We start from the raw sequence: 555826 nt of genomic DNA, 5'->3' as shown, positions 1-555826 counted from the left end.
CATGTGCAGTCACAGAATTACAACTTTGCTGGAATAACTGAGATGTGGTGGGGCGGCTCGCAGGACTGAAGTGCTTGGTATCGCTGGATATATGCTATTCAGGAAAGGCAGGACAAGGCCAGGGAGGTCACCCTTTATGTAAATTAGAAGCTTGGATGTACGCAGCTTCTCTATGGGAGAAACTTCAATCTGTCTGAGAGCCTGTGGACCAGGATCAGAGAGGCCAGTAAGGGTGACAGTGTGGTGGGAGTGTGCTATTGACCAGCCACTCAGGGTGAGGAAGTGGATGAAGCTTTCTTTAAACAACTCGGAAAGTATCACAGACCCTGGTTCTTATGGGGCCCCTTAACAGGCCCTTCCCTGTTATCTGTTACGAAGGCAACACAGCAGGACACAAGTGGACAAAGAGGGTATCAGGGATACCTTCTTAATACAGGTACAGATACTGGATGGACCAACCATGGGTGATGCACAGCTGGACCTGCTCTTCACTAACAAGGAAAAACTGGTTGGGGATGTGGTAATCAACAGTAGCCTTGGCTGTAGTGACCATGAAATAGGAGTTCAACAACCTGAGGAAGGAGAGTAGCAGTTTACAGACCCTGGACTTGAGGAGAGCAGATTTAAGCTTGTTCTGGAAACTGGTAAATGGGACCCATGTAAGGCAGCTCTGAAGTGCAAAGGACATAAGAAAAGCTGGAAGATCTTCACTGACAATGCCCTCCAAGCACAGGAATGGTCCATCCCAATACACAGGAAGACAAGTAGATATGTCAGGAGACTGGCTTGGGCAAGCAGGGAACTTACGAAGGAACTCCAGTGCAAAAAGGAGTCCTGCATTTGGAAATGAACAAACTGAGCCAGCAATGTGCCTTGGCAACAAAGGAGACCAACAGTATCCTGAGCTATTTCACCAGAAGCATAGCCAGTAGATCAAAGAAATTCCTTATCCCCCTTTTCTCAGTGTTCATCAAACCACATCTACAGTATTGTGTCCAGTTTTGGCACCCCCAGGACAAGAAAGACATTGATAGACAGGAGTGACTCCAGTGGAGTCCACCAAGATGGCTGGGGGAGCTGGAGCACTTGCCCTGCGAGGAGAGGCTGAGGGAATTGGGCTTGTACAGCTTGGAGAAGAGGCATCTTTTTTAGAGAACCTAAAAGCAGCCTCCCAGTGCCTGTGGGGAGGTCACTGAGCAGATGGAGCTAAGCTATGCACAGTGGCATGTAGTGGGAGGACAAGAAACAACAGGCATAGGCTGAAAAAAGAGAGGTTCAGACTGGATATAAGGGAAACTTTTTTCCCCACAAGGACAATCTGGCATTGGAGCAGGTTGCCAGAGAGGCTATGCAAGCTTGTCCTTGGAAGTTTTCAAGAGCAGGCCAGGTAAAACCCCTGAGCAACCTGGCCTGACCTCATAGCTGATCCTGCTTTGAGCAGAAGGTTGGACTAGAGACCTCTTAAGGTCCTTTCCATTCTGAATTATCCTCTAATCCTATGATTAGGAAGAAAAAAAAGAGAGAGAAAGAAGAGACAAAAAGAGGGATAAACACTCGGAAAGAGAAAGGATAAGGTTCAGATCCAGAAGCAAAGCACTCTCATTTCATGACCCTGGCTTGTATCCTCTGCACCCTAAGAAAAAAAAAGCAGTGAAAGCAATTTCCTCAGCTAGGTAAGCTCACAAGGCAGCTTCCTAGCAAAAGGCGGAGCTGCCAACCTGAATCACTTCGGTACTCAGGAGCTCCTTGAAGTATAGGAAGTCCAGCCACAGTTCCCATGCTGGCAAAAGAGAAACGGGTGGAAGTAAAAGACAACTACTTTGGCTTTGCACCCTGGAAAGGTGGAAATAGTCATTTGGAAAGTATTTCTTCCTCAGACATTTGCATATTAGCACCTTGGTGATGCCACATCTGTCTTTCCTAGAAAGGAAATGTAAAAGGTTTCAAAATGCAATTTATTTTTAAAATCCTGTTTTATTTTGATTTTAGGCTCTCCCTGGGACTATACTGTCTAACAGTTTTCCCATGGTTGGTCTCTCTCAGTTTTGCAGAACAGCTAACATGAACCCAGAGGCATCTGGCATAATTCTATGAAATGTAGCCTACTGATAGGACAGGAGAGAGAAATGCAGAGTGTTGCTATCAAACTTTCTGGAGACAGACCTTTAGGTTTATTTAGTCCTTTAAGTAAACAGTGAGAGGGATGAATAAGTGGAATCTCAGATTTTAACAGAAGTAAATTTGTCCTAATATCAGCAGGTTTGCTGTTACTAGCACTTTATGTTGGAAGATGTTCTACATCCCTGTTGTTTGAAAAATATTTTCTATAGCCTGGGTTCAATGGCACAAAATAGAATAGATAAAAGAGCAGCAGAAAGTAATGCCTGGTCAGCCATGTGGCATTAACAGTATAGTTGCTTGTAAGTCAGCTGGGTATTTACAGCAACTTCCTCCATGAGAAGGGCTAGTGATATATGCTACTAATAAAACCTTACAATAACAGTAATAATATCTTTCATTTTTAATAGTCTATTTGATCCTAAAGGGGCAGCTGGTTTTCTGCATGCTTTCCGATTAAAAAGGGCACTCATTTTATGGCCCTCATCCTATTCATCCTGCTTACTTGTTGTTTAAGGAGACGGAAAAAACCTGAAGCTCTGGAAAATCTACAACTACTTTGCATTTGTATATCCCTCTTTATTGCAGGGTCTCTGCAGGCTCTCCACACAGAGTCTTGTAGGGTGACTCCGTTTAGCTCCAATCATTGATGTGATATGACATGGTATTATGCCTCCTCATATTTATATTTAGAACCTTTTATTAAAATCTAAAGGCAGGTAATCAGATTCCATTGTGCAGAGATTTATCAGAGAAGGCAGTCCATGATCCAGAGAGTTTATAGCCTAGGTCAGACAGGGCATTGGAAAATTTAGACATTTGATCCAGTGAGGTCCCCAAATACAGGAATAGACTTTAAACAACTTGCCCAAATTCATACAGGAAGTCTGCAGAAGAATAGGGAACAAATAATCTCTGGGCTCAGTTCTGCTTTTACACAGGATAAATTTGGAAAAGCTTGATTCTGTACTTGGGCGATGAACTAGTAGAGAGAAAGGCTCCCTGACTGTTAGGATCATCTGAGATTTATAAATGCTTAGCATTAGATCAGAATATTCTTGACTGTAACAATCCATTTACTAAAATAAGTTGAGGAATCAAAAGATTTTGCCCTGAGTTGAATCTTTCCTATAGACAGTAGTTTCTTGTCAGGCTGAAGTCCGTCTAGTAAATATAGTACTTTTATGACAATAGAACTCCAAATTAAGCACTATTCTTTACCTTTTTTAGATTATAAGGCAAGATTTTAGGCAAATGTGAATATAGAATTAAAAGAAAGACAGAGACCAAAGCAAAATCATAGCACCCTCTAGAATTAAAAGTATCTGCAATACTTGTCTTATGTGCAGCGTGGTCTTGCCTGCATCAGCCAGTCCTCTGATATCTTTAACTACTCTTATGTCCCCTCTCCTCCCCTTCTGAGGGTTAGTGTGGTGCCACCTCAACAGCCTTTCTTCTTCAACATCACTTCCACTTTGCTTCCTCTCTCCCTGCCCACGCTGTTCTCCTGCGGACACTTCAGAGCAGATCTGCTGCGTATGTAATCGAGGGTCTGAGCTTCTGAGGGAGAACAAAAAAGGGTAATCTCATACTCCAGGGCTACATTACACTGCAAGCTTATATTGCATCCTGCACACAGAGGTGGAGTTCCCTCTGGAACTGTCACTGCTTCGTCTTCCCTAGTACAGTGAGATCTGATCAGCTACAAAGCACCAGAGGGTAGACAGAGTAAAACAGTGACACCCCTTGAGACCTCACTGCATTCCCTGTCCAAGAGCAAGTTCAGGGTTTGAGTTTGGGGTTCGATTTCCTGATTTCAGTATCACGAAAAATTCAAACACTGGTGCCCATTTCTCTTTTCAAGGAGACCATAGCAAGAGTGCACTAAAACGGTGTAACTCTGCCCAGAGGTGATTCACCTAAGCAAGTAACAGCTTGAAGAAGGTCAGGAGAGGGTTCTGAAACAAAGCTGATTTTTCAAATATGACATATACTTAAAAATAAATGGCCTGATTCTCTTGGTCAGGCCTTCTAGGGCCCTTCAGGGAGCAGGGATTTCTTGGCTTTGGATGGATACAATAGGTCAGCTGTCTCAGTTGTTATGGCCCATGCAGGCTAGTTAGGTTAGGCAGCAATTAATACAGCACAAGCCACCCCAGCGAGACTCACTTGTCTGAACCATAGCACCACTGCTGCAGAAAGGCATTGCACTGAGCCAACTCTACTCTGTTCAGGTAATTCTCCTTGCAAAGAAAAGCCCTAAAGTTTGCTCTTGAAATCAACATTATGACCCTTGCACTCTGAAAGAAGGTAGAAGATATATATTGTAGGCTAGGATCAGATCCCTATATAGAATAAATGTCCAGCAGTTTGTATGCTTACCCAGACCTCATCCACTGTACCTGAGCTTCACCCAGCATTTTGGTGTTGGACTGGGAGAGGAATATGAAAAAGGAAGAAATTTAAGCTGAATTGCACAGCTATTTTAATCAGTTCTGAACTCTGCTGAGTTCTAACACTGAATTTCAACATGGCTATTAATATTAGTTCAAAACTCTTCCCAGTAGTGTTTGTAAAGGTGATACAAGTCTTACCTGTGTTCAAGAAAAGAAGTCTTTGTTTGCCAGTGCTCCTATTATTTTGGCCTTCACAACAGGAAGTTATATCTTCTCAAATATTCATGAGAAACAGATCTGTGTGTATTTATATATATCTATATGTGTATATATATATATATATATATACTGTAATGGACATTTTTTTATGTCAGACTTAATACTTACTCCATCCAAAAGAAAACAATCTTAAGTCTTAAGAAGCTTTTGAATTCTTCGAAAGTGGAATGGAGCGATTTATAAACCCACAGCTGGAACGCAGTGAATTGCAAATCTTAAAGGACAGATTATGTTTCCAAAACATGAGGACAAGTATGACCTTACTGTAAAACTATGTGTTTTAGCTTATGGGTAAAAGTGGTACATGAGGGGATTATTTGTGTTTAGGTGTGTAAATAAATAGTAAGCCTTTGGACACCCATCTCATATTTCCAGTGGAGTCTGCCAGCAATCTTTTTTATTTCTGTTATGGCTTTGGGACATTAAGACCACAGGAACACAGCTAAATTAGATGTTGCAAATGCAAAAGTATCTGTGGCACCTCTCACCTTCACATCTAAGGGTCCTGGTTCACCTGAACATGTGCTTTACTTAAATATAGTGACAGTATCATGACTTTCTGGTATGTTGCTCCCAGATTAAACTGTTGCTGTATGTCAGGGTAGCAAAACTCGGGCCTTCATGCTGTATCTATCTGATGATAAGAAAAGTTTAACCTAATATTGATCAGGATTGTTCTTTGCAAATAATTCCAGGGAAGCTGACTGCATTTATACAAATACTTTGCTTTGTTGTATTTGTCTGTAGAAGGAGTAAAACTATGATGATGGTCACAGAGTGATATACTTAGTAGATTTTGTACAGGCAAAAAACCTTCTGAAATAATTGAAGGTAAGTCATAAAGACAATCAGTCATCAGAAACTCATATCCTTTCAAAATTTAACTTATCCCAATGCCAGCTTTTTCTGAACTTTTGTTCTGTTACCTAAAAAATATTAGAACAACAACAACCAAATGCCAGACTATTATAGCCCATGAAATGACCATAAGTAATCACAGGCCATCATTGTTTTAACATCTTCTACAACGATTTTTTTTTTTTACATGTGGACAAGATTAACACTGCCTGATATACCATCTCTTTACTTAGCCTGGAAGCTCCCTGAATGATTGAAAATGCCTGTTCAGGAGAGGCAACCCTATACTATATCATGCATCGTGCTCTGTTGAAGTTTGAATTTAGGCAAATAGCCATAAAAATTCCACCTTAATCTATGAAGTTGTCAGATGTGACAACATATAAGTGGCGTGGGGGAGCTTCAGCACCCATACTTTTGCGTAATACTCCATTAATTCATCTGGGAATTAGGAGGTCTGTGTTTTCGTCAAGCTGAGAGTGCTTGAACCCGTATCTTTCATGTTAGTGAAGTGCCCAAGCCATGAGGTATTCTGGCTAAGTTGTTTCCACCCTTTCTCTTGAAGTGCATCCAGAAACACTAGCATCATGGGCCAGGAGGACAGCCAAGAAGAAACCTGACTCTGGCTTAAAGGTTCAGGCATTTGTTTAGAAAGGGTAAAAAACAGGGATGCCAGACCCTCTGCCTTAGAAAGTGTGCACATTTTACATGATTGTTAAAACAGTCCTGGGAGCAGAGAGAAGAGCCTGAGAGCCTATTATTATTGAGCACCCACCTGAGAAGAAGGCTAAGTACTATGCACTTTCTCTGCTTGGAAGAGCCTTGAGAAATATGGTTTCAGTGAACCTTCACCTGTCCTTTCTCAAGTCTGTGGGTTAGATTGTTGCAGCATTCATCGCTTTCCTCCTTTTCTTTTAATTCATGCCTGATTCCTGTTAAGGGCTTTTGAACAAGCTCTGTGTGCCTGGTTGCCAAGCAGATCATCACCTTCTAGCTGCTGTGTATTTGGAAGGCAGTTTACTTGGGCTATTTATTAAGGAAACACAGGAACATTCATGTTTTTATCTGCCAACACCAAGCATGATGTAACATCAAGGGCTATAATGAGAGACTGAGGAAACAATTAAGATGTTTGAATATAGTTATCAGGGTGCTCACAGGTCTTCACTGGGATGCAAGTGCTGCGTACCATTCAAAAGCATAATTAAATATAATCCTTGCCCTGAAAGAAAGACATCCTAAAGTAAATGAGGAAGATTAAAAATTGAATAGGAAATAGAGGTACAGAAGAGCAAGCTGACCTACCTAAGGTCAAAACAACAGCAATGGAGCTGGCAAGACATTCCTAGCAAATCACATTTCCTTACTTGGGTGTATGTTTTTGTTTGAAATAGATAAATTCCTAAAACCTCTACTTATACAAAGCCTACTCTTTAATGTGATTAAGCAATATATCTCAAGGCACCTGTTGTGCCTTGAGAGCAGTCTTCTTAATGTTTGTGGTCCCATTGACTTGCTTCTTCCAATAAGAAACACAAGTGTTATTTGAACTAAAAAGAGGTTTGAGAATTTAGCCATAAAATCAGTGAGAATCTCTGTTTATGGGAGAATTTTGAGTGGCCTGAATGTAAACAAAATAACTGCTGATTTCATTTTCAAAACAGTTCTTTAGAATGAACTTTTACACAGACTTTTAGAGCATAGACTGTGCGTATACATGCACACATATATGTAAATATACATATACATTTTTGTATGTATATATGGGCAAATTTGGCTGTTCCTAACTAAATATTCCCATGGAATAATACAGAATTTGGCTCTGTTTGAGAATACCATTTTGTGTGAAAGAAGTTAAATCCTCTTTGAAGTGCAGAATATCTTTTTGGATCTCCTTCAGCTTTACTGTATATGCGATTAATAATTCAAGATTCAGAAAATAGAAATGAAAAAGAGGAAGTTCACCAAACATGGTTTTGCCTGACCAACACAGAGAAAAATCTCCTTGTGGTATTACTAACATTGAAAGATGATGGAAATTCTTGACCTTTCAGTGGTCAGGATTATCATTAGACTGTACTGTATGTGATATGATCTCTTAGTGGGGCATCTTTTGGGGGGTCAGCTGCTCAAAGAAAAGGTTAATGTTTACTGGCATGTACAAAATGGTCCCTGCAAAACCTCAGCCAACTGGAAACCCTTGTCAGTTGGAAGTCTAATTAGATTAATTCAACTTAATTGTGTATAACATTTAATAACAGTTAAACAGAGGCTAATAATATACTTTAAACATCCTAGTCTCAAAATAATGCTTTGCCTAAAGCAGTCATATACACCTGTTTGAATATTGCTCAGTTTCCATAAAATACATTAATTTTACTGTATTATATCAAAGCAGCCTTGTCTAGCATGTAAAATATTATGTGTCCACTGTTTATTTAAATTTTTGGACAAGAGTGAATAGTTGAGATAGCAACTGTTGCAGAATATTTGTAGTACTTCTATAATTCAGAACAATAATGGCTGAGGTTTTAAGTATTTTTGTCACCTGTTTAGGTAAGAGCAGGGCAGGGTGTACTCCTGAAAATTTGAGAACTACAGCCTTCCTGTCAATACGTGATTTGAAATTGAGTTCTAGAATGAGAGAAAATTTTCTGAACTATTTTTCAAACTGAGTTGCAAAAAAGAAAAGGTGCAGAAAGAAAAAATCAAATGCACTTAAGAAATATAATCAAATCTAGACTCTTCTGTAAGCTGTTTATTACAGCTGTGTGAAAGCACGGTTCTTCTCACTTCAACAGTGGCTGTACAAGCTCTTCCCAGAACATTGGTACTTTATGGATGTATGACTCTAAAGGGCCCAATGCAAATAAAATGTATAGAAGCCTTTTGATTTGCTCTATATTGTGCCACACAAGTTCAGTGTAGTCCTTTACAGCACATTGGACTTAGGAAGAGGATTCTGGGAAAACTACTGTGTTTTGCCAACTGATTCAGAACCAGAGAGGAGAATCTTCACTAATCACTTGTGAATAATCTAACTAACTGATCTATTCTGTTTCAACCATAAAAGCGATCTAGATCATAGCTTATAACACTGGAATCTTGTCAGAAGCTTCCTCACCTTCTGTCTTCACTTTTCATGTGGATCTTAACAACTAAGTTTATTGGTACGCAGCTGGCATTTACAAATTTAAATTTACACAAGCCATGTTGTTGTAAGACAATGTTTGGCAGAGCTTCCTATCAAGCATTTCTGAGGATTTTGGCACAAGTGGAGGCTAATGAGCTGGATGAGGCACTGAACAAACACTGGTATGACAGTATGGTAAAGAGGAGTCTGCAGAAGAGCAAACAAGTCTTTGGGCAATATTATAGTGCACATTGATTGCTATAGGACAGGAGCAGTGAAAATATAAGTTGCCCTGAATGAAAAGTTAGTTTCTGAGGAGCAGGTAGACCTTACGAGTTATTGTTCATTTGGGAACTATCAAGTAAAAGGTGAAGGCTCTAGCAGGTTTGAGTGCAACACAGGTATTTAGTGCTCAGTGTTGCTCTTTGGAAAGTCCACAGGACTGTTCTGCTAATTCTGCCATAAGATAGTTTCTTCACTCTGGACTATCAATCAGTAATGCCCGTGAAATACTACTAACATTCTGTTTAGTCCTCTTCTGCTGGAAGATGTATTTGGTCATCAGGAAACTGAGGGAGACTGCAAGACAAAACATGATTTTCTGGTCATCACACAAGATAGTCAAGGGGAATCAGTTCAATACATGCAGACTGCCAAAAAGAATAGGTCTTCAACATTTTTCTCTTTCTATACAATATTTAATTGACTAAATTAGATATTTCATGTCATATCTGCATATAGGAAGAATGTTTTTCCATTTCCCTTTGTTTACATTTAAGGTTGGACCCTATTTGTGCTCTAGAAACATGCATGATAATATAGCAGAGGAGAGTGCAAGAAGAAATGAAAGTATCGAAATCTCATAAATAGATGAACCTTCTTCTTTATCCCCCTTCCAGTTCTTGTTCAGTCAGTTCATTTCTGTTCCCTGGAAAGTTCCTTACAACATGACCATGAATCTGATCAATGTATTCAGCTCACAGGAAATATTAAGTGGAAATGATTGAAAGTGATTTCTTGACCAAAGGAGCTATTTCTCTACTACCCATCCCCAGATATCTTGCCTTCAGCCCATTCGAATTCAGTTAGGAGTAGTAGTATGAAAGTTTCAAAGTACTGCAATTGCTGCTGCAAAAGGGGAGAAGGATAATAGAAAAGCACACACCCCTGACCTATAGGGGACTTATCCAAAATAACTCAGTTGCATGTTATAAAAATAACTGTATTATTACCTATAATACTGTGTAGTGGTGATAGCCATGTGGTAAATGGCATTTATAAAGCACCTTTGACCACTTCACCTGAACCCATCTCACTAATCCATCTGGCCTGGGACAATTTCCAACACTCCCAATCTGTCAACAGTTCCAAACAGCTGCCATTTCTAAAATAAAGCCAACCTTTCAGACAAATGTTGTCTTCTTTCCCTCAAGACATGGAGTTACTCTTTTATTTGCTCTTCCCCTCATAAATTCCACTGATGTGATGTAGGATCAGTGACTGGTCCCTGGAAAAGTGAGTGAAGAAGTGACAGATCCCACAAGCCATCTTAACCCAAGATAAGAGATGAATCACACTCATAGTCTGGGACTCTTGGTTCTAAAGAAATATGGGAATCACTTCTGCCCTAAATAAATAATGAAATTTTGTACTTAAAACTGCAGAATGGTACATAAAAACTACTTCTGACTATTTTTTCAGAGATTTTAAGACTTTTTTTTATATGCCTGTGGAAACTCCTATGGGATGACATTCTGTCTTTGCTACAATACTGCAGTCAGTGGTGTTTAAATTAGCTTTTATAAATGAGGGGAATTAATGACAGGGGTCTGTTTGAGGGAGGAAGGGGCAAGAAGCTCCATTGGTCCCATCTTCTCCAAGTTTCCACCCACAAATTTTCCATCATTTGCAATCCAGCCAGGATTATACCTTTGGAAGTCAGTTGGAAGAAAAACAAGAGCATCTATAGGTATGGGGTATAGGAAGGCTGTGTGAATGTGCACCTCTTGCAAGAAGCAGCAGGATTTATTCAGTTGAAGACCTCTTCCCTTAGGATGAGTTCCTCTAGTGCTTCCCCCTTGAACAGGGAGAAAGCTCTTGCAGCTCTTAAGATTGTACAAAATCCTGCCTCAGCATGCCACCACAGGTTTGACCATCTCATCACTTCACGCTTGAGAAAGAAACATTTCTGATGAAAACATCTGCAGTAGGAACCTTCCTTGGCCTTCTGCTCCTCCCATTTCCTTGACCAAACTGTGAGGGGCAGAACTAAGCACAAGTCCCTGAAGGGAAACGTTCACATCAGCAGGTCTCCACAGCACTAGTTAACTTGAGTCACCTCTCTGCTGACACTGTCAAACTGTTTCCAGGTGTGGAACTAGCTAGCTCAGTTATTTCTGTATCACAGTCATTGTATAATATAGACATGCCCTGCAACAGAAGTCCAGAACAGTGATTGACATCTTTCTTACATTTTTATACACAGCCTATAGCATGCTGTTACAGAGGATAAAATAATAAAGTCCTGTAGGACTGAATAGCAAAAGTTTAAGGTTTTGTACTAGGCTGATTGTTATCCTCCTCCAATTGGTTGGCATTTTCAGCTTGAGGTAAGCTGTTTTTCTAGTTGCAGAGAGACAAAAGAGCAATACCAGGAAAACAGCTGAAAATGTTCTAAAACATTTTATTTTCCCTGTATTTCTGAAAAACATTGTACTAGCATTGTACTAGCAGCTAAGAGAAGGTTGGATGGATGGCTTTACTATTATTTATTTGTTTATTATTTGTATCATTGACACATAAGTAATGTGATCACTCCCAAGAGTGCCAGCAACTTTTTTATATAACACCACAGAGGTACAGATAGTTATGAAGGCAAGTGCAGCAACAGCATATTAACTACCCTGAACTTAATCATACCAGATATGTTTAAAATGCATTTTCCTGCATCTGTATGTTACTCTTTAGATAATGGGGATTTTGCATCTGTGCCTCACATAGAATCACACGTGGAACTGTTGTTGGAGCCAGTCTCATGTACTTCTCTAGTTAATTCAGATGGAGTTGCAAGTACTTAGCACCACTCAGGCTGTTTAATAAGGGCCTGAGGCCACAGCCATTGGAACTGGAAAAATTCCCTTTGAAAAAGGAAATATATAGAGCTGGGCATTTATTATGTAAATCAATACACCTTTAGGGAAAGATCCTATAGCACTTAATAGAAAATACTCTATAGAGGTTTTGAACCATCCTACAGAATTTCATAGATAAGCCTATGACTGTTGTATTGCATGTAGGAGCTGTGACTAAAGAGGTTCGTAAGGACTGGCCACTGGAATTTCTTATGTGTGATATCGCCCTATCCCCTCAAAAATGGAAGGGTGTGGGATGAGTAACAGTAAGGTTTGGTGATGATACCCAAATAGGATCAAAACATCTTTACCTTTAGAAAGTCCTAGGTGATGGGAATAAAGAGCTGAAGAATGCAGTAATCCAACACAATTTTTACACCTCTCTAAAAATATAAGCATAGTCATTGTGGATTCATGATGAAAACTTTATAATACCACAAAACCAAACAACGTAAGACCGCCTACCTGGTCGCCCCTTTTAACCTCTGGATAGAATAATGTATGATTAATAGACTCTAACTATGGAACTATTTCATAAGAAGCAGAAAAGTAAGGTTTTTCCATGGTGCTTATTGTTTTCAGAAACTATCTTGGCTCCATAAATATCTCTGGTTCAAGGAAATGCAGAGGATACTCTACAGCTATTTATCGCTGTGCTGTAATCTGGGGAGGCTGCTGGCTAGCCTGACTATGCTCCCACACATGCTGCATAGGAAAAAAACCTGCAGGTGCATGGTAAGAGTCCTTATGTGAGAAAGCCCTCCGAGGAGGAAGGGAGCTCCATGAGTTTTCCCACTCACCCTTTTTACTCCTGGATTTGAGAGTGTAACTTGGGAAACAGCAGTAAAGACAGTTCAGCACCTGGTACTCTTGCTCTATGAGCAGGTTAAGAGGATGCCAGCACCTCAGAAGTGAGCAAACCCACATTTGCAGAGTCAGCAGACTCATTATCTGGGTGATTTTAGACATGGGTGGGATTATGAGGGTGCACTAATGTTTCCTACCTGCAACAGAGCAGCTCTGTTTGGCACCATGCATATTGATGAAACAGCAAAAACTCCTTGGGGTCTTTATGAAAAATAGATCCCTGTCTTAATTTTATTCTATGGCTGGTTACTGCTTTGTACTTTTTTTATTTCTTCAGAAGATGCCCACTGATTTTGCTCACTATTCTGTGCAGTTTATAAACCAGAGTTAACTTTCTGTTAGCAGAGTAATACCACAATGTCATGTGAGAACTCAGGGCTTTATATATTAATAGTGCCTACAGAAAGCCTTTAGTATTTACCATGGTATCGCACTGTCAAATCTTTTTTCCTAGCATTAGATCCAGAGAACATCTGTATGGCTGCCCTGCTAAATAAAAGTGCCTGACTTTTAGAAGAGAATTAAAACAGCTCTTGTAGATTCTGTGTTTATAGCCTGTCATATGGTAGAGCTTGGTCAGAATATTTTTGAAGTTAAATAATGTTTAGAGAAGTTCCAAAACAAAAACCAATCCAAGAAAAAAAACTGAAATAAAAGATTTCTGATTTGTAAAATGTTGTCAGCATTGCTTCCTTTGAGTAAGGCTGAATCTACACAAAATAGCTTTGTCTGTGCAACTTTCATGTAGGGGATTGATTTAATTTTGTTTTTCAGTTGAAATAATTGCACTTGAACAGTTGTGCAAGCACAGTGCTGTCTTATTTCAAATCAATCTATCCCATTTGGGAAGGATAAATGTTTGCACTGCAACGTGTGTATACACAAGGACATATACCCCACCTCCCTGTCCACTGAGGAAAATTCTCTGGGTGCTGAATTAGATACTGAAATACCTCTACATCCAAGGAAATTAGCTGAATATGTATCTGTAACCTTGTTCAGGTGTGCCACGTGTCAGCACAGGCTTTAGAAGACAAAATATCTTTAGATAGAGTACTATGATCTTTATATTCCATAAGTCCAACACTAAGCCAAATTAAAAATGAACATCCTAGCTTAGTGACTTTTAGTAATCTGTCTGGGAATGCAATGGTCCCTAAGTGCAGCTTTATAGCTTTCTCTTTCTATCCCTCTCCCATAAATTTGTTTCCTTTTTTGTTAGACAGAATGTCATATTAAGTATTTTTTAGGCTACAGACTCCAAAGCAGGCCTCTGATTAACCACTGACTAAGCATAAGACATATCAGTTGTGTCCAGCTTCCCTGGTCAGACCACAACTCGCAGACTTCTGTGCCTCTCCTCTAGTGGGGCTTTCAGGAATTTCCATTTGTCTGAGGAAGGGTTATTTATCATGCCTGTGACCCTGCTTCTGCTTTACCTGAGTCTCATGACAGTGTCTCTAGAGATAACTGAAAGATCAAAACCTCAATTTTCCTTAAAATGTCAAAGCAAATTTCTAGCTTCTGTGAAAAATTTTCAGGGAAAATTCTGAAAATGTGATGGAGCATTTCCCTGAACTACAGAATCCAAAGGTCAAATAAAATATTTTCTTTGTCTTTATTTTTAAGAATCTCACTGTTTTTAGCCTGTCCCTTTCTTTAGTATTATTTTCTCTTAACAGAGATGGGGGTAAGGGAATTAACTCATGCTTTTATTTATTTATCTTTTATTCTTTGAGGCTGATAATGGACTTTTGCCAGCCTTCTCACTATAAATGAAAGCAGGTCTAAGTTGATTTCATTATAACTGAAATAAAGGACATCTAGTCCCAAAACTACAACAGCTACCAAGCCCTTCCCAAAAAACAAGTAAGGTCAGTGCCATGATATCTAAACCAAGAAAGAGCCACAGTGACTTCTTCCTTGTAGCTGCTCATGACAGTCTGAAAGGAAAGGCTGGGATGAGCCCCTAAGAGGAGACACAGCCAGACTGACAGTGTGGGTAGAGTTTGGTGGATCTGAGGAATTTGCAGTGCATGTGTCAAACTAACTGTTTTCCTAGCAGTATTCAGAGAGGGATGCAAGCAGCTTTCCTTTTCCCTCTTACAAACAGTCCCACAGTCTGAAGGTAAAGGTTTGATGCTGGACAACCAAGGCTGTGTATTTCTTGTTTAATTGTTAGCTCCTTGCCTGTATAATTTTAGCTGTGAGTATTGTTTTTTTCCTCCTATATTTTCTTTTTTTCTTTCTTTTTTTGCATCATTGGAAACAAAATGTCAGAAGTATGGGAGTATTGGAACAAGTGGAAGGAGTGAAAACAGCCATTTTCCTGGAATATAGTATTATGCCATGGAAGTCAGAAGCAGACGCAGCTAAACAATGACAAAATAGCATGCCTTTATACATACATTTCTTCTTGTTCCTCTTTTAGTCATAAAATATTTGGGTTTTAAGTTTCTAAATTTACTGTAAAAACAATTATTTTTCTAGCCTGTGGGAAGCTGGCTTAAGATTTAAGTTACTATTGAATGATTGTTTTTTTCTGTTTTATTTGTATTTTAGTGCCATCAGTATATTTAGTGCCAGTTTAAGTAAGGCTCATGTTGCTCAAGAAAGATTGCAACAGAGTATGTTTGTGTTTTGGACACATAAGAAGCTACTGCTTGCAGCTAGCAGGAAAGATGTGAAGGACTGAGAAGAGAACATACTGATGTGTATTTAACAGTACTATTTTGAAAAATACATTTCAAAAAAGAGTTATTTACAGAGTTTACTGGGGACAAGGAATTCTAAAATTAAAAAGGTTTCAAAGAAAACAAGTCATCCTCAGAGCCCACTAGGAATCTTTCATCTGAGCTCACCCAAGAAAAATTGCTTTAAAGTTATTTACAATACCAGATTCCTGGGTTACGTTTGACATATTTCTTTAGCAAACAGTTTTTCTTTTTTTTCTTTTCCATTTTATTTTATCATTTTCCAGGTTCCATTTTGCAATCACAGATCTCTTTTCTGATGAAAAAGTTCCTTACAGGTGTAGTGAAGAAATTAGATTAGTTTATGGAGGAAAAAAGGATTAATGTGCTTGAAATACGTATTCACTAGGCAAGTTTAGTTTTGTATGAAGTGATGTAAATGCTTTAGTAATCATTCCTGATTAATTATAAAGCCTAATGAAATCAATAGGCCTGCTCATGTTTCAAATTAAGTGTATGATCAAGTGCTCTGCTGAATCTGACAGGCTGTAGTCTTCAGTAGATCCAGACAAACATTTTTAACAGATTTTTTTTTTCCTGAGAAAAGATCTAAAACCCAGTGAACTGAAACATTTCATGAATTCATTTCTGTCTTACCCTTTTGTTAATGTAAAAGACTAATATTAACAAGATAAAAATGTTCTGTCCTTTTTACTTTTTTTTTAAACAATTTTTCATTTAGAAATCTTGTTCAGTTGTAATTCTGGAGATTTAAAAAAGCAATACTTGAAGATGTAGCTCTTTGGATCACAGGAACTTTTTGTCTTACTTTGTTAGACATGAAATGAAGTTTTCCAGACTCTTTGGTTCCTACAATTGTTTAGGCAACACAAAATGGCTTTTCTACTTCAATTTTACAGAGCAGTCAGGAAATTTGTTGTTTTCCTTTTTCCAGCCTTCCTCTTTATCTTGAAAGTCTTCGGCTGTTTTTGAATATTTGGAACTTGATGATTTTTAACAGTGTTAATAATTTAAACTTCTTGGATCTTGTTCAGCTAATTCAGACCTTAAGAAAACAAGCATTAGCACTACTACAAATATACTCCAGCTGACTCACCTTCTCCAACTTTACTATCTGCCATTAAACTAAACATTGCATACAAGCCCAATTTTTTATTTACCCTACCTTCCACTATTTTGAAAGAGGCAATAATTACTGCTCTACACTCCAGAGTAGTAACCAAGCTCAGCATTAGCAACTTCAAAAAATAAGGCTGTAGGCGACGGTAAAGAATTTACATTACTTCCTACTGATAATGTTCTTCACTTCACAAGCTGTTTGGGCCTGGCAGGATGCCCCAGTCACCGGCCCGTGAAATTCACAGACACTCATTCCTGCTACCACTGAGTAATTTAACTGTTTTATTTTGGTTGAGAAGAGTGGCTTTCCAGCTGGACAACAGTCTGTAGCACTTTACATTTACAGGAAGATGCCACATAACAATGTAAGAAAAAAATGAAGCTACTGAAACTTTGGCTCAGTACCAGTAACTTACAGTAGCTTGCTTTGTTGGCTATAATAGTCCTTGGAGAGAAATAACGATGCATGAGGCAAATCACCTGATATGTTTTGAGAACTGAATAAGAAACTACCCAGGATGAACATGGCTTATGCAAAAACACTAGATCTTTTTGTTGCTGCCCAGCAGTGTCCTTGTTGCTCATTCTGTGTGTAACAACAGAGTCGCCATTTGATCACCAAAACTGATACCCAATGATATTTACCTTATTCCTTATTCAAATCCTGCCTGGCCTCTCTAGAAATCCCTGCATAGGCATCTTGTCAGGTTCAGCTTTAGATGCAAGTCTTTTATGTTGTGAAAGGCCTGGTACAACTCACTCATGCCCACTCTATTGTAGGACTATACTATTATACTACTATCTGTTTTTGCTCTCCTGTGGTTTGACACCTCTTGTTCAATTTCCAGCTCATATGCTTCCTTTGTGCCAAGTTTATTATTTATAAGGTACAGATTTTATATTCTTCAGCTAAAAGGCCCACTATTGCTTTTTCCAGTCTTTATTGTTGCTTCATATGGACTAAATATGTTAAAAAGCATCCTTGACAAAGCAGCCACTTCTCAGTCCTTCTTCGTCTTCATAATCCTGGAGCTGCTGCTGTTGCTGCTGCTCCTTTCCAGTCCCAGGAGAATGTCCCACTCCCAGAAAGTCTTCTTTTCACCTAAAAACAGTGGGGCACTGATTCTTTGGTCACTTCCCTCTCCTTTCCTGCCAGCATAGCGGAGGCCCAGGCATGCCTACCCCACCAGACTGGAAGGAAATCTCCATGTACATTGCCTTCTAATTGTCCCCTGTCCTGGTGTGTTGGGGGCCTGTTCTACCCTATGGAGAACGGCTGGTAGTAAGGGTAAGCACACTAGCAATGGTGACTCAACTATTATGACATTAGAGGCCAAATGAAAGTTACTGTTAGGGTCTGTTCTGTTCTTTTTTTCATCTTTAGTCCCCAGAAAGGGAAGTGCCTTGCCTCCTGCTTCCACTTGGGTGTCAATATTTTCATCCCTCCTTGCTTTACTGAAAATTTGCCTTTCGACTTCCTCAAAATATACTTTCGTGATGTTCACATTACACAACAAAAGAACAGTCAAGAAGGGCATGAAAGAAGGAACTTGCCCCAACCCTGCAACCCTGCCCCAACCAAAGCCAGAACCCTTAGAGAGAAATCAGAGGAATGAAATGATTAAGAGCTAACTTCAAACTCTCAATTCACCTACTTGTACCTTGTTGCTCAGATGAGCAATTTTTTATCTGTACTGTATGTAATCTAACTCTACAGTAAGTTCTTTGGTGCAGGGACCTCATGTATAAATGTGATTTTGAAAAACCAGTGGTTCTGTAAAACTACTGGATAACTGAGAGACGTCTAAAGAAAGTGTGTGTTTTTTTATTGAGGCCTGAGCATGTATCTTCTGAAAAGTAGACTCTTCTAAGAATTCATATTTTCTGGTCTTTCTTCAGTTTAGCAAGCTCCTTGTAAGGTTGTGGAATTTCTTTCGATAGAAGTTTTTAAAACCCCATTTAGACAAATACCTTCTGGGAATGTCCTGGATATAAATGATTCTACTAGCAGGTTTGAAAGCAAGGCCTCTGTCTTTTTCTGTGGCTTTCCAGCTTAAGATCATTGTAAGAACTCCCTCAGAAATCTCATCATCATTTTCTTTACTCTTTTGCAAATACTGAAGGATCTCTACAAAAAAGGAGAGTTTTGTAGACAACCAAAAGTCAAAAACTAGACAACATAACCATAGGAGAAAAGTAGTTCTGGAAAGCACCGCACTCATGAATCTGATATTAATCATATAAACATATAAAGTTCTGAGAAGAAAAGCAACCAATGGCTGAGAAAGTGATGGCTGAACAACAGCTACAAACAAAAATGGTTTAACAACAGTAAAAAACAAAAAGGAAAAAAGGAAGTAGCGTTAAAACACTCTATTCAAAACTTTATGCCACAACAAGTCTCATACACACTCTTCTTTGTTTGGTCTTTGCCTTTACCTCCCTCTCCAGTCTAGGTGAGGGATGTGAATGCAACACAACTCTGTGCTCAGCATCTCCTGTTGCCTTGCCTTGGGGGCTCTCCAGGTGGCATGTCACCCTCTGCAAAGCCTACTCTTATGTGCCCCACTCTCTCCAAACAGCCTTGGCATCTAACTGGATCCTGGTGAACAGCGGTATCTAAAAGTGCCTTGTGTGGATTCCATCTCTAACTGATTAATTTTGTTATTCCTTACCAACTTTCCTATTCAATTAAAGATAACAAAATTCTTATGCCAATTGTAACAGGCAGCGGAAAACATTTTGCTGGTAGCAAGGTAGGTATATGAATTGGAAGCTGTGAGATATGTTCTGCAGTAGTAGGTCTGGTCTAAAGTTAGGATAAAAGTTGAAGTTTAGCTGTATATAATCCTTAGCCCTGTCAGTCACACTGCAAGAGGCAAATCAAATTCAGTAGAAAATTTATTAACATTCTTTGTACATTTTCTCTTGGGGTGTCTTGATTGCCAAAATAGTCTTCACACTACTGTGTTCTGCAAGAATTGTTCTGGAGGCAGAGAACTCTGATGGACTTTTTCTGTGAATACTACAAAAAGGTTTTTTTGGTTTTGTTTTTGTTTTCCAAAGGGAAGAGCATTGTCCCCTTGATCATAAGCCTTTAAAGATTATCTTGATGCTCTTTTATCCACACATGTCTGTAGATTTATAAGATTGTGGTTCCATCCTTCATCCTTTTTTTTAAATTAGATTGCATTGCAATGGCTAGCACTGCTAATAGTATCACTATTGTTTTATAGGTAGATGTCACAATATGCAGAATCATTCAGATCTAGATATCCTAAGTATATGCTAAAAAAAATGTCGACTGCAAGAAACCTAAACAACTCTTTTTCTCTAGCAGTTGTCTTTATGGCCAAGACAGAGGGACCCATATGTTTGCAAAATGTTGAAGTTGTACCCCTCTGACTCTGAAATGTCCCTGCAGAGCTATTTTGAACTTCCTTGGAAAAAAGAGAGGATATGAGTGTGAATTAACATGTTGTTTCATTTGGCATCTCATGGAAAACAGACACCTGGGAAACAGTAGTTATCGAGGCTGAAAATAAAAGCCTGGTCTTGTTTATAGTACTATCCAGTTTATATCATTGCTTCCAGGTTATGATGTTACATACAATAATAAATTGCCTGTCATACAATAATTTTGATCATCCTTCCCTTAGCTTGGTAATCCTTGCAACTGCATTAAGGCAAACTGCTTGAGCAGTTTGACACTGTGTTACTCTCATCCTTGGATATTTGGGAAGTTTCCATTTAACCAAGACTTTCAGTTCCTCCTCAAAGAAAAACAGTACATTTCTTGGGTGAGAGAGTTAGAAAAGAGCAATAATTATATCACCATTGTGGTCCCCATGGGGCACATATCTAGCATGCCACCAAGCTGGGAAATACAGAACTTTGACTGAGAACGAAAGCAATGACTCACAACTGATTCTGCTCTGTTGTGTTATGCTGTTTACAAAACATGTTTCAAAATCTGCTAAAAAAGCAGACTAAATAATGTTTTCTAAGTGTTCATACTGTGAAAACCAAGGAGCCCAATTACTTTCTATCTTCAAAACAGGGAAACAAATAAAGATCCAAATAAGCGGATATGATGGCTCTAAGATTTAGACCCTCTTTTTTCTTCTTTACCACTTCACTAGTGATTCTTACAGCTCCAACTGTCTGGTTTGGGTTAATTTGTACTCTGCAGAAGTAAGATTTAGGCCTGTGAATCGACAGCAGTTAAGGTCCGATTTTCAGAGAAGGTGATGATCTTCCTTTCACCTGGGAAAATCTGTAATAGTTCTTAGCTGGAGTAACAGCTGGAATTTAAAAAAACTTCTGTGATACATTAATAACAGTGTGTGACTCTGATGTGAGCTAAAAATTACACTGAGGATTCATAGCAGTATATCTAAGTAGTGCTGAGGGGGACAGGAGCAAGACCCAGAGGAGGGTTACTACAGAGCTAAAGCCAAGTAGGCCTTAATATATGCCTTATTGTATGAAAATAGTATCCCTTCTAAATTGGCAAAGTTCACTACAGATACAAAACAAGAAAAACACAGCAAAAAATGTATTATCTTTGTTAGCAATGCTTTAACTCCTCCTTTCCTGTTATTAGGTTAAAGGGTCTTTAGATCTTGACTGCTGCAGCAGAAATAATACAGCAGGTTTGGAAGTGAATGTTGAATACACTGAGGTAAACCATTTCAGACCAAGGCACTGTTACAAAAACATTGCTGAAGCGTACTACAGGAGTGTTCGGCCACATTGTTTTGTTTCATACCATGTGAAAGCAAACACCAAAGCTGAACTGGAACAAACTCAATCAACTGAGGGCAAGTGGCTTCATGACAATACTCTAGCAACAAATTGTTTTTTCTTTTTTTTTTTTTTGTTTGGTATATTTCTGTCTGACAGCTGACCCATTCCTTAAGCGTATATACATGTCATTTGAATATACATGTCTTTTGAAGATTTAACACTCAAAGACACTGAGAGAATGTCCAGATCCTTCTTTGACAGTTTAAGAGACAGATCCAAGAGGCTGAAATACTACTGGGGTTTGAAATAGCATGTCCAAAAGAATCTCCATTTCTTCAGCTAGGTAAAGTGGTTTGTTTCTATAATTTTATGTGCATTAAAAATAAATGTATAGCAAGTAATATTTTAAAGTAACTTTCTGTTATAGTGCTGGCATTGTCTCCAAAACAGTCATATGTCTTAATGACATTCCATTTATTTAACTGCTTCTCTCATTAAAAACACTGCCCTGGTGGTACTGATTGCTCAACTCTTGACTCTCTAGATTGTGCAGATCTGCTTGTTCCAAAGAGACAAAAACCCATGATAGAGCAGCAACCCCAGAGAAGGGAAGTTCCTTGCTAAGAGTTTATCTGGTTGAGGAACAATGTGCATTGCCTGATGCACTTAATATCCAGGAAGTTACTCATCACTGTTAGTTATTCTTACTGAAAATATTAAAAAAATTTCCAGTACTTCATCCAAGAAACTGTGTCCTTCAGCTGACTGTGGATCCAGCATTATTAAATGGTTCTGCACATGGGGTTTCTGTAAATCAAGTTAAATGGAACAGCCGATGAGGTGTCCTTCAGGCCATTTTATTTTATTTAGTTGGAGAGTATATTGTACCTGGTCTGTGAATGGGTGTGTTACAACACAGTCCAGACCAAGGCTAGGCACTTTGAAACCCTAAGTCCTTGTGTTTCCTCTCTTTGCATAGCTGATGTAACTGAGGCTTTCTCTTGTGAGTGCAGGCACCTGAACTAAGAAAACATAGGAAAAAGTGTTAGAGTTTTCTTAAGCTCCTTGTATAAAAAAACCTGTTTGCATTTAAGCACTCCTCTTGTATCTCCCGGGAGCTATGAGTACCTGAGGCTCAAGGGGAAGAAAAGGTGCTGTCAGCTACCCCTCAGACCTGCTCTGAGCACATTGAGCATGACACCCAGAATCACTTGGTCTCTGCTGCATTTTGCAGATGTGCATCCTAAGGAAGGCATGCTCAGCAGAGCACTCCTAAATGCAGAGCACACAGTGCATGTCTGGTTTCCTGCATTCTGGCTTCAGGAGGCTCTGCTGCGTTACACAAGAACACAGAATCACAGAATCACAGAATCGCTGAGGTTGGAAGGGACCTCTGGAGATCATCTAGTCCAACCCCCCTGCTCAAGCAGGGTCACCTAGAGCACATTGCACAGGATCGCGTCCAGGCGCATTTTGAATATCTCCAGAGAAGGAGACTCCACAACCTCTCTGGGCAACCTGTGCCAGTGCTCTGTCACCCTCACAGTGAAAAAGTTTTTCCTCATGTTCAGATGGAAGTGTCTGTGTTTCAGTTTGTGCCCGTTGCCTCGCGTCCTGTCGCTCGGCACCACTGAAAAGAGTCTGGCTCCATCCTCTCGACACCCTCCCTTCAGATACTTGTACACGTTGATAAGATCTCCTCTCAGCCTTCTCTTCTCCAGGCTAAACAGGCCCAGCTCTCTCAGTCTCTCCTCATAACAGAGATGCTCCAGTCCCCTAATCATCTTTGTAGCCCTTCGCTGGACTTGCTCCAGTAGTGCCACATCCCTCTTGTACTGGGGGGCCCAGAACTGGACGCAGTACTCCAGATGTGGCCTCCCCAGGGCTGAGTAGAGGGGGAGAATCACCTCCCTCGACCTGCTGGCAACACTCTTCCTGATGCACCCCAGGATACCATTGGCCTTCTTGGCCACAAGGGCACATTGCTGCCTCATGCTTAACTTGGTGTCCACCAGCACTCCCAGGTCCTTCTCAGCAGAGCTGCTTTCCAGCAGGTCAACCCCCAACCTGTACTGGTGCAGGACCCTGCACTTGCCTTTGTTGAACTTCATGAGGTTCCTCTCTGCCCACCTCTCCAGCCTGTCCAGGTCTCTCTGAATGGCAGCACAGCCCTCTGGCGTATCCACCACTCCTCCCAGTTTTGTATCGTCAGCAAACTTGCTGAGGGTGCACTCTGTGCCTTCATCCAGGTCATTGATGAAGAAGTTGAACAAGACTGGACCCAGTACTGACCCCTGGGGGACACCTCTAGCTACAGGCCTCCAACTAGACTCTGCACCACTGATCACAACCCTCTGAGCTCTGCCATTCAGCCAGTTCTCAATCCACCTCACTGTCCACTCATCTAACCCACACTTCCTGAGCTTGTCTATGAGGATGCTATGGGAGACAGTGTCAAAAGCCTTGCTGAAGTCTAGGTAGACAACATCCACTGCTCTCCCCTCATCTACCCAGCCAGTCATTCCATCATAGAAGGCTATCAGGTTGGTTAGGCATGATTTCCCCTTGGTGAAGCCATGCTGACTACTCCTGATCACCTTCTTGTCCTCCACATGCTTGGAAATGGCCTCCAGGATGAGCTGCTCCATCACCTTTCCCGGGATGGAGGTGAGGCTGACTGGCCTGTAGTTTCCTGGGTCCTCCTTCTTGCCCTTTTTGAAGACTGGGGTGACATTGGCTTTCTTCCAGTCCTCAGGCACCTCTCCTGTCCTCCATGACCTTTCAAAGATGATGGAGAGTGGCTTAGCAATAATGTCCGCCAGCTCCCTCAGCACTCGTGGGTGCATCCCATCAGGGCCCATGGATTTGTGGGTGCCAAGTTTGCTTAAATGATCTCTAACCTGATCCTCCTCGACCAAGGGAAAGTCTTCCTTCCTCCAGACTTTCTCTCTTGCCTCCAGGATCTGGGGTTCCTGAGGGCTGGCCTGAGCAGTAAAGACTGAAGCAAAGAAGGCATTCAGTAACTCTGCCTTCTCTGCGTCCTTCGTCACCAGGGCACCCACCCCATTCAGCAAAGGGCCCACGTTTTCCCTAGTCTTCCTCTTGCTACTGATGTATTTGAAGAAGCCCTTCTTGCTGTCCTTGACATCTCTAGCCAGATTTAATTCCAAACGGGCCTTAGCCTTCCTCGTCACATCCCTGCATACTCTGACAACATTCCTATATTCCTCCCAGATGTTATGTGAAACAAAATCACAACATCGCATACTGTCTGTGAAACTGTCTGCTGATGATATAAAGAAATTCAAAGAGCTAATCAAGAAAAAGAGAATATAGATTAATGTATCATTTTCTATCTTTATGTTGTCCATGGATCACTAGTGTGCAAAGATCAAAATTAAAATCTGATCAATAGGTTGCTATTTGTTCTCAGCAATCTGTGGACCAGAAAGACATGAATTACTCACAGAAATCAGAGCAGTATAATGCAAACATTTCAGTGATGTACCAGGTGTTGCCTGAAAGCACCAACTTTCAGATGAGGCCTACAGCACTTTATCTGAGCTCTAGTGTTTTGAAGATAAATGATCCCATTGCACTTTTGAAAAGAGCACAGGGACAACCCCAGGTTTCTAACTAACATTCACTTTCTTAGCACATAATATAACATGTGGGGCTGTTACTGGCTGAAGCTTGGCTGTTAATGTTTGCCTACATAGTCACTATACTTACCAGCACCTAATTCATTTGAAAGTGGTCTTCAGGATTTTGAGAGAGACGTGAAATAAAACTAAATTACATTTTTCCGTTCTGTCTCACATATAAATCTCTATAAACATAAACCAATTCTGTGTGTGCAGTTTGCACATAAGCTTTGCTACTGACTTGTTTTAAACAACTTTTTCACATCCTTATTTAGATGCAGTATCATTTCTCCTCTCAATGTTAAAAACATACTGAAAGGGACTGGAAGTTTTGCAAAAATTAAAGCCCTGTATCTAAATAAGTAAGTAAGTTATGCAACACACAGGTGCACAATAAATCCTACTTCTCTTATAGCACTTTCCTGAATGCATGTGTCTGTGCATAAAGCAAAACTCATTCTGGCAGCAGAGCTTTTGATACCAATACATCCCCGTTTATTATCACCAGACCCAAATGTTATTTCTGCAAGCAGCAGTTAACAACCAGTGGCCTAATTCCACTGGAGCCTGTAGGCTGTTCCCCGCAGAATGCAATCTCACATTAGGACTTAAATTATTTTAAGAGTCTGGACAACAAAAAGACCTTGAAAGAAAGATAAGTATGAGCTGAGGAAACTGGGGGTTGCAGTCCAAGTCACTTCCCTCTATTGAGCATGGATTTGGTGAAAACCAGATTTAATATCTGTGTGTGAGAAGAGCTGACAGAGACAGATTCCTCTGAATGCAAAATCAAATGAAGAGGATCATATGCTGAGTTAATAGTTTGCTGGAAAAAATAATATAAATTAATGAGGCCACCAAATGCCTGTGCAAAACTGCAAACTGCAGTAATACACAGAAAGGGGTAAGAGAGACTGCTCTGAGAATAAGAGAGGTGTTTTCCATTTATCCAACCACTTATCATGGGGATGATTTCATTTTGTTATGTTGTTTTCCCTGACCAGACCATTTTTCTCCTGAAAAAAATCCAAATCATGTACATCATATAAATTTGCATAATATACAGAATGATCATTAACTGCAAATCTAAAACTTGTGCAAAATTTTATGGATCAGTTGCTTTTAACAGTCACACCCATTTTTTTCTAATAGAAATAAAAAACTAATGAAGATAAACATTCAGTACAAATGCAGAACATTGTAAAAGCTCAGACTTTTCCACGTGGGAATATATTAAGCGTGGCATTTCACTGCTCAATTATTATTTTTTTCTGAACAATTGCAGGAGATAGATAAAGATGGGCAGAAATTAATGTTAAATGTATCTGCAGTCTAAAATCTTAGATTATTTTTGGTAGTCATTTCAAGTTTGGGGGATAAAAAAACAAGAAGAGAAATTTATAGTATGTTTATTGATTTTCCTGGGAAAATAGAATATATATGTAGATTATAAAATAAAAATAATAAATTGCAATGTGATTGGTTATAAATCTCTTATCTCAGTGTAGAAATCTGTGGAAATTCCTGATAAATTATTTATAAATGTTGTGAACTTTTCAATAAGATGACTTCCTATGTGAGAAATGTTCAAAGTAACTAAATTCTTAAAGAGATGAAAAAGAACAAAGAGATTCTGTAGAAACAATGGACCAAATATATCTCAAGGATAACCCCACTGAGATCAGTGGAATTACACTAGGGATATACTTGGCCCAATGACTCCAGAAATGATGTTAATGAGGAACCTTAACACTACTGCTAGAGAAATCTCTATTTAAACCATGCTGTGGCAGTTCATGTGAAAAAGTAAATGGGACCTTCACACGAACTGCACAGCATGCGAGTGTGAATCAACAGGCTATAATAAATTGATTTGGTTTCCTTCTACCAGACTTAAGCAAATGTATTATATTGTTGCATTGGAGATGTTATAATGAAGGTTATGTCATTATTCCATTATGTTCAAAAAAGCCTGACTGTGTTAAAAAAAAAAAGGCCTAACAGTGAAAAATATTTCTTAGTTCTTCCAATAAAAAGAATCTCTGGATCAAATTTAATAAGTGATAAATCCCTGTTAAAAATCCTCTGTTTGTCTAAAACTTCATCTGGTAGATGTCAATAAACTTGGGATGAGGAAATATTTTGCACAATGAGGGCCTCATTTTTTCTGAAGGAAAACAAACCTGAATGAATTTCTAACAAACTTTTACTTTCTTATAGAAAGAAACAATGATTTAAAAAGTGTGAAGGGATGTAAGACTTGACATTTCATGACATGATACACCCTTAGACTACTTAAAAACACAGGACTTGAGCTACTAGGGAAAGAAGTGACCTTTTCAACTTAAATTCCTGATTGTAAAAAAAATAAGACAGGCTGAAGATTTTAAGCTTACTCATATATAAAGAAAAAGAGGATAAAATAATCACACACAACAGAAGCTGTAGCTGCCTGGATTCCTCTGGCCTGCCTCAAACTGAAAGTAACTCAACTTTACAGTTGTTATTCCTAGGATACAGTTGGGAACCTGAGGTGCAGAAAGCGGAGGTGGCCAGCCTCACTGAGCCAGCTGGTGGTGTGATCAGGACCGCACCGCAACCCTGACGTGCCAGGCAAAGTCCAGCAACAACGTCCCCACCAAGTCTCCTCTGTGAATTATCACTGATCTTTTCTGCTTGAGGCATCAGCCTTCACCAAAGAGAAAAATCTTGTTTCCTAATCTAGTTTCTGTTTTCAGTGAAGTATTCAAACTTTACAAAAAGAGAGCTAAGAACATGTGAAAGAGATTACAAGATGCAGTGCCTGTGCACTGGGCTGAACTCACTGCACTGGACGTGGTGACCCCAGAGGTCTCTTCCAGTCCTCTAGCCCTATAAACAAGAAAACTGTGTTTGATTTCATTCCAGAGATCACTGAAAAAGAAATGTAGCATTTCTTAGATTTCATCTTGCACATTGAAAATGACCATGTCCTGACACTTCAGCTGTTGAAAAGAGCCAGTATTTACTATGTAGCATGAAAAAGACCAGAAGACTAAAATGCATAACAAAGTAAAGCCATGATATGAAACAGATGAACTCATTTAGATAAAATGACAAGACTCAACCTTCATCTGAACTTCACATTGAAACTGGGTTAAAGCTTTCATTGAAGGAAGATAAAAAGTTAGCTAATTTATTTATTTTCCAGTTCTGCTTTTTACTTAAGAGAATGCTATTGAAGGGCTGGCTGAGATTCGGGGGAGAACAGCTCCTGACTTGTATTCCTACAGGCTTCCCAAGTGATATCAAGCGAGTCACTTAGCCTCTCTTGCCTCACTTTCCATTCATATTCTGATACTCCTCCTCCCTCCCCTTTCAGTCTGTTGCATATACTTTAAACACAAAATTTAGAACAAGAACTGCCTTTTATTATGTGATTACACAGTGCCTAAAGTCCTTGTTTCAGCCATTGTGTTCAATGTGTTTGCAGTACAAATGATGATTTTGATGAAAATATTTTTCTCTATACATCCCATAGTGTCACCTAGACAGATAAATGTTTTTGATAAAGATGTATTCTTTGTGTGGTTTCTCTTTGGTTTAACATTCTAAATATAACTTATTTGAATTTAAAAAGAACTAGGAGAAGAGATAAAATGTTGCATAGGATTTTGCCTGTACTGTATGAACCCTATGGCATTACCATGCCTTCAGTTAAAAGTTAGAAGCAAGCAAATGCATTGCCTCCATTTTAATTCAAATGTGATGGTAAGCAATTCTCATTCTGCTATGTGTCATTTTCCTCTATACTGTTACAATAATGCTCTGTATTTTTTCATGAATCCTTTGGTTATAAATATCCCACAAAACATAACGGAAAATACTTTTATAGAAGAAAATGTTATACAACCCAGCATGATCCCACTCCTCATCATTTGTTCTAGGATTATTCAGGAATGTTAATTTCTCTAGCTGGATTTCATAAATAGCTCAAACACCCCCAAATGAACATAAAAATTACTTATGCTTGATGGAAACTGGTTTTGGGTACTTTAATTTCTGTTTCCAAGTTGGTTATTTTGGTCTTGTTTTGATTTGTCACATATGTGATAGAAAGGAGTAGGAGAAACACCTCCTGTATTCCTACAAGTCTTCATATGTGATGCAGTCCTTAATCAAACCCAACAATCTTTACCATAGCTCAAGATATTAGGAAAAGTGAGTTCTTGGAGAACTGTCACTAATAGATTTTTTTTCCAGTAAAGAAATCAATAATTCAAGCCTCTCAGTCTTTTCATTGTGGCCCAAAGGATGTATTTACCTTACCCTACTTTCTATTGACAGTCTCCCATCTCTCAGACATTTAAGAAAACCCACTTATACCTTCTCTTCTTATCTCACCTCACTCAACAGATACTAGTGTGGTCAGCAGATATAAGAAATGGCCTAATAACTTCACTAAGCATTCCAGTCAATAGATTCACTATGAGATTTATTATTATTCAACAAAGTTATTTCTATTTCAGGAGTAGAGCAAATCCCAGCAAACATAATGAGTAACAAAACTTAACCCTTTTCCAGATTCCTCATACTAGAAAGAATTAATGCACAAAGTGAGCAAATTACCCAGCACTCTTAAGGGATATTATACTACTAGAATCACATCTCTTCAATACCACTCCCATTCCCTTTTCCTGAACAAGTTGTGAATCATTCTGTAATTTGCTTTTAGCCTGATCTAATAGTAACTGTGTTAATCATTTAAATGGATGCTACATTTCCATGCATTATGCAGCAGTATTTAAAAATGTTCCCATCATCCTAGCAAGGTATACTGCTGAATTTACTTCATGTCGGTCACTATATGGTTAAATACTAATTTGAAAACCTATCCAAAGATGACTGTCAGCTCTCATGCTCTGTCACGTCTTCATTTATATATAGTTATGGACAAATTAGTCTTCACCTATTACAAGTCTTCATCCTACTCAGTTCAAACAGTACATTGAAGTAGATTCAATTTCTACTGTAGCAAGATTAGATAGTTTAATTTCAGTTTCTGCTACATTCTACAGTATGTTTAGTTTGATTTTTATTTCCTGATGGGTCACTGAGTGATGTTGCTCTGAAGATTTACTCATGGAAGAAGAGGCAGTTTTTGACTTTGCGACCATGATTTATAAAAGTAGAGAGCAGCATCCACAAAACAAAAAGAGCTGAGAAAGAGAGAAAGAGAGAAAGAAAAGAGAGAAAGAGAGAGAGAGGAATAAAGAAAGAAAAAAGAGAGAAAGAAAGAGAGAAAGAAAGAAAGAAAAAGAAAGAAAGAAAGAAAAAGAGAAAGAAGAAGAGAAAGAAAAAGAAAGGAAGGAAGGAAGAAAGAAAAAAAGAAGCCCCCCCCCACTCAAGCAGTACAGGCTAAAACCAGATCTACTCTGCCAACACTGCAGGTATGGAAGCTGAACAAGGGAGAAAACAGAAAAAATATTGCCTAGTTTATCAGAGAATGGTTGAGGTTGGAAGGACCTCTGGAGATTGTTTGGTCTAACCCTCTGTTCAAAGCAGGGTCAACTACAGCAGGTTGCTCAAGGCCATGTCCAGTTGGGTTTTGAATGTCTCCAAAGGTAGAGACACCACAACTTCTCTGTGCGAGCTATTCCAGTGTTCGATCACCCTCATAGTAAAAAGGTTTTTTCTTATGCCTAAGTGGGATTTCCTGCATTTCAATTTGTGCCCATTGCTTCTTATCCTCTCACTGGGCACCACTGAAAAGTGTCTGGCCCCATCCTCTTTACACCCTCCCTTCAGATATTTATACACATAGATCAGATATCTCCCCAAGCCTTCTCTTCTCCAGGCTGGACAGTCCTAGCTCTCTCAGCCTCTCCTCATATGAGAGATGCTCTGGTCTCTTCATCTTTGTGGCTCTCTGTTGGACTCGCTCCAGTAAGTTCATGTCTCTCTTGTACTGGGGAGCCCAGAACCAGATCCAGGACTCCAGGTGTGGCCTCAGCAGGGCTGAATAGAGGGGAGAGGTCACCTTGCTCGACCTGCTGGCAATGCTCTTCCTAATGCAGCCCAGAGTGCTGTTGGCCTTCTTTGATGCAAGGGCTCACTGCTGGCTTGCGTTCAACTTGTCCACCAGGATCCCCAGGACTTTTGAGCAAAGCTGCTCTCCAGCTAGTCAGCCCCCAGCCTGTACGGGTGCATGGGGTTATTCCTCCTCAGGTGCAGAATTTTGCACTTTCCTTTGCTGAACTTCATGAGGTTCCTCTCTGCCCATTTCTTCAGCCTGTCAAGGTTCCTCTGAACAGCACAGCCATTTGGTGTATCAACCACTCCTCTCAATTTTGTGCCATCTGCAAACTTGCTGAGAGTGGTCTCTGTCCCATCATCCAGGTCATTAATGAAGATGTTAAACAGTATTGGCCCCAGTATCGACCCTGCAGGACACCACTAGTGATTGACCTCCAGCTGGTCATCGTGCTGGTGGTCATAACCCTCTGAGCCTGGAAGTTCAGCCAGTTTTTAATCCACCTCACTGTCCACTTATCTAACCCATACTTCATTAGCTTGTCTATGAGTAAATCATGGGAGACAGTGTTGAAAGCTTTGCTAAAGTAAACAATATACACTGCTGTCCCTCATCCATTATTATGACATTTGTTCCAGGGTTCACTTGATGCTGATGGTTTGTTTCCTTCAGCTGATAAAGAAAATCTTGTGGTATTTGGGAAACTTAGCTGCCCAACTGACCCCAAAAGGCATTTGGGCTCTCTTCTTCTGCTTTAAGAAGTTATTTCACAATGAATATTCAGAAAATTTAATAGGACAGGTCATTGCAGTTTCAAAGTACTGGAGGTTCTGGACTGTGTAAGGTCTTCGGTCCTACTTCATTTTACCAGACTTAACCAGTGTAATCAAAACAAGATAAAGCTTATGAAATGTGTAGATAAAACTTCACAGTTATCCTTAACTTTCAAAAGTCTAGGTTTGAAATACTGGCACTTCAGCATCCATTTTTTAGTTGTAGCATGTATATATTAAGACTAAAAACAACTTCTGTCTTTCTGTTTTCCCAGTCCCATACCTTAAAAACATTTAAATATACTCTCAGTCACAAATTTAGTTAAATATCCAAATACAAAGATGTCAGCCTGAACAATACTTGATCTTTTCCAAAGTGAAGCACTAGAACAGGTTGCCCCAAAACGTTATGGACATTACCTCCTTGGAGGTTTTCAAGACCTGACTGGACAAAACCCCGAACTTGGTCTGAAATCAGCACTGACCCAGCTTTGCACAGGCAGCTCAACTAGATGACCTTTGTTCCAGCCTGAATTAGCCTACAATTCTATGAAGATTGCTTACCCAAATACACATTGTTTATGCATACTGTATTTACAAAAAAATAAAAAGAACCTTGATCTTGAGAGAACGCTAAAGTTGCTTCAGAATTAGGGAATGCTAGAATTAGGTATGCTTGCACAATTCTAATTCAGTCCATATGGTATACCTATTATGATTTTAACTTATTTTTAACTTATTTTTTATCCATTCAATGTACAGAAAGGGCAAACCATACATGTTTGTTTCATCTTCACTGTTGAGTGTGTGGCTCAAGGCCTAAGTTTAATGTTTACTGTTCAAACCCTGCTCTGAAGAAAGACTTCATTTTTTCAGAGACTTTTCAATGTAATTTCTCACAATGGTAAATATCTGTGCCACAAATGTTCACACCTGTGTGAGGCAAGGTAGTATCTCTATTCCCATTTTACAGACAGCGTCTGGGCTGAATTTTGAGAGAACTTTGCATTTAATTGCACTCGAAATGCCCCCACTGACTTTAGTTGCAGCTGCCAGCGCTCAGCACATTTGAAAATCGAGGCCTCTAGGACTCCAGACTGGCTTGTCCAACAGAATTAGCTTAATCATAAAGCACAGTGTTTTTATCTAGTCAGATAACAGTTTGGAACAATGGAAAATCCCATTCAGTGGAATCCTTAAGGTTACAGCTCCTCCAAATAATTGTCCTTCCTTCATTTCTGAAATACTGTATGCAATATGTAGGATGTGGTTAAAAAAAAAGAAAAAAAAAGAAATGCATGTATTTGAGCAAATATCTCACTTGGAATGTGAGGTCTGTGATATGAAAATAAATATGATTTAGGGCTCTGTTGTGGAAAAGTATTTGCTACTCCAACAGTCAAGCCCCACTGTCCTTTCTCCCTCAGCTCTTTTGCACAGTGTTAGCTTGATCTTACACTTTCTCTGTGACAAGAGCACAGAATGAAGTGTGAAAAGGCAGATCACTTTCCACTGAAAAGTGCTACCCACAGGAAACAGAATGACACTTCTTCTGTTGCATGTCAGATGATACGTGAGTTGTATGCTATGCCGAAGTCAAAGCTAGTATGGACTTCTTATTAAGCAAGGCTGACTATTGGAAGCACATTTCACCTGCAGTGTAGGCCCTGCATAGGCTCCAGTTAAACTTCCAGAGAGAATCCTGTTGGCTTTAAGCTCTTACAGCCATAAGGGTGAGAGGCTGGTCTGCACCACTGCAGGCTTCACTATGGACCTCCAGCTCATACAGAGGGAATGTGGCTAAATAAAGGGAGATGACTAAAGTAGCTGAAAACGACATTTGCTTCTTCCTAATCTTGAGGCGTTTCAGGGCTTTAATGGCCTCCTAATGCAGCAGCTCTAGAGAGCAGCCTACATTATGGCAGCCTTGTCCCAGCTGCCCGCTACTCAGGCAGTCCCTGGTCTGTCGCACTGCCTCTGCCACATGCTCTGCACCTCCTGGCTCTGCTGGGCCAGACAAATTGTGGCTTTCTGGCCGCATTCAGGCACTTGGCATCCCATCAGTCCAGGCCCATCACCTGAAGTTTGGGGTCAGAAACCCACCCCAAAAGGCTCAGCACCCGTTGTCTGTGAGGCTGCTTCTCTCCTTGCAATAGGCTGTCACAGCTGAAATCAAGAGCAAAGAAGTGCTTCCAGCAAACCTTTCCAGACATGGGATGAGAGGAAGGGGAAAACAGGTTCCACAGTGCTCTCCGGATGGCCTGCCACAGCCAGAATTTCTCTAACTTTCCGGGCACTCAGCAAAGCCTGTCTCTTTCTTCATCCATGCCCTCCCTGTGCAGTCCCTTGACTGAAGTTATGCCAAGGGATCTTATATTAATTTGATAGCCCTTCTGTGTATGTTTAATTTATGAGGCTGATGACCAGAACATGATATGAATACTGACAGACATTGTAATTGTATAAACTTGAAAAAAAAATTAAATAATCATAACAAAACCAATTGTCAAGAATAATAAGTTTTCCTTTTAGTGTAATAATAGTGTCATTAATTATTAAAGAAGAAAAAATAACAATGAATCATCGAGACTAATAGCAAATGAGCCTGGAGACAGCAATTCCTTCTTATATAGGAGTGCCCTCTGCAGTCTAGTTAGTCAGGATTGATGGTGTGCCAGCTCGCACAACACTTGTATCAGAGGAAATCAAGAGTACCTTGGCTAAAACCGGTGCTGTAAGTCTGGATGGGGAGCCATTATGAATAACTTTAACACAGGTTTCAGAGTTGCAGTATGTGATTAGCTAGACTGAATGCTAACTCCTTTTCTCTCATGGACAGCTGGAAGACCTGTACACACTTCAGTGGGGTTTTTTTCAGACGTAAATGTTGTAGCTGAGAAGGAACAACTTTTATCTTTGCTGCTTAAACATGGGACACTTTGTATTTTAAAGCTTAGCAGAGACAGCAAAGTGATCTTCAGGAGTGTTCTTCAAAGGGGACATTGTGTCCTTTCAAGATTTTAAGCTCTAAAGTTGGTCACGTGCTGCCATAATATTTTAATGTCATTCCTAGCTGGCAGGTAGCAACTTGCTTTTCATCAGCGCATTATGTAAGTAACCCAAGCATTAAGATGTGACCTCATTTTTAAACACAAATATTGCTCTATCAACTCTGAATTTTACAGGTACATCATTTCTGTTTTTATGGTGCTTCACAAAAATGCTTATTTTAAAAAAGTAGTGTGTGCAAAAGAATATTTGATTTTGGGGAAAAAAACCTAAGCCTCTAAAAGTTTATACTGCTTCCAATTACTTTTCTTGCTTGACTATGTGGCAGGGAATACTTCATTATACCAGGTCACCAACTTTGACATCTCTAACCTCACAATAATAGTCCTTTTTGTAATGTACCAAAATTGAAAATCAGTTTAGTTTATGTTCTCACTAGGTTCATGGCTCCGGTGCCTAATATACTGCTGACTTGTATGCCAGCATTACTCCCTAGTGAGGAATATTAAATAGCCACAGCATATATTAGAGGGGGTGAAAAGGTCCAGCTCAAGTCTGCTGTATAGTTCACATTCGTTAGTGCTTTAAAAACTCAGTAAGTTGCATAATGTTTCCACTTATCCGTGAAATTGTGGTATGATTCATATCATAGGCATCTTTAAATGATTTATAGTCCACTATTTAAGTATGTATTCCACATAAATAAATACTTCCTAGGTTTGTATATACAACTTATACAACTTGTGCGAGTCAGTATCATAAAAGAGGCACAATAGTGCCTGACCTTTATTACTATGGCAAGAAGTTCATACATCTAATGAAAAAAAGCCCAAACAGCCAACAGGAATGGTGTAATACAAAACACCTCTGTTTGGGAAAGGCATTTTTGTAGCTTTTTCGAAGAGTGAAAGCTATTTCCCTCCTTTTAAAGTTTCTGTGCTTTCCACTCCCAATATTCTCTGTACCTTCGAAATGGTTCATGGACTTTGTCTTTAAAATTAATGTACATTGGAGATAGAGTTTGGCTGTGGCTAGCTGAGTTGCTCCTTGATGCTGCTTCTTCCTTAGCTCTATTTGTGACAGAAATTGGACTAGAGCCCCAGGCTCTCTGCGGTGACTTAGTTTACTGTTCAGCATACCTAACTTCAGTAGTGTATTGGTTTTTTTTGTATGTAGTAGTTTTGCAAAAGAGAATATATTTATAATTATAGTTTTCTGGAAGCTGAAGGATGTATTTTCCCCCACCATGATATGTCTCCAATATATGGTAAATTATTGCAAGAGAATTGAGGATGCTAAGTTGACAAGAATAAAAGAAAAGCTGCATCCAACACAACGATAGGTGGGCTGAGTCAACAGTCTTCCAAAACAAACCATCTGGCCTGTAACTTTGGATCCTTTCTGAAGTATCCTTTGGGGATCACTTATTCTTCCTGTCAAATTTATGGGAGTGCCAAATGAAGTTTCACTAAAATCCCTTCAGTCCAGAGAATTCAATAGTTATCATGTACTCTGTTTAGCATTTTAACTGGCTTTCTGGAGCAAAGTGGGTCCTTAAACACTCCTTGTCGTATGGTCATGCAGACATAGATCCTGGTGGCAAATCTATGTCTGTACCTAGCCTGCCTCTATGTCTGTACCTAAAATGTGAAATATACAAAATGAAGTACAATGAAGCATGAACCTGATCTCTTATAAAGAATGACAACACAAAGAAATGTTGAACATCAAGTTCTTGCAAGACAAGATTCAGATTCACAGTCTCAGTGTATGCACATTTTTGATGGATCCTCCAGTTATACCATGGAGATTTGCAAATTCTCCATGTAGGTCCAAATGATAAAGCACCACTGCTGTACTGGTACCTGTGGTACTGGTTGTGCTCCACTTTGCACCCTTCTGAACAATACAGAGAGCTACAGACAGCTGATCCTGTGAGGAGTTGCCCACAGGCATGCATAGAGTCCACTGGGCTTTTTTGTCTTGTGTTTTGTCAAGAGCAGGGGAGTTCAGGGCAGGGCTCGTGCCCTGGTGGCACCCTGTCTCCCGCCATCAACACTCTGGAGTGGAGTGGAGCTGCCTGGCATGTGGGGCCAGCAGAGGTCTGTAGTTCTCACAACAGGAGTGGGTGAGACAAGGTTTGTGCTGGAGCAGGAGTCACATGCTGCCAGGGAAGCCTGACCATCTGGGGACAGGAGAGGCAGCTGCGGGGGATAAGGAGAAGAGAGACAGGATCCAGCCTGTTTTTGTCTCCAAGCTCTTCCTCTCCCCCAAATCCTTATGGATACATACAGACATGGATCCAGAATGCCTAACAATACTGACAGTGGTAGTTTCACCATACTTTTGGTTTCAGTATGTTGTAAAACACACGCGGTACCTTTCATCCCTAAGGTGGATATGAGTAGTTCTTTTACAGTCATTGGGACTGTTATTGTAAGTAAAATGTGAACTATCAGATCACAACTTTTTAATTAACAGTATATTGTTATAAACTTGGTAGAGGAGTTATAGAATGCAATTGTAAAAGCTGATATATATGTCTCAGATCAGACTTAGTGATCACAACAGAGTCTTCTGGCCTAAATATCTACGAATCTGTAGGAGTCTCAACTAAATAAAAGAATAAGATCTTCTTAGCTCTAATTTCTCTGATTTAATTGATAGGAAAAGTACCAATGCTTAAATAACAGTTACTTTCTGCAAAAAAATTTTGCATACTGTAGTTTTTTTCTTTGCCCCTAGAAGTTTGTTCCTGTTATCTGTTTCCATCTCATCTCTTGTTTCCATAAGGTGGCAAGTAAAGCCACAGACATTCTATACACATTGATTTGTTTTGTCATAATGATGGTGGACATTTTCAGCTTCTCACAAGGGACAAACTTTGGACTGTTTGTTGGAGTTTATTATTTATACAACAAACAATATTCTATCACTGAGACAGACTAATTTATCATATCGATATTATGTTTTGTGTTTCAGATTCTCTATTTACAAAGAAGCTGCATTATGTTCTTGCATTTTGATTCCAGGGTAAATCTGCAGTTTCTTTTTACTGTCTAATTTTTTCCCACCATTAGCTTTTTAAATCTGTTTTCCTTTTCCTCTGTGCCAAATCATCCAAAGGAAGTACAATCTATTAACATGCATGTGGGTCTAAATTCTGCAAAACAAGTTGCCTAATATGTAGACAGACTTTTCAGCTCAAATTCCTGAACTAAATCTCCTCTGTGTCATTGTGTAGGCAAATTCCAAAGTCCTGGAGTACATTCCTTATGCAGTGTCCTGTGCAGATTGTATCGTTCACCACAGCTGGGCCCAACTGCACTTCCCTCACAGACTTGCCTCACAACTTCTCGGTTGATGGCAAGCAGCTCTGGTCTCACCTTTTTCATGGGAAAGTATGTTAGCCTTGAAAAAAAATTCCACCTGGTCTACATATCTTGACTCAATTTTGACTTCCCTACCCACATGTCAGAATAAAACCAGTATCATTTTCTTGGTTTGCAAGGTCAGGGTGCAGTCCTCTCTTTCTCCCTTTCTTCATCTCCAAAAGTTTACATACAAAAAAAACCCCATACAGTCCTACAACAGAAAACCTACATACAATCACAAACAACAAGAAGAAATAATGGACTCTACACAGGTGCAGCAGCCTGCCTATAAGCAATGCCGTAATAGATTAGGATATATGACGCAGTAGCCAGAAAAGTCCAGATAAAACTATAAACAAGCATTCACAATCATTACTGGAAGTTGAGAATCAGGTAGAGAGTATTTGGACAGAAATTACTTCATTGTGAGTAGAAACAGAAAGGAAATATTGCTGAAATGTTGGCTGGTAGCCATTTTAACTTTAAAATGGTTGCAAATACATTTAGATTTTTTTGTTAGGTGAGCCATGTGTAAAGATGGTTCTGTACATTAAGAATGTGTGTTTTTGAGATAGATAAGAGCTCAGTTCTTCATTACCCTCCATAATTTCATCATTACAGCTGCCTTACATGACTTCCCCAGCCTTAACATTGCACTAATCTACCAGTGAAGGAGCCCTCTAGTATGACAGAGCCCCCTGAGCAGTTAGGACATGTGAGGATGTTTTGGGGAGGAATTCAGAAGGGGCCCAACTGGTTCCCAGCAGCCTTGGGCTTTGGGGACCGTGCAAAACAAAGGTCATCAAAAGGCTGCCTATCTGTGCTGGGGCCAAAAGCTCTGCCTGGCTCTAGGGTTGCCTCCTGTATTGCACTATATATAATATGTCCCTTTCCCCACTGTGTTCAGACTCAGGAGTTTTGATCTGCTGAGACGACTGCATGTCACTTTGCAGAGCTCTACAAAGCTCACAGTTTTGTTTTCTTCTATCAGCATCAGGCCCAATATGGAGTTTTCTGAAGGGTGAGGCTAGATCATTCGTTGCAGTGGTCCCTTGGGGTCACCCACAAGAAACTGCAGGGATGGAGAAGGGAGATCAGGGCTGGAGGGAGGGATCAGGGCAGTGCCTGGGTCACTCACAGCATGGGGGCATCGGACCTACACTGTCCACACAGGGGCCAGTTAGAGCTGCGCTTCCAGTAGCTACAAGGAGACTTTTCTGTGATTGGCGCACTCTTTTTTCTGCTGGCTCCTACTTCAAAGGGAGAGGAAGCAAAGCTATGTCCTCTCATCCACCCCTGCCTCTCCGGGTATTAGTGTGCAGACCGGGATCCCCAAAGAGGGCCTTAGAGGGCTATAGCCACTAAGGCACAGTGCTGGTGAGCTGGCTCCCAGCCTGGTTTGGAGAACAGGGTGTGCCCCGGTGCCCTTTTTAGTGCAGGATGGCAAAACACAGCTCCTCGCTTTCAGCCGTGCCTAATATGCACAGTCCAGCTCTCTGACTAGTTCACAGAAAGAGTGAATTTTGCCTTCATATTACATTCTTGTAATATGCTCAGTACACTGCAGCTGAATGACACGAGGTCCAAGAAAGGGCAGCCTTCATGTATTTGTTAAAATTATTAATAATGCTAAACTACAAAAAAAGTCCCCTTTCTAAGGATGTGGGTATTCTTGACATTTCTTTAAAGCACACTCCAATACACACTGAACAATGTTCAGAGTCCTGCTGAGGCTCTAGTGACTAAATTATGCTTTATTCTCTTTCTGAACCACCCACATACATATTTTACCAGTTTAAACTTTTTATAGATCCTCTTAAAGACTTTTCTGCTGACTTGTTTTCTTAGCATCACACTTGTTTTGTTTTTCAGGCTTCAGCCCTTGCCCAAGTACAGAGTGCCTTCCTGTGCTTGTGTAATGCCACACAACATAGACTCCTGTACCTCAGTGTGATGTGGAAGTTAGCAGAATTCACAGCAGAGCCAAAAGGAAGAGTTTGGAAAGAGAAACAAGAGAACTTTACATTATATCACACCTTTGCTGGCTCTTCTGAAGAAAATAAATGACATCATTGATTTAGGAGCCTTGGTCCTTGCACGTTAATAAATTACTGCAAATTGACATCAAAGACACTAATGGAATGGTACTCTGTGAGACCTGAAACACTTACAAGCTAAGCCACTTGTCACGAAGCAAAAGTAGTGGACGTATAGCACTAAATGTGCAACTATGTGCAGACACACACCATTGCAATTGCAAAGAATGCACAGACTGCTTACGAATCAAGGCCACGCTCTTTGTGCTGGACTGAATGATTAGATATAGATATAGACATAGATATAGGGAACACCAATGAGCAACATTTGGTTATTTAAAAATGGAAAAATCAGGATGCAAATTCATAGGAAAAGGATGTAGATACAATACAGCACAATTAAAAGGAAACATCTAAAAAGTCACAGCAACTTACCTTTCAAATCAGGAATAAAAAGAACCGCTTTGAGGCCTATTATTTTCAGCTGTGAGACCACAGCTGATTATAATGGGCTCTGTATCACTGAAAGTCTGTACAGTGCTTTGCAAGAAAAAAAAAGTTCAGATTCACGCTAAGCTAATACATTTATTCATCTTCTAGAACTCCTTCCCCAGGTAGAATTCTTTGTTGTATTTGAGTAGTATAACAAATCCCTCAGCATCTCAAAAGTATACTCCCTAGCAAAGCATTGAATTTTAGGACTAATATTAAAACTTGAAATCTTAGGAAGGAAAAAAAACCCTGGACTTCCTCAGCTGATAATTGCCATCTTTTTATATAAGATTCTTGTGCTGAGCTGAAGTGATAATAAAATAACAGGAATGGGTTTACTAAAAAAAGGAAATTACGTTGTCTTAAAGGAAGAAGCTCTGCAGATCTAAAATACAAGAGTGGAATTCTATTTTAAATTGGAAATCATAAACTAATGAGATTTATGTAGAAAAGAGCAACGTGCAAAATGCATGAAGGTTTTCTATTAAGCAAAATTATTTCTGGCAATTGCACCACTTGAGATAACGGAAGATGGAGACATGAGCGAATATCTTGGCATCACTTGGTGTGAGCTTGGAGCTCTGCCTAGCAATGTTTCTCAAATGAATCAAAGCTCATCTGGCATCCTGCTTAATCTTTAGCTAATGCATACATTGGGGCTCAGGCTTCCACTATGTATTATGATGTTATCAGCACACTAATGGCAGTTTCACTTCAATGCAGTGTATAAAGTTGGGAATATTTGGGAAGGTATAGCCACAGGCAGGCTAATGCACATAGCTTCACTGCAAGTAATAGGGTAACACTCATTTATATTGGTCCTAATCATGCAGTAAGAGATCAGAATATATTAACCACATGGGCACAATAGATAAGGCACACTCTACAGATGTGTCCCTAAGAGTGTACACAGCACTCTACAGACTTGTTTTAGTTACAGTTTGCTATATATTAAGCTGAAGAACATGACAGTACATTTTATTGGAGATGAATGTTGAATGGAAGAGATAAATGTCCATTTCTGGTTATGTTTAACTCAGGGTTATAGCTATCTGAAGTCCATCAAGGACTGCACTGGGACAAAGGGAGGCCTGCAGAGCCTATCTTGCTTGTCAAGCATTAGCTGTATGATACTGGACTGAGTATTTCTCCTCATATAGGGGATGGGTCATTTTAGAAAATGGCATTTGTTTATTTTCGGCAAAAAGAAAGACTTGCTACAGGCAACTGAAGGAAGCCGCAATTGCCCTTTTTATTCTTTCTTCTCCCTCAGGGAATATAAGGCAATGAGTCAACTTTGATTCTGCCCTCAGTCCCACTGCCAGAGAGGCTGCCAAGTATATATTTGGTTCCCAAGGGCAAAAGGCCTTCAAGCAGATATTTGTGATACTTATCCCTGTGGCTAGTGCTGAAAATTAAAGACACATGATGTTCAAACCCAAAACAACATGCATAGCTTTCCAAAGACACCCAGCTGCTTCATTGGAAACTGCCAGAGCAAACAACTAGGAATTCAGCAATTCTATTCACACAGTCCACCTTCTCATTGGATTACTTGGTATTCTTTGCCACGAGGAGAGACAACTTTAATGTTTCAGAGAGGTGATATTGTTGGGGTGACAAGAATGATTATTCATCATCCCCTTTGTCTAATTGAGGAGGTAAGGGTGTGTTTTTATTCTAAAAGAAAAAATAACTGAAGGTACCTTACTCTGAAAAGTAGTGTATGAAATTCACATTTCCTAAATACTAAATATGAATTACATTTTAACTGAGAAATTAGCTAGAGAGGAAAATAGTTTAGGAGCTTAACCATCACTATCAAAACTGAGAGGAACTGACTTTTTTTTAAATAATTTTCTAGATGAAAGTGAGAGAGATGGACTCAAATCAAGATGCCAGATTCCGTCTCTTCCCCACTAAGCTTTGCGTAGATCCAGATACCACTTTGCTGCTGTGGTATAATTGTAATGAAAAGCCACAATCTCGTATGCATAAGTATTTTGTTACTCTAGTCAAATTAACAGATGGCCAGACTGTAGAACCAGCTATGCTCGGGAAAATTATTCTGGATTCACATGAGTAAGACTGAGAATGGAACCTGATCCATAAAGTAATCCATTTCCTTCACATACAAGCATATGAAGCAACTGAAAACTTTACATTGCTGAAGTTCCCAAAAGTATAATATTTCCATGTACCATCTTTTTATGCTTTTATCAGCTCCAGATGCACTTGTAAAACTTTGTGCATCTGCCAGTGAATATCATTTCTCACATTTTGGCTAGGTAATTGGTGATTATTGACTAAAGTCTAAATAATCGAAATAACCCCAGAGTTCAACAAATACACAGGTCTTTCTATAAATCAACATCTTGGTGGAAATTGTGGAAAATGCTGCAGAAGCAAGAACAAAACTAGCTGTTGGGCATAGCTCTAAGATTTTAAGAAGCTTGTCCTTTTTTCTGTGGTTGAAGTGTGTAAGAAATCTTGCCTGAGCAGTACCATCCAGGCTGAAAAAGATGAAGAATTTAAAAAATGCAGTTCTTAACAAGACTAGGAGCATGTGAACTATCTGTCAGCTACATATCAGCTGCTCAAATTAGTATCAGCTTGTTCACTTATGGATGCAAAAGCATCAGGATATGAACCTTGTCTAAACCTTGTATAAATCAGTGACTAGATCTTGGGAGTGCATGACTTTCTGCACAATTTCTGAACTTCCTGGGTCTATCTGGGTTGAAAACTCTCATAAAAAAAAATCCATTGTACAATTCTGTAAGTGCTTCTTTTTATTTCATTGAGTGCTATCTTATTGCTTGAAAAGTCATAATGAATATTTCATCTCAAGTTTTACAGATTAGTCTACTTCTTGGAAATTAAAATCTTATCTTATATCTTACCAGAATATTGTCATAGGAGCCTAAATACGAATAAACAAAAAGATTACCCCCCGCCAAATTTTAGCAAAAGAACTTTCTAATTTCTAGCCATTCAAATATCATTGGTTTGAAAAATCATCTGAGAAGTGAATATATGGTATTTGCATTCCTTCAACAGAGATAAAAAGAATGAATCAAATGAGCCAAGGGAGCAAAGAGAGCCAAAATACACAGTGATAATAGACTGTGAAAAAAGGAAATGATTGTATCTGTGTCCATCTATATATAATTTATAATTTTATAGATGTAGCTAGATGAAAAAAGATGAAAAGATGGCAATGAGAAAAACATATTAGTGCTCAAGATAATATATAATCAAAAAACTGATGTTTCTGAGTGGCTGGTCTTCACGGCTTTTTCTGAAGACCCAGATCCTTGTAAGCAATCTCAGGCGAAGTGCCCACAAATGAAATTGTAAATTGAATCCCTGTTTGGCATATATTTGAACCAGCCTTTTTCTGGAACTTTTGATTTCTGATCAGGATCACTTTTTTTTTTTTTTTCCTTCCGCTAATAACATTTTGTGCATGGCTGAATAGCTTTATGGAGCTTCTTAGTGAGATCTTCTTAGTGAGATCTTGGGACTTCAAGATATTATTTCTTAAGCTGACAAGAAAGATCAACAGAATTTTTTTGGTAGTCTTAAAAAATCAGCTTAGGTCTTCTTTTTTTTCCTAGAGTAGTACCTTCTGAGCATAGGAGGGAAAATGTGTAGTATGTTATAAGGGAATTTTCTTGAACACTGCAGAAAGAATTGTAGGTGCTTAATTTCTGAGCAGACAGAGAATGACAGTTTCCAGTAAACTTTTCAAAAGCATTATATTCACTCTAAGAAAACTTCTGAAACTTGGACTTTTCCTGTGAGTTTATGATACACATGACTCAAAACCCAAAAACCAAAGAACCCAACCAAAATCAAAAACACAAAACCAATAATAAAAACCCATTCAGTTGGAGTTATACTGTAACTAGCCTCTGTTTCTAGAAAATGAAAAACAGCTTTGCACTCTTTCTCTGCATGCACACGCTGCTGAAGCATGCATTTTGAACACCTCTGTCTAAGTATACTACATTCTGGCTATATGGCAAGAAGCCAATAAGATAAAACACATCATGAGATCATATTTTGTAAATCAGAACTTTCCCAAAGAGCATTAGTGACATAACAGATCTAGAAATTAGTAAAAAATATCAGTAGTTTCCATCTTCAAAAGCTCATTTTATCTTTATACCTATTTACGATCATCTAGGGTTATATGAAATTCATAAAAGTTGTGAATGCTACAGTTGAAACAGCACTGAAGAACTGGACTGGATCACTAGTTTAGGGACCTGGATGATTAGCAATGCAAATGCAAAGGGAAAAAATTCTGTTCAGCTATAGATCTGGAGCAACAGTTCTGAGGCCTCTGAAAATTCTGTGAGTTTATAGGGATTTAACAGAGCTCAAAATCTGTCCTATATCCTTGTCTTGTTATCATTCATCCCTAAACTGCGTGAGAATATAAGTATTTACTGGCACTGGAAATGCAAAATCAGAGATAGAAATTCATAGTAAAGCATATGGAATAAATTCCTTCTCAGAAAAAAACCAAAAACAAACAAACAGAAAGCTTGAATGTTCTGTAGTTACGAACTATAAATGCCAACCAATTCTTCATTTTCTTTCAGATCTCCCATACACCCAAACATGCAAGCAGGTTGTATTCTTAAATTACATCTGCACTTGACACTCACAGAAAGACACAGGTCGTAAACAATGCAGCATAATTAGAATGGTGTGAATAATGCCTACACAAGTACAAGACTAAATGATTTCACCTTTAGTTTTGGGCAGCAAGTTTCCTAGGATCGTACATACCTACATTATAATATGGATGAAAGTGCTGTGCATGTAAAATGGGAAACAGGTCAGAGCAAATCTGATTGTATCCATGGTATACACTTTTCCCTCATGATAAATGCTGTATCTGTGCAGTAAGGCAACAGTAAGCCCAGTTCTTTTTCCTGTAAATGCTACAACATTGGTTAGGTCAGTTCATGCTTTCAGGGTTACTGTACTTTAATTTGTCCTGTACTTTAGACCTACTCTGCAAACTGTAGTTTAACAGATTTTATGAGGATGCAACTCTGTTAGAACAAAAATATTGTTGTATGTTCATAGTGAAGTTTCAGAGCAACAGTGGTTTAATCCCCTGTTGAGTATATACATTGAACTTCACAGTTTCTGTACTGCTTCAGATCATTGGTGTGACACTTTAAAGTTGCCATGAATAAGTGTTCCTTTCTGGTAAATACTTAGTCAAGCTAATGACTTTTTTTTTTTTAATTAGTCACTGCTGAGTTTCAAATATGTAATGAAAAAGTAGTAAAATTACTGATTGAAATGTCTATCAATAGTGTGATGATAATTTATGCCTGTAGCTCCAGTGCAAACAGCTTGTGGACTGACATGAAAAAATGTTTTGTGTAGCTCTAACATGGCATACACTACCTACACAAGCATGAACCTAAACTCACAGAGGTCACTTTAAAAGTTACAGCAGTCTGTGAGATACTATGCCTGAATTATCGTTTGCTTTTATAGCTTGGCAATCATTTAGTACTATCATTTGCACAAGCTCCTACTGATTCTTGGGCCTACCACCAAGGCCTTCTCTTCTGGATGTGAGAGACTGTCATGTCTAACAAATCATTAAAAGGCTGTGATTTACACCAGTCCTTGCCAACATAAGTGCTAAGTGTGCTTAATTCTGTGTTAGGTGTCTCAGGTTCCCCAGGTCATGTACTAACATGAGTAATTTTTCAGTATAAGTAAGCTGTTAGGGTGACATTCACAAGTCCTGCCTTGGAGGGTTGAAAGGGATATATGTAGGAAGGACTGTAATCTGGATTTCACCATACATTTCATTTTCAGTCAGACCTCTCTCTTTTTCTCCTTATTCGTATAAACTGTACACAGCAAACTTGCTCTCTTCAAAGAAAGAATTAAGGATCTTTCTCAATTAGCCCTCTTGTCTCAAATCGAATAAAATTTTTAATAAGTTGGCAAGCAATACAAAACTATTAACAACATCCTAAAGAAGAAAAACACATTTCTTGCCATCCCTCAGTGAGCTGCAGCCCATTCTGAGAGTCTGGTAGGCTTTCAGCTTTGCAGGCTACTGAAGTATTCTTGGCTCTGAACTATAATCAGACAAAATGAACAAAAGGGAAAACAATTATCATAGCAGGTTTGTTTCCAGAATTTAAATCCTGCCAACTCCTTAAGTTTTGCAGACTGAAACCTTTTCAGACTGCTACTTTGTGATAAAAACTCCTCACTGCATTTGCAGCCACAGCTGAATGGCAAACTACCACAACGAGAGGAGCAATGGACAAGGCTTCCTCTCTGCTTCTGCAGCAAACTGCCCACCTAGCCTGTGAACCTGCTGCATAGTTTTGCCTTTGCCTTTGCAGTTTACTCTCTACTGCAGCCTGAATGATCACTAAACATGGAGAATTTCACCTCTCAGCTGACAGAGCCATTCGTATGTCTGCACTGATTGTGCAGAAAAAATTCTAGGCTTTGTACAAAAGCTCAGTAGCTCCTTTAAAAAGGCTTCCTCTCTTTGCAGTCATTTGGTTTAAATATATTGAGCAGAAGTCAGTTAGTGAATGAAGGAGAGAGAAGAAAAAAGTTTGAAAGTAATTAAGGCCTAGAGCACATGAGAAAACAAATTGTATTAGGAATTTTTTTGGACATGACTTCTGTTCTCTCCTTCTCCAGCAGCAATCTGTTCTTCCAACAGCAGCCCATCTTGCCTTTAAACAGACTATCATCTCCTCCAATGATACTCTCCGAGATGAAGCACCCAGTGTCCCCAGGCCAGCTATTCAGAAAAGGCTCAAACTCGGTAAGAATCTGAGTAATTTCTGCAGAGGTTTGTGGATCCTCACAGACACAGTGAAGCCAGAATCGCCTCTCCTGTAATTATATTCTGCATTATATATTTTGATGTTGCCCAGAGCACGGAAGGATCAAAAGTATTAATCTAGCCTGTGTCTTCCTCTTGTCCCACCTCAAACAAATGAGATGATGTCTGTCTCTCTTAAATCAAGCTGCGTCTTACAGTATTCATAGAACACAGGGCGCTTTTTGCAGATATCAGGCAGTATATATTGAAAGTGCTGCATTTTGCTGAAGCTCAGAGAACGTGAGGGTAGATACTTAAAAATACAGCATGCAAATATGAAACTGAGTAAGTCAAACCTAAAATAATACAAAGAAGGAAAAGTAGTATTACTTTCTTTGAGTCCAGGCAAAGCTCTAGGGCACTTTACTTTTATCTGAACGGGATCAGTTTTTTTCTTATTAGCATGGTAATACTCGAAATCCTGTTTTTATACACTCACAAAATCTGTTTGCACCAACTAGTATTTTGCAATGTTACAAACTACCCTTTCCCCTCCAAGATCTTTCCTAGATAGTGAATAATGCAAAAGAGGAGCAAATGGAATTTTACACCAGCTGAGGAACTAAATAAGGTTTACACAAAAGTTCACTGCTGCATTAAATGGGAGGGGGCCAGCAGAGACACTGCAGTTTATTCAAGCTGAAAGTTTCCTTCAGTCCTGTGCATCTCTTCTTCTTGTGGAATTTGTTGTACAAGGCACCTCTTTTCAGCCTTAATGGTCAAGCATTATTTATGCTTTGTATCTGTGCTTTGAATGCATCATGTGATGTAGCTTAATGTTGGACACCTGTCTTGTAGAAATAAATTCTATTTCAAGTGTCCAGAGACATACAGAACTGAAGCAAACAAAAGCTCTTGTGACTTGAAAAAATCAGAAGCGAAAAACTATCAGTGCCATTAACTAACAAAGTTAGAGCTGTTCCCATTCTTTTCTTTTTAATAAACTATCCGAAGACCAGGTCCAAGAGTTATGATGAAGGCATTTGGAAAAGTTACTTATAAACATCAGTGAAACCCAAAGGTAGGTGTGATCATGTGGGTAAGGGCTCCCTCTGTGCAAAGATATTCCCTGTCATAGGATTGCAACAGCATGCCACACTGAAAGGTGCCAGCAGTGTGGGGAAACACACAAAACAAATTAGCCCTCTCCCCTTTCCACCAGTAAATCCGTCTGGTAACAGCTGTTACCTATCCAGTTTATACAATCTCCTCTCCAAAATCTTTGATGTCCAGAAGACTGGAAAATCTAATCATGTCCTGGGAAAGAGAATAACAAAAATATTTAGAGAGTAATAAAAACACAAACAATTCTCTTACTGCAATAACTGCTGAGAGAGAAAGTTCTCCAAATCTGGTTAGTTAGCAAACTCTTATAAACCAGTCATGAATGGATGAAATTTTGCTATCCGTGATTAGAGATATTAAAAAAAAAAGGACTTGCTTCATTCAGCAGTCTTGAGAACAATGATATGTTTTCATTTGCTTTGCTAAGGACAGCTTGAAAATGAGAGCATTGAGGCTTCATTTGGAAGTTTTCAGCCTACAAAGCCAGGGCATAGTTTAGCCCAGTAGCCCAAGGGCCTGATTGTCCATTACATCAGCTCTAATGGAATTACACTTGTGTAATGAAGATAATAATGAAATAAATAAATAGGTCATAATATCTCTGGGTTCTACTATATGACCAAAATGGCTGGATATACCACATGCCAGGAGGTCTGCGGTAAGGAGTGACAGGAACTTCATCAAGCGTGGAGCAGTTCAGCTGCTGTCTGCCACGCCGCAGCCGCCCGGCTCATGAGGTGGGCCCTCAAAGAAGGGCACACAGAACTGCAAACTGATAGGGACATGACACCTATCATCTTAGGTGCTGACGAAATTGGTTGAGATGTGCTACCCATGGCGTATGCTCTACAATACTTAAATGAGGACAGAGGATCTGTTTTTTTCACTTTTGCCCCAGACAAAAAAATAGCATTATGCAAACAGGAGCCGTTTATGGCACATAAGCAGGCTGTAGTGCACTGCCACTCATGTTGGCCTGCCTCTCAGGGTCATGACGGCCATGGCAAGCTGTATGGGAAACAAGCACCAACTCCTTCTGGGAAAGAGAGGTACTATGCCAGTCTCCTCATGCCTTTTGAAATAAGATGATAAGATTTAGGTTTAGGAATCGAGCTATGCTTTTCCTGCCTATATACTCCAGGTACTCCAGTGGCACCTTGCATAGTTTGTAAGACAGTTCACACAGAGGGGACTGGTCTCACTGCTGTAAATCTGGAAGAGCACTCATATCAAACTTGATATATAAAGAGAGATAGAAAGAACATACATAAATTTTAAATCTCTTCCTATATCACCATCCCGTTCACCTATATCTCCTGTGCACACAGATATCTCCATATAGGCCCTCAGTTACCTATCAAATTGTATCCCAAAAGAGCTGTTTTTCTACTTTGAGAGTATTCAGTACAAACTCTCTGCCTAACTATCTGGATATTGCTTAATTTTTTTTTAAAATCGGTACAGAATGGCTCTCTGTTTTTGAGGGGAGAAGAATTGAAGGGCTGATGCATTTTAAACTTTAATGGAAAGAACCACTCTAACATTAGAAATATTTTAAAGACAGACTTATGTGGTTTGTGAAACTTTTGTCTGTGCCTGCTGTTTATAATTTGTACCACACTCTGCCTCCTTCACCCTCTGACACATAGCAAGAAAACTGGATTCAAAATGAGATTGCACCATGGTGAATTCATTCCTTGAATTGCATCGTATGTTACAGCAATACATAGCGTGGGAACACGTCGATTAGCTCTCGCTTTGAAGAAATTGGATTTGCAAAGGTCAGCAGTGGCTCGGCCCATTTCTCAGCAGATCTTTGGCTTGCTTTTCATCCCAGGACTAACAGGGAAGAGGTCAGAGAGGAATGACAAAAAGAGTGAGCTTTTTGAAGCAAGCCCAAAGAATTTGATCACACTCACAGTAGTGCGGAGATTTTTGCCCAGGGCTAATAAATAGGTAGATTTTTAACAAAATTTATGGGAAAAAGTTTCTGAGTTTACTTTACATATTAAACAATTCATTATTTTGGTATAAACTAAGAAATGTTTTTGAGGTGAACTTTCAGTCAGAGAAGAGCTGCATGAAATTAATCTGTAGAAACAGCCTGCTCCCCCTCCCCCATCTCTGTTTTTTGTGCAAAGGGGAGTAGCCAGGCTGCAAAAAAGGTGGAAATATGAAATCCTCAGCCCCCAATGCAAGTTCTAAACCTGTGGAGTTTGTGTTATGTATTTCAACTTTGAAACACGGTTTCCACTTGTTTAGCTTGCTTCCATGCCAGCTTACTGAGACAGAGGTAGCTTCATTACCCTTTCGAGCTGGAAAACTCACAAAATATTTTGGCCACCCTCCACACCTTATTAACATAAACTGGAGTTTCCTACCACTACTGGCAGGGAAGGGTGCTGGGAACGTATGATCACGGAGTTTCAGCAGCTGTCACTGAGGTTACCATTAGGCCTGTGGTGAAGAATTACTCCTGGATCTCTAACAGTGGTTTGCTGTGGCCACTTATGCCAGGAAGCCACAAAAGAGGGAAGGAGCTGGGAAAAAAAGAAATAGAGCAGGTTAAAAACAATGTAAGGAAACCAGCAAGCATATGTTTATTCACCTACAAACATTAAACATCTCTTGCAGAAATATAGTACGGACAGATTGGAAAAAGTTTCCTATAAAACTGGGAACAATGGACTTGTTTGCTCCATTAGTGGCTCATGGTGTATTTTTCAGCAGGTCACTTTCATATGCCTCAATTTCTCTGGCTTTAAAAGCCTGTGAGGTTTTGCGGTGGAGGGAGAGACTAGAGGAAATAGTTCCAACTGCTGTTGCAGATCTCTGTTAGCTGAAAAATTTCACTTTTTGCTGGCTCTTCCAACCATAGCATTTTGGCATGGAATGTAATTTAGAAAGTATCCAAATCACAGAGGGCCAAATCCTGAGGTTCTTTAACTTCCTGTAACAATCCAGTACTGATCCAGGTGAATTTTTCCTGAGACTAACTGAGCAAAAGCTTAATGCCAGTCTTTACCCTAATTTATTCCTCGGGAAGCAAACGAAACTCAAAGAATTCCCTTCTGATTTTGTCCTAAGGGGCCCAGTGGTTTGGCTGCTGTAGAAGATACCAGCAGTAATACTACAGATCTTGGGAAATCTACTGGAAGGAAGCATTAATAGCATGTGCAAGAGAGATGTAGGGCAGAGCATATCAGGAAAAAGAAGGTGAGAAGAGGTTGACTATCATCAAAATGACAGATGAGTGATGTTGCTGTGATGTAAAAGCAAGTAATAAACACTGGTTTTAGGCTTTCAGTGGGGAAAAAATCTTGCTCACCTACTGCTGCATAACTGCAGCAGTTTTCCCCAACATCTGATCATATCCATGAAAGAATGAATCCAGGGAGGGCTTGTCACAAACCTGCCAAGGAGATTGTGTCAGCTATCCTGCAGCTATTATATTACCAGGTATCCCAAAATTTTCTCATTACCTCATGTACTAGGAAATTTTCAGCTGAGCCTTCACTTTCTGCTTACAGATGTGGAGGGAAAGAGGCGTTTAAGTAAGATTCCCCAGCTAAGGGGATTTCTCTTCAAAAATAGCACTTTGTGACACAGCATCTAGAGTTTTGATTACAGAAACATTACTAGGAATATAATTTTTAATGGAGTTGATTTCCACAAAATTTGGCCTGTAGAATTTGGCTTGTTTTTTATGAACAGACATGTCACATGAAATTTTGCATCTGTGTGCATGCAGGTAAATATGTGTCTAACTTGCAGAGTCTAGGCATAAGGAGGATGGATTACATGTGCACAACTGTTCATGATCAACCATCAAAACCAACAACTAGCTTCTCTTTTGTGTTTAGCATCTTCTTGTTTCTCTATTTTCATTTTTACCACACTCTCTTTTATGTGTAATATTTGTATCATCACTCAATACAGCTTCCTGCAGTGAAGGAAGGTGTCCTTACTGCACCATTCACATATGAACAGGTTTAGCAACTGAAAACACAAACTTCTGTTTGCAGATTTCTTTTCTTTATTTTTTTTTAAGCAAAACAAAGAAAATCAGGAGGTTAAACAACCACAATTGAGGCTACCTTGCTGAGCTGCAATAAAAAAAAAGATTGGTCTGAGCACACATTTTTTTGTTAAAAAAGAATGCACATAAATTACAGCTGCTGATCATGTCGTCATTCTTTTTATGAGGTGTTTCCTATACCCATATATGATTTCCACATATAAATTCCCTGTTGGTCTGAACACTGCTCACATGAAACTAATGTTTTTCTTAATAAATTGTCCACAGAATCTGCATTTCATTTCAGACACAAAAAGTTCATTAGGATAAAAAAGCATCCCAGTGTCCTGGTGGAAAGCAATATCAGACACTATCCAGGCTAAAAAAGATCTGCCTGCTGACTGCATAGACTTTGTTCCTGCCTTTCTTCTCAATTATTTTTCATAATTTAATGAAATCTGATATTACATGGCATACTATACAACTGTGCCTCTAGTAACAATCACCTAGTCCAAGACAGAGAAAAGCAAATCTATTTTGTTGAAGATTTCAGTATGTTAAAAGTCAAATCTTGGATTCTTTAAAATTCTCTGGGAGAGGGAACAGGCACCTAGCTCTGAAACAGTATGTCCATGCTGCTGTTTCTGAGCACAGAAACCCTGAAATCCTCTGCTCTGAAGCAGCCTGCCTGATCGGTGTCCTCGAACCTTGCGACTTGGGAGCCTGGGAACTGCTCCAGGTCTGCCTGCTGGTGTCTTTTCACCAGGGAAAATCGCCTGAACCAGAATCAGATGTTCAATATAGGCTGCTTAGTTGTAAATCTAGGAAAGCATTAAGCATATGAAATTGTGACACCTTCCCCCCCAAAATGCATGAAAACAAGCTCCACATTCATCATTACTGCTATTAATCCATGTAAAAAACAGTCAATGCTAAACTAGCCCTGATGGTGATATTAAGGGTCACCTACTGCTCTGAATGTGGCAGTTCAGCTGTCTCCTGAAGAAACCTGTGACTTCTGCAGAGAGATGGGATGAAGAATATGTTCCTAAGAGATTCATCCTACTAGAGAAAAAAGCTTGATTTGACAAACTGCTGGATGTGCGTCAGAATGTGACAGGCAGGGGACATTTTTAGCAACACTTCATTGAACTAGCGTAGCACAATGCTGTCCTCAAAAGCACAGTTGCTTTCATTCCCATAATTTACTTTTATCTGTCTTTTTCAAAACCTCCACAGTTAAGCTTAATTACCATGTAGTCACACATTAGTGCAACATTCTGTCCACTTATGGACCACACATAAAATGTTTAATAGAATTAATCCTGAAAAGTGGTAGATTGCTTGTTTTGTTTTGTTTTCTAATGTGAGTAAGTGCCTAAAATGCATAGTTATGACTTTCGGGAACTGATACTTGACTCTGATTATCATGAAAAGATTCTTAGTTTATATCAGAAAATTAGTGAGGTCAGAAGATTGCTTGTGTTTTGGGAAAAACAAGCATGATGATTTGGAACCTAACGTCTTTGGTGCAGAAGTCGGACATGAGGATTCACAACTCTCTTTAACTCCTTCTTAAGACAGTTATGGAGCAGTTCAAAACACTTGGATACCTTCAGCTTTGTGAATTAGCAAGGTTCTCTCCATCACTCTATGTCTAAATGACAGATTCACAATAAGCAATGGTCCGATGATCTAATGAAACCCATGAAAACAATTCCTAAAGCTGGATAAAGGCCGAGTCTGTTGGAAGTCTCTAAATAGTTTGTAGGAGCTGATCCATAACAGAGCATTTGGAAACAGTAAAACAAAACAACAGCAACAACAAAAAAATCACAGGGAACTGAACTGAAATATTCCTACAAGCTGCTGTCTGTTTATCTCTAAAAGTGTAGCTTACCTGAGTATAGTAGCTGTCATACCTTTGAAATCAATAAGTTCCCTGAATTTCTAGGATGCTCAAGCAAAAGCAGCAAGCACCAGGTATCTCAGAAGAAAGCCTCTCCTAGGATGCCTCCAGGCAAATTCTTACACTCAGTCAAGCTGGGTGGGCTGAAAATTCACATGACTAGAGGAACAATGAGAAAGACGACAAACAGAAAAGTTGTGCCTGGGTCATAAAACTGGAACTTTCATAGCACTCAGGCAGACCATATTTTATAGCACTGAGATATAACATGAGGGAATTCCAGTCTCAGTGGCGTTGGTGAGAGTAAGAAGTCACACAATATGGCTAAAAATATCATTTATCATTCCCATTGGTTACTCTGCCCAATAGTTTCTGGGCACTGTGGGACAATGCGAAATTCTGGGTAAACACTGACTGTTATCTTTGCCACTACTAGAAATACTTTTGGTAGTTCAGCAATGACAAAGCGAAAGAAAAAGGGAATAACAAAATTTACATCCAATAGCTCTAAATTATTAATATGTGATTACAAGTTACATCTAGTCCTTTCCAAAGCTTTCAAGCTCTGAAGGATGTGTATGTTGGAGAGGGAAAAATGAAAGGAGAAACAGCAAGAACTCCAAAACCAGTGAGGACTCCTTGTATGTGTAATTTATTATCTTAATGGGTCCAAACTGAGCAGTTCCAGAGATGCACATTCTTTGAAAAAGTAGGGCCCTTATGTTATGCATGTGAGACAAAAGTAGAACAGAGAACAGAAAATACATACATTATTGATCGTGAGCCTGGAGACAAGTTCTGGTGACAAGTTAATATTTTAATGACAGGGAAAAAATCATTCATTACAGGCACACACTTATGAATTTCAAAACTGAGCAAAAAGAGCTTCTACTTCTATTTTATTTGATTCGGATAAAAATGCAAATGCTTGATTTTCATTTTGTTTAATAAAAGTTAGAAAATTTCAAATGACACAAAAGTTCATTAAAAGCCACACCAAAAAAATCTTATTGTTACCTATTTTGTTACTATCTCTGTCCCTTATTTACTCTCCACCCCTCGCTTACTTTCTGTGGAATAGCACAAGGCAAACAGTCACGGACAAACTGAAGTGACAAGCAAGCAAGAAAAACAGGATGAAGAAAATAAAAGAGTGTAGTTGCTCTGCCAAATATGCTGCAGGATACAGGCAATATCATAACTGCATTCAGTTAGTCTTAGACTTTTAATAGATCATTAAAAAGGAAATCTGACATGTATTATTAAACAGAAATCCACAGCTCAGAAATGCTGGAATAAATTAACGATGTGTTGTAATTCTATTGACACCAACAGGGTCATTCCCAGGGAGAACCTGGTGTCTTGATTTGTTTTGTCAAGCAGGATTTGTTGGGCTTGTTTGCTACATGTCTTCTGTGCTTTAGGTCCTCAATGCCTTGGGTACAGCCTATTCCAAAGGAAGCAAGCAGCCAGGTTAGGCAATGCATTTTGTGGCATATGGCAATCTGGAATGGCCTCATGAATATTTAGCCAGAGAAAGTGCGGTGCCACATCTTTGTGATTGTTTCTATACATCTTTTTACTTACTTTTAAAGAAAAGTTAAATATCTAATTTCTGAAAATACTGACTACTCACACAAATACTGTGTTCGTTAGGGAACTGAGATTACAACAGAACTGTGCTATATGAATGTTTGGCTATCATCTGTTTGCTCTTTCCCCCTCCAGCTTTAACTAAATTTTACAGAAGGATAGAGGTCTTGAAGACCGTCAAGTCCCTACAGGCCCTGTGCAAAATGGGAACAGAGAGAGGAGAGGGTACCAAATTTCGTGTGCTCCGTGGAGAGAAGAGCAGGCAGAGCTTGCAGCCATGACACATCCGTGCAGGCAGGGCTTCCTGGCCCACGAACACAAATGTAGCGCTGGGCTGGCCACACACACGGTCTTCCTTGCCAGGCAGGGGAGTCATGAAGGACAGGGAGGGCTGTAGTGGAGAGCTGGAAAGCGGGTGATGAGGCAAAAAAGACAGAAATTCATAGGAAACGAGGCTTCTTTAGTTTGGCTGCCTGCAGGTCAACTTGCTCACTGATTTACACCATTTTTTCCCTCAGTTCTTGAGTCCTGCTGAAAACTGTTTTTCTGCCAATGATACTTTCCACGAAAAGAGTGCAGCACTCACTTCAAAGCTTCTGACAGGATCATTTATCTGCTGAACAAGGGGGCACAGCAAACAAGCATTTTCTTATGTTTTGTTTTAACCTTACTGATGCCTTTTCAATGAGCTATGAGCCAAACTCCATTTCACTGATTTAACAACAAGTGAGTAGATATTGACATCCCCAATGCTACTTTTCCAGAAGGTCAAGAGCATGTTTCATTAGAGACCAACTGAGCTTACAGACCTCTGAGTCTGTTTTCTCCTAAACCCTAGTCTCACGGATCTTAGTGAGATAATACAAATGGGTTGGGGACTCAGTACTTCCCTATGTATAGTACATACTTATACTTAATTCTGAGCTGCAGATGTCTGGATGGTTACAGTCCTGTCCCATAGAGAACAATGTTAAGTGCAGGGCTTGTTCCTATCCACCCAGTTCCAATGGGGTTAATCACATGAGTTCCTCATGTTCTGTAGGTTTCAGTGCTCCTGAGAGTCACAGAAATCTAGTGACACAAGCAAATCAAAATTAAAAATGCAGGAAGTCCCATCAGGGAATGATTGCAGTTTTTCTACTTTGTTTTGATTAATATTTAATTCTGATAGAGACAGAAGCAAGAATACAGTTGCAGCTGGAAAAAGCATTTGTTCTAATAAATGCATTTTGCTCATTAATAGTACTATAACTCTGAATAATGAAAGAAGGGCTGTGATAAATTTCATTGATTTAAAAAATAAAAACTATTTAGGATACCAAATATATATTTAGGATTCTAAGCAACGCATATCAGTTACCTGAGGCAGCCCAGGACAGAAAAAAAAACATTACTGATTAAATGCAGTAAGGCAGTTTCTCGGTTTATCTGGATGAAAAGCTCTAAATAAGTTTGCATAGCTGATGTCCAGATCATTGCAACAAAATATATACAGACCTGGATAAACTGACCCCACCCTGCAGACAGCTGTTTTTCAAATGTTCACAGAGCTAATCCAGCAAGAGCTTGACAAAGAGAAGCAGCTTCCCACCCAGGACCAAATAATAAATATTGCCACTCCCTCAATGTGGGTTGAGTGGGGTGGCTTGAGTAGGCCCAGTGCAGTCAGCCGTCAGCAGTGTGACTTACCTGGTGCTGGCTGCCCACCCTGGCATCCTTCCTGAGAGCGGTAGTTTGCAGGAAGCATACAGCCCACCTGCAAGCTCAGTTGCTTATGGCATCTAAGAAAGGAGAAAGGACTTGCATAAACCCAGTAACTATTGATGAGTCTCACTACATCTTTAAATTATGCTTTGGCCATGACGCAAGTCATTAACTTAGGCTAATGATGCCTCAAGCTCATTACCAAACATCCTGCATGGTTTTTCCAAGAAAAAGTGCAAAAGTTAGGCGCCATAGCAGGACAAAAGGACAATTAGGCACAATAGGGACAGTTTCTGCCATTACACATAGGCAACAGGCAGAGAGTTGCACTCACATAAGGCAGATTCTGGCCAATAATATTAGATACAGTTTCTGCCACAACTGGAACCTTTTCTGCCTTTCTGTCTTCTAGAGAGGAAAAAAAAAAATGGTGTGCAGCTGTTGCTTAGGAAAATATAAACTTTTAGGACCCACTTCTGATGCCATTTCAGAATTGCTTTAATGATTTGCCTGCTGCCCTCATTGTAATGGTTTATATCACTGTCCAGGAAAAATATACTACAGAAGTGTACTTATTCATGATGAAAATTCCACATAAGTAACACTCAGGAATATTAGAAGCAGCCTATATAAATATGAATGTATGTTTGGAATCGCAATCTGTAACAATGCTTTTTTAAATTAAATGATAAAAAAATAAATTTTAACGGTAACTCTGACTTGAGACTAATGATCATGGCAATGCCACCAGTCTAGAAGTGTATAACTTTGAATATTTACATGAATTTGTATAAATACTCATCTGAATAATTTTACCTGGCTCAAGAATGTAAAAAATTGTCAGGAGTTAACAATCCATGGCTTTTAGATAGACTTCAACAGTTAAAAACCCCTAGCATCCAAAACAACCCAAACACAACAACTATACCAAAATATTTACTCTCTCTTCTTACCCAACTTTCCAGCACTAATCCTGAACTCCGCTTCTCGCTCACGCTGCTCTGTAAGTATGGCAAAGGGCAGACAAGGACACCAGACAATATAAACTGAAACGTTAGTCTGAGCGTAACTAGAGAAGCAAGTTCTGCCCCAGTCTGGAGAGCCTGACCTTGCACAGCTTTTCCTCGTGGGTCACTACAAGAGAGCTTGGCGAGGGCTGCTCCTCACCTGCACACGGCCAAGGGCACCGCGGGAACTGGGCCGGCAGGCACTTCACCGGCAGCCCGGAGCTGGGGTGCCCTCGGTGAGTCGAAGGGGAAAACGTGTTTAGTAATTAGGCCACATGACTTATTCTAATTCCTTACAGGAATAACAGCCTCCGATTTAGGGAGAGAGAGGCTCTTTTGTCCTTACAAAGCACTGTGGGATGGTGCTGTCACTTTTATTCACACTAAGCAGGCCCAGTCCCCTAAGTAGTCCCAAACATTTGCATGAACTCTGTATAATGTTCTTTAACCATACAGAGATAATACCAAATGTGAAACCTGAGGGTTTTTTTCTTGTCTCCTGCACATATGAAAGATGGCATTAAAAGAGATTAGTTTTAAACCACTTGCAATTTCCTTTATGCAATAAAAGAATTTCTCTGCTTGGGATTTTCCTATTTATGGTGTGTATTTGGACTCTGTATAACATAATACTTCCCTCAGTATCCCTGCTTTTAATGATGCTAGCAGTATTTGAGCCATTCATCAAATGTGACAATTGAAACAGCTAGGAGTTAATGGGAGCATGAGCAGTTTGACAAACACAGTCTATTTGACAAGGCTGAGGTCAGGACTGAAAGAGCTGCTCTTGGTTAAATAAACAGAAAAGCAACAAAGTAAAAGCAAAATCTTTGCAGCCATTTATCAACTTTAAAAGACTTTTTGTTATAAGAAACATAAAGTGAAGCTGCACACAGAGATGGAAATTAAATGGGGTTGGAGGAATTCAATTTTGGATTAAATTTAAAAATCCAATTAAAACTGAAGGATTACATCCATAAAACTGACGTGTAGCTACAAAATATCTAAACCTGCACATTACAGCTATCTGCTTCTAAACTGACTTATTATTTTAACAAACCCAGTCTTTTCCAAGGTAACGCTCTGGTTCAGGTGGCATTGGAAGGAGTGTGATACAACAGAGATCACCTTCCTGACTTCTGCAAGGCAGGAGAGCACTCTGTAGACTTGTTCAGGACCACAGCTGACACTCCATCGATTGCTGTTTCAATACCAAATTTAAGTAAGTGGTTATAATTTGTGTGGCAGGCCTTCCAGGCAATATTTGCAAAATATCAGAATTTTGCATTTAGACACAATATTGCCTGTAGGAAGTTCCCAGAGGTCAGATAACTCCTGGAAGCTAATAATGAGTGCACAGACAAACTTCCTCCCTTTACATGGTTCATGGGCCATTTCTTTAGACTTAGGGAGACTGGTCTGGGCCCGCATCTTTTCTCCTCTGTCCAACCCTCTGGAGAGTCTAGGAAAGGGAGAAGCCCTGGATCTGTTCTTGCGCTCCCTGAGTAAAATGGCTTTCAAAGCACACAGCACACATATAAAATTAAGTGGTAATGTCTTTACCCCTTTTCTTCTAAGTACAGAGGGGAAAGCAAAATCATATGCTGACTATTCCCAGGTTCAGCCTTGCATCCTGTACAACAAAGATGCTCTGCAGGCATTACAGCATTGACTTCAATGGGAACAAGATGGGGTTTCCTGTGCTTCAGTTTTCCTGCTGTTTAAATTTGGGAGTGATAATATTCTCACAGCTAGATAAGACAACACAGATTTAAGCAGTCTGAAATCCTTGGATGTTAGAGATGTATGGAGTACTATTTAATCATTTGCCCACCATCACCCTGTGTAATCTCTTACATCGTTGTCCAGAAACCACCAGAACCAGTAGGGATTTTTCATAAGCAAGTAATCTGGCAAAACACAGTAAACTTTTGCAATCCTGAAGTTTCAGGAAAGGTCTTTATGGCTTTTAGGATGGACATATTGCCAGAAGAAAAATCCATTTTCTTTTGAGACTTCTCCATCTTTTCTATTGCTTTCATGATTTTACAGCTATTGGCAGTTTAGTGACAATAAAGAAAAAAGGCATGCAGCTAGGCAAACAGACAGCGGAATGACCAAGAATAATTACAAATTTACAAATTAATTTTGTGCATCTTACTTGTTTGTCTAATAATTCTTCATTTTTTCTTTCAGGAGATAATTTGTACAACTAACCAGTATATTTAACAGCTCCTATTGCTGATGGAAAATCATGAAAGACTTCTTTTCCTGGAAGTGATTAATTATAGTCTGGACAAATAAAATAAATTTTCCTTCTTCTCTTCTTATTATGCTTGAGCAAAATACCCATTATAGGAGAAGTGTGCAGCCATTTGGAGCTAGCAAATGTATTCCATTTAGCCTGTCAAACACAGTTTAACTGCTGTCTTAACTCTGCCTCTTTTCCCAACCTCCTCTTCAAGAGTAGACTAATATAATCTAATTTTGACAGAGGATTTCTGGACTTTGGACAGCTCTGACTCTTGAGTTCTTTTCCATCTGGAATGGCCTTTTCATCTGCTTAATCCTAGGGCTTTCTGGTTAGTTTCGTTTAGTTGTTTTGTAATATATAACCTACAGTCTTTTTATATAATAATTTATAGTACTCACTTGCACTCTTTCTGCAACTCTTTATTTGAAAAAAAAAGCACACAAAAAAACAAACAAAGCCCAATCCTTGTTTTATTTTTCAATGAAAATGTTTTTACCCAAAATACAGGCATGGATGTCTGAAGATTGCACCTTCTTTTCCAATGTCAACAATGCAAAGGTCTTTTCTAACAGACGTAATAGTTAGCTCATGGTATAATTTTTCCTTCCATGTTGAAAAGCATATAAAAATACATAAAAAATGCTCAGTGTGTGACAAACTGCATAAATATATTTAATTATATGATTGCGTTTAACCTTTGGTTAAAGGGTTCTGGAGAGCAGGGTTCTGGAACAGAGTACAACTAGGGTAACGTTAATTTTAAGATATAACTTCATGAGTTCATGGAGAATATATACAAACTACATTACTAACATAATTTTTACTAATGCTATCATACAATAGCAAGATCTGGATTCAAAGATTCAGAAGATCCTTTATAGTCTTGTGTCTCTTGTAAATGTTTTATGGATGGAATTATTTCTCTCTGCTATGCAAAGAAAATCCCATTTCACAAAGGCAAGTTTGTTACTTGAATATTGGTGGCCGCTTTTTTTTTTTGACTTCTGTAATCAGCAATGTGGAAATCAACCCTATTCATGCTTTTACCCTCTTTTCTTAACCTAACTGAGCTCATGCTGAGAGATTTTTTCACTGCAACAATGATAAAAGCCTTCTCTTTAGGCTAGTCCCCCGGAGGCAGAGGTTAGAATCAAGATTCTACTTTCACTTTGCCATATTATTGCAATCAAATAATAGTAGCCAAGTGATCATTATTATTTAGAAAAACATTCAGGCACTGATAGCCTACCAAAGACCTTCCCAGAATTTCTTGTCATGCCTTCTCCATAGCTGGCCAAGAAAGACCCCCAAAACACCTGACTACAAAGCAGTATGGACTAGGCACACAGCGTGAGAGCACTGCCACTGGAAGAGGAGGGCAGAGCAGCTCAGGACAGTCTTTTCTTCTGCTAACTCCAGGCCAACCTTGCCGGGTGCTAGTGACGAGGCTAACTACAGAGGACACTAATGTCTCCCTCAAACAGCACTGAACAGCCTCAACTTACTAGTGAAATCTGCAGAGTCCTTAAGTATCGTGAACTCCCTGGTAGTTCGCACATGGAACCCAAGGCAGAGTGAGTGAACACCAGACAACTGTACCACAGTGAATGAAATTCATATATTTTGAAGGAGTAATTAAGGCAAGGTCCCAGGGTTTGTCTCCTTGAGAGACACTGGTGACAGTGCAAGTTCTTCTGATTTTATTGTTACTTTTTCCTTTCTTTCTGTGGTTTGGCCTTGTGACAAAACAGGTCAGTCAAGAAATAGTCAGTTTGGTGATATTCTGACTTTTTCAGTCCCCAAATCAGAAGGAAGAAAAGATACTACAGAGTATGAACCGCATCTTATTGGTTCTCAGGAAGGACTGCTTCAATTTTTGTTGCATTTTACAATAAAAGTCATTCAGTACACATCACTAATACAAAATATTGTTTTTGTGCCACATTAATTTATGCTGCGGATCATTCACTAATCACTGTTCTTCTTAAATATGTGTCTGCATGCATCTTTTTCCTTGAGTGAATCAGTAAAGTAAATTTACTGGACTATCACTGATCTCTTAACAACCCTAAAAGAACCAGTACATTAGAAACTTTTACTGTCAGTGCTATACAAGGCATAGCGCTGTGTTCAAAACAATCATCTCTTTTGTCATTATTGCCATTATTTATTATTAGTCAAGTGCCAGAAATGTTCTGGGTCTTGTAAGAGCACTAATAGTGACAGCGCAGTCCTACATTATGAAGCCTGTTGAGTTTCAGTTTTACTGAAACTCCTAAGTCACATAGAGTAGGTAATGACAGCCACTAGCTAAATACCTTTAAAACTTGGGGTGAGGAAGCTAAACAAGGATATGAAAAGACACAATTTAATGGGGAAAAAGAGAAAGGAAAATCTTTAATTCTATCCCTTTTTGTTACTATTTTCTGCAGGACAGGGTGCAGAGTAGGGACAGAATAGTATCCATCCCTTGTTATTGCCCCTCACTGTCTGTGGGCAGCAGGACTGAACTGAACCTTTAATTAGGATCTGAATAGATAGAATAATATGCCATGTATAAATGAGAGAGACAGCATACGCGTGGTATTCTCTGAAATTGTCACTGAGATGAGATTCTTATGGGTTGGTAAGGACAGATGGTAACAGATAAAGATAGAAATAAAGTTGGGCAAATTATGGATCCAAATTATGGAATGTATTCCAAAGTGCTGGGAGTCTGGTTTGGCTTGTTTTTTGATAATGATAGCAGGCAGATAATACTTTTTATCTGCATTGTTACACAGAGTGATCAAAAGTTATCTACTTTAATCTCAAAAAATTTTGTAGCTAGAATATTTTCTTTTCAGCCAAACTTTTGTAATATTATTTACTTAATTATACTTGCCTTTGTGAAATAAGAAGCATTTATTAAAATGAACTAGACATTGATCTATTCTCTCTTTATGCAAAAATTTACATGCAAAATAGTTATTTGAGATGGTAGTCCCTTACTCCTCCTATATTTATTATGTTGGGTCAATTAATGTGGTCACTGGAGTCTACTTGCCCTTTAAGCCAATTCTGAGAAAGACCAGAGCAAAATCAGGCTGCAGTAAAAGACATTCTGCAAGGATACTGGGCACTTAGGTCGTGTGTTAGAGCTCCAAAACCTTTCTTAATATGCTGCAGATGTTGCTAAGCTTTGACTTTTCTTAGCTATGTTTTCATTTACTATTTAGGTGGCCACTGCATCACAGTGTTGCCAAGAGAGCTTTTGGAATCTGCTTCTAGCTTAAGATGGGAATTAACTATGTTAATTCACACAGAAGTAACTGAAAAGACTGAAAGAGTCAGAATATTAATCGCAGTTCTTCTGTCCTGAAATCAGTAATTAAACCAACAGATAAGGCACAGTTCACCCTGTCTGTGAGCTGAGATTGTCACTACTGCTTAACCTACTATGATTTTTTGCTGGAAGACAAGAGCAGATACAACTAGGGTCTCCAGAGTCAGCCTCAAAACAGATGTTCCAGAGAGCCAGAAAAATAATAGGTTCAAATAAAGGCTCATAAATACTTCATTTCCCTTGTCCCCAAGCCTTTCCAGACCGAGAAAACTGTCTACTTACTAAGGCATTTCTGTTTACAGCCATATTTTTTTTAATTCAGCTCCCAGCCTTCATAACACTGTTGTAGCTAGGAGGAGTAGGGGTGTGAATACTTGTGTGCTTGAAAGGCAGAAAACTTGTGGGTCAAAGATTTTACCAAACACTGGTCTTGCTCTCAGTGCTAGATCTAAGTGTAACACATTTTGCCTCTAACTGCATGAACAACCAAAAAATCTTTAACTGAGTAAAATGGAACCAGTAACTCATTTGACTTATCAGGACACTGCTGATGCTCAGGCTAATGTTGCTGCTCCTCTGTACTGCCAAGTCAGACCCTAGAGGTTAGGGCCACTATTGCCTAAATGAGGCACTTTTGAGAGGAATTAATTCATATGTAGATAACTTGAGCAAACACTGAAGGGAGGATTAGAACACTAACATCCAGAAAAAGAAGCTGCTGGAAGTTTATTGCCCCTAATCCTGTTAATAAAGTAGGCTACTGGTCTCATTCCTCTGAATATTTAATATTTTCAGAAGGGACAGGAGGGGAGAGGGACTGACTCTCTCTCAGGCCCAGAGGAATGTCCCAGTGAACATGTATTCCTCTGAAGTGTTTGGCTATTAGTATTAGTGGGGATAACCTGCACAGAATAATACCAGTGTAAGATCTGGGGTCTTCTGCACCACAAGCTCTGCCTTCAACTCTATTGAATTAACAGTGCTAACTTTTTACCTACACCCCAGCTCTGTTTTGGGCTGTACAGATTGCAAAGCAGGAAGAAATCAAGCCCTGATATTGTAAATAGAATCTATCATTCAGACCAACAACAAATGAGAACTTAAACTTACACAGAGTTTACCTATTTAATAAGAAATTCAGGATAACTTCTTCTGTATTAATAAATACATTAGATAGCTACAATCCAAATTTTTATATAAATTTTTCATGCATGAGAAAGAGATTGTGCATAACATGCACATGCAGATGTGCACACTGGCTATAAACATGTTCTGCAGGCCCTCATTTTTCTGCCATAAATTAGATGAGTATTAACGCAATGGCTCAGACTGTGTTGGAAGAGAAAATATTGGATTTTCTAACAATATTTGTCTGCCTTGGCCATGTAAGTTCATCACAGTACTAGAGCTGAAAGAAGTACCCATACAAGAGTGTTTTATGTCAAATCTCAAACAGCTGATACAAAAGAGTGTAATTTATCAGATCCAAAGGAAAACATTATTTGACAGTGTCCAAAGCACTACTATTCATTACCTATCTAAAGGCTACTGATCAATAGACAGCACTATGCTCTTTCATTCAATAGGTTCAAGCTTAACTGATTTTCATGGCTTCTTGAATGCTTTTATGACTAACAAGGCATGATCCACATAGTGCTTTGTCACTGATTTGCACATAATCTAATAAAGTGACAGTAATAAATCACAAGTATCATTAATAAATCACCAACAAACAAAGCAACACACTGGAGGTAAAGTGGAAAATCCACGGATATTCCTCCAAATACTTTGGTGAGTAAACAGGTTAAACATACGGTATTAGTTAACAGCTGCAGGTTCATTTCAGTAAATATATGCATCTGAACTTTTACAGGTTTTCTATTGTAGTTGGAAAACACTGCTTCTATGTTTCTTGGGCAGTTTCATTATAAAAAAGAAAAAGAAAAAAGAAGAAAAAGAGCTGAGGAGAGTAGAGAAAATAAAACTAGTCGAACAAACAAATGCTTGGAGCACAAGAACAGATTCCAGTTTGGTGATGCTTATACTATTAAAATCACATTTTATGCCTATTTACTCTATCATTTTGTACCTCATAAATACCTACAGTAGTTAAAACTGTCAGTGGTGCCACTTCAAAGAGCAGTACCCTTAGGAACAAGATCTTTGAGGTTTAGTCTAGCCACAGTGTGGTTAAGGTTATCACAATGTCTCTTTAAATCAAGAATCTAGCTGGCAAAAATCCATGAAAAGCACACATGCCTTCAAATGTGAAATTCAGGATTCATTTACTTACCCTTCAGGTGTGTATTTAATGAAAGCTGGGCATTTAACATGGTAACAATCTTCCACAGAGTTCATAAGAAAAATCCAGCTCCAAGATATATACAGTGGAGAGAAAGCAGTCATTTTGACTCTGTCATCACTATAAAAAAATGCATATGCTTAACAAGTATTTACTTGAGGTGGAATTCTAAAAACACAAATTTGTAGCTGTCACACAAGTTAGCTGGTTGAGGGTAACTCTAGACCTCTGCAGAACTTTTTTCTATAGTGAATACAAGGCCAAGTTACTTAGTTAGGGACATTTGGATTAAAAAGCCAAAAGATTTAAGTTGTTTCTTTTGCTTTTAGTTCCTAAATTTAAAATAGAAGTGGAAAAATTATAAGAGGAAGTTAGCTTCCCCAGAATTTTTGTTTCAACCAAAAATTTTTGTAAATACTGCAAGAAAGCTTATTCTTGCAAAATTTTCAGTTCAATATCTTAAGTCTTTACTTGTTCTGATAAGATGATGATCTGAATTCTTGGACATGAATGTGAATCAAATTCCAATTAAAATCTTTGGGTATTCTCAACCACTTCTCTGGTGAATCTTGAGCACACACGTTCATGTCAGTGGCCTGAGGCAAAAAGCATAATTAGAGCCAATATTAAAACTGTCTTTCCTCTCTCCAAATCTTAGAAATAAAATTTTATTCAGTATTAATGGCAATAGGAAAAAAAAATAAGGTAGTGGCTAATACCGCAGTGAACAATAGCTTTTTTCTTCATGCCAACATTAGAGAATATTGTTTGAGACCACCCACTTTCCATCACTTATATCCTCTAGTTGCCTCAGAGCACTTGAAATAGCTGAAGACACCAGGAGTTCTCACATCCAGATGTTGAGATTTGAGAGTTTTAAAAGGATGTCTGTGGAGCTCTCTCCAGAATACCAAAATACATTAAGGGGAGAGGGGCTTACTCCTCCTGGAGCAATGGTGTGGACTGACTCCACATCTTGAGTAAAACATGGAATGTGGGGCCATGGCAGAAGTTCTCACAGCCATGAATTAGACCTTAGGAAGTCTGCATTTACTTGAGCAAAAGCAAAATACTTTTGCTAAATTTAACATGCTTTTGCATACCATAAATTTCACACTCAAATATTTTTATTGGACAAAGATGAATTTTTTCTTCCGGGAAAAATTAGTTGATGTGAAAAAGAACAAAGAAGTATCACACCAAAAAGACCTTGTGGAAGCTAATGTTAATGAAACAAACTTGAAGCTCAAAATCATAGTGTGTGACCTCCACCTTCTCCTCTTCTTGAGCATGTGACTGTTATTTTTGATCCACAGTAGACTGCTTACTTTAAACGTGACTTCACTTTTGGACAGAGATGGCCTTGGAAGCCAGATTTTCAGCTAAGCCACAGACGGGTACATATGCAAGTGGGGGTTTATACATCTTCTAAAATGTCTGAAAACTTCTGAATGTAGAGTTAGATTGCTCACAGATATTTGCCCTGCTTGTGTTTCATATACAACCATTTATTTTGAAGTGTTGTCCTTCGTTAGTCCTAATTGTTCATATAAGCCACAGAATTACTGCCTTTTTTAATACCTATTCTCATATCTGTATGATAGTAAAGCACACCCAAAACCTTAGCTCTTGTTTTCTCAGGACCAACCCATTCTCCAAAGCATTTCCTTGGAGACAGAACTGCTAATTTTCATCTCCCCTTTTTGTTTTCCTCCCATCCCTGCCCTTTTCCCTTTAAGAGAGGTTTAAAATAGAAGATGTCTTTGCCCTCATCACTCTAAAACAGACATTCCCAACAGCTTCCACACAGGCCCAAAATATAAAAAGAAACTAACTTTTTCCTCCTGTGCGGAAGACAATATAGGAGCGAGGTCTGATTTAAGTAATACCATCTCCTTTCCATGCCTCTGTTTCAATATTTTTCTTTGATTTTTCTTCTTGATATGCTTACTCGCGACATCCCCTCAATGCCAATGCCTTTGTGCAGCGAGCATGAGTTTTGCAGCTTAAGGGGGAAAGATGCGTATCCAGACCATGTGTTGCAGCAACCAGAATTCTCCTCTTTGATCTTCCACTCCTGCTCCACTATCCAGCATGAAACTCTGTTTTCTCTAGGGGTGAAATTCTCCCCCATGCAGAGGGGCCCACACAAAGTTTGCTCTGCTGCTTAACCCCACGGTTATGCTGTGCTTGGGAGGCTGGTGCACGGGCGGAGGGAGGGAACTGCAGGGGATGTCAGAGAACCGGCCGTGCAGAGGAGCCCCGACACCACGGTGCTTGGTGGCGTCTGCTCTGACTCCAATTAGGTCAGCATGGAGGGGGCCTTCAGAGGAGGTTAGAGGAGGGTCTCCTGAATCCGCACTCATGCAGCTATATTGGAAAAGGATTCCCACATAAGGGGTGCAGATGGGCCACAGCCCCTGTTTCAGGCTGCAGGCTGGAAATAAAGCTGGTAGCAGCCGGGGAGGGGAACCACCAGAGCCTCCTGTGCTTTAATGGATTCTGTTTTTCAGCGTATGGGTGTAGTCCCTCCCCTCACTAACCCATGTAAAATCTTCTGTAAAGTCCTATAAACAAAGGAGTGGATACTGTTTTGAATGAGGAACTTGTCTCTGGGGAAAACAGTGATCAGGAAAAATACAACATACCTTTTTTTTCAGCAATGGTGTTTTGGATGAGTTTTCATGGATTAAAAACAGATTTTGCTGGTTTGAGCAAGCAGCCAAACTTCTAACCTTTTTTCACATAATAAACCCCCACAATACTGCTCCCTAACCTGTCCTATAATAGCCAAGTGGCATATGGAGTTTGTAAGCCAAGCCTACCTCATTTCCAGGTGTGAACACAGCACGGCACGTACACATCCATCTTCAAGACTGGGTGCTCTGGTCTAGATCCAGGAAAGTAGTCAAATGTATGATTAACCTTTTGTTTTCAGGAACTGGTCTCAGTGGGACCAAAAGCAAACCTTTATATGAATGCTTTTCTAGATCAGCCCCTGAGGTTTGAGATTTCAGTATACATGAAAAAAAGAATTTGTGGCTGAGAGCAAGGTTCTTTTAAAACTAAGCATGATTTTTACAGCTACATACTGAGCTCAAAGTTAAAAGAATCTGTATGGTTCTTTTTAGTTTATAAGAGATATCAAATTGAAAAAACTTCCTAATTCCCAACTTGCATTCAAATGCAACCTGGGTGCCATTTTCCTTAGTAAAGGACATTTAATATGATGTAAACATGATGTCTTCTTTTCATAGGTTTGTGTGCTCAGGAATTTTTGACCTTGGAGTTAAATCAGGAACACAAAAACTGACATACCCAGTTCACGAATTATTTCTGAAAAATCATTTTTTAGACAAATTTGCTGTACTGTACCCAAGAATGCTCATAATATATGTGAGCAGTAAGATATGCTTATGCAACATGTCTCCAGATATGAACAGGTAAGGACAAAAGTCAGTAGTTTGTTACTGCACTGTCAGCCTCTCTGTCAGAAGCTACTTTTTTTCTTCTGAATGTATTTAATTATCTGCAATAACTAGCACATGGATAGATTTTACATGGTTTGTATGTGGTTGCCAATTAGATCTCAGTTCAGTTTTTTATTCAAGTGGGTAGACAAATCCACAAGCATCATCCTTCTGCTGTTCTAGATCAATGTAATAGCCTTAACTTTAACTTCTTATATTTTCTAGATGAAAATGTAGCAAAGAGGTTATTGCTAGGAATGTTGAGAATATAGTAAAGACAATTCACTTGTTGAGATTTTCTCAAAGAATAATCACAGCAAATTTGAAACATCAAATCAAGCAGCAGTTTAATATTCTCACTGATGTGCAGAACAATTGCAATGCTGCTGGAAAAATCAGATCATTGCTCACATTAATTCTTGTTTGGTTGTTTGCTCTTTTAAGAATTAAAATGAGAAGCCAAAAAATTAATTTAATTTGTATAGCTTCTCTCATTGGACTATAAAATAGATTAAGACAAAACTGATGATCTGACTTTTTGCTTAGTAGTTTGGAAAACTTAGACAGACAAAAGAATAGGAGAGGATGAAACAAAAACCGACTCCCCCTCCCAAACCAAAGAAACGTAAAATAAAATAAAAAGACAAAATATGTTAATGTAGTACAGAATCTAGGGCCAGGCAGCTGCCTCTGATCCATAAGGCTTTTACTTTTCTTTTCTCATTTAGGTTTAAAATCCATTTGGGATTTGCTATGTACATGGGCCAGTGTCTGTGAGAATGCCAGCAAAATATCAAAAGGTCCGAGGAGCAAGCTATTGGAAGCCATAAGTACTGAGCTCTTTTCTGTTTGCTTTGGCGGTTGGAGTTGTGGTAGGTGTTCCCATTTTTAGCCTTCACACCTTTATTATGTTTGGGTTGCACATTAGAAATATTCCAGATGCTGTGGATGGAGATTTCCTCTTGGCCCAAGGAGGAAAAGGTTTCAGTCTTCTGTGGATTTCCCCTCAACCCATCAGGAGACTTCACCTACTGCTATAAGGGCTAAATTGTGTTGTACTGGCATTGATGGTAATGCTGCAATAGCATGGAATTGGCACCCCACAAGCTCAAGTTTTCTAGGCCACCTTGAAGAAAAGGACAGAATCGGTTAATGCAGTCTAACTTGGTAGCTGATAAAAGATGATCTTTTAATTCAAACCTAAAAAAGACACCCTTCTCCCGGCCACTTTGAAATCAAAGGTAAGCTTACTGCTCAGCTCAGCAGGACCATGATTTGGCCCTCAGCCTGCAGGTGCGACTCCTGTGGCTCTGTGTGCATGCTTGCATGCTCCTTCTACGCCAGGAAAACATTGCCACTGGCAACCCCACTGACCATCCTCATTGCTCCAGGGCAAGAGTCTAACTGTAATTTAGTTCACTTTGACACTGAATTTGGTCACCAGTTCACATGCACCGAAGAGTTTGCTTTTTGTTTTTAAATGTTACCCATTAAAACTGCCTACAGAAAATATTTTGAAATAGTGACCACCCCAATGCTAGACCTCTTGCATGAAAATACGAGTTTCAAACCAGAGGGAAAGGAGTCTGCTTTATGGTGGCTGGATGCATCTGGTAGCCTGCTGTATGGTTTTGACTGACCCAGTTTGTCACCACAGAGATGGGACAACAAAGCCAGAATAGTATTAGGATTCTTTATAGCTTTCTGCAGCCATATAAAGCAGCATAAGGCCTGACAACCCCAGCTGGCTGTTTGTTCTGTCAAATATAGCATAATAAGGGTGAAGTCTGAAACTGTTGGAAATGAAGGTTAGAATTCCAAAATGATTTAGAGATGTCCATATCCATACTGTCCCTATTGTGGTTGACAGTGATTTTCTCACTACAGGTTGCCTCTAGAATCCACATTCCACTTTCAGAAATACATTACATATTTTAAACATTTTATTCACATTCATTATGTTCATCCTTTATAGAGGAAATGCATAAAAAGCTTTGAACAATGTCCAAAAAGAGGCCCCCTCCCCCCCCCCCAAAATTGCCCCTTTTTCCAATCCTGTAGCTGTAACCAGCATGGTGGCCCTGTGTTTACTTCCCTCTGATGTAAGGTAGCAACATATGTTAATTAAATACCACTATCTCTTGTTTCTTTCCCACATTTTCCTGTTTCCTGTCTTTAGATCTCCTTCCATCTCCTATTTTTATATGCTTTTATCCCCTTTTCTCTTTTATTTCTGCCTGTCATTATTTTTCCATCTCTTTCTCTTTGTTACTTCCTATTCTTCTCTTTATGGCTACTTCATTTTTGCCTGCCTATCAGCCCTTTCACCAGACTCTCTCCTTTCATTTTCCCTTTCACTCACTCCTTTTTTTTCCTCTGACTTTTTTAATGGTCCTATCTCTTTCCCACTTTCTTCCTTTCCCTTTCTCTTTCCACTAGCTTGGGTTCCAGAAAATAGTATTTCACTCTTGACTTCCCTTTTTTTCTGTGGCAGACTAGGCTGAAGGTCTGCTCTTCTTCTGGAAAATAACAATCCTTCTTGCACTTCTTTTCACCTTTTATTTTTGAGCCAGTCAGCACCTATTTCATACCTTGACTCAAAGAGGTTCCTGAAAACACCATATAATGCATACAAAAATAAAAATGGGTTTTTCTCTGGGGTGTTTCCTGACATTTCAACTATAATTGAAGAGTGAATTTGGAAGCACCATTAGTGGAGTCCAGTTATTTAGACTGGAAGTTTGTTTAGGACAGTGATAACTCCTAGGTACACTTTGTAGGAATTATCAACTAATTGAGCTATGATTCACAACTGCTTTCCTTCCTAAATATAACAGTAAACTGTTTTTGAGGCTGCTACAAACTCAAGAATATGAGAGAAGGCATAGAAATACTAACAGGTGTTTGATATGCTTTTATTCTCCCTCTTTGGCAATGCCAAGCCATTTTGGCTCTGTGTTATTCAATTTCTTCAATAATACTTCACAGATACTTGCATTTTGAACAGTGATGGGTAATCATTAAATGTTTTAATTTAGAGTAGCAATAACACTTTGCAAAACTGACTGGCCATGTCCCTACAATCTGCTTTCTTGAAAGACTGCTTGTTCACCTCACTGAGCAGAAAAGATAATGTAATAAGCTGTCATTCCTGCAGGACCTTGCCCCTCTGGGGCATTTCTGGGCCAGGCTCCTTGTAGTACCCATCCTTTCTCTCCTAGGCACAGGACACCTCCTTGCAGCATCTCATCTTCTGGGTTTCCCCAGGCTAAGGAGCTAAAAGCAGTCATGGAAACTCAACAGCTATAAAATGCTTCTCAACCTAGAGCAACACTACGGGCAGTTTTGTTTGGTTTAGTAGAGCTGGCATGCAAAATCACAGCCATTTTGCAAACCAACCGTGAAACCCCCAGACAGCAAGTTCTGCTCTTCATTACATTGCCCTCCTTAGTGGGTGCTGGGTTGCCTGTGCTTGGCAGGTAGGTGCCTCCTCCTGCCTCCCAGACTCGCTCCAAGCCCAAGTCCCGTGGGAATGCGTGTGCAGGGGCAGAAGGACTAACCTGCTGTGCTGGGTCCTCCTTCCTGGCCTGCAATGGTGTCTCCTGCCCTCACACTTGGAACAGGCTGATACTGCTTGGGCAACAGCACTCCCAACCCAGCCAGGGTGTTTCAGTGCTGCCGAGAGGGTCTGCCTGGAGACAATTTTTTGAACTTGTGTATTCACTCTTAGGGGAGTTACGGTTGGTCTCAGGTGCAAGCAATAACAAAACATCTTCAGTGTTTATTCAGCTCCCTCTGAACTCACAGTTTTGACATTAGCTTGACTGAGAACAGAAGTTAACGTTATGTTGTAAAATATTTAATAAATCAATTCCCTCCTTCTTCCTCTCCTCCCCACAAAATGCATCTCATTGCAGTACCTGACAGAGTGAAATTATAAATGCAGTTAATATACAAGTTTATAAACACACATACACCTGCAGGCACTCTCCTACAAAAAAAAAGAAGAAAAAAAAAAGAACACCTGACTTTGGGATATAGAAAATTTTCATTGAATGTGTTCTGAAGTATAGGATAGGGTAAAATGACTATCAGTTCTTCCATATGTTGTTTAGCCAGGTTAGGAATGTTATATCGTTGTGAAGTTTTCCATAGGTACTCAGAGCACTAGATTTGGGAGCAGACATGCTTTTCTAATTGATAGACATTTGTCTTTTAAGTTTTGCACTCTCTGATGTATATTACCAACCAATACATGAAATACAAATATTTCCAATTAATTTTCTTTTAATCTGTTCCTCTCCTAAAAACAAGTTCAGATCAAATATATGGTGTTGAGCCACAGCAACACAGTTAAGACTGCCAAAAATAACAGTCTATCTTTCAAGGTACATATTTCCTTAGTGAGTTTTCTTCAGCCAAAAATAAAATTAGAAGAATGGAAGGAAGACAGAGAGGGGGAATTAGTACATTTGACTTGAATATAAACAACCCGCAAAATATGTTATTAATCAGGCAGATTCCCATCATCCTACTTATCATCTTGGGCCAGACTGCATGTGGTTTCTCCCCAGATGTGCAGGCTGGAGAGGAAGCTGCTCTAGGACTACACACAACAGTAATTCTTTGAGGACATACAAATGGGACCTGAGAACCACCCTGGCAAAGGCTGTGACTCACAGCATGCTGCATTTCACACAGCACATAATTAAGTTGTGGTACTCATTGACATTGAATGTTGTAGCGACCAAAGTGGATTCAGAGAAGGATTAGACAATTTGGAGACGACAGATCCGTTACTGGTTATTAAATATAATGGTCAAAATTAATCTGTTTCAGGAACTGCCTCAAGTGCTGACAGAATCTGGAAGGAAACTCCAGGGAGGGAACACAGGGTATGTGCTCTGGTCTTAAATTTTTCCCTAAGTACCATCCAACATCAGCAATAGGACTCAGGGCTAGATGGGCTGTTGGTCAAACATAGCGCTGTGTCTATGTAGAAGAAACTAATTAGCTCTTTGTTTGTTTATTGTCTTCCTCCACTTGCTGCCAGTTTAGACTGCTCTCTCTTCTAGCTCTGGATGTGGGAAAGGTTTTGCTATCGGTAAGGGGTTATCAGCTCTCTATCAGGTAGCTATCAAAGGTTATCATTCATGGGCCAGAAGCCTTAACAGAGGCAATAGAACTTTACCAGCTTACTGCAGCAGAGTATCTGAGATAACAGTGATATATGCAGGGTTGGACCCAACTGTTCTTTTGAGATGGAGAGGTCAGTGGCTTTATTTCCAACATTTCTACATGTTTTTCCTCCTAAATTCAAAGAAATAAAGTTACAGTACAGCACTATTTTTTAATCCCCAACACTGAAAGGACTGAAAGGTTTTGCAGAGACTCTTAAAAGTTTATGTTGTTCGCCATTATAACTGCTAATACTACATGACTGGCTTGTTAATATAGCTAACTCACCAGCAACATTCACATTAATTTTCACTTTTTACTGTGTAATGGTAGTGCTATTTATTAGCCATCAGGACATTTTTAGCAATGTTATAGGAACAGAGTGTGCATTACACAACAGAACCAGGTTACACCTGCAGCTGACCATTTCTGTATTTATGGCTGTCTGACATCTGTAATGAATGGCAAATGGAAAATATTTGTTTTTTCTTTGGCTTAGTAATTTTTTTTTTCTTATTTTAAAAATAAAAAGTGAAGTGAAATACCTGGCATTAATTAGGGGTTTTAAATATCTGCAAGTCTCTTGCCAAGGCACCCTGGAGAAATAAAATGGATTCTTAGGGCAGTGCACAGGAAAGAAATTGTTAGCTAACCGCAGCTTTCACTGGAAAACTTGACTGGAAAAGCCCAGATTACATTATAGTTTAATTTGTAATCACATCCAGCCCTTTTGACTTCATGTCTCAAGTACCACAGCCTTTCATTGTATGGGTGTAATTTTAAGATGGGCAATTTACCGTGTGTTTTGAACAGAAGATGATCAGATGTTCTGCAAACTTTATAACAATCTGGTGAACTTCAAAGTGAAATGAAGTTAGGTAACTGTCTTCCTGCTTTAATATTTCAACTCACAGTTGTCATCTAATTATTATTAACATGCAGAACCTATTTTTTCCTCTTCTCTCCTTCCCATCAATCATGTAACAGTTTCAGTCATCATACAAAGAAATCCACTGAAGAAATTCAGGCTGAAACTGTTCCAAGTGGTCTGTAGTGAAAAATTCTTATCACTTAGAAATTTGAGAATTTCTGTTTAATTGTAGATATATTTATGTAGCTAATCACTGATAGGCCTGACTGAAAAGATATAATGATAAAGAACAGGATTTCAACAAAATCAGGTTAAATTGCTTACTACGGACTTGCAGATAAAGGAAATACAAATAGATATTTTGTAGCACATAACAATCAAAACCAAAACACAGCCATTTGTGACACAGCTGGAGAACCTGACAGTAGTCCAAGAACAACGAACCTATTCCACAGGCCATAGTCTCTTTTTGACTTGAGACTGGGTATTCTTTTTTTGTTGTGATGAATCCCTGGTCAGGTATGAACGAAATGATGTCTAGATTTTAAGGCAAGATCATGCTGACTCAATTTGCTTAATAATTTTTCTTACGCTCAGTCAAGTACTTCGTACCAAAATGTGGTCTGTAGGCTCCCTTCTGCTCCATGCAAGGGAAATCTCGCTGTGGAGAAAGCCACAGTGATCATGGCTTTCACAAGAAGTGTATGGATCTTAAAATGCGAAGGCTTCCTTAAGAGAACTATATTCTTTCTATGGCATTAGCTTTGGTCAGCCATAGACAAATATACTTTGGGGATGCCGGAAGGAAGTTTCTCCATAGTGCTGGAGAGAACCCAAAACACTTGTAGTGAGTGGAATTTCACATCAGTTCTCCAATATCAACTTTCAAAATGAATATCCCAAACCTCTGTGTTTGGTTTCGCTGTTTGAAATTACCAAAATATATTCTTCCCAGAGGCAAAACCAGGGGGATTTCCTATTCCCACATTCTTCTACTATTCAGCAAAGCGCTTTGTAAACTACTGACAAGGTATATATGATCCTCTGTATAGCTGCCGGTACTACAGAGATTGTAGGTTAATATAGCCATCACAATCTTTCAAGCACATAGTGATTTGGAAATACTTGAAATGAAACAGAAAAGAACATGATCTAACAACAAGCCCAGATTAACTGCTCCTCAAAGTTAGCAAATATTTTGTTTCTTCTTGTATTCTTTATTTTAATAAAAGAGAGATTAAGTGACAATGCCTTGGCTGATTTTAATTTGAACTGTTCGTAATCTGCATTTTTAACGACTGTTTTAGTGTGCACCTTCATCTGAAAGATTTTATTGTCATTCTAATATATGGGAAAAGTATCATTTTCCATCAGCTTCCTTTTCAAAACATCAAATAAATGCTTCTCTTTGGTGTGACTGCAGCATGGTATGGGGGTTTGATAGACGAGGTATTAGCAAGGCTAATCATAATTTAATGAATGGAAACTCTGCCTTCAGGTCATCCTGATGGGCTGGTGGTAGGGCTGGTTCTTTTGTTACTTCTTTCTGTTATTGTTGTTGAGGACATTCTTGTGGGTGCAATTAAATTGGTGCCAAATTACCTGGAATAATTTGTGGTTATTAAACAAACCAGTGTCTGATGTGGAAAGTGCATTTTTCTCTGGCATTCCATAGGCCTGCATTTTTTTCCAGAGAAATTGTAGTAACTGATTCCTGACAATAATGCTTTGTGTATGTTCTCTCTTGGGCGGTGGAAGACAAGACTAAGCTGTGTCACAAAACTGCACGTATGATCTACAGCTGGCCTGTCACATTCTAACCAAACAAAAATGATCTCATGACTTACAAAAGCTCTTTAAGGAGGCATCACTTGCAAGGTTAACTATAAAGGTTGATGAAAAGGACAAGGTGCAAACTGTCATCCTATTTTCCTGACACAGAAGAATGTAAAAGTGCTGTGTTTGCTCAGTGTGATTCTCCTTTGGGTATTTATTTATATTTACTTTATTCCTAACATTGCAATTCTAGAATTGCTTGTAATTACTTTTTTCATTTTTACTGGAACGTGAAACCTTTGGAACTTCACTATCATTGCATTCAGGTGTTTGACTGACTGTTTTTTGTAAGATAATAATGACTTTAAGAAGGGCTCATTTGTCCAAAAATGTGTTTTTTCTAAATGTGTAGTGGAGCTCATAAATTATACTACCTTGTCTCACAAAACCTGCCTTTCTTGGTCTTTCAGTGCACAATGGTTCTGTATTTATACTCATAAGTATTCTTCATTTGTTATATCTGGCAGTTGCTCATAGTTCCTATTGCTTAGTTTTTTGAGGTTATTTAGTTATCAGATTTCTTATTCCCAAGGGTCTCACCACTTCAAACGTATGCACTGGAGGAATTCTATACTCACCAATTTGTATTAGTTAGGGTAAACTGAGGCATGCCTACACTGGCCAGCCATCCTAGACATCAGGACTGCTATCTTTCTCATCTGTATTGGTGTGAGCCATGAGTAACTTGACCAATATCAACAGCATTAAATCAATATAAAACTGATGTAAATGAGAGAAGAACCAGAACCCCAAAGCCTGTGTCATCTGTATTTCTGGGATAACTCCATTAGAATCAGCTATTTGAACCAGGTTTACACTGGTGCAAAAGAGAATTAAAAATTTGCCCCACTGTAACTCATTTGACTGCTTGACAAAATTGATTGGAAAAAAAAACCCAGTTAGTCTGTCAGATTTTTTGACATTTCCCATAGGAAGCATCCATTTTAACACAGTCAATACCTTTCCTAGACACTTGTCAATCTGTTTGGTCAAACAACATTTACACAGTCAGCAAATTAAGATGTAAGAGAAGCTAATCAGGACCTCTCCAGGTACTTTCTTTCCACAAACAATGTACAATGCTTAATTTCCTACCAGGAAATTATAGCGTCTAGTGAGATTTCAAAATCTGATTAGTTTCAGAGGCTTGGGTTTTTTTAAAAACCTGTAATTCAAAATAGAGGTATAAACATTACAACCACCCTATGCCTGCAATCCGGAGAAACCCGGTTACTGCAGCCCCTTTGGGGAAAGAATGGGACCCTTCAGATTTTTACTGATAAGGTATGAATAACATTCTCATAAAGCTCAAAGATTGCCCAGATATACACATTTAAAATAATTATGGTAATTAAATAGAGTTGCAAGCAGCTATAGCTCCAGGCAACACCAGTTAAATGTAAAGAAAAAACATCTTCTGCATATGTTTGTGATTTATGTAATTACATGCTTCTACAAGCTACACACCATTCATTGGCAAACAGCCATCTCTTCTTTCATTACAATTTAGCCACAGCAAGTAGCATACTTCGTCTGTTTGAAAAGCTCCAGTTAATAATGCCACCGAGGACATATACAACAACACCATGGAGTGAATGTGAAAAAATTAAATGTCATTTGGTCGTATATGTTAAAAATAGCCTTTGTGGGCCTGTTTCTGACGTAAATCAGGAATGACTCCATTTTAGACAACTAAATTATACCTTATGTCAGTGAAAACTGAACAAAACACAAGGTGTGTTTCTTGCATGAGATGATGTGTTTGCTCTTGATAACTACTGTTTTTCTGAATGTAGTAATTTTTGAAAATTAATCTGTACTGGGCCACACTGAGGCAAGTCCTTACTGAATTCAGGGTGAGGAAATTAAATTAATACATTACCTAAAAGAAAGGATTTAAAATTCAAGAACTTTCTTTAGTGCACAGCCTTCCCTATGCCAATGGAAGTGTAGACAAAGGATTTCCCTAATATTTCAGAGATTTAGCTTCTTGACTACACTTACTCACTCACTACACACTTTTAGTCAAACTCCAATTAGCATTTTCAAGTAGTTAAAAAGGAAAATGAAAAGAAAAACTATATACTTTTTCATATTTCAACATACTTTCAGATTTCAAGAATTCTTTCAGTTTTTAGTAGACAAAGATACTGCTTACTCATTCACAGTCGCACTGGAGTCCATGGGATTACTTGCAGAGTAAGATTTTCTTCAGAATAAAAAGCATCAGGCCTCTCAGCTAAATTAGTTTCACCAGACACAACTGATTTTGCATTTCATTGTAAAACCTAGTTTGTTTGTTTGCATAAAAGGCATACACTAACTACCAGACACTGTTTAATTAGAACAAGGGGAATGCAAATGAGAGAAGATATGTTTGATTACTGGAAAGAAGCAATGTGCTTGCAAGAAAGCTGGTGTGCCTGTAAAATTGCATACGTTTTATAATAAAAATGATATTTTGCTTATGCAGTTGCTTTTCTATTTAGGAGTGCAATTGTGTGCTGAACTATTTCACATTTAAAGTTACATAAGATGCAATAGTTGCTATTATGAAAAATATTTCTAAGTATAATTATACTCACATGAAACAGTGTCTAAGTACATAGCTAAAATATACACTAGGCTCTTTAAACAAAATTTAGTGTAAAGTTTAATGCTACTAGTCTATACTCTATACTATACCGTGATGTCTGAGACTGAGCTGAAAATACATATTTCTCCTGAGCTAGAAAATATACAATGAATCAATCATGAATTGTTGTCCTTTCTACAACACTTTCATTCCAATGCCAATAAGCTATTATTTGTAATGTACTTCCTGGCTTTTCACTGCATCTGCTAAGGATTTAAAATTAAGATCTTTTGACTTTTTGATTTCATTCACTCAGCTGCTGGAAGTGAGGAAGCTTAGCACTCAGGGAGTTGATCGTGAAATGCAGGTATCTGAACCTAACTCTCTAAAAATGCCTCTTCTATTCCCACCACTAAACTCCAAAACAGGTCTGTAGAGTCAACTTTCCGCTCATGGACTAAATAGTTCTTCTTTTACAATGTATAACATCTTCAACCGAAAATACTGTGAAAGTCTCCCCACAAAATGGTAGTCTCCAGGCTAGGATATTTACCTGTAGCAGGAAAAACCAAGGCTTGATCCTTGCTCCAAATCAGAGCATCTGACCTGAGACCTGCATCTGAGTCTTCCATAAACTGGGGTCATAAGTTTGTGATCAAAATTTTTATATTACCATGAAAAAAGACAAAAAAAACAAAACCACCTTTAGTGAAGGTAACTTCTTGTAGACTTTCTCTTTTCTGTAATTCCTAGATACCTTCCCAAATCTGGACTGAGTCAGAGGGTAAAGATCTAATCAAAAGATGATACCACATTCCTCATTTTGGCCAACAACTGGACACACAGCAGCCCAGAGGGCAAAGCAGAAAGAGATGTAATCATCTGGCCTCAGAGAGGACCTGTTTTAGGAAGATGCTTTAGGAAGGCAGGAGCAGCTGCTGAGGAGTGTACCACGGCTCACTGGCCTCAGACCACGTGCCAAGGTGAGAAGCTGGAGAACTGAGCAGGCACAAATTTTTGTTTGAAGTGCTCAACATCAGCTGTAGGCATAAGAGTCACTGTTATAGCCATGTCCCTGTTCTTTGCTGATCTTGGGAAGTTGTTAGACCAGAATCAAACTGAACTACACTGCTCTGCACATTTTGAATCAAAATCGTAAGCAAGTTTTCCCCAGACTAAACCATTTGGCAGCAAGAACGATTTTTTCCTCTGTGTATTTGTGTAGCACACAGTACAATGCATCCTTAGTCTGTTGCTGAGCTCACAGGCACTGATACAATAAAAGAGTAACTGAAGGTCACAACAAATTTAATTGGAGTCAAGTCTGTAACATGTATGCTTGGAGTGTTTTTACTCCTTATCTGCTAGCCCACAGAACATGATCTGTTACTTAAAATCTGAGGTGCTGTTTAAGGGCTTAGATGTACTGTAGTACTGTGAAACTGCAGGAGACAGCTCATGCTAGAAGGACAGAGGAATCCCATCTACCCAGAATACATAGCAACACTATGCAGCAGGGTCAGGTATGTCTGCAAGTCACCACCTTAAAAACTGTGGAAAAAGAACTGAGAATGTGGTTTTCAAAAATAATAAGGGAATCAGGAATTTAATAAGATTTAGACTCATAACTCTCTTGGACCCTTATGAAAATCCTACCTAAGAATATTTTGTGACACCTTTCTCTAGATTTGCCAGAGAGGAGAAAACTGTGAAGAAACATGAAATCATAACTCGCCAGTCTCCATGAATATCCTGGGCAGTTCCTGAGAAATGGGGCCATCTCTATATCCAGTAGGAGAGGAAGTTTCTAGATTAGGAGACTGAAGTCGGGAAGGTGAAGTAAGACTAGATGCGTCTCAGTTGACTTCCAGTTTGCTAGCGTTGGCCAGCAGAGACCCCAAAGGCTGGAGTTTGCAGACCCTAAGCGACCTATTGTTTTCTTATTGGAGACCATTCGCTACTGGATTCTGACTCCAGGCGAGAATAAGGGTCTGGTAACCTTGAGGGCATATTGCCATGGTTTTGTCTCTGTTGTGGCAAGAGCAAGGCAGTACTTAGTTTATTTTTCCTTTCCTTTTTGACTTTGGTCTGTTATAACATTTTACTATATCTCTGGGGATTTGAGTAATCAGGGACTTTCTGTAAATTAAGAGAGTAGATAAATAGAGGCTTATAAAAGGCATTTCCCCGTCATTCTTTCTAAAGGAAAGCAGGTGTTTGGCTCAAAGGGACTTGTTCTCTTGATAGTGCAGTAAGAGAGTAAAACTGCATTGTCGCCTAAAGCAAAAATAAATAACTTCAGAAAACATGAGAACTGAGCCCTTGGTAAGGAGGTGAACTGGGTGTCCACCCTCTGGAGCTAATTTATAACACCAAAGATGTCAAGTAACATGCTGAATGAAGAAACAATTTGTGGCTGAGAAAAGCTTAGCAGAGATCCCAGAGGCTTGGCCAAAGGCAATTGTATCTTGATAGAAGTGATCAGCTGCCAAACTAAAGAATGCTGTTAATAATCTCATCTGGGAAAAGGGGGGGAGATGCGTTTTCCAACTGTGGACTGAGGTTATCTATGGCCTTTGCTAGATTGTGCAGCCAGAATGAAAGCATGCCAAGCATAGCCTATTTATTGGGTGTCCTTTGGAAGGACACATCAATCTTAAGAAAAGGTTTCAGTACTTTAAATACCTCACAAACAAAATAATATCAGCAATCCAACTTTAGAAAGCATGCAATAAACAGGCATCTAGCTCTTCAGGCATTTGGCACAAAGCAAAACTTAACATAAAGATTATTTAAAACTTGTACCCATGCCTTGGCTTACCTACCAGCAAAGCTTCATTACCTTGTTATTCTTCTAAGAACCTTAATTTGAGTGATCAAAGCTTGCAGTCATAGCCAGTTCATACAGCTTATATGCACCACTCCAGTATACACACTCCAGTTTAAACTGGCTGCAACTTGCAGATTATACAACTAATCCCTGAGTGAGATTGCTGCTTTTTGGGTCTGATCCTCAGAGTGTGAAAATTGGTAGCTACACTGCTTTATATTAACAATTGGCCTGGTGGATCAAGGCTATGTGACACTCTGTGTTGTCCACATGTCCTCCTGCAATTAGAACACCAAAGAGATACTGCAACACAGCACAGAAACACAACCTGTAATTCGGGTTGCAAGGTGTGAGCAAAAGATGTCAGTGGTGATATAAAATTGCCAGTTGTTGTTGATGTGGTGATTCTCTATCTATTCCAAAGAAATAAATTAACAAGTTAATATTTTAAAGTTAAGGATCTAACCATTACGGTTTTCAGGGCTATAATTCAGCCTAGAGCAACATGTTGCACACAAGAGGAATTTAGCCTTTGACCTGATTAGATGCTAGAATCCTCCAGTTTCATTTTACGTGTGAAACTTCACACAGCTCTAATTATGAAAGCCCTGAAGAAAAAGGCCAGAGGTGCTAGGAAGCTGGCAGGTGTGAAAAAAATCAGAGGTAGCTGCTCCTTATATTACTCCCCGCCTCCTGAGAAACAATAGGTCGGAAATCATATACACTTTCATGGGAAGGCTTTCTAAAGGTGAAAGACAAAGAAAAGAGAAATATTGGATGTCTGAATCCTGTCTGTGCCTATGAAAATCCCCCCCTTTGTCTGGAGTTAACAAAACACTTGAGAATCTAATGAAACAGATTTTAATTATGATATTTAGGAAATTACTCACAATGTTCTTTTTATTGCTATTGAGAGCAACTCATTTTCTAATCATGTTGAACAATAGCACAAAAAAAAGGTAATTAATATGAATGTTAGTACAGAAATGGAAGAAAAGCTCAGAGTTAAATGCATGCAAGTTGAGGGGCACAAATCAACCTTCATACAAAAATGGTGAATGTCTTTTACTACGTCTACAGAATCAGTACTACATGACAGGAGAAGAGCAAACCTAGTCCCTATATTTCAGAATGGCAAAAGAGTAATTTCAGCAATTGTAGGTCCCACCTGGGCTATTATGCAATACACAGTACAATACACAAGAACTTAGAAAGAAGAAATAAGGTTAAAATAAAGACCATTGAAGATAAAAGGAGAACAGGATAAAACACAGTTGAGGTGTGCCAAAGGTAGATGTGACAAACTACCTCTTGCAGCACTCTTTGATAAAATATTTCATTGTCTAAATGAAGAAGGAAATTATCTGGCTTTCAGGAAACCATTGGATCTGTTACCAAAGGAGGAAATTAGTTTAATATGGAAAAGACAGATATAAGGATCAGAACTTCAATATGCGTAAGAAATTGAATGACAAATGATCATGGCAAAAGGAGACCTGATGGACTGAAAGGTTATTAGATGAGCACCTAAAAGTCTATTAGTCTGGAACAGATTTTAATACTTTCATTAATGATCTTGGTAACAAGCAATAGAAGTGTGCTAATGAAACTTACTGGTCACGTCAAGCTGGGAAGCCTTGCCCGTGCTGAGGAATATAGGAGTATTGCACAGGGATAATCTTAACAGGACTCAGCTGCATAGAATTCAACACCACATACAATGAGGGAAAAAACAGAATTTCTGTTACAAGTGGAGAGACCATGGTTGAAGTGACAAAGGAGGAAAATGACCATAGTACTTTATTCGGTCACAATCAGCACTTAAACAGGCAAATGCAACCTCAGGAGACTGCAGGCTAGGTAGAAAAGGGAATTACTAAAACTATTGGTCAGTGCCCTGGTATTAATTCACCTCAGGCTGTGCATATAAATTCTCATCACCCACATCCAAGAAAGGTAAACTCAGATTAGAAAATGTAGGCCAAGAGGGGCTTGAATGTGCTGAATTATTATCTCTATGCTAAGCAGCATAAGGAGCAAAGAGCTGGCACAACCGTGGGTATGACTTAAAATCAGGAGAAAAAAATCCCAACTGAGATAGCAGCGAGCTTCTGGAGTGCCCTTCCAGTAGGGCAATGCAGGCAAGAAGCTGTCTGGGTTAAGACGAAGCACATTATGTTTATAAACAGGATTACAGTGACGCAGTTGCCTGCCATAGCAAGGGAGTGGAGTCAGTGAGCCATAACTCTCACTTTTGTTAGTGTTTTCTGATAACCAGATTCTCGAACCGCACCCAGCGCTGTGGTCTGAGGTCATCGGCTGCAGCACGAAGTATTGCTCTCACTACCCAGTGTGCCAGGCCATAAGCCACAGAAGCCCAGAAATCGAACAGATCTCTGACGTAACTCCTAACGCACATGGGATCACAGCATCTGACATTAGGGCCACAACTGTATTTGTTCATAAATCGCATATACCTAGATCTCATGGACTTGGGCTGCGTTCTAAAGATCTGTGCAAAACTGTTTTCTTCACTGATTCTGTGATTTATTTTTCCTTCCTTGCTTTTCTGCTCCATCATTTTAGCCAGATTTTTTAATCCCATATTTTAATCACAACATCAGTAGCACCTTTTCTTTTTTTGATTTAATGATGAAGGTTATAATTTTCCTCTGACATAGGAGATTAGAAATAATAAAGGACAAAAGGAAAAAGTTTAGTATCAAAAGCAATATGCAGAGCAAACATTTAAGCAATGTTGGCAACACTTAGGGTTGACACAAACTCTATGGTTGAATATCATGAAGGGATACATTATAAGATGTTCTGATACTAAGAATTATTACTCATAATGATATGCAAAAGATGTTAAAATTATATTATTTTAAAAGTACTCATCTTATTTGCCTGTCGTTTCACGACCTAATTTAAAAAAATCTGTGAATTCTAGCTCTATTTTTTTCCAGTCTATCCAAGGCTTACAAACTTACCGAAGGAAATAACAGCTACAAAAAGCAGTGCAATGACCTTCATTACAGACAGAGCAGCCTAAATATGTTTGTTCTTTTTCACTTTTTCCAGGACCCAAAAAGCCCAGCTCAAAGGAGTTGATTCATTGTGCTGCCTGTGCTTTTCACAAAACTTCCTAGCAGGAATGAACATGGGAAAAGAATGTTCAGGATTTGTTTGGTTAACAATTAGTGTCCTAAACGAAAACTAGAAGCACGAATCTTGATCCAGTTTTTCGCTTTAATCATTGGTTGCATATGATCATGCAGAATTAATATGATGCAAAGCTAAAGGGGCTTAGCTTAATTACGGTTTCAAAACTGTTGCAGCCTTTGAAACCTCGCTGTTTTATTCAGAGAGGATTAAGAAACAGTTACAATTCTTTGTACTGTTTTAAATACACTGGAAATCTGCTTCAAAGTGTCAAAAACCCTGCCTCAAGCCCCCTGCTCTGTTTTATATTCCATAGAGCTGTCCTATGGTCCTTTCTAAGTACTCAGATTTTGCATGATAAAGAATGAGCAAATGAAATAAGACACTTGTTAGCAACAATATGGTTTGCTGTTTATAAGCATGGGATTATTACTTCTACAATTTCTTTATAAACTTTATGGGAGAGGTGGGTTTCATTTCATTTCCTAAGAATGAGCAAAGATAGAGAGAAAAATCAATAAAAATGGGTAATTATTTGGAGGATGTTTTTAAATAAGCTTTCTGATAATTGTCATATGACCTCAGAAGTGCTAGGAAAAGTATCCTTGCTCAGCCAGGTCAAGTTGAGGTTTCTTACAGCACAGCTGAGTGATTTGAATTCACTGGTTAACATAAACCTCCTAAACACTGTATCTGGCTTATGATGGTTTAGTAACTTGCTGCTTATATCTTCAGGATGAAATAGAAAGACATATATGGGGTGAAACAAAATGCTAATCTAGTTACATGCAGTAAACAAGTAAAGTTGCATTTTCAAGATTTGTACTTTTAGCAAATCTGTAGAATTTTATACTATCTAGACAATGAGGCAAAATTTTACTTTTTTTCTGTGAACTACAGGGAGGAGACCTGATGGAAAGGCCAACTACCAATCTAAAAAGTCAAGTCACTTCAGGAAATGTGCAATGTTCTATTATACAATGTACTGCATATTCACTCACATATTCTGAGTGTAAAAACTCAGACATGACTGATCTTTGGTGAAAATCTCTCTTTTAATTTCCACCCATTTTTGACACATTAGAACCATTTCAGTCACTCTAAACCAGAGAAGATAAGAAAACGTAAAGTGGGGCTCACACTTCTTGGTGCACACACTTTTTGGGGTACACACATTTTGGTATTTTATATCAACTTCTCCTGAAGGTTTCTCCATTGATAATTAATTCTAGAAACAGAAACGCTAGTAAAACTATGATAAAAGTCAAACCGAAACAATCTATAGCATTATTTGTAATTTTCTTTGTATTTTGTTGATGCTTCAATTTACAGTATTTCCTTAAATGACTTCAGCAATTGGACATGTGGAAGGCTTTCATTCTAGCCTTAAACTCTGCTTAGTTTTAAGATGGATAAAAAGGAGATCTTCAGCTCAATTTATGCAGATCAGATTTTCTTTTTTTTCTCAGATGACTGGATTTATTTCTGTCTCTAACTTAAACATGGAATTTTAATGTGAAGGTCTTAAGAACCACCAGAATAACAACGTAAATAGCATCTCCATGTTCTACCAGCTTAATAGCATTCTACATCTGGAATTTGATTATTACTTTTTTCCTTCTTTTTATTTCTTTTTTTTTTAAGATATTGTGCCAAAATTGCCATAAGTAATTGGTTAAAAAAAGTTTGAGAGCTGTACAAAAATGTTTTTTGCTGGCAGAACCAAAAAGAAATAATAATTTGTAGTTTAATATTGGAACACTATATTTAATGCTTTTTTAAGAGGTGGAAAACTTGATTCACCACAAAAAGCTTCTTTGCTCTGAAAATGACAATGCATCTCAGTTCTTTCTGCATCAGTGGTAATTCTTGTAAAAAATGATCAGCTGTAGACATATATATTCACATATATTTTTATATAGATATGTCGTCCTTTGTATTTAAGGGAAAATACCCTCCTTAAGAAATCCCATTGATTTCTCTGAGCCTTACCATAATATTCTTTGGGTGTCCCATAAAAACATCAATTCTAGCGTAGTGACCAGCCATGAACTTCATAAGCTTCCACACACAATAACCAGCCTGCACTTCAAGCAAAAGCAGTAGTAGAACTAACATCCTTTTGTGTAAAAGGGAAAAATGAGAAGGCAGTCTCCAATACCTCTTGGGAACGTGGCACGTGGGCTGAATAATCTTGTCTCCATCAAAATAAAAGGCAGCCATACTCTATTCTTTATTGTCAAATAATTGGTCATCAACATTTAGAAAATGGAGGATATTTTTACTGGTGTTCTTCTGTTGGAAACAGTTAAACAGTTGGCAGCCTTTTAAAGTTTTAATTCTGTTTTAATGCTGTCTTGTATCTGACTTATGACAGAATGTCAAAGAAATGTGCTTGAGGAACCCACTCTGACAATATCAAGACATTGCATCTAACTTTACAATACATTAATGGTTTGCAGACAACTTCTCCCTCTTTGTTTATTATGCAAGGAAGTGGCTGTCTTCTCATGGGACACTAGCCCATCTGTTAGACAGCCAGACAAGATCAGCAACAGAGCTGTTTTGTTAGATTAAAAATGGCAAGATCCTGTTTTCTAATATTGTTTCTTGTGTCTTGTAACAATGATTGACAACACCTCACCAAACTGGGTCAAAATGATGCCAGAAAGTTAAAAATATGCAGGGCACAACTACCAAATATGAAAACATAATACAACTGATTTGGCAAACTAATAAATCTACTGCAAAATGGGATTTACTAAAACTGCATTGCAATATGGAACACTTAACTGAAGGAAATAATTAATTTATCAATTAAGAGATATTTATAAAGTACAGCTGGACCAGACTTTAAACAGGGGGTCATCCATAGCTAAAAATCTTGAAAGAGAAGAGTCTTTTGGCAGCAAGTGGGTTTTCAAAAGCTCAAATCTATTAACATGAGAGTGGAGCTGCAATCACTCTGTAAAGCACCATTGACTCAAAAGAAATTATCTTCTTCATTTTCAGGAGGGAGTATCTGATGAGGAAAGTAAGGATGACCTGATCTTTCAAGGGGTAACACTGAACTGCATAATCCCAGTTTTTCTTTTTTGAGAGTGGAAAAGTTATTCAATCTCTCTGTAACTCAGAACATCATTTGTAAAATGGGAATACTGGTACTATCCTCAAAACAGAGGTTTGGGAGACTGTATTAAAAATCTAGAGGCAGCAAGATATCAGTAATGGATCATACAAATACTTGAGAAGGATTTATTGCAAATGACATTAAGATGGCACCAATAACCAGCAGAGCAAGAAATAAAAAGATGATGTGAGATCATCTCTATAGAGATGTGATTTAAAAAGCATCTAAACACTTGCTTGTCAATTCCTATCCAGAATCATGCTTTAACTTACGCTTAAATGCTTTTCTTACTAGTGATCCTTTCCTGAATAAGTATCACAGTTATTAAAGGAGCCTTGAAAGTTTTAGAAAGACCCTAAGATATAACATAACCCCCTGTTACTCTCCTAATACTGCCTGTTTGGAATATGGATGTGCGTGGGGTATTGCTACTGAAAATATTCTTAACTCTTCCGAGTCTGAGTACTGTGAATAAAGGTTTGTAGGAAAGCAGGGTGAGATGAATACCTTCTATTTCTCAATAGACCCAGTCCAGGAAAAGCCCGCAAGACGGACAACCTGAAGCCCTTATAGCACTTAATCTGACTGACGGTACTTTCTCAAGAGGAAGCTAGCAGCACTGTCAGAAGTTAAACCTAATGTGCATTAGCCAAGCTGGATGCAATCTCTTATGGCACTCACATACAGTAAATGGGAATTCCCAGAGAGTGAAGCTGGACGAACCAATTTAAGAAGAAAGAGGAAAGAAAAAAATATTTTCTGCAGGGCATTGAAAGCAAGGCTGGAGAGAACACCGGCACCAGCAGGGAAGTGGGCTGGGAGTGCTCATCAGTTGTGGGGGCATAATCATCATATATGAGTTGTAATGTGATGGTCTACAAGTTGCAGCATTTCAGCTGAGAAATTAAAATCACAACCACACAACAGCTAGCACTCAGTGGGAACTGAAGGAGGATGAAAAGCATAAGTAACTTTTCCTATCCTTCTTTCTTTCACTACAGATCCTAGAATCCTTCTTTACTGCTTCTAGCTACAGTGAAACTCCTCAAGTCTTTCACTCGGGGCAGTTCCCAAAACACAGGCCATGAGAGGAAAAGAAGTGGAAAGAACAGGAAGACAAACAAACAGAAGAATGGATGTATGACAAAGGTACAGCTCCATGAGAAAGGCAGGCAAGCCAAAGCTCAACCAAGAAAGAGTATGGGGCTTCCCTGGACAAGGTCAATGAGTTGTTGCTTGTCGTAAAAGTGTGTCAAGATTTGGTTCGAATCATTATCCAAAAAAAGCATTTGACAATGAAGGGATGTTCTGCAGTTGCTATACCCAGCAGTAGGGGACATCAGAAACCTGGAACTTTAGTGATGGACATGGAAGAAGGGGAGTGATAAATGGGAACTGAAAGTACTCAGCTTGGCAGTAGATACTCATCTGAATCATTAAGATTTTCCCAGAACAAACAGCAAGGCCATGCACGCACTCTCCTGAACGCAGGGCTCAGCCTTAGCCTGACCCTTCCACTCCAGGAAGATCTCTGCAACACACTTTATCCTAGCGTTAGCAATGTGTTTTTGTGAGCACATGATAAACTTTCACTCAGTCACCTTTCAGTTAGTTGCCGTGTTTCCTTTCTCAATGCCATGCTCAGTTTTTGCATGCTAGGATGCAGTGTGTTGCAGCAAGGCCTTCCTAGTGGTGTGTCAGTGTGAGCATACATAAATGTCTCCCTCACTGCATGAAGACTTCAGGATACACTTTGCAGCTACCAGCCTTTCAGGTGCTCTGAGGGTACAGTGACAGGAGTCACAGGCTGCCTATGGCACAAATGCATTATTTGTGGAAAAAAGAAATCCATCAGATAATTGGCTTGGAGACTGCTTGCCAGCTGATCACATAGTCATATTGCACCATTTTAACATTCCTGAAAACTGAATTATACTTTTGCATTCCTTTCTTTTACTTTATGTAAGGTGATTTGTGTACTCCCAAAGTATATTTTTAACAGTCTCTGTATTTTTTAGTGCTAGCTGGGTTTGAAATCATTCTTGAAAGCATGTAACAGAACTGGCACAGACAGTGGTTGTTTGAGGATATAAGCACTTTTGGAATCAAGGGTTTGGCATCTCTTTCATCAGAAAACCTATTCTAAGGAATGCTGCTCTTATCTAGCAGATGTTACACAAAAGAATTTGCTTTGTCCTTTGCAAAATATGGCTCAGAGCCCATATCCACTCCATGGTGGAGATAAGGGTGTTGTTTTTAAGGTAATGAGTTGAAGTCTCTTTCCTCATAGAAAAGCTCTTTAGGAATCTTTGACTATGAAGAAATAAGCATTTCCCGATGAGGATTTGGAATGTCATTTGTAAACAGTTCCCATTTGTATGCAATTTTTACTACATGAATTACTGTTTCCTTAGCTGAGAGCACAAAGCTGGACATATAAAAGTATAATTAAAAAAATAGCTGGGTAAAAAGTTTGCAAGAAATAGCTTGTTTAATGGATTTAATCCCTTTCGCTGCTCAGAAATTATCTACAATCAGTCTTTTGTTATGAATTCCTTCAGTACTCCTCTTTGTTAGTCAGAAGTTTTGTGCAAACAAATTTCTCCCTGTTCATTGCACACCAAATGCTGACTGTAAGTGTTCTCTTTAGTATTTTAAAGTATTTTATGTTCACCATTTGATAGGCTCAAGCTGTGCAACTGGGTATCTTAGTCACATGGTATTGTTTATGTTCTCAGAATCCTTTTGCCCCTAATGATTTTCATATGGTCAAGACATAAATTTTGTTTTATGATTAAATGAATCTTGGCTCTGAGGAGCCAAAATTAATTTTTCAGGAGCATTTTGTACAAACAAAACTCCACTGACATAAACACATTAAAAAGGGGTTGTGAGCACAGCCAGAGTAAAAATCTATTTAGAAGATACCAAAGTGCTAGAATATTTTTCTGTCCTAAAAGACCCAACAGCCATTTTTTTCTCATCAGTCCCTACATACCATAGAGCGATTATAAACTTCCTTGACTCAGTATGAGTCTATATGCAACACTTGCGCTTTACGTAATTTAAACCTTCATGTAAAGCAATTTTACAGAAAACATGCAGAAGAATATATAATTTCACACCACTGTGCATAAATATTTCCAGGGCCAGCTGTCTTCTGCCAACTGTATACAATAAATAATTTGTTATTTCCACTCTCCTAGGAAAGTTTTCTTTAAAACAAACCTTCACAATATGTGTTGTTTGCTACCATTTCAAGCCCTGCTACACCAATGGAAAAGAATGTGCTAAATGTAGCATTATCATGCAGGTCAGGCAGGGCAGCCCGGTACACATTTTCCCACAATCTCTGCTCATTAACATCTAGTTCCCCCATTGTGCAGTTTTTTGGCTCTGTTCCATCAGAGCAGAGAAGAAAAATGTTTACAATATGCAAACTTGGAGGGACAAAAAAAGGGCTTTGAAATGTCAGTCCTTTGGGATGAAAAGTTTCAAAGGGGAAGGTAAGTCAAAGGTTACTAATGGGATGTCTGCAACACCTGCTTTTAGTGGAGGTTTCATAAACAAGCTTTACTTCTCAAGAACAGCTTGGCCTAGACAAAAATACCAGCTAAAATATCTGTGGCTAGCTTGAGCAGCCTGGTACCTACAAACAGAAAGGTCAGGTTTGTTATATCCTAGCACGGCCTCTCACCCTGCTTTTATTGATAAAATGAGATTGCCTCGGTGGCCAACAGTGCTTTCCACATCATAAGGCCAAAGGCAACATGGTGTGCTCAGACTCTGCAGGGGAGGAGGAGGAGGAGGAGGAGGAGGAGGAGGAGGGTGATGTTCAGGATCACTGTTGTAGAGAGCCCTGCTGTCTGAGAGAGGAGCTAAATTGTCATAAAAGGGAATGAGTTTTGCAAGCTTTAAAAGTTTCCTCACTGAGCTAAATGGCCCTCATAAGGCACTTTCAGTTATCGTGAGCAAGTTTCATAACTGTCATAACAACTCAGAGACCTTCATTACTGTTTTTCCCCTGAAACTAATGAACTAATGCATATTTCTAAAATGTTAGCATTTTGGAGCATGAAAGAGAAGTAAAATTCCGCTAAACATTTATAGGGCTGTTATAGAACTTTAACACTTTAGCCATTAGGAATATCTTATGCAGAGAGCGTTCATGAAATTAAAAAGCAACACCTTCATTTTGCAGACAGTGACTGAGGAACAGGGCTGTCTAAAATGCTTGCCCTAGGGCAGAAAGATCCTGAGGCAGAAACAGAATCCAAGACCCCAGAGACAACTTCAGCGCTCTCTAAAACGCTGTCGTTCTTACCCAGTGAAAAAGCGCAGCAGCTTCGAAAAAAGTGCAGATTTCCATTTTAATACAGAAGCAAGAAGAAAGCAGCATGACAGAAAATGCCGCAAATTGGTGCCTGGGTCTGATTAGAAGCAAAAAATGTAACCCATGAAATTTTCTCATTTTTATATCACGGCTAATTACATTTACATGAAGGTGGTATTGAAACAGCAAAGAGGAGAAAATTTTCCCCACAGGAAAATATTATCAAATGTTACCTGCTTTCCTTTTCTTATCATTTATAATTTCTGATCCATAGCAACCAACAGAACTATTTCAGCAGGAAGTGTGTTATTAACCATTACCAAATCAAGACCTTTCTAACACTGTGCATTTACCACCAGAATTTAAAAGAAAAAGCTTCAAGATAATGAATAAGACCATGGACATTAAAGTGGATATAAGCATGGATAGAATCCCAAGAAAATTTAGGAAAATACTTTCTGCGCTTTATGTATAAAAGTTATTTGTGAGTTTGCCAAGTGTCTTAAGCTCAAATTGTGGAGCAGGGGTGTTCATCACAGATAGAAAATCAGATCTGTTGAGATCCTTCAGCTGCATTACTGGGTCATTTTTCAAACCGGTAATCCCTGTTTCTATTCCTCCAGAAAATTCTCAGTGCTATTAACCACCTTACCTATCACAGCTGGGCACCAGGGGACATACCTGCTGGTGGAAGAAGTACATCTAGCAAAAAGTTTTTTAGAGCACCTAATGTATGTCTACAATGTTTATCTATCCATACAAAAATCATTTCCTGTTCAAAAACTTTCTGTAAGTTATAACTAACCTAAAAAGAGGTAGTGTACACTAGTCTGGATACATCTTTTTGATGATTCAGTCATAGTATTCCTGAAACTCAATTATACCTGGCCAGCTCAGAGCATAGGCAGAAGGCAGCCTAGGCTTACTTTTGTCTAGATCTGACTACACAGATATCCTTTGCATCACAGTATTTTTACTCCAAAACCATTTTTTAAGTGCAACTTACCCTTGTAAATGAAAATGCTCAATTTGATCTCAGTTCACACATGTAGATACTAAATCTTGATAAATCTCAGTTTTCCAGTTACACAGCCCCCTCTATATGTATGCATAGTTCAGCCCCCTTCCAGCATGTGGCAGGTTGAAGAAAACCTTTAAGACAAACAACCATGAATAATTTAACATATTTAAAAACAGAGACAATGGATGCTTTTAATGTGGTTTAGAGATAGCAGAAACCATTTGTTTTACACGAAAACGTGAATCTGGACAGTGGTGTAAACACAGAGAATGCACTCTGTATGCATTACAAATGCAATCCAAATTTATTTATAAATACACCAGAAGCTGGGAAATGTCTTCAATAAGCTATTTGCATTTTTCATGTTTGCAAATATGCAACTCTAGAAGTCCATCTAGAGAGCTACAGCAGGGTTTAGGTAAGTTTGTAAGGATGACCCTGCTTCTTATTTCACACAAATTTTCCCTCCCAGAAGTTCACTGAGCTTTCACTAAGTTCAGTGGAGCTGCTCCTTTTTACACTGGGATGAGATCAGAATAGGGTCTTTTGTAAATATACGGTATGTCAAGAAACATGTTTAAGTCAAATGTAAGCCTTTAAAGTAAAGGTTCTGCTTTTGGTTTACATAATGATATGTTATGTAGAATAGCTTTCCTGTTTTATATTCCTTCCTTTCTTCTCATACCACCCGTGACTCTTCTCATTATATATTATTCTGAATCTTTTCTTCTTGCCATTCCCAGTACAAACTACATTTCTTTTGCACTCTTTAAACAGCTAAACAGCATATTGATGTGTTTAAACTTCCTGCTTTTTGACTGGAAAGTCATTCAGAATTTCCAGTGGGACTTTCGGTTGGGCAGATGTCTGTAGGTAGGCTGAAAAGTTCACATTAACTTCTGTAAAGTGATGAGAGGAAGCACTGAAGAATCGGTGTTGGCTGCCATCAGTGTCTGTTTAGCAGGACCCTCAGCTGAAGAAAACGCTATGTTTTTTCATAGTCATTTCAGGGAAGTCTTGCAGAAGTGTATGGGTCCTAAATGAGAACATGGCAACATTCCCAAACAACATTACGCAGTGTGTATAATAAACAGACCAATTATAAAATAATTTTTGAACTCTAGTTTAACTGCACAAAACTGGAAGTGTAAACAACTGGAGGATCAATGTGATGCTGTGGTACCATTCAGACCTTCCTTAAAAACTTGCAGAATAAGTGGTAAACAGGCTTTATGTTGGTGTGCGCAACAGAAATGCTGACATATCTGTTGTTTTGTGAATGACTGCTCAGGACCAAAAATTACTTCTTGAAAAATCATGAGAGCATTGTTCATTTTCTTAGTGGATTCAGCATCAGGGCAATATCCATCTGTGTCAATGATTTCAATAACTGGTATCTCTTTTTAGGAATGGGTTCTTATGTCAAATCACTGTGTAAGGGTAGGGCTCTGGAAACGGGCTTAGCAGAGAAACACAAATATGTGGTACTGGAAACCCACCTCCCTTACGGCAAAAATTTCAGCTAAAGCACCTTGGCAGCATATTAATAGCTATAAAAGACTCTTTCTTTGCTGACCACAAATATGCTGTGGTCAACAAGAAGTCTACTCACTGTTTTGTTAAAAACAGTGATGATTTATCTTGCTTCAGCCATGTGTGAAACTAGTCACCACATTATGAATAATAATATCCTCTTAGTCTCAATGGAGGTCTTTTTATACAGAAAGATCCACAAAGCATTTAACTAAACACTCCGTATAGCAATCTACTCGCTGACCACTAAAATATAGCCATATCTGGGATGGAACACTGCAGCTATTTAACAATGCATAGCAGTGTAGGAGAGAAAGAGTAGAAAAACTCCATTAGAAGCCAAAGCAAGAACTGAAGTAAAATATAACTACCTTAATTAGGCATGAGCGTAGAGACTGTAGCTAAAATTGTAACTTTGAAGAGTGCCCTGGAATCTTTATGCCTCTGAGAAACCCAGAGTTTACGCAGCTTTTCTCGGGATGACAAACTCCAACAGCACAGTGCCCCCTACCGTGAAATGAAATCCGCAGAGGCTCAGAGGGGAGAAAACTGTGTATTAAATCACTCAGCTGGCTGTTTTCTGCAGCACCATCCAGAGGTTAGAAAATCTGATGAGGTCAGAACGCAGGTGGCAAAGCGTCACCCTGGCTCATGCTCCCAGACCGGACCTCTCATCTCCGCTAAGATTCGTTCGGGGTCTGCTAAGGCAGCTCCTCGTAACTGTTTCCAAAATGGCAAGCAGAATCAGTAGGACAAAACCTAGGATGCCTATAAATACGCCTTTCAGCTGTACAGTTCTAGAGGTTTTAACATTTATCTTAGTGTCACGGAGTAAACTGCAAGTGATTCCCTCATGCTTGTTGTATTTGGATTTTCAGCCTGCCCTTAACCCAAAAGAGATCTAAGAACGAGCAAATGCTTTGCAATTCTTGCAGTTTGTAAACCATCTCAGCAATAGTTTGCATTTCAGGCAAAATTACAGAATTATATTATTTGTTACACCTTTGAATGGCAAACAATCCCCAAATCAGCTAGACCCTGCTAGGTGAAAAAAAGCACCACTTTAAGACAGAAAGGTCATCATGCAGCACATGTCCCTGATGCTGCAAAACATTCAAGTTTAAATTATAGAAGGCTACTTGTGTTTCTGATATTTAAGATAGCTTCCAAACTCCGTATTGTACTTGGGCATGTTCTCGTGCTCTCCTGATGCTTGCTAAATATGTTCTGTGCAGTCAAAATGCTATAAGTTAAAAAAAGAGTAGAAACTTACAGGGTTTCCTGCATGGTACTTTTAGGGACCCAGGAAGGTTTAAACACAGGAAACATCTCAGGTGACTGAAAGAAAGAAAAGTTAGTTCAGTAGCAAAGGGCAGATCCTGTGACAAATCACACCTCTATTTGGGAGGCTCATTGGAGCCTTACAGTGGTTTCTTTTTCCCCCTCTCCTGCAGTAAACCCTGCCAGCAGCTTTTATTCCACCCCCAAACACACACATGCACACGTGTGCACACATGCACACACACACACACACACACACACACACACGCTCCCTCTCAAAAGCTGGGAGTCCCTAAGAGGTTTGCAGCTGGTGTAATGCTTTTCCATACCACCTTCTAGCAATTTGCAGGAAACAAAGCTTCTTCAGGGAGCTTGTTTCATAAACACACTGCCGTTAGCTCCAGCACAAGGCATATTTCTTTAACCCTTCTATTTTCCAACATAAATATAAAGCAAGTATGTCAACACCCACATTCATTCCAAACCAGCCACTCAACTGCACATGGGCAGGACAAAGCTGTGGCGGACAACAGCAGTGCCCCAAGTCCTGCAGAAGGTGTTTGGGCAGTGCAGTAGTGAGTGCCAAATAACCTGTACGGGAGAAGAGTTTACTTAGCAGATCACTAGGCACCGAGGAAGCACCCAGATGCACGGTGTGTCTGCAAAACCTCTGCCTATCAGATGGGGTGCAAATCACCTGTGCACAGCTCTGTCCCATCCTTTGGCAGTTTTAAATAATGACAGGCTGAACAAACCATTTGTTGGCTTTAGGTTGGCAGAATACTCCTGATCCACACATGAGGTCCTGCTAATTGAAGGGGATGCATAAGCTGTATTTCAGTGCTAAAATATAGCTGTGTGTGCTTCCTGGGGTGTACACCATGGGTTTTTAAGCAAACATCACTATTTGTCATTTGTATGTCAAGCAGAATTCAAGTTAAAGAAAATAAAAGGAAACAAAGTGAAAAAAAAAATTCTGGAAAGGAATAATTTGGCAGTATTGTTGTTTCTTAGCTGTGAAGTTTTCCTATGAAAGTCTGAAGAGGATTACAAGATTTATATGCCCTGTAAACTTTAAGGAGTGGTCTTACCGATCTAACCATATCCAGTGGTAGTGATCTTGCTGAAGAGGGGGCGTCCAACGGTGGAGGTGTTAAACAGCTCCAGTTTTGAAGTCACTTGTTGCACTCTGTCTCTGCACACACACACTCGTCTCTGTTGCATGGCTGACCTGAAATTCAGGCTTCTCAATGATGTGCAAAGTTTGTGTTCAAAATGTCTCAAACCACTCTTTTTTCTCATTTTTTTTTAACTTTTAAAAGTCTTTGTGGTCTGGCAAGGAAATATAGAGGTGGGGTAATGTAGGGAAAGGGAGATGTGCATATTTGCTGTATGTAAATAAACCCAAAAGGTCAGATTTTAGCTTGATTTACCTTAAAAGGAACAAAGTTGTGCGCTTCCTGCTTTTTGAAAAATCAGGCCTCCTTTAAAATGCATATACATATCACTTTTGAAAGTCTAGTTCATACATGAGTTATATATGTAAAGTCACTATCACAAAAATGAAATTCCTTCTTTATTATACCTGAAAAAAATCAGAGATAAACTCTTCTTATGCAACTATCTCCTGGCTTACGGATTTGATTTGATTTTGTACTAGTAAGGAAAAAGAGAAGAAGGCTGAAATGTGGAAGATTTATAGTTTAGAAAGGCTTTGAAATAAACCAAACATTTGCTGCATTCAATAATGTTCTTTCATTGCTGTTAGCATAGCCCAATAAGCACAATAGCAGTGAAGCTCTTGGATAAGTTAAAAGCCTTTTTAACACAGAAAAGAAAAAGAACTTGTTTACGCTTTAACAGCTGCTTAAAGATAACAAATGAAGCTTAAAAAGGCACATACTAACATCAACACAAGATGTTCCTCAGGCTTGAAAACCAAAAATCAGAGCTCCGTTAGGCTTAGACATTGATATTAGATGAAAAAGAAAAATAGTGCTTTCCTCCTGCATTTCTGGAAACAGACATTATTTGCTGAAGAATGTAAAATTCAATCCCCCAGGGAATGCCAGAGGCTTTTTGGCAGACTCGCTGAAACTCAAGTTGACTCTTTTCTGTAACAACTAACATTAGAAAGAAAAAAAAAAAGGGAAGAAGAAGGGGAGAAGGAGACATAATTGCTTTCAATGTTTACTTCTTGAATCTGAAAAAGTATCAGACTGCAATGACTGAACTTAATCTAATTTTATAAAATTGACAGGTGGACTGTGCTGTGACTACTTTTAATTATTCTAAGTGGGTATTATTTATCTTAATTCTTTTTAAAAGAACAATGACAAAGAATACTTAAATTTTATAAGAAAAGAAGAAAAGGTACTCTCTCATATTTGTAGTTGTTCAAGTGCTGTGCCATCTAACAATATCAGCTTTGTGCCTAGAAAGACCAGTTAACTAGCCTAACATCAGGGTGGGCATGTATTTTACTGCCAACATCCCTCCAAACACCATTTAACAAATGTTCTCCATTCAAGCTGAACAGATGGAAAAAAAATTACTCTGAGGAATTGTTCTTCTATAGGCATAAATTATATGGATGCTTAGCAATAGGAGTGTTCAGGCTCAAGAGGATAGAGGCTGCTATAAACTGACTTGCTTATATCATGGGCATGCAAACCAAGCTGTCCTCATCCTGAGGAACTACAGACCATCAGTGTTACTCTCATAGTTCATGGACATCATACATAGTCTTGTCGGTAATTTTCTAAATATCTTCTAGTGAAGGAAATTCCATATCAATGTCAAAGAAGATTAATAAATCAAAAAGATTGATAGCAAAGCTTTGAAGATGCAGTTGGCTGTCCCTATACTTCCAGTATACCTTTCTATCTCACAGATGTGTTTATTAAGACTGGGTTTGTAATGTTTTAACCAAAGTAGTGCCTCCCCTTTACAGTCAACCTTATTAAAGCTTTATCTAAACTATATGGTATTAACAGAAAGACACTAGTTGATTGTATGGGAAAATTGGAGAAATATTGAGGGAAACCTTAGCACCGGATCTAATCTGTCAAGCTGGGAATTCTAAAGCAATTTTTAATGTACCAGTAGCAAATGCATTCAAAAATCCTATCCTTGCAACTCAACTTCTTTCAGCACCATCCATGAATCTTGCCCTAGAATCTTATGCTCCATATTTATATATGCATAATTATCTGTTTGGATGCAATACTGTGACTTGTTCGGTACAATTTTACCAGAGGAACAAAATGTTCTGCAGTTCCCTCTTCCTCCATTAGCATCATCTGAACTGCCTTTTATATTCTTTTTTGATGGTTCTGAAATGATCCTTTCAATTACACAAACTGAAGGAAATTGTAAAAAAGATACTGCATTTGTGAGAGCAACTCTAACAGTAAAGATGCTGTGGTTACGGAAGTTGAGGTTATCAAGGAACTGATAAATGGATATAGATAACCAATTAAGATCCAGTCCAGTGAATGGGGATAGTTACCATCTGACCTGATATAATAGCATTAGTGAAATGACTTGTTCGCTTGAGATCATTTCCTGGTAAACGAGATGGTCTTATCATAAGTTATTTGATTTGATTACATATATCTATACAATGGCCTAAGAAAGGAGTGCTCAAAAACACCAATTCAGAGAAATCTGTATACGTGGTTTAGAATATTGATATCTGGTTTTATTTTGTTTCCTCAGACTATCATCAACCAATTCTTTTGACTGGCAGTGGTGACCAAAAGCAAAGTTTATGGGAATACACATTTCAGGCAACACAAGGTTTCCATCCAGTAATACTGTCTAGCTAGATCACTAGCTAGATTATGCAGCAAGAATGCCTAACAATAGATAATCAAAGCAAAGAATTCACCTGCTTTCTAGATGCTGAAATGGTATCTGAAGTGCTGCTCACTGAATAATGTCACATCAAAAATTTTAAAAATTAAAACACATCTATGAATAATCTTTGCACACAGAAGAAGGAGCTCCACTGGTCAAATAATTTGCAATGACTAGTTTGCTGAAGGGCAGAGGAGAGAAACACAAAATACAGCTGCATCAGAAACTAGACCTTTTTTTTAAGACAGTGTGATTACCCTTCCAGAATGACCAGTTTCTGAGACATTTTCCAAAAGAAAAAAAAAATACAGAAAAATGGTTGGTTGGTTGGTTTGCATTTCTTAGCCTCATCTGAAGCATCTGATGCCCAGAGAAGATTATACAGAGCATTATGGAGTTTCTTCCATCTTTAATATTAAACTGCAAAAAAAGAAATAAATACATCTATGAAAAGCCTTATCAATCTTTCTTTTGGATTGAAAATTTGAATTCTGTTGTAGAGTCCCTAGTTGTCAGGTTAGTAGCATTTTTAGCAACCACAATACAGCCAGGTGGAAGGCAACTCAGATAGCAAGAGCATAGTAGAAATCTGTGAGAATGAAAAAAGTTTTTGCAGATTCTGAGATTACATGCCTATCAGTTATTCTAAATACACAGTAAAGGTTACTACACCAGGGATTCATATATTTATCAGTTAATCTGTCCCAAAGCCATGCAAGGTAATTAATGAAAGAGATAGGCAGGCATGACTTCAGGCAGTAATTCAATATTACTCCAAATCTCTGCATGAGCAAACCTATGAACCAAAGAGGAAATGCATACTGTACAAGGACACTTGTGTTCTGAAATGTGATCCCCCATGGAGTTTTCAGATGAAGCACTTTTCCAGTGATTAACTCAGTACATTTGAATTTCATTATTTAATGTTGTAGGTGACTGCTTATTTGTACTGCACAGAGAGGAAAACAAGTTTTCCATGAATAAAATTAGAGTAAAAGTCAGATAATGGCTAAGCCATGTTAGGTCACTCGTAGCCCCACTTCTCCTTGGTGATCCAGTAGAAAGTTCAGTACATGTTCTTATGTTTTTTTTTTTAATAATTATGCTGAACTTTCCTTGTATTCTGGCAGAAATAGACCCATGTTAGATAGATAGAACTTATTTCTCATACTGATATGTCCCTTCCTACAGGGTTCATCAAAGTTTAGAAGAGGGAGGCATTTTGGCTTACCAGAATTTGTTAGCATGCACTGAAAATGCCCTGATTACACCAGCTTTTACAGTGGTATAGCACACCCTTTCTTCCATGGCCCATGCTTGGCTGACTGGGACTTGCAGAAAGGGAGGAGTGATAGGGCTTTTCTCCAATCCACTCCTTAAAATACTTCTCAAGCTATAAAATTCCTTGACATGAAATTGCACGTGCTTACTCACCTGAATGCTCTGGTGTATCTGAGCAGTGCAGATGCTCCCATGATGAGGGAGGAACAGGGTACAAGGCTGCTACCCATGGAACGTGTCCTAGGATAAGAGTAAGTTAAAAGGCGGTCATGCCTGGGCTGCACACAACTGCAGACTACCTCGTGCTCCAGGACCCTGCACACTCAGCACAGTCAGTTCATGGAGCTCTCAGTGATTTTATAAAAAGTGAGAGCCCTGGAAGCTGTCTTGCAGGTGGCTCAGGGGAATGTGGTTCATGCATGCTTCTCCAGCGCCTATCTACTACTAAGCAAGAAGCAGCTAAGCTAGCCCTATGGTGTACATCAAATTAAAAGGTCTCTCCAGAGAGATCCATGCTGGATAGTGACCGCTGATGTGTACGTTCTTTGCCAAGAAGTGATTCTTTCTGCCATACTTCTGGGGACAGAAAATATCAAAGACCAGATAACAAGACTAGACATTCAATAAATTCAGATAAGGTTTAGATAAATATCCAAAGTGAAATGAAATTTCAAAACTTTGAAATTGTCCCGCTACTGCAATGCGAGTCTTTCTGCTAAATTCACAGGGCCTTGGATTTTGTCTGATATACTACATCAGAATGTAGTATTTTACCCTTTATCAGAATGTGGTATTTTAAGCCTGTTTATGTTCTTTTAGTTCAGCAGTATTTTCACAGACTGCCTTTTTCTTTCAGAGATCAAAGACAAAATTCAGACTGCACTGACAAACTCAATTCTGGATTACATATGGATATGAAATGGTGTTTCTGTACCATGAAACTTTTTCAGCCTTCAAGAAAAATCTTTTCCTGTTCCCTGTTGGGATGAAAAACAAGTTCTTTTGAAGTTTATGTAAAAAACAAAAGCTCAGGAGAGAGCCATGCAGTCCCAGTTAAAAGCCTGGTGGTCAGAGCTCTTGTCTGTCTGATTCAGACTAAGGGCTTGTGACTAAATTTCCATCAACCCGGGAAGATTTCTGAATACAAGGCTACCGAAATCTCTGTCAGTCTTTGCCAGAAATAGAGATTTTTGGCAGAAATTCTGTCCTAGAGAAGGAAACTCTTCTTGGCAGAAGTCTATTCAAAATCAGCAAATTTAAGTAAAAATTTGTAATGAAAAAAGAAATTCTGTCAGACTATTGCAGTTTATATCCAGCAAATCACATATTAACCATAGATGATAAGACATTTAAAAACAAAGTAATACTGAAGAAATCCCACTCAAACCCAGAAAAATCTCAGTTACTTGCATTTCTGATACTTGTTCTGACGTTCTTCTCTACAATATCTTTAGCTTCCTAAATTAATAAATTAACAGGTATCAATTGTTGCATTCTCAAAAGTTATTTATAAAGCATTTTATATTTTGGTGAAGAACTTTTCAGAACACTGTTAGCTTAGCTAAGGGTTTCCAAACTCCTGCACTTAACATACATATGCAAAAAGGAAAAAAAATCTGGCCTTCTGACCTTTCTCTTGAGGAGGTCAGGACTGGAGGAACACCTCTGCCCTGTATCTGTGCAGCCCCTACAGAAAGCCCCTACCAGAAGCTGCAGCTGGTTTTGCCACCACTACATTAATGCACTACAACAGAGATCTCTTTGTGGGATGCTGGTACCCAAGCAAATGAAGGTAAGGCCTTACCTCCAGATAACAAGGCCCTCATAAGAGCCACATCTGTGTTTAATAAGGTGGTACACAGTGATGTTTTTATAAACTGCACTGCCAATATTATTTCAGGTGACTTGGAAACAGTCCTATACAGGGTTCCACGCAAGTGATCCTGGTACCTGTGCGAAGCCAAGAGGAAGCATATGGAGAAAGGTGCACTGTAAAGCTGTGCCAAAGCCATGGGGTCAGGAGGGCTTACTGAGTGGAGTCTGTTCCAAAATTGAGACTTCTGTGTCTTCAAGATCGGATTTCTTCCTCTGTTTTACAAGGTGAATGTAACAGTGCTGAGTAGGCAGAAAGTTGAGTTTTGGGAAACTATGACTGTGTTTTTGTTTTGTTTCTAATTTTCAAGGCGATTACTCCCTTCCTTTCCATGTCTGTTTCTGTTTCCCTTTCCTTTTCCCTTTCTCTCTTTCCTTCTTATTTTTCTCTTTTTTATTCTGTCTGCACTACATTCTCAAAGCTTTTCTTTGCAGACCACTGTAGAGAGATTATTCTAGAGTAAGTACAAATACTTTTTCTCTCATTGTGTCAACAACTGGTTTAGAAAGCTTGTTGAGAGCTGACAACAGCCGCAAAGACTATATGGTGACTTTTAATTAACAAATGATACACTTAGAGCTTTAAAAACCTTCAGGTTTTTATACAATATTTTTACTCAATAAATATTTTATTCAATATTTAAAATCCTTGCTATCTCATTTTTTGAGATATCGTACTAGGGCATTTTCTCGTGCTCTCCTGATGCTTGCAAACACTTTTTGAATTATTTGAAAATAAATATTCTCTTCCACACCATCCCAAAGTAAAAGAAAAACTTTTTAGTGACTGTTAGGAAATCTGTGCTAAAACTAGTCCTTATATCTCACATATCTTTACCTGAATATTTGATTCAGAAGTGCCCAGCTAAAGACATCTGACGGCTGCAGTGGGTTCTTGGACAGCATGAAATCACATCTTTTGTGGCTCAGCATGGCACCACTTCTACACTATTCCTCGCCTGCAACAGGAGTCCTTCGGCTTCCTGGCTTTTGAAATAAGAATAGTAGTATAGGTCATCTTTTCCCCTCAGTGCAGCCTCCTTTCTCCCAAAGACGCAGCAATGCCTGTAAACATGCACTCACATTTACCCTTGGACTCCTCAGATATTGGGTTACATGGTCCTCTTGCAGACAAAGTCTTTTTCTAGGGTTTTTATAAAGGAATTCTTCCATTGAATTGGATGGAAAGGAAATTGGTTCACACCTCTCTGAGGTACTATTTAAGGCTTTCAGCAGACTCAGGATGACACTTTGACTGTTACATTCAGTTCATATTTTTAGCCTTTTTTTTTAATGCAAGAAGACCTCTGCCTTTTTGAACAAAAGTCATCACATGCCACCCCATATCTAAGCTATCTATGAATTATTCCAGTCCTGGAGCTATTGTACAGAACCTTTTTTAATAGGCAAGGGATAATCAGTTTCACACAGTACCATTCAAACACTAAATAGACTAATTTAAACACTAAGTGTTTAAATAGAAAATTAACTAAAAATGCTGCTGTAATTTTAATAAAAGTATTGTTTCTGAATAAAAAGCTAAATGTCAAAGTGTAATTACTGTGATGACTGTACAGTTTCCACATTATAAATAAAGTACATGTGTTTTAGAATAAAAACTAGAATAAGCTCCACATACTTCTTCAGCTGTTGCTTAATATATCTGGAATACATTAAAAAGTCATATTCAGTTATAACTCAAACAATGCACACATGTTGTAAAATATACACTCTTTATACAGAGGACTAACGCATACTCTGAGTCAGTTTTTCAAAGGGGCACACTCCCAGTGTGAGTGCCACTGAACCCAGTATAGACACAGCAGGCTGTGTATTTGACTTCTATGTTAGAAGATGAAAATTCCTTCCCTAAATTCAACTTTTTTGGCTGAGTTGTCTTTTCAAACATTATCCTTGAAGAGTAAGAGTTGCTACCAGCACAGCTTGCTTTTTCTGTTTTGTTATGACAGCTTTACTCTACCTGAGGTTAATGATGTAAAACTGGAACGACAAAATTTCTGTAAATTAATGACAGTAAGAGTTTCCTTTGTTCACAGGCAGTTCATTCACACCCTTCCAAGCCAATGACAAAGATTCCATTGATTTTAGTAATAGCAGAATTTTACCTATCCGAAACCCAGATTTTTGACCCCATCTTTAAAGTGCACATATAGTCTTGCAGTTAAATATTTCTCCATAAAACTTTGGAAAATAGGCTGTATAAAAACAAAGAAAATATCTGTACTGTCTCTTTGGGGCAATTTCTTCTTTTAGATGAAAACGGACACCAAGTGTATGGCTGTAGGTATTTGGTTATTTGAATGCAAAGATGTTTGGCCTCAAATTCAAAGCACAAACCAAATCTAAAAGGCAGTGATACCCATATGATCAATCACACCTTGTTTAACTTTAGTGCAACCTGGGAACAAAGATCAATAATTTGTTCCCCTTAGGGCTTTATTCAGCTTCCTCTGAAAAACAGTGGAGAGATACACACAGACTCCAATGATGAGCTGAATTTGGACACAGGATTTCTGAGATGCAGCCAAGAAGCTAGTGCCTCTTATAAGGTTTGTTTCTTAAATCTTCTTACTAATAAAAATCTTCCTTCCACTCTATGCATCTCTATTCATGCTAAGTGCACAGTTAGTGTTCAATCCTGGAAATCTCTCTTTATACTTAACCAGTATAATTCACCTACTCACCAATAAGATGTAGCAGAGAATAATTCTCTAATGTTATCAAAAAGAAGGAATAAAACTGGTACAGCTTGTGAAAGTCTAGCATAAATATTTATTTGTTCCTTTCAACTGTTTTATTACTTCCTCGCTATTTAACTACAAGTTTCCTTAACAAAGGGAGCAAGTAATAAAGTGCTTTAGTAATAACTGCAAACTTCTAACATTAAGTTGGCAGAAACAATCCATTTTTAATAACAGTCTGTCTTAGTAACCTTGTATTTTGACCCAAGGTGAAAGGTGAAGATTAAATCTCCTCCACCTTTCTGAATGCAGCTGCTGTACACACAGACTTTAATTGATGTGAGACTTAGCTTTGTAACTCAAGACCATCTCCCGCCTGCAGCACTGAAAATGTGCGATTCAAGGCTCAGTTACTGCTGATAGCAGGTCCCTCTCAGCTGATGGTCTGGGAAGGAGAATAAACTCTTTGTCATTATCTATTCTCCATCAGCGTAACTTTTTTCTTCTTCATAACTCCAGTAGTCAGGTCAGGCCCATAATGATGGCCTTTCAGCAAGAAACATTATAAAGGGAAACAAGCTGAAAAATGTGATGAACAACCCAAGGGTGAACAAAGCTGTAGCACTGGAGCAGAGATCTACTTGATGCTCGCTAGGCAATGTGTAGGTGTGAGTTTTTCTGTGGGGAGAGGGATTTGTATAGACATAATTCCTATTTCTTTCAATTCTGTTTTGCACTTGACTGAACACAAGGTAAATCCCCAAATCCAGAGCAATTTCTTCATTTTCTCACCATCTATACTGCAAATACCTGTACCTTCAGAAATTAATTTGATGGCCTTGGCATCATAGTAGGTCTGGTTAAGTTATTTTTTAGAATATCAAACCAGACCTTTATGGTCTAAAATCATGGCCTTCATTGCTTGAACAATATAGTATTTTGGGTACTGGCCTAGAAGCTTCTCTCTGAAACCAGGGACCAAATCCAGACCCAATATATAAAGCGATGGAGTGGATAAGATTCCGTGAGTGTCCTAGAAACTTACACCCCATATATTGATTGGTAAGAGCATCTGAAAGCATTAGGAGCTAATCAAAACCATTTTACATTTCTTACATGAATTTGAATAAAAAAGTAACAAAGACTTGGTGAACTGCGTTGTGTAGTCTTCTCAGAAAATTAGATATCGCCCTACATGAGACTGTAGTCACAAAGCAGCATTTCTAACACATGGCAACCAAATGTACACGCCGAGTTTAGATGGAAGACCAGTATGTCATACACACATACACATTGGACTTATTACTTGAAAATGAAAAGAAATGGATGTTTTGATCTGTACTGGCAATGATGAAAATTGCACAAGAATATTCCCACAATACTGCACTTTTTATATACAGGACTATTAAGTTAACATGTATTATACATGCGTGGTCTAAACAATCTGTATTGTTTGCACTGGAAAAAAGACAGTAAAAAAACAGCAGAACCAAGGAGCAGCATGTGTTTCCAACATAGTCTTTTACTTCCTATCTTTCTGGCAGGTCTACTTATTTTAGAGAAACCTGGCTTCTATCACCTTGTGGTTTTAATTCCAGTGCCTGATAAAATTTAGATTTCCAATCAATGGCTGAGTTTAGAGATCCAGATTACCAAAGTGAAGATTTTTCCCTACTGCCTGCCAAGATCAAGTGATAGGAAAGGGTGTGCTCTGTGGTTTTTAGAATATCCAACAGTCAGTGTAATTAGACAGCATCGTGTTTAAATGCTCATGCAGTATAAACTATGCTCGAGCTAGGAGGACATTTCTGATGAATCTCAAACCACTCCAGTAATCCCCTTAGACTCCAGATGCTTTCACAAAGCAGCATTACTGAAGATTCACCAAGTACTATAGGCTTAATTAAGGCAGTTCAGAAACTTTTGGATGTTTTTTTTTTCTTTTCTCCACCCTGACTAGAACATTTTAATGTGGGAATTACAGACCTTTAAAAATAAATCATCCTCAGATTATCCCTTAAAATTTATTGGCATTTCCAAGGAGTAAAATTTAAAACTGATCTTCAGAAATCTGAGAGTTAAATTCATGAAACAAGAAAATGAAGATACCTAATGATGCTGAGCATTTGCTAAACACTGATGGATTTGTCAATATTTTTAAGAGTTCCGAGCAATTAGTTTGGTCATTCTCTTCATTAATACTTGTGTCTTTTTTGAACGGTGGCAGAAGCCACGTTTCCCAGGAACCTGAAGGGCACTGGAATGAGTTCTGCACAATGAGCACAGAAAGTGTTTTTAAAACTTCATTTCTGTGCAGCTGGTAGGTATGTATCAGTGTCAGCTTGCATGCATAGTTGGAACCTCGCTTCTCACTGCTGTCCACTGCTACTTAAATGCTTGTAATGACATTAAAGTTATTATTTCATGAGAAAATTTATTTTGTTTTTTCAAAGGCTGTGGTTTTCTTTCTATACTACAATTTCTTCCTACAGTGTCCTCTGAATTAACTGCTATCAATAGTGGATTGAATATGGCCTGTGGATTTTTTTTTGAAAGGAAGAGAAATACTCTTTTAAGGGACTCTTAGAGGAATATCTTATAAGAAATGTAATTTACTGCACATGTTGATTCCAAAAGATGCCTATACTAAACACCAAGTCATCTCTTCATAGAAATAATTAGAGTGTTCAAGAGACCTTGAATCATAGTACTATTCCCTATTTATCTGCTATCTGAATCTGCTATTCTTCTACATAGTATAACATGAGGCACTGTAACTTGGTCTACAGAGCCTACAGATGGAGATGGAGTGAAAAACTTAGCACCACTAACCTCATCTTGAATTATCACCTGATTCATTATTGCATTAGCTAGTATCTGAATAAAAGAAAGAGGAGGAGAAGTAAAGGTCAAAATAAAATAACAACTAGGAATAGCTCCTACATTAATACAAAAGTTAATTCAGGAAATAGGTGGAGGATGCAAAGGGTGTTAATACATTATTGGTCCAGAGTTCAGCACAACAAGCAGCCAATTATACTGCAAAACTATGTACCTATAGGACATAATATAGTCTCTCTGTCTGAGCAATGTAGCATTTAAAGCTGCAGCCCCCTATGGCACTCTATGTAGCATGAACTAGCTGTATTCAGATGAAGCTACTTTCCTATCTCTTTTCCTGGAGATGTAATATGCCACAGGGTAGGATTTAGCCCACATGAGTCTTAAGTGATTGTGGTATGTAAAATTAGAAAGAACTGACTCACTCATTTCTCTCCTACTCATACTAAACAGGTTGGCCTCTTGTTTACTCCTTAATTCAGCATAAGGTATTAATTTTTCAGGAGAAAAAAAATTAAGATATTTTTTAAAAAACATGACCAATCGGCTTTTTACCACAAAAATGTTAACTGAAATTTGTGGGGCTTGTTTTTAAAATTCTAATGTTTTAAATGCAATAAGATGAGCCTCACTTCGATATCCATTGACTTTCTCAATTCAGTTTCTCTGATCAGGATCCAGGTAGGGTTTGCCATTTATTTTATATATGCACTACATGTTACTAGAGAGCAAAATCCCATACCACTTAAACATAGCTTTCTTATCCATGCCCATAAATCTGTGTATTTGTCTGAGAATAGAGGTCTTTCAAATTGCTCTTTGTAGTGGAGATGGTCTTGGGCAATTCACTTTCAGAATTTGGAAACTGCTCTCTAATTTTGATTACTTCCATTTTTAAATGTCCATATCTAAACAGGGATGTTGAACCTTAGGCTGCAGATCCACATCACCTCTGAATACCAAGGGCTAAGACTGTGCCTAAAACATTGGTATAATGAAAGAACAGTTTTGAAAATGTTAATCTTGTCCTCTCCAGACTTCTGAGCCCCTTCTCTGAAGTAAGAATAAGTCTGCTTAACTACCTATCCAGAAGGAGGAAAAGCACCACTAGCCAGCATATTCTTAAACAGCTTACGAGCCTTATCAGGAAACTTTCTCAGAAGGGCAGATGATTCCACTGCCTAGTCATGTGTGTTGTACATAGCTTAGAAACATGGGTATTTGGCCCTTAGTGTTCATATATGCTACAGTTGCACCACCAAAACCAGCAGACACTGAAAACAGGAGATGCAGTGCCACCTACTCAATTGCTTTATTATACTGCCTGGTAGAGTGAAGTTAATAGGCCTTATAGAAGAAGAGACTACTCACTTTAGATTTGAGGGTTAAGCACGGTGATAAAGACATTTCAGACAGAGAAGTCTTCCAACAAAGTGACATGAAGGCAAGTGTGGAAAAAGTTGCCAAGTTAATTATGCAGCTTAGGGAGCTTTTATTGGGATTGATAGGCTGGAAGTAAAATTCAGGGTCCTTCCAATTCATTAAACAATGTCTTAGAAGGGGGCCTAACTGGATAAGATTTGAGCTTAGTATTGAAGGAGCGTCTACTGGACCTTACTGGCTCACAGGTTCTGTGAGGGGTCAAAAGGACTCAAGAAAACTCTTCTCAAAGGAAGACAAATGCAATTAAGAGTATTTACTAAGGGTTGGAATAGCACAAGTAGACCATGAGACTTGACTGGGATTCATAGGTATCTAAGGAATAAAAATGTAAGTTGGACTTTATTTTGCAGATTCAAACAGTTACTTGTGAGGCAGATATAAATAATCACATGCCCTCTTTCCCAGGAACAAACAAGCATTGGTGAACACAAAGGAGAATAAACGTAAAGACCAGATGTTGCCTATAAATGTAGCTCTGTATGAAATAAAAACTGTCAGTTTAACCTAATAAAAAGCACTTTTCAGAGTTTCTTAACCCTGAGATTAAACATGTGTGATACAGAATATGGAAACTCCCAGCAAATAAGGCATTAATAAAATTCTGGTATATCAAATTAATTTGGCTGCATAATTATTTACTATGCAAAGCAGTGCGAGCTAAACTCTCTTTATTCATCTCTTGGGCCCAAGTCCCCAGATTTATTTAGATGCTTGTCTCTCAGTGGGAGTTGTCTGTTTAAAGTACTTTTGAGGGTCTGGACTATGACCCTCAACTCTTCATTGACTTAAAAAATGTGGTGTGACTGCTTTATGCAGAGAGGGACTTTGACCTAAAACAGCATCTTTGTAAGAGGATTAGAAAAATTCCATTCTTTTAATGACTGGCTAGATGTTTACTCTTCTTTACTCAATACTCTTTGTCTGTTATTCTTAATTATAAGCATAAATGCTTTAAACCAATGTTGTAAGTAATCTGTCATTTTATCCAAGGTTTTGTTGAATGGTTCTTTTGAAATGATCTGATTATTGATTTCTTTAGGGGACCATTCAACTAAATTCCCATGCCTGCTAGTATAATGGCATCGCTACCATTTCTGGAAAGTTCCCCCAAGATCTGTGGTAATGAGTTTCCCATAGCACTCAATCAGAAGAAGGAAGCACTTTACTGGCAGGTGAAGATGTGCATAACGCAGCCAGAAAAGGCTGGCACAAAAACTCTCCCCTAACATCATTAATATTGCCTGGCAATTTGTGCCACTTTTTTTTGTTGTTTTTTGTTTTTTTTTTTTTTTGGGGGGGGGTGTCCAAACACTGATAATTTTGTATGGCATTGAAAAAGATGGAATTTTTTTCAAAAACCTTGTGCGCCAATCAGCTCCACCGGACCCTCAGTAATTCTGAAAGCAGGCTCCCTATTTATGTATCTCTGTATTTATGTATCTTCAGATGGACTTGGCACCTAACATATTTCCTTAAAAATCCTGGTTAAGGACTAAATTTCACCCCACTAATATAGTCCTATGTTACAGGATAGTGTGTGATAACAGGCCTTTTAAAACAGCCGAGATGCATTTTGTAATTTAGAAAATGACTCTGAGGAACCATTTGTCAGTTTAATGAAAAACTGAAACTACAGGTTTACATAATAGAATTAATTGTAATGGCTCTGCTGGAATGATTTCTTTCAGATGGGTTATTTGAAGGCTTGAAGGAGGGATTTCACAGCTGAAAGAAAGAAAGGATTTATCCTAAGACCCATGTAAGCAAAACATATTTGAATTTCATAACACACTGCCTCTGACTCTGTGGGACTATTGTTTTCACATGTCTTGAGATGTAGGAGATACTTTTATTCACAAGTCTATTCAAGAATATCTTGAAAGAATTCATTGCTCTCCTAATGCAGGTGTTCATCATCTACAGATGGCAAAGGACTGCATTCACTTATTAAAATGTGACCTTATAGAGTTACAAAGAGTTACATGGGGTTGTGTAACATGCCCACAAAGGTGGGGCTATAAACAAAAAAAGTGTTTCTAGCAAACGGAAAAGATTCAGGCCTTTAACAGGTGAGACTGATGAAAAAATTATAAAATGTCATATAGCTCACAGTGAAGACTGTCACTCAGGGAGCTGCAGAGAACGGTCAGCCTCTCTCAATCAAAACTTCATTTCCCAGCGGAAGTGGTGACCTTATGGGAGTAAATAAGTCTTAACTTTCCTGTGAGCAAACTTACTGTTGACATTCCAAAATATTATCACTATTAGTTGTGCTTTACACTCTTTGTTGCTCGATGTTAACTTCTGAGCAGTGTGTGTGTGTGTGTGTGTGTGTGCGTGTGTGTGCAGGATGTACAATACTTTGGGCTGTGGCTCCCTCTACCCACATGATCACTCCCCTTCTGTCCTTCAAACAGAGGGTAATTTTTATTCCTCGTTGTTTCTTTCCCAGTGATTGGAATGATTCTTTCAGTCACTTTGGTGGGGAACAAAAATATTTTGTTTTCTGATAAATCTATCCTAACAGGACTGTTTCACACTTGCTAGCATAAGAAGAGCAATGCTAGTATCAGGCAGCAGAAAGTGTGTTTCAGCTAAATATTGTTATGAAGCACAAAAACACACAAGTTTGATCCCATATGGCTACTGCTCTCACTGGCGACTTCTTAGCCAGTAAGCTGTGCTGGTGACTGGAGAGCTGTACTTAACAGGCAGGAACAAATTACACGGCCACAGATGCAGCAGCACATCTGATGTACCGAGAAAAGGAGCAGGTGGGATGAAGGTCCCAAAGCTCTGACCAAAATTGCAACAAATAAACAGCAACAGTAGATAGTGTGACATGTGTAAAGGGCGAGAGGCAGTACAGTTTGACATCTTTGCCATAAGGACTAGCTGGGCCAACTGACAGCTCATATCCTTTTCTCTCACAGCTGCAGTTGCCATATTGTACCTATTCTTTCCTTAAAGTATTGCTGAGTATTCAATATGCAAACACTGCAGTTTGAGATCGAGGCAAGAAGTACTTTTTAGTGCATGAACTATGCAGGGCATTTAAATACAAATTCTGATATTGTTATAAGACTAATTCCTTAACCCTTAGTTTGAAACCTCCCACGTCTTATCTAGGTATTTATTAAAAAATGCATATATATTTTCCAGTATGTGCAACTGTTGCTCTGTGTCCTGTTGTATTGCAAATGCCAATGTGTAAAGTAAGGTGTTTATCTGCCTTCTGCTTCTCAGGCTAAAATTTTCTTTGGGGGAAAAAAAAAAGAAAAAGACTAAACCACATTTCTGAACTAGAAGCCTGGAGTGTAATTAGGGTCATACCAACACTAGAACTATAAGAAACATAGCCATCTCCACTGTATGATTTAAAATAAAACATAGTTATCTGTCTTCTGGTAGCAAGGTAGATAATTACGCATTGCATTTGCACCGCTACACAATTTGCTCCAAATCTGTTATTCAACAAGCATAGGAAAGCAAAACCAGAGGCTGGTATTTAAGGGAGTGTCTTGGGAACTGCCATAAAGTAAATAGAAGTTAGTGAATCTCTAACCCCTAAGGACAAACTACAGAAGCTGGGCAGTGTTAAATACAGCATACTTGCCAACCTGTGAGCCACCTGCAACTTCATCTCACAGAAGCAAGCAGCAGTGCTCAGCAAGCCTCAGTTCCATATAAAGTATATTTCTGTCTAACCTTTTTTCCCAGAAGGGTACAAAATACTGCTTTGAAGCAGCATAACAGTAAAGCAATGATAATAATAAAGCATTAGCCTCTTTAGTATGGTTTTGCAGCTAGGGAGTGTATTTTTGGTTCAGCTGCCTTGTATAGGAAAAAATTTGCCTCTTAGATTACAATTTACCCTGTATTACTTTGTTTATAACATTTCTCCACCCTCCTTACCACCCAGAGTGAAAGAGAGTTCATGACACTTTTGATGTGTACTTTACAAAGAGTGCATTTTAAATAAGCTGGAGAGGTTAACTCAAGATCCTTTAATCCTAGCATATATCTTTGTTAAGGAGACATAGACCAAACCATTGAAACCCCCATCTAGAAAACAGGTTTGAGTAAATGCCTCACCCTGAAAAAAGCCCCCTCAGACCAAATTTAGTGATGTAAATTCAATTTCTTTTTGCAAAGGGAAAAATGGGGGGGGGGGGTTACTTGCATCCAAGTTTTTGCATAGCCCAGTCCTGCACTATACAGTCAGCAGATCTGTGGAGAGCTACCTGCCCACCAAATGTGGAGGGGCTGCCGCTGAAAGTAGCACCACACTCCCAGAAGTACGAGGAAAATTGGATTTTGTCTCCTGCACAAGGAGATGCAAGCCCAGTGTGGTCTCATCATGGGAAGGGGCAGGGGAGAAGGCAGAGGCTGGGGCAGTGCCGGGCTTGCTGCTCCATCAGCTGCGAGGCAGAGGGAACAGGCCGAGGGCGATGACGATGACCACTGCTGAAGGCTGCGTGCCTCTCCCACAGCGGTAACAGCCTGGTGCAGCAGAATAGGAAGTTGTGCCATACCTGTGCGCTGAGCCTTGTGCGCTGGCGTGGGTGACCGCTCATCCTTCTTTCGCTGACAGCATGCTCTGAATATGCCTTTTTGCAAGGAGGAGGGTGCACAATCTGTAGAGGAGCAGAAGGTCGGACAGTGACAGTGGAGTATCCTCCTCTCTGTTAGGCAGATCTACTGACAGGAAAGTTCTCGAAGATGCACTGGTATCTTTGAGCAGGACTGACTGAAAATATTTAGCCCTGTCCCTCTTCCCTATATCTTTATAATATAATGGTTTGTTACTCAAGTTAAAGGACATCAATATTTACGCATACAAGTGCTGCACTGTAGACACTGCCCCAGCTGACCTACTTTGATGTCTACCGTAAGCTTTGAGAAAACAAACCATTTTGGTTACAAATGACCTCTATTACCTTCACTGACAGCTAAATGTATGTCTTTTATTCATGAAGTGAAAACGAATGGGCTAATGGACTTTACTACTCTACCTGACATTGTTGTATCTCCGTCTGAACCAGTTTTAAAGCCACCAACATTCCAGTCCAGTTAAATCCATTCCAGTCAGACACTTAAAAATCTCAGTATTTTCTCCTTCAGCATTTGCCTCTGTTTTGGAGCCATCAGTCCCAGGAAAGAGTATGGTATAACTGTATAGCAAGTTGTAATGTTTTGAGTCTCCAGTTTAGTTACAGCATATCATTTCAAAATTTTGTTTTTATAGAGCAAAGTATTGTAAAGACTGTAACCAGAAGCAAACAATGTACATGGATAAATACCTACTTATACAAAGGACCATGTCAATTTAAGTTTAGCTCCATAAAAGAAGTATTTTCTTTCTCAAAAAAAGAAAGCAAATTGGCTTGGGGGAGGTGGAGAAGAAAAGGGACTTTTTTTTCCACTAAAATCTAAAACATTTCAACAAAAATATCAGTTTAATCATAGCATGTTTGTCATCCGTAAAAAGAGCCAAAAAAAGTTTTACTATTGTTGATTTGTAATTTTTTTCCTCACATGGGCTCTGCTCATTTTTCTCTGAATTGTAGTGAAAAGACATGCCAATTAAATTAAATGCAAGTCACAACCCAGAACAGAATCTAGTGATCCAGCACAACTAAATTAATGTCTCATGAAAAGGTTTTTCAGTCTTTATTAAAAATACCTTTTTTAAAGTGATGACATTTCCTTCATGTTCTTTTACATCAACCTGAAAATCCAGCATTGGAGAAAGTAGTAAATATCTTCAGCAGTATATAAAATATGATAAAATAGCTGGTAGAGGAATTTATCAACCTTATGAATGTTTTTGGAAAGTAAGTTTGTCTAAAGTGAACTGCAGTCTTCTCAGGCTAGAAAACTTTCATTCCTAGACATGTCATCATGCCTATAGGTGAGGGTCCTTATCCTCTGCACTTGGTTTGGTAATTTTCCAACTGCAACAGACATGCTGTCAAGATAAGATAATAAATTTTCAAGATGTCCTTTAGTGAATTACTGATATAATCTTTGATTAATTAAAACATTCTAATAATCCAGTTTATATTTTGCCAGGAATTTGGTTTGCCCTTTTTATATTTTTTTTCTCCTAAAAAGTGTCATGTTTTGCTGCATATTATTTTTGTGTCAGGACACAAATTCTAGTCAGTTCTGCTTTCCAGCAACTTTGCATTATCGTTATTTTGGGTTTTTCCAGAACTGGTGGGAAGTGTTTACAGTAAAGAGATACTACCCACTTAAAGCTGCTTCTCAGTCCAGAGGTTGTGTACCTCCTCATGTTACAACCCCTAAGATTAGCAAGGGCCAGACTCCTTGCAGAGCCAGGAAACCCCAAAGAAGTGATAATTCCTTCAGTGTTGCCCTCCTGCCAGGTGTGCACAGGGAGAAGGTCACCACAACCTTCTCAATGTTGCGGATTACTTACTGCTGTTTGCCAGAAGCATTTACCAATGGCATCTTAATTCCCCCTATAAACTGTAAACCCGCCTGGAAACAACTTACAGGAGGAGTTCAGACACACCAAGCACCAGAACTGTACAGATGGACAGGCGACTTCAACTCTAATATACATAAAATGCAACAAGCATGGACAACAGAAGCCTCAGCTAAGACACTGCCTTGCATCACCCCCTCCTCAGGCCCTGGTCAGAGCATGGCAGAACACATAAACAGGGGAAAAGCAAGTAAAACAAACAAACAAACAAAAGCCCCAGGAAGCCCTGTTTAGACAGCAGCTCTGCCCTGCTGCCAAATAACCAGTTTGAGGAACAGAGCATGGTGGTAAACCTAAGTTTGAGGATTTTTGGATCCATGTCTGATACAGTTGGAGGACCTCCTGGCTGAGCTGTATAAGGCAAAACAGCTCTGGTGAGGAAAAGCAGCAGAGGCAGGGAATAGAGTATGTCCATTATGATTTTACCACGATTTTTGGCGGCCATTTCTACCAAAGCGGACTGAATTGCCTCAGATATAGCACTGTTAGAGGGACGGCTCTCTGGGATGGCTTGAAAAAAACAAAACAAAAATTAAATTGTCTGCATGTCTTGCCACGGCACCCGGATCTCATATGTGCCATGGCCTAGGTTCCAGAAGTCCCTGGTCTATTGGCCTGTTACATCTGCGCATAGGTTGCCCAGGAACCGAACAAAACCTGCCAAGAAAAGGCCTTCCTGACATCTGACGTACGCCATTCTCACCTGACTCAGTGAACTGAATGTACATCTATAACCAGTGTCAAAGAAGTAACCCCAGATTTCAGACAGTAGTTGTGGTTCCATAAGCCTCCTTAGTCAGAAACAGAGGCTCCCAAAAGTCAAATATCCAAGACTGAAAATAAAGTTTTCAAAAGAGCACTTACCAGGAGTATCTGCTTTTCTTGGTATTAGTATGCCTATTTACAAATGGAGGTCTGTGTGTGGCCTGCATGTAAGCTATACTTTTAGAGATGCAAATGAAATTTTAAATATTTGTTAGTTAATGGTCTCCACTGTATTTTTAAAATAAAAATACACATATCCTCTGTAGAAAAATGACAAGTTCTTGTTTGCATCAGTGATTTTCCTCCACATCTCCTCTCCTTCTCCCAATCCTTTAAGGAATATTGTCTAAATACTCTCCAGGGATTTTTTCTGCTCCTGGCATGCATATGAATCTCCTATTAGTGTCAGTGAGAGTTATGTCTGCATATCACAGGGAGAATAGATACCTAAATAATTCATTAGACCCCTACAGAAGTGTGTTTTCCTTGATGAACAGCTACTATCAACATTTGCGGAAAGGTCCATTTCTAAATATTTTTAGAAACCAAGCAACTGTTCCAGTCATTAAGACTCTGCTTACAATGCAAGTGATTTAAACCAGAGAAATGTGGACAGCACTGATTCCGGAAGATTTTCTACAGCAGCATCAGCCAACACAGGAAAAATACTGGGAAAAGGCAATCAATGGGGCTACATTTTGACTTGATTTAATTCATTAATATTTGAAAACAAGTAAGACTGGTTTGCCCCAGGGATCGGTAATAGGATACAAGCCTTTCACCTCTAGGTCAGCAGTTCAAAGCCAACTCTGGTCAGTACTGACTGAAAGTCATTACTATCTATCTGAACACTCTTCAAGAGTATATGTAAAATAAGTTGGTGGTCTCTGTTTATTTCCTAACGGCTAAGGCCCTGATTCAGCAAAGCTCTTAAGCATGCACTTAATGAGAAGCAGATGTTTAAATCCTTTTGAATTTGAACATCTGATTACAGTTAAGCACATTTTTAACAGTTTCACTACCGTGGGTAGACTGAAGCATACACTTAGGAAGCTTTGCTGAATAAGAGTCTCTGTGTGGTGGCCCGTGCACGCACAAACAGAGCGATCAAGCAAGCAAGCCCATTTCCCCTTCCCCCAAATAATATTACCCACATGCTGGCAATCTCAGCACAAAGGCTAATGATGGCATGGGCATAAGAAAAAGACTATCAGCTATAGAAGAGTTCCCTTTTGATTGATACATATTAGTGAGACAGGGTGGGAAAAATGCCTAAACTGCAATTATAAAGCACAATATACATAAGGGCACAGAATTTTCTCGCCTTTCTTGTTCATCAGTCTAGCAGCTTTCATGAGCATGGAATGTGCTTTAAAAAGAAGTGGAACAGAAACATGGCACTTGCACAGCCTTCCTTGTGCTTATTCATGCATGTGCTGTGCTAAAAATGTTTGCAGATATGAATCTAGCCTGAAAAAGTGGAAGCCTCATAGCAAAACTGCAGTCAGTATTTACCTATACACAAAACTAACTTTTTATAAGGTAAAGCATTTAAAGGGGAAAAAAAATCTCTTTGGGGATTTAATTTTTGAATTCTCATTTGTACTTCAAAACCATAAGGACTGGCATATGGGCTAGAAGTCTTTAAACACTGCTACTGAAGCAGTCTTCCGTCCTGCTAGATTAAATAACTTCTAAGATTACCAGTGGATCAGATTTTGTTTTGTTTCTTTTAAACAGAATTGTATTCTGGGACTTTTCCATGGTGCCACTGCTCATTGTTTTGCATGATGAAGGTCAACTGCTGTGAAATGTAAGCTAGTATTTCAAACCACAGCAGGCTGAGAAAACCACCATTTTAACAGCATGACTGTGATGTTAGCAAGACAAGCAGAATTTCATCAGTTACAAGTGCTACTCCCCATCCCTAAAGACCTAGGCAATCATGTTAGTTGTACAACCCAATATGTCTTCTCACAAAGAAGTGAAACTGAGCATTATGGACCATGTTCTGGTCCCAGTTTTGCTGTGCTTCAGCTGAAATCAGTGGAGTGAATTATATTATGGAACTGAGTGCAGTATTTGGTAAATCTTCTGGCAGATTTTCACTTGAATAACAAAGAGATAGCCAGTGATCAAATTGGTTCATGATGAAATGATCACACCCAATTTCCTGTGGCTTAAGCAAGAGTTTTCCAAGTATCTAACCTTGGAAGATTTCTATCTATCTCACAGAATTTTGGGAAGGTCTTGGTAAACATCCTTTACTAAAATGAATGAAACCACTGACCTCTTTTAAGTTTACCCATTGCTAGTGGAAAATCAACCTAAGTCAGTGCTAATCAAATGCTTGGCCTGACTAATAACTCCTCAGCCAGCAAGAATTCTCAGAAAATGCTTCCTAGACTTGATAGTTTGCTCTCCATTTGGAATAATCAAAAAAGGCTATTTCAGAGACTCTTTCCTCACTCAGTTACAAGGAGCTTCCAGTATTGGGACCCATTAGTGCCCTCCAAGATGGGCCTTAAGCTCTTGTGTTTCAAATGTATGCACAACATTGAACTGATTTTATATAAACATTTAGCATACATATAACATCTTTGGAAGATTGCAGGTCATGATGGGTGCCACGGAATTTTTCCACTTTTTCTTCACTTAAGATACCCACAGTTTTGATCTTGGTGACTATATCTTAAAGCTATTTAAACCTCGCGTATTTCAAACTCTGAATGGTTTTGAAACGATTTATATTGGCTGTTTTTTTGACCAGCTCAAATTCATTATAAGCTTTTGTTTTTTGCAGCCCATGATTAACCACTGCTCTTCATAAAAGACTAACATAGTATTTAAATAGAATCCAAATAGGAGTCTGTCATCATGGCTGAACTGGGATCACTGTTCAGCCAAATGATACAACAATCTTACTTGCATTTCACACAGTTCTGTGCAGTTATCTAGGGGAGCTCTATAACTTTGCGAATGGAGTTCAGGTTTAACTGGGATACCATTGCTATGCTCTGGGGCCAGAGCTATGCTTCCACTCCTTTATTCTGGGAACTTTTTTATTAGTCACGGTAGCCACAGGAAATTGCAAGTACCATCAAGACACAATGATGATAAATAAAAGTTTGGTGCTGCCTTTCTTTTTCCCTCGTTTATCGGAGAGCTTTATCCATTATGACAGTAACCAGTAGGAGAACCTATTTCATTCCATTCCTCTAGTGTACACTAGACTTTTCTGAAAACAAAAAGGAGATCCTGATTCATGATTTAAAATGCTGTGACTGTAACTCAGAAGAGAAAAGAGAGCATAACAATAGCTGCTTGATAAAGGAAACACCTGCTTTTAATTTTCCTGTACTGCTTAAATGAAGCAAATTAAATGATAATCTAATTGAGGACAAAAGTTTAAATCCAGGTTAGCAACAGGAGCCACATTAAACTACCTTGGACTGACAAGTAGGGTTTGATTCAATTTAATGTTCACTGGTTCTGAATTAAGAGCTTGAATGAAAAGTGTGCTTTTACCTATTATGGTCCCATGATAGAATTTCTAGTGTCTCCTGCAACTATATCATACTGAGGTGTTTTACTATTTGTATGACAGAACTGCCCCTTAGACAAGATGGGGGACTTACTGGGTAAAGTCTTCTACTTGCCGGTCTATACGGCACAGTGTAGCATTGCAAGAGACACTCGAGCAGATTGGGAGAGGACAGCAGTGTAAGTATATGATTTTGGTACACTGTTTGGCCTAACCAGCCATGCTGAGAAACATATGCACTAGCCTGATGCACTAACACAGACAAGCAGCTTCTGGCCTGCAAGCAGGCTCCCTGGGAACAAGCTCATTATTTTTTCATAGCTCTGTATTGCACCAAGCAGAAGACCTTCAGTAAAATGCAAGTAAGATCCTTGCCTCCGAGAACTCCACCATCCTTAAACACAGGCACCTAACAATGCTGAAATACCTCTGAGATCTGTGTCTTCAAAACAGAAGTGAATAAGACAGATAAAGCCTGAGATGAAAATTCACTGAAGCTCACGCAGGAGCTAAGAGACGGAAAAAAAGAATGAGCCATGCTTCCTGACTTTCAAGCCAGTACCTGGCGTACTGGAACAACTGGGCTCAGCTGGTATTTCTCTGAACTACATTGAGCCCCTACCCCATAGTGAGTCATCGGGCTGGATTGACAAAGAAGATCGCACGCACAAACCCTCGTTTTGTGGTGCAGCTTTGTGGTTCCTCTGCACCTGGCCACAGCACTTCTGATACAGCAGCAGTGATGCCATGCCACAGTCATCAATGAATTAATGTGGCAGTTCTCTTCTTGTTCCAGCAGTTTGCCCCCACACAAAACAAGCACTGCTGCACTTCCCATGACCCAGGGCTTTGTAGTGTTGCAGGGGCAGATGGGAAGGCCACTCAAACCATGCAGAGCAGAACACTGACTCCTTTTCCTCTGCAACTGACAAAAAAGGGGGAAACTGAAGAATGATACAATGGACTTGTGCAAACTCTATGGAATTTTCTTGCAAAATGTAGCTTGCAACACAATTTGCAAGCTACATTTTTTTCAGAACTGCACAGTGAGAAAGTTATACATGTTTATGAGTTAACCCATTGACATTTGGTGATGTGGTTTCACACTTTCCACATTTTCCTTTATGCTAAATATTGGGGATGGGGGGGGGTACAAACTATTTTTACTTCAGTGAGGTGCATTTTTACATGTTTATGAGGGGACACCATAAGCTGGCCAATCTCCAGTTAAGAATTTGTGTACTTCAGCAGTTCTCCTCCCCCTTCTTCATAAAAATTGGACCATTATCAAACTTATAATGAAATGTGGAAAACATTTAATTGTGAGCAGTTTTGCCTTTCATTAGGAATATTTTGCATGACATTAGTTGGAAATAACCCAGGTCTGTCTGTTTTTCTTGGAAGACCTAAGTTCAATTAGTCCAGACCTCTGAAGACAACACCTGTGCACTCTCCCACCTCGCTCCTTTCCTTTGACTTCCTCCAAAAGTCTCCAGACCCCAAATTCTTATGTCAGATGTTTTCAGCAGGGTTTCTGGGGCCTGCTTAGAGAGAGACTTCCCTTGCGAGAAGTCCTTTTGGGATCTACAGAAGGTTGGCTGGTGTGCAGGGACTCCAGCCAAGGTGTTAAGAAAACATCAAGCCAGCGTTGCAAGAACAGAATTGTTATCAGATAAGAACTCATTTTTTGCTAGGCAGGAGTGCACTTAGGAAAAAGAGACTTTCTATGCAAGTTTTCTTTTCTATTTGAACTCTTAAGCACTTTAACCAACAATATTTTACAGACAGACATTTGTACCTTAAGCTGACAGCCAAGGCTTGGAATGAAATTCAAGGCTTCTCTTTCATCTGTTTCTTCCAGTCTTCCAAGTCATATCTGCAAATAGAGCACGGAAAAAACATATTTCTAAAAGTTTTATTTCAAAACTCTTGCCTTCCTTCTGTCTGTTGGATAGTCTTTGCTATTAAAACAGACAGGATGTAACAATGACCATCAGAACTGTGAGTCAGACAGTTACCATATTTGCCCATAAACCTGATTTTTTCTGTCATTTCAGTATAACACCAAAGAATGGTAACTCCATTAAATAAAAGGCATAAATCACTAATAAAAAAACAGTGAAAACACAGTATTAGAGTTCATTCTCTAGGTTCTCAGAAATCAACAATTTACTTAGATGCATTAACAAATTCAAAGAATCACATCAGGATCACTTCACTTCAAACATTTTCAGATATCTCTACATATCACAGACATGTGAATCAGCTCAAGGGATATAAGAAGGTATGATTACACAAGATTTCCAAATTGACTTTGAAGATTCAATAAGTACCTGATCCTAACCCTACTGAAGTACATGGAAAAGATGGTCTTATATCTTAGTTTAGACATATTGAGTTTGGATACAGTTCAGAGAAGTACTCGTACTTGGCAGCTGATGTAAACTAAACATATTAACCTATCATTAGAAAAAAATGTGCCAGGCTAGATCTATATAAGGGTAAATCCACGAAGTATTGTTTTATGATATCTGTCTAGCCGTTCCAGGATTCCAGCACCTTAACAGAGAGAAATATGCTATTGTAAAACAAACTGTTGGTTGATTTATATATACACAGAGCTTTTATAGGGGCAATTGAAATCTGAATAAAGATCTGATCCTTCCCTTTTTTTAATTATTGTCACAGCTTAAAAAGGAGTGACTTTTATAAAATTACTTAGCAAAGTTTCACATAGTGCCAGTCTCAACACTGTTTTTCCTTAACTGCTATTCCATGACACTTTTCTTCCATTTGTAAAGGAACAAAGAATTTTATCTCACAATAATGAGATAAAACTCTATGAATAATCATTCATAGCTTACTTGAAAATCTGTACTTTAATGACAAAGTATAACAGAACAATGACTCTTAAGCCATAGCACAGTATTAATTGCTAATTAGTTTACCATTACAGCTAGAATGCCTTCTAGCATTCTAAGTCAGTTTTAATCCATATAAACAGCCAAAAAATGCTCTATCTCAAAACATGCAATTATGGAGGATTATATTACACCTCCAGCATTTTGGCAAAAGCTCTCAGTGGCAAAAGATAAAAAATAATACCAGTCTTTTTCTGATTTCATATGAACAGAAAAATGGTTAATTGTTACTACAGTACATTCACTGTTTAGTGGCTCGCATTTTTTTACATTCAGAAATACAGACTTTAAACTTCAAACAAAATTATTCTGCTATCGTCTCCTTTACTCTGCTCACATCAGTCCTGAAACAGAGGATGTAGCAGAGTTAATATTTATTCTGAAAATTTCTGAAAGAATTCCTTTAGGAGCAACACAAGATATACTGCACACCACTATCATATACACTACTTGTATTTTAAATCAGGTTACAGTTAAAACCCCCCCAAACTTTCTGTTTTTGCCAAGAACTAAGTGATTGTTACGTGCATTGTCTGTTGGCTAAATGACAGCAGTTTTAAGTACTAATCATGCTTACAAGTGCCATAGTTCTTTCAGACCAAGCTCAATTTAAATTAAAGAAGCTAGCTCATGGGCGTTCACCTTCATTTTGAAGAGAAACAACTGTCTGAAGCATTTATCATAGGAGCTCTTAGTCACAGGGATATAAACAAGCAGGAAACTAACTTGATTTTCCTTTTTCAGAAAATTTACTGGTTTTGCATAGACAGATCTCCCCAAATATTCTATATTTGTGGGCCCTATTCTGCAGCCTTCACACAGGGAAACTCCCGCTGTGGTCGGTGGAAGGGGGAGGAATGTCGGGCCCAGAGCATTTTGAGAGCTTTGCCCAGCTCTGCAGCTGGCCTGACAAAGCTGTAAGGCTCCCAAGAGCCTTGCTTCCCACACACCAGTGTTATTCACAAATAACGCTCATGAGGTCAATGAAGTCACAAGAGTTTCATACTGTTGTGAGGGGGAATTGTGCCCTGTCAACCTAGGACTGCATGGAGACATTTCCTCTGCAGCAACTCTTTCTTTACCTACAGGCTTCCACTGAGCCTTTTTCAGCACGGGCAGGTGGCCACAATTAGGAGCCCTGGAGGAGAAGAAAGAGAAAGGGAAGGGAAATTTGCCACTGAAGGACAGTAGAAAGAAGAACTTCCCTTCCCTTTTGTCCTACAGCCATTCAACCACTTTCTTTGTTTTAAAATTTTAACAAGGCAATTTCCCTTCAATTCAAGCTCTGGATTTGCCTAAGCACACTGTGAATCTATGAGCTAATGATGGTGCTGAAAGACAATTCAGTCAGCTCCTTCTTTGCCCTGGTGGCTGGCTCTAACTACTAGCTGCACCCCACATCATTCAGTGCTTTGCTTTTATGGGTCTGTCCTCTCTTGCCTACTTGGAGCTAGACAACCTTTCAACCTTCTCGCACCGGCCCAGTGCTCACACTGTTTGTTTACTCTGTTTCATGCCTGTGGCTTTTTGAGAGTTCTTGCTTTTTCCAAAAGAGTAACAACCCTATTTTCAAGGAAATGTAGGCTTAGCCTACATCTGTATTAACAGGCTCCGCTATCCTTTGATTGCTGCTAGCTGCTCCTGTAGGCCCACAAAAGTGTTCTTTGCTTCCCACTTCCATTCACTGCTGTGTTTGGGCTTTCTTGAAATTAAACGTTAAACTACTTTTCACCTGCCCTTCTCCCCAGACAAAGCTCAGACTTTTCATTGACCCTACCAAAGCCTAGATTTCCAGCATCCACAACTGGATCAAGGTTTTCAAGAGGGCCCTCTTTGTTTTGAACCCTTAAGTAGGGGTGTAGTTGACAAGATAGGTCAGTATTTAGGAATAAACAGATAAAGCCACCTATTCCTAAGACCTCAACAAGGAATGAGCTGAGCTCTTCTGAATTTTAGGCCCTGTTCTCTGCTTCTCATTTTGACCAAAACCAAGAAAAAAGAAAAACTTCCAGACTAATGGTTTGAAATGCAGATTTCTCATGGACAAGTCTTTTGTACTTTGGCAAACGCATTGTCATTTTCACTTAATTTTCCTGACAACCTGCCAATAAAGCCATAAGTCTATTTAGCAAAAGTGAATTAAAATACACCTGTCTCATCTGAAAAGCTGATATCTGCTGTTCTAAAGATAACATGGTATTTCCGATGGAAATAAGATATTAAATATCCCACTCTTCTTTGCTGCCATCAGAACCTGGGAAAATAACAATAAACTGACTTATTTGGAAAAAACACTTTGGTTTTGATGCTCATACTTCAAGAAATGTAAGATCCTGCCCTCTCTGCTCTGCTTGCCACAGAAGTTTTAATTTTAAATGCAAGCTTAATTCTAGTGTTAAACATGGTGAATTTGATTCTGTGCTTACAAGAAGAAAGTACCTCAGTCCCATGAGTCATTCAGCTTCTTTGTTAGAAGTAGGTTTACTGAGTTCAGATTTTTCTTTTTGATAAACAAGCCCACCATTTTTCTGTTGAAAATCATCACCTTACAAATGGATCATGCAAGAAAGACTACAGGCCAGCTGACTCACATCCTGAGATTAAAATTACAATTGTTTAGGTGCATTTTTTAAAAACCATTCACTTAAACAAGCAAACAAAAAACCGTTACAACCTAAATCAGCTGAGATTTAGAGTAAGTTTGTGAATTTAGTTGGAAAGTATTTTTTTAAACATTTAAACAGATTAAATTTCTCAGTATAAACTAACCCTTAATATCAATTATGTCCTGGAAATAGGGTTTATTTGTCTCATGGACATCTTTCTAGCTCTCTCCCAAGCCCTGGATTTCATTTTTTGTCAAACCGGTGTCTTATGCAGTACTGAGTGGATAACAAGGCATGCACTTAATACATAAAAATCAGAGTCATGAGACACCGAAAGTTAATTATAATGCAGCAGACTTTAAGGGTCAGGATTAGTAGGCTAGGATTACTTGTCAGTAGGAGTTAAAAAAAAGAAGGAGGAGAGGTCTATCACAGTAAGGTAATAAAAGAGAGCATTAAAAGGACATCTGTGAAGACTGTGTTTCTTCTACCTTTTTTAATAAAAATAAAAAATCTGATTTTGGAACTTGGTCCCAGGTATTTAAAATCAGACAAAGTTGCATTATTTGGTTTTTGTACTTTTAGCTTCACGTTCTTTAACTTAAAAGCTTTAACTTTGTACACTTTTCTTTTTTTGGCATTTGCAAAGCACACTTTCCCTCCGATATTAGTTCCATTCCAGTCTTGTGCTATGAAAGGAAAAACTTTATGGAAAGAACACAGTGCCTTGATTGTCTCTATATACTACAAATGAAAAAAACTGGGACAAGCTGAGCAGCACTTGGGACTAGATATGAACTAAATATTTTGCAAAGAGAAACAGACTCTACCAACTGTAGACTGAAGTCACATATCATTTTCAGATATATTTCATTTCCATGCTGCTTTAGTGGTATTTATCATATGAATTGCTAAAAATTTTGCCAGCAAAGAAAAAAAAAATCAGAAGAAAGGTATTTGTCTTGGCTTATCCAGAAACCTTCAGCTGTTTGTGTTCAGGGAGTAGAACTATTTAATGTGGGCCTGGTCCTCAAGACTTTTTTTAGTTTTATATTCACTCCCTGCTTGAGAAAACTTTCCAGTTGACTTCAGTGGATATTTTTGCTGAATTTTAAGTTTAACTGAGAGCCAGTGCTGAAAACCCAGCACATGACTACCGTTAGTAACACGAACAACCTCCTTAAAGTCAATGAGACTATTTACTTGAGTTGTCTTAACTTTTCTTTGTACCCTTGAACAAAGCTATAACCTTGAGGTCAAGAGCCTTTGATAATTCATCATCGAAGAGAGGGGGAAAAAGATATTCTTCAGAAATCTTCAAAGACAACTAAAAATCCTTTTTTTTTTTTTTTTAAGAAATGTAAGTGGACATGAACTGACTACTTAAAATAGCTGCCATGGTAACTTTGAGATATACAGGACCAATCATGGCCTTAAAAAAAAAAAAAATCCCTGGTTGTCTACATGAGAAATGCAGAATTTCAGTAATTTGTTGTAATTTCGCCAAACCATTCTCTAAAGTGCACATATGCTGCTATTTCTATTCCTAGCCTTTGTGGTTAGATTGCCACTAGCCAAGTTTCCAAAATAAAATATGAAGTTCCTACAACACAGAAAAGTGTCCAGTAATATCGCACAGTATAGTTGGAGATTAAGCCAGTCAATAAATAAAATAACACATTGTTTATTAGTTATAAGGAGGGTGAAGCCAAGCCCAGGAGGTAGATAGGGTCAGAGAACTGCTGCCAGAGCCTGTCTGAATTCTAACATAGCTAAGTTAGCCTATAGTGCTAAGTAGCACAGCAGCAACTAAAATGAAAAGTTCACAAATTGGCAGAACACATATTCTTTTGTTGCACACTGTCACTGGTTGTTGAAGGGTGAAATCCAAGCCTTGTTGAAGTCACCAGGAAAAGTCTCACTGAGCCAGGATTTCACCTTAATAGAAAGTAATTAACCGCACTATTCCTGCCAAGGGTTTGGGTCTTTGGGCAGCAACCCGTTAAGACATAAAACTTGCCTATGTTACAGAGTAGCCGTTGCAAAAATGTGCACAGCATGGCAGGAAGAGAGGTTGCCTTGGAGATGTTTGGAAGCTGTGGTGTTTGGATGATTATATAGGAGAGTGTCTCCTTTTCCAAGCCAGTGTCAATGATAATCAGCAGTGATGTGAAAAGAGATGAAGAAAAACACAAGATGGCATTTCAAACATAGTTTTGGTGGCAGGCAAAATTCCCAGCTTCCAGAACTTAAACAATTCTGTCTTCAGTGTGGAAATTGGCCCAACTAGAGCCCTCAGATCTGAGCATGGGTTTGAAACCTGGTCCCAGTGTCACAGCTGATTCATTTAAAAAGTCTTTTTCCCATACCCAGACACTCATGAAGTTTGGGGAAAGTCTAATACAGGATTACTTCAGGGAAACCTCTAGTTTAGAGCTGCCTACATTTTGGCCACCAGCTTTCTTCCCTTCCCTTCATATCAATGTGCTTGCATAACTCCATTCTTCCCATCATCTTTGACGGTTAGAACAGTGGTGGCTGAAGTAGGAGAAAGAAGTAATGGCAAATTATGCCTTGCTGTTAGCAGAGAGAAAAATGGTAAAGCTAACTTACTGTGTTGAACATCATGTTTATTTCAAGATCATGTTACTCTCTGTTAGGACAGTAGCTTTTCAACCTTAATACGCATAAGCCAAAGGTCTATGGTACACACAGTATCCTCTAACAAAGATATCCTGAACACTCTTATAGACTGTTACTTAATATGAAGACATCTTTATACCAAGCTAGGCCAGAATAACTAAGATGGGTAACAGAATTTCATTCTGGGAGGAAGACCTCTTGACTCCCATTGGCCCAGGAAAGACTGAAGTCATGCTGACTGAAAATGGCAAATATTCTCAAGCATCAAGCAAGATGTTGTCTCCTCTGCCACTGAAGGACATCTTTCAAAAGAGTGATATGAAGCCTTAATTTGGATGACTGGGTAGCAATAGTATTTCAAAAGGACGATTTTTTACTTCTAACTTACCAGAAAATATTGTCACTTCCTGTCAGATGAACATCTGGTCACAGTGACTGAACGTTCGTTGATTTCTGTAATTGACTCTGTCTAGAGCTGAATATGAAGATGATGCATGCTTTAGCTGGTAGAAGATGCCTTTGCTTGCTCTCCAGCAGAGACCACCACGTCTCCACCAGGCCCGCATACCACTGGCATTTATTCAGCTTCAGCCTGTCAGTGCAACTATGCAGTGTTGCATTTCAGTGCAACTATCAGACTGCTACTTATCTTAGAGGCACACTTTGCTCAAGGGCATTATGAAACCTCAACTCCTGTGGTACACACTGGATCACGAAACCCAGGAGAATACAGAGGAAGACTAGAGAAAGCGTTTCTGAGTCAATGAAGCCAGCTTCTGATCACTCTGAGGAGCCTGCAAAACTTTTTTTCTAAAATGCTTTTCAACCCAAATCCCCGCCCAAAGTTAAAACAAAGTCACAACTGAACTGCTACAAAACACCCCAACCAAATACCTCTCTGCTCAATAGAATTTTAATCCTGAGGACATCAATGTATTTAAAGCTCAAAGAAATGTGCTGGTAATTTTGTTAGTATTTGCAATGTAAGCAAGAGGTAATATGACATAAGCAAAGAGGGCAGATTGCTGTCACAGTGGGGACTTCAGTATGGTTCTGGTTTTGGAACAACAGTTACTATTGACAAAGTATGGTTGTCTTTGGGCCTGGTATAAGGATGAAACAGGAAACTCTCTGAAGTCCGTAGAGTCTAACACAACGTTGAAAGGCATGAGGCCAGCATCACAGCCTTGTTGTCAACATTATCATGAATCTGTTTAACTCTCAAAATGTCCCTTACTTTGGAAAAATCTCCTACAAACTGTTTTCTCTGAAAAGGATTTGTGAAAATGCTTTTATCCATGTTCACAGAGTATTTTGAGTACCTAATATGTTAGGATGCAGTGACTAGAAATGATACACTGTTTTGTAACAGACTTTTCTGGTTCAGTAACTGCAGATTATACAGTACATAGTCAAATGAACATTACTGAAATTGGCCTGATATTAGATACCCGAAGCATATGTCTGCAGACTTGTTGGCTCTGATTGTAAATATGCTTGTCTTCCATTTTAACTACAGTTCACTTCCAGGGAGCAATTTCTACCATTTTAAAATCAGTCTGTACATGTTGTACCTAAAAGTACATGAAGAATATTTAGAGAAGGGAAGTAGCATGTGTACATTTCCAGAAAAAATAGCCATTTCAGCAATAAACGGTGCTTGACAGTAAATATTTAACCATAAGCAGCCTGGTGGCAGAGAGCAGAGATGTTAGGTGGCACAGTGGTGCATCTCATAAAAATTAACCTGATTCATAAAAACTAAACTAATAATCTTATTTTTATTTATGATTATGGGTAGCATCAGAGCTTGTAAATCCTTTTCATCCTGCAAATCTAGAAACTGAAATCAAGAGGAATTTTCTCTGAGTAAGCTAGCCTTAGATAGCCCACATGTTTTCACATGGCTTTGGGGTAGTGGAACAAAAATTATTTTAAATGTTCTTTTCTAAATGCCTTCTATATGACTCTGTAAGAAGGGATAGCTCAGTCCTATATTTGTTGGGTCACTCATGTCAGGGTTACAATATCCCAGTTCCACCTGTTTTATAACTTACTGACACTTCTTTTATCCGTAACAAGGGTGCAACGCCTACCTGAGACTTGATCTGTTCATTCTCTCTTTGATGTTCTTCACTCTGCGCCAGGGGTCATAGTTCTGGCAGTCATGCCGTGGGGTATGAATGATATAAAGCAACAGGTGAAAGTCTTTAAATGAGTGTATTTACTACCACCTTTCAAGGACTCTGTATCAGCTCTGCTTGATCGTATTCCATGAGTGTTCTCAGATGCACTTTCCATTGTGTCGCTGTTTAGTGGCACGGTCATATTTCATGTAAGTTAGCTCTTCGGTGAATTTCACATGCTCATCCTGTAAAGCTGGTCTTCTGTGGATGGTCAGTCTCCTGAGCTTTCATCACTCAATAAGGGACAGATACACCTCAGTGTTAGGCAAACTAATAATATTTCCTATATCCTTAGGAAAATACTTCAGCCTGTATCTTATTTAATGGCACTTTCTTTAATTTATACCTCTGCTTCCTCTCCTCTCACTGAAAGAGTCTACAACTGCTCCTACGCTTTAAACAATTTATCTTTCCAAAATAATCTAATTTTCCTTCCTTCAAATCTTTTTTCTTAAGGACCTCCTCTGCTAGAACCATTTTATTCCACAAAGTTCTGGAAGCTCAGCATCCCTGAGACATGATACGGCCTTTGGCTAGAATTCCAGCACTGGTCTCTGATCAGTTGCTTCTTGTCTGCACACTTGCAAATTAAAAGAATACCTTCAGCCACCTCCCAAGATGTTACAATTACATGACAGCTCTAATAACTGCAACCCTAATTGTGCAAAAACCTCCAAATGAATCATAAGCAAAAACTGCAAACTCCCCTAAGCAAGGAAAAAAACTAGAGGACTACCAAGTGCAAAGACTGTCATCATAGGACATCTGTAAATATTATCCTATTCATGAAAAATAACAAACTCAAATCAACAGTGAGAACGTGAAACTATTTTCTAATTTAGTCTTCCAGTACTGACAATTTATATATTCTGCTAGGAAACCAACATTCTTCCTTTTGCTTCTCAGATCTCCCTATTTATCACATAGCAAAATGAATGGATTTATCAATCACTAAAAGACTACTAATCAATCACTAAATAGACTAAACAAGGAAAACACTAACTGGCATTAATGATTCCCAAATAAGAGGAGATAGGTCAGAATCTCCTTGGTAGGCTATGTAGCATGTAGTGCACGTGGAATTGCGAGATCTGTTCCTCATGTTGGTAACAGAAGGCAATGTAGATAAATGGCTAGAGAATGGATCAGGAGTTGGGAGACCTCAATTCCAATCCAGGCTACACCACTACCTAGTTATGAGATTGTTCAAATTACTTTACAATTCAATGAGTCTCTTCCCACTACAGTTTGTTTGTACAATGTTCTATTTCAAATGCTCTAAATATTTCCTTAATGGTTCTAGTAGCCTCAATAAAGATCATGAGAGCACCCAAATGTATCCTTGAGTTCAAGGTAATAGGCCGTAGCATGTCAAAAATGTATCATATTCAGGTGTTTATACACACCTAAATAATTACACATTAAATTAAATAATAATATTAAATAATTAAAAGCCCCAGAAATTACATACACACTCCTGGCTTCAGATTGCATTTGCAAATTGATAATCATCAGTACCCATAAATCCTCATGGGCAGTAAAACACTGGAAGGGAGAGAGACTGTTTTCCACAATAGTTGATGTCTGCATCAGCAACAAAAACAGTCTCTGGGCACTAGCATCAAGGAACATTTGATGTGAACAAAGTGACATCTTGTTTCATCAAAGGTTAATGAGTACAGCAGCTCTGTCAGCAATACATTAAGACAGCAGTGTCACTGTTCATAATACTTGCTGAGTTCAAGGCAGACTCCAAACATCTCCATTTGTGGATTTGTTGGGGTTTCTTTTCTCTCTTGGTTCAGTAAGTTTAATGCGACAAGTTAGTATTTCACTATAAGCAACCCTTTACGCTGCTTTTCTTCATAGCAAAAGTGTTTTTCTAAGACTGTAACTTGTGCTGACTGGAAAACGAGAGGCCTTTCATAGTAAAATCTGTTTATTTAACTAGAGAGCAAACCAGAAAATGTAATAAAACATCATTAAAGATTTGTCTGATTTTCAGTTTTCTGATAAAGACACATATATTGCTTTTTGAGGCAAATAAACACAATATTGCTTACTTAAAGGCTTACTTTTCAAGCAATTTTTTCTGCATAAAACTTTCAGTTTAGATATTTATCCATAGCTGTCCATTAAAATCACTGTGTGCGTTTTCAATACATGAAAAAAGGATGCAGTGACGTCAACAGGAAGATAATGAAACAACAGTGAAATGCTGTGCAACCTAAGTTCAGCACACAGTACTAAGTGCACAAATTCTACTGCTAAATTCAGAGCCACTGAAGAGTGTTTAAAAAGGTATTATAACCAACTTCTGAGCTGCTAGAGTCTTCTGTCAGTATCTCAGGAAATTATTAAGTGGCTGAACAAGCATCTGACTCCAAAACAGATTAAATAAGGACTAGAAGTATGAGTAAGTGTGTGGGATCTGGACCTTAGATGTCCAGTACTATAGATGTCCAGAACTAGCCATGTTCTATTATCCAAGTTCATACTGAATAACAGCTCACTTCCCTACTAGACAATACCTTATTTTATCTAACTGTGGACAGGATGTGGATGACACTTCATCATCTCACATGGCACTGGGTTCAAGGATCCATGACAGAAGCCAAGGAAAGGAAACTTCTTTCTGCTTGAGAGCCACCTGAGTGAGGTAAAAGTCTTTGTAGCCTCTAGCACATCAGACTTGTCTGATGCTTACTGTCCTAGCATTTAGGAATTGTACTGATACTGCTTCTGAGTCCTGCTGCTATTGGCAAATTTTGGCAAATTTTCAAAGACTTAGGTTCTTCCTCCTCTGAGGGCTGAACAACTTGTTTGGGACATTTTACTTACTTTCCTTTTTAATTTTACAGAAACCAAATTTTATGCTCAGTCAGTCTCCAGCTAAACAAAACTTAACTGCTGCAGCCTATTGCAAAAAAGGGGTTATTTATATCATTACATAGCTGTGCTTCACAAGGCAACATGTGCTTTATAAAAGAATCATGTTTTTAAGAACCATTCTTTCAAGAAAAGGTGGTATGAATGGAGCTCAAGAATTCTTTTAGTCCATCAGATATTCCCATGCCCTTTCTAAAAGATATTTGTGTAATGCTGTTCTTCAAAACATGAAATGACAAAGATCCCAAGTGTTCCCTGTACAATCCATTGGACCTTTGTATTAAAAAGGCTCCGTCCCTCCTAAAAAGTCTGCCTTAATTCTTTTTTGTTGCACCCTAGGACTTGTCGTAATCACCATGAATATGGAAAACAGAATTCCTTTCCTTTTTGTGGCCCTCTCTAAGGCTTACCATATATTCTTTCAGTCTTCTTTGGATAGCTCAAGTCTACCTGAACCCAGGAGTGGTATGTATAACTTTCCCCTGCTTCCTCTGCAGCAAGCAGTTGTACTGAATCAGACTATGCAATGATGAAGACCCTACCTAGTATCTTTCTTACTCTACCTAGGCACAAAGCAGTCCCATTCCTGTTGTGAATTTTATTCCTTCACTCTTTTGACCAGCATCCTATCCAGTTTTCTAGGAGAAAGATAGCTTCAAGTTTGGAGATACTGTCTTGGTAATTCTATTCTCTGATCTTCAAAGCACATGAAATGAAGAATGGCATGACTTTCGGCCTGGTTTTCTAAAGGAACAAGTCCTACATAATTGTGCTACACAAGATTTTCTGTCCATCCATCCCACCCCCATAGCAACTTTTGAACTTGGAGGTCAATCTCAACCTGAGTTAACAGGAATGAAGAGTTCCAAGACTGAATTTCTACAAGATTTGTGAAAAAAGGCAGCCAACCAAGAACAGAGACTCTGTCTGAGTCAGAATAAGCAAATAATATACCAGACATTCAGAATCCTTTTAGGAAAGAGACTTACAAAGTGTCTACTTTGCAGGAAAAACTTCAGCTGAAGCTTGTTCCCTCTTAAAACCTGGCTAGCCTTAAAGCAGAAATTGGACTTACTGGTTCCAGAACTCCTGGATCCATTTGTATTAACCTGGAAAATAAGTTGCCATGATATGAAATTCTCAGTGAATAGGATTATTATTAGCTTCGGTGAATCTGCTTTCATCAGAAGATCTGAAAGCATGTGACAAAGAAGGCCTTGAGTGTTATCTCTGTTTTATGAATTGAAGAACAGAGAGGGGAAGCACCTTGCCTGAGGTCAATAGATCAATGGCAAATCCAGGTGTCCTTCACTTAGTTCAAGCAGTTGTCCATGCTGCTTCAGGCACACCTCAGATAGAATCAGATAACTTATTTTGCTACCCTATTTTTAACCCTATAGACTTGACACTCACTTGGAGTACTGGTCTACGGTACTTCTGTTTTTGCCGGATAGATGTGAACCAACAGAAAAGAGTGTGTTTTGGCAGAAAACAACACATCCCTAGATTTTTAAAAGTTTTTTCAGCTGAGTACCCAAATGTTGAGGTATTCCTACAAAGCAGAAGTTAGTTGCTTTTGAGAATTAAGTTCTCTGTGTTTTTGAGGTAAAAAAGGGAATTCAAGAATCATTTCTAGCCGTAGCACTTCTCATGCAGCTTGAAGGCTAGAACGCTTGCAGAAGTCTGCGTTGGGTTTACTATAATTGGGCAGAGACATTCCATTTACTCCCTCTTAAAAATCATGTATCCTCTGTGCATTCGGAATCTTCATATATAATTTGCTTACCTTAAATATATTCTAAGAGACTATGTAGTCTTAACTGCTGTATTCAGCTATGCTAAATAAATCTGTGCCATAATCAGTGTCTATCCACAAGCAGTTTCTAAAATCAATCTGCCTAAAAGACTCTCACACTGAAAAAAAAATTTCGTGGAGGATACATGGTCATTTTACCAGAACCATCTTTATTACTCCAGACAAATCCATTCAGTGTCAATGACCAAGGCTGAAACCACAAAACAGTGTTCCCTCTGCTAAATATTAGCAACAAACTATGATTCATTTGAAATAAGACTTCCAACCGTAATTCTATCCCAATAATTTAATAAATGAGGTGCTAAAAGCAGTGAATCCCAGTGATCTCACTAAGATGACAAAGGCTGAATAGAGGAGGAAAAAAACCAAGCTCTTACCACACAACTGCATTTAAAATTAAATTATCCAACAGCCTCCCTCACTACCGCAAGTGGTCCTTCTGATGTCTTCACTTCAGTAATACAGATTTGCAGGGCCTTAAAATCGTAGGATACAACTACTGAAAAGTGTTGAGAATAGTAAGTGGATTTTAAATCTAGTTTCAGATACTTCCTTCTGGTTGTACCAAACTCTTGACCTTCCTGTGCCTTCAGCAAACCAGGTATAAAAATGCTAACATTAGGATCATTATTCTGAGTCCCAGTGAAGTGTGGCCCTTCTCTCTGAGTAAAGGATTAATGTGATCTACAGGCCTAGATGTCTAAGCAGAATCTTGGCTATATATGTGATGCTGCATCATTCCGATTCTAAATATTTTTTAAACCTAAACACTTATCTACTTCTACTTGGATTTTTTGTTTGATTTTTTTTCATTGTAGTTTTGGGCACTGCTTCAATGAAACACTTCAGCAAATATTTAATTTTAATCAGATGACTAAACTAAGCCCTCTTCTACAAAGCAGTTAAGCACGGTCTTTTTCCACTGTAAGTGCAAAGAGGATTTAAGCACATGCCTATGCCTTGTGCTAGTGACAGAAGCTGAGCCACTGGTAGCGATCGCCTTCCCGAAATGGCTGCATCATTGTGACTCACACCTCATCTAGAAAAGGCATTTAATCTCAATGCCCATTCAAGTCTTGGACTCTTTGCTGAGGGTGTCACCAGTGGTTTTGAAAGGGACTCTTCTAGGAAACTAGAGCACAGGCAACCAATTACACACAGTTTTTAAAGCAGTATAATTATAGTAGACAGAAAAGAGGAGAAAATTAAGGCTCTGCTTTCTCTGATGTCAGAAGAGTCTCTAGTATAATTTGAAGCCTCCTAAAATTAAGGATTGTCGAGACATGGACAAGAACAATATTCTGAAAATGACAGCGCACAACAAATATCTGTTTTGACATGTAATAAACAGAAATGCTCTGATTTCAACAAAGAACATACAAACTTAATTAGGTCTGAGCTGAAACTAACATCCAACACTATGGGGATTAGAGCAAAGTCTGTGGGCTTGCACTTACACTGAGGGTGATTTTAGTGAGTTTTTTTTTTTTCTGTGTTAAACCAATAAAAAGAGAGAAAGAGTCAATGGAACATGAATAGAAACTAAATTATTTAATTAGCCCAAGTAATTTTTAAATGTATAATCAGTTTCAGAGCTTAACACTTATTGCTTTCAACGGCTAATTAAAATACACCTGGGAATGTTGAAGGTTATACGTGTGCTTGAATGAAAGTAAGAATTTGGATAACTTCTTTGATCATATAAGGTATGGCATTGCAACCTCTTATGAACATATCTAAATGGGATGGCTCACATCAATTAGTAAGGTTATTTATGTTCATGTGTGATGGCCAAAGTCTTCATAAACACAGCAGGGAATGTTATAGCTCAAAGCACAAGTCTACATTTGAGGCTTAAGAGTGAGACTACCAGGCTGAGAATTGTTACAAGTCAGATGATCAGTCAATCAGGCGCGGAGCTGATGTAACTAAATAGTGAGTTACACACCTTTGCAAGGTTGTGCTTTTAATATGAGTGGTAGATATGCTACACATAGAAAAGCTTAAGGATGAATATTCAGTTTTTATTTGCAGGCTTGGGTCCCACTCTGAAGACCATTTGATTTCCATAAATCAATCGCTATGGTTGTTATTTCAAAGGAGGTGCACAAGTTACAGAAGTCAGTATTTACATCAAATCTTTTGCCCCACCTGCTTTCATGGAATGAAAAAGTTATAGTCAATTCAAAGATTCAATTGATCTACAGCTAAAGTTTTACATCGCTGTAATGTGTGCATATACATAAACCACACATATAGCACCTAGAATGTCTAAACATCCACTAAAAATCATGTAAGCGCACCCACTTTCTGGTCTAGTATCTGTGCATTTTCTCATATTCATATTCAAGTCTTAGGGATTTCTTTAAAATATGAGAATTGTTCTGAAGAACATAATCTAAGATCTTATTTTGGAAAACAATTTGCATGTGGCTGTTTACATTCTTAACTTCTCTGTAAGCTCCCTTCCAGACTTTCAGATGTCAGAAAGACCATAGCACAATATATGTTTCAAACTCTCCTACTTGTCCAAGAATTAAATTCATCCATGCTATCCAGGCATCCCTGGCTTATATATACACCCCTAAAATGATGAATAACTGTGTCTTCAAATATCTTAATCTGTCTTCCCAGCAATAAGTAGGAAGCTCTTCACTGGCAATCTTCACCTTTTCAGTCCTATATCCCCAATGTGATACAGCTCCCTTGTCCCCACTAAGGTGGAAAAGCTGTAAGAGATAGGATGGCTCTTTAAACCCAGCTCATGCTTCCCTCTATTTACTTCTGTGTGGCAGAAATGGATAAATAAATCCTTGTAAAAAGCTGTTTTCACTGTCAGTTTGAAATGACAGTAAAGGCACGATAAATGTTATGTGGTTACCCTGTCAAGTTAACAATAAAATATTTGTGTTCTTATTTATCTCAGGATTCCTCCACCTTGTAGATTATGCCACACACTCACAGAACAGATCACAATCCTTTCAATACACATGACATAAAATGGAGGTTGAACAGTAACACTGGGTGTGTAGTCACCGTGCATGTACAAGCTCAACACATTCCTTTCAGATCAGTAAATCCAGAATGAGATTAGAAAAAATGCACAACTAAAATAGAAGTATGCATAAAGCTAACAGAGTAGCCTGCAGAAATGTGCAGCAGGTGTTATAAAGCCATGTGATCTTGCTTCTAGGTCTGGTTATGACTTTGAATGCTGAAGTATATACAGAGACTAAAGATGTTTTACTAATATTACATTCTCATATGAATCCTTTCCAAATATAGTGGGGCAATACTACATTTCTATTTCTCTTTGAAAGTCTGATGGGATACCCAGCTTGTAAGTTGTGTGCAATGAGGCCAGGGACAACCTGAGACACTCATTTTGTTTGTAGGGATGATTGAAGGAAAACTGCTATGAGTCACATTCAATAACTGCAGTTTAATTGGCATGAATTTGCTCAGGCTTCTTCATCTCAAGAAAAGTCAACATCACCAAGAAAACCTTTGATCTCATATACTCATGGGATGTCCTTTTAGATAACAGCATGCTGTTGAGAGGAGAATTTAGGGCCAAGTTCTGATTTGTTGCTTATCTTACAGACTGCTGTTGACTTCTGGGTTTTCCTGTGCTTTCTTGCCTGTCTATCTCTATTGCCTACCTCTTGTCATATGTTTTGACTATAAGCTGCATTGGGACAGGATTATCTTGCTTATATAGTGCTTAGCACAACTGAGTCCTGACCCATGATGAGCGATCTGAGTGCTAAATATCATAAGTCAGAGTCAAAAACTTCTGTGTATCATTCCTTTGCCATTGATTTGCTTTAAAGGATCAGGCAAGTCACTTCATTTCTCCTTCTAAAATGGGACAAATTCCCCCATCTTTTTGCAGTAATGCCAATTAATTAGAATTGCTTGATACCCCACATGTTGGACCTGTGAAGTAGCTGGATTGGAGTAGTCAGTTCTGATATTAACCCCCCCACACACTTTTCCTTCTCTGTGGGTGCCAAGGAAAATGAACACTGACAAGGACAGAGGAAAAACATATTTTTAAAATAAGACAGATGTCTCCAAATCAAGAAGGTTTCATGAAATCTTTTCTTGACTGTTTCAGGAACTAGTCAAAATAGTCTTTGAATCATTGGCAATCATCTTTGAGAACTTATGGAGGACAGGTAGAAAAAGGAGGAAGAGAAGAAGGAGGAGGAGGAGGAGGAGGAGATGGATGGAAAAGGAGAGAGCAGAGGTGAGATGGAATCGCAAAGTGATTGAGGAAACCAAAACCAATCTGGAACAAATGATTAAGCAATCAATTTTCAAGTATTGGAATATAATAGTGATAAAAAGTAGCTAGAACAAACCAAAGCAAATCAGGTGAATTTCCTTCTTTGAAGGGTAATAGGCTTAGTAGATAACAGTAAAGGGGTGGACATACTTCAGCTTGAATAAGATTTCTGACATGCTGTCTACGACTTTATCAAAAATTAATGAAAGAAATAGTTGAAGTGTAAACACCATAGAGTATGTTCATACTTGACTGAATAAGAACACTGTGAAATTGTATCTATTGGTGATTCACTGTCAAACCAACTGTTACAAAGTCCTTCAAGTACCTGTCCTGGAAATATTTGTTATTTAATAACTTAATGAATGATTTGAACAGTGGGGTAGAAAGGACAGGTAAAAAATGCGCAGATAGCAATCAAGTAAGCAGATGTTGCAAGCATAGATTCAGGTCTAATCCTGCCCTCCAGGACTCTTGACAAATATGCAAATAGTGGATTATAATTAGGTCATAAAAATAGCTGGAACAATCAATGCGCCCAAAAACAGAGGCTGAACTTCAAAAAAGATCACTGTGAAGCATTACACTTAGGAAGAAGAAATCAAGTAATGGGTACCTACAGAAGAATAGATAGTGAGGTTGTAGTATAGTAGAAGAATATCACAGACTAAACAGGAGTGTACGATGTGACAATATTTAAAACAAAAACGAAACAAAACATCTTATTCAGGCATTAAAAGGAGTGCTGTAGGACATAAGCACTGCAGGTGAGACAACAGCTTATGTATTAATTCACTGAAGTCACCTCAAATTACTTGGCATTCATTCACGTACAGAGATTAACTTCAGAGTAACTTCTTTACTTGTCCAAACCTTGTGTTTGTTTGAGAGCCATCCCAGTGCCAGGCTCTGCTTGGTTCTAGATGCTTGTGCATCAGCCACCGTGGTCTGTTATACGATGCCCCAGTGAGTAAAAAGGAAGGTCTGAATAGCTAGCTTTGACTTAGGAAACAGGAAGTGGAAGAGTGTAAGTTCCATCAGTTAAATATGGGTGAAAACTAAATTCTGGTGCCAAAATATACCTGAATGGAGTGTCTCCTCGACTAAACATCTTAGCTATGAACATCTTCAATGACACTACTAATAGCAGAAAAAAAGCCTCATCTGTTAAAGTCATTAAAAATTACTTATTCATGGCACATCTGCATGGTCAACAGCACAGCAGTGACATAGTTTGTCAAGTGGATTTTTAAAAAGCTGTAATATGTTGCCTTTCTGCACTGGGGACAGTAGAGATTTTTCACACCAGTTTTAGCAGGGAGGATGCTGGGGGCTCAGAGAGGTTTCCAAACCCAATGCAAGTGAGACTAGTAACAGAATGAGCAAGTGTTACCCCAAACACAGCTCTTGCTACCTCTGCTCAAGCTAAGCCATCAGAATTACAAGCCACTAGTTTTCATCATGAAGGCAGAAGCTATGAGAGTTGGCAGAGCAATAAATGTCACATGCTTACTTTCTCATATTAATTACTTCCTCATTTCTCCTCCCCAAAGAGCAGACTGTGCTTGTATATTAGGGTATCACTGACTCTGTAGGCAACTAGGCTTTTAACTGCAAGACAACCAGTCAGAAAGAGAAACAGTACGGCATCTTTATCCCTACTGACAGTTATAAGTAATGGTATTAATGGTATTTACAAATAAGTGGGCAAATGACATACATAATATTGAGTTTGTTGGCCTCCCATAGTTCAGAGCTATATGCACAGCATACAAGATCTCTCCAGTCCTCCTTAGCCAACAAAGTGCAATGTCAGCATATTGGCTTAGAATGCACTTTCCTAGTTCCATCCCCATTCCCACCCACCATAAAAGCATGGAATAAAGACAGATAACTGAGATAACCAGTAGGGCATGTAGAAATCAAGCTTTTCTGTAACAGTTAAATTTATTCAAGTAAAGGCCCACTTTAATCTGTAAGGAAAAAAAAAACCTAAAATTTGCTACATAATTAGGGTTTGTTTTCTCTGTTTGAACACTCAGTCTGTCCTCACAACATCTTTGAAACCTTGTTTACAAGGAAGGCAGGTTATAATGGAGCAAGTGAGATAAAAGCTGGTGACAGACAAGGTCCAGAAAGGATTTTTATAAGCTGGAATCAATTTTATCTAGAAAATCAGTGAAGAATCACACTATAAAATAATTCAAACCATATGTATATTTTTTCAAACATTTTGAATGTTTATTTAAGGGGAATAAACTTGGGCATTCATACAACTAAACTGAAATTCTAGTCAGAAGTCACAGGAGTACTCAAAAATTATTTCTCTTGTTATTTACCGAACTCTTCTCAGATATACATTGCCATGTGGCAGGAGAAGAGCCAAGACAACGCAGGCTGACTGAAGGTTTGAACACAGGCTTGTTTGTGATGCCACATCTGAGAACTGTAAGTTACACTACACTTTGCTTTTGGCATCTAACAAGCTTGTCTGAATGAACGTACCTGCCAAAAATTACATTAACAACAAGGTATCTTGTATCTGTGCCAATACATTTCCCTTCAACGTAGAAATAACTTACCCCACGTGTCTGGCCTTCCCTGAGGTCTTGAAAGCTGAGACATGGCTGTTGCAAAGTAATTTGAGTTTTTGCTTTGGATGAAGGGACTAGTCTGCTAACTTGATGGGATTTGAAGCACATAACATAAGAGGAGATGCTGAGAGAACTGGATTTGTTCAGTCTTAAGAAGAGAAGGTGAAGGGGGATCTTATGGTTTTCTTCACCTACCTAATGGATAGCTTTGAATAAGACAGAGCCAGACTTTTTATGGAGGTGCACAGTGAAAGGAAAGAGGCACAAGCAGCAGCAAAGGAAATTCTGATTAGATGTTAGGAAAAAATTTTCACCACGAGGGTGGTCACAGACTGCAACAGGCACCCAGAGAGCTTGTGGAGTCTCCATCTTTGGAGATATTGAAAACTCAACTGGACACAGCCCTGAGCAATGTGAGTTATCTCTGAAGCTGGATCTATCTTCAAAGTTAGTGCTGCTCTAAGCATGGCTCTAGGTTGATTGATCTCCAGAGGCCCCCTCCAGGTTCAGTTATTCATGACTGTGAAAAAGCTGCGGTGAGGCTGCCATCCTAGAAAAGTGTCTCTGCAAGAGACAGGGACTGATCCTAACAACAGCAATATCAATCTTTAGATCAGCATTTGGATGATTCTATCTGGGTCCCATATGTCATGGGGTATTAATAAGCATTACTGGATTGAAGATGTGTCCCAAAATTCATCATCTATGTTGTCAATGTACACAAAATTTCCTTAGTTTCACTGTCTCAAATGAGATGAGTTCTTCCACTGTGGGATACTACTGAAGAGGAGAAAAAGCTTTATAGGCAAAGAAACATGCAGCCTTTGAGTTTTCTTCACGTAACAATATAACGTAGCCCTCCTCTTTATCACTGCATTGGCATGGAATAATTATTATTATTTTTTAATCGTCCCTAAAATCTTTCTAGTGTTAGAATTAAAAACAAACCCAAACAGGATTTTAGCGTCATGTGACGTTTGCATCCAACACCCATAATCTGATCTCAACAAGTGAAGATTTGGAAGATACTTTTAAAGCAAATACAAACAATGCATTAAATAAGCACTAGACTGGACTTGGAGATCTTGCTTTAACACCCAATTCTGCACAGATATCCTGTAGGACCTTTGTCATTTCACTTGACTCAGTTATCCCACAGAATCACAGAATCACAGAATCACTGAGGTTGGAAGGGACCTCTGGAGATCATCTAGTCCAACCCCCCTGCTCAAGCAGGGTCACCTAGAGCACATTGCACAGGATTGCATCCAGGCGCATTTTGAATATCTCCAGAGAAGGAGACTCCACCACCTCTCGGGGCAACCTGTTCCAGTGCTCTGTCACCCTCACAGTGAAAAAGTTTTTCCTCATGTTAAGATGAAAGTGTCTGTGTTTCAGTTTGTGCCCATTGCCTCGCGTCCTGTCGCTCGTCACCACTGAAAAGAGTCTGGCCCCATCCTCTCGACACCCTCCCTTCAGATACTTGTACACATTGATAAGATCTCCTCTCAGCCTTCTCTTCTCCAAGCTAAACAGGCCCAGCTCTCTCAGCCTTTCCTCATAAGAGAGATGCTCCAGTCCCCTAATCATCTTTGTGGCCCTTCGCTGGACTTGCTCCAGTAGTGCCACATCCCTCTTGTACTGGGGAGCCCAGAACTGGACGCAGTACTCTAGATGTGGCCTCACCAGGGCTGAGTAGAGGGGGAGAATCACCTCCCTCGACCTGCTGGCAACACTCTTTCTGATGCAGCCCAGGATACCATTGGCCTTCTTGGCCACAAGGGCACATTGCTGCCTCATGCTTAACTTGGTGTCCACCAGCACTCCCAGGTCCTTCTCAGCAGAGCTGCTTTCCAGCAGGTCCACCCCCAACCTGTACTGGTGCATGGGGTTATTCCTCCCCAGGTGCAGGACCCTGCACTTCCCTTTGTTGAATTTCATGAGGTTCCTCTCTGCCCACCTCTCCAGCCTGTCCAAGTCTCTTTGAATGGCAGCACAGCCCTCTGGCGTATCGGCCACTCCTCCCAGTTTTGTATCATCAGCAAACTTGCTGAGGGTGCACTCTGTGCCTTCATCCAGGTCATTGATGAAGAAGTTGAACAAGACTGGACCCAGGACTGACCCCTGGGGGACACCGCTAGCTACAGGCCTCCAACTAGACTCTGTGCCACTGAGCACAACTCTCTGAGCTCTGCCATGCAGCCAGTTCTCAATCCACCTCACTGTCCACTCATCTAACCCACACTTCCTGAGCTTGTCTATGAGGATGCTATGGGAGACAGTGTCAAAAGCCTTGCTGAAGTCTAGGTAGACAACATCCACTGCTCTCCCCTCATCTACCCAGCCAGTCATTCCATCATAGAAGGCTATCAGATTGGTTAGGCATGATTTCCCCTTGGTGAAGCCATGCTGACTACTCCTGATCACCTTCTTTTCCTCCACATGCGTGGAGATGGCTTCCAGGATGAGCTGCTCCATCACCTTTCCAGGGATGGAGATGAGGCTGACTGGCCTGTAGTTCCCTGGGTCCTCCTTCTTGCCCTTTTTAAAGACTGGGGTGACATTGGCTTTCTTCCAGTCCTCGGGCACCTCTCCTGTTCTCCATGACCTTTCAAAGATGATGGAGAGTGGCTTAGCAATAATGTCCGCCAGCTCCCTCAGCACTCGTGGGTGCATCCCATCAGGGCCCATGGATTTGTGGGTGTCAAGTTTGCTTAAATGATCTCTAACCCACTCCTCCTCCACCAAGGGAAAGACTTCCTCTCTCCAGACTTTCTCTCTTGCCACCAGGGTCTGGGGTTCCTGAGGGCTGGCCTGACCAGTAAAGACTGAAGCAAAGAAGGCATTCAGTAACTCTGCCTTCTCTGCATCCTTCGTCACCAGGACACCCACCCCATTCAGCAAAGGGCCCACATTTTCCCTAGTCTTCCTCTTGCTGCTGATGTATTTGAAGAAGCCCTTCTTGTTGTCCTTGACATCTCTAGCCAGATTTAATTCCAAACGGGCCTTAGCCTTCCTCGTCGCATCCCTGCATACTCTGACAACATTCCTATATTCATCCCAAGTGGCCTGTCCCCCTTTCCACTTTCTGTAGACTTCCTTCTTCTGGTTGAGTTTTGCCAGGAGCTCCTTGCTCATCCATGCAGGTCTCCTACCTCCTTTGCTTGACTTCCTACTCATAGGGATGCACCGCTCTTGAGCCTGGAGGAGGTGATGTTTGAATATTAACCAACTCTCTTGAACACTCCTTCCTTCCAGGGCCCTCACCCATGGGATTCCTCCAAGTAGGTCCCTGAAGAGGACAAAGTTTGCTCTCCTGAAGTCCAGGGTTGCGATCCTACTTGGTGCCCTGCTGCCTCCTCGCAGGATCCTGAACTCCACCATCTCATGGTCACTGCAGCCAAGGCAGCCCCCAACCTTCACATCTTCCACCAGTCCTTCTTTGTTTGTTAGTACGAGGTCCAGCAGCACACCTCTCCTTGTTGGCTCCTCCACCACCTGTGTCAAGAAGTTGTCACCAATGCTCTGCAGGAATCTCCAGGACTGTTTGTGCCTAGCTGTGTTGTCTTTCCAGCAGATATCGGGGTGGTTGAAGTCCCCCATGAGAACCAGGGCCTGGGATCGTGAGGCTACTTCCAGCTGTCTGTAGAAGGCCTCATCAACTTCCTCATCCTGATCAGGTGGCCTGTAGTAAACACCCACAACAGTGTCACCTCTATTAGCCTGCCCTTTGATCCTTACCCATAAGCTCTCGACTCGCTCTTCATCCACCCCTAGGCACAGCTCAATACATTCCAGTTGCTCTCTCACATAAAGAGCAACTCCACCACCTCGCTTTCCTGGCCTGTCTTTCCTAAAAAGCACGTAGCCATCCATGACAGCACTCCAGTCATGCGAGCTATCCCACCATGTCTCCGTAATGGCAATGAGATCATGGCCCTGCGACCGCACAGATATCTCTAGTTCTTCCTGTTTGTTCCCCAAGCTGCGTGCATTGGTGTACAGGCATTTCAGGGAGGTGATCGAGCATGCAGGTTTCCCAGGAGGGCTAAAAGAGGGTCCTCCATAGCCACATCCCATGCGCACTTCCCTGGCTGCATTCACCTGTTGGAGGCATCCTGACTTGAGCAGTCTTTTGCCAACTACCCTGTCACTATAACTCTCCCCTTCCCCCATCTTTCCTAGTTTAAAGCCCTCCTTACCAGGTTGGCCAACCTGTTGGCAAAGACCTGTGTGCCCCGCCTCGTGAGGTGGATCCCATCTCTCGCCATCAGTTGTCGATCTTCAAACAGGGTCCCATGGTCGTAGAAACCAAAACCCTGTTGCCAACACCAGCGGCGCAGCCAGTCGTTAACCTGGAAAGTCCGTCTCCTCCTCCTCTCATCCATCCCCCTCACTGGCAGGATTGAGGAGAAGATGACCTGGGCTCCCAGACCCTTGACCACCATCCCCAGAGCTCTGAAATCCTGCTTGATGGTCTCCAGTTTGCCCTTGGTGTCATTGGTGCCCACATGGAAGAGCAGCAGTGGGTAATAGTCCGAAGCGTGGACAAGCCTTGGCAGTCTTTGCATGACATCTCTCACACGAGCCCCCGGCAGGCCACAAACCTCTCTAGACAAGGGGTCAGGTCTGCAGATAGATGCCTCCGTCCCCTGTAGCAGGGAGTCCCCCACAACAATCACCCGCCGCTTTTTTCCCCTTCCATAAAAGGAAATTTACGTCACCTTTTTGCTACTCTTTGCCTGTCTAAATATGCAGGGCTGAAAATTCTACAGGAAAGAAGCTGTAAAATATTACAGTATGAACCACAATACAGTCAATTTTTCAAAAAACCTGAAAGTACTGCTAGCATATAATGAATAGAAACAAAAAGAAATAAAAAGAGCAAGTATTCTCTTGAATAGAGCAAGTATTTTCTTGATTTTGCTTAATTGAAAAGTAAGTGGCTTTTGGACAGCCATGACTTTTCTTACATACTTCTGTAGCATTGCCTTTCTGTTATTTGTGCCATGCAGACTGTGTCCTTGAGCACACAAAAAGGGTCTCCCTCCTTCAAGATAGCTTCTAGTTTCTCTTATCAAAACCAATAATTTCTCTCTCTCACTGAGATCCAGATTTAGAAACATGGTCTCATGTGATCTGTGTCAGGAACCTGATGCAATCTAAGCTAGTGACACTGAGAGCAGAAATCTGACACATTCAGACAGGGCATGGCATTGTGTAGAGTCACAGCACCTGTTTGAAAAAAAAAATGTCTCTTTACAGTTTGCATAGATCTGCAAAGCTGGTTTTGTATAATAATACCTATGGCGTGGTATGCCTTAAGATACCACATACAGATACTCTTTGCAAAGTGTAAAACTAACCATTTAAATAAAGGAGAAAGATAGAGCAGGTACTTCATGAAAGGGAAAAATTTTCTTAATATTGTTTTGATCTCCAGTGTTATACTCCAGAATATTCATATTCAGGCCTTAAGGTGAAGAGATTTCCCCCTCCCCTTTTAAATCAAGCTTTTTCCTTACTTTTGTCTGTACATTTGTAGACATTTTATAATCCAAGCTATGACATATGCTATTGAAGCAATGGCCACAGAAAGGGCCTGCTTGCCAATGTGTCCTGACTAATGTAAAAGAACAAATCCTCCATTGTTGCCCAAGCGCCATATGTCAATACAATAAAATCACTGTCTTCTGTATTCAAGGTTACATTTGTTTATGATTACAGTGTTTATTTCTTGCTGTGAGATTGTAACTGTGCGTGTTTTTTCTTCTGTTAAAATACATTTTCCACCCCCACTCTGTTAATCCTTTTCCCACCCCCCACCCACTTCTCAACAGAATACATAGCCAGAGGAGAAAAATTATCTTGTATATACATAAAATAATCTCATGTTTCTTTTCTAGAAATATTAATAATTGGGCTATAATGGCATGCATGTCAACACCTAGATACAAGAATGTATTCAAGTACCTGCTTAACTTTTAGCAAGTGGGTATTTCCACTGAAGCTAATTTGAATAATGCATACTTTGGACTTGGATGCTTCTGAAAGCAGCACAAAGATCAGGAGACTTGGATTTCATTCCAGCTTCTCCCACTTGCCCTATAACTCTGCAACAAGTTCACACGAATACATCATTAGCATAGATAAATCTGACTATGATACTGCAAAGTTTGCAGAGTGCTGGCCTTTCCCCTTGAAGGAAAGGGTCTCTGTATGGGAGAACAGTGCTGCTTTCAGGTTTCTGTCACGGAAGAGTCTTTTTACAATTTTGTGACACCCACAAGAATTCTGCTGACAGACCCATGCACAGAGGAAGATACGGAAACCTCCTCCATGGGCTGCTCTGCCCAGCCCTTGGGTCCTCTCTTGTCTCTTGGGTTTTCTACCTGACAGAGGACGTGGTTGCATTCTTACTGCTTACTAAGTACAGTTTGCCTTTAGATAGTGCATTGTGGTAAGACAAACATGAGGCAAATCAGACTCCCCAGTGCTTATAACAGACTTAATCCTATAACAAGTGCTCTCTAGTGCAATCAGCTGCTCCAGAAAAGATGCAGGATGCAGTACTGTCAACACCTGTCCCAGTGAAAATCTATCCTCCATTAGACTCCTGCCAGAACAAAAATAAAAAGTTTTCTGTAGTTTCCCATGGGAGTGATAAGTCTTGCCTCCCCGGAGTAGTTATTGATAAAAGTCTGACTGGAGTCAGGATGAATGAAGGTAGCCGCCAAGTTCCACCCACTCACACAATATATACTTTGTCTAATGTTCTGTAGAGCAATACAAGCTACAATATATTTAAGGTAAATATTTGGCTAGTTAAGTAATTATGCTGAAAGGTTCCCTATCTTTATTACGCCAGACTGAAATGCATAAATCACCTGATGTTATATCTCTGATAAAATTTCCTCTAAAATTTCCCTCTAAAGGGAAGTGCTTTCAGTTTGAGAGGTGGAGTAAAGGGGAGGAAGGTAAAGCACCGTCTTTTTTACCAGGCAACAGCATTAATTATTTGCTGATGCTACAAAGATTTCTACCAGGTCAAATTCAGCTGCATATAAAAGGACAGGTGCACTGCAGCACTGACTGATGTTTTAACAAAGATAAAATCTTTACTGTAAAGGAACAAAGTTCTTCATTTCCTGCTATAGATACCCATGCAATACCAGTGCAATTTAAATAATCATAGCTAAATATTGACTATTTGTGGAACAGCTTTCATTCTTGAACTCTGCACTTGAAGTATTCATATAATACATGTCTGTGCTGCACCAACTGTCAGATACAAGTCTTTATGCAAAAGCAGGATAAAGTTATGAGTCTTTGTCTGTCCCGACTTTCTCTATCTCTGTTACAAGGAAAAGTTGATTCACAGTTTCAAAACAAGACTATATTCTGAGGACAGATTGCATGGATATGGGTAAGAAAATAATTGGCAGCTACATTTATATTTTTCCTGCCTAGCTCCTGACATAAATTAACTTATTAACTATCTAGGTAGGGCAAGAGGGACCAAAAGACAACAAGGAAACACAAAAGACTGACCCAAACAACTCAAAGGTTTTGTGAGTAATAAAGCATCTGATATTTACTTTCACAGATGATAAATTCTTGACTGGCTGAGGGAGGAACTGTGATTTATCTAGATGTCACCATTAATTCCCGCCACCTTGTCTTCTGTCTGATCTTGTACTGATCATGGAGTTAAATTTACATGTAGAAAGATATGAAGCTAGAAAGAGAAGAAGAGATATGAATCTAGATTTAAAATAACTTGAAATACATAACCTTATTGCTCTAGGAATCACAAGCATGGCACACTTAGTATTGCTCTTTCAGTTCCCAGTCACAGACAGTAAGATCTACAGTTGGTGTTGTCTGGTTCTTACCTCTTAATTTGCCAGCCTGTTTTTCTCATTTTCAGATGTCATTGTACTTCATGCTGCCTGCTGTTTCTGCTGATTTTTTTTCTTCTACACTGACACTTTTATCACTTGACACTTACTTTTGACTTGCTTTTATTTATCACCTCGTGGTCATTCTAGAGCCATCCTATGCTTTGTGTCTTCTTGTCCTGCCTTGTACAGGATCATGGTTTCCATATTGGATCTTTCTGCTTTGTGTTTATTTTTCATGGTGAGGCAAACTCACAGTCAAAAATTTATCTAATTACGAGTAATGAACTTTATCTTCAATTTGCATTTTTGCTGTCTGCATACAATATTCTCTTAGCCTTCAGTCTATTGTCATACAAATCATTGAAATGACTGTACAGTACACATTTATTAATCAAACAACCCTGAAAAAAAACCCTTCTCTGTAGGAAATTGTATCAGAGCTACATACTGAACTATGCTCAGGGTTTGCTCTGCTGCACAGATTCAGAGATTGCAAGACTTCATCAAAAAAGGCAAGTGTGAGCCTCTGTAATACTACAGGTTAATGCTGGAGTGATGTTCACTATTAGAAAGTACTATTCTAACACCCTTTTTTGTAATACTAGGTTCTTGGGAAATATACCTTGTAAGTATTATGGCTGGATCAGAAATTGTAAAAGATGATGAGCTTGTAGGTATTAGCGAAAGGCAGTGAAAAGAACAAACTATGCAGTCTTGCTTATACCTTATTTTAGAGAGCCTTAATGAATTAACCAGTGTAAGATGACGGTAAACAAAGTCACCAGAGATGCAGAAATTATGACCAGAGATAAAGGTAATAGTCAATACCTTTACAGCCATTCAAGCATAAAGTTGTAACACATAAGCAGAGAACTGGGTCAGAGGCATTTGTGGTCCATTTATTCATTAACTATACTGTCCCTAAAAGAAGCAAATATAGGTAAAAGATGGGTATAAATAAATGGAAAAACAGGAAACATGGCTTTGTTTTGAAGTACAGAACACAAATTCTTTTCCTCAGTTAATATCAGTTCATTCATATTACCATATAAGAATTCACCATTAAACAGCTAGGACCGTGATGTGATCTATTGACTGCTGTGCTCAAAACATAGCCTTTTTGTATGTGTGTGCAGTACATCAAAGCTGTGGACAGGAAAATGGTGCCATTGAAGAGGATTTCAACATATACGTAAGGATTGTTCTCATACAAAAAAGAGAATAATTAGTTTGAAAAGCTGGAGAAATAATGTCCCTTTAATTTCCCAACATGATCTAAGAGGCACCCTGCAACCCTCATTAGACTACACTCAGGGGCATGTAACTGCAGAGCATTTACAAAATCACTGAGTCAGGAGTTTTGTTACAAAAGAAACAACATTAGAACTGAAAATAATTACAGTTTATGGACTTTATTCAACCCTCTCTAGTTTGGAAAAATATATATATGAGAATGTATTAACCATGAATAGTTGATCCCTCGTCTTGCCTTTTCTATGCAGGTAAAACACAATGTTTGGTTTACAGTTTTGGAAAGGACTGCTAGATTGTTTACTGACAGTATATTGTCAAGAGGAGCTGAGGAAGCTCTTAATCAGACAGGAATTTCTTAGCACTATGTAAGATTGCTTGTCTTTGCTTATCTCACTGAAGCCAAGAATCGAGTTGAAAATCTCAAGATACAAAGACTGATGTTCCTAATAACAACATTTAGGTTCATGAACCATAAGGAAATAATTTGATTGCTGGTGACTTTGCTGAGCAGAAAAACACATTTGAAGTCTCATATTAAAATAACCTTATACCACACTGTAGTCAGGTGCTCTGCTTATCTTCCTGTTAAATTAATAAATATAGGATTTTTTTGAGGTTTCAAAATGCTCAACAATTTTCATTATTAGCACTGCAAGTAATTAGGAAACAATTACACAAGCAAACAACAACATAAAAGAGCAGGAGTATTCCTGTCAGTTCCAAAGCCACGGTTTTAATGTTTACCCTCAGTCTGTTCCCAGAACACTCAAGTACTTGACATATCTATTGGGAATTTATCAAGCTGATGAATTATTATTTTCTGAAGTTGAAACAACTGATTATTTTCTCCACAGAATGTACTACTACTACACAGTTTTGCCACTGTCTAATAAGGCATAGTGCTTACTAAAATAAATTTACATTTTCACAGTGTTGTTAGTTAGTAAGAATGACATTTTAAATCTTAGAGAATGGCAAAGAGATTATCTATGTGCTGATTTCCATAGAAGTCTCCCGTCCATAACAGGATGAGGCAGCCAGTGGAGACTAAACAGAAGAAGAGCCAAGTTCTACTATTATTGACTTCACTGTAAATTGGTCCTCTGACTTTGGGTCAGCTACTTCAGATCTATGCTCCATGCAACTGTGTACTTGAGAATGATAAAATACAGAAACTAAGTTAATCCCACTTTAAGGATCTGTTCTTCTAAATCAAAAAATGCATGGACATACAGGTATGACTAGTTCAGATTACTTCCTCACCTAGAATACAATATACCTCTCACAATGCACTCATCATAATTTTTCAGGTACCAAAAAGAAAAGAGAGAGGACCAATCCAGCTGCTATGAATAATTTCATGATAGTTCACCCCCAAGGTCCAAAAGCCTTGGATTAAATTTCAAAGGTAGGTAATGAAACTGTTCTCAACATGTATTCATGACTGTGATCAAACAGTGAAGGTTTTGCTTTCACTTGTCAACATCTCACTGCTTCTTTAATAGAACCTTCACCCTTGGTCCATATATCTGAGATATAATGTTGGAGCTCACATATGAGTACTACAGAGAGGAAAAAATTGATTCCTCAGAAAAGAATAGTTGCTCGTGTAACTTCACTAAAATAAGCAGCAATTCACAAAGGATGAACTGAGCCTCTGTTTCAATTACCTTCAATGTAGTTGTAAAAAATCCTCCTGTTATTGTTTAAATGGTCTTTTATAGAGAATACATTATGTGCAATACTTGAGTTTGTATGAGCCAAAGCAGGTGTCCCTGGCAGAGTATAGGGGAGCTCCTGCCACTGGAAACTAAAAGTGCAGATGTAAATGATCAGAGAAAAGTTGATCAAGCTATTCTCAAGGCATCAATGCATTTCTTCAGTAGGACTTTGCTTCCTATACAATTGAATGGCTTGCCTCTACATAAGCAGGTCTAATTTCAACTTTCATGTCTCAGTAGAAATTCTAAGAATGCCTTGCCCACCCTTCTAAAATACGAGTTATCAAACACATTAGGCCTGTTTCAGTTAAATACTCATCTAGCAATTTTATTTCTCCATATTGCAACAACAGGTTTGCTTTGCAAAATTTAATCGCAGCAAAGTTGCCCACAAAACTACACCCAGCATGCTCTACTCCTTTTTCCCACGCTTTTTAATATTCATCATATTTTGTCTTTTAATGCAGTCCTAATGAGAGCATATTGGAACACCACAGAACCAGGCTTATAAGAATGCGGTCTTGAAATAAAACGTAGAACAGAAGGAGCATTGTATTACAGCCTCTGTTAATGTTTTAATGGTTGAGAGATTTCCAACATGTTGGCAGTGTTAGGACAAACCAATTTAATAAATTATTAACACTAATCAAACATTTTTATGATGGCAGTCAAAACTTCCTTGGCAGTTAAGGTTAATTCTGTTGAAGTTTGACAAAGATGTTACTGTTAGATGTAAACCATGTTTAAAACTGCAGCCTACTTCAGATCAAAACCTTGCACTGCACTGAAAAGAAATGGTTAAGCAACATGTCTCGAAGTACATAAAGAAACAGTGAATGCAGGATTATAGTGTTCATAGGCAGAGCAAGAGCTGATGAATAGTAGCAAAATATAAATTGATTACAGCATATATAGCATGCCTGCCACTTCTTGGAAAAGGATAGAGAAAGACTGTTATCGAGAAGAGATGAAGCTTAGGCTGTCAAGGGAAGAATGCTAAATCAATATACAAATAAAATCTAGGAATTTCAGACATTTGACAAGAGGGATAGAGAGGAAAATAGAGAGTCCTTCTATTTTCGATGTATTAAACTTTGGAGAAAGAAGGTATTTTAAGGCATCCTTTCATTCAAAAGGCAAGTAACAATAAACGGCAGACAACACCACATTCTCCCTCCAATTCATCTAGCCCTGCCAGTTAGTTTAAATCCAGCACAGCAGAAGCTAATGAGGGGTATGGATTAACAATACAAAGTTTCTTAGGCCTCCCCTGGGGCATCCAACGTCTATACATCATCAATCTACTGCAAATTGATCTAGTCAGCCTGTGACAAGGGTCAGGTTTCCAGGACCAGCTACCAGGCATGATCTAGTCATTTTGAGTTATCAAGACAAAACTCTGCTCTACTGAGCTCCAGTCATATAAAATTCACAGTTCCCCAGGCTTGTAGTGAGCTGAAATCAAACCATAGAGCCCTCTCTGTTCTCCTCTGCACTCACTTAGAAATCAGCTCACCTTTCTGCAAGACATTATTGTTATTATTTTGCTCTCTCTTACAGATGATGCCATCTTGAAAACTTCAGGCTCACAACCAAGAAAAACATATACTAGCCAGACAGCTCATACTAAACCACTGCTAATTATTTCAGTCAAATAAAAATAGTGACAACAAGAAACATTCATATTTATTTTCAATATATAAGAGCAGTAAGGGAGAGGAAAAAGGTGCTTAGAAATGCAGGTCTCTAAATAAGAAATAAGTTTTGTTGGGGTATCACAAACTTTTGTTGGGCTGCAAATTCTTTACTGAATAATAACATGCAGGATTGTGCTTTTATCCAACAACCTACGTGCCACAGCTTTTCCAAATACTCTATGAGTTACCTGGTTCTTTAGTTCAATACATGTGTATTTGAGCTGCTGTCTCTCAGCGTACTTGAAATCCAGTGGATTTCCACGCAAGCTTCATGGTAAGCATGCCTTTGCTCGCAGCACTTTGGCCCACTCAGCTGCACTGAAATGCCTCCATTAAGATGGGAAGGGACACAGGTCACCCAGTATGCAACACCCTGAAAAAAGCGGGATGTTGCATCAACAAGCCTGTGTAGCCAGAACTACAGTGACTTAAGTTACTGGAAAGGGCCCTCTTGATTTCAGTGGTTTTGATGGCATCCATACTTTTAGAGAAAGTGTAGCAAATAAGATTTAGATTGTTTGACTTAGAACCATTTCCTTTTACAACTAACAGTCCCTCCCGAAGGTAATTTTCATGGCAGTCAACCTTCTACCTCAGATGGTTTAAAAGACTAAGCTGCCATATAGAAAAAAAAAAGGATCATAGGATCCCAGCTACATGAAATATGGCAGATTTCTGAGGCTTCCAGTATATTCAAGTCAACTCTTAATCCTCACAGCTAATTGTGATCCAACACAGAGGTATCAATCACCAGCAGCAAACAGATTTTTTGATTCATGAACAAACTTAATAAAAAATCAATGTATTTGTTATTCATAATATTTCTATAAACATTTCCCAGAAATATATTTTGAAATGTGTATTTTTCAACCCCCCCCCCCCAAAAAAAAAAAACAAAACAAAAAACCTTGCAACCTGTACTCCGGAGTTTATTAACAAAAAAGCAAATCCCCAAAGTCACACAGTATTGTGTCAGCTCCAAAGGGATGACAAGCGTTCAAAAACAGTCAAAAGAACTGAGCAAGGCACTTGTGGTATGAACATCTGATGAACATTTGCTCATATTTATTCATGCAAGCATTCTGGAATTTCTCTGTCATGGACAGTCTTCCAAACACAACGTCATGCATATGAATGTGCACGAAAAGCAAGCAAAATGATGCACTAATATCTTTGAAGTAACTTTGAGGCTTTTATCTGATGGGTGCATGTGAATACTTTGTTTCATTATTCACTCAAGTTTTTCACACTGCCAGAAAACCTCTATAGAGGAAAAAACCTCTCAACTGCCAAGCAACCCCAGTTCTCATTTTCCACTAGCCCCTTTGGGCAATGATGTTTGAATAAGTTCCCAAAAGATAACTGCATGTATATGTTCCAAAATTAAGCTTGTGCCCAAGAGATTTCCATGATTTCTCAAGATTCAAAGAGTTCCTGTCACTGCACTGGTCAGCAATGACAAGTTCTTCTCTTTATTGTATTAGCGAACTTTTTACATTGATTTGGATGCAACCAAGATTGTGATATTTTTGCAAAAGGTTGCAAAAATATGAAAGTAATTTCAGGAATGGAAATATGAATATTTAGAAAAATTAATATGGGGGAAATGGATGATTGCAGGCAAAATAGAAAGGAGAGACCTGCTGCTTTTCCACTGTCTTTCCAACCTGCAAAAAGTACTTGAATACCTTTCATATACTAGTATCACACACCAGTTTGGACCAGTCTACTTCAACCAGTAAATACAAGAAAAAATAGGGAAAGCTCTGTGCATGTACCTGTGCATTTAAAGGCAATTTGACAGAACTGTAAGAAGATGCTGGAGGAACTGAGCCCAACTTGTGTTTTGTAGCAGGTAGCCACTTCATATAACCCCTTTTTGAAGAAATAATATTTAAGCCTTTTGAGGTTCCCCACATGCTCTTTTACCCTACACGTATTTATCTCAATTTTTAAATATGTTTATCTGTGTGGGTGTGTGCACATTCACCTATAAGTGTCTGTGTAGTGCTTTGGGCACATATCCCACTACTTAGAAGCAAAATCTCAATTTAAGCTGATATGAGTAGAAATTTGGACAAAGAATGATTGTAGCTTTTTGTTTTAGTATATTACTACTCATAAGTGTCTTTACCTAATCATTTTGTAGGTGTGTTGATACATCTGGTGCTAAAGACAGGACATGCATCCATATTACTATAGCTGATTATTATTAGTGATATTATATGGAATAGACATATATTTTTAGAATGAGTGGTATTATATATAATAGACATATTTTTGGAATGAGTATCAACCCTTTATAAAGATGCAGGACCACCTGAAGTGACATGTAAGTTTAAGCTGCCTTCTACTTGTTTTTTCAGTTGTTAAAATCTACAAGGAGCAAGTCGTCACTTCAGTAGCAATATATAAGACTTCTACAAAGATGTGCTCACCCCCCCCCCCAAACTTTATAAATTGCTTGTGGAAATCATGCTAGTTATCTATCTGAATACTTGGCTGTGTGTATATCATTAAGAAATACAGGAAGAAAGAAGTATGCAGCTGTGTTTCACTTTGTGGATACCATTTGTACCTGTTCAAATTCTGCTTGTAAATGGAAGCCCACAGAAAATGTGGCCCCCTAAATGAGCTCTGCTCTGCTGATCTCCATTTCAAATCTATGACTCAGGTTCACCACTGCTGAGAGTGTTCATTAGGTCTGATGGTTTCCTCTTCGTAGGGAAGGATCCAGGCTAAAATCCTGAATCACAGGTGGAAGAAATTTAAATCATCATCTTGCTGCAAAATTTTACCTATTGTACCTGGTAATGGAGCACATCAGCACTAACCATCTAACCCCACTCTCTCCCCCACAATCGCCCCCACCTCTCCTCACAACTATAGCTACAGGGGAATGGAAAAAGGGGCTATTCCCCAGAGGAAAACGGCTAAAATTCTAGCCTCTGACCCCAAAGCATACTGCTCCAACACAGGCCAAAGAGCAGGCCTGATCAGACTGCTCTCCAGCGCCTAAAGCTCCTTCTACAGAGCTGCTACTGCTGTCAGCTCAGCAAATAAAAGTCTCTCCTTCCTATGCTAAAGCTAAAAACAAATGTTGTTCAGTGTAAGTCAGCTTTTGAATAATAATAAATCAGACTGGTTTGTCTGCACAGTACATGAGAGAGAGCTTCTAACACTGTTTCTGTGAAAGTTCACGATTCCCCTTCCGAGAACAATGCTGTGCCTCTTCCTGCTTTAAAGGTTCCCGCCCTACTTTGCTTCTCTTCCCACCTATCTTTATTTGGTTGCTTTTCCAAGGGCAGACAAGAACTCTATGCAATTCTCTGAATCTCTTATTTTCAGAGAACAAAATACCCTTCCCCCTATCTATGAAAGCTGATGCACTCTGCTGGCTTGGAACTTTAAAAATATCTCTACCAAAGTAGCTTTGGAATAATTTATATTTCTTAGAACTGAGCTGAGTATATGTACATTTTTACCTTGGTATATATGGTACAGTTGTTTTCCCTTCCTTTCCAATGCCATCTTGGTTTTCACTTAAAATTTTGAGGTAGGAAATTCTGAAAAGCCTTAAAAGGACTTTAGGGTCTGGGAAAATGATTGGGGTTCTTGGAGAGAGAGAGAGAGAGAGAGAGAGAGAGAGAGAGAAGGGGATTGCAGTTTGTTTGTGACTTTTTTTTTTTTTTTATGAAAGGGAAAAAATCCTGAACAGCTTGTAATTAGCAGCTCTGAAAAGTTATGGTTTCTTCAATGGCACACAGCAAGCCAAGTAAACGTACAAGAGATTCCTTAACTTAACATGCCTGAAGCTGGATACAGTTTCTGTAAATCAAAGCACAGCTCACACTAACAGTTGCAGTATGTTAGTGACTGGATGGTTACTTTATGAAGAATTATAAAGTGACACAGCAGTCTGGTTGGAAAAAAAAATCATGCTTTGATGTTTTAACCACTAACTTCAAGAGGACCAACAGAGACCTTCCTGTTTTTATTGCAGCCTTTCTATCATTCCTCTCCCCTGCTCCCTCCCTCCTCTCCCCCTCTTAGATGCAGGACTGTTATCTTTCAGTCACTTTGTAAGGTTGACTTGTTTACAGACTGAATGTCTCTGTTTATAGGCCTATATCAGAGAACAAACAGGGCAAGTGTGACTTCCTAGCATCTGAAATGTGATTCTTTTTCCTCTTGGGCAAGCAGGGGGGCAAGGTGTGGGGGAGGAAAAGGGAGAAGGGAACTGCTGTAATTCTCCTCCTCCTCCTCCTCTGTCCTCCCTCCAGGTTAAGTGTACACACCTGTACCATGCCGAGCTATTTTAAATGAGCCCGTTGATTAAACATTGGCTTAGGAAAAGCTCTCACAAAATGAACAGCTATTATCTCAGTAAAAACTATGTCCACTTCAGAAGCTGGTCCGCTAACAGTAAAATCAAGGATAAACAAAGGCTTCTCTTTTGAACACCCCCCCTCCCCGAACACACACTTTTTTTAAAGTTTCTACAACATAGTTTCATTCAGATGTTCATTTGGGGAAAGTTAAAAGCTTGTATCACATTTTGCTAGAGACATTTAAAGGGTGTCAGTGGTGTCGTTATAAGAACATATACACTGTAATGATGAAATTTTAGAAACTATTAATAGCATGAGTTTAGTTATTCCTTTTTGTCTTGAATAATATTTTGCCTCAGGCATAACCCCAGTCTAATCAATAAGAACAGTCCTTAATAAGGTACTCAAATGACAAGATGGATGGCTTGCTTATATTACTAATGGCACAGCTTTTTACAAGGAAGAGGAATTAAAACAATCAGCGTTCCAATCACAAACTGTCTCCTTTTTCTGTTTTGCTTTCCATTCAGTGTGGACAATGCCAATTTCTTTTTTTAGGTTCTCCATACTGTTTGGGTTATAAACACCCCAGATGAGGTATGGATTCATCCTTACTAAAAGTGTCTTACTTTTACACTGACATTTTTTATTTTAATTGTAGGATCCATTTTTATGGGTCTCTGATTTCAAAAGGTTGATTTTGCACAACAAACACTTTGGAGCACAATGGGGTTTTAAAGGGGTACAAAAAGGCGTATTCTGTTAATTTCTATAATAACTTACAAGAAGACATCAGGCCAGCCAGTTATGAGCTGGATCTACCTAGGTTTTCTCTTGTAGGTAGCTTCCCAAAAGAGACAGAAAGACTATTGAACTCAAAAAGGGCCAAATTTTATGAGAATAAAAACTAGAAAGTTGACACTTTAAGCACAACCCCTTCCAAATACATAGATCAGACAGAACAGAAAAGGAAGAATTTACACACAGATCTTTCCTCAAGTGTTGTGTCCGTTCAGGTGGCCTTGGGGCACTGGTGCTTGCTTAGACATAGCCCAGTTACTTCCCGAGCAGTAGCAGTGCCTAGTTCCTGCTGGTTCCTTGCCAGGTCCTTTCCATCCCCTCCGAGGCCAGCCTGCTCCTCATTCCTCACTGCAGTCTCTCTTTGGGGCAGAGTTGGCCAGGCCCATGCTGTGACTCTCATGCACAGCAGTGTCTGGTCCCTGTTCCCTCCAACACTCTCAGTAGCTCCCCGGCGGAAGAGTGAGGTCCTCTCCCTTTAGGGACACCACTGTGCCTTACCACTTCATAAAGAAATATGACATGTCACTAAGAACCAAGAACTAAAACAAATACCATCTGCTACCACATATCACACACCTATACTGTGCAAGGAGATGGACAATCTCCTTGAGGTGAGTCAGCTGCAGTGACCGTTTGAACTAGGGTTCAAAAGTGAAAGTTGAAATAAAAATGAGAATTTGGTCTCTGTTAAGAGTTTGGGTACAGCTTGATTAAGCAGTTTAAATACAGCACCCAAATGGACTTCACCTAAACTCTATGACTACTGTGTCCTGATGCTCCTCGGCACTGTTTCCTTTGCTCGCTGGTCGCAGTGGTGGTGTTCATCCATAGCCAGCCTAGCTTGAAGGCAGCCAGAATTTACTGACCTTTTTGTTTTTTCTCAGAGCAGCAAAATTGTCCCTGCTGTGTCTTCCCACCACTGCAGCCTTCCCCAGGAATTTGCCATTTTCTCCTACCACTTTCAGGGCCTGCCTTGTAGGAGGCATTGGCTTCTGCTCTTACCTGGAATTTCACACCTATGGGGCTTCCTCAGTGCAGACTGCACAGTTCACTATGTGAGATGTGGGCTTTTCCCTCTGCGGTCTCATTACTCTGGAAGCTGTGGATAACACTGAGTTCAGTGCACTCCACTCCTGCCAAAAGGCAATCAGCCAGCAAAGAGACAAACTAACCCTTCACAGAGCACCAAAGCCTTCCAACACAGTTTAGTGCAAAGGGCATACAGAGATTCGTGGCCAATCTCTTCTATTGTATTTCAAACTAGACTGGTCCATCTATACCCCTTTCAGTTTTTGGTCTCATCTGATGGAAGAAGGAGGAAATTAAACCATATGAGTAGAAGCTGATTTCTGTCATGACCACTTTTTCCCCTAGAGACAAAAAGCATATGCTGAAATCAATGGACTCTTTCTGTTAATCACAAAGAGTCCAAGATAGATGCATAAGGGCTTAGATTTTCCTCATCTTGCATGCTCAACTGTCTCCAGCTCTGTTCAGCAAAGTTTTACCTAGGGATGGATGAAGACATTCATTCTAACAAAAGAATTGGCTTGAATCCTGGACCAGAATTCACATATACGTTAATTTATGGTTTTGGTATTCAGATATGTTTGATGAACTCTTCTTCTGTTCATTTTTTGACATGCTTCTCCTTCATGAATGGCTGAAAAAACACTTTAATGTTCGGTTCTAAGTTCAGAAGAGGGACAAAATTTGAAACACATGCTTCTCTTCAGTGTGTCCTACCGGAAGCTGTAAATGACTCCTTCACGCATACCTTAATACTCTTAGATCCTGTTCTGATGCATCTAAGTCTGTCTCTGCATTATAGACATCAAATCCTAGTTATGGATTCTATTATGTAGCAAAAAAACTAGACATAAGTGAAAGAATGCTTAGCTCCTTTTGCAGATCTGGTCAGTACCCTGGAAATCTGTGGTAAATCAAACAATGCTTCTCGCATGTCTGAAAGTAAAACCTTCAAAACCCTGCAGAACTGGAGGAGAGATGATCACATGCTATTCCTCATTGCTGTGCAGATAATCAAGACTGATCTTCTCACAAAAGGTGTCTAATTTCATGAATACACCTATCTAATTTTCAGAATAAAGAGAATGAATGTTCAAGTCAACAGTCTCTAAACAGAGTATTCAATCAGTATTTTTTCTTGTAGTAGCTAATAAGAGCTCAAGACAATGCACAGATAAGCTAATGAAATTCACACACAAGCCTTCATCTTTCCCACTCATTCTGTCAAATTCTGCCTGAATTTCCTCTCCATGGGAACCCTCACAGGCTACTCCTTGTGGGAATTATTTTCTCTCTGAAAATGCTAATACCCAAGTATCAGTATCCACTGAAGAATCAGAGAAGTCCCAGAGCTTGTACACCTTACCCAGGGTAAAGGCATGTATGAGTTAGGACTGAACATAGCCTTCCTTAGCTCTGCTTCTGTTAACAGATACCATAAAACACCATGTTTTTCCTCTTCAAAGCTACTCCTGTATGCTCGAGAAGTATGCACCACAAAGTAGGGCTCGTGCGCAAACATGTTTCTAGAGCATATAATCATGTAACAAAAAGTATAATTTTCTTTATTGTATGATTTCCTGAGTTACTTTGCCCTGTGAAATTCAGTATGGAGAGAACCAATGACTTCAGAGTTTCTCTGAGAGCTCGGATGCCAGCTGTTTTTTGTGTTTCTATGTGCAGTTTTACAGTGATATTCAAGATTACTAGGAGGATCAAAACTTTGACTCCACTAGTGAGAAACAGCTGACAGGGCACTGGGCATCAGGGCTCCAAGCTCCTTTCCAAATTCCGCCGCTTGCCCGTCCTAGGACCTTTAAGGACATGCTGTGCCCTGCAAGACTGATTTGTTTCCATGCCGCATGTGCCGAAGCAGTCTGAGCTCTCGGGCAGGGACCCTTCCTAACTAGAGCTCTGTGCAGTGACTGGGTCTCCGTGGCTCTATTACAATACGAGCACTAATTAAGAGCCCAAGCAGGCTTTGTGCGATGGTTGCCAAGCCAGGTTCTTTGCCTTGTGCTGAATCTTTTGCCTTGCTTAGTTTTTTTAAGTTAATCATTTTCTGCAATGTACTAAGCCACAGTGTAGAAATTTTAGAGGGGCGACTTGCTTCTACAAGTTACTTTTGAACAATAATAAGTCATCATATACTTGTTCATGCTCTGATGAGCTTTGAACTTTAATAAATGATCAGTCCTATTTAAAAGTAACTTAACACTCTTAGCTGCATCTTTCCACGAAGTGTCACTTTGACATCCTCTGTTGTGTCCATTCACTGCAACTTTCACACGCTGTAAATTAAGAACATTTATACATGCAATTAGTGTTAAATAAATGCCTGAAGAACTCCTTGGGGATTAAGCAATTAGATGGCATCATGGAGTAACCTTTGTACTTAACACTTATGAAGAAAATCATCTACCCGTTTTGCACAAATTGCATACTGGGGTAACCATTGCACTGGCAGGAAGTGCTTGGCTGAATTGCAAAATGCAGCTTTGAGTTCATAAAATGTTGTCTTTCCCCCAGTTCTCCCACCCCTCCCCCACTTATTTAAAAGAGAAATTAATGTGGATTAGGTAGTAGGGACTAACTGGTGAATAGGACAGCGCTTTAAATTATTATTAAATGACTGCCTTTGTAAAATAAATCTAGGATTTAAAATGAACTTGAATTTTTAATACTCTAGTTAAATTACAAAAAAGTCTGCTTCAAAAAAACCCACAGATATGTACACATAGGCCATTTGCATGACCTCTGAAAGTAGGACTTTAACTCTTTCATCTCCTATACTTCATTTATGGTGCATGAAAACCATAGTCAGTATTTGTGGCAGAGTATGCAAACAATAATCTTAGAAGGAGAAATGCTTGACACACTAGAGCTCCTTGCAAGTGAAAGCATGCAATTTATTAATTTGAAATGCACCATGCACACCTAAGGCATACTGAAAATAAAAAGAACAATCATTTGCCCTGCAAAGTATATGGACGATACTCACCAAAACTATTGCTTACAAACAACTAAGAGGGTGGAGGAGTAATGGACTCTGAATTTTTATGCTTTAAAGTTCAAGATTAAAGTGCATCCAACTCATTAACACCTGTCATTTATAGGCAGCCTAGAAAAGAAGGGGCACCTTACCTTGATAGACCTGTTCCTAACGCATCAATTTAGAACTAAAGCAGCAAGAGGTGGGCACAAAAAAAGGGTCTGGGAACAAAGCGATGTTCAGAGTTACACACTGAGCTCATTAATCAGCAAAACTAAGAAGCCAAGTGCTGATACCAGCACAGGGGTCCCCTGGCCACAGCCCTGTGCTCTGCTCTCTGCCAGAAGGAACCACTGCACCGGGGGCACCACCAAAGCCACGCACACCTCTCATGAAGCAGCTCATTGTAACCAGAAGATTCCCCAGGCTGGTTCGTGGTGGGACACAATGAAGGCGGTGTGAGAAGTGAACTAGCTGAGGCAGCATTTCACGGGAGAAGAGAGGACCGTTTTTGCAAGGGACAGGGATTCCTAAGTGTCAAGCGTTAGGGAAAAAAAGAAAGAAAAAAAATTGGAAAAAACCAAAAACAACATCACAACATAAAACAGCTGCAGGGAAGTTGTTTTTCACTTGATGCAGCCTGTAGAGGTTGTTTAAAAGGTACCCCTGTGGATCTGAAGTCACCAAACCGCAAGAAATCCCAATCTCAGAGTGCCAGCGCCACCTTCTTGTCAAGGAATTAATCGCAGGCTCTGGAGACGGTGACATGTAACAACGATTTGTAGTGTTTGCCTGTGTGCAAACCAGCATGATTTTTTGGCTAATACCACAGAAGACACCCAGTTTGCACGGCCGGGTCCCACACAGCGCCTAGCAGCCCTCCCCGCTTCGTGCGGGGCAAGGCAGAGGTGCAGGGAGGAGTGTGTCAGCCTCCATCTCTGCAGCGTGCCCCATGTCCAACGCCTGTTCTCTTCAGCAAACAACAGGCAAAAAAATGCTTTGACAAAGAAAACACTTCATAACTCATGAAGAATCATTTAAAATTCGATTTCACCAAACTCCCTTTTAAAAAGAGTATTATTTTTCTTAATGTTTTAAGACAGCCTTTCTTTTTCTACTAGGAAAAAAAAAGTTTACTTCTGTTGTTTTCTTTGATGTGAGGAAATTAATTTTCCCAGTAATCTTGTTCAATCAGAGGAAAAATGTTTCTCACATACAAGTAATTTTTACATAGGCAAATATTTCTACAGCAAGACTTTAAAAAACAAAACTTTAGTAGGTACTAAAAAGATTTTGGTCATATTTAGATGTGGTAGAATGTCACATTTGGGGGATTTAAAATTTTATAATCTTCCTCCCTCAGAATCATCAATTCAATGCTCTGTTAAATCATCGAGGGGAAGACTAAAACAGCCATCAACTCACTGGAAGAGAGGCTAAGCTCCTCACTAATGAACTCTTCAATCCACTAAGGAACACAATTGACAAGAGTCCAATGGGAAACCCATCTCTTCTTCCTGCGTTGAAAGACTCATGGCTGTGATTGGTGATTTTGTCTGTGTGAAATGAACCAGCAACACATAAAAATTGCATCCTTCTAACAATTTTGTAGTTATAAAGTGTGCCAAACTGATGTCCTTGGAGCTAAAATGTTCTAGTTAGTTGCAGACACAGTGCAGAGCAGTAATCAACAGAGAAAAAGATTCTGTTTTATGGTCTCAATGTGCCTTAAATATGACATGAAAAGACATATACTACTTGGGGTGTGAGAATGAATTCTGAGCCTCTCCAGTTTACTTGTCTGAAGCAACTGTCACCAAGGGGATCTTATGACACCACCTGCAATAACAAATCTAGTCCAATGAACCAGCTTAGGCCCTTAGACGAGTCATTTATTCCACATGCCACCAACATCATTTCACATCAGGCACCAGGTAGCATAAGTAATAGCCTACACATTTTCATACATCTCTTTTTTCCAGTTTTTACCAGGGATGGATGTGGAAACAACAAAGTCCCAAGGCAAATCATGAAATATTTTTATTCTGAGTGCAATTCTAACAAAGAAACATATCCTGAAGACACTTTCTTTTCCAGTACAGTTTAGCAGACAGCAAAGCATCAGATGATCAAGATGATAAATATTGCTGGATATTCATCAAAAAAATAACCCCCTGAACATTTTGAGACTTGTTCTCCCCTCCAGTCCTGAGGTTAGAAATGGAACAGCAACAACTTAAAAAGGATGTGACCTTTTAATTGTATCCAGAAATCTGGAACTTGCCTGTCCTCACTGCATGGATTAAAGACATGGGACTAGTGACGAAGAGAAGAAGCAGAATTAGAAAGAATGTGCATGCTTAGCTGACCCATCCTTGTACATACACATACCCCTGCCCAGGGTAAACAAAGGAATTTGTATTTCAGAGTAGAGATGGTTGCATGTGATGTTAAAATCCGTATCTCACCTATTCAACTCACACAGTGCCCCTATGAATTTAAATGACTTCACCAACACTATTAGAGTAAGTGACCTGTAACCAGTTGTGGACTATGGGGAGAGAAAAAAAACATATATGGAAAATTAATAAGGGGAAGACAAAGGACAGACAAAAACAAAAATAACAACAGCATGAGAATTTGTTAAGTAAAAAAATGAACATTTTCAACACTGGAAAACTCTGGAAAACATCAATTATTTGTGCACAAGTCAGAAATATGACCGTATTTCACATCCACTGCCTCCATCCCCAGAACACTCAGCCCTAACACACTTAACTGCTTAAGCAGAAATAAAAATTTAAGCTCCTAAGTGAGCGTGTACACATGCCTTCACTGGGACTTCTCTGCAACTGACTGCAGTATGAGTTTTGCTTGTGTAATACGGACTAGGAGTAGTCACAACATGATGGCCAAAGTAAATTCATACAGTGCAAACTGGAATGTCATAACGAGGCGCAGGGTTACTTAGAAAGCACGTTGCAGCACTGGCGTTCCTGAATGACTGGAATGGCTGGTAGAGCGCTAGGGAAAGGCTCCGACCTTCCTCTCTCTGCGCCCTCCTGGCCTCTCCCTGCTCATTCAGAATTGCCATTTCCATGTTTCCGGGTGACTTCCCTGCAGTACAGTATTGGGGAACTCAGTCTCCCTGCTTGGTGATGGCTCTAATGGCTAAGGCTGAAGCCTGCCTCACCCTGCCCATTTCCTGTTAAGTGTGTGTGAGTGCGCATGCATGTGTGTGAATGCATATATATATATATATATATATGTATGTATGTATGTATGTATGATGTATATATATGTATAATACATACATATTTAATATCAATTACAGGGAAAACAGGGCAGTCTTTCAAATTTCAAATACGTCAACATATTGTACAAACAGGAAGCGGCACTGCAGCAACAGGTCATTAAAAAGTCTGCAGACCAACCAAGAATTAGGAGAGTCACCTGAAAAATGAAAAAAAAAAAAAAATCAGGCCTTTTCCACCATGGCTGGCATATCCTAAATCTCTCATAGTTTTATGCTCTTACAAAAGGGCGATGTGTGTTTCATGGAACTACCCAAGTGAGCAGCATTATAAATAACCACATATTTTCACACTGCCTTTTCCTGTAACACACTCCCTATCACTTAATCGCCTGCTCTTTTGCTCTCTCGTCAACGCAGAAAATGCTTAGGAAGGGTGGGGAGAGGACAGGGTCTGAAGAGACTCCATTCAGAAAGTAGTTTCAAGTATTCTCTTATTTGTCAGGAATCTTTCCATTGCAGAAGCATCCTGAAATTACCAATCTGTTTTCCTCTGCTCGAAGGCTTTAAGTCTGTCCCTCTCCCTGCCTTGCACCTTGAAATGACATTATGAGGAAAGTCACGACTGATTCATTTCTCAAGAAGCTGATGTGGAATCATAAGGCTAGGCTGCCAGCTAGAGGTAATCCAAGGGAAAAAAAATAGCTCTGACCTACCAAAGTTCTTGTTCATGACAGAAGTACGTGGTAGAGAGAGAAAATACCTGCATTTGCAGCATCACTGTGAGTGCTCTCATCTAAAAAGGACCCTCAGTAATACTTCTCTATCACATAAACCAGTTGAAGGTGACAGATTTTAATTTACCAGAAACATCTGAATGGCAACTCTATTTCATTTTTACTTTTTTTTTTTTAAAGTAAAATTAAAAACACCCTCCCTCCCCTGAGTATTCACCATTTTATAATCCAAGCTGTCCCAATGCAGCGTAAGTATGCACACAACTGGCTATGTTTTTTAACATCTGCTTTTCATTTTCTTAACAGGAAACCAACACAATTTCCATGACAAAAGAGGATTCTGGTGTTATACTCTCATTTATCTGTCATGTGTACACTTGGCAGTATTTGATCTTTATTCTCCAGACACTTAAGAAATAATCTAGGAATTATTGCTTCTTGACAATACAAACAAGGCTATCTATAAATAAATCGCAGAAAGGACAGAGTGGAGGTTCGCTTAGCACCCGCAGAGGGACTGCCTAGGGGCTAGTTCTCGTTTATTTTTTGGCCATAGCTCCAGATCAGAAGGTCACTTTCCTTTCTGAGTGATGTGAGTGCCCTTTTGTGCGAGTCTGAGCGAGGGGAACACAGGCCCTCACACAAAGCACCTCTGAAGAAATCTGCTGACTTTTTTTTTCCTTCCCCCTTCTGAGAGCATATTGTCTGACACCACAAAGAAGAATGGCCACTGATTTAAGAAGTATGGTGGCAGGGCCAGACCACATGAACTGCACTCTTGTCAATCTTGCTGAATGTGCATTGAGGGGGAAAGCAGCATTTCGGCGACATCGTACAATAAGAAGTTCTGAAAGCGGGAAATAATAGCCCAGCATGCGTTACAGCGACGGCAGCTCTGAATAACTTCTGTTTGACAGTCAGGGTTCACTTTCAAACCAGTTTGCAGCTGAGGGAAGAAAAGGTTTTCTGTAAGCTAGTTGTACTAATCTTGACTCACTATGAATTTGAAAATCCAGGAAACTTAGTATTTTTAAATAAATGGCAGGCACAAAAATGTTGCTTAAATTTTATGCTGTGATCATTCTCACTAGTACCCATAAATAACTGTTTGACTTTTTTTTTTTTTTTTTTTTGAAGAATTTCACCATTTGTAGCATTTCCCCATGGCTATTCTTGCTCACTTTGGGCCCAGCCCAAACAGCCATTGAAGGACAGAGTGAGAACTCCTATTGACATCTGTAAAAATTGCATCAGGGCCATGGGAAGTAATACGTACTAGCCACCAATCCTCTTCTGAAGGCCCTGAAATTAATATCAGCCCCTTGATTTACACGTCACTAAAATGGTAAGTAAATATGTTTTAAAAGGGACAGTCTTTTTTCTCCTGACTTTCTCTCTTTCCTTCTCTGGGAAAATGTTGCTGATTATAGAAAGAAATGTTTGTAAGGAATCCTCAGATTCTATTAGAAGATTTTATCAGCAAATCTTATCAAGGTAAAAAATTAAAGATACCTGTGCCAGTCTGAGTACCTTCACTGCCACATTATGAGGTTAACCTGGCAAATTCTTCATTGTGGCTGGGATTTTCTTGGAAGTGAAGAGCACAAATCAGTTCAGTCTGTGTTCCAAAGTCATTTATGGCCAGATCCAAATAAAATAAAATGGCATGTTGCCTACCTCCCTGTGGCATCCAGATTCTTTAGATGTCTCAGTTTTCTATTCAGTTAACAAGAGTTAGGAGCCTGCGTATGGGAGCTAAAGCAGCTTTTGAACAAGGAGACACAACTCATACAAGTCTGTTCAGCATGTAGCTACTTGAACCCTCCCAAAAGGAAACGTTGAGCACAAGGCAGTACCCCGCAGTACCCCCAATCCATCCTGGGGTTTGAGCCCTTGAGCCCTTCACTCTTGGTTGCAGTGAAGTTGTCTTTCTCTGTTTGAGATCGACAATCTCTTCACAAAAAAAACCTGTGCCCCATTTTTCAAAGAATCAAGCAGAGGTTATGCATTCAAATGACCTAGGTACTTGGTCTTTTTCACCCTGGGGTAGTGCAAACATGTGAGCCGTCAAAAACTGGCCAGAGAGATTAAGTGTCCAAATGACAATACTATCCAGACGCAGACCAACAATAGCTCTATTTTTATATAAGAACTTATTTATATTCATCCTACTTCAGCTCATTTCCTTGCTAAAAATAAAAGCTATTTGTGTCCAAACAGACCTGCTTGAGTTTTGCCAAACTATAACAATTGAACTTCTTTTAAAAGCAAAGATTTGATGCCAGAGATGGTCTTTAGAAAAGTAAAATTGAAATTACAAGAAACCCCTCATTTTGTAACCACTCTAAAAATAGAGAAACAAAAGGTTTAATCGACTTGAACCATTTTTAAAGAGAGAAATGTGTGCCTTGGCTCAAGGAGTCAACTTCACCCTTCAAGGGTGAAAGCAAGCATCATCATTCAGGATTTGTACTTAGGTTTCAGTTAATAAAGAAGGAACAAAGAACAGGAAAGAGCAGTTTCAGAAGCTATACTTTTTCTCTATTGATGGCTGTTACTTACAGGGGTGACCTCACTAAATCTTAAGAATTTTTCTTTTAGCAAGTGCCCAATACTGTGAATAAATGATACACAGTTTGGCCTACAAACTGCATAACAGAGAAATCTGGAGAAAAAGTATTCTTGTAAGTGTATATATTAGTACTTGCGTCCTCATCAGCGTGTCTATCATGCCTTCAAAGTGTAATCAAGCAACCAGTCACTGCCATGTGAGTAGGGCAGTAAAGAAGACCTAAAAAGGACTAGAAAGGTATGATAAATGAAAAAAAATCCTTTAATCTCTTCCAGCACTATTTTAATATATTTTCTATTAGTTAAAATATTCAGCAATTTAAATATGCCATGCAAAAAGAACTGGATAGAATAGATGGAAAATGGCATTACCCTAGAGTTAGATAGAGCCGCTCAGTTTTCCATTTAAGCCATTATTATTTACAAGGAATATTATGTTTTTGACTGTCCACTGGGAAAATTTTAACAGCTTATTTGGTTTTAAGCGAAAACAAGTCAAAATATTTCAGCTGTCAAGAAGCAACAATTTATTTCGGGTCAGTTCAGAAATAATTTGTGCCTGACTGAGATGCCACAATGATTCATGGAAAACTATAGGTTGGATGTCTCTTTCTGTTCTCATCTATGGGCTGGCTCCATACTACATTTCACCTCTAGTGACCTCCAAAGTCTTCCCTTTAGCTAAATTGAAAGTAGTGGATCATGGAAATCCTACAGACATAGTATATTATGGGAAATGCAGTTCACCTGTGAAGACTGAACCACAGAAAACAACTTCTAGTATTCTCCAGTCTTCAAGCTTATTTTCCCTTCTCTCAAGCCTCACATATCTCAATGTTATTTTTCACCAGATTAAATGAAGCGATTTTTCACTTACGAGTAAAATGATTTACTTACCTTACTGATTTAAAAGTAAGTCTCTTCTAACCCAAGCTATACCTTTCTCCCATGGCCACTTTTAGTTGGTCTGTGCAAACAGAGTACAGCTGGGGATCTTGGTCTGGGGAACACAAAAATGGCATCTTATACCATTATTTCTCTCTTACTCTAGCCTTATAATCTCTGTGTTCATTGGTTTGATACAAGTGCTGCAATTAGCAGCAATTTGGCAGTGGATTTGTCCCTTAGGACTTTTGAGGTCTAACGGGAACACTGCTGACAATCGGGGCTACTAATTGAAGGGGAAGCAACAGGAATGGAGGATCCATTCAATATGAATATTCAATATTCAATTGACACTGTTGTGGGTGTTTACTACAGGCCACCTGATCAGGAAGAGGAAGTCGATGAGGCCTTCTACAGACCACTGGAAGTAGCCTCACGATCCCAGGTCCTGGTTCTCATGGGGGACTTCAACCACCCTGATATCTGCTGGAAAGACAACACAGCTAGGCACAAACAGTCCTGGAGGTTCCTGCAGAGCATTGGTGACAACTTCTTGACACAGGTGGTGGAGGAGCCAACAAGGAGAGGTGTGCTGCTGGACCTCGTACTAACAAACAAAGAAGGAGTGGTGGAAGATGTGAAGGTCGGGGGCTGCCTTGGCTGCAGTGACTGTGAGATGGTGGAGTTCAGGATCCTGTGACGAGGAAGCAGGGCACTAAGCAGGATCGCAACCCTGGACTTCAGGAGAGCAAACTTTGGCCTCTTCAGGGACCTACTTGGAGGAAGCCCATGGGTTAGGGCCCTAGAAGGAAGGGGGGGTCCGAGAGAGCTGGTTAATATTCAAACATCACTTCCTCCAGGCTCAAGAGCGGTGCATCCCTATGAGTAGGAAGTCAAGCAAAGGAGGTAGGAGACCTGCATGGATGAGCAAGGAGCCCCTGGCAAAACTCAACCAGAAGAAGGAAGTCTACAGAAAGTGGAAAGGGGGACAGGCCACTTGGGAGGAATATAGGAGCATTGTCAGAGTATGCAGGGATGTGACGAGGAAGGCTAAGGCCCGTTTGGAATTAAATCTGGCGAGAGATGTCAAGGACAGCGAGAAGGGCTTCTTCAAATACATCAGTAGCAAGAGGAAGACTAGGGAAAACGTGGGCCCTTTGCTGAATGGGGTGGGTGCCCTGGTGACGAAGGACGCAGAGAAGGCAGAGTTACTGAATGCCTTCTTTGCTTCAGTCTTTACTGCTCAGGCCAGCCCTCAGGAACCCCAGACCCTGGAGGCAAGAGAGAAAGTCTGGAGGAAGGAAGACTTTCCCTTGGTCGAGGAGGATCGGGTTAGAGATCATTTAAGCAAACTTGACACCCACAAATCCAGGGGCCCCGATGAGATGCACCCACGAGTGCTGAGGGAGCTGGCGGACGTTATTGCTAAGCCACTCCCCATCATCTTTGAAAGGTCGTAGAGAACAGGAGAGGTGCCTGAAGACTGGAAGAAAGCCAATGTCACCCCAGTCTTCAAAAAGGGCAAGAAGGAGGACCCAGGGAACTACAGGCCAGTCAGCCTCACCTGCATCCCGGGAAAGGTGATGGAGCAGCTCATCCTGGAAGCCATCTCCACGCATGTGGAGGAAAAGAAGGTGATCAGGAGTAGTCAGCATGGCTTCACCAAGGGGAAATCATGCTTAACCAATCTGATAGCCTTCTATGATGGAATGACTGGCTGGGTAGATGAGGGGAGAGCAGTGGATGTTGTCTACCTTGACTTCAGCAAGGCTTTTGACACTGTCTCCCATAACATCCTCATAGACAAGCTCAGGAAGTGTGGGCTAGATGAGTGGACAGTGAGGTGGATTGAGAACTGGCTGAATGGCAGAGCTCAGAGGGTTGTGATCAGTGGCGCAGAGTCTAGTTGGAGGCCTGTAGCTAGCGGTGTCCCCCAGGGGTCAGAACTGGGGCCAGTCTTATTCAACTTCTTCATCAATGACCTGGATGAAGCGACAGAGTGCACCCTCAGCAAGTTTGCCGACGATACCAAACTGGGAGGAGTGGCCGATACACCGGAGGGCTGTGTTGCCATTCAGAGAGACCTGGACAGGCTGGAGAGCCGGGCGGAGAGGAACCTCATGAAGTTCAACAAAGGCAAGTGCAGGGTCCTGCACCTGGGGAGGAATAACCCCATGCACCAGTACAGGTTGGGGGTTGACCTGCTGGAAAGCAGCTCTGCTGAGAAGGACCTGGGAGTGCTGGTGGACACCAAGTTAAGCATGAGGCAGCAATGTGCCCTTGTGGCCAAGAAGGCCAATGGTATCCTGGGCTGCATCAGGAAGAGTGTTGCCAGCAGGTCGAGGGAGGTGATTCTCCCCCTCTACTCAGCCCTGGTGAGGCCCCATCTGGAGTACTGCGTCCAGTTCTGGGCTCCCCAGTACAAGAGGGATGTGGCACTACTGGAGCAAGTCCAGCGAAGGGCTACAAAGATGATTAGGGGACTGGAGCATCTCTCTTATGAGGAAAGGCTGAGAGAGCTGGGCCTGTTTAGCTTGGAGAAGAGAAGGCTGAGAGGAGATCTTATCAACGTGTACAAGTATCTGAAGGGAGGGTGTCGAGAGGATGGGACCAGACTCTTTTCAGTGGTGCCCAGCAACAGGACACGAGGCAACAGGCACAAACTGAAACACAGCAAGTTCCATCTGAACATGAGGAAAAACTTTTTCACTGTGAGGGTGATAGAGCACTGGAACAGGTTGCCCAGAGAGGTTGTGGAGTTTCCTTCTCTGGAGATATTCAAAACACGCCTGGACGCGATCCTGTGCAACGTGCTCTAGGTGACCCTGCTTGAGCAGGGGGGTTGGACTAGATGATCTCCAGAGGTCCCTTCCAACCTCAACCATTCTGTGATTCTGTGTATGTTCCTCCAGGTCCGAATACATGCACTTTTATTACATGGATAAATTGCACTAGGTCTGCTCTAACAGGCTAAAACCTGGAATAAAACTGGAACTAGAATATCATTCCATTATCCTGTCTCTGTCCACTGCCAAAGCAAGTATTACATCAATTATTATAGCTGTATGTGTGTACACACACTATCCACAACATTTACAAATGCACCTTTATATAGAGAATGTACGAACATATGTATGCCTGTATAGAAAACCAACTCATCGAGCATGTGGCTCACAGACAGCCTTTCCTGCCATCTAACTATGCCTATAAATGAATCATAACTTCAGCAAAAATTTCTGCTTTCAGACTCATGGAAAATGTTATGCTATTTTTGGCTTATGTCAAAGAAAAGCAGGGTGATAAAAGAGTGGGTACGGTAAGGTCCAAGTTCATCTGCATTTTCATCTGTACATGCCTTTTGAAAGCTCTCACTAGAAAGTTCTGTTTACTTTCATAGATTCAAAACGTATATTTTATGTTTACATTTATTCTATTTTATTACATTGCACATGTAAAGAACCCATTTAGGAGTGTGCTTCATATATTCTATGTATACAGAGCATTTATAATGATCTATGATTTGGTTCTATACGATGATCTGCAGAAATGTTAAATATATTTTAACATATACATTATATATATTTCATATATATACATTATGATATATATAAATAATATATCTGCATAAATTTCAGACGCTTAGACTATAAAAGCAGTAAGTTTTAGCAAGTTACACAGAAACCCTAATATTTTACTCTATTTTTGCACCATTCTTCATCCATACACAAAGGACAGGATTTAATCCTTAAAGAAAATTTACGTGAAAGGAGAATTACCCATAGCTTTTCACTTTGCTGGCACGAGAATGAATTCCAACAATTAACAGAAACAGCTTTCTAATCTATCCTGTCACCCATATGCCTACCCAAAGACACACCTAAGTAGTGCTGCCACCCAGAGGAGAAAAAGATATGTAAAGAAGAGACAACAAAATGAGAATTCTTGCCCTCAAGATCTTTGTGCACAATGATGCTTCCTCTAAAATAAGTTCAAAAGAAACTCCAGTACAATGTTTTTGTTACTGAATTATATGCCACTCCTTCCCCCAGCAACATAGCCAGACTGCACATTCAGAGTTGGCTATCTCTGCTATCCTTTCGCAGATCCAAAACACTAAAGACAAAAATTTGGCAAGAATGAAAAATTAGATCCGAACACTCCAGAACCTGGGTGAAATAAAAATATGAGGTTTTTACTTCATGCCATGGGCTATTGCACTCTTCTGTAATCAACTTGCTTATCTGAGAATAACCTGCTTTCATAAATGTGCTTCCTCCTCCTCCCATCAGAAAGTCCTAGGACAAGGCCTGCAGCTATGCCAGGCTTTCTTTATTGCTGCTACATGCTAGCAGCACACTGAAGGTGCAATGAAGTGACTAAGTCTCAGCTGTTGTCACATCCTGCCCCAATCCTGAACCTCCCAACTGCATGTGCTTGATCCCATCCCATGTCATATTACTTCCCCTCTCCCCAGAAAATGCTATTGATATTTAAAGATGGATTGTGTCATTCTGTGAGCACCTGGGAGGTGTGCAAATGCAGACTCAAACCAGCTGGATCCCTTCCTGAAGTCCCTGAACATATCTATTTAGATCCACACTCATGCAGGAGGAAAATGCAGGTATTTCAGAGGAGAGGGGCACAGCTGAGGAAAGCAAAACCTATTACTTTTGTTGCAGTTAACACTTCTCTGCAGCTTCAACCAATGGTGCTCCAGATGCTTTATGGTGTCTAAACACTGTCAACAGGGGCAGTAGATTTTTCTTGTATAGGAAAACCTTCCAGTCGTGAAAGGCTACTCTAATGCCACTTCACTACACCTCTTTCCATAGGGGCTAGGCAACAGAGGGCATTACTAAAGGGTCAGATAGCAAGAGAGCTAAGAAATATTTTCTTTTGCTACAAAGTTACTGCTTAAAACAAAGTATGTGCTAACTTACATCGGAGCATCTTTAGACACGCTGTCAGCTCAAGACTGATAGAAGCTTCTCTTCTCTGATAGAAGCTTCTCTTCTCTGTGACCCAGCTCCTTCCTAATATCCTCTTCAATGCTGCTGAACTACAAATACAATAATTCTACTGTAACGAATGTTACAGCTAAGCAGTTCATGTGAGGGTGCAAAATTTCCTCAAAGTTTCAGACATCTCTCTGGTCTGTGAGAGTTGTTTCAGCGAAAGTAGTGTGTGTGACTATAGTAAGTGTTTCTGAGACTTTAGGAGCAGAGAAGGATCAATATGCCATGCTAGCACCTTATCCCACATCCACAGATCTCTGTGTATAATACATCCTCGATATTCTTTGTGGTCAAGTCACCTATATGCATTTCCATACTTTCTAGTCCCTAGGCATACTACAGCAAGTTCACCAAATTTTCAGCATTGAACTCCCTTATGAGTGCCCACATTTATAAGCCACTGATGCAAAATCAACAGGCTGGTTGCTTGTACTGTGGAGTACGTGTAGAGAATCAGATGGCCCAATAACCTGATCAGCACTGACCTTCCTGCTAAGTCCTTTATGTCAAAGATACTGAGGAAGATTTGTTGTGGCCCTTGGCAAAGAACAATGCTTTGATTAATCAGCTTCAGCAAAGGAGACGCTGACTTTCAGTCTTAAGTAAGATATCCCTGCTTGTGGGCTAAGGTTTGGGCAACACATGTATTTCTTTCTGTCTGTCTGTCTGTCTCTCTCTCTCTCTCCCCCCTATGGTTAGAGTTAAAAAAAAACTTCTACAAGTGGGCACCATTCCTACAGTTTTCAGTAGAATTTCAGTCTTCTTACCCCAGAGCTGAATTTGTTCCACAAAATGCAAAAATAAATTTGCTCTGCTGTTTTCAGTGGTGTACAAGCCACCAACAAAAGCAGATCCTATTAATGATTAAATGGGAAACTTTACAGTTCCTCTCCCACACAGGTCTTTGCAGACCTTTTTGGCATGTCATTGAAAAAAAAAGGCATAACTGCAGCTGCTTTTCCTTTAGACTGAGAACTGAATTTCCAGCTAGTTATGTTTTCATGTTTGGATTGGAAAAAAGTTCAAACAGAGTTTCACTCCAGCAATTGAGTCAACATACAACATGCTCCTGCTTGTACGGGAGAAATAAGCATGCAGAAAGGTACAATGAGAGCTTTTAGGGGTAATAAATGTTTCCTTGTAGAATCTGTCAGGGGGTGAATAGTGGCGTAACAGAGCTCACCTGCAAGCTACCTTGTAGGTCAGTTGTATTATTTTAATCTTTGGATCATACTCTGACTAAGGCTGTATCCTGAGCTGCAGAACTCTATTGGTACAGGAACCTGGCACTCTAACATAGCTCATAGTATAGACAGCTTATAAAGCTGTTCATTGTTCTGATAAAACTAAACAAGCTATACTGTTAAAGAACAATTTGACAGTACAACTGTATCTCTATTTGATACTTCTGGGATTGCTGTTCTGGTCAGGAATGACATCTATTTGTATGCAAACCAATGTAGCTATGCTGGCCGACATCTGTAGCACAGAGCTGGCCTCAAAGGAGATGAGGACAACTGAGAGGAAAATTTGATTCATGCTGAACAGTTTTCAAGTACAAAGTGATTTTAAAAAGCAAAATCCAAACTGTTTTTTCTAACTTTATTCTACTGAAGGATCCTCAAGGCTACTGAAGGTCTTGGAGGCAAACGGCAAGGCACAGTTCACTTTCCTTATAGCTACACTTTCCCCCACCCCAAAATGTGTGTCCCTGTCTCACTGTCTGTTGCGTGCAGACCCTGGCAGGAGACTGCCAGTTGGCATGGTTCAAAGTCATGCCAGGAAGCATGCTAACAGTTAAAACAGTATGGGGCACCTGCAAAAGACTGCTCAAGGCTACAAGCAGGACCTGTTGAGTGTCCTGGTGTAGACTTAGCCCTTTTATGCACTACTGTAATAAATAAATAAGCACTACGCAGTACATATTTTATCTTGGAGCCCTATAGAAAGTGTAGCCCATTCATAGATATCTCTGCATCTGAAATAGCTCAAATGCCTGTGATCGCTTTTCTGGAATTCTAATTTCACATCATGTTGACCTGTTTTGAGGTTTTTCTGTTGTTGTACAGACACTGAGAGATAAAGTACATGAAAACAGTAGTGACTAGCATGTTATCTGAGAGATCGCGATAATAATTTTTCTTGGACATAATGTTTTAAACCATATACTGATTCAGCTGCTACAAAAAATGCAGCATATCAGCTTTAGCTTCTCCTCAACAAATATTTTTTCAAACAGATCCAGTACAAGTGATTTTTCCTTCCATTTAGCTTATGAAGCTTATTAGCTTATTTCATGAAGTAAAATGATTTGGGATAAAGAATTTTCAGAGTTAGAAGATTTCTTTTTTAGATGAATACAGTCCTAGGGAACACTGAAAGTTACAAGTGGGGTGAGAATTTTTACAGAATTAGGCTGGATGGGGAAGTGGCCAGTCTGCCACTCACATGCAAGAAATAGTCCAACTTCAGAATTACATATAGCTCACTGCATTCAGTCCTTGGCCTCTTGTGTGACAACACCACCAAAACACACCAGCTACATCTAGTAGCACAAAAATGTCAGCACATGGTTACCTGCTAACATCATCTACCTACTCATTTAACACGTACCACTAAAGAATCATTATCACCCAGATGTTAAAGCTTTTGAACTATCCTCCTTTGAGCCAAAAGATGACCCTGTGACTTAAAAGGTAGTGCACATCTTAGAAATCATAGAATCAGAGCAGTTAGGTTGGGAGGGTCCTCTGGTCATCTGGTTCAAAATCTCAGTCAAAGTAGGGTCAGCTTCAAGTTACATCAACTTGCTAAGGAACCAGTCAAGTTTTAAGGACTTCCAAGAACCCAGATTTCATAGTACTTCTGGGCAACTGCTTGAATGTTTACCATCCTCTTAAGTCCCAATTATCCTACTTGCTTGTTCTCTACCAAGCTTCAGAATTTCTGATTAACCAGCAATGTTCAAAGAAGATCTTTTTTAACAAGAGTTTTTCAGATGACTTCTGTAGTTAGGTTTTTATCATGATCAACAGAGTATAGAATTATTGTCTCCTTGTATTTCCACAAATAGGATTTGAATTATATTAAAATGCTTTGATCCTAGCAAATTGAGAGCAAGGAGATAATTAGTAACAGGAAACAGTTTACATTAGTAGCATAAGTCTGGGAATGTGATAAACATGAAATGTATAAAAACACAGGTGTACTGTAAGATAGAAGCAGAGGATAAAGTCAGAATACTATACTGGCCACAGAGCCCACCAACCACAGCAGCATACTGTTATTGTCTATTTACACGCTAAAATAACCAAGATCTTTTGGCCCAGTTGGGTTCCAAAGAGATGCTGCAAAAATGGGATTGTGCACTTGTGTGTTGATATTAGATTTGTTAACAAAAAAAACCCCAAGAAAACAACAACAAAAAAACCAAATAGCAACATTACTTACTTTGTTTATCAGTTGCCAAGACCTGAAAGCCACAAACTGTCAGTTTTCAGTTCTGCAGCCACCTCTGCTTTTCCAATGTCAGAGGTAACAAAGAGGGGAAAATAAGCAATGTGCTTTAGCAGAGAGTAGTACTGCGCTCCTTTTCCCCCAGCCCCACAACACCTAGCAAGAGGCTTTAGACACTAAGCTTGGAAACAAGAGTAACATATAGATGCACTGTGAAGTCTTGATTCTTAATCCCCTTCTCTATACTGTAGCTCTTTTCAGCAATTCCCAGTTATTGTAAGTAAATATAAAACATCATACAATCCTACAGGGTAGCCTACCTTTCCTTCATTTTTCCCATGCCCTCTGGCATGGTCAATACCTTCCATAAGCACTGAAGCAAGAAAGGACCTCTTGAACTGGAAGAAGAAACAGGTACTACAGTCTATAAGAGGTCTTTTTAAAAAAGTGTAATGGATTTTCCCCAAATAACCAAGATAAGACGCCTGATTTTTTTCTACAGTATTGCAGCTTGTACAGGCATTTACACCTTTGTAAACATTACCAGTTGATGAGGTAGCATTTTGCACCCACTTTGCACTCACTTTGAACAAGTGCAAATGATTACGCAAGGTAAAATATATTGGAGGAGGAGACTCAAGGTGTTTCAAAAGCTTAATTGCTATGCTGCTAAAATTCAGGTGTTCCTAATGGATCACAACTATTAAAAAACAGTTTTGATATTTAAACCCAGACTAGACATGATCTGCAAAACACAGATTTTGAAGTACCAATCAGCAGAGAAATATTTATTAAAAAGTATATTAAGGCACATTCAAAGTCTAAAACTCTTATCTTTATTAGCACAGTGCCTAAAAGTCCTAATGACTGTATAAAAGCACTGGAATCTGAAAAAGAAGACCAACAAAAGATCATCCCTGACTGAAAGAAGATGGTCCCTGCTCTAAGCAGTGTGCAAGTTGATGTCATGTTTGGATGAGATGGGCTGATCTCTAACTGTTCAATGCTATAAAATGGCAAATCCTGTCCACTCTTCTCCTGTTACAGTTCTGTCATTTCCCTTGCATTGGCTCTGCTATACATCCAGTAGTTAGAAACGGCCCAGGACACTAAATTAGCACAAAAGTAGCACCTTCTCTCCCTCTCCCCGCCACCTCCAAAAAAAAAAAAAAAAAAGTATAGTTTTCTTCTGTGTCAGCAAACTGCATCAGCTCATCAAGGATCAGAGGAAAAACGGAGCAGGCCAACAGGAGTGCGAGGCTGAGCAGCGGGCACAAGGGTAGCCAAAAGGGAAAAGAGCAGAAGTGAGTCACCAGATCTGCTGTCTCAAAATGTGCCTGAAGTACAGGGGAAGAGCCAATAGGTGGGGAGCCAGAAAGCAGAGTAAAAAGGAGCACAGAGGTGCTGAAGGTATCACAGTAGGCAATTCTCTTGGTATAACAATGGTTTTATCCCAAATTTCCAACCTGAGACTCATTTATTTATTCATAACCCAAGTTCAGAGGTGCAGGTGTCTCACTGCTAGAGTACAGCACTAATTCTGTGCACTTGAGTATCTTAGGTGATGCATAGAAGAAAAACATATTAAGGGAACTGGAGGTCTGAAGTAGGCATGCATAGAGCTATATGCATGCTTTGTTAATTAACATGTAGGACTCTTATTTAAAATAAAAGTATAAGCAATAGTATTTCTGAATATGAAAGCATGAGAAATGTACTTACTGAACATAGTCTAAACGGCAATTTGTTCAAGTTGAGTTTTAAGATTTTAATTTGTCCAAGCTGCACTTCTGTTGTCAATCAGTGCTTTGGCAGTTTCACCTTCTAAGGCTGGTGTTTCACCTACAATTAATTTATCCTAGCATTTCCTCTGAAAAAGGTGGTCCCAGCCCACCCCTGTCCCTGGCTGTTTTGCCCTGCCACTGTGTCCTTTGTGTCACCTTGGCTGTTTGAGCAGCTTTTGTGGTAAACTTTGGCAGAAAGCAGAGGACAGGGTGCAGGCTGAGTAAAGGACAGATTGCTTCTTTGGAAAGCCATGCTATCTCATGCCAGTTTAAAGTATATTTGAAACTGTAGCTTAAATCTCATGGAGTGGTAATCCTCCAAAGATACTCACGACCTACTCTGTGAACCTGGTTATCCCTTGCTTTTCAACTTGGGGACTCAATTACATCAGCACTTGGATGAAACACAAGCTTAAACAGAATTTGAATGTCATCAATTTGCACCTAGTTAGCATAACTGCAAATAACCCCAGTATGATGAAGATAATGGAAAACCTGATTCACTGAGTTTCATGTTTTGTTCTTTAATTTTTTATGGCTCTGTGCTTGCAAAGCTTTTAAAGCAATGATGGTTTTCCTCTGAAGTCAGCAGGATCAGGCCCCACTTCTGACCAGGATCTCTGACTCTTGTTTCAGAGTTGCTACTACTACAAAGGACATGCAGAGGGAATTTTCTTCAGGGAAGTATAAAATTTATCCATGGCACTGTATGAAATATAAAGTCCACAGAGCTTCTTTGGACTACAGTTACACTGCTGAAGCTCTTATCAGTCAGACTGGAGACATTTAGTTTGAACCACTGTTTTTAGTGTTTTTTCTCTTGTCCATAAAAATTCACTTAGACTGAAACCTGGCACTTAAAGATATGACACAGGAATGTTAAGGGTTTCATCAAAATCCTATAAATAAATAAATAAATAAAAATCTATTGTGTTTAATTTTAAGTTAAACATACACAAAGAAAAACAAATAGGCTTCCCTGTTTAAACTGTTTTTTCTCTCTTGTGCTTGTGTAACTTAAACAAGTTTTTATTTAAATCATGTTATTTTCCAGACCCTTAAGACCTTTGCTTGAACTAGGCATTTCTGGAATTTCTGATTTAAAATTGGAATGGCCAAGTGACAAATACACCAGAATCAGAAAGCAAACCCTGGGCTTTGACAATAACTTATTGTTTATAGCATGTTTTATTACATGTATCAATATTAAAATCTCCCTATAAAGTTTAACTGAGGATTGAAATAATACTACAGGTAAGATTACATTCCCATTAAAGTATTCTGTTGTTTTCAGGTTATGGCACATCGCAAGCCTAATGTTCCATTTTATCATTAAACAACCAGAGTATTTCTTTGGGCCACGATTTATTTAAGTGTGTGGCTAACTTCAGGTATGCAAGTAATTCCACTGGTTTCAACAGGACTTTTCACTTGCTTTATATTAGACAAGTGCTCAAACACTTCACTGAACTTGAGCCAAGCTCAGCTCTAAACAGAACCCTTTCTTCAACAGACTGTCTGATCTATGATATCAGGAGAATACTGGGAATCCTAGTGAATTCCAAAGGACATAGGCAGATCTTATTAAAATACATTAGAAAAAGAGAAAAGGTAAAGACTGAGAGACTGCCTTTTCAAAAAGCAAAAATGTATATACCACTGATCATTTTTACTAAAATATCTTGGATTAATAATGGATCACTGGCCTTAAATTTGAGTTTCCTGGCTTTTGTGGGAGTGTGGTACAAATTTAGCTTTACTTAAACATAGAGACTGTTTTTCTTTCTTTCTTTCTTTTTCTTTCTTTCTTTCAATTCACTTAATATGTATTCCCTTTAGTTTCATTATGGAGCAAATTTTGAACCAGTATAAATCCTGGGAGTTTTACTACCTAATTAAAAACATGTTCCTGTTCCACTCATTGATAGGAAAGTCATGTCTCAAAGGGTTAATTAACAGTCTTTACACATTCTGTATTTAGCTCAGGGTACAAAGCCAAAAACATAAATAACGTCTTAGACGGAAACAGGAGGTGCAGATGGTTTTTAACTTTGGTTCTTAGTGCATTTTACACTAGCCAGAAATATGTACTGTATAAAACCGAAACAATGACTCAGTAACCATACTTAATGCACAGTTATATTTAAAGCCTTCTCCCCCTTTGCAACGTTTTATCTTTTAGGTTTATAAAGTAATACTGTAAACTTGCTGCAGTCAGATGTCTGTAAGGAAGAAGCCTTGAGACAGGAGCACAACTCACATCTTGTAACTGAGAGAGACAAATGACAAGTATAAAACTTAGTGTTGTGTGCATAACAGATAATCATCTGATAAAATAAAAATTAAATAGTGGTGTGACAACAGAAATCAGCACACTGATTTACCAGCCTTCCATTTACAAAGCAAACACCCTATAAAATAGCACTAATTTGGCATTAACTTTAAATGACACAGAATTATTAACTGAGAATACCAACTTAAAAAAAGTGAGAGAGATTTCAGTCTTTCTGAGAAGCAAATGTTTAAAAATTCTATTTTAAAGGCATAAAATAGAATATCAACACAAGTGAGTCTTGCTATTCCCTCACTAACATCACCAGTTCTCACTTACATAAATATTCTATTGAATCCAAATGGCAAAGGAACCTGGTAAAAGCTGACATTGAGACAGCTGAATGAGACCATTGACTTAGGGGCTGCTAATTGGGTAAAAGTGTTTGCAGGTTTGAACTCACATACAATCTTCTATGGGACAGTGGAAATGAAAGAAGCATGAGATGAATACAGAAGACAGCCAGACCATCTCATTCCCTGTTGTTACTAGTTATTCTGTTCCAACAAATAAATGGCCTTGGACATGTCATGACATTTGTGTCTCATTCTAATGTTTCTTAATGAGACTTAAACTTTAACTAACCTGTTAGGGTGCCATGAAAATGAGTTAATGTTTAACAGACATTTCATAAGAGATCCATTTTGTGTAAATTTACAGATTAGTGAAATGCCAATCACACATGTTCTTGAAGAAAAAATTGGAGTTTAGGATTGCACTGGCCTTGAACATAAATTACAACTATTCCTACAAACCACCAATGGCTAAACAATATATTCAACTCTGGAACCAGAACTCAAGCTAAAATGCCTGGCTTCCCATGTCAGAGCATCTGCATTTAAAAGAAGACTCCAGGCTGTGGTTTCATAGCAGAGATAAACAATTCTCTGTAGCCTTGAATTAAGATTGAAGAGCTCAGTGTTTTTTATTGGCTGACTATAAGCTGTTGTGCTGCTGCTAAGGGATTCCTTGCTCAGTAGGCTGACTTGTTTTGGAAGCATCTAACTACCTATCTGAAGCCTTAAACTCCTTTTGTAAAGAAGGAACCTTGATATCTTGGTGTTCAGTATCTAAAAGTTAGGATCTGTAGGCCACCCAGGTACTTATTTAGGTATCTCTTTCTACTTTTGCAAAAAGGTTCCTGTTTCTAATTCACTTAGGTATCACCATTTTGTCTACCTAGAAAACACGGCTCATCTGGCACTTGATGCTTTAGAGGAGGAGATTATATGGCTATTTCCTCAGATGATAGTGGTGACTACAGTCACTTTCTTTGGCATTTCCAATTTTGCTGCAAGATATTATAAAATAACATCATTTTCTAACTCTTTAGATCACCGACATAAAACACCTTAGCAACACCTTGCAAATAGCTGACTTCAGGAAGTCCAGACCCACTAAATGCCATGTAGCTTGTGCCAAGTACTGTATGTTCCAGCATTAAAGACACATCTGTCAACAAGAGACATGTTTCTCTCCTACTCAAAACACTAGTCTCTTCTTCTCTCTGCTTTATCCAGAAAAGGATAAAAATGTGGGGTAGTGCCCTAGCTGGAGGCAGTAGTGCTCACTGAACAAAAAGAGTATGCTCCTACTTCTTCCAAGAGTAGGATGGCGCTCCAGCCGGGCACAGAGGGTAGCTTCAGAGCCCTGCACATCAGATGGAGGGGCAAGGCCTCCAGGGCTGTGATGTGGAGACTGGCACTGTCTCTGCAGGGTTTGTATGCTGGAGGACTACCTGCTGTCATCTGTCTCTTTCCTCCACCCACTTCTAGGTTAGGGTGAGAGCTGTCCTCAGTGGAAGCTCAGCTCCCTGCCAGCCCTGAGATGGCAAAGTTGCCCCACTTGCACAAAATAATGATGCAGCACTGTAGCAGCAATGTAGCAAATCTCCAAGAAAGACCATATAGGAGAAGAGGATTTTCTTTGTAAACAAAACTGATTTCATTCACACTCTCATACCCATACACTCGCAAGCACCAAGATAGTCTGTGTGCCTGGGTGGTCTGCCCAGCACGCAGGCACCCGGACACTTGCATCTGGGTGACCTGTCTGGGACTCCCTGCAGTAACACAGAGGAGCAGGGGCACTGGCTATTGACTCCTCCTTATGTCTCCTGTTCTTCTGGAGTTGGTGGCCATGTGCTGGTTTTGGATATGCCCTTTAGTAAGCTTTAGGAGATGACAAAGATTAATCACTCCATCATATTCCACCTCTGCGAGTCATCAGGATTTATTCAAAGGTACTTTGTCTCCTAATCTGAGTTATTTGAAGAGCTGCACAGAGATGTGTGCTAGGATCCTGATGAACTGCTAAGCTAGCTGCCATCAACATATGCTATTCTTGTAGCCCTCCTCCAGCTACCTACTCTTACTGGGGTTTCCACAGCCAGACACTTCCATTTATTCTCCTAAGATACTAATTTTAACATTTCTACTGCAATTTTCCACATCATCACCAGCTTTGGTGGGCCATTTGCAGGTAGCATGTGGAACTTATTCTGTTGCAGCCTCTGGGTAATCAGCCTGGATCAGCAAGAACCTACTTTTTTGGTTACATAAGAGGAAAAGGGACAGGACCCTGTCTTGTACCCTGAAAAGTGAAATACACCACCAAAGGATCCAGTCCCATTGAATGATATCAGCTGAAGATGCTGAATATAAATTTAATGCACTGTACGGAGCAACACTTCATAGTCAGAACAAGAAAATGTGAAGAGATCAGATGTAATGAGTATGAGAAAAAAAAAAAAAGGTAGAAAGAACCTCCCACCACGACAGAGGCATAGTACAGAAAAGGAATTCTTCCTTTTCTTCTTAGCCTCTGAAGAAGACAAAAGAAAAAGGAAAGAGGTAGGAGGTGGAGAACAAAGTGTGGTGAAGGAGACCCCCTTTGTGCATTTTGACAACTGCAAGCAGAAATATCTGTGAGCACTCTAGAGAGAAGCTGAACTGCTCAGTAAGGGGAGGGGAGGCTGAAATAGAAAAAGATAGGAACAATGTTTGTGGCAGACAGCCACAAGCTATTGCATAGCTTGCATATGGCATTATCTCATACAATTGTTCTCAGTGAGAATACCACAATAATAGAGACAGAACCACCAGCCCGGCACTCAGCCTAAAGGGATTCCCAGAATGAGGCCTGCTGGAGGCATTTATTTAGGCTCTCAGTATTCCTTCCACATTCACAAAATCCTTATTCATATTCTTGTCTGGCAGTAAATACCTTAGGGCTCCACATGGGACCTCAGTGTGCACCTGAAATTTAGCACAAGTGTTTCTCTGAATAGTTATGGCCTTCAGCACAAGTTGAAGTCTTCTGTGGTAATGTACAGAGGAATATGCAGGTTTAATCTGGGGCCAAAGGCTGCTGTAAGATGTATAGAAATAGAACATATAGTGTTAGTCAAGGGAGATTGCTGGTAAGAAAAAGAAAAAAGGAAAAGGGAAATATGGTCAAAAATATGAATGCACAATAATGCAGCACAAAGGTAAGAAATGGAGAGTATAAAGAGAAACAGATGGAGGATAAGCAATTCCACCTATTAACCCTCTGATGTTAGTCTGATACTCCAACCCTGTTAAGGCATCTCTCAAATGTCTTGCTCAGTTTTCCTCTTGTTACTCTCCCCCTCCCCAACCACAGAGTCAAATAACTGCTTTTCCCTCCCCTCACCTAGTTAGTCTGAGTAGATTTCAATTTTTCCCAGCTTGTTTTGCTCTCTTGAACCCTTCCAACATAAAAACAGGCATATTTATCCAAGATAATACAGACATTTCAGTAAGGAACAGGCTTAATTTTAGGGTTCACTGTTGCTACCCACCAAACCTTATGCATTTCATACTTTAATAACTGAACCACAAAAATTACAGCTAATTTTGAAGCACTGCTGGGGACAGGAGGGAGGAGGAAAAGAACCCTGGAATTACAAAATTGCTAGCAGAGTCTGGTTTTAAGATAGAAAACGGATGATTTTCCACATCTTTCTTTCTACAAACAATAAAAATGAACAGAGTCAATGAGTTTTTTCTTTAGGTGTCCACTGAATTTTTGACCTTACTCCTTTGTTTCTTCTTTTCTTTTAATGACCTTTTTCTTTTCCACCAGATTGTTTAAGTGCTGTTTCTAGGAAGCCCTGACAGCTTGAGCAGAGGCAGACAGAAATCTGCAACTATTGTGCCACAAGAGCAAAAATGATCTGTTTTCTGCAGTTTGCTAACCATTTTGTTTCAGTCCAGGGCATGAATCCAAAAGATAGAAAGAACCTTCCTGACTCTAGTTGGACTCCATCCCCATCTATATCGAAGAAATTCTCTTCCTGACAGAAAGAGGAAGACAGTTATGCAAATTAAATGGTCTTGAAAAATTGTCTAGGTAGAAGAATAAATGCAAAATTCTAAGGTAAAAGAGGACGTCCACTTCGTAAGTATGTAAGTGAGGATAAAAAGGGCAGAAAGTTTCATGTCAAACATGCACATTGCGTAAGTCACTTGCATTCTTTAACTTTTCCCTCCCTTTTTATAAAGAAAATTATTAGTCATCTCTTCCAAGAAGTGGCAGTTTTGTACCTGGAAGCAATAGACCAAATCCTTCCTGTACCCCTCTCCCAATATTTCCATTTCAAGCCAGACCTGCCTGAAAAAAAAATTGAGTATATTCCTAGATGGATGGGTTATGAGCTCATAGTGCAGGAAGCTGTGTCACAAGTTCTCTTTAGCAAGGGGATGCTTAACAAGCCCTGCAAATTAGGCTTTGTCATACTGGGAAAGCTTAAATTCTGTCTTTTACTTGCTGTGGGTGAAATTAGTTTCATGTTCTAAAAGCTCAGATAATCTGATATCTTGTGCATGTAAGACAAGCAGATGTCCTGGAAAAAAATAAAACCCACCTAGGAGTAAATTGTAGCTCTTCTGGTCAGATAATCTGTCTGAGGCTGGTCCAGAGACCAATAAATAAAAGAAAAACCTCCTTTCTGTTTCAGTTAGCCTTGAATCCAGGCCTCCGACATTAGGTATAACCCAAGTCCAGCACTAGCTTTGCCCCGTGCTCTGTCTAACCCACATGCTGTCTTGGCTCCATCGGATGCAAACCTGAAGCGAAAACCCCTGTAAAGTGATGGTGGAGCTACTGAGCTTTCCCCAGGCAAACACTGCAAAAGAGAGTTTCTGTGCAGGGTCTTTTGCTGGCCTCTGTCCCCAAATGAATTTCACCCCTATATTTATATCTGGATCAAAACCTGAACTCAACACTGCTATGAGGAAATCACTTTTTGTTTTCTCAAATATCTGGATCTTTTAAAATTTTTGAACTGGATGAAAAGTGAATGAGTAACATCTGTAAAGTGATGGAAATATCACTTAAGTAAGCTTTTCATCCAGAGTCTTGGGACTGGCTCCAAAGGAAAATAGGATTTTGTATCTTAATCTTGAAAAAAAAAAGGAAAATTAAGTTCAAAATGGATTGTGCTTTATTTCTTGGCTTGCCAATGGAAAAACAAACAAACAACAGCTAGTCCATTCAAGTGCATGTTATGTACTCATTCTGAGGAGTATGTGTGTGCCAAGAACATTTTCTACTATACAATTCTCTTACTATGTATAACTGTATATTTCATTTTGCCTAGAAATAACCTCACAGCATCACACAGTAGAAAAACAATGGCCAAATCACACAGTAGAAAAACAATGGCCAAGAAAATTAACTGCCCACAAATGAACAGTGCTGCATGGGCATGCAAGCTAGCACTTCAGATGATTGGGAAATCCAAGTCTATTTTTAATGTCATATTTGTCCCCCAACCATTGCTTCATCAGCATGATAAACATTGTAATTTGTGGCTCCAAAAAAATAAAAAGGAAATCTATCCTGGCAAAGCCATATTTATGCAATTCTATAAGCATCCAGAGTGGAACATGTGTATTCACAAATTTAAACAAAACAGTAATCAGCAAACGAGTTGCCTTCAGTGTTTTCATTATGTTATGCTGTGATACTATCTTTTGGTATTTAGTGCAACTAGAGGACACCGGAATCAAAGCTTTTTAGTTAGTTTGTACACTCCCAGTCATTGCTGTAAGCAGTTTTGTTGTCTGCCCAATGTATTTATTTTTTCTACAACAAAATACAGCGTGTGAGTTGTTGAAGAGGCAATCTGTAGTATATTCCACTACTAGTATGTGTAATGTTTACCCCAGACTTTCCTAGTCAGGAAAAACAGGCAATACTGAGAGACAAATTTGAAACACTGTTGATCCAAGATTATATGCTTCATCAGCTTATACAACCACCAAAAATAAACCCAAAGCAGACAGAATAAGGAAATGCAACTGCTGAATGGATGGAATACGTAATAGAAATGGCTACACAGAAACATGGTTTGGTGAAATCACACCAAATAAGTGTGAAGATCCTGAATCTTGAGTGCAGAACATTTACCTGCTTCTTGCCACCAAGATCAGTTTGTTGTTAACTGTGATCTGCTTTTGTATGATATTCGGACTCTTCATGCAGACATTAGCATCCATTCTCTATGAGACTTACATATTGGATCAAGTCTATGCTAACCACGAGCAAGCTTTATGTTTCCTAGTTTAGCTTTCTACTAGAGAAGGATTCAGCAAGACTAAGTTTAGGCATTTTCTTACGATGAATGGTTGAATGGAGATAGTCAAACAACCTTTAGAGAACCTCCTCAATCACTGAGTTCAATCAACCTTGGACCTCTGCTATTATGTTTCTTTCATTTTGAGACTCTGGTAAAGAGCTGAGCAAACTATACCATCCTAAACTCACAGCAAAGCAGCATTTCTTCAAAGTCTGAAGAACTTTCTTCAAAGTCTGAAGAGGTTTTTTTCAAGCTAAGAAAAATTTTATGACACTATGCGTAGCAGTTTCATACAGTTACTCCCAATATAACACTGTAATATACATATGTTGCTAACACAACAGTATACAGTCACAGGTACAATCCTTAGAAGGATGACAGAGGGATACATTTCTCCATATTTCTGTTACCTTCCTGTTAACCTTTCCACCCTCAAAGCCATGGAAAGACACCCTAGATCTATTATTTCTCATTCCCAAATTACGATGTTAAGTACATGAAGAAGAAAAGGAAAAAAAACATAGAAAATCAAAAATGTTCATTGAAAATCCATTGGAGGACAAGGAAACTGATTTTCTGCTCTCCCTCACCCTCTCTCTGTTTCTCCCAGTCCCTGATATGCTTTGGCCTGAAGTAAATACAGCTAGCAGTTTTGGAAGTTTGACTTTCCCTTGAGAAAGCTGGGGAGACCCCTGCTCAGCTAATGTGTGTCTGAAAGGATCACTAGTCCTCACCTCGGCTGGATAGTGGTGTGCCAAGGTAAGTGCTTGCTGCTGCCACCACTTCTCACAAAAGAAGATTGGCTGTGAAGTAGGGTGTAGGGCTACAGCCTACCAGTCTGTGCAAACAGTGGCCTGATTCTGCCAGCTTCTTGTGTGAAATCAACTTCCTGAATAGAATAAATTGCAAGATGATAACTAAAATTCAGAGCCACTGCCTTCTATTTGATTTTAAGTAGAGTCTAAATATTTCTGTAACAATATTCTCTTTATTTAACCTCAGCAGACAGTTTCTCACTTAGCAGTTCAGTGCAAGATCCTGTAGACAAGAACAATGGTGTTAGTTTAAGAGGAAAAGCAGATAATTTGGATTACTGAGTGGCAATTTGAAGACCTCTTTGTCCTCTCTGAGGGGAACAGGGCTCTGGATGGAGGCCCAGCAGGATATGGTATGTGGCCATAGCTGCACCCAGTTGTTTCTGGGCAATCTGCACTGGGGATGCGTGTGAGTTTCTGTGAGCTGTAAAAATTGTTATGTCCTCTCTATGGATAGGTCTCTCTCCCCCTCTGCTCCCCACTGTTATTTCCTCCTCCTTGTTCCCTTGGTAGTGGCATATGAAAATGGTAAAGAATCAAGAAAGACTATGAGGAAAAGAGCATTCCCATAGCAGTGGGCTGCTGCTCACCCTCTGCTTTGTCAAGAGGAACTTTCGCCTAGATCTCTCCCTACTCCTGTTCCCTCCTGTCTGACTTCCCAATATTGTTTCAAAAGTTAAAGAAACCATACTCCTGTCTTCACAGGAGAGGGCCAACTGCATTTCCAAATGTAGCTCATGTTTACCTAACTTCTGATGAGAAAAAAGAGTTATTTCTAAAAGCTGCTAGCACCAACCTTTCCTTGAAAAGAACTAATGTTCTTCTATGTCAATTTTACATTCTCCACTAAATACAATACCTCATCTAAAATACTGAATTTTTTTTTAAAGGTGAGATCAAACTAGGCTGCACTCAGTTATTTCATGACATTAAGAATTAAGAATAATACAAAAAAAAGACCTAACCACAGATTTATAGCACTTTTCTCCTAGTGTATGTGACACACAAAAAGTATTAAAGTTGCCAAGTCAAACACTCAAAAAGTCAGAAAAGACAATATACTTGACCTTGCCTTGGTCCCCCTGTGCTTTTATAATATGATGATTACATATTCAGTTTTTTTTTTTTTTGAGTGGGTCCTTGTCTCATTTCATGAATAGAATGAAAAGTGCTCACAGAAAAACAGTGTTGAGCTAGTTATTCTGACTTATTCTTCAGTATGTGATCATGGCCTTTACTTACTGTACTTTATTTAAAAGCCATTCTCAGGATAGCTTTATTAATTTCCTCAAGGCTTTTTGTGTTATATTCAGTACAATAGTATCTGAGTTTCATATTTATTAATTATCTTCACAGTACAGTTCCCATTTTGCAGGCTGAAATGATGGTAGCAATTTCAGTTTTCTAGTTTGTGGCATCTGGCACTTAACTTTTCACAGTACTTATATGTCCAAAGCACAGGTCCTATTGTCCTCAACTGCAACTTTGAACATGGGATCCAGGAAGAAGAAATGTGAAATTCTCTATCACGTTTGAAAAGGCTGGTTTTAATGACTTGCCTGGTGTCATCTTATAAGAATTCTATAAGAGAGATGGGCAGAGAACATCCTTTCTTTTCCTGTAGTCCTCTGCCTCTTTTAATACAACCTTATAACCTCTGAATCCAAGTCCAAAAGGCAATAGCTTTCTTGACTTCACAGCCCGGGTGCATCCTAACAGCAGACATATCTTGTGTGCTGAATAATCCACAAGACTGGCAGTTTAAAAACAGACTATGTGATTAAAATGCAAAATGTGTAAGGAACCTGAACTAAAATTGTACATGCAGTCTCAAATTTTGCTTTCATAATTTTAATTACTTGCCTCAGCAACCTTCATAATGTTTGTTCTTTTAATATGAACTTGTGCATGTAGTACATGTGTAATATGTTCAGTGGGAAATCTTGCAGAATTTTTCAGCCTCACTATTACACAAATTCTGAGAGAATCTTAACCCAACTCTGAGAAGGCTTAAACTGAAATAAACTGCTGCATGGAATAAAAGTGAAAGACTAAAGATCGCTAAAGATCAAATTCATCTCTATAAGAGGCCATCATAAGTACAGACACAATATTAATCCAACTGTCTGCTGCCTTCCCAGTCCAAATAACATTTAATTAGTAAAAAAAACAAAAAACAAAAAACAAAAACCTTGTGATCAGGGAGTCAGATTTTACACTTTTTTTTAACACTACCATTATTTTGTAATTTTCTCTATTAATAGAAAATGAAGTTTAAAACATCAGATTTAACACAGCATGAAATCCAGTTTCACTCCACAAAACACATCTCTGCCAAGCAGAATGCTGGTTTCTGACATGAGTAAGCAGCAACTGCCATTCACGGTTCATTTCTTAACCTGGCTTTCTGTCCATCTCAGAGGAATGTATCCCATTAAGTGAACACTGCTTTCTTACACTACCTTTAACCTAAAGAGTTCTAAGTACTGCATAAATATGAGTTATGCTTGGTTTACTTGTAGGGTATTACTATCATCATTTAAAGGCAGATAAAGTAAAATACAGGGAGGTATTATTACAGTGGTATAAACCTAAATACCTTGGACTTCAAATACAATTAAGAAAACTTATTAGAAAATTATTCTTGGGATGAAAAAACAGGTAGCAATTGGTTCAAAGTTGTAGATAAGGTTGTAATTGATTTTATCCAAGGTCCCTGGAGAATCAACCATAGTTTTTCATTCAGCCCCCTATTGCATTCAGTCCCTTAGGAAATTACTGGATGTTTTCTCTCTTGGTAAGAATAAATGTCTCTCAGAGCTCCCTCATTTGGGATATACAACCTGGTACACCCTGGAGGAGTCAGAGGTTACAGCTGTGGCCTGTTCCTACATAGGGCTTTAGGAAACTCAGTGTAGTACCTTTTCCTCAAGGAAGCCATGAACATAGCTGCAGAAAGTTTATTATTGTACACAGTAATGGAGATGATCTCAGACCAGAGTCTCACATCCAAAATCTTCTAAACTGCTTAATATCTGAGCCTGGATCCAGAACTGAATTTCTGAGCCTCTCTTTGTAATAGGATTAATGGTTCTTTCTGTTCTCTTAATGCAAATGCCTCTGCACTTCAATAGCTTTACATCTGAAGGTCAGAACTAGAATCTGTGGCTTGAGATATCTCTGCAAAAGCCTTCCTAGTTCCACATCCCTGACATTTCCTGTGAGGATGTTCAAGCTGGTTCTTTTTCACTGATGATAGAAACTAATACTATACTAATACTAATCCTTACTACTCAGGACTTCAAGAAAAGTTCTGAGTGATCTAATTTTCCTGATGAACTGAAGAATTTAAAAGCCCCTCGATTTTAAGTAAGAATAGGTACTTCTTTATGTATTTATTCAGCCTGACAAAATGCAAATCCAAATTTCAAGTCTGACAAATTCTCTTTCAGAAGAACTAAGGGGGCCTAGGCTGTTGCCCCATAGCAGTGATTGCTGGCATGCACTAAGCATCCTGTGATTGACCCACTTGTCGCAGTGGTTCAGCACTTTTTTAACTATCCTCTGAAAAAACAAGCATTTTCCAGGCAAGACGAAAAAATGTGGCTAGCTAGTCCTTATGGCATAAACCCAAAGTGGATTTGTGGAAGAGTTAACAGTAGGAGCTGAAATATATTTCTTCCCATGACTTGACTAGCCCACGCCTTGGTCATGTGATATTATAAACAACATTTTCCTATCTGAAACACCCACGTTTTAGGATCATGCTTTCTACTGTTCTGAAATTTAAGACTCCCAGCTGACTTTGCAATATTGCAGCTGTCAAAATGCTGTGTTCTTTCTTTACCAGAATACAGTAGTAACTATCAAAGAATAAACATAGTCTTCTTCTGAATCAAGGTTTTAATATTAAGAGGAATCTCTAAACAGACCGCTAGGAAAAGAAGACAAGCTGGTTTGCTAGGGTACATGTTCAGTGTCACACTGGATTCTAGCTACAAAAGTACCACTCAGTTTAAAGGGAGCTGCAGATAAAATGGGGCAGACTAGTTAAGTTAGATATGACCCCACCAGACAGCCTCCCAGACCTTTACTCATTTTTAGAAGCAGACTGGGACCAAATGTTCTTAAGCTCTTGGAATTTCTGAAGGAGTGTTTTTGCAATTCCACTGTCCAGCTCGGATAGGAAACAGAAGTGCTGAAAGCTACAGGAAAAATGCTGCTCCAGCCCAGTTTTACAGTCTCAGAAAATCTGGAGATCTTTTATAAACTTTGGATCAGTGACTGCAGCTTTTGCTGAATCAAACCTCTGAACTTTTTAAGTTTGGCCAGGATTCAGATAATTTGCCGACATTCTCTATGAGACAGTTAAAACACTGAACATACACATCTGCATGGTTACCACCTAATTGCACTGTGTAAACACACAGAGATCACTCCCTTCTCACCCGGAGAACACAGCACTATTCTTGTCATTGGGGTCATTTTCTTATTCTTCAGGGAACAGCCAACACCACATGATATTTGAGCTGAGCACTTAAAGGCTACATATATCCATTTCCCCTACCATTTCCTGGTAGATGGGGGTGAGTACAATCCAGCCCTGAAGGGGCCTTTGAGTCATTGAGCCCTAAGATATCTACTGAAATAGCAGAGGTTTGTAAAGACTCTTTCCTGCCAGTCTGCCTGCATCAACACATCCTTCAAGCCTGGAACAGTCTGTCCTGGAAACCCTTTGTCCTGGCCCTCTGCACACAGGGATGTGAACACTTGACCTGAGAGGGCAAGCTCAGTGCCATCCCTCTTCCAGAGAAAGATGACCAGTAACACAGGACCATTGACTCACCATCACATGATCCCCAACTTCAAACTTAAGAAACACACTGGGACTTTTAAAAATGAAACAAACAGCCTAAAGCTAAGATCCAAACTTGTACCAAATATTTGCACACTGATGTTTATAAAGCACTCCACCAAGTATTTACCTCTTTATTTACATGCAAACAGATCCATGAAACAGAAGCAGTAAAAATAGAGAACTCGGGTAGAAATAATGTTATCTGCCAAGGTGACCAAAGAGGGTAAAAATCAGTGCATAACTTTTATTTTATTAAATCATCAAGAAATAGCTGGAATAACACTCACACTTTCTACAGTATTCTATTATTTTAATAAAGAGGTCACTGTGTATAGAGTGTAATTACTAGTTCAGGACAAAATTAGCTATGTTGAGTTAATTGATGCTATTTACTTTTGCAGTCCATTGGCAGCTGGCCATTTTCTGTGAAACCAGTTCTCCAATTAATAATGACGTTCCCTTACCTTGCCAGAGTTTTCTGGCGTGGCAGCTGCTATCTGGTAACAACTATCATATTAGTAAAAGAGCAATCTCTCTCTCTAAATTTAATAACATATTGTTTTATTGCAATGTCCTGGAGCATGATCCTCTGAAACCTCTTTTATTCTCACTGACTTGATAGATGTTACTGAAAGCCAAACCTCTTGTTCTCTCTAGTGATGCAATGCAACATCACATGAGAGCTATTAGGAAAGCCTTTGAAAATCATTCAGGTAATCTTCATTTAAAATGTCGTGCATTTTTAATTAATCCATTTTAGAATCATTCAGCAGTTTCCTGGGAAGGAAATCAGCAGGCTGAAATGTAGATGCTAACTGAGAAGAGTAAGAAAACTGTGGCTCTTCCTAATCCAAAAATCTTCCTGAGGCCCATGCTTGTTCATCTCAGAACACTGCTGAAAAAATGAATGCTTCCATAGTTTTCTACAGGAAATCCTCAAACCCACTCATTCTGATGGCATGTTATGATGATCCAAGAAGGTGGTATTTGTAGAACTGAAAACCAGGGAAGAGTACATAGTATTTTGCTTTTGAAGAAATCAGCTGGATGTGGGATCTCTTTTGACTCACCATCAGCTTTCTATGACTGATGTCTGTTCTTGTCAGCCTCAGTAAAATAATATTTTATTATTGTTGTTGTTATTATTTCAGTGTTTAATGGCTAACAGATGGGAGTTGGTACATCTCATTTCCTGTCACTGCATATACAAAATGAAATGTCCCTTCACAGCTCACATACAAAGAGCTGGAAGCACCACCTTCTGGAGGTCTATGGGAAAAAATGGGTTTATATATACATATGTGCATATATATGCATATACATAAACATAAACATATATCTTTACTCATAAAGAAATGTAAGCAGAGCAATGAATTGTTTTGACAAAGAATTTAAGGAAGAGTAAAAATGTATTTTAAAAATACATGTGCTGATTCAGAAGCATTACTTAGGTGATATGCCTTAACCACTTGTCCTGATCCTACTGGGAGTTATCCAACTCAGAGTTTGGACTTGATGGAATGAGGGTGGAATAAAGATGAGGCCAATGACATTCTCTTTCCATTAGCTGGAAAAGCTGGCTAAGGGAAAAAAAGTGATGATAAAAGCTGTATATCTTCTATTAAATTTGCTGCATACATACATGTTGTTTGTCAGGCCTCAGGAAAATGACTTGCTGTAACACAGTTACATCTGGGATTCTCTTTGCACAAGATGCCCAGTTTAGTCCACTGGATTTTGCTAACCCTTCCTGTGTTAGATACACTCAATACAATTCTATACTATTACTGCTGCAGGAGAGCACTAAATTTGCTTAATCTAAAAAACATTTAATAAAGAGCACACATGTAGTCCTCCAACTAGTTTCTACAGTTTTCTCAAACTTTTCTGTTAGATTCCGAATACACAGAAATATATGTATTTACATGTTGGCTGTATACTGGCATATATATACATACGTGTGTATATTTACACACATACACACTTGTGTATGTGTGCATATGATCTATTGATCATATTTGAATAGATCTACTGATCTATTCAGTAGATCTATTCTAGCTACACAATGCCTATTTAATGTTGTCTCTGTTATAATACACCAATAAAAACAAATTGGTTTAAGAGCTTTCAGCAAATCTATAGAAAAATCTGTTTTCTGAATATAACTAAATTGCTCCTCGGAGTACTTACATTACATTTCTGTTAGAAAGCCAGCCGAAACAGGAAGTATGATAAAGTCCATGCTGTATACAATGTTTCCCCTGTGAGGTCTGACACTCAGAATTAGACCTTTCAACGAAAATAGTGAAATACTGAGGTACAGTTTATAAGGCATACTGTATAACAGTAGGCGCAAAGAGAAACACCTGTGTTATTAAACACTACTAACCTTTTGTGAGGGATTTGTAAAGCTGCTGTACTGTCTCTGCTTACCTGAAGCTGTTTGTGTTCATCACAAACCTTATTCCCATTTTTAGTAAATTAATATTTTCCTTAGTAATAAAGAGGACCAAACTGTTTATCCCCAGGTAAGGTGGACTTGCTAAACATCTTTGTCAGCGGGGTATCCAAACAAAATTGTAATGCATTGCAGAATTGTAATGAATTGTGCATCCCATTCCCCAGGGCAAGGATTGGATCCAAAGAAGGTCAGTGATTTTCTGATGAAATAAAGCTACTTTGGAAATGATCACTTGCAGAATGCACTATCTTTCACTTAAAACTGCTGAGGTGCCAAATCCAACATATGTTCTGGGGGAGTCAGAGGTAGATGAAATCATGATAGCAATAAGTAGAAAGTGATTAGGGATGGAGAAGGGAAAAACAAGACACCCCTCTTAACTCTCATGGGATCTCATGGCATCTGACTCCAGACATACCACATCTGGCCTTCCTATTTTGAGGGAAAGCCCTGTTATTCCTCCTGCTGATCCTGAGCAGCTTGTTTCAAGGCCAGCATTTGAGATCCCAGGCTCTCAAGGCAGCTGGCCATGCCAGAACATCCGAGACCTCTGCTCATGATCTTGAAGGCTGAAAGCCCAAGCTTTAAGCAAAGCTTATCTCGGGGTGCTCATCACTATTATATCTGTGTGCCTGAAAAGCTGAACTGGCAGATTCAAATCCTCAAGCAGTCAGATGTAATGGTGATTAATGTGATATAAAAATGTGGACATACTGGAATAAAGAGTGACTCACCTGGTAATCTGAGAAACAGTACAATATGTTTTTACATCTGTTTTAAATATGGTAAAATACATTGTTGCAGGAGCCTGTTCATCACTTGGGGCCTACTTATAAGCTGGGAAAACCATATCCTTACCTTTGCTTGAAATTCTACTTGATAGATTCTACTCATAGGTATCCCGTTATAAAGTCAGTGTAATTCATTTATGGAAGTGGTAAAGCTTTTCTTGGCTTTCCAGCATATTAACATTTCCAAATCACTAACAATGTCACCTCAGAGAAAGTAGTTCTACTAAATGAGCTCACTAAAAAGAAGGTAAAAAGCAAAGAAAGGTTAGCTTCTACTTTCCCATTGCTAAGTCATTTTCACATTAAGACTGCTGATTTCCCTGCCGGTAACTCTCACAGTCTTACTACCAAATTGCATCCAAAATTGATCTGATGATCAAGTTTTGTGAGTGGATAAGTTAGTTCCGGATTGATTCAGATGTGTCATTCCCCTCAAAACCTGAAGAGCATTGTTATATATTCCCTGTGACACTCTCTGGAGAGGCTCTCATCAGACTCTAAGTCACATTTGCATCTAAAATAATGAATGTTTCAACCGAGACTGTTTAACATCATTTTTGCAACCAGTTCTAAACATTTGCAACTAGATACATCCATTACATCTCGGAAGCCTAGTTCAGCATCAGTACCGAGTGTCTTGTTCTATGACCTTGAGTCAGATGGGAATTTAGAGATCTGCCAGATGTTTGGTATCTCAGCCTGAGATGCAGGGAGTTCTCTCCGCTAAGGAGTGAAATGGGGAGCAGTGGAATTTCAAGCATTTGGCAGCATGTTTTGTTCTGTATGGCACAATACTAATTGAGATAAACAGATGCACTGCAATAACATCTCTTGCCAGGTCAACTTCCAAAGACTAGTTGAAGAGAATATCCCCAGTCAGCAAAAAGTTTCAAGCTAATGCTTACCTCTCTAAGCATATGTTTAGCTTCCACACATTTCAACAGAATTTAAGAAAAGGCTTTTCTAGCTGAGGGTTGACATAAACAAGTGGTTAAGTACCTTTTTGAGTCAGAGCCAAAACTGGCATAAACAAATAACAATTAAAAAACCCCATGCAGTGTATAACATACTCTCATTCCACTCATGACTTGTTTAGACATATAGAAATATTGTCCAAATACTCATGTTGCATACTGGCTGCCTACTCTAACACAGATCTAAATGTCTTGTTTAAAAAAAAAAAAACATTTTTGGATACCCTGCAAGTTTCCAAGGCTTATGTTACTGTGGAGGAGGTACAACGCATGGGAATTTTTTGTTATATTTTCTTTTAATGAGTCCTGTAAGCAATTGTTTCACAATACAGTCTGAAAGGCTAGAACAATTAAATGACTACAGATGTGTCAAGTGATGCAGGAAAACCATGAGACACTTCCAAATGAGTAGGCGGAGGGTGTGAGGAGACCATATCCTGTAATATATGAATCTCAGATTCTTTGGCAGGCCACTTATTTTTATGGAAATGTCCTGGTAAGTCTGGAACAATCTAATGGGTTTCAAAGTCTTTCAAATCAACAGCATAAAAGAACTGTTGAGAACAATCTTTTTATGCTGTGGTGCTTTTGAATTGGCCTGGCAACACAGTATCCTAAAAAATAGAGTATATATGGAAAAGCTAGAAGGACTAAATTATTATTTCACTTGCAAGTTATAGATGAGAAGCAGTTTCATAAAGATTTAATAGAGTGCACTCGTGCAAGAATGGGCGTAGAGGAAACAGTGTTGGCTGTTTTCATCTACTTTTGCTGACTCTCAACTTGGATCTCAGCCATGGACACAGCTTGTAACAATAACAGGGTTGCTCTAAGTTATGCCATCTTCAAATAGACCTCCCTGGAGGCTTGTCCACCATACCTGTGCAAGTCAGGACACAGGAGCCACATCTGCCACTTTGTCTTCTCAGTCCTCTGGTGAGTTATTATGCGAGAGCTAATTCAAGCCCTTTTCTCTCTTATTTATACCACTGAAGGAAAACAGGTCTCATAGTTGTGATCTCGTGGCCTATTCAAGGCCCTAAATATAGTTTTTATTTGTGATAAACCACTTTGACCACACTTGATAACACAGCTGGGAGGAGAAAAAGTAGGGTTGTTTCTATAAGGAAAATCATAAAGTAAATTCCTTTGCAGGCCATGACGAGGCCTCACATGAAACCGTGTACCAGTGCTACCTGACCTCTAAGCCAAACACTGCTGGATGTGGTAATGACTCCGTGCATGAGCAGAGGAGGGAAATGGGTGGGTGGGCAGGGAGATGACGAAGCTCCCCGCCGCCAGTGTCTGATTTCAAATCATGGAGCCTTTTGAGAGAACATGTCTCCAGGCCTCCTGCTATCCCTCGACCTGGTGCATACAAAGATTGATCAAGATTGCTGAAGCCCAAGTATGTCTTACTTTTCTGTTCTGGGTTTTTCACAAAAGAAATAATTTGATAGTCTTTACTTTAAAAAGAAAAGACAAACTCCATTTACTGAAAATAAACTAAGCTTAGTTCAAAATTAGTTCCAGTGTACTACTGAAGGTTTAGGGAAAACTGTCAGGGAAAATCAAGGGTGTGAAAAGTTGATTTTAGGTGAGCATATTTCCCAGCTGCCCATAGTCAGAGGCTCACTGGAGCAATAATGCTCAGATTGTTAAGATATACCCCTACGAGAGGAAAAGTGACATGCCTAAGCTTCTGAGCTTTTGTGCAATAGCACCGGACCTTAAAAGAGAATGAGCGTCTTGCCAAAAATACTTTCTGAGACCAGTAGTGCCTGAAGAATAAGCCTCCACTACTTCAAATATTTTCTTTTCAATGAGTCCCCTTCCTCTCACTTTTTGAGAATGTAATTAGATATTCTAAAAGTCTGTATGCATATTAAAAGCTTTTCTATAAAACCTTACAGCAAAACAGACATGTACACAAACAGAAGTAACCTGGGAGTTAAGTGAAATACAGAAAATTAGTATGATGAATCTATTTTACACTCTGTGAAAGAAACAGTCTGTTTAGAAGAGTGTTACATAAAATTATGTTGCACATAATTGTCAGCAGATACTAATTATTGCAATAGCTTGTGAGAGTATAATGGAAATAAAGTCATCAAGCTATAGGAGGAAAGGCATTAGACAGACATTTTATTTAGCCTTTAGTCATCAAAGTTATGTCACTATTTATAGGGATCAAGCAATAAGGGGAATTTCTGTCATTGCTTGGTTCAGTAAAGAGGTCTTTGGAAAATCTCTTATGCTATCCAGCTGAATACAAAGGAAGGGGATGCCTTCCCCTCCTCCCCCATCCAGGAGCAATATCCCACTGGAGAACCTGAATCTCTGATATGGAAGTCAGTGCAAATTCTACACTAATGTCATGGAAAGAACTGTTCTCATAATAATGCAAAGAAAAGTGAAAGCTCACATCCAAACTGCAGGACAATTATGGCACCACAATGGATGGAACTACACAGCCCATACGAAGAACAGCCCAGTTGCCAATCCCATTACATGCAGCAGAAATAAAGTAGGTCAGGTTTTACAATGTCATTTCCATTACACTGATAGCAGTTTATGCAGACTAGCTTCCCAATAAAATGACCCATTACCCAATCCACTTTCTGACTTACTCACAAACGTGCAACGTAAATGAGACCTAAATTCCAACTTCAGCTTTGTTTCCATGTTTTGAGAACCAGGGCTTTATCTAGATCTATTTTCTGGTATAGAGTAACTAATGTAGCAGACAGTGATTAAAAAAAAAAAAGAAATTAGGTTTATCAGTGTTTTGTAATACATATGATAAGATGGCGCTTGTTCTCAGCATAACGTACTTATTATTTTAAAATGTAAAAATAATTTAATGAATGCTTTTCCTTGTTGCCCACCTGTCTTAGGCGGAGCAGGATGAATTAGTTGAGAGTATTTTTCTTTAAAACATTGGTAAATAATTCCTTTTTAATTTGCTCAGCTCTAAATATAACTGAGGACAATATAATATAAATAGATATATAGGTATTATATGAAAAACCGTACATAGACCTTAGCAGAATCAATCTGAAGCATGTGATATTTTCCAAAATTTTAAATTTTTTTCATCACAGAAAATCTCATCATTTATGTACTCGTTACACTGACATCTGAAACAGAGCCATACGCCAGCCTCGCTCAAGTCAGTGGAAATGCTTCCTCAGCTAAGAAGTACTGTGGATCAAAGTCCATCTGATTTGCCCACATGCTGCATCAAAAGGAAGGCAGAGGTCTGAAAAAAGCTAGAGATGAGTAAAATCTATAGCAGAAAGGTCTCCAGGTACAACCCTTTGTTATCAGCTGCTTTCAAATGACAGTGCCCTGGCTTGTCAGCACGTATAACAACTTACATACCACTTTTTGCATTTACACATTGTAATGTTTTCCTTTCAGAAGACTCCAAAAACACTTTACACATTCAAAGCTGGTCTTGGAGTAATTTTACACATATGAGCATTCCGCTGGCTACTGCTATCTTTGCAGAACTGAAATGAAACATATACAAGCTGTATTCATGTTTCTGTGCCACTGCAGAAATGCTGTCTTCTCTGAAAAACATTAGCCACTTCAGTGAATGCAAGAACACTGTGCAACTGCTTAGAAGAGCATCACATCTAGTTTATATGTGCTAGACTTTCATCAGAATATCTCAAATCTTTTTACACCTGTCCCATGGAAAATAGAGCCAGAGAGGGAAAAAAGGCTTCCCAAGATCACCAAGCAGGCCAGCATCTTGCTCAACCTGATGGGGGAAAAAAAAAAGATAGGCTGAAAAACAGGATCTCGCTTTTGGCTGAGCCTTGTCCTGACCCAGCCTGGGTGTAGCAGATGCCTTTGGGTCTGCCTGTAGTGAAGATCCTTCCCCGATGGGAGCCTTCTGGAAGGCATCTTGGTGCTGCTTGAGTGGCACAAGGCAGTTGCAACCCTGTATATGAATCTGACCCAAATCTTTCATGTATGTTGAGTTGAGTGCTATTGCCTCCTGACAACTGTTGCTGCTCTTACAGCTAATTCTTACTACTAATGAGCCATCAGCTGGGAAAAAAAAAAAAAAAAAAAAAAAGATCTGGCCAGCTCTGCTATTTAATGAGCCCCTTTAACCATTTATCAACTGGTTGTCACATGGCTGAAATAAAATTTATCACAGAATGAATCATATTCACATCTATAAAAACGACTACAAACAATTCACCCCTCAGAGGACAAAATTGCATGCCTCTTTCCTTCGCTTCAGTTAACTAAACTTATATTTTAGAAAAAAAAAATTGGGAGGAAAATAGTGAGTAGACTGCGACCAAAATAAAAGCATTTTCTCAATATGTTCAGGTGCCATGAGAAGCCTGCCCTGCAATCTCATGAATGAAAGTGATGATTCTTGTGTCCACTAAATCTACACATGGAGTTTCTCTGTTAGTTCAGAATGTAACTGGCTCCAAGCTAAATTAAACAGAAATTACCACACAGAAGTAGGTCAAAACATAGTAAGCATTTTCACAACAAATTTGGAAAGAAGGAAAATTATTCTTTGTTTTAAATTTATCATAAAAGTTCTTGAGAGATTCTGGAGAAGAGCAGAAGGTATGCTTTTGTGGCAAAGGGCCATTTTCTCTTTAGGTAATTTCATTAAGAAAAACTAAAGTTTGCTTTAAAAAGTTGACATTTTATTGGAAAAAAATCTTTGTGAAAAACAAATATTCCATTTTTGTTGAAATGCCTTGAATTAAGAATTTCAACCCGCTTTCCTACAAGCAGTATAGTAGACTTGGTTTAAGCTTATACAGCAGATGTATGATGCAAAAATATTTTTGAAAACATAACACAGAACTCATAAGCTAGACATTTTGGTTTGTAGGGAAAATGCCTAGACTTTACACTGGAAAAGGAAACTCAGCGTATGTCCATCCCACTGCCAGATTTGCTCAGTCTTGCAAGTCAGGGCAAATAGTCATCCAAAATTGGTCTCAGTTTTGTATAGTAGATATACAATATAATAAGTATGCTTGCTCATTTCCTGTCTGACTTCTCTTCATCAATAAGCCAGCTCAAGTTCAGATGAAACTTTTGATTCTTTTTCCTTCTTAACCGCAGGGGCTTTATGGAGCTGTAATTAAAAATGTATTTTCCTGGCTATGCTATACAAAATATGTTAAGTATTTGAACAGATGCTGAACACTGGTCATTTTGATCAAAGAGAAGGAGAAATAGCAGTAACAAAATATAGCAGTATTGGAATCTTTGGGAAGTCAGAATATCCACATTGTAATTTACACAGGAGAAGGGTTATATGTCTAGCTCCTTAATGTATTTAACAAATTAGCAGACATCTGAGAAGAAAAGGACTCATTGCCATTTTTTTCATTTAACTCAATATTTTATATTGAGTTATTCTGCATCATAACTTGAACAGGAACAACTGATTTATTCAGTCTGATCAAGTTTTATGTTTCATGGAAGGTTGTTTATTTATCTTTTTAATTTTTATGTCTGGACATATAAACCATTTACTAATGAAGGAGGATTTCATTGTAAAATTTTCCCCCTAAGCCAAGAATCAGAAAAATTCTCAAGAATGCATATCAACTGAGATTCATAGGATCTAATTCCATGTATTTTGCTAATATTAATTTTAACTCTGCATCTAAGTCACATCCATATCCCATCTCTCCCCAAAAAGGGTCTTACCAAGGAGGAAGAGGATGAAGATTTCAGTAAAAAAAAAAAAAAAAAGTGATAATTACAATAAATGCAATAAATGCAACTCAAAATACCCAAACTCAACACTGGCTTTTACAACGTGTTTCCAAATAACTGTGCCATTGTGGGCTTTTAATCCATATACCTGATCCAAAGTTGGGCTCAGTTAGGGCTACAGAATTTAATCTTATGGAATAACTAATTTTAAAAAAATGCTACATAAACAAACTCCAGCTAACTATTCTGAAGTGTGGAATGTTGTTGATTCCTTCTCCTTTTTGTGTACTTCTGTATTAATAGAAATGTTAAAATATTTAGACCAGTTCTGCAGCAGTTCCTCAGGCACAAGTCTTCTTGACTTGTGCTTTTGCTGCAATAAGGAACATACAGCTGTTCCCATGCTACAGGGCATGGTGTTTTCTCAAAGGTACTGAATACAGCTGTTAAAATCCTTTATCTTTGTTCCCATAAATGCTAGCTGATTAGGACAATAGAGTTTTCTCAAGTCATATGAATTAAACATATATTAAGATTATTTCTGAATAAAATGATGAAAAAGATTAACTTAGCACTGTGAAAGATGCAAAGGAATTTCAAGGTAAAGGAGAGGAGATTGTTGATATCTCCTAAGGAAGAAGTCTGAAGTTGAACAAAGTTTATTTTAGAATAAAGAAACAGAAATTAAATCCTCTAGAGATTAGAAGTGGCATACAGAGTCTTATGCATTAAGGTCACCAGTTCAAAACCAGTGTAGGTCATTTACCAAGCGGTCATTACCGAGTCATGGCTGGTCAATGAGCTGGTGATCTCACAGACAGGAATCCACACCACCGAAACCTCTGCCACAATTGGCACCTTTACTAGATACTTCACTAAAGAAACCAGGGACTGAGTTGAGCACAGACACAGAACAATCCTTTCACCATAAGAAGTGATACCTCAAAAAACAGGTTAGTACAACTTGTGGTAAGCTTGTCTTAGCTGAAAGTCACTGTTCACATTCCCAACCAGTAATCAAGACAGGAAATATCTGGGTCGGATTCCTTCTGACCTGTTTCAGTGTTGTGATGCCCAAATAAATGTCCAAATAAATGCTAGATAAACAAGTTATTCCTGACTCTTTCATCAGGGTAGTGATTTTTGTATTGCTTCAAGAAAAGAAGGCCACATAATCATCCTCATATGGAACCCATTTCCCCCCCTCTCCAAATGATAATTTTAGATGTTGATTTCATTGCCAGAAAGAATATTCAGTTTGCAACTAGATGAAAGTAGGTTTTCTAATAATACTTGACTTTTCATATTTTCATACAAAGGAGGATGCTCCAAACATTCATAGAGCCTTACAGAATGCCTGTAAAGCAAGTGAAATGATAAAATCAGAGCTTCATATAGTTTATGATTCCAGGAATGTGAAAGGCACTACAAAATTCACTCCTCATCACAGGTCTTTATTTTAGAGCATCAGCTATTATTTAAACAAGTTTTATAGTATAGCATATACTAGCATAAGTATAACCAGTGCTACCTGAGTCTGCAGATTCTGTAAAGCTTGTACTGAGAGGTTTGAAGAGCTTTGATCACCTCGCTCACATGCTGCAGACCCCCTCACTGTCTAGCCCAGGGAATAATGCATTTTTCCAGACTCTATAGAACAAAAGGATCTTCTTATCGAAGCCAGAGGCTTAATATTTGTTTCTGGGTCATACTAAATGTTAGGGTCTTGTTAGAATATAAAAACACAACTAGGTATACTGATTCAGACCAAGTGTCATAATGGTATAATGGTGTTTTTAATATATACGGCATAATGGTGTTTTCCATTTGTTCTTTTTTTCCCTTCCTAAAAGCACCTAACATTTTGTTTGCTTGCTTAACTGCTGCTAAGCTCTTAACTAATATTTTGATGTCTATCATAGCACCAAAGTCTCACTCCTGAGCAGTCGCAGGCAGTTCAGAGCCCTCTATTATATATGTGAATCTAAAAAATGCATTCTATTGTAGCCCATGCTACCTCACTGGAGTCAGTCAAGTAAGAAGCTACAGCTTTAGTCCAACTTGAAGACAAGAAGAAAGGAGAGTTAAAATTCCAGTTTAGAAATGGATTGCTAACAAAATACAAACAGCTAGAGAGCTGGAAAGCTATGCTTTTGAGAGTGACTGCAATCTGTTATTCTGCCTGTCAGCAGTGATTCTGGAGCAATGACAACGCTGAGCTTGGCCATACAGAAAACATTAGAGCTGCTGGACTGGGACTCTAATGCCTATAGGAAGAAATAAATCCTGAGTGGTACATCCAAGAACATTTTCAGTTATGCATTACAGTTGTGTTTACGCATCTGCCTGAAAGATAATGGAAAATGAGGATATTTCCTTATGTTACAGAGCTGGTAATAATGATGAAATTATCCCCACTTCACTACAGAGTACAAACCAGTGGTCAGTATTAATGGCACTGGGCAGGTAAGGAGGAGAAGTATGAAGGCTGAAGGATGAAACACTTTGTCAAAAGTTCCTATGAAATTCAGTCTGAGTTTGAGATTTAGGAACGCCATGCTGACATGTCTGTGAAGAAAGCTTCTGTAGTAGCTGGGCAGTTTTGGTAGATCAGCTGCAAATCTTAAAGACCAATTGAGCTTTGTTGAAGCTTGAAACAGTATACCTGAAAGCCTTTTAAGAGTTGGCTGTTACAATATTTCTATTAAATTCTGTTTGAGAGGAAGGATGACCTTGTTTTTAAGGCCCTTGATTGGCTTTCAGAAAAATTAAGTCAACGCTCTAATTCATTTGGTGCGATCTGAGGCCAGTTATTCAAATATCTTATTCCTCAGGTTTGCATGTGACCTGGAGACAATAAAAAGACTTGTCTTGTTCATATGTGGGTTTGTCCACAATATGTGACTGATTGCATTACAGCTTTTCTAGCAAAAAATCACCCATAGAACTTACATTTCATAATTATGGTCTTAGTTGTCATCTTTTCAGCTCAATTTCTCTTTCTACTCATTTTACATTGCCAAGAACATAGAGCCTCAGTTTTTATGCATGAGTACCACATATGGCTAGTTTTAAGTGTTCTCATCCTGGCATGTTGGAATGACTACAAAAACTGCCTTTTAATTTCTTGTCTATAGCTTCCCTAGGCTGCCATGGATGCCTACTCAAAGCCAAAAAGGACACCAGATTAAGACTGAGGTTTAATCCATAAGATAAACAAAATAAAGCTGTTTATAGGCATTTACATAAAGTGGACCATTCATAGGATGATGAGAATCTCTTTCAGTGCCCAGGACTTCTGCTATTTTTTCACATGTATCTGAACCAGAAGTAATAGACCACATCCAAGAGTGGGTCTAAGCCACAGCAAGAGCATAAGGGCAGTTTCAGATTCAGGGAATTCACATCCTTTCTAAAATGGAAGTGACCGGTGCATTAAGATTCTTCCGTGATTCCATCTCTATACATATAATCTATTTCAATAGTATAAACATACCCAACACATTTTTAGAATGTATGAAACCAAGTAAGAAAATTGAAACTATAAGCCTCTTTTTTAAAAGAGCCTCAGTGGAAAAGGAAACTTAATTCAATAGGTCTCACAAAGTGTCAGGTACCTCCGGCCCCTTGCCAGGGGAAGAAAATGCTGCATAGATACCTGCACAATGCCCATCTTCCAGCCCTAATATGGGATCATGTCATTCATCACAAGCTCCACGGTTCCTGTGTTGTCCTAAAAGATTTCATCTGTGAGTCCAGCTACACAAGAATTCTCTGCTTACGCACAAGTCTCACTTCCAGTTCTCACTCTTTCCCCCCCCTCACCTGCTGGATATTCAGAGGAGAATATATTCATATCTTTTCTAACTAAACTCTCTGGGACAGAAGTATGGCACAAGCTGCAAACCTGGCACAATGCCTATCTCACACACTTCTCTGTATGGACCTGTAAAGGATCATGTAAAGAAAAGCCAAAATAAACTAATAAAACTAAATATTTCCTTTTAATGTCCTCACTGAAGCAGCGGACTTATCAAAACTTCAGGTGCCACTTACCTCAGAATTCTCATTAAGAGTCCCTAATTTTTTTTCAGAAAAAAAGTGTCTCTGAGCCTGGCCAAATTCGTCCCCTGAAATATGGGAGAAAGACAACCAGAGCACCTTGAATTGTTGCTGTCGGTTCACTCTTTTGCCACCTCCTCTCTAGGCTGAGGCTGGGCTCTCTACCAATACAATGCAGGATAAAGGCTAACTTGTAAGAAGCACATAACTCCTTTCTATGTTGGCTTATTGACTTATCTACTTAACTCTGTCATCTAATAGTTACTTAGAGAAATGAAACCTGTGCTCCAGTGTTCTCTTCTAGGAAAGCAATCCTAGAGGCCTGCAATTCTGGGCACCAAGTGTTAGTAAAGACATGCAAATCCGACACTGTTAAGCCATTACAGACCAGAATGATCCTAACCAAAAACAGTACCTGGCAGGCATCATCTCAGTGCTCTCAGCATACAGCAAATGGCTAACCACTGTTTTTGTAATACAAAGTACTGCACGAAATATACTCACCTCACATGATTATTGCCATGTATGAGCAAAATTCAGATGCATTCCTCTGAATTTGATTTTTGTGCAAAACCAGATGGAGTTGGAAATAGGTCATCTCCGTCAAACCTTCCACAGTGTTTTCCTTATTTTTATGTGTGTCAGATATTTCATGAGCCTTTAAAAATATTACTCATTTATCATAACACCAGCAAAAATAGCATGCTAAATAGTCACATTTATTCAGTGGATATTTGCATCACATTAGCCAGCAATCACTCATCATCAGCCATTGACACACAGAAAGCAACAACCCTGTACTTTGTGGAGACTTTTCAGAAGCTTCTTACTCCACCCAGGTTGTTATCATGACAGAATCTTGATCTGGGATATTTTTGGTCTCAAATGGTCTGTTCATGGAGACTCAAGGAAGCATCAGGAGTGTTATCTATCTCCCATCATTGCTTTTGGCTGGGCCAGCTAATCATGGGACTGAGCTTTCCCATTGTAATTACTTTGGCCATCTGTCAGATATTTCCACAGACCTCGTGTTAGCCATAAATACTGGCTAGACCCATGCTCAAACACAGTTAGGAAGATGCCCTAATACAGCACAGAGTCATGTCACCCACTAATTCTAGTGTTGTTAGGTTTTGGTCAGACATATACTGAATGGATGGTCCATCATATTCAGGAAAGGACAAGAAAGAAACTGGTCATCTCATCATCGCCACCAACACTGGCAAAATACATCTATTTAGTTCTATATACTAACATTTACAAATTACTCCTCAGAATACCACAGACTATTCAGAGAATCCCATTTCACCTCTGAAATGCCTGTTTCCCAGATGGTTTTGGCAGTGATTCACTTAAAAATGGTCCATAATACAGCTCATCATGGAGGAAGGGAGGCTTGGGTGAATCCCAATGGCTGGTTCTTTCTCTCACTGAATAATTAGGACACAGGCCAGTCCTTCTCATGCACACCAGCTGTGCACTCCTTAGCCATTGCTAAGCAGACAGATGCGTAATCTGGAACTGGTAGTTTCTGTCAGTCAGCCTCCTGTTACTACATCAGACACAGGATAATCTCCTCCAGGACGTTTTGTGAAACAAGGGGCTCTCAGAGGAGCATCTTGACTGTGCCACATACGCAGGAGTCAAGTGAGAAGCCAGAAAAGAAAAAAAAGAATCAAGAGTTTTCCTTTAAATAACAGAGTATTTAAGCCTAGACAACAAAGGTTTGTAAGGTCATTACCCCTGAGCTCTCTAGCAGAAAACAAAGTCCCTGAGCCCACTCAAACTAACTCCTGGAACCTGGAAGAGGATCAGTCACCAATTGTGGAAACCAATATCACTTCAGTGACCATCCTTCTCCTCTTGCTGAGTTTTCTCTTCCTATTTAATTATTCTAGATCTAGAGTAGGACCAGGCCTTCCATGGTTGCACCAGGGAATTTTTGCTGCTGTACCTGGAAAGGAGAAAGTCTTACACAAGGATCCTTTGCATGACTCTACACATGTAAAAAGACTCACAATGTAAAAAGAAGTGGTGTGGCTGAAGCCATAGGCAGTAACATAGGCCCCACTCTCTGCACAGAAAAACACACTGTACACAGAATATTCCTCAGGTGGGGATCCTCTACCTTGCCAGGGCTTTAAGGCAAGACCTTCCTCAGCTTCAGAGCCATGAAAGGAAATATGTAAAGAAATACATCAGTTCCCCAGATAAACGGTCAGACAGTCAATAGAGGTGATGTTTATGTTCTAGATCTTGTCATGACATGTTACAGTGAACAAACCTTTCAAAAAACCTCTATTTACAACTAGAGATATAATGAAGGTGATTTATAAACTGCCTGGCACCCATCAGTCCTGATCATCAGCTGTACCCATGTACAAGCAGATTTTCTAAAGAACTCAACCCCCTTTTTGAAATCTCTATACGTATTTTAGGAGCTTCCTTTCATATCCTAGTCCAAAAGGAGCAGCTGTGTGCAGAGTTCTAAATCCTGCTGGTTTTGCAGTATCTTTCATATTCCCCAGATCAAGATCTCTTTATTTCACAAATGACATAAGGTACTAAGTACCAGCAAAATAAATTACTCATTTCAGTTCACTTTGAGAGTTAACAGCCAGTCTTTAAAATTCAACACACATACATACACCCTCATAGCTAAAATAATCTGTCAAAATGTCATTTAAGGCAGTTAATCTTCCAGGGAATATTAAGTTTAGGGCATATTTAATAGCAATCTTTTTTAGACAGCCTGAATAGTAGTTTACATGACCTTTTTGAAACTTTTCATCACCACACACTATCTCTTAGACATAAATTGTGTAAAGAGAAATACTTTTGTTCAAAAAGACCTTCCTCAGGGAAAAATCATGAGGTAAGAGAACTATAAACAGTCTGGCCATGGACATTGCCTCCCCACCCCGGTCTTGAACCTGGAACACTGGGAACAACTACAGTTGGGAATTTGAATAGGCACAATAGTGGATGCAATGATTTAGTTTCCTTTTCATTAGAGTGGGCAGGAAAAATTCTTACCAAATAGTGTTTCATTGGAATTTGATGATTTGAAAATTTTTGAACTTTTCACAGACATGAATAATTTCAAAGACGTTCTGACAGACTCTAGACAGGCTCCAATAGGATGCTCACTGCCAGGGAAGTTTTAAAACTTGGGTTCTTGCTGGCTTGCTCATCCAAGGACCATCATCATTAATAAAAATAAAACAGATAATGTGTAAAAAAATAATGTCTGCAACGGAGTCTATGTTTTGTTGATGTATTTGTACATCATGCATTTGTAAAATATCATAACAAGATCTTGATTCCTTGGTCAAAATGCAAAATGCTGTTATAATAATCAGTAATACTATATTGTAGAAGAAAGAGAAATCATTACCACACCTTCTTTCATGGTGTTTCTAACATTATAGGTAAAAACAGGGTCTCATTAATTCGTGCTATTCACATTTAAGCAGTACCCACAAGTGCAAACAGAGATGATGGCCTCATTGTATTAGGCCTCGTAATTCTCTGTCCTAGAGAGTACTAAGTCTGATTAGATGAAAAGAGAGAATGGAAAAAGAAACAGAGCTAAAGGATGGCTGACATGATTTAAATGCTGAAGTGAATTGCTGCCTAAAATCCCAGTTTCACATTTGGATTTATGCATATGAAAAAAATCAGTGACTACAGGACTTCTGCTTTTGCTTGTAACTCCTGTGCAATACTAGACACAGCAAATTCTTCTGTACTTCTATTTGCACTGAACTTGTGGATTTTTGAAATTTTGGAAAGTTAAAGGACAGGACAGAACAGTATCTGCACCTGTGCAGACAGCCTTGGCCAGTTCTTTTGCAATCTGTGTGCCAATTCACAATGATCAAAAGTAAAAAAAAAAACAAAAAGCTTTTAAAGTATTGTCCATCAAATACATTCAGTGAAACAAGGCACTAGCTATGTCTCTCACCTTGTCTATCTAGTCCTTGCAGCTTTCTTCTCCAGTGACACTGTTCCCAGTAGGAATAAGAATGGTTCCCAGCCAGAAAACAAAGCTAGTGATGGGAGTTCACCCTCATTTTCAGTTCCAGCTAGCAACATTAGTGAATTTTATTTGAACTGATAGTTTTTTTTTTTTAACAGGTAAAACAATTTTAATGCTCATAACAGGTCACAGATTAGGGTCAGAAGCTGCATACTAACATTAGCTGGAAAAGCTCTGTAAATACCAGGAATCCTCAGTATGGAGATCCCACGCCATGTCAGCCTCGATCGGCTGAGGCTGGATCCCAACATCCAGGCTCTCCCCACACCTCTTCCCCCAGGGCATTCTTTTCAAAGGCTCATGCAATGGCAATACTGCATTAGGATGCTGATACCAGCACCCTAGAGACTGGTCTCAGTTCATAAAAGACCTTAATCAATGGAATGGCATTCAGCCATAGTGAACCGGATTCAGTCTAGATCTTAAATAAGCATTACTAGACTTTCCAGGCGATGTTGCTCCAAATGGTTTAGAAATACGCTACAATCAGCTGTGTGCCTCCCTTGTGGAGTCGCTCTGGAGGTAACTCAGGGCAAATGCTGAATGTATTTCATCCTGCCTTGGCCAGATTATGTCCTATCATGTCCTACAAATTCTACCAGATTTCACTCATACTTCTGTGATTTCTAAATATAAAGCTGCATTGCAGAACTACTGAATGTTCATACTGTCATAGTGATACTTTTATCCCCAGAACTACTCATCTGTGACGTCAAAATGTGTCAAAAGCTTTTATTTACAACTTGTAATACTGGAGGAGGATGCAAGAATGATAGGTTAGTCACGTGCCTGTCTCAGATATCCTGCCACAAAGTTTCACTGTTCCTGTACAATACTGAGTAGCTTCTAAGTTGCACTCTTTTCCCATGTCACAGAATCTGACAGGAAAAGCAAAAATGTTATAATTTAAACTCTTAACAGAAATTAATTAATTAAAACAGATAGTCTTTTGAGGCAAGGAAGATTTTTTCTTCACTGCTCGTTCAGTGTTTATCATTATGAAATTCTCCGTCCTCTCTTGCGGGATAGCATGAGTAATTTGAAAACTATAATTCCCAAGAAGGAATACCATTTAACCTCCTCTCCTCTAATTGCAGTATCCTTAACTTCTACAGCAAGATAAAGTACATGGGTGGGAGGAAGAAGTTCACTAAAACTTCTGGATGTATCTGAATCATCATCCACAAGTACTAGACATCCTTCTCTCTGTCTCAGAAGTGAACACAGATATTTCTGCTGACTCACAACAAAGCAAGGGTTTAAGTAAAAATATTCCTCCTTGAACATGCCAGAGTGAATTCAGAATAAGAAAAATAAATGCCCTTCTATTCTGTGATGACATGGAATGGGGGTTTGGGAGAGGCCTGGAAAGGATTCCTGTGCATTGGAGACCAGTATACCTACACTGCAAGCAACCACATCCTATATTTCCTTTCATAAACTGATTCAGCTCCATCTTTGAAATACTTTGGGTGTTTTGCCTTTCCCTCCAGCCTCACAAGAAGCCTGGAATATAATAAAAAATGTAATCAGGGCAAAAAAGAAACCACCAATAAAAAAATGGAGAAGTTCCCTGAAATCAGTGATTCCTCACTGCTTTCTGTCTTGTGTGTTCATACACACTTATCCCTCCCCTTCAAGAGTAAAAATTCCCTTTAATATGATTTCTGCAATGTGTTGTCTGTTGAGTTGGAAATGAGGGTGCACTCATTGTCAGACATTGTCTGTGAAATATTCTCTTAAAGAAGAAGCTCAAAAGAGCTATTCATGAGAGCTTCAAAATATCCTATTTCAGTATCATAATGAAAAGAAAAGTCTAGATCTCTTGGTAAACATGCTGAAGTGGAAGTAGTCTTAGTATTTGGACAGCATCTAGAGAGCCTACAAGAAATTATCCACTACACACTTTTCATATATGCAGAGAATGAGAGACACATCAGGCCTGGCAGATTTTCCTTTAAGAAGACAAAGCAATACAGCACAAGAGAAAGGAGCCTGACTTGTAGATGGAGAATTGTATATGGTTGCATTGACATCACTTGGGGTTACAGTAAGAGTTAGTTGCATGAAATGGAAACAGTTGTGCCACCATGTTGTCATAATTCACATAAACTAAGCCCAACTAAGTCCATTAAAATTACTCAGGTGCATGTGGTTAACCAAACTGGACTCTGTACAGATACAAAGAGTAATCTGTAGTTTTAATTTTAATAATGTTTAAAGGCAAAGACATGATATTTTGTATGATGGAATTGTGCTATGCTACTCTGATTCTTATTGATTTCTGAACTCCCCCAAGTTGGGATTCAGTCTACACTGAGCTTTGCCTTTCTCCTACAGAAATGTGTTCTTATAATTATGCTGCATATTAAGTTTTCCCTTGCAAAAAAAGATGAGGCGTGGAATGTAACAATCTATTTAAGAGTGAGTCATGCTACTGACATTAACTCATGCAGTCATCAGAACTGGGAAGGCCAATGATGAAATTGCCATTAGCTCCTTAGGTGCCTGCTTCTTTTTCCCCTGTTGTCTCATCCTTTACAAGAGGTTATTACCAGGCACTGGCAGACTATTTACATTCTCTCTCCATGTCCCAGCTTTCCATGACAGTTGGATTAGAGTCATAGTGAAAGAGCCAGACAGTTTACACAAATTTCTTTCTGTGCCTGCAAATGATGTCCAATCCAATTAGTTGCATTTTAACCAACTCGCATTCTGTACTTAAGTTTCCAATCTCTATTCCCTTATTCAGAGTTTGTTTAGAGAACAATTGCATGACAAAAGGGCTCCATCAAGATTCAGAGCTGATTAACCTATTTTTTAAATTTTGACTGTCATCATCTAAGTATCTAGGGTCAGCCCTTCCTTTGTTATTGAAGGAAATGACACAAGAGAATGGTGTCCCTGCTCTTTGATGTACTTTCCCAGAATTAATTGAAATTATTACTGCTGCCTGGTGTCATTTTCAAATGCACATCAATGTTCTTTTCCGAAAAAAATTCTTGTGGGTTTTCCCCAGGATTTTAGATTGCCATAGGCATTGAAATAAGCTGCAGGTAGGCATATTCACACACCCATATGCCATGCATACTGATTAGACTAACTAGTGAAATCTTTTGTTAAGAATGATTATTTGGGGGAAAATAAGGTTTAAAATTAATTCTTACTTATTGCAACACTATATTAGAAGAATGTAAGATCTCAAAGTAAATACTGAAAATTCAAACCTATTTTTCCATGCAAATTCTTTTTTTTGGGGGGGGCGGGGGGGCAGGGAGAGGGGAAAGAGGGGAAAGGAGAGAGGGATGGCCATTCAGAGTTCCAGTTTGACATCAGTCAGGAAAGGGAGAGGAGAGTCTTTACATGAACTTCACTCTCTGTGAGATCTGGCAGTATCCCTGTAAGGTGTACTTGTGATAGCACAGTTTAAAGCAACTGTTGTGCTTTCCTTGGATTCTTTTGACCCTGGGTCTAGAGGTCCTTAGACTGACTCATCCTTGGAGACCTAAATTATTTCTGTCTTACCAGCAGCAAATTCACTTATATTTTACTACCTCTGATTCTTGCCTACTCTGGGTACAGTCAGGCTCCTCTTTTCTGAGGACTGTCAGAAATCAGCCTATATTCACAACACTTGTGCCTGAAGAATCATCCTTTTGCTGCAACCCAAGATTGAAGTTCTATATATATTTTACCTAGAATAAAAAAGGTGAGCGTAAGAGAAAAAAAGAAATTTTAAAATTTTGAATTTGAAAAGAAAATTGTCTTAAATTTATATTGATTAGTTTAAAACAGTTCCATTCTCTCTTTTCTCTCTGTATATGGCATCTATTCAGGAATAATGAAGAAAGAGTGAAGAATAAAGACAGGATTTGAACATTCTGTTAATACAAACCCAGCAATTTTATTCAGAGATCAGCAACTAGTTACAGAAACTCTTTGTTCCATAGAGTACAATGTACTGAATGTTTAGGCTACTTAGGATTATTACTCCTTTTAAGGAACTTTGGTCCTTTTGGGATGATTTTTTGCTTTCAAGGCAAAAGCAGCTCAGGGTACTATAAGGAATATTTCAGAGAAAAACTCAGTAACTTGAGTATGGTAGAACCAGAAAGAAACTACACGATGAGAGAGAAAGTGAAGAAAAAACTACTTTTCTGGCTCTGATGTCAGATGTTTGACTCTCTCTTTTTTTTTTTTTAAACAGAGTTGTTTCCCTAACCTCCGACATTGAGGCTAATTCTGTGGGCACTTTCATCAGAAATCAGTTGAAATAGAAGACGAATCCTGTCCTGATAAATGCCAAAGCATCCATCTATCTGATATTATTCAGACTAGTGGCAACAAAAAATGTAAACTATAAAATATGCCTGATGTTTCCCTTTTACAGAAAGCTAAGGGAAACATGGAACAGCTGGTGAGACCTACACTGACTACAAATAAAATTGATGTGCATTCTTAGGAATATGTAAGATTGAAATGAAGCAACAAAGAAAAAGGAGACCTGGAGTTGAACACATGAAAACTGAAGCTTAGATGGAAAACGGAGCAACTACTTAGCAAAAAAGGACAGGTACAATTGTCAAAAACACAAAAATGAATTAGGAGCTGACATCCAATTTTCAAACAACCTGAACATCAAGGGGATTTATGGCATTTTTACGCTACAGTTTATGCTGCAAATGGCTCCTAACCTACCTCATGACTTTTGGAAAATCTGTTCTTAGGCACTTTTAAAATGCCTTTTTGCCAATAATGCCTTTTTGACTGCAAAAGCATTACACAAACAATGTGTGGAAGCCCTGCTAATTTACACTGAAAGTCAAACAGAACAAGGTATGCAAGTTTGTATGGGAAATACTATTGACAGCTAAAGGGAAAATTCTCCTTTCCAGCACTCTGTTACACCAAGTCACAGATGAGTTATTTGACACTCGAGTGTAAAAAAAATGGTATTTTTACTCTGATTTAGCACTATCTCTACTAGTAGTGTTTTACTTAATAACAGCTAGTTTTCTGTTCTTGAAATTAGATTTTCATACTCTTATAGATTAAGAAGTTATCCTTAGTTACTCCTTTTTGCATCCATATTACACCTTCCTTTTTTAGTCAGTGGAAGAATCAACACTTGAATTGCAAACCTCACTGAAGTTTCAAGATCCCATATGAGTACCACTGGCCATCATGAAATTGCTAGCAACTGCATCAGTTATTATAGCCACTGGCAACAACTGATGGCAACAAGTCAGTTCACAGTTTGTCCATTAAGTTCCTATTATTTGAAACGCTTCAGTCCAACAAAGAGGAGTCACAGGAGCAGACTCTGTGAGAGTTAATGCCCTAATATTTCATCTTAACTCCAAACAGACAAAACAGTCATCAGCACTGACTTCAGGATCTGGGGTGCTGCTTCTTTAAAGTAAGTGATTCAGTGTTCTCAGCTTTGTCTTCCATTATTCATATTCTGCCAGGTTTGGGGCCTTTTTTGGGCAGTATAAATGGCTCCTGGGTATGTTTAATGTACTTTTATTAACTACATACTACTTTCTATCTCTTTCAAACATATTCTCCTAACATTGGTTAGCTCCCCTAGACTAATTCACAGTGAAACCTTTGAAAACAAAAGTTCTTTTTTTAATTTTCATAAAAAGGATAATGTGGAATATAAGATTGAAATGTGATCATAAACAAAAAGACATTAAAAAGGTAACAGTAGAAACAATTCTATTGCATTAGCAATTTTTCTAGTGGTAGACTTAATCTGAACTTCACTTCTGAGTGAACTCAATTTCAGTCCAAGTTAGGTTCTAAAATGAAACTATTGGATTTATTGTCATAAGAAGAAAGGAAGTGGCTTTAAAAACTTGCAAATGAATTAATACTATGCATATCTCATTGCGTAAGAGTATACGGTTTATATGGGCTATATAATTATTAGGGATGGGCTTTGCATCAAATCCATTCCCTGCAGAAGTTCAAAAAAGGCTTGGTTAACTGGGGGATTTTTTTGAACCAAGAGAAGAAGCCTAGGTGCTGGCGCACCACACTATTAGAAATCGTTCTGAGGATATCTCTGTGCTGGCAGAAGGAAATGAGCACTGGAAATCTCATAAGTAAGTCTGATCATGTAACATTTCCAGCCTGATTTCCAGACCAAAGAGGTTTGGACAAGTTTTAGTTAAGCAGACTAATCTTTGGATGCTTATCTGAACTGAACAGTCTGAATTTTTTGAGGTTCAGCATTGGTTGCTATCCACTTGAAGAGCTGTTGGCACTTATACATATAATCAACAAAAACCTCTTATCTAAAATGCTTGCTGCTTATTCTGCTGTATTTCTAGTGTATGCTCATAACTTGTCAGCATTGAAACAAGCCTTCTTCTGACCTAAAAATGAAAAGAAAGGTAGCAATACGTTCTTCAGATAAAACCTGTTCCAACTTTTCAAGCATCCCTTCACTTAGACAATGGTAAAATCCAGGCCTGTTTCTCAAACACCATAAAACCTGCTCCAAAGAAGCTGTGATAGTGAGGTTTTGATTTTATAATCCATTCAAATTCTAAAATGAATTTAAATCACCTTCCTAGTCTTTACAGTCACCTCACTAGAAAAAATATCCCTCGAGCTGCAAAAGGCTGCTTGAGATTCCATAAAGAACAGGATTCAGTAAACCTACAGGAAGTTTCCTTTCTCATCAGAAGAAGCCATCATTATGGCTGTTATGATGAAGGTGGATGGACACAAATCAGTTGCGTAGCTGTTTCTGCCCTGGGCTCTTCTATGAATTTCTTCCCCTTAAACAGGAAGAAAGTACCTTTTCTGCTTTAGGAGTTTTTGTTTTGTTTTGTTGTGTTTTTTAAACAGGATTCCAGGATATGTCTAAATAAAGTAGTGAATGTGTTAATATGACACACTGTTCTCCCACAATGGACAAGAATGTAATGACATCTCTGAGAAGCATAGTCTAAGAAGGCATGCCTAAGAAGGCAATGGTTGGATTAAATATTTTGTTCCTTACCTGATGTCCATGCTCTTGTCCACAGTTGTAGAGTACAAAAAGAAAACTGTGAATGCCTCATAAAGCATTTTAGATCAGTTTCAAATGTGACACTTTTCAACCTTTATGTCCTTTCATCATGTATTAGGATAAAGCGCATTTGTACAGTTCAGTATTTTAAAATGTTTTACATAGCCCACTCAAGATGCTCTTTATTCGTTACCTTTGCAAAATCCCTCCTCTTATGTCTATCAGTCTAAAGGTTTACATTAGATCCTACAGGACTTTCTCTAGTTCTCCCAAATCTTTTGGTAAGAGCATCATCAAAACCAACCAGGCTTACCTAGGTAAAGATTCATCACTAGGTTACAGAACATGGCTAGGGCTATCCAAAGACAGTTTGCAGTTTGACCCACGATACACTGAGCAGAGATTCAGCAGTGAGGAGTTCATGATAACCACTGATTTATTTTTTCCTTTTTCCTTTTTCTCCTAAATATTAAAGATTCATTTAGAAATACTCCACATGTCCATGGAACTCAGACACTGTCTTGCAGCTTACCTTGCAGACCTTTGCATTAGACTATAAACAAGTCTGGTTAGTTTATTTCTTTTTCCTTTCAGGCCATATTGTATCATCATAAATCTTTCCCCATTTTGGTTTCCTTCCCTAGCTTTTTCTCTGCCCTAGTTCCACATCTTCTTTGCAACTTCACGCTGTGGAAACATGCAATACTATGACTAACTGAGGAGAGAATGATTCATAAATTAGTCACTAGCAAGACCAGAATTTTAGCAGCCCCACAGTGACTTAGAACATTAGACTGGTTTCTGGCCCAAGGTCAAACTCCTAGGGATCCTTGGATATGCAGACCTAAAAAATTGCTAATTAAAATTATTGGCCCTTAACTGTCCACCTGTGTAGAGTCTGGTTATCCAGCATTCTAATGAGCCACCGGCAAAGGGAGCCAAATGAACGTTCATCAACATACTGTAGTCCTTTCTACTTCGCATTGCTGTGCCAGGAAGTAAACATATTAGGAATTAGCTTTTTTAATCTTTGTGACCCAACACATAAATTATATTGTACTATTTCTGTCTGCTAACTGGATTACTTGACTATTGCTTTTACCCAAAACAAATTAGATTTGATTACTAAAAAAGTTCAAAATTCCTCAGCCAGAAGCATCTCATTGTAGATAAGCATGAAAACAAGACTGATAAAGCAAACCCCAATTCCTTGTTCAATGAACTGTTCGCAAACAGGCTCATATGTCTCTGACTGGCTCATGGCACTAGGTGCATTGATACGTTTCACGTTATGGCTATCAACTGAAAGAAATGTGATGCAGAAAGTCTAGAGCTGCTGGTTTGCTCTCCTTTCAGTAAAAAGACTGTTTTCATTAGCTCTTAACAGATGTGTCTTATCAGACATGAAGTTTTTATATTCTTTCAAGCTCTATAGTAGGATGTTAACGAGCAGGCCATATTCTGTGAAGTACACAGATAAACACTGATATAGTAGTAATAGAACTAAGTTTCTGTCAAATCCCAGATCAAACCAAGTTGAGCTATTTTTTTTTGGTGAACCACGTACAGCCAAATAGGAAGTAGAGGTGGGGCAGACTCCACAGCCTGGGTGATCAGGTCCTCTGTTCAGACTGCTGGGCAGCTTTCTTCTCAGCTAGGGCACATGTGCCTCACACTCATGGCTTGTTCTCAGCTGAAGGAAAAATACCGGTTGTGTTGACTGACTGTTAGTTTAAGTGGCAGCAGCAAACACAAGAGGTCATTTAAAACTGGGAGTGAATACTTTTCCGGGTTGTTATTAGTGGCAGCAAGATGGAAATTCGATTCTCTAGCAAATAGCAATTTTCTGACTTGGACTGTCTTTGAGCAAGCTGTTCCTGAGCATTGCCATCACGCCTCTTTTCAAGCTACCACAGAAGAAAGCAAGAAGGGGAATTCTCAGAGAATGTCAGTTGGTTTTCAACACTTAAAAAAAAAAAAATCACTCCTGCAGTATTTTCTCTGAAATGCAAAATGGACACAGATTGCCCAGTCCCACTCCCCTAGCAGGAAACAGACTCTCTTTTTCAGTTTAAGTACTCCCACTCCTTCTGTTCACTGATTGATTTTGTTTTGCTTGACTTGACAAGACCAGGTTGGTCAAAACTGAATTATCTGGATGTTGTTGACTGGATCAGTTATAGCTCCTTTAGCATGCTTGTCATGTAGTCTTATAAATTACATTAATGAGGGTTGTAAATCTTAGTTCTCTAAGGACATAGCTATACAATAAAAACGAATTCAAAGCTTTAAGAAAGCAAAGACTCCCTTCACATGCAGACTGTTCTTTAAATGCAGTGCATTCCTTTTGGAATTTGCCCTGGATTTCTTCTGGATAGTTTTTTAAACACAAGTCTCCATCTTTAAAGAAAAACTAAACTTAGCTAATGGGCCAAATTTTGCAAAACTTTCAGAAAAATGCAAAGAGAACATATAAGTGCACATGGCTCCATGAAATTTTGCATGGGCAGAAATATATGAGTGGAAATTTTGTGCATGCATGCTTAAAGAGTGGTCTAAAGGTTTGTTCTGATGTCTTTAATCATAGATTTCACAGATTAAAATGATGATAGTTTCTAACCAGTGAAGTATTATATATATTCTGTCCATCCTCTACCTGTTCCAATCTAAACAAAATTTAAGAAAAAGAAAGAAAAAAGATTGGCAAGAAATCAATGCAAAAAAAGATGAAGTCTTTAGTAAAACCAGGACTAAAATTCCAGTCTCCTGACTTTCAGTACTGCAAGATAAGATGTATTGAAGCCCATTTCTAAAACCAGTTTCCTCTAAAATCAGTTGGTCCTGGTTCTTCAGAGACATAGAAGGGTTGTTAGCAAGTGATATAATGCTCCCATCTTTTTCCAAGTTTTCTTTACAAAGGCCTTAGCATCCAATTAAATATATTAAATGAACAGTCTGAGTCATATACTAAAAAGGGTAGGTCCCAGCTTATACTTAGGAGACCAAGATAAAAGAAAGTTAATAATATGACCTCAGAGAGCAGAAATTTAGCAATAAATTTTGAAGACATCTGTCAATAGACTTGGTTTAGATATGATAGCTTGCACTATATGGTACTTCCCACATAGTGAGATACATATTTTTTGTATTATAAAACATCTATCAGTCAAAAAGAGATTTTAATCAAAGTAAAAAGCTAAAATAAATGTATTATCTGTCTGACGTAATCATAAACAAATAACATACTATTCTCCTCTGGGGAATTCTACTATAAGGCACACTAATTTCTAGCAATATTAGAATTCTCTTTTTCTGTCTCTTCCTCATACTCCAGACTTTCTTTGATATGAATACATGTAACTGCTTTCTTCAGTGACTAGTTCCTTGATACAGCTTTTTTGCTTGCACACAGCTTGCCACAGTTAACTGAGTCCATTAGTAAAGCATATGCATTCACCAGTTTGACAGGAATGCAAGCATTTCACAAACTCCAAGCTAGTTCTGAGTGAACATGATTTAGTCACACACTGAATGACCCTCTGTCATTTATTGCCCAAGTATAACTTGTTAGACTCGAGCACAGTTTTTCCTCCATTGACAGCTATCTTACAATCTGACCTACAGGCCTACTCTTTAAATGAATGTCAGACATCTTGTTGCATCTCCAGTGTTTTTTTTAATGGAAATCTCCCAAGAAATGTCAACAGCTACAAGAATTCTTCAACTTTCTGCACCTCTGTGTAATGTCAATCACTGGGCTCATTCCACAAGCTTTGCAAAGGTCTTGTTAACACTATTTGGTCTCTGGAATGGGCTCATTCCATTAATCACATGGACATTTACCGAGTAATGCCAATGCCCAAGGATAATAGACATGCCAGAACTTCTCTAACGTCCAGCAATTAATAAGTTCCTAAGTAAATTCCTGCTTGTTCTGAGAATTACTCATTTCCTAAGATCCTTCCAACTTTCTTTTAAAGATGTCTGAAAATGTTTACTTGGATGTCTGATCATAAAATTTTTGTGCAGAAGAATTATTCCCAGAATAATTTCCTCTTGAGACTGTTGTGCACCTGTTACGTTACCCTGTATGATTTCAGGAAGTCCTCTATGAAAGTGATGGGGATAAGGAGGATTACAGACCAGTAAGTAGATTGACAGTATCACCACATATTAAAATAATCATTTTTCCCAATAATATTACATGTTAAACCAAAGATTTAATACCCATGGGGTCTTCAGTGTCCTATATATTTCCAGATTTGCTAATTTTCTTGGAACAATTCAGTGGTAATCTGTCCCTCAATTATCTTACACCGATGCGCCAGTGTATGGCACTTCGATGACAACAACTAAATTTCTGGATGTCACTTCTGGGGTCTCAGAACATGCCCTTTTGTGTGGTTAGCATGTAAACATATCATTTGCATACTGTATGTCATCCATAGAGTGGATGGTTCAGATAACTGTATGCGTAAATCCAGTGTATCATGGCACAAATGGAATTTAGATGTAGGTCCTATCCTTTTTCCCTAGAGCTTATTTTAGCATTGTATCTCTGTGTCAGCGTAAGAAACCCAGAACGCCCACTGTTTTCCATTACCACCATCTCTTGGGATCCACAAAACGCAGTTAGTTAATTTAATAACACATCTTTGCTCAAAGAAAGAGGTTCTGCTCCATCTCCATCCCAACCATTTTGCTATTGAGCACATACACAAAAAATATCTAATGCTGGTTGGACCCCTCCATAAATCCACCACCTAACCCTATTGAAAACTAAGCAGGAGAGACCAGGGAAGGGCCACAAGAGCACCACTAACAGGAGGAAGAGAAGGAGCCTACCTCTTTCTAATGTCAAGCAGCTGACAGGTTGTCTCAGCTGCCCACAGCAGTGTAGCTTTAGATATGTTTCAGAAAGTATGGTTTGTGAAAATGAGTAGCTATAAAGAATGGCATCAAAATGTGCTCAGCAGATGTTGCCACAAGTCTTGCTGACACATTTAAGTGCTTCTTCCAAATGGGAAACACTGGCAGTCCAATTACCCTTCACAAGCCCTTTGTCTTTTTAAGTACTAGCCTTCCATCTCATTTGGAACCTGCTTTAGTGACTTCCTAGAAATTTCTCTTTTTCCAGAGCCATGACATTGCTTTTCTTCAATAACACACAAAAGTTACGTTCACAGCGAATGTTTTGTGGCCTCTCTGATGATACTGAAGCTTCATAATTTCAGCTTCATTCAAGATTTTGGCAAAATCCAGAACTGAAAAATCAATGGGAATTTGATCAGATTTCAGAAGAATATGTTATAAATTATGTCCCAAGATCACACTAGACTGCTATTTGGAGAGACATAAAGTTGTATATCACTGAAGTCAAATGAATGAAAAAAGTCTTCTGACTCTGCTCTCTCCTCCACCTTCACTGCTTATCACAGATGTGATTGTTACCATAGATGTGAAACTTATGCTTCAACCACGTAATGTATCTTAGAAATGTTGTAAACAACATACAAATTCACCAACACCACGTTAATACAAGCATTAATAATGGAAGTATAACTAAAAGTGTAGAAGTGCTACTTATATGGAAACAACAGCACTGACAAAAAGATACTGCTAAATTCTACTAGCAGCTTATCTGCCTCAGTTTTTGCCCTTCTGCCAGTTACTATCTTGGCTTATGTACTATCAAGCAACTTGCTAAAGCAGGAACTAAACAAAGAAAAATGAAATCTTGCAGGGATTAGAGCTGCAAAATTTCCCTCCTGTGTTTTTTCTTCCATAGCAAACATTTATAAAACGGTTGGATGAAATACACCTCTGGCCCTGAGTGCAAGTAAACTAATTTCCTGGCATGACGGTAAAACCATTTATCTCATCTACCACCTATTGTTATCAAATACTGTGCTACAAATCCTGGAACAAACAAAAGGCCAGGAATGTGGAAAACCAGGTTATAGGGCTCCTCAGACATTCTGCTGTGGTCTTTGCATTTAGTCCAAACATAATTACAGGTATTAGCAACAAAGACAACAGGGGTAAATCTGATCAATGAAATTACAAAATGAAACAGTCAGTTGTAATTTGTGATGGCATTGCCCAAAAAGCAGAGATCAAGATATGCATTTTAGAGCAAAGTGTCTGCCTTGGGTGGCTGACTGTTTGGGATGTTGAATGCCACTACTGTTGCCATTCCAGGTGGAATTTACTAGCTACAGGGTATAGAAAAGAGACTGCAAAGGAAATCTGATCTCTTCAAGAATGACTGCACCTATCGAAAGCATTCTTCTTAAACTGTTTTACTTCCTAGTCTAGATGTTATGGCAGAACTAATTTAGACTATAATTATAAATCTTAACAGTTTAATTTTATAGCCAGCCAACCTGGCAAGAAATCTTACATTGCCACTGTGATCATCTACCAGAAAGGTCAACAATTTTATTTTAATAACATACAGCCTACGGAGCCAAACTCTCATTTTTTAATCAGTTCTTCTGCAAGCAAAAACTTGAGAAAGGTCAATGGGAATTTTGACTGAATTAGATCTGAGGAAGAATTTTGGTCTTTGGGCCAAGATTAATAATTTTAACAGTAGGCCAATTTCATCTCTGATGTAATTCCACCTATCTCAGTTGACAGTCTGTCCAGTCTCAAATTGTACTGATCTTTTTAAAAGCATTTAAGTAGCGTTACACGCATAAATCAACTGAAAAATTCATCCTGGAAATTGATAGATACATATGTTCCTGTTCTGGATTTCTAGAAAGGGGCAGAATATTTACAGAGGAAGGAAGTCTTGGCTGTAACATTAAATTATATAGGTCTTGTTCCCAGCTTCACTATGACTCACACAGCTTCACTATGACCCACACAGATCACAGTTAACACAGATTAACACAGTTGAAAATCATACCTGTGGTGGCTAACAGATCTCATAATATTACTAAAAAGTTACTGTTCTTCAAATTCAGTTACAAATAGGTGCCTAATGCAAAACACTCTATACCATCCTATTTTTATGTTCATATCTATGATCCAGATCCAAAAGTCTATCTCTGCCCAGACTGTGCTAAATTTTTGTGCACTTAATGGAGAAATATATGCACACAAATGTCCGTGTCTTCATAAAAATATGGAGCTTCATGAGAAAAATCAAGAGGTTAGGTTGAATCCAAGCGAAAATATGTCTGATAAAACCTACATAGTAATTTATGTGTTTCCAGAGAACACACTGAAAAAGTCCAGAAAGATCTGTGCTTATTTTGACTTCTTGCCTGGTCTGAGGGTTTGTTATACATCTAAAATTTGAACTGAAAGATTAGCAACCTTGGTAAATGTCGACTGCTTTCAGCAAGGCAGGATTTGGGGTTTAGGTTCATTAAGGAATGTCAATCTCAAGCTATAGTCAATCTCAACAAAATTGGTTGTCTGCTTTGAGGTTTAACTGACCTCTGCTAAAGGAAGTACCCTGGATATACAAATTCAGAGAAAATAAAACAACCTTTATGACTGAGATAGATTGTTAAAAAGATCACCCTCAGCCCCGAAATTTTTTAAATAAATTTGCCAGAAAGCAGGGATTTTTTTCTGACTTTCATATGCTTTTTAAAAACCCTCCATGATTTATCAAGTAAATATATAGGGATATTTTACCCAGTCATTAAGTTTGGTAAAATACCTTAGGGGAGTTCAAGTCCATAGGGCATGCAAAAAATAATTTGAAGGAAAACCTTGATCATTTTTTTTCTTTGTCATGCTTATGACTGAATAAAATGCGGCTTTTCTTTCCACAGCAGTCTTTTCCATTTTCTTCTGTTTTGTTTTTTCTATTTCAGTGATGAGGAATGCATCAAGGGACAGATGAATTAATCTCCAATACCATATGTGTACATGTGAATACTTCAGTAAGTTCAAGAAAACAAGACTTTCATAACTACTGTACCGGCTGATAAAGGCACTTTTTTCACTGGTTGTCCTAAAAGTACACTGTAAATGCTCTCTTTCATAAGTCTTAAAGTCTCTGAGCAAGACACTGGAATTCCCATCTGTACAATGCATGCTTTCATCTGTGTGATCATCAACACATGTTTAATATGTTTCTGAAAGTTTGTTTTAAAGCTCTGGCCATGGGACACCATGTGACCACTGAATCATTTTCTTCCAGCTGAGGGTACATTTTATCTCGCCAGACATTTCATAGTTTGTGCAAGCAGTTTCTACAGTCTGATTCAGCTGCTCATGATGTGGCTGTCTGCTTGTCTGAGTGCAGGGAAAGGTTTAGGATTTCATTTTCCTCTTCACACTGTGACTTTTAATCCTCTAAAACGTTTCATGAGTGTTGAACATACGCCTGTTTGATTATTCCTGGCAAATGGCATTTAGGAACAGTTTGTTGATTAATTCTAAACCATACTGTGATGGTCTTGAAAGAGCACCTTAATAATTTTAAATAAGCTATGAGGTAAAGTTTTTTCCCCTTCCAAGATACATTCTGCAGATGTATTTTTCATATTAATGAAAAAACTATTTCTGTGGCATATTAGGGGAGCTTTGGGGGGGTATGTAATATTCTTCTCTACCCCATATTTAATAGAATTTATCACACACATCCCCTGTTTAATGAAGTTGAATACACACAGCAAAGTCTGTTAACAAAATAAATTAACACAGGCAACTGCAAACTTCAAGCAACTAAATCAGTAGAAATGACAATCTATTAGTGAACTACAGTTATCCGTAAAAGTATACTGGATTTTTGTTAGTACCAGATCAGTGCAGACACAATACGTTTAAGCTATTATAGCATTCACAACCAGAAAATTAGGTTTATGCAGTGAGCACCCTCAGCCAAATTCTGACCTCACTCAAACTCTGTTTATATCAGTAGGTCAGAATCTTACCCACCACTTGTACAGTCTAACTGTTACACCACAACGAAATGAACAGGTAAGGCACTATCACAGGGTATAGGTACATCAAATCCCTTTTCAGAGTTACAGTCATTTATTTCTCATCTTATTTTCAATTTTTTTTTCCTTGAGGATTTTCCTGGTTAGCTTTAAATGCGACTTGCTGAAAACATCACTGCCTAATGTAAACTGTTCAGTATAATCAGTACCACAGCAGAGCCTAGACATACATGTGATTTCCTAGAATTGTACAACTTTTAAATTATTCTAGACATCAGAGACACAGGAGGTCTACTGAGTGATCCAGCCCATTACCCAGCCTCATTTATATGCTGGATTTTTCTGTGGTTCATCCGATCTAGTTTTAAACTGTCTCAAGCCATGTGGCTTCCTCTGCTTCCTGCAAGAGACAACTCAGTACTCTAATAGATCTTGCTGTCAGGATATTTCCCCCGACATTCTGCATAAGTCTTCCTTTTTTAATTTCAGCCCATTAATGCAAGTTATACTCCCTTTCCCTTAATTTACATCATTGTGTTTCAAAGGAAACATAACAAAAGTTTTAACGAAAAGGAAGCCTGTCTTATGTAAACAATAAAAATTCATGTTAGAAAGAAAGATTTGCCTTGCTTCTACGAACCAGGGCATTAATATTAGGAAAAGCAATATCGGCCCATAGCTCATGCTGTGCTGTGGTTAAACAGAACTCCAGCAATAAAGTTTCAAGACCTTTGCTAATTCCACTACCTATTATTCAAGTAGGCTATAAATCTGGTAAATTTTTTTTCCATTGGCCAACCTTACTTACTAATCAAGTTTAATTAACAGTTTATGTAAGGGCTTTATTCCAAGGTCTTTGAAGTCGCTGGGAGTCTTTCCATCGTTTTCACTGAGATCTGGATCAGGCCTATATTATACATGAAAACACCACTGCATTTAATAGTGTACTAATAACACAAAAATAAATGTGGCAGTGTCCAGAAAATACTTTTTCACAATATCTTTTATATATTTTACTTCTGTGGTGAAATCATCCGCATTCTAAATTTATAGAGCAAGACAATTTTTCAAGCCTTCTCAATTTTCACTTTAAAATTATTTAAGCTGTAACAGTCTGCAGAGTAAAGTATCAGTTTCTTTGAGAAATAAATTATTTTCCATATGGTTTCAGTTACAAAAAGGTTTAACCTGTTTGCAGTAGTTATAAATGCAGTAACATGAGTACCTTTCCCCAATATTACTATATAAAGGTCTCCTAGCCCATTTAGTATCGCTTACTTTCTTCTTGCTCTACAGTTATCTGGTCAGTTTTATTGCACAGAACAAATTTTCATATGGGAGTCTAGAGAAAAGTGCCAATAGCAGCTGCATTCTACCTCTCCTGCATGAAGTTCAGAGATGTTAAATGCATTCCAGCATACACTCTCTGACCAACCATGTGCTCTGCCTCTTGCGGACAGTTTGGGGTCTTTTATTCTGATAAATGACTTGGCATTCTGAAAGGTGGTCAATTTTCATCCAAGTAAAGCAGACCGATGTATTGGCACCGAGATAACATCTCACGGCTTTGCTCAGTGATGTATAATAAACCTTCTAAGCAAGGCATGAAGGCATATACACCCATAGCTAACATATGGACTTCATCTCTCCCTCGCCTAGGCGCTCTCTCCCCCCTTAGCTATGTGCAGGCAAAACTCCCATGTTCGTGCTAAATCGTTGCTGGTCCAGCTTAAAATAAACAAAGTAGAGATAATGCTGCTTTTCTTTCCAGCCAGAAATGCTGGTTTCCTGCTTAAATGCATACCTTTGATGGGGGTTCACTGGCAGAACTTGCCTTAGGTAAAAGAAACATAATTATGCAATTTTCAGCTAAAATATTTTCCCCCTTAAAGAGAGAGGGAAACTAAGATCTAATCCAATCTCCCAAGGAGTGTCCATTCATGAAATTAAACTATTTTATAGCTCTAGGCTCATTTCTAATAAAAAAGTGATTTCGATTAAGGTTTACATGAAGCCAGCAAGCAGCCATCTAGTGGAGCGCTGTGGCCCATATGGGCTTCACACTGGGCCAGCAAGTCAGAAGTTTTAGCAATAAAATATATAACATCCACAAATGACATATATACCATGGTTAAAGTGTATATATAAGATACACATCTTAATAAGACATAAAGTACAGATTGTCTGTATTATTCCTACATTTTCATATTCCAGAGTGAAAGAGGGCACTTCTGTCTCCTTATCACACTGTCAATCTTCAAAGTCGGTTCTCTGACTCAAAAAGAGTGAAGCTGAAAGGCTTGCAATATGTCATATTTAAATATATAAAATAAATATGAACTGACAGAACTAATTGCTGTGAAAGTATACTGCCACAGTACAAGAAAACTACGTATGAAGCAAGGTAACGTCCACTATGAAAATGTTCTCTTTTCACCATATAATCATGATGCTGGATCACAGAGGTGGTGATGCAATTCAACCCACAGTAGTGACACATGGCCATTATAAATACCAGTTAATAGACAAAATTTGAGAAATTACATTTCTCACAAATAAGGACTCTGTGATATTTTACTGTTGGTGCTAACCAAGCTGTCTTCCTTCTCATCCTATTGCCTAGCAAGCAGAATGACAGAACTGCACCCAACAAGCATCTGGGAAGCAGTGCCTTGCCGGAAGCTCCTACAAAAGCACATGTGCTATTATATACAACGGGCCAACAAGACTTTCTCATATTTTTCCTGGCTGTGCCTTTTCTGATGCTTGCAGCGCTTGGGAGAGCTCTGTTATGGCTCAGCACTTCTGCCACTGGGCAACAATAAACACTAGGTTTTCAAAAACCTGCTTTTCTACACTGTTAGAAAAAGAAACGACGCAGTTGATTGGTGTCCCTTGTCAGGATTTAGCATGGAGTTGGCTGTGTCTCAAAGGCAATGGATTCATTAGAAAAGCCCTGCACTGCTCTCCTCTTGTCAGTCCTCCGCCTTCATCAGAGCAAAGGCTCAGGTGGTGCAGAGGTGTCCCTCCACCCAAGGAACAGTTTCTCTCAGCGGCGTTCACAACTAGCACTGGGAGTGATGCTGGTGCCGAGAGATGAGACAGGTACTAGTCCAAGGTTGGTTTCAGCATGTGCCAGCCCCCACAGGTGAGTCAGTATTCCTTGAAAGCCTATCTCCTTCCTTCTGCTTTTGGAGACTACTGCTGATGAAAACAGATGGTGCTGCCGCCCCACCTCTTCGATTTCAAAATGAAGCCCAACCCAAATGCTGGGCCCTCCTTGCACTTTCCACTGCCAGTGGTTCCTAGTTAAAAATGCTCTCAAACTCTGCAAATTTTTTTTTTTTTTTTTTGGGGGGGGGGAGAGTTCTCATTAGCCTTTTGAGTTCTCTTACAGATTATAACAGCCTCATTTCAGCCTAAGGGTATCTTCACTGACATCAGCAAATTTGGCCCAATATCCTCCAATAGATAGCCAATTTGTTTTCATAATAAACAATACCACAAATCACAGGAAAAGCAGCATAGTTACCAAAAATGTCTTCACTCATTACAAGAAAAGAAACAGACTCTGCTGAAATCAAAGAATTTTGTTTTCATTTTGGTGAAGTGGAATATTCTGTCAGAGGGCCTCTGTCTGTGATGCTATCATAAAGTCTTTTGTCATTAAGGACAGTAGAGACTGTCCTGTAGTGCAGGTGTGAACAAAGCCACTTTTGGAAAAGAAAAAAAATTTACAAGGAAAATTTCAAGAAAAAATGAATGAGAAAGCCATCAGAAATAATTACTTCACTTTATGAAAGATTCACATTATTAAAATTCTTACTTGTTTGCTGTCCATTTCTTTGAGTGATTACATTTTTAATTTCTTAATTCTATGGAAGAAGGAAAAATATTCCTTTTTCTGAATGAACATTAAAAATATAACAAATTTATTATGAATATAGCAGGTGAAGTGTGAAGTGAATAAAAAACATATTTGTTCATACGAAAGTATGAAATACTCATGTATTTCTTAGGTGGTGGAGTTCGTGCACATGGAGAATGCCAGCTCAAAAACATGTAGTTTAATGATGGGGCCTTTCTTGACTCTGTGTTTGAAGTAAATAGCACCCACAAACAGCTGCCATTCACCAGACAAAGCAGGACTGGATTTGGACACTTTTCCACGGTCATTTCCATAGCCTCTGATCTGCCCTTTTCTTCAAACATGTAAAAGAGAACAGAGTACACAATGTCCAGAAAAGTACAATTTGTTATTAGAAAAGATCTCTCAAAACATTTTACAAATAGATTTTTGAAAGAGAACTGAGCAGCATTAATTATGAATTTCCATTTTGTGACTGAAAAGCTGTAAGTAGTATAGCATATATATGTATATTTATTTGCCAAGAACATTATATTTTGCCTATAGATTTTATTCCTATAGGCTTGGTTTATTCCAAGACCTCATGAAAAAGGTTCAGGAGTCCAATCAAGGTAAAAGCATAGCTGACACAGTTCTCTTGAAACTAACAGCATATATTAACCCATTATAATATCACACCATTTTTAAATATATTTTGGTGGATGAGGAAAACATGAATGAGCCCTTTTAAATTGTTCAGGACTCAGTTTGGTAGTTTGAAGTATAGCTGAAAGGTCTGATATTTCCTTGTTCAAGCATAACTTCTCTCCCCTATTCTAATGCTGCTCTTCCCTGGCTCCCAACAACTCACAGGCTCCTGTTATTATGTCTTGTCCTTGGTTTCAGAGAGGAATGTGGGAAGAACATATTCCAAAGTGTCTGTGATGTTTGGGACAACTTTCTTTGAACTAAGACCTGGGCTGTCATTGTAGGCAGCTAATACATTTCAGAAGTCTTTTTTTCTGTAACGTTTACTTGGTATGTGGTTGGTTTTGTTCATTTTTCAGAAAGAAGCTACAAAACCGAAAGTATGGAAAAACAAGCTGAAAAGGTATGTTCTTTTGTTTCCCTGACCTAGCAATCACATCCCTAGCACTAAGGGGTAAAATAGTAACAAGAAATCTTTGCTTGTATTTAGAGAAAACTGAGGTTGGTTCTGACTTTAAACTTCAATGGATTTTGAGTCAACACCTTACTTAGGATGCAGGAGGAGGCTGCTCCTTTTGGAATGGAAAGCAAAAGCAGTGAACGTCTCTGAGAGAGACAAAATGGAGAGCTATTTAAAAAGCAGCAAGCTTGAAATGTATATCAGACAGAGGAAGGCAAATGATATTTACTACATCCACAACAAATGATTTTCATGTCACGAAGAGGTACCAAGGTTAGTTTTGAACTAGCAAACTTTGATTATCATAGACCAATTGCAGCACTGCAAAGCATCACGCCGATGCAATTTCTCTGCTTTTCAGGGTTCCATGATGCCCTGCTGGCCTGGTCCCGCCCTGCGTCGCCCAACGTGAGGTGACCCCAATATGTCTACATTGGACCGCAGTTGCCTTTGTGTCTGCCATGGCATGTCGTTAGACAAAAATCACTGCAGTCTTTTGAGTGTACGTTCACAACTGAAAAATCTTGCTTGAAACTTAGACCTGCTCAATAAATTCCATATGCCACCATAAACTGGAATCAATGAATCCAGTCATTCCTGCATTGTATTTAAAAGATAGTGTAAAAACAAAAGAGACTAAAAAAACCCCCAGACATTCAAAGAAAATGAGATCTGCACTACTGTATACCACAGACAGAAAATGAGTACTATTTAAACTCTACCTTGAGATCAAGGATGTCAATTACTAGGAATGCAAAGAAGTTAGCGCTTCCTTAATTTAAGTAAAATGTTCAGCAGTTGAGGACATGACATAGACATAAGAGGGTTCTTTTAGAGAGATTAGCTGTTTGAATTGATTAGTAGGAGAGTAAAGGGATGCTATCACTGCAAATATGTTTTCAATCACAAAACTCTTGCTGACGTCAATAGCAGCAAGACGCAGCTCTGAAGAGATAACAGAAAATACCTGTAAGACTTAACCATGATTCATGCTGCAGCAAGACCTTTTTAGTGTTTCCAGCAGGATATAAAGAAATATATGAAACACTTGTCTCTTTTTGGCTGTCAGGGTGATATAAATGAAAACTGGGCCCTGAATATCAAGATTTGTAGTACATTACCCTAAAACACAGCAGATTACTTTGAATAACTAGCAAATTCAGTCACTTTTTTCATTTTCCAGCCTGTTTGATATTAGCGTTCGTTTTTTTACTTAAGAACATTTGCTTTACTTTAAAATCTGCATGGGGTGAAGTGAGGTTAAGGATGTCCCCTCATGTTCCTTACATGTTCCTCCATTCAGTAAAACAATAGTAGAACTTCACACAATGAAACATTTCTGTTCGACACAGAAAAAGCAAGTGAGAAAAGCCTGACTAGACTTTCCAGAGCCACAGAGGAGATTCAGCTAATTATATGATGTAGCCATTAATGTTATCTATTTGACTGTGGTTGGTAAAATAAACACTTTGTAAAGTTATCATACTGAGCTTTAATTTTCCCCCCAAAAAAGTACATTCTGCAGGTAAGTGATGTGATCTGAAACATCTACAGTATTTGCCAACTGTTTAAACTACTCTACACCAAATACAATTAAATGTACATTATTTCCTCAGGGAAACTGATCTGGAGAATAACTTTGCAGATGCTTTGAACATAAGACTAAATGGTAATGATGAAAAAGGGGAATTTTAAAGAAATGTAAGCCTAACTTTATAATAAAAGCAAACCAGAATTCCTTGTTAAAATCTCCACAGTACTAACTGTAAACTAGCATAGATAGAGTAAACAGCGTAGATTATGCTTTGTGGATCACATTTTTTAATATCTAAATACACTTAAAATATATGGCCACATCCAGCTGTGTATGCAAATCAATACTGGCATGTAAAAATGAGTAACAGTCTTTCCAGCAATCCATCTGTACATGCACAACCGGGAACAACATGCACAGGAATATTTGTAACACTTTATCACAATGCGGTCTTGAATGTTACTTTGCTCTTGTACCATGTATTTGCTCATGGACTTTATGTCATCTTTCATATTATTATTTTCATAGATAGTAATCACTCCAACTGGGGATATTTCAAAAGAGACAAAAATAATATAGCTGATTAAAGAAATAGCATATACTTATGACAGCATAACAGATTACATACACATCTATAATTAAGAACTCAAATGAACTTGGTTGCATGCATACAAATCCAAATTTAGCTAATTATAGTAATGAATTTGTACTAGGCATAATGTAGTTTCTGTTAGTTTCCACACAGTAAATTCTGTTGTGCTGTGTTTTAATAGATATGTTTCAAAAAAAAATTAATTACAATATTTCCAAAGGAAAGGTGATCAGCTGATCAGTTCATCAATAATTTAATAAGAAAAATCATTCTGAGAATATTTAGAGTTTACTAGCAGTAGACTATCCAATTTCTCCAAACTCCTGTGTCTATACATATCACTATTACATGCATGTGTCTCTATATGTGATTGTTTGCCATAAGCACACCAGCAGATACTTTAATCTTCCTTTAATTGTATGATATTACTGAATATTTTTTCTTACAGTAAACATTTGCATGTAATGATTGAACGCTGGAACTCTGTGGGTTATTTGGTTTTGCTTTTTTATAAGTGATAGAACTAATAAATTAAGTGGCTGTACAAAACCACTTATTTCAAAATGAATATAACATCTAGTCTACTTACTTTTGTAAGCAATCCAAAAACTAGAGTTAACTTTTTTCTACAAGAGCTGTTGGTTTCACCACAAAAACCTAAGGTAAGTTTTTTATGTGTAACTCCGTTTTACAGCATTGAAGCATTTTAATTCGACAACACCAACTATGTTTTTTACAGCATGGTGGTCTAAACTCAGCTATTAATGAACTTGCATTTAATGCAGGCTTTAAGACTGAAGTAGTTTAGTGCAAAACAATATAATGAGAAAAACACTACATTAAAAGTATATAACTGTGGCAGTTATATAAGAACCAGATTTCTGTTCCTTTAGAAATTTCAGGGTTCTGAATATGTTCTTGTTCTGCAACAGATAATAAGATTTTTTCTGTACTTCCCTTGATATTAAACTGGAAAAAATTACTTTGGGTAGAGGAAACATTTTTGTTTTGACGACATGTAAACATTAAACTAACTCAACCTTTATCAAAAAGTGTTTCAAACAATCTTTCAAATTGTTGCCATTATTTTTGTTTGGCTTTTAATAATCGCTCCATGTCTACACCAAAATCTTTCTCTGAAACACTTCTGTTTCAATAAAACAGCATTTTTGGATGAATATGAATTTTCATATAGTTCCACGCTCTTTTTTCCATGTTAAATGTCATGTTTCATGGCTTTGTTTGACTTAATAAATCTGGTATGTAAGGTAAATTCATTTTATGACAGTTACTGCATACCATTTAACCAAGTACCCTAAAATGGTCAAAACAAAACACCTTAACATTTTAACATGCATAATTTTGGTTTCAGTGCAGAGATGATTTAATTCAGAGGTTACTCTAAAGCTCTAGTTTAAATAAAAGGGAAGCATTTTATCTGTGTAACAGCAATGACAGCTGTCTTAAAACTTGTTTAAAGTTAAGCTCCTCGATTAAGCACCTTAATAAAGCAGCTTCACTTGCTGGGATGCAAACTTGTCTGTAGCTATCAACGTTTTGCTGAAAGAGCAAAGGGTTGAAATGGTTTGTTGTGGCCAAGATGCACATTTTGAAAGAAATGAGTGATGTCTAGTCCTGACCAAGGTACATTAAACAGTCATTCACGAGTGACTTCAAACTGTAATAGGGCAAGAGTGTTTTTAAAAGGAAAAGCAAAAGCAAAGCAAAGGTGTGGGGAGAAGAAACAGAGTTATTGTGTAACATACACATGCTTGATTAGGTCTTTGGCTACAACAACCTCACAACCACCTGATTAAAAAGCAGAATATTCTTCTAATTCAAAGGAACCTACCAAATATGTCCTTATTTTAAATCCTATAAATAAGACACCTTTAACAAAACTGCTTTACAAATCAGAGATTACATGCTTTCAGTTCCCCTGAGGAGCAAAAATAATCAAAATGATGATGTATGCATAAGGAAAGGCTGTTCTATGCCAAGAATTTTAATCGACAAGTAGTTATGTCAAGACAGCAAAAGACAGCTGTGTAAGCTGAAAGAAATGAGATATTTTTTAGGGAGAAATAGCTTGGACTCCTTCAGCAATCATCATGTTATTTTGCAGGTTAACAGACCAGACACTAACGGGATTCAGGCAGGTGCAGCAGGGCTCAGAATTGTTTGGGAGTTTTTATACTTTATTTTCAGTTAAGAATAAGCAACAACAGGCACATATTAGCTTTCAGATATGTCTTGTTACAAGAAATTAAATGAGCAACCAAGAATTCAAACCATCATGCTGCTCAAGGTACTGATCTCCTTTCTGAACGGGGCACTAAGCAGTATCCTTGAAAAAGCCATTGCACACGTGACTTGCAGGCAGACTTCTCAGAAAGTCTTTGACTTGCTAACAGAAGACAGGAAAATCCAATCTCCAGAAAGAATGTGTCCTGTGACCCAGCCAGATGGTTTACAAGGGATGAATATCCTGCAAATGCAGGATACCCAGAGGTTTGTTGAACATCTCAGCCAGTCAAAATGTGCATTTCAGTTGCTATGATCTGAATCACAAGAAAAACAGAAAGCTGGAGTGGGGAACCTCTCTTTATTTGTGGAAAACAAGGGCAGGCCCTCCTGGACACCTGCATGGCTCCACGTAGGAACATAGATGTTCTTCCTTCCTTAACACATGACTCAACGAGCTTTCTGTAATTTTCTGCAAGGACTGAGAAAGGCTTTGGCTCCATACTCATCACAGTGAGAAGCAAGAGAATAAGCTGTTGGTTAAAGATACAGCTTCACATAGTAATAACTGGGTTGCTTCCAGCAAGCTACTGGCTATCTAGATTCCACTGCTTTTAAGTTATCACTCTCTGCCAGGATAGTGCATCAGTAGGTAAGATTGCACAGGACAAAGTCTATGGATTTAGGTTTAAACACAATGCTACATGATCACAAGCATGCAAAATAAAAAGTGGTGAACACTGAGAGGGAGTTCCTGGCAACCTAATAACACCACATGACACTGAAATGCTTTCATTTTTTAACTACAACTAGCCGCATAGCTCTGCTCTCTGCCATGTGGTTTTATTTGCCTTGTGAGAAGCCAGTAAGTACTTCTTGGGATGGAGGGGAGCATTCCCCTAGACGCAGAAGTTGCATTTGGAGACCTTCCGATACCACACACAGCTATGCTGCTCTGGGAACAGCAAGTTAATCCTAGCTGTTAGAAAGTGAGGCTTAAGAAAGGACGGTCATCAGCATGATGAAGACTTCCCTGGCATGCATAAAAATGCTTCCTGTCTCCTCTCTAAATCTCTCCCCTATGCAATTAGGAAAACTGGTGTACTATTGTGGGAGATAATTGGAACTTAACAGGTACTTGCCTTGTGTGTAGCCTAATTGTAGACCCACAAGTAAAATCTACTTTCCTGAAGAGGGACGCTAGAAATTTTACACACACTCTAAGTGCTATTAACACTTGCTTTTAATGGTTATGGGGAATCAAGCAACTGATAAGTTTTTTCTGGCCCTCTACACTTTATCTCCAATGCCCAGCACTGTCCCTGTTACATGCCCTTAACTTGTCCCTTTGTACATAGTTTTCACTAGTCCAGAAACAGAATAATCTTGAGAAACTTGTTGCTTATATTGCAGTGAAAGACAGGCCCTAATGCTGATGTATTTCATTGTGATTCTCCATCAGATCATACATCTTAGCTTGTTTCCAAGTCGTTATCAGCAGCCTCCTCTCCCTTTTCAAGTATGGAATGATGAAATGTGAGAAGCCATGGTAGGGTCAGACACCTTTTTCAAGCCTTGACATCCTGTTTACTATTATTGCTAGAGAGAAAAGTGGGAATTCTCTTAAATTTCAAAGATAATATCTGCTGCATCCAAATATCTGACTAAAGAATGCTTATTTTATACATAATGACAACATATATCAACTGACTCACACAGCACTAGTTTGACACAGAATAATGCTAGCACTAGCACAACACTGACTCCAAATGACCTTTATCAACAGTGCCAATTTTAAAGCTCAGCATTAGTGTAGCACTGTGCAATTTAGAATTCTAGAAATTCTCTTCAAATAAAGAAAGCAAGGCTTCTTTCTCAAAGCCAAATACAAGCAACAGAGTCACAAAAACATTTCTATTCAATTTCTTCCCTTTTCCTTACTATCTAGTGATGATAGATATATTGTTACTAACTGTGTTTGTCTTTTAGCTTCTATGCTGAACAAATTGAAACACAGAAATCTCAGCATGAAGATTAGGTTTTTATGGTGGCTACAAGCATTGCTTTTGCTTATATAAGTTACCTCATATCTCTGCCAAGAAAGTGGCATGTTTTTCTCTTTCTGGTTTAGTTTTGGCTACCATATGTGGGCGTGCAGAACATTTTGTTGTAGTGACTATCTCTCTTTTCCTGTATCTAAAGGAACCTCAGAATCAGAGCTTACATATTTCTTAGACTGCAAATAACTTTTGGACACAACTACTGACGTCATTGGAGAGAGACTATTTAGATTATATGATGAAAATTATTCAGCTCTTTCCCAGAAAAAAGAAAGGGCAATGGGTGAGAGAAGAGTTCAAAACTTTAGCTGGTATGTGTTTAGGGAAGACAGCACTCACATTTATAAATGTATCTTCAATGTTAGTCCTTTGTTAGGTCAAGATGATTTTTGCATATATTGAGTTACTGCATTAGTCAAATCTTATTAAAGAAAAGAAAAAGACCAGAAAACTCAGGCTTACTAGTATTTCAACTCTGGTCTTTCTACAGAAAAGCAGAACAACACCTGGGTAACAAAACCTTGATGATGGGTACAAATAGTGTACAAAGGCACTATCAAGACAACACAGTAACAGTAATTCACAAATCTGATAGTAATTTTAAATCTCTGTGGCTTATTCCATACATAAGAAATATTTAAATCTGATCCTTCTCCTGTGTGGCTTCTTGTAAAGAGTAACAGTAGCTGGAAAGTCTGTGGAATACTGCCCATTTTCCAGCCAGCAGAAGATCATTCCACTTCAGCATACTATACTGGGCTTTGCTCAGAATCACTTTAAAAGCTCCAAACAATGTGAATGATATTCTCTCTAAGTAGACTATTCCACAGCCAATTTTATCATGGTGAAGGAATCGTGTGTGTGTGTGTGTTCAACATAAATTTACTCTATATTTTACTCTACCTCATTGCTTTTTGCCTTGCTAAATCATTCCACCTTGGCCCTGGAGATTGCAACTTACTTAAGTCAATGGAACTATGACAACTGATGGGAACTGAAGATCTTCTCCAGATGTTTAACCTCTAAATTCTTCACTAACTTAAGTTGTGCTAAACTGCATGCATTTAGCTTTTTAGACTTCATAAATCAATACTTACAGCCCTAATAATGCTAGCTACACTTACTCCAGCATAGCAGTATCTCCTTCTTAAGACAGTGTCCAGAACTCCAATACTGGCTTATCATAGTGACTTTTGCAATGAGATGACTTTTCACATGCAGCCCAGAATTCCATAGGCCTTTTTCTATCCATACTGTTTGACAAATTCACGTCCAGTCAGCATACACTGACATCACCTGATGTCTTTTACCATTCCTGTTTCCTAAGAGTCATATTCCTCTAGAGAACAAAATGTTTCAGCGTGGGCTTTCCTAACTGGCTGTTTACAAAAGATTAATTTCATTTTGCTATTTCTTTCTCAGCTTTCCTTTCTACTATGAGCTCTTGTTTTATGTCATTGTCTAGATTTAGCTTCAGACTCCTAGCAATTTTGGGGCTGTTAATTTACTGAGTGGCTAACTCCTGTGTCCAAGTTAGTAACAAAGACATCAAGTACAACAGCTCCTAACATTCTTACTAGCACTACTGTATAATTTTACTTACCATACCCCACCGTACTTGATTCAGTTTCATTTCTCATTCTCATCATTTAGTCTTTTAGCTAGGTATCATCCTGCTTGTGTTTTTATTTAAGCAGAGTGGAATTAAATTTTTGCATACTATTTCACGAAACAGTTCTCAATGAAGCATGAAAGCTGTGTATTTCCAGTGTGTTATTTCAAGCCATTATTTAAAAAATAGAGTTTTCCCATGTAAAATTTGTGGCTTGCCAAGTACCTTTGTACAATATAAGTTTTCAAAGACAGCTTAGTAAAACAGCCTAAGATATGATTAATTTTTAAATATGACAGTAGTCCAACTGATTTTAAGACAGAAATCGTACATGTAGAAGATAAAAGACATGAAGGCCATCATAACATGATTACTTTAACATAAATCCATATTGCTGCCAAAGCAACATGTTGATCTGCCATGCCCATTCCAGCTCCCACCATTGGGCCAGCACTAGCATTTGTACAGTGATGCAGTGAGTCAGATCAAAGAACTGATCCAAATGAAGTCTAACTTGTCCAAAAAAAGAAAAAAGAAAAAGAAAAAGAAAGCCCTTCCCCTTCTGGATCAGTTCCACACTCCAGTGATCTAGCTCAATACATGGCTACACAAACACTAGTGCTGGAAAAAGTGAGGTGGCAAGGAGAAGATGAGATCCCTCCTTTCAGCATAAGCATGGATCAAGGTGATCCTGTAGCTGTTGGGCCAGAGGTCCTTTTGAAATAAATTTGGAAAAAAAAAAAAATCCAAAGTTTACTTTTTAAATTTGCTTGTTCTTACAGTACCTTCAAAATATTTCAGTGATTACAGGATTTACCAAGATAAAAATTAACATGAGAACTGTCCCACTGGATAAAACTAATAGCCTTTTTATAGTACACTGTTATCTATGTGGCATTGATGCAAAATTGGGTCCAAATTTGAGTATGGCCTTATTCATAAAAAAATAGTAAAAGATATTTTCTCATACAAACTGACTAAAGCTAAAACTTTCCACTTAGCCAATCTGCTCTCCCACTCCTGCACAAACCTTCTCCTTAGCATTTATGAGACAAACACCTCAGTGGCAACTCCATGAAAAACATTGTTGGTATTGATTAATACTAGCTTAGACGTAGCTTCTTTTAAAGCAGCTGAAATCAAGAGTAAGAAGAAAATCCTTACAAAAAGTCAGAAATCATGGACTATGTATGTACTTCACAGATAAAGCATTTGAGAGCCCATACACCAGAGAAATTTCTGCATTATGAAAATAGAATTGAAATCCAGAAAAAACAACTGTTACTTTTACAGGTATGTTCTATAAGGCCTTCATAAATTTAATTTGAAAAAGCATAAAACATTTATAGAAATGAGATTCATATTGTGCTTAGTTTAGTTTTCAAAAACCGCATTTATCAATATATCACACTGCAGTTTATCACATACTGCTATTGGTTATTACATGCAGATCCCAGCACAGGGGAGATCTGGCTGAGAGAAGCTCTTTCCTCCAAGAAAGTTGGTGAAAGAAAGAAACAAAGGAGGCATTTTAACTTGAAACAGATGCCTGAACTTTCTCAGTGAGACTGGTTCGTGGTTTGTCTGTTCCATTAAGAGGTTAGAAAATAGCAAGGAGGCCTGAAAAATGAGGAATTAAATTTAGATAGATTTTCATGATTTCTCTGAGTTCTTTGGATCAGTTCTCAGACTTCTGAGTTCCTTCTCTCTTAATCCCATTCTTGGAGCAATACATCACATTCTTCATTATTAATAACAACATTATTCTTATTATGTTCAAGGAGAGTTAAAAGCATTACAAAATTAATTCTTTCAATACCCATTCAAAGTCAGTTTTGACAAATAGTTATCCTTCCTAGCAAAGTATCTGCTGAACTGAATAGAGCAAACCTCTCTTATAGACAGGTTTATGTGGAAGTACACAAAAAATCAAAGTTTTCCACAGAAAAATATTTCTCAAAACAAATTTGTTCAGTTAACCAATAACAAACATACACATGAAATGGCAAGACGGTAGTTTTAGTTCAGTAATCTCATTTTCCTGGCCTTCTTTTAGAGTAGTTTCTCATGATGCACCACAGCTGCTGTCCTGTTGAATTCTGGTGGCACATCACAGTACTCCTGTTCTCATGAGTAATACCATATTTCTGGTGGACATAGAGCTGAACAGGGCCAAAATGAAATATTTTGATATTTCTAAATGATTTTTTATTCCATATATCAGCTAGTAAGTCTTAGTCCAGAGTGAAGTCAGTATCAAATTATACTATTTTGCTATGGCAATTTTTTTTTGTTTGTTTTGGAGGCCAGATTATTCTGAAATTTAGTAATATCATCAACAAAAAAATACATTGAAGTAAAATCCTGCTGCATGTATGAAAATGGCAATTTTTCCCCCTGATTTCAACTTGGCTAAAGCAGGGTGAAATTCATGAGAACAATGAAAGGCATTTCACTGCCAAATTTCAGCATATATCTCCAAACCACAGAGGATACACAGCTGTTCAGAAAACCGACTGAAGGAAACGAACACTGGAAAAACCACCTGTTCTTCACTAACTTTTTTCTTGGAAACAGATGACCTACTTTTGTTAAAACTTTCAGAAAAATCTAATGTGATGAAGTAACAATTTATGGAAATTTTCATCTTAAATTATTATGATTAGCTAGCTGAAAGCAAATGAAAACAGAGTACTGAAGGCAGAAAGCATTAGGCAATGTTCACTGCCCTTGGTCTCTTCTAAGCTAACATGCCTACTTCCTGCAAATCACTGCATCCCCCGGCGGCAAACCCAGTTGGGAAGGTCACTACCTCCATGCTCTCCTGCTGGGATAACGTCACCGTCAGCTTTGCTGGCAAGAGAAGATCAAGCCTGGAGTTGGCCTAGTGACCCTACTCACCCAAGCAGCTGTTCCAGAAGGTCATAGAAGTAACAGAAAGCCAGAAATACTCCAGCTTATTTTGCAGAGAAACCAATGTCTCGTTTTCTTTAGAAAAGTCTGGAGAGTATGTTTCTGGAGTTGTGGAATATTTGGAATATATATGTGCTAGCAGGCTGAAAGGGCCTTGATACTGGGAACAATAAAATTACTTTTTTTTTTTTTTCCCTTTTTTTGCTTCCTCTATGGCTCAGAGAAAACAGCCTTTGGATAGTCTTTGAAAATAAGCAGGATGCATTAAAAACACTGGACTTTATCATCAATTTTTCTTCCTAACAGGAAAGCCTATGGGACCTACTGTAACAGCTGCTTGGGTAAAAATAGAAAGCAATAAGGTGTTTTGATTGAAGAGGCTTCAGTAACAACAACAACAAAAAAAAAATTGTAATGGCAGTATTCTTGCATGTTCTGATTGAAACCCAAAATATGGCTCTCAGAACTACTTCTTCGGTGCATGAGTCTGATAAATTTTAAAGAACCGTTTATGTTAAACAGAGCTAACATGAAATGTACAGCCCTTACTATTACAGAAATAGTAAACACCAGAGAACAACTCATGAAAGTTTTCTCTAACATGCTGCTGAGCCTGGACTGAGGTTGTGATATTGTGATTACAGTAATTATTCTGGCTTTTTATTCATAAGTTGTGTAAAATGTTTTTAAAGCATTCATCAAAGGAGAAGCAATTATGACTAGGAGCTGCAGGCACACTTTGCTTGTGCTTGCTGTGGGGAGATTCATTTTACAGTTGGTGCTGAGACCGCTCAGACATTTTGCATGTCTCAAATGAATAATTACACAAAATTACTACGTACTTAAAGTGCATCAAAGCCAAAAATAAAGCAACCCCCTTCCCCAATCATGCCATTGTCCTGAATACCTTGATTTAATTAGACAGAGACAACGTGCTGAATCTGTGGTTGTTTACATCACTTGACCTTTTTTATTCTAAAGCATCCCCAACTATTATTATAACCTTGCTTCCGCTGCACAGGCCCAACACGTCTTTAAGCATCTGCATAAATATAAAATCACTCCCCCAATTTTGGAACTAATTTAGATATTAATGTACAATTTAAGTTTTTTCTACCAGAAGATTGAAACATGCTTACCACATAAATATAGTCATAATGTTCTAGTCATGACTGAAACTCACCACAAAAAAATTTGGTAGTATATTTACATTTTCCATAGCTCATAATGGTTTAAATGTAGAAGTATATTATATTGATTATGCATCCATCATTGGATATTAACTTGGTTTAAATCCTTTAAGATGTGAATATTTACCTAAACTGGATGTGTATTTTTCATTTTCTATCTTAAATACGTGTGTCACATTGCAGACACATGTATTTAAGATAGAAAATGAAAATAGCCACTCCAATATACTTGACAGTTTTAACTAATCTGTATAAACTGTTTTACCCATCAGTTAATGAAACACTGCAGAATTCCTTCTGGAAAGCAGGCCCATCCATCATTTATTTTTTTTAATACATTTATTTTGCTAGAAAACATCAGCTGGCTGAAATTAAAGGAGGAAAAGACAGTTTTAATTAATGTCTTATTGAGGACGAAAATTCCTAAAGCTGCTGAAGTGATCCCTTTTGACATTTTCAAAACAAAAAGTCCCATTTGTATATTTGAAATGATTCTTTAATTTGAAATTTAAGACACAAAAAATATTAAGTCCAATGTAAATGAAATGTTTGGATTGCCCAAAATCAAAACATTTTTTTCAGATTGCTGTCTCACTGAAATTGTACACTTTTTATACTGATTTGAAATGTAATATACACAAAGTCTAAAACATACTTGTTTAAATATATATGCATACACACACATATACAAGCAGGGACTAAGATGGAGAAATATATATATATATATATATATATATATATATGCACACACATATATTCCTACAACAACTGTCATCTAATGGGCTATTTGAGACTAAGACTGGCAATCAAACATTATCTCTAAAACTTAGATGCTTCCTGCACTGATTAACTCAGGTGCAACAATAACAAACTCCAAAATCAGTTGGGTACTACCTCGAAAAATAAAATGTAGTTCAATACAATGTCTTTTGCTGAAGGATGAAAGGAAGTAGAGGAAATTTAAAACTTTGAAAAAAATTCCAAGCGGGCTCCCAGTATCTGTCTCAGAGTTTACGTTAGAACCTCAGGACATGCTTAGGCTTTTGAAATGGCTTTTAACTATAAATACAGATTTTTTGAGGAGCAGCCTAAAACTTCAAGGGCAATTTCTGTTAAGAGAAATAACTGATAGATACTTTAAAGAGCAAATCTTAAGTGCTGATAAGTTAGCAGATAAGATAAATGATTATAGACCATCTTTAGGAGAAAGCAAAGGAAGATGCTGAGCAGATGATTCAGGGGCTTTTTTACCCACCAGCTTCTAAAACTTGAAAGGTCTCAGCTTTTTTAACTTTAATTAAAAATTATAAAAACTACATTTTACCCTTGTCTTTACCTGGCACTTTTTAAAAGATGTAACTGATAGAATTAGTCCCACTGTAGAGTACACAGCATAGTCGTAGACTATTATTATCCCAGCTTAAACATTCCACACAGCTGGAAGTCATCAGAACAAGGAATAGGAACAAAGGGGTTGCAAACAGTCTCCTTCAAGTAAGTACAGGCATACTGGCACTCTTCCAGGTTTATTTATTTTTAAAATTGTTTAAGAACGTAAGACTTGATTCAATCATTTGTTCTGGTTTTGTCCCAGTTGCTGACATTGGATGATCCAGCTTTCAAACATAGTGCCTTCAAAGAGAAAATATTTCATTTATCTTTGTTCTACAATTAGTATGCAGTGAAGTCCTCTCCAAAGCCCTCACATGAGTTTTTGAAGACAGTGAAAACAGAGTAGGTTTTCTTCTTGCAGAGTGGTTAGGGAAAAAAAATAAAAGGCAAATACATTCCTACAAAAATATTTCCTGAAAATCATTCCTCAAAATTTTCATATTCTCCTAGCGATTTACAGATGTGACTGGCCTAGAATAATAACATTCTCCACCAGCAACCAAGGACATTAAGAAAGTTTGGATTCAGATGTTAATATCAAATTTGAAATTTGGAGTGTTTATATGATGGCCCAGATGCAAACTCAGCCCCCAAAATCAGAAAGTCTCAAACCAAAAGAAAATTCATATTCCTGCTTCTACACTGCTCTGCAATACAAAAGTCTGTAATTTAAAAAAAAAAAGGAAAATTCTTCCTTAGGCTTTGGCTCATTAGAGAAATGTCAGGAAAGAATCCTTGTTCTGTTCTGTAACAATTATCTAGTAAAAATTTTGCAACTTAAAATCGATTCATGGATTCAAGTTTATGTAATTTGCATTTTGTCACATGCAACAATAAAAACTTTGTGAACCTTATTCTTATATAGATAGAGGTCCCTTCATGCTGCTCTGCCAGAAAAAATACAATATTCAAGTAAATTACACATCTGGTCAAAAACCAAAGAGCATCTGAGTCCGTAAGAAATTCTGACACTTGATTTTAATTGCTCATTGAAAACTATGTTCTTCTCATGGATGCAAAGGCCATAATCAGACCACTCTTCTTAGAGCCACTCATAGAATTAGAAAAAAAAAGTAAGTTTTTCTCAGGTCTGCAAAACAAGCAACAAACTGTAGACTTCAATTTCAAAAAATTGGGGCTTTAATCTCAGCCTAACTAACCAACCAGTGTTGATGTACCAATTTAATTTACTCAAGTGCTCTATTACTTACCAATTTCTGCACTAATACAAACCAAATGCCTACCTCACTAACAGCTGCAAGAGGCTCCAGTGGTCTTTGGCCCTGGGAGATGCTTGCCAAATGCATCTGTCCCAAAGACTAGGTAACCCAAGATGTTCAGTGTCACTGATTCCAGGAAAAAACAAGCAAGAATCCAGGAAGTTTTCTCTTAGAAACATGCCTTGGAATTGATGGAAGTTCATCAAATCCAAGTGTTTCAAATAAAATGTTTTGAGTTTAACAAATTAGCATTTTTCAATAAAGCTTTAATGGCACCGGAAAGTTTCTAACCTAGTAAACTATTCTGCAAGCTATATTTATTTTAACGCTCCTTTCTACTAGTGGGACAGTTAAAAGGGATTTCCTGTAACTGACAATCAAATTCTGACCAAGCTAGAATGCTATTTTACAGTGTACTATTGAAACAGTTGTATCCAAAGCATTTCCTCATATTTGACACGTCAGTGCATTATATGGAGTAAAAGACAATATTGTCCCAGTTTATTACACCAGCAGAGAATTTGGTGTAGAATAGTAGTCTTTTTCTGCCACATTTTTCTTGTCTTGTCTCCCACCACCCTCTACTCCTGTCTTCCTCCCCTTCTCCCTGCCCACTACACAGCAGTGAGATGTATATCTATATAACAACCATTCACGCCATCCTTGTTCAAACACTGGATTTTTTTAACTGAAAATGTTGAAACATGGGACTGTTGTTCTACGGTTCATTTATTGAATGAGAAGTAAGAACATCTTCCATTAGCTAGAGCAAGTAATGTGAATATCAGGCAGAAAGAACCCTGCCTAAAATTTACATGCAAACCAGCACAGGCTAGAACAAGATATTTCAGAATATGATTTTGCTTGTTTCTTTGCTTTAATAGTAAGCCTTAATGCATTCATTAAAGCTTGGCAAGAACACACATGGATAAATTAAAGAAAAAAAACAAACTACTGGCTTAAACAGGACTCGTGTGCTGGGGGAAAAAAATGGGAAAAAGATACAGAGAACTGCTCAGGCCTATTTTACAGTGCAATCAGTAGAAACTTGTGTCAAAAACAGAAAAGCTGAGCCAAAAGATTAAAAGAAGGGAAAAAGTTAAATTCAACAGTAGCAAAAGCCTACATGATAACACTCAGAATGCATGACTTTTTTTTCTGTAGAAAAATATATTAAACATATTGTAGAAATTGTACATAGTTCTACTGAGTGTATTAATTTCATTCAGATTTTTTTTCCTTAACCTAGGAAGATGATGCTACATACTAGCATATTCAGGGGGTAGTTTTGTTGGATAATATTTGCTTTTTCAGAATTCTCAACATAGAAGTAAAAATATAACTATGACTGAAAAGGATGGAAGGTCTTTTTCACATTTGCAAGCGTGTCCCTGTAGTGGTAATGCTCTAAGGATGCAAGTGAGAGGTTCACAAAGATTGTAGCAGGAAGTATCTCCTTGACTCTGGTACAGTGGGAAAAAAGGAAAAGCTTATGGTATCAGTGCATTCTTCACACACACCAGACCCAAAAGTTTGTCTTTCTATCCCCTGATGACAGGCTTATGAGCTTAAAATCATGACTGGTTTCTTCTGGTGTAACAATTTAATAAAAAATGCTATGTCTCCCTGCAAACCCTGACTTACTTTCATATTTGCCCACTTTCCTTGTGTATGGAAGAGACACTCCTGAGAATACTTCAAGTAGTAGTATGAACTTATTTCACCTTCATAGAGATGTTTTGTCTTTCAACTCTTTCTCTGAATAGTGCTCAGGACACACCATTTAATTAATTTCACCAAAGGCTCTATGATTCATAAATGTGTTTTCATACTAATGTTTCCTTGTTCACTGTTGTTCTCTTCCTGCTTCCTTTATGTCTGACCTGAGCTAGTCTCATTTGGCGTTCCCAAAGCAGAATAGATTTGTTTTTCTAAAACCAAGGGCAGAGCTAATGATACACAGATTCCCATGAAGTGGGTGTTGCAGAAATTGAATAAATAGCACCTGCTTTCCACTGACCAGAGGCAGGATCGATGCAGTGTCAGGAGAAAAAAACCTTTAAAAAACACAGACAACTCTTCAGATACCTTTAGAATAGTGGGAAACACACAAGTGTGTGATATTACATCTAGCAACCTAGGAAAACTGAACTGAAAATAATTCCACTCAGGAAACAATACCCAACTTTGAACTTTGCTTTCCAAAGGTATTTTCATGCAGTGAGATCATGTGAAAGGGTGTGAATTCATGGGAAATAACTTCTGAAATAAATAACCAGATTAAACTGAAAATCGCGGTTTCTGTGTCTGTAACATAAATGCTGATCTGACAAAGTGAAACTCTCCTGACGCAGACGTTGTCTCCTGACCTATTCTAGGTTCTTAATATTATCTTTCTCTGCAAAATGTAAAGATACTCAGTTGTGTAAAATCTCTCATTGCAAAGCAATAGTTAGGAAAACACTATGAGGAATCAAATGAGAATACTGTGTCTTCTGCTGGATCTGCTAACATGGACTCCTGAAAATGCTAAAAATTTTTAGCTTTTTCAGAACTCTTGATAGCTTACACTCTTAAGCCCCCCAGTATTTCCTGTCTAAAGCCTAACTCAGCTAAAGTTTGAAGGTCCAAAATATTTTGCAGACATCACCTGCAATAAAATAGCCCAAACATAAGTACAATTCAAAATGGAAACAAAAATGGTATCTTCATACCCATTTACATTTTTGCTTCCTGTGCATATCCAGAATATTTACAGCTATCTTCAGAGACCATTAGCTAGATCCAGTAAAGAACATAAGTTCCTAAAACTGACTTAGAAATGAGGCCAGTTGTCCAAAACTGAAATCCAAAACACTTGAGTAGGATTTTTTTACTCCAGAGAGTGCCTAAACTTACCACACTCCTCCCCATTTGACCTGAAAGGTTCCTAGGTGCTTGTTTTTGTACATGCTTAGAATTGCCCCAGTCTAAATAGCTTGGTACCTATTTCTCACCTCCCTCCCAAGATAGGATCTAGAAATTTGGCAAAGGAATGTGTAGGTCCCCTGAGGCATCCAAAACATTAACCATTACTGAATAATACCAAGAGTACACTGACAAGATGATGTTCCTCACAAAATGCAGTTTTGCTCACTTTCTTTTGAAAGGATGGATGGGAATCTCAATCTTTCACGTAACAGCTTAACGTTTACAGGACTCAGAAAGTGAGAAAGCTGGATTCAATAGCCTCCTAAACTGACATTCAAGCCTAACAGCTCACTTCCCAGGAGAATGCCCTAACCACCAACCTTTCAGGCTGGGCACACTCTCCAATCCCATTGATGCTATGCTATTATACAGAAAAGAATCCAAAATTAATTGGGCCATAAAGAGTGAGCAAGGGACAGCATGATGCTCCATCATGCTGGTTCACACAAGAGTCATGGGGATTTATGCATTCACATCAAACAGACAGGATTCAAACCTCCAAGAATACAGTCCTAACTACTAAGCCATCAACAGCTCTGCCTTCTCTTCCAGCTGTGCTTCAAAAGACACAAAAATGAGTGCTGCTTTTCCTCTGGGAGGAAGGCCTTCCTTGCAAAGAAGGTATCTGCTGTGGCCCAGGATGCCTGTTCTGCAAACTGTGGTGCAGTTCAGAGATACCTAAACTAGCTCTAAACAAGTTAGCTCATGCACCACAAGGAATTAGTTACAGCTACATCAAGTTCTGCAGCAACAAATTTACTTTGAAAAAAGCATGTCTAAAGTAGACACGCAGTACCACACAGTGTCTAAACTCTGGGTAAGACTGGATTTGCAGATACACTGTTGGCCTCAGACTTTTTTTGGATAACTCTATTACACTCTCTAATCAGCCAGCAACTTGTTTGGATTCAACTTTGAGCCCCCTACACAGTGCAGGAGACTTAAGTGTATAAATGAGGATTCAAGATTACCACTATAGAGACAAGAAAGGATATAACTTTTCAGCATCTAAGTCATATATTGAGCCTCACCTTACATTTTTGTGGTTGCTGATAATCATAGAGCACCCTAGACAAGAGGCTGATTAGATCCAAAACCTCATCAGCAAAACCATTAGCCAAATTCAAAAATAATTGCAGTGTGAATTATTTTTGGAAGGCAGTGAATCCACACAGGGACTACCAAGTGCAGAACATGAAGGCAGTGGAGATGTATGGGTATTATTAGAGGCACAATAAACCTTCAGAATACTTGTTATGAATGTGCAAAACAGACAATGTGATTGTCTTTCATTCCTCAAGCTGAACTTTCAGAACCAGTAGCTTGAAAAGTAGCAAACAAAAGCCACCTCAGCTTTCTGCTTGTAGACTAAGCAGGGTTTATTAGTAAGCCTGGAACTTTACCAAAGCCATTTTGGCAGGTTACAAAGAAAAAGAAATATTTAAAAAAATACACCTCTATTTTATCTAGCAATACATATTAATGAGATATGGGGAAAGAGAATTTTCTCCTGTCCCAGCATGAGCTGCTCAGGTAAATGAAAATGATGTCAGCAGTATTTCTTCCCTTAGGACTAAACCTTTGCAAACATTAAATATAAGTTGGATATATATCATTCACACTTAACATTGATTTTAGGTTTTATTCTCAGTTCAATGTAAGTATTTTTAATAAACTTCAGGTAAAAAATAAATAATACAGGAGAATGTTTCCATGAGGGCTTATATGAAAAGAATACCAGAACAGCTTCCTAATATGGTGCTTTATTTAGCTCTGTTGATTTGTTACAGCAGGACATACTGATGTCTAGATGCAGATTAAATCTATCTCCTTTGGTCACCAGGAAAGACAACTACGGTATTTAAGAAAACAATTTTTAGAACAATGCATGCAATTTCCTGCGTTTTCTTACAAGGAAGACATATGTAATAGAGGTTACTGGAATTAAATTCATAACTAGCAAGACTTCAGAACTTCTTTTAGGTTGTGCAAGTTTGTACCCCTGAGCTTTACTTTCAGTGTGGGTTTTCCATGACAAAGCAAATGGCCTCCAGCCATCATGTTGCACAAAATTCAGTGTAACAAACCAATGAGTTCTGCAAGATGACCTCTGAAACCATAGCTAACCTTTTCATTCTCAATACTAAGCAAACAGCTGGCGGCCGATGATGCACTGATCATACACCACTGGAGTTAAGCAGATCAAGCCAAAGACAGAGCTTGTCCAGCTAGCTCATGAGGAAGAATGGGAAGCCTGACATGATGTGACATAATGAACCCAGCATCATTTTGACGGACAGCAGATCTGCCTATGCTGTTTGCTCTCAGTTTACTGTATATGATGCTCTGCTACGGGGGTGTGACCCAAGAGCAGAAACAAAGGCTCTTGTTTACATTGTCTTGGCACATACTGGCAGCAGGGCACGATCACTTGCTTGAAAGCCACGGAGACTGCTCAGCTGGGGAACACGTCGGGAGTGCAGGGAGCCAGAGGAGAGCGCGTGAAGCTTGTCTGATTCAAGAAGCTTTTGAAAGCTGTCAGGCCAGGAGGCAAGACTGCTGTGTGGGTCCCTTCTTGCAAGGGCATTGGTCGGTGGGGGGAGGTGTTTTCAAACCTTTTGATTGATTCTTTCTTACTCAGGAGGTCAAAAGTTCCTCTGTTTAAAAAATTGTCTCGGTCTGAATATGTTTTGCTCTAATAAAAATTAGCTCCAGAGCCTGGAAGACTTTTGGTGGTTTTTAGATTGTCTTTTTTAAGGAAGATGACAAGCATTTTTATACAAAATCCCACTCATCTTCCAGTCAATGAAGCATTCTGGAAACACACAAACATAAAAGCTGATTGATAGTTTGGTAAAGCCAAGTTCTGAGCTGATTAGTCAGAAGATAGTTTAACTCCCATATAACTATGAGAAGGCAAGAATTTTTTTCTTACTGATCAACAATCAGAGAACTCAAATCCTCTGTTTCACCTTCTAATTTCAATCCTTATTAATACAACATTTAGAAGGAGTCTGTAGGGTTACCATAATACAGAAAGAGAATGAAGTTTTATATGAAATGTGCTATCAAAAAGAGGACACATCCCTGAAAATGCAATGAATCAGTAAATATGCAGAGTCTTATTCTGATCTTTAATATAGAGTAAATCCATAGTGAAAATATCAAACAAAGATCCGACTTGTTCCTTTGTTGCCTATCCCCTGCCAACATGGCCTTTTTGTCCTTTATGAGTTACACTAAAACCAGGCAGTGGAGAATCAGAACTGTGAAATCATGGAATATAAACATGTAGATAAGGTCATATCAGACAACCGATCACAAATCAAAATAAAGAGTCATTTTATCAACTTTCTTGAAGTGACATTAGTAAAAGCAGTACAAAAAGAAGAATATATTGAAGAACATATACTGAATTAAAGATTTGAAAAGAATCATGGGGGTTTCAGTTTTCATCTAAATTGCCATAATCTGTCACAATTTTGGGGGAGATAATTTTAGAGACAGGCTCATTTTTAGATAAAAAGCAACACTGCCTCACCTTGGTCCTCAAATCTTGGTCCCCAACACAATAAAACTGGAAACAAAGCAAATAAACTAAGAAAAATCATTTGCTGCAACCTCTTTCTCTCTCTTTTCTCCATGATTAAAATGTTCCCTTTGTGCTTGTTAGATCTAAATACATGAAATCTTCAGGAAGGCACTTACAAATCACTGCAGTGCACAGCCATGTTCCTTAACCATTATCAACTTGCACAGAATCCAGAATCAATTAAAAAAAAAGTCACTGGCCTACCACAAACCTCAGGCACCTAGAAACCTGCCTCCATCATGTACAAATAGTCTTTTGCTTCTCCTTCACTAAAGTCTTGCCTCCTTGTAATGACACTTTCTTTCTTGTAGACATTTGCTCCTTCCAATGCACATTGCACAATCTAAAGGACCATAGTCTGCCCCCTGGCCTACACCCTGCCCTAGGCTGCATCCTGCTGCTGTGGGCTAGCACATCACCTACCTCCAGTCCCTTCTTCAATGGCATCTCTCTACTCCAACTCCCAGCCAGTGTCCTGATCCCAGCAATTTAGCCAGATAAGAATGGAAACATTTTTTCTATCTGTTCTTCCAGCCAGTCTTTACTCTCTGATGGTGGCAGAGAGTAAAAACAGAACCAGATTCTTCTCAGTGGTGCCCAGTGAAAGGACAAGATGCAATGAGCACAAATTTAAATACTGGAAATCCCATTTAAACTTGAGAAAAAACTTTTTTAGTGTGGGCATAGTCAAACAGGTTGCCCAGCGAGGTTGTGGAGTCTCCATCCTTGGAAATATTCAAAAACCGACTGGACACTTCCCTAAGCAACCTGCTCTAGCTGGCCCTGCTCTGAGCAAGGGCTTGGACCAGACAGTCTCCAGAGATCTCTTCTGACCCCAGCTGTTCTGTGGTTCTAAGAGCAGCAGCAATGCTACTGTGCTACAGAACAGAAGCTGCACCATATAAATGTTTAATAAACATAATTAAACCCCATGCTACAGACTAGATTATAATCTAAACAGCAAAGTCAAAAATGCCTGAGATGTTCAGAGAGTGAACAAGATGAATCTTGACTGGACTTTCACTTTGGCCAGACACAAATTACTGCTGCATTTACTACAACCCCTTTCAGCTAGTATTACATAGCTGTTTTGCAAAGAAAGTGCTAGGTTCAGCATACATTTCTTGAAACTATCAGCATCTCAACACTGCTGCTATGCTCCTAAGTAATGATCCACACAGCAAGGCAACAGACTGTTTACTTTTGCATTAATATTTAACTTCTAAAAATTAATTAGAAGATTTCTTGCTAAATTTTTAGTGTGGCTTATATGTACACAAGGTACAGCCAGCTGCCTTTGTAACCAAGTTAACTGCTTGTCTTTAGTAACTTCACTGCAAACACAGCACAGTCTTCCTCAATTCATCCTGATTAATCAACAAAGATCTGGCTGCTTCTCCCCAAGAGCATGAAAGCGTAATGTGAGCACTATATTTTCTTCTTCAAACCCAAATGATTTTTTTCTTCAGTTAAAGAATCAGCTCCCCAAATCCTTAGCTCATGTTCAGAATATTTTTCATGTGTTTTATTACTTTTTTCCTTTTTTTTTTTTAGCCTTCCTATAGTCTGGGACAAGACTTTCCCTCAAATAGATTTCACTTATTTAATAAAGAGAAGGAAACAGATATGGACAAGAGGAGGGACAGGATGGAAAAAAAGGCTGTGCAGGTGTTTTCAGTATAGGCTGATTGCATCCTTGTCAGAAACACTTCTATTGGCAACTAAAACGATTGAGGATCTCAGCACCTCAAACTCCACTGACAGCAGGTGATTCACAGGGGGAAAGATCTAACTCTGGACACCCCATGTTTCCACTTAGTCCCAGGAGCACAGCCTGAACCGCTGAATGATAAAAGAATACAGAAAGGCTTAGCAGCTTTAAGCTAGGCTGCTTTTTGTGAGTCAATGTAACATTCATTTCTCCATCAAGGGAATTACTGACACACTCCAAAACTGCTTCTGCAGCTACCCTCTGGTGTCAAAAGTTCTCCTTGGATATAGAGAAAGAATAAATCTGTAGCATGGAGTTACAGTGACACTCCTCTACCTTCTAGGTATGAAACAGGGAGCTCTCCCCACTTTACTTCAACTCGGTTCAGGAAAGGCTGCGGAGAATGAAGCCAAAGCATTATAGGCTTGATACTCAGCAAGCTAACACTCAATCATTCAGACTGATGAAGTTCAACCAGGTATTTTAGAACTGTCAACAGTCTAATCCTGATTTGCTGCAGCATCCTGATTTCACCTCCAGAGAGAGAAGGGCCAGTTTGTCTAACAGAGCATGCACAAATGTATTTAATATTTCTGTGAGATAACAAAAATGTGAGTGTTTCATCACTTAGAATCTTCTAACACATCACATGCACATACCATATAAAAGGTGGGAAAAATAATCTCAAGTGGAGAGACAAATCACCAAACAGGTCTTGAAACTGTGTATCCATCTTAAGGTGTAATTTTAGAAAGAGCTGATAATGTGAACTCAACCTAGTCAAGAAAACAAGTTAAGGGGCTAAAGATGGACTAAAGGGTGCATTTGTTTTAACAAATGGTATCAGAGCCAATCATTTCAACAAGAGAGTTTGCTGTTTATGCTTACTCTCTCCTCTTTTATATGTATGTGAATGATTTTTGCATTTAGTTTTGAGAGCCGTTGCTTCTATGACAATATCTGCACTGACATCCATATTATGACGACAACAACTGCACGTGAAGTGAAATATTCAGAACCTTGAACAAGCAATAGGTATTGTTTATATAAATAAGTCTGCAGAAATCTTGTCTTTACTGAATGGCGGTCAAGAGGTATGTGAAAACATCTTAACATAAAACTATTAATAGCTACACTTTTGATATGGCTGGAAACACTGCTGAATTCTAGTAAGAAGCAATTTCACACAAGAAATTAACCCCTGGTGAGCAATATGAAAGGCTTCTGATCATGCAACCTGTTCATGCTAATTGTAGAATAAAAATAATAATTTCTTGATTGAGTGCTAAACCAACAGACAAAAGAAAGTTTCTTTAAAAAGTAAGCTTACTATAGGTCTAAAACTATGCATTCTTTTGCTGAAATTCTTACTTACATACTACTGAACTCTTCAAGAATCTTAGGATGGGAATGGCATAAAAACATAATGAATCTTGAGACATAAGTCCAAATTTAAGGAATACAATTCATAAATCACTAATGTCATAAAAAAGCAGGATCTAATTTAAACAAAAAATAGAAGCAAAATACTCCAATTTAAGCAAAAAATAGATGAAAAATACCAAGGAAAAGTCATGGGAATTGTGAAATTCTGTTCTTTAACACAGATTCCTTTTCTTCAGCTCAGATGTTATGGGAGGACACCTCACTAATCCTCTTCGATAATTGAGATGAGACCCTGTGGTACACAGAGTTGAACTCCTTTTTACTTAGTCAATTTTTTTATTCATTATACGAGAGAGTAGATTTATTATTTGCAAACAAATAGAAATTTACCTAAATTTTATAATTCTCAGAAAATATGTCATATGACCAATACTGCAAAATTGCTGCCTTAATTCCCTGCCCTGGAAGTATCAGGGGCAGAATCCTCCCTTGACTCCTCAGAACTGCGGTGAAACAAGAGCTCTTGATGTGAAGGGGGGAAAAAAAATGGTTTTCTTAACTTTCCCTATCATCCTTTGCGACTTCATCATTTTGCATGGAATCTATAGGAATACAGGTGCTTCTCTAAGGAGAAAATAGAAACAGGATGCACCTGATCACCACCACCTCAGAGTTGTTAAATTTTTTGTAATCAATAAGAGAAGGGGTGCTGATGTCTTTCAAGCCCTGGAGAGAAGTTAATTACCACACCTAAAAAGATCATCCACCCCCCCCACCCTTGATGTTTTACATTTCTTTAGTGCTCCATTACAAAAAGTAATGTTGCGTGAATAAATGCAGCCTGGGCAAATGAGCAGTAACTGTCCTGTCCATTCCTATTACTGAACCATATCAATAGACAGTTTAATCTTTGATGGAAAGCAGTTGCTCAATCCTTTCTGCTACACTGACCCACAATATAACATTACTTGGAAGAATTTGTTCCTGTGCTTTTTTAACACTGCAATTGGGTAACATTGGAAGTTATAAATTCAGTGGTGACGTGAACATGAAGTCTTGGAACAGCTTGAATGTGGAGGGTTTATGTTTAAAAAATAAAAATGAATATATACTCATGCTTCAATATTCAAAATATAAAAACATACTAAGGACTGTACCTACATCTCTTTTAGACCACCTACCCTTGCATTAGACAAAAAATAGCTGCGTTTATAACCATGATTTTGGAAATTCAAGTTTTCTGACTCTAGTACTAGCTCCTGATCTACGCAACGGCTCCTGCCTTGACATCCTTCATCATCTAGGATCCTTCTGCAGCACTGCCTCCCTTCTGTGCACACTTGTGTTTCCCTCTCATCCCCTGCCTGGCTTATCCTCCTGCTTCAGTTCTGTTCTGTTAATGCATCAGCTGTCCCTATCAAACTCAAATTGTGAGACAACTATTGCTAAACTATTAATGTGAAAAGCATGTTTGGGTTTCCTTCTGACCCCTGTGTACATAAATTTCCCTGCTTCATTTCCAGCAGGAAATATTTTCCACTATATGATCTAAATAGTGCAATGAATGTCCATCTGTAAGGCCTAAGCTACCAAACAGGTAAAAAATAGTTCTCAGTTTTAACACGATCCCTTTATGTGCTTTGTATGCCATTTTGTTCCTGTCATATGCCTATGTCTGAGCTGTCAGCTCTATTCAGATGTGAGGTATGTGATGGATTTTTTCGCGAATAGGAGCTGGTCAACATTTTCAGAATCAGAATATTTCAGGTATCATAAATCATGTTTGCCTGTTTCTTTTTGGAAAGCTACAAAGACATAGCAAACAGTCCAAGTGAGTATAGCTGCTGTCTTCACTGTTTTAACTGGATCAAAGGAATGCGTCACAAACAGGTCTGAAAAAAATAAACACTCCTGTTTACACACCTATGTAAAGCCCCTTTTCTGGCAGTTTAAATACCAACAGTCACCTCAGCAAACATTTGAGGGCACCTAAATTTGTCATAGATGCACATGTACTTAAAAGTTAAATCACTTCTTGATATGGAAGAATCACCATTATATACCCACAAGTATATTCCATTTCCCTCCTCATCTGATAGTTTATTAGCAATACACTTCATGTGGAAGATGATGTTACTAGGGTTCAGTATAGCCTATGTAGACTTGCATTAGAGGATGAAATTCTCGGCAGAACAGCCATGCTTTTTTAAGGACTAATGCAGTCAGGTTAGGTATTTCTCTTCTGCAGCATTAAAAACAGCTTTTATGTGAAGACATATAGAAAATAAACCAGAACCAGGAACAGATATTTATAGGCAACAGATAGAGAGATTTACAAATCATTATTATGGTGATATTCTCCTAATGTATAAGCAACAAAACACAGGATTGACTATCTGCTCATAATATTTCACCAGTTAACTTATGTAGGCACTTCCAGTCCATTCCTGTAGACTCGCTCTCTTAACTACAACATTAATCATTTCTTTATGTGTATCAAAAGTGAAATACTTGGCTATACCCTCTTAGTATGCTTTATTTGATCATCCTCTATACAGCAACAAAAAGCAATCTTTGTTGAAAGCCATTCCTCAGCTTTGATCTCAAAGCTGTGATCTGCACTATGAAGACCACCAGAGAGCCCCAGTTTAGGTTCCTTCCCAGGCTTGTACAAACTTTTGCATAAAGAACCCAACCAGGCATACCTGATATCTTCACAAGAACTCAGTTAATCTCATAAGAGATACCAGATGTGCTCTCCACCATACAGGTAGAGCCAGCCACTTGCACTTAGATGTACAATCTCTCTGTTAGCTTTCCAGTAAAATCATGGAGAAAGAAAAAAATAAGATTAAGATGTTGCTTCTAATTGTACTCTCACTTGTTTTACGGATAAACTATATACATGTCATTAAACAATAGCACTTCTAATAATATGCCTTACAGAGATAGATATTGATGTATAAATACACTTAAATTTCAATAATAAACATTATTTTGTCCATCACGACAGAAGTCAAAACAAAAAGGTGTTTAATATTCCACAGGGCCTAACAAATGGCATTATACTTATTAATTTGTGCATGTGTTTGTGCATGTGTATTCATTCAAGGGCATGCTCTATCCCTTGCACATAGAGATATATGTAAATATATACATAAATTAAACTACTAGAGAGATACAACTACAATGTTCTCTGCCTTTCAAGGGACTCACGGTGCGAAGTGTGAAAAAACAATTCATACATCTCTCAGTAGGATTTTCCTTAGCAAGCAGTGAATAATAGAATGAATTGTCTTTAGTTTCCACCAGCAGGAGAAAAAAAGAAAAAGAAAAGAAAAAGGCAACAGTTGGGGAACGGGATGTATGGGGAAGCTGGTAGCAGCTTTGTCCTGTCTGAGGAAGAGAACGGAGGGGCCATCCCTGCTCCTGTTATACTGCTGTAGTCATCTAGCTGTGGTGGAGAATCTGCTCTTTTATGTTTAGTTTACATGGGATATGAGCTGTTGTTTTTATTAAGCAAAGCCCCGTTTGTTAAAATAATCTATTTCCACTTGGTTAGGGAACATTTTGCAGACATACTGTGTGTACTTTGGAAAGAAAACTTAATATAATGACGAGTATTGAAAATAGTAAACAAACTTCCTGAAGGGAGACATTTGGTTTTAACGGATGAAAACAAGTTTATTATTATTATTTAAAAAATGTATTGCAAATACTGTAAGGAATGTAGAAACAAAATGTAACCTAATATGTAGATTGCCCGACTAAAATGCTTGCAGGTGATGGGATTGGTACACCACATAATCCTTACACGTTTTTGAGGTGTACAGGAAAGTTTAGTAAATACGAGGAAATATTTTGGGTCTGTCACTATGTTATTAGGACATATTTGTTTCTCTTGGTGCTAACTGCCAGGCTGAATACAGAAGCACTAAATTAACCTGCAAGAAGCAGAACAGAAAGTAGCAGCTTCAGTCAATAGACACTAATGCTGGAAGCAGAGGAGCCTTTCTAATAAAAAAATCTTCTTCTTCTTGATGCTGATGATGTCTATACAATTAGGTATAGCAACACACCCATACTGCTAACACTTTAGCCAACTCGACACAAACCAGCCTTTGGGAGTAATCACATTAATATGTTACAGTCTGAGCTAAGAAGCCCTGGCTGAGAGGGCTTGTTCAATGAAGCACAACAACATCTAATCCTGCCACATGCCCTCCAGACCAAGGCTGACTTCTGTCTGACCAGCTGGTAGTATGGACTGAGTAGTGAAAGACTGTCTCTACTCATTTTAGACCAATTGTTTCTCATGTTCTGAACCTTCTGAGTAGCAAAAGAGAAAGGCCAGTAGTGGTCTTGGAGCTTGACCAGAAGACATCCAAAGATATTGTGGTGATGAGAAAATTAGCACTGGTGATTCAGAAAGTGACTTTCTTCTAATATGAGGCACCATTTAAATGTCAGAACCGCTCTGCTGCTTTAGCAACTTGCAATTATATTCTTTTTCCAAGAGGAGCATGTTAACTCCAAAGTCTTAGCTAACTGCCAGCATTGAAAAGCACTGTCCTCTTTACCTACTTTAATTTCTTTCATAATTTCAGTTAGCTGCAACATTTCTTTTGTTTCAATGAACTGGTATAAATTGTTGTTGTACCCTCCTGGGAGGGCACTAGGGGTAGCTTCATTTGCATGGTATATGAAATCACTGCTACATGGAGAGCTTGGACTACAAAGTCCAGTGAGGTCAATGGAAAGCCTTGTTTCAGAAGTCTCCAGACCAGAGTCAGAGCTTGCAAATTTAAAAGACTGAAATGCAAAGTACTTGGACTCCTTTGCTATGGAAGATACCACATAAATGCAGACTGATGCAAAGAACTATCATCCTATTTTGGTGACATGACCACATACACTTAAGAAAGCTTCTTAAACAGTCAGTTCCTCCTGTGGCAGCCAACAGATAACTGATCTGCATTCAGAGTTCAGACACTCACTGCTCAGGGAATACTACAAATTGTATAGGGGCCTTCCCTGAAAGCTTTAGCAAATGGATAAGATGCCTAATAGGCAAAAGAATGTCACAGGCAACTGAAGCCACTCATGACTGAAATAACTAATGTTCAAGTTATGGAAGATATATTCCTTTCTTCCCTATGGCATGCAGTATTTGGACCAACACTTGAAAAATCCTGAGAGTGAAAGATTCTGTCATAGCATTACCCTGTATATCAAATCTGAATAGGTCTGAAATGGCAGCCAGAGAGCAACAGCACTCATTCAGTTGAAGCCAAAATCCTTGATCCATCACATTTGGGGTCAAGTCCAGCAAAGAAGACAGGAGGAACTTTAGAGAGATTGATGGAAGATCTGCTGTCAGTGAGTAGATATCCATTCACATCTTCCTGATCTTCCAGCATAATCTGATATCATCAGTCCCAAGATATGGCAGAGATCCAAAATGAATGCACTGGAATGATTTAAATTATTCTCTCCAAAGAACAGTAACAGAAAACTGCACATCCATCCCCATACTCTTCACATCCACTGCCAGGAAGACCCATTTTCTCTCCAGGTACTTTCAACATCTACATGAACTAAGAAAATTACATAAGTGTGTCAGGAACACGAAGATAGAACATACCTCTACATGTATGTCATGGCATAGGACCATACAGTTGGCACTGATCAATGATATCTGAGTACACAGTTTAGGACTGCTCCTAGATTTCTTGTTGTTACTAAACACTTGGATAGCTGCATCTATTCATTTTATCATCTTCAGCTGATGAGAAACTCTTACAGCTTCTCCTTAGTTATACACAGTATATGCGTAATGCTCTTTAAAAATATCTTTCAGTATAGCACTTCACCAACATGGATTGCTACAAACCTATCACACCTGCTCTCCACATCCTACATTGGCTTCCTGCTTGAAACTTTGTGAAGGTCTATACCTTCAAAGCACTCAAATACCTGTGCCAAAGATAATATGAGAAAGCACTTACAGAATGGAAATGAAAAACACTGATTGACAGTAAAATAGTCAGGAACTTTCTATCATGATACCTTCTAAAGCAAGGGTATAGCTTGTTTGTGCAGAAGATAAACTTTTTTCAGAGGCCAGTCCCAAAATGAGGAATAAACTCCATCAGAAACTATGAGTGATCCCAAGCATTTCCATCTTTCGCTCCAAATGCATGGCATCCTTCTTCTACTGACCTTCTCTAACATCAGCTTATCCATTTTTAAAAAGGATTTATTATTTTTAAAAATAAATTCTACCAAAACCAAACATTGCACTATCCTGTCAATTTTCAACTTGGGGACAGGATGAGAGAAAAAACAAAATACACATTATGGGCACAACATTTAATGTCTGTCCACAAAGCAGTCCAAATGATACAGGAATGAAGGCAGCATAAGAACTTCCATAGAAGAACTACCTTAAGATCTTCCTTTTGTTGTAAAACATCTAAGGCAATTTAATTGCACAAAATTACGCTTAACTCATAAGTGCCAGGCATCATAACTATATCTTCCTTTCCTTTATCTTATTTATTTCTATTTTACTCACTACCTAAGGTATAAGCATGAAAGGCAGAAATTATTTTAAAAGTTTACACTGACTTTGTGGTAAAACTTTTATTTATTTTTTGAAATCAAGCCCTGGCTTCTGCATCCCACTGCATAACCTACAAAAACATGTTTTTCACAGAAATAAAATGATTATTTTATGTCTTCAATTTGATTTTATATTTCAGCAAGTCTATTTACTTTTTTAAAAAACATTCCAACATGCAGATCATACATGAGAAAACTTTATTTCCCTCCTCCTAGCAAAATCTCCCTCCCCACAGATGCTAGCCTGAAATTACCACTGCATTTCTCATTATTCTGCATAAAAGTTCCAGTACAAGTTTGTGAGTTTTCATGATTTTATTAACACTAATAAACAAAAATAATTTAAAATAATAAAATCCATGATGATATGTCATGCCATACTGTGATATAATGACTCATGTAAAATTAAGTAAGGTGCCATTAGTGTGCATGCAGAGGATAGACTTTGAGCTGTTCTTGTGAACATGCTCTGCAGAGATGACAAAAAGGTTAATTACCTACAATCAGAAACACACAGACCACATGGCTTTCATCAGTCTTTAGTACTTTCTGTCTGAGAAAATGCACAGAATGACAGCAAGACCATTTTCCACCAGTGCAGCCTGCTGCTTAGCACTAGCTGCAGACCTAGTAGATTTTTATCTGGGAAGTTGCAATGCAATGCTATGGCAGGATTTTCAAAGATGGCAATCCTGTTGAAGTCAATGAGATTGTTATAGAGAGATAACTTTCAAAAAATTAACATATTGTTTTACTGATTTATATTTTTCAAATAATCTTATTAGGGTCAGTCTGTTCTGAGCTAGTGGTGAAAAAGAAAAATGCACAGCACCATAAAATGGATCACAGAAATACACAGCTAACAACAAATCAAACATATCAAAGCCAGGCAAAGAAAACAAAGTTCCTTTGTGGGAAACTTCCTCATCTTTGAGAGGGTAAATAAAGTAGCGTGCTTTATCCTACCCCCCACAAAATGAACAACTACATCAAGATAAAATTGTTGAGTCTAATTATTTCCTTAAACAACCACATCCAAATACAGAATTTTATCATAAATGCTCACACTCTATAGAAGCTGATTTCCATATTGGAAACCTACCAGTTCACTACTCTGACTTGACAGTCCATGGAAACTGCTCTTGATTTGCACAGAATCTGCTCCAATACATTTGACAGGTATCACACATGCTTCAGCCTTGTCTAGATTTCATCTTTTAAAAGCATCTGTTTTCACTGATTGAACTGGAAGTGGAGTTCTCCACTAGTGTTGAATGATGCTCTCTCCACAAAGAACAGTGTTGCATAAAAGCTGCTGGTATTGATATCTTGGAAAGGTTTCAAGAGTGACCTTTAACTGCATAAAGTTTAATTGGCGTTGGAAATGTTTCTAAAGAAGAGGAGAATACTAGCATTACATTCTAAGTTTCAGCTGGATATTTCATGTAAAGCCAGTACTGTGATAAACCTGAAACAGTCTAAACCCCTCTAACCCAATTTCTCCAAAGATAAATTTTAGGGTTTTTGCAAGAGGTTAACATCTGCCTGCTATCTCAAGAAGATACCCCTAACCAGGTTAACTCATTTGCTAACATTTCCAAGGACTGTGGGGGGGGGGGGGGGAGGATGAGCCTTAAATGCACATTAGAAAATTGTTAATCACAGTATCATGTCAACCAGTTTGCTTTATGGAGTATCTAAATCTTCTGCCTTGGGACCACCTACTATTTTTGCCTTCCTGCATTGTACAGGTACAGAATACTCCTGAGTGAACTAAGTGAAGTCTCAAAATCTTTGGTTTCCTTTTGGCGTCTGTAAAATGTATTTGAAGAACACAGTCGAATACTTTTATTTACACAATTGTACACACAGCACAAATGCAACATAGAAATTTGAAATAGTTTCTCTCTTATCATTGCTTCCGCTAATTATACCTGCACAAACTGAATTGATGGGCTCTATGGACAAACATATCACAACAGAAGATTTAATCCATAATGGCTAGCCCCCATTTTATACTACACACGAGAACTGAGTGCCAATAACATACTGCTCTGTAGATTTCTTGAGTATTTGGTCTGGTTACATAAAATTAATTGAAAATGTTGTTTACTAACCATAAATGGGGAAAGAATGAACAGAACTTTGGCTCTACTTTCTGCTACTCACTACAAAATGAACATAAATTAACCTGAAAGTAGCTGAATCAGTGCAGTACTAACTGACCAAATTTTCAAGAGGAATGAGAAAGCAGGGGAGAGAGACTACGGTCAAGAGGTTTCAGTGCCACTGGATTTCTGAAGCTGTTCCATGTGTTCTGACTCTTGCACACATGCCCTCCCTGCTTTACCTATTGCATCACTGAAACCTGCATTAACTTGGGTGCATGGGCATATTTCTGCAAAGCATTAATAAGTGAGAAGCTTTATTCTCATGAGCATTTTTATTAGAGGCAATGGGATTGTTTCTGTGAATAGTTTCTAACACATATCAGTAACCTTACAAGCAGTCCCTCAAAATAATCTATGAATTGTTTGTTGATGTGTTTAATATCTTTTACTATTCAGAGTCTGGAAACCGTATTTTAAACAAGCTTCCGGATTCACAAAAAGCTGAAACCAGCCACTTTCCTCTATACACAGTGCAATCAGGTTTCTATTACCTTATGAGATGGTTCACATTAAAAGAAATGGTTCATGTTCTAAGGAATTACAGGATCATTTTGTAAATTGGATTAGAATGAGGAGGCTTAAAACTCTTTAGTAGTTTTACAAAATATAAAGAGACCATTGTAAAAGCCTATGGATAAACTGTGTGTTTACACTGAACTTCCCTGACCACCCAAAGAAGTGCCTTGAACAAAGTGCTAAACAGTAGCTTACATATACAGAAGTATGATTTTTTTCTATGTGTTACAATACTAAAATCTCCAAATCAACAAATTTTTCGTGTAAATAATTCTAATAATGAAGTCATTATCACAAAAACATAACAGTGAAATCTGCTGACAGAGACAGTATATTTTTTCTCAGTAGATGTTCAGTATTTAGCCAATAGTTATCTGGAAGCCTTGGGCTGTATTAGAGATCTGAGTTGACTTATTCCCATGTAAAAAGGGATGGGAGAACAGCTCATTAAAAAATCCCATGCTCGAGAATTTACTCAAGAATACACAGACATGAAGTGATAAACTACTTAACTTGACTACAATCTATGAAAGTGTCACTCATACAGCTTCAACAGAATTACAGCTAAATTTGCTCAAATTTTTAAAATCATACACTAAAGAAAAATATGAAAGCCTTCTCAATGGTCTCAGTACCTCAACTATTTAATGTTTCCTCATAAAAGTTTAACTAATGAATAAGAGAAGGTGCCCAACTGTGTTAGCACTGAAAACTTATGACTCCTTTGCTACTAGGAGTATCTAAAGAAAAGCTATTTACTTCTTGACAGGCCAAAAGTAATTTTGAAGGGTTCTGAAAACTATGTTTTCTAATCCAGCCTATTAACTTTCATTAGTAAGCAAAATGATGTTAACTAAGCCGTAATATTATCTTTGTTTAGTCCTTTATGCACAAACATTTACTTACTAAATGCTTTTAAAGGTCTTTTGTTTTGCTGACTATGCATTAGACTGTTTAGATGAAAGATACAATTAGTGTTTTAATTACCTTAATTTTTTTAAAAAGCCATAATCTCTTACTTATCTCTTTCTATTGTGTGAGTGTCAGTAAATGAAATGTTAGAATAGGTGAACTTTGACCTTAGTTCCTAGGCTCTGAATTTTTTCCCGCTTTTAACCAAGTAGAATTAAGTGAAAACCTATGAGACATTTCCTGCTTTTTAAAGACTTTTTAGCATATAAAACATCAGATATATGTGCTTAAGTCTTTTACTCCATGGAAGTGGTATACAAAACCCTAAACTGACAGATAATTTTCATATCGGCCTGGTAAGGTCCCTATTGCCTCCATTTTTACAGGAGTCCAAGGAAAGAGATTTAAGGACCTGGCTGGGGTATTCAGTACTGGCAAGATGTCCTCTTTCTACATAACACTAATGACTAATAACATTAACTATATTCTACATAAAATTAATTAAGAACAGAAATGCAGATGCTTAGGAATAACTAAAATATTCTTAAGTTAAGGAAAAGCAAGGAAAGCATCACAAAATGATTGGGAGTTTGGTTCAGATAAAATAGGCAAAAATTCTCATCTTTGAAGCTAATAAAATCAAGCCTATGATGCAGAAATTACTCATTCACAGGTTGCATGAAATCCAGTATAGGATACAGTCATACAGATTAGTTACCACTATAGAGTCCCTTGTTTCAGATCCAGGGACTACTATGATCCTTTTCTGTACTATCCAAATAGTTCCACTCAAGTTATTATTTCTGAAGCAGCTAATATGTACAAAGGTGTATGCCTCAAAAGGGAAGGGGAGTTAGTCTGGGTTGAGAAAGAAAATTCATGACAACTGTCAATTTAGCAGATTTTCCTCATTCTAGGATTCAGTCTTAGTCTGTGAAAAGCACCTCTAATAAATTCCATGATCATTTGAGAGCTAGATTCTACTTCTCTTACTTACATTGAGTGATGTTCTCCAAGAGTCCAAAGCAAAGTACCATTCAGCAGGGGTACAGATGGAAGAGCTTGGTCCTTAGAAATGTTATACAATATTTGAAAGAAGAAAATCATTCTTTAGGACTTCAGCCCAGATTTTGAAATTCAGTTACTGACTTTTGTTTTATTTATCTGCCTTTAATATATTTACAATACAGCTGTGCTTAGGAAACTTCATTTACTCAGGGTTATAAGATATGCTTTAAAAGGTAAACACATTATATTCCAGTGTTGTACATAATAGATCTCAGGCAAAACTTTGTATTGCTATAATAGGTGAGTAAGCAGTTGTGTGGAACATGCTTGAGAAAAGTATTATACATGCAAAGTAATTCCCCTTAGCAGACGCCTGTCTTAAAACCTAAAACCTGCTATATACTGAGCACAATGAGGCAACCTTTAGTAATTCATACTACTAGACATGAGAAATTGCATTTACTTTCAGTGTCTGCTGAGCATCAAGTTTCTGAGCAAGAAATGCTGGCCAAAGTTCACTCCTTTGCACCAATCCTTATTGCTACTTATAAACTGTAGCAAAAAAAACCAATCCACCCCACAAGACAATGCTAAACTAGAATCACCTTGTACCAGGTACTGGATGAATGGACATGCTGAAATAGAAAATAGGCTTACACATATTGAGAGTCTTCTTTGTGTTTGTTGCCAGACCATTTATTAGTAACAGATATCAGTTCCACCTCAGTGTAATTTAGCTTAATAGAAATAATTCTCTTTGCAAACAACAACGAAGTTAAGTTCGACAGTCAAATGTGATGGCACAAGATCATGCATCTCATCACAAACATTTCTTAAGCTCTTTTCAGAGCTTGTAGAAATAGCAGAAGCATCAAGAATCGGGAAAAATTACCCAGTTCTGCTTGGCTGAAAGACAAGGAAAAAAATAAAGCGTCAGAGGAGAGAATTTCTATAAAGGAATTAACCTTTCACTCCACTATCAATTATTTGAAAATTACTGGGCAAAGCCATTGCAATTACATATCATGTACTGCTTATTATTAGTGTTATTATAATTTACCAAGAAGAGATGTTTACCCTTCTTTGTGATTATCAGGATCTTTTCAGCAAGTAACATGAATGCTAAAGAATGCAAAGAGTGAAATTAACTTTCTGATAAGGGCTGTCAAGTAGCAAAGAGAATACACAGAAAAAATCCCTTTATATCTTCTTTTAATAGCAGTATTCATATACACTGCTGCAATGTCTTGGAAGTATGAAATGAGAGGGAAGCGTGGTGTTTCAGCTTGAGAGTGCCTGTTAAAATTTACTGAATTCGGTTCTTACTAGTTATATGATCCATCGGGGCTCTCAAACTGGCCTGAACTCACAGTGTGTATCATATCCGTGTGGTCCTCTTTTTTAACTCTCTTTGGGTAAACCCTATAATATACCCATTGACCAGCTGTATTCTTTCTAATCTCACAAAATCCCACTTGGCAAATATCAGTGACAGAGATAATGTAAACCTGTGGCAATCAGGGAGGACTTTAGTTACTGGTTAACCTTCAACCCTGTATATACAAACACAGCTTGATCTCTGACCATTGTTGAGAACTGGAAGTTTCATGGCATTATTTAACAACCCTGTTTGCTTTAAAGGATAATCTCCCTCCCTCCCTTCCTGCAGCACCCAAGGTTCGCTGAAAGCTCTTCTCGCAGCAGCCTGCACGACCTTTTTGCCTTGCTTAAAATGCAACCTGTATTGATTTAAGTGGATGTCACCCTGCGCACATCGCGGGACCAAGCTGTGGGCATTTCCACAGCTCCGTTTATAGCAGCAGTTACTTGTCCTGCACTACTATTTCAATGTTTCTGATCAAGACTGAGACAGCAAATATGTAGTTACTTAAATTCAACTGTATAGTTTTATCTTGGCAAGGGACTGATCAAAAAAACCAAAACAAAACAAGGCAAGCTTATCTTTTCTCCTACACTTAAACAAACTTGGTCAACTTCCAGACAAATGTTGCAATAAATTGTGTTTTTTCACACATGAAATATTAACTCATGCATGAGAGAAAGTATTGGACAAGAAAAAAAAAACTACCTGATTCTAAAAGCCTTTTCCTTTTGTGTTAATTTCCTGTATTAATTCCTCCCCACTCACTCAAAATAGCAGAGGGCTCCTGTTTTTTCACAGCTATTAATGCTACAGCTATTACTGATACCACCTTGATGGCTTTTCTTGGTGGTTTTCTTTCATCTTATTTCACAGAGTTTTCAGTCTCACAATGATAAAGCCTTTATCTTACTTTGTCTAGCTCTTTTTAAATTGCAAATGATAAAACATAAAATTGCAGCTGCATGTATTTTGTATACCAAAATAATTTTATTTAGATTGTGTCTGGTAGTATCTCAACCCCCCCCCTTTTTTTTTTTTTTTTTGAAATTGTGGATTGTATTGATGACTACAAGGATTCTCCTGTGGCCTCAATGCCTTTTTTTCACCTAACTTTATTTCACCAACACCATTTACTCAAGAAAACCAATGTACAGCAACATACACCTCCTTGAACTAACATCCCAATTTTATTTTCATTTAAAACATATAATGAATAGGAAACCCTGAAACTAAATCCAAAAGATCTCTGCTCTAACCTCTGTTAGAGAAATTAGCATTTGAATTTATACCTCTTTTCTTACTAATTTCTGTGGAATCCCACATATCCATATAATTATGTTTCCTTATTATTCATGGTATCATAAGTTAAGTGTTAAGCAACAATGTCACATTCTTTGGAAATCCATGTGTATAACACCCTTTTAAGAGATCTTCCAGGAATTGGTAACCTTGAGTATTTTTTTAAGCCTTGTCAGCCATATTGGTGATTTCTACTGATGTTATTTCAAAGCAATGCCCCCCAAAACTGTATTGAACATGTTTCGCTAATAATGTAAAAAGTTTTCCATTTTAAGATGTTTTTACAAGTGGCAATATGCTAAGTCTATAACTGCTCTAATATTATAACCATTTGCTATTAATCTTCCTTAATAGTAATTTTATTTTTTCTCCCTCTCTGGTGTCTGAAAATCTGACCTGTGCCTAGGGAACTGTAAAAATAAGAGATGGGCCAATGTAAAACCCTAGACTCTGACAGATTCCAAATTTGATTTCAATCTAAATCCTACATAAATATGAACATGGTAGCTTTGGCCAACATCTATTAAAAAAAATGAAAGGCACGTACAGTGTAGGTCTGCAATTGTTAAAATACCAGGAGGAATCCTAGAGGAGTTCTGCTACAACAAAACCACTTCTGATTTTATTGGCAAGTTTTGCCTGATAATGAACATAGGCTCTGGCCTAAAAATTTGTTGTCTGTCAGTTTTAGAGATGATCCGGCCCTAGCCTTCTTTGTAATGTTTGTTTTATTGCACTTAATTAATAAAAAGCAGGTCATTTTGAATGATTTTAGCTTTCTAGTACAGCTCCTTCGCAGCTGTTCAGAACAACAAAACAGGTCATGTCTGATTAATTAGGGATTCCTTCCCAAAATAAATTAAATAACATCAGTTTAAAGCCCCACCCAGAAATCTTGAAAAACAACATGTTATGCTGGGCTCCTGGGTAAACAAGCACACTTTGACTCTGTCTTTGTCCCTTGAGCAAAGAAAGATTAATTGTGGGGAGTGAAACAACAGAAACTAAGGGTGTTAGGACTATACTTTTGCTCTCTCATTTCTCAGCAGCAACTGCATTTTATCTGCACTCTTAAATCTTAACAGCATCTGACTAAAATGCCAAGCTGTAACATATCAAAATTCAACAGGGTCTGACCTATTCTGTCATTTCTGCTTATTCACCAGTAAATGAAGGCGAGCTTTCTCCTCCATAAAGAGCTTCTGTCAATAGGCACCTCCTAACAGAGTTGCAGTCTCCCCAAGGTTCATGAAAAGGTAACCACGGAAAGCTTCTCCTTTTCCAGGCTTCGCACCACAGGCCTTATTTAGTAAACCAATGTAAGAAAGTAATCGGACTTTACAGGAATATAAAACTGTACAAAGTTATGACTATCTAAAGTATGCATGTACAGTAAAACTTTGGGGGGGGTGTTCTGAGTTTCACTCATTTAAAACTCTTTTGAATTAATGCAATTCATCCTCAAAGAATTTTTTGGTGTATCTGAATAATTTTTTTATTATTATAAGAAATGCAAAAGTAACTTTCAGATTGTCCAAGTTAAAATATTTCTACTCTTTTAACTGAAAACCTAACTTTTTCTCTTGGAGAAGTCTGTGGAACAAGAGGATAATGTGAGAATATGTAGCAACTCTAGAAAATAACAACTTCCTATGTATTTTGTGATATATTTTCCAAAGGATTTGAACCACTAATAGGAGCCCTGTGTCCACTGCACTGGGCTGTAAATGGTATCCAGAGACATGGTTCATTTTCAGTGGAAGACATAAGTAGAGAGCAATTAGACTATAGGTTTCAAGAGCTCTGTCTGGCATGTAGGGCATGTCGTGGGGATATTTGACTGACTGATTGTCTTGTGATCACAGTAATGGGCAGAAGGAATAATGTTTTTATGCTGTCCTTAGATTCTGGCATGTCATATTAGTAAAGTCTTTCTGAGGCCAGTCTGCCAGCAAAGTCATTCCAATGGTTTGATTTGAGGAGCCCAGTCAAGAGTGAAGGGAGATACAAAGTACTTACTGGGATGACAAGAGCCTTTTGAAATTGGAAAGAGTTTCCCGGGATTATATTATGGTCTCATGGGAAACTTTTCATTGTCCCACTGAAAATCCTGCCAAGGATGCCAATATGAAATCATTTTCAAATCCACTGAACATTGTTTTCTTTTTTTGATCTGTTTTGTTGCTGCTGCTTGGTTCTGGTGATTCTTGTTTGTTTGTTTTGTTAAATATGAAGAATAAGTATGAGATTATTACCTTAGGAACTATTTCATAATATGGGATGTTTCATTTTCAGGAAGTCTGACATCTTAATTTAGTCCCAACAATGCACAATATTATCCTTGTATTCATTACGTTTACAGAATCACAGAATGGTTGAGGTTGGAAGGGACCTCTGGAGATCATCTAGTCCAACCCCCCTGCTCAAGCAGGGTCACCTAGAACACGTTGCACAGGATCGCGTCCAGGCGCGTTTTGAATATCTCCAGAGAAGGAGACTCCACCACCTCTCTGGGCAACCTGTTCCAGTGCTCTGTCACCCTCACAGTGAAGAAGTTTTTCCTCATGTTCAGATGGAAGCGTCTGTGTTTCAGTTTGTGCCCGTTGCCTCGCGTCCTGTTGCTGGGCACCACTGAAAAGAGTCTGGTCCCATCCTCTCGACACCCTCCCTTCAGATACTTGTACACATTGATAAGATCCCCCCTCAGCCTTCTCTTCTCCAGGCTAAACAGGCCCAGCTCTCTCAGTCTTTCCTCATAAGAGAGATGTTCCAGTCCCCTAATCATCTTTGTAGCCCTTCGCTGGACTTGTTCCAGTAGTGCCACATCCCTCTTGTACTGGGGAGCCCAGAACTGGACGCAGCACTCCAGATGTGGCCTCACCAGGGCTGAGTAGAGGGGGAGAATCACCTCCCTCGACCTGCTGGCAACACTCTTCCTGATGCAGCCCAGGATACCATTGGCCTTCTTGGCCACAAGGGCACATTGCTGCCTCATGCTTAACTTGGTGTCCACCAGCACTCCCAGGTCCTTCTCAGCAGAGCTGCTTTCCAGCAGGTCAGCCCCCAACCTGTACTGGTGCATGGGGTTATTCCTCCCCAGGTGCAGGACCCTGCACTTGCCTTTGTAACGCTTGTAAACTCCCATCATGCTTAGGTGTGATGGATTTTAATTTACTTAGAATAGGTCACAAAACTATATGAATATTGTTGAATATAAATGTGTGTATTATCTAATAGTGTATAGAAATACTGTTGAATATTACATATTTAATTCAAAATAGTTTATGAATATTGAATATGAACAGTAAAATGGCTATGCCCATCAAAATACAGACAAGAAATGCACATTTTAAAAATATTAAAAACATACAAAAATTGCCCAAGGACAGATTTTTTCCATTATTTAAATGATTCTACTGTCACGCCTTAGGAAATAAGGAACTTAAATTTAACAATTAAAAAAATATATTTGTAACTTTGGCTTTTATTATTACTGTTAAGGATACTTTTGTTGATTGCTCCCTAAATAACAAATAAATACTATTTACCAAAATAGTATTTGTGATTTAGTCCCTCCAAATCAGGAAATTATCTCCAGAATCATACCAACTTAAAAAACAAAACAGAAAAATTTAACCCCTTGACACAATGCAAGTCCCTCAAAGAAATGATGACTGAATGACAGCAGTACTTACAACTCTGAAAAAATGAAGCCTAATTACAGTATGACAGAATGAACACCAAAAAACACTAGTTACTTTTAAAGATGCGGGTCAAAGTTTTGCATAATATTTACTCTAAAACTACAGTAACCTGGAAAAAAAAACCACCAGAAAACTTGCACTTTGTTGTTGCTGTTAATTCTTGCAATTATTTAATGCATCTCAAATATTTTGTATTTTACCTAAATATAATCATGAGACTACATGGGAATTTCACAATTGAAGAAGGCCTTATGGTTTCTGATAAAAGGAGTAATAATGTATTCCAAAGATTAAAAAAGCAGTGAAATGAAAATAAACCATATTTTTTCATGTTTTCTTTTAGAAACCCATACAGATTTGAATTCAGTTTCAGGATTTTGGGACATAGATCCATGTATTGAATATTTGGAAATAACATTACTACTGCCTATTATTAGCAATCATTACCACTGTTTATTTGTACAAGCTATGTTGTCTTTAGCAACCAAATCCTACTTTATTTGTAAGACTAAGTCTTTATTATGCAACATCCAGCTGAAATTAATGAGTCATTCATTAAGATGCCTCTACCATGTCAGCCCTTTTATTTTTACTGCTGATATAACTCAATTTCATTTAAACTGTATCCATTATTGAAACTTTCCTATGCCATAATTCCAGTTTCAGCATGGCCTTTCAGCTACTTGTATGGCCTCTGAACTACAGTAATTCTCCACAATTTTAGTTATATACCAGATTGATTTTGAAGCTGTCAAGACACCCTGTATCACAGCACCCAAAGGAGGACTATTCGGTTTCAGCATCCATATATAAATACCTCTAATGAGAATCAAAACGAGTGAAGTTTCCATATAGTGGAATTGAAACAATGGTAATACACAGACATGTATATTAAGACTGTTACAGAATTACTTCACATATGGTAGCAACTAATTTTTATTATGACCTTGGCTATTTTGCCATATTTTTAAATACCTAATGGACTTCATGCATCTTTTACACTAACGTTCTGAGTATTTTTATTTTAAAACTAACAGTACTTGTCTGTATTATGGTTAGAGGTCAAAAAGTATCAGAGATCTGCTTGAAGTGAGCATTTAAATCCTTTTTTACCTCATTTTTTTTAAAGGGAAAACAAGTTTAATGAGAAAGTTCAGGGGAACAAATTCTCTCCTGCAAAATAAGCAGAATCAGCACATTTTTTAATATCTAGTATAGCAACCCCTAAAAACAGTTTTTATGAAATGTTTGGACAGACCTTACTTATATCAAAGAACTCCTGGAATTTATACCACTGTAAAAGTCCTAACATGATGGTTCTTGTGGAAAATTAAAGTCATCAGTTTTATTTATAATAAAAATAGACTGTGTTCAGATTTTTGCATATGACCATAGCGTTCTGATTTTGGTCAATACCACTTTGGTAGCTATGAGTGACTGGGGTACACAGAACAATGGTTGAAATTGCTCTGGCAGATGAGCAAAAGGAGTGAACAATTGATGAAAGGCATCAGTCAACCACATCTAGAATATCATGTCTAGTTTTGGGCCTCCCAGTACAGGACTCTTGTTGTGTCACATCTGCTTGAAAACCCTGTTGAAATTTCTGAAACAAAGGTGATCAAGATCATTACATTAGTTCTTCAAAGGCCCTTTATTTTTACCAGAATTCTACCAGAATTTGGCCTTTTTATTATCTTACAGAAGTAAGCATCACATAGATTAAAAATACAAGGCCTAATTTGCAAGTAGCTATATGATGAGAAGAGAGTGGAAGTTACAGAACAACATAAAAGTGAGAGTATTTGAATGAATTTACTGAGCAAGGCTAATGGAGTAAAGACTGATGTCATACAGGCTCTAGAAGAGGTTATCATCATCATCTAAGTAGTAGGCAGCCCGGTAAATAACAGAACATACATTTATTACTGGGAAGAATATAAAGAGCAGGGTAGAATCAAGAGGACATTTTAAACTCATCTTTGAAATAGTGACCTGTTTGGAAATATAACTTGAGAGAAACTTGCAGCTCCAGCCAGAGCCACTGAACTCCACTGAGTACACATTGAACAAGCCATTATTAAATAAGCAATATGGTTTGCCATCTTCTCAGACTTTCATTAAGAACTTAAACCTAACCCATCACAGTCTTTACAAGGTTTTGCAAGCTCCCAACCTAAAATACTATGTTGTTCAGGTAAAATGATGAATGTGCTATTTGCGTGTGAGTAGTAAGAGATATTGTAAGTGCCTTCAACAGGAAAACCAAGTGTCTTGTTGGAGGATACAACGCCACTACACTATCACTTCTATTATTGCCAGACAACTAGAATTTTGAAAATTATCGAACAATTCAAATGCATCCATCTGCAGGAAAGTGTCTATGCATCATGTCTGATTATTCTTTTTTTTTAATTGAACAGCAACAAAGCCGTTCCAAGAACCCACCTTAGAGCTTGCCCCAAATCTTTCCCTACTTATTGCCTAGATGGGACCCACATTCTCACCCTGACAGGAATATAATTGAAAGTAAGTGTGCAAGAGGCTGCTCAAATTGCTCATGGGATTCTACACCAGTCACAGCTCTTAATACAGTAATAAAAAGCCTACCACCTAGACCACAGCAGATTATGGCAAACACATCTTTGCTGAAAGAGACAGACCTTAATTATAGTTAGAAAAGTCATCATTTTGAATAGCACTGGTGCAGCTGCAGGTTTGTGCTTCACCTCAGTCAGTCCACATAAACTCTGTGCCTCAGGTACATCATCTGCAAAATTTGCCTATCTAGGAAGTATATCTATAAAGTCTGTAAAGCACTTTAAAATTTTCAGCAGAGTTATATTAATATTTTTCTCCCTAACAATAGCAATATTTTATCACTGTTACAAGCAAATAAAGATTAGAACATGCATATCCTGATAACCCACCCAGAGTACTCCCAAGTATGTATTCCCCTTATGAGCAAAAGCAACAAAGATTTAGCAAGAAGCTCTTAAATAGGGCTGAAATAAGGGCAAACTACATCAACAACTATCTAGGAAGATTTGCAACTTCTCCTTAAAGCAAAAAATGTCATCCACTCATCAATGTCATCAGTTTATAGAAACATTTGGTAATTCCAGAGAAGATATACAAGAACTGTTCTTTAAAAAATTGGCAACTCTCTTAACTGTATAAAATTACTAAAGGAAAAAGCATTACCATTTAATGCTGCTTCATCTACTCAGATCAGCATCTGTGTGGGTGGTTCTTGGCTTATGCATTTGCAGAAAAGTGTTTTGGAGCAGTTAAGCTATAAGGATATCAATTACATCCTCTTGTGGGCTTTCCAATTTTAATATTGCTCTTGCCCCTTGAAGTTCAGAAGTGCAGCACCTATCAGCTTGATAATCTCTGCTAAAGTAACGTGTTAGATACCTACAAAGATTACATTGCTGCTGCTAAATCAGGGGCAGCTTTGAATGCTATCATTCATCAGGAGTGCGATGTGGCAGCTGTAACGGTCAATGGGCTGCTCTTGGACTGTCATAGTATTTGCAGTGAACTGCAATATCATCATTTGACTTCAAAAAATGGCTGAGTTACAAAATTTTAGTCGGTCATACATACTCTGAAGCCCACCATACATCATAAAAGGTTACAGTGCTTGATCATACAGTTCTGTTTGGCTGAAAGTAGCTCAAATTTCTGATTCAAATTTGAGATAGTCACAAAAATTTCCTTTAAATTTGGTGTGGAGAGATTTTTTTTTTTCTTTTTAGCTTGGGCCTATCTGTGGCTCTCTATCCCAATTATTTAGTTCATAGGTTGAACTAAACACACCTAATACATCTGAACTAAACACTGAACTAGCACACCAGCTATTAGATAAGCAATGGGCATACAAATTAGAGAGGCTTAATATCAAATAATGCATAGTAGGCAGCTAAGATATGAAACATGAACGATCTTATAGACATTTATTAAAAAAATCAAGCATGCCGAAATGTTAATTTTCAAATGAAATGCAGAGAACTGGAAAATTCTTCCACTCTTACTAGAAAGAAATTAGCATTAATATCTCCCTCTTCCTTTCACATCTTTCCATATATATATTTCCATATATTTTCCTTACATATTTCCTCCCATCCCTTACCTCCCATTCCACACCTCCCATGTGGAATTGCACTCAATTCCAATGACAGAACCCTCACATTACTCTCCGTCTTCCTAATCATTTTTGTCCTGTTTGAAGGGAATCTGGATTCTGCCAGGCTAACAAGCAAAGTCTGTGAGACTTTAAGAAAGCTACTCTGCACAACAGGAAAGTTTTCTTCCCATTTCTGGATGAATCCTTTTGTGTTAAGTCCAATTTAATCTATGAGACTGTCACTGTGCTTTGTTTCTTTCAGTCATTGTTCATTGAATCTTCCATCTTGTTTCCAATATTGTGGATGAAGTTAAACATGATTAAAAACTAGTAGGGACATTCTGCTCAAAAATCATGCTTACAAAGAAAGCTCTTTAGCAAAATTGACATTCTTTTTCTTTTGAATTAGTAACTTCAATTTTCATTGGAAAAATCATAATAATAGCTCCCTGACTACGCAAAAAAAGTTTTTTCAGTTGCCTGCATGGGTGGAAGGAAACATTGACAGAACCTTACCTCAGAAATAAGTGGTAGTCTACTTGATTACACTAAAATTTATATTTTTGATAGAATTTCTTTCTTTTGAAATCTTTATATTTTTTGCTTTGTATCCTAATTCAGGATGGATTTTTTTTTTTTTTTTAAGTATTACTTGTGTGATGTGAATATATCTCCATTTCTAGCTAGCTTTACTCATGTCTACTGTCACTTCCCAGGCAACTAAAAACAAAGTCTTAGACATATAATCAAAATCTCTTACCAAGTCACTACAACGTGTCAAAGATCTGTCCATTATCTGTCATGGTTCACAGTTCCCCCACCCATCTACAGGAGAAGAAGCAGAATTCACAGCACATCTCTTTGCACCCCTAGCAGGAAAGGAGGAGCTATTTATGGCATTGGGTTAAACAAGTTCCAGTCCAGTCCTTACTCATGTTGAAACATACTTAGTGTCTCGTCAGTTTTTGATTTTCATATACTAGCACTGTCTTGTTCCACTTTTGTTGAAAACGCCTCTTGAAAAACATTGTTCATCTGGAAATAAAAGTGTTCATGTCCTTCAATTTGGGAAAGCTTATTCTGTACAGGATTTGTAGCACAAACATTCATTAGGGTTTTTATTTTTCATGCTAAAGAGAAACCTGATTAGAATTGCATCTCAAAGAGACAGCTAATATACTTTGTTTTAAGAATCTCTGAAATTAATTAAATATAATTTTGTCTTTGAGATCCGCTTTGTAAATTCATTCAGAAGAGTATGGACACTACTCAGTGAAAGTCATGAAATTAAATAAAAATTCTTCCTATCTAAACATTCCAGAAATCGGTAATAGGCACATGGAAAAGAGTGAATTAATACTAGGCATAAGCTTCATTTTGAAGTCTAGATACAAACTTCTCTGATCTCTGGGGAAAGGCAGACTTGCATCCTAACTTTGTTACTAAAAATCTGTGCACCAGAGCAAGACTGTAAATATGCAAAGGAATTTAAGGAAGCTGTCGACTAGAAACTATGTAGAAGTCTTTATTTTGCCATTTAACTCTATCTTTGCAATTAAATCATTAAATTAGTAGGGCAGAGAATTGCCATCAGTTTCCACAGTTGCAGAATTTCATCTGCCTCTCTCTACATTAGGTAAAACCGAATGGCTGAACTGGGGATGGGGTGGAAAGGGGAGGAAGGACATAGGATTATAATATGCCACTCAAAAATAGTCCTGGAAAGTCATAGACAAGGAGAAAACTTAAAACTTTATGCAGGAAGCACAGAAGCAAATTCTCTATTATGTTCAAATGAAAGCCAAGCTTCATGCTGAATGGTTTTATGCCATTTTACAATCAGTAGCAAAACTTTCTAATACCTTCACAGCAATTTGTATAATCTTGTGAACCATGAATACAATAAACCAGCAATTCATCCACATGCCATGGTAGGCCCATTTACTATTGTGTACAGCTTGTTTTTCTTAGAGCTACAAAAGTCTTGAGATTGCTAGTCTTTGCTTTGGAAAAACACCACAAATAGTTCTCCCAAATACTCTAATCCTGTTTTTTTTTTTTCTTTATTCATTGCCCCATCTTGCTTAAGTTATGAAGAAAGTAGCAATCAGTAACATACTATTTATACACTGATTACATTCCAATAGTATAATGTACAATAAAATGCAAATCTGCCCTTTACTGGGGAGGTGTCTGCATTATTATAGAAGGAAGAAATTTGCCCAGAGACAAGAGAGTTCTCAGAATCAATATAATTAAAGGGCAAATGTCTAACAGCCAAAGGCAAGCAATTTGAGGCTGAGTGTCCTAGCCATTCCAGCCCGGTCTGACTAAAGAGAAACCATATGCTTCCAAGCCCTCAGGAGGTTAAGAACAAAACAGTCTCTTCTGTTTTCTTCAATTAATTAATGGAACTTGCATTTACCTACTTACTTTAAAATGGTGAGCATCAACAGCTCATAGTAGTTTTATTGTTATATGTAGCTACTCCCCACAAAATTATCACCATTCTCACCAAGTGTAGTGACAGAAATCTTTTTTTAATGATCATCTTGTAGTACATGTCCGTTCAGAGTAGTCTTAGGGGTAGAATCACACTTTTCAGGGACTAACCCACTGTATTATCCTGTTTACACAATGTACTACTTCTAATCATTTCAGAAGTACATTGGATTTATTTTCACATCATTCTTTACCATGAAATTTATAGTTTATAAACAACTTTAAACTATGTTTGCCCTTGACAAGGTCAAGAAGGGCAGGCAACTCATCAGCCACACCTCCAGCTATAAAGTAGCTCAGATCTGTCTGTCATCTGAGTCAACCAATAAATAATAAAGATTGATGAAAGCAGCTCTTAAAGTACTTTCGAAATGCATTCTATTTTCAGAATCACTAATGGTTGGCCATTAAAAAAGAAAACAAAGAGTTTTTTTCTTTCCCCCCTTTTTTTTTTCTCTTTTGTTAGAGTTGCATATACAGCTGAAGTTTATAGTCTGCCGAATACTTTTTTCAACAGGGAAAAAAAGTCTGCTACTGTGATGGAACCAACATTGTGATGAAGAGTGCTGTTATATGAAACTTGCTAAACAACATTCTACAGAGTAGTTATAGAAAGTAGGATAATTAATTTATGGCTTTAGAATATCTATGTTTTTTTATTTGTCCTTTATCCTCATGTTTATGTCAGGAAAAAGCCATCTCATTATGAAACTCTTCACTATTCCTCCTTCAATTAAACCGGAAACTACAAAGTGGGTTGGAAGAACACACAGAAGTCAGTAGTAGTTATCAAGTAAACCATGTTCCCAATTCCACGGATTAGATGAGAAGCACTTAGGGAGCATAGGGAAGACTCGGGGCAGAAAATACATAGTTCTGCCAGAATGCTCTATATAAACTCTTTAAATTTCAGAAAGTTTATCCTTCAATACTCTAGGCATGCATGCTCTTACTTCTGAATTCAGACTTCCAGATGGTAGAACTACCATGAACTTCAGTCACGTGCCCTCAACATGGTTATTCAGGGCTGCAATGAGTCAAAATATCATTATGCAATGCATACCAGTGCATGCAAATAATTGTGTGGAAAACCTATCTGCATGCACAGGTGGGTATTAGATGTAAATTTCAGGAGCAGACAAGTGTAAGCCAGGCAGGAATACAGGTTCAAATACAGCAACTATGTTAATAAATATACCCAGTCAGTAACATAAAATCTGCGGTATAACTGGTCTCTGTGAGCACATACTATGGTATCAGTCTTAAAATGGCAGAAGACCTTTTTTTTTTTTCTTTTCTCCATTCAGAGCAAAATCTCTGCTTTTGTCTTCATGACTTGCATTACAGTGAATCTCAGCAGCCAGGGAAGAAAAGAAAAAGTAAAAGAAAGAGTGGAATTAGCTCCTGATTAGCCCTTGCAGCCCTGGACTAGAAGAATGGTTGCCATGAGGAGATAGCAGATACACAGTCCAGTTGGCAGACACGAGAAATATGGGGTTGGAATACACTTAATATGAACAGATCCTTCAGACGATGAAGCTGCCAGATCTCAATAGACTATGTACATAAGTGAGACGTTTAGATTCTCATAGTTTGGCCAAATCTCAGCAGCTTTTTCACCAGAAGGACAGAAGACATTAACCACCACCAGATTCTGGCACTCTCCCCACACACACCCCTATAAGCATGGAATTACTAGAAATTTCACCTCATTAGCTGCATATTTTTAAACCTTAGCAAACTAACTCCTCTTGACACTTTCTTAGCAATGGCTGCTCCATTCTTGCTGAACATTTTCCAAAACTGTTTAGGCTGAGGCAGATATCCCACATGGAAAATATTAAGTGGAATTACTAAAATTTGGCAGCATTATAAGCAAGTGAACATAGGTTATTATAAAACATTAAGCAGCTTTAATGTTAGTTATTTCTACCTGTGTCACCTGTGTCACTTTTTTAAGTTAACTGAGGCATTACCAAATCTGAGTGATCTTTTAATAGAATTTGAAAAAGGTGTGGTACAAAGAGATCCTTTAAAACGCTCAGATAAAGATCCTGTTATGGAACAGGAGACACCAATCATCTTCATCTTTCATTGTGACTTTCTATATACATTAGCAAATTCTAGGTCTCTATCAGACCAGGTTCAGAACTAGGACACAGAACAGTTTGAGGGTATCCTGTGAGCAGATCTTTGCCTTCTGTAAACCAAAAATCTGGTGAAGCAGTCCAAGTCAGAAGATCTAAGCTAATTAGCGTTAAACAGTGAATTGAAATTGCAGTTGCAACTGCAACAGTCGCAGACAGCTGCAACAGTTGCAATACCATAACATCTCCCGTGTTACTTACCAGAGTAGAGTATTATTATACTGCAAATATTGCTAATATTATTTTATTCCTGGGACAGCAGTTTTAAAAATAATGGAAGCCTTCTGTAAAATAGGCCTCTTCCTTTTCTCATTTCTTACTGATAAGTATTATAACAGATCCACATACCTCATAAAAAAAATTTTAAACTATCACATTGTTTTCAGTCTAAGAACTAAAGTGTACACACCACTTGATGAGCCAGTCACTGAAACATGGAGGAAAAAAAAAACCCTAAATTTTAAGGATTTCCTTGAAGCACAAGATGGATGAAACATCACACTGCAACTCTAGCTAATGGCATTCAGCTATACTTTCAAGTAATCCTCTAACCCATTTGTTACTAGGCTCTTCCCCAAGTTTATATATATACATATAGTCCACTGAAGTCTTACATATGTTCATCTTTGTGCAAAAATAAACATGACTTAATGCTATGATGATTCATGTCAGTCCTTGAAATGCCCTCACTGCAAAGGCCTGCTCTTTCCATGCAGTGCAGGAGGCATGTTTCCAGCCCTGCCATCTTCTACTGTACACATCCAATGGCAACAATTCTTTCAGGAGAGAAGCAGCAAGCTGGAAATCCTCCTATGAGCCAGCAACTGCACTGTGTCGGGTCAGCTAGCACAGAAAAAGTGCTCACATGAAACTGACAAATTAACATATACGAATCAATTTCAAAGGCATTTTTGTATAGCATAATTTAAGACACTTGATAATTCACATGCAAAACCACACAAACACAATTTGGAAATAAGATGTGTTGTATATGTCATTCAGATAATTCATTTACGGGCTATAGTGCCGAAGTTGCACAAAAGTTTTGTGAACTCAACACAGAGAAGTCATTCTTTAAAAAGCCATCACTTGAAATGAGAAGAAATTTTCAATCAGACTATCAGTGATTTCAAGGAGGAGCATATCTGTGTTCAAATATTCTGCTGTGCATCAGAAAGTATTTTTTATTGTTGCTATATTTTTTCCATGTGTGATCTAGTATCTTTTGTAAAAGAAATTCCTATTCATTCCTATTTGCACACAAGTTTGCTTTAGATATTCAAGTTAAGAGTCTAAAATTTTAGTACAGCATTTAGTGCATCAGATGATGGAAAACATACATTGTTAACTGTATTTCCTAGTGCATGAGAGGAATTACAAGAAGAAAAGAAGAAGGAGTTGTCTGTATGCACCACATATGACTAGCCCAGAAAAAAATTGTCTGTATCTCCGCTTGCTTTTCACTGTGACAGAATTAGCTCCCTAAGGAGAAATTCCAGAATCATTACAGGTGTATAGGAGTAATCTTTAGCCTAATAAGAAATACATGAACAAAGAGCTCATAGCTGAACAGCACGGAGAGACGCAAATAGAAACTTGATTAACAAAATCTTCCAAAAGCAAAAAAAAAATTGTTGTACAATGCAAATTCCCTTATTAGCCACTCTGCTATGCTAACCAGTACAAAATTATTATAGCTTTTTGACTCCTAAACCTGTCCTTTGCAAGTTCCCTGAAAAGATGGGATCTCACCACTCTCACCATGCTTCTTTTTATGCTACAAACAAATGTGGATGAAATTAATGTTGATCTAGTGATATCCCCCAGTTAATGATTCCTTTTCAGACTATCGATCAATTTGGTTTTCAATGAAAGCTCTTACAGATAAGTGTAAGTACTAAAGGATAGCCTTGATAGGAGTACAAGTGTAGAGATTACTGCCACAACAGAGCAAAAAGATTATTATTTTGTTCCAAGTCATTCTTCTAATGAGTTTGGTATTCATGACACTGGTAAACTATTGAGGCCATTATTAGACATTTTTTTGCTTGGTCTTTTCTTTAGTATATATGATATGGGGTGTAAACAAGCCACCTTTTGCAAACACATTTTGTTTTCACTTGGAAAAAACAAGGCTTCTTTCTGAAGACAGGAACATTCCTTTTCCCCCACCCATCAGTTTGATTTATTACTCCTATTCAAATGTCAGCACTCAGTTGTTCCACCTGGTTTCTTTTTTTTTTTCTTTTTTCTTTTTTCTTTCTTTTTATCTCTGTACAAAACTGAAATCTGTCCCCTGTCAAATTGCACAGCTTGGCACAGCTGTGCCAGAATTTTACTACAGGTGGGAATTTTTTTTTTGGATATGATTACAGATGTTTTTATCATCTATATGGATCATTGTTTTCCAAGACAACAATGAAATATGCTGTATGGAGGGAAAATAAAATACACATTTTTACACACAGAAAAGAAGATGCATTTAATATTCTGTCCTTGTGTGCATCTCTTTTATGGTGAAATCAGGCAACAAGCACTCCATTCAGGGACCTCAAGGAACAACGCTATAAAGCAATTCCCAGCATAGTGCTTTGGGATTTCAAATGACTCGGCACTTCAGATACTATCTAACATATATGAATTACAATAGGAAAAAACACTGGAAAAAAATTCCATCAACAAAGTAAGAAAGCTGCAAAGTTATGGTTCAAGTGAACCATTGGTGGTCTTTGTGCTATTTGTGCATATTTTTTTGAAAACAAATTTCAACATTGTTAGGCTTCTCTCATTTTTCTAGTTTCCTGATAATGAAGAAGGTAGTTGTATTCATATACACACCGTGGATCAGATCCTCAAATATATTCTCACGGAGTCATGCTAGACAAAGAACTGTGTCCCCCTTCACACACACCCCTCAAATACATATGACTAAAATTTGAAATAGTAGGTTTTTAGAACTGGTCTAACAGCAACTAGCTAGAGCACTCATGTAAATTTAGGAAAATGGAGGTGAAACTCCACTTTGATAACATCCAGCTCCAGCTGATGGCAACATCCACTGCCAGGTTGGTGGGACGCTGGGCCATGTGTGCACAAACACAAGCTCTTCTCTCCACACTCCAGCAAACATGCTCCTTCCACTTAGCAAGAAATGGCTGTTTACCAACTCTGCACTGATCCATCCGCAGATGCGGAGATGTCACTTCACCATTTGTGCAGTGGTCTGTGCCCGAACAAACATTCCCAGTATCAACCAGAGAAGTTGTGCCCAGCCAACTTCGGTCTGCAGTTCACCAAAAGCAATGTTCATTCCACACCTGCTGTGGGTCCGCCTATGTCACCACACGTTCTATACCATTATCTACCAATGCTAATTCACTTTTGGAGTAAAGGATGTTGAAGAGGAAAATCTGGATTCCATTCCTGCATTCACATTCCAGAAATGGGCTAATAGCCACATAGAAGGAAATACAAAATCATATTCGAAGTGGCAAGGAATCTGTTATGGCACAATTAACATTATTATTAAAAGAAAAAAAACCTATTAAGATAATTCGTAATAATTTTTTACTTCAGACAAGAGATTGCCGTTTTAAACTTGTATTTCTCCTTCTGCTCACAAACAGTAACTCCAACCCACTGCTCAAATAAAAATAATAAATGGTTATAATCCTCTTCTAAAGTTCTAGATAAAATTGATGCTAGCTTTCAGTAACTGCTACTAAAGCCCTCTTCAACTCTTGTTCGTCATCAAAAGTAGAAACTTCAAAATCTCAAAAAAGGTTACAGTGTTTGAAACACTTCTGGCACGCTTGGACTAGGAAGTATTAGAATTTTTTTTTAAAACACAGCTGACTTTGTATAATTTTGAAATAAAGGTATTCAAACAAGTAATCAGACTTCTGAATATTTCTCCTGAACAAAACTCTAAAATGTTGGGGATTCATTTGTGTATAGTGGAAACAACTTCTTTAAAAATGGCTAAAATAATCTAGATTTCTAAAGAAAGCTGTAACATTTGCTCAGTTACTGTATCTGTGACAAATGAACTGTCACTGAAATGTGTAATATATGGTCTGCCTCACTAAGCATTCCCCTTTCGTTTGAGAGAGCGCCTAAATAAATGTTGTATTCTATTAAGTGCAAGGCCTGTATAGTGTCGAAGTGATGGCTTGCTAGTATGCTGTTACCTGAGAAATTCCAAAGCAATGGCTCCTTTCCCTGAGTGAACATTTAGAGTATACTTTGCTTATTAAATATAACGACTTTTCTCAGACTGAAATTACCCCAAACAACCAACACCAAAGCACTATAGTCTCCTCTTACGATGAGCTGAAGAGGGACTCTCCCCAGCCTCCCAGCAACAGGCTTGCCAACATTAGAATTATTCAAAATGTGGTCACCTTTGATAATAAAGTTTTTCAGTACTACCACATGACTAACATGCTACCATATTGTCAACATGATTGTTCCCATTCCGGAGAGCGCAGGAAACAAAGCAAGCATAAAATACAGTCAGAATGACTCAATAGCTGCTACTCTACTGCGTTATTCTTTTTAAGCAAAGCACTGTACACCAGCAACTAACACAGAAGGTCAGCTGTTCTGCGACTTGCGACACCAGTCATCGGCAAAGAGGCTAGCCACAGGAAATACATTGTTAGACTTTCTTTTCACGAGGCACATACAAGAGCAGGGGTGAACGGGTGGTGATGTATGTGTACTTTTCTTTCCTGTAGATTGGCTGGGAGAATGGGATTTCATGTTTGTGCATTTTGCAACCAAAGAAGGTTCAAACAAGCTTCAGCGAATGCTCCTAACAAAGTATGACACCAAACTGAACCAGCATTCAGAAGTTCTGGTTTCATCTTGTCAAGATAAATGATTCAATCAGAGAAACTAGTAATACTGAGGTCTACATTCAAACAGGTACCAAGACTGAGTCCATAAAATATGTGAATACACATGCGAGTCTATATTTACATTAGCAAATTTGCATGTGCAAATGCACAGTAGTGTGCATTTACCCATTATGCTCACACATGACTATTTTTGGCTCCTTTCAAAAAGAAATCTATATTTCTCTTGATAAATCCTGGCTAAAGGCCTAGGCCAGTTGGAACTGACTTTGACGGAAACTGTGGACATAAAATACTTTCCAGGTGGTGCTCAGTTCCTCGCAGAATCAAACTCTAAAACAGTGAGTTCTTGTTGGAGTTTCTACAGTGAAGCTACTGATGGTTATGATGATCAAATAAGCAGTGCAGCCCAAAGGCTTGTTCACAACCTTAAAGAAAAAGCACTGTAAGTGTGAACTTACACAGCATAACAGCTTATTTAGCTTTCAGCAAATGAAGTGTTCTAATAGATTTTTTTTTCTTCCTCTGATGGCTAAATGCTTCCCCTATTACTAACGTGTGAAATGGTCTAGAGTATTAGTGTTTGCATTAAGCATTTACTTGCACAGACCCTGGAAAAATGATGGCTTCTGGCAAAATTCACTGGAGAAAAAAAATTTCCAGATTCAGATTTGACTTAAGGCATTACTGTTCAATGAGGAGTGGTTTGGGCAAGATCTTATTTCCACTTTTGCCCTGTAAGAAAATAGGCAATGACTAGTAAATGAGTTGGAAATTATTACTATAATTAACACGTCTTCAAAGCAGCCATTGGAAATTGTGCATGCAGCAACAAACTAATGAAGCTCCAGTTGCACAAAAACAAAAGGTCGCAACAACCTGAAGGGGAGCCAGGATAGAAGCTGCTTCAGAAAACTTTTCCCACATTGAAGGCAGACTCTGCAGAAGACAGTGACAAGCCCATCCTGACCTGCACAGTTTCATTGTCCTGGCAGAGAGTCTCCCAGTGATGATTGCCTGGTGCTGTCAGCACACATGGAGGCATTTGGAAGTCCTCGCAGGAAAGAGAAAACAGGAGGTACAGAGGAGGGGGAGTTTAGGATGAAGCAGGAAAAATGGAGACAGCAAAGTATAATGGCAACATGGAAAGGGATTTGTTTGGCCAAAATTTGATTTATTTTCTAAACAATCACTCAGCCAGTTTGTATGAATTACATATGGCATGAACTGAACAATTTAGTATGAATCTTTTTCGAATGACAACTCAGTTCTGCACTTTAGTTTTTCTCTGAAAAGGAAGATTATATCCTTGTGGGTCTCTCAAGAGTACTTCAATCAAATTGTTTCCTGCCTTCATATTCTGTTTGCTTTTGCAGAATAACAGAAAAAATATTTATACAGATTCTCCCTATTTACTTTTATATGAAAATATGAATCAAATTCAAATTAAAGGTTCTAATTTTATTCATTTTAAACTAGCAGCTAAAAAGAAATAATAGTCGGAAAAGCACAGCACAAGCATATCGTGTACAGGTTTTATATAAGCACCCACGCACATATTTCTGCCATGACACCCACTTTTCCACATCATTCCTAATTTGCAATGTTCTTGTTGCTGGGCCTGATCCAAATCCCACTGCAATGAATGCAAATTTTTCAGCTGGTTTCAGGTTGCCTGGGACTGAGTCTAGGCATTTGGGCTATAAAGAGCATATCAGGAATGCTGGGGGAAGGAAGGGGGGCATTTCACAGCGTTGATAAACAACCAAGCATAGAAATGATAAGTGAGATTTCAAGGTGCACTGAAGAGGAAGCAAGAATTGTTTTTCTGATTGCTTTGATATATGATAAAGTGATAGCTAGGTCCAACTGACCTTTAAATTCTTCTTAGAAGAGGCTGAGAATAGAAATCTGTGCCTGTTAAAGAAAGATCCAGTTCTCTCCATAATTTTAGACCTCCTTACTTCCATTCTGGGGGATTCCAGAACTCATTTCATCATTCCTGACAGGTCATTTCTCAGGCTGTGGGGTGAATCGTACTGAGTAACACTGAACATATATACAACTCTCTGAATACTAAGCAGCAACTTACTCAAAAACAGCTATTTACTCTGCAGCACTCACTCATCTCTGTTCCTTATGCATTGAAATGAATATTTGATTAATATACTTTTTTAAATTAAATCTAATCTAGCCTTTCTCCCGCATCGTTAGCAGTTAGTGGTAATGAACTAATAGGATTTATTACCCTCCACATTTTCTGCTTTGAGTACCCAAAGAGAAATTTCCATCTTCTTCAGCATTGGTTAGGGAATATTAGGGACACAGAGGAAGCCTATTAAACAATGCTTTCATTTTTGCCTCTTAACCTCTGATATTTGCCATAGTGAATACACACCAGATGTGATTTTACTTTGATGTACTTCTTTCTCTTACACCTCTACTAACTTATTCCAGTGATCTGAGTATATTCACAGAGCTACCCTTTACTACCTACTCCATCCATGAAAGAGATCCACTAGCATGAAGCTCAAATGATATAGCACATAGAGCCAATTCCACCGCAACGGTACACCATCTGTTAACTGCATTTGAAGTCTGCACTGGGACATACTATATTCTTCTTTAAAATATCCCTGAGGTTACTTTTACAGACCTAGAAAGATAAAGGAAAAATATTTCTTCCTTTGGAAATAACACTGCATGTATCTTTCTTTTATGGCAGGACATTGGGCAAAACAAGGTATACATAAAGCAGCGGATGTTTACAATGCTAACATCACCTCTTAAATCTTTGTGAAGTCTGGGACTGTGCAAATGCCTAGTTTTCTGACAAGCACTTCACATACTCGAAATTAAATAACCGTTCAGACAAAATCATCCTTCAATAAGCAAAATTATACCATCCTTAGAATACTGGAATTTTGCATTTGTAAATAAATATATTCCCAGAAGTGGAAAGTGCTCAGGACTCAAATGGCAAGCTTTAATTAAAGTCTTTGAACAGTTAGGATTGTTCTCCACATCCTTGGTAAATTATTTGGTCATTTTAACAGAATTTTTTTTCTTTTTTTAGAAAAAGACTTAGAGAATACAACTAAATAACTTCGTAAACTCTAGAAAGTATTCAGAAGTAGAAGTAAAAGGACCGTGTCATAAAATATTGCCTGATGATTTAGTGTAAAACAGGCCTCACAGCAGAGAATAAAGAAATGCTTCATAACTGAACATTAACATTTTCTGCAATGCAAGATCTGTTTTCCCAAAAGTTTTATTCCCTCACTGGTAAATCCAAAGATATCCAAGAAAGCAGATCTCAGAAGAGAACTCTTCCCTTTTCCTCCTGCTGTTTTTGAATGCAATTTGTTTCTTGGTCTTGGTCTCTTAAACATTACCCACATTTCTCTCAGAAAGGTACCAGTCTGACATATAGATCCCTGATCTCTCCTTACACACATGCTATTCTGGAAGTACTAATATTAAACTGGAATTAGCTTAGGTCTTCCTATAAGACAATTTGCTCTCATACAACAAAAGGTTCCCATGCTGAAAAGTTCTCCTGGAGGAACAAGCTCCTGCACCATAACCTCAGCTAGTTGGTTAAGGATCCCTTAGCCTCAGCCAAATCAAGAGAGAAGACTTCCATGATTGCAGTATTAGTACTGTCAAAGCAATACAGTAGCGTTCATCATCTCATAACATGTCATTCTGCTTCTCTTTCATTCAGCTCTTTTGAAATACACAGACCATATTTTATCTCACTGTTTCATAAACTGTTGCAATTCAAGGTTGACTCAAGCCCCACTGTGAATTTTAACTCAGTATTTCTCAGCTTGGATCACTTTGAGAAACATTCACACATCTGTAACTACAAGACTGCTAAAGCCAGGAGGAGTTTGATTCATTTTATAATGTATGTTCTTTCAAATTTGCTTTATTTCAGGAGAGAAGTTAACCACTGCCAACAGTTTACAGCTTTGTATGTTTTGATCGGTGGTGCAATATTGTAGTTAAGACAGTTACCTTCCACCGAGAAAATAAACCACGTTTTATAACATTGTCCATTAAAAGCTCAGAGATATTTAGTTCTTCGCCACTATGATGGTGTTTAGGAGGCATGAAATATTTTGATAAGCAACAGTTACTTTTGCTAAGTAACTGTTTATGAAAAAAAACAAAGGTTATCTAGCACGTCAGGAACGAAAGAACAGGGCTGATGTTATTACCTTGACAGGAACTGGATATCAAGCTAAAGAATTCCTTACCGGCAAAAGTTATTAGCTTAGATGCCAAAACTGACTCTCTGATTACCCCTTTAACAGGAAATTTAAAAAAATCATTAACCAATGATGATGTTATAACGGATGATCACTTTGCTTGAGATTTTACAGCATGTTTAGAAGCTGGGCAGGATACACATCAAAATAATGGTACTTAGATCTACCAAAAGATAAGCCATAGAGGGCCTGCTTCTCATTTGCATTCTCAGGACACAACCATTTAAGAAAAAGATATTTTTTTATCTAGTAATTCAGAGCTCATGGAAGCTGGTAGGAATAGGACTCGATCTCCTGTAGTCCGCAGGCGACAGTAACGGCCAGAGTGTTTCTCCATTGTTCTGCACCACGAGAAAGCTTTTGTTTCCATGCTATGGCATCTGCAGGTTTGAACAGGTCATGTTTCTGTGTCTAAGAGGATGTTTTACCTTAAAGCAGAGTCAAACCTGCAGGCAAAATAAATCGAGAGCTATAGTTTGCCAGCTGAGGATTGATTCATGAATGTCTTTTGATAACAACTTTCTTGCAAGCACTAAAAACAAACAAACAAACAAAAAAAACTAGGAAGCCCCATAAAATATTCTAATCTAAAAAATATCTAATTCTAGATAAGCCTTTTCTTAACATCTCCGAGAACAAAAACAACAAAACCCCCCCCAAATAAGACAATCAAAAAAAAGCATCTACTTTTTCAGCATACTTTATTTATAAAGTGTTTATAGTCCAGGCCAGCTCAGATGTACATAGAGATCCCTGTGAATCATGAGGAGGCATCTATTTTTAAAGCTATTGGGGAATACAGAAATATCTTGAATGCTTCCATCTGGAATTGTTTTTAGAAATGTCATCTAGAGGGGCAATGCTGTCAAAGAATAAACAGCAACTTTATGTAAGGCAATTAATTCTCCAAATGCAGTCCAATCTGTGAATGACTGGTAAACAAATGGGGTAACTGCCAGTATAAATATTTACTTGGGAACAGAAGCAGTTACAAAACAAGCAGAAGTTTGTCTCAAACAGTGAGTGTGTGCACTCTGCAGAGAAGCAGCATGAATGGCTCCAAGCAAATGTTCAGTAGAGCTCTGCATAAAAATTTCAAATATATAGGAACATTTTAAAGACTTCAGAGTTGTTAACAGTTAAGCAAATTGATCATTTTTTAAATTTCTCCAGTCAAGTTTAGTATAAGCTGTTATTATAACAAATAAATAAAATCCAGAAAGCTATATGATCAACCCTAGTTGTATTAGAAGATTCAGTAAATGACATGACAATAATACTTTTTAGTTCATAGAAAGACACACAAACATTAGTGATCAGCTAGCAGCTAGAACCATTTGACATTTTATAAATCTTAAGGTTTTTTAAAAAATATTTTATTTCAAAAGGGAATGATGTCAGGAAATAATTAAATATTCTTAGCTTGCATGACAACTTTGGAATGAGTTAAAGTTTTCATTAAAAATATATTGTTACAAATTTGAAATTACAAATTCAAAGAGGAGAACATGGTAATTGTACTGTCCCTAATTTGTTCAAATACAATTAAATTTCTTTGAGTAGTGAACATAGTTACTGGATGTAGTATACTGAAACGTTAAAAAGCTAGCCCACTGAAAGGATAAGAGCTGGTCTGTAAATGTGGATTTTTTTTTGTCCATATGGCATATATTAGATCAGCTCAAAAGCAAAATAAGATGCACTCCCAAGCACAGAGCACCAGGGAGCTCTAATACTAAATGCTATTGAAATTGCCTTTTGGCTGAAGCAGTAGGAACCATGTGGTTTTAAAGCAGAAATTTTCAACTAGCCACTATTTAGGCCTTGTGGTCAGAGTGCACTGACTGGCTGACAACTGTGACGTCCAAGGTACCACAGCATGGTTACATTCAGTGCTATGTTATGCCAAGATATAAAGGCATATCATTAAAGAGCCTGATACTGCAAGGTGTTGAGTCTACTGGGAGTGTGGAACATGCTGCACCTGGCATGGCTGAGGTTGGAGAGCATAATTATTTCCATAGACACTGAAGCGACTCTACTGAATATCTCGAGCACATAGTGCTTGCAGAAGAATACGTTCGCTCTACCGAATGCATGTGCAATATCAGGGGAAATTGCTAAGGGAGAGGGATAAAGTTAGGTAGCTCACTATATGGTACTTCCCTTTTTCCTTTCAAGCGTTTCAGCCTCTTCCTATGTAACAGTACTTTTCAAGTCTCTCTCTTTGCAATATTGTATTTCCCATGTAAATAAGATCCAGATGTTATCTGGAACTTACCTGCTTCTTACAGCTCCATTCTCACTTTGAAGCTTTCTGCCTCAGTGTATTTGAGAAACATTATTATTATAGATGATAACAGAAACTGATGCCATTTCAAGAGAAATAGGAATTTTGAACCTGGCTTTACTGAGATGAGGTACTCTGAAGTAAGGACTGCTTCTAACTGCTCTGCGTGATAATTCAGTTAGTGGTTGCTGACCCAATAAATGTTACAGGCTTTGCTTTCCCACATTAGGATTCCAAATCCTCCAGAAAAAGGGACAAAACAGAAACATGGAAATCCATAACATTCGGAGAGATATCAGTTTCAGGCTCTGTAAGGTTTGTTTTCTAAGGGAACCAAGAACAAAAAGAGGCTTATGTTTTTCCTCACAGCTGAAGTGGGGCTGAAATCTGACAGTAACAGCCTGCGCCTCTGAAATTATTCTCAAATGGCATAGTATTTGCCATTCTCAAAGGCAAAAAATCTCAAATTGTGATTTGCAATCACACAGAAAAAAAAGTCAAAAACAAAATCCTCCTCAGCACTAGAAGATATTCTACTAAGATGGATGAAATCTCACAGTATTCGTTGTCACTGAACCTGACCTTAAAATGAATCTGAAACTTGTATCAGTGCCTTGGCTTGTTACAGCCTGTTCCATTCAAGTGTACTGACTGCTCCTGAGTGCCTGATAGGAGACAGTGATAGGTGTCCTTGGTAAATACTTAGCTGCGTTTAAGAATCTAAAGTAAAACTCTGGGCTAAAATATTCATTGAGTCTCTTCAGCTCTTAGAATCCATGAGCAGCAAGTTATTTCCATTCAATAAAACTATTGAGATTTTTTAACAGCTGTTAGATGCAACTGTAAACAATTTGAAAAGAAACAAATACCTCTTGGGTCCTTAGAAGCTGTGAGCTATCATAGTGGTTATTTTTAAATACAACTCTCTGAAATTTCTTGTTTAGAAGAACAAAGGATTGATAAGTACTTTTGACTGCAAAACTATTTTTTGTCATTTTTAAACAACAAAAACTGAAAAGAGGAAGAGAGACTGCACGGCAATAGGAAATCTCCCCTCCTTCTCACAAACATAGAGTTCCTTCCTGTATTTGTAAAATTCTTGATAAAAATTAACAGTGAACAACTTCCTGAGCTTTGCAGGAAAGTTCTACTGCAAGTTTTTCCTTCAGAAAGAATTGTCCAAAAGCAAGAGTTTAATGACATTTGTTCAATGAGTTTTAGTAACAAAAAATGTTTTGAAAGTCATAGGTTTAAAACACTGAAGTAAAATTATCAAAAGTTTATAATAAATGTACTAGAGCAGTTCAAAGGTTTATTTTTATAACAGATGTTTCTTTCAAAGTCCAGAATATTTCCTTCTTTAGCTATCTGCTGATCAGAAAGGCAAAAAAGCTGTGTTTTAAAAAGTTTTCTTGGGAAAGGCAAAAACACTGTCAGTTATGGAACAGCCTGCTTCAGATGGAAATGGGTTCATGGGTTCTTTGCATTTGTCAGCTTCAGACATCCAGTGAGGAGAGGCAGGGAGATGAAAGACAATGTTGAAAAAATTGAGAAGGTTTATTTATGCTGCATTTCTAATATTATGCCTTCCTTTCTTGTATTTAAATTGCAATGTTATTTTATTCCAAGTTCTCATTTCAGTGTAATTAGGCATATTGAAATGTGCCAGAAATCTGTAGCTATCTAGGAACTAAATGATGAGGTAAATTTCTTTACCTAGTCATACTGTACCTACGCTATGTTACAGTGGATAAAGATGATGATTCCTTCTAGCTGTAGGGTAGTTTAACCTATTATTAATGTACTGTATAGAAGGTCTAATTGAAGCTTCAGGCATTGAACACAGTACACAAATTACCATTCCAAATTTGCAAGATATTTTCACTTCTGCAGAAGCAGAACTGCCATTACATGCCAGCAGAATAGTTAATAGTGGTAAGTATAGATAGTTTTTCTATCTGGTAAGTATAGATATTAATATGGACACTAAGATTCACTTTGGAAAATAAATATCCAAGATGTGTTTGATATTATTAGATCTTCAAAATAAGACTTCAAATTAAGATTAAACATCTTATGAGAAGCAATATTCTCACCAAAAACTTGGCTTTTCAACTCAACGTTGGGTTTATTTATGAGTATTACCTATGCATTGGCATTAGCCTTTTGCTGTACTGTGAATGTTTCAACAATCACAATTCTGGGACCACTTGGACACCCCCCCCCCAAAAAAAAAAAAAAAAAGTATTATTGAGATATGGAAAACTTGGAAACCATTTGACCCAAGCTACAATCCAACTAGGAGAGGTGATGGCAAGCATGTACTATAACTCGTATATTCATTCTCTCCTTTCACTTCAATTTCTTTGACAGATGAAAGTATGTGCAGAACATCCAGACATTAATTTTTATGGCTAGGTATACTTAATGCACTGAGAAGTGCATGCATAGAAATAGTATGCAAACTATGATTGGCTAAAACATTACATCTGCATAACAGCAGATGCAGAACCACCACTACCACCACCCCTAAAGCTATAAAGGAAGTGCTAGCAAAACCACAAACGTTAAATCCTGACCAAGGTCCTGAAATGGGATGGTAAAGGAAAGTCTTGGGACTTTCCTCTAGCATACCACAAAAAGATATCCAAAAATTTTCCCACAGTGTTTTAATAGATAACTTCTGTGATATACTGGAGAAAAACACACAGTCAGAGAAACCTATTAATTTGCTTGCTGCCAAAAAGAAATGAAAATGTGTGTTATTCCCATGACTGTTTTCTATTATCTTAATGTCTCTAATAACTATCCAATGCCTAGCAAAACCTCCTTCAGAAGTACCTGAAAGTTACATTAGTGTTTTTAAGAGGAAATCCAAAATTTCCCATCTGGTACAATACATGCTACTACAAAGAGGTTGTTGTTTATTGTTATCACTGAGAACAGTCATATAACTTACCAGTGTTATGTGACAATAGTGTTATCACTTAGCTGTATTGCTGGACAAACTACAGATATGAAGTTTTTCAGTCTGGGTAATGACTGGTCTCTCCAATGCTAGTCTGTGGTTACAGTTAGTAAGGAGTAAGGAGTAATAGTTTGATGACAACAATTGTGGAAGTTCAAGCAATGAAGAGAAGTTTATATGAACCACAAGGGAGGAAGGATCAAGCTCACAACTGGGCTCAATATGGTTGTGAAGTAAGGGGAGATTTGTATCCACTTATAGCAGGTCTAAAGGCTGAATTTGCAAATCCCTCCCCACTAGAAGAAAACTATTTCTTATCTGCCTCCTATAGTATTCTCCCACTTTAAAGTTGGCTCCTAAATGTAAAGAAAAGTTAAAGAATCATTGCTATTCTTTATTTTGGTCTTTACAGCTCTAAAAATAGAGGTCATACCTCTCCTCACAACTGAGAGTGTGGAAACGCAACTGGGAGTGGAGTGAAGATGTAAACAGAATACAAGTCCAGAAGAGGGGTTATGAACCAGAATTTGGTGCTCTAATATAAAAAGCACAGCCTGCCAGCGTATTCTGCTGAAATCCCATTAGACTGAAGAAAAGAGGATGGAGTCCATTCCAGTTGTAATGGAAACTGAAGAGCCAAGTCTATCAGAAGGCATCAATTCTGTTATTACTCACTCCAGTGAGAGGTTGCTTGTCTCTCCCTCCAAGCAATTATTCCAGTTTATTTCAGTATTTATCAGAGTTTTTCATAACAGACTATGTTTTGCATTCCTATTGGATTAAGGAAGGTAAAGTCTTCTTACTTCAGAATACAGAGCTCCTTTTTCACGTTAGAAGTGTTCTGTAACCTAGGCTAGAAGAAATACCTAATATTTTTACTTCAGACATAACAAGACAAATTGTGGTGAATCTTTCTTTCTGCATTTATTTATTTATTTATTTGTTTACTATTTCTCTCTCTTTTCCTCTAGGGAAGAGGGAACAGGAAAGAGGAAAGAAAGAAACATCTCCAAAACTAAACTCCTTTTGAAAATGATTTGTTTTAATGTATTTAAATGAGTTTAAAGACAAATGAAAATATAACATCTTCATATGCTTCCAAAAATTATTTCTTAAACCTGTTACACAAATACTGGCCTCCAAAAGAAATTCACTTGACAAATATCAACCAGCTGTATAAATTAATGAAAAACCCTAGAAGAGGGAATTTTCACAGAAATTCATTAAAAATATTTTCCTAGATATTCTAATGCACAAGAGTTGTCTGATTAGCTCAGTTCTAAATTACCTCCAGTAAAAATACATGAAGATATTTTTAAAAGACAAGCTTTACAGGTTTCTAACATACATGCACCTACATAATTCTGTTAAATTGACTAAAAATATTTATGTCAGTGAAGTTTCCTGTGTGTTGATTTTTTTTGCAGGATTCTGACCTAGTAACATGATATAGTATAGTATAATGAAACTATTTTATTCAGAAAATCTTTCAGTAATAATTGCATTGAGAGGAACCAATATATTCCCAGTATCTTCTAGTCTCCTGTAGCTTTTCTGAAGTCTGTACTCAGGATTTTAATTTTCAGTCCATTTGTTGTGAAAGCAAGACACGCAGTCACACTAAATGCCTACCCATCAACTACTTTTGAACTTATTAGCTAGTTTAATCAGCTTTTCCAGAAACACAGTACCTACAAGTTCCTTGAAAACAGGAAGCTAATGAAACATTAAAGGTCATATTATTACTTGTGCTCTAACTGGAAAAGCCTGTAGCACAAGCTCATGCTTTATCAGAGAGTCCACAAAGGCTGATTAAAGGAGAATCTTTTCTTGGGTATTATAAAAAAAAAAGCAAAAGAATTATCAGTAATCTAAACCTGTGTCAGGATAGCAGGATAACACTCATTTCTCAGGCTGTTATTTCTCAGGCTGTTTGTAGGTACTGAGCTTAAATTTTCCTCTACAATAGTGGGAAAGTCCATGCCATATTTAAAATGCAATTACTTTTAGAAAAATATCCAAAGCAGCAAAAAACAGATGTCCACCTCCAGAGAAGCTTGACTGGTATGAAAACCACAGATAAATATGCTAAGATACCCACAGTGCTGTGGGTGCACGTGTTGAGATTTTCCTCATCTTTTATTAATTAATTTGCTAAGGACAAATAGAATGGAAGGCATGGTGACTGGAAAAATGAAAAACTTCCATATGATGTTAAAATATACTTGGAAAAAGACGAACTTCTAGGAGGAAGCCCACCATTAGTTCCACAGCAATAACAGAGAAATTTTCTCCCAGTATTTCCTTTTAGTATTTTCTAGCAACTGCTTGTCTAAGAGCATCATTTGTACTTAGTCCATATCCTAAAACAGCTGGATCCACATTTTGTCACAGATCCATGACTTTACGTTGCCCTCCCCCTCCTCTCCTCAGAAGAAAACGTTTTTAAATCTTTCATTCAAAAAAAAAAAAAAAAAAAAAAGTCTGTTCCATAATGATGTGTTCATAAATTATGCAAGGTCTGGTTTAGACATGCATAGCTTATATATCTGGATAGCCAAATGGCTACATTTCTCCTACGGAGTTCAAAAAAGCAATTATAATGGTTGCATAATGACCTAATGGTTGCATAATGGATTACCAAGGGATATGGGCAACATCTTATGGCTCTAACACGGTACCGTGGCATGATTACTGAGCCCCTCAGGAAGATAGTGAGATTCAGTTCCTGAATCCAAGAGATACAGAAGGGGATCCCGATCCCAGAGCTTTTGATGCACACACGCAGGGCACCTTACAGCAATTCTTCCACCTCACATGCATTCCCGCATGGTTCAGAAACCGGTTCTAAATACTTCTAAAGTTATACTGTAGATACAGAGGCATACGTGTTACAGAAACAATTAGAAAGTGAACATAAAGTCCTTCTGTATTTTCCTGTCTAAAATAGTTAACATAGCATGAACAGCTAACATTAGATTTGAATGTTTATCACATCAATGCATTTATCAGTGCATATCACAGTAAGCACTAGGTCTTTCTACTAGTTCATTATCATTATATATGAAGTGTCATGATTTCTTTAAAAAATAGCCATCCTATAAACAAGAGCAATATAACTTACATTAGTCAGTTCCTACAGTCAGCTTGGGAGAACAGCATTTAGGTGAAACCTTTTTTGATAGGTTCTCTGATCAGAACATTTTTCCGAAACATCTGGAGTGTTCACTTTATAATCTTATCTATGTCATTAAAATGAAAATTTGTGCAGATTTGAACAAGTTCTTAACTGCTACTGATTGTTTTAAGAGACAATGGCATATAGAAGTTTCTATGGTTTTTTTGATCCTATCTTTTATGACCAAGGATACTCGCAGAAAAAGATTTTTTTTAATTTGAGGAGACAGTACAGTGAGATTTCAAAATGATAATCTAATCCAGAAATTCCCTAAACTGCTTTTATGTGCTGTATAGCCTTTTGTTTATACAAGCAAATGTAAAATGTCTAAGGAGCTTGGACAAATAATATACCTAAGTTATAATTGTTTTTCCGGGGCCACACACCAGGGGATAATTGGCATATGAATTAACAAACACCAGCAAGTAAAACTTCTAACAATTGATAAAGAAGCCATTTATCTGTAGCTTTTCTATCACAGGAAAACAATCAGTGCTACTGTATGCCATGATTTCTGAAACAAAATAACCTGTGAATTTCTTAAGAAAACACAAATACCAAGCTTTTAAACTGAGAGCGCAACTATGTCAGAGTATATTGGCTTTTATTGATGTAAATAAGAATTGTATACTGTTTCTAGTTTGCTGGTATATCATACAGAGCAGAAGACATACAGACACAACTTTTGATTGAAAAGGGCAGTGCTTTTTTAAACAGCAGGTAAAAATAAATAATGTGATGAGAATTAAATTGCAAGGCAACATAACTATTCCCCATGAAACCCTCTATTTTGCACAGGTTCAGAAAGGAAGAAGAACAAATAAGTATTAGAGAAAAGATAAAAATGTACTTGATATTAAATTAAAGCCCAAGAGGAAGTATTCAGTAATATGACATGATAGCATAACATAAAAATACTTATAAATCCATAGCAAAAAGAAGCCACAAGCCTTGACTAATCGAAAGAAATTCTTAGTCTGCACATATATCCTAGATCTTCCCATTTGGTAAAAGGCAAGAGGAATATAACAGAAATTCATTAACTGTTCTGAATATCCTTCAAGAAAGAAGTTTCTTTTTTAAGACCATCAGCTTTGAAAATTAAAGGTAACAATTGACATACTGCCAGGAGAAAACATTCTTAAATCAGCAGGCTTAGATAATCTGTACCTGACAGTCCTGAAAAAAGGAATGTGAGGAGCTTCCGGTGTCCTTCATGTTTATTTTTATATATTTTGGAATATTTCCAATAGGAAAGGTTCAAAAGATTGGTGAAAGCAGTAATTCTGACATATTACCAGGTTATTATAAGCTAGCTGGCCTGTCACTCACCTAGGGACATCTGATACCTGAAGCTATTGATAAAAAGTTAAAGCCTGAAATAGGAATATTGTCACTCGAAATAGCTTTATCAATTTTATATTTTTTGCACAATTCATTTGTTCTTTGAAAAAAGATCAATTTGAGGAAAAAGCTGGAGAAAATATGTCTTAGAATTATCCTTGCCATATCTAGATTTATCCATGTCTGTCTTCTGGATGAGGATTATGAAAAATAAAACTGAACTAAAAGCTTAAATTTTCTTGCTTGTTTTTTGGTTTATTCATTTGATCAGTAATTTTTCAGCACTATTCACCTAAAAAAAAACCAGTAATATATTCTGCCTATAGATTCTTAGACTGGAAAACATATAAATTCATGTGGTGACTCAGCTGCTTCCTACTTAGTCATGTCTTACTAAAAGCAAGCATTGGTCCTGTGAAGGTCACTTCTATGTTCTTATGCTCTTGCATTTCCTCTGGACACCTAAGATCTCTGATTCTCGTCTCCCTTTCCCCAACTCTCTGCTCCTACCCAGGAGGTGCTTATCCTAATGCAGTCAGTAGTAATTTTGTCAATGACCTCAGCTAAGTTAGGATTTCCCTTCTCACAGTACTTTTTAAAAGGACTGCACAACCTCCAACCAGAACAGCCTTAATCTTTCCACTATTTCTGACTCATTAATCTTTTTCTCCCTCAATCACAAATAACAAGGCGCAGACCTTTATTGTATACAGTTTCAGAACAGGAAAAAAAAAATTCCACAAGAGAGAAAGAAGAAGCCACTTCCTGAGGAAAACTCATCTTTATTTTCCTCTCTCTGCTCCTTGGCAAACACCATAAAGGCACAATGGAATAAAAATAATCAGAGTCACAAATGAAAGCTCAACAGCGACATCTATTCCTTGTATGACTGTAGATGTTAATCACTCATATGGTTGGGTACACATTACGTTTTCATGTGAACAATATTTGCTTACTCCTTTCTGAATTCCTGGTTTCAGCTCTGGGGATTTCCATGTTTTATTTCCAGTTTTGCTTTCTATTTTACCTTGCCTGTCTGCAATTCCCAGCAAAATTTCCATGTACCTATTATATGTGTATGTTTGTTTTCTTGTGGTGAGACATAATTGCTCCTTCCATTATTTGTTTGAAACCATGAATTAACAGATGTTGCCTGACAAACTTGTTGAGACGAATGCTGCTTCCCAGAGTGAATTAAAGACAAATATCCCTCTTGCCCCTAATTTGCTGTCAAACATACTAAAAAGAAAAAAATCTCTATTCAAAAGGCACTGAATTGATTTACACCATCTTAAGTTATACTATTCTTATATATGAAGCCACTGTAATTTGGAATGCCTGTGCATCCAAAAAATAGCATTGACAAATATCAAGATTTTCTCATTAAGAATAAAAACAATTACATTTCAGTTAATTCCATTTCTCCTCTGTAGGTGGTAAGAACAGCGTGTGACTTGGTTTGTTGCCTAGTTTCTAGGAAAGTTGCTCTTGTTCCCACTTTAAATGACAAATGAATTTTGGGGAGTTCAGCCTAGCCATTACAGGAAGCTGAAAGTCTTGAACAAGCCTGGTAGAATGGGATTAATTCAGCATGAGACATAGCTTAGTAAAAGATTTGAGGGTGGCAATTTTAATTCACTATGAGGAAAAGCAATCTCTATGCCCAGCCATGCTCCTCCTACCTCCAGCTTTCTCTCTCAGTCCTAACCAATGGTAACTCCAATTATTCCACCTTCCTAGACTCTGGACAATTTGGCGCATAGTAACAATGTAATTAGTAGAGTATTTTGACTCAAGAGTAGGACCCTTAACTACAATAGAAATAAAATAGATCTCAAGGAGGGTGAAAATGTATACATCAGTTCCATATGATGGATCTCATCTGACACAGGCGCCTCTCTACAGCCTAGAAGTAGGTACCAAAGCCCTAGGAAGGTGAAGGATAAAAAAGACAGACAGACGGACTTCTTCAGCCTTCCTCATGTCAGTTTGTACAGTCAGTTTGTACAGCTTTTCATTTGGTCCGTGTGAATTTTGTTCAGCCTCTTAAATTTCCCCATGTATTCTCCAGAAAGTTTAGGGATGCATTTGCCATACTGGAAGCCAAGCCAAAGTTCAGTACGCTCAGCATACTTGCTTTTGCAGACCTAGTCCCACACCAGCTATTTAACTGCCACCCAGGAATTGTGGAAGAAGGCTTAACATAAACAATTGTTCACACAGAGGAGAGACGTCCACATAAAAAGGGTGTATAAAAAACCCCACAGAATTACAGTTCCCAGCTTGGAAGAGCATGGGATCCTTTTATGCATTTTAATGCCAGAACAATTTGATGAGGTCAGAACCTGCTGTAATAAAGATGCCTACTAGCAGGAGTAAGTTTTATTTACATGTGAGTAGAACTCAGAGGTGCAATTTTTTTCTTCTCCTTTTTCACCCTCCACTTACAACTCTGAACCTTCTCACTGAATGCTCAATATAAACAAGAAAAAAAGAATGTATCAGTGACAAAGGATATTTTTTCCCCTCAGAGAAATCAGAGTCAATCTTAACCAGTACATTTCTGTAAAACTGTGAAGGCTCCATAATAAGATTGCAGGGGTCCCAGCAACCCTGAGCTTATACTTCAGCTTATACTTCCAGAATATTTGGCCTCCTGAGTCAGGATGACTTGAGTTTGAGGTTTCCTCGCTCCAGATAGGCAATATGGGAGTAATTTAAATATTTTTAATCCCTTTCTAATAAACAGTCATGGATCTAGTTGTTGCTGTTTTCCTGAGGGGCTTTCAGCCGCTTTAATACAAAATGCTAGTACCTGGTATTTTGCATATTAGGAGATTTAAAATACACCCTAATCTGCTGAGAAATTTTACAGCAAAATGTTTTTTCTTAATGATGCTATAACTGCCTAGGAATATATTGTAACTGTCAGTTACAAAGCACTGACACCAGATTTCACCTCCTACACAAATACACACAGCAACTGGTGTTTCGCCAGACAAGACATAACTATTCAGCTAGCAAGAAAAAAACATTTAGTCTCTTAATTGCTTTCTGCACAAACTGTATAATTAAAGTTTTGTTCTGTAATTTTGCAATCAAAACAAATGAAACTATTTGTAAACAAAAAAAAATCAAAAGAAGAATGAAGGGTATAGAAAAAAAACACCACGTTTTAATATATTTTTTTAATTCAAGGTGATATTCAACTGCAAGCTCTCTTCAGAGCACAATAACAAGCACCTGTTGTTGTAAGATGTAGCAGAAATATCTAAAAGGCCATGAAATCTTTCAGTTCACATATTCAAATCCTCCTTTCTCTCCTCACTACAATCACTAAGAACATTCAAAATTGGATTCAGGGTCTACAAGGCCTGGGTACCTTTTAGGTGTGGACTTACAGAGTCGAATGTTATAAGCCTCATCTTCAACCTGAAGAGAATTCACATTATCTGTTTGCTTTCCTGGAAATACATTCCTGAGAATCTTACATCTGCACCTTACATACTGAAATTTCTTTTCAACTGAACCGTTAACGCACCAAATCACGGGCCAGATCCTGTGCCCTGTTAGAAATATTGTCTGCTGCTCGTTATGCAGAGCAGCCATACAACTGTGAATGATTTCTACCCAGTTATATGATTCCCTCTCCTTGATGCTACTGAGTCAGCATAAAAGCATCAGTGTATTCGCTACCATTTATTCCTGTATGTCTTCTCTCCCGTTAGTATAGTTTGACCTGAATTGCAGTGAAAAAAAAGTGTGCAACAAGTATAATCTCAGCTCACCAAGGAACGATAGCTGGCAGCCACTTACACGTTTCCCAAGGTCAGCAGTGAACAAACTAAAGCTCGGCTCGAGTCTCCCATTTGGCCAGCTAGGGATAGGCAGATACAAAACCTTCACAGCTCCCAACATATTTAAAATGTATTACATCTAAATGGCCTAGCTACAGAGAGTTTTGGAGAGAGAGAGATTTTTCTTCCATGGCCTGTATTGCTGCATCAATGTACTGTAACTGATGGTAGGTTATCAGGTTTGGCTAGGGCAGCAATGTGGCAACATGCCTTTCTCACTGGCACCAGCCTCACCTGGCCAGTCTGAAGCCAACTTGACAAGCTTGCATCTCTCCATATAGGCATCCCCTCAAAGCCAGCACGAGTTGCTCCTTGCAGTAAAGTATGGGGCCTGACAGTGTCACCAAATATCTTCAGGTGTCAGAAAAAGACCTAAACATTCTCCAAGCATATCCTAAGCTGGTCCGTTCTCTAGCTGGTCATATATTCTAAAATAAAAGGCTAAATCCACTGCAATGAAGACAGCAATAAGACTACCAAAGACTTACATGGAAGACCAGTTTATTTTTGCCTGCACTATGAAGTACTCCAGTACATGGCCTATTTAACTAAATCCAGACTGACATGCCCATTTGATTTTTATACCTTTGGCAATTCCACTGTGAAAACATAGATTGTATTTAGTGAGGTGAGCCAGTTGCCAGAGCAGCACATTAATGCCTTCTTTTCAGGAGTAAAGAGAACAAAATGGTGAAATTCACATTGCAGTAAGTAGAGAGCAAAATGAATTGAACTGAAATGTGTCCGTTTTAAAAATCACCAGTGAGCAATGATCAGTTTTATTGGTAAGAAACTGGAACCACACTTCCAAAGCTGAATAAGTGTTAAGCACATTTGCACAAGTGAAGTGTAACCATATGTGAGTTCCAACAAATTGTGCTGGTTATGAGAGAAAACCTCATGCTTTATTGTTTAGAAAATATGACTTAATAATTTTTTTCCAAGGAAAATTGTTACCACTAAAAAAAATAATAATAATTGTTTTTAAAATGGAAACTTTTAGGTTTGTTTTGACTTCTGATTATACCTGAATAATAAGAATATAATGAAAACTGTAAAAACAAATTGCTTAGGTGGCTTTACTGTTCATCATATACTTCTCTGCATACATTTTTTGCAACCATAAAGTTTAACAGCAGAAAATGTAGCAAATAATGTCTTTGTATGAGGCCTAACACTGGTAAAACTGGAAAGGATAAAAATTAAATCCTCTGACCATTCCTTTATTAGTTAGATCTTTTTCTCATTACTAACTTGCTTAAAACTTGTTTGTTAAGCAATATAAAATAACGATAATTACACCATCTGTCAGAGTAAAAAATATCAAAAAGTATCTTACCTCTCAAATCATGACTGGTGTTAGCACTGTCCTCATAGAAGAAGGAAATAGGCTCAGCAGAAGACCTAAAAAAAATAGACATATTGATAACAAACAATTCACTTTAAACCCAGAGCAACAAAAAATAAACTTTAAGTCTTCTTAACTTTAATAGAAATATATGTGGAAAAAAATGGGGAAATGGAGAGTTATCTGGTTTCTATGGCACTAACATACTAGTGAATGGAAGCATTAGCACCTTGGGCCCACAAGGGCAAAACATTAAGTTACCCATTATGCAGGAGAGCCAAGTATGACAATAAATTGTGGGGATTGGGGGGGATTTGTACAGAGGAAAGGTTAACACTTGATTGAAAAATAAATAAATAACTGAGTGGTGAGCAATCACATTTTGTCAGATGGCTAAGACTACTGACTTTTCATGAAAAAAATATAAGAACAAACCCCAGAAAACTAGGACAGCAGCAGCATGGGAAACAAATGGGATGGAAGCGGAGTGTGATACAGAAGAAGTCCTAAGTGCACTCTCCTTCCAAATGGACACCGTTTTCACCACTGAAGGAGAGATTGCCTCATGTTGTAACATCTTCCCTTACTCTTATATACCATGGTATTATTCAGAAATGGCTAGAACACTCCAACCGCACTTCTGCAAGCAGGAGAATGGGGGATCATTACTGAAGAAATCCTATGGTTTTATAAGGGCTGTGGGACAAAGCTGTGAAAAGGGAGTTCCAGCATACTTAAAAGCAGAAAGAACCTGGCCTGATACAGCTGATGACAAAAATTCTATAGGATTTGGAGCAAAACTAGTAGCAGTTTAAAATGCTATGTACTATGCGCGGTACTATGACATGTCATAAACCTTCGTTCCTTGCCTTTTGGATGTTTCAAGATTAAACTAGACTTTCCCAAGCCATTCCAAATTATTTGGCTAGATACAAAAAATGTATCTAGCCAATTGTTAATGAGCTCAGAGCAATGTTCCCAAAGAAACTAATACATAAGAAAAGGGAAAAGCAGATGACACTGTACAAATGCAGAACCAGCAAGTCATAAAGAAAAAAAAAAACAGAACCCCCCCCCCAAAGGTCACAGAGAGGAAATATTTTTCACTTCCTCATACATCAGTTCTCTGTGTCTGCCTTTTGAACATAAAGAATTGAAAATTCACATAAATGAGGTAAATTTGAAACTGAAACCTGTTTACAAACTACCAAAACAAAACCTAAAACAAGAATAAATTATTCCTTAACAGTTGGAGCCAAAGGACATGGTGACATACCCTGAGGTCCTAAAACCAAGGCTGGTGTGTTTGTGGAGAAACACCTTAGCTAAACAGGATACATCACAGCAAAGGGCAAGTTACATGGCTGAACACAGGGGTAACTGCTGAAAAATAACATCTGTGTTTATGCGCATTAAGGAAATGCAACAACAGCGCTTCAGTGCTTTCAGTCTTTAAATGCTAAGATTCAAAGGTTCAGACATCCCCATTTCCACACTAAACAAGGCCTTACGCACAGAGGTGTTTGCTGAAGCGGGTGTGAGGGGGAACCTGGTCTTCTGAGTGATAGGAGCCTCTCCTAACTATCATCTGGACTTTCAGAAACTGCAAGCTGTTTATGACTGGATGTTGATAATCAAAACGTAGATGTCTAAAACAATGACTTTTACCCATAATCTGTTGCAGTAAAAGGGGAAGTGCATTAATGACCTCCTGAAAATAATGAAGCTGTTACCACAAAAGTACTTAATAATAGGACTATAAATATACTACTCCTCACTCAGTTCCCAAGGGGGTTTTACTTAACAGAAACAAAGTTAAGTCTTGGCTTAGGATTTTATTATTGTGAAAAGTGACAGGGCATATTCAGTAAGCACGCAGGGCCAGAAACTAGAGTTTCACATCACATCCACAGAGCAAAGTTGCACCACAGAACATAGAGCCTGGGTTTAACTGAGATACTGAAATTAGCTTAAGCAACAGGCAACATGACTGACTACTGCAGTCTGAGCCCTTCTTCATGATAAAACACTGAATAATGGTTTGCTTTTCAAAAGACACCACTTCTGGTCACCCATAAAAATATAGGCCATTTTCAGCTGCACATGCCTGTACTGAAAAAAGGACATGACTGATATGAAAACATTCATTTATCATATTTTATGCATTACTCCAGTTTATATACAGTATGACGGATTGGGTTTACAATGATAAGAAAGAGGGTAATGTGGTGGCAGGACAATGATGTGGTAAGACAGTGATATGTCAAACATTTCAGTTCCTTGTGCTCAAAAAACAAGCAACCACAATATCTGTGGCAGTCAGAAAACCTCTGGAAAGCTTCAGAGACAAAGGAAAAACAACAGAGTCTGTAAAACCATTGCTCTATATCCTCAACTGAGCAGTAGCATATGAATGTACTGAAAATATATATCACTTCTACTGTCTTTACTTTTCACATCAGATTAATTTACCATGATACACATTCCTAATGGTACATTTTGCTCTGCATCTAATTTTTCTTTTGCAGATTGCCATTAAAAAGTCTCTATATTAGCCACACAGACTTAAAAATTAATCAGTCGCTAAATCAATCATTATTTTTATTAACCAAGTTTACATTTGTTGACCTACACTGTTGCTGACTAGATTGGGCTCCAATTTTGCACCAACAGATCCCTTTGTCTATGATGATGGATCAAAGGTCAGACCAACTCCAACCATGTGGAGCCTAATGATAGATAAGGGAGACCCATGATGGATATAAAAATAGAACTAAAGATAAAGGCTTTAATCACAAGTGACAAATTACATTTTTGATGTGTCAAGTTCAATATTAATTATTTTCAGCTGTTCTCCTTTTTCTTTTGTCTTAAGGAAACTGCAGCAATCTGCTGACATGCATGGAAAAGTTCAGGTGCAAAATGACCTCAATTCAGTTTGCACATTTACAGGAAACCATCTATGATCCTTGGAGTATTTAAGTACTATGGCCCGTGGAAATACTATGGCCTATAAAAATATAAATCAGGAGATGATACTGCTCTTTTCCTAATTTTAGGATGAGATACATCTTTGTGTCATGGATTATGGACTGATACAAAAACAAACAAAAAACAAATAACAGGGCTCTGCCAGCAGAGAATCAACAATTGCCTTGTGAAAAAAACATTTCTAATGTTAAATGACTCTTTTCCATAAGCTAAAAATACGAAAGAAGTGGTCATTTCTTTTCCACTTAACTGTTGGGATGTTACTTCAATATCAGCCTGGGCCATGCATTCCCCAACGAAGAATTATATGTTTTAAGCATTTTGGCACTTTGCATATACATTGCCTACTCTGAAGTTTTAGAAAACATCTTTTATTCATGGTAGAAAACCAATTAGGCTGCAAAAATGAACTTATCTAGAAATTCCTTAAGGAGTAGGAAGAAGAATGAATAATGGTATAGAAATTTAAAAGGCAACTTGAGTTAGTCTGCAACTTGACACATCTAACACTAACTAACACTAAGTTTTTCTTCTTTGACCTTCAAACTAAAATGTGATAGTTTTTTAGATAGTTTAACAAAAATATTAGTAATGTGATGTAATTAGTAATGTGTGTAACAAAACAAAAGACAGTCCTACACTTAAGTAAAATTAGGTAAGAGATTTAAAATCCACTAAAATGAATATGGATGTAATTAATAGGAACAGCCCATGATGCCATTTTATGGCACTGAAAGATACCATAAAGTCTGTAAAATTGACTATGGCAAACTGGAGGAACAATTAGAAAAGGCTTTGTGCTTGGAACAAAAATGGTGAGAGTAATGTAAGAGAAAAGATCTTTGAGGGAAAGAAAAGAGAAAGGTGTAAGCTTTGTGACTGAGGTCTACAAGCAAAAGCAACCCATAACCTTCAACACTGCCACTGCCATGAAAGACATTCTGCACTGGCCAAGAGGCCAAAATGGAGAATCGGTCTGGGGAAATATGAGACAAAGGGACCAGCTGGCAGGCCTGAAACATGTTTATTTTGTTCTGTTCTGTTAAAAAGGTATTTCTGGAGATAAGGAAGCATTTCATAAAGTGGAAGAAAGTTAGAAGCCCAGACAGCTCACTACATCTATGTGGCTGGGGGGAACAATTTCAATCCTTAATCTCAATCAATAGCTTCCAGCACTGGGATACAGATGTTATCAATGAAAAAGGATGAAAACAGGAGATTCATTTAAACATCTTTTCACTATTAAACAGGAGCAGGACTGTGCTTTCTGTGCTGAGAGCTGAACAGCAGAGCTGCAGTGGCTAATGAAGTGGCAGGCAGAGAAAGGAAGGATTAGGGGCATGGCTAGGCAGATGAAAGTGGCTTGCAGCACAGGATCAGCAGCAGCTGAAATCCAGCCTTGCTACCTAGCAGGCTCCGGCAGTCCTGGACTGCAAGTGGTTCCTGTAGAAGACAGGGAGCAACAAAGGGTCTCTAGGAGAGCTGCACCAAAGAACAACATTAGAAAACAGTTATATGTGACTGTTCTTGTGTCTGTGTCTCTCACTACTGAGTTCTTGGGGTTTTTTGTTGTTTTGGGTGGGGATTTTTGGAAAAAAAAAAATCAGATTACTGAATACCAGGGAGTTCAGTTAAGCACTCAAATTATCTTTTTCTCAGCACAACCTGACTAAAATTCATGAAGAGAGCACTTGAAGTTATAAACTGGATATAAATGAGTCATCATGCTTTACTGCATTAATGTGTGCATGTTTTCAGGGACTGACCTTTGGACTGACCTGTCAGAGGTATAGCCAAGCCATTACCTTCTGACAGGCTTTTACTGAGGGAGAAAAATCTTTGTAATAGCACAGAGGAATTTACTAATCTGACATCTAGTTTAGCAGATTAATCTTGGATTTTCTTTGATCATGCCTGGTTACAATGTGCAGCAAGTCAAACCAATCAACAATCATTAATTAGAAGAACAATGAAGAGCAGAGGCTAGTTAGTTATGAATGGCACACATTGATAGAAAATTAGGAGTTCTCAGATGAAAGCAACATTTCCTAAATGGCACAGATCTGTACTGGATAAGCATCAAGGTACTTGTACAATGTAAGAGGGAACCCTGAAAGAATGGTATCACAGTCAGGAGAAAAAAGTTAAATGTAACTGGAAAGCTGCCTTTACAATTGGGATGAACCAAAGCCTGATGCAGAGATTCATGTGAGCAGATCTGTAAATATCGGTGTAAACCCTAACTGTGGACACTCGTGCATTGTTTGCAAACACTAATTTGTGCTTCAAAATTCTGGTCACAGAAAACAAAAATAAAGAAAAATAACCCTGCTAAACTGTCCCGGCCTTTCTTAATGTTAGGTGGTATAGTGCTGTCTACACAATAGAAAGTTACTGCGGACACATAGGCCCAGATGCTTAACTGGTATAAACTCATTTTTGTCCTGAAATCAATGAAGTTATAGTTCTTTATACCAACTACAAATGTGAAATAAAACAATGTGAAATGCTTAAGGGCATTTTGTTTTAACAGAAAAAGTATAAGGATGTTACAGGCGTGTACTGGCTTAAAACTTTATAAAATAAAAATAAAAAATAAAAAATAAATAATAAATAATTATACACTGGGAAAATTATTTGGTGCAAAAAAATACTCTAACACTTGCACAGTTTCCTGGGCTTTTCTAATGCAGAATGGGATTTTTATAGCCAAATCTAAGCAGATGTTATAAAAGTTCGAGGTGCCGCCTATTAACGATATTCTTAGTTTTCCTCAAAGCTGCACATCAGCAGGAGGGTGGAGAGGTGCCTGGTGAATCCCTCTCCTGAACGTATAGAGCAATGAAGCAGCTAGTAGGTGGGGGGCACTCTGGCACTGTCAAAATTGCAAAGCGCACACAAAGCCAGAACCCAAAAGCAGTAACGAGACAAACATTTACAAAGAGGAAATTTCTGATAGCTCGCAGCTCTGCAGCCAGCTGAGGAAGGGCTAATGAGACTCAATCATTAAACCAGAACCAGAAATGAGGTACAACAGTGTGGCTACTCACAAATCTGTCTAAAACTGCATGGTAGAAACTTCATCAACTATATCTTTAAACTAAGGTTCAGTATCTCACAGATGCATTATATCTTAAGGAGAAGGTCTAGGCTCCTCGTGTCAGTTACTTGGCGAGCTGTTTCGTCTGTTAGGCATAAAATCAGGGTAGATGATACCCAGTGATCTGTTCTGTTTTAAAATTATGAGTACTTATCTAACTTAAGTAATATTTCTGGAGCCATACCATGAAATGGGTGGATTGGTGATAACCTACACTTGTTCACTGATCCCGCCTCCAAGTATGGTTTCTATCTATCAGGAAATGAAAATAAATATTTCTTTCAGTAGGCCATGATTTGTCCTTTTTGATTTTTCTTTTTGTTGTTAAACTTAAATGTTTCAATAATGTCACCAAAACTTTTAATTTGAAATATTAATTTCTGTTGAAGCATTAAATATTTTAATATTCTAATTGCCAACAGTCCTTCCATTACTGTCATCATATGGTAGAGTATACTAACACACTTCATTGCTAGTGTTATTTTGGCATGTAAACTTCTATATATCACATATTAATAGAAATTATGGTGTTAATATACTAAATCACATTTGGTATCAAATGTTTCTTATTTGTAAATTGTGTTTGACTTTTGTTTAGTCAGCCAGCTTTTGTCTAATAAATGGAAGAGACACAGTCTGGCTAAGTATCGGGGAAAGGAGAAAGTAGCAGTACTCAATTTATAAAAAAATCACTTTTGCTTGTAAATTATTTTTCTGGGGAGCGTTTTGTGAGCGTCTTACCCAGTACAACATGCCTTATGCTCAAACTGAGTACACGTCTTTTGCCTACCATTGTTTTCATATGAGACTTAGCCAGTGTTATCTTTACTCTGATCATTAACATTTTCAAAGACTGTGTTGCTCCTCTGTACAGTACTCCCCCACCCCCCAAAAAAGTAAATTAAATTATAAATAATCTCTGGCCATAATCATAACATTTCTATTGTAGCCACATTATCAGTTTGTCTCTTTGCATGGGACACTAACTCATGTTTTCAAATGTGGATATCTAAGTTTGAGCACTGTACCTAAACCAAACATTAATAAATATATATTAAAAAAAAAAAAGGGCAAAAGAGCTACTCAAAGCTGACGGACTAGGGCTAGATCAGTTAAGGCAGACCTGTTGCTGGTCCTAATAATGCACTAGGCAGCATCACATCCAGGCACCCTCGCTTCTTCTCTTCCCACCAACCCCTCAATCACTACATACCTGCTTACACTTATTTGCAGCTGGACCAACTGAAAATAACTGCTGGTGCAAATCCAGACAAAAGCTTAAATGCAAACCACTAGCTCCAGAGCAGAATACTTTGCTCCAATGCCCTGAACACCTTTTACTTATAAATCTTTATTATATAGGGTAAAACGTCTGTGTCTATGCCTGGAAAGTGATTTCATGAAAACTGTTTATCTCATTTTTCTGGTAGGCTTACTGGAGTCAAACAGCAAACTGCACAGTTTCCCACTTGCCTTTGAGATTAATGCCAGATTTATTTCTAAACATAAATGGAGAAACTTGATAAAGGCAATCTAGATGAAAGAACAGAATTGCAGTCTACTATGCATTTAAGGCTATAAAATCCAGTATTTCTGCTGTGGAGACCATCTATCTAGAGTATCAACTCTATTGCTTTAAACCACAAGATACCAGCAGCACAAAGGTGCAGAATGCAACTGATGTGATTGAGACTAACATAAATTTGACAAACCTCAAAAGGAGTTCTCTTTTAAATGCAGCTTCAGGACTGGCTATTTCCTACTACTTCTTCTATGTCTAATACAGAGGAGAACAGTAGAATAGAAAAAGTCTGCATGGTCTGGCAAGTATGAGTATTCTTCAATATCTGAAACTGTAATGGTTAAATCCTGGGAATTTCATTTCATTTTTGTCAAAGTAGTTCTAAGTGTCCTTTTCTTAAGGAGATATTTTGCATCCCTGTGTATATCCAGGCTAGTTTCTTTCACAGCAAGATTCAGATTCATTCAGTTGAGAAAATAGTTATATTTCACTGAATTCACAAAGTACAGTAAATCTTTATTCAGACTCAGCCCCGAATTGTCAAATTTGTGTTCCCAGTGGAATTCAATTCTTATTTCTAATACTATGTTTTGAGTTATATTTAATAATTCATGTTCACTGAAAATTCAGCAGATGCTGTGAAAAAAATCATTTTATTACTTCCGAAACTTCCTGTAAATGGTCTATACTTTCTTGTGTGACTAGATATACTACATGGCATGGTTCTGAGATTCTGAACTTCAAAGGATTTGGTAGGTCAGCAATGTTTTCAAATAAGATCCCTGTAAGTGTCTCAAGCTAAGAAATCAAAAATTGAAGATGACATTTAACATACATATTTGGGGAAACAGTATCCAAAGAAGCAAAGACAATAATTAAAACAACAAAAATTCACATTCCTCTAAATCATTCAGCAGTTCCTCCAACCACCCCAGCAATTTCTGAAGCATATCATGAGAGATGTTGCTCCTCATAATGTAGCTAGAAAAATAGCAACTGTTCTTGGATGAGAAGTAAGGGAAGTTATTAGATAAAGCTGGAATGAGAGCAATCAGGGAGTGAGCCAACAGACAGATTTAAGACTTAAAAGTATATCCTCTACCAGAAGGTAATATATCCTAATGCCAACAAAGACTTTCATTAGCACGAGCAGGAGAAGTCTAAGTTACATATAGCAATGATACATTTTACAAATCTTCCCAAATGAAGACTTACAGACCTTCTCTAATCACACCATGTTGATAGAAATATCACAGCAACATGAAAGAAATATACTATTGTATTTCCCAATACAATATGACCGTAAGTTCTATTCTCTTAGTAACATGAGTCATAGTGAACAGCACTCAGTAGAAAGAGAAATGCTAAATTTAAGATATGCAATACCTTCAGATATTTTATTTATATATATAAACCTAAATATATATATCTATATTATATATAGATATGATTATATATATCTATATTCAGAACTTAACTGTTTCAATCAAACTTGCCAAATATTATAATGCTAATTTACATTATCCTGGGGTCTTTCTTCAAGGACTGGAAACAGGTATTTGGAAGATGAGGACAATGTAAAGCTCTCCTCTATCTGTCTGTGTGCTTGGCCATAAGGATATTAGAAAATGCAGCAACATTTATGTATAGGAGAATGAATGACTTCCCTTGATCTAAAAGGACGGATAAGAATTCTGCATTTAGGGTGGCAGGAAAGGAAGAAAATGGGCTTTTAAATTGCAGCACTGTACTTACAGGAAAGCGGTTATATAACATGGTACCTGTAACAGCAGGGGCCTAGACTTGATGAATGAAGGCACCCTTCTAGTTCTATATCCTGAGTTGCTATGGAATATTCCTCTGCAAAATGATAAAATATATATGTACATATGTGTATGTGTGTGTGTGTGTGTACATATATACATACATGTGTGTATATGTATGGGTGTGTGTGTATGTATACACACATAGAAACATGTGAACCTATGAAACTGCTAAGGGACCTGGAAAGACTTGGTTCCAATATGAGAATTAGGCAATTCAGAACTGACTTTGGAAACATTTATCATGTGATTGTGAAATCTATCACATGGATCTCAACTCTGCATACAATACATACCATACAGAACTATAAAAGCTTGTAAAATGAGAAAAAATCTTGACATTACCCAATCAAACAGAATAACTTCATCCCCAAGTAAATGGAAGGGACAAAAATAAAAAGCCCAGTTGTGCCTTTACAGCTAATGTTGTAACAGAACCCCTTGATATGCATACTGAATGTAAAATGAGAGATCGTGGTATAACATCTGACTGCTTTGCATAAGAAACAAATTGCCTATCCTCAGCAGCTCAGTCAATGGTACTGGGCAGGAAAAAGCCTTCTGGCACGTGCATGTGTGTATCCCTGCCGAGTTCGAACGGGAACCCCAAAGTACAGTATGTTGAGGTGCCTTAGGTCTCTCACTGAAAAAAAAGAATGAAAAGCCTTGTCTATTTTAAAGCAGACATTTTAATCTTAATAAGCAGCTAGCTATGAAACCAAAATGAAATCATTTGGTTCTGTGTGAAACTGTCCCAGTGAAAGAAGCTGTGAAATGGATAGCAATCTGAGGTGCAATTTTCCATTGCATATGTTTTTTCAAAGATAAACATCTGATCAGAACAGTTTGCTGTTAGTAAGTGAAAATAAGAACCAGAACTAATACAGTAACTGCCAGCAGCTTCCAGATCATTAACTATTGTTTATTTCTCCTCATGTTCAGACATCAGACTGGAATGATGGAAGATACAGTCATTAATTTGGGAGTCATTTCAAGATGTTCCCATAAACACTGAATCAGGATACTGGCAAGCTGCCTAAGAAAACTTGCTGCCAAGAACTTTTTTTTTTTTTTGAGTGATATTTTACTGTTGGTGTTATTTTCTGCTTTCTAGTTCCTGCAATAAACCAACTACAGATAGATCATCAGAGAGTTTATACAAGAACTGGCTTTTTATACTTTGTTCTGCAGCTACAGTTTTTTTTTTTTTGCCTTTCAATTACAACCGAACCTTTAAAAAATTTTCAGCGTAAAACATTAATTATTCTGTTCCTGACCTCTCTCATGACAGCCAAAGGAGGGAAAGTTGTTTTTCCTTACTTAACAGAAGCCTATTAAAGTGACAGGTGAGCTGTCAGAAATAATTAAACTAAAATAATTTGCAAGACTTTATAGAAGGTATGTCTGGCCTTACTGACAACATCATGTTTACAGATCCTATCCCACTTCTTAAAAATATAAGGAAAAAGAAAGATAAAAAATCCAGTCACTATTATCTCTCTTCATACCTTGACAAGGACAACAGTGAAAAGGCTATCCTATCACTAGGATAACAGTAAGAAATAGATTTAAACAACAGTTTAAGCAAGAACTACTAATAGGACTGTAAAGGAAATATTTAAAAGTTATGGGCTCCAAATTCTTACATATAGGTTAAGTATCCTGGAGCAAGACCAATGATAACTGACAGTTACCATTGAACAGGACTAAACTATTTTATACCTCGTGAGATTCTGACTACTTGTCAGAAGTCTTAATTTATATGGTTATTATGTAATACTTGCATGATGCATGGAAGTATCAGAAAAACAGTAATTTATTCTGAGTACTACTGCAGTTGCATGGATGTTACGGTTGGTGGATCTAGAAGCTATTGCTAGGTGAAGGGCATGACGATAGGTTAAAATATACATTAGCAGCAGCCTGTAAACTTTCCAGAAGAACCAAAAATTGAGTAAAGTACTTAAATTTACATAACAATTTTATGGCATCACTGATTATTTCGAATGTTTTTGTATCTCCGTCAAAGATAACATCTTATGTAAGATCTTTTTGTCCAGCCAGAAGAGGAAAAAAGAACACACAAGGTATTTTCTGGTCAGAGTAAAACTCCAGACTTCCCAAACTCTTCGAGTTCCAGCTATCATACAGCACAGAAAAAGAAAATAACCTTCAGGTTTTAGATAGAGAGGGGGGAAAAAAAACAAAAAACAAAGAGTACAGAATCCAATTGCTAAGTTAAGGGATCTCTGAGTATATAACAGAGAGTTGAGAAAATCAGAGTTGATGGCTTTAAATGACAAAAAATTATTTCTTTTTACTGGTTTTGAAATAATCATGCACAACAATACTCTAGTGCTGTTTTGGTCTGGACATAACCAAATGAGCTGTGCCACAGTCTAATACAAACAGGTCAAGTAAGTTTATAGAACTGTCACTAATACAACATTTCCTTCACAAAACCTTAGTTATGTCTCCTATAGAAAGGAGAAACCAATTTTTTGACCCGATAACTATATTTTTATCGAAAAAGTATGAAACAGTAAACAGAAACCTTCAAATACTTGAAAATGCCCTACATTAGGAAAAGCCAACCTTATTAATTCTATATGCCTCATCATAAAGCCAAACACTTTACACAATACATACTTTAGACTATGAAGAAACCAGTGGATGGGGGAGCTCAAGGAGCTGCTCAAGTGCCTGAAATAACTGTGCTTGCCCCATTACTCTTCCACTTGACTGTGGGATGGGAATGAGCTGAAACACAAGAAGACTCAAGGGCCACTGAGACACATCAGCCTGAGCAGCTGGGGTTGCACACTTCCTCAGCCACCAGGCTCCAGGACACAAGCAGCTCAGCTCCCACGGTGCAGCTGTGTCTATGACGGCACAGCTCGGAGCTGGCCGACACGCTTTAATAGTCCAAAAACTACAGTCATGAGCTGTTCAAAAGGCTACCCAGCTGGCACTAGTATCTCCCTCTCTTCCCTCCATCTTCCATTTCAAAGCACATTAACACAAAAGATGTCAGAGTAAGATAGCTTGGCCTGATAACAGCTCTTCCACTAGCTCTCCCATACTTTCTTCCTTCTTTTGTCCTAGAAGCTGCTCATTGGGAGAGCTATAAACAAGAATAATTTGCCACTCTAAACTGAGCTTGGTGTTATGTTAACAAACATGATTTGTTCTACAAGAACATTTTTTGCATGCATGGATAACACAAGCAGCAGGCTCCAATCCAGACTCAGCCTGAGACAGGAAGGTCTGAAGGGTCCAAAGAGGCTCCTTTCTGCCCACCAGGGCACTTACAGAATGAACAGAAATCAAGCGAGAACCCCAGCATGGTAGGGGCAAACTGTTCGCTTCCGTGACCCCAAGCAGAAAGGGGATTACAGTAGAAATTAAGCTAGAGAATTCTAGTAGGATGTTGCCTTTTGTGAACTCCAGCCTCAAAGATTTAAATATCCTTTCTATGGATCCAGAGGTATCAGTTTAAGACTTGCTCTGGACTTTTGCTTAAGCCTTCCTACTGTCGATCCAAGTAAGGTGGAAAAAGCTCATAGGAATGGAAGTAAACATATTACACTCATGCATGATACTGGCTACAGAAGCTGATATGCCTTAACTGTGACAGACTAACAGACTATGCAGATTTATAGAGAATTGTGTCTGCAAACCGTGTCTGAATAGTTTACATCCCACACATTCAATTTTCTAGGTTGCTTGTCAAGATGATGGAAGTGTGAAAATACAGACATCTTTGTAAAATCTCCAGAAATCAATGTAGTTCTTATTTTATTAATAGTTGCTAAAAGGAAGCCAATTTCATGACTAGTGAAAGCAATGCTAATGTTCAAAAATATAAAAAAAAAAATCCAGATTTATCTCATCTTCTGTTTATTCCAAAGAATATCCTATGAGGGATGCCCAGCAGACAGTATATGAGACATGCATAGCAACAGAAATACAACAATCATAACACCATTGGCCCAAAACAGCTATTTGATTATGTCGGGAAATGACTGCTGTTAATATATTGGCAAGAACACCTTTTAACACAGTACAGAGTGATTATTACCATGTTGTAAATAGCTATACCAGCAACTGGTTAGAAGACACTGTTAGTATCTTAGTTTTCTTAAGTAACTTAGCTTTCTTAACTGTAATATCAAGTTCTTCTTAATAATCTTCCTTTATGGAAGATTACACCTTCCAAGGACTGCAAGTCCGCAGCTGTAGAGTACAAAGACTTTCTGAAGAATGCAAATAAGCAGAGCCTTTTTTTTATTCATTATTTTTAGACCTATTGTAGAGAAAAGGTTTTAACAAAGGTTTTAATGAAGTTCCTAAGACCTGTTTCTAGGGCAAACTACTGACCTCCAAGGAGTGCACTGAAAATTATTTGCCACAGATTCTTTTTTCTTTCTTAAAACAGATTTATAAAACAACCTAACCCATATCAATCTAAATGTTTCCACCAGAACTATTACAGGCAAGGAACAATCAGACAATATTACTTGCTGATAATGTTTAAGAATGAAGCGTGTTCAATCCAATAGAATTTACAAGACAAAATAAAGAAAGAAAAGGTTAACTGTCCAGAGAGATACATATCTTAGCCAAGCATCCAGCATTCTAGCAATTCTTTTAGAAAAAAAGTTCTGAAGTTACTTTTTTTCATGGACACAACACTTTACCCAAAGTACATATTTGACCCATTGCATTGGGTTATACCCACTGCAAATTTCAGGCAGAGTTAATCTTGATGGAAAATATGGATTTGGAGAATGAAGAGAAATTACTTGGGATTTGTAACACAAGATGAGAAAAAAATAATTGATTGCACACTTGCTAATAAATCAAAAATGTGACCAATTGCATGAGGCTAGCTCTCGATCATTTAGGATTCTGCTCTCTGTATTAGTAAGCCTTAATTAGTGATTATGTAATATAAGCTTGGCCTATTTAGTATTTGCACACACACGTATCTTAAATACATGTACACATCTTACATAAGTAGACAGACAGATATATACATATGCACTCTCCCACACATTATTTTGTGCATACAGATATAGGTATGTGTATCATTTGACTATAACACATACACAAAGACAAAGACAAAACCTAAGGTCATTATGATCTGGCTTCCATTTTACTGCAAACATGGCCATCTTTTTTTCTCCAGTCTTCTGGGATTTTCCTTTTGCTGCAGCTGTCCTTTTGCCATCTGCATGTGAATATCCTTTGTACTGCCTGGCTCTGATTGCTTTAAAATCTTCGTGAGATTTCTAATTATGCACATTTTTACTGGGTTTGTGTGTAACTTTTAACTCTGCTTCCCATTCAAGAAGTGGAATTTCTTCTTAAATCAATCCCTTAACATATCATCATATCCTAATATACTACTGAGTCCACACAACATCAGCTAGGCTCAGCCCCTGAAGTTACTGGATATACCTTTCTTTTTCTTTCTGTTCCAGTGTAAATCAGAAAGCAGAGAAAAGATTTCCGTCCAACAATAACCAATTCAGCTATGCAACCCATCTTTTAACATCTTTTATGTCCAGGACTCTGTCCAGACTCATTATTTTCTCCATTCAAGGTGAAGTTTATAAGCCAACAAGTAATCTGCTCCATCACAGATGGTCCTTGAACTCTTTGTAATTGGACATCAGGACTAAAATAAGAAAAATAATTCCAAAGGAAGAAAGGCTTTTTTTATTTTAATGTAGTCTAAACAAAAACAAACAAAACAAAAAACCCCCAAACCCTCCACACATTGTATGAATTGTCAAATTCCCAGGAGAAAAATATAAACTACACGGAGAGATGCAACATCTAAAGAGTTCCAAAAAGTATCTGGAGCACTGCCATTTCAATAATCAAAAGAAAAAAATTACTCAACTAAGTATATTTTATAACAGAGCTAATGGCAAATATAGCAGAAATAAATGAGGTGGCAACATTGTTTAATCAGAAACACACTGTGCATAGTAATGTGACAGGATTTTAACATTTTTACTAGAGGAAAAATTTTAGATTTACTTAGAAATCCTTTGAGGCAGAGTTATCCCCAGAAGTTTTTACATTATACTCTTCTCATTCCAATTGCTGTCTGTCAGGCCATAAACTGTACAGTTCCCAAGACTCTAAATCCCTAAGAAAATCCCTAAACACTAAATCCCTAAAGAAAATCAGGGAAGAAAAAAATAAGAAGCTTAAGGTGGTAATGGAATCTGAGTTATGGATGCAATGATCAAATTAAAGAATCTGCAGGTGTCACCAAACTCCAAACATATCAGTCACTGTTTTGAATGTCATCTTTTTTTTTTTTTAATCTGAAAATTTTACCTCTGCCTGCATTGCTCTTCAACACCCTATACTTTGCATTTTCTTGTCAACTTGGGGGTTCAGTCAGAGTTATTGTCTAGCATATGAACTTGCGTTTGCAGACTGCTTTGAGAAGAAACCTTTGGCTGGCACAGAGAGAATTCCATAGTCTCTGTCCCAGGCTCCATCTAAGACCAGTCAACTGTGATGGAAGACAAGTCCTTGCCCAAAAAGAGTTTGACAATTGTCCTTCTTCACATTATCAGCTACAGTTAGATACTAAATATCCTTTGGCAAGTCAATTGTTCTGCACGCTGTTAGCTGATTATTAAACAAATAGAGATTTGTGAGAAACTAGGTGCAGCGCATTTTACAATTTTAAGAAGCTTATTTCAACTACTACATCTTGGCAACACAGCTGCTGGAAAACTGGGATACGGACAATTATCTACCTTCTTTCTGGAGATTTAAGGGTGTTAATGAGCACTGACTGACATTTTACTAAATACTGAAAAGGAAGGAAGACCAATACTTTCAGTGGAAATTTAAAAGGAAGTCAGTCTCAGAAGAAGAGATATGCTAACCCTCTTCATATATGTGCATAATTTATAAGAAAATATGCTTTTTCCCCATTCAAGGGGAAAATATATACCGACAGAAAAACAATAATAGGAAAAAAATACACTGCTCCATCAGGAATGCTAGCTTATTTCAAGTTGCTTGCGCATGCAAAGTTCTCTGAAGAGCCTGTCTTTGAATTAGCTTGCCTCATGGTACTTCAGCATCAGTTCAAAAGAAGAAATGTCATTTTACATTTATTTTTGCTTCTGGTAATATATGTGCTTCTTGACACAGTGACAGCAATAATTCTGTGACTTAACTGAAAGCTCTCTGGATTATGTGCTGAAGTTCTTGGGTCAGGTTAGAGAAAAAGTCAACAACACTAATTACATCAAGAACAGAATCGTGCCATCTTGACCCTCTGAATGGATAGATTGTCCTTAGGCTTCCAGATATGTACCCTGTTTTCAATATAAAATCCATGTGTGGGTGTACGTCAATACTATATTAACATAAGCCTAAAGAATAAAAAAAAAATTCATTGGTTTATGACAACCTGATTTTGAAGAATTTTGAAAAGCATGTGGTAAAACAGGTTGAATAATCTTAAATCACCAAAAACAAGGCCTGTTGCTATAAGGCTAAGAAACTTTAAAATTTCAAACCCAGTTTATGAAAAAATATTCTACAGAAAATTAAATTTACAGTGTATATAAGCCCACCCAGAAGATTAAGGGACCTGCAGAAGAATTAAAATAAAATTTTTATTTTCCTAGGATTTTTACTAAGGATGTTCTATACAGAGTTGCACTGTCAAACTGACATAAAAAGCCAAAACAATGTACTGCCAGGATTTTTGAGCATCAACTTTTAAAAATCAAATCAAGGACAAAGTATTTGCCAAAGTTGTTTCACAGCAACCAATAAAAAAAAGAAAGAAAAAAAACCCACAATTTTTGTGGTTATGTTCAGTAAACCTGGAACGACATCAGTAATCAGAAGTACCAACTCAGTTTATGTTGACAGTGTCACAGTCACACACCCTAGCACATCAAGAATTCACTGCTTATGGCAATCTTTACTTAAAGTTTTATCTATCAAATGTTTTCAGATTTTATGCAAACTCCCTCTGTGGTACCAGCAGGCTCATAACAGAGACAATCTTTGTGCCTTCATTTTAAGTCACCAGGAGACTCAGCAATTCAGTACTCCCATGAAATGTATTCAGATGCATTATTTGTGTCCTCATTACTACATACCACTGAAATTTATGCGTATGATTATTACCCTGACATAGCACCAGTTCTTATAAAGTTGTATGACAGAGGGCATCTTGATCAACAAGATATTGGAAAAGAAATAACTCTGAAAGCAGGAATTGTGATGATCCCCATCTCTTGCAGTGGCACACAGCATGAGCTGTTACATACATTTGCTAGTAAACCTCACCCTTTTTCAGCTCAAAGAAAGCTCTTCCCATGAATCTGTACCCACTACCATCTCGGTCTGAGACAAAAACAAAGCAAAGCAAAACAAAACAAACTCGCATCTTCTCAGCCAACGCAAAGAAGGACTGAACTGGGAAGGTCCAGAACTCAAAATAGAAACTGTCCCATTTGAACCAGTGCTTTTTATCTGGAGACTATAACAAGTCAAGACTTCTTCACAAAGGAAAGGAAATCTAATATATATTCATAACTGATGTACTGCAACACTTCTTGAAATCAAATAGGAGAAAAATGATTCTATCAGATTTAGACACAGTATTAGACCAACTATTAATACTAGAGAGGGTAACAGCATAGCAACAGTATTGTCCCCCCATAACGCGTTCTGGCGCACAGCTGTGTACAATGCAGCAGGGAGAAATATGTCTCGGCACTGCTTGAGGAATCATTTAATATTCTTTGGAAAAAAGGCTATTACAAAAGGCAAATTCTTATGACCACTAGAATTGAATAAAAAGTCTGCTGCTACCTGGAGGAAGATCAAGCCCACTGCATAAAAGCAGAAGAAAAAAAAAAGATCAGACTAAGGTGGTAACACATTGTTGCCAAAATAACTCATCTGTCTTACTGTTTTGTTCACATCTGTTTACACTATAATTTGGCAAGGCTAATCTAATCATATAACTACTACTACTATTTCCTCCACAGCAGATAGCAGAATAACAACCTTATGATTATGGTAGCAATTTAGGCGAGTTCTTGGCTCTTGTCTGAGTAATGGTAGAGTTTTCCTCCCCGCAGTGCCTTGTATCGGCATGTCATTGGAAAACAACACTGATTTCCTTCAGAGACTTAGGATTTGTATTAGTTGGTTATAAAACTTTTCCTACCTCCAAAGCACCTAATCTTGCTATTTGGTTCTATGCTTTTCTGCAAAATACTAAATATTCCTCCTTAATTGTTTTTAAAAATACACTTTTTTCCTAAGGCATTTCTGCATTCCATTGTTTCTTTAAAAAGTAAGGAGCAAAATCCTACTTTCCCAGATCTGTTACTCCCCAGTACTACTCTCAGTCTTTTCCTCATTTATCAAGGTAATTAGTTTATCTTATCACCCTCAAAAATCACATACTTTGACAATATTTCTTTATTTAAAATCTTTCTAGGAGATCTGATGCTATACATGCAAAGATTTCCAAGAAAGTTTTAGCATTCTGCAGAATATTCTGAGTGAAGGGATGAATCAACTATATGCTAATACAGAACATGCCTTTATTTTCCAAAAGTTGCAGTTTCTTAAAAATAATAGTAGCGATTCTCTGAAATGCTTTTTTAAGACATATTAGAAATCCCCAAACAATTCTTAATATTTTGAAATATGGTTTTAGTTTCCATCTTGCTTAAGCCCTTCAATTTCATTCCTTAAGATCTGATATACCACCCTACTGGGCAATATTTTCCACAATCAGCTGAACAAAAATGCAATCCATTTAATATATGATTAAGAATTGTTCCTCCTCCCCTCCCTAAAGACAGCACTTAATTAATACACACATGACTTTGTCACTTTGGCTCCTCCTCTTTACGCCACCTGGATAATACATAGAGGGTCCAGCATCAGCTTGACTTTACATCTTTTTTTCTAGCCTGACATAAAGCATTGTGGCCCCTTCACTCATGCACTTGGATTCATGCTTACATTTTGGAGCAGGAGATTAAAATCTGGGGAAAAGCAATACCTCATGCTCAGTTAAGACTTGTCTCTTCAGAAAGAGTCAGTCTTTCCACCTGCCTAGATATTGGGTAAGTTGCTGAAGCTCAGTGTCAAGACAGCCCTGAGTTAGCCCAGATAGAAGCAAGAGGGCTGACTGTACAGGCTGACAATAAGCACCATGCCCCAGGCAGACAGGCAAGAAACCAAGTCACCTAAAAGCTTCCAGCTCATCTGAGGAAACAAGTTAATTCTGAGCTGGCATGGAAGAAGGGTGTGCTAGGAAATTGTTAATTCCTCTTCTGCTGTCTTGGGTAGTCAGGAAGCAGACAGCACAACCGATTATCCCAAGCCCAGTTAATTATTTGGGAGCTACCAAGCAAGAAGAATTTGAGAGCTGTGCTAGGACCTGCTCCCCAGAAGTGACTGTAAAATGCTCTGAGAGCAGGAGAGCTGGTTTTAGAGAGTTGGAAGTTACACAAGCTAGGGATGACTAATTTTGAACATGATAATATTTGAAGACTTGATGGAAAAAACAGTGTTTCCTTCTGCAAGAGTGCATCTTTTCCATTGACTACAAATGGAATCTAGAGAAACCTGGCTCTGACTTATCCACCACAGTCAGAGACCTGGAGTAGACTGTGCAAATGCCTTCTTTTGGGTGCATTATGCTACTTAGCATAATCTGCACAGACTGGAATATGTATTTTATTTCTCCCTTATAACTAACTAGTGTTTAGTCAGGAAAATCCTACTTTTGACTACAGCAATTCCACTAAAAGTGTCCATGAAACATTTAGAAAAATATGTCAATAAATGACCTGGCTGCAACAGATTTAGTATCTTATTCCTCTTAGTTGGATGCACACAAACTTAATTCTTAATAAGCAATTTCTAGGGAATTATGGTGGATTACCATAAGAGACAGAGCTACCCATAATTAAAACAGTGTTGTCTAAGGAGAGAAAAACACAATTGTGCCTTGTCACAGATTTCAAATAAACACATTTTTGATAAGTTCCCAGGTTTTCTGCTGAGGATGTTTTATCTCTTCCTGATGGTCCAAGACTACTAATGTATTTTAAATTGTTTATACTAGACTAAAAACCAGAGCTACTTTAGTTACATACTTCAAAGTAGCTTTAATTTACTAGAACTGCCTTTGGCAGATAACAAGTGATTGTGTAAAGATGACTATAGTAAACAGCGTATATATATTCCCCTCTTCTCTTTGCCACCCAAGAAAAAAAAAGGAGGGGGGGGAGAAAAGAAAAGAAAAAGTTGTCCACTATTCCTTTTTCTCTAGTCTTAATTCTTTCTAGTCATTTTTAATGAGCTAAGCTGATATGTGCTATTGGAGAAACACTGTTGAGACCTGTACTGCATATGCTTAAGTTTAACACATTCCCATGGCAGTAATGAACAAAGCAGTCCTTCCTTTCAGGAAAATCCTGGACTTGCATTCCCCAGGTCCCTGAGCAGTATAGAATTTAGAAGAAAAACAGGAAACACATGTGGAAATCAGATATAACTGACCAAACCTAGCCATTTAAGTAGCCCAGCCAGTAGCTTTTAAATGAATAATCACATCTATCTATATTATGCCTGACTGACTCTTCCCTCCCCAGCCAGCTATTCATATTGAAACATTTAGCTAGGTATATGTATTAGAATAAGTATATAAATATGCAGAGTAATGAAATAGGAGCTAGTGTAGTCTTTGCACACAACTTATACTACAGGAGTTTATTATTTTTTAACATATTTTTGAAAATCAATCAACATAACCTGTGCAAAATTTAAAAAACTAATCTTTGATCCATAACTATATACATCTATAAACAGCTTATGTTCATACTTGTTTCATTAAATACATATATATATCTATATAAAATCTCAGATACCCACATTTCTGTCCAGAATTTATCAAGATAACAGCAGGGCAATAATTTCTTTCTTTCTTTCTTTCTTTCTTTTTTTTTTTAGCAGCCACTAATTAGACACAGCCATAAAAATTACTGTTTTGTTTTGTTTTTTTTTAAGTCAACCTTACCTGACCATGAACTATGATTTTTAAAAGACACTAAAATAACCTAGTTATCCTTTGGTTTATATTTCTCAAAGAGCATCTTGGAAAGCAAGATGAGACATTTTTCATGTCCTTTTATAGAAAAATCCAAGTAAGAGATACCTGATGTAATATGACTTTGCAAAGAAAAGATTTTAGAAGTGTAAAAACCTCTCAGCACAAAAGATGTAAGTGATGATGACACAGACTGGATTGTAAATGTGAGCTGGGCTCCTTTTCACATAAAATACTGCTTTCCTGTGTGTACTTAATGGAACATCAGGAAAAAACATTCAGCTCTTTTTGATATTGCTATCTATAAAATGCAGTGGCAGTGGGACTCGTGCAAAAAGTTGGTTCCCTTGAGTTCTGCTGCCGGGACCTTCTGATCCTGTAACTTTCTGCCTGTGACAGGCAATTTTAAGCATCTTTAGGGTCATATCTAGATATATGGGAAAATTAAATCCACCTCTCAATGCTCAGTGAACTTAACTCCTCAGAAGGTATAGATTAAATAAATAGCTCTAAACTAACATTTTTTTTAAAAAGTGGGACAAAAAGGGAGAAGGAAGAAAAACAGAACAATGGGCATAACCACCTCCAAGAGGCAAACAACTCTTCTTTTTTCAAAGAACACAAAGTTCAAATAATTTTCTTTGTAGAGTGATTTCTACAGTAGCTGAATTCTCCCCTCTTTCGGCAGTTACATCTCAATGACAGGTTTTGTAAGCCCATCTGGTACTGAATTGTGGAGCTCAACCCAGTTTATGTTGCTGTATATAAAAGGCTTAAATACCTTCTTTGTTATCTGCTAGCTACTCTTTGCACTCTTTGCTCTATAGTAGTTTTATTTTCTCTGCATAAATATGGTAATATGAAATTCTTGTTATGTTTTCTAAACATAATTTTTCTTTTTTGTATCCCAACATTTCTTCAACCAGAAGCTGTGAGCTATGGCAGTAGAACAGGCCAGTAGGCCAGTCCAGGCATCCTGGGCACAGCTATGGTGTCTAGATTTTTCCCCAAATAAGGTACACTTCAATATTATTACATATTTTATTTAGGGGGGTTGGGGGGAAGTGGAGGATGCCCTAAAATATTGAACAACATGAAATATCCAATCCCATGCATGACTGACCATTGACTCATTCCATTCAGTTCCCCATAATTTCCCTAGAAATAAACTGAAAATATGTTTTCTCTCCAGGACGGTCTCAGTGTCCACCCCTCCCCTTTTCTCTCTCTCTCTCTCTCTTTTTTTTTTTTTTTTAAGAAAAAAAATTCATATATATGTGTTTTTAGAGTCTAACTGAAATTAATGGAGTTCTGGAGACATGCAGGTGTCTACCAACAAGGTGTGCATTTCATGTTCATATCTAAAGTGAGTAAGATAGCTGACAAAGTCAGAGATGACCTAAAACACTTCTTCTATAGTGCTAGATATCCCGCACTAAGCAAAATATCCCTACATTCTGAGCCTCCTTATTTCAGTGCCTTCTCAGGGAGGCCAATCTATTTCTACTTAAAACTACTGTCTTAGCAAAAATTAAGTAATCCTGAACTACCCACAATCTGACACAGAAGCTCCTATAGCATAAAAACAGATCTGTGATCACTGGAAGCATGAAACTATCTGTGTCACTGCTTATTAAAGACGAGCTGTGGTTAGGACAAGGAAGAAGGAAAGTGAAATAAGTATTTTGAGAAAAAATGCCCGAACTGTAAATTCCATTCTCCCTAAGCATATGGGCTTGGGGTGGAGGAAGGGTTTGTCCTCCTCTAGTAGGAACTCTGAAACAATTAAAGAAATTGGTGATACTCAATCAATACAATGGAATCAGCCAAACCACTGGTGAAAAGTTGCCCTCCTTTGGATATAAGAATCAAGAGGTGTAGGTAGGTAAAGAAAAACAGAGAATAATCTTACTGAGTACTAATGGCTGCTTGGTGTAGTCAAGAAATGCTGGAAGAACATCATATACTTCAAATATCTTGAATAAAGTTATAATACAAGATTTGCTAAGCCCAATTCCCTGCTTGTATTCAGCCTCTTGAAAATGCTCTCTCTTCCTTCATATTTATATAAAGCTCAGACCAAGGCTGTATACAGCTCACAGATCATCACAGAGCAATGGTCTTTCCTGTGGACAAGTTGGGGTGTGTAAGCATAAAGGAATTGTTCTTGCCTGGGGAACCTTTTTTCCTGCCTCCATTACATAAATAGATGGGCACCATGGATCTAAATTACTGATTTTGCTTACCGCAAGAAAGAATTACCATGGGTAAAAGGATAGAAATGGGCAAGAAGTTTCTGCAGTGACATTCATTCACCCAATCAAAAAAAAAAAAAAAAAAAGATTCTTGTACACATTTCTAAGTCCCTTGGGCTCTCTGTGCACTACGACTAGAGACATGTGAGTCTCACTCTAACTTTCTGACTTACAGAAAAAAAAAGTCAGATAAAAACAAACAGGAAAAAAAATGTAGTTTGTTGTCCTGGCACATTGCCTCAGTGGTTTGGTTGCTAAGAACAATGAAATGTTAAAAGGGCATTTATACCACAGAAATCCTTAGCTCTGGCTCTGCTTTAATCTTAGTCACTGAAATGGAATGTTTAATCTGCTTACTAAAAGCAACCTCTTCCCATATACCTTTTGAGATCCACCATAGTGATCCATTTATTCTTGTCATTATATTTTGGTTATACACCAAACAGCTGCATTATTCTCCCCACAGATATAGAAATCGTCTGGGTTAAAGCAGCTGAAAGTAGGCATCTTTCCATTTTAGTTAAAAAGAAACATTGTGGCATTGTGAGCTTCCACTTAATGTGAACTTTCCTATATTCCAGTCATGAAATTTAACCAAAAACAGCTTTGGGGATATCATGATGGGAAAAGCAAAGTGTGGTGATTGCGCTGGGAATATATTAGCTGGAACGCTGTCTCAGCAGCTGGCCAGCAGCCTTTTGAAACCAGGGTTATTCCAAGAACTATATAAATAAACAGAGGCCTTGGGAATTTTTATCCGTCCAAAAAAATCGCTTTGCCAAGCCAACCATTACCCAAACTTTCTCTGTATGTGTGCCTCACATGGACGGTACTTTACACAGAATAAGAGATGACTAGCTATGCCTGCCAAATGCTTTAAGTTAGGATTTGGCAAGGGCTGATTTGCAAAGGGGAGGAGGAAGAAAAGGGTGTGGGGAAAATGGCTTTTCCAGAGGTCTACCCTAAAGTAATTATGCAGCTAATTATTAGCGGCCTCTCTTTTTGTTGCTACTTCTGTCCATCAAGAATCCTATTTTGCCTTACGTTCACAGGACCTCAGGTGACGGTTCTTGCTACTGAGCAATTCTCATTAGCCTGTAATGTGGGAGGGTCAGTAATGATTCTGTATTTTGATTCCAATTAATCTGAGCATAGATGAAGGAAAGAGACACCTGATAGGGAATGGAAGACAGCACAGTAGTAAATTATTAAATATTACATTACATTAAGTTAATGTTTAATATAATGAACTTTCCCTTTGTAAATCGCAAAATCCACTCCCAAAACTAGAGATTAAAATTATGCAAAGAACTGACAATTTTCAAGGCCATGAGCAAAAGCAGCAAATAGGCAAGAACATTGCTGAACAAATCATCGAAACAAAACAAAGACCAAGCTGAGATTCTTTAAAAATTTCTGCTTCTGATGCTCCTTCCAGGGGACTGAATGAAGGAACAGTATAGCTCAGAGAAGTCTCCCAAAACCAAAAATCATGCTTGTTCAGCAGAGGCCAGGACAGACTGACAGCTTCTAGTGGCTAGATCTAGAAAGATATCAAAGACATCAGACAAGTGCAACTGCCTTGTCACATCTTAAACGATGAAAAACTGCTTAGTCCTTTTGAGGCTTCTCTCTGTCATCACACTGTTCAGTTTGGAGTTAGCTAACCTCCAAGATCTATCTGAAAGAAATCTGAAATGCATTTTGTTGCTCTAATTACTATTCCTAAAAGATCTAAAATAACAATCAACATAGATACATCCAGACTTTTATTGATCACAAGGTCAACCAGGAAAACCAATGCAATTACCATGAAAATACACAGAAAGAGGCCAAAGGCACAGATATCCAGATGGCTTTAAGCACTGCTTTGCAAACATTCAACCCTTTTTATTCTTAAGGCCCAAAAGGGAAAGGTTAAATATTGAGTAATAATAGGAGAAAAATAAGTTATGACCAGAAATAGAGCCATAGTGACAACAATGCCAAAGAGGCTTAAGAGCATTTACCTTGATAATAAATAAATATATTTTTAAACAGTTCTTATTCTGCATCCAGATTCTTTGCCCTACTCTACAACTTTTGATTGGTAGCTGAGCTTTCTAGTAGTAATGTAAATATGCTTTGGCTAACATTCGTCATGTTTACTACTGACAGCACATAACCAGTGAGAACAATGCAGAGGACTTGTGATAATGGTATAGTCCTATGAAACATAAATTAATACCACTTATAGCTATTGACACAAATGTATAAGTAATCTGCATATTCTTTTGACCAAGGAAAGTCCTAAGTTAATTGTTGCCATCATGATGTAATTTATAAGTTGTGGGAATCTATAGGCCCTTCCATTTCAGAATTCCTAGGTACCGTCCAAAGATGAATTAATTTTTATAAAGCCCTTGGGAAATTTACTCCTGCTTTACAGATGTGGAAACGGACACAGAGAGGCTGGGTGATTCACCCAAATTCACACAGGAAATATGAATCAGTTTGACAGAAAGAACCTGTACGTCCTCCATCTCGCTTCTCGTGTTCTGTTTACTTTTATAAATTGTCAGGTAATAGTGGTGAGACTCATGCATACAAACAGGCCATAGGAGAGCAAGAATAGAGGGGAAAAAAAAAAAAGCCTCCACAAAAAATATTTTAATGTAACTATGGAAAATGAGATCTGGCCTAAGCAACAGTTTTTCAGTAATTCCTGATGATCTATGGAAGTTAAATGCATAATAAAACTCCCAGGGTTTGTGCATTTGAAAATAATAATGAAAGTGTATCTCAGAGCAGTGTGACATTCAAAATATTTCTCATACCACAAAAACATCATTTGTAAATCTTCACAGAATGAAGAATCATAAACATCAGGTGTAATTCAATTATGCTCAGACCGAGCATAAGCAGATTAAAATGCATCTATTTCAAAATTTTTCATGCATTTATTATAATTACATTGGATGGACTAGAAAATTGCTATTCATAAGTCTAAAATCTCCAGGGGCTTGAGAAACGGTTTGTTTAGGTTGGTGCAGGTGCTGTGATTCAGCGCAATAACACACAGGCTGCTCAAAGGCTCTATACCAAAGAATCTGTGGCTTCCTTCCCAGTGACTCAAGCCAGATTAAGACACTATAAAAATGAATAGAGCAATAAATCTCCACCCATTTTTTAAAATGATTTACCAGGAATTTCTCTTGTGATGAAACACTCTGGTGTCCAAAAATGATACTAACACCTTTAGGTTTACATGAACAGGCTAACGTTCCACAGCCAAGGGTTATATAACCCTGGAAATTAGGACACAAAATAAAAAAACCCACAAGCCAACAGGACTTAACCAAAGCATATGAGCAGTGCCTGGCAGCATGAATGAGAAGAGTGCCGTAGAAAAATTGCTCAGAAATTATTTTTCCCCCATAATTGTTTCTTAGAAACCATTTCAAAGAAATTGAACACCAGTTTAAAAGTCTATATATTTTATTCCTTCAAATGCAAAGACTTCCACACACACGGACATGCATTACTGAAGCCAAGGTTAGCAGGTTCAGAAGTTCACTCAAGGTACAGCTGGTTGGGCATTTCACAAAAAATGGTACAGTACTTTATAAATACCTAAGTACTCAAATAAAAATAATTCCAGAATGCAGAAATTCAGTCTAGTATTATCATTTCCTTTCTTAAGCATACCAAGACTGAGAATATAAACTTCCTAAATTGTCTGGATTGAAGGATGGATGATGTTCCAAGACCATTGTCCCCAAATAACAGCAGGTATTTCAATAAATGCTACAGGCCTACTGTATTTTTTGCTTTTTAGTTCTCCTTTCAAAAATATAGTGATAGCATTGAAAGCGCTCATTTTGACAGTGGAAAGTAGCCAGATATATCAGAAAACATAGTCTAGAACCCCCATGAAGGTTGCTGTCCTTTGCCACAAGACAAGACCATCTCCTCCCCTATGCTTCTTGTTCCAGATTCCTCAGAGATCCCTGAAGACACCACAGATCCTTACATGAAGAAGGGGAGCAGCAAAATGAAGTCAGGGCACAGCCCTATCTCCTCACTTCCCAGTAGCGAGATTAAGTTCAAAAGCAGCACAGAAGGAATAAATTTTACAGAAATACATCACTCTGTAACCTTCCCTAGGGAGAGGGAGCACAAAGGGACAGCTATGTTGTCATTATGGAAATGTTTCTGAAGGCCTTTGGATCTTTTCCTGTAGCACTACTTGCAAATCAGTGCTGTGGTGAAATTTCTGTGAAGGACTTAAAACAATAGATCAACAGTCTTGTTATTATGAATGTTTTAAGCCTAAATCACTGACAGGCAGACCAAACAAAATGGTCACTATTAAAATAGCACACAAAATCAGCATAAGCGCTATCACCTCAAAACCTCTTAAAAAAAACCCAAACAAACAAACAAAAAAAACCCAGAACACACTCTCTGTCTTTTTTATCTACAGTTGAAGACATACAGCATAAACTCAGAAATGATTTTTTCCCCCATATTTGTATGCCTTTTGGCAGGTAAAAAACCCCACATGATAAGCTATGCATTTGCCAGGTTCATTGGCAGATACAAACAGTTCTGAAAGACACTGAGCACAAGATAAACAGAGATGTCGACACAGCGAAAGAGAAGGATTTCAGGAGGATGATGCAACTACAGAATACATTTTAGGCTTTGGTTTCCTGAACTACCATGAAAAACCTAAAGGCCGTCTTGAACTTTAAGTTCATAATACTGTGCAGTAACTCCTACTTCAACAAAAAAGCCAACACCCAGAACTTTATTTGGTGTTCCCACTGACACACTTTTAAGACTTGAAAAGGGAATACTAAGAAATTCTGGGGGATGTATGTATACACCATTCAGAAAGCATGAAATGTTTTTAAAGATTCAGATTCTTGTGGCACAGGGTGCTTGTGGGACTAGCATGAAGGATGTTAGAAGGAGTTGGCCATTCTAATAATAATAAGCTTTCAAAACAAACAAACAACAGTTAGGGATTTTCATCTCATCATAAAATAGTATGACATGACCATTCAGGAATGTTAATGAACACAGGCTAGGAGCAAAACATTACAAAATAGCTATTAATTGCTTGCAACAGAAGCAAACTTCATCAAAAAGGAATACCTAGCTCTCACTTTTGCATGCATCAAGTTTAATCACTATCTCCTGGGAAACGACTGTGCCCATGTGGATAGTCAAACATTTGAAATCTGTCTTCAAGAAACCTTTGGCATAAGCTCCAAAATGTCTTTAAAGGGTGTTTAATGACAATGAAAAGTATCATTTGGATACTAACACAAAAGACTATCTCTGAAATTGGTTACTTTGTCTAGAGCAGAAACACTACATAAGACACTAACTGCTTTGAGTCTCTTCAACTATAAATTTTTATCAGGAACTCAAACACTAACAGAAATTGGGGAGGAGCTTCTAACCAGAGGGACCTTGAGAAATTTGAGGCCTAGTTCAACAAAAACTGAAGAAGTTCAACAAGAAGTGCAAGATTCTGCTTCTGGGCAGATGCAAAAGTTGTATCAGCGCAGGCCGAGTAGCATCAGCTGAAAAGGACTTGGCAGTTACAACAGATGCCAAGCTAAATATGAGCCAACAGTGTACTTCCACAAGTGAAGCAAACCACATAACTGGGCTACATCAGGAGGAACAGGGCCAGCAGAGCAAGGGCAGGTAACATCCTCTTCTGCTCGGTACCAGTGAGGCTGCACCTGGAATACTTTATCCAGCTCTAGGTCTCTGCTCCAAGAGGAATACTGAGAGTTTAGAGAGAATCCAGTAACAGGCTTCTAAGATGGTCAGGGACCTAGAGCCAGTGATCTACAAGAAGAGCAAAGAGGTATCTAAGATACGATCTAATAGCATCCTACAGATCTGAAGGAGGTTTACAAAGGTGACAGAGCCAAACTCTTCTCAGAGCCAGCAGACAATATAACAAGGGATAATGGCCAGACACTGTGTCTTAGGAGATTCATACTGGACATTAAGGAAAAATTCTTTACCACGCGGTAGTGCAGAACTGGTACAGGCTACCCAGAGAGACCATGTGATCTATGAAGATTTTCAAGACACAAGCTAGCCAAAGCCATGACTGATCTGATGTTGGTGACAGTCATGCTTTGAAGAGGAAATTGGACAGGATGACCTTGAAAGGTCCCAGTCAACCAAGTCTTCTATGATTTTATGATAATTTATTCCTCTCTCAACATGTAATTAGAGAACATACATTCATCATTCAGGATAGCTGTCATCACAAAGAACAGCAACAACAACAAAGCCAAGCTCTTCAGTATTGGGCATCTCTGGGAAAAACTGAAATACAAAACTCTGTAACAGCAAATCAACTCATTACAACAGCATATCATTTGAAATTCCTATTCCTGAGAAAAACTCAATGCATGTCAATACATGTCTGTCTCTGTAAGGCTCAAGATAATCAGCAATGAACATAAAGTCAAAAAGTTAACACATCATCTGTAATGAAACTCTAAGAAATAAAAAAAAATCCTCACAGAGCATAAAATAAGCTGCACACACTAACAATATGTGTATGCACAGTGCAGAATATTCTAAGCAGAGATACACACAGCAGATGGTTGATTTTTTGGACTGTTGAGAAATGTATCACTTGTTTATGACAGTGATCCTACAAAACACACACACACACACACACACACACACACACAAGGAAAAAGGATTTCCAGTGCATGAATTAAATTTAACACTATTGATTAGGGGCTGACCTCCTGGAAAGCAGCTTTGCAGAGAAGAACCTGTGATTCCTAGTGGACAACTTTACCATGTGACACCAATATGCCCTCGTGACAAAGGCGGCCAGTGGTATCCTGGACTGTATTAGGCAGAGCATTGCCAGCAGCTCAAGGGAGGTGATCCTTCCCCTCTAGTCAGCATTGGGGAGGCCACACCTGGAGTGCTGGGTCCAGTTCTGGGTTCCCCAGTATAAGAGAGACATGGAGCTATCAAAACAAGTCCAGTAAAGGGCCACTAAAGTGATCAAGGGATTAGAGCATCTGTCATATAAGAAAAGGCTGTGAGAGCTGGGACTGTTCAACTGGGAGAAGAGAAGACTGAGGAGGGATCTTATCAATGCATATAAATATCTGAAGGGAGGGTGTAAAGAGGATGGGGCCAGATCCTTTTCAGAGGTGCCCAGTGACAGGATGAGGGGCAACAGACACAAGCTGAAACATAGGAAGGTCTGTCTGAACTGAAGGAAAAGCTCTTTACTGTGAGGGTGATGGAGCACTGGAACAGGTTGCCCAGCGAGGCTGTGGAGTCTCCATCCTTGGAGATATTCAAAAGCTGCCCGGACACAGACCTGGGCAGCCTGCTCAAGGTGACCCTGCATGGCAGCTGAACTAGAAGATCTTTACAAGTCCCTTCCAGCCTCAACCGTTCTGTGATTCTGTTGATTATTAATGTGGTCTTGTGAGGGCATGGGACACTTTCATAACAGTGGGGGACAGAAATGATGGTCCCAAGAAAATTTTGGGGAAAACTCTTAAGAAAGTCTTGCTTTCATATTCTTTCTTTCATACACAATTCTTCAACAGATTCTCATATGAATAACCATGAAAGAGCTGGTTTTTGTGAAAAAAAAATGCTCAAGTTGCATTTGCACAAGTTGCAATAACTTATTTCTTACACTCTTCAACATGCATAAGGTAGTAGAAGCAGCATACAAATGGTTTCAAATATACAGGAAAAATCTAGGAAACAAATTCTATCTCTAGTTAGGAGTGTCCCCCAAACAATAAAACCCAGACAACAGGTTGGGTTGGTTTCACAAATAATGACTGTTTTGACTTTTTAGATCTATGAAGTCAAACTGGTCACAGCCAGTGACTGTTTGTTCCTTTTATTCATACGTACTGAGGTGCCAAAATAGAAATATTTTCCAGCTGTAGACAGAGTCAGTGGCTATAAAATATTTACCAAGTTGATCTCTATGACCATGAGTGTTCTGGCCAAAAGAACTATTGTCAGGTTTGTCATAGTCAAAAAATGAAGCTCTGGGGGAGCAAGTCACTGCAAGGATTTTATAATCACAGAACACAAACTTGATTTAATGGTACAGCCAGTATCTTTGCATTTATTGGACACAAGCAGAACAAACCAAAGATATTGGCCTACTATCTTTTAGAAACATGGTACTTCATGAAAAAAAAAAAAAAGGAGGGGGGTGGGATTGCTTTTGTCAGCATCTAGTCAAGACTGGGCAGAACTAATCTCCTTTTCCAGCCACAAACTCTCTAACCATTTGACCAGATTTCTCACAGTAAGAACACATGGAAAAAGAACTGGTATTTATTGACGTAAAAAGATCACAAAAGCCCATTAATACAGCTTTATAGTTATTGTATCCACTAGAGTAGATTTGTCCCAGATTTACAGCAAGCACTTGACTGAATGTTTCTTTTACTAGCTTTTGTAATATGAACCTTTAGAGATAAGAGTGATCAAGAAGTTTTAGAGGGTTAAAAGTGTTCAAAAAATCCTCAGGATTTGTAATCGCAGTAATAGAATAGAAAACTATCAAAAACCTTAACTAAGGTTGTTGAGTAGGAGAAATCATGTATAGAAAATGTAATTAAAATCCAAAGAAATCAGACCCTCCTCCTCTTCTATAAATTTGGTCCAAGTTGGAACTGTTTCATTTATGTACTCCAGGACAGCAGGCTTATAATAAATAGGTCCTAACTTTCTATCTGAAAAACATGGACAGATGCCTGAGGGAAAAGAAATCTGAAGACAGGCTGTGTTGCATTTTGGGGAAGGGCGGGGAGAAGAGGAAGGTCAGAAGGATGCCCATGGTAGTGTTTGAAACTGAGGAGTTTGGTAAACCAGACAGTAAAAAACAAAACAAAAGAAAACAAAACCATTCTTCATTAAAAAAGCTAACAGCTTACCTGAGGTTGTGCGCTAGAGAAAGAAAATGGAGGAACATTTAGGGCATCAGCAAATTGTGATAAAATGTTTCAGAGCTGACAAAAATAGACTAAAATAAAAAACACAAGCTGACCCCAGTAAAAAATTAAGTACAAGAACACAGAGTAAACAACTATTAAACCCTGACTCTGATGTACTGTCTTACTAATAGTGGAACTGAAGCAGATGGAAGTAGCACACTGTAGAAAAACACTTGTAGGAGATAGTCTTTTAATTCAGCATTCCTATACAACTGTACCGAAAGCAAGCCTTGTCTATTGAGACACGATCCTGTATGGACACGCAGTATAGCGTTAGAAAAATTCCCACTACACCCTCGCAGATTGCACTGTGTGGGTAGGACACAGCAGATCGAGTCTTTGCCCTTTGTCTCCCAGAGAGCTGGGCTCCGATACAGCTTTCTCTGCCTTCGGATGCAGAAGGGTGGACAAGCTATCTCACTTAAACACTACACTAGTAACAAGTACAGACTATCAACCACTGTGTGAGGTTGGGAAAGAAGGTGAAGTTGGCTTCTTTTAGAAAAATACTACTAGTAAATCTGTAGACTCAGCACAGTCAGATGGTCTATGTCATATAAACTTAAGGAATTACATCGGAAGCCAATTTTATTGCATTTTTTTCAATGAAATATTTGGTTATTCAAGCCCATTCCCACAGTTCTTGAAGATAAACAGCTCCTGATGTCATTGTGGAGTTCTATTTTCAGAAAGCCTTATTTATTTCTAAGTGGTTTAATGTGCATCTGTTTACATAAATATTTAGATATGTGAAAGCACATCCTGCTCAAGCTGGTCTGATAAACAGAACTCAGCTGTTGCTCCTTTTCCACTACTGACCCTGTTTGGAAGGCTGCCGATTTCTGAGTTCTTGTTCATAATGCAGCCATTGTACTTAGAACCAAGAGTTTATAAACACATGCTTGAAAAAATGTAGTCTGGCTTTCCAGCAAAATATTTCAATGGCTTCTTTATCATTAAACTGTGTTACAGTTGATGTGGCTCAGTGCACTATAAGTTCACATTTCTCCATAAGGCCTAGTGCAATATACACATTGACATGATTAACAAATCTGGGAGGTGATCAGGAGAGATGCACATTACAGACAAAACCCCCAATATTATCTCTTTCTTTGTAATAAAGGTTACCTCATCCTGCAAACCAGTTGCACTGGTTACAGATGCAGAGTTTATGCAGTACAGCGATGTAATACCTAAATCTACCAGTGGCTCATCTCTTTGAGCTACAGATGTGGTGGTGTTCTCATTTCACATGCAAGAAAAAATCACATACAGAAAGATCAAGAACACAGGGAGGGCAGATGTTCCTCTGATTTGAAAACTGGACTAGGATTCAGAAGATCTGGATTCAACTTCTGTATTTGCCACAAAGGTCTTGTGCAAGTTTGGAAAAGTCTCTCACATCCTGGGCCAGTAACATATACAGCACATCCCACTGACTTCAGTCTCTGGCAAGACTCAAATCAACTGTGACATCCTAAATCTACTGAAATTTTTCCTGTTACTCTAGCCACTCTAGAAAGAATGCAGCTTTCTTTTACCTCACTAAAAATAATAGAGGATTATAAATAATAAGAATTAAGCTTTGTTCCACACTGAAAATTACACTGGAGACTTTCTCTGTTGTTAATAAGTCAGTGCCCATCCAATAAAACTTGTTTATCAGTTCCACGATCCAAATTCCCAGAAGTCACCTCTGAATACCCATGTATCTTTTTTATCAGACACTTTCTAATCAAGTTTCTGCATATGCCAAACTTCTGGATGTGAGCAACTCAAAATATTTGGCAGTTCAGTTAGTTTATTATAAATCACAAGCTTCTGAGAAAAGTTCCTTATATTTCAGCTTTAGTCTATTTAAAATTAAGATTGTAGTGAAACTTTCATGTTAAACAACACACTTGAAAATGATAAGGCTATAAATATCTCACAGGCTTTGGAAAACAGAATCCCAAATTCCACAGGGAAAAGATCAATGTGTATACCTAGGCCAATCTTTTCCAAAAGTCTCATTTTTAGGTCAAATCCTTATTATAAACAGAATTTTCAAGAGTAAAAAGAGCAAAAGTGTATTTCAAGAATAAAATTTTAATTTCTCACTAAAGTCATTAATGGCCGAGACTGATTACTGTCTTAGTTTAGATCAGCAGCACACTTCTGAAGCAAATCTCCCCATTGTCCCTACATACTGTGCTTTGGTTCAGGGCATATGAACTGGATCCGTTTTAGCTGAAACTAAACTGGAAGATGCACTTCAGTGGCCTGCCCAGTGCACTCTGGCCACATGGGTACTCAGCCCATGGGGCCTCGTGAGAGCTAGTCTGAAGGAGCACATCTTGAAATGTACACACCGTATCCTCAGCGCTGTTTTATTCTACAGGTCCATTTCTATTGGTCCACAGTACTTCCTAACAAAAACATTAGCAATGAGACTTTAAGGCTTTGCTCCTAAAAAAAAGTCAATAGAAAGCAGAGTTTATGACCTGGTTATTTTTTCCTCTGCTTTGAACAGTTGCATATACATTTAAATCACAAAGATTACACTGGGGCAGGAGGAAGCATTTTTCCAGTCTTTCTTTACCTTTACAAAGGTCTATCATTTATATTCATAAACCTTTCTGCAAATGTTTCTCTCCCAAAGAATCCCCACTAAAAATACATTTGAGATAATGACAGAAATAGGAAGAAAAAAAGTGGATGTATTTTATTTTTTTATAAAAGTTTGAGTTTTTATATTTCCTACCTGCACTCAGTAAAGCCTGAAACTATTGATCTTCTGAAGAAAGCCATTTAACAGATAAATGAGTTATACAAGTGACTATTCAGAACCTTGCTTTCAATTTTGGAATCAAATGTGAAAACTCAGCATAAATACATTAGATTAGAGAGGCTTGAAACATCCTGTAGGTACTCAGCTTCATCAGCTAAAACATTTCTGTTTATATTATTAAAAAAAAGATATCTTCCTACAACTTAAAAAATAAGAAGTGAACAAAATATGCAGATGGAAACCTTTAAGCATAACTATTACAGTGAAGCCTAAACTCCATGATTGGCTCCAGCTGGTTTCTGATACTCCAGTGGGACATAGTGGTAGTTACAAGCTCTATGAGGTACCTCCTTATAGGAGACATTCCTGAGCAGCATACAGGCAAAGTACTTCTCATATATTACAACTCCCAATTTCTCTACATGGAGCTGGGAAATAAAGCTGTATGGCAAGAAGGCTTTTTTCTTTTCTTCAATACTTGACCACCAGTCTGAATAGGAAGAAATCAACACATGTCCTATGCTGAGTAGCACCAAAACATTCCAGAATGCAGCCCTATTTTGTTACAGAAAAAGTCAAAATAAAAGGAGAGTAGTTTAAAAAAAAAAACAAACACAAAAACAAATCTACAGGCAGGCAGTTCCTCCATATGTCATCATACAGTTCTGAAATTACGTCACTTTGCTCTAAGTCAAGTCATTTTTAATGGCTCAAGGTTAATTTTTACCATGTTCCAGATGTAATGAAGCTACAATGTGTCAGATGTCTCCAGAAGAGTACGGTACCATGCAACAATACTGCCAGTTATTAGCAATAGGTCTCAATAAGGACTCACATGGGAAAGATCAGGAAGGAAGAAAGGGTGACAAATTGGAAAGAACAGGCATAACTGGGGCTGCTTCATCTCTCTTCAGAGACAGACTCCTAGTTTATCCTTTTCATGTGGTAAAAAAGGCCACAGAATGTAGGACGAGGTGGTACATTATAAGAATCAGCATAAGTCACAGAATTTCACTTTTCAGACGTTGAGATCTGGGTCAGTTTTACCACTTCTTTGAAAGGCATATCACTTAGGTCATACTCCGTATTTCATATTTCAAAGCTATTTACAGACAACCTGATATCCAAAATCGTGTTATTTGGTGACTATGACAAATGACATTTTATTTTAATTGAATATTTTTCTTCAAAAAAATGTGTATGTGATATTTGTATGTGGATATTTTGCATTTTTAAGAGTTCCAGGTGGAAGATAGTTCTATTTGCCAGTCAGACTTTCCGTCCCCCTTTCCCCCCAGTTTTCAGAATCAACATCAAGAGAGATGTGCATCCTATAAAAGAAAAAACATCTCAATCAGCACCTGAAGGGACCATTGGGAATCTCGCAATGAGTTTCAGATGTTTGGCCACTGATGCACTAATGCTTGCACCATGGAAAGTCTTCCCAGGTGTTTGCAGTTTCATGCATTGCTGCACAATAGAGATCCTAAAGATACGTCCATAAGGGGAGACCACGCTTCACTAAAGGCATTCAAACGACAAGAATGCATGGAGAAACTGCAGCCATGGCAGAAGTAAAAGATTCAAGTGTAATACCACTGCTATGTGTTCGTGCAGAGTGTGCTGGGCAAGAATCTTGAAGTCTTGGACACACTGAAATCTAAGAACAGTCCTGCACAGTCAGGCAGAATCGTTCATATTTTAGAGATGGGGAATCTGAGACAGGTCAGCCTTTTCAAAGACAGACTAACTCGAGATGCTCACCTGCCTGAGTTTTGATTTTCTTTCCGCCCTCCCCCCCACCGAGGCAACATCAGCTGTAGAAGCAAATACTAGTTTGAAAGACAATGTATTCTACACTTCAGAATTGGTAACCTGCATCATGACTTACAGCATATTTAAGAGCAAAAAGACAGTTTCTAGGGCTGGGGAAAATAAATAAATAAAAAGCAGGTCTAATTATGCACAGATAGGTACACATTCAAATGGCAACTCCAAAATTAAAGGGTTTACCTGATTACATAAATCACATGAAATTCCAGAAGTTATTTAAGTAAGGATCAAAGTTTGAATCAGCATTCCCAATATTTTATTTTTACCAGTAATGACTTATTCTGCCAGTGTCTGTATGCCATCTCTAAAATGCAATGGGCACTACTTAGAAAGCATTCAGACTCCTTCAGGATAAAGCCATAAGCCACATATATTATTTTATGTTCTAAAACTGTTTTTTATTATTGTCCAAAGAATCAGGATTAAAGTATTAATACTTAAATAAGTATTTAAAGAACACGTAAAAGAGTAATTTATGGTTAAGTTTAGGATTAAAAAAATTTTTTTTTTTACTAAGAAACATGCAGAGAATCATTTTATGTAACTATCCAGTAAACATTTTGTTTCTGAAGCAAAGCTCTTTCTGGTTTTAAAAGACGAGTTAAAAACTATGGGTCAGAAGCACATAGACCTTGAAATAAAAAAACCCAGGGTTGAGCCTCAAATTTCAACATCTGCACTCATCTCTCTTCTATGGGGAAAGGATTCACAGACATCTGAAATGTTTCAGTTCTTTCTATATTGTATGCTAAGTTGTTTGTTTCTGCATTACCAAGTTCTTTTAAAAATCAGAAACAGGCTTTTTGTCTTTATATTAAGAAGGGCTAAACACAGCAAAAACAAACCAACAAACTAAAAAACCCTTAAAGCTGCATATACGATAAAATATCCTAAAACTTGCATCATTCAGGGTAGGCCAATAATTGATGATTCCATGTTTCAGTATAAGTTTATCATTTCTAATGCTTGACTGCAGCTCATGTCTTTATAAATGCATGTCAAAGCCCAACTCCGAGTTTCACAGCAGCAGCACATACAATTGTTCAGGAGGCCTTAAGTACACAGTGAACCAAGAAGTTCCTTGCCTTCGTTTAAATGACTGTTATTTCCTCTTGGACTCATTCAAAGATTTTAAGCTGGAGTTCTGTATTTTGAAAATTATCCCTCAAAACTTTTAACGCAGATCTGGTTGGGGGTAAGGGTGTTAGCGATGGCCACATGTTTGATACGAAAGTTATGATAGCAGACAGTTGTGAGATTACAAACTAAAACCGCGTGATGGGATCCTGGTTACAACACTGAAAGCAGCTATGGACAGGGCTGGGGGCAAACAGAAGGGAAACGGACCTGTGTCAAAAGCATGCGGCTGTTTCTATCCCGAATTAAACCAATTCGGGATGCTTCAAGGGCAGCTGGTAAGCCATTTCAGGCATTACCTCCTGAAAACCCGATCGCATCTAAACTGCAAGTCATCTGCATGCTCTGAACAACTATTTTAATTATGGGAGCTATTATGGAGTGGTGTAATGGGAATTAAGTATGAAAGTATTCATGAATAATATATTATTCAACCACATTTTAACTAACACAATGTAAGAGTATGAAGTGAAAAGACAAGATCAAAGGTCAGAGGAGAGGAGTAATTTGCTTTGTTTTCATTATTCTATGTATTTCTTAGCTGACTCAAGACAAATCATAATATAATTTATATACATTTTTATTCAAAGTCTATTTGTACCTGTCTGGTCCTTGCTTAAACACACACACAACTGACAAGAGATTTATCTTTAATTTCAAAAAGACAAAATATTCAGATTTCTGTATTTCTCAATATAGACTTAAAAAGCTTCCTTCATAATTTAAAGAGCTACTTGACTGATCTAATTACACAATTGATGCCACATATTTCTAAGGGCATTCAATGAAAGTCAGTATCTAAGCCACTCAGGTTCCTTTGAAATCATTTCAAAAAGCACATAAGACTGCTTATTTTAAATTGTATTACCATATTAATTGGCCAAATCTGATCTCACTGAAGGCAAGGAAACTTGCAATAGGAGCAAAATTAGATACAATATAAAGCTATAAGGTGGTTCTGTCAGTATTTACATTTATAATATTTCTGTATGACTCTTCAATGAGAAAAAAGGTCAAAAAATCATAGGTAAAGTCACCAGTAATAAATTATGGTATAGAGTGTGTTAAATTGCAAAACTTTGTGTCTCTCGATTATGACATCCAATAAGAAAAGTAACCACCTAAAATGCCAACTACCCTAACTATCAACAGACTAATAGATAAGCAGTTTTTCAGTACAGTTTTGTACTGATCAAACATTCCTGATAGGTGCCACCACTGAGAAGTCATCCTTTCTACTCCAGCATCTCACAGAAACACACTCCCCTTCCCACGCTCAGCTTGCCCAAGCTCTGGTCCTCTTGTAGACTGGAATTCCCTAATCATAAGCACTCCATGTTATTGTGTTTTTATGGATGGGGTGGGAGAGAGGGAGCAAAGATATGCAACAAAATGATCAACATCTAGGAATAACAGCAATATCACAATTCCAAAATCTGTATTATTCAGCTTGTTAAGGTCCAGAAACTTCAGTCAACATCTTTCCTATTCACCTAAATTCCCACTTGTAGCTCCAGCCAGAATCAGTGCTCTTCAAACACATCACTTCTCCATTCCAGTCCAATAACCTCCATCTCCATAAATTTCTGGGATCCAGTTTTTAAAAGGGAGCCAGTAATACCAAGTATATCAGCTTTTATTTGGCCAGTCTGAGATACCTCAGAAAAATTTGATTTTTACAAGGTGCTGAGCATCCTATCCAATAAAAGCCAAGTCCCTGCCTAGTGCGGGGGATTCCAAACTTCAGACATTTACAAGTTAAATCACTTCTGAAATCAAAGTTAAATTTTCCCCAGAAAACAGGTAGATAACCATTTAAGAAAGAAGGAAAACTCAGAAAAACACAGAAAATAACTAGCATGTTTGAATTTAGGTATCTGCTGTTGCTCTATATTTGACTGCAGTACCAAAGGCATCTATTTTACATTTTTTTTAATGTTATTTTTTAAACATGGTCTCTTCCTTGTTCTGGTTTACTGGTGAAACTCCAAAAACAATTGTACTGGATTGGTTTCATAGTGGATAAATCTGGTCTGATAATCAAATTAATATGGTGCTTCTCTAAAACTCTCCAAATATGATACTAGCAAGATCTGCTAATGTTGCCAACTATCATGATTTTATCATAGGTCTCCTTATATTAGTTTATTTTGTGATCTAAAGAGCTGTGGCTCTAATGTCAACAGAGGAATCATGTCAAACATGATTGCTCAGTCTCATTAATCCCTGCTAGATACACAAGTTGTTCTAATTATACATCTTCTTTTGCTGTAAATGCATTTAAAGCAAATACCTAGTATTTCCATTTGTCTCCACTGTATGACTTTATCAATAGTGCCAAAAACTGTGTGACAGAACATCATGTCATGTCCACTGCTTACCCATGGACCTAGACCAGTTTACTTTGTTCAGTGTTACATATTTGAAATATGACTGCTTACCTTGCTTAGCTCAGGGCATTCAGGGATACGCACCAGTTATACATGGGAGTAGGGTTGATCCACTACCTCCAAATAACAGATCCACACAAAATAGCAAGTCTCTGTGAGTCATTACAAGACTTTTTAAGAATGTTTCTGATATTCAGAAATATTTTAGACGTTTCTGTTGGTAACCATGATATACCTGATAAGAATTTATACAGCTGTCAACCAATAACAGGATTCAAAGTGCCAACATTTTAAAGGTAATATTTTCACAAGTAATAAGCCTGAAATTAGGACCATACCTTTTATTTACAAATATTGTTCAAAGTACGAAATGAAATTAGACTACCTCCTGAAACCAATTTCTCTTTTGGCAATTTTTAAAGGAATCACTAAAAAAGTTTCATTAATTTTCAATCAATAAGATGTTTATAAACTGTTAACTTCTTGTCTTTCACTCATATTGCACACATGAAAAGGTAAGTCACATGCTGTGGTTTCTACCCGATTTAACAACTTTTTTGGGGGGAGGGGGGACGTTGGGGTGACAGATAAAAAGCAAATTCTCCAGTATATTAACTCAGAACAATAAGTATCCAAAACCAAAGGACATTTTATATCCAAACTAAAAGTGACAGGTGGACTCATTTCTCAAAAAAATTACAGCTACTTTTTTCAGCCAAAATTTGTATTAACAAAAATGATGTCCAGTACTTTTCCCTGTTAAATCCAAGGCAAATTGAATTCCACTCAGATATCTGCAATGAACTGTAGTTTTAATTAAACTAGTATCTGCCTTGTGGCAATTGTCACAAATTATAATTAACAAGAGACAGCCATTAAAAGATATCTAAATGAAGCAGCAAATGATTTGAAAGGATGTATTTGACCATGTATGCTGAGCAAGATTTTCTGGCAATCTCTTATGAAGAGGCTTCTCTTTCCTCTTTTTTTCTTTTGCCATTGTTCCATTTTTATAATTGATTCCTCCCTCCCTCTTTCTGTAACCATTTGACCCTTTGCTTGGCATTTCAATTGGATATTCTCCTTTATTCAAGGGTGATTCTTTTAATGTACTGCAGTACATTAAGATAGCAGATTTAAGAATATATTCACATCAGGGATGGCATCCTTGATGTGAATTTATTGTCTGTTTTTGTTACTTATCAAAACAGGGGTTGTCCTCCCTCATACATTCCGTTCTCTTCCTGCTTACCTTGGGAAGACTCAAGGCAGACATGAGAGGTAGGGCTCTCCTCCTCCCCCACCTCCAACATATCAGAAAGCAGATTGCAACACACCACTAACCTCCGCTGCCAGTATTTCTTGCAGAGAAAACACAGGGCCAAATTCTTCTGGACTCGTCATTTCAAGTGCCACCACTTTGCTGAGATAATACGCAAAATGGAGACCAGTAATTTATGACAGAAAGTTGTTGTTGTAACACATACCTTGGACCAAAATCTGTCCTCATCATTCAAGACCCCAGAAAAAGGCTGCCTGCTAAAGACAGAACTGACTTATATTTCATTCCTAAAGCAGAAATTGGTATGTTAAAAAAAAAAAAAGTCCATCCCAGTAATACACAAGTTTCCACTTCTAATGCTTGCAAAGATGCTGCACCTAAGTATTGTACAGATATCTCATCTAAGCACCAGCATAGCGAGTGGAACCTTTTCTATTTAACTCTGTTACTTAACTCAAACTCCAGGTTCCAATTTGACACATTACAGTGGTATCTGCACACAACCCAAGGCTATGTCTATGTTTCCGTTACAAGTTCCATTTTAATTCTACTTCTGACGTGAAGAAAAATTTCAGGCAAGGTTGGTACTGACATCCTGAGCCCATGGGTATATTTTGATATTACACATTTCAACGTTAAGCTATTTTAACAGATTTAATGAGGATGAATACAATAAGTTAGCAAATAAACAGGGCTATGAGTTACAGATATTATTACCCCCTTTAAAGGAAAAAAAACAGGAAAAATGAATACACATTCGGGTTTAAGCAACACATACATATTTTTCATCATAAATACTAGAGATATATTGGTTGAAGTTACATGTGTGCAGCCATGTTTTCAACAAAATATCCAATATTCATATCCATACTGACTTCACAGCGTGATTTGAATGATTGATATACAGTAAAAACCAACAAGAGGTGCCCTGTTGAATATGTTTGCTTTTTTCCTTAATAATGTCCTGAAGCTATTTACAGATTTATTTGAAGTCTGTACTTGGTATCTCTACATTACAGATATTCGTGAAATATTTGAAATTACATTAAAAGTAAAATTACATTAAAAGCAAAGTTTTGCAAGTCTTGTAACATATTACCTCTTTGTATCTTGTTTAGGCTTTAGCAGCAATGCAAGTCACTGTTCTACTGATTTACGGTGATTGATTTACAGTACAATTTGGACAAATAAAATATTCTAAATCCCATGATATTATGCTAAAACCAGTCATGCTTCTCAAATGCATTGGGAGCCAGTTTTGGAGAGCCAGTATTAGCACCTTCTCTGTCACTGTTTATGTATTTGTACTGTGGCAATGCCTAAGAGTATCAGTCATAGATTAAGATCTCAACTTGCCAGGTACTTTACAAGTAAAAGACAGAATGACTCTAGGGTCTGCCAAATAACCAGTGCTGAAGTAAGCTGACAGGAGAGTTGCACCAGTTTAATCTGAAGGCAAAATTTGGCCCAAAACTGCAAAGATATGTTAGCTGGTCTGGGAATAAGTGTATTTCAGACTTATCTAGAATCAGACTTATCATATCTTTTTATTGAGTTGAGTATCAAATGAGATAACAACCAAGGCCTTTTAGCAGTTTTCAAATCTCTAAATTTCAGCTAACCTATATTCAATCTTAAATAGATTACATTTTAATTATTATATGAGTACACATCTGTTTTGTACTACCAGTGAATAACTAATCTGAGAAAACTGCAAGAGAAGAAAAAAATAAGGAAAATAAGAGTTAGGAGTCTAGGACCAATTAATAATTTAATGCTCTCATCATATGTTGTATAGACTAAAATAAGGTGTAAATCCAAAATCATTCTCTTGCAATTTCTTATCACTCTTTATAATACTGTTTTAACATATGGGACGTCATCATTTTCTAACTTTTTTTTTGGGGGGGGGAGGGGACAAAAAACCCTCTCCTCTGTTTAGAAAATTGCCCACTGAGAAAAAGACTTAATCCTGAAAATCTTCCTTATTCAGGTCCTCATCATTGCAACTCATGGGGTAAGCTCTTTCAGAATCTGGCATAAAGAGAGAAATACTGTATTTGCCCCACATAAGACTAAATCTGATTTTTTCTGAAAATGAAAAAAAACCCTGAATTCAACAAGATTTTACTTTTTTGTGGGTGAACTGTAGGTTATATGCTGCTTTTGTTAAAGCATGTTCTTCGCATTCATAAGTTTTGATACTAGCAAACTGTGGTTAGTAAGGGTAAGTAAAATAATAGACATTTAACAGTAGATGGAAGAAAGCTTGGATATGAAGAATGATTCTACCAACGAGGAACATCTGAGAAGTATGTAATAAAGGCAGAATGCTGTATATTTTCCATCATTCTGATTACATCGGTCCTTTAAAAATAAATAAATAAATAAATAAAGCCATTTCCTTGCAAATGTTAGGTCTCTACATGAAAAAATGCAGAATGTGCTTTTTTTTTTTTTTAAGCAGAAAGAACACTTTCCTGCTATTCATTAAATCTTGTTCCCCCACTGTTTGCATGCAATAATCTCTAGTTGTCATGCATAGGATGGCTGCATAAATTTAAAAGAAAGGCATCAGAAGAAAGGGTAGGAACTTGCAGGTAGTCTTTCTTTAAAAGAACACATAAATGCTGTAATAATGTAATATAGAGTATACACTTTCAGCAGGATGCTACACAGCAAATTTAGTGTAGAATTTAAATAATGGAATCAATAAGTTGATTAAAAATTGTTAAAAATATAACTGCTTCATTCACTGTAACTGCAGCTTACTTGACTACCCTTTTACCTATCTTCACTTTCTAAAAAAAATTACACACTTCCAATGCAAAATACCAATTTACTTTTTTCTTTTCAAAGTACAGCTCTAGCTAAGTCTAACCCACAGTATTATAAATATGTGAATTTGGCAGTAAGTTGACTTTTTCTTTTTTTAGATAAGTTATCCCCTACTGTAATATAATTAAACTATGTAACTCAATAAAAATAAATGTAGAATGAGCTCAGCCCAATAATTTTAACATGTGCATTCTCTTGTCACTAACACCTCTCCATCTTAAATAAGCACAGACAGTCCCAACACAATATTAATACCCTAATAATCTGAGTCTCCCTACTTAGGGTTCAGCCAGCCTACACTTGGGGTTGTGGCACAGAAGTTTTCCAAAGATCAGATTTCAGTCTTTACCCCTCCTCCCCATACATACACACAAACACAAATATATACTTTTTACTGTGCCTTCTTTGAAGGAGATCAAATCTGAATTTCAGAAAAGTTCCAGGCAACTTCATACATTAGGCTAATATCTGAGGGTTGATCCAGGTTCCTTTTGACCTCTGCAGACTATACAAGGTACATCTACACAGTTAAATAATTTAACTCCCTAATTCGCTCCTCGCCTTGGTCCCCGTTTGCCCCCACTCCATATACACTAGCTGTCTCTAACCTCCCTTCTAGAGCAAGCCTCAAGGAGAAAACCTGGAGCAGGGTAACATGGTTCAGTCCAGCTTCCCATTATCTGGTATCTGCTAAGATGATCCACTCTGCTCAAAGCAGAGTTTGGACCTAGACCGTACCACAGTTGCCCCCCGCCCAGCCTGGGTCAGTCTTCCAAAAGCTCCCAGAAGACTTGACCCTTCAAACACACTCCTAGCATTCAACACAAATCCTCATTGGCATACTATACAAATACCATTTTGCCAAGACACACGATACTCTTTCCATTACGCAGGCTCTTAGAACTAAAAAGAATAATTTCGTCCTCGAGCTGTACAGGCTTTGAAGGAAACCCAGGCTGTTTGTTTTGTATGTTTTCCCCACGTTTTTATTTTACTTTGTTACAAAAGTGAATGGAATTTCACATGCAACTTTCATAATTCTTTGGTGAAGTTGTAATTCTGCAATATTTTGGGGGCCTGACTTCTCAGAATACAGAGTTAAAATGTAACTTCCCCTTGATTTCAATGCTTTTGCCCTAAAAGCGCTTGCTTTTGGAGGCCAAGTCTAAACCCAAATAAGAGCACTAGCAAAACTCCAAATTGTTTCAGTGGGCTTTGAACCAGGCTCTAAATTCCAGGGATAGAATTTTTCAAACCTGGAAGGCTATACTTCAAAATTTTTTATGGGCACACTATTGAAAGATTTTTATTAACTTTCCAAATTAATAAGTTTTATTATTATAGGAATTTAGACTCCTTATCTGAAGTCTTTGGCAGACGGTTTTGTACGTGTTGAGTTAGTTAGCTTGTCTTTAAGGCCCTTCTAGTCACAGCTCTGTCCTGTGTATTTTCCTGAGCAAAGTTTAAAAAAAACAGCTGCAAAAGAAAAAAAAAGCAAACTTGAAATAAGGTGGCAAAATATCTGGAAACAATAAGGAAAATGATAGGGTAGAGAAAGGAAGGAAGATAAATGCCTTCATAATATAAAAATATTCATTCTTAGAAGATGTCATGATAGTGCTTTATCCTATGGTTATATCTATATTAGTAACCTCAGCAGTGCCAGGGCCCATCTTCTAGCCCCTGAGGCCAGCTGGCATAGTCAGGCCACATGCATACTATAAATCCTTTTAGCCTTTGAAACAGGATTACAACACCCAAATTATCTTGCCCATAACTTAACCTTTGCCCAGGATTGTCTCAGAGCGTCAGTTCACCCAGGCCAAGCTCCACCGTTTACCAAGTGCCAACAGCAGTAGGCAACCTATTTCCAGTGCCATTACCCTGGCACTGTTTATTAGTACAAAGGTAACCTAAAAAGCTATTCATAGAAACACAAAGAATAGCAACATATTACTTCTAATTCCTAAGAATATATGAAACACTCCCTATTAATGCCAATGACTTGCTCATCGAAGTCAAAGGACAAACAGTGATTCAGACCTCAGCGACTAATGTAATTTACCATGTGAGTGTTTAACTGTAAAGCAATGGTCCTAAGAGAGCAACCTTGACCCAAATGCAATATTGATCACAAAAGCATCATCTGATCTCTTTTAATAAACATCAGCATGTGCAGAAAGTGTTTAAATGAAGAAATTAAATACTTAGCCCATAGCAAAGGCCAATTTACAGCCATGAGAACCTGCAGAAATCCAGAGAACTGCAACTCTAGCCACTAGTTTTCTACCCTTATTTTCCTAGATCCAAGAAATAACTAGAGGTCCCTTCCGAACAGCAGTTTACTGTGTGCCCTTCTTAACAGCAGTTTATTTTGTCTACTGCACTGAAAAGGGGAAGAACAGAGGCTGAGGAGAACAGAATAAAAGTTTCACCCTTTCTTCATCTCTAACAATTCTCTCCATCCCTAAGCACTTCCCTCACATCCCTCTCATTTGCATCAGGAGCAGCACATTTCCAAAGCTCAGAGAGAGGAGGAGGTAAAGGGCTGCCTTAGTACCCTCTCATGGATGCAGTCTTGTACCAAATTATTTATTCGGTTTTGTATATTAATGTTTAACACTAGTTTCTATCCTCACACCATCAAACCAGTACCTTAAGAAAGAAAGTTTTGTAGTTTTTACATTTTCCTAGCTGAAATAGAGTTAAAGCTTAAGATGATGATGTGATCAATGCCAATGAAGGTAGACACGCAAAGACATTCTTATGTCACTGCCTGCTATTTCATGAATAGTCAGTGTTTGTTTATCACTTTTGAGAAGTTTGGGCAAGTCACACATGAAATATTGGTCCAGGCCTAAACACAGATGTTTTTATGCCTATTATCAGTGTCAAACAGTCTTCCAAACTTCAGTCCCATGACACTAATGGATTTTGAGCTCTAAAGCATATACCAATGCACTTTCTGCTGGCACATTCATCAAGAAATATCAATTCATTCTGACATAAAAGAATATATTAAAACAAAACAGGAATCATGCATCTTCTATTGCTCAACAGGGTGGGAATAAACCAGGCTCAATTCAGCGTTGTACTCATTTTAGGTGCTGGTGATACATTCTTTTCCAGAGAAAGAGTTGGCATAGTGTGTGATTCTGTGGCATTTTCATCAAGCTTCCACATTAAAAATATATGTGGAATATTTATACGCATGTGTACAGACTTGGCAAAAATAATAAAAATACTGATCTGATTTTTGTGATGGTCAAGGGCTTTGGACAAGTTATAGTTTACCAATATCTAATTTTCTAATGAATAGTCAAAGCTTTGCATTGTCATTTTCACATGAAAGATGCTTTTCATTTTTCCTTTATGTCAGCTCCATCCTGCATTATGGACATGCGTATATATTTTTATTCTTCGCCTTTTGATCTATAGTGATAGTAAGCTGATTGTACACCTTGTGCTTCAGTTTTTTTCATCTGTAGAATGAGGGATAATAATAATGACCTACTTTGTTAATCACACCGAGTTTACAAAAGAAAATTTATATTAAGACCTAGGTGCATCAATTTTTTTTTTTAATCAGTTCCTTACTGGTTATAACAAGAACTCCTTATCACATGGATTTTTATTGGTGTGCCTAGATAAAAATATCAAATTTTCACAAGCTTTTAGGCATTCATTCTAGATTTTTAAAACCATATTGCCGTGTTTTATTTTAATCTATGTAGACAGAATATATTCTACGGAAAGCCTGTAGAAGAATTCATGGTCTTGACCAAACAAAGGCCATGGTCTGGTCTGTCCTGTGTAGTGTAGTTCACTTGCAAGTCTTTATTTGTAGAGTTTGGAGCAGAAAGATCAAGCTTGGTCTCCGATGGATCTAGTCGTCTTTCTGAAGGCTTTCAATACTCTCCTCAATATCACTCGTTTGAAACCTTTCACAGACTCTCTCAGCGAAGCAGAAGTAGCCTTGTGCATGATGTTTCTCAGCATGTCATTCCAAGGCAGACTGTTTGCAGTGATGAGTAGTAAGGAAGGCCTTTGTGATAAAGATCTCAGTTGCTTCTAATTGGTAGTCCGTTAGTCAGAATTAATTCAGAGACTCTTTTAGACAGTAACTTAGAGATGGAATTTAATATATATGGGCAGTATTGATCAAGAGGCAGCTCAACTGTGGAAGTTGTCTTGCAAAGTAAAAAAGGGTTTTGAGCATTTGATAAAGAGCAGCTCATTCAGCAAGTTGTTTTGGACTATAGGTAGTCTTATTATGAAAGGGAGTATAAGAGGATGAAGAAACATGAAACCTGATTCTCTCTCGCATGTGGGTTTTTTTGTTTAATTATTTGAAAGAAGCAGGAATTCACAATATGATTACTTTAACTGGAGTGCGATAGAACATCTTTTATAACATAAAGTACTTCTGGATGCAATGTAGATGGTAACAACACAGGCAAAAGGCATAGCAAAGAGTTTCTCTGTACAAAGCATCTCTTTGCTTGGTTACCAAGAGGTAGGTTGCACAGGTAGTTGGCATAAGTAAGCATAAACTGAAAAACATTGATTGGCAAGCAGAGGGGAGGCTCATGAATGCTTCTGAGTGTCGCACTAAGACAACCCAGAACCAGAGGAATATATATAACTAAAGAACCTGATAGATCAGCTAGTGAATACTAATAAGCCATAGCATACTACTAATATGGGTAGATGACTACTACTGGGTAGATGACACTAAAAAAAACAACAATAAAGCCTTCCAATTTTTAAAATAAGCCACATAAGGAAGACTGGTAGAACCATAGATCTGACTGTACAATATTAAAGGAAAGTGCACTCTGAGTGGAGTGCAAAAGTTGAGCTCATTTTGTTGATTTAAAAACAGAACGCCAGAAGAACACGTACTATGCTATTATATCTCTGGCTTTACAATTGAACTCAGCGTAAATTATTTCAGGAATGTTTTGCATAGTCTCTTTTTATATCTCCAGTGCAAAATCTATTTTGATTGCAGGGCCCTGGAATGAGCCTGTTATTTTTCACATTTTATCATTTTTGGAACTAGTATGCTACAACACAGCTTTCTTATCTTTCATCCCCCACCCCATCCTTCTCAAGGCAAAAATAAAACACAGTGCACCACTTGTAAAAGCAGAGAGACAGGCTAGAGTGGAAATCTCCATTCACTGAGGGAAGGGTTTTTCTCTCCAAAAGAAAACAAAAACAAGAGTGGAAGATTGTGGTTAAGCTACCAAATACACTATAGCAGTATTCCAAAGCCCCAGCCATATTCCTTAACGTGGCAAATGATCAAGAGGCAAAGCTGTGAATCTTTAGTAAAAGAAGAGAAGATTAAAAAATAGTATTGTGTAATGCAAAGAATAAGACTTCATTCAATAAAAGCACTGATGACAATATGATTATGGAAAAACATCACTCTACCCACATGAAATCATGGATCTAGTAACAGGAGAATGTATATAATTGACTTACACACATAGAAGTTAGAGATGAGGTTTATGTAGGCCCTAATTTGCTTTCAATAATAACCAATACAAAAAAAGTATCAAATTACAGACTAAGATCCAAACATATACTACTTCTGTATGAGACCGGAAACTCACTTCATACAGTAATTTAAATGCGTATACATAAAAAGCAGAAACTGGTCAGGTCAAAAAAGGTTCAAGAGTGATGGTAGGAGGGAATGGCCATTCACCTTTGTCCCTTTGCTGCTTCTTCACAATATTCTGTTCACAGCTGCCCCTAAAGCCCTCTAAGAGATGTCTTTTCTTCCATTCATTTTAGAATAGTGAAGAAAAGGTTTGCTTCATCCCCCTACCGCAACCATCTCCTTTTTTGGATGGGTTCTGAAGACAATGAAGGTGATCAGGGAGCAGTGCTTAAATGCTGCTGCTACAGCTCCGGGTTCCAGCAATGCACAAATTCGTTACATACAGATCAAACAAAATGCTCAGATCAAATGAAACAGTTTATGCAATCTGAACAAGTGTCATTCTACTAAGGAAAATGCTGCTGGACATAGTATCACAGTGTGGTGTGGGTAATAAACAGAAATGAGTTTCCTTATGTTGAAGAGGTAGTCAACTCAAAGTAGTATGCCAGAGTTGAGGTAGGGAGAAGACAGGTATCTGAAAAACTAATAATAATTTGTGAAATCACAGGTTCAATAGCAAGGATTTGTATCAAGTCTTTCAAGTCAAGAGTGGCAAAAAAGGACTAGAAAATAGCAAACTCATATTTGGAGATGGGCAGACATGATCTGACTTGCTAATCACCTTGATAGTACGCCAGCTTTAGAACAAGGCTAAAATGAGATGAAAACAGGTGGACCCAGAAAGGAAAGTATTGAAGGATATCAGTGGTAGAGTTCCTTAACCTTTCAAATTTTCTAAGGACTCCATGCTAAACACTGGAGAGGCACCAATGAAATATGCTGTTCATGTACATTAATGTACATTAGAAGGCATTGATAGCATGTAGAAGGTGAAGGCTTCATAGAGGAGTAACTGGTTGTCAAAAAGGGAATAGATTAACCTCAATGGCTCAGTATTCAAGGTCATGGAGTTACAGATGAATGTCTGTATCTAAAAACACCTGTTTCTATATCGCATTAGTTGGCAATGTCAGAAAGAAGCAAAGGTAATGGTTTATGATAGGATATGCATGAGCATCAGTATCATAGCCACAGGAAACACAAGGATTTTAATGACTTCAGAATAGAGATAGAAAGTGTTGTTAATTTACAAGATATCCATGACACTCATCTAGGCAGCTAAATAATGGTCAGTCATGTTCAAGAGAGATTACTTCAGAATGGGACTATTTCAGAAAAATATTTGATGATCCTTCAGGAAGCAAGAGAATTTCATGAAAGAGGCTTAGAGAGCTTGGTGTGCTAATGGTGGCAAAACAAAAACTTGAAAGGAATATAATTACTAACTATAAATTCATTGTGGAGAGAGGGAAAATCTAGAAAGGAAAAAAAAAGTTGTCTAAGATAAAGAACAATATTGGCACAAGAACAAATGGGTAAAGACTGTCCATATGTAAGCTCAGGCTGGAATTAAGTTTTAGTGAGAAGAAGAATTTGTCCTTCCTAAGACCTTTCCAAAACCTGCCTGGAGAAATTTAACTTTTAAGGTGAAGCTATAGTAATTTGTATATTTTATGTTGTAAACAACAGTAAATAACTGGATCCAACATCACTTCCAGCTTTGTTTTTCTACAACTTCTAGGTCAGGTTTTATTACTTTAGTGACTGCATAGGACAGTACAGAAACTCAGAAAAATATGGCTGTGTAGCCACAGGATGCAAAGGAAGTGTTATCCTGCTGCTGCTGTTCATATGAAATACATTTGAAGGGGCACTACGCTAAAACAGCAGGCAGGGATTCCTTACCAGTGCACGCCACTTCTCAGCGCTCAGCAAACATATTCTGTTTATGGATAAACCTGCAATGCTACTGATCCTTCAGTCCCGAGGGGCCCTTACAGTAATGGGTGCCAAGGATACTCTGAAACAGCATAATTTATTCCACGTACTCCCAGATCAATTCAAAGCATTCTGCCTATGCTGCTCAACCCATTACGGTACACTCACAGCAATGACAGTTTTCTGTACATCAGTAACGAGCAGCTCGTAAAGTCAGTCTTGACTGCTGGTCTCTACATCTGCTTTTACTTATCTCTGTATGGAAGACTTCTGTCTTATTTACGCTTTCCCTAAGTTATCATATATTTTCTTTGAGTGTCAGACTCCAAACAGCATATCACTCTTCAAACACATCAGCAGCAAGTCACTTTCTTTGCAATGCAAGTAAATGAAAGACCTTAAAAAGACAAACAAAAAAACCCCAGCTTCTCTAGTCATATTTATTTGCAGCTTTGCAAATGAAACATCGACATGCACAAATATCTAAAGGACAACAGCTAAAGGAAATGAGATGCCCTACAGGACTTGGCTTATACCTCTCTCAATATTTTAACTAAACTATATCATGATTACTTAAAATTCTCTGTGACAATTTCAAGTTAGTAAAGGAAACCAGCTCAGTACAGAGTTGTTCTTTCTAGCTTATAGAATTCAAGTCATCTTCATACTACACCCTGATTTGCCCCCAGCATGTAAAACTGGATTATTTACCGAAACCGAAAGAACCCTTTTTTCCTTCCCAGGATGGAATGTCACCATGCCACCTTAAGGAGATTCAAGCTTATTCAATATTTTAAATTCAAATAGATTGTAATAGGGATTACCTTTGGTAAAACAAGGTTCAACCTTGGAACACTCATTTCATGCTTGAGGCCATGCCCTCTTGAGGGTCTGCTAAGATGAGTAGAAGTTAGAGAATTATTGATCAATGGGAATGTTCTTTATCATGCAATACAATCACAAGACATGACAACACTTTGGAGCAATAATGTACATCAGTCACTGTAATTTTGGGAAAGGGAGAAGGTACTATATGAAGGAAGATGTTTTACCTTGCTAACTTTGGAATAGACATGTAACTTACTGACCCACACCACATTTTAGCTGATACAACACTACTGGCTCAAACAGGATTCTTTCTCAGTTAGGCAAACACATCTTCTCCCTTTATGAGATCTTCCAGATTTTAGGGAACTATGCTTTTATCTGTCTTTGTAGTTCAGTTCATATATGCAGCTTTTTGTATTTTCTGGATATCCTGAGCAAAGCCCCTAAACTAGCAACTTTCAAGTTATTTATATCCCCCAGAGAAATTCATAGAAGACCTTCAGGGGCTAGAGCTGAGCTTCTGAATAGACTAAACACTATGGAAAATAGTAAGTTTTATTGGTTACTGTGCTATAACAATGAAAGAATTTCCAAAAAGACAACAATATATCCATTTTTGATAAGAGGCAGCAGAGTGTTTACCTGGCTAAAGAAAATAGAGTCTTGTTCAAAACTTCCTCCATCCCTTCCCTGCATATATGCATACTAGTCAAATAAGATTTTTTTTTCCTGTCTTGTTAAATCTCCTCATGATGATGGATGAGCTATCACAGAAAACACATAACCCGATATTCTTCTCCAGAGATGGCAGGTAGCAGCTAAATACAGGGTTTGAGTGAACCAACTGCAAAAGGTGCTCACTTATAACTTGGCTCTCTGCCTCAGGGCTTTCATAATCTTGTAGCAACTAGTTGAAATTTGCAAAGTATTTTGAAGGTCATCTTACTGTCCAGAAACTTTGTAGGGGAGGAAACTTTTTAAACTTTGACTGGAGTGCTGTCATGGATGGCTACGTGCTTTTTAGGAAAGACAGGCCAGGAAAGCGAGGTAGTGGAGTTGCTCTTTATGTGAGAGAGCAACTGGAATGTATTGAGCTGTGCCTAGGGTGGATGAAGAGCAAGTTGAGAGCTTGTGGGTAAGGATTAAAGGGCAGGCTAGCATGGGTGACACTGTTGTGGGTGTTTACTACAGGCCACCTGATCAGGAAGAGGAAGTCAATGAGGCCTTCTACAGACCGCTGGAAATAGCCCCACGATCCCAGGTCCTGGTTCTCATGGGGGACTTCAACCACCCTGATATCTGCTGGAAAGACAACACAGTTAGGCACAAACAGTCCTGGAGGTTCCTGCAGAGCATTGGTGACAACTTCTTGACACAGGTGGTGGAGGAGCCAACAAGGAGAGGTGTGCTGCTGGACCTCGTACTAACAAACAAAGAAGGACTGGTGGAAGATGTGAAGGTCGGGGGCAGCCTTGGCTGCAGTGACCGTGAGATGGTGGAGTTCAGGATCCTGCGACGAGGAAGCAGGGCACTAAGCAGGATTGCAACCCTGGACTTCAGGAGAGCAAACTTTGGCCTCTTCAGGGACCTACTTGGAGGAATCCCATGGGTGAGGGCCCTAGAAGGAAGGGGGGTCCGAGAGAGCTGGTTAATATTCAAACATCACTTCCTCCAGGCTCAAGAGCGGTGCATCCCTATGAGTAGGAAGTCAAGCAAAGGAGGTAGGAGACCTGCATGGATGAGCAAGGAGCCCCTGGCAAAACTCAACCAGAAGAAGGAAGTCTACAGAAAGTGGAAAGGGGGACAGGCCACTTGGGAGGAATATAGGAACGTTGTCAGAGTATGCAGGGATGTGACGAGGAAGGCTAAGGCCCGTTTGGAATTAAATCTGGTGAGAGATGTCAAGGGCAGCAAGAAGGGCTTCTTCAAATACATCAGTAGCAAGAGGAAGACTAGGGAAAACGTGGGCCCTTTGCTGAATGGGGTGGGTGCCCTGGTGACGAAGGACGCAGAGAAGGCAGAGTTACTGAATGCCTTCTTTGCTTCAGTCTTTACTGCTCAGGCCAGCCCTCAGGAACCCCAGACCCTGGAGGCAAGAGAGAAAGTCTGGAGGAAGGAAGACTTTCCCTTGGTCGAGGAGGATCGGGTTAGAGATCATTTAAGCAAACTTGACACCCACAAATCCAGGGGCCCCGATGAGATGCACCCACGAGTGCTGAGGGAGCTGGCGGACGTTATTGCTAAGCCACTCCCCATCATCTTTGAAAGGTCATAGAGAACAGGAGAGGTGCCTGAGGACTGGAAGAAAGCCAATGTCACCCCAGTCTTCAAAAAGGGCAAGAAGGAGGACCCAGGGAACTACAGGCCAGTCAGCCTCACCTCCATCCCGGGAAAGGTGATGGAGCAGCTCATCCTGGAGGCCATCTCCAAGCATGTGGAGGACAAGAAGGTGATCAGGAGTAGTCAGCATGGCTTCACCAAGGGGAAATCATGCCTAACCAATCTGATAGCCTTCTATGATGGAATGACTGGCTGGGTAGATGAGGGGAGAGCAGTGGATGTTGTCTACCTTGACTTCAGCAAGGCTTTTGACACTGTCTCCCATAACATCCTCATAGACAAGCTCAGGAAGTGTGGGCTGGATGAGTGGACAGTGAGGTGGATTGAGAACTGGCTGAATGGCAGAGCTCAGAGGGTTGTGATCAGCGGCACAGAGTCTAGTTGGCGGCCTGTAGCTAGTGGTGTCCCCCAGGGGTCAGAACTGGGGCCAGTCTTATTCAACTTCTTCATCAATGACCTGGATGAAGCGACAGAGTGCACCCTCAGCAAGTTTGCCGACGATACCAAACTGGGAGGAGTGGCCGATACACCGGAGGGCTGTGCTGCCATTCAGAGAGACCTGGACAGGCTGGAGAGCCGGGCGGAGAGGAACCTCATGAAGTTCAACAAAGGCAAGTGCAGGGTCCTGCACCTGGGGAGGAATAACCCCATGCACCAGTACAGGTGGGGGGTTGACCTGCTGGAAAGCAGCTCTGCCGAGAAGGACCTGGGAGTGCTGGTGGACACCAAGTTAACCATGAGGCAGCAATGTGCCCTTGTGGCCAAGAAGGCCAATGGTATGCTGGGGTGCATCAGGAAGAGTGTTGCCAGGAGGTCGAGGGAGGTGATTCTCCCCCTCTACTCAGCCCTGGTGAGGCCACATCTGGAGTGCTGCGTCCAGTTCTGGGCCCCCCAGTACAAGAGAGATGTGGCATTGCTGGAGCAAGTCCAGCGAAGGGCTACGAAGATGATTACAGGACTGGAGCATCTCTCTTATGAGGAAAGGTTAGAGAGCTGGGCCTGTTTAATGTGGAGAAGACTGAGAGGGGATCTTATTAATGCATACAAATATCTGAAGGGAGGGTGTCAAGAAGATGGGGCCAGACTCTTTTCAGTGGTGCCCAGCAACAGGACGTGAGGCAACGGGCACAAACTGAAACACAGCAAGTTCCATTTGAATATGAGGAAAAACTTCTTCACTGTGAGGGTGACAGAGCACTGGAACAGGTTGCCCAGAGAGGTGGTGGAGTCTCCTTCTCTGGAGATATTCAAAACACGCCTGGACGCGATCCTGTGCAACGTGCTCTAGGTGACCCTGCTTGAGCAGGGGGGTTGGACTAGATGATCTCCAGAGGTCCCTTCCAACCTCAGCGATTCTGTGATTCTGTGATTCTGTAATATTTGCCTCTGATAATAGAATTCTATGAATATCGTATACAATTTGGTGGAAGTTGCTCAATTTTGCATAAGCAGCTAGTCAGAAGCATCATAGCTGAATAGGACTCATCTGTAGTTTCAATGGTTTGTTTCAGCTTGAGGTTTGTGTGGACAGGAAACATTTGCTGTACTCAATGGTAGTTACGGATGTCCCGCACTTTGAGGTTTGTTCTCTTTTTATACACACACAATATACAATACTATTATGAAGCTATATGATTCATTAAGCACTGCAATTTCACGCATAAAGCATTGTTCAATGTTTCATTGCAGTCTAATCTCTCTCCCACAGCTACATTCAACATGGCAGGGGAATTTTCAAAAAAACAGCCACTTCAAAATAACTAGTTATTATTTTTTGTTCTCCATGTAGAATGCCATGTCCCGCTCATCATTAATGTGCATAAAAAATAAATCCTATAAAAAAATAGTTCTGTGTCAGGGAGACAATATCTCTGTATGCTTATATAATACACACACATACATACAAACTCTCTCCATATATCTCTCTATATATACTGTGTATACACACACACACACACACACACACATATATACACACACAGAGAGAGTTGTTAAAAGCTTGCTGCAGTCATATATTTCTAATTTTGGCCAGATAATTATCATTTATTGTCTGCTAAGTAATATCTACAATAGTTGTGTACTACAACATTTAGACTGTGATTTCTTATGAATAGTCATTTTTTGATCCGTTTTTTTTTTTTTAAGAATTAAATCCATTCCCTTCCCTGCTTCTACTATGTCATCCCTTGCATGGATCATATCAGAGGCTGGCAGGTCAGCACCTGGTATATCCTCACGAGTTCAACTGGATTACTGAAACTGATACCAAGTCAGTCCTGAAGTTCTTATGAAGAACAGATCTCTATGAAAGACATTCATTCTCGTTCAGCCAGCCAGAGTCTTGGGGGGCAAAAAGCTTAATGATATTTTGTGTCCCATGTCCTACAAGAAGTTAGAGCAGCTGATCAATATGGTTACTTCCAGCCTCTTAACCCAGAAGCAGCAGTTACATACTAGTTTTCCAGAGGGCTTAGCAGATTCCTATTACTAAGACTTAGGGCAGAAGGGGGAAGTGAAAAAAACCAGAACAAAACCACAGAGACCTGTGCTACAGAGACCAACTAGACTAGAGATGAGAGCATAATACTAGTTTTCTTCCTCCACAGTTCATTAAAATCAGTATCCAAAGCAGTGTCTCCAAGCTCAGGTATGCTAAATTAGACCTGCAAAACATTTAGTATTCCAGCCTCAGTGAGAACGTGAGGGCAGCAAATTTTTTCTTCTTTCAACTGTCAGCTACAGATAACCGAGGTTTAAGGAGTTCTTTAGAGTGCTGGGGAGTGGTTCAGAAAACTCCACCTAAGCCAGCTCCTTGGCAGACAACATTATTTACTAGACTGCTGCTCAAAATGGTTAGAATTGACAGTAAAAACATAGCCAGAATAAAGGTGTGTCAGTTTTTAATTTTCACTTATCACAAAAGCAGAATATACTCATTTTAAAGTGCAGCACTGCAAGAAAAAAAGAAAATGCCATGTTTCACCTACATAACATCTGCAAGGACATGAGAGTTTTTCTTCTTTTGTCATCCAAAAAAATAAATATAACCTAAATTCACAAAAAATGTATATGATAATAGATGCTGGCTTACAACCTCAAAACAGAACTTAAATATTTCTGCTTTTACCTTTCATCAGCACAGAGTTCAATAGGAGCCAGAAAGCACAGAAGCGTCTCCCCCCACTTTTATGACCATACATCTGATCAGACGCATTATAAGAAATAATAATAAAGGAAGTTATTAGTTTGACAAACACTTGATCCAAGAAATGTTCATCCTTGAATCTTACTCACTTACACCAAAGCTAAGATACCATTATATAGGGCAGTTTGTACTCTCTCTGGCTTTAGATTTTAAAATTGTGTTCCTGAGTATACACCACTGAAATGGACAAGTGAAATATTTAGGGAAAGACCAGTCTTTACCTGGGTGCAGACCTACATGGAAAGATAAGAGTAAGGAGAAAGCTCTACTTTGTTCCTCTCTCCTTCACATTCTACCCCTCCTAGGTCAAGCACAGAGCCAGCTCAAAATAGAAATATACACTAGTTCGTCTGCAAAGAATGAGAGAATGTGGGATCCCCCTTCCCTTCCCCTACTCTGCAGGGTGATTTGGCCAACTCAAACTCAGCTTCAAAACCTGCTGTTAACCTGTAGTCCACAGAGCTCCCCTAAAGACAAGAGCTACCGTTAAATATCCAGAGATGAGTAATAGACATTTTTCTAAGTTCTTGTTGCTTTCCTTAGGAAAAACCAAAGTGGACATTTTTCCTTTCCTATTCAGTTTTTGGAGGAAAATTTTCAAGCACTTCCTATCTATTTTCTACTTATAAATGCATATATTTTTCATGCTTTTTGCTTACAACATGAGTTTTCAGAGAAGCCTGAGGAAGCTAAGCATATAGTTCCCTGGGTTCTATGAAATCAGAAAATCCCAAATAGAAAGAAAAAACACTGTGTGTTCAGTTTACATACAAAGCATTAAGAGGGTTCTGTGCACGTCAGTCCTGCGATGGGATTCTCACAGTGCCAGTTCTGCTTTGAAAACAATTTTGGAAAAAGGTTAACTTTGAAAACTATAAGCTTAACTATAGCAATGAGTAAGACTCATTCTCCATGAGTATATAAACCTGCACAATGTTTATACACCTAGTTCCCCATATACACAATGAAAGGAGATAAGAAGATACAAAAGGAAAGCAGGGGGAGAAAGGAGCATACAAGGATTTGGTAAGGGCTTCACTCCCACTGATGTTTCAGGAATTTCTAACAGTACAGAATTTTCTGACATGAAAGCAAATTCTTACTAGGTTGTTTCATCAAAGCATTGTGGGTTGCAGTTACCACAAAATAGTCTTCTACTCATCGCATGTTACTCTGTGGCGATTGGTATGATTGCCAGACAAACATTTACATGTGATAAGTGTACATTTAATAAAATCTCACAGTTGGTACCTATTACTTCAGTTCTCTAGAGTTTATTTCACATTTATATATAATATACACACACATATATGCATACATGCATAAATACACACTGTGCTATACATAACTTGAATTTCTTATCACTGAATATCACAGGATGATTATCCAAATAGTTCCTGTTTAAAGTAATTACATGAGCTAAATAAACTCAGACATACCAGATCTACACAGACACCCTTTTAAATGACTTGACTTGAGCTCTGGAAACAAGCACCACAAAATTTGCATCACAAGTTTACATTCAATTGCATATTACAAAAGCAAGCAATATTCCAGTGTTAATCTTCGCTCCTCACCCTTCCACACGAATGGCAAATTTCCAAGAAGTTTTCCTTTTAAAAAGGTGAAAGAAGCAAAGAAAACAAATATATAGGGTATTTTAAAATCAGTTCATGGGAAAAGTGAGTTTGCAACATGGCTACAGAAGCCTGGAATCAATCTGATACCGTGCTATTTGAAAATTCCTATTACTCACAGCCTACACCATGCCTGGTCTCCAGAAGACTTGGGTGAGTGGACAAAAAGGGGAGAGAGCTAATTAAAAGCAGTTTAACTCTGCCTGTGAGAAGTCAAATGGCAGAAACTATTTGCCTGGCTGACTTTCATGTGAGCAAAACCTAACTCAGAGATGATCTTAGTGAGGACCCAAACCCTCACTGCATAGCGTCATACTGAGCACCAAAATGTTGATCCTGAGAGTTGCCCTGTATTCCTACAAGGTCAGGGCCCAAGAACTAGACTAAAATTTTAAGCATTATAGACACCTTTAAGCAAGATAGGCATCTTTTTAAGCAAGGTAGTGTCTTTTGTTTATTAAAAGTTACTTTAAAGTTGCTTAACAAACAAGAATAGAAAATAAGGTTGTTTTTCAGTACTTATAATGTTTATTAATGGCAATGTATTAATATGTAATCATCCTCTTGAGAAAGCAGAGGCAATTTGTGTTGTATGTTTGGGAGTCAGCCATTTATTATGCACCTGCAAATCCTGCCAAGCACAGATCATCATTGAAGTAGCTCTACTCCCAATTTCACTGGTAATGTGACTCACTAAGACACGCACAAAGTAGTTGAGGGCCACAACTATGCTTGTACATCACCTAATTCCTGCCTTTAAGGGAGAGTATGGTAATTAAGTGTTAATGCTTACTGGAATTTCCAGTGGAAATTCATGCAGTTACTCCTGGCAGATTCGCAGACATTTTTTGGTTCTGCAGATCCACAGAAATTCAATGTGGTCTCAAGGGAGCAGGTATGATATGAACAGGAATGTATTCTGACTGCAGCATTTTGTTGTTGTTCGTGGATCAGCATCACTGCTCATAATTCCTACAGTTTATAATAAATATTCTGATTACACACTGAGTCCGATTTGTAAAGTTCAAAAGCTGCAGTTCAACTTTCCCAAACTCTGCAGGGAAAGAAATTTTGCAGCTGTATTCCAGAAGAATAGCAGAATTAGAGGAAACTTGTGAAGAAACAGAACCTACATTGATAATAGGATTTTCAGAATCACTCAGCATTGTTCTTAACTGGCTCCCAGTGAATCAGTGATTAAGCAACTTTCGAAAAACAATTTCCCTTTCATTTAAGAATGCGATATTCAGTAAACAAATTACAAATGCCCCCACAAAACTACCATGCATACTTTTTTTTAATCTATTTCCTTTTTGCAATAACAGCTGTTCCAGCTTGAAGAGCATTTACACTAACTTGAATTTCCCACCTTACCATTGCAAATTGTGTCAAGAGCTTGAGGTTACATATCTACATAATCTACGTTCAAGTGGTAACACTGGACCTATCATAACAAGCTTTTTCCTGGTCTTCCCTGGTTCTAGGCAGGTCACAACATAGTTGGACTGTCAAGAAATGAAAAGGAAAGGGGGGATCCTTGGCTAGGGTGCTCTACTAGATTTCTTTTTCCTTCAGTGGTATCTTGTTTTGATAGCAAGGGATCTTCTCCTAGTACATAACAACATGCAACATTTCTGTATACTTTTTGCTGCAGTGGAGTGAAGAACGTTTTGTTAATGCATGTTACCATTATACAGTTCCTTTACTGCTGCACACACCCCTTACATCCTTCTTTGTGCACATTTAGCCATTGAGGATTTGCTGGCAAAATACGTGCAAGCAGAACAGTATGGTAATTACACATGTAATCATTACAACTACATGGAAATTTTTATTTTTCAAACTAAGAGACTTCCAAACTCCACACAATGCAGCGGGTATTTCCCCCCCCCCCTTTCAGATCTGGAATGAAAAGCCAACTTTCTAAAGTAAAAACCTTATAAAAAAAATATCAAAACTGATTTTCTATAAAAAATAGTTTCTCATGAAAGCTTTCAACACATCTTAACTTTTCTTGGATGCTAAATATAAAAAGAATGTTGTGGCATTTTACAAAAAAAAAAAAAAAAAGAAAGAAAAAAAAAAAGACTGACTTACTACCAAAACCTCAACATTTTAAAGTCAGACATTTTTAAATTGGGCATGACAAAAAACAAGCCTAAAAAGAGAAAGAATGGGGAAGAGAAGTAGAAGAAGGGAAAGATTTAAACTAGTAAAAGCCCAAGAATCTTCCAGACAAAGGACAGAAAAAGAAAAAAAAATTGAATGAGGTGGGATAAATAGTTTGGTGAAAGCATGAAACAGGGCTATCCAAGAGTAAGCTAAGTACTCATTTCTACATGACTGTACATTCATCAAAATAGGGAGCATCAGCTAAATTAAAAAATGATACCATTTTGGGGACCTTCTTTGCCTTCACATTAAATCACTTTAGGGATCTTTTATATTCTAGAATGCAATAAAACGATAGCAAGTAAAATTTTAGCACCTTATAGAATATAACTTTTAAAAGTCAGCTGAAATTTTGAAGTCAGACTGTGTTAACACAAATATTTTAGCTAAACATTTTTTTGTAAAAAAAAAACCTTTTAGAGGAAGAGCTTGTCGCGCTTCAGGTGAGAGGCTAACAGTAATGATGATGAGTGAGATATTACCGAAACAGACATATCTGGAATAAATAATAATCTTTTGAAGAAATCAAGGTATGCTGTGTTATTACAAAAGCAGATAAACAACTGTTGCAAGGGTTTTTTTTAATCCTTCTCCTAGTTCCTACTAAGGTTGCAAAATAGAGGACTTATTTACTCTTTCTTAGTGCCAATACAGCTTTCTTAGGTCAATCTGTATGTTGGATTTAGCTCTGCCCACATCCTGACCAGGGCAAACCGGAGCCATACAGTCAATTCTGGTTAAAAATCAGGGAACCAATGCCATGAAATTAAAGCTGTTTCTAGAAAAGTAGAATATATATTTTGTTTCACACATGAAGTTATTGTTACCCTTTTCTGACACCTAAAAAGGGGACTGTCCTCTGTTAAAACAAGATATGAAGACAGGCTAGACATAATAAAATTTCCATATATAATTATTACTGTATTTTGTACCGTATAGTAAGCTCAATGTATTAGTTTGAATTTGGCCTTTTAAATGTCCTTGGCTGCCTACTACTCCTTTTAGAGCCAAACCGGTACATTCTTGGCTTCAGTTAAATTTGTATTAGCCCAGTACATCCCAGTCTACAGTTCCTGCAACACTGAGTTTTCTTTGTAAACCAAGAGGAAAACAGGATATCTGCAAATATAAAAATCACAGCATCTTATTCTGAGTTTGCAGTACATGTATCACTTCTTTAGGGACATAATCCCTATTTTTCAAATTTAGGGTAGCATAGAAACCAGTTAAGTCTCTTGTTCAAAAGAGGTTATTGGTTATATATGAAACTTGATGTTAATCTATGTGAACTTGGTTTAATAAGAAATCTATTAGAATCGCTTTGAAACTTTTCAAAGAAGTGAGTTTCTTAAAACACATTGCAACTCACAGATCACACAAGATGCAAACAACACAGAGGGAATTTTCTGTAGCTATTGCAATGAAGCTATTGCATCACCTACAAACAAAGATTTTAGATAAATTACACTAATCTCAAATACAGGTTCCCTAGAAGCAAATATTGGCTACGGTCATTCTTCCTATCATCAAATAAGAATATGGGCCAATTTAGAATACTCTGCATCAGATAATTTCTTGATAGCTCATTTCTACCAAAAGATGAACACACAAAGTAGGATTATTAAAGCTAGCTAATAATAAACAAAATTAGAGACAAGAACCTCGAAGAGGTGACAAGTCTTTCCACCTTAACCACTCATCTTTGTACAGGATGACCTGTTCTCTGGAGATGCCTATCATTCCAGGCTAATTAAAGGGGGAGAGCCCAGTTTACCAGCTTCAGGTACACCATTTCATTTTTTGGAAAGCTAAATGAAGTTCATACTAATCCTTTGCAGTCTCATTCATTTCCAAAATGGAGCACAGCCAGGGCTGCAGAGAATCATAACAGAAAAAACGCTGCCAAGCTCACCACCATCTCTATCACAACTTGTCTGCATTGGTATTAAGAGTATGAGTGAGACCACATATTCCTCTGGGAATCTAACTGACAATAAAAGATATCCGTTGTCTTAAATGGAGCAAAGAGGAGGACACGTGTAAGATGATTTTGTAGGACCAAAAAGTTCTATTAGGAACACTTATACTCTGAAGCTTACATCCAGTCCTCCTCATTTTGAAATATTTACTAAATGCTCATCAGCTTCAGAGGAAAAAAATCCACTGCCACCCCCACAGAGCAGCACAAGGTTGGCCTGCAGGTACCCTTCTAGTTACAATTCAGATTGATTTCAGACGACATAGCTCTGAATTTAGAAATCTGTTTTTGCCAGTGGGATACAGAACTCAGAATTCTGTTGTTTGGGAGAAAGTTTGTAGAATCAACAACAACGAGATGGACTGCAAAAGCATTGTGTAGATGCATCCTGTTGCTTATGCACTGTATCTTTATATTTAAATAAAATCCATGCTGTTTGCTTTTTCAACTCTTAGTAGTCTTTGAAGACAAAACAAACAGCACAATTTTAGAAGAGGTATAGTTTAAAAATGAATATATTTAACTTAGATATATTGTTATATCATTACGGTAACACTCATGTGACTGTACTCTACAATTACACCAGAAAAGCATAGCTTTTGATTATTGCATTTCAAAAAAGATCTAATAGAACTAGCAAAGGTACAGAGGAAGGCTGCATCAATGACCAATGACATGGAACAATTTACATACAAGGAATGATAGACTTGGACTCATCTCTCTCCCTGGCAGAGAGAGTTATAATAAAGGTGTACACTATTACTAGCAGAATCAACCTTAACAGAGAATGATTATTCACTATGTTTTTCCATTACAAGAATTGCTGAACATCAACCAAAAACAGCAGTGGCCAGACTCAAAAAAAAAGACAAAAAAAAGATACTTTTTCCACACAACATACAATTAAGCTGTGGATCTCCTTACCATAAATATTTTCATTTGTTCAAAAAACAATGTACAGAAGAAAAAAAAATCATCAGTGGCTATTGGCAACACAAAGCAATGACTTCTGGCTTAGAATTTGAGCCAAAGATCACTGCTGTTGAAAGGATATTCAGATAAAGTGTTACCATATGTTTGCTCTGTATATAGGCTCTTCTCAAGGCATGCATTATTGATCATTGTTGGAAGCAGAATACTGGACTGGATGGTCCTTGGATACAATATGGCTGTCCATATTTAAGTATATTATACAGGAACAGACAAGCCAGCAATGTAGTACTTTTAAAAAGTTGTTTAAATGACCAATAAAACTATCACATGATTTGATTAGAATATATGAGAGCCACTATCCTAACAGAAATAGAATTGCCTTCATTTATGGATAAGACTGCGCTAACAACTGTATATTGGCGAACTGTGACACCCACAAGGAACTCTTTGTGTACTCAAATGTCTAGGCAAGCATAGTAGTCATGCCCTGTATTGTCAAGTGCAACCACTGGGCTCAATTTCTATTTTTCTCTTGAAGACAATGCTACACTTTTCTTGTTTTGTCACTACCAAAATTAAGAATACTCTTCCCTCTAACAGTATTCTGAATTGTGACAGTATGCAAAACACTTCAAAACCCCAAACAAACAAAACAAAACAAAAAAAACAGTGTATGAACTCTTGAATCATGATGTTCTCCCCTAATGCGCCTTCAACGCTTGTTAAGATTTGTAGGATTCCTGTTTTGATTCAGCATTCTAAGGAACCTATGTGCCTATTCTCTAACTTGCCTACTTTTATGTCACTGCCACATTACAGGAAATAGTGAAGACTGCAGCTTGTGGACTGAAACTGCCAGAGTAGTCCTACTGGTCCTGCATGTTTCTAGAAAGAGAGGGGTTTTAAACTAAAATTTTTAAGTTCATAATTTTTGTAATTTTTAGGGGCCAAAATGCTGGTATAACTGCAAAGCAAAATTTATTTGCCAGAAATAAAACAAAACTAAACTAAAAACAAAAACAAAACAAAACGTACTGTATCAGTTTCAAACAATGTATTCTTATAATATATTGCTATGCATAATGAGTCATGATCAAAATGACACTTAGTCTGTTTTTAAAACACTTCCTACTAATTCAGTGAATTACAACAGTGCTTTCTTCACTTTTTCCTTCATCAGCTAAAAGGCTCTTTCAGCCTACTCTCTAATGCTGCAAGGTGCTGCCTTCCAGTCTACACAGAAACCAGATTACTTCAGGAACTATAAATTTCTTCCACAAGCATGCAGAAAACAAATTTTCTATATTGCTTGTTCCAATCAACTCACTGCTTTTCATTAAGAAAGGCAAATAATTCAAATATACATGTTGGACCCAAGACTGAGAATTTCCTGAGAAAGACCCTCAGGTAGCTGAACAGTAAAGTTAGCTAACCTTGTACTCAGGCAGAGAGATTTTTAAGAGGTATCTGGCACGAAACAAATCAATTAAGTCATTTGAGTTCAAGCTCAGTTACAACTGTTGAATTCCAGATTCAGACCATATATGGCATTAGACATTGCAAGAGGTCAAGAACATTTGACTACAGTCAGTTCCTATTCTCCTCATCTCCCAGTAGCCACACAGACATTTTTACATTGGAAGTGATGCCTGTAAAGATAGTTTACACCCTCTGTCTCTTTAAATGATAGTACAATGTTTTTATTTGCATTATTACAGCAGTGCCCAAGAACCTCGCCACCAAGCAGGACAGCATTGTAAAACCTTCTCCAGTTCAGTTCATGCTCAGGAGTTCACACACATAGAAAACAAATCTCCAAACTCAGCTTCTGCTAGGCAAAAGAAAGAAATATGTTTTTAATTTAAGCACTTGGGATTTTTAAAATCCATTATTCTTATTTGCTTGCAAGTAGTGTTGGCTGATGAATGGCATCTGTACAATTAATAAATGCAAACATGTGACATTATTTCTATATGTGCTTGACAAACTATTAGACAGTGATGCTAAAATGGGATTTTATTTATTCTGAGAACTGACCAGAGAACAAAAGTTCTTTTAAATGATCTTTAAAGCTTTTACAGCTTGACCTCCATTTTCATTCTGGATTTTTGTGGGTTAGGGGTGGAATGGAGAGAGAAACTTTTCAAATATTTTGACAATACAATTTGGTCAAAGCGTCTTTTTACTTTAAAAAGAAAAAAAATACATATCCGTTTTTCACTTTAGACAGAATGCACCAACCCAAACCTGTCATTCTAAAATACTTCCTTTCCATTTCTTTCAAGACTTTGGATCTATTCTTTTCCTCTCAGGCATCTCTACACTGACCAACCAATTACAATATTTTGCATTTAAGACTCTAAACAACAGAATAAATTAAGCTCTCACCGAAGCCTGGACCTTAAGTCTAAATGCTAATACAAGATTTAGGAAGCATTTACATGTTTACAACAGCATTTTCTTGACTGTGCCTACATACCTCCTTCTCTGAGAAGGGCTTATATCTTAAACCCCTCTCATTTCCAGCAGAACATTGCCAGCTATCTCCACCCTTTAAGATAACTACCTAGAGTATAGCAGCATTTCCTGGCACCAGTCTTAGTTTACCTACATGGAAATATTATCTAAATTTATTAGAAGTTTTATGTTTGTAGGAATATTTCTGTAAACAATCAATCAATTTTTAAATAATGCTGGTACATAGTCCCCATTTCCTGCTTGGTCATGATTAAGGTGCCTTGGATCCTACTTTCGGCACTTATCAAAAAAGCATAGTTACTCTCCGTATAAATTTAGTCAAATAGAACAAAAATAATTAAACATATCAACTGCCAGCAAAATATTAGAAGCTTCTAGCAGATATGTTTGAAACACTTTCTAAAACCCCAGAATAGTTTAACACACAGTAGTCTTTATTAGCAGGCACTATTTTTCAGTTCATGAATATACAGTAGACATAGAAAGCAAGATTACAGGTGAGATTCCTACCACCTGGCCTTTTTCAGGTTATGAGAAATAAAGAAGAGTGGGCAGGGGGAAGAAGCAAAATTACAATAAGTCTAACCATGTCCCCTTTATTCTTGCAGACTGATGAAGCTTCATAGTTGATACGTCACTTGCAATTTCAGTTTGGGATCTGAAGTTTCTTTGTTTCAAAGAGAAATTTTTCCCACTGTTGTTTTGGTTTACCTCCTGAAGTTGATAGGACTCATATCTTATTCAGTAATTTACAGAGATTATTTTTATTTACAAGAATGAAAGAAAAAAATTTTGTCCTTCAGTATGGAATTTAGAGACTTTGACCTATATTGTACATGCACACACACAAACATGCACACAGAAGGTCTTTTCCATATAAGTATCCAAACTGAATCATTTTCAGATAAAATTTCTTTAAGAACTTCTAACTACTCTAAAAAGTAATAATAATAAAAAGTTATAGCTGTGGATCATACATATACTGCCTTCTACCAAATGTTGAAGTCTTATTAGGACTGGACAGGGAAACTGCAAGTTTTCTTTAACACAAATTCCTTCCTTTGGCAGATTTTTCTGTCTCTGTGTTCATGTTATTTTAAGACACTTTCATTTGATCATTCAATATTTTCCACCACTGACTAGATGATGAATAGTCTTTCCACCTGGCTGGGTTCCCTATCCCCTCTTGCAGTTTGAATATGTCTTTAGACTTGAAAGCCAAAGGAAATGGAGAAACTGCCAGAGGTATTTTTTTTTAATGCCTTCGACAAACAAAAATAAAAAAAGATTCTGTACAGGCATGAAAGATGAGACACTCTCTGGGTCCATCTGTTCCCTCCTCCCTTGCAAAAATTGCTCACTCCATTTCAGCCAAAATTAATCTCAGCAGAATTTTAAGCAAAAATATTGATTCATTCTTAAACTGTTCAGGTAGAATAGATTCCTGAAGAAGCAACTAACTGAATCCTTTCTGCATGTTTTAGAGCTCTTTCAGTTTCCTTTAGGCACTCTTTCCCTTCCCAGTTTTCTATTTTATTTATTTATTTATTTTTAAATAACATTGCCAAAACAATGACCCTCTTCTGTTACTCCTAACTTTCAAGATGCTGCAATGCCTGTCCTCTATAGTTCCATTTCTGCCTTATGTCACCTTCTTTTCCTTCAAACTCCAACTCTGCTTGAACTCTATGTTCGAGATAACCCTAAAATAGGTTTTCCCCATTGATAACACCTTGCTTAAGGTCACCTTTTTCTTCTTTAGCAAAACTTCACCAAATCACCTGCCCAAAGAATCTAAACATGATGATGATCTCCACCATCTATATTCAAGCTTAACAGAATTTTCGGCTTTCCCTCCTGTAATTACGTTATCTTGTGAGGATCTGAAATTTGATTGCGATACGTTTGATTTCTACTCTAGAGCAAATTATTTAACTAAAATATCAAGTCAATGACTTTCTGCTGCTAAGCACTAACAGCTGTTTCAAAAGAAGCAAGTTATACTAATAGCTTTGGCTATATTTAATCATGGCATGCTTGTTGATTGGCTTAGACATTGTAAAAGTTAGTTCTTGAGACAGAGAAAAGCAAAGGACTTTTGGGGCAAGCTTTTAGAACAGTTATAATTTAGTGATATGTGCTGGTGTTATATTTAGATATGTTCAGACATAAATCTAGAGAGATAATTTAGTGGCTACGCTAACGTTCTCTTTCAGACCAGGTGCTGCTTTTAATACACCTAGACCATTATCATTAACTTAATTCACACGCTTGAGATATGTGAGGTCACTTCCTCACACAACTAAAAACTACATTTCACCATTATTCTTAAAACACATGAGATTTTAATTGGTCAGTAGGACTAAAGACTGCGTTTACTTAAGCCAAAGAGATTTCTCTTTCTGCTTCTCTAGGACAACTTTTTTCACTTATTCAGTGTTTCAAGCACTGAAAAAGACATAATTCTTCTGTCCATAGACTAATGCCTAATTAGCCCAATGGACTATCATAAATCACCAACAACCTCTGCAAGTAATAAAGCAAAGTCTTCAATTATGAGGCCACCTCTGCTTCAAAAAGGTTGGTGTAACCAACCTTCTGTCAGTTACTTTTAAGAGGTTCCGTTCTCACTGACAACAAACTAGATCACTGGTTCAAATATACATATTCTTGAGGAAAAAAATGCATTACTCAGTAATGCTTCCCCAGCATAAGGAGGAAGCTAAGAAGAGTAATTACAATAAAAGCCTCAACAAAATGAGAGTCTACACCTATTGAACAGTACAATCTACGCAAAAATATATAACCTGCAGCTTCCTAGCTCTGGATAAGAGGCATTTTCACATCCCCCTGAAGACAACTTCTAAGGATGCTTTGCCAGTGTACTTAGAGCATCTTCAGCATATCTGAGTTGGAAGGATTCATGGCTGATATTAGAAATGGTTTGGGTCCCTGTGGGAACTCCAGGACTGATTCTCCATAAGCAAGGAGCAGTGGGAACTTACTTTTCAGCATGCCCTTTGATAAACCTATGCAAAGCAAGCGTGCAGTCCAGCTGGGTAGTCTTTCACAAAGTCTTTGCACAGTTATACTATAGCAGGACCTAAATAAGGGCAACTAGAACAAACCTAGATCTTGAGAAAAGTTTTCCAACAGCGTGGTGTTGGAGGAGGAGGGGATGGGATTTAACACTGAAACTGAGTTTCAGTGAAAATTCTCATACAGTAGCTACCTCCTCACACTCCCCCACCTCCTCCCTAAATCATGCAAAGTATGCAGGGAAAAAATGTATTTATCCCAACTCCAACACTTAGATTTTCAAAACTTTATTATAATGCTTCATGGAAGTTCTTGCCTGGTGACAACAAATCATCAGTTTCCTACAAGGGAATGCATTTACTATGATCTATTCTGCAGACTGGAATGACTTTTTTATTGTAAGAGACTTAATCCAGCTACGGATCATGACCAAACATAAAAGAATGACCATATGAAACATCCAAATTACGACACGTAGGAGTCATATAGTTGACTTTTCTGATCAAAGCTTACATTTTCCCACAAAAGTAAGCAAGTATGAAATTGATTTTGGATAGAAAAATTGGTTTATTTACACCTCATTATCACCAAAACAACATTTTCTGTGGGGAAAAAACTTCCCAATTTACTTAAAAAAATAAAAAATAAAGTCAGATCTTCAGGTCCCTCAGAGCAGGTTTTTCTTTGTATTGCTAGTATAGCTGACCACAGAAGTGAGTTTGTGTTGTCCTGAGAAGACTGCAAAGCTTAAACTGTAGTCATAATGAACTGTTATAGAACCCCCTCTTGCCTTCATACAAAAATTGCAGGGAAAGGCACAGGAAGAGGGACCTGCCTAATGTGCGTCTTAGATTTTCAAATCTTTGCCTGCATTTTCAAGGCTCTTAAGCTGAAGCAGTTAGCATGAGCTAAAACAAAGTTTAGTCTGCTCCAAGTAACAGCTGCTGAAGGCTCAGTCACAGCAAATGTCACTTAGAGCTTGGTTGAAACAGATGCCTGGTCCAGACACCCAAGTGTATAACTAGGCTAAATTTTACCTGTCTGCTTACTACTCCAGAACTGCATTACAAATATATTCAGGTATATCCTTACTTCTGAAAAAACTTATAGAGTAAAGTGAACTCAAATCTTCAAGATTGATTTTTCTGCTACAGGCATAAAGCTCAAAAATTTTTCTCTATGGAGGAAGGTTAACAATGTTTGCGTTTGCATAGCCTCTACAAGAAAATTTCTCCCTTTTGTTATAGTATGATATAGATAATATGCCCTGATTTACATCTTCATCATTGTTCTAGTGCTATTCCCCTAATGCGTTTACCTTCTCATTCATTCAGGTCATTTAATACCATGTCCTTTAAACACTTTCAGAAAACAAATAAACAAAAAAGAAGCAAGTTTGTTTTGGTACGGAAAGACAAATTTTAGCTATTTAAATCTTGCTTTAAAAATGGAGGGAAAAATTCTTATTCAGTGAGCTAGAGTTGCACAAAGGGGAAATTGCAGCCATTTTCCATATCCATGAGGGAGAATTAGAACTATCATTTTATGACTTTTGTTTTTTAATTGAACTAACCTCTTATCTTTTATAACACTCATTCTTCTAAAAGAAAATGTGTTATGCAGGACGGTTACCTCACTTGTACACAGATGGAATCATAATATCAGATGTTCCCACAGATTTGGGTGGCAAACAAGTTGATCAACACCAGCTGGTAAACACACCATCATGCATAGATTATCCACGTGTAACCGCCTGTGAGGGATTGGTAGCAAACAGGCTGCATTCATTTCTGTAGAAAAACTTTCTGAAAATTCAACTCCAGCTTGCACTTAGTATTTGGCTATCTCCCCTGTGTCACCATTAGTAGCCAATGCATCAGCCATACAAGCACCAAATCCATTGTACAAAGATAACTTGGGGTCAATTCAAGTCAGGGAAAGAAAGAAGAACATAAGCTTCAGAAAGTACTGTTGCTGACTCAAGTCAGCAATATTTGTGCATATCTGTGAAGGACTGCTCTCATCCCAGTGCCTTGGGCACACAGGGTTTCAGGTTCTTCTTTGGCTTGTTAATAGAAGAGTTGCCTCATACTTTTCTCCATGGACTTTATAACTTACCTCAACAGCAACAATTACAGTTTTACCGCCCTGTAGCTGTGGTCCCTTGCTAGAGCTCTCAGTGTGCTTCAACCATACATAGCACCATCCACCTCTGAGCTGTCTCTCCACATTTCTTGCTTAGAAGGGATCTTTGCTGCTCTGTTGCCAAGTCTTTAGAAAGCAATCAGTGGCACATATGATACTGAGCAGATTTGTTGACATCAGACTTATACTACCACTAAAAGGTAAGAATATTCCTCCCCAACCCAATTCATGGTTTTGCAGTCCAGATCACATCTTTTGGCTAAAGTGATCCATAAGCCTAACTACATTTGGTGCAGTTTCTTCTCTCTCAAACATCTCTGTATTTATGTACATTAATGTCTTGTTCTACGAAACCAGGTTTGAGCGTTTTAGTCATAAATCACAACATGCAATTCACAAGGTATTCTAAGAGCAATCATAAATATGATCATTGAAACATAATTGCTGCTGGACCTGAATTTCATTCTTCTATTTTTCATTCAGTTTCCTAGTTTTGAACAAAGAGTATGAACTTCAAGGGCTTTTAACAAATTATGCACTTGTATGCATGTTTATATTCAAAAGAACAAATAAAAGGAATCAAAGTTTTATAGAAGTATGAGTCACAAAGATAAGATGTAGGGGGGAAAAAAAAGGAAGACTGAATAACCTCAAGGCAATTTCTTACCTACAGTTATAAGAGTTCTTTGTAGTTTTATTAATTCCACTATTTAAGGAAGACTCACAGCTTATATGGCACTTAACATGTTTCCAAAGCAAAATGCTGTAGGCACATTTGCTGACTTAATTGCTGTCTGATATATTGTTATGAGAACTATAACGAGCCAGATGAGTACAGGTCAACAAAACAGTCTCACCTAACATGCTTGAAATGCTTTTTCAGAGTAAACAACGGTATGTTTATACAGAGGATTTTTAAAGCCTAAATAAAAGCCTTATGAACTGCAGTGACATACTGAATAAATTTCAATACCCAAATAGAAATGGATCAGGACAAATCTTCTCTTCAGCCTCTAAGTCTTATGCTGAGTGTTATCCTCTAAATAAGGAACTCTCCAGCTTAATGTAGACACTGATGTGCTTAACATGGTTTTAAACCAGAGTTTGGATTGCAAGGCATAGGTGCAGAAAGGGAGAACTACCCCCTGCCATTAGAAAGAATGAGTGAATTTGTTTGTTTAGGCAGCCATTAACACAGCAGGTTTTTACAAAGAGAGGGCAAACATACTACCTAGGCAGAAGAACATTTGTTTCGTTGCATGACAGACACGGACAATTTAATTTTTCATCTTTACAGGAATGGGCTTGCATATATAGCTTTAACACCAGTTTGTGGAATCAGGCCAGAAATGCAGGATGCCCAGCATTAAGACAAAACACTCTGCATGGATCTAGTACATAAGTGGAAGCAAATTGGCTGGTATCCAGAGAATCAAGAGGTGACTGTAAAGAAAAAAAGGCCTTCAGGAGTACAAATGCAAGCCAAATACGTGTAGAAAATTCAGAAGTGAAATTTGCCAGAAAGGCATTGCCAAAGTGAACTTTGTAAGCCAAGAAACACTATTGAAGAGCGTCACAGGTAGAACTTATGATTAGCACCCTACAAAAAATCAGCCTTTATTTTAAGTATTTTTCACAGCCCCCAAAATTTCATAATGCAATTCCTAAGGCAAAATATGCACTGTATTTAATTTATAACAGACCATCAAATTCTTCTTAGAACCTAAACCAAAGGATTTTGAAACATCTGAAAGAAACTTCTCTCTCTTCTATAATGAAGTGTAACCTGACTTGGGCACTGAATAACAGTTATTGTTAAAGCTGCACATAGCTGTTTCTGTTACATTACTGCAGCTCCTTGCTTGGTTCCAGTTCTGTTAAAGTAATCCCAGTAGAACAAAGCTTGCATACTTAAACTGAGTGAGGGTTTCAAAATGATTAAGGAATTTCCTCATGTTCTGGTGGGGTATCTGGACAGAAAAACAAAACAAAACAAAACCCACACCCAGCATATGTTTCTATTTCAATGTCTTTAGCATTCATGCTTATGGATGCATATGTACACACAGTAGTGGGTAAGACAGGAAATTATTTCTATGACAAAAAACCTAAACATTCTCTAAACAAAAGTTAAGATTACAAACAGCAGAAGATTTCAGAATATAAGATTTCGGAAGGACTATATTCAGAGTCTTCTACAAAGTGATAATTCTTGTGCAAGCCTATACGCTTCAGAAATCCATTATATAACAGTAATGCTTTTGATTTATGAAACAATTCTCTGCCAGCATATACAGCCGAGTAATCACGGGTATCTTGCAAGAACATCCAGTTAGCACATCTCAAACTTACACATCTAGATGCAACAGATTGATTCCCAGGGTTCCACATATGTTTTTAATACACATTTAACAGTAGGATATCAAACTCTTTCCCATCAACAAGTAAAAAGCTTTCTACTTAAAATACCTCTTAGTAAACCTTTCAAAAAACAAACAAACAAAAACAGGTACAAATGCATATAAAAGTTATATCCAACTGCTTCACTGTATGTTCAGAAAGGCATAAACCAGACTGAACACCTAATCTGATTCTGTATCACACACTGATGACACAAGGAAAAAAAAAAAAAGGAAAGAAAAAAGAAAAAGAAAAAAGGACAAAGAAGGAAAAGCGAGACACAGAAGGAAAAACAAAAAAACACATTAAAGGCACAGATACCGGTCATTTAGGCTACACAAACAACAAATTCTATTACCTAAACACATTGATATTATATGCTTAGGAACATCTACATACTTATTTTATGCACTAAAAGGGAAGTTTGGATCTTTGAAAATATGAGGTCAAGATGATCAGGGAATGCTGCTTTCAAAGATCAAAGATTATGCTAGACAAGAGAATTAGTGCTGGATAGCATAACAGTTATTTTAAGCACCACCTAGATATCAGCTTTTGTAAATACACCCGCTCCTCTAAAAAAATAAAAATAAAATAAAAATAAAAAGAGAGGGGGAGAGAGAGAGAGAGAGATTTATAATTCTGCAGGTATTAGAGGGGAAGGAATAAGACTTGCAGCTGAAATCTAAAGAGCATTTAGTGGAGAGGTAGCTTTTGAGTTTGAGGCTTTGTTTTGTTTTTTCTCTTGTCTACAACAAGTTTCTTCTGAGACCTTCCATTTCTGCATGTGTGTTCCCTTAACGAACTTCAGGCACTGAAATCCGAATGTATAGTGGATATATCCAAGAACTCCCAGTCACTAATCTGGGAACTAAGGCATAGAGGATGAGAACCATCTGAGAATCAGCAAAAATAATTCTCTGAATAGAAAGATGCTACAGTATTGAATTAAACTTAAAGCTGCAAAACATTTCCAGGATTCTTATGTGGATTTGCTCTGTGCATGCAAATTACTTTAGCAAAAAACTGAAACATGCTCAAGCCTCTTAACTTGGCTTTCCTGATGTAATTTTCAGAAAAATCTTTAAGACTATGATTACTCAAAATGCAGTGGAACATTTTTTTTTCTCTCTGCAATTTAATATTGCTACATATTTCATCATCTCTACTACTTAATTATTACAGCAAGAGAACTAAATTAAAAATTTACAATAAAGCAAAGCCAAAGTTCAGAAATAAGGCTTCTTCTGCTGATTTCTGAGTGCTTACTTCCCATTGACAAGTTTCATTAAGTGAAACAGAGCTCTAAAATATTTGTTCCACCCTTCACTAGAAAAGGTTGAGAAGACTTTCTGTAGGACATCAGGACAACTTAGAAGTTTTGATGAGTTGTTTCACATCAATTTCTGGTCTGAAGCTCTTTTCATACAAAGTGCTTTTGCTCAGTGAAAAAAGTAATTTATCTTTTCCAAGTGTTAAATTTGTTCATCAAATCTTCCTAATCATTCCTCTCTAATTTGCAGCTGACAAATTTCTGGCTGTTGGTTTGAGGAACTTGCATTACATCTAATAGGTCTTATTTGTACTTACCACCTATCCCTTAACATCGCTAGAAAACAATGCCATTGCAGGCACAGAGCTTGACTACATTCAGCACCTTATATTTAAGTCTCAGCTTATTTGTATTGGTATTCAGAGTTCACCTGCTTTAGGGACACTGGTGCACATGCAGCAGGGAACATCTGAGTACATACAAGATGAACAAGGGCCTGTGTCATGGATTTCAGGCTCTTCCCATTATCCATTTATCACATCTTCAGTCCTTCCTCTAAAATACATTTCCCTGCATTTTTTTTCTCCTGCGAGTACAACTGTTTTCCATAACGCTTTGCAAACATAAGAATTCTCATGCAACTCTCAACCACACACACCTTGAGAACTACAGCTACACTTCACTTCTATTGTAGCTCACTGATGTGGTATTTAGTCTAAGAATCAAACCTCAGCAAAATGACATTCCAGGAACATTTCAGGAAATCTCTACCTCAGTCTGCAAAAATAGTCCACTTGGTTTCAGAATATTAAGTTTACTGAGATTTCCACATACTTCTGTGGAGAAGTTCTAAAATATTCCAGTATCTTACTCTATTTCTATTTACACAAAGACGTATATTGATTAGGAGGAACAGCAGGAGTCTATATCTCAAGTCAAGACAAAACATGCCTCATCCTCAATTTCACGTATGTCTATAAATAAAACAATGCGTGATGTTTCAGGATTTAGAAGTCTCATTTTTAGAACTTTCTCATCTTTAAATTTTATTAGAAACAATTATGGAAGCATCTCTGATATTTATTAGCAGTGGGGCCAAGTTCATTCTTCACTAATGTGGTGCTACCAAAAGAGTCTGCATATTACTTCAAAGAACAAAGACCAAAAATACAACTAAAGATATGCAAAAGTGTAATATACTCGCAAGTGTTTGCTTCACATTTTTATTTCAACAGTAGGAATTCACGCATCTGAACAGATTGTTTGCATGGGACCATCTGGAATTACATCCTGTATGTAGGACTTTCCAAAATTGCTGTGGGCAGGAGTGAGTGGTTGGTGGTGGTGGAGGAGGAAGAAACTAACACTAATAGCTAGTTTTAAGAGGGGAGTTCCTGCACAGTGTGTCTGTGTTTTCAAGTTACCGTTTTTGCATCAACTGCAAGATCTAATAGACACCTATCACCCCTTATTTAGGGAGGTTTAGAGACTCTCTCAGTGCCTGAGAAGTTAAATAAAATTAGTTTCATACCCACTTCGTATTCAAGGTTATGTAGTAAAATCATTGTTTACTACTTTGTCTTTTTGTCTCTGCTTCTCCTCTTTCTTCTTGTACAGTCTCTTGTTCTATTCAAGTAGCTACTGCAATAAGGGTCTGGCTATTGCCGAGTCCAAAAGCTATCATTACTGAAATGCTGAACTAAAAAACCTAAAGAAGCCATCTACCTCTGCTCTTTCACTTAAGCAGAATGCTAATCCACTCCTGACAATTTGTTTAGTCTTAATCTTTTCTAGACCTCAGTCTTTCCTCATTGCTCATGTTTTTCCAGTGTGTTCATTACTGATGTTCCTCCCTGGACTCTTGCCAATTAATCTACATTTCTTAAAATACTGGCTCCAGCTGAGACTTCATAGCCAGCACTGTAAGAGGAAGGATCAATTCCTAGTCTCACATATGGTACCCTGTTATTTTTTTGTCATGTATATTCGTCATGTTTTCCACAGCCCTTATTGTTAACTCAAACTTAACATCAAACGTAAGCCACAGATCCTCTTCTGCAATTCTGTTGTTTCATTGTTGGGAAAGCTAGTTCTTCTGCATCTCCCATTTCTCCTTTCACCCCTCTCGTCCTAAGCAGAAATAGCTGTGCATCTGTAATTGAGTTTCATCTCATTTCAGACCACTGCTCTGATTTATCAAGACCAACCATTCTGATTCTAGTCTCCCAAGAGTTGTAGTTTCTCCCAAGTGATGCCATCCAGTTAGCTAGTATCTTCTCTGTTCCATCAACCTAAATCATTAATGAAATCAAAGAGTTCAGAATGTGGCCCTAAAAGACCTCACCCAACATGCTGTCTTGGTCTGATAGCTTAAGCACTAAAAGCTATTTTAAGGATGCCACCCCTGCAAAGGTGCACTACCATCCATATTTCCTTAATTTGGTTAGGAGAATACTGTCTTGTAAGGATAGTATTGTCAAATTGAAAGTATTTCACAATGGTTTCATTTTGCCCATTGCACGTTATCTTGACAAAAAAAAAAAAAAAAAAGCTATCAGATTTGTCAAAAACTAATTAGATCAAAACAGCGTCAGCTATTTCTAAAACTCTGTTATTCCCCAAATACAGAGCAATAATTCGTTCTAGTATCCTTTTGTAAATCACAGTTCCATAGGTCTATCTTACTTTCCCCCCACACTCCATCTCCCACACTGTTCCTAAAAAAAAAAAAAAAAGCCATCATTAGTAACCAGCTCTTTCTTTCTTCTAGCCTTCACTTCTATCACTTCATTCCATTAAGTGTTGTCTCCCAATTAATCCTTTATGTTAAGGCCAAAATGAGAAGAATTGAATAATTCTGCATTCTTCTCTTCATATGTTTGCCCTTTTCTTTGCCTTCCTTCGTGAAAAGCTTCAAGCTGTGAAACCTACAGTGTTTCTTTTGAATTTATTAATAAAGGTTTGGACTATTATAGTCATATGCCAATCCTGACCACTTTTTATAAAACTGCTATTGTATTGTCCCAGTTCTTAAAAAGAAATCCTCACATAATCAGGTTTAGTACTGTTTTCTTTTGTCCACACCAGTTGGCTCAGTAAGCCACGTTTTCAAATAGTTCTACCAGACTTCTACTGAAAGTAACCAGAATTACTAATCTACCCTTGTTCTCCTGCTATCACTCCTAGTAGTTTAATTAAGTGCAAAATACTCACTTCCTTGCTTCTGTGTACGGAACAAAACAGTAATCTAATTTCCAAAGTAGTATGGTCTGTACACTTAAACAAGAAAAATTGTTTCAGCTGCTAGATGCGACTGCCAGCCTAGCAATTTGTAGAGTGTGTCCCTTTATCAAAAGTTTACATACTGGTGCAAGTGCTACTTGGCATTCCTAAAGAATGAGTTTTGAAAACAGTAAAATAAACACAGTGAAGGAGAACACAGGAGAAGAAAACTGATGATTCTCTAGAAAGCAAACTTTATTTTGTAGAGAAGTTTCAGAACTGCTTTCTGAAGGCATTCGTGCATTTGTAATCTTCGACTGTTTCCCCTTAAAGCTGTTTAAGTAATACTCTTCACCGGATATCTCAATTTTAAAGTATCAGCACATTACACAAGTGGGACAAATAATTGTTTTTGGTAATGAGCTATAACGTTAGCATAAAATCTTCTGGTGCTGAAGACAGTAAGAAAAAAAGGGTGAAGATGTTTGCATTTCTGCATATGACATGAATGCTTTCTAAATCAAGATGATACAGATATATTCTCAGCTCAGATTTTGGCAAACCATCAAGCCTTCAGTGAGTCATTTTTGTCATTTTTGCCCTTCACAAGAAATGTGTTTCTTAAACTGCTCTTCAATCTGTGTAAGTGGGAAAAGTGGGACAAGTGTAAGTGGGACCCTAAAATTAAAAAATAAGTTTGGGGTGGAACTGGTAACTAAAGGCCTATAAGCCCGCAGTTATTTCTATTAGGCAGAGTCAATGTTTAGGCACATATTAGTATTGGACAAAGAATATAAAGAAAAAGGTTACAAGGAAGGGCTGCATTTATTCCAGCACCCACTAATCCTCTTCATTCAGTAAAAGCTGATATAGTTTCTATAAAGAGAATGACTGCCTTATAAACCTACTGAAGTTGACCAAAGGGGTTATCACACAACTGATGAAATGAAGAATTCAACAAATTTGCACATAAGGGTGACCCAACCTACTTGAATTTCCAAAAGACATTTAACAAGATCTTTCCCAAAGTATTTTAAAGAAATTAAACAGACAAGGAAAAAGAGTATAATATTGACCAAAGACAAGAAACAGAGCATAGAAGCAACAGTCAGAGAGGTCTGTGTTGTAGGAACTGGACTGTTCAATCCAACCTATTTGCTTACTCCCTTTTCCAGGTCACTTACAATGAGTTGACAAAATTTGCTGATGATACAAAGATATTTAAGGAGAGTGAGCGAGCACCTGAGTAGTTGCAGAAAGACCTTAAAAGACCAGGTGTCTGGGCAATAAAATGGCACCTGAAATGTGAATAAAATAAAAAGTAAAGTGATTTGCATGAAAAGGACCAATCCATAGACACACTCACAGGAAAAGTTCCCTGGATCATGTTTTAATGAAAACATCAACTCGAGGCTTAAAGTAGTCAAAATATCAAATTAAACATTAGTAATTTTTAGGAAAAGAATGGAGAATAAAACTTAAAACCTAATTGTTATGTTATGGTATAAATCTACAGTTTGCCCGCAACTGGAACGTGAACAGTTCTGGTCCCCTTTCAAAATATCTTAGAACCAGGAAAAGTTCAGAGAAGAGCAGCAAGATTGAAACATAGAGGAGCAGATGTGTAGGCTGGGGTATTTCACCCTGGAATAGAAGTAACTAACAGTGAGATATGATAAAGGTCCACAAAAGTCACAAGTGTAATGAAAAGGGTGAAATAGGATTGATAGTTCACTTCTGTTCCAATATGTGTCATGGGCATCAAATGAAGCTAAACAGGCGTCAGGTTAAAAAAAACATAAGGAAGTGGTTCCTTAAGCAACAAATAATAGATCTCTGGAATTCCTTGTCAAAGGATATTGTGTGCACAGCAGGTTTACATGGGTTAAAGGGGAGAGTGGACAGTTATATGAAAGAGAGGACTGTTAGGTTTTACTAAATAGATAAACTATATTAGGTTCAAAAAATCTGAAAATGAGCTGAAAAACAGTTGGAGGCTGAGAGAATACTTAGAAGAAAATATATATACTTTCCTTGTTCTTACTTTTCATTGGGACACAAGGAACTGGGAGAGATGTCTGAATCATTATGTTCTTAGACACAGGAAAAACTTAGAGTTGAACTACATCTTCACATATCAGGTCCTGACAAATACTGAACAGAGTACCAGAAGTAAGAAAACTAATTAGTCTAACAATTATCAGATGCATTTGTTATCATACCTAATCTAGTTCATCATTTCTGGTACATGTTATTCTAGCAGATGAACATGCACAGTATGAACTCATACTAATTCACCACACATTCAAAGTAACCTCAGTGCAGGCAATACAAGGAAAAGGTGAGAATGGAACCTCAAAAGTATAACTGTACAAATTTTTGCCCCCTGCAGACAGTATAAGTCATTTTCATGTGCGTGTCCTGTCCTCTCCTCCCCCCCACCCCTTCAGATGTTTTTTGGTGACTCTCTGAAGAATTTACAGCATTTTAAAGTTGGGAAGGAAGGAGAGAAGGAGGGAAAGGGAAAATGAATGATCAAGGTAAAGCTCATTCAACATTATGTGTTTTGTTCCTTTGTACTACAACTCACAAAGGATGGTTTCCATGTCATATTTTAGAGGAATTCTTTCAAAGGCACTATTGCCTTTTGTGCCTTTATGCCTTTTTCTTGCAAAATGGGATTGACTACCCTAGGTTCTCTCAGTCCTTCACTGAATGCGTCCTCTCATTCAGATCTATAAAACAATGTATATAGGCAACAGCTACCTAGGTGTTAGAGATCTCTTTGGCTTCCAATATTCAGGAAATTGAATTGACTGCTGATGCCATGCATGTTCACACCCTTCTGAACAAAGCAGAGCTTTGCTTTTACTACTGATGTAGATTTTGCCTTTAAGAGGGGGGCAAAAAAGCTAAAGATAGATCAGTGTATGTACACTTTTCCCCAAATAAACAGCCAGTTTTCCATTTCCACGGCACACCTATGGAGTACCTAGATATAAAGCTACTCCTGATGCAAGGAAACAAGACTAAAACTGAACCATTACATGACTTTACTAAAACACTTATTCCATTAGTCAGCCATGCAGAACAAACATTCTAGAAACTACATCCTCTCACTCACATCGCCACCCATTCAGAAAAAAAATCAGGCTCACATGCAAAGAAAAGAATTTAAGTCAATATGGCCACTGTACTAAGTGTTCCTCCAGCTCTCCAGCTTGAGCAGGGGAATAACATTTCTCTGTTCATACTTGAATTGCACATTTGTAACTTAAACACCAGAAAACATGTTTTTCTCTGGACTTTCCTGTTTCCTCTTTTGCATTTCCTCTATTTGCTCTATGTCATTTAAAATTTCCAACTAAGTTGCAGAGAGCTGCACAGGAAAAAACGTGAGCTTCCATAAACAATGATGCACTTGGTCACAGATATCTTCAAGAGGTAAACATGGAGTAACTTCTGGTTTACATTGCACTTGTAAGTAGAGAATGAGGTCAAGTCTTTCTGCAACAATAAAAATAAACTTGGAAATTACAGGAACTATGAAATAACCTATTTTCATCTGTATTTTCTAGAATACAGATGAAAATTGTGCATAAAAACAGAACCTAAAGATGTGTCAGCTGAAAAAGTGTTTGTAAAAACCTTTAAAAGCATTACTCAGGTACCACACAGGGAAGCAGAGCTTGCAGGGAAATTATGATTAGCTTAAACCACAGACATTGACTCAATGCAGTTCATTTACAAGGCCCAGAGCAGAACTGAAATTAGGTCTCAAAACAAATGTATTCCATTGTTTACAGCTGAAACAGGACCAAAAGCAAATGACCAAGCTCATTTAGATTTTTCTATTTCCATAGCAGATTCAAAATTGTATCTGGGCATTCCTAGATATTGAATACCCAATCCATATGCAAATTTATGTTTACAAATGCAGGGCATTGGGATTTGGGAGATAACATTCCAGCTAGAAACCTGAATTCAGATCTTTAAATACGTAGGGATGCCAACTGGGTAGGTCGTAAACATGTCTGTTAGCCAACCCTGCTCTGACATTATTTTTCTGTACTATATAAATGCAATTCAAGAAAAGAAGAGAACATTTCTATATGCCAGGGAAGTGCTGGTAGTGCATCTACCACATAAATGCCTAAAGCCACAATACAAGAGAAGACTATAAGAGTCCCAGAGCCTCAGATGCTCTATTCAATCATACTCTTATCAGAGACCTCCCCTCTCAACTGCAGACTGCAACTGGAAAAAATAAAAAAAATCCCCAAAGGACACAGTAAGCTAAAGCTAAAGCAAACATGTCATTTGGCAGGAAAAGCTGAAATACTGCACGTTCTCTCCATTATTTCCCTCCTCTTCCTCCATGCTTTTCCCTATTTCTCCTCTTATTCCCTGACTCAGATTTCTACTTTCTTTCTGCATCATCTTCTGAGACTGAGTTCTAGCTTCATAGAAATTCTCCCCAAACCAAATAAAATCATTTATGACACCATTTAAAGCATTCTCTACCTTCTAAACCAACTGCCCAGGGGCACTGTTAAATTGCAGGTGGCATGATCAGACTTCTCAGTGTTCTTTTACATTGTTTGCAGATTGAAACAGATCTTACAGTTTCTATATTTTCTCTGGTCACGATGGTTGCTATAGATTTACTTTTTATTCCATTTTGATTCTGCACTTGCTGAATGCATATAAGCCACAAAGTCATAGACACCATATCCATTCCATGGGCCAACTGCTTCATATTCCTGAATTGGAAATTAAAACAAACAAACAAACAAAAAAACCCACTTGTAACCCAAAAATTAAAGGAATCCTTTAATGGGAAAATACAGTGAAGAAGAATTTATTTTTTTTAAGCTGAGGTTTTGTATAACAAGTTTCGACTTGGAGGAAAACTTTAGAGCCAAGTTATAAAACACACAGTAGGTGGGGCAGGTTACAATAGAGGTGTTGGCACAAAGCTACTCAAGGCATTATAAACACAATGCTAAAATAATAGCATCTCTTGAATGGGAAAATGTAACTGCTGAATTTGAAAGCTTATTTTACTTTCATGTGAAGACTTGCTGGTAGCACTGTTAAATGCATTAAATGCAACCATAAGAACCCTTTACATATTTCATAAAACTCTGCAAACTCAAATACAAGCACAGAGACAAAAATATAAACAGCATTAAAGATACAAAAAACTTAGAGAATAATTTTGTTTAAAAGGTGTCTGAGTAGCCAATCCTGTTCTTATCCTAATGACTGACCATGAGATGCTCAGAGGCTGAAGTAAAGTAACTTACAAAATACTGCTTTCTTTTCATCCCTGCTGAATTTGTGCATTTTTGTTAATTGCTTGAGAGCTTTTTTTATTCCTGTAAAACCTAAAGGTCATTTTTGCGACTGTCTGCTCCTTCTGCAAGACTGTGCTGCAGCTTCAGCAGGCCAGAAATGTGATTGTTGGAAAAGACACAGATATTTATAATATGCTTCCACGGTATAGTTCCAGAAACATCCTCTGCCTTTTGAAAAATTGCTTAGCTCTGTTGTGTTTGGGAGTGGAGAGAGGAAAGAAAGGAGAGTTGGCTGGTTGGGCTTGTTTTTCCATATTCACTTTGAAGATTTTGAGACTTGTAGCTATTACAATTTATTTTGACAGGGTGGAAAAAACCTATATGATGAAATAAGTGGGAAGTTTTAGAAGACTAATATTTACTATCATTTTAAAAGCCAAATTTTTTTTTTAAATGTGATTTATATGGAGTGTCAGAAAGAAAATCCTCTAAGAGTAAATGCCAGAACAACTTTAAATTTTATATTTATATTGTTGAACAGCTCTTTTTAACATTACAGCCTCTGCACTATGTCACTTAAGCATGTTCTGTTGTTTTCTCTCTGTAAAACGTATGCTAGTTGTTGTAAAGTTTTACAATACTCACTTGTACCAGTCTAAGTGGGGAATAACTCCACTAAAGCTATTGGAATTACAATATAAAACCAATTCAGATCCTAAAGTTTAGACTGTGTGCACACACTCCTGAGCATAGCTGCCAATCTTCCAAAACAAAAGCTAGCATAGTTTTCAAAGGTGCTTGCTCATACGACATGGAGAAAAGGAACCAGAGTCCAGAATGCACCACTGACAGGGCTCTCTAGATGCTCAAAATGCTATTGCATCCTGGAGTCCCTTAGTTTTTGCAAAGAGACCAGTTAAAACAAGACAGCATTTAACACCAAACCTGCTTTCAGAGGGCTGGCATGTCTCCCAGTCACAGGTTTTCCAGTTCGCCTGATGGGACTTCAGCTTAGGCCTGGCAAACCTTTGGATGGGAATCCAGTCTGTAACAATGCTTTCTCTTTACAAGATAATGTGTGGGGACAGCAGCAGAGGAGGGCAAAGCAAGAGCAATATGGACACACTGACAGCAGAACTGGCTGCAGACAGCTAGAAACCTAGTTACAGGAGTCGTCTGATCCTTCAAAGAGACAAGGACAGGCAGAACAGGAGGAGGAAAGCAAGAAAATATGCTTTTCAAAGAAAAAAAAAAGGTTATTTAAATGTCAGCATTGAGAGAAATTCTTTCAAAATGATCATTCTTTCAATGCTTCGTCTTTTAATCAAACCTCATAATATCTGTCTGCATGAATAATGCATCTGGAAGCAGGTAAAAAAAAAAAAAAGATTAATATGAGGAGAAAAATTCTTGCTGAATCCCATGCAGACACAAGCTGCTAGGAAAACACTATCTACCCAACCCAGAACAAATTCCCCACTCACCTACCAAATTCAGTGTAAAAGCCAGAAGGTCCATCCATTGCTGTTTTGCCACACAGAATACTCCCCTTGAAAAAACAACTGAATATTTATTCCAGATTTTAAAAGATACTTCTAGCACCCATGCACAACAATTTAAGACATTTTGCTCCTAGAATCTTAGAAGTTACAGGAAATTATGAATCATTTTTCTGGAGTCCACACTAATCAAACAAAGCATGCACCCCATTTAAAACAAAAAACAAAAAACAGGATTTAAGTAACTTTTTCCAGCAGTCTCCAATACTACCCTTGTCTCCTCACAGAAGTTCAGGTCCCAAGAAACCCAGCATCATTGTCATAGAACACAAGCCCAGGTTTCTGCAGTTATTTTTCATTTCTGTTGAAACTTTTGACCTTCTACAAACCAAGGGACTTTTCCAGCACTAGATATTCCTCAAGGAGAAGAATCTTCAGGCTCTCCTACCAAGGCACGTCAGCAAATCAGCTTGTTACCGTCTCCACTCCAGCATCAGAAATCCTAAGGAGCTTTCTGCTAAAAAGCAGAAGTTATTCCTTGCCTTCCAGCCTCTCTTTTACCATAACCTCTCTTTTACCTCCTCTCCAGATGTGAAAAGTTTAGAAATGAACGGCCTACACGGGCTTTTCTTCACTGAATAGCCCTAATATCTGGGTAGTACCACGTGGATTTGATGCTGATTTCAGCAGACTTGAAAGCTACTATTTAAACACTATTTCAGTCTGAATTCAAAATCATTGTTTTGTAGTGTACATAACTTTAGTTTTAGTCCTTTATAGGGTCACTTGCATTTCTGCAGTGCCATTTTATGTTCCATTCAGATGCAACCTGAATACTGCCTGCTCTCCCCACCTCGCCCCCAGAGGCTTACTTCTGTTATTTTGTTTTCCAGTTGCTGAAGACATTTGGGCAGACAACGTTACTCTTTAGCAAGTGAAAACAAAAGCCTGCCCTTCATTCAAGTCCATCCTTCTTAAGACAAATTGTGTCAAAACTGAGGTGGGCTGACAGGTTATGAAGGTGTGATGGTGGAGAGACTTGTAGTGTCAGAATATCTCCTATTTTTACATAACCAGTCTTTGAATAAAAACAGTTTACCACCACTGTGGGAAACAATACAAGCTTAGTAGGGAGACTGCAAAAAGGACTCAGGACTTAAGTGTGCTCCTTAGTCTGTACCTATGTGATAAAATGCAAGAAGTTTAGAAGCCTTAGGCTCCTAGATGTAGGAAATGAGAAGAACATAGGTATCAGAGGAAAGAGCCCCGACAGATGCAAAAAACTCAACAGAACAATTGCTTATGTTAAGCTTGGTTTACTTACTACCACTACATGCAGCTGGGACTATTCTGTATTTCCATATCAGACTACATGTGCACCCAAGACATAAGTCCACACGAAGCATCTTTCACGAGGTTTTCAAGTACTCTTTCCTTTCTCCTACTTATCCTCCCCCATTGTACATATACCACAGAAACTGTTCACCAGAAAATAGAAAGTGTTCCTCAAAGTTTTAACAAAGTTAGAAATAAAGCACTAGAATGAATGCCTGTGGTAATAGCACATTTTAATCACCAGCATCCCAGGTGTTTACTTACTATTAAATATTTAACACAGTTCTCTTCCAGTACCAATTAGTATCAAGCACTTCCTCTTTTCTAATGGTCTGCTCTCTTTATTGTCTTAATTTACATCTGGATGCTCTGTCAGATTTTTTGTCCTGGTTATCAAAGGACACTGTAAAAACATTTCCACTTGCAAGTCAGCATTCCCTTTCCAGAGGAACAGCACGATACCCGAAGCCTAGTCAGCCCACAGAAATGGACAGAAATTCATTCCATCCACAGCAATACAGTTGAAATCATTTAGAAGGTTGTGAAAGTAGGAAATGTTGTAATTTATCAATCTTTGAAAAGCACCTTGTGGGTTTAGTCATATAGAGCAACTAGAGCATGTTAACTGATAGATAGTTTGCTGTTAACTAGAGAAAGTCCTTTTAAAACTTCACCTGCTTTATTTTTTTTTAAGCCTGCGTAGCTATGATAAAACAGAGCTGTTAATTTTGCCTACAAGTCAGAGCAAAAGATGGGAATGTAACCAGCCACGTCACGAAGTCATATTTTGCCAATAGAGACACTCCATCATACATAAAACCATCAAGACAAAACAAAAAACAAAACAAACCCACAGAGCCTATTTCAATCATTTCTTTGTGTTCATTTTCTTCTTTCTTTTTCAGGAAGTTCATAAAATCCATATTTTTGAAGTTTAGAAAAGAATACAGAAAAGTTTCTCCATCTTCACTATGGAGAGGTAAGGTGAAAAAATGAATTCTATCAAGATAGGAGGACAGTACAAGCAATGTTCATCAAATACTTGCTACTACTTCATATAGCCCATGGTTACGGATCTTTTGCATCAACAGTATTGACACAGCCATTGCACACAGCCATTTTATACTTTACATCACCCACAAGAATTGCAGACAAAGAAAGAAAGATCTATCTCTCTATGGTCAGGTGCTACAAAAAGAAGGACAAACAGAACAAATGACTTACAAAAGATAAAGCAATTGCCTAATTTGATGAATAGTTTTTAATTAAGTTTTGAGTTGTAAGAAATAAATTTGGGAGGGGTACTTGTTTATAGCTCAAAAATGATAAACAATTCTTAAACTCTATTTCAAATTAGTATTTTGAGATCCAGTGGCTTCTAGCAGCTAAATTAGTCTCTCAGATAAGTATTTAAACCATCATTCGAGAGAGAATCGCAGTTTGTCTCACTAACAATTTAGAGCATTTCGTATTGAGTAGAACAATTTCATGAGAATTAAGAACACATCTCACTAGCTCAATGGTTAAGACACTGCAAAATGAGGGTCTGCAATTCTGGTTTAGTTTAGCCTAATAAATCAGAGACTTAGAACTAAAAAGTAGTCAAAAAATTACCTGGGTTAAACCCAACACCTGTGAAACATGAGGCTTATTCTAAGAGTCCTCAGAAACCATTCCAAAATCACCACAGAATATTTCCATCTCCTAGAAGACGACAAACAAACAAAAAACACCTAGCTTACGACTTTTTGCATGAATGCAAAAAACCTTAAAGACAGCAGGGACTCTCAAGAAAGCAGAAGTATAAATGGAAGACATTCCTATTTCTAGGATCCAGAAAATTAGCTGAAAAATCTATTGAGGTGACATATACAGATAGTTTGAAGGCCAGTTATGAGCGGGGGAAAAAAATTACAAGACACAGCTTCAATCCGAGTTGGAAGAAAGTCATTCCAGATTGTAGCTCTGACAGTCAGTTTAGCACTTTCTTCCTCATGCTCAGGCATCTCAGAAGTTGCTCCCTATTACGTGCTACTGAAACTCCACATCTAACTGTAGCCCAAACTTAAGGGAAGCCAAAAAATACAAACAAGCAACAGAACTCAAATAAAGTTGGACCAAGCATCGAGGAGGACAGAGAAAGTTTCTTCCTGGTCTCCTCAGGTGATAGGCAAAACTTCTGAAGTAGAGAGTTAAACTAACACAGCCCTGAAAGCAACAAAGGAATATAATTTCCTGGCAGGTCAATTTGCTGGTATCTCGGGGACATTCCTTGGGGATATTCCTGTATTTCTGAGCCTGAAATTACTCCAATTCTGTCCTATAATCCTTTTCACTAAAAGTTCCAATTTCAAAGAATCTAGGTTCCTCACTTCCACGGCAATATTTGGAGTGTTATTTTAGAATTTCATTCCTTGGCTAGTTTTAAACCTTCTTCTAGTTTCTGGTTGAAGATGATCACTTTTGACCATACGCCAGTACTCTCTAAAAAGATGTTATCCTCTATCCTGCAAGCCTCTTCCTATAAAAAGCAATCCTATATCCTCTCAAGGAACATTCTGCCAGGCTAAACAGTGGATACTTCAACTCCTTTCAAAATAACCCAAATCCCCAGTTTGTCTTAACTTGCTTTTTCCTGTACTACTTTTAATTCATTTCTGTTGAAGACTGTTGACTATACCAAATGAGGCAATAACATTATAGAAGTTGATGGTAAGACTACTGGATGAAAATGCCTGAAGTACCGACCTTCCGTACATTTTTGAAATCATAGTGGAGCCTCCATTCAGCCAGTCAATACGGCCAGCTCTCTCTCCCACCACAAGTTAACTGAGGTACCCACGTTTTGAAATATCTCACACCAAATAAAAAAAAATCATATCAAAACATTTATAGGACTTCGTTTCCATGAGGAAAAAAATTCCTTTGATCTGAACCGAAGTGTTTTTCTAATTCAATCTTTTTACTATCCAACTGTTAAATTGTACTCAGAGCCTTGATATGAAATTATTTTTTCAGTTACTCCTTCTGCATCACTGTGATGTGCTTATTCCCAGCTTTACTGTTGGCATAGAGAAGAAACATCTTGTCCTTAAACTCTTGCCTCCAGACTACAATTTTGTTTTTTGTTTTTTTCTTTTTTGAATGGATATACAGGTAACAATCTCCTAAATAATCAGCTGCAGTATTTGAAAAAAAAAAATTAGGATTATATAACCATGTATAGACTTTTCACCTGAGAGAAGTAGATATATTAATGTATTAGTTTGCATTCATCCTACATGCAAATACATAGAAGCACTTGGCTTTAGGAAAAATATATACATCTCTTTAGGCATACACTGATGCTCAGTTTTGCAGTCAAGAGGAGTTACATCACTGCTATATTCTGGTCCCACTAAAGATAAAATACAGCATTTTTTTAATACAACAAGACTATATTTTTTCCCCAGTATATTTTGGGCCAAGTTTTCAACTAAAGCATTATTTCTAAATATGTAAGTTTTCACATTCATATTTACATCTCAAGGATTCATGCATACGCTGTTTAAATTCTTAAGATAATTTCTTTCATGATTTAAGTCAAGAAAAGCTCCACCTTTCAAGTTTGCATGCACAGAGTATTAGAGTTCATAATTTTCAACTCTTCAAAAGCAGCTTTTCAGTTTTGCTCTCGCAAAAGTGGAGTTTAGGTACCCAAATGAAAATTAAAACTACGTAGCTTGTTTGTTCCCAGAGCGCTGACTTGTATTTCCTACTCATCATTGCTAATTGTTAGAAAGACTGTCCATGTATTAAAATCAGAGTCTTGAAGAGGAAATCTACAGAGTAATTCAAGTAAATAAGGAACACAATGTCTTCAGCCCTACCTTTTCCACCTTCAGGATGTAATATGAAGATGAATTTGACTATCCAAACATTTTATGATTGATATATATATATATATTTTTAATAAAAATGTACTCATTTACTTTTTCCAGGGAGGGGGGATGCAGAGAAGGGGAAATGGAACAAGCAGGAAAAAAATCCAAGACATACAATTTGTGATCAAGGTAGCAAGTGACAGCACCAGAAGTCCAAAACTGGTTTCAAACCAGATTTTAGAGTGTTATTTACATGCTAGCCAAAACTGTATTTGGCAGCATGTTTTAATACTTGGGCTTTTAGGAGCCTTTTCATTTCATCTTCATAAATGAGCTGCTTTTTCCTTAGCAATAAAACTATATTTTTTCAAGCTAGGTCACTTGGCAAAGCACCTGAACCACAGCCAGAGTTCCTGATTATTTTTATTCATAGTTAAGTCATTTTATTTCCTTCTCATTTAGAAAAGTCTAGATTTTTATTTAAGCAGCGAAAATGAAGTTAACATTGCTCTATGAAAATACTGACTTCTATATCAATCCTCAAGCTTAGAAGACCGTGGGATTAAAAAATAAAAATAAAATAAAAAAATACAACTTTGGATTAAAAAAAAAAAAAGAAAAGAAAAGAAAAAGAAAAAGACCACTACAAACAGTGGCTTTATGAAGTCATGCTTTATACCTGAACAACTTTTCGGTTAAGGTTTCTTCTAGAACCGTCTCAGAAGGCCAAACTGCATCTTGTCAAGTTATAGTTTGGTAGGCGGCAAGTTAGGACTGTCTTTTTGAATACAGTTTATTTTAAGCCAGAAAGAAAGGTTACAATTGCCTTTCTCCAGCATCTCCCACACCAAACAGCGTTCTTCGTTTCTGCAAAGTACCTCCTCCAGACAAGGCAATTTCAAGAGCAGCAGAATGATTTACTGAAAGCTCACGGTTACTCTGCAACTCCTTGTCTGACTTTCTGCCACGTTTAGGAACTCAGAGACCTCTGTCTCTCGGCACTGGTCCCGCTCACAGAGCGGCATCGTGATCACTGAATTACTATTACAAAGCTTAGGACCTACAGGTCTATCCAAGCTATGTGCTCTTTGGACAAAACTGGAGTTGAGTACATTCATTTACGAAATAACGAGAAAAGGCACAGCTTTGAAAGCTGGTAAGGATGACTGCGAACCTAGCACAACCTCTTGTGAATCAAAACGAAGCCAACAGTGAGTGATAAATAACTGCAGCACAGAAATAGTTTCACAGGGTTATGAGATTTAAAATAAAAAAAATAAGTCATGCACTGCCAGACTGACCAGCTGTCATAAACATAACTTGACTTAATCTCTGGAACAATCTAGAAAGCAAATTATGTCAACATCAGATAGTCCAAGTCAAAGCCAAACAGACTTTATCCACACTCCTCCTTTGCTCTCTACTGGATCTTTTGGAGAGCAGTTCATTAGTGCGTCATCCCTGTTCCCAGCAGGAATACTTCAAGAGGCAAGAAAAACAGTATTGATGCCCTAGTTGCCTGGGCAGTAACTGATTGCTTTAAGGGACAGCCACAAAGGAGAGAAAACTAAGAACACTTTCATCCTCTGGACAGCATTTGAATATCCAAAACATTTCTAGTATGTACATCTGTCCTTCAGAAAGGAAACTCTAGCTGAGTTCCATATAGAAAAATAGTCCCACAATCTGGAGCACTCGTGGATGTTTTAGGCTGCGTTCAAACGTTGCAAACAAACCAAATGAAAACAGTAGTATAATTCTGAGAGTGCCATGCTCGGCCCTCAGACTTTACCCACATGTCACCTGTTATTGCTCAGGCCTGTTCTTTTCTGAATAAACTACATCCCAAAAAGCAAGACACCTCCCAGCCATCACAGACAGATTATCCCAGTTTTCATGAACATTGGCTAGTCTGCCACACGATGATTTCTCATGTATCCACCCCAAAAAGACACAGTTAATTTTGAGGGCCAAACTTGCCCACCACCAACTCCTTCTCAGTAGGAATGGCTTGCTGAGGCCTCTAGCAAATTGCTGCTGCTGTTTGCGGTGATACATATTTCATCCACCAGTCCCTTTACCATTTCCTTTGGTGATATGCTGCAGAAATAAATGCTTCCTGGACTTGACTCTGCAACTAAACTGATTGACGCAATCTTTTTGAAAAATTAGGCTGAAGGAACCTAACTGTATCATAAAAAGTTCTGCAGAAGTAAAACAAACCAAAAACCTCGGTCTACTTTTTTTCTTTTTTTTTTAAAGTCTTTGCTTCACTTCTTGATCTTAAATATCTCATTTTTTGTCTCCTTTTTTCTTCCCTTCCCTTCTGGCCCAGATACAGCAGCACATATAAGCATACAGGCAACATGGCTTAAAAGAAAGGCTGGACCTAGGACAGCCAAATTGCTTTCTCAGCTCTATTTCTCGATTGCTTAATACCATGCAAATTTTTGCCCTTGACTGAACTTTTTCACTTGTGAAGCATAGATAACATTGATGATCTGCATGAAATCTGACATCTACAAAGCCAAGTTTTTGGTTTTTGTTTTTTTTTTTGGGGGGGGGGGATATAGATAAGTCTTCCAAACAGGGTCTGCATCAGCTCACAGGTGAAGTTTCATGTATGGGTGTATATAGTAGGCATAAAACTATACAGGAGATTTCACTGACAAATCAGGTGCAATCAACTAGTTATTGTAAGTAACATGATCATGTTGATTTTATGCCTACAAATTTAAATCAACAGTGACAAGGAAAAAAATTAAAACACAATATTAATTCACATATTACTAAACAGCAAAATTCTTGCTTTGAAAAAAGATCCCAGACATCTGAACCATGCCCAGCATGGGTTATGGTTTGTTTGGTTTGGTTTGTTTTACCTACTAATGAACACAAAATGAGCAGCTTCATTTAACATTTTCCTAAGAACTAAAATTATTCTCCTACCTCCCATGAATTTCCTAAGGGAGACTCAGAGATGAATCAAACAGTGAAAAGTAGCACTATGGTGCAATAAATTACCATGCCAGACTACCCTTATATTAGTCCCAATACAACCATTTACCACTTGATTTTCAGCTACGTAAGCTGCCTCTAGACATTTTCTCATATGGAAAATCTACGCTTCCTTTAACACTACAATTTTTGCCCTCCCATAAAGTTTGGTTTCATCTTTTTTTCCTTCCCTGCTTATCTTCAGTGGCTGTCAATGTCAGTTTTGCAACACATTGGGTCTGTTGCCCTCTGTCTTATTTGATTTGTCTTATGAATAAGTTTCCTAACTTACACATTTCTTTTCAAGTCTTAGGGCTCAGTCAGAGCTACATTCAAGTCTCACTTGATTCCTAAAGCATCGTGAATGTGATACAGGAGTACGTTTCCAACCAAAAAAAGGCAAAATCCTTGTTTAAGATGGATGGCCACAAGTCAATGCCAATGACACCCAGATACAGACACAGCTATCTTTCAATTTTAAGACACAGCAGAATCATGTTGGATTCATGCATCTTTCTTGAGAAGGAAAATGCCACTATCTCTGTACTGATATGCAAAATACAGGAAGCTTAAAAGGTAAGGTTCAACATTCAGCAGCAGCAATGATTAAGATATTCCTGTTTCTCAAGTGAAGTTGCTTGCTCTGCCTTCCTCAGTTTTGCAGCAAAGCCGTGAGCTCACGCTACAAGTTACTTGGGACACTGATCTGTCTGAAGAAAAAATAAAGCAAAACAAAACAAACGCCCCACACATTCAAACACACACAAACCTGTTAACAGCCAAATCAATTCCCCAATTTTCTTTCACAGTATAACCACAGACAATATTATACCAGCATTGGTGTGGAGAAAGAATATAGTTGGGAATTCATATTTAAGGATTATTTTTCTGCTTGATAATGGTATTAGTTTTCATAAATGAAAGAATACTAAATATTTAATATATCTCTACTCAGAACATTATTTACTAGTGACAATAATTCCTAATATTGCTTTTTGAAAATAATTCCTAATATTGCTTTCTTCACAGTTAATCTGTCCAGTGGTGTTTAAATGCAACATTTGTTTTCCTGATATTGGGGGGGGGGGGGGAAGGAATAAGTTGATTTTCGTCAGGGAATTAAATTTCCTTCTTTTCCTGTAACAGGCCACAATATTACTCATTCTTTTCCACTGGAGGAAAAAAAAAATCATGTCTTCCATTGCTGTCTATCCCTATGTCAGTCATAAGGATTTGGACACTTGTTTACTGAGATCAGCTTCTTAAATGCGAAAGAAAAATAGAATTTGACAAGTGTCTTGACCAAAAAGCTACAGAGCTTTTCCAAAGACTACTCTGAACTCCTCCTCATGAAGTTTTTCTTCTTTGGATAATAAATAGTTTTTGTCAGCAATAGAATAAATATCAGAAAAACTGCCTGATTATATTCACAAAGGAGAAGAATGTCTGAATATTTGATTTCAAGCATAGATCAAGAAGAAAAGAAAAAAAAAAGCACAGTTTTACATATGCAGCTACTATGTGTTTTTGCTTCCATTTCTAAAGGAACAATTGTTCAGTTCTGCCACTAATGAGTATAGATTTTTTTTTTTAATGGGAATTTGAATATTTTCTGTGGTCAGGCTTTTCTATGAAGATTCCTTAGAAGTGATAAACAATAAGAAAATGTAGACAGAGTGACTGAATAAAGACTTGGTCTCAACATCCTGTTTGACAGAAGTACTTAGAACACCATAACTTGCCTATGAGTTGGGACTGAAAACAGGGAAAAAAATCATACGCAATTACTGATTCTGCACACCCCCACTCTCCCAAGAAGTGACACAAAAGATTATTTGTTCTGTATTTGCTAGGTTCACTCACTGCATTAGAGCAGAACTAAAAATTATTGGAGTGATAGTTCCAACTAGTAATTATAAACAATTAGAAAGAAATTTGCCATTTTCATACCCTCCATGAAACCACCTGCAATTCTCACTTCATGCTTGCTATAGTACTCAATTTATTAATAGGGTGTAATGCAGTGTGAACAGTTACAAGTTACACTTTTGCAGGGTAGTGTTCTTCCTTCCTGTTTATCTTAAAAATAAATAATAAAAAATAAAAAAAATATGGAGGGTCTCCAGACACGTTTGTTCTCACCTGTCAGACACCTACTGACACATCCTGTTGGTTATTCTGAAACTGCAACAATAACTGCAGCCTATTTGGAATAAGCATCTGCTTTAGTTAAAAAAAAAAAAGAAAAAAAAAAAGCTGTTTTGATTTAGTATAAGACTAATACAAAGACAAGAAAATTAAAAAAAAAAAAGATCTGCTGCTTTAACTATGACCTTTACAGGATAATTGCATCTACTCTACATATTTTTCCCTTTCCTTCACTCATTTGGTTGAGAAAATAGGCTGAGATTTTTTTTTATTTATTTTATTTTTTGCTATGCTGTTGTATATGGGCTTCACTTGTCAGTGGAGGTACATGCTTATTTATTCACAGGTGCATGTTCTTAGTATATAGTCACTTTCCTTACCTTGGAAGGAGAAAAATCAGACTGCATATGACCAAAAAAAAAAAAAAAAAAGCTATACTATTTATGGATTTGGGTCTCCAACTTCCAAGATTTTGGTTTATTCAGATAATCAACCCCATGCCAAGCTCCTCTTGGAAGGTCCCGAGACCACTGTACTGTGGTCCCCAGTTTTGGCCCTATGCTTTCAAGCTTCTACTGCTTACGGCAGAGAGGGGAGAGGAAAGGGTATTCTACTCCTCAGCTGAAGTGAGATTTAGGATCAGGGAAGACTGCTCAGGATTCACAGTTTTCTTAAGAATTCCCTAAGCACTATGCCTGTAGAAAGGCTGATTTGGAGATTATACCTCTCTAGAGACACGGTGACTAAAAGGAGTTTTCATTGTGACTAGTTTCAAGTAGAGGATCTTTTCTTTTCTCCCTCCAGTCTAAACCATTTTTTGCTTTATTTTCCTCACTGGTAGAGCATTTTTTGGATGCTTCAGAATATCTAAGTGACCAAATACCAAAATACCTTATCACACAGAATGATTTTTATGACATTTAATTTTCTTCCCAGACTCTCCTCTGGAATTGTTTCCAGGGACACTTTTTTTTTTTTAAACTTAACCTTCATTCTCTATTATCAAATGATCCCACATTCAACTTCGTTAGATTGTGATCAGTCTTCCACCCACTGATCCACTATGTAGCTAGCCCGTAGGCTAATGAAATCAGCTTTTATGGCTCATATCATTGTAACACACAGACAGACTTACTCAGTTGTCAGTGTCTTGATAAACAGCTCCTTAAACCCAGATTGCTAAACATTGCAAGACTGCTTCCTTGCCACAAGTCACATGAATCAAGAAAAAACAGGAAAGCCATAGTTTAATAGGGTAAATTGGGCTGTGGGGATTCCAGGAAAAGGTATTCTGGGACACCCCAGCTGCATTAAGTTGACTGTAAACTCACTGCAGTAATGAAGAGCTGGACTAAGGCTCATTGAAGGTAAAAAGTTACAGTCAAATCAGATGTCTCTTTCCATAACTGGCAAGAGAGGCAATCATAAGGCTTACGTAAACTCCATTTTGTTTGCTATGGCTGATTTGACAGGAATATAATTGCATGCTCAAGCCCAGTCAAGCCAAACCTGCAGTGCTACGTGGTCCGTTACTACTTATGGTGCTTAAGAAATACAGATAGGGCATCCAGAATAGAGACTTTCCATGGGGGGGGGGGGGGGGTGTGTGTGTGTGAAAATGTTGAGAGTGTTTGCTGTTGCTTTCCGTTGTATTTCAGTTTCCTTTTCAGATGTATTCCAAATCACATAGTTTGAAGTTTAGCACAATACTGTTGCTATCTTCCTGTCATCCCTTACCTTAGAGGATGAGCCTTCACATTTACCCTAGACAACAAGACAAACTCCTTTGTGCTGAGTAACAGCCCCAGGACAAGGGGTAAAAGCAGCTTTGGTCACCCGTATTTCCAACTGAGCACCTCCTCTATGCAGTGTGAGGCACTAGCTTCAAAAGGCTGCTGTCTTCGCACAGATCTAGCTGTAGGCACTTCAAGATTAACAGACTAGTTTAATTATCTGCTTCGTAGCACCTATGTTGTTTCTGCAAAGCGAACCCTGGCAAGGCTGCTGCTCCCAGGTTCTGGCAGCTTGGCTCGCTCACACGCCCCCCCCCCCCCCCCCGATCCTTGCAGCAGTAGTGCAAGTCGCAGCTTGGTGAGGAGCTTCCCTTTCAAAGAGGAGTCTGTTTTGCTTTTTGACAGGGGTAGGAGCTCATGCAAGGTGTGGTCACAATTTACAAACCAACCAAACTGCCTGGGATTACAGCACAAGTGTTAACTCGCAAATCGTATGGGCATGAGAAAGGTAAAGAAAAGTTTTTTGGTTCTCATGGTAAAGGGGGAGAAAAAAAAAAAGCACAAGATGAAGCAGAGGGTTTTTTTCCTGTTGGTCTTAAAATGAAATAGTTTATTGCAACTGCTTTTTATTTTATTTCTTCTTCTTTTAGGTTTGGACTTCAGATAGCCAAATGTGGTTCCCTTGATCAGTTTGCCTTCTTCACTGGAACAGAATAATCCTCCTCTAAAGGTCCTAATCATATGCCCCCCCCCCCCTTAGAAGTTGATTACCTTATATTTACTAGCAAACACAAAATGCCAAGATTAATAGCTATCCTGAAGTAAGAAGTCCTTCAAACAGAGAAAAGGAGGAACAGAAGCAGAAGATACACTATTCTGCTTAATCACCAAAAAGCATTTGGGATTAAGAGCTTCCTTAAAGCTTTCCATACACTGCCTCTGCCTCCACCTTTGTGGCTACACACTTCACTGGTGTGAAACTTGACCCACTCACAAGACCCGGATGATTAGTGCTGTTAGGGGAGCCCCACTGCAGCAGCACTGGCAAAGAGACTCCTGTATCTGTCACTGCAGTTGCCATTTGCACTCAAACTGGCGTCAAGGTTGGCACGGGCAGATCCTAACCCTGCTGGCTCATTGCTTTTGCGTTGGTTTGAACCCGGACAAGTGTTATGGCCCAGCCACAGAAACAGCTGAACTGAGACAGTGGCAGGGCCTGGAGCAAGTCAGCTGGAGGCTGGAAGACAAGAAAGAAATATTGGGGCTGTCAGCAAGAGCAAAGACTAACTTATCATGCCCTTCAACATTCTGAAGCCAATTTGGGGTCCATTCTATAATACTTGGATTTTACAGGGATCTGACTTGCTGGTACTGTGTTGGGTTTTTTTTTGTTTATTCTAGGGTATTTGGGGGGGGGGGTGGAGGGGGAGGGAAATGACACCCTTTTCAAGAACAGAAAGCTTTCCGCCTCCCAAATGAAGTTGTTTTGAAAATAATCAACAAACAAATATACTATTTGTATTATAAGCTAAGCCAACAGCCTGGGAAAGAAATCCTTACCCTAAAAGTAAAACAAAACAATGCTTTTAAGCAAAACACACCCTCATCTTGCTGATGTTGCATTTGAATTTACACCTGTGGACAGCCTAGAAATAGAGAATACAAGAGAAGTTGTTTTGCATTAGCTTCATATCAATTGTACCTGAACTCTACATATTTAGCACAGTATTTTTCCTCCATACCTCAAATAAGCTTTCAGTTGTCTTCGTTAAGGCAGGAAATAATCAACACTGCAATAGATCGTTGTGCAGGAAGTTATCTGACAGTTTTACAGTTGAAGTAACAGAATCATCTACTAAAATAACTGCCTTCCCATAGACAAAAAAATATTCAGGATATCTGTTTGTACTTCCAATTTTCTGGATAGATCTAATCAGGATTAGATAAAGTCATAATCAAATCAGTAGAATTTGCAATATTTAAGTGCATTAACAGCTAGGTAGCACATTTTAGGCAAGCACTTCAGTAGGAAATTCTCCTCTAAACGCAGTATAAACACTATTCTTGTTTCCCATGCAGGATTTATCTATGGCAGGGAAGCTAAGCAGAAAGTCTTGTGATGCCTATAAATAGTTATGAAAATGAAGAAGTTAATTTACCAACACCGATATAGACATAAAAGCCTTTTCTTTAGCTGTACTTGGAAAATATATATTTTTTACAGTAGCTGACACTGACTGCCCCCAAAAAATGGCAACTTGCAAAGACAAGATTTTATAAGGAAGCACCAGCATCCCATTACAATAAACTACAAAGCATTGTACTGGGTAACACCTTTTTAAGTATGCAGTTGCAGTTCTACCCCTTTAGATTACCAGAGGCAGTATGAAATCTTGTATGTCAGGCATCTTGAACTATGACAGACAAGGCTGGCAAGATGAATAGAGGCTTTAATTTGTGTACTAGCACCTGACCAAAAAAAGGTGTGTCCAGACTAAATCAACTTCATATACTAAAACAGATGCTCTTCCTAATTTAAAAGTGTGTAAAGCTGACATTGAAGATCTAAAAATCTTTCAGGTAGCTTTCACAGAGCTGCTTTTATTTTTTTGGTGGTTTCGTGTAGTTCAAAGAGATTGAAAGTTAGGTCTTGCCTAGTTTTGCTTGTGTGTGTCAGTCATTGGGAAGATTTAGGGTTCTTGCCATAGAAATGTGAATTTTTTTTTATTTATTTTTTAATTACAGTGCAATGAGCATAGCAAATAACTGAATGTCATCCTGACTAGTGGAAGGAAGAAATTCTCAATGTGTTTGACCCCCATGAAACTACAATACTGCATTGTTTCTTGATGGAAGGTAAGAACATTGAAATTAATGAAGACTGGTACAACAAAATGGGTCAAAACGATTTATGAATAAGAATAAAGTAAAAAATGGGGAAAATTGGGCTTTCCTGCACTCCAAGAGCTTGGGGGTCATGGGTTGTTTGAGGATAAAATCTTCTTCAACAAGCAAGTGTTTGTGTTTAATTCCTATACACAATTCAAATTCAAAGATAGGTTAACCTAAGTATCAACATGTATACATACTAATGCAACATAGTTGCATAAAAACGACCGTAACAAAACTATAAAGCAAGAATACATCTTTTGTTACCACTTCTAATTTCATAAGAGAAGTTTCTTAAAGTCCAAATAAACTTCGAGGTCTGTGTTTCCAGACTTTGAATTCAGATACGGGCCTAAAATTTGGATAAGTTAAGAGGAGTATGATGGAAGACAATGTATTAGGCTTGATGGTACTACTACAGACCCCAGGCTGGTATCTGTACAGCACTACGTGGTCTTACTGGTGTAGTCTCTCATGTTATCCAGCTCCAGGGTTTTACACAGGACTCCGTTGCTCAAGACAGACACTCACTACATTTACCTGTCCATACAGTATAGCCTGTTCTTTCCTTGGTGAGCTTCCTTAAGTAAAAACTGTGGTCAAATTAAAACTTCCCAAAACTATCTGAAATGCACTGTCATTTCTATTGCACTATAGAAAATTATATTTTATAATATGATCCTGGAAGAGTTAAGCTCCCCCCCCCCCCCTTTGCAATACAGATGTAGCTCAAGGGAAGAAAAACAAACAAAAACACCCCAATTCTCTACCTTATCCCAAGGAATCAAGAACAAATTAAAAAAATAAATAAAAACACTTTCATTTTTCACAGAAGCACAAATAGCAAGCCACAGTTCAAAAAAAATTTAAGATGCCTTCTATGACAAGACTACTCATAAAAAAGGGTTTTTTTCAGCATGTTACTTATAATAGCTATATGACAACAGTTTGGTAATACATGTTTTTGAAACTAAGTATACATTGGAAGACTGTACTGAAGCCAGTCAGAATAAATGCAGTCCTGATTTAATAAAATATTTGGCCATATATAGAGCTCATACTGTGGAAGAAGCTTTCTATTATATTCCTTTTCAAAAGCATTCCGATTGGCGAAATGAATCAGTTTATATTTTCTGGATTTCCACTGCCATTATTCTTTAATATAATCATTTACTCAAGTGCAAAGTTGGTACAAATAGCTACAAATCCATCTCTGCATTCTTTTAAAGCAGGTGCACATGAAATTGTGATTCAGGAAAATATTAGGCCATAAATTTCCTCTTGACCAAGTAAAATCTATGGCATTTCTTTAGTCTAATTTACTCTTCCACTTAAATGGGAGTTGGAAGAGAAACAGGTTGATCTTTTTATGTAATTATTCTGTTGACCTGAAAGTTTGAAGCTAATTGTATCAAATGTTGCAGTAATTATTTAGGATTATTTAGAATTAACAGAGGTTTTAATCCAGATGAGTTACATTGCAAATAAATATTTGAATTAGCTTAAAAAAAACAAAACTGTAGTTTTATTGCCTTTCAACAGACTAACAGTTTAAAGCTCTTAAGTAATGTGTAGAGATGGTCCCATTTCTTCAAGTGGAAATTTGAATTTTAAAATGATATTTAAAAAATAGCTTTGCATCAAACAACTTAAGTAAATGTACTGCAAAAGGACGAAGTGTGCAGTGGAGAAGTTCTGCCACAGAGACAACTTTGAACTGCAGCATGTATTTGTAATTCATACTTTTTCCTTGTATTCCAGCCTGTTGCTCAAAAGGCAGCAGTATAGCAGAAGAGCAGAAACAAAAACATGGCAGCACCTGCAGCATGAAACCAGCAACTGAAACGGGGCACAAAAATGCAGGAGTAGCCGATAAACCACAGCAGCTTCCCAATCACCATTAGCTGACTGGTCAGCTTGCCTTTTCTAGGTGGAGAGTTTCTCTTATTCCTACACTATTTTTCAAACATCTGCAAAATGGAAGTGTTGCGCACACAGTATACGCCAGTTTACTCATCAGGGGATTCGAGATGAGCTACAGAAGAGAATGGCTTGCAGTTCTTCAGCGGTTTCTCTTGGCAGCTCTGTTCGGTATCTCAGTTAAAGCTCACCGCTTCAAGCACACAGTAGGCACTAAAAAGACCTGGCAGAAGCGTGGTATAAATAGGAACAGACTTGACTTTTAAAAGCCCAGTGAAGTCAAAATTGTTAGAACATCATAGCACACTCCCAGTGCTTTACTAGAGTCATTAGTTCATAGACTAAAGGGTAGAAAAGAGGAAAGAAAGAAAAATTTGTGCCAACCTGTAAACAAGCTCTTTTAGCCAAAGACAGTTAAACTTGTAGTGATGTCAAGAAATATACTTTACAGAATTAGAAAAGAGGAAATAATTCAACACTAACCCTCTGCTCCACTTGCAATTGCAGGAGAACATGTTAGAGCACCTTGCTATCTCAAAATTGACCTAAGCACAAAAGACAGCTTTTGATTTCACATGCCCAGTGTTGCATGCAGAATTGATCCTGATGGCAAGAATGAATATACAGTATTTAATGAGCTAACAAAACAGCAAACTGTCTAATACACATTAGAGCATAAGCTTATCCTCTATACGAAATGGATTTAACAAAACAGGACACTGCTTACAGGCTGATTATTCACTCACGTGGCCTAAGATGAGCACACATACAGTTTCATTACAAGTTTGCTATCATTTGGAAAGCTTCCTGGCATCTAAAAGCAAGCAACAGGTGGACTCCTGCACACCCCCCTGTCAGTGCTGCTCAGCACAGTGCATGTGTTTGCGGCGCAGAAATGACACGCTAGTTAGATGTACCCAATACAAACACCTATCTGTGTTTCCTATCTACTACACTTTAAAAGTCGGAATAAGATACATTCAATGCTGAAACACTCCAGAGTGAAAGCAAAGGAGTTTCTCCTGAAGCTCTAACCTTTTTTTTTTTTTTGAGAGAGAGAGGCGCGCCAGGCAGAGAGAGAGAGGGGGAGGCGGAGAGAGAGATACAGGCGGAGAGAGAGATACTTTCTCTGATGTGGCCTAACAGATGTGATTTCAGGAGTAACATATGCACAGAGAAAAATCTAAACTATCACTTTCCCAGGGGGGGCTAAAAAGCCAGCTGGATTAAAGGAATTAAAGGGGGTAAATAAGGGGATCTTTTATCAAAATTATCTCAAGTGTTACAAGTGATTTTTCTTTCACTTATGCCTTTCATAAAGATTTCTCGCTGTGTTGTTTATTTTGGGCGTTTACAAATGAATGCTTATTTGCATTTACCTTGCTCTGACAGGAGTTGTGTAATTAAAGCAGCAAGTAACAAGGCATTTTACTCCCATGAGTCTGGCAAGGATGAGTTGAAGCACTGAAAAGTATCCTGTCATCCCAGTATACCTCCAAAGTGTAAGAGTGGGCATCTGCTTCATCATTACAGGACATTAACAGTCGTTACAGAGGTCAGGGCAGAAAAAAAGTGTCTTCCAAGTAACTGGTTATGCTCAGTCTATGCAGCATCCAGCAAGACCTGGAGATGCATGCTTAAATACCAATAGTTTCTCAGGACTATTTAAAACAACCACCCAGAAAACAAGAGACTCCAGTGATACAATCTACACCACACAATGGTTGTGTCAGCACAACTGGAAGGATAACAAATCACAGTTTTGTGGGAGGGGCTCCACAATCACTAAAGGAAACAATCTACCCCCTAAATTATGGTCACGTTCAGTTGCGGAAGACCAATTTTTCTATGATCATCGATGACTTGGAAGAGATGATTTTCAGAGTATGACATTCAACCTCCTTCTTAGCTCCACTGCTTACCTAAGGGGGTATGGAATTGGACTTGCCCCCAGAAGAATAATTTTCACATTTCCACAGACCTTAAGCTTTCAAGAAATATGCTGAATTTTGCTAAACTTGCCAAGGTCAAGGTCATATGATACTCTTACGAGATCTGCCTTGCTGAAATTATGAACAAAGCTGTTTATCACCTCAGTACTTTATTAGTTAGAAGTGGAACCTTGAATGTCAAACACTGCTCGCCATCTCAAAATTAAATGATACTTTGAGAGGCACAGTACTTCAGGTAGACTATGGTCAAGAACAATATTACTTTTATTTTGAGTCCTCTCCTAGAGGAAAAGAAATAATTTTATCATGAGAAAACCTAGAGATATCCACTAGAGTCCAGAGAATCTGCTAGCACATATTTGCCATTATGCTCAGGCACTACGTACAAAAGAATGCTCAACGCAGACTAGGAAAAACTCAGAATTTCAGCCTTAATCCTTGCGTATCTACGTGTAAACATGGACACGGGTGCGTGTACTGGGAAGACAGCAGGAAGTGGAGAATTGTCAATGTCATAATTCATTGTACATTCCCCCTATTCTCAGTGTGGATGTTGGGACAGAATAAGTAAGTTCCCTTTTCAGCTTTTATTTAAAAAAAGTTGGACTGCAAAGACTAACACAAGAATAGGAGTCTGGGAAACCTGTAAAATTGCCACAATGCCCAAAGCTTATAAAAGGTCAAAGAGCATTAGTTGTAAGTCACTCTAAATGAAGGAGGCAACAAAGTACAAATACAAAAACATAATAGGAACATCTAAAGCTTTAACAAAAACCCAAAACCACCACCAAAAAAACCCAACAACAACAACCACCAACCCACACCCAGCAGCTTTCATGGAGGAGAAAAATCAGATGCTTATCCCAAATCTCAAGTTACCAGTTGACACAACTTAGTCTGAAAACATCAAGTCTCAGCATGCTGAGGATTAAAACGGAGCCTTCCTGAGAGATACTTACTACAGTACATAGTCTTTCTGACAAAGGGAGAGCATACTTCAAAATCTGCCAGTTTTTATGACAGATGAACAGCACATTTTTGTCAGAGGATTCTTATGTTATTCCAATATGTTAGTGTCAATGCCACGATTGAAAAATGAGAAAAGTGTTTACATGAAACCTGAGGCATGGGGCTCACGAAATTGGGACCATCTCCGGACAAAATTCTCTATTAAAATATCCAGCACAGAGTGCTCTGCTGCCATGGCCACTTCTGTCACTGCATCTAATTTAGGTGCCTATACTGCAATAGAATCTACCGCGATTTCCAACAGCTCACCTTCTATTTTGATATGAATGAAAATAGATGAGTTACTGAAAGAGCTCAGCATTGTGGATGTTGACCCTACTTGAAGCAACCCAAGCTTTTATCCTTTAATATAAAAAAGGGTGGGGAGGGGGGAAGGGAAACACATACACAGTAATCATAGTTCCTACTGGAAGTGATGATCATTGCATCATCATGGTCTGTAGCTCAAAGCTATCATACCACAGACATTAGTTTTCTGCAGAAAAAGGGTACATAAAAAATATCTGCCTCTACTACCTCCAACTAACAGCAGAACTAACTGTCCTCTGGCGTTTCAGTCATCTCAAGAGGGCAGTTTAGGTGGGGGTTGTTACCATTAACAAAGCCAAATCTGAATATGAGCAACCAGCTGTGATTACAAGCAGATTATTTGGCCTTTCTGGCAGCCAGTGTACCAGTGAGATTTGAGACAGAGTCATTCAGTTTTTAATTTCTGCCATTTAGAAGATCAGAAACACTAGCAGGCCTCAGCGTTCCTGGTACCTTTCCCCAGGCACTCAGTCCCATTGCTGCCACCCATTTCCAGCTCTGACCTTGTATTAGCCTGGTGTGAGAGTAACACAATTCTGCTGCAGAGACTGGACAGACCATGCAGCTGTGACAGACGTGTCAATGGATAGTGGGTGATATCAGCAGAATCAGAAATGGCTAATTTAGAAGCAAACTGGAGAAAGCCTACTAACTGTTGTTCCTACACTGGCAAACTGAAACCATCTAGGCCTCAACCCACAAGGGGTTGGAGAGTTCTGACTAAAGGATGCCGGACTAATCCCTCTGCTTTTGCTCTGGCTCCAGACTGAAAAAGATCTGTTCGATACTTCAGTTTTGTGAGGTACCATAAGAGATATTGAAGCTAGTACTTGAATTATGTCAGTTTTACCCGTTTTTATTATTTGAGCATAGACACTAGATGCAAGTCAGATGACTGAGAAGTCTAACTCATGCAGACACATATAGAAGAAACAGATAAGTAGCAGGGTTTTTTGCCAAGGCTTCTGTTCTGGGAAGACTAGGAATCTATTTTTTCCCTTAATATGGAAAGATCCAACCGCAGAGCGGAGCGAGGGGAGCAGAGGCTTACAGGATGATTCTGTGGCATCCCCACTCAGAAGCAAGCACCTTCCATTCTCATTTCAAGAGTGAGCCACTTATGAGGTAGATACACAGGTATATTTGTTTTAGTCCTCCACTTGTAGCTTTTCTTAATTCTAAAGAGAATATAGACAACACAGAATAAAGAAGTCTTGTAATGCTTTGCTGAAATTCAGCTTTTTCCAAAGTAGTCTTAAATGCTTTACAGTACCGCAGTTCTGGAGAGGCATAAAAAGAGAACACACATCTACTGAACTACTGATCTACTTCTATTTCACTTCCTGTTCCACTGCTACACAACCTACTTTTGCATGGGCTACATAACCTTAAAATTTTGCTTCTACTATTTAGCCTCTATTTCCATTTTCAAGAATTTATGACAAATAACTTCTTTACAAAGGTATTAGCTTCATTACTGCTACAAATCCATGTTTGATTAAATAGACACTGGATTGTTTCGGTATAAGCATAAAATACTGAAGTGGCATGCCTTTGTCAAAGACAAAGTTGTCATTCAGAAAGGCTAGAGTACATACAACACAGGCTTTCAAGTTTTACATAAGACACCAGATGTAAAAGTAAAGAGAGGGGAGCAGCACAGGAGAGTTTTAGATATGCTACATTTGAATTTATCCAGATGTCCATCCAAAGTGATGGGGACAAAGCATTCCGGGACAAGCTTCTCCAACAGCATCATGCCTCTGCCAACCCAAACCTTCTCTCAGTTTCCCAGCACCAATGACCAGTGCCTGTGACGTAGCCATTCATGACCTTCCAGACCCTGAGCCATCACCATTTAGCAGCGACAAGAAGCTTCTAGTATTTTATCTCCCCCACGAAGTACTCATGTTTTAAAAAAGACTTGTTACCCCTCAGATAATCTGCCAGGGTTGAAACAAGCTCCTCAGTCCAAGAGGTTTAAAGTTTGGAGGCATGTGGAACTTGAACTCATATCTTTACCTAACCATGAAATATTTAAGATGCTAAAAGGGGGGAGCAAGCGCTTGGAAAGAATATGATACACATTTTCAGGAAATAAACCTGGACTTTATTGGCAGGGGGGGAGAAAGAGAGAGAGAATTGTACAAAAATAAGAGAATTTGAATGGAGGCAGCTACAAGAAGATTTGTTTCAGAGACAAACATGGCTGATAAAAGCAAAAAACTTAAAAAAGTGAACTGAGAAATCACATGGAATGTTTGGTTCAGGGAAGAAAATAAACATTTGTTTGTTCAACTGAGCTACCTGCTTTTCTGTTCTCAAATTACCACAAGGAAGTTGTAAATAGTAAAACAATGCGAGAGGAGTTACAATTATCCTAGGAGATTACTGCTATGTTCTTGGATCTGTAGTTCACAGGAGGCAATTTTACACTCATTGCAAATATGCACTTTTGACTGGACAGATGACATACTTCAGGGTTTTTTTTTTTTATTCCTACTTGAATGAGTTACAAAGCATACTATGGTGTGTGAGTTAGCATTACCACCACAAAATTGCCTTGCAGAATAAGCATGGAAGGTTTTGAGTAACTTCCGTAGAATCCGAGATGTCTGTGAGGACTTACTGGCTGTGCCGTGATTACAAGCCCCAGTCCACATACTCAGGTATGCAACAGAACTGTGGTGCAAGCCACCAGCTGGCAGCTTTTCTGTTCAACAGAGAAAATGGGCAAGCATCCGAGGGCCTTATTTTTGTTCTATTAAACCTTGATAAACTTGTTTTGTAATGTTTTACCTCACAACTAGCTACATCCACTTTGATGCAGCAAATTCAAGAGAAGTTACTTTTTACAGATCAGAGTGTCAAGACCTCACTCCTGAGTCCACCTTATTCAGAGGCCCCCATGAAGCCAGAAAACAAGGGACTACTCAGCAAAAACATAAACCTCTGGCCCAGGTGAACTGCAACCTCTAAGCACTGCTTTTATGACTAGCCTGTTATTCACAGGGCTTCTTGTAAGTTTAATCATGCCTCTTGCCTTAGACTCCCTATCTCCACCCTGCCAGGGCCCAGGTAAACAGTCAAACTGATGTTATCGAGCAAGCAGCTTAAAACCCAGAGGTACAGAAAAAGGCATTGCTCAGAGAAACCCTCCTTGACCTTCCAGAAGCAGACATGACAGAGAAACTGCTCTGACTCAGTATGTAAATATTTAAAGAGGAAAGACAGCTCCATATTCACAGCTAAACAATAGTGCAGTGCAAACTATAAAATTAAACAACTGTAAAATACACTAAAAAGTAAACAGCTGTGGATATTTAAGACATCAGCTAACTAAAATTACTCCATCTAAACTTGACATCATCTAAACTTCTCCTGTTAGACATAACCATACTGAGCTTCCTTGATACTTCAAGACTCCTGCACTTGTTCCAATCGGGGCTGCCACAATCAGGCAAGAGTTAGGTATAATTAACAGCAGGAGCACCAGCAGAAGTTACTGAGTCCTCACTAAAGGAGAAGGAAATAAAAACACACAGCCATTGCCAATGAGAGATTAAGAACAAGGTATAACAGTAGTGTAAAGTTAACTCTAGCATTATCCAACCTCAGTCACAAGAAGGGACTAAGTCCAGCTGCAAAATGCTGATCTCAAAGATCTTTACATGTTACCTTTTTAGTACATCTAATATTGAGGAAAAAAATGCTTTTTTTGTAGCTACATGTTGTAACTTTTGAATCCAAGTTGGGTTGTAACAAGCAATAATAAAATGAAGTAGTTTGTTTTACATTTAACTACCATCTGTGTGGAGTCAGGAAATGTCATTTAAATGGATTTTTTTTTAAAGATATTTATGGACTTTGTGTAAAAAAAAATAAAGCTTTTGAAATATGAGTAAAGTCTCAAAGGCAGTTGTTAGGCTTTACAAGAGGTAAAAACAATACTGGAAAGAGACATATGTTTGAACAAATAAACCCTTCAACAAAGTTTAATAAAGGCATAGTCACTTATATTGCAGTTCTACTATATCTGAAGTTAGATTTGAAGTAAATTCAGTTGGAGGCCTACGATTGCATTAATGAGTGGCATAGCTAAAGCTTTTCAAAAGCAACCAAAATGAGGAATTCTTAGCTTGCAGACTGTTTTCACATACCCCCGGCATGAGAACACACAGACCTGTTTGAGCTCAGTTATGCAGAATAGCTACATACTAGTACATTATTAAAATATTAATATCCTTAAGTAATAACAAAAGGAATAATGATAACCTCTTCAAACAGCCATTTGAGAAGTCTCTAACAATCGGCTTGATCTCTCTGGCCAACAATTAATCCAAAGCACAAAGCACTGTGCTGTGCTGTCCAATACCAGCAATTTGCCAACCGCTTGAATTACAGGAGTTAATAACAGCACTAATAATATGGATTACATGGGCCAGCTCATGCAAAACTGCTTAGCATTACTGAGTTCTTTAACTGAAAAATTTAGCTGTTTAGGCTGTGAAAGCCAATTTTCACAGCGAAAAAAATAAATTGCTAAGAGAGGCCTTACATAGGATATTGCTATAGAGTCTAGTTCCACTAGTTAACATATTTGACAACTTTTTCCCTATTCCTCATGCAGCGTGCCTCCCTTCTGCATATCCATGCAGCAGTTCACATGGAAATCCTGTGAGAAGTCCTAGACCTTTCAGACACTTTAAGGAACCAAATTTTTAACTACCAGAACAAGTCAGAATAGCTTGTAGTTGTTAACATAATGGAGATGTTCAAACTGTGAAATATTTCTTGCATGAATATTCATGAGATACTTGCAATTATTCTGTTACGTACTGCATATGCAACATCACATTAAAACCTTTTTAATGTCACTTTGGGCGTAGCAGCAGCAGGTTATCTTTTACAGGCTTTTTTGACAAAATATGCAGGAAACAATAAGATTTATTTTACTCTCTTCTCAGCTCTCCTGTGACAATGATTTTGTAGCAGCCTACGGACATTATAAACTTATTAATATCCAGATAACATCCTTCTGCACTGGAAGTGGGTAACTATTAGCCATTGAGTTCAAGTGTCTGATATTCCTGGCAATGCCCTTCATCTTGATGTTCACTGTCATTTACAGACGACCAGAAAAACATTTTCTTTCAGAAAAAATAAGCATCTAAAAACAGGAAAGAAAAAAGAAAGAATATGACAGGGGAGAATAAATGTTACATAAGAAGCAGTATTCCAAGTGTAGCTTAAAACTTCAGCATGAAGAGAAGTTAGTCTTCATGCTGAGCGAGACAGATTCTAATTTTAAAGTTTCACTTGGCCATTGCATTTTATGATCTCTTCTCACTGAAGTTTCTTATAATGTGAATGTGTAATTGGCCTGGTATTCCTAGGCCTTAAAAATACACAGAGGGTTCTTCGAATTTTTTCTCTTGATATTTTACAATAGAAAATGTTACAGTAGGAATAACACCTTCTTTTATTGCCACATCAGCTTCTTGAGGATGAAGTAACTATTGAGACTGTAATTTCATAATGTGTACTTACAGTCCATTTGGAGGTGGCTTTAAAAAGTTACACATTAGTGAAGTTCAAACAAACCTGGGTAAAACTTGGTATAGGAGAGAAGGATGTCAACATATACAAGTGCCATTAACACCTCATCTCAGAGGTATAGAAGTATCAGGAGCAGACAGATGATCTTTGAGGCTACTATGTCAGTAAGTGGCTTTAGCTCTCCATTTTTCAAATTGCATTTATCTGTAAATAGAGGGCTCTTGGGCCCTCCAAATATAGATAAAAGTCAAACTGATTTGGCATTTGGTTTTTTTTTTCTTGTTATTTTTATACATCTAAGATTTCTTTTTAAATTTAAAAAGTGTAAGCAAGGCACACCTCCACAAGCACCTTAAGTGAAGACTTAAAACACAACTGAGGGAGAAAAACATCTTGAAATAAATTTACAGTCACAATCACGTCTTTCCAAGAACTTTTAGTGAGAACATTCCCAGATGATGTTTAACATTTTAAGAATAGGACTCTTTGTATTAGGATTAGTTTACATTATTAAATGAGAGATTAAATGTAAATACAGGGTTAAATGACTTACCCCCCCCCAAAAGGCCCAGAGATTCTGCTAGAATATGGCACTATTCAGAGAACGTTGAGGACACAAATGCACATTGGACCCTTACAGGCATATGATCTTTCTTGACAAGTCAGCTGTCTTTGATATTATCAGAGGTACATATGGACAGATGTTAAAAAAGAACTAGAAAACTAATTGGTGAGGTTGACAAAAAAATATTGAGTGGCTGGGCTTTGTCAGACTCCCTCCACTCACACGAGTATTTGGGCATGAAAATTTCCCACATGTATGTTTATGTATCAAATTAGACAGACCTGAACAGTAGATACAGGCACTGTAAAGTCACCATGTATTTAATTATAGTTCTTTAAACTGTTCTTCCAATTCAGCTTTTTATATTGAAACCTCTCAAGTACTGTACTATCCTAAAGCATTTAGATTACTATGACATTTTTCTGTTCAGTTTCACTTTGCAACAAGCTTCAACAGATGCTTAAAAGCTTCAGGTAAGCATCTGACTGCCAAACAACAAATTCCCTTGGACTGGCATTGCCAAAACAGTTTATAGATTCTCTCATCAGAGTTCAGGGAGCAAACAGTGAGACACGTAATTGCACTTTTCCTACAATTCACCAGCATTGTTATGATAGCCGCACAAACTGCTTGTAGGAAAAATGACGTTGGGAATATCCATTAAACATTTTAAGTGGTTTCATGAAACAATCCTGCAGAAAATTAAGGCAGAATCAACATCCTGTAGCCTCCATGCTCTGCAAGCCAGCCACCTGATCCTTCCCAACCACCAGGCTTGCGAATGCCTGGTTCAGGACAAAGCAGTTAGCTACCTATGGAGTATCACAGAAATCAATATGACTATTCACATGCTTAAAAGGAGTTTTTATTGGCTCTGACTCAAAATAGCTCAGTTTCTCCAAGATCTGCTGCCCTTGTTGCTATTCATCTCACCGCGCTGCCAAACGATGAGTTTGTAAAGCTGTTTCAGAGGTTGTAGCAGGCATTTTCCACCACTCCTAAACTACAGAGGGTAAAGGCAGAATGATCAAAAGGCATAAAAACACCCCAAATGGCTGCTCTTTAAGGCAAGGGTGGGGTGGGGGGGGGTGGGGGGGGTGGTGCATAAGTACCGAAAAGCCAAGCACTAGGAGTCAGCAAAAACCAATGCACGTCTTCCTTTCTCAGGGCCAGTTTCACTAACAAAGAAGGAATGGCTGTCTGCTCTGGAATTTAAATAAAGATGGTGGGAATTGTATCTTGAACTTGCTTCAAGGTTTTCATCCCTATATCTACTCCATGAAAAAGTCATTGTCTGAGGAAAGATACCTTCATGTTTAATAAAATACTTTAATCATAGCTGAACTTAGCTAAAAATCAGTGCAAGCAAGGTTCAGCCAAAGAATGATCTCAGATGTTCCAGATATAACCTTCAGGTATAAAAATAATTCAGAGGATAGAAAAAATTCCCTATGAATTGAAGGAAATCCCCTAGTTAAAGTTGTAGATATTGGAAACTATAGCTTAACTTTGCAGGTCCTCCACCTTCTAATTTATGAAGTGACTACCTAGATCTGAGGAAGCAGGGGGGAATCCCCCCCCCTTTTTTTTTTAAAAAAAAACTAGTGAAACTTCTCCCAGTAGGGCTTTTTTGTGTGAGGGGCTGTTTGCTTTGCTACCATTTCAAATCAAGATTTGAAGCAGATATTTTCAAAAACCTTATATAATCATATATATTTATTTAAAAGTAACCCACTGGGATATACCATACAAAAGCCAAAATATTTCAAGTTTAAGTGTGTCTTTCTAAATATGATTCTAGTAAATGAAGTGGAAACAAAATAATTGTGACTTTATTAAAACTCTTAAGTAGCTTATACATACTGTTTTAGTGCTACACCTCAAGTAACATTTACAGGTTTTAAAAAGCAGAACAGTGACACAAGTTCTGATTATCAGCTATCTCTAGTTCTGAACTGAAAGGCTTTTGAAAAACATCTTCAGAATTGTCTTCTCCCAGCTTTTTTCAGCTGGAGCATACAGTTAGAATTGAACCCATCAGCCACATTTGATTGCATAATCATGGCCAACTTTGCAATTTGATTATGAAGCCATCTAATGAGTCTGCATATAGACAGCAAATTAGGTTAAACGGATACACAACAATAGTCTAAAAAAGTACAACTATGGAGTCACTTTACAAACATATTTGACTGAAAAACTACTTTGTGAATGCAATTCTCTCTATACAAAATTAGATCGTTAACCCCATGTCACTTTTTAGAGCTGAGTTTCAATAACTGGTGAGTTGACACCCCAGCATGATTTATAGCAAGTTGCCTGCCATCTGCCTGTTATTAATCATCTTAGTCTGCAAACTTGGAATAAAGCAATACTGTTGCAAGCTACAGTCACTCCCTTAAATTTTTGCTGAGTATCTTTACAAATCGCGTTGCCTATCTGACCAGCTGTTTAGTCAGTCATTTCTTCATCCATGCACATATGGACAACTATAGGCACCTATAGGTACTTTAGCTACCTAAGTAAAGGACAACAACAGATAGCTATGTATAACCATCAGATCTACAGATACATGCAATAAGCAAGAGAGTTATTACACAGCATATATGAAGGAAAGTTCGTGATATTATCCTGAGCCTTGCCTTTGGAGAGGGCATATACCTTTCTAGGGATGAGATTTTATAAGAAACTCACTTGTTTAGAAATTTTTTAAGGCTCAATTCTGGCAGACAGCTTGCAAACATGAGATTTTTCCTAAAACTTCAAGACATGGAAAGTAAATAAAACCCTATTAAAAAAAAATACAATTGTCCTAGGATCTGGCTCTTGATTTTTCAGTGCAGAGATAAACAATTGCAAACCTGGCAATTTCTGCAGCACTAGAATTAAACGAAAAAAGACTAAGTCATTGCTACTGAAGTCAACCAAGTCACCAAAGGGGGAGAAAAAAAAAAAAAAAAAAAAAAAGCCTGGGGCCTTGGTTTGTACTCCTCAAAATATCAAGCTCTAGATAATAAAATGCAGTAATAGGGGAAAACAGGGTGAAACAAAGGATGCATCAAAATTGCATGATTTATGCAAAAGTCTATTTCAGCTGCTTCAATATGATGGACCCCTGTCAACATTTCATACATCAGTTCATAGCTTGCTCAGGACACTAAGGCTATCCACAGCTACAGCCTTGTCAGAGATTTCCAGGCTAGTCTGGGAACAAGGAGAAGGTTCACTATGTGACAGGATCTCTGTTTCAGCTTCATCTGTGGAGCCAACATAAATTGAGTAACATCAAGATACAGCAGTGTGATCTTCATTTATCCAGCCGCAGTGCCTGGGAAAGTCCAGCTGTGAGAAGCTGACCTTTTTGAAAGATCACTTTTGGAGAATGTCACACTGCCATGCAATATACAATATAGGTCAGAAACGCTACTTGTAACACTGAGAAAATTTGCACTCTTCTACATATTCTGTAATAAAATGCACAGGGCACGAATTGGAAGCATCTGATCTTAAGTAGCCAACATCAATAGTCTGGGACACAGGCTTAGGATCCACTTCCCCTGCCAAAATTAGAAGTATTGGTCTTTATTACACACATCAAATGCTGTTAGAAATTTGATAGCTAGAGATTTAAAATTTGGTTTTAAATATAGTTGCCAACCTGTATACGCCTTTTTTTGAGTATCCAAGAAAACATGACTTTTTGCTGAGATAGTTCAGAAACGTTAAAAATACATACCTCAGAACTGTGATAGCTGCGTAATCAAAGGCACTTAAAATTAGATATTGTTTGTTTTTCTGAATCTTACTTCATCCAGTCTATTTCATTATCATTTATTTTCCTGTTGACAGTTGAGGTCAGAGCAAGAGCAGTAAGTCATATCTCACACTTCAGGAGTTTAAGCAATAACTGGCAACCAGAAAGCACTTCTGACATCTGGGAACTAATCTGCAAGAAAAGCTGGTGAAACGAGGCTATTCTGAGTTATAAACACAAGTCTAATGATATCTTCCAGCTTTGCAAATCACTGTTTTTATAGAGTGGAAACTATGCAATTATGTATATCATTTCAATTGTCATTACAAAGACTTTCCTATGAGCAACTCTTACTTAATCAATGAAGCAAACTATTAATTTACAAGATTTTCTAAAACACTTGAATGAGTTACAGTATTGCAGAAGCATTTAAAGAACAAAGAATAATAAGATCTCTCTGTCACAAAAAAGGAAATATTCAGCCTTAAAAAAAGCAGATCTACATATTTTGGAATTTCTAGAAACCAACACCTACATTGAATAATTGTGCTGTTACAGCAGTAGATACTTATGTGCAACCATTCAGTAGCTGTAAAGTTATTGTGTAAAGCTTGTTAGAGCTGACATTTGCCCAACTAGCTACTATCTGACCACTGTACATTGACATGTCTATACACCATCTATATATCAAAAGTTAACCTATAAAAGCATAGTCTTGGTTAGGCCCATATAAGTGCAGTTCTCACTCTGCATAAAATCATTTACAGTATAAGCACTTAGCTGGAATGTCAGGTCTTAATCTTGGCCTCGCCACAACAGTTGAGGCTCTCCCCTCAAGGTCTCATGTGTCTTTTGTCATTAATTATGAAATTATTCACTAGAATATCACAAAGTTTATTATTTAAAAAAAAATAGCTTTGCTTGCAAAAGAAGTTCTGTTGAAGACAAGGAGAAACCTCAAATGACAGACATCCTCATACACAGCCCAAGGACAAATACCACTCTGCAGTAGATGCAGATCAGTAGTTTGGAGGAGGTTAGTAAGTAGTTTGAAGTGAAAATAAATAAATAAATATATATATATATTTATATATATATAGTCTGCAGAATCAGCTGCTCCAATTTACTTTACTTAGACCAAATATCCTTACTGCATATGCAGTTTGAAGCTGCCTGAAGGAAAGCCATCCCTTTCTGTTGTGCAGGAACCCCAGCAGACCACTCTAGGAAGTCAAATGCTATCCTGCCAGCTGTCTCAGACAGGCGAAAATCACATATTACCACTTTCTCACATGGAAGCAAGCTTTATTTCTACTCCTGCTCACTCAGGAGCGACACCATCCTGTGTCCCATGCACACATCAAGCATCAACACCACACTGAACCTCACTCCAACTCTGAGTTCAGTTATCAAGTATGCAAAAGAAAAACACAAGGCTGTGGGGACCATTAGTGTGCTTAGCCTACTATTTTAATTTTGCAGATTGAGAATAGGCACCCTCAGATGCCCATGTGCACTTTCCAGGAACAGGGCACTGCAGCAGAACCGAGACTGCATTCTCCTCCCGACTCCCAGGCTACAGTCCTGAAGCCCTAGGCACAGTTGTCCAACTGTCAGCAGCCTCAGTGACATTCACCCATCCAAGGATTTGTTCAGAATCACCCTAAGGGCACAGCTGATGGGCTAGCCACAAATTTCTGGTCTTCAAGGAGATATTGTTCTTCATCTCAAACTTTGTGAACACTAATTGCTGCTCTCCTCATACCCCACAGAAGTGATAGGGTTAGCAGCATCCTGATGCTACTATTGTGTTATTCAGCTGGCAAAGGAGCTCCAGCCCCTCATGGCACATGCTGATGAGCACTGTAATTTCCTCAGAGCCCTAGGAGGCACTACCCTGGATCTTCCGGGCAACCCAGATGTTGATATCCCCAGTGACAATTAGAAAGGGGACAACAACATAAAGATGGCAACAGAGGAGACAAAGGGTTCAGAAAAGCATTTTGCAAGGGGAAATGGTACCAGAAAATGTGCACATTTAAAAAAAAAAAGTTAGGAACAAGAAGATCCACAGCAGAGGTACTGGTAGAGACACATTCAACAGCAAGTATGAAAGTGCAGGTATCATTCTGCTTTTTATACAGCGTAAGCAGCACTTTCAAGTTGTCATGGAAGGTCAACTCAAGAATGTTGTATCAGTGCATATGTTCAGGACAGGCTCCAGGACCTCACTTATTTAGATCCCATGCATTGATTTGGACCCCTACATCCCCAGTGAATGTAGGCAGAGCAGATATTCTTTTGGGGTCAAACCAAAACATGGCCTATCCACACTAGAAACTTTTTGCAACCCAAACCAACACATGGCTAGTATTGGCACAACTGGGAGAGCAGGTATCTTCAAAAGCAAAGTACCACTCCAAACTAAAACAGCAGCATAATGCACATTTGGTCTTAAAAATTCAGACTTCCTTACTCCATTTCCACTCACATTTTTTCAGTTCTGTACAAGAAGCTAACACACGTACATATACATTTATATATACAGGAAATGTTATCTTAGCTATGTATATTTACCATTGTTTCAGTTCTTTGATACCCTAAGTTAAAAAGACCAGCACAACTCACCAGCTGGTTTGCTCCATCAGCTGAGTAAATAAAAGAAAAAAAAAGTACTACATGGTCTTTAACCCATGCCAGAAAGCACAGTTCATTCTGTTTATAGTTTCCATACTTCATGTGTCGGGGGGGGGGGGGGAGACTTTATGATAAATTAATATTTTCTTATACTGACCACTTCCTTCCTGAAAGACTTCAGTGAACCAAAATAACAAGGGTTCCCAGGTACGTCACAAATCAGCAAGACCTTAAAAATCTTGTCTGTTCACATCAGGAGAGGGCCAGTTTCACTAATACAGTCCCTTTGCTTTGCATCACCAATGAATTCTGAATCAAGATGCTGTACAGAAGGTTGATATGAAAGTCACCCATATGACTCAGTCCCAAGAAAAATAGTTGTTCTTGAATGATAATCCTCTCATACCAGGTGAATGCTGTGTTGCTCATATAGGAATAAGGGTCGTTCTTTCTCACACCCCTCACTTGGCAACAGCCTATATACATGCCACAAGAAGTAATTGTTTTTACTTTTTCCACTCTTCAATTGCCCATCCCCAGAGTGAATCCTAGGTATGGTACCTTTCCACAAAAAAGGAGCATTGACCCTTCCCACTCACACACTTTTTTTTTAATAATATTTATCTATACACTGCCGCTTCAGGAAGCTCATGATCTAGCAAGTTATTCTAGAAGAGTTATGATGTTACTCTTGATATGTCCATAAATATGAAGTTCTAAATCTATGAAGTCTGGCCTACTTTCTATTTAAAGTAGTATACTAGTTACAGGCTATGTTTGGAATGTTTTGAAATTCTTGCTTACCTTTTAATTAAAGAATTCTTAAAAACACATATTTAAAAGCAAAGGTTTGTTTTTAAGGTGTATCTTGATATTTTTGGGGTGGGGGGAATACATCTGAGCATAAGACTAGTAGTTTTCCAAATTTTTTTTAAAAGGTACAAAGTTAAAAATCACTAAACAACTTACTTTTTTTTTTAAACCGAAAACAAGAACTCATCCATCACCCCAAATTTCAGCCCACTGTGGAATCATAGCCTCCAATAAAATTGGTAACAGATTTTTCCAGACCAGTTTTGATCAATCTTGATTAGTTTGGCTTTTATTTAATCAATTTCAGTTGTGTTTAGAATATAGGTTTCATTGAGCCAAGAGGACATTTTTATTCCCCTTTTGCTCACTTTTTGCATGGGAGTTCCCTGGCAATCATTTAATTTTCTCATATATTAGATAACATTTCTACCATTGAGTCTCTCTTTGCTAGGCTTTTAGCAAAGCTTGTAGCTTAAAAGCTATGCTTACTGAATTTCAAAATCAGGGCATTGTTCTTTACTGTTAAAACATCCTGCCTCTACAAATATCCAAGACTTAATAATGCATGCATAATACATGATGGGCTTCTTTCTACAGAAACTATGAAATATTCTGTAGTAAAGTTGTATTACCAGTGTACAGTTCTAAGTTTTTGCTGTATTGTAAAACTAAAAGCCACTCTCCTTCCTGTATAATCTTAAATTAGTCTTCAGATTCCAAATGCAGCTTTTTTTGATTCATATTTTGTCATCTTGAGAAGTGACATCTAGAGCCATTTTCCCCACTTACAAAGTTTCATAAACTTGAATGGAGTTCCATTTGGTTGATATATTGCTATCTATATATAAGCATATAGACACTACTGTGGACATTAAGACAAATTCAAGTTTGGAACAGGCTACATCTATCAGCATCTGAGGACTGAGTTATCTTTCCTAGAGGCAGGAAAATAATTCAGGACACCTATAAACATGGAAAGAGTTATCAAAGTATCAGCTATAAAAAGACCACCTGGCCAGAAGTGAAGATAATTAGTTTAAAAGACTACCATACTCCATTAAAGTGGACCAGCAGACTTCTCACATCATTCTTGTAATGAAAAAAAATGACATCTTTATAGATAAGGATTATTTTGTCTCTCTACCAGTGAATTTCAGGCAGATTTATTTATTTATATTTATTTCTCCTATCTATCACACTGAACTTCTGAAACAAGGGCAGTCACCTGTGCAAGTATGATATGCCTACTGTAGAAGGGGGAACAGCTGACAATTGACAGCTATCTGATAACTTTTGGGAATCAGGTATGACAAGCTTACGAAAACAAAACAGTGGGACTGATGATTAACTTATTCTAGGATATACCAATTATCTTGTTCAGATGTTAGAAGGATGGGATGAAGACTACAGCATTAGAAGCCACTATCCTTTGGGAGAAAGATAGAAATAGTTCTTAAGGAAAACCCACATCTGTAACTTAAAACAGAAGTGAGGGTGCTTGATATCTGTTGGAATGTACTCTTTAGAATATTTTATTATCTCAGGTTTATAGTTTGTTTACCTCAGGGGAGGAAGATTAACTGATTCAGGGCCACAGGAAAAGAGAACAGAACAACAGCACTTGCCTCTGGAATAAAGCATGTAACCAGATGGAGCAAGTCACAAGCAGCGAGGAAATGCCTACCATATGATCCTTCTGGTTAGGATTATCCCATATTTCCTTGTGCATGCTGGAGATCAGTGGATGTGCAAACCAAGTGTAGATGGCATGTGCGATACATATGAAGAGTCATACTGTTTGCACAGCGGTGTGTCACTCCCTGCTGAACAACTTACATGCAAGTATATAGTATTTCTTCCTCTGCACATTTGCCTTTCCCTTATTCTATCAGGTCTATGTATGGGAACTTTATTTAATAACCCAAAGCCGAAAACTGATTTTTTTGCTTCCACATTAAAAAGAAACCAACAGATGAACTTTGGAATTAAAAAGGATCATATCTTTCAAACCATTCACAACGTGACACAAGTACCTCTGCAATGTGCATTTGTTGGGGGTAGGGAGGGGAAGAAAAAAAAAAGATACCTCATTGTTTAGTAGTTTCTACAAAATAAATTAGAATGAAATACTCTAATCCTATATGTCCATGCTTTAAAAAAAAAAAAAAAAAACTGAAAATGTTGTGATACCAATTTCCTACTCCATTATACCATCTTTATTATAGATTTCTCCTTTTGTTACAAGAGTTGAAAAAGTGAGAAATAACTGTAATGGCTCACTTCAGCATAAAAACATTTTTTGTAAACATCTCCAGCAGAAGAGGTATAAAGCTAGAGGTCTGTTTCCTTTCTAACCATGCCTAGGGGTTTAGATCACACACAGCCTGGCTGGAATTCAGACCCTGAAATTTATTCCTCCCAATCAGTTTGTGACTTCAAACTGCGGTGACTTGCTAGACATTTGGCAAAAGACAACCACTTCCTGTAAGAAGGTAGGTGGCTTCAAATATAAAAGACTTAGTGCTACTGAAGATTAACTGTAAGAATCAACAACTTCATTCTAAAGGTGCTTATAAAACAAATTCAGGTTTGTAAATATAAAGACAGCCGATTTTAAGGTCGTAGATATCTTTGCAAATCCTTATCTAAAAACCCAGTTTGACTCTTGGATTAAATACACAACAGTAAATTGACTTTTTACAAAAAAAAAATCTAGAATATATTTGTGTGTTTTCACAGTTTTCACTAAGTTTACAGTCTTAAACCTACTTATAAACATGGTATTTCTTACACACTTCACACCCACCTCCTTTTATTGTGAGGGAGGAGATGTGCATAGCTTTCCAGGTCACGCCTCAACATAAGCATTTGATCATCTGTGCGCTTGATTCACTGCTCTAAGAAAAAACACAGTACGATAAGTATGGCTTTGTGAACACAAAGGACTCAGAAGTAAATATAGATTTCTGGCATGTTTAAGCCTGAGTGCATGCCCATTCCAGTCCATGCTCTGTTTGTATCTAGTCCAAATTAACTCCCATTTAAGCATACCTGGTATAGATAACAAAAATAAGTACTTCTCCCATTTTAAAAGAAAGTTACTTCCATAATCATCCCAAAATTATTTCTCAGCTGAGCAAAACTTCTCAGAGTAGAAGTGGCAAACAACAGCTGGGAAAGCAATGCCTGTACAAATCCCCACACAATCTGCAAGATGGGAGTCTAGAAGGCAACCGGCACCTCCAGCTGGAACAGCCTCTGGGCTGCATTTGAGTTCTTGCGCTACAGAATTGGAACGGACTTAAAACTGGAGGTGGAGGGGAAAACACACACACACCCCGTGGTGGTAGGAACATTGCAAGCCTTCCCGTTTCCTCACCTGTCAAATGCCTTTGCTGTAGGAGTATTGCATTCATTACCAGTTGAAGCAGCTAAAAATTACTTCTAGGATTTCTATATCATACCAAGTACTTTTTCTTCCTCTGTGGCATAACATTTTTTTCAGGGTTTCCTCTCACCTCCTTATTCCCTATCATTTAGAAATACAACATTGCTTCCAATCAAAAACTTACTGAAAGTTTCCTTTGCACATGGAGAAACCATTACAAGACCAGTAAATTATGTCAGACAAAGGCGGCTGCTGCAATCCATTTCACATTCACAGAAACCTAGATCTGGAGGAGAAAAAAAAAAAAGCTTCAGTCTGACAAATTTAGTTCTCCAAGTTGGAGAAGTATTCTCTGGGAATTCAGTTATACCACGCTTATCCAAATGAAGCACTATTTTACACCTAGTATCACTGAAAAGATGGGATTAGCTGCCCAGGTGACAACTCCCTATCGTAATATGACTTTTTCGTCAAGTCCCAAACTGACAAGCACACTGGCAGAAAGTCTGAAAAAGCACAGCTAGATTTGACTTCAGGTGTCCATCACATGCCTTAGTTTTGGTTGGTTGTTTTGTTTTGTTTTTCTCTCCTTCCTCCTCATGGGGTGGGGGAGAAGAGGGCTTTATTAATAGGTTTATAGAAAACAAAATCATCCAAAAAAATTTTAATGACTTCAGCACGAATTAATGAGTCTTAAAGCAGTAGATCTGAAGTCTCAAATTATTAAAAAAGTTCTTCCTTTCTTCCTTCCTGTATTTAGTTTATATTAAGTCATGTTTGTCTTCCACTCTTTTTAAAATTTGAAGCAGTTCCTGAAGTCCTAACATTGTTCACACAGACACAAATCAGAAGCCTCATCATTATTTTTCATATAAGTATGATCATGCTCATGGATAATATCTTTTCAAGTGAAAAACAATAATTTTAATCATGTTGTGGGGCGGGGGTTCTAATCTTATTCTGCATAACTAGAGTGGAAGCCATATTAAATCTTGCTTTTGATGACTTTTGATGCCTAATGAGCAAGATCACTCAAAATGACAAAGGATTGTTCTCTCCCCCTGACAGATATAGAGAAGTCTGTAAATAATTTGTGCAACTATAATCTCAAACCAAAAATACTGCAGCTAACATATTTATGTTAGTGTCCTGATTGAATGCCAACATGCAAGCCTTCAGCAAGTCTTCTTCCACAACCTCAGCTTAGTTTTCATTTGTAGACAAAAATGCATTTTCTAATATCTGAGTAACTTTGATGGTTCATTTTATCAAGATCTTTACGGAATTTGCAGTGTGCCGATATGTGAGACCCAGTCTAGAGTATAGTATAGCATTAAATACAAACTAATTTCACACTGAGGTTAATAGTTAGAGCCACAGACAGCCTGTAAACACTCAGGGAATGATAAAATTGATGCAGATTTACAGTTACAAATCTTTTAACCTAAGGATTTATAAATACATTGGCTACATTGCAAAAGCATTTCTGCACGATTGTGTGCTTCATTTTTATAAACCTATTGGAAAATTTAGCAGAAGTTGTTTCATAGTCCCTATCCTTCACTTTTTTTTTATTTTTAAATCAATTATCTTCCCCCTCTTAATACACTAAATATCCCCATTATAAGTTGTGGAGCTGTATGTAAAAAAAATTATATATAGACTGCTCTAGCCACTCTATTCACTAATAACCTCTTCTCAAGTTTTATGTCTAACTTGGCAATGTACCCAACACTTTTAATTATGCTTGCTCTTACAGACAAAAGTTTATGGACAGATTTTCCATATGCTATCTCTTACAGCCCTAAAACACAACTTTAATTAATCATTGACTACTGTCTCCCTGATCTTCAGTAAAACTCAGGCTCTAATGTCTCTGATGTCTCAAATGGTTCAAATTTATGCACCATAAGAAGTATAGAAGCCCAAGTTTCATAGAGAGAGTAAAGAGAACTCTCTCTGCAGGTATGTTCAGCTCCAGAGTTTTTATCCCATGGCAATAGCACTTGGTGAGCTCTTACAGCCTTAGCTGCAATATTGTTCTGGATGTAGAACGAATTCACGGACTTTAAGGCACAGCACATTTATCTTTGGTAATTGTCTGAATATATTAGAATTAAACCACATGTATGAATGATACTTCATCACATACCCCTAATTTCCCATATGCAACTACCTCTATATTTAGAATGTAGCATAACATCAGATTTCAGCAAGCAACCAAGCATGGCAAGTGTTCACTGTCTCTGCATGAAACACCTGAATCATGAGGCACATGAAAACTCTGTCATTACATGACTCACTATCAGTTCTTAATGGGCTTGCTTTTACAAGTTGCTTCTCTGGCAACCCGTAAGGCTCAGGCACAAATAATTCTAGCAAATGGCATCTTCCCCCAAGGTAGTCTACCACATCCCTTCACAAACCACACCAGAACAGAAGTGCATACTGCCAACACGCTGCAAATACAGGAGTGCCAATACCACTCTAATTGGGAAAGCCATGGGTAGGCACATCTTATGCTGCTGTGGGACTGAGGTTTTGTCCACACAGCCAGTTCCTCTTTCATTTGGGTAACTGGCAAATGACACGAGAGGTAATGGAACATTGCCATTACAGCATAATTTGCTTGCAAAGTATTTTTAAAGTTTTGGGAGCTTTGAACTTCAGGAAAATCTTCTAGGCTACCTCTGTGGTTGAAAACCTTTGGCACTGGCACTGAAATTGGTTGACACAGTGTGCAGTGACTATTTCTAAAAAGTCAACATCCAAGTAAAAAACTAAAGGGATCTATTCTTTTCTAGCTGTGCCATGGAATTACTGAACCCCATGTGACATCCATTAATGTTAACAGAAATTACATGAAAGATTTCCACATACACCAGTGAGAATATATCCCTAAATTTAGAATAAAGTATGCTGGAGAGGAAACACCCACCATTGGCATATACAAGGACAGACTTGACTGAACACTTGTTTGATGTACCATAGTGTATTCTGCAATTCCTTTGAAGTAATTTATGATTCTTGCTTACTTCATAGCTTGCTCATTAATTCATGAGAGTCTTCCCAGAAGAAATGAAATTCAGGAAGAACATCAAATATACTACTGGGTTACACTACCCTTCATGCAGTATGAAGAACAGTGAAAAATGTTAATGTCTAATCAACACGGTGTGGCCTCTATCCAAAGTGAGGGATCACTACCCAAAAACTTGTGATCATATCTTCAAAGAATTCAATGCCTAAAGTAAAGTACACCAGACAAACATGAGGCCTAAAACAAATTTACTCTGGAGAAAAAGACGAAACATGAATAGTAGCTGTGACACAAAGCATCTTGTATGCCTCTATAGACTTGAACAAGCTTGACGTGCAATGTCGTCTTTGTAAATGTGTTTGGCTAGGAGGAGTAAGACCTTACCTTCATGAAGTGTACATTAAATACTATCCCACCCAAAAATGAGAAAGGAATCACAGGAAAGAAGATTAGAAGTCAGACAGCAGGAGCACACGTCACATGAGTGCACAGTGTTGAAATGCACAAGCAAAGAGGAATTTTGTACTGAGCTGTCACCAGAACGTACATGTTTTGGAGTTTCTTCCTTATAGAGAACTTTTAAGTTAACAGGAGATTTCATGGTGATTTCCCTCCCACCACCCTCAAGGCAGCCCAGCTTCTTGCTCTTATGTGCTATTAAGAGAACAATTTTTGGTATATTTATTATGTTCTGGTGAGAACCATGACTTCTATGGTAAACCCTGCAAATTCCATTAAGTCAGTGTTTGAGACAACAAGTAGTGGTGGACCACAAGTGAAGAGATGGCAGTGGTCTTCACTGACAATATTCTGACACAAACAGATAACTGTCAGCTCAGACATTGATCTGTCTTCAGCAAATGTAAGAGATTCACTGAAAAAAAATTCACATGAAATTAACCCATGTCAGTACAGGTTGGTACAAAGGAGAAAGACACAGCAGCCTACTTCTCAGACCCAAACGTAATAATCCAGGGTTTGCCATATTAGCCAAATCACAGATTTATTACAGTGAAGTGACTTTTTTCCACCTATATAGTGTCTTAAAAATGGAGCTTCAGCTCCATTTTTGGAGCATCATCTGTCCAGGCACATAATATACTCTAAGTACAAGACAGATTTGCCAACTGCTTTCTGGACAAGCTTATTCCAGTAGCCATGAGGACCAGTAAAAGAACCCCTACCCCATCCCCCAAATTTAAAATCAAGAAATGAGCCTAAAAAGAAGGAAAATTGTCAAAACTTCTTGGCATTTGTCAAACTTACTGCTGTTTAAAATGACTCCAACATGCCCTGGGGAAATAAGAGAGATTCCTCAATCTGCTCTAAGACTTCCTCCTACCTACCTCCCCTCCAAGGTGACTTGCATCTTCCTCTAGCTAGCAAACCTGAAAGCCCACCCTCCCAGGCTGAGGAAATACAAACCAGTCACCCTGACAGAGTACAGGAAATTATAGACTTTGAGTAGCCGAGTCATTTGAAGTACATCAGATAGTCACTGGCAGTCACTACCACTGAGAAATACAAATGAGATTTGTTACTTACAATCCATAAACCACCAGTGTTTAAAATATTAATTCAAGATGCTCTTTAATAAAGAGATAGAATTCTGGAGGAATATATTCAATACATGAAGAGAAACATGTATCTACCATCTCTTTAAATCACTGCTCAAGCCTCCGACTCATCAGGTTCTGACTTTGTGCTTCTATTAAACTAGAAATAACTTTGGCTTAAGCAGCTGCTATGGGTGGTGTCCACCCTCACTCCCCAGCCCAAGAACTGTGGAATACATAAATTAACATGAAGCTTCCTTCCCCTGAAGGTTTTGTTTAATTTTAGAAGTGTCAGGGAAATGTTAATGTTACACTTTGTTGCATATTTTCCAGCAGCATGTGGCATATGCTGAGAAGGGAAATAACACTGTTTGTCATTATGACTTTACAGCCAGGGAGAAAAAAATATGTATGGAACTGAACCATAATTCACAGATCTGTTAAATACTGTTCCCCGCTATACAAAGCATATTTAATAATTTAAGATGGGTACAAGGTTCTTTCTCCCCTTCCCTAAATTCCTGATTTGTTGCAAACCAGGAAAATAAACCTGAGAAAGTAGTTTTATTCAAGAAAGTCTGTATGTGACAAACTTGACTCATCAAGCTGGGAAAGAGTTCTGAAAATTGATTCATCATTTTCAAATTAATCCTTGTTCACACAACTTAAATGATAAGAATAAAAGTAACTAACCAAAACAGAAGCACTTGGGAATAAGTAATTTAGCATTTTAAAGTCTCCTTCACTATGAAAAAGTATTTACAGACTCAAAATTTCATGGAATGGGAAAACTTCCCTACCCAGCTCAAGTGCCACTCATAAGTCTCCTACCTAATAGAAATATATTTTAAAAGTTGTTTAAGTACGTACGCACACAAAACTGAAGAATCTAACTGTTTTTTTCCCCTTTGCCTAAGATATTGAGAAATATATGAATAACTTAATTTCCCTTAGGCATCATTAAAACAGACACTGGAGTTTAGCTGAGCACTAAGTTTTGACTAGATTTCAGTGTAGTTCTTTTAATTCCCCCAGCTACCTTAAGCAGGTCTCCTCCTTGCATCAGTTGTAGGTCTATTTAGGTTGATTAAATATTTAGCCTTCATTTTGTTTCCTCTTTTGAGGTCTGTATCCCACACAGAGAAACTAGCGTGCTGCTTGTGGCAATGCAAAGTTGTCTTCTCAGCATTTCACTTTTGAAAGTAAAATAGAGATATAGCAGCAACTTCATCCAAATCCCCTAGAAAAGCCAGTCACTCCAACCAAAATTTCTCTGTTGAAATGCATAAGAACATTTATATTGCAGGCTAAGAATGGGTTTGTCGTTTGTCCCTCTGTTTTCCATCACAGTTAACAACAAGTCCGAGTTAAAGACACTGCATTGCCCATAATTTCTCTGGAATAACTGTATTATGGTCAGTGGGGTTGTACCAGAAAGAAAGCAGCACCAGTTGCCCTCAAATACAGAGCATATTTCAGAACATGATGCTGTGACAGAAAATAAGCAAGTAAAATCTGAATCTAAACCAGCTTGCTCTGCTTTGGTTTGACCAAGTTCTCTGTAAAAAAAGCATCAGTTTCATTTCTGTTTTTTGCCTTCCCATCCCTGAAGAGATGCAATACAACAGTAGTAGAAAACCAATGCACAGCTGACATGGCTATAAACACTTCAAATAAAAAATTTCATACCCATATCATTACAGTTCAATATACATGTAATTTTAAATAACTAGATTTTACTCACTACCTTGTTACAGCAAAACATACTTTCAAAGCATTCTCTACAGCTTAACATTTTGTGTTCATTAATGTTTTCTTTAAGCCATCTACCTATCTATATTTAGATATGTTAAAGTGGTCAAGTATTAACAATTACTATGCAAGTGCAAGAGCCAAAGACTGTAATTTATACTGTAAAACTTCAAGTGTTCATACTGTTGCCTGCTCAGAAAACAACGTCCAGAACTTCTATCAAAATTGAGCAAATCCTGGCTTTGAAGTTTTGGCAATTTTGTCTTCAAGATGCGCATTCACTTGCAATTTCAGAGTTATCACCTTACGTGTGCAGAGGATGCTTCCACAAGCATCACTGCTCTTTGACAGTGGCATGCATACGGATGCCTAGGGCAAACGCAAACCTACAGCTGCGGATATGGAGCAGCAAATGCATCCAGCTGATGCTGGGAAGCCCAGCCATATCATTCACCAGTGCTGCTGGGTCTCTCCTCATGGATTCCTGATTGGCAAAGCTCACTGACTCACAGGTGCAGCATCAGGCTACTCCTGCGCAGGCAAGGAAGGCCATACCAGTTTTGTAGGAAGAACAGTGTGCGCAGCCACATGGCAGTTCGTTGCCAAGTCCTATGCCTTTAACGCAGACCATTAACTAGCTTGCAAAGTTTATAAAATAAATCCAAAATGATGGCTTGGGGAAATGAGGAAAGCAGTGTTATTAGAGGCCAACATCCTATTGCCTCTAAAAGGCATTTTATCTCAGTAAAGTAGTTGGTTAGATACTCTGCCGAGCTTTGCCTGGAATACCTCCAGTGGATGTAGAAACTAACAGTATGACCTTTCTCAGGCTTTCTGGAAAAGTTTCCATGAATTTGGATTTTAAACATCACTAGGCTTATTAGTGAAAAGTTACTAGCCAGAAAGACTGTGCAGTATTGGTATTACCGTAAAGCAGAAATGCAAAAATAAGTTTTGCTTGTAGTCATATGAGAAAATGGGGAAGGGAAAAAAGGGAAAAAACAAGACCAAAAACCAGAACATTCTGTAATAGTAACTGGAGGATTTTGGAAAGAAAACAATTAGAAAAACAAACAAACAAACAAAGACTAATCCCATCATGATCATTCTCTCATAGAAGCTGGAGAAATTGCTTTCTGTAAAAATAAACAGAAATGAACAGTAATACATTTTTTGTATAGGCCATAATTGCCAGAACATTGAAGAAACAACTTTAATTTTGTAAGGACTGAAAGGATAAGTAATAAGTTGGCAGTGCTGCTTAGACATTTGTGTGTTCTCATAAATATTACCTACCACAAGTCTAAATCATTGCCAGCTCTGGCTTATGTTAGCCTGTTTTAATATCTTACCAACTCCTCTGCCAGAGAATAGCTGACCTTTTAAAGCTTTTTTTCTAGTGTTTAGAAGATAGTGTCAAGTAAATGATTATCAGTTCCCAGAGGGACTGGAAGTCTACGAATTTCATTTCTAATCTTCTGGAAGGACCATTAACTCAAATCATGATTTATTAGCTTTTTAAGGGTTTTTAACAATGATGAAATCCCAACAGAAAACTAAATGTTTTAGAGTAATAAGTCTTGCATCGAGTATCACTGTCCACTGAATAGATGAGTGAGCATTAGATTTATTAAAGCTGTGTTATGGATTACCTAGAATAATAGTTTTGTATGATGCTGGGCTCTACTTTTCAGCTGAATTCTTCTATTTGCTAAGGTAAAATGACTGTCACACCAAAGAAAAAATATATATATGTATTCAAAGACATGTTGCACTCCCCCCACTGATTTAGACTAACAGTAAGTCATATATAGATTTGAACTATCAAATCTGTTTCCTGATGTGAATTTTCAAACTATATATCTGAACTGATTGACAAGAAAAGCACAGAAGACAGTGCAAGACCACCAGGCACAGCATTGCTGTAGCACCATGGAACACAGCATGTGCATTGATAAATCCAGTAGCATGTAGGATAGCTTATTTAGAGAAGCTTAAACAACATACCCGGGGGGGGGGGGGGGGGGTGTTACACTTTCCCAGTAAAATTTTTACACTTTTTTCCAATAGAATTAGAGCAACTTCCCCCAAGAGCTAGTCATTCTGATGTTTCCAAGTCACATTTTTTCCCCTGTTCTAGTAGTGGTAATACAGCAACAAACAATACTGCCAGTCAAATAAAATGACCTAATTTTCCCCTTAAAATCATAGGCAGAAGTCAAAATATGTAGCATCTCCCCCATATGTGTTTCCCTATCTGCAGCAGAGGCCTGTGGCAAATGCACTAATTACAAAAGAATCACTGTTGCATCCACTTTGACTTGTGATTTCAGCAAGAGAAGAACAAAACTCTGAACAGAAAAACTCCACAGCTTCTCCGAAGGCCAGCTGGATCTGCCTGGTTTACTAAACATAAGATATTGAAGAACTCATGTCTTTGCTGACACTTAGAGTACTCTCAGGAGACCTGAGCCACTACGAAAGGCTCACAAGACAAGATCAAAGGAGTCCCTACTCTAATTTCTGAGAAACCCTTGGCTCTGGAGGAGATGTGTGCAGCCACAAGATCGAGTGGTGTTTCAGATCTGGTTTTCTTCCTATACAAGCACTTCCCCTTGTGAAGTTCTGTATGTTTAATCTTACCCATGTAGCAGAATTAAATGTCAAAATTGCCATGGGGTGGCATAGTGCTCTTGTGTTTGACAGGGAACATGATCCCTAAGGTTTATGGAGAAGATAGTTTGTTTCAGGAGAAGGGTGGAAGGGGTACTCTCCCAAGCAGCTATCAGATGGCAATGGCCTAGGAGGAGGAATACAGGTATAAGATGCAGCAAGAGTTAAAGTAATATAACAACTTAGCTGTCTGTACAAAAATCTAGTCTGATGCAACTCCAGAACGTAGGAAAAAAAACGGCCACAAAAAAGTAATATTGCTGCTCTAAATTCACCATCCCGATTTAAAATTTCCACTGCCGAGATAAGCTTTTAAGTTCCCATATCCTGCAAGGATAACAGTGTAGGCATAGCCTCATATTTCTGCAGAGTCCTAGTGATAAGAGTTTAAGATTTCCCAAGTTTAGATACAAGACACGTGGCTTTATATGACTTTAAAACAAATAGCCTAGATATTGAAAATACCATATTAAAATACACAGCTTAAATTCCAGAGCAATTCACTTTAAATATATGTTCTATGTTCTCATGCTACCTATTTAGATAGTAGCGTGCTCTGTTTTCTCATTCAGATTCTCTAATCTTTGTCATTAAGATGCTTTCCCACTGGTAACTGGGATGTTTCAGATGATACAAGCAAACAGTCATCATCCAAGTACAACTTTAAAAACATGTCTCTAGAGTGATAAATTACTTTTATTATTCTTATTCCCACCACAACTTGTATATACAACGGCAGGCTGCAACATTACACAAATGAAATATTTTTAACACAGTAATAAGAAAAAAATCCTTCATTGAAGTAAATATGGTATTTACAATGCTGCTTAGGCTCTTGCCCAGAAGAGTTCAATATGCTAAATATCTGACTCCAAAGAGACAAAGATCCCTTTGCTTTTATCTCCTATCTGCAAGAAGGGTTTATTATGTACAACATCCCTTCAAAATAAAGACATAAAGGTGTTAAATATTTGTGGGATGTTACAGCAATGAGAAGACAGAGCCCTCACATAGAAAATGCTTGCAGATAAGACAACAAGTAGGACCATAGGACCAAGTTCAGCTGCTAGTTCAGCTAAAAGCTAACCTTTAAAAGTTGATCATCTCCACGTCATTATCTCCTTTTCCATTTGAAAAATGGACATTACTATACTTCATCACTCATTCCAAGAGTGAAGCCAAGACCACTATTTCTGTACCCAGTGTCACAGTCCTGACCAGATCCTTCCATCACTGTGATTATTGTAATTGTTATTGCTGTAGATCAAACAGGATAAGTCATTTCCTCAATTCCACAAAACTGAAGAGTGAAATACAGGTGTTTTTTAAATCCTTTAGATTTCCTTGTTGTATAATATATAAATAACATTGAATCATATATTATATTACATATTACATCATGACATCATGCTATTACATCCAACAGTAATCTTGGAAAGTGAAATTCACAGCTGTACTGGATATTAGGCATCACACTCAAAGGTGTGATCTCTCCTTTCCCACATTTGCCCCATTCCCAAACTGAAGTCCCACATCTTTTCATGTTTCAGAACCCTTTCCCACACACAAATAAGTGTCTCCTCATTATACTTTTCTCCCTTCCATCCTCCCTTTTAAAGTATGTTCTCTGCTCTACAGATACCAGATCACCCTTCTTACAGAGATGATCTAATCAGTAGTGTTCTCCCCTTTGTATTTAGCTTTGAAGCCTAATGCTTCCCCTACACACACAAAGGAGGCCTTGTGCACCTGAAAACTTGTCTGCTTTTTCCAGCTGCATCAGTCCATCTTTTGAGACATAACCTCTGTCTACAAACTTGGCCTCACTTGCATCCTTAAACTGCTTTTGAGACAACACTATCAACACTACACAAAGTTAAAAAACAAAAAACACACACACACCCTCCCAGAACATTACGACCTACTCTGGAAAGATGAAACAGACTTCAAGTTGGGTGAATGTATTTGTCCAGTTTCAGCATCTTAAACATATGTGCAAGTTAACAGCTCGGTTCACATTTTTTAGCAGCTATAAGGATCTTTTGTTTTTTCAGATATTGGAGAGTCATCTTAGCAAGCCTTTAAAAGGCTTATTGGCTCTCCAGAAGAAGTGCTGGCTGTACAGGTCAGGAAATCATTTCTTTAGGCAAACTTCAGACTTCAAGTTCCAGCATACACCAGGACTGAGATGCTTTAAGAGCATGTCTGCCAACTGACTTTGTCCCACTTTGGAGAGAGAAAGGGAAAAAAAGCCACTCTAGAAAGCACTTCTTAAAGCTGTTAGTTAATCCTTTAAAAAGAAACAATTCTTAAATTGTGTCCTATAAAAGCAAAAACAAAGGCAAAGGGAGTCTTTCTGAATGGTTTACATAGCAGTTTGAAAAGGTTCCTTCTAAAATGTATACAATATGCAAATGACTATTAAAGAACTGTAAGACATGAAAAAATCTTTTATGCTGTTTCCTTAAACATGTAAATGAAGGACACTTACTTTGTATTCAAGAAACATGGGCAACAATGATATATAATCTTTTAAGAAAGAAGATATTTAGCAACCAAAGACCAAACTCATTACCTTCAAAACTGCATTCATTCGCTATAAAAACAAATGAACTCATTAGGAGTATTATAGAGTAAACTCATGGCCTCACCTGTCATGCTGAGACTACCCATAAATGCTGAGCTCCAAATACTCCACATTCAGTTACACATGAAGAATTCCCGCTAGAGTATAAGCGCCGTCTAAGATCATGTGGACCAGTGCTTAATTACTACATCAACCATGTCAATAGCAGTGGAAATTTAGAGAACTGCTACATAACCACATACTTCATTCATTTGCACAGCAAGCATTGCTCAGCATTTCAAAAATAAATCTGATTTAAGTAGTTTACAATAGCCTCAAGAAGTTTGATTAGGAAGGCCAGAAAAAGTGAGTACATCATTCAATCCTGAAAGAACAGTTATGTACATTGCAGATGAGCAAGATTTTCATCTCTGAGATTTTACATCAAATTCAGGATATTCTCTATAATGGTACTAAAGTGACACCAGGAATTAATGCATCATTAAGCATACTGTTACTTTGGGGCAACTTTTCTTGATAAAAAAGTTATTCCAAAACTGAAGTGATATACATTGGAACATATTCTTCCAGCAGCAGAAGCCATCCAAAATAATCACCCACCCTGGAACTGATTATTCACATGAAGCAAAGGAACAGAGTCCACATAGCTGGAAGGGCAAGCGTCTCAAAGCAGGACTTGATTTTTTAAGATGTGTCGTTGCTTTTTTAAACAGATAACATTCTCAGCACCTATTCTGAAGCGATCTGTGAATGCTTTTTGAAGCTAGTGACTTATCTCACAAAAGTAATACCCAAAGAGACATAGGAGATTTATCTTCTGATTTAACCTCTGTAAGGTCTTTGGAAGGACAGAAATAACTAAGAGTTTCTTTGGTTTTGGGGGGAGCGTCGCTATAAGAGAGAAACAATACTAACTGTTTTTTAGAAAGCATACATTTATCTCACAGAGGATACAACAGTACTAACTGTATAACTGTAGAGAAGACAAAGTAAAGGACAACTCTACTCAAGGTATCTAAAATGTCTGTACCAAAGCCTACAAATGTGATCAAAAGAGTAACTAATAATAGCATTTTATGGTATATGCACACATGGTAGTGAATCTCAGCGCCTCATGCACTTTTAAAGGAAAAAAATAAAAGTTTGCTAATCTTGTCAAAGTGCTTCTTCCTGCAGTATTAAAAAACCCACCACCACAGTTAAACAGGCTTATGCAAGCTCTATTTAACTGTTGATGAAGGTAGGAAATTAATTCCAACTCCTACTATTCTGCTCAAGTCGCAAATGAAATCCAGGTATGCTAAAGAGTCCCTCACTACAGATTTCTACTACATAACAACTCTTGTTCATTAATGCCTTTATACAGCATTTCAGCAAATGTGTACATTAGACTGTCCTGACCACCATATTCTGAGGACACATAGCTAGTGTAAGAGCAGCTCTCTTGATTCAAAATACTAATTCCCACACTACCAATCTTCTTCAAATTCTCCCATCCAAATAAGATTTCCATATGCCTACTTTGTCCCCGAATACTGATACGGTCACAGCCTAAGAAGTGGGAACTGAAGAACTGTTTACTCATCCAGGCAAAATAGCCTAATACCTGCAGTATTTTCCAAGGGGTTTTTGTTTGTTTGTTTTACAGCCAAACTAGAAAAACTTCACAGTTTTGATTTTGGTTTGGTTGTGTGACCCAGAGCCAAATTCCTCCAGAGTGTAACCTACATGATTCAGCCTGAACTTCGGTTTTACTTATACTGCTATTTGAGTTGCCAGGTGGGAGCGACACGACAATTTCTTTGCTTCATTTATTCTCTATCCAATCTCTAAAGTAGGTGCATAAAGCTTTCTAAAGAGACCACTGTAATTCCACCGATTTCCATACACTTACTTCTACTTAACAGTTGCAGGACCCTCATCTGCAAGAGATGTTTTTAACCTGTTTCTCAATGGCCACAATGGTTGGCCTAGTTTTCATTTCTCATTGCCCTGCACTTTGTGTTGTCATTTACATCAGTGCTAGCTGGTTTTAATACTGGTACTGGTACTTTGAAAGTGTACCTTGTGCCAAACCTAAGAATAGCTCTATAGTCTCCCAAAGAGAAAACATGAAAAATGAAGTCTCTAAGGTAACTTACTGTCAGCTGTGTAAGGATTCTGCATATAGTACTTCTTCATGGATAGATACCTATCTGGAACCAGACTTTTTTTTTCCTGCAGAGGTCACAGAAGTCAGCCCTTTAGGAGCAGCACCAGCTTTCATTTCCTAAGCTTTCTTACTAGGACTCCCATGATCAACAAGGAAGGGGCAGGGGAACTCTAACATCACAATTGGTATAAACTGACCAGATTTTATCTACAGTCAAGCATATGCTTTATATACAAGATAATATTCCTCTTGAACTGACTTCACACACACAAAAATTGAAGTATTGCATTTAAACCTTTGACCACTGTCAAACAGTTATAATATATAATGGGGGGTATGTCCACTTGAATATCTGCCTAGATACAGACTCTGACAATCAGTATGCCAGTTGTCCAAAAAGTATAGTACAAAAAGCACTAGGAAAGTTAGTAAATTTTTCCAAAAGGAATGGGGAGTGTTGCAGGCTTAAAAGACATAATATGCAGGAAGTCACTTACAGCTCTATACACATGGTTCCAGTTTGAAGTCTTGCGTCTTTAAGAGATTTGCTAATATTTTTTACAAATAGGAGTACTTCTATCAAAGCCTTCCTCTGTCTCAAAGCAATTGCTTATACAGTTAACATTAAAGTTTTAAGCATACTCATATTGCTTTTTAGTATAATATTTTCTTATGCAGCACAGTGGTATTTTCCATATGAAAGCCATGAGTCTGAAACAATACCTAATTATCATAATCTACTAAGACCTGTATTTCAAAACATTTTAGAAGTGGTTTAGGATTACTTCTTACTTGGCAGCCTCATACCAGCATAAGAGTAAAGAATTGCAGAACCACCGCTGGAAAAATACAGTTACAGAGTGCAATGCTGCCATCTGCTGAAGATTCGTTGTTTTAATGGTCTAACAGCTCTTTCCAAAGATTCAGTTACGGGCTTTTGAACATTTAGAGCTATTTAAACCTGTTGAAAATGATCAGTTTGAGACAAAGTGACAAATAATCTTGGATCAAGCCTTTGTGCATACAGATACAAGGTAAACTGCAGTCAGGCAAAGTAGGTCTATTTCCTGTCAATGGGATGAACACCCACACTTCCTAACACCCCATACATTTCTGTGTTGTGTACCAATATGCATCTGAAATATTGCGGAAGGCTCCCTCTGTCAGCAGCAGGCCCAAAAGTGGTATTTCATACATAGCAATAACTTCAGAATAGGACATCCACACTTGTGGGTTTCCTCTGGCTGTGCCCAGAGGAAACAGCAACAGCACGGAGGACACCTCTAGCAGCCCAGGCTGGTATCCCACTTACTGGATGTGCCACCCTTGAGCAGAGACTTCTCAAACTTAAAAGAGCCCATATCATTAATTTATTTTATTTCTCCAGATGTAGTAATGGAAAAATGAATTTTCCCTCACTTCCTGGTGATGGCTATGATCTGCTGTAATTAAGCATCAGTACTCAATTTATCTAGAGAAAATTTTTCAGATGGAGACCAAGCCAAAAGATATTCACCCAGCAAAAATCACTAAAGAAAAAAAAGAAAATAACGTTGCGTTACTTTCATGTTATTTTCACTGTAACATATATTAGTTGTGGTAACAGAATTTAAGTGCACATACAGAGTTTCATCTAGTATGAGAAGTCTTGAGCAGGCATTACCAACGAAGCAGTTTGACATTCTTGCACTGTTCTCCAGTGTTTAACTGGCACTTCTCAGATAAGTGAGACTGAAGGGTTTGTGCTAGTACAACACTTGAACTGCAAGCCATACATTTCTGTTCCCATTCCACTAGTATAAAACTGAAATAATGCCTATTAGTCCAGTGAATGTGGACCTTAGTTTAAATCAGTGCAAACAAATCAAGGATGTGAGCCAGGGCACCATGTTTAGTCATGCATGCCTTTACCAGGTAGACACTTAACCCAGCAAGTCTGATCTTCCCATGCCTTGCACTGGAATAAGAAAGTATAGAACCAGATGATAACATTACTGTGTTAGAATAGTACTTGATAGTCACTTTGAACAGATAAGCAACCTAATGGGGAATACTTAAAAAAATCTCTTCTATATACAGGACAACAGACAGGCTCATCAAATGATGAATGCTACACAGCTTGTCTCTTCATTACCATCGCTCATTAAAAAGAAAAAACCCTCAGCTGTCTCATCTTATTTGGAGCAGCTCCACAGTAATTCTCACAGATATGTGCTACATCGCTTACATTGATAAAAGGCAGTTATCAGAAGATTCCAGAATCATTTAACTGGACTTAATTCCAAGCATAAACTGATAAGAGCTCCATTGACGTCAGTTTAGTTGTGGTATGAATCACATACCAATAAATACTATCACTGAGTACTTCAAGGCAGTTTTAATTCTAGGAGCAGCACTGGGGAGAGGGCAGGGAGGAGAAAAAAAAACAAACAAGAAAACACACACACACTTTGGTCTATAGTTAACACATTTATCCTTAGTTTCCTTTGCTTATGGGGTGAAGAAAGCCAAATTTTAGAATAAAGGAATTAAACACCATCTATCAAAAAAGTATGTAGTAAAAAAGTATGTAGTAAAACTGACATTTTACACCCAAATGAACCTTTTTGATAATTTGTGAACATTAAGTTGTTTAATTTAGAAACAAAATGAAAAGCATTTATCAGTAAAACAAGACACAAATGGAATTTTTGTAAAATATAGTCCACAGTAATATTAAGCTACAGCAAAGACTCATTTACTCAGAGTAACTCACGACCTATACACATGAAGAATTCAGTAAAGAATAAGCGAGAAGTTCTTTTGCCAGAGCAAAACTCATGTTTACAATTCCAAGCCAGTGAAAGAGTAAAGATACTAGATCTGACTATGCAAGAGAAGCAGCATTTTCTTGTCCATAGTACAATGGGCAAGAAAAGTTCAGAGTTGCAGCTATACCACTGTCGCAAGTCAAAAGTTCACAGGTCTGAAACCAACAGCTTGTTGTCACCTCAAGGTTTCTTGCAGACCACCAGCATGGATATACTGATACACATTAACTGGAATAGGCCACTTACTCGGACCTCACGTACCCTGATGGTCCCTGGACAGCATGGAAACCACTGCTCTATCTAACTGAATAATCGCGTGCAATTCAAGCGCAGGATGTAGAAGGCACAATGAGCTGCCAACAAAAAACACAGGGCAAAGTCCTCTTATGGTTTAAATGGATGCAGTTCCACTAACAGTGGTATTTTGTTTATAACCCACAGAAGCTGAGCCATATGGTTAAATGCTGCCGCTACTACCAAAGCTGCTAACTGCTATCTTTACCCCTTCAGGATAATTTATTGAGCAGGACAATGAGGACCAGCACTTTCATAGCTTGTAATCACTACCAGTTTTTCTCCCCAGTTTGTCTGTATCAGTTATAATTTTCTTTCAGGATACGGCTCATTAGTCTCCAATGTGTATTGTTCACATCAACTCTAAAATTATTACTCAGGCTATGCAAGTACAATTGAATTTAGATGCGTTGCTCTTATTTCAGCTGCATCCAAACCACAACTGTTATTGGAAACTTCTGGTCTAAGTTACTTTCCAAATTGACCCTTAAACCCTACTTTCCTGTATTGCCCAGCAGCCATTTAATGGAGTAAGCTATAGGAATCTTCACCCCATTATCCCATGGATTAGCTTCCAGAGAAAACAAGTAACTCAGTAAGTAGGAATATTCCATGTAAAATTAAGTACAGTCAGATTTGTATTTCAAACCAGCATTCATCTGAGGCATCAAGGAACTGTAGTCTTCCAATTATCGTGCTGCACAAGGAAGCAGTCCTGAAGCAACAGCTCACCATGGGTCACATCCTGGTTAATACTGCTAGCTGTTCTCGTCAACTACTCTTCTACAGACATCACGCACCAGGGATACCCCTCCCCGTTCTGTACCACATAGCCTGATACACCTAAAGTCAATGCCATCTGAGCTCCAAGAGCGATTAAAAGATGCCCACACTGGAGAAGTTAGTGTGCTAACAATTCATTCTGCCATTTGCCTTACTTTGCACCTCACTTCTGCAATGGTTCTGTTCATTTCTGAAGGTCTTCCTCATTACAGAATAAAGCAAACACAATCCAGATCATTCAGCTAAAGTACCAGGTTTCCTTCAGCCAAACACAGCTATCAGCACTACCTTGGGTCTATTTTTGCCAGAAGGGAACAGTGTTATCATAAATTAAATGACATTTAAGAACATTGTTTAAGGTAACTCCTACTAGATACATATAGAGCTAAGTACTGCCTTATGGCACTAACCAAAGCTAACTATTTAGAAACTAAATAAAATGCAAAGCAACAGAACAGAAGAAAAATTTAGCATAAAGATTGAAGTTCTCTTTTCCAGTGTATGACGTACCTAGTCCAATGGCCAACTGTTAAAACGAACAAACAACAACAAAAAACCACCAAGGGCTTTTAAAAGAAGTCTCCAAAATTAATTAGAACATCTGCCAAAGCAGCATAATGCTGATTACATACTCCAACTCTGCAGTGGTACTACACAGAGTCCCCTCCAAGATGATGCCTTCCAAATGCAGCAGCCTTCACATGATTTACTGGTCAGTGCACACACATACATACAAAGGAGTGATTATGTGCTTCTGATTTCACGTGTCATTCAGGAGGATCATTTCCACAGTTTTAGCAGCAAATGGCAAACTCACATGTTCCAAATTGCTGCTCTTCTTCCCAACAATTGTATTTTGTGGTTCTACTTCCATTTCCTATGTATGCATAAGCAGGAGGCCTCTCTTTGGCCTGAATTATTTACCCTATAATTTGTGTTTCTGTTTTCAACTAGTATTTAGTGCTGAATCATGCCAAAAAATCACACATACTGAATACTGCAGTGGGTCATACTTTAAAGCCTCATGAATTTCCTAGTTTCCTTTCAGCCAGACATAAGCTTCCCATTACTTTGGGCCAGAATTTATCCTCTTATACAACACGAAGCAAATTCACCAACTTCAGTGAAACTGCGTCCATTTGTATTATACATTAATACTACATTTCTAAAACAGTCACCCCAGTCATGACTCCTTGACAATTTGGCCTTAACTTCTGGTATCTAAATGCTTCTGAAAGTAAAAGCCTGAAAGCTCCATAGCATCTGAAATTCATTTAAGAATGCTGAGGTACCCAAATACCAAAAGGATTTTGGGTCTACACCTACACCATTGAGCAGAGACAATTTGCATACATACCTGGGCACAAGGCATCTGCTCAGTTCTTACACTCGCCTCAGAGCAGTGGTGAACTGCAGCTAATGAGCTCTGGGTTGCTCAACAGCACACAAGTGAGCCACGCAGATTTCAGACAGGACAATGTTCTCCCTCCTGCAAAGACGGTACCAAAACTGAGCCTAATATTTTCACAGACAGAAAAACAGCAGAAAAAGCAGGAGTTGCACATACTGATTTTCCAGGCTTCAGTGTATCTGGCAACCAGCCTAATCCCTCCAGCAAGAGTGCTTCAAACAGGTTACCTCGCAGTAAGAAGTCTCTTTGCTAGACATCCTTACAACATCCAGCTGCTTAGAAGCAAGTAGACAAACATCTGTATCATGGAGACATGCGCTAAACAGCTTTGAAAGTCTGGCCAAGTATTGTAAGAACCTAAGAACACTGTAAAAAGGGCAATGGCTATTAAAATCTAAAGACAGAAGGACCTGTACCCTAATTCTCTGTTGACAAAGTCATCTTGAAGCACAAACGCACACCATAGCACTCTTAGTACTCTCAATGAAACAGAAGTCTCCAACTCCAGAAAAACAGGATTTTCAAAGATACTGCATGTTAAGAAGTTCAGAAATAGTGACACAGCTGCACCAATCACTTTGTCATAATAAATAGTGATAAAATTTTTTTTGGCTTGGTTACACTACATGCACGGAACAGCAAAATGAGAATGACAGTCAGATCCATCCATCACTCAGCAGTATTTTAAACAGATGTAGGTTACTACGGGCCTTGCAAAAAGTGCATTATTAGCAGTCAAATTTTGAAAGTTACTAGGGACTTGCATACATATGCAAGCACCTATACAGCATTGATTTCAATGGGACTTACACACCTAGCTTGACTGACTTTGCAAGCCTCCAGAAGGAACAAATATTCCTGAGGTGTTTGGGCTGGCTGCAATGAGGAATTTGGCCACTTAGTTGGTCCAGTCTCCAAACTGCCCACTTCAGGGGTATGTGGGCTCTTGCTCATAGAGCGGAAGCCTCCCAAGGCAACTACAACCCTACTGCTGCCTGTATCCATGCAAGCCACCTTGGGAAACTCAGCACCTCCCATGACTCTAGGGGGAATCTACAGAAATGCGTTTGCAGCTGCATTAACAGGAAGTGGCTGGAGTGGATCTTGCATTATTGTGTAAAAGCCTCAGATCACTTGTCCAAAGTCCAAAGCTTGAGCCCCTCAGGAGGCAGTGGAAGTATGGGGAAGTGTAGAGTTGGGGGGAAGCATTTGAACAGATGCTCCCTCCCTTCCTAGAGGGAGTACCAGCTTCAAGGCAATCCTCTCTTACTGAGATCAAGCCACTCTGTAAGGAGGGACATGGGGGAGAAGCAAGGCCAGTGGAGAAAGGGCAGGACACACCAAAGCATACAAGAAAGTAATTTCCCAACCTCAGATCTGGCCACTTAATACAGAGATAATCCACACCCCCAGCTGAAAGAAGGCATCCTCAAATCCATCATCAATATGCTACAAAATTCCTCTGAAACTTAAATGAGGTGAGTATATTTCCACTTCTAAAACATTTTCAGCTTGTTTTTAGCAACATATGAGTTCACACAAAAGTGACAGAGGAGCCATTTACCAAGACATAGTTCACTGATAAAGCTATATAAAGTTGCAACTGAAAGCTTTACAATATTAACTGGGCCTCATACATGCTGGCATAAGTCTGATGTGGCTTTCCTTACAGAGACATAGCCTGTTTTAAGTATTTCTTTTAAACAGTGTTTAAAAGCTTAGACTTTAAAAAGTTGAGAAATTTAAACTGCTTAGTACTTAAAATTAAGCAGTGTAGTTAACCAGCTCTAATCCGCAGTCCAATATCTAGGATGCCCAGAAGATAAATGCAAGTAAGTCAACTGACTCAGTTAGCTATGGAGTTTTATTGTTATTTCCTAGTCTAATACCCTGCAGCATGGGCACCCTCAAAAGCAAGCAGCTACCTGAACCTTGGGCAGCACTGCAAGAACACTTCTAATACCACTTACTCTTGAGCAAACCTTTTCAAGGGAATTTAAGACAGACCTGCTATGATGGCATTTTGCAAAAGTACTGAATTCATACAGACTAAAGAACACGACAGATCCCATCCATCTCAATTACTCCAAACACAGCTAATCAATAGATTTTAATTTCAAAAAGGTCCTTTAGACAGGATGCTACATAAAAAAAAGTATCTATACCTCCGGTTGACTAGATTCTCTAAGCAACCATTGGTATTTTTGCCTGTTGTTCTCTGCTGCGCACACCAAAGCATTTGGCAAATGATTTCTATTTTTAGGGACTCTAAAAATGCTTTTGCCTTGTTTTTCCTTTCACTTTGTGTAATCACAGTGCCATCTATTGGAAAAGTTATGAAAAGCAGACTCTTATTTGCTATTTGGTATTTTTAAATTTAGGACGGAAAAAAAAATCAAGTCTTCATCATAGACTTTTATATTTGTTAGAATATGCAAAATCTAATATTGTGGAACGGTCTTTATTAAATGCAAGACTATGCCAAGTGCAAGACTGATGCATTCAAATAAGCTTAAGTTAAGCAAAGGCTTAAGAGCCTCACAAATGCTAACGATGTACTTAACATATAGGGAACAAAAGTTGCCACTTCTAGAAACAGCTCTTGATGAGGGCTATCCTGTGGGTGTTTCTGTAATAACCCTTGCTGTTTATCTTTCTCTTTGATCCTGCATCTCCCACTCCAGTGAAACGCTATATGTGACCAATATCGTACTATTTAGTCTCCAAAATTGTGTAATATCTAAATCTTTGTAAACTCTCCCTCCAGCAATAACTTTCAGGCATGTAAAGTTTCTATATATCTATAAGCATCTATACATCTATATGCAAACCCTCTTTCCAAGGTCAGTGAGATTCAGAACCAAGCAATCATAGTAAGACTGCAAGTTAAGTATAGTCCATACTCAGTGTTAAAGGAAGAGAAACATGCTTTGTTAGAAAGCATGTCAGCGACCCTAGAAAAGATTCCCAAGGACCTCTGGAACTACAGGTTTGCAAGCGTGACATTTATACCAGGCAAATTAACAGAAGAATAAAGAATGCTATATAGGCTAGAAGCAGTAGACCCCCTAGAGAAAGAGGGCAGCATGGAAGAATGGCTTCTGTAAAGGAAAATACTGCCTCCCAAGCACAATTTGAGGAAGACTATGATTATCCAAGACCTCCCCAATGGCTTACAGCACGCTCAAGCTCAGGCCAGGCCTGTCCTGGCCACCTCCCGTAAGAAGGATAACACATGGCAGCGGCAGTGTCAGGGGGGTTATCAAAGGAAAACAAGGTGCAGATAAATAATCAAGCTATTATTGGGAGAAGAGAGGGAGAAGAGGGGAAGAGAAGTTACCTCCTTCTAGATCACATTTAGTACTGCTACCACATTGCATCTCCACAAGTGGGTTTTTTTTTTTTTCTTTTAAACTTGTCATCTGTTCACATTCCAGCTTTATAAAAGAAGTCATCACTCACATATATACATATATACACACACACACACACATATATAAAAAACTTTGGGATTTTTTTCAGGCATAGTATAAGGATATCTTTATACATTAATTTACATATATAAAACTAATCATTAGAAGCACTAACCAGGAACTCATGATGAAAAAGAGCATTACGGTAAAGGAACATATATACTTCTCTTTCACAGACTTGTAAGACACCTACCTTACAGTAGCCTGCCTGTGGCACATCTCTGCTCACTCGGCCAAGATCAGCTCACAGCCACGCCATTGCTTCCCACCCCAGCACAACCACTGCAGCAGGCCAAGCAACTCAAGCCTCCCCAGAGGCCACAGCAAGACCCCACACACCAACTAGGAAAACCCCACCAAGGCCTGGGCCCCCCTCCAAATAAATAACTGCAAACTCACCAGCCCCAGCTCCAAAACAGTGCCCTTCCTCCTCGGGGACCACCAGGAGCCACCTGGCCTGGCCCAGCCTGGCCCCACCAGTCCCATGGCTCCTCCAGCACTTGGGGCAGAGCAGGGCCCTCAGCACCTCCCCTCCACAAGGTGGCCATGGCCAAGCCACCAAGCAGCACACCTGGTGGGTTTTCTTTAACAGCCCCATCAGGGTGTATTCACACTTCAGCAGCCATTTCACTTGCTCTACTTCATAAACACACGTTGTGCACAGGTAAACTAACACTTGTGTTATAGGAGCCTAGTAAATCACCGTTAATTGCCCTGATTTAGCATTATTTTCAGTGTCAAATCCCCACCCTGGAAAGGGCTTATTTCAGGTGGTAGCTATAGGAATCAATGAGGAGTTCAGGCCTCTGCTACAGGAGTGGAAACACATGTTGCCTCACAAAGCAATTCTGGGTTGTTTTTTTCAGAGGTGGGACACAAATAATCTTAGAAAGAGGGTAAAAGCCAAGGTGGGCTAAGGAGGACGAAGGTGGTCTTGTGAAAGAGGTCTGTGGACCGGCTGTGCAGCCGCCACTGCTTGTCCTGCCCATGGTGGGGCTGACGTGCAGGATGCCAAGCGGTGTGATTGCCATGGGAGAGCTGGGGGCAGGACAAGCAGCACCTGATCCGTACACCTCCTGTTTGGCAAAAGCTTCGCGGTTGCCCCCAGTGAACCGTGCTGAAATCCCAGACACAGGATCGCGGGGCAGAGGAACAGAGGTGTCACCTCGGCGAGGGAGGCCAGTGCGCTGCTGAGGGGCAGCTCTGAGTCCCAATTCCTCGGGTTTTTGAGCCAACACGGCCCAGTGCAACACCCAGGCCACAACGGGGGAGGACCTCACGCGCTCCCTACCCCCATGTGGCCCCAGCACTCTGCGCACGCAGGGCAAGCGGGGAAGCAGCATTTTCCTTACTCAATTTCCTAAAGAAAAGGGCTCCAACTAGGGATCAGTCTTTTTTCCAATCACAGGCAACAGGCTTGCTATTTTTTTTTTCAGTTACACAGTAACAGCATTTTTTATATGTATATATTTCCAATACGCCTGCAAATATTCCTCCATGCTGTCTTAATGCCTCAGCATTGAGACATGATACTTGTGCATAAGGAATAAAATGTGAAACCTCACTGCAAACAGAGGATGAATTTTATTTATGCTTTCATGTATTATTCACTTTTATTTTTTACTTAAGTTTTCATTACACTAGATGTGATAGGAGCGACACACTTCCGGCATGACTGTACTGTCACTGAAATCAATAGCAAAGTTCCTATGAAATTCAGAGGGGGAAAAGTGATAAAAAGAATAGGAAAAAAATGGTAACTAGAATACACTTCAGACAACTAACCCCTGCAGTACAGTGACTGCAGACTGATTTGGGCAATGAAGACATCTCTGCCTAAGTGATCCCAGGGTCCAGCTGAACATTTTAGTATAAACGGGACTGTTTATAATAATAGATTAAGTGTTAGCATATGGATCTGGAAGATCTGGGCCTAAACATTCAGGCAGTGCCCCCAGCTTCCTCTTTCTGGATTGCCCCTTTTACATGGCCCTGACACCTCTCAGGTTATGAAAAGAAATATAAAATTGTTTTAATCTTTTTCCTTCCTGTTATGGAATGCATTATTACACATTTTTAAAGGCAGTATCAGCATAATTAGCAGTTACAAAGAAAAGGCTACAATTCAACATAAGGGAGAAGAAATACTTTATTCCTTTCCAGTTATAGTGACAGTGCCAGTCAATATTTACTTGAACAATACATTAGATAACATACCATAAAAATAACCCTTGTTTCCTACAAGATCACACATGCAGTTCTTACCAGCAAAATATGTTAATTATTCCACACTGAGAAGCTACTTTGAACATAACAAATGTATGTTTATATATAAGCACATCCATATAACCAAACATATATATGCAAACGTTAAAAAATCTCATGCAAGTGTTGTCTTTATGTGTTTGTGTGATCATTATCCATCAGTATACATTAAGCTGTGTACAAAAGATGGCTCTCTGTATGCACACAAAAATAATCTCTCCAGCACTCAGAAAAACATTATGCCCTATCTGAAATGTACACACGTTTCTATAGCCACAGATGGGGGCACGAGCGCGGACCCACGCAGCTGACACGACCGCATAATTTTTCTGCGAACTTTTTAAGCTTCTCAGCCATCCTCACCGAGCGCAGCAGCCGGCGGCCACGAAAGCCCCAAAAAAGCCCCCCAAAAAGCTGCGTGCTCCAGGTGAGGCTCGAACTCACAACCTCGGCATTGCTCGGCTTTAGTACTGCTGTATAAGTACCGCGCGCTAACCGATTGCGCCACTGGAGCCCTGACACTACCTCTTCCCGAACTGTTTATCAAGGACTCGCCCAGGCCGGGCGGGGGTGTGCAACAGACCCGACGTCCGCCCGCGTCCCGCGCCAACTGCGCGTAACGGCTCCGCGCGCGGGCCGCGCTCTCGCCGTTAACAGCCGCAGGGAGAAAAGGGAGGACGCTGCGCTCCCCCGGCAGGGGGGGCGCCCCGACGTACGGGACGGAGGAGAGCGGCTGCGGCGCCCGGCACAAAGCCCGGGCCCCCCGCGTGCCCGCTGCGCCCCCGCCGCGGGGCGTGCGGCAGCGGCGGCGGCGGCGGCGGCAGCGGGGAGAGCCCGGCCCCCTCCGCCGCGCGGGCGGGGCCTGCCCCGAGGGGCGGGGCGCAGCCCCGGGCCCGCTGGGCGGCGGCCGCCAGCGGCCAGCGCGGGGCCGGGGGAAAAAACCGAGCGAGCAGGCGAGCGGCCGCCCAGGGACGGCACGGGATTTTCCAGCGAAAGGCGGGAAGAACCGAAGCGGCGGCTCCCTGAGGCAGGGTGTGTCCTTGAAGCAGCTCGCACGGACTTCTTTAAAAAAAAAATGGGGCATTATCTCAAACGCCCGCCGCCAGCAGAAAGTCGTGTCGAGCGCGAGCCTGCTGCGCGGCGCCGGCGGCCGTTGGCGGGCGGGCGGGGAGCGCTGCGGCTCCTTGGCCGTTCCCGCCCGCGCAGCGGCTGGAACAGGCAGCCTGGGCGCGCTGCTGCTGCCCGGTGCTCGGCAGAGGAGGCCGGTAGCGCCGTCCGCTACGACAAGCCTTGGGTCGTGAGGGTCCTGACCTCCTAGCGGCCTTTGGGAAACGCGTTAGCTATAGGCCGATAGAGTTCATCTTCACCCTGACTCGCACTGCTCGGGAAACAAATGTTATGCTTCTGTCAAAGCAACTAATTACAGTCACTAAATTACATGATTATCCCTGTAGTATCACTAACCATATAGCCTAGAGCTTTGCAGTCTACTCAAAGTCACTTTGACTTTGAAAGTACTATTTCAAAGTACTTGCTACCTTACCACCTTTGTTTGTGATATGAGAGATGCGCTGAAACTTTTGAATCAAGTAGTATGGTTTAAAAGGAATCATGTTAAATGTTTTTTAAATGGTGTTTAATAGAGATAACAAAAAACATTGTTTTTATCCTGTATCAATAATTCATCAAGGGCTTACTTTACCTTATGTTGACTTCATCTTGCTTTAGCCCAAGCACAGAGAGCCTGTAATACAAAGACACTGCATATACAACATCTAATTAAACTGCTTGTTTCAATACCTGAAAGTTTTGGCTTGCTATTTTCCAAAATTCAAGGATGGAGTAAGGTACTCTGATAAGAAAATGATTAATAGATCTGAAAGACTAACATTACTTATAAATAGAAACAACACAATATGTATGTGATGTATTATTTACTTACAAACAGTTATTAAAAAAACAAAACATAGTCTTATACTTCCTGTTAAAGAATACTGCTAACACGGATTTATTCTGTAGTTAGCTCTGTCACTTTCATTATGTGGCAGGAAGAGGCTAAAAACATAACTGACATCAGCAGACCAAGTAATGCTCCAATACTGCTACATGGTTGAGACAAAGAAATATTTTTTCTTTTTTTTCCACCCGCCATTAAGCATTGTCACCATATTTACTTTCCTAGAACATGGACAGCTCGGTTGGGTTGCTGATATTATTATTAGAAAACACCTTCCTTTCTACATCTGCTTTTATTGTGGGCAAAGGAGCAAGCTTTGGATATTTCAGTACAAAGTGCATGATTCTTCCACTAAGGAGCAAAAAGTGCTTGGATTTCCATGGCCTTAAAAATTGAAATATTAATGGCCTGGCAGCAGGTGAGAGGCACTCACAGCCAATTTTAAATAAATAGCAGTGATCTCCAGCCACTCTGACATTCTGAGTTATGTATGACTTTATCCAAGCAATTACCTCCTCCCCTATCTCTGATTCATAAATGAGCTGAAAACTTTTGAGACTTGTTTGGATGGAGGCAAGATGCTTCTCATTTGCTGACAAGGAATTTGTTTTGCTGTCAGTACTGTTACTGTGAGCATAACTCAGAATATATTTCAGTGATATACAGCACTGACAGGGGGAATAACATACAGTTGCTGTATTTGACCATTGATGAAGGTGGCTGACATACAGAAGAAGGGAAAACTGCTGTCAGTTCATTTCTTAGAGCAATTATACATCATCACACAGGTTTAGTTGGTATACCAGAAAACTGCAGCTACCTTTGTTACTGTTAGCAGTAGGTCCTTTCACTAGCAAATAAAATATGCTATATCATGCAAAGACTGCTGTGAACTTAATTTCATCCAAAAAGTGCTTTCTGGGAAATACAGAATTGTCAAGAAGAATCATAACTGAAGTTACGAACATACAGACAAGTTTTTTAATGCAGAGTTAGCCTTAGACTCAGGCAAGAGGGAGGACTCAATGAGTCTGCTTTTGGTGTCTATATAGATGGCAATGACCACTGTTTTATTTTAATCAGCCTCCCCATAAAAGTAATAGCAATAGTGACGATTCTAGTAGATTTCACAGGATCTTTAACTCTTCTGCTGTGCTGTTTGATTCACTTCTTTCTTATACTGATCCATACAGAGACTGAGGGTCCTTGATAGTGTGCTTATAAATGTAACGGTGAAATTTGGCCAGGTGAATGTAGGTGGGAGTACTGTACCTGGGCTCAGTAGCAGGTTTGTTGCTGATTAGAATTTTTATTTCATGCAACTCCAGCAGCTTCAGAGTTCTTTTATCCAAGAAATTATATAAATAATGTTTAATTAAAAAAACAGTTTGTTTATATTTGTGCTCAAAGAAAGGTTTAAAACAAACAAAAAAAGCACAGTATTGGCCAAAAATAGAATAAGGAAGAGTTTTTAGGCAGGTGAAATGGATTAGTTAATCATATCCTTCTCTTCCTTTTCCAGTTTCCTCAGAATAATGGAAAAGGAGAAGTATAAGTTAAAGCTTTCTTAATGTTGCAGAAAGTTATTTGCTTTCTTGCTTTCTGCTGCTTGCAGATTCTCCAGGTTATCAGTTCAACATAGCTTCATTAGTGTAACCCCAAAGTAGATAAATCACAGTTTCTGTATTACACAGTGACAGAAAGGCAAAGCTGAAACAGTACTAAAAGGATATTTCCTCAAATTGCTGATGAATGCAAACCTGCACTGGTGAAGATTTTTCAAAATACTTGTTAGCACTAAGTATGAAAAAAATGTTAACCTCTGCGTGTCTCTGGGTACAAGGTTTAAGAATCAATTTTCACAATGCTGTTTGCTGTCAAGACTAGAATGAGCAAACCGGGGCAGGAAGGAGTCATGCTGTATCATCTGTATCGCTCTCCCCTCCCTGGGGACTGTAAACTGTGCTAGTTCTTTACCATCACTTCGTTAGGTGAATAAAATTAATATGGGGAGTAACAGAAAGATGACCAAATATATAGATCACTTTAATGGAGATAAAATGTTGGTCAGCAAACCCAAATACTTCTAACCAGAAAAGTTATGTCAAAATTTTTCTAATGTACTTTTTGTTATCATACACTGCTTGCTGGACACCAGTTAGTAAATTTAAGCCTCTCATAGGTCTGGTGATTAGGGAAAGCAGAAAAATAGACGAGGTGCTGAACTCGGTTTTTCCACTACCACTGTTTTCCCCCACCCTCAATGCAAAAGATGAATTATTTTTGTGTAGCAGTTTTGTGCTTCAGTAGTCTTGCGTGGCTCTGGCAGCAAAAAAGCTCACAAATTAGATTTGTTACATTTGCATGAAAGTCAGGGTCTGAGCAGAAAGTGAAAGCAGAAACTTGAGACCTGGCTTCTGGAATCGACTTTGATGGTTGTGAAGAGTCCATTGCAAGGTAGACTGGCCAGAACAATCCAGGCCCCAAGGCATACATATTTACTTCAGTCTCACAGAGACTGCAGCACTGGCTCCTTCCTCTGTCTTTCCAATACACTTCACAGAAATGGGGTTTCTTGGCCTAGTACTTCCAGGCTGCGCAGAACCTTTATTAGCCCTTCTCACAGAAAAAGTGATATTCCCTTATGCCTGTTACAGGCATGGAAAGCCCATTAACTGCATTCTTCAAAATCTTTTTATTTCAGAAGGTTGCAGAAAATGCTACCCTGTGATAGTGACCTAAGCTTCATACTAATGGTAAATTTTGTAAGTGAACTTCATTTGTTTCCTCTGTGAATGGGTCTGGCTGTGAGTTTTTCCACATCTCACTGTAGCCACAAAATGGATTTATCAGCCTGTGACTGAGACAGGATACAAGGTACTAGTATCTGTAGAGAAAACCATCTAGTGGAATAAAAGTGGAGACTAGGGATTAGGATAGGGGTTATAGACAGAATAGCCCTGCACTTAGAGCTGGCACATTAATTCCAGGGTGAACAAGGCTTGGCTCGATCAATTCCAGGATCTGTGGTTTTCCCTGCTGCGGCTTTGTACAAGCTCTTGGTTTTCATGCCAGACAAATGGAAATCCTGCTCTGCAATACATGTTAATAATGATGAGGTAGAGCTTTACAAAACCTTTGTGATTAAAAGCAATTGTCATCAGTTCTTCTGGTCCCACCAGGCTGGGTCACACTCCCCTAGATGAAAGTGTATTTTAAATGGAAGATCTGTTTCCTTCTCAACTAAATGGTGTGCCAGCAGCTTACAGTACAAAAGCACTGAAATGCCCCTGTCTGTAGGTCCAAAAACAGGAGTAATGACTTTGCTGATGTCTCACCGTGGTCAGTCTGATGATAGAAATTTCATGTGCTAAATAAATAATGTTAGATTTTTTTAATTCACTGAAATAATAATTACTTTGGGCTTATTTCAGAGGAAAGTATTACCAGACAGCAATTACAATTATACTAATATAACTAAACTGTAATTCCCTGTATGATTGTTTTTATCACAGAATAAATGGAGTTTTTTTTGATCAAATATATGAGTAGTTTAAACTAAAATTCAAAGAAGTGATATAGTTGAACGTAAAGAAAAGAGAGAAACCCTTATACTTACTGGAATAAGGGCATGGTGTTAGCTCAACCTTCATTCAAACTCACATGTCAGTGTTTCTTTCCATAGGAAAATTATAATGGTATAAGCTAAAGAACTCCCAGATTTGTACCATTCCAGCATACTGATTCTTCACTCCAGCAGCTGAACTGCTTCATATGCACAGGCCAGGGAGGATGTACAATTCATTTTTAAACAAATCATATTATATCCATATGTACCCACGCCCTAAACATAATATAGATGTAATAGGAAGACTAAGCTACATCAACAGCAGCTAAAAAGCTCTAACATTTTGTAATGGCTTGGGGTTTTTCATCAACCACCCGCTTCATGTATTCTAAGGCTGATAAGAAATGTTTGTACATTTACTTACTAAAAATGGGGGCAGGAAGAGGAACAGAGTGAGCAATCCTGTAGGAACTGTGTAGACTTGGAACAGAAACTAGTAAGGGAATAAAGAATAATACAGACCTGGTTTTGAATATGCAATGCCTGATAATTCTCAGTTTCTCATTTGCCCAATAATTTGATGGCAACATACTGTGCTTTCCCCAAAGGCATCACAGAATCATACTTGGCTCTCTAACAAGCTCTGCTACAACAGTGACAAAATGTGGATGAAATTAAAATGAGCATTTATGGACAGTGTCCTTTGGTTTCAAAAATGCAAGGGACATCTTTCTTTTTGTTATCTAGCAGAAGAAGATCCCAGTATTTTCACTTACACGCCCTCAAATGTTCAGCCTGAGAAGCTTGAGGGGAGGTGAGAAAAGGAAGTGGGGCTCTATTATCGAGCCTCAAACACGTGGGAGGCAGCTGACAGGAGGATATGAAAAGAGATCAAATCCATAATCTTTGAATTTAGCCACTAATTCCAGTTTAGTGCCAAATGTAGTTATATCTGTATGAGTCATATTGAGGCCTGCAGAGTAAACAAGACTGCTATCTAACCTACCTCTGAGTAGGACTGGGCCAGACTTTGACTCCCATTCACTGCTAACACCGGTGAAGCAGCACTAGTTTTAGCGGCTCGGCTCGTGGCATCTCCTTGTAAAAAGGACATTAACAGAGACACATTATAATAGTCAACAGACCTGCCCAGAAAAGGAGTCTTCTTTCACAAAGTAAGACTACTTTGCCTCAGGGAGGATGTTTTGCAGTCTGACAGGTTTCCATAGTGGTATCTTAAAGGAATGCAATTTCAAAAGTCTCTACATATGTACATAAAATTCTCCATTCACAATACTGGACACTTCAGAATGAATGGTCATACATTATAAATCTTACATATACACATGATTTGTACTTGGTTTGAACTCTACCTGCATGCCTAATAGGAGCTTACAAAGTCTTGTTACACTCCTTCCTCTAGCCTTTGTTATCACCTCTACTCTCCCCCCGGCCAAAAAAAAAAAAAAAAAAAATCACCAAACCTTTTTCATATCCCCATACTAACATCTGAATATCTCCACTGCTGGGAACTACCTTTTCTTTCAGAGGTGATCTGATATGTAAGTGTATATATGTATGCATGTAAATACATACACAGGATATATATGTATATATACATATATAAAAACGCTAAACTTTGAGCAACTGCTCTCAGCTTGTGTTTTGCTTTGAAATCTGCTGTGTCTGTATCAGACTTGAAGGGTGTGCATGCCCAAATCTTGCCCATTCTTCTGTCAGTTTGTCTGTGTTACAAGGCAATTCCCCTAGACAGAAGTAACACTCCAGTTGATGCAATAAAGAGAATTAAGCAACTTCTTGTGGGCAAAATGAGTGTCTGATGAAAATATTTTTTAAAAAGCACTAGTCAATTATTAGCCAAGCAGCTGGAGCACTAGTACTCTTTACAAAGTAACCTTTGGTTGATGGACCTGTCCCTATTGACACTCAAGCCTGAAGACACCTCTCACACCAACCAATCCCCTGAGCTCTGGGGATGGAGTCACATGCAGTTTGCCCACTGAAAGAGCACTCTGCAAACTCTAACATCTTCCTCAAAAGTTTCACAGCTGATGGACCATGGAGCTTCTTGTAAATGTAAGAAAATGGATAGAAGAAAACAAAGCTGCCTTTTTGCCACCTGTGTGCAATAAACTTATGTAAGTAAATGAAAAAAATTTTTTTTACCCAGTTCTTAGATATAAATATTCTTCGCTATAATAGGAAACTGCTAAAATGCATGCATGGGAAAGGTTAGTAAGGAAGTGCAAGTTCCTCTCTGATTGCAGTCAGAGTCAGACTGCCATTTCAAAAGACAGAAAATGCCTGAAATCTGTTTTGTAGTAAATCTGTAGAAGCTGTTAAGGATCAGCTTGAATATAAAATATTTGCCCTGATTCAAAGCCTCTTGTAGGCAACAGGACTGACTTCAAGGAACTTTGTTTCAGGCCCTGTGACAATAAAATCAGAGCAGATGGCATCCCATCCACAAATGATTAAGATTTAGCTAACAAACTGATGCTACCATATTACAACCTGAAACAGCTGCCCAAGTTGCTGAGAGTCATTCCAGCATTACAGAGGAGCCGAATATACAGGAGCAATCAAAAGTGGCAGGACATATCACTTAAAGATAAGGAGAAAGGAGGGGGAGGAGTGCAGGAAGAGCAGGTTCCCAGGGCACTTCCAGAGCTATCAAGGCAGGGTAGGACTCTGTTCAGTGAAGTTGATGAGGCAATGCTTGAGATCACCTCAGAGCTATAAACTCCATCCTGAATGAGACAATTAATACAAAAAAAAAAAAAAAAAAAAAAAGTTGTGGGCATTATTATGCAGTTTTATAAAATGCATCTTTTCAGTGTCAAAGCTCATGAATGACTTCCAGTGTACATCGTCCAGTGTGTGGTTCCTTCTAGTCATAATATTAGCAAGGGTTTGTCAGTGAAGTAGAGGACAACATATTTCTTCCAAAACTCTATATATACTCACAGGTTTTCATAAGAAAGGATTCTCACTAGAAAGAAAAATGTGACAACTGGGCTACGTATACTGATGTTTCTTTAAAAACACAGTGCAATAAAAATTGTTACAGAAAAAGCACCAAAGAACATGCCTGTTGCCCTGCACTGAAGTGCTACATCTGCTCAAAAGCTGAATGGGCACGTCTTCTACTATAGAAGTGATACTAATTTCCATTCACAGATATAAGTGTTTGCTTTTCAAAATAATGGTTGCAAGACAAAAACAAGGTAAAGGGCACATCCTTAGTGAGATGTCTGTGTTGAACCTACAGCTGTATATTCCAACTGAGAAAGCATGAGATTTGCTTCACTCCAGTAGTTTCACACTGGAGAGAATGAAGAATGCTTTTTCTCTTTGCAAGTGCCTCCATTTCTTTCATTTTCAGAATCGATTTTGCAAGCATTTTGTAAAGTATAGCCATTTCTAAAGCTTACCAAAGCTGATCATGTACAATTTTATCATTTTCCAGTATTTTGAATATTCGTATTTTTCTTTCTTTATCAGTAAGAGGAACCTTTTTTTGTTATTACTGCACTGTTCTGCACCCCCTACCAGCACTTCCGTGCAATCCTGAAGTAAAATTTCTCTGGAACATGAAATCTATCAGAGGTCAGAAGGTCACTTACATCCCTAAGCAGTCAGTATTGACAAGTCTTCCCCACAACCATTACTACAAGCCACACTGAAACGAGGAACATTTTTAATGATAAAAATTGCATAGATTTCCTCCCCCCCCCAAAAAAATCCATGTCTTCAATGTAGCTTCTCCCTGTGAAGAAGAGAAAAATCATCTACTATATGGATTCTGAGTCTCTCACCACCTGCTTCTGGTGTTATCTAAATGTTTTCAGGATTTTGCAAAGGGTTTCAGGCAATTTACCAAGAAGTGACTAATAGATTTCTAACTCTTTTTCAAAGGCTTTGGTCCTTTATGTACTGAGTACAGATGTATAAAGCAATCATCTCACTGCCTTCTACATCACAAGAAGGCAACCACTTCAAAACAGCTAGGTAACTTATGACCCTAAGTTTCAAAAAAGAATGAACAGTTCAAATCTAGATCTTATAGCAAATCAATAGGATTTTTGGTCTCTAAATTTGTTAGGGCTTTCAAACTTTCATTCAGTTATCCTTTATACAGTTGAGAGCATTAAAAGTTTTAAATACCTTTTGGGGATTTCATAATAACATCTCAATTTCTGATCACCATCTGCTTAGAATTTTACCAAAGTCAAGAAAAGGATACAATGCAAGACCTGCAATTTAACTGTATGTATTTTAATCATGTTATCTTGCAAGTTTAAATACTTATTAGAAGGGCAATTAGTGCAAAATCAGACACCCTGACATGGCAGATTTTTACAGTGCAGCAATGGCAATTTTAAAGCTCTTCTTAGCATTCCAGAATACGATACTTATCATAGAGAGACCTCCCTGTGGTCATGGGATATCTAATTCTTCATGGTCTTGTGAGGTTCTAAAAAGGTTGCCTGCTGATAACATTTTCATTACATGATTAAGAAGAGAAATACAAGAGTATCTAAAACTTCAAAAAATAATCCATTGATTAGTACCTCAATCTAAAAATAAAATAATGCAATCAAGTAATTTCCACACCCCTGAAGCCTTTAGGATACTCACCAAACTGAGTACTATTTGCCAAACTAGCATACACCTCTAAAATCACAAGGAAGAAAAGTAGTTTCAGTTTTCTTCTTAACTTTATGCAATTACATTAACTGTACAGCTTTATTAAGCAGTATGGACAAACAAACCTCTTGGAATTCTTGTTTGTATTTGATAGCTGGAATTTTTTGATGGTCTCGTTATATAATTGATAATGATAGGAATAATTAACCCACAGTTGTCTGTTTATTATATAAAACCAAACTAAACCCATAGGGTAACAGAATTAATGGTAGATCTGCCAAATATTTTAGCAAAAACAACAATGATTTAAGGGCAATATTTTTCTTTTTTAATTATTGAACTAATAAAATAAAACATTTGAGTAAACCAAACAGGTTTCTATAAAATTAACTCCTCTTAAAAGTAGGTTACAAGATATCCATAGGTTATCTTTCTCTTACTGTATTCTGCAGCTTTCATTTTGTTTTATTTTATGAATTATTAGCTATGTTGTTACTGTTCTGGCCTTCCTGCTTGGCTTTACTAGAAAGGTTCCTTAATGCAGAAGTATTTCAGTGTGTCTTTGAAAATGAAATATTAAATCTTCATGGTACAAACAGCTGTAATTTCAGTTCCTTGTTTTAAGATGTTGGCATGAAGTCAAGTGCCATAATTTATACAGCTTCCTACCATGAAAATGGTCAAATTAAGTATTGTAATCTAATTTAACTCTTTAGGTTTTATTTGACCAAGGAAATGTTTGTCACTATTACTATTTTTTCTTCACTAATCCCTACTGTGTTGTTCAGTATCATTTAAATGCTCTTTGAAGTAAACATGATCATGGTAGTAGAGCAAATATATACGTTCAGCAGTTCAGAATAGTTCAGCGTCTCTCAACTAAGACTTACAAAGTGCTGACTTGGAGGCAAGTTGGTCTTCCCTTCCTCTGTGGCTTTCTGCTGTCATCCGCTGTGCTGGAGGGGAGTGGAGCTCTACTGCTTCTGTATCACTAGGATCTCCTGTTAGCTAGCGTATTGCCCTGAATCTCCTCACAGAGAAAAGCAGGAGTCAACATCCTTCAGTATGCACGTTGAACTGAGCTTTAGCAAATTTTGGATCAGAGTTAACACACCTGGCTTGTAGGGCTTTTTGCCATACACAGCAAATGAAAAATTGCTGCCTTACTTCTTTATCAGTGCAAGTGTACTGGTAGATAATCAAAGTGATATCAAGGCTTTGTGACAGCCAAGGGAAGTGCTCACTGCGTCTCTAAAGGGTTACCAAATTAAGATAGAGGGCCTGAATCTCCTTTTCTGAATCAATTACAACCACAAAGAAACCACTGTAACGTTGTTGACCTTAGCAAAACCAATGTAAATGGAAGAGAAAGTAGCTGAGAATTCCTACCATCAATATCACTAGTAGTTCAATCAACAGAAAAAAAAGTATGGCTTTACCTTTATTAGCTCAGGAAGTGCTTTACGTTTATAAAATTCTTATCTGAGCAGATAACATTGAAAAGACATTTTTCTGTCTTTCTGTTTCTTACATGGCATCTTTTGTCTTTAAAACTCAAAGCTCTTTCCACAGCTGATTAACATCTTTATCCCCTTTTCATAGCTGGGCCTACTGAAACACCAGTAGGGAGGTAAACGGTTACCTAGCTGGCCAGTGGCAGAACTGGGAGATACACTTAGGTCTTTTGAATTCTCATTCCAGATGTTGCTTGTCACTCATCATTCTTTCACTGACTCGCTGTCCTCAAAGCATTAAAAAAAAACCCAACACTTTATATGCAATAAAGAATGCCATGAGCAGAGGTAGCTTTAAAATGTCACTTTTCTTTTCTAGGCATTGCTATCAATTGAATGTGATGTTTGTTGGGGGGCCAAATGAAAGAAAAGATTATCATATTGAAGAAGGAGAAGAGGTAATCTGTAGGTCATTTACATTTTGCTGTTTTAATTGATCTGTGTCTATAGAATGCAGGTACTTTTGATGCTACAGCTACAGATTAGCAATGCCGAGCTCAATAGTGTTGTATTTATTAGAGCTATTCAAAGACTTAAACAGACCCATGCACCATCTGTGCTTGTCCTTTGAAACAAACACTTGATGATATCAGATCTATTTTGCTATAATTCATTTTCAACAGGAAACTAGAGAAAATGTTCTGACAGCATCAAAATGTCTCATTTCAGCTTTTTGGAACAACACTTTGGAAAGGAAAGGATGTTTTTAAAGTTATATTTTGTTATAGAATAGAAGATCTGTATTTCAAAAGAGTAATTGTGAATTTCAAAAATGAAAATTAAATATTTTGATTGGCCTGAAGTTACATTTTCCTAGACTTTTTGCTTGTGAAAAATATCAGCATTTTCAGCTTTCATTCAGTTTTGGAAGGATAAGAATGGAATTGCTAAATATTTTTCAAAACAACCCTCTTTTCTGCACATCTTGTGTATCAAAAGAAAGCCTTCGTCCCACTGCTTTGAGCTGTGAGTAGCCATTGGGCCAAGCACAGAATATACATAGAAAGAGTAGAAACCTATCAAAATTTACATGTCCTTTGTATTGCCTTTATCACAAAGTTGTCAGCTAGCCCTAAGGACATCTCTGCTGTGCTAGTACAGAGACATCACAGCTGGCTCTGATGAACCCTGAGCGAAAGGAGACAGTGAAGGCCAGAAGGACGGACTTCAGGGTGGGAGACAATTTGCCTTGCTTCTCAGCAGAGTAATTAAATTTCATTCAATTCCAACAGAATTTGGCCACCTAATTTTAAGTACCTTTGAAAATCCAAGGCTAAACATCTGAACAGTTCAAGGCAGTTGAGTCAAGTTCAATATTTACTCTTAAAAAACCACAAAATTTTGGATTTACTTACCATTGAATCTCACAATAGAAATTCATTTCACTAAAACTTTTATCCATTTTCTGTTATAATTGTGTAATATAGTGTTTGTGGCTGTTACACCTGTACTGTTCTGAAAGAGTGGGTGCTAGCTTGTCACTGCTCCGACTCCTGCCAACATTGCATTGCCACAATAGTCTTACAGGCCACCATTGGCTGTCAGCCCAGGCATGTCTTTATCATCTTGTCCCTCCCCGCATCTCCCAGTTCATCCTGCATAGTCTTTAGTCCTCGATCAATTCCTGTCCTGTTTTGTTTTCAAAATTTGTCCTCTCCTTCCTTGAAAATGAAATAAGATGAGTACCATTTTTGTCAGTTTTTGTTTTTCTTTGCAAGATCTTCATGTGTTTGAGAGGAATTTGCCCCACGTTTAATAAGTCTAATTCCATTATATGGGTTTCCAACAATACAAAAAGTTAGTCATATCTGTAGAGGCATAATTTATATAAGTATGCAACAGTCTAGTAAGTTATCTCTAATTCAGCTATGTTTCAAAAAATTAGGTATCAATATATTACATAGCAATTTTCCCCACAATTACTTAGTGATTGCAAATGGAAATGTAAAATTCCCATCATGGATCCCATTTGTACTCCTATAACATAAGCGAATTAGCAATATACAAATCAGAAGTACTGACCCATTTTGTCTGATTTTATATAGATAGGGTATAATCACACATTACATTTCACCATAGCATTTTACCAGACCCTCCTATGATCTAATTAATCCTTCAAATACATATCTTTTCATTAGAGAAGATTTGTGAGGCACAAAGTTTCCCAATAAAAGAACATGTTCCCAAGTTAGACTTGGTTTTGATTGTTTTTTTTCCTCCCACTGTGCCAGAAAGCAAGCAACACATGGACTACTATATGTCACTCCAAGCCCATCCTTCCCCTCTATAGTCTGTCATCTCCTATAATGAATCTATAATGAGGATGCTTTTCAGAGCTACTGAAATTAAAATGATAGAATGTATTTTCTGCTTGATATTTCATTATTAATGACAAATGAGATGATAACTTTTGTAATAATTTTAGCTTTTTCATGTATGAGCTGCTCAGTTGAAGACCTTACCAAATTCAGTATTCATTCCTTCTTTGTGTACTGATACATTTCTCAGTGACTGAAACTTCTAGATCGCTGACATGATATTGTTTGGCATATAGCAAGTGTTTCCTATTCGTTAATCACAGGTAAGAGTATATCTCCTGTGCAATGGCCAGTTATTACTGTATTGTTTTCATGCTCTTGAGTTTATTATCAATTAGCTTTCCTAGAAAATTTGTATTACAGCCATAATGAATCTCAGCTTTGGTACAACAAATTTGACACTTGCCATGAGAAGTTTAATTTTCAAACATGGACTTCTAAAGAGCATATCTATGTGTATTGATGTTCAGCTCATTCTTTTGGCAGGCAAAAAGTCATTTATAGTTCTAAGCGATAATTTGAAGCCCCAAATATAGGAATCCTGTTAACAAGACAGATCACGAAGGCCCTTTTGCAAATTTAGTTGCTGGTATCCTACCAGTATTGCTCTGACAGAAAAAAAGTTGGTTCGGAAAAAAAAGTTAATTTTAGGGTTGTTTATATCTGTTCAGTCATTTTTTTCAAGCCTGTGAGCACACATAGCTTATCATGTCTCTTGTAGCACAACTAACCTAGTGCTTGTCAGCCTGCAGTTTGCAGCAGCAAGGGGTTCACTTGTAGAGATGAGGACTTAGGAAGGTGCTCCCATTCCCAAACTGTTCTCTGCTGGAGCCTTTAAAGTGCAGATGTATTGGGAAGATCAGTTCTGACTGGCTAATTATGAGAAAAACTGAAGACTAAATTTGAAATCTCTTCAAACTCTTTGAGGGGTGTCTGCTAAACATTTAATTTAGACAAAAACAGTGGCTAGTCTCGAACAATTTTTTTCCCTGCTCTCAGCCAGCAGGAGTTTCCTAAGTATTTAACTTGACATTTTCTTCCTTTCTCATTTTCTGTTCAGCACTCCTTGTTTGCCATTCCTCTGCACATAATTACTGTCTCATATGCTTGGAACACTGTTTTCCATCAGATAGATAGATTTTATAAATAAGAAAGTTATCTATGGCAGAGTTAATCTGTGGCAGACCTGAGATGATGCTCAGCCCCATGTAGGTATATTCCAGGTACCAGGGAACAGTCCTGGACATACCTTTGTCTCTTGATCTTTTCATCATGCCAGAACATTTGTGACAAGAGCAGTTAAGGCTCACAGACTTCATGGAATATTTACCAGCATTTTAGCTTACTTGTGAAGCCTGAATGGGAAAAAAGCTATAGTTCTCTATCTTATAAATTCATCATATAACTTCCCAGAAATGCCTAAAGTGAAAAATGAAGGGGCTGTTTTATTTTGGAGAGAGTTAATGGCAGATAAACACCATGATCATAGCAAAGCCTAACTATAGTAAAAACAATCTGAGATTTTATTTACTGCATTGCATGGGCTGCTTTGGGGGGAAGATGAGATACGCTTACATCTAAATCTAGGATCACAAAAGTAATTAGGGCTCCTCTTTACCCACTTCAGTTCATCACTTAAACACAATGAATTTCAAATTACTGCCTTTAATTTCTTAACAATTTCTGTTCTCTTTGCACCTGATGTTGAATCTACATAAAACAGTGCAGTTCCATGCAGAGAATTCAAATCAGCTCTTAATCTGCCACCTGCAACACATTTGCCTTAGCACAATATTCCACTAGGGTTTACAAGCCCTGCTTGTTATTGTGCTGTATAGATTTTATCCTAAGTTTCTGCTCACAGCACCTAGGTTGTTTCCTATGGATGTACATACAGCCACCTAAGTACTGACACCATGGCATGGGTCAGAGCCCTTATTCTGGAGTTCTAAAGGGGATTCGCAGAACAGAAATTCCCTCTCTTCTGATCACCTTGGCCAATCCCTTCAGCTTCCTCCATCATATCTACACTGTTTGTGTATATGTTCCACCCTGTCTACTTGAGATATAGCTTAAGTCTTGCTCTGAAACATGATACAGATTTGAAGTCACATCTGCCACAGATGATCCAAGTTTTCTAGCGTGAGTTTTGACTTCTCTTTTTCTCCTCTCCTCACATACACACCACAAGTGGGACTTGGCTCCAATTTCTGACAGATCACCAGCTTAGATGAAGCCTGACCCCTTCCTCTAGCTTATGCTGCTCTCTATTCAGCATGCTTTGAGAGACTCTACCCTAGCAACTTAATTCTCCTTTCATATTGTATGGGGACCTTGGATGCCTAAGAAGCAGGGGAAAAAGGGGACAGGGTGAGCATTCCAGTAGGTGGTACTGCAGTGCTGATCTCCCAGCTAAAAATGTGAAACATTCAGCAAAGCAAGAGAAACCTTTTTGCTCCTTTACATTTTTAAAAAACACAAAAAAACCCAACAAATTCTGTGAAAACTCTTTAAATATTCTTAATAAAAAACAAAGAATCTATTACAGAGCAATAAGAGTGGTGATCGATCCTTTCACATCAGAAGGAGATTGCATCTTCAGAAATAAGTTTGCTGCATAAAATTGTTGGGATGAGTCTTGGCCAGTATACATGTTTCACAGGTGACTGATGTGAAGGAGCAGAAAAAAAAACAGCCCCTCCCCCCCCTCCCCAGTTTTCTCTGCCTTTCTCATCAGCTTGCCTTCCAGACTTCTGATGGCTAAAAAACCTTTTGATGAGAAAGGGAGAAAATTGTTTTTCTGTGCTCATATAGATGAGTTACTGCTGAAGTCTGGAGAACACCCAAACTCTACTCCCACATCAGAATTTGATTTGCTCTGCAAATTAATTTAGTGCTTAACAATCTGACAGGCAATACAAGCCAATGACAAGCAATATGCCAAGTCAGAGCCTAATCCCACAAGGGGCTGAGCAATCCCGAATTCCACTTTCAGAAGCAGCACTCAAAGTACGCTGCAAATTGCAGATATCTTTAGAGGTCCATGCAAGCTCACAGCCCCAAGCGCCAGCACAGAGCTCTGGGGTACTACATCTAGGCAGCGTTTCATGTCAAAGTTGTATCTAAATTAGCAAGCCCTACACTACAGTGCTGCACATAAAATAAAACAGACTTATATTTTCATTGGCATAAGCAATCCAGGTAGAAAAGCTGAGTTCCCCTCCTACATGCTTCCTTCTTTACTCTGTTAGGATCCACATATCTGGATGAAAGACCAATACAGTTCCCACAACCTTAATATGGCAGGGATGATACTGCTCTTTTTAAGGCAGTATCTGTACTTTCTACTCCCCTGGTGAAATGATCCGACCAAGACAAGCAACCTCAGCGACTCTTCTACTAAAGGGAACAGTGAACTCCCACCTCTGTGCACCACCACTCTTTTTTTCTGGAAGGGCCAGTCAGAGTCTGCATAATTGGGTGGAAAACCTCTTCACAGACTTGACAGTGATTCAGCACTGGCCATGCTGCCTTTCACTGCAGCTTAACACAATACTGTCTGGTTTGAAGCATGATGAATAAGGGTGAAGCAGACAGGGAAGGGGAATGCAGTTCTCCTACAATAAAGAGAATTGAAGGGAACTGGGACAAAAAATAAACGGTCGCAGTCTTGATGGGCTTTCAATTCAGTTTTCAGAGGTATATCTGCAGCTTTTAATGGAGGTATTCAACAATCAGCAATTTTGAAAATTTTATGCTTCACATAAAGAATGACTTCTAGGTGGCTTATAACTTTTAGAGGTCAGATGAGAATTAATGAGAAGGAAGAGGAGGTTTTAGTGTAATAGTAACAGGAAGGTGCCACATAATAATTAAGAAAGAGCTAGAAGACAGACAAGAGTCTGGGAAAGAGAAAGGAAGAAAAGAAGGAAGTGTAAAAAGTCAAAGAAAATATTTATAAATAAGCATATTTCATAATAAAAGGGATGAAAATACTTCTGAACAGACTTTATTTCTTCCTTCAGCCACATGCTTCATCTAGAAAGACAAATCCTGCCTGATTTTGACTTGCTATGCAGTAGTGATATACAAATTGTAGGCTTTTTCTGCAAGGATACATCTATTACATGTAGCAAGAAGCATTATGCTATTAATAAAATGCTAACAGAGTAAAAATGTTACACAGATTTCCTCGATTTTTAGTACTATCAAGGAGAACAGATACCAAATCCATTACCCCAGTAAAAACAGACCAATTAGGAAAGTTATATTTGCAGGCAGCGTGAACTCTACTGCCACTGCCTTACTCGCTATATACATGCGCGCACACGTACACATGCACACATGCACATATATATAGGTATAGGTATACAAACACACATGCATATACACACACACACACACCAGTGCTTCCTTACTCAGGTCTGGTTTTGGAGGGGGGTGGGGGGTACTTAGGAAAAGGCTAGATTTGCCCAGAATGCAAAGCTCAGTCAGCATTTAGAAAAGAATAACATTCCAGTAAAAAGACAATAGAATACTGTATTACTAGACTGTCCTATGAAGTAGGCCCAGACTGTAACTCACTGAGACATTAAACAGTTGATAGTTTTCTCAATAAAAGTTCAGAGTATAATATAAGCACAGCAGTAGATTGAATAATTACTGTGACTTGTATACATCACAATGACATCAGATAATTTATGGATGACTGAAACACTCAGACATTTTCCAAGGAAAAAAAGTTTGGAAGAATAGACTAATTTACAGTGAAAGGCAGTATTTACATTCAGACAGAAAAACACTTATTGGCAATTTGCAGCCCACCTCACTCCTCCTTTCCAACTGCAAAACAATTCTTTTAATTCACTATTCAGTGTTGTGTTAAGAATCTTTCCTTATGACTGTGATGCTCTACTGTTGAGCTGAATGGCCCTCCCCCTCCAGTCTTTTATTACCAGAAAGATGCTTATCCATGTGATTCATGTTCACAAGCAGCATAAAATTCTCCCTCTGTTGTTAGATCCTCATCCTTTCCCTCGTCAACATGCTTGTGCAAGTGTTCAGTAATAGCGCTCTCAGTAGTTACAGTAGTTATAGGGTATCTATACCACTATAAAACCCAGTACTTCAGAAAGGATCTTTCAATTTCCGCATTGCTGGTGCCTTATTACCAATGGCCTGTGTGATAATCAGTGTCAGAATCTTATGTTTTTAGATAAGACGGCGCTCTTTGAAAGGAAAGAGAGACCAATTCTCCACTCAGATCACTTTATGCTGTACAATGAGCAGTCAGCCTTGCCTGAGGTACTCTGTAATGAGGGCTACTATAGCATTTTATACAGTCATTCATTCAGTAGCACCAAGGAAAGTGACAGGAAAAGAACACGCGAAAATGAAGTGCAAGAAGAATAAATAGCCTGACACTGTGGCCATCTGGACAAGAGTTATATTTATCCACGGTGATGTCCCTGACACAAGATGAACCTCTTCGCTCATGTAAGGGGTCTCAGCATGAGCTCTTTCGCAGTACATCATCTGCAGTTCTCTCAACTGTTCCATTCCTCTGGCAGTATATTTATTCTTGTGCTCATAAAGGTGTTCCTTGAGTTCTCAGAGGTATGTATCAATCAATATTTCCAAATTGCTTTGCAAATAACTCTGATTTCAAAAATGATTAAGCTTTCTTAATGTTGGAAAAAGTTTGTTTCAGGATTTGTATAAATTTGGCAGTGTTTTCCTTCCCCTCCTTATATTTGTTCACTGCTTTATTTCCAGTTTGCTAAAACTGTGGTGAACGACTATAAATAAAATAATTTTCATTATAGTTCTAATTTTTAGTCAGGCCTTACACAATTTCAGCTGCATTAACAATTACATGAATTAATCTGTTTGGTTTCTAGATATGGCAAACAGGACACAGAAAACATACAGAAGCTTGGCAGAGAGTGGCAGAACAGGAAAAATACATTTGACTTTTTAAAGTATTATTGCTCTGTTTTATATTGAACGAGAAAAATTGTGCTCATTATTCCAGGTCAAAAAGGGACCTGCTTGCAGATAATAGCACCGTTCTGCAATGAAACAGGAGGCTAGGTCTGAACACCTGAGGGCCTCCACAAAGCTTCTCTGGGATTATATACTCTGGGAATAACAGGACTGTGAAAAGGTCACTGAAGAAAGAATAATGGGTTCAGTGGTTCTGTCCTTATGTAAACTTAGGCCATAATCCTGTTACATACACAGTAGGAAGAGGAGCAGCTGCTGCAGGGCTTCAAAAGTATCCACAGAAATAAAGCAGACCAGCTTCTAAATGGACAATAATTCCCACATGGGAAAGATGCATTAAAAATGAAAACACTCACCCAAAAAACCTGGACATATTTGGAGCTTAGCTGGAAAACTGACATTTAATTTCACTGAATGTAACAGTGAAGGCCCTGCTACAACTGAACTGAAAAATGACAGAAATGAAATTTCAAGTACAGTGCAATAAATGAATGTCTCAGCTGTAAAGTCCCAGTCCTACAGAGAGTAATCCCCAGGAATGAAGACAGTAGAATGGAATTCCCCTGGGTTCACGGAAGAGTTCTTTACGCAGGTGGGGACCTGCAGGATAGATTTTCAAACGTATGGAAATAATGGAGGTAATACGTAATTAGTAGTATTTTCGAAAGCAACTGAGGTTGTTAGAAAAAAATCTGTGTAAATATTGACAATCACAGATTAAATGTCTTTGTGAATATCGTATACAGAATATGAAGTGGAAATATAAGCTGTATAGACTGTTTCGGAGCAGTTGCTTTAATGTCACTTTTTCTGTTCCTTCAGTTATTTTACCAAGTGAAAGGAGATATGTGCTTGAAGATCATTGAAAACGGGAATCGCAGAGACATTGTCATCCGAGAAGGGGAGGTAAAACAGGGTTGTTTTTCTGTTACTGTTGTACATAGGTATGTTAAATGAGCCTTCTGTGAATTATTTCAAAATCAGTTTCATCACTGCTGTGTGAGGGATGGCATCGAGATAAAAAAGAATAAAGTCTTCAATTCAGTATAGCAAATTCCATGTCACTAAGAGCAAACTACAATACACCCTGTCTGTTCAACATTTCAGTGATAGGCAGAAATACCTGAATGGGCATCCCAACTTCTGATGCCACCTTACAAAAAAATGGAGAGTCAGAAACATACTGGAAGGAGTTCTTGTTCTCCACCATGGCACAGAATCTGCAACATGACTTCAAGCAAATCAGCCTTTTTTTTTTTTTTTAAATATATTCTGTCAGGTAAATACTCCCCCCCCACACACACACACTCCATTAGATAAACTGCTCAGAACTTAAAAAAATTTAAAGATTTTTGAGCTATTTCAACCGTCTTGTTTTGTCCTCACAGCTAGCCTTCACAACACAAGAACATTTTTAAAACAGCAATTTAGGCAAAAAATGTATCCAGCTATATTCAATCTAATATTTAAATAGTTTTTCTTATAGTGGAAGACTTCCTAAAACATACCTTTCAATGCGACTAACAAGAGTCTGGCTAGATGTTTTATATGAGTGCAAGAAATTACTACAAGGTATTAGACATGCTAGTGCTACCACTCTATTACTGTCACTAGCTTGAACTGCATTCAGCCTTTGAAAGGATTAAGTATCAGCTGTAATGAGGCTAGCTTTTAAAAGGAAGGACATACACTAGACTGAATAGCTTGATGTCACTAAAAGAAGCATATGACCTTTTCAATGAAGAAACGAGTCTAAGGTTTCAAACCAATAAACATTGAAATTCTGGTAATACACTTCATGCTTCAGAAGTACATCCAGATGAGATCTTGGCATGTACCAGAAACATTAATGAAAGGGAACACGCAGTGTCCTTAGTGAGAAGACTGGCAATAGTCGTAGTGAGGCAGTATCATTAGTGCTGTCTTACAGCCAGAAAAACTGCAATGACTTGCCCAAACTCAGGTAAGAAATCTGTAGTGCTCACGAACAGTGCAGACTTGCCACCTTCCTACATAGTCAGACAGCTGTTAGAAAATGATTTTCAGACTTCAGTAGTAGGTGTCTTCCCCTGACCAAACATCATTTAGTCCCTTTCTCTCACTTGCATTAGTAAGTAGTCCCTCACATTTATTATTTCTGGAGAGAATCACATTCCTCATTATCCCGTGCTTGCTGTGTTGAAGGGATATGCACGGGCAATTAGTTTAGAAATCTTGAGCTGGCAACAAACTTAATTTCTATTTCTGTTACTCAGAAATTCCAGTAGATTTCTGGATTCCAGGTAGGGTAACAGGTTGGATTTTACTTGTGTCTAGCAATGATGGTGAAACTAGGGGGAGAGCCCTCGCTGCTGCAAAGGCAACACCAATTGCTAAATCAGTGGCTAGCATTCGCACAGCATCTGCCTGAGAGCTAGAAACAGCATCTGCTTGGCTGGTGGTACCAACACGGGCGCAGCTGCGCAGGAGCAATGCAGGAGCAATACAGCATTAACAAGGAGGAGGGAAAAAGTGGGAGAGTGTACAGAGGACTTTTGGGGGAGGAAGGGGAGAGGAACAACCCAATGAACAATGACCGTCTAACACGGATTCTTTCTCATTTCTTTGTCTGAACAGATGTTTCTCCTACCTGCTAGGATACCTCATTCTCCTCAGCGATACGCAGACACTGTGGGTCTTGTAATTGAGAGGGAAAGATTAAAGACAGAAATTGATGGGCTCAGGTGAAGAATAAATTGTTGGCTAATCCATTAGGATTCATAATTTCTTAGCTTCTGTCTTGCACATGAAGTTTGTGAACGTAAAGGTATGAGTTAAAGAGATGCTGAATGGCTTTTAAGGATCCCAGGTAGGTTAGGGATTTGCAGTCTGATATAGTCATGCTCTTGTACAGATAGTAAACTAATTAAAAGCCACCATATGTGTTTCAGGTGGAAAAATTAATTGTATTAACAAAGCACACTCTTAATTGAAAATATCTAATGAAGTAACTGAAAATAAAGCACTGCAAGGTTTTTAGTGCCTGTGTTTTCATACTGACATAATGAATAAAGACACCTGAAATTTTGGAAGTGAACAATCATTTTGTACTTTTGGGACTACACTGGCTCTTTGTGTGTTTCTGGAAGAGATGGGGATCTACAGCCAGAATCTCTGCTCATATAAGACTTCCCACTCCCAGCCAGCTGCAGCAAAGACCATTTTACTATTCCATTATTTATCATGCCTACAAGCATCAGTCATAAATCAGTCCCCAGAATGCTGATTATTGTATAAGTGACAAATAAAGAGCCTGCTTCAAAGAGTTTCTATAATTACATGCTTTGTACGTAAAAACATACATAGTTCATAAAAATGCACTAAATGATACTAGCTAAACTTAATCCTGTGGCAGACTAGTTTAAAACTAGCTGTTTGGATTTTAGTTTTGTGATTGGTTTCTTTAGTGCCTAGTAAGATGCAAAGTCCTCCTAAAGCCTTTTCCCAGCTGAGACATTTATGACACCTATCTTCTCTGTAGATTCTCTGGTGCTCAAAATTTGTGCTCACATTGCAGCCTGTTCCATGTTGGAAGCAGTCACTCTTCTACCTGCCTAGACTGTTTTTGCAAAACTTGAGGAACTGGGGAGCTCATAAAAAGTTTCTAGACAATATTGATATGGATACATAAGACAGATATGAATACACAGATACACACACATGCACAGTATAATCATAAGCCTTGTTTCCCTCTTGAAACACAAAATCCAATCACTTTAACCCAAAGGAGACATAGGACCCATCTGCAATCACTTGCAGTATGAGTGATGTACTGGAACATGAGTTCCTTGCCTGTCCATGAAGTTATATTTTCCTGAATCTGTAGGTAAATTTTACGTTTGCTATTCCATGGATTACAGCAGGCTTGATCTGCTGATCTCAACGCAATTTATTTATTTCTTAAGACATAAAATAATGAAAATGAAGCAAGAGATTCCTCTGCAGAGGAGCGAGCTAAACAATACTTCCTAAACTTACATAACTGAAGCTAAACTTTTACAAAGAAGCCACTGTGTATTCAATCAAATCATGAATGGGCAATAAGCAAGTTGACAAGTTAGTAGTCCCAAAGGGTTATGGCCCAGTTCAGTTTCTAAGATTAAATCCTAAAAGTTTGCTAGAGGGATTTGGCAATTTTTTCATGGTTGCTCAGCAAAACTACCAGGCACCCCACCCACAGGTCAGCTGATAAGGGGAATAGACAGCCTCCCTAAAAAACAAACAAACAAACAAAAAAAAAAACAAAAAAACCCCCATACTTCAGAGTAAAATCTAGCAGGCTTGAGAGTAACATAGTAATTCCACATTTATACACATCAAGTAGCTATTTTCTTCAAAATCCCTGATCAGTTAGTTAATAAAAAGATTGACTAATGTTTTTATTTCTCAGATACTACGTTGGAAAATCAACTACTGTCCTCTTTGAAAAATGGTTTCACTGTGAAGATCTTGGCACTCAACTTATGCCAATAATTCAAGAGTAAGCTTTTTTATTTGTAAATTCCAAAAGAACTGTTAAAATGATCTAATAGGTCTCTATCAATCTGACTTCTATACTTCATTTCTATTCTGCTGTATTTTACATTGACTTGTTAAAAGTGAATTAATGCTCTACAAACTGTTAATTGTATCTTGTATACCTCAAACTCATTAAATCAGATTAAAAAAAAAAAAATTCAAGTGTTCCCCATATCTACTTGGAACACACCTTATGAACAAGTAGGAGTACATTCCTGCTAAAAACAACAAGAATTAAGTGAAAATTTAACACTAATTTGTTGCCAAGTTAACTAGATAGAGCACTAAACTGTGTTAGGGCTTCTTTGGATTTCATTACATTGGCTTTTTTGACTCTCATTGCTTGCTTAACTATTTTTAATCCATATTATTCATGGATAATCATGGCTGTGGCAAATTTGCTACAGATTTTGAAAAGCAGCTGTCTTCCAGGAAATGTCATCAATTATCTGGCTGATTTGTTGCTTTAAGTGGTTGCTAAAGGTGAAGTATAGTCCAAACAAACTTGTACAAGCAAAGAATAATCACAAACAGCATAACATCAGAGTAGGAAATTGTATGGGGACATGAATTTTGCAGTGACTTTTAACCAAACCCTCAGTCAATAAAATTAGTATAGTCCTGTTGAACACACACAATAGTAGCTGAAGGTATGGCCTATACATTTTCAGCACAAAACTTAATGGCCAGCATTGTTGCCTAATCTCTGTTAACTTACAGTACATGAACATGACTTTTTACCCGTGCTTAATGTTTATTATTTCAGGTTTTTCAATTCAAGACAATATCAAACGGGAAAACCAAATCCAGGTAATGTAAATTAATTTCAGAATTAGAACAATTATTATATCTGATTGAACAGCAATGATTACGTTCACATAAAATGACTTGAAGTTTCTGGGGCTTTTTTCCTCTCTGATTATGTAAATGAAAATTACTTTGGGAAGTAATTCCTTTCATTTCCCCACCACAAATAAAATCCATATACATGATTACTAAAAGCATCTGGGCTGTTCACGTGAAGACATCATAATGAGCTATAAGGTAACTGTACAGAGTGAAATCTCAGTATCTCTATCCTCCCATACCATTCAAGTTTTGTACAAATAAAATTCCATTTCCAACTGTGCAGAATGAGGTTTTAGTGAGTTGACTCTACACGCTAGATACTTATTTATACTCCTTTACCTGTAACTGTGCAAAGTGATCTGCTCTTGGGAAGAAAGGATACTTGGTAAGGACACATGCCTTTGGTTCATGTGAGGCCTGATCCATTTAACTTCCATGCTGTCTTTCACTATTTTTATTTTGCCACTGTTTGTGGATAGTGATTGCAATTTCCACGCTGGAGTAGATACTCAAGTTATAACTCTACTCTTGAGTTCGTTGGACAGAGACATAGAACATGGGCAGAAGTGACTATTAAAAAAAGCTAATTTATTGGAATCTTTGCATAGGATGATGCTTATGTGGGGAATCAAATCTCACAAACAGGATGATCACTGTCCAGATGGCAATAGAAGTCTCTGTTGCAAGGGTCTTTGCAACGGTACCTTCAGTGAGATTGGGTGAGACTCCCCCAAACTGTTTTTCTACTGAAATCTTGTTATCCTGTTGGCCTGTGGTCCTATGTGACTGTTTAGTATATGCATGATCCACTGCTATTGATTAATTTTAATTACATACAGAATATCTCCCAACTGGCTTAACTATGTACAAAAGACTATACTATGTGACCATTTCTGCATTTGCAGGAATGGTTTCTACTGAGTATTTGTAAGTGTCTTATTTGAGTACAATGTGGTCAGTTCTGCTGCTGGAACCACCTGGAGAGTCTCTGGGATGGCCAGATTCTCAATCATCACATGGAAACGTACAAACTGGTGTAGGCACAGCAGGAGCTACCTGCAGGATCTCCAAAATTCCCACCCGGAGAGTTCCTGCACCAATTAGTCAAATACCTTGTTGTGAAGGCCACAAGTTCAATCACATTGTCTCCACTGGGTCTACTGTTTCAGATCAGTATATTCTCCTCTATGCAGATGACTAACAGGGGAGTTCCTGGAACAGCCAGAAGATTAATGGCTTAAGTACACTGGGTGCGCACACAACACAGCCCTGATACTCTACACTACAATTACAGCTGTAGGACAAATTTGAATTTCATCTTTCAATCACACTTATAATTTAAATTTCAAAGCTCTATGCCACAAGCCAAAGACAAATTTTAGTTCCCTTCTCTAAGAAGTTTTTGAGATCAGTAATCCTCAACCTCCATAATAATTTCAGAATTTCTTATATAGGATCATTTTTATAAATTACACTGGTATAGATAAAAGTCCTAATGAAACATTATTTCAACATTTATCCCATTTCTCAGATTGATAGTCATCATGAAAACTTCACTGCCTGCAGAGTTATCTAGTCTCAATCGCTATTGGAACAAAGTTCTTATCCAAATTAGAGAAAGCTTTTCTGCGTGAACAGCACCTTTCATCAAACTAGTTGACTAAATCCTCAAAGTGAAGTAAGAGTTCACAGAAGAGTCCTGTGTATATAGCATAACAAATTTACAAGCCTTTACGCTTAGGAAATGGCAAGCCAGAAAGAAAGCCTGTCTGAAAGATTTTGTAGCTAAACCAGCTTTTGGCATTGTGTTTTTGCCTGACTAGCAAACGTACTTATCAGAAAAAAGCTGTTTCTCAGGAAGAAAAATCTTGTCCTTCCCAAGATCTTACTTCTGTTTATATGCACCAAACATGTTTATTCTAATTTGAGTTTTTCTGGCCTTCCAAAAGGTTAAAGCTACCATCTCACCCACCTGGGATAATCATGATTGTGGGTAAAGCACTAGATTAGCACTCACAGATCTAGGTGACCTGTGTGATGTGCCTCACTATCCCAATAAGCAAATAATGATAATTGTTTTCACCTGTCTTTTACCTGTTTTTTTTTTGGGGGGGGGGGGGCATTCGGGTCCTGTTGGGGTGAGGGGACTGCTTTAGGGCAGCTGCTGTCTTTCCAGTGTCTAGCACAGGAAACCTAATTTCAGATGAGGCCTCTAGATGCTGCTGTAATAAAAAAAAATAGCCTTTCTCATACATATTATCCTTGTTCAATGCAGCGATTTCCAATAAATGTCCCTCACCAGTCTAAGCTGAGAGTTTATATGTCAATAACAAATGAATTACATCAGTGTAGAGAAAAGAGGAAAACAAAGATTTATATTGTCAATATTTTTGCAGAAGAACAGAGCTAAAAAAAAAGACCTGACAATCAATCAGAAATTATGATACATCTTTACACTTTTTACAGAGAACTTGGAGAAATTCTTATTGATAAATCCAGTAGAGAAGCTCTATTTTTTAGGCATGAGAGACTTTAATAAAGCTGAAAGAAGGGTTTTTTTTCCAAGAGAAAAACAATAAGGCACATAAACGTACTTATTTTGCTCAGAGCTCATTACATCTTTTTTCCCTGAATGGCTTCCCCCTTGGATTAACCTCTGAGACTACACCACAAATATTTGAAATGCTCTTGGCTTAACTCTTGCCATAACTCTTACAACAAGCAAAAGGCAATCAAAAAAAAAAAAAATTATGTGGCAGGATTTCAGCATGGGGGAACAGCTCCATTTTTCCAATTTTCACTTCTCATGGACAATAATAAGCTCAAAGTCACAGTGGTGTTTTGTACACAGGAAAAATAACCCAAATTTTTAGTTGCAGAAGTTTTAGCTAACAGCTCCTTTAAATGTCAGTGAAACTTGTGTATAAAATCAAACAAAGTTTGACCGAGATATGAGTAAGCTAGTAACATGTTCTTCCTCGAGTCGTATCCCATTGGTAGAGAAATAACACCTTGGATTTATTCCCTTAGCAGTTCTCTTTTTTTCCTTAAAAAGTAGAGTTCAACAACCAGCACGGGACTTGTATAACAAGCCACCACCAGTTTCTTGTATTCAAATGCGTCTTGAGGGAAACATTAAGATTTGAGCTGGCCTATGCAGAGGGCTGGATTTCAGACTATTTCTATTCTGTAAATCCATAATCCCATCAGTTTTAAAGCAAAGCACTGCCAGGTTCATCTCTACTTAAGCCTGAACTATTCCCTCCTCTTCTTAGAGAGAAATGGAATAAAACTGAAGATAAGCATCTTCAAAGAAAACTTTGATTGCAGCTCACTCATACAGGAAAGTTATAAATGGAATCAATCAAGCTCTTCCCCCCCCCCCCCCTTTATACTAAGTCCAGACTTTTTCTTGGTTTATTTATAGTTTTTGGCTCAGCCAACACTAGGGCAGTACCTCTGAAAGCAGCGTACTCAGAATATATGAAAAAGCAGCACTAGCTATTAAAAGTTTTTTGTTTTTTTTTAAAGGAAAGTGAATCTCAAGTACACTCAGAAATACAATCAGAAACAGGTTTTCCATGGAAACTTTATGCAAGGCATCTTCCTTAGAACTGTTTTGTAATAAATTGCTAGCCTCTTGTTACCGTGTGTGGAAATAAGGGCTGAGAAAACTCCCCCTTCCTTCATCAATAGGGCTGAACTGAATATATTTTAAACATGGAAAACATAAGATTGGGGGGGAGGGGGGGAGGAGGGAGGTGTTGTTTTGCTTTCCACAGTTTTTGACATGAGGAATCACAACTATCAAAACAACTTCAGTTGAATCAGACTGGTAGCAAGGTTCTTTCAAGGTTTCTATTTCATCTCCATTTTATAATTAAGAGGATGGGAGACATTCAAATACACTTCAGACAGACACAAACCCCAGTTCTAATAAGCAGTGATGACTGAACCTTGTTTACAAAAGGATCCAAAAGTTCAGAACTTTATCCTGCCAGTGCTCACTGAAATAATTCAGGCTTCTTTTATTTAAAATTTGAAGGAAAAAAAAAAAGTAGGAAAAGACTTTTCCTAAGTTAGACTTTTTTCTTATAATGATCTTTGAGAGCATTTTGATACTTGTTTCCAGTTTGGGGAACAAGGGAATGAGGGAAATCTCTTAGATTTCAATAAACCACAAAGACTTTTTTAACAGGAAAAGTAGGATGTCAGCTTTCATTTTAAGCAAATTGATTAATCTAATTAATCATCATTAAGTAATAATATACTAATATTAAGCATTAATGACATTTTAATTCCCATAAAAACTTTATCACTAATGGGCATACAGAAATTTAATACAAACACCAGTCCTGTAGTGACTTCATTTGCAAAACTTCAATTAATTCTAGCGTATCCAGGGCAATTTACAGTCTGAACCTCGTATCTGGTTAGTACTGTTAAAATACCACATAATTCTATGCTTGCTATTCAGAGTATACCAAAAAAAATAATAACAATCAACTATCTGAATGACTATGAAAAATTAAGTGTTTTATTCAATCATTTGGAGTAGGACTATGATACAGCCTAGGGCATGGTATATATGTTTACTTTTCTGTTGTAGGAACATTGAAAATAAACCTAAGGATACTATCAGTATCCTTTTTAAACAAAAATGATCATTTTGGAAATAAGGTTCATTAGCTGTGAAGCTATTTAGAAAACTAAATACTTGATTCCCTTTGCTCTCATCTTTTAAGGACTTCCAACATACCTATCTAGTCGCTCATTCTTTTCTATAATTTATTACTTCTTTTTGCTTTGAGTCTATGTATTAAAAGAAACAGCATATGAGCCTTTAGATATAAAGTGTTTCTGTTGGGAACTTATTTTGCAAACAGCCACCAGGAATTTTACAAATTTTCCAGGACAAAAGAGCATTCACTCTGACCTGGTTAAGCCGACACAAATAGTCAAGAATTTGTAAATTGTCTGGATGCACAATAATTATACAGTTCTTTTAGAGACTGCTTTTTAACTTTTACCCACAACTTGAATCAATTCCCTTTTCATATCTTCCTTACTCTCTCTATTCTGGCAAAGATGCCCATATCAATATGCTGTTCATCTTTTTCTCCCACCAGCCTTTCTCTCCTGTCCTACCTAAGTCCAGTAAGCCAGCCAATTTCCAAGTCACATTCATATCTCTCCTGAAGCTCACCTGAACTGCAAAGGCTACAGAGGTGGAAGATAGGAATCGATTAATCTAATACACACCTACAATCCTAAACACCCATGCAACCTTCTCACTGACTTCATCCATCACCCCTCCCTTCACACTTAACTGTCCCCACCACAAAGGTTCCCACTGGATATACCCAGCTAGTGCTGGAGGTGAAGAGCTCAGACAAACCAGGTAGGCCACCCCCTACCTAAATTAATAATATTAAATACATAAATAAAGAGGAACTACAACCTCTGGAGTACATTGGCTAATATAATTTTCCATGTGAAAACTTCTACTGAATCTCTCAGTCCCAAACCTAAATGTATCATCCAAAAGTCAGGACTGATGACACTCTGTTCCCTGGAGCCAATAACTCCTCGAGAAGTTCATTAGGTACCTGGAGCACAGAACATTAATGACAGCTACAGTCACTAAACAAACAAAACCATCCCAAGATAGAAAAATGCTTCTCTTGCAATATTCTCAGTTGAGCATCCTCAAAGAGGCAGAACACAAACTGTAATCGCCGAGAGCTCTCCATGAGCTGAGAGCTCTTCACCATGGGAACGAAGCCACTACTGACCTTTAGTTCATAATGTATATAATAAACCTGTCAGGGAAACTGGAAAAAATGCCATATAAAATTATTTTCCTTTTCTGTTAAGACTTTATTAAAAAAATAATAATAATATTTTTAAAAGCTGTAAAGCTCAGAGCAGTTTCTCAGTATGTATGTCTTCTCTAATAAGGTAGTTTCTTTTTTCCTTATGCTCTTCTCAAATGTTCCCCAGACAGCAACATCTGAAACAGACAGCTCACTAATGGAGTCAGTCTGACATTTTCACTAGTGTTTCTAAGGCTATTTAATAGTAAGAGCTCATACATATGCTGTACAAAGCCTTACTGGGCCTCACAAACGCAGTGAGGTCTCACAGCACTAGTTATAATGAAGTATCCTATTCCTCTTTCATGGGAGGAGAAGGTGGACACAAAGACAATTAATGAATTTCTCACAGTCATAAAAAGATTCAGAAACAGAAGCTAGGGGTCCTGATTTTAGGATTGTGCTCTGATCACTAGTCAGTATTCCCCTTGATGCAATTTAGCATTCTTAATTACAATGACCTAGCTATTACCATAAAGAGCCTTTAAAAAAAAGTTGCAATTTGGCTGTTCTAATGTATTCCCTTTCTTCTGGATGGTTATGTCTCCTTTTGGAGAAGCTGTATTTTTTTATTACAAAAATATTTTTCAAAGCTTTCTGCATCAAACTTCTTTGTTTCAATCAGGAAAAAAATGTTTAGTTTCCACCATAGATTTAACGACACAAAGAAAAATGTGCAAAAAAATAATTACAGGGACAATTCATAAATTAACAGTTATACCAGTTCTCAGGGCATGCTACAAAAACAAATACAGTTATACAGGGAAAGGTATAATTACACCAAGAGAGCACTACATTTTCAGCATCTATACTCAGCAACAGTGAAATGGACCAACTCTCCCCAAAGTAATCAGTCATTTTCAGTGCCTTTGTATGGAATGAGGCTAACTTTTCTTTTTTTCCAAAGTGCCTGAAATTTTGTCCCTCAGTCCACAGGTAAGTATCTTTTAACCGGCTTGATTTGTGGACGTATTAAACTCCTACTAGTCTCATTGACATTTCTGCTAATGTTGAGAATGAAGCTGGGCTTTTCATAAGTATTAGGCAGGCACCTCTGGGAAAAACATCCCAGGGTATATATTATTGCTAGAATTGGCAATTAAACCTGAAACTGTGCAAAACTGGTATATCAGAACTATTCATCATGATATAGTATCCTTTAAGAGGTGGAAGGGATGATTATAAAGTGGATAAAAAGAAATGGATATACAGTTCTAAAATAATGTGAGCTCCTTACCCCTAGTTTGGACCATTTTATGCTCAGTGAAAGGATAAGCACAAAACAAGGTTTAAGTGCTCCAGTTCAGATAAGGATGTCTTCCTCTTTTACAGAGAGACAGTATTCATAAGAGATATGCTCAAGTCCTGGCTTAGAGATGAAGCCACAGTGTGCAGGGACAGACTGAGGCAGTACTGTGGCTTAGGTTGGAGGGGCTTTTGTAATGAAAAGGGCATATAAGGTGATTTAAAGATTCAAAAAAAAAAAAAATCCATCTGGACTGTGCTGCCTAGAAGTGAAGGATGGCATGCCACTGAAAATAGTATTTTTCATAAAGCCAACATGTAATCAGTTTCATAGTTGGCACTATTTCAATGTGTTGTATTTTATGTGCTTTACTGCTGCTTTCCTTCTACTGCTGCTTTCCTTCATAACAAATCTCAGGGAAACAAGACTTGCAAGAGAGCTAACAATATTTATTAGACCAAAGACCCTCTCCTTTCAAACTGTTCTTTTGCATCTGTTTTTAGACCATCATGGCTACAACAACATATTTCAGAGCATGCTGCTGAATATTAAGAGTTCAAGAGTAAGTGTGAAAATCTTACTTTTAGAACCAGTGGAGTGTACAGTCAAAATGCAGCTCCCCTTGACAGCCTTAAGGTGGCTGGTCTGGAGGGAGTGATCTGCCTGCAGAGCTGGACAAGGTTTCTGCAATCATCTCTATAACCAGGTGACTTTTTTCCTGACTTCAGATTTTAATAAACAGGATTTTACTTATTTAAACTTTATTGACTTCAGTCAAGCCTGAGCCACCGATAATTCCTTAGAAAAAAATCTAGATTACTTCGTGGTTTTGGATGGGAACACATAAAACTCCCGGCTTTCATAGTTTCAACCTACAGGTTTCAAAACGGTGGATTCTGCTGCATATGCACTCAAAAAACTGGGCACCAGGGTCATTAGTAATTTTTGTAAATGTGACTGTACTTCTGTAACATGTGAAACAAACATTTCCAGGGGCAACTCTTTGCCTCTTGGCAACTTAGAATCTAGAATTTTAAATATGACTTTGTACTTTTTTTCCAACCAGAGACTAAGCTCTCCTATTCAATTGGCAGAGCAATGCTACGAGCAAGTAGCAAGTGTATAGTATGTTACCAGTGCTAGTGCATAGTGTATACTGTTTATTGTTAAACATGCTGTAATGGTTCACACATGTTGTTGTACAAATTAAGGAAGCACCAAACTGCCAGGGCTGCAGCAAGAATTCAAGGAACATCATCTTTAAAGGAAAGGTGGAGGGGGGAAGGGAGATGCAGAGAAAGAGCAGCAGTGTGTAATCCCTTTCTGTAGCAGAGAAGGCAAGAAGGTAGGCGGGAGCAACAAGAGCTTCCAGAGGCAACGCACAGTACCCAGTGTCGGCAGGAATGCTGGAAGGGTGAGGTCTGTAATTCCTGCTAATTCCCTTCCTGGGTTGCTATATTCACTCCTGCTGCAACTATCTGCAGGGTCAGAACAAGTCCCAGTTTTCAGAGGACAGTTTTGCTCCCAGCAGGTTTTAGTCTAAGCAGATGTGTTAAGCATAGCCTGTTTAATTAAATCCCTGCAAAAAGTAAGTGCCTGGACTCAGGCTGTGTGAAAAAACCATGCAAGAACGTAGGCTCATCTAGCTGCAGGGGGAGGAAAATGGTGCATACTAGTGGCCAGTGAAGCAACCAGGGGGCAATGGGCAGCAATAGCAGCATGTAAGAGGGAAGAGCAGAAGGATCTCGGTAGCAGGTATGAGGGGCCTAAGGAAAAGGTAGGAAGGCAGGGAAAGCTGAGAGTTGGGAGCAGCTTGTTGGGAGCAAGAAGGGATTTGGGAGACAAAGGGGAAGACTGATGGAAGAAAGGAAAAAAGGGGAAGATTGGAGAGAAGGGAGTTGCTCTGGGATACAGAGATAGATATTGGAAGAGTTTGGGGATAGCCGGGCTCAAGAAATGCATTGGGAAAAAGATGGGAGGACCTGAGTTCTTAGACAAGAAGGGTTAGGGACACGAGGGGGTCAGGAAGGGGGAGCTTCCACGAAGCACGTGGCTTGGGGGTGAGCAAATACACCCACATACACCTGGTAGGCTAGTGGCCATCCTCTTTTAACCATCCACTTTATTGCTATCAGAAATATGGCAAGCCCAGCAAGTCGCCAGCTCTCCCCTACATTGTCTCTATGCAGGCTGTACACATGCATTGGGAAGCCTGAGACTGGATCTGCCTGGATGTTCCCTGGCTGTTTTTTTGCAAGCTGCTCCCTCCTACCCATTTTTGCACAACTTCATATTCTGAATCTCAGCATCGTCTCTACTGTTTAACTGAAATTGACTTCCTCCAAAAAGTGTAATTTCCTTTTTTAAAATATTTATAAATTCATTCAGTAAACATGATGTATTTTTCAGCTTAACATGATATCATCACATTCTTATTTAAAGATAAAAAGTTATAAAAACTATAAAGAACACATTGCTATGGTATGAATATTTAATAGTAATGAACTACAAAAATGGACCTAACTATCGAACTCTTTAAATGGATCTCCTGAACAGAACAACATGTAAGAAAATATTAGATTTGATGTTCCACCTAATGATATATCACTTGGACATAAATATATCAAGCTTTTAGCTGACTAGCTTAGAATTGCTATCGTCTTACATTTTGCTAGCATATTTTTACCTTTACCAGTATTACACATGTATTTTCTCATTGTCTCACAGTATTGCTAGAACACAAGAACTCCAGAAACACACCTGCTCACACCTCCTGAGACATTATTAAAAGCTAACGTACAGGCCAAGCATAGATATATGCAGCAATAGCTAAATATAAGCCATTAGGCTGATAAGAAATACTCAGTTCTTTTGGAAGCACCAAGCTTGCAACTCTGGTATGTGTCAGAGTGCAAAGTATTGGTTCTCCCTCATTCTAGTTCATCAGCTCAATTTCACAAGTACTTGGATGCCTACAACTTCCAGCATCATGCAAGGGATAAGTATCAGTGTTAAAGGAGGACTCAGTCAAGTAAGCCATTAACAGTGTCAGACATACCATGCTGTACTTCATCATCACCATGCTTTCTTATTTGTTCTGCAATAACAGGTTCTGCAATAACAGAATCAAAATACTTGACCTCACTAAAGGTTAATTTTTTCTAGACCTAGTTTTCAGAGGTCATTAGCGTATCACTGGGCAAGTAGCACTATTAATATTAGAATTCTAATAAGCTAAAACCCCATCACAGACCAGGGCCCACTGACTAGACACAAGTGTAACAAGACAGGTGTTGCCCCAAAGAAGTTACAACCTGGATAAAGCAATTGTCCATCTTTACTTGTAAGTAAATGAAACTCTTGGAATGTGCCTGTACATCACAGGCAAAAGAAGCGCGTGCTCCATAGTAAGTGTAGGATGCATTATACTTTGCATTGGCCCTAAGTGTGTGTAGCTGGCTGTTTACAGCGGTCCTGTGCAATGGGACATGTCTTTGATCAGGATGGCTGGAGTCAGAGAACACCAGAATGAAGAAAACTAGTTAAAAAAAACCCCAACAAACTTACTAGGAATAAACGACAGACGTTAAGATACAGACTAAGAAGTTTATAGTTCCTTTCCATTGTTAGTTTTGTGTTGCTTCTTGTTCAGAGCACAGACAAGTGTTTTGGCTTTTTCTGCTTGAATTCCTTTAACTCCTGTGGAGAACTCATAGTTCTGCCTGCCTAAAACATCACAATTCCCACCCTGGAGATTCAAGTTGTTGCTAGCTGTTCTCCAGCATATGGGGCCAGAACTTATTTCTTAGCCTGATGCTGAATTCTTAGCCTGTGGAGAAGATGCATGCCCTTAACAAGATATAGGCAGGATACCCATTGCATCTCAATATTTATCTCTTACCCTACAGAGTGCTATATATTTTTACAATCTCAGCTGAGACAACATGTATTTTAGTTGAAAGCCATATTAATGTGTAATTTTCTTGTATTCCAAAAGGCCTTTCTAAATTCAAGAATGACCTGTTTTATTCTGATAACAGAGTAAGCTCTGCTATCTTCATATTGCTTCAGAAGGTAGAGATTTTTACTATTAACGAAACAAAGCATTTAAAAATCAACTGGAGTACTAATTGCACTGAGTACCTTCTGGTACAATGTCTTCATTTTTTCCTTTCTTCTGCTGTGGGTGAATATGTATCATAATAATATTTTAGATCTTTATTTAATATCTGTTCCTAGCCAAAAAAAAAAAACTTTTCAATACAGTTATATTTGAGTATAACCATAATTTAAGGAAAAAATGTACAAATATTTCTAATTATCTCCAAAGCAGATTTGATGAACCTGTGAAAGTTAAAATAAAAGAAATTCGGACATACTGCAGTGTGAAAATAAACCACTCTAACCAACAACCTTAAAAGTGTTTTTTAGTGTTATTAAACAATAAAACACAGTGCTCAGGTTAGGTTTTGTTAATGCTTCCAGGTCCAGATTAGAATAAATCTAATGTAAAGATTTTCTCTTTCTTTCTGGTGCTCCTTAATTTCTAAGAAGGTCTTTGCTGTTTAATAAAAATGTGTTGAATATTTGAGTTAAATAATATCAGAATAGTATGCCTTTTTCAAAGAACTCAATGGAAAAAAGCTTTCAAACAAAGAGATTCCTTTTGCTGAAGATTACTAATACAAAATGTGCCATTCATGAATGAGGCAATGCCGAGATAAACAGTTTGCTGTAACCTGTTGATTTCTTCCATCTAATTTAATATAATGAAGAAATATGAATGACAAAACATGTTTCTACAACTGAAGTGTTTAGCATCTCATTCAGATCTACTGGAAAGGAAAACAGATAATTGGTGCACTGATCCATTAAACAGCACAAACTTATTCTATATGCTGATGCTGGCGCGATCAGTGCCTTGCATGCAGTGACCTTCCTCACACACTGTTCAAAGACCACATACAAAATAGTCTTCCATGAAAAATCATGAAGTGCTATATTTAAAACACTGCAGAGCAGTGAAATAGAGCTTCAGGGGGAAAAAGGAAAAAAAAAAAGAGAAGAAAAAAAAAGAAAGAAAATCACATAATGAATGCACTGGTACTTTAATAAAACTTGCTCTATTACTGAGACTAAGACTTGGTTGCAAGTTTATTGCCTCAATGCCTTTGGGAGACAGGCATCTAGTGACTTTTTCTGCATCTAATTGGCATTATTATTTGAAATTACTCCAGGGGCATTCCCCCATGGCTCCTCAGAACAAACTACCTAGGACCACCAAGGTGATTGTGTTGCCTCTGCACTTTGCTGTGGGCTGGTGAATGACAGAAGTTTATTTCATATAGCAGCAATGCAGGGCACAAATCTTGAATTTCGCTAGCTACACTGAAACTGCATTCAGCCCTCCAGCTATTTTAAAGAAAATCAGTTATGAAGGAGAATTATTGGAAATTAAATCCAGCTACTACTTCAGGAACACCACAAAAAAGGCCTCTTATTAAATTTAAGGTTGTGATAACCAATTTGTTTCACTGTGGTCAATGAAGCCTTTAGAATACTTTGAAAATATCTGGGGGAGAAGAAAAACCTAAGCCAGTACTGAATACATGAAAGATCTAGAGTAATCTGGTTCTGTGGACCTAATTTCATTTATATGGGGATATGTCAGGGTGACTCAGCAAAGACACAGAGACGACGGATGTGATTCCACCAGCGCACAAGCTGGTGTAAAAGAAGATGAAGAATATGCCAGCAGAAACTACTGCCTATTGCATACTGTTTTACACATTTGTAACAAACACGGATGCACAACAGTTCTGAGAACAGCTTCAGAGAAGCAACCTTATCAAGACAAACACACACAACATGCATCTTATAACCTCAAGTACTAGATTCTTACAGCTATAATAGCAAATAATGCCATGGTCATTGACTTTTAACTAGATGATATCTGTAAATTGAACCCTTCAAACAGTATTCAGCAATAAAAGGTTAGGAAAGGCCGAGGGAAGCAAGTTTCACTGTTTCTCTGCTTTGTTTATAGATGAACTGCTGAAAGAAACACCTTTCCCACTAAATTCCACTTCTGTTATGGAGCCATTTTCCTTCCAAAGCTGGTTAAATGTTCATCGTGGAGAAATAAAGCAGAAGCAATCCTTAAGTGTGTTTGGAGACACCTTTGAAACAGAGGTAGGAAATTTTTAATTTCTCTGAGAGCGAATTTTTTAAAAGGTACAGATGTCAGGTGCCTAATGTTTAGGCTGAGTGAATCCAGGCCTAGAACCTCTAGGTAGTCAGCAGAGAAAACCATCCATCCCTACAGAACAATTCAGTCATTGCCTGACCTGCCTTTCAGAAGTGCCCCTCTCCATCCACTGATTTGACTAGCTTACAGCAAGGAAGCTCCTATCTCAGATATGTCAGTTTAAGGAATCAGCCTGAACCTTATTTCCATTTATTTTCTTTAGGATTTAAATAGGCATCTTTGCTCTCCCCCCCCCCCCATATTTCCTGAATTAGAAATACTTGTGAGTAATATGTACATCATGTTGGCATGCTTGACTCCCCTTCGTGCTTGAACAGCATTCTTGGTGCCAAGTCTAATATGGACATGTAAATATACAGTTATTTCTGTTAACCTATAGAAAAAGGGAAACAAAGGGAAGTGGTCAGCACCAGGCATCCTGGGCTGTGTTGGAGCATTGCACTCCTCAGTCTAGTCAAGCACAGCCTAGTTTGAGTGTAAGGGAAGTTGTCACCTTTTGATATCTGTTCCGTATGCACAATAGTTTATGAAACATGTTCCTTTCCTTGGGTTGCTTAGAGTCACACTCTGATCAATCCAACACATTTGACAGGAAAGTAACAAAGGGTCTGGCTTTGCAGTCAGGAAGATCAATGCAGAAGGGACAGATAATAATGGGAAAAGTAAGTCTGATCTGCAGCTCTTCTAATGTTAATGGAAACATCTTTCTGGCTTCAGCAGGCTCCTGACAGGGCCCAGAGTTCATGAGGAGGAAGTGCCTGTTCTAAGAACAGAAGCCAGCAAGGATATAGATGTGAAGCTGAGAGTGGGAGGAGGCAGTAGGAATAGATAAGTGAGGATGCAGAGGAGCATAAGGAGTGGCAGGTGTGATCAGTTCCCTTTTTATCAGCAGGAATCAATAAGAGAATAGCAAACATAATGTGAATTTTAATGTCTGTAAAAATAATGTCATATTCTATGAACATTTTCCTCTAAAAATAGAAAGTTTTAGATGCTGTAGGAAGATGAACACGTACGCTTCAGCTACTGGGATGAATCCATTACTTTTCTTCCCTGTTCCTTTTTTTTTTAGGCTATAGCTTACGGACCAGGAGTGAGTGAAAAAAGCAAAAAGAGTTCAGATATCTGGATATGGCAGCTGGTATGTGACAATTCACACCTGTTAACCATGACATTCAGAGTAGACCGAACAGTAGTAAAGCTTCCTAGCACAGGCAACAAAACCTAAAATGATTAACTTCCTTCTCACAGAAGACATCAGCAGCAGACACCACCATTCATCAGCAAAGTATTGCTAGAAATAGCTGTAAACTATTGCTGCTTTAAAAATGGTCCCTCTTTTTCAATCATCTTGTATGTTCCAAACAGCCACTGCCATCCTCCATCAGGTTGTGGTGAGGGTTTTGATTCCTACTGGCATATATCTTTTAAATACAAAATTCTTGTGAGTGATAAAAACTGTTATCTATTACCTCTTCCTTGAAGCATTTGCCCTCATACTGCAGTTCTACTGGAAACAGATAAGCTGTAGACCAAGCTAATAAAATCTAACTGAGAGCTTGTTTATACAAAAGCACAGCAGAAGGTGATCCAGATGCCCTTCATTCAACTACCTTGTAGGAAACAGATTTGCAGCCTGAGGGAAAACAAACAGAGGAAAGCTAGTTTCCAGTTACACAAGTCAGGCTAGCTTAAGCCTAATATTTCTATCAGTTCCTGTTCTGTTCAGATTCACAGGCACTAATACTAATCAAATAGTAATTAAAGACATCATTTTGAAGGACACTTGTTTGTGCTGCAGTTTACAGCAGCCTCTGGAAGCAAGACCTTGTTCTTGCTGGCAAGAATCTGGCTCCGCTGCTTGGCAAGATAATGAGGAGTCCATTGCAATGTAGATGGACTCCTATTAGCAATTTCTGTCAGCTCCCTGCTGACTTGTGAACTGATTTTGAAGACTTAGAAAGGTATTAGGAATCAGAAAAGTAAAAGAGGAACTTGAAATACTCCAGGAGGTTAGTCCTGTGACTTCCAGAGAGGCATACCAATTTGCAGGCTGCTAGGTTAGATTGTTAGCAGCATATCCCCAAGGAGCCAGGCAATGGGTTGCTGCGATATCATGGGGAACAATGAACCATGAAGCGTGTTTTTATTGATGCTAATATTGTCAGACAGGGAATATCTGCTGAAGTTTTTGCTAGGCCCCATAAAACAGAACAGGTTTGAAGTACTCTTTCAGTGGGAAAGTTTTCCGTACTTAATGGCAGCATTTTCTTTCACTGGTGACAGTACCTGGAAAATTAAAAGCTGGCTCTGTTCTTTCCCTTCAGGAGGGCACATCTACCATTACCATGGATGGTAAAACCCTGACTCTAGCTGCTGGTGACAGCCTGCTTGTCCGTGCCCAGTCTATGTGAGTAGAGATGAGCAGTGGTTCAGTGCATGATTTCCCAGCTCCTGACAACATAAATTCTGTGTATTCAGCCGTACCAGGCTGGACATCCACTGGTGCAGAAACACATAGGCTCTGTGAATGCAGGATTTGCAATAGGCTGTATTATTCCTCAAGGCAGAAGCGTGTTGAGGAGGAAATAAAGCCAGGCATTCATTCTAACTCACCTCCTATGATAAAGCTGCGAAAAGGTAACAAATAAATGATAAAAACTACCATGAAAAAGCAGAATAAGGAAGGCCCTACATAAAGGTAGATGGGGATAATACGCCAATCAGCAGTCACAGAAGATCCTCTAAGCTTGATACTGGGCTTAACATATAGATACATTAGGTATTTGGGTACTAGACCAAGCCCACAACTCTCTCCCTGAAGTAGACTGCATAGGGCTGTATCATAATCACAACACACAAGATATATGTGAAGGAAAAACTGGTGAAAATAGTTTCCAGAGAGAATGTAATGGGAAAGTATTTGCCAACTCTTGTGAAAAGCAGCATGGGTTGATAAAGTGCCCACCATGAAAAAGATGAAGGATGATATACACTCACTGGTAATGCAAAGCAGCAGATTTATAATTAAATGATAGAAATGACAGCCTTTCCTACAGGAAATTAGTATAATTAGCAGGATATTAGTAATTAAAATCTAATAAGTAGTAGTTCTGATATTTGCACCTTCTGTATATCTTCTGGCACTTAAAAAAAAATGCTGGAAGAGATGAAACCATCCAACTGTGCACAGAACTATTCTCTGTAACTGCGATTCCAAGATGTAGCCACCTCCTCCCTCTACCGTTACTTCCCACCCCTTCTGTAAAAACACTTAAATTAATTCCCAGTCCTGCAGTCCAATCAGTGAAACCATATTTTCAAAATCATGGTATAATGCATGTGCATTATAAGACCGGAGAAGACCTTTGATTATAAGATCTGTACAGCAGGCACACTCTTACTGTATGTGTCACTGTGGTATGCTGATATTGATCTCTGGCCACCTCTGCAATTGGCATAAAAACAGCTAATATAAAAGTGATGGCCACAAGGCAAAAATACTCTTGAATTCTTAAACATTCACATCAGAAATGATATCTGTACTCACTGAGATGATTTTGCTTTGCTCTTTCTGTGACTGAGATCAGAATATAAACCTTTCCCCTGGGTTCACCCATAAATAGAGGTATGTTCTTCCCCTGTGTTTCATATTTGAATTATGTTAGCGATGGTGGAGGGTAATTCCCTGAAATCTCGCAGGATATACCAGTATGGAAAGAGAATAAAATAATCAGGACTGAACCTCATTGTATTCTACTACATTTCCAGCAGCATAAATATTTTTATTGTTGTTTTGTGCTTTTTTTAATATATAAAAAAAACACATTAGGTCATCTGTTTTTTCATTTTTCTAGGTACTACTGGAAGAGAGCAGAAGGTTGTGTGGCTCTTTACGTTGCTCAGGATCCAAAACGCAAGCAACCTTATACCTAGCTGTTGTGCCAGTTGAGTTTGGTGATAAAGAAATTCTAGGCTATTTGGCTCATCTTAATGATCAGTCAGACTGCATGGAATTTGAACAGTCTAATAAAATGATTACACTAGAATTAAGTGGAATCAAGCATTGTGCCCAATTAAAACTTAAGAAAAAAAGTAGTTTAATCTTCAGCAAAATCTACAACTAGTTATTTTGTTAAAAACAAAACAATAGTTATCCAAAAACAAATGAACAATGGATCCAAGTAACAGGAGTTTGTGTGTATATATATACACACACACACACACACACACAGAGTAATATACATGATCCTATCTAGAATAAATTAAAGGGTTTTTTCAAATGCAAGCCTCTGCTGCAAGATGAGGAAAAGGAGTTAGGAGTAATATTGTTTTCCTAGATTATATTTTAGCTACGTCACAAGACTTAAGATAAGGAACCCTGGATTCTAGTCACCTTGTATCCCTGGTGCCTTTTGTAACCTGATCTTCACTTCTTTGTCTCAGTTTTGTCATGTATAGTAAATTGAGCATAACATTAGTTACCCAGCCCATGGCTGGGGGGCTTTTAATTGCAGTAGATTCCAGAACTTCTGGGATCTGGATAAAAGGTCCTTTCAAAAAAAAAAAATTTTTTTTTTCACCTGCTGCAAGCACTGCTTGAGGATCTAAACCCTTTGTGGGCGAGAGGAAGAAAAAAAAAAAAAAAGGAAATAAAAGGTGTGTTAGTGAAGGGGCAAGATGTAGCTGCCAGAACAGCAGCGAGCATTACTTAGATCATCCCTGTACTTACTCCAGGTACCTTGGTACCAGTTTACCAAATCTGGCAGTGCAATGTCAGTGACAGTTATCAATAACATACCACACATACCACACTGAATGTCATCTGTGTGGTACACTATCCTAACCTAATGTATTATGACTAACACAAGCATTCTGGTCATGGTTTTCCAGCTGCAGAAATTTCATTTCAAAGTAGCCTAAAAAGTGTATTGTGGGACAAGAGAGAAAAAAAAGATGTAAAATAATCAGTTTCTACTAACTGTTGCTTCTTTCTGAAGAAATGGATGAGGTTTCTTCATTGCACTTCAATGTGTGAATGTAATGTGAAAGCAGGGTGTATAATTAGCTTTTCCTGCTTTTCTTCCAGGAACTCTTCAGGGTTTTTACATATTGTCCTTCATAAGTTTTTACCATTGCTTAACAGGTTGCTTAAATATTTCCAAGTGTTACCAATTACATGTTTAAAAAAGCAAATAGTTCTGTTACTTGATTTCTTGTAATTATAATGTAAATTTTAAAGTTTTTTCTTAAATACATCTATCACCTACAAAGCTTATTAAATTAAGATGTCTATGTGTTTTATTCAAGTTTTCATTCTTCTAGTGAGAATAACTCAGATGGACTACATCTCCCTAATAACAGAGGACCTAATTAGAAAAATTGAGCCCAGTCCTTAGGGAATTATGGATGTACATATGAAAAGGTCTCTTGCACAAGTGAATCATTTATATGATATTGGTGTGCCCAAGTGTCCACGGAAATGCCTGCTCCCTGAGAGAACATGAGGGCTAAGGGATCTAGGGTAAGAAAAAGTTAAATTTGTAATCCACCAGTTAGGAAGTAACTGCTAGAATGCTAGTTCTGGGTTTACTTCATCTCACAGAAATGTTTCTGTATTTCACACTGAATAAGCAGATAAAATATAAGAACATGTAGAACAATGTCTGGAATAATCAACAGCTCTTCACACATTCAGAAGCACTGCGAGCCATGGAATTTTTAAAATAAACATTAATTTACCTATGGATTACTAATATCTCCCAACTTTAAAAGTAGCTGATTTCAGAATTTAAAATATAGACTCCACTCAAGCTGTATTTGTGATGGGTATGACTTTTTCTAAGGTCTAACCTGAATTCTACCCAGCTCTAGATGCCTAGAAGCAGAACAAACTGAATCTAGAGCCTTAAACTAGAGCTATCTGTCACCTGCAGTCCTGCTGCTTCCAATACTCACAACCCACAGCTGAGCAGATAGTGGGTTAGCTTCTTTGGAGGAGCTGCTGTCACCCTCCCCCCCCCCCCCCCCAAAAAAAAAAAAAAATCAGGTAAGGGAAGCCCAGTCCCATAAACATACCCAAAGTGAGGATCAAAACAGCACAGGAAGGTCTGTAGAAAGGCCTAGATATTAAGGTACAGCCCTGGCAGAGAGTGTCTCACCCACTCAAGCCTGTGGAGAACTTTCTGTGGAGTACAAGCAACTGGAGTACTTTCTATTGGTTTGAATCTCCTTCAGGCTGGAGAGGGACTGAAATCAGGTTGCCCACTGCTGAGTGAGCACAGACGGGCTGGAGCACTAACGCCTTCTTTTAGAGAGGGAATTGGACTCAATACCCTCAAAAGCCAGCTGAAAGTACTCACTCTGGACCCCGAAACCAGTTCCAACTATCAGTAAGCCAAACTATTTATTTCTAAGATCAGAGAAACATTAGCTGAAAGGAAATGCAGGGTTAAATCAGATATCTCCAGGGGGCTCCTGATCAGTCAGGAGATCTTTTCAGGTGCTTTATACTTCCTCTGTATTGTATTATGAAGTTCCAAACGGGGGACATTAGATTAGGTGCCTAAAAAGCCCTGCTCCTCTGCCTACGAAGAAGTTGGCCAGATGCAGGTTGGCTCCCTGGAGTCCTTTCAGCTGTTGGGTGCTGTTTGCTGTGCACGTGTGGTTAGCTCAAGTCTACTTTGGCACCAAAGTCTGTGGGATTACAGTCTGGCACTCCAACACTAATCTCATCTCAGAGAAGGATTTTAGGCACCGGTCAGTGGCAAAGGCTGAGTTAGGCACACTGTCTACAAAGAGCCCGAATGCACTCCTGCTGACAAGGTTTTTTGTGCATGCATGTCCACGACAACACCAACACAAAACCAAACCATGTCCTCTCCATATAGGCGACTGTTCTTCTATACAACTCTTTATATATAGGGTGTACTTGCACCATGATTTGGACACTCTTTTTCTATCTGAATCATACAGGTATTGTGTTACCTCACACTTAATAAACTTATCTTTTTATTGCCTTTTAGCAGGATTGTGCTGACCTCACTAGTACATTCTTGCATAGACAGTCCACCTATTTGCAACAGCTTCTCAAAGACTTCCAGCAAAGCCTTTCTATATATATAAACATGTTTTAATCAATGTTCCAATAAAGCCTACACAGACTAGAAACCAGACAGGAACATTAAGTATCAAGAGAAACAGAGGTTGTTCAGTACCTTAATGCACCAAACAACTAGCAAAGCAAGTTGATCAATTTAAAAATGTTTGAGCCTGGTGAAAAAAATGGTATGTTTTACAGAGAGAAAGGTAAAATACTCTCTGTTTTTTAGTTATTGATATATTTGAATTTCTATTATGACATTTAAATGCATATGAGTAATATCAAAGTTATTATAGTACTTAAAAAATTGAGCAGTGACCTGTAGCTTTCAGTCAGTTTCTCAGTTCATGTAAATTAGCTCAATTAATTTCAATCTATTTTGCTAATTAGTGTCTCTTATTGCCACTAGCCTAGATGGGTCTGAGCACTTTTCATGTTCTTACGCTGAGCCATGATGACTTACACTAATTCTTCAAATAAGTCTTAATACAGTCTCACTGCATTCCTCCTTAGTAAGTGTCCCATGTTTTAGCATTTAATAAAATATGTTGATTAGCAAGATTCCATTATATTCACCATCAGTTCATAACAATTAGTGTTGCTCAAAGTAATTATGACACTAAAAAAGTAATCCTAGTACAGTAAGCGAAGCTCAAGTCTTCACCAGCTGTTCCTAATCTATTGAAATAAGACCCACAAAAAGCAACTTTAAGCAAAACACGTTTGTGGTTCTGAGTGAACTACAAGAGGAAAATAGTGACCCTTACAGATCACGTAGTAAACAGATCAAAGATCAGTAACAGAGCTTTATTTTAAAAACAACTGGATAATCAACACAAAAAACAATTCAGGCAAGATATTGATCTAATACTAGCTACATTTCATGTTGCAGTGTGTAAATTGACAGCTTGCAAAAGTCAAGAGAGGAGCTCATCTTCCTCTATGCTTGCTTTATTTTTTATATCTTACTTGTTCTTTTGAAGGAACAAGCCCTACCAGCGGCAGAAAAACAGACTGGGTGGATCAGTAAACTGATTGAGAAAAGAGTTTACTACAATACACCTGAACTCCCACAGAAAGTTTACAGGTCGCACCTGTAAAACAAATGATCTCACTCCTGTTGTATGATGATAATAAACACTTTCATTCTATTGTTAAGTGTTCATTGCACTCTAATTTCAGCTCTCCAGCCACATTTATTATATAGAACAGAAAGCATCCCTCCCACCACCATTGCACATAAGTAAAGGGGAAAAGAATTACTTAAGCTTTTTAACAGATCTCTAGAAAAACAGCTTGTGTTCATGATACAGACATTTTCATTTTTTTTTCCTGGTTAGTAATCCAGAGTGCACTTGAAGAAAAACTTCAAGCTAAGGAAGGTCATCATCTTCTGGACTGTTTCCAGTTGAAGATACAAATAGTTGTAAAGCTATTCTTCAACAGCAAAAGATGCAGAATAGCTGATTGGACCCAAATAAAACTGCTGTTTTTTAATTAAAAGTGAATAAGACAGAGTTAAAGTACATTAATAATCATATTGCAACTCAGAGTCAATACTTGACCTACAGATGGCAAAACAATCTAGTTCAGGAAGTCCTTGATTGTCACTGACTGCAGAAGTCAATAAGAGGTCTCCTATTTACTGGACTTCTGATTGAAGCTTGAAAGCTGGAAGGGGCTGGGGGAGGGGCGAGAGGAAAATTTGATGTTTCAGCAGTGTTCAGCACATTTGCAGAAACAAGCCCAGAAATGGCAAAGTTCTTAGGCAAATCAAGCCCAAATGCATACATCAGATTCCATCTGCAGAGAGCTCTCCTGTTTTGGGTCTGTGATCCTTGGACAGTGTTTTCTGAATTGTTGTTGCTCTAGATTAAATACACCACAAAAGATCTTTGGCCATGTAAATTTTGTAAAAGTTGCACTGCAACCACAAAATGGAAGGCTTGAATGCTGCCTTCTATTTTTAACATTCAGTAGATACATGTACATGCCCCTTACACACAGAAATTTGAACACTTCTCTCTAGTTTAGAAGATAAGTTACACTGAAGTTGGGGCAAAATTATCCGAGTTCTACAAACACTATACTATATTACCTTACAAAGCACTGAGAAAAATCTCAGTAATGCAAAAGTATACTAAACATAAGCATATTTGGAGCTTCAGTGAGGAAACTGGATACATTTTTATTATGCCAGAGCAAAATAGGACTTTTGCAGTGCTGTACAGCCATAGTGAAAACATTAAAGAGGTCTTAATTTTCTTTCTTGAAGAAAACAAGTTTGCTTAAGAGGCAAAACTCAAGCAGGTAGGTGATGAAGCTTGTATTTCACTCATAGCAGATGTAAACTCATGTACAATAAGCTGCCCTCTTTACGCTCCACAGTTTGAAAATACATTTGACAATCCAATTATGTAAAGCAATGAGCTGATGTATAATACCAACGCTTGGAAGCTTCAGTGTAAGACTTCTAAAAACTACTGGGGTTTGTCCCTGAAATACACCTTACCTAGCTTTTTGGTATCTCTCCCTTCCTCCAGTTGTAGTTCAAAAACCCCAGGGTCCAGTGTCTGGACTCCTTGTGGAAGGGAGATCTGGGCAACCTCAGACGGGCTCCACAGTAACTCCTATGCTGTGCAGAGGACTGCACACATGACACAACTGTCTGCAGCTAAACCACAAGGAAATGCCCAGAGGGTCATTTTAAGTCCCACCCTGCAATGCTCTGCTCTCAGGGTGTTACAGAGAGCCACCTCCAATTACCAAGGACTGATGGGGCCCTGTAGTCTACCTCTTCCAAGAGCTGAGCAAAGCTCATTCCCCCCATGTAAACCACAGCCGGAGATCTATCACCTCATTTTACCCAATAGCCTAAGAAAAGGAGCAGTTTCCTCCGTGCAAGAGTGGAGATTCAGACTCTCATCTTCCCTCTCCCACGGGAACGTCCCCATCACCAGCTATGCTGTCAGGGGCACTCCACACCTCCTCTTGTTAAAGCTCTGCAATATTGCAGCAAGATTAACTGAGCCACACGGGAAGCCCTGCAGTGTTGCTAGTGAACAGAGTATGGAACTAGAGGACAGCTCCTACTCCCCACATGGTTTTTACAGAAAATATTATTCTATAAAATAAAAGCCAATTCTGACAGAAAGCACATATCCTTCCAAAGCCATTGCTCCAGAGAATTATTTGCCTGACCACATTTGTAGAGCTAAGCCATCTGTAGTGTCTCAGGATACAATACAAAATGAAGGTGAAAAATATTTTGACCTGGGAAAAATAATCCAAAGATTGTAGCATCATGAATAGATTAACATCGTTTATGACAATCTGAGAAAAGTGTTAACAGTTACTGGTTGCTTCTTAATACTGGTGAACAAAAAAGCAAGTGGTTCAAACCCTGTATGCTTTATTGCTGAGTGACAAATAAACATTAAACGTCTAAGTCCTCTCACCAGATTATTCTCTTTCTGAAGAGAATAGCAAAAAATTATAAACACTGAATGAAACCAAGTAGCTTCAAAAGCTTAAAAAAATATATCCGGCTTTGATGTCACACAATTCAAAGTTTGATGTGACATTGAAATGAGGAAGCACATGCATGTGAAATTCATATAAAACCCACGAGAGTTCATTTCAGGGCCGCTGTTGGAGTGAGGGAGGGGACCCCGGAGTAACGATGAGTCTCAATATGAGTATGGTCGTTCTCCCTTTATTAGAGCTTACACAAAGTATATATATCGTCAAGCAATACGCATGCGTTAGCAATAGTTACATGATTGGTTACAGTCTCTGTCCATACGTATAAAGCGGATACATGATTGGTGCAAAGTTGCTGACTATGCTCCATCGACATTTATGGAACCGAGTTCCGTCCAGACTTGTTTACCAGTTTTGTGAATACCTTCTTTTGTAGTGCTCAAGGCCGCTATACGGCCACGTTCAGCAGGCCTCAGCAGGTTCGCTTGCCTTGGCCTACATAAGGCCGCTTTCAGCAGGTTCGCTTGCCTTGGCCTAGATTCCTTCCTCTACCCCGAAGACGGGATTGCTCATCCCAATCAGAGCATGCCCGCTCTCAGTTAACCATTCCTCCACAGGCCGCCAGCTCTCTGACCACAGTGCCCACAAGAAGGCAGGAATAGGAAAGTATGTGTATGTTGGGGGGGGGGGGGGGGGGGACTTGCTAGCACCTAAGAAGACACCTGCAGGAGACAAAACTGGCAGGGATTTTAATTGCCATCTGTAGTCATGCGCCCCACTGACTAACAGCTGTGAACCTGAGGTGCGACATAAGCAAGTAACTTAAGTTGGAGGTGATGATAGTTAAAAACACTGAATGATGCAAGTAGTGGCTGATCCAAAGGTCTTCAGAGCAGCGGGAAGACACCTGATAAAGAGCAAGAGAACTAGAGGGAGAATTAGTCCCTTTCAAATGTGCTTTCAGTTTTGAGAGCACAGCTCATCTACTCTGTGAGAAGAAACAATGACATACAGCCACTGTGCAACCAAAGAAAATGAAATCACCTTTAGCATTTCACAGAAAACAGATGTAACTTCCCATAGTACATTTTTAACATTCAGAAAGTATTTTCAGCTATTAAAATGCACTTGATAAATCTTGAAATGATTTCTACAAAGATCATACAAACTGCAGAATGACAAGAATTCATGTAATATTTTATCCACCAAAACCAACTAGATTAGCTTCACTTTTAAAACAAGACAGGAAACAGTATGGCAGCACCAGAATCAGATTGCCTTAGCCCAGACTTTGATTTTAAAATGAAAGCTAATCAACCCCCTGTCTTCCATTTCCAGTATGGATGACTCTGCTAAATAAGTCTGTCAAAAACTATTTCTTCCATCTTTTGGATATAAGCTAGGCAATCTACATCCAATTCTTCATTTAAAGCAATTTGCCACTCTTATCTTTGCCAGTTTTGATGCAACTGCCCTGACTGATGGCTGTATGGAAACAGAATCAGGCTCCTATACTTTAATAATGCAGACATTACTCTGCTCTGTGCTCCTCATCCCCCAAAATACCATTGCATATATATATTAAGAGAATTTATATACATGTACATGTGTGCATGCGTGTATAATTATCACACACACACCTCATATATGCCTTCTGAGTATCTTTATGCGGTAATTAGTTGTGAAATCTTATCTTGCCCATACTGGTGAAGTTTGTGCCAAAGCGTAATTTGTGTTTGGCGTTTTGTAACACAACTAGTCAGTTATTGACAGTCAGAGAGATAGAAGAGATTGATACTAAAGGTCATTTTTGTCAGACACAGGATGTTTCAGAAACTTTTATGAAGCAGCTATCTCTGTGCTCTCCATGGGTTATACGTACTCCATACATACTGCTAGAGGAGAGAAGAAACAGAAGACCATACAAGAGGGAATAACTGTCTTGGGCATCACTGGCAGATGACTACCTGAAACGCTCCACCTAAACCAGGCTTTTCTCAGCATCCCAGGCAGTTGGGTCTGTGCAGCTCATATATGCCTCGTGGGGCAGGAGGACAAAGGTTGTTTTTTATCATCAGTTTTAGTCCAATAGAAAGGTTTCAAGGCATTTATTTTCTCTATAGCAAAATTAACTCTACTTGCAAAGCTTCCTCCCCCTCAGAGGGAAATAAGATGTAGGCTCAGAAGCCCAAATCTGCAATGATATTTAAGTGCCTGAGGAACTGTGCCAGAGTGTCTGGCAGGGGAAGCTAAACAGACACATTTTTAAAAGGGAATATAGTGAATGGAGAGACAGACTGAAAGCTCAGGAGAATGAAGTACTCCTTTTATCTGCTATGGGGGAGCTGTTAAGTGGCAAACTGAGCTTCTCCTTATTCTTGCTTGCCTGTGTGCTTTAACTCACCATTAGTGCTGTCTTCACCCGCATATGATATTGGCCTTTGCTACAGCTGGCACCAAGTTAGTTGCAAATGTTATTTCCATGACATCAACATCAGTCCAGTGGGAACTGGACAGAGATAAATACATTTTGCTTGATCATATGAACAGTCATCTTCAAGTTCCTTGCCCTGCAGAACTAGTAAAAATACTATTTGTGAAAGGTACCAATATTCACCTTGCTTAAAAAAGACACATAAGAAGAGTAGAAAAATATTCTGAAAACATGTTCTACTACTTATTTTATACAGCCTGTGTATTCTTTCATTAAAATATTTTTCATATCTAATTCCTAACTATTTTGCATGAACCTATTTTATTCATTTCTTCATGTACCTATATTGGAAGAAATGCAATCCTCAGTTGTATTTGTGCAAATATGCAGCTAATGAAATTACCCTAGTCTTACACCTCCGCAACCAAGTAGAATCTGGCCTTCTTTCTACATAGACTTTATAGCTAAAGCATGACACAGTGGTGGAAATACATTAGCACATGAAGACTGCTTAATACAAGGTATGTTCCCATATGCCATTTCTCATCTTCTGCAAGTTGCAGCTTCGCTCATATTGTTGTATTATCTTGAATAAGGTGCACAATTATTTTAGTGCTCTAATTTACCAGTCTCTTTTTGCAGCTGAATTTGTCTTTGTAGAAATGCTAGAAAAACAGAATTGTTAGCTTCATTCTGTTGAAAAGGAAGAGCTTCAAGGACAGCAGCACTGAAATATGAACATCTAGACACATGCAGAGCACAGCACTGGAGAACACTGAAAACACCTTTTTAAAAAAGCAGTTAACTAACTCCTTTCTCATTACTTTGGAATTCAGCTGAAATTTTTAAGTGGAATCAAAGCAAGCTCCAAGTTAGCTCATTAATCATCTAAACAAGAACTATGTTATAAATTGGAACTGAAAGACAATTCATATTTTCCATTTTTTAGATTTGATCCTTCTTGCTACACTCTATGAGAGTGGACTCTAGAGAAGAGCAATGCATTCAAATGTCAGTAATGTCTCCCACATTCATATTTCTAAGAGACCCACATAAAGAAGTCTTTTTAAAAAAGAAGCTCATCTGAAAATACATTAGAAGACTAGGCCACTGAAAGATATTTCTTTAATTCCTTGTATTATTTCTTCAATTAAACACACACACACACACACACTATTAGAATCTGACTTTCATTTATCTGATTTGAAGTAGTAAGGTTAGGGAAAGTATGCTGTAACAGTCAAGCAGTAGTTCTTGTGTGTGTTTTTTGAAGGCATGAAAAACCCTTTCATGCTGGTGTCTGATGGGTTTAGGAAAATAATAGACATAATTTAAGTTATCTTCCATAAGGTCTTCATTGAGGAGGTTCATGCTGTGAGGATTTCCATAGCAACTACTTAAAGTGACATAATTGTTCATTTCTGAAATATAAAGCCCAGTGACATGATTAGCTAGAGCAATAATTCCATGTAAAACACCTAAACAGAGATCTTTTGTTCAGGGCCAAATAAATTCACATTGCCTTTCCTCTGTGGAAACCAAATTCAGAATCAGTCCCTAAATTTTAAAAAACCTATGTTATCTGTCAACCTTTTGCAAGAACCACATGTGTGTCTGTATTTATACACACACACACACTCAGAGCTGAAATGATGGTTTCCTTAAATTACCTAGTATACAGTACATAAGGTAGCATATAGAAAGGTTACATGAAAAAGAGTCACAGAACAGCACAAAGTCAGATTTTGTACGACATTTCCAAGTCTATTGAAATTCAGCAGCAAAGAGCTTCCAAGAGGGAGATGACAAGTTCTCAGTGATCATTAATCAAAGTATTTAGACAGTAAGTACTCACCAGTATATTGAACTGAAGCCGTTATAACAAATTGAAGTTCTGGCATAATATACCAGCAAAGAGAGAAGCTAAATTAATAATCTCTTCAGACTTTCCCCTCCAGGGGGAGGGGTAGGGAGGGGTTGGGGGGGGCAGTTAAGATCACCTGCTTTAGCAGACACAAAAGTTGAGCAGCCTGGTCCTTTATACCTAATTCCCTTCACTCTAGGTGTAGCCCTGATTTTAACAGGCATGAGTTAGGGGCAGGAAGTAAGCACACTCCAAATAACAATTCCAGCCTGCAGACAGACACTTTAGGGATCACACTGGGCAGCATACACTCAATTCAAGGCTAATTTGCACTGGGATGGTGCTGATATGAAACAAGTTCTAAAACCCCTTGGCTCCAACTAACTCTTCTCAGCCCTGGTCTTCACAGTGAGTGTTTGATCCAGCTGAATGCATTCATCTCACAGAGCTGATGTATGGTAGCTTTATTCATCAGCTAAAGTCATATTTTAAAAGTCTCCTTCTACAATACAATGCAGCTGATACAGATGGATCATTAGAGCCAGCTTGAAAAATACAGTTTACTTATTATGCAATCATCTGAAAGAAAGAATTTTATACCAGTTCAAGTAAAGCTCCACAGAATACCTAGCTTTTATATTCTCTTTAATTCTAACATCTATTTCAGACCTCTGTTAAAACTGTACAACATTAATTTATTCAGGAAAGTATAACAGTCTCCTGCTGGAAGTCTTCTCCATTAAGTTGATATTACAGTCATTTCATGGAAGGCCTGAACAGATGTCCTTTTTTCTATATGGATTATTTTTCAGAGCTATGCTCACAAAGGCAGTTTCTTACAGTAAAAGTAAAGCTCCTGGAAATAAGTTCTCTGTGATATGCCATCACATCCCCTTGCCCTCTGACTGGTCAAACAATGGCAAAACCATATGCTTCATCTTGAAGGACATTAAAGACTCGGTCACAAAAGACATGATAGCGGTGGAGAAATAGATATGAAGGAAGAGCACTGGGTCAGATTTCTTCTCTGCAGACACATCAGCTGGTGGAAGCCACATACAGACAGACTGCATAGAAACTGCATGAAAAACTCTACCCTGACTATTTTTAGCACTGAAAAATACTTTAACTTCTACTCTCTTGGGAAAAAGGAGGATGGCAAGGTTTTAAGGGACTTGTCCCAGGACTGAACTGATATGCAGCAGAGCCTTTGCCTTGGATGCCATTCACATGGGACAAAGAAGGGATGAGCTGTGCTAGAGAAAAACTAAAGCAGAGCTGATATAGAAATTTGTATATCTGCCCATCAACCAGTGTCCTCAAACCAGGGACTGGGTACTGAAACAACTCCACTCCAGAGCTGAGTGGGATGGGACATTCATCCCAACTCCCCCCACAGTTAATATAATCTTCCTCTCAAGTTGGGCGCTGGAAAATGGCATATACTCATTGTCTTTATCTGTTCCTGCAGTTCAGGAAAAGCATTTCTTCTCCAGTGATGAAAATCTGAATTCTTGAACATGTTCTATGCAGTTTTTTTTACTGCATTGACTACTTTATACATCTACAAAGCAAGAGTATGAGGCACAGTGTGTTTCCTTGCATCTTGGGTAGATACTGCTATTGCTACATGCTCAGAGGAGTTTTCATTAGGATTCCCTATGATCAAGGAGAAAGCTAATATTAACTTTCTTTCTGCTTAGGTTTATGCTATTGCTGGAGACCAGGAAGGAAGAGAAAAGCTGTACAGAAGGCAAATTCTGCCAATTTGAGTGATCAGTAAAGCAAATACTCTATGATTTAAGGCTCCCAAGCACAGCAAGGAGCTGTACAAACTTAGATGGAGACAATCTGTTTCCTGAGGCTTGTAGGCTAAATAGCAAGCTAGAAGAAGGGAGCTACCCAACAAGCAAAGAAAGGCATCTGACAAAAGCCTCATTAGCCCTCCACTTCCTTCATCCACAGCATATGTTTCTTTCTTCTGAGAGCTGGCATTTCTGTAGGTCTGAATGCTCAGTGCTTATCTTGAGTATCCAGCAGTGAGAAACAAAGACTGCATAATCCTCTGAGTTAAAGAGTTACCCTGTTAAGAATTTGCTTCTGTGATCACTGTATGTTGTGAAAAGTCAAGTGTCTGACTGACAAAAAGACATCTAGAGCAGAACAGTTGACTAAGAAAAAGATTCTGCCAATTAATAGCTTTTGTATCACGATTTTGCCTCTTGATGTGTAACATCAAATTAGCAATATTCTCAGGGTGAACAGTAATATGGTAATCAAATAATTCCTTCCAGATATATAGCAATAATTACATGCTCTCCTGTCCTACTGTCTTTTCCTTAGTATTTGGTGCAGTGCACATTGAGTATACTTAAAAATATCCCTATGCCATAGACCCTATTAAATTTCTATTGTTCTATCCCTTTGTACTGTCCCTTGTACATCATAACTTTGAATCTTATCATCACTTGCATTTCAGTTTTATGAAGATAACTGTAGCCATGGCTGACTGCAATAGCAGGGGAGTCAGTGAACGAAGAGGCTACTTCAAGACCAGTGTTTCTATGCTCCTGGCTCCCTCACACATCCAGCTGAAATTTGTTATAGGCAATGTGAAACGCAGCATTAGCGAAATTTGTTTCAGACAATTGTTCACAAAATAATCTTAATAATCCTTAGCATTAAAAATAACTTCTATTGAAAGTAATTTTCATTTTTGCACATATTTCTACTTTAATCAGATCAATTTCTACAATTTTACTCTCCTATCACCTCACAGCTTAATATCCTTTATAATCTGAGTATGTACATTATCAGCAGTTTAGATATTGTCTAGGGGATCTTGATTCCCATTGCAAAAAAAGAAACTACTCACTTTTTAGACATGGTAAGCATGGCATAAGTGCATTCAATAAGTTGTCTTTGTCTACCCAGTGACTCAGGATGCCTCTATGTTCATCCTGTTAAATAGGCTAGTGCTGAAATGGGGCTGGGAGCTGATTCCCAGTCATCCCTCAGCCATGCTCTGGGGCTTTTGAGCTAGCTCCTTTCAAATCTAGGGAGCACTTTGGGGGAAGAGCACTCTAAGGACCACTCCCTGCCATATGGATGAGGTTAAACCCGGTTTGTCTCCCTCTACCCTTCGCAGAACTCTGACCCCGCCATGCTTTGCATTCTCCATCACTCCCAATATACCTTGTCTCATCCTAGGTCATAAAACATGTGCCTGTTGTTTCATGCTATAACAACCATGGCTCTGGCTGGCTGCAAAAACAAACCGCACATTATTTCAGATGCTTCAAGGTGAAAAAATACACCCTCATCTACACACACCACAAACTATATTTCAGGGTCAATGGAAGACACCTGATGCCCAGGGAAAAGACAAAGACAAATGATATGCAATGTGGTTGCATCCTACTACAGAAGGGAGGTAGCTTTGAGCAGAAAGCCCAGAAACCACTTCAGTTGGCCCAGAAGCCAAGGAGCACTCTCTTCACCATGGCATAAGGTGAGTGGGATAGTTCCTTTTTTCAGGATACACATAGGATAAGGCTACCATTCCTCTAGGATTCCCAAATTCATTACGTTTGTCACCATTGGTGGTGGTGGGTGGAAAATCAATTGCATTTCTCAGCAATGCATGTTTCGAAGTGCTCAGCTGCTGAAGTGTGACACTATCCCTCAGTAAACATACTATAGTTTGGGAATTTCTGTCTTAGACCATCTTGTTTTCAAGTTAGTTAAGCCTGTATTATTATTATCCATAGCCCATCTTCCCACTTCCCCCAGAACCACACATCTATGCATTTATCCTCTTTCTGTGAGGTATAAATTCACCTGACTATGGTAATATGTAAAGCCATATTTGAATGAATATTTCCAGTGAAAATGTTTTTTCAGTTAAGGCCAGGGGTCTGTTCCCTCTCCAAGTTCAATCTGGAAAAGCTCAGTGGATGTCCTTAGAATCAATTGGGATTTTCATCTGTATCAGTAAGAGTGGGATATGACAGCCATATAAATTACATCTGTTCCATTGCAGGCATCTGTAATTCAGTCTCTAAAATATTAATCAAGTTTATCTGACTTGATTTTTCCTCTATCATCCACTCATGTTGCTTATTTCTCCTTGGTCTGTTACCCTTATATACTAACAGATTTTAATTCCCCTTAATATTTATGCCTTTACTTTAAGCAAGATTGAGTTACATTTACTGGACAACCTTTTTAGTGATCAATATCACATTACCTCTCTCTAATCATTCTGTCCCTATCATCTGTTTGTTATATGGCCCTCTGTGGTCCACTCTTTCTTTTCACTGCTAAACTTAATGCAATGTATTTAGGTTTAGCAGTACATTTCAGTATTAGAACACCCTATGCACTGAAAGACTTGATGTTGATTTTTATGCAAAGTCCTTATGGTTTCATTTTATTCATCTTTCTTGTCCTGAGCTCTCATGCCTTACTCTGGTTACATTTCATGTTTTCCTCCACAATGGCAAGGGCTAGAAAACTTTTTTTCTTTTTTTTTTTAATAAAAGCTACGATTTCTTTAAGCACTTCGCTTCTACTGGAATCCAGAAGAACACTACCTGTTTTGTGATTTAAAAGAACTGGCTATACTATGAAGTCTTTCTGAAAACCCTGTTGATACACAAGTTAAGATTTTCTATAGGAAAGTACCCAGTTGCAATATTACATCATATTCCCATTTTATCTTACTGTCTTCTCCAGGGATGACTGGCTGTTGGGGCCCTTGCGGTGCTTCAGAACAATAATCTATATGAGATATAGAGCATGGAACTAACACTGTTTAGGATTAATTGCTTAGCACAACTTGCTTAGCATTAGTAGCTAAATTTGCTGAAGCCTTAGGCCTCAGGCTATAGCCACTGCTACATGCTTTGAAGTAGTCCACCAAGGACACTGGTGCAGCTGGAAATGATACATCCTGAGAAAGTACAGATAAACTAGCAGAAGCCAGTGGGAACCAAGGTTAAGGGTAAGATAGCTTTGCTAAATAAGTAGCAAGGTACAAGGCATGATCGCTGCATGCGTGATCGGTGCCATGATTGGCTACCTGTGACATAATCTGCATGGTGATTGGCCTAGCAAAGTGTACGACTGCACAAACATATATAAGATGGGCAAATTGCCGAATAAAGTTGGAATTGAATCTGCATTCTGTGAGTGCGTATGATTCTTTCCCGTCACTCCCATGGACCGCGACAACTGGCCATCCTACTTTTTTCCTGAGTTCAGCTGCACTTCATATTCTTTTTCCTAGAATTAATAAACCATATGAACATAAGAATCTGAACATATGTAGCCGTGGCTCTCCCCCTCTCACCTCACATTATATCAAAACACTTCTATACTCAACTCTTGGCTACAGAATCCACTTAAATAAATATGAGATTGTTTCATCACAATTTAAATTTGCATCTCCCAGACATTTTGTGATTTTGAAAAGCCTTTATTGGGCTTCCTGAAAGTATCTTCCTTTCCATTTCTTATTGTTTGTCATTGCTTCTATGGAAATGTTCATTAGAATGGTAAAGAAAACCATCCAGATATTTTATACTTTTAATAAATATCTTTGAGTTCCCCCACTGGTTGGACCAGGATTGGTCCACCTTGTTCTGTCTTTGGGTACCACTGATGATTTGTATGGTATATAGAAATCTTTGGTTTCCTTAAAGAATCTTTTATACATTATTAGTCCTATTAACCAGAACAGAACAATTTACCAAAACAGTGATTTTTCTATAAAAATATATATAATGTAGAAGTCTACAATTCTTTGAATGGATCACCAACAATTAACATTGGGTCAAACCAATCTAATTTCCTTTTAGAAACAAGATAAATAGAGGAGAAATAGTACCTGTCATGGTTTGACGCCAGTAACACTCTACATACTGATTCACGTACGAGGAAGGCAAAATAAGAAAGCACAGTCTAGATGAAAATACTGTCTGGTGGGCTTAAAGCAATTGGGAAAAATAGGTGTTTTACACTATTATGGTTCTAATGATGTTGGAAAATGCTGAAGAGGGTTAAGCTTATCACCAAAGCAGATATCTCATTGAAAGAGACGACATCATCTTGAAGGGTGACTCGAAGAGACCTGACATAAGAATACTAGGAGCAAGTAGTCATGTGGGGAAAGTTTGCATTACATAGTTGTCCAAGAAGAAAAAAAAAAAAAAAAATGCAAAAAGCCAAAGTCTAGCTTTTTTCGTACTATGCAATATATGAATTATTTTTTCACTAAGATGGAAGAGGTACTTGTTGATGAGTCCTAATGAGAAGTTTAATTGTTAGACATGTAAAAGCAAAGCACCTTTCAATAATTCCCACAATATCTTACACTCTACCTTAAACCTGACATTTACAGATTAAAAAAAACCCTGTTTATATGGGTTTTGTAAACAGACATTGAAAAAATGATTTATAAATTAGTTACAGACAATTTTTCCATATGAGCTTTAAACCACTCCAACGGTTTTAAGCATGGCTTACAATAGTCTGAATGGCTGAGACTAGAAAAGCTGCATCTCTGTATCAGGTCATTATTGTTTCTGACATTTTGTCAAATGGAGACTTCCATTCAGAAATACTTGACCTATTCATCCCCTGATACTGGTACCAAGGAAGTCAAACAGACAAGAGAGATGTTTCAAAACCACATTACTGAGCAAAGTCAAGAATCTCAAAGGAAAATAAACTCAACATGGCCAAAGACAGCTTGTATTAATGCTGAATTATAATCAAATTTCAGTAAAATTATTCCACTTTTAGCATTGCAGCTCAAGAGGACATAAATTACTGTTTCATTCCCCAGGGGACAATTTAGCCTTCTTTTGAAAGGAATTCTAAAACCTTATGAACTCCAAACAAGACTCTTCACATCCAGCCACTGTTCTGCAAATATTAAGGCTGCCTCAATTTTTAAATACTCTTAGTTTTGTTGTTTTGACATATACTAAGATTTAAAGTATTTAATTTTGACCTCACTATTATTAAAGTAAATCTAAAGTCATATCAGGTAAAGTCATGGGAATCAGTGCTGATTTACAGATATGCAAGTTATATCAGAGTACATTTCCTAAAGAAAAGGACACACTTAAAAGTTTTGTTATATCTTGTACAATATATATTATCTTAGATGGAACGAGTTGGCCTTCTTCAAAAAATTAGTTTATCCCTCAGTAGTCAATATTACTACTCTCAGACGTTAAAAAAATCAAAATTACAAAATTGATTTAACTCCATTATCTCATCATCTAGAAACATCCAGGAAGCAGGAAATATACTGGATTAATCCCTCAGTCACTTTCCCACCACCAAATCTTATATGACTGAAGATCAGAAGAGCTGGCAATCCCAGTTATCAGAATTAAGATGGCAAACTGTATGTCTAGTATGTCTGAGTACCTAATCCAGTCAAGCTGTTACTCATTCCCTTTCATCATATTTATAACAAAATCTGTTCCCTTAATCTTCATAGTGAGTAGCAAAGTTAAGGAAATGTTCCCTTTTTTTCCTCTCTGCTTGGCCTCTCACCTAACTACCTACCTGCCACTTAGTCCACGTAGTAGGTGAAGTGTGTTTTGACAAGACCTGAGCCCTTTACCTTGTCATTTTTAAAGGAAAGGAGAGAAGGAATTTTCAAATTACAGTGAAGTGGGATGATTACAAAAGGCACTCTTTGTAATTGCTGCAAACTCTGCAGAACTTGGGTTAGTACAAGAAAGAGAAGCACATGAAACAAGTTTCATTATTGAGCTTTCTTCCATTTTCCTTATCAGTAATTAGCATGAGTAACAGAACGTATGCACTTCCTCGGTGAAAGTAATTACTGTGTAGAGGACCAGAACTTTTCAAACCAAGAGTTAAGTGACACCAAAATTACACAGGCCTCTCTCTCATTCAGAAAAAAAATTGTAGCTATATAACACTTCATATTACCACAATCTCTATTGGCACAGGACAGCGTAACAGTAACTATGCATCCTTCAGGGCTGGACAAAAATTCCCATGCTGTCATAACAAAGTATCACAGAAGCAAAAGATATTCAACACTATTGTCCAGACCTTAAAGCATTTCATTGTCACTAATGAGTTAAGCTTTCTAACTTAATTCCCTGACTTTCACAAATTAGTTTTTTTTTTCAGGCAGGAAAAGACTATCAGTAATTTCTGGAAGGCAGACAATAGGAAATTTTTAATCAGGCGAGAAATCTAAAACAGCTCTTTAATTTTAGGTTAAAGGCAAAAGTCTTTTTTTTTCCCCCACAAAAAGAGAATATGATAATACATCCTGCCCTTAACAGACCTGCTACTTCAAGTCACACAAACACTCTTCCATCAGGCAGACAAGTAGGAGAGATCACTGAGGTCAATTCAAGGCAGGTCTTGCATTTCACGGGGCTACTGAAGACACGCAGCACTCCTGTGTTTGCACTTGTCATCCATTTGTGAAAGGTAACTGGAAACATTTTCCATGGGAACAGTCTATGATACTGAAGGGCAAACAGAAAAAGAGGAGCCAGAACAGAGAGAAGGGGAAGAAGCAGAATGAAGAAGATGAACAGAGATGAATGTCCTTCTGAACTAACAGAGATGAAGAAGGAACCAACAAAATTCCCACAATAGTGACTATTAGGAGAGGCATTTCAGAAAAAAACAGTGAGATTTGAAAAAGGTATGAAAAAGTTGTGTAGGAAAAAATGAACTTAACAGATAGGAATGACATGATATCACAATGCAGCCAAACGTATCCGCTATTTCAGAATAGACCAAGAGTCTCTAATGCCATAGAAACATAGGTATTCAACAGCACGTGCCAGAAAAATGTGCTAATAAATACAAGGTTTCTACTGATCCTGAGCCCATGGAACTCAAGATCACAGATATGAGTGATGTTGGATCTAAGTGAGGAAGGACTTTGACTGTGAAAATGTGCTTTAGTTGGATTTATGCCATTTCCTGTTTGTCTAATCAATATATATTTCACTTATTCATTCAAACGTTTGCCTTGATTTACTGCTTTTAGAAAGAGCCACTAGGACTATGCAAGCAGAATGGCAGAGTTTGGTCCATATTTTTGAGCGGTAGGAAGTAAAGGCAGAGATAATTCAAAAATAACATTGAAAAGTGATATAACTAACGTGAAACGCTTCCACATTACCATTTAGCTGAGGGACTTCTGGTTTATAATAACATCGTTTTATTGTAATTTCCAATGGGTATTTTATAATTAAAGTATATTGAGAGGATTTTTATGACGAAACTTAGACAATAAGACGGTGGCACATTTGAAGGAAAAATATCATCCCCTTAACTACAGCTGATAAATTATCCACATGACCATCATCTGATGTTTTCTTGGTTCAAGGGTCAGGAGTCTCTCTAGTACCAAATGCGAACTATGCAAAAGCTAAAGAACAACTTCTTGTGTGTTCAGCAATGAATGGTAAATGAAGAGAACTTGTGCTTCAGCCTGAAGGAGAACTTTGGATTCAATGGTTATCAACACTGTCAGACTACATGGCCCATTGATTTTATCTTAGCGGTGGCCTGTCCTATCTATAACAAAACAAAAAAAGTTTTCAAAAAGGGCCAAAAGAAACTAGTTACTCCACTCCCATGGAGATCTTTTGGGAAAGAATCCCAGTATTATCGAACAAAGATCAGGTCAAAGCAAATTAAAAATTTTCCCAGGGGGAAAGTGGGATCAGTTTTTAAGGATAAGTTGTTGCTGAACAGCCATGGCAGATAATGAGGTTTGTGGAGCAGGGACTCTGTCTTCAGCAATGAGTAAAATTAATTTGTAGATATCATTTGAGACATGGACCATTTGCAAAATTACACATCTGTCTCCTCATGGATGACCAGGTAAAGTGTTTTTTGCTCACTGTAATGAAATTGGTTAACTGGAAACAGAGTGATTCATACTTTATGCAGAGAATTTTATCACATAGTTTACCACTAATTTTTTTCCCTCCCATTCCTCTACCAAGAATTTCACAGGGCTGGACTTGGTGGATCCTGTGGTTTGTAGCTATGTTTATGAAAAGAGTGCATGTGTCAGATCTCTTGTTCAATTTCCCAGTACTTTATATTGATATTTCCCAAGAAATGTTGACAGTTACACAAATTCTTAGACTTTCTGCACCTCCGTGTAATGCCAATCAGCAGGCTCATTTCACAAGCTCTGCAAAGGTCGTTAACACTCTTCATTCCCTGGAATGGGCTCATTCCATTAATCACATGGACAGACAGGCTCACAATCGTGTCCAGGGCTCATTTTCTGTACTATTATCTTACCTGCCAGTGCTTTGTTTGATTTTCACAGCAAGTCATGCAATATTGCTAATGCCCAGGGAACAGTGGACTTGCCACTATCTCTGTTACATTTCAAGTGTCTGCCCTGAAAAACCATACTCCTGAATGAATCTCTGTCTGCTCTGACTATGACTTCCTTTTCTTTCCAACCTTTTTCTTCCTGATGATTTTTGAAAATAAATTACATTTATGTTCTGGATATCTGGCCACATCATTTCTGAAAATGCTTCTTCCTGAAAGCATATATGTTTGTAGCACTCATGAGTGTGTGTGTGTATGTGTCTGTGTGTATAATCCATTACATCTTAGTCAAGACGACTAAAATATAAACTGTCTGACTCAAATTTTAGCAGCTCAGAAGGTAACAGTTACTTCCGTTCCCGCTCTCCACCCCAGCTTCATAGATTGTAATTTGTCTCAGCCTGTGGACATTATTTTGTAGTTTTTGGAAGCTACTTCTCTGTATTCTAAGCACACAGAGTAGTATTCAGTAGCTATTTCTTCAGAAAGCATTACTACCAATGGACTTTAATTTGTCCATGCTATGCTTTTTGCCACACAGACATGCTGCAGTAGATGTACTATATTGTCCTGCAGAGACACTCTATACTCCCTGAACAGGCAGAAAAAAGTGAGAAAAACTAGCTAAGGGGAGATAAGAGCACACCACTAATAAGATTACCAAACTTGCAAAACACTAACTGCTTAAACATCCAGATTTCTGAAAAACCTAAGAACCTTTTCTGCCACTCTAAGATCAGTACTTTAAAGATAAATCTTCAGGCTTACCTACAAAGTATAACAGTTTGACAGTATCCCATATAAGATGTCTTTCATTTCAAACAGAAGTAAAGTTTATAGGGAGAGTGAAAATCTGTTAGTAGAGCAACACAGATAAACTCTGTCTGCTCTGCTCTTCAAGTCCCCCACTCAAGATAGTGATTTCCTGTCCTTGGACCAAACGGTGGAGGGTCCTTCTATCAGTATCTTCTGCTCACATTCCTCTTCCTCTATATCTAACTCATCATGTTCATACTGCATAGTATCAGGCACACTCCCTGCCTGGGGCCCATGTCATATGCTTGTGACCCTAGAATGTAATTTTATTGGGGAAACAGTGGAGAATGATTTTCCATTTCAAAGAGCCCCAAATAATGAGAGGCATGTCATAATCCATTAGAATCCTTTTGTTTTTTTCTTTCTAATATGATGCTGATGGCATGTTTTGCATTACTTGAGGGGTAGCATGAAAGCATTTTAGGGTGCAAGACCTCCTGGGAGAATATTAGAGGACTGTGCAGGACAAAGGGAGCCAAACTGAGTTGGCCCCACCTCTACTTCCCTGGCATACGCAGCCCCTGGAATGGACCAGCCCCAGAACCAGACCACATCAGTCTCCAAAGCTTCATCTACCTTAGCAACTTGGTTCACAACATTAATATATCTTCTGAGGCAAATCCCCCAATTATCACTGTGTATTGCTTATAGCTTCAATTCTCAGAACAGTTTTCATGTGCATCAATGTTCCTTTTGGAGGAAGCTCCAGTGCAAATGCACTCCAGTGCTTAACAGAGATAAGAGCCTCCAAACTAATGTGCAGGTTGCAATACTGCATAGTCCTCTAGCATGCAGCTAATGAACAGGCACCAACAGCAAGCACCATCCACAAAGCAGCCTCAGTTCTCCTCGTGCTATATAATGGGCCAAGTGATCTTTCCTATTTACCAGCTCTTGCTTTCATCTCTCTCTTATTCCTTCATGATCAACCAAATTCTGGTTCAAAAATTCTTTCCCTTACGTACCTGTCATACTTTCTCTAGTAGTTCCTCTTTTCAGAACTCCTTATTTCTTTCATCAGTTGTACTATAACTATTCCAACTCTACTCTCTTCTGACATAGAGATAGCTACCGCTTCAGCATCTGACACGCTGAGGTTCAGTCTGATATGCTGAGAAAATGACACAGCCATGAGAATGACAAATACAAGTTGGTGGGAGGGAGTCTCCATTTGTTTAGAAGGCTGTTCTTGGCAGAGGTAGTGGCTTCTCATGGTTACACTCTTTCTCTACTCTCCTTCCACACACCAGCAACCATCAAAACTGTTGCCTGACTTCTGTCAGTCACTGAAGGTGAGCAGGGAAAGTGCAGTCCTGTTTCTGAGGCTTCCCTTGACCATACACATACCTCAGCATAGACCCCACACAGCATGAGCACTCACTTAGGTTTCAGGGGGAGAATGGGGAGTTGGCAGGATCACAGCACCCAGAGTAGACAACTTTTATTTTCAGCTTCAGTGAGTAGCCTGCTGACAGCAGATCAATTGTAGGACATGTAACCCCCTGGGAGAAAGAAAAGGGGAGGAAAATGGGGTGCTGTCATATTTGCTGGCATGTCATTGCTTCTAATGGAACATCGCAGCATGCCATAACATAGCCCCAGGCAAGATGAGAGGTAGGCAAACTTTTATGTCACCAGGAATTCCAGGTTGCTGATTACAAGAGGGCAGCAGCCCATGACAGCCTTTACAATCCTGGTAGCACACAAATAGGAGAGAGATTATGATGTTCAGCACTATCCATTTCAATCTATTGCTCCACTCTTGCGTACCAAGTTACAAATGCAGACAGAGCCCAGGGGAACTAATTAGTTCCCTCCAGAAGAGAGCTGGGGAGTGAACTACCATACCCACAAGCGTAGATGATCAGACAAGGCATTGCAGATGTGGAACTTCTCAGGGGAAAAAAAGGTAAAATGAGACAGAACCAGTTTGGCTTAGATTCTTCCACAAGAAAGGCATTTAAATACAGTCATTGGAATGTTAATAATACTGTAAATTGGAAGCAAAATCCTAATAAAAACTGAGGCTGGACCCAAGCAAGGTGGGAACTGAAGACTGAGGAACCATCAAGCAATTTACAGGAGTCCCCCTGTGTTTGCAACTGGAAGCCAGGTGAGCAACACTGTGAATAGAAAGCTACTAATCCCATATAAAATACACATTGTTTTATTAATCTGGCAATATACTGTACTGCCTGTTCTAGTATGAGTGGAATAGCCCGAGTTCTTATGTATCATTATTCCCTGCCCAGGTGTACAGGGCCAACAAGGGTATCACCTTCCCTACAAACTTTGTTTCTCCTGGAGCTCCAGACAATCATGTCTGCAACAGCAATGCAACTACCTCATTTCCAGTAAGCAACAAAAAGTGTTGTGCATTAATATTTATATTACCCCAAGAACACCATATTGACCCAGATTAACTCCTTATACATTTTCACTGCTGTAAGTATTTGAAATCCTTATACTCATGCAGTAATTTTCTTTGTGCTATCAAAATTTCAATTATTACACACAAAGAAAGCTAATTTCTGGATAGCTGACATCATTCAGTTGTTCCTTGCTACTGTCAATTTGTTCCTTGATTTTCTATAGTTTAGAGCTCACAAGAATCCCCCTAATGTAGGAAAACACTCTCTTCTCCAGGTCTCATTTTATTCCCCTTATTGTCTGATAAACATGATTATTGCATTGTTCTTCATTTCAAGTTAACACATTTACAACACATTTACATTTTTTAAATACTTAGCTTCTTAGAAAGAGAAGCATACAGTCTACAAGCTGAAAAACCAGCAGTATACTGAATATAAAGACTCTTGGAAGATAAATGATCGTAATGAATACCCCTCAACATAAACACAAAAAATCCCAGTAATATAAACTGTACATGTTATAAATGTGTGAACTGAAGTAGTCATATATGTAATTACTGTATGTATATCACAGACGGAAAAAGCCATGCCATTCTAAGAATGCATTCTTAGAAAAGACTGATCATTTCTTCTCATCCTTTCAGGCCAAAGAGGGAGCCGGATTCTGAATTTGAGGCTTTTCCAAGGCTAAGGGATTTCTTTTTCCATTTTAGGCACTGAAAGACCTTTTTGGATTTGCCCCTAATTTTAGATTAAATCCAGATCACACAAACACAGAATCACATAAATAAGCTTACTGAAAGATAAATTACCTAAACACTTAGATAGCTGGAAGCCTCTGTTTGATAATTATATCAATGTGTTGATGAGTTTTTACTGGAATGTTTCATAAAAACCTCAGAGGAGAGGTGAAGGACTTTGAGTTTGCCTCTACAACAACAGGCATTCTTGTGAAATATTTACCACACCAAAATTCCCACAAAGCTAGTGGGAGTTGAAGACTCCCACCAGCTCCCAGAAAAGCTCAGCATCTTGCAGTAAACCATAAATGAGCAAGAAGATAAAATATTCCTTATACTGTATTTCAGTGCTTTTAGATCAGAGTTAAATATAGGCATATTGGCTAGATAGAATAAGAAACGCATGTTACCTCTGCCAGCGGTATGAAGGCTGTCGGTTTGGCAGCTTTCAAGAGTATAATTCTGTACATACACTTTTATCAAGAAAGTTTCCTATTCTAGAGCAACAGTGGAAACAGTACACAGAAATACATACAGTCACCAGCACCTCTGTACTTTCTTATCTGTGTGACTCATCTCCCGAAATAGAAGATATTTTATGCTTGTGAGATCCTCGGACTTTCTGGTCTGACTTTTCAGCCAAGGATGCCAAATCCAATTAGTGACAAACATATGATGGCTGTTTCTGAGACCATGAAAGTCTGGTCAAATGATCACTCTTTTAGCCAATCATTTTCCCCAAAGCTGTTGAGATTTTTACTTCTTTCCTGAGCAGAAAAAGCTATTATTCAGTGTATATGTCATGGGAGTGGTCAGGGTGCAGGAGCACAGTTATAGGGTGTCTATGTAGAAATAAATGTGAAGGCATGATTCCAGCCATCAACAGCTTCAAAATCTAGGGCCCTACTTCTCTTGTCCATGTTTGCATGAGTCATAGCTCACCCCACTAGGGACACAGAGATTGTATTGTATAAGGTACTACATATAATGTATAAAGATAGGAAAAAGACAACTCACATAGGAAAAGAAGGGGGAGAAGAAAATGCACAGATTTGCTATGCATTTCCTTACATATTTTAATTATCAGAAAGATGGAGTACCAACCCTTCCCATCTGCCTCTAAATCCGTTATTATCTGTCTTTAGATGCTCAGACAGATCAAGGTTGGGGTAGGGTTGTTTTCAAATGGTTTAAGCTTTTTGGGAGGTGGGGGGAGGGTTGCAGAGGCAATTAACCTCAAACTAAAGTTCTACTGAAAGAAACCTACAAATATTGAGCTGTTTATTTTCTGTTTCTGTTGATTAAAGTATGACCCCATTTTTTTTACTCTGCCTCTTGCATGATCTTAATAAACTCATGCCCTGTGGTACTGGTGACTTTTACAAATCAGCTTCTCAACTACCCATCAATCTTTATGCAGAGCATTAATGCTTTATTGTTCTTGTTCTAGCAGTAATGATTTTTCACTTCCTCTGATGATTTTTTTTTAAATCAAAAGTAATTTACAGCACTCTTCACCAAGATGAGCCTTCCATCCTAAATACATCATATGTATGTTCTCTGCCACTTGGTCAAATCAGAAATTTGACTTATATGTTTTTCTGGCTTTAAATCAAGCTGCAATAGGTAATAAATAAAAAAGCCCTGTAGGAATTTCCTTAACCATTTAAATTAAAGAAACAATGTCATTTAAGCCACTTAAAATACTGTTTTTTTGTAAATTACTTTTCCATTATTAAGCAAAACTATACGATATAGCCTTTTAAAATATCTCATATTGCTTTGATTTGCAGTCTCATGAAACAGATTTCTTAACACATACATACAGATGACTTGTCACTACTTATGAAACAATAACATTGAAGGTGATTATACATTATGAAGGTGATTAAGTGGAGTATGAATAACTTAAAAACTGCTCTGAACCAATATGAATTGAGGCAAGCACCTACTTGGGTATTTTCTTTTACAATCCATTCTACAAGAGGCAGTTCTGAAGTTCTCCAAGACTTCATTTAGCAGGTAATCAGTATTGCCAAAGATTTTCGTTATAACTCTGGCATTAACCCTCACTTTCAGTTCTTCATTGTGCAATAAGGATAAGACTATTTCCTTTCTAACACACTGTTTTGTGTACTTTTAAGCTTGTAAGATCCATGAATAGTGATAGCCTTTTACTATAGGCATTGTATAGTATTTCTTACTAGTTCCAGTACATATTATGTTAAAGTTATAAAAATAATATCTATTAGAAGCTCTTCTCAGCAATAATTTATAATCATTTGCTAAATACTCAGTTAATCATTTCTAAGTCCTTTTTCACATTGCTGCAACCAAAAAGTCAGCTGGTTATACCCATCTGTGAATTTTCTTTGCTTTATAATGTTGCTATGCTTAAACATCCAGTCAATATTTGTTAACTCTTTTAATCTTAATATGAAAATGTGTGTACTGGGAATTTTTTGTATCTTGGAGGTTTTTCAGAGCTGAAGGCAAGAACTGATCTCGTTCCTTGGCAAAGATATTGTGAAAATGCCTTTTTCTGTCCTTCTCCCTGCTGTTTAAGAAACAGGCTGATGAGATCATAGACAGTAAGTGCTTCTTCCCTCAGAACCTGTTGCCAAAAAGCTTCAGTCTACAGAAGAGCGAGTTTCTTCTAGCAGCATGTAATCCTTGAATTTTGAACAAGCTTGACATTTATATTATATAATTAGGAGTAGCAGTTATGTTGCTATGCTGCTTTTCCCATATGGCACAAAAATCCAACATCAGAGACTTAAAGTTCATGACACCATTATACATTCAAGAGCCCATCTCCTCTGAAATATATTTTTCTATTCTCATTTGTGTTAGACAGTCATCAATTTTTATTACAGGGAACAGTGCCAGATGGGGCAGCGGAGGAGCTGGAGTGCAAAGTGTGTGGGAGGGGAAAAGGTGCAGGGGTGAGTTATCAGCTCACAAGGTGCAACATAAGGACACAGACCAGGTGTGTGACTGAAAGCTGCATTTAAAAAAGAAAAAATTAACTAATTTGAAAAAAAGAAAAATCAGCCTCCTTTGTAGTTCTCTTTTGGCAGCCCACTGTTTCTCCAAACCACAGGCCCCTTAAAGTGCTTGATTCAACAGAAATGAAAATGGAAAGCGAAGCTGCAGCTTGGGTTGTAGACCCTGCAGGCCAATATGCTGCTGCAAGCAGCAGCTGATACCCTACTGATATCAGTCATACATTTGGAGCAAAGAAAATACAGACCCCAAATCATTATAAATCATCATAAGGAAACATTTGTAAGAATCTGTATGAAACCACCAGGACCTTCCCCCAGGACTCCACTAGCTATTTACTTTGTGATATATTAGAACATAAGCTGCCTTTTATTTCACAGCTCTGCACAGATTTGCTAGCAGGATGATTATGCATAATACTAACATTCAGGACTTCCAAAAGGCCTGTTTTTGTGCTGAACATCCAAACATGCTAAAACATACCACAGATGCCAATGTCCTTTGGAAAAAAGAAAGTTCTAATGGGCAAGACATGGTGTTCAGAGAGATCAGAACACCCTCATTTCCTTTCTTATCCTTAGTACAGATATCTTGGGACTAAGCAACATCATCCAACCCTGCCCACTGCTAAGAGCTCTGCGCTCACATTTGCACTGTGAAGACAATATTGAGTATCTAGTTAACAACAGCTTTGTGTAACACAAATCCAAGGGGAGGAGTTAGGAATGCAAATTAGCTCATCCAAAAGGAGTCAAAAGCCAAAGATCTCAATTATTCTTTAAAAAAGAAAAAAATTAAATCCATGCTCATCTTTGATAAAAACCTGTTGTTGTTAAGGTATTACACCAAGGTCACAGTTCAAGCAATCTTAATTTTTAAATTCTCTCTGAATGCAGAAAAGGTAGTTCAGGTATAAAGTTGGTGTGCAGAAAAAGTATTTCTAATGATCCCTTTTGTCTGCATAGAGGCCACTGAATTAAGAAATGCCTAAAAAAAAATTTTATAGAAAAAATAGGAGCTTTTTCAATATATTTGTAAAATTCAGATTAATTCACTTACACTCCTATAATACTTTTCTTCATTTTATAGTACTGAAGAACCTGAGCTCCTTTAGAGTGTAACTAACTGAGGTTTGATTTTGGAGGACTTAAAGTTTTTCACGTATTCAGGACTTAACATGAAAGAAAGTGTCATTTCAAAAGGAAAGATAGTATGATTTTTATTAACTGTTAGCTGGCCTTTGTCACAGTACAGAAGGAAGAAGTGTAATACTACTTTTAGCATGAAATAGTTCACTCCATCTAGCTTCCCTCAAGGGAAATACTACCAGAATCTCCAATAATATTAAATGTTAGGGGAATTATACAATTTAGGGCTTGCTTGTGCATAGAAGAATTGTTCTATTTCCATCCATTAGTACTGATGCAATTACAGCAGTACTGTAGGCTAATTTCAATATAAGAAGCAAACTAAATTACATCAGTACAATTTCATTCACAGAATGTCTCACCTGGAATAAACACAATGGAAGAGAAAAAAAAAAAGAAAAAAGTCATACCCGGAACAAAAAGTTTTGTGCCAGGAGAAAAACTGTGTGCAGAACATTCATATTATGGCACTTAGGAATTATCATCAGTGGTTATTTGACTTTTTGTTGTTGTTGTTGAAATAAATTAAAGTAAATGTACATGCATGAAGATCTTGGTCCTAAAAGCCATCCACATCTTTGAGAATGCCATTTTCTTCAGGTCTTACTGATATGTGAAGATATTATTACAGGAAGATAATGATTTTCAGTAAGTGTTCATATACTCTCAGTATTAGAAGGACAAGACCATGCTTTTAATCATCATCTTGCCTATCATCTGTCATTATTTTGCAGCTTAGATGCTGAAGCATGTGATTTGGATTCTGCTGTTATCTAGCAAGACAACATAGCTCAGCTAAACATACAAACATTTAGGGAAACTGAAATAGTGATATCGAGCTTTCTGAAACTGAGGTAGGGATAACTAATAACTAACAGCTTAATGAATAACAGAAAAGCAACTCAGGGACAAGCTGCAATTTACTGCAATATGCAGGCCAGGAAGTTCACTGATAGATTCAGACCAGCTGAAGGCCTTGGAAGATGCATGGTGAACTCCCAGGGATTCCCTGGGAGCAAATGTGGCAGTGCACTAGCCGCAGCCTTTTGATGTGCACAGTATTCACTGCCCAGTAGGGCACCAAACCATGGAGTCAAAATGCTAGCAAGGCTATTGTGTCCTAAGGATCACTTTGAATCCTGGGAATTACAGTTACTTGCTGTGCTTCACTCTTGCTTCTCACCCAGAAACCAGAAATAAATTGGAATATTGCATTTTGTCTGATGGCTTCTGCATGATGTTTTGGTAGAAGCACTTAAAAAATAAGGTCTGTCAAGTCTTTTACACTGATTAGTTCTGCATCTCATAGGGCAGGAAAAAAGAGGCTAAGAGTTTTGTATTAACCAAAGTCTAATTTGAAAATGGGAGCAAAATTCAAGTACAGATTAAATGAACAGGAGAAAACAGAAAATAGACTACAACATGCAATCAGCAGGCCAGCAGTTAGAAAAGCCACATTATACTCCTTTCACTGGAATGATCTGAGGAGGGAGTCATAGAGGAAATAAGTACTGGAATGATCAGAAGTGTATACAGTCCTTCTACAAACAACTAAATGAGGAAGAAAACAATTATTACTCTCTGGGGCACCTATAGAAAAGAAAGCAAAACAGAACAGCAGGGAACAAGTAGAAAAGATGCAAAATTGCCTGTGAAAGCCATAATGACCTCAGGCCATGACTAGTCTCAGAGAACACTAGCTGTGTGAATTGCTTGGGCTGTTATTAAAAACTCAGTTAATGCAAACAGCTATAATAATGAAACAAAAACTGAACAGTGTTTACATACAGCCACACTACAGTCCAAAATTCTGTTTTCCCTCCTCAAGCAAAAGCCTAATAAAAATGACCAACTATTCAGAGAGTCTCCTTGGACAGGAAGGGCTCAGGGTGTAGCAAAGTGGGACAGGATATGCAAATGTTCAGTCACTGCATTTGGAGAGCACGAGCTCCATACCCCCAGTCCAAAGACACACATATGAATGAAAAAACACCCTTCACTCTTTTGCAATTGCAACTGCAGTTGAAATCTGTGTGCAGTTCTGTGTCTCCTACACTCTCACAATATCTAGTTGCCACAAGTATTCTGTGCATTTTGGCAGCAAGTAGCTACAGATGTCTCACACTACAGCAGAGGCCCAGCCTCTTCTGGCAGGCCCTAAACAGGAGAGGCAGGCATTGCCTCTCTACATTCATTCACATTCCTGAATTTCTTTCTTTTTCTAGAGAAATTCAGCTAAGACAGAGCTTCCAAGATGTTACAGATGGATGGCACTATAGTGACTTCCTCCTTTCTGGTCACCTGCAGATGGAGCTCTGAAACAGGACATTAGGGGAGGTATATGTGTCCCAGATAAAATTACATCACAAGACTAAAGAACTAAAAACAAGCAAAAAAAAAAAAAAAAAAAAAAAAAAAAACTCCGTCCCTAAAACTCCAAGGAAAACATATGCTTTTCTTTGCCCTCTCTTCACAAAACGCATGCAAGCAAATCAACTTAAATGTAACACAACTCTGGGCACAGGAGGAGGAATGTACCAGACACAAACCAGCTAGACATGTCAGACATCCATCACATTGCATGGTGTAGTAGTAAAACTACTAAAATCTGTGAAGATCTGGAACTATCCATCCTTTTTATTATTTTTTCAAAAATGTAAATATTAGTTGCTGGTTGCAAGCATAATTGTCTAAAAAAAAGGGAGTCTATTTTTCCAATTCATCATCTGAACAAACTAATTCAAGTTGAAGAAGCAATTAAAATGCAAAATTAATACAAAGAGAGACAATGTTCTTAACTTTTTTTTTTTGTGTGTATAGCCCTCAATGTGGTTGGGAGTTAAGTTCACACTGCCTTATGCTGGTATGGTTGAAGAAAAATACAATCCAAAAGGATACCAGTCCTTGTCATTAAAAAAAAGAAAGTGTCAAAACATAAAGCTCTCACAACTAGGAATAGCATTGCTCAACTTCTGCGTTGCCCAAAAGAAAGCATCTAATAAAAAATGAAGCAAGAAGTCAACCGTGCCTTAAGTACAAGAAGCAATAACTACTTTTACTTCTTACCATGGCTGCTGCCCCTACTCACTGGCTCCTTTGACTCACAAAACAGAGTTACAGTATCTCTCATAGGTTAATAACTCTATTAATCAAATCAGAATTGTCCTATTTCAGAGGCTTCTCTTTAGACTAACCCTTCTGTTTCTCTCTGACATCTGGCAAGCCTTTGCCCAGGTTACCCTAACTTACCTTTTCAAGCTAACAAGGCCACCTGGCCACATCAGCTGAATCAGCTGTGAGCCTGCATCTGAAGGCCCACACAGGCTTGTGAAGCAAAGACTCCCCAGCACCTCCTGCACAGCAATTCTGCAGCTAGAATCTCCAGAATATCAGGGTAACTTTTATACTGCTAGACATTGGTTTCCTTTCTAGAGTTCATGAAAACCACAACTGTTTATTCAAAGCCTGTCTTAGGCAGCCTTGTCATGGAAGTCCAGAAATGGTGCTTACTGCTTCAGATGGTTCCCAGACTGGGAAAGAAAAGATTCTCTCTCTCTGTCCTCCCCCTATCCAGGCACATTTAAAAAAAAAGCCTTAGAGAGAGCCAGAAAACTCCAGATTATCATGTGTTTTCTATGGTACTTATATTTGCATTAGAGAAGAAACTTAAAACAACAGAAGTTACTTGGGTCACTATCATCCTGTCTCTCTCGCACAGCCAAACACATTTCAATTAAGAGGACAATTTGTCATTCAAAAACTTTTATTGGGATTTATGTGCACAAAATTAACCTTATTGATTGGTGCTATACAGTTGCTTCTGTCACTTCCTGTGTTAATTAGGGTCACTCTTTTATTGTCAATACTGGAAGAAGGGGAATAGTTATATGCCAAAGTTAGCTAGTTTTATCACTTCTTAACACTTGCTCTCCCTAACATTCCAGGACAATATATTTCTTCACAACTATTTCTAAGGCAGCAATACTGGGAAGAGAAACAAGAACAGGAGAAATAAAGTAGAACACCATTACTAAAAAATGCTCTGGGTGTCATCTCGTAAGTTTTTTATATATTCTATAAACACACATGTGCATGCTTCCAAAATGAGTGATCAAAACCCATAAGAATGCCATTTTGCGTCTACACTTTTCCTAAGATTATTTTTTTCCTAAGATTAGTTTTAAATGGGTGAGCAGTAAATACATGCCTATATTGAGCCTAGTTCTGAATGTTACTGCTGCTTTCTACGTCCAGCATCATGGATTGCCAATCACACATTTCAGTCCAATTGTAATTGTGCTTCATTTGGCCTGATGTTATCCAAAGGTAGCTGTGAATAAACTTTTTTTTTTTTTTTACATATTTCAGAAATTTTATGTTAGCTGTAACTTTCTTGCACATGTGGAAGTTTCATCAAGAATTACTATAAACCAGTATGTCTAAAATATAATGAGACAACAACAGTTCAAAGAAAGTCAAAACCTGTGCAAGTTAAACTATCCTATTAAGCTTGATAAACTCTTTCAGGATTATGCAAACTTCTTTACTAGCAAATAACTTCTGTAACAGTTCTGAAAGGTGTTCATGGCATGAGAGACAAATGCTGCTGTATGTTCTAGCCATGAGTTATGGTAAGAAACCCTTCAGTTTAATCTTTCTGTTGCTGTTATGTCAAATACATTACTGTTATCTCAAATTCACACAGCAATTGATATGAATATGAATTGCAATAGTGTTTCACAAATTAAATCCATGCAGGAGTACTGAGCTCCAACTACCTTGGGACCAGTCCGGGCCATGACTGCATGCGTAACACTGAATCACGAACGTAACAGACAGCAAATTCCCGCCTCCAAAGGGTCACAGGAAGACACTGGAAAAAGACTGTGGAAAAAGCTCCTCACAAAACCATGTCACAATGAGCGAAAGATGAAAAATTAAACAGACCAGAACACAAATACAAAGATACCTTCAGGGAGAAAGGACAGGCAAATTGTTTTCCCCTAAATGCTGCTTTCCCACATAAAGGTTGGCCTGGAAGTTAAAACTCAAGTGACACGGGGGCAGGGTTGATTACATCTGGCTGACATGCTGAATGTCGCTTGCTCATCCCATGGGCAGCTCCTTCAGAGCTCAGCTTCGTGGGTCCTTGCCAGTACAGGCTCTCTGGGCTCCCAGAACGGGCAGCAGGCAGAGTACAGTAAGGGCTATTCCCGGTGTCTCCGGAGCCTAGGACACTGTCCCAGCTTTTCACAGCTGTTAAGCTACCCAAATAAGAGGCTTTTGTGGTTCTGAGCACCTTAGAGAACTTTAGAAATGGTTTGTAAATGACAAATTACCATTTTTTTATTCTCTTCTTCAAAATAAAGGTTTTAATTCATGTTATATGACAAATATGAACATGTCAATTTTTATTCCATTTCAAAATGATTTCTTTCAACTCCAGAATTTCTTCTGTTTTTCAGACAGATATGGTACAATCTTGGTACAATCTTAAAAAATGTAATTCTTGACATCCAGAAGAAATGAATAAGGACTGTGATAAATACTTTGAAAATAAAGAATCCTGTTCTTGTTTATTTCATCTGATAACTCAAGAACAGAGGTATGCCACAAGGCAACATACTTGAAATCAATACATAAGAATATATTATTTTACACAAGGTACAGAAATATCTATAAAACTCATTTCTACTAGATAGTTCCAGCTATGTCAAGACTACCTCTAGAGCTTAAGTCCATGCCCCTGCTCATGCTTAAATTCAACCATTTGGAGACAAGGCCATACTCAGGCAAAAGATGTCTGCTACCCAACAGAAGAAAAAGTGAATGGCTTAGAAAGATTCCCCTCAAAATCTGGTATTTTAATGAGCAAAAGGAAAAAAAATACCCACAAGTTTAATTAGTAACAATTTTAAGAAGTTATAGAAGGGTTAAATATTTTGTTTCAGGGAACAGACCAAAATACCTGATGAGGGATACAAGGAGTCTTTCCCTATGAGTAGGTGTCTTAGCTACAGAGTTCCTTCCCTGATACAGCTGTTCATTGCGCCTTTAGAAACAGATTATTGAACAGCCATATTCAAAGATTAATGGATGGTAGTGTTTTCAAAAGGATGTTGGATGCCTGAATGCTCTGATGAATGTGACCCTAATGATTATGTTGTGCTTGCTGACTAATGAACACACAGACCTACAGATTTGGTATCGTGAATAAAGGGAGCCACTTGTACCAACCTGGACCAGTTCTTACTGAATGAGATTGAAAGAAAGCAAGAGAATTAATGGTTCCAGCCTGAATGTAGCTTTGCTGGAGACCTAAAAACAGTACAGTCAGGTTTTGCATGCTGTGGCAATGCTTTATCTGAGCAAGTATTTCATTAGTCACTGAGATATCTCAACAGTTTGAAAGAGTCCATCACACTAAGTGTGACTCATAATTTGCATACAAATATACCACATCTTGAAACTTCACTGTACTTCTGCTGCAGCTCACTTCACAGACTCTTGGCTGGAAAGCAATTCAATTTACCATCTGACTGTGGGCAGTAGACATTGAGAAACAACAATGAAGCCAGAAAAAGCTCCAGAACTGCAGCAACGAGCACAATGACAAGTGGACATCATACAGCTTTGATAATTCTTGTCCCTGTGCTTGGCAGTGGCATTGCTTTAAGCATCTTTTGATTTACAGTAATCACTGCACCACATGTTTATTCACCACCAAGCACCATATATTCATTCAGCTTAATTATTGTCAATTTCTTACTGATCATCAGTCTGTCATTTCATATGCACTACTACCTGAAAAAAGAATACTGGTCTTCCAGCAAACTCTGCAGTTTTAATCTATTCATATTGCTACAGAATAGGATAGTGATCATTATACTTCTCCCTGTCATCACATTAGATTGGTTCTTTTAAAATGGTTCCTCTGCACCACATGTTGAATAAAATATCAGTAGCTTTTGCTATAAAAATAACAATTATGTTCTGGATTACTGCTGTACCTCCATGTCATTGCCATGGAAATTTTACATGGTGACAAAACTTGTCAAAATTACATACCTGACCAGAAAGATACAAGCAGCAGTTGTATGGAACTTCATCTTTTTCTTGAATTTTTTTCTGCTTGTAGGTTATCACTTTCTTCTGTGCTTTCGCATTCTCTTGATGCTGAAGCAGAGAATTATAGCTGACAGAAACACAGTCGAAAGAGATATGAAAGTGCTAATAGTCATTGTTCTGGAATATATATATCACCTGCTTCTTCCCTGCTGTTCTGTTTGTTTTGATTGGTGTTGCAGAAATCATTACAAAAACTTGGTACTGTGGTCCCCTTATTCCATTCTTCAATCGCCTTTACATACCTAAACAGTCAGTGTGCCTAAACCAGTTCTGTATTGCATTTCAAGTCTAGTGTTCATAAATAGATACAAAAAATGCTACATCTACTCACACAGCTTCCTGTTCCTGTAAGAGATGAAAACGAGGGTTCAAGAAAAATTGTAGAAAAATTCTCTCAAAATATTCATGTTATGAAGGTAGAACTACTTCAGGTTTGTGTTTGCAGGTCCTCTGTTACCCCGACATCTAGTCACTAAACTGGGTGCTTTTTGGCTATTTCAGCAAAAAAAGTTGGCTGAACAATAAAATGTGGAGGTAAGAGACAGCTGTGATGCATGGACTCAGTTTGAGAGCTGTTGCTCACAAAAAATTCACAATGACTTTGATGGGACTTGAGTGTGTGGTCACTCCTGCATATCGGACAGTGTGTACAGAGAAAGTACACAGTGTGGTTTGGATAAGTAAGGCATCACGGTCCACCATTTAGAGAACAAAAGAGCATGAGGGAATCCTTAGTTAATATTTAGTCTTTTCCACCAAGTAAAACTTTGGGCAAGTCGAGCAGCAACTTGGGTTCACTGAATTTTGTATATATTCAGCTAATGCTTTGTTTGATTTTTTGGGACACTAAGGCTTCATCTCAACTGAATTGCCCAGATTAGGATTGTAGTCACCACAACCTCCATTGTAATCAATGGACAGAGACAGCAGCACATCCAGAGGGTAATACATATCATAGGGAGCCACATCTCCTTAGGCTGCTTCTCTCTACCTACTGAATATAAGGAAATCTAGCACAACACAATTGTTTTTACAGTGACCTTGGCTAAATTGCTGATGGTAGGTAGGGTGAATTGGAGTGTAAATGTTATTATTGCTGAAACTAATGGAAAGCAGAGTCTTTAAGGTTTACCTCTTCAAGTGCACAGGTTTGAAATTGTTGGGTTAAGTATCTCCACACTACAATTATCCAAGTGCATAATGTGAGAACACTTCATGCTCGCAGGGGTGTTTTGACATTTTAGGGGAATATGTTTAAAGAAAAAGCATTAGTATAACAACATATATAAACCCAGACTACTCTCGGTTGTTTAATAAATAAGAACAATAACCTATTAAATCACACAATAGATTTTCATGGTGCTTTACAGGGACTTAAAAAAAGAAGTGGAAACACTATTTTTTAAAGGTGCCTGGCAATCAAAAAGTCCCAGTTTCAGATGGACCCATTTCACTTAACAGGAGCAGAAAAATCCTTACAGAAGAGATAAAACACTCTAAAAAATTAAAAATCTGGCCAGTGAAGCACCACAGGAATTGGAAATATCTCCAGTTGTCTCTGCCCCAAATACTTTTCAATCTCTCTTAGACAAACCCAGACACAGGAAATGAATCCTGTCTCTCAAGAAGCCAACAGGAGTTTTGCAATTATCTTCAATGGAGTCAAAATTTCATTTGTGAAATGGAAGTATGTGATGAAAAGCAAGGTATAAGAAATAATAGTTTTTTACAAGCACTTTCAGTAATGTGGTTTATATGCTTGACATGCAAAAAAAAGGGCTGGTCCAGGCACAGGACATGTATCAGAAGAGGCAGCGAGGTATGAAGCAGAAGACAACAGAATAATAAAGTGAGAGCGGAGGTAAACAGATGGAGCACTGGCAGAAAAAGAGAAGCAAGGCTTTGAAGTCATGGGGCCACTCCAGACTGACAGTCAAATAATGAGATCACAAACTGGCTTTTCATTTTCATAGTGTAAGTTCTGCCTTTTCAGGAAAGAAAATAAAATTAATTTTCCATGACTTGATTACAACAAACTAGAATCAGGCCAAATTTCTTAATCAAATACCTAAATCTATGTTTACTGCTCTGAATATCCAGTGTGGAAGGAACATTTTGCATCAACAACGCAGTGAATAGCAGATTGTAAGAACTTAGATCAGAGTCCATTGTTTTCATTATTACCTAACCTCTAGAAAACAACTAAATAGTAAAGCCAGTTTCTCTGAGAAAGCATATATCATATTATGAGTTATTATCTTCTTTGGGTCATGCAGAAAACAAGCTGAGCATATGATTTTTATTGGGGTCCCCAGCCTATCCAGCTACAGCTTCACAGTATTTTCCTAAGCAGCAGTTCTGTTCTGTTAACATTGATTAACCTTATGTTAACTCAGCATTAACACAGTTGACTTTTTTTTTTTTTTTTAATGTTTACTCTTCAGGGCATGCTTGCAACTTTCAATGAGAGGTGAGGTTACTTATCATCACAATTCACAGATGCTTCAGTTAAAGATTGCAGTGTCCCAAATTTTTATAAGGGCTGAACTCTTTTCACCTTCATAAATGTTAGAAATTATGTGTCATCTCATCCTTTTGTGATAGTCAACATTGCAAAGTGAATGAAACAATGTCAAATTATATCAGTTATAAAGCTGGCCCAAGCTCAAAGTTTAATTTGAAATTTCTAAGCTATCACAGAGCAGCCAATAGTTGTGTGGCTGAAAACATTACCATGAAACCATCAACAGTAGGAGAAATACAGTTAACTTCACCTGCTTATTCCAAAGCTAAATAAGTGAACTTAGTGGCTAGGGATGGTAAGCACAATTTCAAACTTGTAGGTGATCTTCTTCAAAACTGTCGTGGGAAAGAATGGATTTGTTGAGAAAAGTAATTTAACTCTGTTTTTATAAGCATTTCTCAAAGTGTTGTTGCAAAGTTAATTCCTTGGTAGGCTGCTAGATGAAAAGTGCTACAGATAAGCAGTAATTCTTATTAGAGAGGCTCATTGTGGATATATTCAGAATTACCATCCAGCTTTAATTTTCATTTAAAAATTCCAGAAGGAAATGCTATGCCATATTGCTATAAAAGGATGATCTGATCTTCTTCCAGCTGAATGAAATCTTCCTTATGCTGGTATCATGAGATTAGAGTCAGACATGATGCTTTAAAAAGAGAAGCTGTTTAAAAATCACAATAAAAGCACAGCAGTTTCTTTTGGTTAACTTTATATCCTGCACGTGGTCAGAGCTACAGCTGATTTCCATAAAACCTTCATTTGTGTGTGGAATTAGCTCCTTCTTTGGGGGATAAAGTGATTCCTCTGTAATATTTAATTTCATCTCATACTATTTTTTGTAGCTGGCCACTGAGCAGAGAGACTTGAGTGCTGTTTTCATTTGCTGTAATCTTGCACACTGTGCCGTATAATGAAGTTAATCAAATTATGACTGACGGCATGGAATCTTTTGATATATATTTTTAAGGAGTATTTTAAACTGTTGAGAACTCCTCCGTTACTCTGCCCTGTATTTTTGGCTTTCAGCCAGCACTGAGTAAGATGCAGTGAGTATTGTTCCAAGAAGTTTGGCAACCACTGATCAGGTTTATCACAATTCTTGTAGGCAGTGGGAGTTCTCTGCCAAACACCTGTCCAAATATTTCTTTTCCTCATTGAATGTTTTATTGTCCTTAGTATGCTAAGAATACTTCTTCTCTGTAGTTGTACATAACTGTGTAAAACTAAAACTCACTCAATCTATTTGGCATGAAGTAGTTTTCCTGTTGCCTACAGATCACTACCATACAGTCTGATTTAGACTTTAAAAACAGTCGATGACAGGTGCTTCAGCTATATTTTAGGATACACCTACATTTCCTGCAATTTTTCAGGACCCACAAAGGGGACAACCAGCTATTGTCACTGGTCCTGGTCAACAAATGGAGAAACTTGCCTGCGTTTTTTTTGCAACATTTATTACTCTAAAAACAATAGCAGAAAATATTCCTGTCAAACTAGCAATCTGTTTTTGAAGTTTCTTAAACATGCCTTGCTTTCTTCTGATCTAAAGCTAAATATACAAGACTTAAAAGCAGAGAGAATAGACTTATTTGTAATACAATCCTCAGAGTTTTGAATTAATTATAAGCTTTCCACTTAACTGAGAAAGGAAGAAAGATTTATGGGATGCAAGTCCAGCTAATGTTAAAATGACATCTTTGCCAAACAGACTGCTTCTAAGACCAGGGGGCACAAATGCATGCTTGTTTTGCATACAAAAGTGTTTTTCAGCTAATCTACATCTGCTCAGCTTTGAGCATCCTGCACTAGCCTAGCCCATTGTCATACTTTACAGCAGCCAAAAAGCTGCACTGGGAGCTACTGATCCGCAAAGTGAGGAAGACCTGCTGGGAAACAGGATCTCTAGTCACAGTCAGGGAAAGGCTCCATAGAGAAACTGCTTAGTCCCTACGTCTGAGGCTCAAGACACAAGACCAAAGAGCACCTTCCAGCTCCTGAGCCTGGATACATGTGAGACAGCTGCATCTGGACTCCATGACATCCTCAGAGTCAGATGTATACCACTGTCACTGGGGAAAAGGACCACCAGACAACGTGCCACTGCTAAGCTGAATTATTAAGTGGACAAAGCCAGCGATAGGCTGCATCCAGAAAAGCTTTACACTCACAAGCATACACTCAAACTGAGACCCACCCCAGTTACCCCTCCAGTGAGCTGGCACAGTTTAGCTCAGGGGAAATGCGACACCAGCTCTGACCAGACTCAGTGTCAGGCGGTGGACGCCAGCTCAGCACCAACATGTAACTTTTCCACCTTGGGTCCTCTGTTTCTACACAGTGTTGGATGTTGGCATCCAACATAGCAATACTTCCCCAGATCTCTATTAATGGGGGCTTTTATAGCCAGATGTTGGAACAGGCCACCAGTCAAATCAATATGCAATGATATCATCCTGTATCTTTCCAGGAGTTTCAGACATTGCGCTCGTATAATATATTGATCCATGGCCCATACAAAGGTGAACACACTCAGTTCTTGTTTGCACCGTCCTGTCAGCCATGACTCCTTACACTCAGTTACTCAGCTCTGGATCCAGGCAAGGTCATGATGCTCCTGTGACAACCAGCCTGGCCCCTTTCTCCTCTTCATCTTCCCTCTGTGATTCCTTCATGAGGAAGAGGGAAACTAGAAAATCAGAACCAACAAGTTCCTGCAACATGCTCTGGACAGACCTCATTTACTATTATCTAGATATACTTTAAATATCCAAAATCCTACTCAGATTGCCTGTGCAAATGATCAAATAGCAGATGATCCACCTAATCCAAAATAGGCATGCTTACAAATGAACCCAGCTGGACAATGGCCCAAGCAAACTGTTCTAATTTGGCCCTCCTTTGAGCAGGGGTTGGACCAGATAACCCCCAGAGGTCCCTTCCAACCTATCTTTTTCTGTACTCCTGTGACATGATCTCCTTTCAGCACAGGCTCTATTTGTCATTGACTTTACCACTTAAATCTTTACAGTGAGAAAACCCTGAGGCAGTTTGTGTGTATCCAAGACAAAGACAAATCCTCACCTGGAACAGCTGTCAGGAAAGCTTTTTTCTCTGTTTAGTGTTTCTCTGTAAGTACAGCTTAGAAACCAGCTTTTGGAAAACATGCTTCCAGGATGCCTATTCATTGTAACAATTGAAGGTTCTTAGATAAGAAAAATATTGGTTCCTTCTACTGGGCTAACAACCTTTTTCTCTTCATTGGCACTGCTCAGGAACTGTAACATGTTGATTCAATGCTGCAACATATTGATAAAAAGCTGTGCTGACATAATGTAAAAACAATCCATTGATCATCCTGACACCTAACAAATAGCCTTTTCTCTTTAATCTGGAAATGATGGCTGTTGCACATGTTACTAAACCATGCTATAGCTATTCCATAGACTGTGTTTATTGTTTGACTTCATTTTTTTTCCTTTCACTGGCACAAATTTCCAGATTTCTCCTTCTAGATGCCATTGTGACATTACCTTTACAGGGGAATGTGGGTAGAGCCAGATGAGCAGTGTATAGATCATACATTTGTTATTATCTACAGCTCGCATTGTATCAGAGATCAAGAAGAGGTCCATTCTCAAGGAGTAGATAGGATAAAAACACCACAACAAAAAGTAACTACTAACTCAAGGACATATTAAAGTTTCATATCCTGTCAGGATGAGAACCCAGTACTTCTTCATTTCAGTTCAGTGAATGTAGACCACCTTTCAGCTGACTGTGCTTCAATTTTCCCTTTTTGCAAATGATCCATGAGCAGATTTTTCAGTAATTACTAATTTCTTTTTTGAGATATTCAATGAATTAGATCTATGAATATAAATAGACCACAGTTTTCTTGAAAAATACTAGCCATTATAATTTTTCAGGGCATTTACCATTTACTGTTTGTGCTATGTGGCTGCTATGTCACCTAATTTACAGGTCTTACTCAGCAAAACCCAAGGCTACCCACAAAAAATACAGAGGTGCTGTGTAACACTTGCAGTGTGAATACAGACTGATACATGCATTCATGACACTAACTTCTGTGAATATTCCTGCAAACAAAATCTCAGTCACTCCAGGTTTCATATAAACCTAACAAATGGCTTATTAATGCAGTGAATTTATGGTATTTATTTGAATAAATATATTTCAACACCCTCCCCTTAATATTTCCTCTTTGAAGATAGGGTCAAGGGAGGGAAATGCTTCTGGACATGACTGGCTTTAGCTGGTTTGGGGACAAATGCTTTCCATGATACATTCAAATTGGTGGCCTGAACCACAGCTCCTTTCCATCTCTTTTTACCAGGTTTCCTCCCCACAGGGAAGAAAAAAGTTCAGTGAATACACATCTGAGCTTGGAAGACATGAACACAAGTTCATCAATTTAGACAGTCTTATTCTTTCAGCCAGTATTAAATGTAACTTTTGAGTCAGTTCCCTACAACAGCCACAGAGTAGTCACCATTTTAAAAATAAATACTTGCCAAGAGTTGCCAGTGCAACTGTGTGAGTAGCATTAACATCACCAAAGGCATTCAACTGGCTTCTAATTAGAAATGTGATTTAATGTTTTTACCAGCCTTTTTTGTTTCTTTTTTAAAACATCCATATGTTTGACATTTTGTTCATAGGAACATTCACAGAAAATGAATTTCAGGTCCATGGCTGAGATGCATAAGGAGATTAAAAAATTGTTTCAAGTGAAAGGCATTTTTAAAGGTTCATTTGTTGAGTCTAAGAACTAAGTAACGTATATTCATAATATAGCAGGTCACACAGCTTCAGTATTAAATCATGACTACTAAATACCTGACTAATCAAGTTGGTGGAAAGGAAAAGAAAGGGCTTTTCCCAGGAAAATGCTAAGAAAAATGAAAAGCAATGAAAAAGAACTATCAGCAATTTTATAAGGAACTCTGTTACCTTCCTCACTGCCATTCTGTCCCTTGCCAAAACAAACAAACAAACAAAAAAACCTAACAGCAAAAATTATTTCAGAAGAAAACAAAATATTTTAGAAATATTGCCAACTGGGAGATCCAGAGAAGCTGCAGTTATAATATTTTTTATTATTAGTCTCCTTTACACATTTTTCTTCCAGGCTGGACAACATTTTCAACAGTGCAACATGCTTTCTCTCACCATGAGAGGAGCCAGGTATATCACAGAAGTCTGTGGTCAGAGTACATCAAGAATAATTTAATTGAGCCTGGGATCCCAATCTGTAGAAGAGAATTATAACCTAAGAAAAGGCAACCATGATTCCCATGATGCACTGTGGCAGAATTCCAGAATGAAACATCTTATTTTCAGCCAAATATTGGCATTTTCAACCATTTGGATTTTTGAAGGGGGGAAAAAATACACCCAAATGAGATACTTGTTGTGAAAATATTTGTTTTGTTAAAAAATACTTTTTCTACGAAATAAGAACATTGACTAAAAGAAGTACAATCAGCCCAACTGCTTATAGCCTATGGATGTAAATACAAACACTTGTATTGGTTAGGGAAATTATTTATCCATTTAACTTTGTATTCATCTTACTCCAATATTTTTATTTCTGTTAGCAAGAGTGAATTTAATAGTGGTATATTGCACGAGCAGTACACTGGTGGAGAAAGAAGCTATATCACAGCTTGCTGTGATACTGTGCTTGCAGGGAGAAGTTACAATACAGGTACATACATACCAATCTTTTCAGTAGGTCTTATTTAGTAGCTTTGAAATGTAGAAGAAAGATAAACGCAAGTGGGGTGCTTTATTAAATGGAATCATGTCCTAGTTAATAAGTGTCTTTTTCTCTCGCGCTTACTCCTACATAAAATTTCACTGATTTCTGTGAGATTAATCACATGCGTCTAGGTTGCAAGACCCTCTAAAACCTGACAGACAACCTGTAGCAGACAGTCCAATGCCAATTATAATGTCTTTGCTTGCCACCTACCAATATTATTCCTGTTTCTTCTGAACGTTTACTGTATTTGATGTGTGTTTGAGCAACATTGTTCTTGTTAGGTCTAAAACAGTTCTTATAAATAATAATGGATTACCATATTATTAATTCAAAGCTTTGTCATAACTCAGCCACAGAAAATAGCGTGTTCTATAATTACACATATTGCAGAGGTTTAGCTAAAAAAAAAGAGAAAACAGAAAAAAGGCTTTAATTGCTGCTTTCAGCCTATTTAACCATCTTTTTTCTCTTAACTGTATTTCCAGTAGTTGATCCAAAACTCCAGCAGAAAGCTATATAGGAAGAAGCTGATTAATCAGTAGACTGTACATTCTTATATCCAGATTACTACAAGGAGTAAATTTTTGATGTCCAAGTGTCCAGAGTCCAGGGATTACGTGAAAATGGTTTTTTAAGGGTATGGTGAGAATCAAAAAGCTTGAGAATATGCTTCACATACTTCCTAATGGTTCAGAAAGCAGAATGCAAATATAAAACTCCTTTTTAAAAAGAGCAATGATTTTTAATGAGTTCGGAGAGCTTTTTAAAGGTATAAGTCAGTTGTGACAAATTTTTCTTACGGGAGTCTGATTAGCTGCTCTAATTCACGTAAAAGAAGTCTGTGTAAAATGCTTCAAGGTGGGTTTCTAAGGTGGTCAACAGCTTAGGTCCCATGGAGCTATGCAATCGAAAGGCCACTTTTCCCACCCCAGACAGAGGATTAAAACCATCTGCATTACAGCACATTTTACTGAAGCAACAGTCCTTGCTCCGCTGGCTTGTAACGGACTTTGAAGAGCTGTTCGTCATGAGCTAGGCCATCGGGCAGACGTAAAACGTTACCCGCTTCCATTAGCTGCCCACTGAGTCTACAAGAAACACCTTTTGCTATAGCAACAGCCAGGCCCAAACTTTTAAAGTAACTGAACCAGCTTCGGATTTTGAGAAGCTTTTCCCTAAAGCAGAAGGCCACGGGGAGGGGTGGGAAGGAGGGGGAGGAAGGGCTACCAGCATCACCGAAAACCCCGTCACAAAGCAGGTACCTCTGCAGCGTGCCACAACAAGTCCGCCAGCAGCTCTGGAGATTTTACCACGGCTCCCATTCGTGTGTTAGTTTCTGAGCACAGCGTTAGGAACACCAGTGGCAAGGCCCAGGCCCAGGCCCAGGCCCAGGCTGGCAATCCCAAGCCACCAGCCTGAGCACGCTCAGTCTCCACAGCAACGCACCTGGAGGGCAGCCATTTCAGGGCGGCCATTCCAGGGCGGCCATTCCAGGTCTACGTGCCTTCAGAGCAGCTCCCACCTGTGAGCAGGGGGCAGAAGGGGTGGTGGCAGGTAAAGTTTCCTTCTGCCTTCCCTTTCCCTTCTGATGTCCTTACCTGCCCTGTAGCACCTGCGGTGTGTAGTGGTGGCCTGCATCCAGGCAATCAGCCCCAAATACCCCTGGAAATGTCATTAGCTGAAGAGCCCGGTTACAAGCAACTCTCACTGAGCCTGTATTTTTTACAGCAATAGAAGGCTTTCAATGATCATGTATCGTTGTCATTGATCATGATCAGTATCTTTTGATTTTTCATGTTCCGTATCTTTAGATTACGTACCCGTAACTGTATATTGTCTGGTTACATTTATTTCAGGATACCGTTTTGATCACAGGACACAAATAGATTGCATACAAACCTGCAAATGCAGCATATAGTTCTGAAAATCACCAGCATTTCAGCCATAAGGGGGCTATAACTACCTGCCAAAAATAAAGTAAGCTTTGAGTGAAAAGGGAACTTTAATATTTATTCAATTTTTAATTAAAAGTGACTTTAAGTACTTTTAAAATAAAATTAAAAGATATTATAGGATAACTCACATTGGAAGGCACCACAAGTCTTCTAGTACACCCTCATGCTCAACACAGGGTCAGCTATGTTAATCACTATAAGAAATTATGTCTGGATTGGGGAGATCTCAGGCAATATAGGATTTGAATTTTTCTTTGCTGTTACAATGAATATTAAAAAAAAGGAAAAAAAAAGTTTTATTTTTCCCTGGCTCATGTCTTTAAAATTCTCATTTACTAACAGTACCATAGAAGACAAATATATAGAGGCTTCCCCAAACTGCAAAATGGTAGGAGTGTAGCCTGCGTGATGCAAGCCAGCATTTTGCCAGGAGAAGCCATTCCTTGCTTCACAAAAAACTCTGTGGAGCACAAGGTGGCTTTAGATGAGGCCCCTGTAATTTAGTGAAGAGAGAATGCCATGTTATTCAATAATAAACCATCTCCCTCACATTTGTCAACAAACAAGGCAAAGACAAAAAACTCGTTTGAAAAGGAAGAAACATTTGTACCATGACAGAACCATTACCATCCCTTTACTGTCATTATGTGAAGTAATTGTTTTGGATACAATATTAGCATGTGATATGAGGACTGAATATCTCCAACACAGAAAAGATACTCTGATTTAGAGTAATGACAATTATTCGTGTTTTTCCCTTTCTGGTAGAAGACTGCTTTCCAGTCTTTGAAATAGAAACATTTATTGGTACATTAACAACAACAAAATGATCAGTTCAGCTTCTGCGGAATTTCATGTGGGCAGCACAATACTTTATCTCCAATGTATTTTTTTAGTATTGATTTTCAGAGATTTAAACTGTTTCTTAGTTATGTTTACATTAACTTTTTTAATGTGGCCAACAATGAAAGAAATGAGTTCATTACACTGATACAAAGATATTTGCAGAGAGTAATCATTACTTCATAAAAATTCTGAAACATAATATATGGACTTGTTTTCTTTATGCATTTAATACTACCATGGGTCTTTACAGAACTCTGCAAAAGCAATTATAAGCCTTTGCCCAAAGGATCTTACTGTCAGGAGCAACCAACCAACTTGTATATGTAAAGTTTGGCATAAAGTTTTCAAATGCCAGAATCAAACCATATGAAATTAAATGCTTCCTACCACTTGCAGGTTTGTGGTATTTCCTTGAACTAAGTTTAGGATCACAGGAGATCTCTGGATTAAAAATGTATTATGAAAGTAGAAAATCTGATGGGATTGTTTCGTGTTCTCTTTTTATCCCATTAGCTTTTCGTCTACATTTATGTTTTGAGGGGTACTTTTATATTTTGAGCAATAAGAGATTATAAGATTTTGAATATTGTGACAGCTTTATTTCTAAGGATATGCTTGAACTTAAACTTGTAAATTGTTGGGCTAATATCATGTCCTCAAATTATAATTTTATATAACATAAAGAATATATAATTTATGTTTAAGGCATCTTTTTCTTTGAATTTCAAAATAGGATTTTTACCATTTCAATTAGTTTCAGCTATGTCCTAAATTAAATTCCTTTTTTTCATGGTTTGGTACTAAATTATGTTTATTTTTCCTTTGGAAGCCCATTCTTTCATATCTGTGACATGGAAGTCTCCTGAAATCAAGAACCAAATGGGGTTGGTTCCACATAGTTAGGAAAATGGCTGAATACTTCTGGGAGAACTTAGCCTGATTCCTTTCCCCCTTCCCCTCCACAAATTTTTCCATGAAAAGTGTAGGGAACGAAGTAGAGAAGGGAGATGCTTCACTTTTAAGTATCTTGGCACTCACTGTGCCACATTTTTGATGTTTTCCCTTACACATCTAGGAACAAAGGATAATCTCTCTCTGAAGGTGGTTTCCAGAGCATCCATGAATTATTGTCTTCCTGAACTATCTTAGGTGCTGACAAGAAAAGATTTTTTTTTGCTGTCGATCTGGGTTACACACAGCCTATATGTATCTTTGTTGCTTGCTGCTTTCTCCTTGGCTTTTTGTTAAAGTATTAAAAAAATGAAATAAGCTCCATATTTAATTAAAAATAGCAATCCAAATGAATTGCAACCAATTCAATAGCAGTGACAAATGTAGCATGCACTCATGGTTAAAAATATCCAATTTTCCTTATTTACCCTAATAGTTTTTTAAGCTACTGAGATTTAATTGAAAATTTTCCCTTTGGACACTCCATTTAATGTGTTATATAATGGATTATTAATTATCTAAAATTTTATCTTATTTAAATCCTCTACTTTTAAACAACAGTAGAATAAGAATACACTGAAATGACTAGGTATTAATTTTTCCAGTGGTGTTTATTACACAAGTAATTCATGATCCATATGACCTAAAAATTAGTTCCTGGAATATACTGAAAGAAGTTCATGAAAGTGTTTCACTTTAATTCATTGTATGCGATGATATTTACACATCAGGGTTGTTGTATCACTAGTATGGAACAATCTGCAATATATACAACCTGACATCTTCATTTTAAAACCCACTTGAAACCAGGAGGGAAGCAGATGCTATTCTCGCTTATTTTTCACCAGCACAACTCCACTGGAATTCAAAATCTTTTGGTTTAAAGTCGTAGTCAAAATTCACGCAGAACTCTTGAGTGGCTGCCAAAGTCAGCTTTAGCTGGAAAGCACAGCAGCTCTTTCCTGGAGGCAGCTCTCTGGGACTGCACAGATGTGTCACTGATAGATGGGCTCCACGAGGAGCAGCTGCTCCATGCAGCCTGAATGTGCAGTATGCAGTTTCCTATACTGGACTTCCCTCTGACAGCTGGGCAGATCAGTTGCTCTGTGGAACATATATTGGCATTGGTAAGAGTGCTGATCCTTTTTTTTCTAGTCCTGTGAAGGCCCAAGGAAGTGTAAAGTCCCTGGCCACCATGAACTCACTACTCTGACCTAACAAGTAACCCAGGTTAAAGGGGCAGAACACATTACTACTCAGACCTGTACTGATCCTGAAAACACAAGAAGACCTCTATAAAAGAGAGAGATGTATTTAAAGATCCTATATACTCAAGTACCAAAATATCATATTCTTGGTAGAATATCTTTGGAGATGCCCACATGAAGCTTGTCTCTTCACAGCATAACCCTATGACACTCCTCCTAGTATGGTAGGGGAAAGAGCACAGATTATTCTCTCTTTGCCTTGTTAAAATCCCTAATAATTTTTATCAGCACATGCAATAGTCATTTCAGAGGACTGCTCCCTGGTTGCTAAGAAATGTAACAAGGGCATCGGCTTGTCCCTTACCCTTCCTGCCCTGTTAATTCAAATTTGCCATATCAGTGAGGCCCAGCTGTGGACCTGTTCTGGAACTCATTAAGTGACTATGGATACTTTGTCCACAGATACAAACACCATGGGCAGCTCTCACGGGCAGCCAGTGCATGTGATAGAAGAGCAAAGCACTGTGGCACATCCCAAAACAAGAAAGTCAAAGGCTGTATTTTGTATTTAATCTAATTGCCATATACTCTTTACATATTGTCCCAAAGCAGAGTGTGTTGCAGAAATCGGATCCCAAAGGTGAAATGTGACTGTGTACCATTACAGTAAACTCAGATCTGTAAAAACAGTTTTCACTTCTCAGCCACAGCTATTGACTGAGCATCTAGAAACCATCAAAAGCTAATAAGGTTCCTAAATGGTGAAGCAGAGCAAACAGCAGCGTATATATGCTAATATAAAATGCTAATATAAAGTACTAATACGAATCACAGCTGTTTTCCTGGTTGGAACTTTTCACCTTCATTTCAGTTCAACTTCGTATTTTTGTCCTAAGTGATATTTCTGTCTTGTTCAGATATTAGATTACCTATTCAATCTGGGCAGATATGACACATGATGTCCTCAGTACACTAAGATACCTTAACTGTCCTCTCCTCCGTGATACAAAGGGACTTGATGAACTGTCTGTTCTAGGAAGAAGAGCAGACATTCCCTTGGGAATGGATTACACCAGAGCTACCCCATCTACTCTCCAGTTAGAAATGCCAAAGATAGCCAAGCTGTGCTAACAATGGACCTGGAAGCATCTCACAGCTCTAGGAGTTCATCAGATTGCTTACTGCCCTCCTGTGTCATACCCAAGCCTGGAAAAGACGTAAAACAGACTTGACTGTCATAGGCTCCCAACTAACTCTCATGCTGTAGAAAAGAGGAGAATAAAGTCATTAATACTTTGCTCTAAAGACCTTATAAACAGCTGGCACCTCTTTCCTACCAGTACAGACATATGCCCAAAGCTATCTTTTCATTCTAGACATACCCAAGAATTGCCATTTATTCCCTCTCTTATCTGGGAAGGTTCCAGGTTTTGTGGAGCCCAAAAAATCATATTTGGAATCTCAACCAAATTTCTTGATTTTAAAACTTAGCAAGAGCCTATCAAGAATGAGGTCCTATTCTACGCTTTGCAAATTATCCACAAACTGAAATGAGAGGATGTCACAATGAGTTTTCACAAGGAGATATTTTTTAGTGTTTGAATATGCTTCTGCCATGCAGTATATGCGGTAATAATGACATTTTTAACAGCATGCTTGTGCATTCTTCAAGATGACTGGCACTGCAAATGCCTGGTCTCCTTCTGCTCGTCCAAGGAGATATATCATTTCAGGAAGCATGATTTCCACAATAGTAAATCAACTTACTTCATTTTAAATTTAAATGAATTGCTAAAAAAAAATTACTTTCAAG

The 555826-nt window shown here is 38.3% G+C and overlaps 1 protein-coding gene, 2 long non-coding RNA genes and 1 other non-coding gene across 4 annotated transcripts; 2 read left to right on the top strand and 2 right to left on the bottom strand.

Moving 5' to 3' along the window:
* Nucleotides 1–95381: 95381 nt before the first annotated feature.
* Nucleotides 95382–455923, bottom strand: LOC106490493 (uncharacterized). Its single transcript, XR_010883870.1, has 8 exons — nucleotides 455860–455923; nucleotides 455650–455781; nucleotides 312741–312805; nucleotides 124622–124699; nucleotides 116536–116637; nucleotides 99092–99231; nucleotides 97993–98057; nucleotides 95382–96222 (listed from the first exon to the last, which is right to left on the bottom strand). It is a non-coding gene; the product is annotated as an uncharacterized lncRNA (long non-coding RNA).
* LOC136991661 (uncharacterized) lies at nucleotides 152293–157325 on the top strand. The gene is made up of 3 exons (XR_010883871.1): nucleotides 152293–152340; nucleotides 155238–155335; nucleotides 157209–157325. It is a non-coding gene; the product is annotated as an uncharacterized lncRNA (long non-coding RNA).
* A 5937-nt stretch (nucleotides 455924–461860) lies between the features above and the next one.
* Nucleotides 461861–461955, bottom strand: TRNAI-UAU (transfer RNA isoleucine (anticodon UAU)). The gene is made up of 2 exons: nucleotides 461918–461955; nucleotides 461861–461896 (listed from the first exon to the last, which is right to left on the bottom strand). It is a non-coding gene; the product is annotated as a tRNA-Ile (tRNA).
* Nucleotides 461956–469045: 7090 nt separating this feature from the next.
* HAAO (3-hydroxyanthranilate 3,4-dioxygenase) lies at nucleotides 469046–504851 on the top strand. The gene is made up of 10 exons (XM_013949773.2): nucleotides 469046–469125; nucleotides 473471–473549; nucleotides 482298–482381; nucleotides 484092–484198; nucleotides 485905–485994; nucleotides 486799–486842; nucleotides 500050–500195; nucleotides 501344–501412; nucleotides 502599–502681; nucleotides 504129–504851. Exons 1-10 carry the CDS (start codon nucleotides 469046–469048, stop codon nucleotides 504205–504207), a joined length of 861 nt encoding a protein of 286 aa, XP_013805227.1. The 3' UTR covers nucleotides 504208–504851.
* The last annotated feature ends 50975 nt before the right edge of the window (nucleotides 504852–555826 follow it).

Source organism: Apteryx mantelli, chromosome 3 (genome assembly GCF_036417845.1).
Source record: "Apteryx mantelli isolate bAptMan1 chromosome 3, bAptMan1.hap1, whole genome shotgun sequence".
NCBI lineage: Eukaryota > Metazoa > Chordata > Aves > Apterygiformes > Apterygidae > Apteryx > Apteryx mantelli.
This window is presented reverse-complemented; position numbering and strand designations above follow the sequence as displayed.

What these genes read in the sequence shown, in the direction of transcription:
- HAAO (XM_013949773.2), top strand. Translation starts at nt 469,046, where the DNA reads ATGGAGCTTCTTGTAAATGTAAGAAAATGGATAGAAGAAAACAAAGCT. An exon ending in GAGACACCTTTGAAACAGAG is followed by an intron (nt 500,196 to 501,343) that starts GTAGGAAATTTT and finishes TTTTTTTTTTAG; the next exon opens with GCTATAGCTTACGGACCAGG. An exon ending in ATATCTGGATATGGCAGCTG is followed by an intron (nt 501,413 to 502,598) that starts GTATGTGACAAT and finishes CTTTCCCTTCAG; the next exon opens with GAGGGCACATCTACCATTAC.